The sequence below is a fragment of the Antechinus flavipes genome, chromosome 5, assembly GCF_016432865.1.
Source record: "Antechinus flavipes isolate AdamAnt ecotype Samford, QLD, Australia chromosome 5, AdamAnt_v2, whole genome shotgun sequence".
In the NCBI taxonomy this organism is placed as follows: domain Eukaryota; kingdom Metazoa; phylum Chordata; class Mammalia; order Dasyuromorphia; family Dasyuridae; genus Antechinus; species Antechinus flavipes.
Window position 1 is genome coordinate 170,219,198 of NC_067402.1, and position 553,022 is coordinate 170,772,219.

At 34.6% G+C, this 553,022-nt stretch overlaps 1 protein-coding gene across 2 annotated transcripts; it reads left to right on the top strand.

Moving 5' to 3' along the window:
* The first annotated feature begins 181,698 nt into the window (after nt 1-181,698).
* Nucleotides 181,699-483,611, top strand: SFMBT2 (Scm like with four mbt domains 2). 2 transcript variants are annotated; one of them, XM_051962302.1, is made up of 21 exons: nt 181,699-182,131; nt 229,924-230,076; nt 239,018-239,112; nt 242,557-242,797; nt 335,453-335,541; nt 337,442-337,688; nt 352,224-352,321; nt 373,950-374,051; nt 377,298-377,445; nt 385,009-385,091; nt 391,479-391,605; nt 413,705-413,818; nt 419,022-419,064; nt 425,092-425,162; nt 426,953-427,092; nt 450,312-450,421; nt 462,373-462,548; nt 467,714-467,880; nt 468,197-468,457; nt 475,874-476,002; nt 481,530-483,611. In XM_051962302.1, the coding sequence occupies exons 2-21, from the start codon at nt 229,974-229,976 to the stop codon at nt 481,668-481,670; spliced, it is 2,685 nt and encodes an 894-aa protein (XP_051818262.1). In that variant the 5' UTR covers nt 181,699-182,131; nt 229,924-229,973; the 3' UTR covers nt 481,671-483,611. The 2 variants fall into 2 exon arrangements, with proteins under 2 accessions (XP_051818262.1, XP_051818263.1); XM_051962303.1 differs by lacking the exons at nt 181,699-182,131; nt 229,924-230,076; nt 239,018-239,112; nt 242,557-242,797 and having other exon boundaries at nt 335,517-335,541; nt 337,633-337,688.
* Nucleotides 483,612-553,022: the final 69,411 nt, after the last annotated feature.

Here is a 553,022-nt window from a genome sequence, read left to right on the forward strand (position 1 = left end):
ATGAATGAACATTTACGTTTCTTAACTTATAAAATAGGGAACTATATACTACTATATACCTACCCTGCTTACTTCACAGGGTTCTCCTGAGGATCAAAATTTTTTTAAAAATGTTGTATTTGGAATTAGAGGAATTAGGTTCAAGATCCAGCTGTACTAATTACTACCCTGTGACTACTGGCAAATCACATAACTCCTATGGATGCCAGTCAGTTTTTTACTTTAGAAAATGAGGGGATCAGAGGAGGGTAAAAATTCATTCCACTAGTACCCACCTCTATCAGACTGGGATGATGAGAAAGGAGCAGCTAAGTTTGGCAGCTGATCTGAGGAGTGAAAGAAGAAAGCAGTGAGAGAAGTAGTCATGGCGGAGAGTGTGATGCTTGGGGCATCTAGAGGTTAAAGGGTGTGATGAGCCAGATTGAAGATGTCAGACTTCTCTTGTCAGTTTTGCCCTACTAACTGCAGTAAGAAGAGATTGGAGGTTCCTCACCAGGACAAAGCAGAGGAGGTGCCTTGACAACACAGTCAGGAGCAAGATGAACATCTGCTCCAGGAGCTTCTGGTACTATGTGTCCATGTTGGAGGAAGAGCAAAATCCCAGAATTCTGGGGTTTTATTTGATGCCGGGACATCCTGTCTTTGTATGCTACACTGTGGGAACTGTTATATAACCTTCTTTACCTGGGGTGGTGGTGGTGGAGGTTAAGAAGTGATTAAACGAATTCAAACTGTATTTTCCCTATAACACGAGATTCAAAGCAGCTTATATGCTGTCTGGTGCTGCTATGATCTGGTAGAGGCTAAATGATAGGTTATTTATGGGGGGGGTTGTTTGTTTTGGATTAGAGAGCACCTGTGTTTTCACTGGGGATGAAATGAGGAATTTATTTAGCATTTCTTTTTTAAAAATTATTTTATTTTAAATTTATGGAATAAATTTATGGAATAAATAAATAAATAAGCATTTCTATAATATACTATAAGAAAAGATAATTTTGCACATGGATTTGCAAATCTATCATGTACAATTTGCTATTCATTTTAAATATATAAATATTAAACAATGCAGATCAGTACAGCTCTGTAGCCTTGGGGGCAGTGGATGTGGAGAGAAGGGACAGTAAGAGATGAGGTGCCAAGGTTTACAATTCAGTACATAACAGTCAGTCAATAACTAGCATTTATTAAATGTCTAGTATGTTCTAGGCACTGTGCTAAGCTATGGAGATGCAAAAGAAACAAACGAATATTTAGAAAAAGAGAGAGAGAGAGAGAGATGATAGATAAATAGATGGATGGATGGATGGATGGATAGATGGAGAGATAGATAAAAGGCAAAAACCAGTCTATGATCTCAAGGAATACATAGTCTAATGGAAGACATAATACAAACAACTATGTACAAGTTATATGCAAGATAAATTGAGGATGATCTTAGAGGGAAAGCAAAAAGATTAAAGAAGAGTGGGAAATGTTTTCTGCAAAGGAAAGACTTTGGCTGAGACATGAAGGAAGTCAGAAAGATGAGATGAAGGAGAGTTTTCCAGACATGAAGGACAACAGTGAGAACTTACGTGATGAACAGCAAGAAGGACAATTTCAGAGATGTAACTTGAACCCAGGTTTTCGTGATGCAGAGACCAGTTCTCTGCGATGTTACATTCTCTCTCACAGATATATTGTTTATTGTTCTATTTGTTTCTGTGCCAAGCTATGCATAGTAAACATAAGTACTCCTGGAAGGAACATCTCCTTTTTTGCCACTAAATATATTTCCAAGTTCAAGAAAAAGTGGGGTCTGAGTAAATGGAAGTTCAAAGGCTGATTTCTGGTTGGGTAAATGCATACCCTTCCTATAAGAAATTGGTGATGTCTTCTAAAGAGAAGTAAACCTGAGGGATAGAAAGTTAAAAATTCTCTGAAAACTGGAATTTATTTAACATTTCTTTTTTAAAAATTATTTTATTTTAAATTTATGTAATAAAATAAGCATTTCTATAACATAGTATAAGAAAAGATAATTGCACATGAATTTGCAAATCTATCATGTACAATTTGCTATTCATTTTAAATATATAATAAAGTTATCATATACATTTCTATTTATCCCTTCTGCCCACCAGCGTGAAGGTAACCACTGCAGAGAAAGCTTGTAAATGCTTAGTTTTACATCCTTCCTGTTGCATAAAATTAGTATAGTGTCTCTCAGAACCATGTATAGTTAAATATTCCTCTAATATTTCTTCTGATCTACTATTATCAGGGGTATGCTGGCAAATATTAAACAACTTATTCCATCATTCTTTCAGTTTTTTCCAACTCTTTTTTGAACCCATATGGAGTTTTCTTGACAAAGACAATGAAGTGATTTACCATTTTCTTCTCCAGTTCATATTTTTATAGGTGAAGACATTGAGGCAAACAGGGTGTGACTTGTTCAGGGTCACACAGCCCATGAATATCTAAGGTGGGATTTGAACTCATGAAGTTGAATCTTACGTCTCCAGCCTAGCATTTTATCCACTGTTCCTATTTAACAACTTATTCTCTTTCCCAAAAAAAGAAATCACAACAATCCACAAAGTTTAATCTGCATTAACATTTTCTCCATCACTTTCTAAAGTCAGCAATTAATAACATAATAATTCATACCCTGATTTGTAGATTTTGGCCATTTATTAGGTGTGAATACACACACTGAAAATTTAACAATCACCTGTGAACTGGTATGACCTGGGTCTAGCAAACCTCTTTATTGTCAGTTTATCATATTTTATACAAAAATGTGTCTATAACTGCACTTTTTATAAAGTTTGTCACTAATTTTTTTTGTAATCAAGAAGAACTTTTAAAACTTAAAAACACCATTTAAATGTGTCTACCCATAAAATAGAACATCATATCAAGATAAATTATCAAATGACTTTAAACTATATCATTGTATTCAATTATTACCCATTACCAATGAAAAGGAAAGCAAAATAGTCAATTATACTAACAAACTTTCCAATTCAAATGAATACCTTGCCTAATAACCAAGTATAAATTTACATCCATTGTTTTTTGCCAGTAAAGGGGTTTCAAATAGAAGTATTGATTTCCACTACTCCAGTTAGATAAAGGTTGGCACTGAGTCATTTAAGATCAAAGCTTGTTTCTGTAAAAGGCTCCATTCCAGATACCACCTGCCACTCATTCATCTGTCATTTTCCTCCTATCCATTCCAATTGACCTTCCTAGTTCATCAATCAACAAAAATTTATTGTGACTCTATTATATGTAAAGCACATTAAAAGAGATATGTGGCTTGATCCCTTGCTTTCTAGCTGTTTACAATGAAACTGGAAATACAAGTTACAAATGAAAACTAGTAACAGAAGGTGGTTAATGATAAATATGACTCTTTTGGGGAAGAACTGACCTTTCCCTGTGGCCTATAAAAGCCAGCTGTGAAACATCTGGTCCCCTTTTCTTTTTGAATGTTTTCTCTGCATTAGGTTTCCAGAAAACTAAAGCCATGGGGGGAGGGAAGAAGTCACAGCAGCAAAAGAAACCTAGACCTTGCTAGTGTTACCATTGCTGTGAGTTGCTCAGATGATTCAAATTGAGATGAAGAATTTTGTTTTATCAATTCCCCAAAGTCTCTCATGTTTTGAGGAAAATCTTGTCACTTGAATGTTTTCTATTTCTTGTTTAGAGACTCCTGTGAGGTATTTGTGTCTTATGCATTTTCTGTAATGGATATAGGGATGTCCCATATCTCTATAACTCATATTGTGGGGCCCACTTCTAGTTCTCCTGATCTTTATCTCACTACTGAATCAGATGCCTCTAAGGAGAGAATGAGACTGATAACTTTGCATATCCTACTTTTCTTAAATCCAATTGACTTGCAAGCTAAGACATCATTTTCCTGATGTCATTGGTCCTCTTAGAGAATAAAGGACAAACAACAATTCATATTATACATCTAGTACTTAAAGGGAATTAGAAATTAGTCACTAGCCTTTCCTAGGTCTTATTTTGGAAAAGATCTTAAAATAACTTCAGGAAGGGGAAAAAGTCAGAAAAAAATTGACCCTTATTGAGAGTCAGCTCCCAAGAGTGAATATGGTCCCCATGAACCCAGAATCCCTGAGGAGAATGTACTCCTTCCTTAGTTCCATTTTTTCATCTCCACTCTTCCCTCAAAACTCAATTCAAGCACTATTCTTTCCAGGAGGCCTATGCAGATTCCTCTGGTTGTAGTACCCTCTCCCAAGACATCATTTTGTCTATTTTCTGTTTTTAATTTTGTATTTTGATGTTGTATCACAACATATCCCCACTAGATGATTAGCTCCTCGAGGACAGAGACTATGCTAAACACTGATCTCCAGTGTTTAGAACAATGTTTGGCATACAGTAGGCACTTAATAAAAACTTGTTGAATTTAATTGAAATAAGTTGAATTAGCTAAGATCAGTCAGCTAGTCAGTGAAGAGTCAGTGACTCCAGTTCCAGAAGGCGTCTAGAACTAGGGGCAGAAATTTGGGAATTAACAAAGAGTAGTAAGTGAAGCTTTTGCAATGGTCAGAAACTCCAAATGACTGAAATTCAATGGCTAGTGCATATAAACAAAGGCAATTTTTAAAAAAATGGTTTAACTTTTTCAAACTTTCTTGGTTAGAAAACTGTGATGGTAATTAAGACAAATATTTTGTATGTGCATGGCATTTTATTGTCATTTTTCTAACTTTGATAATAACTTTCCATCAGAGGAGATATGTTCACAATATGATCTTTAAAACCTTTTGCGTTTACTTTCTATTTCTCCTCCCCAAAAGTAATTTATCAGTGGTTCATTTTAGAAGTATATCAAGGTCAAAATGAAAGGATACACACACATAAACACACACACACACACACATATATATATATATATATGTACACATAAATATAGATGCCTAATAAAAATATGAGTACAGAGTCTTCCTAGTTACAAAGTTAACCCCATGTGGTCCCAAGGTGTAAACATCACATTCATCGGTTAAAGCCAGTATAGCAAATGTACAGAAAGAAAGCTAGCCTCCAAGTCAGGAAGAACTTTGTTTCCAGGCTTCTTACTTGTGTGATCTTGAGCAAGTGATTTTTCAATGCTTTAGATAATTCTGTTAGACTATAACAGAGAAGATACTGACATGTATTACTTAAAGAGAATTCCCTTATACCAATGGGAATTGGAGATTCTGGGAATTTCTTATACCAATGAAATCACAGGTCGTGGGTCTATTTTGGAATTGGGGTGTGTGTGAAGAGACAATAAGTGGTATATAGAGAAGTTCTAAAGAAGATGATTATTTGATTCTATGATTTGTATGCAAATGACACCTGTTTTAATAAGGAATAATCTTTACAGGACAAAGAAGTTGATTTGTTGGCTATCCAGCATCTCAAACTGACTTAATAAAGGGTCACTCTGATCTGAAAATAAATTGTTGAAGTATTTTTTAAAAGCCCTGTTATGGAATTCTTAGACGCTTCCCCATGTTTCTTTCCTGTGTCCATTAGCAACAGTTCTCTATAAAATAATAAGAAATCTGTTTCCAGATTAGCTAGAAAGGAAGGAGAGACAGTGTCTGCTTAATAGAACAAACCTGTGTTTTATTTAAATGGCTTGGCTAAATGAATAATTTAGGGGCTGGGTTACTTCTATCCATGTACCATTTGCTGAGTTAATATCACAACTACTTTCTCTTTGAAATATTTATAACAAATTTTCAAAGGACTTTTAATATAAATTATTTGAATTATAGGAACTGTAGGAGAAAAGTAGTCTGAGTATTAGTTTGTCCATTTTACATGTGAGTAAATTGATCCTCCTAGCAATTAAAATGACAGTCCAAGGTACTCAACTAACATCTATTAAAAGAAATGGACATTGTTAAATAACATCACATACTTTGAAAAATGGAAAAAGAAATATTAGGACTAGAATTCATTTCAATAAGCCCACTGTCCGAGCTGTGACATTACCCCATATGGGACACTTTCCTTGAACCAGTCCTTTGTGAGCCTATTCGAAAAGGAAATAGGCTTCCTTTGTTCTGCCACATCTCATCTGACCTTGAAACAAAAACATTCCATCTGTTGACATAGCATATGGGACTTTACCATTTCCCCAGGAGAACTAGATTCAAATCCTGGTTCTTCTATTTACAAACTGTGAGATGTCATTGGAATCAATATCTTCATTTACAAAATGAGAAAGTTGGATAAGGTGATCTCCAAAGTTCTATCCAACTCTAAGAACTTATGTCAAGAAAACAAAAGAATAGCAATATTGAAACTTGATTTATAATTAAACTAACAGAAATCATGTGATTATCTCAATAGATGCAGAAAAAAACATTTAATAGAATACAAGACCCATTCCTATTAAAAAAAAAACTAGAAAGCATAGAAATAAATGGGAGTTTTCCTTAAAATGAAAAGAATCATCTATTAAAAAAAATCAGTAAGCAATTATAATTGGGATAAACTAAAAGCATTCTCAATAAGATTAGAGGTAAAACAATTATGCCCATTATTGCCATTATTATTCAATATTGTAAAATATTGTAAATATACAATATACAAAATATTATTGTATATTGTAATATTGTGAAAATGTTAGATTTAGCAGTAAGAAAAGAAAAGAAATGAAAGGAATTAGAATGTATAATGAAGAAACAAAACCATCACTCTTGCAGATGATGATATATTTAAAGAATCCTAAAGAATCAACTAAAAAATACTTGAAACCTACAGCAAACTCATTTCAAAATAAGATTTGAGCAGATAATTTTTCCTACAAACTTTTCTCAGTGTCTGTCACAGAATTTCCTTCAAGTATTTTAATTTATCACTTGTTACACATAACTTCTGATCTCTGCCATATCCACCCTCTTTTTCCTTGTCTCTATGGCAAATAAAGTTTCAACCTAGGTCATGTCTGGGCTAACCATTTATAGACTGCTGAGCCCCCTTCTTTAGGTAATGTGACTTCCAGTTTGGTAACAATGGTTTCATTCTATACCAACAACTTAAAGCCATTATAGGTTTAAGAGATAACACATAAGAAATACATGTTAATTACTGAAGTTTCTAAGAGTTCAACCAGCAAACTGGTTCTTTTTCAGTGTGATAACCCCATCTGAGGTTTTCTTAGCAAAGAGGCTGGAATGGTTTGCCATTTTCTTCTTTAGCTCATTTTACAGATGAGGAATCTGAGACAAACAGGGTTAAGTGACTTGTCTGGAGTCACACAACTAGTAAGTGTTTGATCCCCAATTTGGACTTAGGGAGATGAGTCTTCATGACTTCAGGGCTAGCACTCTATCCACTATACCATTGAGCTTCCCAGAAAACTGATTAAGTAGCTTAATTCATCAGATATACTTTCACCTTGTTAAACATGTGGGAAAACAAGGACAGAGATAGGGACTACATCTGTGATTTCATTAGGGGCTAACAGCGAGAAACGTCCTCCCCACCGTGTAGATAAGCTCCTTCTCTGCAATATTTTGTCTTAAAGACTTGCCAAGAACACTGAGAAATTAAGTGACCTCCTTAGGGTCACATAGCTAGTATGTGTCAGAGACAACAAAGGAAGCCAGGTTTTCTTAGTTCGGAGGTCAGCTCTCTATCCATTGAGCTATACTATTTTATTTTATTAAGCAAAACAAATGTAATTTTGGAATTTTTACATTTTTTATTTTAGTGGTTTCTAGTTTTTATCTTAATTTCCAAACATAGTTCTCCCCCTGCCTACCCAGAAAGCTATCCCCTACAGCAAAGAAGAAAAAAACAGATCAGCAAAACTAGCCAATATATCAACAGAGTCTGGCAGTATATGCAATGTTGCACACCCATAGCTTTTTAGCGTGTTCCTCGCTTTGCAAAAAAGTGAGGAGGATACATAGAAAATGATTTATTAAAGTGGGTTTTCCAGACTAGTAATTTCAGCAGTGGTTTAGATTAAGTTGATTTAAAGCAAATCCTTCCTTCTTGGAACTTCAATCTTCTAGAGCAAAATGGCTTTTAAATCTTAGCTTTGGATAATTTCCTTCTTGTTATTAATTGTAAAGTGCTATTTTTGCTTCATTTATAATTGTTTTTCTCCATCCAGGGGTGGATAATTGGTTCAGTGAATGTAGTGCGGCGCCTGAAATCACAAAGACTCATCTTCCTGAGTTTAAATCTAGCATCAGATACATACTAGTTATATGATCCTGGGAAAGTCATTTATCATTTAACTGTATTTGCCTCTCTTCCTCATGTAAAATGAACTGGAAAAGGAAATGACAAACCACACCAGTATTTTTGAAGAAGTCATGAAGAGTAAGATAACTAAAAAAAAAAAAAAAAGACACTCCCCCATTTAGATTCCACAAATATGACAAAATATATTTTTAAAATATGAAATCTATATCTTTGATGAAGCAGCAACTTATAGTATATAAAGCAAGGATGATACAATGTGATAAGGTTTAAATACTGCTTTGTTTTTTCAGATGATGTTTCACTTCTTTTAATTGTTGACTCTAAGCATCCAGAACATTATCTAATCATCTGACTTACAGATCCAGTTCTCTGGGGGCAATAAAACACTTATCTGTTTCTTCTTAAGGCTGCTATCAACAAATCCTATTGGTGACTTCAAAGGCTTTTCTTTGATAGCACTACATTCCCTGCCAAATGAACATTCCTCATGCTTCCTTTGAAGCTTCCACTGGCCCTCCATATTCCTTCAAAAAGTTAGAAGACTGAGAAAGAGCTTTCTGCTATTCTGCCACCTGTCGACTTATCCATCCCAGACAGACAATGATGATTTTGCTTTTGAAAGAACTAGAGTAACTTCTGGGAAGATGGCAGAGTAAGGGTCATAAAGAAACCTAGTTCATCAATAAGCCTTCAGTAATAAAAATAGCTAACATTTATTTGGAGCTTTAGGGTTTACAATATGCTTTAAATATATTATCTCATTTGTTCTTCACAAAAACCATATCATACAATTATCATCTCTATTTTATGAAAACAAGTCAGAGAGAGATTGACTTTCAAAGAAATAAAACTGCTCCAAATCACCAAAAATTATGAGCAAATTAAAAAAAAAGATCCCAATAAAATGAACATACATATATATATAAATGAAAATGTTATTGTTAGTCCTTTATTTTCAAAGTAGACCAATAACATCATAGGTAATATCTTGACTTGCTTGTGATTTGGATTTAAGTGAGGCACAGTTATGGGAAGTTGTTAGCTTTATTCTTTCCCAGATTCATCAAAAATTCAGTGACAGGACAAAAGTCAGGCTAACGGCAATGGTCCAGAATGAAATGGATGACCTTGACATCTTCAATGTCTAACCAAGCTTTAAGCACTCCAGATACCTGTGTTAGCCGCTTTCATGGTCTTTGGAATAAATTGCTCTCATCAACCAACTCCATAGGGTCAAGTCTTCACATGCTTGGGGGTAGACACACCCCCAAATCACTGACCAGTTTGAGGAATGCCAGTTATCCTCAACCTGGTTTAGCTCATCTCCTAACACAGTTTTTACTGAGGTGTCTCTGCCACAGAAACTACAGCTTCTTGGAGCCGCACATAAGAATTTGGTTTCAGGGGATATCAAAGACAGATAAGCAGCCCTGAAAATGATTCACAGCCCTCACACTGGAGGTGCTAGTTCTTCCTGAATACCCCATAAAGAAGCACAAAGACATTCAAAGAAAAATGTATGTGTACTGGAATAGTCAAAGAGGAGAAATTCTCGAATAAATTCTATAATTCATTCAAGTCAGTCCAAATCAGGAACAGTCTTGTGGAACAGACTCCTCTGCCTATTGTTGCTGTCGTTGCTATTTAGTCATTTTTTCCACTTGTGTCCAGTTCTTCGTGACCCCATTTGAGGTTTTCTTGGCAAAGATACTGAAGTAGTTCGCCATTTCCTTGTCCAGCTCATTTTACAGATGAGGACTGCAAATAGGGTTGAATGACTTGTCCAGAGTCACACAGCTAGTAAGTGTCTGAGGCCTGATTTGGATTCATTTGGAATATTCCTGACTCCTGAACCAGCACTCTATTCACTCTGCTCTCTAGCTGCCCCACTGTATCTATATCAGAGTAGCCAAGGGCTAGAAAGGAATGGGACCCACAGCATTGACCATGACATCTTGTAGGGAAACTACTCACCCATTTGGAGGCACCACATCCATTGGCAAACAAAGACATATACTCCTTAGACACACAGACATAAATATAGAAAGATAGTTTTAAAGTATTGTCAAGTACCTTTTCTCTCTGGCAGAAAAGAAGCAACAATCAACTCAAAAAAAACCTCACTTGGCAGTCTGAAGAGAAGAGCATGATTTTCCTAAAGTGCCAGTCTGTCCATATAATTCCAGTGACTCTCTATTAACCCCTCACCATCTTGCCCCATTTGCAGGTCTTTAGTATGGGCACAAGGATCTGCCTCCTCCCAGAAACTCTACGCCTCCTATCCTCCACTAAGTTGACTGCTCTTCTGCTGGATCAGACTTCCCTGGACAGGGGACTGATTAAATTCTTCTATTAAAAGCTCTTAGAAGTGTAGTTAGTTTATTTGATTAGCACGGAAACTGTAGCACAGAATCAGAACACTGTACACAGTTAACAGCAACATTGTACAATGTTGTACAAATGACTTGGCTATTTCCAGCAATACAATGATCCAAGACAATCCCAAAGGAATCATGGGGAAAAATACTATTTACTTCCAGAGAAAGAGCTGCTGGAGTGTGAATGCAGATCAAATCAGACAATTTTCTCCTTGTTTTTTGTTTGGTTTTGTTTTTGCTACTTCTTTCACAAGAAGATTAATATGGAAATATATTTTACATGGTTGTACATATATAACCTATCTCAAATTGCTTACCATCTTAGGAAAGTGGAGGTGAGGCAAGAAAAGAGAAAATTTGGAACTCAAAAATTTTTAATGATTATTACATTTGTCTTTATATATAATTAAAAAAATACAATTAAAAAAATAATCAGGGCACAAGAAAAATCTAGTTTGGTTAGGATGAAGAGTTTATTTAAAGATATTATTATTATTATTGGTATAGGGAATTCCTAGTTGACACCTACCATGGTGATTAAGCCTCTTCATCTTTTATTCTTGGAGAAATTAGATGACATACCCAAGGTCACAATATTAATACAGACACTATTAATCAAAAGTGACACTAGAACCCAGAATTCTTGGCTCCAAGATTATCATTCTATCCACTACCCCAATCCTACTTCTATATTGTTGTTCCAAGATTTAGTACAATTTTAAGCAATTAAAAATTAAAATTGCAGTAAGATTTTTGGAATATGATGACAATAATGATCAGAGCAGCAATCACATTTATATAGTGTGCAATGCTGTTTATAAAACATTTTCATTGGAAACTTGTGAAGTAGGTAGTGTAAGTATTATTTTCCCCATTTAGGATCAAAAAAGTGGAGGTCAGGGTATTTACTCTCTCTCTCTCTCTCATTAGAGAGTATGTAGACTCTCCAAAGAAAGGAACTAAAACATTAGTTCCTGGCTATAGATAGGCCAGGATGGTTTATTCCTCTAAATACAGAAGCACATGTCCTACTATCTAGCTTAGTATAGAGTTTAGAATGTAAAGATATTTGTTACCAATACTTTATACATTTCTAAGTATTGTCTCATACTGTCCCCACATCAAACTCAGGGAAAATCTTCAAATACGACTTTTGACTCATTTCCCATTAAAATTCATATCTGCTTCCCAACTTTGTGCTATTCAAAAAGAAAATTTACACATTAGTTTTGTGTACCTTTTTACTGAATGAAATAAAAAACAAACAAATCTTAAAAACTCAAACAGCTTAGCATGGCTCAGTTAAAAAGGTTATATACCCCCTCTATTTACAACTCCAACAACTGTTTCTCCATTTAAAAACTTAGTTCACAGCTTTTTTTTTTAATCCAAGGGAATGGATGTTCCCAGAAGTTCTTTGCAGAGAAAGACTATCATTCATTTTTAATGTCACAATAGATAGTTCAGAATTCTAGACTCTGAAGCAGGAAGACAGTGTGATAGGACCACCATTTCCCTAAGGCATCCTTTCCCCTCCCACACACAATTTAAAGAGACTTTGCCTGATCCTGAGTGACTCATTTCCATCTGGAGAAGCGAATTATTCTCAACTCATAACCTTGCTTTGTGATGGCAAAGTAAACTTTGTATTAAATGTTCAATATTTTGCAAGTACTTCATTTTGTCCCAATATTAAACCTGAATAAGAGAGAACTGACTTTAGAGTTGGATCAGTAACACCTTGATTTCAATCCCTCTTTTATTTTTACCAGCTGTGTCACCCTGAGGAAATCTCTTTAAGCTCTGCTTTGTTCATCTGTAAAATGAAGGGATTGGATGAAATGACCTCTAAGGTTTCTTCCAGCTCTAAGTCTGTGATCTCATCTTCTTATTTTGAGCCTTACTCCACCACGCCAATTTCAGTTATATAGATGGAGCAAACATGAAAATTCCCATCCCATGATTTTCACTGCTCATAGTGAACCCACTATTTCTTTTGTAATTTCAGCTATTGGACCTTCTCCAATTTCCTGGTGATCTTTCTACAGTGTTTGCCACTGTAAGCAATTTCATCCATGAGGAAGAAATTATATATTATTATTAATATATTTAAATTATTTATTTAGATTTAATTAAATATTATTATTTTACATAATAAGTTGCTACTATTATTATTAATAATAGCACCAGGAGATAGGGTTTGAGGTCATTCAAGTGCTAGATCTAAATCAGTCACCAGGTGGTGCTCTAAATATAAATACCCCAATTCACCAGGGAGCCAGGAGCCAGATTGTCCCAGGGGGGTTGCTGTATCCACTCAAGCCACTGGATGGCACTCAAAGCTCGAGCTCTATCACTATCCCACTGACCACAGTGAAATGACATTTTTGGCCAGGGGAGGGGGTAGGTAATCACCAGTCCACTGCCTTCTAAGGATTTTATCTAATTTAAGAGTATGATTAAATCTCATCAAGATTTATAACTAGCTTGGTTCATAATCCTATTCCATTTCTTTCCCAATTTCATGTGATCCAAAAGTATTCATTCACCAAACTATCATATAGTGAAGACATAATTAATAATGTTGACTTTAAAACTCTTGATCACAATGGGCAATTAGCCATTCCTAACATAGCAAATGGAAGCTCTGGGGTTACTCCTCAAATCTTCATTTTCACTAGCAACTTGGGTATCTAGAGCTTGGTTCTTTGTTACTTTCCCCTACAGGACTCTCAGGATTAACAAGCAAGGATTTCAGGGATGCCCTCCTCCCTCCCTCCTTCTTTCTCTTCTTTTTTCTTTCCTTTCTTCTTTTTTCTCTTTTCTTCTTTCTCATTATACGATTGCTTTATTCCAAATTTCTGGAGCATGTAATGGGAAGAACACAGTTTCCTCTGAAGTGTAATTTTAAAGGTACTCAATTGGCTGGTATGGCCAATTGGTTTGTCTAGTTTGGTTGGAGGGAAAGCTTCATTCACAGTCTCAATGGCCATCTATTCAAATGGAATTATATAATTGATCCCCAACTGTTTTTAAAGTTCTACAGATTTAGTTTTTGAAGCCATCATGAATGCAGTTACACTTTTGGAATCTTTTTATTCTTCAGCACCCACCAGGGCAGTGAATCAATTCTCAAGGATAAGAATTTACAGGATACTGAACTTCTCAGACATTCCCAAGGCCAGACTTAGCTACATTGTCTTTTACAAAAAGTCCAATTGATGATTGGTGGCTTCTCAGGCAGGACAACCAACCTGGTGGCAAAAGATTTATTTATGAGATTTCAGAGCACTGGCACTGGCTTTCTGATTTTGAGGTATGATCATCTCGATTACCGTGTTTCCCCCATAATAAGACCTATCCTGAAAATAAGCCCTCCCCTTACTGTGTAAGATTCTTCTAAAATAAGCCCTCTCCCGAAAATAAGCCCTATTGAGATTGCTCCTGTAGTGAAGGTGATCCCCTGCACCTCACGCTACATTATGGTACCCTCTGTATGCACCATACCTCCCCCCATCCCCCGCCGTGCTCCGAGCTACATCCAATCAGAGCTGCAGCAGTGAGCACGTCATCCTGTTCTTCCCCAATGATTTGCTTGCTGGAGCCATTGAGAGCAGTGCCGCGGAGGAGAGCTGAGGCAGGACAACATAAAAACCTGGTATGTAAGCGAGAGTGAGAGGCATGATGGAGGATAAAAGGGGCATGATGGAGGATAAAAGGGGCATGATGGAGGATAAAAGTAGAACTCAGACAGCACTTACCACGCTAAAGAAATGAAGAACTTCCTTGCAGAGAGAAGAATAGATCAAATAATGATTCCTGCAGGAATGACTGCCTATCTCCAGACCTTGATATTGCAATAAACAAGCCATTCAAGGACCATTTGCGCATGGAAGTCAATGACTACATTGAAAATAGAATGGAAAGAAATCAGCATGGAAACTTTGTGAAGCCCTGTCTACAAGAAGTCATGACTTGGGTGAAGAAGTCATGGGATAAAATTACTGACAGCTCTGTCGCCAAGGCACTACGAGCAGGTTACCTGGACAAGACATGTTCATTTAAAGAGAGCTATATTGTTGGACATGACAGATTGGGTCTACTTCTTCTGAAGGAAATAGAGGTGCAAGACATCCAGGATGGAATTCAGGGTATAGACACTTATGACGATGTTGTTGAAGAAGATGACATGATCATTATTAAATAAAGGTACTTTTTTTGGTTCACATTTACCTGTTTATTAAAATTGCTGTCAATGTTCATTAAAATAAACCCTCCCCTGAAAATAAGCCCTCTGGTGTTTTTCTGTCCAAAAAAAAATAATAAGACAGTGTCTTATTATCAGGGAAACACAGTATAATGCCTTAGAATTTAATTACTCCTTAGTAATTGAAGTATTACAATGAAAGAAATTAAGTAATTGAAGTGTGAAAGTTAGATCCATTGGGCAGAATATACTCAGAGGAGAAATGACCAGAAAGTATTAAAACTACCACTTTACCATAAATTCAGGGATGAATGACCTTGTCCTAGGTTGCTCAAAAAAATGTTAATCAAACACTGGAGGAAATACGACATAGCAACTGACATTGCTAGAAAATAAACAGCTACTAACAAAAGATTGCAAACAAAAATCAAACCTCTCTTTTCTATTTCCCCACCCCAATTCCCCAAATTTGGTCTCCAGATAGTGAGGATAGCTCACTTGTGGCTCAACTTGTACCATGACACACCATCTACCAGTGCAAAAGACAGCTTCAAATAATGGAAGGTTCTCCATTAAGAACAAAAAATGAATCCAGGCTTTAAACCAGCTACACCTGATCACTCCACCAGCAAATCCATTTATCTCTCTGTCTCTCAATGCCCCAGCCTTCAGTTTCTGGCTCAGTAGTACTTTGGTTTGAGATTCTAAAGCAGAAACTATTCAGTTTACAAATGAAGAAAGTTTTAGAGTTCTGCCTGGGTATCCAAATCTGGTGGGTTATTTTATTTTTCGAGGATATGGACCTTTGATGTCATTAATGGGATGAATTCAGTTCCCCTCATAGTACACATGGACAGTTTATCTTATAACCTGTAGTTTTACCAAATTGCCTGGGAGCCCTTACAGGTTAAATGCATCGTCAGTGACTGTGATAGAGGCTGATCGTAAACTCAGAACAAGGTAGCTTGGTCTGCAAGATGACTCCAAGGTTTGTTCTATCTATTGGATCACATTGCCTCCCTTGCAGACTGATGATACTGATTTCTTGACGTCTATACCCTTTTCTACTTTGGGGATGGTGAGGAAATTTCATGATTTATTTTCTTCCACCCTCTCTAAAAAATCCCAATATACTTTTGATTACTCTCTAGAACATGAGGAAAGTTAGTAGTTTTGCTGGAAATTTTCTTAGTTTCCTGAACTAAGAACGTACAAGGTTTCATCACTGTTTTTACTACCAGGGTTGGGCAACCTTTGGAAGGAAGAATGAGCATATTCCCAGAATCAGTAGATGAAGTATCCCAGTCTTAGATTCTTTTCCTATTAAAAATGATATTAAATATTTAATTGGATCAATCACATTGTTAAGCACCTAGTATGTGGTAAGCACACAAAGACAAAAATGAATACTATCTCAGAGTTTACCACATCAGTGGAGGTTTTGGCTTTGGGTGGTGGTGGGTTTTGCTTTATGTATTATATGAGTGGCCATTTGGGGTAGATACTCCGGGGATTTAAGAATATTTTTAAGGATCTTTCAGTAAAGATTGGAATAAAGATTGGGCTTGTGAGGTAAGGAAACTCTTTAATATAGATTAACACCTTCTTTGCAATTTATACCCTTAATGAGATGCCTAGAGCAACAGTTCTCAAAATTCTGGGAACTCAGGAATAACTGTGACTCAGTCACAGTGTTCTTAGTTCAAAACTGTTTTTAGTTCTCTAATATATTTTAATTTTTAATACAATAAATGTGGATAGCTATAATCCATATAAACAAAGTCTTTGGGGGTTTTCAATAATTTTTTAAGAATGTAAAGAGGTCCCGAGTCCAAAACATTTGAGAACCATTATCTTGGGTTATTGAAAAATTATGGAAAGGGCAGCAGTGGATAGAGTACTAGGCTTGGAATCTGAAAAACCCGAATTCAAATCATTTATTAGCTGTGTGATCCTGAGCAAGTCACTTATTCTTGTTTGCTTCAGTTTTCTCATCTATAAAATAAGCAGGAAAAGAAAATGGCAAAATATTCCACTATCTTTGCCAAGGAAAACCTCAAATGGAATCACGAAGAGTTGGACATGACTTAAAAAAATAAAAATAATCAAAAATACCCCCAAGAAGTCAAAGATTTGTTCAGAGCTACATCATCAGTATGTGTAACAAGTGGGATTTGAATTCAGTCATGGCTTCTAGGCTAGCTCTTGTTATGTCATCAAAGAAACATGGTTTTCTTCTTTCTTTTTCTTTTTTAAGTCAGTCTTTCACATCTCTCTAATCTATCTCCCTAATATTTAACCTGCCATAGGAGGGATGGGCAAGTGGGACATAGCTGAAAATTGATGTCACTACTGTGTTCTCCCATTTCCTTCCTCAAGGTCGCCTACCCTAATCACTGGTGTTCTCATAACAAAGTGTTTCCAGTTCTTCTTTTTTTTTCTTTCTCTCATTACCACATGTTGAGAAGATTGTCTCTGAATATGGCTTCTTCTGTAAAAAGAACATCAGAACATCAGAACAGAACTCCCAAATCACTTTTCTGCTTTTCTCTATTTCAGAAATCATGGCAAGTTTACCCTTAAGCCTTTCAGATAATTTGAATAGAAAACAAATTTGTCCAGCAGCATGTTTCAGAACTGAACAGGATATAAAACCTCAAAAGAAGTTTTCCATTTCTCTGCCTTAAAAAAAAAATCAGCAGATTTGGAACACTCTTTTTTGCTGAGGTTGATCATTATCATTAGATTAGATTCAAAGAGCATTTGATCTTGATGAGCAAGCTTAATTTTTTCCATCATTGGCAGTTAATGGTAGAATACACATAGTGCAGAAAGTCAGGGATTTCAGAATAATAGCTAGCATTTAAGTAACAATTTAAAGTTTTCAAAATGTTTTACATCTTCAACAACAATAATAGTATCTAATATTTATTGTTGTTTAGGCATTTCAGTTGTGTTCAATTCTTCATTACCCCGTTTTGGGGTTTTCTTAAGAAAGATACTGGAACAGAAACGAGTGCAAAGGATAATGTTGCAAAAAAAAAATTACCCTGGCATGGATTCTGTCAATATAAAGTAATTATTAAATAAAAATTAAAAAAAAAGAATAGAATACCAAAAAAAAAAAAAAAAAAAAAAAGAAAGATACTGGAATGATTTGCCAACATTTCCTTCTGCAGCTCATTTTACAAATGAGGAAACTAGAGCCAATAAGGTTAAATGACTTGCCTAAGGTTATATAGCTTTTAAGTGTCTGAGACCAGATCTGAACTCCACTCTTTCTGACCCAATGATCTGTCCCACTGTGCCAAAGGAGTTTCATCAAAGCCTTGTGTTATAAATACTATAGTTATTATTCTCTTTATTTTAGAAAAGAAGAAACTGAGATTTATAGAAGTTATGATTAGACCATGACCACAGAGTAGGGTCCCAATAGAAATTTAAACACATGTCCTCCTGTTTCCAGGTCCAACACTCTATTGAGAATGCTTGTCTGTTGCTATGAAACCTTTATTTTGCCTCTATATTTTAAAAAAAGTTTTATGCAAGCATGGTATATAGTATAAAATACAAAGGAATACTTGACCTTGAAATACGGCAATTTTTGCCCATGGGATGATCTTGGGCCTCAATTTTCTCATCTATAAAATGAGAGTATTCAATTAATTGAATGGACAGTGAAAATTGAATTAAATTGTCCAATTTAATTGAAAATCCCCAATTCTTCTTCAGTATTTAAAGCTATGATCTTAAAATTAATTATTGAAGCAGAATCTATTCTTTTATTCTTTCTCTACACACACAAAGCCAACATATTTGTTTGGCTAAGATGTGTCTTCCCCTGAGTCAGTACATCTACAGACACCCCTATATCTTATCAATAACCTTGTTGCCTCTCCCTTTCCCAATCCATCCTCCAAATAACTGCCAAAGTGATCACAGAACATGTCATTCTTCTACGCAGAAAGCTCCTGGGTTTCCTTCTTGTCTCTAGGATAAAAATACAAGCAAGGAGGGTTAATATTTAAAAGTCTCCACAACCTGGTCTATCTGTCCAGGCTACATTATAATCTTTCACACTCTCAATGGTCCAGCTAAATGGTCTTAACTTGTATTTATGCCTCACATGTGATATTCCATCTCCCTGAATGCTCTTCCTCTCACTTCTTCCCCTTTGGAAGTTCCAAGGCTTTTCCAGACCCACCCAGCTGCTATGTTTGTCCTTCCATGCTGCAGTTTCATTTCCTTAAATATGTACGTGCTGAGTGTTCATCCACTGACTGTGCCCACAGAGGCAGTTGAGGGAAGGGGGATGTCCTCAGTGGTTAGAGGATTGGGTCTAGAACCTATATATAATAGCTCATTTGATCCCTGGGAAGTAAGTGCTATTATTGTCCCCATTTTTCAGTTGAGGAAACAGGCAAATGAAGATTTTTGTTTTTGCTGCTGAGTTTTTGTTTGTTTGTTTTTGTTTTTTGAGTCACTTTTCTAGGATGCAGCTGAGAAGGCTCAGTCAAGGTTAGATAATGTGAATTTGTAGTGCAGGTGTAGGAGGTTTTTGCTTCAGCTTCCACAGTTTGTGACCCCACACACTGGTAAGGGGTGGAGAGGCAGGTGATGATGACCAGGACTTCTCCCTGGAGGGGACGAGTCTAAGCCAGTAAATACCTGAAGATCTAATTTCATTTCATCTTCTCAGACAGAACACATATTAGTTCTAGAGCTATCTCCCTCTACAGTGAGAGTTAATCCAGAATATACTTTACGTGTGGAGAATACATTTGACTTCCAATCTCTCAGGCCCATTGCAGTCTCCGGCTCTCTGAAGTTTGGGACCTCCCATGGTTCTTAGGGCTAATATAAAATATTAGAATTAAATATTAACTTGGAAGAGAGACTTATAGACAGCTGCATTTTTCGGTCTTGTCCTGGAAATTTTCATGTAATACCTACTAATTTATTCTTTATTAAGAAACTTTTATAAATGGTCTGTGCAGGTGGAAGAAATTCCTACTTAACCACTTTCAGGATCCTGCTGAGAAACAGGCTACAAGATTTTCTAAATTATATTTGTAAGTGCTTCAGCTCTTCCTTCTGAATGATAGAGTTTCGATAGTGCTTTGAGATCCTTAAGTGCAGTGATTCAAAGTATAGCCAGTTCTGCTGGAACATGTTTAGAAAATGCAAATTTGTTTCAACTTGATTGATCTATTAGGGGGATATTTTCTTCTGAGCAATTTCTTTTGCAAGAAACAGCAAGAGGACTCCAAAAAATACACCATTTCACAATAACTCATAGGCTGCTACCCACCTGCCACCCACTTCCACAAACAAACTTCAGGTCTTTGTCAAGGTAAAGTGCCATATTATTAAATATCTTCTGGTGCAGCTGGATTTGTGGGCAGAGGCCAGGGCCACACCACCCTCCCCTTTCCCTGACTCTCTCGGTTCCACCATGGCCTTGGGCTGTAAGCCCAGAGTTGGGAGTCTGCCTAACTTGTCTGTGCTGCTCACAGCAGACTGAAGTTAATGTAATTGTATTTTTTAATTTCTGAAACCATTTAACATGTATAAAATGGTGCTATTTGTTGTGGTGGTGGTGGTTGTTTTAAATTGGGTTCCTTTCTTTGTGTGTATGTGTGTCACTGGTGAAGTTTTTGACAATTGTGCCCCTAAACCCATTACTCCCAAGAGCTGCGTGGTTTTATTGTTCAATTTTGTACATTTTGTTGCTTTGGGGGAACACACATGCTTTTGTAGCTGAACTGCTTCTACTGTCTAAATTTGAATCGAAACAACAATATATATGTCCTAGAGACATAATTTTTTTTTTTTTTTTTTGCATCGACACCATTTGGTATCTTTATTTTTAGTTTTTTACTGTACAATAGTTCCCATGGAGATGTTCTATTGTGGTTACCCATATCATAACTGAAGAGAAAACAGGTGGGATGAAGGGCAATCAAATCAACAATTTACGTTGATTAAAACAATGGCCGCTTCACCCCAGCCCCAAACTCAAAGTTAGGGATAAAGCTCATAGCCGAGAGAATACACTATGTATAATTCCAATCTTTTCCCCTTCTCTGGATCCAGCTCTCTGCAGCCTACTTTGGATAGCCATGTGGATAGATTTGAGAACAAATTGTAAGCCCGCACCCATTGCTAGATGGTCAGTTTCTTTATTTTAATTTGGTCTTTTTATTTTATTTTAATTTGTGAATTCCTGAAGTTTTGTGTCATATCAACCTTTGTATTATTAGTTATTGTTATTCAATCATTTTTGACTCTTCATGACCCATTTGAGGTTTTCTTGGCAAAGATACTAGAGGGGTTTGACATTTCCATCTCCAGCTCATTTTACAGATCGGGAAACTGAGGCAAACAAAGTTAAGTGACTTGCCCAGAGACACACAGTGATAAGGTCTGAGTCTGGATTTGAGCTGGGGAAGATGTATCTTCCCAACCCCAGGCTAGATACTCTATCCACTATTCTACTTAGCCATTCTGTATCACTAATTATTAGCTCCAGTGCTTCTGCTTTGATTATCTGGGACCTAAGATGGTGAAGATGTGAGTTCTCCTGAAGCAGATTTTTATATCTTCATGAGAAATTTTAGAGAATTGCTTGAGGCCCTCAAATGAAGTGATTTGTCTTTTGGTTACATAAATGTTAAGAGGTGTGATTTGATCCCAGATTTTCTATCTAGAAACCTAGAACTCTTCTATCTTCTATATCACACTACCTCTCACCTTTCACATAGAATTTTAGGGTGAGCCAATGTTCCTTCCATTACATCACACATCTGTGGAATTAAATGACAGATTTCTCCCTACTAGTCAACATCTTTTTTTTTTTTTTGTTCAGTCCACCCATCCTCACCTCCTCATTCCCCACCACTACATCTGCTTCATCCCTAAGAAAAGGATAGAATAAACATGTACAATTATACCATTTTAGCATTTTCAGAGTTCTTCAAAACCCAAGATTTCCATGAAAATCAGATAATAAAAATCAGAGAAGCATTGAGAAAGAAATAATGAAGGAGGTAATGAAAACAAAACAGTAAAAATAACTGGCACCTAAATAAAATCTTACATACCTTTGAGGAGGATATGAGTTAAAAATTTTTTAAAAGTTTTGAAAAGTAATTATAAGTTATTAAAAATTTTTAATTTTAAAAATGTAATGTAATTACTAGTTACTTTAAAAGAAAACATCATGACCTTATATAATAATTTTTACATTTTAAAACTGTCTCTCAAATCTTCTGCTCTTATCCTGTTTCTACAATTTTGGGAATTAAACTTCTCAGGCATATTATTGCCTTCTTTCCCTGAAGGACAGATTCATAGCAAAGTGAAAAGCTGGACTTGGAGTAGAAACCATGAGTTTGAATTCTCCTTCAGAGTTTACTTACCTTAGGCGAGCCATTTAACTTCACTCAGACTCAATTTCCTCATCTGTAAAACTCCAGCTCTAGACACATAGTGTCTACTTCTAAATTTATTTATTATCTTATGACCCCAAGGCAAAGAGAGAAGAAATAAAATTTCCTCCTTCTCCCCAAGGCCATATGGTAAATTAATGATAGAATGGAAAGCAGAATTTAAGTCTCTTGGTTTTTTGCTTTTTTTCTTTGTTTTTTTTTTTCCCCCATGGAAGAACATAAAAGCTAACTAGAAAGGAAAAGATGAAAATATTACCAAAAATGTTTGCCAAGTTGCTCCTTAATTTTATAAGCTAATAACATTTTGGGATTAAAGGACATTTCTTATATTACTACGACCTTTCTAATTTCTGACTTACCTACTGAATATTTTTGAAGCCCAGGAAATGTGTGTGAGGGCATGCACTTGCACACCTGTGTGCATGCGTGTGAGGAGAGATGATTTCTTTAAATACGTATATGATATATGGCTAAATTTTTCTTATTTCTTGATAACGGCTGCTCTTAATATTATGTTAAATGTTATTTCTTTGGTTTAAAACACAGAGGCAACTTCATTTTATAGTTTAGGCTGTGATTCCTATGACTTCTAAATATTCTCATAAAGGAAATACTTCCAGAGTATGTGTGTATGAATGAAGGAAAGGAGAGAGAGGGAAAGGGATGAAAGAGAGCTTCAGAGGACATCAGGTCCTTCCATTTTACACTTAAGTATAAAGATCTGGCTTTAAGTGTCATTTCTTATATTGTTGAGGGTTTGATTCTCTATGACATCATTTGGGGTTTTCTTGACAAAGATACTGGAGTGTTTGCCCTTTTCTTCTCCAACTCACTTTACAGATGAGGAAATGGAGGCAAACAGGACTGAGTGACTTGCTCAGGGTCATATCTAGAAATTGTCTTGGGAAGATGTCTTCCTGATTCTAAGCCCAGTGCTCTAACCACTATGCCATGTAACTGTGCTCCCTCTCCCCCATTTCTTATGCATCCTGACTATGTGACTCTCACAAATCCTTCAGTGCTCTTGGCAATTCTCTAACCCTGTAAGTTATAGAGTTATTGACCTGTATTGGTAACAGATTTTCTGTATCTGAGTTCTGAATGATAGCAATAACAACTAACAACTACTATACGCCAGATATTGTGCTAAGCACTCTGTAATTATTATCACATGTGATCTTCACAACAATTCTGAGAGATAAGTAGTATTATTATTCCCATTTTATAGTTGAGGAAATGGATATATACATAGGTTAAATGGCTTGCCCATAATCACATTGCTAATAAGTATCTGAGGCCAAATTTGAACTCAGCTTGATAACTCTACCTGACTAATTATCGATGAAATATCATACCCAGCTCATATCCTTTTAATGAATTAATAATACAGCTTCCTGGGTGCTTCCTATTCTCATCCCAATGCATCCTTCCTTTTTTTTTTTTTAAGGTATGTGTCTTCTCATAACAAAAAGTTATGAGTTTATGATTATCAGAGTTTAGTATCATAATCAAATAAAATTTATAACAAAGGTACCTTAATGAGACTACATAACCTTTAAGTCCTGTGTATCATGGTGTATTTTATGGTAACTGGATATAAATGACAAATTTTAAAACCTCATAACTTTTTATATAATAGACTCTTAATAACTTCTTGTTGAATTGAACTCATGTAAGTAATTAATCAGCATTATTTTCATACAATCAAAACAAGCTTTTCTGAATTAATTCAAGAAAGACTGAGTAGATAGGAAGTTCTGATGATCTTAGGAAGATGCCTATATCTAAAAACCGAGTCTCTATCTTTGCTTCTTTGCCTGGAAGTGCCAAGAGCTCAGATATATTTCAAGACCACAAAGTCTGATATTTCCTCCCTGGGCAAATCTTATAATAAGTAAAGAAGACAGAATAATATGCCCCAATCAAAACTACCATTTTTATTAGTGTATATTAGTTGTGCCCTACATGGAGTTTATAAATCACCAGTTTCATTCAGTTTCACTCAGCTAGGAAGATTTGCAAACTCTGGGGCCACTCAGACATTATGGGAAAATTTTAAAATGTTGCTTTTAATATTTAATTGACACCTAGCTTGGATTTTGTGAATATGAAAGATGATGGGGCCAACCACAGATGCAATTTTTAAGTTAGGTATCTGGCCCTTTCCTATCCTGAGAGCAGAATTTCTATTTCTCATCTCCTTCCCATTTCCCCACAGGAGTCTACTATACCCCTGCTGCCCCCTGGGTTGTCCATAACTCCCCTCTACTGCATTCCACTTGGACCTACCCCACTCTGGAATGCCCCATATTCCCACATTACCTCTTGTTTCTTTTCCTTTCATTCTACTGTCCACCCAAAAGCAAAATTCCCATTCCCTTATAAGATAATAAGAGTTGTGTTTCCCAAATTATATAACTCACTGTGAGCCAGCTTGTCCTTAAAAACACCAAGAAAACATGACTGATGGATATTTTTCTAATGACTCCCAGTCATCAGATGAAAGAATGATTATATTATAAAGATGAAGATGAAAGAATAATGCAAATTGTAACTTTACCTAGAGCCTTTAAATCTTGTATAATGAAGAATCCATGCTTTAATTTCTTGTTTGTCTCCTCTGGTTTTAGGAAGATCTGAGTTCAAATTTGACTTCAGCTACTTAGTGACTGAGTGACCATGTATGGTAAGTCATTTAATCTCTTTCTGTGTCTCTCTGTCTGTCTCTGTTTCTCTGTCTCTCTCACCTTTCTCTTTCTCTGTCCTTCTCTCTGTGTGTCTCTTTCTTTTCTCTTTTTCCCCTCTCTCTTTCTCTTTCTCCTTTCTTTGTCTCTTTCTCCTCTCTGTCTCTTTCTCTTTGTCTCTCTTTTTCTGTCTCTCTCTATGTCTCTTACTATGGTTCTGACTCTCTCTCTCTACTCCTTTTTTTATCTCTCTCCCTGTCTGTTTCTTTCTCCTTTCTCTCTCTTTTTCCTCTCTCTGTCTCTTCTTTCTCTGTCTCTGTCTCTTTTTCTTTTCTCTCTTTCTCCTATTTTTGCCTCTTTCTCCTCTTTATTTTGTCTTTGTATCTCTCTGTTTCTGTGTCTCTGTCTCTGTCTGTCTGCCTGTATCAAGGTATAAAAAGACTGGAAAGGAAGAGAGAGATTAGTTTATAAAGGACTTTGCCAAACACAATATTTTGTATTTGATCCTGGAGGCAATAGGGAGCCACTGGAATTTATTGAGGGAAGGTGTTAGGGTTATATGGTTGAACTTGTGCTTTAGGAAAGTCACTTTGGTAGATGAATGGAAGACTGATGGGAAGGAGGAGAGATTAGGTGGGCAGACTTGCCATGAGGCAACTGTCATAGTCCCATCATGGGTACCTGCACTATATTGGTGGTGGTATGAAAGGAGCATATTAGAGAGATGTTGCAAAGGTAAAATGAATAAGTGCTGGCCATGGATTGGTTATGAGGAAGGTAGTGAGAAGTTGCAGATGACTTCTGGGTAATGAGCCTGAGGGACAAGGAAAATGATCTTGCCTTCTTCAAAAATAGGAGAAGAGAGGGTTTGTGAGGAAAGGTAATGACTTCTGTTTTGCACATATTGGAATAGTTAAAGATGTCCACTGGATGTCCAATTTGCCATTGGATTTGGTAACTAAGTGATCATTGACCACTTTGGAGAGAGAAATTTCAGGAGAATGACAAGATTGGGAGCCAGATTTTAAAAGATTAAAGAGAAAATGGAGAAGGCCCCTTTAAGGAATTTGGTTCAAAGGGCAGAAGAGATACAGGACAATAGAGGGGCATTAAGGATCTACAGAGGATCCTTTTCTAGTTGGAGGACATGTGGGCATATTTGTAGGCAGTAGGAAATGAGCCAGTGGATAGAGAGAGTTTGAAAATGAGTTCCCAGGTAATAATGGTAAAGAGATTTGGGGATTTTGTTAATGTGTTTTTTATTTTGTTATGTTTTGTTCCCCAAATGTCTGTGCATATACTTCCAAATAGGTTTTTTTCCTAGGAATTTCATGTATTTTATTGGCTACGTTCTTTGATGAGAATCTTAATATTTATAAAGTGCTTTAATTTGTTTGGAACATCATACAAATTGGTAGTAATCAAATAATATTAATTCTATTTCTGCTGAACTACAATTAACTTCTAATTGTTTGATATAATTTCCAATTATAATTAGAAATAAAATGAATAAAAGTGCAACACCAGGAAAGTGTTATGTTAGCCCATGAGGCATATTTACTTTTTTTTAAAATAAAAAAAATTACTTCTAAAATGTCTTTCCCATTTAAACTCTGTGCAGTCTTTAATATAGAAGGCAACCTCTACAAGAAATTTCTATGTTGTATTTCTCTCTGGAAATGTTGCAAAGATTTTGTAGATGATTGCAAAACTGAATAAATGAAATAAGTGGCTACCTACACTATACTATGTCTCCATCACTCCCTGTTAAAGAAGTTCTTCTGTGTATTGGAAAGAGCCCTGGAATTCAAGTCAGAGTTCTGGGTCAGCTTTCAAATGACTCTTATTAAATAATTGGCTGCAGGCAAGTTACCTAACCTTGAGGCCCAGTTTTGTCTGTAAGACACGACAATAACACTTGCAACATACCTACTACCTTGTCCGGAAATAATCTAAAATATATTCCCTATTAAGTAGGCTTAAAGATGCTTAAGCCTCTTCATAACAATAAATTATCAATAATAATCACCAAATTACTAATAATAAATATCATAACAAACCAATGATGGTGATTAATAATCAATTGATAAATGACTATAATAGTAAAAAACAAAATTATCAAATTTATAATTATAAAAATTTTAAATTATCAAAATTATAATTATAATGATAATAGCTAATACTTATATAGTGCTTTAAAGTTTGCAATGCATTTGCATATATTTTCCCATTAATCCTCACAGTAACCTTGAGAGATAGATATTATTATTATCCCCATTTTACAGATGAAGAAATTGAAACAGAGAGGTTGTAACTTGCTCAGAGTTATATAATTAGTGTCAAAGGCAAGGTTTGAATTCAGATCTTCCTGAATGACTTTGGTACATTATTTACTATTCCATCTAACTACCTCTGTGTCTCAGTTTCATCTTGATGAATGATTGCTAATGAATGAATGAAAGTACTTTATAAAATAGAAAGTGTTACATAATTATGAGCTATGACTATTATTGTGTGACTTCAGACCTTTTGCTGTCTAAAAGAAACACTTCTACCAAGTACACACTGATGTCTGAAATTTTAGTTAAATTTCATTGCATGGGCTTAAGACTCCTTAAATCTCTCTTGAAATGCAAGCATAACACTTACTGGGAGGTATAAGATTTAAACTCAATCAGTAATTTTATTCTGCAGTGTGAATGAATGTTTCACATCCCTTTCTGAGAGAAGACTTGGGAGGGGCCCACAAAACAGGGAATTAAATTTTATCACCTATTTTTCAATTTTCCTTGGATCAGCCTGGAATTATTAAACAATATTTGAACAATAAATTTGGAGATGGGAAAGAAGAGAAGGTAGAGTCTCTCTCTCTCTCTCTCTCTCTCTCTCTCTCTCTCTCTCTCTCTCTCTCTTTCTTCCTCCTCCTCCTCCTCCTCCTCCTCCTCCTCCTCCTCCTTTCCCCCTTCCTTTTCTTCTCTGTCTCCTTTTCCTTTCCTCTCTCCTTCTGTCTCTCTCTTTCTTATCTTTGTCTCTATCTCTCTCATTGCTTTAATTATTCTTTACAATTTCTGAATGGAACAAACTGTTTTCACCTTCCTTCTCCATCCTCCACCCCCCATCTTCCATCCTCTTTCTTCTATTTCCCTTCCCTGACAAGACTTTTAGTAACAGATGGGCACAAATAGCAGATGGTAAAAAAGGGGGGATCATTCTATCTCCTTTCCCCCTGAAATTCAAGTCCCATTTGGGTAGCAAATCCTTGAGAGAGGTAAGCACAAGATTTTAACCCCCAATGCAAGGCATATTTATACACTATTTGTTGATTTATATACTAGTCTAACCTTTTTGGAATACATCTTGGAATTGTATTTACAAATTATAGAGAAGACACTAAACTATTCATTCCCTTTGAACTTGTGATACAATTACTTGTTTTACCTCAAAGAGGTAAAAGATGAAGCAAAACATCCCATATATGAAAATATTCAAAGTAGTACTTTTTGCAGTAGCCAAGGAATGGAAAGAAAGTTCTGATTGACTGGTGAAAAGATGAACTAATTGTGTTCTGTATCATAAGAAATGATGAGTATGGAGAATGTGGCGTCTTGGATGAATTGAGGTAGAGTGATAAACAGAATAGGCTTCTCTTACCAGATTTACAAGGATATATTAAAAAAACAAACAAACAGTTACTAAACACTTAAAAAAAAAACGGGCAATGCAGTGATCAAGTGTGATTTCAAAAGATAGATGGAGAAGGCATGGTCAATGTATTGATCTGCTTGGATCATGCTTTTTTGTTATAAGGAGAGCAGGGAAAGGGGAAAGGGTAGCTATTGGGAAGAGACAGTGACCAAAAGAAAGAGCATTGATAAAACATTTAAAAAGAAAAAGGATTACAGTGATTCAGTGAATTCACTGGTATTTTGTTCTCTGTTTCTAACCTGCCTGTGATATGTTTGCCTATGCTGAATAGTCTTTAGCGAGCCTATCCTAAGACAAGCTTCTTAATGTAGCTTCTAAGGATGTCACCCACCTGCTCCAAACTGTTCCATTTCTTCTTATAGCTTATCAGCCAACGTACAGATTCCTTACATTGACATTTTGATGCTTCATGAGCTTGTGACACAACTGGCTTTCCAGCCTCATTTCATGGGATGTCCATCCATAATTCATATATTACATCAGCCAAACTGGGCTGCTGGTTGTCTCTCAGACACAAAGCCTCACAGGATCATAGAATCTGATGAAAAAAATTAGGCACATTTTAAAGCCATCTATTCCAATCCCTCCCCATGCAGATCTAGAATCCAAGTTCCAGAGAAGAGATATGATTTCCATGATCACATGAGTATTTAATAGCATAACTTGAATTTGAATCTTAGTCTTCTGCCTCCATAACTAGGATTCTTACTCCATGAGGGACTTTCTTATTTTGGGTTCTTTAATTACTTCCAATTATTCTAGAAATGACCTCCTCCCTTTCCTAGTTCTTTTTGTTGAGAACCTCCCCATCCCTCCAGACACTGCTCAAATTCTACTTTGTTTATGGATCCTTCAGTAAACAATAATTATTCTTTCCCTTGATTTTAAACAGCTCTTTGTTCATATTACCTTTACACATTTGTCACAAGCACATTTGTATAAGTTATTTCCCTTATGTCCCCTAGTTCAAGATCACAGAATTATTTTTGTTGTTCATTCATTTCAGTCATATCTAACTTTTTGTGATCTCATTTGGAGTTTTCTTGGCAAAGATACTGGAGTGATTTGCATTTCCTTCTTCAGCTCATTTGACAAATGAGGAAATTGAGGCAAACAAGATTAAGTGACTTGCCCAGGGTCACACAGCTACTAAGTATTCCTAGCTGAATTTGAACTCAGGTGTTCCTGACTCCAGGCCCATTGCTCCATCTACTGTACCTCTTAACTGCCCATACAGAATCATAGAATCTCACAATTGAAAGAAATCCATTCCAACTCATATCTAAAAATAGGCAACCTCAATAAGTGATCTTATAGCTATTGCTGAAAAGACCTCCAGGGAGGGGGAGCCCATTACTTCCTAAGGCAATCAATTCATTCTTCCATAGCCATGATTAGTAATGTTTTTCTTTTTTTCTTTTTCTTTTTTTTTTTTTTTAATTCTGAGCCTTGTTCCTCTTTCTGCTCTGTAGAATTAAGCAAAGCAAGTTACCCAGTCTTTATCAATTGCTTAATATGTATCATTAAGTGTACTACTAATAACAATAACCATTGCTGGTCTCAGGGAAATAGCGTACTTGTACCTACTCCCTTTCTACTAAGGGACCCACCTGCTCTGAATTCATGCATGTTGTATGATTAAGTTCAATCATGGGGAAACCATGGCTTCTAATGACAGATGTTAAGTTCCTTTTTCTAAACATTTTAGTGTCTCATTCAGTCCCCCCTCTCCTGCCATCCCCTTTTTCTAGTGTACTCTGGGAAAAAGTCGCCTCAACACTTAGGTTTGGGTTCACAGAAGGAAATGTTCAATACAGAGCATTCACACGCATAACTTGACAGAAAGACCTTAAACCAAACAAATAGGAATGCAAGCTATTATTACACTCCCCAGGAGGTTATGGCTTACACCTTATCAGAACATAATGCAATCTTTGGACTGCTATATATGGGTCTTACATTTCACCTTGGCTCTGCATCCTTCCTTACAAATGTCTTCTGGCTAGCCAGACTGGGAATTGTGTTCACTAAGGAGCTTTGAGGGATTCCTATTGCCTGCTGACTATTGGTTTAAACCAAAGAACACAAGATCTCTGAACCTCTCAAGCTCACCATCCCTTTCAATTGTGAGATTCTATGATCCCTAATTTGGAAACAGCTATCTCGCGAACAATACTTACTCATCTAAGAGCAGGGAATTATAACTGCACTACAGGTGTCTCTGTACCAACTCTGTCCAATCAGGATATGAACGTTAGCTGCCATATGCACATGGTCTCAAGAAAGCTGGGGTGGAATCTACCCTTCACTCTGCCTTTCAATGAGAAGTGTCTCGAAATAGCCGGGCAGCTGGGAAGAGAAAGAAAGGCAGATTTACTCCCTCCTTAAAGGTCTAAGGTAAGCAGTAACATGATAGCCCGTCATTAAAAAGTACTAAGCCCCTCATGGTTGAGTTGTATGCATGTATGTGGTTGGCGGGAAGGCAGGAAGGCAACTCTGAAAATATTCTGTTCAACTCTCAGTTATTAAAGTACAATTCATTTTCCATCAACTATCCCTTCAAATATTTGAAGACAGATCTTTTCCAGACTATTATCTGACTCAACTTCCTTCATCCTATATTTGTGAAATTGATTTTGAGTATATTTGTAAGACTTCATTTATCCTTATTAAATTTCATCTTTGTCCAATGTTCTTGCCCACAGTATCATTTTAGATTTGACTGTCCATCCAGGGTGTTACTTATTCCTCCAGTTTGGTACCATTTGCTAATTTGATAAGTTTTGGAAAAAACATTCAATAAAATAGAGACAAGTACATATCTCAGGACAGACTGGAGTTTTCTCTTCAAGTTGATAAGGAATCATTAATGACTTTTGTTTGGGGTCCAATCATTCAACCAGTTCTATTTGCACTTTAGATACTATAAGAAGAGTATGAAAGATTTCATTAAATGTATGAGCTTTCAGAGCAGGGAGCTTTTCTTATATGAGCTTGTATTCCTACAGTTTATTAGCTTTTCATAATAATAATGATTGCAAGCATTTAAATAGTGTGTATTATGTGCCAGGCACTTTACAAACATCACAACCTCCATTTTAAAGGTAAACCAAGGGATATGACTCAGCCAATGTCACAAAGCTACTAGGTGTCTGGAGATGAATTTCAACTCAGGTCTTTCCTAATTCCAGGCTAACTCCTAGATTCCTCTTAAACCATTTGCCCTCCCCAAGACTAAGATTTTCGATATAGCTGCTTCCCCTTTCTCTCTACAACCCCATTGAACAACTTGGACATTTCATGACATAAACATTTGCTACAACTTTACATGAATCTTTGTGTTTAGCCTACTAAGGTAGAGGGTGAGCATAAACCCCAAACCCAATTTGTTTTTTGTTTATCTTCTTAGGCACTTGTATAATATTGAACACAAGCACACACAGCTGTGTCTCATTACCAACCCCTCTTTCTCTGTGACTCAGTTTGCCCCAGCCTGATCCAGTTTTTGAATAGGGTCAAATTCTTGAGCCAAAATTCAGTTTTTATCTAATCACTGAGCACTGCCTATCTATATGATCCCAAGATTGTTTCCCTATATATTGGCAAGAAAGACAAACAGTATATACTGCTTTCTTATCTCTTGTCTTTGTTTGATCTGCTTTACACTGAAAACTCCTCCATTCTCACTCTCCCCCTATCCCTGGGACCTTGGAACTCTAATATTATTTCAGTACTAAAAAACTCCCTTTATGCCTAAAGTACCATCAGCCTTTCCTAATCTGGAGCTCTGTTGCTAATATGCAGATTACTTAAATTGACTTACACTGAAATCTTTGGGACTGCAATTTATAGATGTTGTGCCTGGATTCTTCCTCAGTGGAGAAGCCCTTAAAAGCCAACCCATCATCTCCTCAAAACCAAAAGCTCCAAGGCCCCACCAACATGTTTCCTGTTTTTAGATCAGTTGGCATTTATCACACGACCTCACAAATAAGTGCAAAGAAAGCTTTTATATAAAGCTTGGTATGGTGAATAAAGCACTGGACCTGAAGCTGGAATATCCTAGGTTATTTTAGTAGCATTTGACCGAACAATTTAGCTAACCTTTTTGGGGTCTCAGTTTCCTTATCTGTAAAAAGAGAAGGTTGGACTAGATGGCATCTGATTCTAGCACAAGACTTTCTCTCCTGTCTTGGAAGCCTTCAGCTTTCTCCAGTGGTTCAAGATGGGATAAAAGTCACATAAATCCATCAGAGCAAGAGGACATCAGAATCCTAAATGTGATATGGCAGAGGTAAAGAGCATCAATGCCCTTTCCTTCCTTCCTTCCTTCCTTCCTTCCTTCCTTCCTTCCTTCCTTCCTTCCTTCCTTCCTTCCTTCCTTCCTTCCTTCCTTCTTTCCTTCTTTTCTTCATCCTTCCCTCTCTTCCCTCCTTTCCCTTTATCCTTCTTCCTCCCTCTTTTCCTCCCTTCCTCTTTCTCTTCCCTCCCTCCCTTTCTCCTTCTCTCCCTTTCTCCCTTCCTCTTTCTCTCTCTCTCCTTCCTTCCTTCCTTCCTTCCTTCCTTCCTTCCTTCCTTCCTTCCTTCCTTCCTTCCTTCCTTCCTTCCTTCCTTCCTTCCTTCCTTCCTTCCTTCCTTCCTTTTTTCCTTCTTTCCTTATTTCTTTCTTTCCTAAAAAGCAAAATTAAATAACTGCATGTTCTATTTCTCACATTCATCAGTGTAATGAGATTGGGGAAATGCCTCTATCAGGTTGTTGATTCCTCCAATCAACTTTATGAGATATAGAATGAGGACTTTTAAGCAGATAATTCCCAGGGAGCTAGATATATTCTCTAGCCCCTTAATAAAAGAATGGAAGGAACTCCTTTAATTGTTACCTAGGTAGGGTAGTGGGGTCAGAAAGACTCATCTTCCTGAGTTCAAATCTGGCCTCAGATACTTACTAGTTGTGTGACCCTGGGCTAGTCACTTAACTCTGTTTTACCTCAGTTTTCTCATCTAAAAAATGAACTAGAGAAGGAAAAGTCAAATTCAATATCTTTACCAAGGAAATCCTAAATGGGGTCACAAAGAGTCAGATATGACTGAAAAATTACAAAACAACAAGATCCACCTCCTAATGATCGATTGCCTGAGACTCAAAAATCTCGAATTATAGGAAGAATTTCCCTTTTGTGGTCGGTAAGAATGAGAGATGAAGCAATTTATCCTTTTATATTCTCCCTTTTTTCTTTTTCACTTATCTTCTCTCCCTTGGTCTTCTAGCGACAAAAAGAGGGGGAAAGGATTTGGCAGAAAATGGCAATTTACAGGAAAAGAAACACAGGGCAAGTGTCTTGTGCTTGTACAGATAAAGCTGAGAAAAAAGTTCTTGGACTTCAAGTTCCTGGCTGCCTTCTGCCTTTATGTTTGTTTCTTTTTCTGAGCACAGGTCAGATTCTGACAATGCTAATGTTAAGAGTTACATCCTGGATAATCCTGAATTTTAGAGATCCTGGGTTGGAAGGCACCCTCCTTCCTTAAGAGAGGTTTCCTGAACTGTGAATTTCTCATAGGGGAAGAATTTACACACTCACACTCACACACACACACACACACACACAATGACTGGAGGACTAAAGCCAAGTCACGAGGGGCTAGGAGATTTTTACCTTGTTGGCCTTCCATGATATTGCTGTGAGTTGCTCTAATGGTGCAAGCCCAAGAAAAATAGGAAATATTGGTTCAGCAATCCCATGGGGTTTCTTGGTTATTTTTTTTTTTACATTCTGGGGAAATATACCCCAGAAGAATTTTCAAACTTCTCCAAAGAAGTTAGAAAAGTTTGTATTAGGATGTGGTTGGCCCTGGACTTCCATAGCTATTATCTCCAATTTATAAAGTTTTTTTGTTTAGTTATTCCTTAAAGCATTTCTAAGACAGATGGATATTTTAACATCTACTTTTCACAAGAAATTCCAAAGACAAACAGAAGTTAAAAATATCATTTTTTTTAATCAAAGAAAAAGTCAAAGGTGCAGCAGTAGGTAGTAGAATTCACAACAGGACAAGGTATAATCTGTTTGACAACTGACACCCATCATTAAGAGCTATATTGCTTTCCAGCTGATTAGCACTAATGAAAGAGGAAGTCTTTCACCATTGTGCCTTGAATAAATTATTTAACTATGGGCCCCTTGATTATAGGATCATAGATTTAGAACTAGAAGAGATCTGACAGTCCATATGGTCCAGTTCCCTCATTCTATAGATGAAGAAAGTGAGGCCTTAGGGAGGTTAAATTATTTTCTCCAGGTCACATCAGAAAAAAAGGGAAGGATTCTTCAGTTTCACACTCAAGAGTGAATACTTGTTTCTGAGTAATTTTCTCCTTTCAACTCCACTTGGGATAACTTGGGGATGAGAGTTAGATGAAGAATGTAAAAGAATGAGAAATGGACAATTAACTGGTGAGGATCATGATTCCTTGGAGTGTCTGCTAAGACCAGGTGGCCTCTTATAATTCTCTTTAGCAGCAAAACTAGAGCATTGTCACGTTATCTCGCAGTAGCACAGACCTCCCACTATTACCCTTTTTGAGGTTTCTCACCAGACAAATAATCATGTTCTTCCTTGAGACATTTTAACTCATATTTTGAGTTTATGTCCTTATCTTCCCAAATAAATTATAAATTCCTTGAAGAGAGCATCTTTGCACTCTGTTGAATCCTGAATCATACTCAGAATTGCGTTTGCCACTGAACAGACATTTATTAAATATTTGTTGGATGATGGCTTACTCTGCATACTGGAAACCTTGATGGTTTATTGAGTTGATAAAGAATAGTACAAATAGGACTGAGGTCAAGGTTCAAACCATGTATATCCATGGTCACAAACTGTATCCCTAACATCTGTGTTTACTATCCCTGACCTCCCATGCCCAGTGGAGCAACTTACTCCCTTTATGATGTAAGCACAAGCCCATTTTTTTTTATAACACTTGGAAGGCCATCCATCAAGGAAAGGGGTCACCATGTGCCCCAAACTCAACTACTGTGTATATAATTTTTTCTAGAGTTTGGCAGAGCATCTCCCATTCCTCTGCATCCCATAAGCCATATCTCTTACCTGGAAACTCCTCATAATCCTAATTCTTATTTTCCTTCAAAGTTTGTTTCAGGTGCCAGCTCTGAATCTCACAGTTGCTAGTGCATTAATCTCCTCTTTCTATTATATTTATCTGTGCACATCTTATATCCCTCTTAGGAGAATTTAACTCTTTGAGATGAAGGACTGTTTCATCTTTGTCTTTGTAACTACAGAACCTAATACAGTATCTCACATTTAGCAGGCACTTAATGTCTGTAGTTTCACAACAGTAGCATCTGATAAGGCATTGTGGAGTATTTCCATCAGTCAGGGGCAAGGAGTTTTGGGAAGCTTTTGGCTTTGTTTCTGAAAAAATCTCTGGCAACCTGCCAACAGCTTTAAATTGCTTGAATTCTTCACTGGAAACAGGGAACCATTGACAGTATCATTAACTCGCTTGTTTTCTGAAGGCTGTATCCTCCCCTCCGTGGAAAACACATAGTTCTGACTGTTAATGCCCTGGCTGCTTGCCACATCTTAGCTTAGTTATTGAAAATTAAGAGACATTGATTGAAAAGTAAGTTTAAGAAACATTAACACATAATTCTAAGATGAATTGACAATAAAGTATTTTCTGCCTCCCCAGGGTGTCGGAATGTATTCTGAGCAACAAAAGAATAGATGGTTATAAAGAGATAATACTTATCTTCAATTATGTGAAAGTTTTCCAGTGCTAAGGATGGTGGCCGTTTGTACTCAGATTCATTTAAAATAGAACAAGAGGAACTACAACATGGAGAGATGCATCCTTCGATAGATCTGTGATGTCATTTACTAACCTTTTCCTCTGATTGCTGTTTACAGCCTGATCTTCAGTAGAGAATCTACCTAATGCTGGAGGTCTTCCTTTGGATCTTTGTATATTTCCTGAAGACCAGCATGACAATCAATTGCTCATTCCTTTGCTTTAGATGCATAACTAGTTTGCCTCCTTTTTTTCTGTTCGTACACATCCCTGATAATATCTTTTATACAATTTCTTCCATAAAATTATGGTCAAGGATATGAGATAACCAGATTATACAGGAGCAAATAGTGTTGATAATTACTATTTAGTTATATAATTTGAAATCTCCTAATACCAATCCCCTCTATTACTATCTTCCTTTGATGTCTTTGAATTTCTAATTCTATAAAAAATTGATAATTTGATTGGTATATCAACAAATCTATAGGTAAATTTATGTTTCATCATCATTTTTGCTATGTTGATACTGTCTGGCCATGAACACAGAATATCTCTTTAATAATTTAGATTTTTTTTATTTCTGTGAAATATTTTTGTTGTTGTATTTATAAAAATATCTTACAGGTTATTATCATGTGTTTAGTGGATTTTATTGTTTTTAATGGTGTTTCTCTTTTTATAGTATCATAGACCTAAAGCTAGAAGGTGCACAAGAAACCATTTTTTTCCAGGTGTGGACACCAAGGTTCATAGGTCAGAGAGACAATAAATATCAGAAGCAAGATTTGAACTCAAGTCCTCTAACTCCAGAATCATGATTTTTCCATCACAATTTGTTTCTTCCTTTATCTGCTTATCTTTTTTTATCAGTAACATCCCCAAATACTTAGGTTCAGGGGTTTATTGTGTCTCCTACCTCTTTGCTAAACACATTAATTGTCCTAACTATTTTAAAAATCCATTTTCTATAGTATTCTATACATACCACCATATTGTCCTTCAAGATATTGTTGTCTCCCCTTCCCCAATATTTATTCCTCCAGAATTTTTTAACACTTCTCTCTCCTAGATCTCTTCCTACCTTTCTGATGCTCTCCCTTTGCCGAATTTTCATCCAGGTCATGTCTGCTAACCCTGAATGTTCTCCAAGGTTTCGGGTCTTGGTCCTCTCCTCTTCATTATTTATACTATTTCCCCAATGATCTCATTAACTCCCATAAATTGAATTATCATCTTATCTCCATGCCATTGATTCTCTGATTTATTGGTTCAACCCAAATCTCTCTCCTGACTTCCACTTTCATGTCTCTAACTTCTACTGCATATCTGAAATGAGATGTCTGATAGTTAGTTATCTTAGCTCCAAAATGTCTAAAACTAAACTCTTTCCCCCAAACCCTTCAAGGTCTGTCAAAGTCACCAAAATCCCCCCAATGACTCAGGCTCACAATCTAGAAGTCAGCTTTAATCCTTCCCTCTCTCATGCCCCATATCCCTGTGTCTGCTAAGTTCTGTCTATTTTACCTTCACAACAAACACACACCCTTCTCTCTTCCCACTCTGTGACTCTGCAAGTGCATTCTCTCATTTCTGCAGTCCTGGACTATTTCAATAACTTTTGGTTGGTATCCCTACCTCAAATATCTCCTCACTGCCTAAAGGCAGCTAAATGTCATGGTAGATAGAGGGCTGGACCGAAAGTCAGGGAGGTTTGAGTTTGAATCTAGCCTCAGACACTTACTAGTTTAATCTCTGTTTCCCTCAGTTTCCTCCACTGTAAAATGGGGATGAAAATAAAAACACCTATTTTCCAGGGTTGTTGTAAAGATCAAATGATAATATTTGCAAAGCCATTAGGACAGTGTCTGGCACAGAATAAGTCCCTATAGAAGCTTGTTTCCTTTCTTCCTAGTCATCATCAACTCCACTGCCAAAGTGATCCTCCTAAAAGGCAGATCTAACTAAGTCACTCTCCTACTCAAGAAACTCTAATGGTTTCCTTTTAAATATAAAAAACTCTGTTTAACTTAAAAAAACTCTGTGTAATCTGATTTTCCTATCTTTTTAACCTTCTTTTATGTCATTGCCCTTCACACACCCTAGGATCCAGAGCCACTAGTATAATTACTGTTCTTTGCACAAGACTCTGTCTCCATTCATGGAAGACTTTTTACTTACCTCTGCCTTTTGGCTTCTCTGGCTTCCTTCAAATCTCACCCAAAATCCTGCTTTCTGCAAGAACCTTGCCTGATTTCCCTTACAGTCAGCATTTTCCCTCCGAGATTCCCTCCAATTTACCTTGTATAAATCTTGTATATACATAGTTGCTACTTTGATTGGAATGTAATCTTTGAGGGCAGGAACTGTTTTTGCCTTTTTTTGTATCTCCATAACATACGTGCCTGACATATAAATAATAATAATAAATGCTTGATAAATTTAATAAGTGTTTGTTGACTTGACTCTAATTGCTTTTTTTATATTATTGCTATTGCTAACAATTTTAGTATTACATCAATAATAACAAAGACAGCATGATATAGTGTGTAAAAAACTGGCCTTGAAATCAGGGAAACCTAGATTAAAATTTTTTCTTGACAAATACGTTAGAGTCTTTCCTAATTGTGAATTTTAATATGCCAGTTGATATAAGAAATTAAATGGGAATTTTTTAGGGAGTGCGAAGGCTGGCAGATGACAAAGTTTAGAAACTTAGAAATGCATATTTCTAATGTATAATATTGTATAATATCAACATACTTTATTTTTTAATACTATAATAATTCAGACTTCTCTAGTACGAAGGGATTTTATACATATTTTCCAAATTGTGGGGACACTGTGTCCCAAACCCCCATGACGTGAAAGGGATAATTTTTTCTGGCTTCATAACCCTGGACAAGTCATCTAAGCTCTCTTTGTTCTGGGCAACTCTCTATGACTATAAGATTCAGAGAACACCTGAACTGACCTGAATTGATAGAGGGAGTTTCCTTATCTATACCAATGGTCCAGTCCTAAGAGTGAAGATAATGCCTTATTTCACATCTTACTGGAAAAATGTCCAGTGTTTCTTCCTTATAAAAAAAGTTAACACTTTATTTTAAAATAATATTTTATTTCACCCAATTACATGTAAATACAATTTTTAACATTCATTTAAAAATTTTTTTGAGCTCCAAATTTTTGCCTTCCCTATCTTCCACCCTTCCTGTGATGGTAAACAATTTGAAATATTAATATATTGATAAATAAACATGCAAAACATTTTCATATACTAGCATTTGATTTTAGATTTTAGAAAAATGCTTTTGATTATATTAAGGAAGGTCTTTTCCTTGCCTTCTATGTTTAATGTTTTTACATGAATTAATATTGCAATTTATCAAAAGCTTTTTTTCTCCATATATTAATTATAATCATATGTTTTTATTATAAATGTTATTAAATAAGCTAACAGTTTTTCTAATATCGAATGACCACTTCATTTTTGGTAGAATTCCAGCTTGATCATAATGAATAATTTTAATGTATTCCTGTAGCTTCTTTGTCAATACTGTACTTATTATTTTTGCATTAATATTAATTAGTAATACCAACAGCCCTCCAAAATGTAATAGATTATTATCATGCTGTTGAGGATTCAAATATAGCCCTTGCAATAGACTGAGCCTTCTTCTTGAGGACCAAAATGGAGAAGTATCAACAAGTTCACTACCAGTAGGCTGGTCTCTTGTTGATAAAGTCTTTGACCATAGTAACTCATGAAAAAAAATATAGACTGATCCTCTGGGCAATGGCATGGGTAAAGTGGCAGAAGAGGGAGAAAAGGGTGCTAAGAGTCAGAAATATTTTAGATCATCTATAAACGTAGTTTAGTTGTTAGCCATTCTAAATCATCTATAAACGTAGTCTAGTTGTTGGCCATTCTAAACGTGAGAATCTTGTTAAATGGCTAGAGGTTGCATGTACTCTTGGAAGAACAGAATCATATCAATACTGACAGTGTTGCTATAAAAGGAAAGCGGAAGGGATAACTAAATGGAAGAATGGTTCACCAGTTCTCTTTGGAGAGCAATATATGGGAGTTGGAAGAGTTAGCTTTACATAGAGGCAAAAACCCAAAAACCAAGAACCCCCAAACCTTCAAAAATCTTCATGTAACATTTATCTCATATTGTAATGCTCATAATAATTTGAAAAAAAATTCATCATGAAGAAAAATGTAACTTATACTGTTGCAGAGGATGGAGAATAGAGAAATTCTACAATACACTTAATATTCTCCAAATTAAATCGACATTCTATGTATTCCCAAAGTTTTAATATAACTTTAAGCTAATAAAGCACCAAGACTTTGAGCATATCCTGTTTATTTGACTTCTATGCAAAAGGCAGAAGTGGTGAAAAATATATTGGAAAATGTGGATCATGAATTAAGAATAGGAAAGGCCAAAGACGTGGAGACTACAAGAAACCTCATTATCTATGTGTCAGGAATGTATTTTTTTTAAAGAAAAGAATAATAAGATCATAAGTAAGTCTGAATAACATAAAATGAAATAGATTATGTTGGAACAAACAAGAAATTGATTGTTACTGATGTGTGATTTGTTTTTGAAACATTTGTCTGTGTAGTACAGAAAAGATAAAAATTAGTTAATAACTAGAAAAAAGAATAAAAATGAGAAAAATATATGGTGTAGATTAAAAATAGCTCCATCTTGATCTATTCAAATAAGTTATTGATGATGTTTTTATTAAAAATTATACATGTATGAAATAAAGGACCTAGACATAATATAATTTCATGTATTCCTTATTAATATCTTAATTGCTAAAGTTGAGGGAAGGGAATCAATGAATTGGATCTTCAAAGAAGAAAATTAGAAAAGTAATAAATCAAAAAACTCCAAACCAAAAATAAACATAGATAGATCAGGGCAACAAGGTGGTACAGTAGGTAGAGTGCTGGACCTAGAGTTAGGCATTTACTAGCTCTGTGACCTGGGCAAGTAACTTAACTCTGTTTGCCTCAATTTCCCCATCTGTAAAATGAATTATAACAGAAAATGGCAAACACTCCAGTATCTTTGCCAAGAAAACCCCAAATGGGGTCATGTCTGAAGAATAATAGGACTAAGGGGTATTTTGTGCTTTTATCTTTTTCATGGGTTATCATAGTCCAAGAATTCATCACCTAGTGGTCAACCAATTAGGGAGGAGCTTTACCTTATTTACCTAGGCTACTCTTTGTATGATAAAAAGAGAGTCTCTTACTGGGATTATATAGAGACTTTTGTCATGGTAGAACATTCAAGAACTTAAACTCTGATGCAATAGCCTTTGAGAACCCAGTAATCCTTCTGCACTATCATGAAACATCAGAATAGGATTTTTATAGAAGAATTTATGTTTGTATGCTAACAAAATGGTCATTTAGTTAGTGATGCAAGTCATCAAAAATGAAATATAAGAATATGAAATGCAAAATTCCAAAATGTAAATTAACAGATGGGCAGCCCCAATACTTCATTGGTATTCCCGTAATGTTAAAGGGTTAGGAAGAAGGCCTGTAGAGCCTGAGATTAGGTTGAAGCCCCATGGAGAATTTGTGGAACTATATACTGTCTTGCTTGGTGATCTCATCAGCTCTCATGGATTTAATCATAATCTTTATGCAAACGATTCTCTGATGTGTTTGTCTAGCCTTACACTCTCCACCTCCAGGTCATCTAGTCTAACCTTTTCATTTTAAAGATGAGGAAACTCGGGCCCAATGATACTAAGTGACTTGAAAGTAATGTATTTCAGAGGCAGGAGTGAAATACAGATAAAGTTACTCTCACATCCTTTCCACTGTATCATCTAGTTTCTCACCAATGTGCCTTCAATCACGATCTCTAAGATGCAGCGAAGTATTAAGAGACCATTGTGGTGTTTAATTCAAAGGCTTAGAAAAATTCTTAGCTGGAATTTGGCTCCTAGATCCTACTTGTTTCCCTCTTGAAAAGAATTTTTTATTCAGATTCCAGGACAAAAATATCTGATCAAAAGGACCACACTTGCTCACAGAATATGATTCTATCATGATTGACCTGGTAAAACTGGTTTTTTTTTTTCAGAGTGTCATGTATGTGTGTGTGTGTGTGTGTGTGTGTGTGTGTGTGTGTGTGTTTGTGTCCATTATCCCTCTGATGATGGAAGGAGAGAAAAGAACCGGTAAAATATCACAAGTCTCAAGGTTTGTTATAAGCATGTTTTCAGACTTAAAAATTTCCTTTGCACTTCTCTGCAAATGAGCTACTTAAACTTAATGCTAAAATCAGTATGCATATATTTTCTTAATGTAGGTGAACCTTACAATTAAAGCTTTTAACAAAAGTAAAGGGAGCAGGTTCTTGGTGCCTTTGACATTTCATTACCTTAGGTGTTGAATAAGAAATTTTCTTGTTCCCCCCTTTTCAGGGTGTTATCAGAAAAAAAGGAAGATGGCCCTGACAGGGGAGTGAGATTCTGATGTGACCCAGCTATGTTGCTTAGCAACCAACAGAATAACTGTATTACTTTGAGAGGTTTGTATATATAAAAAAGAAAAGAAAAGAAACTGTGTTCTATCACAAGATAGAGGGGAGAGTAAGTTATTCCAAATGAAGTAAAAAGAAAACCTCTAGAAAGAAAAGAATATACTTTTAGCTAATAAAGACATAATGACATAGTCTGTGCTCATTTTCAGTTCCATCCTGGATTCTTCTAAAGCAGAGGAATTCCCACATACAATTCATACCATGATTTAAGGCAGTAATACTCAATCTTCCTCTTTCTCTCTACATTTCCTAGAAGAAACAAAGCTGTTTTGGATGAGATAACAAAGTGAGAAAATATACATAGAACCTGTTGCAGAAATTCTTCTAAAGACATAGTTATTTTATATTTGCTCCTGCTTTTTTGTTGTTTTGTTGTTGTTAAGCACAGATATGGGAAGGTGGGGACGAGTAGCTTCAGAAGGTTACAATGAGCATAGTTGAATCACACAATGTGTGATGGATAGGGACATTTTAAAAGAATACAATGTTTTTTGTATCTTTTTATCTATAGTACATTCTTCCATTTTATAGGGGACTTTCTGACTCTGAGGATGAAGAGGAACTTTCATAGGTTGGAGCTAACACAAGATATGAGTTGTTAGTATGACCCTTGAAATGATACCAGGAGAAGACAGTGGGGTAAAAAATGCTGATAGAGAAACTAAAGATTTAGCTGGGAAGCTCTCCAAGAGTTTGAAAAGGAAATCATAGGGGAAGTAGCAGATGGTGGAGGCAAATGCAGTGAACTGAGAATCAGCACTTTCCCTCCACCCATTTGATCTTGAAAGTGGGTCCTTACAACATTTTTCCCTATCACCTAGAACACTTTGAATAGACTTGTAGGAAAAAAAGGCGCAGAAAAAAGGGGTAGGTGGATGAATTTGAGATTCCAAACTGTTTAACAATGGGATACCTATCTGGCAGTTTTAAAGCCAATATTATTATTTTTATTTTCCATTTAAACTCTATGTAAATAGCACTTTAGAAGTCAAATAAACATGTGAAAGAGAGAAAAAGATCCTCTAGAAAGGGAGATTACAAACTTTTGATAAATTATGAATATTGATACATCTAAATTAGATAGGAATATTAAAAAGGCAACTGGGAGGCTTAGATCTGAACATGCTCAGGTAATTCTTAGATCAAAATGGAATATAAATAGCTTGTAATCCAGTACAGTTGTTCAAGCTATATTTTAGAGCTTAGTGTATCACTGGATTACTCTAAGCAACTTTCAACTTTTCAGCTATTCACCTTTGGTGCCAAATGCCTTATTGTCTGAACAAATACCCTCTACACATAAGTAAATTGCTTTATGTCTAAACAAATATCCTCTACACATAAGTAAATTTTTAATAGTATTTTATTTTTCCAAATATATGTAATAGATAGTTTTCAACATTCATTTTTGTATTTTTTGTAAGATTTTGTGTTTCAAATTTTTCTCCCTTCTTCCTGTACCTCCTGCCTCCCCAAGAAAGCAAGGAATCTCATTTAGGTTAGATAAGTACAATTCTTTTAAACATATTTTCGTATTTGTCATGTAGTGAAAGAAATATCAGACCAAAAGGGGAAAAAAAACATGAGAAAGAAAAAAATACCAAGTAAACAAACAATAACAACAAAGGTGAAAATATTATCCTTCAGTCCACATTCAGTCTCCATAATTCTCTCTCTGGATGCAGATGGCATTTTCCAACCCAAGTCTATTGATATTGTCTTAAATCACTGTATTGCTGTGAAGAGCTAAGTCTATTGTAGTTGATCATCATATAATCTTATTGTTACTATATACAATGTTTTCTTGGTTTTGCTCATTCATTTATCAGTTCACATAAATCTTTCCAGGCTTTTCTGAAATCAGCTTGTTCATTATTTCTTATAGAACAATAATATTCCATTACATTAATATATAATAACTTAATCAGTCATTCTCAAATTGATGGACATCCACTCAGTTTCCACTTCCTTGCCAGTACAAAAAGAACTGCTACAAAATTTTTTTGTACACGTGGGTCCTTTTCCCTCTTTTATGAACTCTTTGAGATATAGACTCAATAGAGACAGTGCTAGATCAAAGTATATGCACAGTTTGACAGTACTATGGGCATAGTTCCAAATTGCTTTTCAGAATAGCCAGATCATTTCATAGCTTCAATAATGAATTATTGCCCAGGTTTCCCGCATCCCTTCCAAAATTTATCATTATCTTTTCCTGTCTTCTTAGCCAATATGAAAGGTATGAAGTAGTACCTCAAAATCATCTTAATTTTCATTTCCCTAATCAATAGTGATTGAGAATGTTTTTCATATGACTAAAAATGGCTTTAATTTCTTCATCTGAAAACTTTCTGTTCATATCCTTTGACTATTTATCAATTGGAGAATGGCTTGTATTCTGGTCAATTTGAGTCAATTCTCTATGTAGTTTAAAAATGAAGCCTTTATCAGAAACCCTGGATGTAAAAAATTTTCCTCCAGTTTTCTGCTTTCCTTCTAATCTTGGCTGCATTGGTTTTATTATGCAAAATTTTTAAATTTAATGTAATCAAAATGATCTACTTTACATTTCATAATGCTTTCTACTTCTTCTTTAGCCATAAATTCCTTCCTTCTCCACAAATATGAGAGGTAGATTATCCTTTGTTCTCCTACTTTACTTATAGTATCACCCTTTTTGTCTAAATCATGAACCCATTTGGACCTTATCTTGATATAAGGTGTTAGATTTAGTTCAATGCTTAGTTTCTGCCATACATTTCCATTTTCTCCACAATTTTTATCACACAATGAATTCTTATTTAGGTTTATCAAACATTAGATTACTATAGTAACTTACTATTATATATAAGTAAATTGCTAATTTGTTGAAAAATTGAGAGTTCATATTAATAGTTACAAAGAAGTAAATAAATCCAATAGCTTTATGTTTTATAAATCAAAAGACTCCAAATACTAAGGTAAGGATTTACAATTTGACAGAAAAAGTGCTAGGGAAAATGGGGAGCAATCTGGCAGAAATTAGTAATTCTCACCATATAACAAGATAAGCTCTAAATAGATGTATAAATCTTGTATAAAAAGTCATTCCATAAACAGAAGATAAAGGAAGAAATTATCTTTAAGATCGCTGAATAAAAGAAGTGTTCATGACTAAATAAAGAATGGATAACAAAAGATAAAATCATGATTGAATAAAACTGAAGTGCTTTTTGTATAAATGAAAGCAAAATAGCCAAAATTAGAGGAAAACAGTTAACTTAGGTAATTGGTGACACAATAGATAAAGCTTTGAGTCTGGAATCAGGAAACACTTGACTTTAAATTTGGGCTTAAACATTTGCTGGTTTGTGATTTTGGGGAAATCGCTCAATTTCTGATTGCCTCAGTTTCTTCAATTATAAAATGAGAATAATGATGATAATAGCACCTGCCTTCTGGGGTTGTTGTAAGAATCAAGTGAGATAATATTTGTAAAGTGATTTGCGTAGTACCTGGTATATATTAGGTACCTTATACATGTTAATTATCATTATTAACAACTGTGAAAACAAATCTTTGCAGTAAGTTTTTCTGATACAGGTCTTTCCTATATATATTTATATATACATATATACACATACATCTATATCGATATATATATATAACTGATTCCATTTAATAAGAATAAGATCCATTTTCCAGAGAACAAATGGTCAAATGATATGAACAGACAGATTTTAAAGGAAGAAATTCAAGTAATTAGTAGTGTATGAAAAATGTTCTTGATCATTAATAGAGGGAAAAAAAAAGGAACTCTGAAGGTCACACTTGATATCTGTAAGATTGGAAAAGTTGCCAAAAAAGGAAAGGAAAATGTTGCAAGGAATTCAGGGAAATAAGCACAGTAATACATTGTTGGTGGAGCTGTGAATTCATTCATCTACTTCTGGAAATTAATTTGGAACTTTGCTTCTAAATGTCACTAACCTTTGTATACCCTTTTTCACCTAGCAAAATACAGTACTATCTGCTGGGTCCACACTGTCTTGAAAAGAAATCAAAGAGGAAGAAAGACATATATACAAAAATATACCGGTTCTTTTTGTGGAGGCAAAGAACTTGAAACTAAGTGTTGCATAGAAGTTATGGAATGGCTGAACAAATTATGATATATTTTTGTTCTGTAAGAAATAATGTGGGGCAGCTAGGTGGTGCAGTGGATAGAACACCAGCCCTGAAGTCAAAAGGATCTGAATTCAAATCTGGTCTCAGACACTTAATACTTCCTAGCTATGTGACCCTGGGCAAGTCACTTAACCCCAATTGCCTCAGCAAAAAAAAGAAAGAGAGAGAGAGAGAGAGAGAGAGAGAGAGAGAGAGAGAGAGAGAAGAGAGAGAGAGAGAGAGAGAGAGAAATGGGTGACTTCAGAAAAACCTAAGGAGATTTGCATGAACTAATATAGAATGAAGTAAGCAAAATGAAAATAAATTTATATGATGACAAGAATATAAAGATAATTTTGCAGGACTACTGATCAATGCAATGACCATTCATGATGGATGACAAAGCACATTACTCCTTTTCTGACAGAGAAATGGTAGACTAGGTTTAGAATAAGAAACAAAGTTTTGTACATGGCCAATTCAGGAATGTATTTTACTTGGCTATATATATTTGTAATAGGAGTTTTTGTTTTTTTTTCTCTCTTTTTAATTATAGCTTTTTATTTACAAGATATATGCATGGGCAACTTTTCAGCATTGACAGTTTTTTTCTCTTTCTCATGGTAAAGGAGAGGGTAAAAGGGAGAGAAAATGAACATTTGTTAATTAAAAAAGGAAAGTAAGAGGGGGAAGAGTAGCATAAGATTATGATCTCTTGTGATCATATGAGATAACATATATAAAATGCTTAAAGTACTACATAAAAGCTATCATTATCTGTGTTATCAGTAGGAATAGCCTTGTAAATGACAAATCCTTTGAAGTTCAGAAGCAATACAATAAAAGACTCAATTTCAGACAATGTTTTAAAAGCCTTTAGTTTAAGAAACGGTAGTATATGATATTTTGCTCTACACAGACCCTTCTAAAATGAAAGGGATGGGGAACAAATAATGATGCTTGATATGTTTAAGGGCACACAGTATTAATAAAAGTGTTATTGTCTAGCCCTTGGCCATCAGATTCCTGTGCTTCAAAATTACATAGCACTTGGTTCCCCAAAATCACATTTTGCATGGGGGTGCTGCTGACAGACGTTCCTCACTGGTTTAGGAGTTCTGCCACTTTATTATTGCTGCTGTAGTCTCATTAGCTGCACTCCCCTCACGAACAACTTGCCTTCGAAACCAGGGGCTTAATGAGCAGAACATTTCCCAGCTACCTAAGGAAAATAGTACAATAATGAGATATTAGGTTCACTTGTTTTTTCACATGGGTGAGGAAGCATGGGGGGGAACTCTCCCCATAATCACTTTTCAGCTTATTCTTAGGATTGCTTCTCTCTCTCTCTCTCTCTCTCTCTCTCTCTCTCTCTCTCTCTCTCTCTCTTTCTCTCTAATCTATCTTTCTTTGTCTCTCTCTCTCTCTTTCTCTCTAATCTCTCTCTCTCTCTTTGTCTCTCTCTCTCTCTCTGTCTCTGTCTCTGTCTCTCTCTCTTTGTCTCTGTTTCTCTCTCTGTCTCTCTCTCTCTCTTTCTCTCTCTCTCTTTGTCTCTCTCTCTCTTTGTCTTTCTCTCTCTCTCTGTCTCTCTCTCTGTCTCTCTTTGTTTTTGTCTCTGTCTCTCTGTCTCTCTCCCCCCATCTCTCTCTCTCTCTCTCTTTCATCTCTCTCTCTCTTTTTCTTTGTCTCTCTCTCTCTCTCTCTCTCTCTCTCTGTCTCTGTCTCTCTCTCTATCTCTCTCTCTTTGTCTTTCTCTCTCTCTCTGTCTCTCTTTGTTTTTGTCTCTGTCTCTCTCTCTCTCTCTCCCTTTCTCTCCCTCTCTCTCTCTCTCTCTCTCTCTCTCTCTCTCTCTCTCTCTCTCTCTCTCTCTCTCTCTCTCTCTCTCTCTGTCTCTCGTCTATCTCTCCTCTTCTCTCCTGCCAAAAAATTCCTGGTTTAAATCATGCCCCAAGAGAATGGATGAGAAGCAGTGATTGTGCAACTTCCTATAATCCACTGGGTATCTGGTGGGTAATTTTGCAATTATATTTATTTTAGGTCTAAGATTGATCGTAAAGTAATCAGGCTCTTGAAATTTCCCCTTTATTTTGAGATTGTAATGATTGGTATTTCTAATAAATATGTTTGTTTTCAGATTGTTGCTCTCCTCCCAAACATTATATCCCCATCTCCATAAGGGAGGATGGGGAATAATCCAGAGTTGCTATCTTTTCAAGGAAGATTTTTCCTTGTTCTTTTCTATTTTTAAACAAAGGGGAAAAATCCATTGGGTTTCCTAATATTGTGTTTATGAGCATAGAAAAACAGAGAAGTATGCTTTGTTAATGAGTTGATAAAAATCAAAATGTGTCTTGGAGCTAGGCCACGTAATTGATTTTTTAAAAGGTAGAGCAATAGAAAATACAGTGGCTGCTGCAGAAACCTAGTTGAGTATTGCTTTAAGTTTCATATTAATAAGGTGAATCATAGTGATGCTCTGATGAAACTATATTTGCAGGTCAGGCCTCAGCTGGTGTTTTGTTTTTGGTTCCTGGTGCTGCATATTAACAAGGACATTGGCAAGTTAGAAAAAACATTCATAGGACAAATAGGAAGGTAAAAAAATCTGATGATATTTATGCCATATTGAAGAGTAGCTGAAGGTCTTGGAAAGATTTCATGTGAAAATGTGGAAAAAGTGGAAAATGACATAGGACCACTATAGCCGCTTTCAAGTACTTGAAAGCCCTTGAAAGATCCTTAAGTTGTGATTCCTATAGGATAGGAATATCCTATAAACATGGATTAAGATAGTTGCCCCCTAAAAATCAATGGATTTGAAGGTTTCTGGATTTGATTGGCCAAGGGGAGAGGATTCAAGCTGAAGCAGCTTCCTGAATCTGTATCAGTGTGGCTTCCTGGTCACCCAAGATCATGAAAAGGTCCTTGTGACCAGGCTGTCAGAGTCACAGTGCTTTTGCCTGATGGAGGCAGGGGAGGATGGACATGTCTACTCATGACCTTGTTGAACAGCCTTTCTATGTTAGGGCTAACTATTAAATAACCTATAGATGCTTCATTTCATCCCAACAAAGAATTGAACTAACAAAGTATTGGATTTTAACACATATGGAGGAAGGATTTGATTTATTTTTCTTGAACAGTAGGCAGAATTATCATAAATTGGATTTGGCAAAAGATATACTGATATATGGAGAGTCTTTTTGGGGGTGGGGTAATTAGGGTTATTTGCTGCTAGTAAGAGTACAAATCCAAATTTGAACTCAGATCCTCCTGATTTCAGGGCCAATACTCTATCCACTGTGCCACCTAGCTGCCCCTATGGAGAAACTTTTTGCATTTTTTTAAAATGATAAGCTTTTTATTTTTCAAAATACACGCAAAGATAGTTTTCAACATTCATCCTTGCAAAACCTTGTATCCCAAAATTTTCTCCCTCCTTTCTCTCCACTCACTTCCTCTACACAACAAGTAATCCAAAATAGGTTAAAAATGTATAGTTCTTCTATATATATTTCTACATTTATCATGCTGCACAAAAAAATCAGATCAAAAGGGAAAAATGAGAAAAAAAAAAAGCGAACAATAATAACAAGGTGAAAAAACTATATTGTGATCCACATTCAATCCAGACAGTCCTCTTTCTGTATGCAGATGGCTCTTTCCATCATAACTGGAATTGGCCTGAATCATCTTAATGTTGAAAAGAGCCATGTCCATCAGAATAGATCATCACATAATTTTGTTGCTGTATACAATGTTCTCTTGATTCTATTCACTTCATTTAGCAACAATTCATGTAAGTCTCTTATGGAAAAACTTCTTAATAATGAGAGCTACCCAAGCTTAAAATGGGGTGGGGGGGTGTCTCAGGAGGTAGCAGTCTTCAAGCAAATTCTAATTTTTTTTTTCTATTTTAGCAAGGCAATTGGTGTTTTTTTGGTGTTTAAATCTTGCCAGGTGTCACATAGCTATTTAAATGTTAGGGATCTGATGCTGGATTAGAACTCAGGTCCTCCTCCTTCCAGGGCCAGTGCTCTATCCATTGTGCCATCTTGCTTCCTCCACATGACTACTTTTCAAGAGTGTTGTAGAAAGAATTCAGTTTTGGATTTAACTACATAGTCTTTGAAGTAAATATCTTTCAAATTGTTTGCCAATGGCATGATCCATTGTAGGTTTAGCATCTAGTATTTAGGGAATTATAACTTTAATTGGAATTCATGATGAAATAATACAAGTTGTGGTTTTACAGAAAGTCCCTTTGGAAAGCCTGGGTTTGGTCTTATTTCTGCAATATACTGGCTTGTATTGTTCTGCATTAATGACAATCTCTCAAGGTCTCCAGGAAACTCTAAGACTACAAGTTACATAACTATGCACTGGCAGAGGAAAAAGGAAAAGGAGAAGATTCACCCTTCACAATATTGTTAGTTACCAATAGTTAGTTAATTTCCACTGAATGACCCAAAGAGGAAGGTGTCATAAAAATAAACATTATTTAAAATGGATTTCTTGTTTATTGGTTATTTAGGTTAGAGCAATGTTCTTCAAATTATGTCCTGACATAGCAGGGGATTTTGGAGGGGTCTTTCACTCCATTTTACTGGCCTTAAATATCAACTCTATTCTTTGTGATGTGTTTCAGGTAAATGACAATTAAGAGGCAAGGTAAAACCTAGAAAAGACCCTCAAAATCCAGATTTCTTAACCATATACTCTATGGAAGAAAGTTGGACTAAGGGTCAGGAAGCCAAGTCTTAGTTTTAACGCAGCTACTTATCGGTTTCATGACTTTGGGCCCGATACTTCATGCTTCAAAGTTTCAGATTCCTCATCTGTGTAAAGAAGAAGCTGGGCTCTTCTATGAGATCCCTTCTAACGCTCACATTACACGGTGCCACTAGAATGATTTTTGGCTGTAGACTCTAATCTGTGGAGGGTCATTAAGAGAACAAAATAACCCCAAGTGCCCTGGATTTTCAGCCATCAACGGGAGATTCTGCATTCTGTTTTGTGAGGCAAGAGGTAAAACAAGAAAATATAAGAATTGTGGATATGACTAATAAAAAGCTGGCATATTTCTATTTGGATGTGGAAAGTGGAAAAGTTCAGAGAGTTGGATTTGGAAATGAAGTGAAGGAAATGGCCCTGGTAATCAGTCACAACTGCCTCAAGTCACTCACATCTCAGATGGCAAGACAGCTGATAAAGAGGCAAAAAAAGTCCTTATTTGAAAAGAGCTTATATTGTAATAAGGAAGACAAAGACATATACATCTAAATAAATACACCATAAGTGTAAAGTGAATAAGCTCAAACTTATACAAAGTAAAGGTAGTTTGAGAGGGAGGGTACTTGTCTTTTAGCCACTGCAGCATGAAATATCTTGGATTGATTGATTTTTGGATAGGTAAGGAATCTGATCGTGCGATTTCATTGGTGCAGAGAACTCCTGCTATCACTACAAATTGACAATTATTCTGAGACTTCCATTCTTTTTTTCTTTTTCTTTTCTTTTCTTTTTTTTTTTTTTGTCAAGGCAATTGGGATTAAATGACATGCCCAGGGTCATACAGCCAGGAAGTGTTAAGTGTCTGAGGTCAGGTCCTCCTGACTTCTGGGCTGATGCCCTATCCACTTCCCCAGGACTTCCTATCAGGGGTCCTCAAACTACAGCCTGCGGGCCAGAAGCAGCAACTGAGGACATTTATCCCACTCACCCAGGGCTATGAAGTTTATTTAAAGGCCCACAAAACAAAGTTTTTGATTTTACTATAGTCTGGCCCTCCCACAGTCTGAGGGACAGTGAACTGGCCCCCTATTTAAAAAGTTTGAGGACCCCTGCAAGTTGCTTAAAGTTGCCTAAATTGCTCCACTGCACCACTTAGCTGCCCCCTTAGGCAACTCTTTAAGAATGGAAGTCCAGATGCAGTGGATAGAGCTGTCAGCTGGGAAGTCAACAGGACCTGAATTCAAATGCAGCTTCAGACATTTAACACTTCCAGCTGTGTGACCCTGGGCAAGTCATTTAACCCTTATTGCCTCAGCCAAAAAAAAAAAAAAAAAAAAAAAAGTTGCCTAAGGCATTGAGAAGTCAATTGCCCAGGATCGCATCTCCAGTTTCAATCAAAAAAGCAGCTTTCCATCCACTATCCCATGCTGCCTCACATCTCAGTCTTAGTTTCTCAAAGGTACAAGCCTGTGTTCATGCTCAGCAAGTATATACTTTGTCTCCTTTCAATTTAGTTTTACAGAGTCAACAAATCCATGCTCTGTGTGAGACACTAAGTCCCATATTGTTCTAGGTGCTGTTCTTTTACAAGCACCTATTGCACATCTGGTAAATAATTTAACAACCCCACCTTTCCAGTGAATACAAATGGAATAAGTGTTTCTTGCCTGTTAGAGAAAGCCTTATTCATTTCATATAAGCACGTTCTGAAATGGAATGACATTCCAGGTGTTTCCTCTCTTTCTGTACAGGGATTTAGTACAAATAGAGTTCTGATTTTTGTAGGATTTTTCTCCCTCCAGTTCTATAATTCTTAGATTCTAAAATAATGAAAAGTGGAAAGTGGAGTTATTTCACTAATAAAAATGGTCTAGTAAGGAGGAAGTAATGTGGTTTTAGACTGCACAAAGAGAGTTTGAGGTGGGTGATAGTCGTGACTTGGTCAGACCACATCTATAATCTAGTGCCATATTTTAAGGACTAGAGACATTATCACAGTTGAAAGAGTTAGGAATGTTTCATTTGGAGAAGTCTTAGGAGGAATGTCACTGACTTCAAACATTCAAAGGATTGTCACCTGCAAGAGGAATAAGACTTTGCTCTCCTTGACAAGCCCAACCCCCCACTGCCAAGGGCTGAACTACAAAATAACAGGTGTAAAGTTCAGGGAACAGATTTGGGCTCAGTGTAAAAATAAAGAAATTACCCTAGCTTTCTAAAAGTAGCATGAACTGCCTCAGAAGGTAGTAGTTTTATCACTAGACTACTTCAGACAATTTTGGGTAGATGTCATAGAAAAGATTCTTCTCCGGGAAGGAGATGAGATATTCTGTAAAATCTTTCTAACTCCTACAGGCTGTGCAGTATGGGAATTGCTTTCCTCAGTGGCCTGGAAAAAGTCAGTTATACCAAGATTTGTTTTAGGCAGTTGGGGAAGTCAGGAAGCTCCTCTCTCCTCCATTCCTTATTTTAGAGAAGAAGGGAATAAATATGCCTCAGAATAAAATATGGTAACTATGAAATGGTCAGAACTGACTGCTGGAAGAGTAAACAGTTAAGAATTAAAGGAGGCAGTTGATAAGGGCAATAGGTGGGAATAATGCTCATTCTAATCCCCAGGGTTTTTGATATACCCTTATATATTTGGATGTTGCTAATTCAATTCCTGAATCAGGGGATTTATGATGGATAGATTTGTTTAGTGTTTCTGTGAGTGTTTTTTAGAGTCTAAGTAAATCATAAAATATTTACATATAAATCAGCACATTTGTATGCTGCCTTATATACTCAGGCTATATAGTTTAGATATTCTTATGGCATTTGTTCTCAACAGGGGCTAATGTTATTCAAGTATTAGTTTGTGAAAATACTGACAAGCTCGATCCTGTTACTCAATATGTAAGATGTAAGCATACTTATGGGAATGAAAACATTATTATTTACTCATGGGCACTAATAAGTACAAGAAAGGCAGATGTATTCTCTTCAGACAAATGATTATAGATGACATTAGAAATGTAAATAATTCCAACTAATGAACTTAAGGGTTGTTCTTACCTGCTCTTAACATTAACCCTTATGAAACATAAACTAAGTCCAACTTGGGCAACATTATAATTATAATCAATTTATGCTCATTTAATTCTATTCAATAATTAGAAACCTAATGGAATAAATGTATTTTCAGCATGAGTACACCTTGAAGGAATCACTACTAATGTTTCTTCACCTGTCTCTCAGGGGAAGAAATAGATAGGATGTATTAGCACTCCTCTACAAAAAATCACTATAAGGCAACTGAGATACTATTGTGTCATAAAAAGGATCAAAAGACAGTTTCTGGGAATTTAATCATATTAATAAGTCCAACACATTTGCTAATAAAAGGATGGTCATTTGACCATCTCCTTTACTCCAAAGATAAAAATGGCAGTGAAGTAATACTTATATGTCTTTTTAGAAGACAATGGCAATAAACTCTGATTGGTTAATAATTAATGAGAGAAGAAGTATTATAATGAAAGACTGGACCTGAACTCTGATTAAGTCTTTTACTTCTTAAATTAACTTCAGTCTGGGGCAATCCATTCAAAGAATTTATGTCCCAGTCAAACCTGAACTTGATGGTTACTCTGGTTGGGTTGAGTCTGAACAAAAAAGTTCAATCTCATTATCAGCAACTTCCTTCAAAAATTGAACTTTTAAAAATTAGGACTTTAGAAAAGATCTCCTCAGATCATTGGCTATGAATATTCATTTTACTATATACAGATATAGTAAGCAGTATAGAAATGTAGGATAGAAATTATTTTTTTACTTGGGAGATTATGACTACCATCCTAAGAAAAAAATGTCAAAATCCAGAAAATAATTATACTATGTATAAAAAGCTCAATTTTTTTTTAAGTGACAGTCTATGCTCTCAAGGTGATTGTGATGTATTGGCAATGGGAATGATGACATGACATAGACTTCTAAGCCTATAAAGTGCAATGGCTGTTGTCATGGGCTGGGTCTAACTCAAGCTCCCTAATTCTTTCGTTCTGATATTATAAGGAAATGAGACACTGATAGGTCATTCAGCAGTTCAAAGAAAAAAATTATTTAGTCATAACATTCAGCTTGGGTAGCATCTAGTAAGGAAACCTGGTCAGCTGGGTAGAGTGCAGGGTCCCAAATTTATGGGGAAGTCCTTTTAATGATGTCCCTTAGATGACCAGGAAACCACACTAACAGCCGGAATTTAACAGGAAGTTGCTTCAATGGGGTTGAGGCTTGAATCTCTTGGGCCAATCAAACTTTGTAGACATTTGTCTTGCCTTTTAGGGAAAGAATTAGTCTAATCTGCAAAAAGGGTAAATTTTGATTGAGGAATCAGAATTCATATTTTACCTTTGTCAATTACTTCAAGTAAATTAGGAATTCACTAAATTGCTATGAGTCTCATTTTTCTCATGTGTAAAATGAAAAATGAGGTTGGATGATGTCTAAAGTCTTTTTCACCCTATATCTATGATCCTACATAACTTTTATGGTGTGGATTTGCATGGGACCATTCATACTATCATTCACAGCAGAGGCTTATATTCATAAATACAGCTGGCATTTACTAGTGTCAACAAAGATCTAGAGTGTTCGGTCTTAAAGGAGATTTTGTTATAAAACCATTTTCAGTCTCACTCTTCATGATCCTATTTTGGGTTTTATTGGCACAAATATTAGAGTGGTTTGCTACTTCACTCTCCAGCTAATTTTATAGATAAGGAAACTGAGACCCAGGATCACAGAGCTAGTAAGTGTCTGAAGCCAGATTTGAACTCAGGAAGATCAGTTCTCTGATTCTAAATATGGTTCACATGGCTGAAAAAGATTAGCATCATGGTATGTCCATGAATTCTTGCTTGTATTTATAATTGAGAAATTTATATGTATATATGCATATACACACAATTATGTGTGTATATATCTATATCTGTCTATATGCATGTATGTATATTCCTCTATATAAATTCCCTACATGAATACAGAGAAAAGGTGCTCAGTCTGAATTTGGGGTTTTCAACTCAAGCAATAATATGGAGCTATATAGGTAGTCCTACTAGGATTTGGAGTTCAAAAGCTAAGGTAATCTGAAGGAAGCAGATCCACAGGGAGGAAAAAATACCAAAACTGGAGTATGGTGAGGTAGGCAAGAGATAGACAAAGAATCGCTTTGTCAATTGGTCTTGAGGAATCTGATAGAAAGGGCAGACTTTGGAGCCTGTAGGTGCTAATAATTTGCTGAATTACTAGATTCCTTCAAACTAAGAAATCATTTTTAGACTTAGGGAAGTATCCTTTATTAAAAGAGAGTGTGAAGAAGCAGGAATCACTTTTTCGGACCTTAACTAGGAATTAATATAAAATGTAGCAAAGATTCGTAACAATCTGAAGTATCTGTGGTTATAAAGAATCCTTCATGTAATTATTTAAGGTTGCAGAATCAGATTATTAGAAGGTTTGAAAACGGCACTTCCAGCAACCAAATTTGTAGCAAGGGGACACGTGTGGATTTAATTGGTATCATTAAGCAGATGGCTCTCAGATTTCTATAACCATCCCTACTCTCTTCTGACCTCCAGTCCTGATAAGCAATTGCCTGTAAGATGTTTACAACACAATGTCCTATAGGCAGCTTAAACTTACCATGACCAAAACAAAAGCTGTTAGCTATCCTCCTAAAGTCACCCCTCTTTCAAACTTTTTTTTTTTTGGTCAAAGGCACCATCATCCTTTCAAATGACCCAGCTTTACTTTTCTATCTCCCATATACTGCAGTCTTGCTCATTCTACTTCCATAATAGCCCTAGCATCTGTTCTCTTTTCTCCTTTCAGATGACTACTACTACTACTACCATAATTCAGACTTTCATACTATATCACCAGGACTATTACAATAGTCCTAAAATTCCTAATTCCTAAATGATCTCTCTGCTTCAAATCTCTTCCTCCATCCCTCTTTCACCCAAATGCCAAAGTGATTTTCCTAAGCACAGATATGATTGTGTTATTCCTTCATTCAATAAACTCCAACGAATCCCTATTACTTAGAGGATTAAATACAAACTCCTTGGATTGGAATTGAGATTTTTATGATCTGGCTCCAATCTACCTTTCACACTTATTAGACATTACTCTGCTTCATACACCCCACATTCAACCCAAACTGGCTTTCTTGCATTTTCTAGCATGTACTCCTTTCTCACGTTCATGATTTATAATTACTTCAGTTCTTTCAAAGCTCAACTCTCATACTTCTGATTATGTAAAGCCTTTCTTGCTTTCCCTTGATGTCTAGCACATTGCAAATGACCTTGTATTCATTTTTGTATAGTCTGTATTGTGCATGCTGTCTCCCCCAAATAATTTCAACTCCTTGAGTTCAGAGACTTTCATTTTTGTTTTCAATTTCCCATGGCCCAGCATAGTGCCCGATAGACTGCAAGCATTTAATATATCCTTATTGTTTACTTCATTGAGCAACTGAACTTGGGCCAAGCTAATACTAGGGCCAAGACTGTGAAAAAGAAAGGTGGACAGGAACAAAAGAATTTAACTCAACATTCTGTAGCTGATGCTAAGGACTAGGGTAAACCCTAAGAACCTTTGTAAACATCTGTTTATGCAAACCCCTTATCTGACAAATTATATGTTTTCCTATAAAACTTTTGCTTACCATTTTTTTTTGCTGACTGGGAAAATAGTGAAAAATATAAGATATAAAAAGCTCATTGCACACCTTAAAACCTCATGATTTTTGTGTGATATTATTCTTAGTACTGATCTCCCTTTTATTGAGGAGAAAATTGGGAAGCGTGGTAGTGCTTAGAATAAAATTCAATTTAAAACAACTTTGAAAGATTCAAGAACTGCAGTCAGTTCAATGACTGATTCCAAAGGACCATTCATGAAGCATGCTATACCACCTTCTGATAGAGAGATGATGAACTCAAGGTGAGGCATGTATTTCTGGATATGTGCCAATGTAGGAAATGGTTTTCCTTGACTATGCATATAAATTACAATTATTTTTCTTTTTCTTTTTTTCCTTCCTTCTTTACTTCCTTTCCCTTCCCCCTTTCCTTTTTCCTTTCTCTTTTCTTTTCCTTTTTCCCTTTTCTTTTCTTCTTTATTTCTCTCTTTTTTCTTTGTCTCTTTCTTTCTTTCTCTTATTTTCCTTTCTTCCTTCCTTCCTTCCTTCCTTCCTTCCTTCCTTCCTTCCTTCCTTCCTTCCTTCCTTCCTTCCTTCCTTCCTTCCTTCCTTCCTTCCTTCCTTCCTTCTTTCCTTCCTTCTTTCCTTTCCATTTAGAGAAGGCAGGAGGGATAGGGAGACTAGTAAATAGGTTGCCCCCAAAAAACCTAATAGGAGTTCAAACTGCAACTGCAAAATTCAGGATGCTAGTCAATTCTCAAAGAGGGGAAAATGTTTCTTTTCAGTTCAGAGAATGATTTGGAAGTATCATATCTTGGAGCCATAAGGTGAATACACACATAGTGTTAAAGAGAGCAGATTGAGAGAATGGAATAAGAGCTGAGATGCAATAGCAACAGCTGTGGGGAGACTCTCTGGCCCCACCTGGGACTTCAGTACCTTGATGGAAAGAATCAAATTGGAATCAGGGACACCAGACAAAAAATAACTGAAAAGAAGGAGGAGTTGTAAGCAGAGAAGAGAGAGGTCATGGTGGGTTATCGGGCATCTCTGAACAGAAGACTCATACTGAAACTAACAGTTGTGCTCAGCTCCTTAAGGACTGATGGGAGTTTCCCCCAAACAGTCTTTTCTCAATTTCTCTTCCCCATGCTTGCAAAGTATAGACTGTGTAATATACACTGCTTACTTGTTTTATCTAAACATTTTCTGTATCCTCATCATGAATATGAACATAGAGGTTTCTTTTATTATTCTGAACTTAAATAACAAAAAATAGCATTTACATATTTTCAGAAAAAAATTATATGAAACTGTGAATCTCTATTTCATCCTGCTTGCTTTTTAAAAAGTATATAACAAATTCCACACACTACTTTCAAAACTCTCCTGGTTTTTGTACTTCCTTCTAAATTTCTTTCAATTATTTTCAACTAATTTTTTAAAAAAATTTCAATGATCCTCCTTTTTTTGGAATCATTTACTTTCCCTTTCCCCTTCTCCCCATAAAACTATAAGGAAAAAAAACACAGCCGTTTAACAAATGAGTAAAATCTTAATAAAGTCTATACTGCAGACACATCCAGAAATATCTGTATTTTTCCATACCTTGAATCTATCAAGATCATGTTTCCTTACAGGCTCTCTGAAGACATGATTGGTCATCTCATCGAGTTCTCAAGTTTTTCAACATTGTTTTTCTTTACAATTTTGTTGTTCTTCTAATTCTATTCTCTTCAACCTTCAGGGATTTTATACTATCCAGGATTCTCTACATTTATCTCTTTTTTCATTTCTTACAGGGCAATAATATTCCATTGCATTAATATGTCATGATATATTCAGCAATTTTCCAATTATCTTAAAGGTAACCTAAGATAAGGCACTTAGGTGCTATAGTGGATGGAACACTGCACCTGGAGACAGGAAGATTTCTTTTTATGAATTAAAATTTGGCTGTGTGATTCTGGCCAAGTCATTTTACCCTATTTACCTCAGTTTCCTCATCTGCAAAATGAGCTGGAGAAGAAAATGGCAAACCACTCCAGTATCTTTGCAAGAAAACTCCAAATGGGGTCAAGAAGAATTGAATACAAGTGAAAAATGACTGAAAAACAACAATTCATCACAATTGAGAAACTTATTTTGCTTGCAGCTATTTGCTCCCCAGCATCATTTTCTCTCTTTTCCTTTTCTCTCACCGCCGTCTCTGTAAAATAAAGATTTCAGCATCAAGTCATTGTAGAAGTCCCTGAGCTTTTTAAGTCATAGAATTGCAAAGCTTATCAAAATGGCTAATTCTGGCTTTACAAACTAGCCTAACTTAATTCACTCACTGGGAGGCTGCATCCGTAGCTTATCAGAACAGAGCTCAACGTATCACATCTCAGGTCCGTGACTCTTTATTCCAATAACACAAAATAGCTACAAAGCCCCTTATGGTTTTTCTCATTAAGCTCCAGGTGGCAGCAAAGAGCAACAGACTTAAGAGAAGCTCCACCTTTCTCCCAACTCTAGACGGTACATGAAGGTAGTAACTATGATGGACAATCTTAGCCAGTGAAGTCAATTCTCCCCCTTAACAATCAGGAATCACTCAGCTGAAGCCTTCTCTCACTTGATTGCTTTTGACACCCCCTGCTTCTGATTCCTACATCTTCATTTCTCACCAGCTGCACTCCTTGAACTGGATTCCACCTGGCCCCAAGAAACCTTGTCACCAAGAAACTCATCATTTTTCAAGATTGCATCAGCTCTGGTACTCATACCTCTGTCAGTACCCTCTGCCCTTCTGATTGGAAGACTGGAGGGAGGAACAAAACTCCTCTCAAAGCATCCATTTAAAGAGGAGTCTCAGGTCAGTCATGTCTTCATGTCCCACCACCTGCACTCCTTGGATTGGATTCCACTATGACCCCAGGAAGCCTGGCCATCATCATTCTTTTTGTTATATGATTTTCCAAGCCAGCCATGTCTTAAATTCTAACCAACTGTATTCCTTTGGACCAGACTCCATCATGTCCTTCAATAGACTGCTTTTCCCCTCCCCTTTTCTGTTTTCTTCTCCATTAGACTATAAGTTCCTTGAAGGCAGGAGACTTTTTTTTTTTAATATTGTATCCCCCAGAGCTTAGTACTTTAGTCCTAAGTAGGCACTTAATAAAAATATACTAACTGCAATGAGATGAACCAAATCAGTTCCAATAGAGCAGTAATGAACTGAACCAGCTACACCCAGGGAAAGAACTCTGGGAGATGACTAAGAACCATTACATAGAATTCCCAATCCCTCTATTTTTGTCCGCCTGCGTTTTTGATTCCTTCACAAGCTAATTGTAAACTATTTTAAAGTCCAATTCTTTTTGTACAGCAAAATAATTGTTAGGACATGTATACTTATATTGTATTTAACTTATACTTTAACTAAATATACATGTATTGGTCAATCTGCCATCAGAGGGAGGGATTGGGGAGAAAGAGGGGAAAAATTGGAACAAAAGGTTGGGCAATTGTCAGTGCTGTAAAATTACCCATGTATATAACTTGTAAATAAAAAAAAAACTATAATAAAACATATATACTAACTGATTGGCAACTCACTTTTCCTCACATTACTATTTACTAGCATGGCTCGAATGAGTCCCTCCTGAGCCTTAGTCAGACATTTTAAAATTAGACACCTTTCACTAAAAAAATCAGAACTCCTCAAATTTTCTTTCTTAAATTGGTAGTTCTTTTCAATATAATTTTCATTCCAATCTACAAATGTTTATATGCTTTTTGGATGAAAAATATTTTTTTCCTCTTTAGTTATTAAAAGTATAGGCAAATAAGCTGAGGTATCCCTAGCAATCAGCACAATGCCTGGCATATAGTGAGCCCTTAAATATTTGTTGACTGATTGACACTGAAAATTTAAGTTCCACAAGGATCAAATAGTTTACTCTTATTTTTAGGAACTTGGAAATTTTCTAAGAAAGAAATTTTTTATATAGCCTGATGGTGTTATTATTATTATTTTTAATCTAGACCTGTGATTTCAGTAGTGGGAAGAACACCTAGCTAGGGTTTGTTCAGAGTAATAATTCCCCAATAATTATGTTCTTAGATGTCTGGGATACTGAGAGTTTAAGTGGGCACACTGCTGTGTGTGTGATAGACAGAAATTAAGCGACTGGCCTATGCTTATATAACCAGTTTGTGTCAGACAAAAGATTTGAAGAGAAAAGAAAGAGAAGGGGGAAAGAGAGGAGGAGGAAGAAGAAGAGGAAAAGAGAGGGGAAGCGGAGGAGGAGGAGGGGAAGGAGGAGAAGGGCATGAGGAAAGCCTATGCACTTTATTTTTACCAGTGTTCATAGTACCATTTTTATAATTCTTCTAAGATAGCAGCTGTGGGTATGTATACACATGTGCATGCCCATGTGCTGTGCATTCATACACACGTGTTTGTTAATTACTACTCAAAAAGCCAGACTTTGAATAGTCTGGCTTCTAGAAAATCCTGCACATGTTTCAGCTTTAGTCAAAGATAGAGGGAGTCAGTGAAAAACTGAGATTGTTCCAATCAAGTCATAAATGATATATAGTCATGTGCTAGTCCTGAAACTGCTTTAAAATAGCCTGGAGTATTTTATACATTTTAAACAGAAACAGCACAGAGTTTAATGAACTACCATGGCCAGATGGTAGAGAGTATCTGATTATCTCTGCAGAGAAACTCAACTATAGAACAAAAGAGGATGATCCCCAAGGGCTTCCTGGGCAGCTGCTGGAACTGGGGCTCTCAAAGAATCCTTGAAAAACTTCCTCCCTCTGTAGCTGCTTCTGTGTGGTAGGCTAAGTGCTGGGAAAGCTCACACTTTGGGTTAATCGATAGGACAACAGAAGCAATGATTGTTTAGAGCAACTAGAGTTGGACTCAAATATCTTCCTTCCTTTGACAATTATGTAAAACTGGTGACATCTAGTACAACTATTATTTCTCTATTGTCTAGTGGCCATGGGGGGAGGGGGAGAAAAGTAAGGTAGGGGGAGGGATGAGAATGAGCATCAGCTCTGGAGAAAGGCGATGGATTGAAATTTCAGTGGTTTAAGGAACTCCTAGGTAAAGAAATTCTTTTTTCCTTTTTTTTTCCTTATATAGTATTTTTTCTAATTACACATAAAGACAAATTTTAACATTCATTTAAAAATTTTGAGTTTCAAATTTACTCTCTCCCTCCTTTACCTCTTCATCCCAAGATAATTTGATATAGGTTATATATGTGCAATCATGTAAACTACATTTCCATATTAGTCACTTTGTAAAAGAAGAAACAGACCAAAAGAAAAAATCATGAAAAAAATAAAGTGAATATAGTATGCTTCAATCTGCATTCACCCTCCTACACCTATTTCTCTGGATGTGAATAGCAATTTTCCTAATGACAGTTGGAATTGCCTTAGATCATTGTATTGTTGGAATAGCTAAATCATTCACAGTTGATTATCATAAAAGGATGCTATTACCGTGTACAGTGTACTCCTGGTTCTGCTCACTTTATTTTGCATTGGTTCATTTAAGTCTTTCCAGGTTTTCCTGAAATTTACCTGCCTATCATTTCTTTTGGAATAGTAGTATTCCATTACAATCACATACTACCACTTGTTCAGCCATTCCTCAGTTGACATCCTCTCAATTTCTATTTTTTTGTCACCACACAAAGAGCTAGTACAAATATTTTTTGTATGAGTAGGTCCTTTTTCTTCTTTAAAACAAAATCTCTTTGGGATACAAACATAGTAGAGGTATTGCTGGATCAAAGGATATACACAGTTTTAGAGCACTTTGGGCATAGTTCCAGAAACAGTTGGATCAGTTCATAACTACCTCCAACGCATTAGTGTCCCAATTTCCCCACACCCTCTCCAACATTTGTCACTTTCCTTTCTTGTCATATTAGCCAATCTGATAGGTTTGAGGTGGTACCTCAGGCTTGTTTTAATTTGCATTTCTTTAATCAATAATGATTTAGATCATTTTTTCATATGACTACAGCAAGTTTTGATTTCTTCATCTGAAAACTGACATTTCATATCCTTTGACCATTTATCAATTGGAAAATGACTTGTATTTTTATAAATTTGACTCATATTTGAGAAGCAAAGTCTTTACATTTGCTATAAAAATTGTTTTCTTAATTTCTCTTAGGATATTCCTTTTCCAATGAAAATTAGCACCTTCTCTGCAACTGAGTCAGTTAAATCGTTTTTGTTAAGAACTTTGTGCTGGGTATTGTACTAAATGATTGGGATACAGAGAAAAGGCAAAAGATACTCCCTATTCTCAAGGAGTTCACAGTCTAATTGAGATAATATGTGATGCAAATAAGTTATATACAAGATAAAATAGAAACACTCAATAAAGGAAGGCCTAGAATTAAGGGGAATTGGTAATATTTTCTTGTGGAATGTGGGAATTTAGCTGATACTTGAAGAAAGCCAGGGAAACTGAAGTGGAGATGAGGAAGGAAAGACTTCCAGTCATGGGGGACAGTCAGCCAATGAAGATGCCCAGAGTCAGGAAATGAAGTGATGCAGAGTACATAGGTATGGGGTAAATTTAAAGTATAAAAAGACTGGAAAAATCGGAAGAACTTTTAACAGCCAGAGGATTTTATATTTGATCCTTAAGGTTAGGGAGCCATTGGGGTTTATTGAATAGGAAGCTGAATCATTAGACTCTCTGTTTAAGGAAGATCAATTTGCTAGCTGAATGGAGTGGGGAGAGATTTGGGAGACTTGGACCAACCAGTAGGCTATGGCTATAGTCTAAGCATAAAACATAGCTGGGTGATACAGTGGATAGAGTTCCGGCTTGAAATGAAAAAGACTTATCTTCCCAAGTTCAAATCTGGCCTCAGAAATTTACCAGCTATTTACCCTAAGCAAATCATTTAACCCTGTTTGCCTAAGTTTTCTCATCTGTAAAATGAGCTGGAGAAAGAAATTAAAAACCATTCCAGTGTTTCTGCCAAGAAAAGTGCAAAGGGGTCATGAAAAATTAGATAATAAACAACTAAAAAGCACCAAAAATCATGAGGTGATAAAGGTCTGTCTGTACCAGGATGGCTGCTGTGTAAGAGGGAAGGAAGGGGTAAATAAGAAAGCTGTCTGAAGGATAGAAATGAGAGGAATTGACAACTGATTGGATAAGGATGGTGAGGAAGATGGAGAGCAGAGGTGTACTGGAACAATTCAAACGGGCTTTAGAGAACTGATTTTAAATTTTCAGGGGGTGAATATATATACCTTAGAAATTGGCAAACATCATAAATTAGGGTATGGGCTGCTGTTATATTGATTGCCTCAACAACTACTTATCTAGATAATCACTTTCTTTGGAGAAAATGATGATAGTATATATTAAATTTAAAAGTACATCCAGGGTTTCTAGAAAGCCAGTTCTTAAATATTTAGCAGCACTACCTTCCTTGGAGAAATAAAGGATGATATCCAAGTCATTAGCCTATATAACTCTTAGAGAGTTGCTTAGAGCTGGGCTTCTTAAATTTTTTTCACTCCTTTTTGCCTGAGAAATTTTTATACAACCTTGGGTATATGGGTATATAAAATTGGTGAATAGATCTAACATTCATTGATAATAAATGATAAATTCATTTTAAAAGAATTCTTTGGTATACATTCAATTTCACTATTTATCAAAAATGAAAGCAAATTTGGATAATATGACATGAATGTGCTTGTTTAATTTTATATAAAGAATTAAAATCTTGGCAGAATATTTGATACTACAGGACTTAGAGCTTTCAGAAACCTTTTATGATTTCCAAATTTTTCACGACTCACGTGTTTAGTTATGTAACCCGAATTTAAGAAGCTTTGGCTTAGAACATCACAAAATTACTTGCTCAGGGTCACATAATCAATGCATATTAGAAGCAGTAATTAAATCTGGGCCTTCCTGGTGTTGAGATCAGGTCTTCCCTTCTCCTTCTCTTCCCCAGTCCTGTTAATAATAAAATCTAACATTTCAATAAATCTTCAGATTTACAAAGTACTTTGAAGGTATTATCTTATTCGATTCTAGCAACAACCTTGGGACTAGATATTATTATTATTCCCATTTTATAGATAAGGAAACTGAAGTCAAGAAAGGTTAAGTACCTTTTCCAGGGTCACACAGCTGGTAAGTATCTGAGATAGGATCTAAACTAAGGTCTCCTTGTTTCCCAAGTAACAATTATCTAACTACTATACGACCCAGCCACTATGGAGTAGGCGGATTCCAACATAGCCATGTTGAAACTGGGACAAAGGGAAAGCTTGCCTTTCCTTCAATGGCCTTGGGTTAATTGTGAACTGACATCCTCAAACCATGGCTGTGACCAGAAAGTTCGAAATGCTTTCAATAACTCTCTTTTCTAACTGATGTAGTTAGACTTTTTGTAATTTGTCTTTTATTTGTCACAATAAGTGACTTAGAATTGAGTTGGAAGTGTGGTAGTGACTTGGAGGTAGAAGATATAGGGCTGAGATGTAAACTTATATAGAAATATACATTTTATACACACGTAAAAAAACATATAAACCATTTTGCAAATCTGGGGCAAAGGAATAAATACACTCAATTCTCAAAATTCAAGCATCTGATATGATTTTTGTTGGTGTCATTTTCACTTTCATGTTGGCAGGTGAAGGCAACGAGGTGAGCTGAGCATGGTGGGAGTTTTGGGCTCCCACAGGGCAGAGACTTATCCCAGAGCACATCTTTTCATCAAAAAACAGTCCCATACAGACCCAAAGGAAAATAGAATTGCCAGGTGACCCCTTCCCTCATTTTTTATTATTCTTCTGACATTGTTGTCCAGCTCCTATGTCTTGTACTTTATGGGTTATTTCATGATTACTGTGTTAAGAAAAGTGTGTAATGCCTTGTTATAAATAATTGTATTCAGAAAAGTGCATTTTCAGCAATCTATAGCTAAAATAATACTTTTTGGTGCTCTTGGGAACCTAATCCTCTATTTCCCATGTTAAATAGATCAATATTCATGTTTTGACTTTTTTGTTCCATTTTCTAGAAATATTACCTCTGCAAAAGTTGAGAATTGATTGCATTAACATAGTGCCTGTTTTGTGCCAAGAGTTGTACAAATATTATCTCATTTGATCCTCATCAAAAAGGGAGTCACTGGGATAGCAAGATGGTGCAATGCATAGAGAACTGGGAGTAGAGTCAGGAGGAATTGAGTTCAAATCTAGCCCCAGAAACTTAATACTCCTCACTGTGTGACCTTGGATAAGTCACTTAACTCCAATGGCCTCACTAAAAAAAAAAGGTAGCTAGTATTATTATTTTCATTTAATAAAGGAGGAAACCAAGGCAAAGAGAGGTAGACAATATGTCCTGGTTCACACAGCTAGCAAGCATCTGATTTTTTGATAATTTTAATTTGGGTCTTCCTTACTCTGATCTTATTTCCAAATACCTTGTTTTGTCCACTGTCCTGCCTTGCATCTAAACACAAATTTCAAAACACTATATAAATACTATCTATCATTATTGTTGTTGTTATAATGTGTATTATCTTTTCTCCAGATCACTATAAACTCCATAAAGTCAGGAGCAGATTCATATTTGTTCTTTTTTATTCCTAACATTTAACTAGGTATCTGCACATAGTAGGTGCTATATTGACTGATTAATTGCTTGGTAATGAATCTAATTACTCTGAAAGCCATTTGAGGTAATTAGCTTTAGAAAAAGAAGTTTTGTTACTGTTCTCTCCCTAACTTCAGAGAGCAGCCTTGCAAATGTATAACGTGGATGATAAGGGAAACAAGCTGAAAAAGTGTTAATTCTTGTATAGTTAGATCCCAATTAGTGCAAATAATCAATCTCCTCCTCAAATGGTCTCATATATTCCAATTCTCACTATTTGAAATTTAAATTATGTAAAATACTGCAATTGATTTCAGCCCCAGAGAAATGTAGAATGTAAATTTGAATGATATGACTAGTTTAAGGGATGGGGCAGCTAGGTGATACAGTGCATAGGGTTCTGGGTCTGGAGTCATGTTCCTCATCTTCCCAAATTCAAATCGAGCCTCAGACAGTTACTTATGGCCAAGGCACTTAACCCTGTTCTGGACCTGTGGTCTTGAAGAGTAGAACATTACTGAATATCTCTACATTAGGGAATCCATTATTCAAACTAATTGGGACCTAGTTGTATGCCCACTGCTAGTAGTAACAAGTAGTAGAAAATGAAATGAACTCTGTATTAGAACACAAGATTTCAAATTCTGGCCCTGTAGGTTTTGTGTGTGTGTGTGTGTGTGTGTGTGTGTGTGTGTGTGTGTGTGTGTGTGTTTTGTTTGTGGAAGCTACTTTATTTCTAAGTCAATTTCCTCACCCCTGAAATGATAGAGATTATCTCAGAGGATGGTTGAAAGGATTAAAAGTATTATAGGCTTTTAATTTATGTAAACTATTATTTAATTTAATTTGTGTAAGCTACTATTTAATTTAATTTATGTAAGCTATTATTATTTGGGCAGTTAGGTGGTAGAGTGAGTGGATGGAGAATGGGTCTGGAGTCAGGAAGACCTAGGTCCAAATCCAACTTCACTTTACTAGCCGTGTGATCCTGTACAAGTCACTTAACTTTATGGCTTCAGTTCCTCAGAAAATGAAAAATTGGGAAACGAATGTGAACTATCTGCATTTTTGTTTTTCTTCCCGGGTTATTTATACCTTCTGAATCCAATTCTCCCTATGCAACAAGAGAACTGTTCGATTCTGCAAACATATATTGTATCTAGGATATACTGCAACATATCCAACATATAAAGGACTGCTTGCCATCTAGGGAAGGGAGTGAAGGGAGGGAGGGGAAAAAAATCGGAACAGAAACGAGTGCAAGGGATAATGTTGTAAAAAAAAAATTACCCTGGCATGGATTCTGTCAATATAAAGTAATTATTAAATAAAAATTAAAAAAAAAAAAGAAAATGAAAAATCACTCCAATTCTCTGCTAAAGAAACCCCAAATGAGATCACGGAGAGTTAGAAATGACTGAACAATTGAAAAACAACAAACCATTATTATTATTACTAAAAGAATAAGCAGTAAAATATTCTATTTACCATTGATCCATAAGGATCCGAGAATATGGATCCTTGTCAAGGTTAGTCTAATCTTTCACAAGAGCAGCCCAAAAGATCAGAGAATCCTTTATCTAGAGCTAGAAGGGATCTCACTTTAATGTTTTTATTTTCCAGATGATGAAACTGAATTGCAGGGAGATTAAGTGACTAAGGAAATAAGCCTCACAGGAAATAAATCTCTGGAATGGAATTTGAACCACAGCCCTCAGACCCTATAGACTTTGCCATTCCTACCATCTCACACATAGCTGCAATTATTCTCTTCTTCTATAAGTCTAATATCTCAATTCTCACCATCATTGGAGAACACAGGTTGTGTTTATAAGACATCGACATTAGCAAATGGTTTTTTGTATGATTTGTGAACAAGCCTTATTTCTCATCTGTGGTTTGGTAACACTGCATCTAATTTTGTTAAATCAAATGAGGGGAGAAATAGAATTTGGGGATAAAAAGATTGCCAACATTTTTGTAAGAAGTCACTGGTGGAATAATAGATCTCTTTAAGGGATTGTCTGATAGTCAAGTTCCTGAGCAGATTGGACAGGATACATCATTACTGCTATTAGTTTCTATCTTAGAATCCTTGGCAAAATCTGAAGAAAAAAAAATTGTGGTAGTGATTAAGTTAGTAATCCACCAAGTAAGGCTCTGAGGTCTGTCCAGACCCTGCTATATTTCTGTATCTTAAAGGCAGTCTTAATGCACATGGTCAAAATGAGTCAGTTAAAATCACCCCTACCTAAAATGGGTATAGGAATTTGTATATAAACATGCCAGTCATTACCACTGATACTACTTCTGAGTAGTAGACAATTAACAATGCTATAATCACTGCAAAAGAAAATCTAGCAAAGAAAACTGAGGTCTGAGTTCAAGATTTAGCCTGCTTAACTACATGATCTCTCCTTTATTATGAGTTATTACCACTGAGACACTGAAAAGTAGCTATATAATGAAAAAAATATGCTGGTTCTGAGAGAATAAGAAAGGTTTTCCTTTCCAAAATCTTGTTCCTAAAATATCTCTATTTGGATATTATGGCACCCTAGAAATGAATAGACAAGTAGATAAACTTATTTTCAGGTAAATTTGATTTCAGGTAAAACTTAAATATGTAGACTGCCACCCAGATAATTATGATACAGCTTAGTTTTTCATAGATTTTTCTATATACAATGGGCAAATATAGATCATACAACTTCAGAGTGAGACGAGACCTCAGCAGTCATCCAAACTAATACCTAATAAAAGAGCTGCCTGCTTCAAGAGTGGGAGGCAGTTGGAGTGGGAGTTGTATCCATCAGTGCCTCCTTTGGAAGCTCAGTGAAGGCCAGCAACATCAGGCTGAAAAGTCCCTGCGGTCCCACACACATCTGAGCATTGGCCACCCAGCTGCTTTAGGCATTTGTGGATATTTTGTTAGAAAGTGTCAGCTTATATTTATTGACAATACCTGCCCCTTTATATCTTCTATCCATTGGTCTTCTGTTTTTTGGGACATAAATAAATTTAAATCTTTCATATGATAGCTGTCTTTAGATAATTACTTATTTGGGGCTTATGATTATCTATAAGAATTTTGTGCAAATTGAACCTCACAAATACTTGGAGGGAATTATTGTCATCCACCACTTCATGCCTGAATAAATCTTCTGATTTTAGGGCTTAATGGTTTCAATTCTTTGTATTTTAATTGTTGCTCACATATCTCTGAATGAATTCTAATCAATGTACTTCAAGAAAGAGGGCAAAGTAGGTAGAACTGTTACTTCCTTTGATATAGATGCTATATTTCTCTTAATACAGCATGTTAGCATTCTAACTTAGAATGCAAGTTCTATTCTGATGCCTTATCACAGTGTTGAAATGCAACCTGAATTATAAAAACTATGCCATCAGAACACAAGCTTTGACAATTCTGGAGATGTAGTGAGTATGACCTTAGATATCAATATATCCTTAGACAGGCCTAGCTATACCAGCAGGAGAAACTCCAAGTTTAATGAACTCAGGAATGTAGTCACCAAAGTCCAATGTTTCAGTCCAAAAGAGAATCTTGCAAAGCGCTAGATGGCAGAAATTATATATCAAAAAGCACCAGATGAACTGTATATGAATAAGTAACATATATTATAGATAGATATACATTTGCACTTGTAAATATCTACTTAATAACCTATCAATCTATAGACATATGACCAAAACATGCTGTCTTGAAAAAAAAAAAGAAAATCAGCTTATACTATAAAGTAGCATATCCTACAAAATTGAACTTTTCATGAAGAGATCTTCTCTAGGATTAAAGGCTTAAGTCCCTAGGATTCTTTTTTTTTTCTGAAAACAACAGAATTGGATAGAATATAAGTTCACAAAATAAAAGAAATTTAAAATCTTTTAAAATCCACTTCAAAATTCCACCTTCAGCAAGAGAACTTTCTCAGTTCCCCCCAGTCTCTCAAGAAATGCCTTCCCTGTCAGATTATCTCCCTTTTATAATGAACACATCTTTTATGTGCTTAGTTACTACTATTAGAATGGGAACTTCTTGTTCAATGCTCTATCCATTGTACCACCTAGCTGCCATATAAGTTGTTTAATACCTGTCTTCTTTTAAAGAAGCCATTTCCACACAGGGAATTCTGTATATTGATGAAACCACAGATGTGGACCAAAAAATAAGTAAACCCCCAACAGAAATGGGGAATGAACCAACGAAAAAAGGGAAGGAATTGGGTTCATAAGATATGTATTATTATGTCATGGATTCAGTGTTACAGATGAGCATAATACAAATAAACAGATATTTGGAGATATGAGAGTTGTAAAGGGGTGGGACATATTCCAGGTATGTGGGATAATCTATGGAAAAGAATAAAAGTGGAAGATGGAATACTGTCAGAGAAGTGGCCAATTTGGCTAGGACAGAGTATATGTTTAAGAGAATTTTCAAAAAGTATGAACAGTGTTCATAATTGTGCCATGTCAGTATAATGAAATTGATAATAGTACCCAAATTAATTTATATATGTAATATTTATGTTACACACATACACTTTTAGGTGGCATTGATAATGCTAGGCCTGGAGTCAAGAAGAATCCTCGTCTTGAGTTCAAATCTGGCTTCAGATTCTCACATGTAACCCTGAGCAAGTCACTTTTTTTAAAATCTCAGTTTTCTCATCTGTAAAATGAATTAAAGAAGGAAATGGCAAATCATTTCAGTATCTTTGCCAAGAAAACCCCAAATGGGATCATGAAGAGTTGGACACAACTGAAAAATGGCTGAATAACAATATCATGGACCAAATCATTGATGGAAAATCTTTAGAACTAAAAAATATAATAAGTCAATCAATAAGTATTAAATACTTATTATATGCCAGACATTGTGACTTGGGGATACAAGGAAAAATTAAAACACAAACTCTATCCACAAGAAGTTCTCATTCTAAAAGCAGTGGAACAACAAAGTAACTAAGCACATACAAGATGTGTTCATTATAAAGGGGAGATAATCTGACAGGGAAGGCATTTCTTGAGAGACTGGGGGGAACTGGGGAAGTTCTCTTGCTGAAGGTGGAATTTTGAAGTGGATTTTAAAAGAAGCCAGGAAAGCTAAGAGGCAGAGGTGAAAAGAATGAGCATTTAAGGTATAAGTCACAGTGAAAAACCATGGAACCAGGAGAGCTCTATTTGAGAAACTATGCATTTTAAAGTGAATTTTAAAGTGGAAGGAAATAAAGTATAACAAGATGAAAATGTAGAAAGGAGGAAGGTTGTGAAGGGCTTAAAATGAATATAAAAGAACCTTGCAAACATTAAAAGTGCTATATAAATGTCAGTAATTGTTTATTGTTGTTGTTGTTAAATGTTATTATTGTTGTTTTTGTTGTTAGTACTGCTTCAAGAAGCATCTATAGAATAATATAGTATATGTTGATAAATGTTTAACAACTGGCTTCTGGGAGGATGGGGGAATGTCTGATCATATACTTCAAAGTTTAATCTGCATTGTTAATACTCTAAATCCAGAGTCAAGTTCTGGTTTGTAGATTGTCAATTTTTCCTTACACTGAAAATTTAAGAATGAGAGTTATCAAGCGGGTTAGAGCTAGTACACCCTTGACTAGAAATTGAATTCTCATTTGAAAGAGAGGCAGAATTTCAAGGGAAACAATGATGAAGAAAGTAAAAATGAAAAGGGGCATAGTATTACCAGAGTTCAAACTATGTCATAAAATGGAAGTCATCAAAGTGATTAAACTGTCCAGGACTCAGAAATCCTATTATTAGGCAATTATACAAGGAAGTGAAAGATAGAAACAAAAAGAACTTATGACAAAATATTCATAGCAGCATTTTGTGGTAGCAAAAGATTAGAACCAAGTGGTTGCCCATTTAATTGAATAGGGATTAATTATATATTCATAAATGAGATATGAGGAATTCAGAGAAACATGGAAAGATATGGAATTTTCTTCACAATGAAAAGGGAGAGTAGGATATGAATGGCATGTGCTTTCCCATAATTATTAGTTGATATTAATTACTCAGCCAATTAAGTATGTTTACTTGAAACATAATTAGGTTATGTTCAAACTTGTGATTGATTGTTCTAACCTGACAAATGTTTTGGGTCAGAGGAACTTGTCATTGACTTTAAAAGGAGTTGAGTAATTGATTGATTAACTCAATCAACCTCCATTATCACACAGGGATGGGATGTGAGTGAGTTGAAAGAGGTAGGGGAGAAACCTTTTTCCTTTGACTTTGAATCACAGTCCCATAGTATAGCAAATTGTTACACCATTCCAGTGGAACTGATTTACATTCCCAGTAGAAATTATTTCTTTGTTAGATCTGGAGTAGGGTAGAGAGGGTAGAGAGGTGGTAGCAAGGCAGACAGAAAAACTCTGGACTTTCCTGGAGCCAAATAGCTTGATGATCAAAGGCAGGGATTGGAACTGGCCGGAGTCTGGGGTCTACTATAATGATGTGATAAGGCACCAATCAGCCACAAAGACATCTCTATTTTAGCAACAACTCTGTGTGGAGTTGATTATTTTCTTCTGGGTTGGCAGGCAAGGACTCTGGATGGTCTCTGGTCCTGGTCCAGTGGCTAGAGCAAAGGAACTGAGGTGGAAAGTCAGATGCCAAACTGGTGCTGAAGGAGAGCTTTTAAGAAAGAATATTTTTTGGACATACATGTACAAACATTTTATTTTTTTCTCAATATCATTTTATTTTCCCAAATACATGTAAAGATATTTTTCAACATTCATTTTTGTAAGATTTTGTGTTCCAAATTTTTCTCCCTACCTCCCCCATCTCCCTCCTCTCCAAGACAGCAAGCAATCTGATACAGGTTATGAAGTACAATCATTTTAAACACATTTCCATATTTGTCATGTTAGGCAAGAAAACTCAGACCAAAAGGGAAAAAATATGAGAAAGAGAAATCAATCAATCAAACAAAAAAGGTGAAAATACTATACTTCAATCTACATTAGTTCTTTTATACAAAGAGTGTTTTCCATCCCAAGTCTTTTGGAATTGTTTTGAATCACTGCATTGATGAAAAGAGCCAAGTCCATCATAGTTGATTATCATACAGTCTTGCTATTGCTGGGTACCTGCTCACTTCACTCAACATCAGTTCATATAAATTTTTCCAGGTTTTTCTGAAATCAGCCTGCAAATCATTTTTCATAGAATGATAATATTGCATTATATTCATCTACCAGAACTTATTGGTCTATTCTCCAATTGATGGGCATCCACTCAGTTTCCAGTTTCTTGCTACTATGAAAAGGCCTGCCACAAACATTTTTGCACACGTGGGTAAGTTTCTATCTCTTTGGAATACAGATCCAGTAATGATCCTGCTAGATCAAAGGGTAAAGCATTTTGTTTTAATAAACACAGTATGATATTATACCCTCTACATTTAGTCAATTATTTGATTGTAAAGTTCTGGTCTACTATAAACTCTTTTTTTTTTTTTTTGGCAAAGGTCTTTCCATTCTCTTCCCATGCCATCATGAAGGATGTTATGATACAGGTTTTTCATTATTTTCTTAAAAGTCCTAAAGAGATGAGAAAGAAGGCATATAGGTCAGTAGTTATTTATATTTTCCCAGGTGCTTTTTCAAAGACAAAAAGTCCAATTTGTCTTTTCTCTAAATACTTGATATTTTTTTTCTCTTTCAGGTATCTTGAGAATCAATTCCTTAAAGCTTTCATTTTGAATTTTCTCTCTTACAGACCCCTTTTCTATATGCATGTTTCATCTTGTCCAATTGATTTTCCCATCTTTGTTTCTATTTAATACTGAAATACATTAAGTACTGTGTGGATTCAGAGTCATGGATGGAGAATTATTGATGGAGAAAAGGAGTCTATTATAAAAACCTTAAAAGATTTTTTTCCATTCTATATGTATATTTGTTACCCTCTTTCAGTTTCAATCTTAAATGTCCTTGGGATCATCTTAATTGAATCACAAGATTTTCCCCTCAATCTCTTCTTTTTTGTATCATGAAGTAATTATCATTATTTCCAACATCTGTCCCTATAAAACTTTACAAATGAGTTTATATTTCAAGCTTATTACTGTCTTTGGATGGCACATTTGGCAACAAAATGGAATGTGTCTGTGGTGAGGTGGATTTTTCTGCTGTCTTAGTCTCTCCTAATTGATTTACATAAATTAAATTCTTTTAAAAATGTCTAATTCTCAATGTCTATTCTTTTATTCATTTATATTTTTGGTATGAATAGTCTGTTTTAAACTGCCTGGGACAAAGTTGCATCAACAGCATGCCATATATTCTTATCTTAAATGTTCTAGTTTTGTATTTAATTTTATTTTTATGTCAATAAATCTAGTAAGGATAAATGTATACAATTAGCTTATTCAGGAATGATTTTCACATCAACAGCTAGACATTATATTTTTGGGATGTTATATGTTGCTCTTTGTATCCAAAGCACACAACCAAGGTTGTTCTTGTTGTCATTATTCATCCATTTTCAGAGAATCAATGACAGACTTTCATATGAATTGGATTTAAGGGAGGCAGAATTGCACAAAGTCATCAGCCTCATTCTTTCCTCCAAAAATACTGAAGTTCAGTTGCAAGATAAATATCAGTTTTACTGGTGATGGCCTACAATGTAGTAGATGACTTTAGTATCTTTAATGTCTGTCCAAGGTGTAAGCATTCCATGATGTTTGGTTCAACTGCCTTCAGGGATGATAGAACAAATTGTTTTCATTCACCCATTCTTCTGGGTAATGTCTCCATGTGTTTGGACCAGAACAATTGTAAAGATCATTTAGGCCAAATTTCTCATTTTACAAATTAGGAAAATAAAACCTAGAAAAATTATATCTTATTCAAAAACAATACAGATAGCCAAGATACAAAATTGAAAAGGCCAAATGGCTTTAATTATAAAAGATACTTGTTACAAAGATCACATATAATGAATTGTAGGTTTATAAGCAAATAAAACTAAAAATTGAAAGGTACACAAGGAAAAATGATGTTTAAAAAATATTGATGTTTTCAGTAATAAATAAACACAAATTTAATATTGTATTATTGCATTCAACTTGTTTTGAGTCAACTTATGGCTTCAGGGGATAATTGTAAGAATGGATCATATGTATGAAAATCCTTTCTGAAGAGTTGCAAGGAATAAGAATTTTATCCTTAAAAGACTGTTGTGCTTTAAATCCTAGACATTTCTTACCCCAATTTGGCTCTGGACAGGGAAACTTCCCTTGATACAAAGATTAGGGCACTTTATTTTATTTTTAAATTTTATTTTATTTTTAATTTATAGGACAAAATAAGAATTTCTATAATAAGTATAATATTAAAAAGACTGCACATGAAAATCTATTATGTACAATTTGCAATTCTATTTATAGATATACTTTTTTTCTCTTTTTTTCCCCTTCCCTTCCCCTCACCCCAAGATGGATATCATTAAGACACAAATAGAGCATTTGTGTAAATATTCATGAGTCATAAAATTTTAGAGTAGAAAGAGATGTCAAAGGTCATCTATTCTAACCCTTGAGTTCCAATGGCTTGTGCATTTAATCCCTGAATATCACCTTTTGTGTAATAGCTCCCAGAGAAATTAGCAATAAATCAATTTTAAATGAGGCATTTAACAAGTCAACTTGCATTTCTGTCACCTGGCATAAAAGGCATTCAAAATGCTTGTTAGGTTTGTTATTGGAATGTATAAATAATGCTAATTTATATAATATTATAGAATCAGAGATTTTAATTGTATTATCTTAGTTGATCTTCATAATATCCTTAGCAGGTATAGTCAAAGAAGAGCATTATTTATTCTCCTCACTCCTATTCATTTATTCAATAAACATTTATTAAGTACTATTATGTGCTGGGCATTATGCTAAGCTCTGAGCATGCAAAAAGAAGCAAAAGCTTCTCAGGTACTCAGGACAGGGGAGATAACATGCAAACATACATAAATACATACATACATACCTTTACTCACACATACATACTTTTACACACACATACATACCTTTACACACACACACACACACACATACACATATATCAGATAAATGAGAAATAATTAACAAGAAAGATACTGGACTTAAGAGGGGCTAAGGAAGATTTCCTATAGAAGGTGGGATTTTAGTTAGGACTTTAATGAAAGCCCTCCCACCCCCCAAAAAGTAAGGAACTTGGAATTAAAGGCCTAAGTTGATATATAGGGATATAAATAAATAATAGCTTGGAGGTACACTTATTTGCCCATGGCTAAATGGGTAGCAATTGACCAGGACTCTGTCCACTTACTTAGCTATAGTAGGATTGAGGACTCCAACTCCAAGTTCCTTGTTTTGTTTTGTTTTGTTTTGTTTTGTTTGTTATTGTTGTTGTTGTTGCTGTTGTTTTTTAAGTTTTCTATATAGCTGGTCAAATGTGTGGGACCCATCATGATTATATAGTAATGTTCAATGCATAAAATATGAGGTTTGTACATCACATGGATATTCACAGTTGTCAGGAAACCAACTGTGAAGTGAGAGGACTTTTCATCTATAATTAATTAAAGATTATTTATATATCTTATGGGAGTTTGTTCATATGGATCTACATATGATATTATCGATGTGAATACTCAGGGAGGGAGGGAGAAAAGAAGGAGGAAGGAAGGGTGGGAGGGAGGGAGGAAGGAAGGAAGGGAAGGAAGGAAGAAAGGGTGGGAGAGAGGAAGGAAGGGAAGGAAGGAAAAAAGGAAGGAAGGAAGGGAGAGAAAGAGGGAAGGAAGGAAAAAAGGAAAGAAGGAAGGGAGAGAGAGAGGAAGGAAGGAAAGAAGGAAGGAAGGAGACTTTATGAAGCACCTGCTATCTGCTAGGTACTCTACTAAGCACTTTACAATTATGAACTCATTTGGTCCCCTCAATAACCTGGGAAGTAGATGCTATTCCTAGGCACTTTACTAAGTGAATGATAACAAAACTGAATCAAACAGATTAAGTTCCTTGCTCAGGATCACACAGCTAATAATATTTGAGACCAAGTCTTCCTGACTGCAGGTTTAGTGTTGTATTCAGTGTGCCTTCTAACTACCCCTGTTTAGGGACATTTTTGCAGATGTATCCTACAAATCTGAATAGTAAAACAATGAGGAAACTAAGGCTAGGAGAGGTTTAAGTGATTTCTCTAACAGACATCTCTATTAGTGGAGGCAAAATTAGAACCAAACTTTTGAGACTTGGTCCCAGTTTATTGTTCTTTCATGTCATTACACTACTTCCCTTAAATAGAAAACTTAATTTTATGATGGCAAAGTTTAAAAGTAGAGCTGTAGCATCTTTAGGCTAGGGAAAGAGTTTTTATTTTTTCTTTTCTGTTTAATATATTTTTTTCCTCAATTACATGTAAATACAATTTTCAACATTGTCAACAAAGATTTTTAGTTCCAATTTTTTTTCCTCTCTCTGTTCTCTCCCTCTCTCCAAGACAGCAAGCAATCTGATATAAATTATACATGAGTAATCATGTAAAATATATTTCCACATTAGTCATGTTGTGAAAGAAGAAACAGAACAAAAGGAAAGACACACAAACACACATACACACAAAGCGCTTCAATCTGCATTCAGACTCTATCAATTCTTTCTCTGGATATACAAAAGATTCTTTTTTTAAAGAGATAGTCATGGAAGTTTGATATGTAGCATTTTCCAAAAGATTCTTTTTTTTTAAAGAGATAGTTATGGAAGTTTGAGTTCTGTTACAGAGGCATAATAGTCAGAAAGTGGAGAGGGGCAGGTAGAACATTATTGCATGGTTTTTTTAACCTATTATTTGTTCTTATCCTAATTAATTTCCATGCCAATCAAGGAGGATTTGGGGAATAGGGCTTGCCTCAATATTCTAGTCTTCATTTGGCTCCTGTGGGTTTCTTTTAGCAAAGACCCCAAAAATGACTTTGGGGTAGTATCCCTCTGAATCAGACTTATAACACAATTTTAAAGAAATTTTCTAACCCTAGAGATATGAATCCATTTCTTGGAACCAGATTCTTTGTATCAGTAACAGGCAGTTAAAAAAATAGATTTAACCTACAGCTTTCTGATAGCTTCTGTTCTGTCTACCTAGATGTGGTAGCTTATAGCCCACAGTTAAGCATTGAAAGAGCTATCGCTCTTCTTGTTAGAATGACGTTTTAACTGTTATAGCTCAATAGACAGTGGTAGAGAGCATCGTTGGCCTTGAAGAAGCCAGAAAGCAAAGCTCAAAAGCTGTCTCACTGACTGCCAAAACTCCTTACTATCTCTGCAGCATTGAAGATGGGCCTTATCCTGGCCACATGCATTTGGCTACATAGATGTCCTCTGTGTCTGGGCCCTGATTACACTGAACCTTAACATATACCCTTTATTGTCATGTTCTGGACATAAAAATTCACTGCATGTGGTACTGAATGTATGTTTTCTACACATATGTATTTCCTTCTTCAGCACCATTTTTTCCCCTGAGGCACTTGGGTTTAAGTGACTTGCCCAGGGTCACACAGCTAGGAAGTATTAAGTGTCTGAGACCAGATTTGAACTTGGGTCCTCCTGACTTCAGGGCTGATTCTCTACTCATTGCGCCACCCAGCTGCCCGTTCAGTACCTTCTAAGCATGTCACCTGACTGTCCATCTCTGTCTCTGTCTCTGTCTGTCTCTGGTTCTCTCTCTGTCTCTCACTCACGTACTCTCTGTCTCTCTCTCCTTTTCCCTATTGGTAGGGATGTCTTCTGGCTGACTGATAAAAATAAACATAAAAATGGGGGCTTATAAGCAAAATTTTGACTGATTGCTGATTGGCAAAATGCCTTAAACCCAGAGTAGCTTCAGAGAGTATTCATGTGTTTCTGAGGGAGGCATATATGAATAGGGGTCCAAGTGCTATGAATAACATTATAGAACATGGAGTTAGGAGTGACTTTAGCAAATAAAAAGCATCCCTCCATTCCTTCCTCTCTCCCTTCCGTTCTCTCTTCCTTCCTTCCTTCCTCCTTCTTTCCCTCCTTCCCTCCCTCCTTCCCTCCCTTCTTCCTTCTTTCCTTCCTTCTTCTTCCTTCCTTCCTTCCTTCCTTCTTCCTTCCTTCCTTCCTTCCTTCCTTCCTTCCTTCTTTCCTTCCTTCCTTCTTCCTTCCTTCCTTCTTTCCTTCCTTCCTTCTTTCCTTCCTTCCTTCTTTCCTTCCTTCTTCCTTCTTTCCTTCCTTCTTTCCTTCTTTCCTTCCTTCCTTCCTTCCTTCTTCCTTCCTTCTTTCCTCCCTTCCTTCCTTCCTTTCTTCCTTCCTTTCTTCCTTCCTTCCTTCCTTCTTCTTCCTTCCTTCCTTTCTTTCTTCTTTCCTTCCTTCCTTCCTTTCTTTCTTCTTTCCTTCCTTCCTTCCTTTCTTCTTTCCTTCCTTCCTTTCTTCTTTCCTTCTTTCCTTCCTTTCTTCTTTTCTTCCTTCCTTCCTTCTTTCCTTCCTTCCTTCCTTTCTTTCTTCCTTCCTTCCTTCCTTCCTTCCTTCCTTCCTTCCTTCCTTCCTTCCTTCCTTCCTTCCTTCCTTCCTTCCTTCCTTCCTTCCTTCCTTCCTTCTTTTTCTCTTTTCTCCCTTCCTCCTTGCTTTTTCTTTTTTTTCTCTTTTAATAGTTAAGGGAACAAGAAGGGAAGAGGTTAACAAAAAAGAGGACTAAGGAAGCTTTATAGCATAAAGGCAAAAAGGTGGAATCGGGTGTAGTATGTGATTGCTTTGGCTTTCATACCTATCTCTTGTTCTGGAATTAAATTTATTTGTATGCCAATCAAGGACAACCTTGGAAATGAGACTGACTTCTGCACTGGAGATTTCATATAATGTGTATGTGTGAGGGGTATAAGCAAAATACTATCCAAAGATTTAAGAGAAAGAGATTCAAAATCAGGATTATAAGAGATATTAAAAGAAATTTCCTAGTCCTATATATGTTGGTTGTCAAACATTAAAGTTTGAGTCAAAGCTCCACATGATTAGTACTGAAAATAGTTCATTATGTGGGATTTTCTCATTTGCATCAGAACACTACTTACTACTGTGCTTAGTATTCCTATCAAACCCTTCCCCAAAGACTCTTTAAAAACATGGAGGATGATTCTCCTGGGTGCATTCTATTTCCCATAAGCTAAATAGAGCTTTACTCTATGAAAAACATGGCTTTATTCTTTGTTGAATGCTGAGAGAAAGAGAGAGACAGAGACAGAAACAGAGAGAGACAGAGAGACAGAGACAGACAGATAGATAGACAGAGACAGTGAATATTGTTAAATATGTACATTCAAATCTGTCTCTTAATGTACTACATTATATACTTTTGGCGTTTTCTTGGCAAAGATACCATCGTTTTTGGCCATTTTCTTTTCCAGCTCACTTGAAAGATGAAGAAATTGAGACATATAGGAGATAATGAAAGTTATCACATATGGTCAAAAAACAAAAATCAAAAGAGAATGAATTCTTGTTAGAAGAAGGGGACCTGAAGATATGATTTCCTATAAGTCTTCAAAGCATAGTGCTGAGATTTAAGAAAACTTGTCTGTTCTTTGAGTAGCTTTCATTCAAATAATATTAGCAGATAGTCAATAACTATAACAATCTAGCATTTGATAAAGCCAATGGCCCCCTTTGGGATAAGAATTCACTATTTGACAAAAAGTGCTTGGAACTGGAAACTAGTATGGCAGAAAGGAGGCATAGACCACATCTAACACCTTATACCGAGATAAGGTCAAAATGGGTTCAAGACTAGACATAAAGAATGATACTATAGGGGCAGCTAGGTGGTGCAGTGGATGGAGTACCAGCCCTGAAGTCAGGAGGACCCCAGTTCAAATCTGGTCTCAGACACTTAACACTTCCCAGCTGTGTGACCCTGGGCAAGTCACTTAACCCCAATTGCCTTAGCAAAAAAAAAAAATGATAGTATAAACAAACTGGAAGAACATAGGATAGTTTACCTCTCACATTTGTGGAGGAGGAAGGAATTTGTGACCAAAGAACTAGAGATCATTATTGATCATAAAATAGATAATTGTGATTATATTAAGTTAAAAAGGTTTTGTACAAACAAAACAAATGCAGACAAGATTAGAAGGGAAGCAATAAACTGAGGAAACATTTTTATATCCAAAGGATCTGATAAAGGCCTCATTTCTGAAATATATAGAGAATTGACTCAAATTTATAATAGTTCAAGCCATTCTCCAATTGATAAATGGTCAAAGGATATGAATAATTTTCAAGAAGAAATTGAAACTACTTGTAGCCACATGAAAAGGTGCTTCAAATCACTATTGATCAGAGAAATGCAAATTAAGACAACTCTGAGATACCACTACACACCTCTTAAATTGGCTAAGATGACAGGAAAAGATAGGGATGAATGTTGGAGGGATGTGGGAAAACTGGGACACTGATGCATTGTTGGTGGAACTGTGAACAAATCCAACCATTCTAGAGAGCAAATTGGAACTATGCTCAAAAAGTTATCAAACTGTGCATACCCGTTGATCCAGCAGTGTTTCTACTTTACTTATATACCAAAGAGATCTTAAAGAAGGGAAAGGGACCCACATGTGCAAAATATTTGTAGCAGTCCTCTTTGTAGTGGCCAGAAACTGGAAACTGAATGGATGCCCATCAACTGGAGAATGGTTGAGTAAATTGTGGTATATGAACATTATGGAATATTATTGTTCTGTAAGGAATGACCAGCAGGATGAATACAGAGAGGACTGGCGAGACTTACATGAACTGATGCTAAGTGAAATGAGCAGGACCAGGAAATCATTATATACCTCAACAACGATACTATATGATAATCAATTCTGATGGATGTGGCTCTCTTTAACATCAAGATGATGCAAACCAGTTCCACTTATGCAGTGATGAAGAGAACATCTACCCCCAGAGAGAGAAGCATGGGAACAGAGTGTGGATCACAACATAGCATTATCACTCTCTCCATTGTTATTTGCTTGCATTTTATTTTCTTTCTCAGTTTTTTTTCTTCCTTCTTGATATGATTTTTTCTTGTGCAACAAGATAATTGTATAAATATGTATACATATTTTGGACCTAAAGTATATTTCAACATATTTAACATGTATTGGAATACCTGCCAGCTAGAAGAAAGGGTGGGTGAAAGGAGGGGAAAATTTGGAACAAAAGGTTATGGAGGGGTTAATGTTGGAAAAAATTACCCATGCATATGCTTTGTGAATAAAAAGTTTTAATAAAATAAATAAATAAAATTTTAAAAAAAGCATATTTGATAATTACATTTACTATCCTGGTTCAGACATTTACTATCCTGCCTCAGACCTTGGGCTTCTCCCTGCTTCTCCATTTAGCTTCTGAAACGTCAAAGAAAGATCAAATGGCATTCATTATCATTTTGTTCTGAAATATTTCATTGTATGCCTTTACAAATGGATTGTGTTCCAGGAAATTTTAAAATAATTTATTTAAAACTCAAAATGTTCTCCCTCCATAGAAAAAGGATATTGGTTAAGTTCCTGGGCTAGACCACAAAAGCTGACTTCATTCAGAGTGTTAACTAATGTTTCATCAAAGTGCACAGGCAAAGCACTGTACCCCACCCTTCACGTACTGCCTCCTGTCACCCCAAGTTCTGAAAGGTTATGGCATCAAAGCATAAAGTTTTAAGGATGGACCCAGTGACAACATTTGTATCTGCCATCTGAGGATAAGCCTAAATGTACCCTCTCTTACCACCAAAAATCTGGCTACCAGTAATTAATTTTTCAGTCAATAAATTCATGAAGATCTATTGTCATAACTGCTAAGGCATGTATCAGTTGCTATTTATATAAGTAGATAGCTTGGTATAGTGGGTAATGTTGAATTTGAAGAAAAGAAGACCTAAATATCTGAGGTAGGAACTTGAACAAAGAAAGACTTTGTAAATATTCATTTATTGGATTTGCTATTGGTTTTGTTGGCATATAGTTGAATAAAACAGATTTAATGATATGTTTGTGAGGTCTTTTTTTTCTTTTTTCATACTAGTAATTTGATTTTGAGAGAATTTAAATAATCCAATTCTATATAAAAAGTTTAAATAAACCCTAAAGAAGTTTCCAAAAAGAAAAAGACTTCAGGGCCAGATGGATTCATGAATAAATTCTACCAAATATTTAAAGAACAACTAATTCTAGTATTATATCATTTGTTTGCCAAAATACAAAAAGAAGAGATCCAATCCAATTTTCATCTATAGCATAGATATAATCTTGGTACATAAAATAGGGAGAATCAAAACAAAAAAAATCATAGGCCATTATCCCTAATGAATGTAGACTTAAACATTTTAAATTAAAAATTAGCAAAAAGACTAAAACAACAAAATTGTATATTATGACTGGGTTTAATTTATACCCATTATACAGAGTTTGATATTAGAAAAATTACAATCAATCATATCAATAATAAAATCAAATTATCAATAGATGAGGAAAAAGCTTTTGTTACTCATTTCTGTTAAAAAAAATTGGAAAAAATAGTAACAAATGGACATTTCCTTAAAATGATTAATTGTAGTTAGTCCTTTGTTTTCAAAAAGGACCAATAACATCACAATGTTGAAATTAGGATATGGTATTTTTAGTTGTGGCTGATCAATCTAATGTGGATTGGAAGACACTACCACAGATTGCACACAAGTGATCCATTAGACATTTTGGTTGGAGATGGCTCAGGATATGTATAGTTCATATTTCTTTGGTGCTTTTACAATCCTATTTTGTCCATGGAGTACTGCACTTTATCTGATTCAGAAATACCATTCTAGATGGCCCTGTGCCAGTGTGTCTCATATTTCACAGTCAATTATTAAAGTTTTGCAGAAAGACTTTGAAAGTGTCCTTGTACTACTTCCTTAGAACATCATGAGAGTACTTGCCTTCTACAAATTTGTTGGGTAAGCATTCAGACTCCAGAGGAGTCTGTTTCCTTTGTATTTACTCTTTTCTGATCTTAGGCGAATTAGCATTCTAAGAGCAAATTGTCCTTGTGATTCTTTGAGTTCAAGAGATCTTTTAGAGCCATCAAAGATCCCACCAATTCCAGTTGTTGGTAGCAATGGCTTCCAGAGTAGCAGTGACTGATAGCAGAGGAAATGTTTACAGATGCCTTTTTTGATTGACGTGATATTACCATACTTTTCAAAGTACCATAATAATTTATTAAAGGAAATGACACTTGAGATTCTAGGATTATAATAGTAGTTAGCATTTATATAGTCCTTCAAGGCTTCCAAAGTGCTAAAGATGTTATTTTACTTGATAGATACTTTAGCTTTTGGTCAGGTATATATTTTACATGTGAGTTCCCTTTGGACTTCTTACTAATATTTTTTGACAGGTGATCATTATGAGAGATACTTCACTTAGCCTTAAGCAACTTTTATCTGAGAGTGGGGCTTTACCCAAGAACAACTTGCATTTAAGTTGGAAAGTTGGACACAATAGGTTTGCAGTTTCATATGAAGTGATCTTTTTATTACTATGTTATAAAAACATTTGTTTTATTCCATAAAATTAAAAAAATAAAAATTTTTTAAAAGTATGAATAATGGGAAGAATTTAGCAGTAATATAAATATAAAATTAAATGCTTTTCTTTCAATAACAATGGATAGCATTTATATAGTGCTTTAAGTTTGCAAAGCATTTTCTTGTGTTATTTTATTCGATACTTAGCCAAGTGATCCCTGTGCATGCTAAAAGAGTAGGCTGAATTTCATTATTAGAAGAGAAAATAAAGGGAGTTAAAAATGTCTTCCCAAATTTTCAGGGAACTGAGACACAAGAAATTTAAATGGTATAGGGGAAATATAATTAGAACTGAACTAGAACTCATAAATTGAACAATGTATTTCCTTGATGATGTTCATAAAAATTTTTACTAAAATATTTGGTATCAAAAGATGATTTGAATGGAAAATAAAAATTTCATCAAGTGATTTTAAAGATGGAATCATAGATTTAGGAGGGGACTTAGAGATCATTGATTCACAATCTTTCTACTCAGTCTTACGAATGAAAAAAATCAAAAAGCAAAATGATTTATCCAAATTCATACAGATAGTGGATAGTATATGAACTGATAGGAGAATTGGAACCCTGCCTCTGACACTGACTGTGTGACTTTGATTAAGTTATTTCATCTAATTATCTGTGAAATGAGGGAATAAATTAGTTGATTTCTAAGATTTCTCTATGGTCTTTTGATGATAAATCATGTCAGGATACTAAAATCTAATTATAAAAAATTTCTCATTAAAATGATTTTGCATATAATTAATATGGGTTTTGCTATTAAGGTATAGAGAAACTATCATACTGATCCCAGAACAGAGAAGGCTGAAATTCATGCACTCTAAAATGCTCAGCCTGCTTTTCCCTTTTACTGGGATGGTCTTTCTTCCTCTCCTCTGAAAAGAAAAAGTTCATTACTGGCAAGGGTCACTGGGCAGCGGGGCAGGTGTGCTTGTGCTGTCATCAGCAGCGGGTGGGTTAAATCCCTTTTCCAGTCCCACAGTGCTTTGGGGAAACAATGCTAGTTCTGTCACAGAGGCCAAGAAAAGCAGAGCCTGTAGTCAATCTCATCTCACCTGCAGAGCAAGGATAGGACCTCCATTTTAACACAGAGAAGCCAAAAGAGGCTTTGGCTTTTTATTGGACACCAGAGTGCACTAAAGAGCATGACTCTTCAAAAACTGCATTTTCTAGGTTACAAAACAGGATGCAATAGCAAACTAGAAGGAAGCTTTTTCCAATGAATCTCATGCTACCAAGAAAGAATCTGAAAGACTGTCTCTCAAAAAGCCAAACTAAAAGAGGTGGACAGGGAAGAACAGGCGTGATGAATGAGCTGGGATGCAACATTTACTGGAGAGAAACCAGGGAATGATATTAATAGTTGACATTTATGGAGTATTTTAAAGTTTGCACAAGCCTCACAAATTATCTCATTTGAATCTTACAATGCTGTGATGGAGGTAAGGCAGGGTTTTTTTTTTTTTTAATCTTATTTTATTTATTTATTTTTTTTTACAGAAGCCCAGAGAAATTAAGGGGCTTGCCTATGAGCACACAACTAGTAAGTGTAACTATTGTCTTCCTAACTGCAAATCCAGTAATTTCTCTGCTAAGAAGAGGCAGCTTGGAGTCAGGAAGATCTGAGATCAAACTCAACCTTAGACACTAACTAGTTTTGTAATACTGGGTAAGACACTTAACCTCTATCAGCCTCAGTTTCCTGAACCGTGAAATGAAGATAATAATAGCACCCACCTCTTAGAATTGTTATGAGAATCAAATGAGATTAATACTTATAAAAAGCACTTGGCAAGGAAGTCTAATGCAAATACAAATGTTATATAAATGCTTATTAATTCCCTTCCTATGCTCTGCTATGTGGCTTTTTAAAACTTTTTATCTATTTATTTAAGACTTATACACAAAATAGACAAGGGGAAAAAAATTGCCATGTGCACAGCAGAACATGAGAAGATTCAAAATATGAGTCAAATTTCCAACTCAAGAAAGCCTATATAATAAATGCTACATATATTCAGAGCTATCCATCTTTTCTTGACTTCCTTGTTCTCTGCTGAGCACTTTTTGCTTTATTCTTTTTTCCCTTTTCTTTCCCCCCTCCTCTCTCAAGAAAGCTACTATTAAGCATGAATATATTTATATTTATATACATACATATTATATATATAAATAGATATTTATAATTATATATGTAAACATTCATATGTATGTATGTGTCTATATAAGGCTGTAATAAGCTTTTTCCTCTGTTTTTCTGAAGATAGATCAATGTCATTCTTCATAAATCCAAATCTTCCCATAGTTCTCTGTGACTTTTCAATAAGCCTGACAATGGCAAGAACAATCAGCAATATTGTCTTTGAATCTACTCTACCACTTCTCTTCTTTTAGTCTGTCAGGACTTCCTTTTTTGATTTATTAACCATTATAGGAGTTCTGTCCTTTAGAAGAACCAGAGTTTAGGAAGAGACAGTAGGAGCAGACGCTGGGAGATACTGGGTATCCAGACATTGGGTTACCTTGTACATTAGCACACATATTTCTTTAAGCAGTTCAATTTAACCTACATTTATTGAGCATCATTTCTATGTAAAGCTTTTTTTTTAGATTTTGTTTATTTTTATTTTGTTTCATATTCTCTCCTCTCCACTTACTCCCCAAATCTATTGAAAAGTCAAGAAATACAATTTCTACTAAACATATGAAATTATCCTTTTATATAAAGTTCAGGGATAGAGAATCTGAAAATGGGTTGGCTATGGTTTTTACCACAAAAATGTAGTAGTTATAGTTATTTTGGCCAATTGTTTTGAAGATTAATGTTGAAATTAAAAGATGGAAAATGTTATGGTGTATAAAGTATTCCTGAAAGTAGCAGGTTAGGGGTTCAGTGCCCAGTCCTTTTCCAGTGGCTCATTTCATTCACATAGCAAAATTCATTTAGCCATTCCCTAAAAAATAGCCACATATTTTGTTTTCAAAACAAAAATTCCCAAAGCAAAAAATTTCTTTATGCTCTCTTACTGTTATTTGCCTTCTTGGGAGTTTTGTCCTATCATGAGATGCACGAGGTTAAAAGGGATGAGCTAGTCATTTTTTTCATATAATTTAAAATTAATTTCCAGAAGGATTGGGCCAAATCCTAGCTGTGATTGGTGTATTATATGTTGTGCCAATTTTCCTACAGCCCCTCCACTACTGACTATTTCCATCTTTAATCATCTCTGCCAATTTGATAGGAAAAACAATATCTGTAAGTTGTTTTAATTTGTAGTTTTTGATTATTAGGGATTTGAAGCATTTTATTATTTTCTATTTTGTATTTTTTCTTTTAAAAGCTGTTACTAGTTTTTAATTATTGGAGAATGATTTATATAAATATTTTTTCAAATCTTTCTATATTTATCATTTATTCATTAAGAGATATTTCCCCAATAAACAACTTCCTTTCTTATACTAGCTATAGTCATTTCATTTGAACAAAAAGTTTTTTTTTTAAATTTGTGTCAAAATCATCTATTTTCACTTTCATAAATATCCTTATTTCTTCGATTATGAATTCTCTAGTCTTCAAGTTTTCTCATTTGTAAAACAAAAATTAGACCAGATGGTCTCTAAGGTCTTTTCCAGTTCCAGGTCTATGATATGCTATTTCTCTGACTTGTATATAGAGAGCAGTAAATAAAACTAATAAAACAATATACAAAATGAGTATAAAAAATAAAACTAAGTCAAACATTATGTAATTATAATGATCAAAGAAAATACGGAAAAATATATCTCCTTTCTTTTTTTGGAGAAGTGAGGGACTTAGAATGTAGAATATTGCATATGCAAGATTTGGTCACTATATTGGTTTTAATTTGTTACAAAGAAGGGCTTACTTGAGGGAGAGGTAGTAAATTGGTTGAAGGGTGTGTATTAGCAAATAAATAATTACAAGACCTTAATACAAAATTTTCCAAATTACTTAGCAAAATTTATTAGTAATATCTAAAAACCACAAATTAATTACACACAATTCACAATGCTTTCAAAATTAAGAAATATATATTTTTCAAATTTAAAAATTCAAATACATCATCAATTTTTAAACCAAAATTTGTGAAATATTTTGTTATAGGATGAAAATAAAAATCTAAATCACCAAATATAACTAAATTTTTTAAAAATTGCATTTTTAAATTGATAATTCATATAGCTTATGCTCTGAAAAGTCATAAGGAGGAAAAATCTTAAGTATAATAATATCTTGTGATTTTTGGTTTATAAATATGATTGTAACAAAATCAGTTTTTATCATCAGCTATTTTGCTTCATATTAGCCTTTTAAAAATTGAAGTAACTAATATTAAATAGAATAGTAAATAGAGTGCCAAACATGAAGACTTTTCTTCCTAAGTTCAAATCTGGTCTTACATAGTTTCTAACTGTGTGACTCTGGGCACCTTGTTTGTCTCACTTTCTTCAGTTGCCTTAAATAAGCTGGAGAAGGAAATGGCAAAGTACTATAAGATCTTTGCCCAAAAAAACTTCAAATGGAATCACAAGAGTTGGACACAACTGAAAAATGCCTAAGTAACAGCAAATAATACAGAAAGAATTACTTGGAAAAAAATATTCCAGCAGGCTTCGAACTCAATGAATAATAAATGCTAAATAGGAAAACATTTAGTGGTTCAATTCTCTGTTCTTAAAATATTCTGAATAGAATTCCTTTTGATATGCATTAGAATTACACAAAATAGCCAAAATCTATACTACCATTAACAAAAATCCAACTAAAAATACTAATCTAATGGAAACAAAGTAAAGCAAAAATAATCTATATCATGGGCTTTCTAATGATTTGAAATTGTGCTTGTGACCAATTAAAATCTCAATTTATTAAGTACCTGTCTTCCAATAGTAATTAATTAAACAAAACTTGTTAGCTTTAGAGCTGATTAAGATATTACAGAAGAAAGATACCTAATTTTAAATGTACTATAAGGTTTACATTATCCCTTAACTACTTAACCTTCTATTCAAACAAGAAAAATAAATTTTATAACATTAAAGTCTAGGCATTAAAATTTTTTTGTCTATTCTATTACTACTACCAAGCAACATAAAATACAAGAAATGTTGCAGTATCTTAGAAATCATTATGAAAAATTGAACCATAATAATATATTTCCTGATCAACTTCAGGCAAAAAAGAAAGTTATAAATAGTTAATATTTTTAGTCTCTTTAACTAAAATCACTATAACCATTATATTAACCACCCCCAAAGCCAATTCAATGAGACAGCTATAAAAGCAATATATCTTAATGAATTAAAATTCATCTTTGCTTCTACTACCCCTTACCTGAAAAAAATCTTCAGTGGTGTTAACATCATTATCATCATTAACATTATTATTGTTCTTGTTACCTAAGGTACTTAATAGGATTTTAATTATTGATTTCCTTTGGAAGGGTTGTCAGATAAATCATACAGAAATAGCCTGAATTTTTATCTCCCTCCACAAAGTTCCTTCATAAAACCATACTATATCAGAAATCTTTAGATCCATATCTAAGAATTTTGGTAACGGAGGTTCATTGTTTGGGAGATCTTTCCCATTTCTCTTTTATTTTCATGATTTCCCAAAAGGGTGGTTGATGGCTCTAGAAATATTCTAAACAGAATTTCTTAATGTTTTAGAACTGCACAACACAAAAAAAAAATCTATAGCAACATAAACAATTGCTATATCCACCAGGAATTTCTAGATCTGGTTTGAGCCCAAGATGACAGTTTCTAACTTGAGAGTAAGCATGCATGGAGAAGGACCTTTTCAACTTATTTTCCTTCATATTTGGTCTTTTATCCTGACTGTCTGAAATATTTCTTAGTAAACTAAATAGATCTTCTCTCTATTAACATTCTATAGATTCAATAGAGCTATATTTTATTTATTTATACTTATATTATTCTAGTAAAAACTCAAAGTAGGATATTCAGATTTCTTTATTCATTTTTCTGGAAGAGCTACATAATGTTAGATTATCTTTTCACTTAATATCTTTAGCTTATGGCACTTATATGTATTTTTCCAATATTGTTTAATATTATTCAATAAAGTTTTCCTTATATAGTTTTAATTCTACAGTAAGTTTCAGAAGATTTATTGTTTTAAAAAGATTCCTAAGTGATTTCTCTAAATTCTCTAATCTTTTCTTTGCCTTTTTAAATTATATACTCATATAGCTTATTCATCCCTTCTTCTTCCCTAACATGTGCTATATGATCATAGATCTAGAACTGAAAGGGACTTTAAAGGTTATCTATTACAATCAGTCAGGATTTGAATCCAGCTTTCCTATCTCTAGAGCTAGTGTTCTTCCTACTGTACCATACTTCCTCATGGCTATCATTCTAGTTTGGACTCTAACCATCTTTTATCATTCTAGACAATTTGTGTACTTCCAGCTTTAAAGCTCTCTTTTCTCCAAATGTTCTTCTATACAGTTGCCAAAAAAAAAAAAAAAAAAAAGATCTTCTTAAAACTTAAGAATCTTCAGGGAATTCCGATTTCTTTTTCTCACCTTACTGTTTAAAGCTCACAATAATCTTTTTCTATCCTTCCTTTTCAAATGGAATAATTGGTGCATGTTTTTATCTATGCAGTAATATTGTACATTACTATGAACTCTCTATTCCCGTCATGCTTGATAATTTGCTATTTTCTTCAACTGAGTATCTTATTGTGCAACTATGACTTTGCACAAACTTACTTCTCCTGGAATGCACTGCTTCCTGGTCTCTGACCATGAAGAATTCCTAGATTTTTTGTTTTTATTTTTGTTTTCTGCTAAACAGTATTTTTTCTACATATAATTTCAATATTTTTAAAAAGATTTTGAGTTTCAATTTTTTTCTCTCTTCCTTCCACTTATCCCTCCTCCCCAAGATGGAAAGCAAACTTGAATTCCTGGATTTCTTAAAGGTTCTACTCATGTTCCACTTCCTGTGCAAAATTTTTGCTTATGCCTTGGTAAGTATTCTCTCCCTTCTTTATATTATCATGTACATGTGCTTATCTCTTTACATGCTATACCCCTAAGGCCTAGAATATAAGGTCCTTGAGAGCAAGGACTGATTTTTGTGTTTTTGGATATCCAGCACCAAATATAATGCCTTAAAAAAACAGTAAGCCCTTAATAAATGCTTGATTGATTGGATTGGATTATCTGAAAGTTCAAATTTATGCTCTGATTTCCATGATCATACCTTATTTGAATTTCTGTATTGTCTTAAGTGTTTATTTTGGAAGCTGAATTTTGCTGTTATCATTCCTAGAAATCCAGTGCAATTCATTGTGAATTTTCATTAGAAATTTTCAAGTCAATTTCCTTCTTTCCATAATATTGATTCATTACATTGATTACTTATCTTGATTGTATGCCAATTTTTCCTTCTTTTCAGTCTTTCTGCTGGTGTCATTCCTATATTAAGTTCCTTCTGATTCTCTTCTTTTCTGTTTCTTGCGATTTCTTTATTCCATATGCCTCATTTCTTATATTTTGAAATGATGAAAGAGAATTAGGTTTAGACACAATCTCTCACTCACCCATCTTGGCTGAAACCCCTTGTAATTGTGATTTTCTAGAAAGTCTGATGTCCCATGATTCATAGGCATGTAATACTAGGAGAATATTGATGTTAAAAAGATGGGCTTTTTGTGGTACCAAGCAGATTACACAAAAGTGGAATTTGTTACAAATAGTGTGTTACAAATAATGGACAACCCTGTTTTCAGTAAGCGATTCAGTATCTGTGTTTCTGATGTTCAAGCAAATAACTGCTGGGCCCTGCCAATTTGTTGCAAATACACATTGATTTTCTGATGCACTAGCCACTCCACTGGGGACAGAGCAAAGATGAACAGTATTTCTTTACAGGAGTTGATCTAGCCTATGAATCCGGGAAGTAAAAGACCATTTATCAGTAAAGTAAAATGGAACTTTCTGCTAGAAAAGATCCCACAGACATACCAATAGCCAAAGATGAGTGTGTCAGATATGGTATGCTACAATGAAATATAAACACACTACCCTTAGAATCTTGGGCTAAGAAGCAACTACAAGAGATGTTCTGCTGATAATGTATTATATACCCCATCCTATAGACAGTACACTGAAGAAAAAGAAATCAGTGTAAATATCAACTGTTTTCTACTACCAAAGAAAGTAAATTGGTTTGAACACTGCAGGCTCAAGTGTTTTTCAGGGTAATAATGTAGAAGTTAACATTTCTTTTTCTCCTGCTCCTGTATCTGACATTTTTCAATTTGAGATTCATCAATTGTAGCGAAGAAGATTTTGTCTGTTATATCTTCCCTTCAACCATCTGCCCCAGCTATCTTATACACCAGCAGCTACTACATACATAGATACAATCAGCCATCTTTTCACCTTCTTGTTATTATCTGGTTAAAAAATTGCAAAGAAAGTCAAGAAAAACCAGTATGCCACAACACACCAAAATGTCACATAAAACACTGTTTGAGAAATCATAAGTTAATATATTAGAATTCCCTAAAAAAAAAAAAGAAGAAAAGTCAAGAATGTATTATATTTAAGTAATGGTAACAAAAGGAAATAATTTCTTTACAAAGCATTACTATCACTCTGTGGAAATATTATTTAGTCATTTTCAGACTGTTAAAAGAGCATGCAAACTGATGATAATAGGAAGTCTTAGAACTGCTTTTCTGTTCTCTTCTCCTTAATTTTACTATTGTGCCTATGGTAAAACCAAGAAGAAAGAATGAAAATTAATGAATGAGTTTCTGCAATGTGAAATTTTAAGTAGGATTTTCTTACTAATGTAAAGCTGGGGATAAAAACCACCCCACCTCAATTTAGACTTCATACCTTAATTAGGTGAAAACATGTGTACACCAATCAATTACTCAGAAAACTTGAACTTAGTGTTAGAAGACCTTTGAACTAGAACCTATCTTAGTCAGAGAATCTGAACATTTGACAGTAGCCCAGGAATTGTCTATAAATCTTTAACCTTGCAAAAGGGATTATGTCCCAGAAACTGGAGCAAGTATAGTTTTCTGGATAAATTGTCTGGTGGTGAAGGGAGAAAAGAGACCTCAAGTTGGGTCTTAGCCAAGTTTATCACTATCTCTTCCTTTTGCCTGGAGAAAGAGAACTCTGCAAGTTTCAAAAGAGTCCAAAAGATTTAAGACTTATTTTTATATCATGTCCTTAAGGGTTATTGATTCATCTGACTGAGGCACCTGCATTGGGAGTCAAGGATAGGTGAATACAGATTCACTATGATTAAAGGGAACTTCTTGATTAGCCCATCAAGAGGAGAAAAAAATCTTCCAGCAAGGAACTGTGATTTACTTCTTTCCTATGTGTGCTACCTAAGCTTGAACCCACTTTTGCCACGACTATGTTTATAGTTTGGGAGACTGTGTCAGAGATTTTAAGATGTTTGTTTGTTTATTTTTTATCTCTAAATATATTCTCTACTTTCCATTTTAGCCTAAAACTTTTCCTTGAATTTTTTATGATAAATCTTTAATCTTAGCTGGCTTTTTTCTGCCTACCTCTCAGCACATACTTAGTTGCCTCCTTCCTCAACTCAAATCAGTATTTGTAAATTAAGTACAATTTAATTTAAAAGACAAATTTCATTAGGAAAGAAAAAAAGTTGAGTACTTTCTAAAGCTGAAAAGAGTAACTTCCTCTAGATCATCTGAGCTATTATCCTACTCTCTGCATGGAAGCAAACTCTTTTTCAGATAGGAAAAAGATCAATTATAAAACAAAATAGTCTTTTTGTTAACTGTGAATTATAGAAATGTTGACATACCTGTGTTATTTTATTACAGGTTATAATAACCTCTCCTTTTCTGGATACAGTATCATTTGCTTGTTGCCAGTTTCTTATTGAACCTTAAAATATCACTATTCAATATATTTTCTTGTAAGTTTGGAGAGACCTTAAGTCTCTATAAGATCACTAAGTCTGATTGTATATGGCTGAGTGATAAATGCTTTGATGGAGTGACAGCATACTTATGTAGTAGTATAGACATATAAACAGAAGAAGCCTGTTTCAAATCTGTCTCTTGATGCTTACTAGATACATAACTTTGGACATACCAATTTCTCTGAATTTTAGTTTCTTCATTTGTAAAATTGAAATAATCATTCTTCATAGTACCTATTTCACTGGATTTTTGTGGGACTCAAATAAGAGCATATGACAAATGCTCAGCACGCCTTTAATCTTTTAGTGTTATTTAAAGGTAAGCGATTGTTAGACAGTTATTCTTATTTCTCAATATAATACTTGACAAATTAGGAGGCAACAAGGTGGCACAATGGATAAAGTGTAAAGCTTGGAATCAGAAAGACATCATACTGAATTCAAATGTGACCTCAGACATTTATAATCTGTGTGACCTTCTTGCCTCAGTTTTCTCATCTGTAAAACTACCTGAAAAAGGAAATGACAAACTACTTTAGTATCTCTACCAAAAAAATCCCAAAATGGGATATGAAGAGTCAGACGAAATTGAGAGGATTGAACAACACAACAACTTCACAAATTGTATTACTCTCTGAAGTGAATGGAGTTTTCAGGTAAATTATAGGAGAACAATGGCCAATTTATAAAAAATGCAGTGGCTGGGATTGTCACCTTTGAGTCATAACATTTTTGAGATTCTCAATGAAATTCAGAGCTAGATTTTTCTTTTTCTCTTTACATTGAGCTGACTATCTATTTTCCTTCGCTACTGATTATTCTTCACTGTGTTGTATTTATTATTCTCTGGGACACCCAGAGACTTAGAGACTTAAAAAAATAACCCAGCAGTCACCTTGCCTCTCTCATTCTGCGGTTGAAGTACTCTGAAAAATAAAAGTGATCCAAGGAAATGGCAAACCCAATATTGAGGTAGGAGGGAAGAGGAAAGAAGTGGTCTATATTTAAGAATCATTTTTCTTCCATGCCATCCCCTTCATTTTACAGTGGCAGAGACTGATGGGGTGGTTCAGTTTGCCTTTATAGACTGAAACCTTTGTAAATTCCACTGGGGAAAAGCTGATCAATCACTTCACAGAAAGGGAAAAGGGGAAAAATGTTTTCTCTCCCTAGTCTCTTATCAAATCAGTACCACATCTCCTCCCCAACACACATACACACACACACACACACATACACACACACACACACACAGCCAAGTGTACTCTCATAAGTTCCTTTTTTTTTTTCATTGTGAAAACATATAGACTGGAATAGTCTATTGCAAAGCTTTTAAGTGGAATAATTGCCAAAGACCATTACATCCTTGAAGCATAGACTTTTAGAGATACCTAGCTGGTACAGAGGATAGATTATGGGGTCTGGAATCAGAAAGGCTTAAAGTCAAATCCAGCTTCTAATACTCACTAGGGTATGATCCAAGGTAAGGGACTCAATCTCTGTTTGCCTTGTTTTACTCAACTGAAAATGAGGAATAACAATACCTACTTCTCAGTGTTGTGAGCCACAAATGAGATAACATTTATAAAGTGCTTAATACAGTGTCTAACACATAGTAGGCATTATATAAATGTTCATTCCTTTCATCCATTAAATATGGATAAAAATCTTGAATTTATCCAGTTCCACATACTAACGAGTGAAGAAATCCCTAATTATAACACAATAGCTAACATTTATATAGCATTTTACAAATATATGCCATTTGAGCCTCACAATAATATTGGGACCTACTGGTGCTGTAATCATGCTCATTTAATAAAAGAAAACTAAGGTAAATTGAGGCTAAATGACTTGTCTAAGTATACATGGCTAGTAGGTATCTGAGGCCAGATTGGAATTCAGGTCCTCTTAATTTTATGTCCAATGCTCTATTACTATATATCTGACAAGTGGTTTTTCCCACTTGCAAATTCATAAAATCTCAGATGTGAAGCTGGAAAGGACCTTAGAGGCTACCTAGTTTAATCTAATTACTTTACAGGTGAGAAAAGTAAAATACAAAGTATGAGTTTAAATGACTCTCCACAGATCAGAACTGAGACCCATCTTCCTGAGTTCAGATCTGGCTTCAGACACATAGCAGCTGCGTGATCCTGAGCAAGTCACCAATTCCTGTTTGCCTCAGTTTACTTATTTATCAAATAAGTTGGAGAAGGAAATTGCAAACCTTTTAGTAACTTTGCCAAGAAACTCCCAAACAGGTCATGAAGAATTGGATACTAAATGAAAACAATTGAACTATACTTTTTTGACTCAAGTCCAACATTTTTACTAACCATACTCCAAATCAACCAATTTTATTTGAGGACTGTTATAATTCTTACAAAGTTATTATCAAGAGAAGCCTTCCTCAGTTTGATGGGTTTCCACTTTGAAGAGATTATAAGGCTTGAATCTTTGTCAGAAGGGAATACTTCCTATAGCCTGGCCCTCGTAGCTTGATACTGGGCATAATTTGTGCATTTGGCAAGGGAGAAGGAAATGGGATACGTTGGTTCCCATGAGATGTAGGTACAAGGGATTAGAGAGAGAAATAAAGCACTCTATGGAATATTATAAGTTATATGCTTCCAAAAGTCCCTACAACTATCATCATTATGAGACCACTATTCTTGTGGCTATAGTCAGCTAAGAGAGAAAAAAACTGTCCTCTTGGTACCCTTTTTATTTCCCATCCTAGGTCAAAGATTTTCCCCCATCCTTGTATGTTTCTCATTCAAACCTCTAAGAAATACTATTGACAAGTCAAGCATCTTTCAGTTGTTGAAGTTGTGTTTATTTACTTTTTTGATACAACTACAGTTTTTATATTATTATTAATTTTTAAATGGGCTAAAATTAGCATGGATCCTGTTGCTATTGCCCAGCATTTTTTTTTTAATAATTATAACTTTTTATTGACAGAGCCCATGCCTGGGTAATTTTTTACAATATTATCCCTTGTACTCACTTCTGTTCTGACTTTTCCCCTCCCTCCCTCAGATGGCAAGCATGTTAAATATGTCCCAGTATATTCTACAATTGCACAGTATTGCAATACAATATATGTTTGCAGAACCAAACATTTCTCTTGTTGCACAGGAAGAATTGGATTCAGAAGGTAAAAATAACCTGGGAAGAAAAACAAAAATGCAAGCAGTTTATATTCATTTCCCAGTGTTCTTTCTGTGGGTGTAGCTGCTTCTGTCCATCATTGATCAGTTGAAACTGAGTTAGATTTTTCTTTGTCAAAGAAATCCACTTCCATCAGAATACATCCTCATACAGTATCATTGTTGAGGTATATAATGATCTCTTGGTTCTGCTCATTTCACTTAGCATCAGTTCATGTAAGTCTCTCCAAGCCTCTCTGTATTCTTCCTGCTGGTCATTTCTTACAAAATAAGAATAATATTCCATAACATTCATATACCACAATTTACACACCCATTCTCCAATTGATGGGCATCCATTCATTTTCCAGCTTTTAGCCACTACAAACAGGGCTGCCACAAACATTTTGGTACATACAGGTCCCTTTCCCTTCTTTAGTATCTCTTTGGGGTGTAAGCCCAGTAGTAGCACTTATTGCCCAGCATTTTACTCATTCCTCAGAGCTTCATGTCATTTCCATATTTGATAAGCATCTTATCTAGAATTTCTTTCACCTTTTTGATAAAAATCTTGAAAATGATGAATTTTTTGGCACATCACTGGAAACCTTTTTCCAGAGTTTGCTATGCCAATGAAATTACAGATACGAATTTAAAAAAAAAAACTTTCTTTCAATTCCGATTCAATTTTTCTTATCAGATTGGGCCACTGAAAATACTTTTCAAATATGATCATCCAATTACCTATAAATAAACTTAATTGTGCTAATACCCAATATGTACTTACTTTTAGGCAAACTCTTGTGCTTTTGGCCCACATCTATGAGAGGTAGAATGATTCCAAACAGCATCCATTTTATCCTCTTCTAAAATTGGACAAGGTGAAACAAGATGGAAATACTCAAAAATGAAGAAAATATAGACATGTTCATATACTATCTTAGAATTATGACTTGGTCCAACTATCCTGGAAAGTGACTTTTAAATTATGCTTTAAAAAAAAAGCAATAAAAGACCACTCTCTTTGACCCAGAGCTCCCACTACTAGGCATATGACGTGATCTATGATATGGAATTTGGCACCAAATGATGTGATTTGATGACCAACATGATATGGGTGATGTAGACATCAGATGATGATAGGTACCAAAAGTTGGGATTTGGTCATCTGAAGGATCCACAGTGGCCATTCTCTGTGACAAAAGATAGATTTATTGAGGGAAGAGGTTACAGGTCACCAGAAATGGTAAATATGAAATAGAATTGGGAGAGCATAGAAAAGGATTTTCTTGAAAAGGACATAGCACCCCAAAAGAGTTAGCTAGATAAATGGAGGAGTAATGGGGTTGGGAAGCATAGTGCAGTTAGGACAGATACCATATGGCATGGGAAAAGGAGAAGGGAACAGACATTATTAGGCAGAGTGCCATGGTGGACTGAGCCAAAGGAGGGTAGTAGCCATGGGATGGCCCATTTTATAGGGAAAATTTAATCTTAAGAACATGAGTGAGATTTCTGATAGGGCATGGCAAAGTGAGACTGCTCAAGACCTCTACAATGGGTGGATCTCAGGAATTTGACATAACTTGAATTTCAGACTGGATGGCCTCCCCAAAGGGTGGGACTATGGAGCTAACCTGATCTCTATCAATGCCTTCTGCCTGCTTGTCTCAGGAATACATTCTTTAGTTTCTCTTGGTCCAAAACACCATTCAGGACCTCATCACATATACCCAAAAAAGTCAAAGACAGAAGGAAAGGTCCTATATCTATTAAACTATTCACAGTAGTATTTTTTGTACTAGCAAAAAAAAAAAAATGGAAACAAAGTAAAAAGCCAACAATTGGGTAATGGTTTAAACAAATTCTATTTCACAAATGTAGCTCATGATATACAATTGAATTCCAAAATAATTGCATTATAAGAAACAATAAATATGAAGAATTTGTAGATAACATAAGAAAGTTTATATGAACTGATATAGAATAAAGTAAACAGAACCAGGAAAACAATATACACAATGACTATGATAATGTAATTGAGGACAAAAACAAAACTAGAAGTTGTAAAATTAAAATGAAAGAACTTGTCCTCAGAGCAGGTGAGTACTTTAACTCATTGTCACTGTTTGTTCTTTAAGAAAGAGGACCAATGACTTTGTGAGGGTGATGTCTAGACTTGCAAGTGAATTGTATTTAAGTGAGGCACAACTGTGCAAAGTTATCAGTGGCACTTTCTCCTTCAGTGTCATCAGAGTCCAGTGACAAGACAAAGTCCGGACAACTGGTAATGACCCAGAATGCAGTGGGTGACCTTGGTCTTATTAAATTAAGATCTTTCTCAGGTCTGTATGTCTGAAGTAGTGCCCATTCAAAGACTAAGGCTGGGTAAGAATTGAGACAAAAATCACAATTGTGATTTAGTGGTACTTTTGTGTTTGAGATAGGGCTTTGGACTTGAAGTTGAGAAGAACAAATGAACTACAAATGTGTGAACTATCCTTGAGGTTTGTTAGCTAGAACAGGTCTTTTCCAAAACAACTGAACAGGATGATTTCAGAGAAGCAAGATGATTAAGGAAATAAATATAGAATATTTGAACGTGTTTAACATATATTGGATTATTTGCCATACAGGGGAGGGGTGCGGAGAAGAGAGGGAGAAAAACTTTTTTTGGAATGCCAAGTTTTGCACGGGTGAATGTTGAAAACTATCTGTGCATATATTTTGAAAATAAAAAGCTTTATATCTAAAACAGCTATATCGCTTTGCCAAGGAAATAGTCCTGGGAAGTAGCAGCTGGGAAGAATATGGTACCTTTGGAGATGGCAGATGTTGGCTGGAGCATTACAGACAAAGAGTTCCTAGACAAAGATAAAGAGGCTCTGTTTCAAGCTGATAACTATATGATTTGGAACCAAAGAGTAACAAGGTACAAAAACCCCAATGTAGTCTGTGCTGTTGGGACAGATTTGGCAACTTGATGGCTTTGCTTACCATTTCTGGCCCCTCCATCTCCAAGTTTTTCAGTGCCTTCTTGAGGTTGTTCTGGGTCTCAGAGCAATTTGCACAGCTTGGCCCTAATCACTGAGAAATCGACAGAATTTGGAGAGGCAAATGGAAAAGAACATGAGTGTTTTTTCCTCTGCCTTAAAATGACTCAGTGGGAGGTACTGACCGGGTGAGGAAAAACATATGCCAATGAGATTTATAATGAGAAGTCCTCAAAATGAACCTGCTCCATCTGAGCTAAGGGATTTGGTAATGAGCCATGTGTTCTACTTACAGAAGATCTATCCAGCACACTCAGAAGCCTTTCTCTTGTTCCTTCTGTACTTGAGACCAGTGGTACTACCTGAGTTCCTCATCTATTCGTTTTTACTTTTGCTTTGTGACCTGCTGAATTTCTTTTCTGGTCATATATACATTTGACAAGTTCTTTTATTCCACTTCCTGAAGAGAAGTTGACTTTATACTCATCATACATTTCTCCATCCTCCTTTGAGCTGCTTGTAGTTGTAATTTGTCTATGTTGTGCTCCATGATTCATAGCTGTGTTGCCTGCAGAACACTATTGTTAAAGAGATCAGCTCTTGTTGCAATGAACAGCTTGGGATCAATGAAGTCACTGTGTAGTTTCCTAAATGCCATCCAATCCAAGCTCTTGTTTTTAGTCCTTTCTGGCTCAGGCCCATTATGTATCTGTAATGGTGTCCCAGCTATAAATGTCAAAGGACTAATTTGACAGGCTAGAATGAAATAAACAGAAGGGCTACATTCCCTAAGTTAACGATAATAACAATAATAATCTCATATACTCTATGCAATTTATACATAGATATGTATATATAGAGATATATCGTCTCATTTGATCCCAAGGACAACCTTGTGAGGCAGATAGTACAAAATTATTTTCATGATATACCATTTGATAGATAAGGAAATTGATATTTGGAAGCATTAAGTGACTTAACCCAAAGTTACATAGCTAATAAATGTCACAGCCAGGGCTCAAAGCTTTGTCTTAAAATGTCAAATGTATGCATGACCAGGAAAAAAAACTTTTTTTTTTATCAAACAGAACCCTGGATTTCCATTCTGTCCCTCTTTTCTTGGTATCTCAGTATTTCATAATGCAAGAGGGAAGAATAGTATTGCCTTATCAGTGTTTAGAAAAACTTGCATGCAGTAAGTGGTTGAAAGTTTTCAAGCCAGGAATTTCTCTCCAACCCTGAATATTTGTGAGGTTTTTAAAACAGAAAATATGTTCCTTGCTTGAACCAATTCTCATGTTAAATGCCTGCCTTCATCATTCATTTTTATTATCCAGTCTAAACACAGACTGTTTCAATGAAGGCCATTTTATAGCATACAATAAAACTGATTCATTACTCATTTTCCTCTTATTATCTTTCAATTGGTATAGCTTTTGATACTGCTTAAAGTGGACATTAGGCCCTAGTAACCAATACATTGCAGTAACACAATTGATGATAACATTTACCCTCAAGCACATAGACAAGAGAACCTCTCTCTCTTTCTCCCTAATCCCTTGGTATGTTCAGCTTTTCATCATATTTATTATAATTTCATATCATTATGCTTCACATTTTTCACAGAAAGTTCTCTGTTTCCTTCACCATATGATACCTCCCTGTTAGTCTGCAATAGCCATAGGCTCATTTGGATGACTTAATTGCCTTTCTATTAAATACACACACACAAATACTCACCACATTACTATCATAATTAAATATAATTTCCTTAGGGATAAAGCAACAACGACCACAAAATATTAAGTCTGAAATTCAACTACAATGTGGTAGGGGAAGTCTAGGTCATATAATTTTGGCTGATTGTCAAATGGTGATTTTACAATCCAAACAGAGATAATAACCTCAAATTGGGGAACACATCTATCCCATGTCTGTTGACTTCTCTCCATCCTATTTGTATCTTTCACTACATTCACAACAATGAAAGTTTGATATTTGGAGCAGAGTAAATGGCTCACCATCCTCTAGATAGATAGATAAAAATACTGTAAATGGAAATCCACTTACATGGGAGTCAGCCTCTTTGTCCCTTGCCTGGCAGAGCACAGCAGCTTAATAAATGTTTTTAATTGATTACTTGATTGATGATGTAAGGGAAAATAACACTCTGAGTAGTACAAATTTCCTCTCAGCTGTCTTTTATCCTGGGCCCCTGTCTACTTTGTTATCTCCTTAATTTGTCTATTGGTATGATACTTCTGTAGTACATGTGCTAGCAACCCAGATGTGCTCAAGGATTGTCTTTCTCAAGCTACTGAGGGACAAAATATTACAGTGTTAAGTATCTATCAAGGGAATGAAATATCTGAGTTTCTCATGGGTTGATATTCTACTTGTACCATTAGTCCAACAGATTCCTTAGTTTCTCTCTGGTATTTGAATGGAGTAAGTTTCATCAAAGTTATAGCTTGTCCACTGCTAACAGAGGATGCTCAGTTTGCAGATGCTCAGACTGCTTCCCTTATCACCAGTGTGATAGAGTTCAACCCTCTCACCGATCAGATCCAGAATTATGATAGGCAATGACCTAGTTTTCAAAATATGGAAATAAAAATAAGTGCTCTGTACACAACTCATGAATCCTTTGCACATATGGGCTGTACTTTTTTAGGATATGACTCCCTACATTCACAGATTCAGAGACTTACTTTATTGTGACCACTTAATTTATCATGCACAGCCCAAAATAAAAAGATCAAAGACTCCTATATGGAGTCATCTATTTCTAGTCATCTCTAAGACCTTCCTGAACTTTCCTCCTAAAACTTTGAATGTAGCTAGATAGATTCCTAACCATACATAGTTGTATCTTATGGAAATAAATAACAGTTTTCTTTTTTTTTTTTTCTCTCAGATCATCCATTCCAATGAGATTTAAAAATAGCTAATAACAATTAGGTGGTGCAGTTGATAGAATGCCAGTCCTGAACTCATCTTAAGATCAAATCTGGCCTCAGACACTTACTAGTTATGGTTTTTTTTGTTTGTTTTTTGGCTTTTTTTTTTTTTTGGCTGAGGCACTTGGGGTTAAGTGACTTGCCCAAGATCACACATTTAGGAAGTGTTGAGTCTCTGAGGCCAGATTTGAACTTCTGACTTCAGGGCTGGTGCTCTATCCACTGTACCACCTAGCTGCCCCTTTAGTTATTTAAATTTTTTTTTTCATTTACTAGCTATGTACCCCTGAGCAAATCACCTACTCTTGTTTGCTTCAGTTTCCTCATATGTGAAATGAAGTGGAGGAAGAAATGTAAAACCACTCTATTATCTCTGCCAAGAAAACCCCAAAGTGGGATCATAGTCAAGACAAGACTAAACAACTGAACAACAAAAGCAGCAGTCTTAGCAACCTGGGATTCATTTTCTTAGAGATTGTATAGTATATTAAGGTGCTGGACTTGGAGTAAGAAACACCTAAATTCAAATCCAGTCTCAGTTTTTTTAATTAAAACTTTTTATTTTCAAAATACATTCATTGATAGTTTTCAACATTCACCCTTGCAAAATTTTGTGTTCCAAATGTCTTTTCATTCCCTTTCCCTACTCCTCTCCTGGGTGGCAAGTAATCCGATATGTTAAACATGTGCAGTTCTTCAATACATATTTCCACAATTATCATGGTGCACAAGAAAAATCAGATTAAAAAGGTGGGCGAAATGAAAAAGAAAACAGAAGCAAGCAAACAACAACAAAAAAGTGAAAATATTATGTTGTGATTTATACTCAGTTCCTACAGGACTCTCTCTGTAGGAACTGAGTGTAAATCACAACATAGTGTAGATTGCTCTTTTCATCACAAGATTATTGGAACTAAATTGATCAATGATGGACAGAATTAGCTACACTCAGAGAAGGAAAACTGGGAAATGAATGTGGACTACTTGCATTTTTGTTTTTCTTCCCAGGTTATTTTTACCTTCTGAATCCAATTCTTCTTGTGCAACAAGAGAACTGTTCAGTTCTGCACATATATATTGTATCTAAGATATATTTTAACATGTTTAACATATATAAGACTGCCTGCCATCTAGGGGAGGGCATGGAGGGAGGGAAGGGAAAAGTCGGAACAAAAGTGAGTGCAAGATACAATGTTGTAAAAAATTACGCAGGCATGGGTTCTGTCAATAAAAAGTTATAATAAAAAAAGATTATTGGAACTGATCTGAATCATCTCATTGTTGAAAAGAGTCATATCCATCAGAATTGATCCTCACATAATCTTGCTTTTGCCATGTACAAGTAAGTCGCTCCAGACCTCTTTGAAATCATCCTGCTGATCATTTCTTATAGAATAATAATATTCCATAGCATTCATATACTATAACTTATTCAGTCATTCTCCAACTGATGGGCATTCACTTAGGTTCCAAGTTTCTTGCCACTACAAAAAGGGCTGCCACAAACATTTTTGCACACATAGGTTCTTTTCCCTTTTTTATGATCTATTTCAGATACAGGCCCAGTAGAAACACTACAGGATCAAAGGATATATACAGTTGGATAGACCTTTGGGCAAAGTTCCATATTGCTTTCCAGAGTGGTTAAATCACATTTCTACCAACAATGTATTAGTGTCCCAGACCTCCAACATTCATCATTATCTTTTCCTGTCATCTTAGCCAATCTGAGAGGTATATAGTGGTACCTAAGAGTTGTATTAACTTGCATTTCTCTGATCAATAGTGATTTAGAGCATTTGTCATATGACTATAAGTAGTTTTAATTTCTTTATCTGAAAATTGCCTGTTCATATCCTTTGACCATTTATCAATTGGAGAATTAACTTCAATTTCTTACTAGCAGTGTGACCCTGGACAAATAACTAATAAGTTAACATGTAAAATACTTTACAAACTTTAAAGCATTGTATAAATGTATAAATGCTAATGATGATGCTAATGATGATAAAGATACTGATGATGAAGATGAATATGGAGAAGAGGAAAAAGAATTAGATGATGAGACTGATGATGAAGATGATGATGGTGATGGTAATGAAGATGATGACTCTCTCCATGCTGGTTTTATGATGACACAACCATCTCTGATCAAAGCCTCAGTACCACTGGCCATAGTGTTTCTGCCCAGTAACTCCCATCTGCCCCATAGAAATCCCCAAAGGGCAGTAACACTCCTATGGTAGTCAAGAAATCTGAGTCCAAGGTCTATAGAAGGAAGGAAACAAGGAAGACAACTCTATCCACTAAATAGATTGCTGGACACATACTAGATGATTAATAAATATTCATTGACTAGTGACTGAGTGACAAAAAAAGAATGCCCAAATGGGAAATAATTCTGATTGTTCTAATGAGGTGGACAGGGCATAGTGTGTGTGTGAAAGAAAGACACATTATAAGAGAGAGATTGAGATATGGAGATTTTAGCCCCTTCTCATTTTCTCATTTAAAGTATTTGAGTAAGATTTGAACTCAGGTCTTTTTAACTCCAAGTTCAGGGTTTTATTCAATTTGTCACCAGTGGGGCTCCAGGGCATGTTATGGCTAGTGAGTCAATTGGTGAAGAGGCTATGAAAAAGGTAAATGGAGAGGAAGAGGAGGAGTCAGAGTCAACTAGAGAGTAGATAATGGGATTGACCCTAGAATCAGGAAAGCCTGTGTCCACATATGACTTCTGAAACTAGCTGTGCTGTCCTGAATAAATCACTTAGTTTCTTAACACTCCAGATAATTTTCTAAATCTACAAGCTTTAAGATGAATTGTTGGATATCTGCACTGATGAAGGAAGTTATCACACTGGAAGTTCCTTACACTGGTGATGTCACAACTCTAGTCTTCTGTTTATATATAGTCATTCAAGCTTCAAACCTTTGGGATTCTTTGTCTATAAATGTGTATATTATATGCAATTATGTATAATATATGATGTATAAATAAATGTATACCTAATATATAGATACACATATTACAATAAAATCTTTCAGGAAAATCCTATTCCTATGTTCATTATGGTGTAGAAGAGAGCCTAGATTCTGAAAGGATATTCTGAGAAAGTAAAAATTCTGCCATTTCTTATCTGAAAAGACTGAGTACTTGTCAGGAGCAGACACTATACTGTATGGAGAACCTTAATGCAAAAGAGTTATTGTCAGGTGATGAATTTTTTGACCAAATAGTGGCTACTTAAGTATCTCAGAATAAGAAAATGTTTTATTGAACTTCCATCTTTTTACCACCCTTAAATGCCCCATATTAGAAATGTTAGGTACAGACTTTGAAAAGAGATATAATAAGGCTGGGCAGAGAAGCCTGGGAGAGAAGCTAGCACAAACTCCTGTAGGTTTTCTTACTTATTTCAGGTCTCTGCTTTGTCTGCCATAGTAATTTTTCCAGTACACTTGTAAAATGGTCTAGGAAATCTTCACCATTGGATTCCAATCACTGGACAGTAAAAACTCTGACTAACAGTGATTATGATATCCAGGCAATTTAATGGAGTGACCTGATTTATGAATGAGGCAATGATTGTCTGTCTTGAATAACTACAGCACTGTGATAATGATTTCTTTTCAGAATTCTTCTAGCAACCTGGTAGTGTGTTATTAAAACAACCATAACCCAAATAAATCAACAAAGATGTGGCCCTTCATTTGTCTCCTTTTAAATTTACAATTTGATTCTGTTTTATAATAATGTATACTTGACATTTAGAAATTAAACAAGAAATTTAAAATCTCAGTTGAAGGGAGTTTCCTGGATTCAAAAGATTTTTCTAAGATAAATTCAATAAAAATACATTTAGGAGACTTTTATTGTTGGAGAAGGCTAGGTAGTTGAGAAGCTGAATGTAAATATTTTATAAGTTATATTGAAGATAATAGTTTATTGGACAGGGCAGCATCTAGGTTGGCAGGTGGTTGGTATAGTAAATAGAGTTCTAGAACTAGAGTTAGGAAAAGCTTAGTTAAACTCTGCCTCTAGTCACTGAGTGGGTGAACTCAGGCAAATACCATAATCTTGTTTACCTCAGTTTCCTCATCTGTAAAATGAGCTGGCAAAGGAAATGGCATACCTGGGCATACCTGGACATACTAGACCCACATTCTATATACTCTATGATCTAGAATTATTTTCATTGTGCAAGAGGAATTTGTGAACTGAATGTCATCTTAGGATTTATGGTTCAGTCCTGAGAATGATTTGAGACTTTAATAATCTTCCTGCAGAATTAAGTATGTTCAGAATTTCTGAAAGGGATACAGTATTTGAGGCAGAAGGAGAGGAGACCTTAAGAAGTAAGCAGCAGTAGTGGCAGCAGTGGTGAGGCAGAAATCTCCCTGGCTCTGCCCAAGACTCATTGAGTGCAACCAGAAAGAATCAGTCTGTCCAATGAGTGGAGAGAAAATCTGAAAAGTAGAAAATGAAAGGACAGACTGAAAGGAGGGCTAAATTGCTGCAGAGAAGGGAGATGTTGAGAAGAGGTCACATCCCTATAGATATATCAGGAAAAAAGACTTGGGTTGAAGGTACCAGTTATACTCATCTTTTTGGGGATTTTGTGAAATTCCTCCAAAAGAAACGTTTTTTGTCAATCAATCTAATAACAGATACTGTAATATATTCTGCTAGTTTCCTTTATCTAAACATTTCCTGCTTCCTGAATTTTCCTTCAAACACAAAGATGTGAGAGGATAAGCTGGAGATAAACATAAATTTAAATTAGGCAGAGAAATAAATCTCTGCTTAAATTTTAGAAAATTTTTCTACCTGGGAGCTCTGGGTTATTGTGATTATACTCCCAAGTTTTTATCTGATTATAAACTCCACAAAACAGAAAAGATAGGACAAAATGAACTTAAGTGTGCATTACATGGCCCATACAATTTTTTCTTCAAAAGTAATCTAATTATTTTTCACATGATGTAGTTGAATAACTCTTCAGAGATAATGATGAGTACCAATCACCTGAATCCTCTGCAGTGACACCCATAATCATCATGACTGTTATAACAGAATTAAGTGGGATATCCATTAGAAATAATTCACTCTGCAACTATGGATTTTAACATAGATTTAATATATGTATGAAAGTTACTAAATTGTAACCTTGACCTGTAGCTCAAAGAAATCAAAGCAAGAAGAAAAGAATCCATATATGCAAAAAATTATAGTGACAAAAAACTAGAAATTGCATGAATGCCCCTCAATTGGGGAATGACTGAAGAAATTATGGTTTATGATTTTAATGGAATACCATTATTCTATAAGAAATTACAAAGGGGATGGCTCAGAGAAAGTTCAAGAGACTTGTATGAATTGAAAAAGTAAAGTGGATATAAGTAGAAAATTTTATATGCCAAGTAATAGTGTAAAGACAAATGAAAGACTTAAGAATGCTGATCAATGACCAACCACAATTTCAATGGACCAGTGATGACCTATGCAACCCACCTCCTGGATAAGAAATGATAGACTTAGGATAAAAGATTAGACGTTTTTTGGATATGGCCAATGTGAGAATTTATTTTGCATCCTTGTATGCTATGGAGTGATATGTGTAATAAGGATTTTGTTTCTTCTTTTTGCCTCCAATAATAAGAGGAGGCAGAAAGAGAAAGCATATTTTTGTTAATTGAAAAATAAATTGTTTCAAAAGACAAAAGAAACAGTATCTATAAACGAATACTGAAATACAGCATTAAATAGCACACAACATAAATTGGCCAAATGTACAATATTATGAGCAGTATTATAGGAACTGTGCATTAGGGAATTTTCATTAGTAAAGATAATTTATTGGGTCCTCAATCAATGCTTGGAGTTATATTAATCCTTTAGACATGGTCCCTGACTATGGGACAGATTAAAAACAAATAGACACAACACAAATGCACATAAGTGTAAATAAAACACAGAGATATGCATGATGGCACTAAAATTGTACAAATGTAATAGATATTCTACTGACAATGTGTATGACCTTTTTGATAGCATTTCTTTGTTGAACTTATTATGTAATATTGTGAATTAAAGTTTGAGTCCTTTTCCACTGAACCATGAATCCCTTGAAATGATCCATATTTTGAATTCTCCTAGTGCTAAAAAAAAAAAGAACATGCTTAACTAATATTTGTTAGGTGAATATTTAATGTTACAAATAGAGATGTTTGTCCAATGATCAATAGATCATGCTCAATACACAAAATATAAGCTCTATACAGTATCTGGGTCTAGAATAAAATACCATTACTTTCTCCCAAATGGATACATTTAAATTAGTGACAATTTCTCATCTAATTTTTTTTTCTTTTCCCTCTCACTAGGACAGTTCTCTTCATAAAGAATTTAGGTTTTTCCTTTACAAGAAAAAGAAGCAAGCATCATGTAGTAACATATTACTTGGTGAATGTTTATTGTTGTTGAAAAGTGATCCTTGTGAAAAGTGCCATTAATATGGAAAAAGAAAGGGATAGTAACGTTCAATGACTTAAATGGGCCACGTGCACCTTTGGTTGCCTAATGATTTCATCTTAGATTAAGCTGACACATCTCTTTCTCTTGAACTCTTGCACCAAATAGGATGGCAAATGGGATGGAGAGCATAAAGAAAAAAGATGGAGAATATGACAAGAAATTATCTCTCTTTAGATATGCCATTGTGATGTTCAGAGCTGTGACTAGAAGAGAGAACAGTTTTTTTCCATGCAATCCAGGAGAGGAGAAACAAAACTTCTTCCAACTTTCAAGCACATATGCACACACACACACACACACACACACACACACACACACACTACAAAAATATCAAAAGGTATCATGCAGATATAAGCAAAATACAATGTAATGGCTAGCCAGTATCTTTTAATAACGCATTTTATTCCTAACTCAGCAAGGGAACAGTGGCAAGTGCATCAATTTCTCTTTCTGACACTCCCACTTAAAGGAGACTGTGGAAAATAGGTCAATAGATTTTTTTTTTCCCTGAGTGTAAATGGAATGTGAATACAAGACTGGACTGTTATGAAGGAAAATGAAGATTTAAAAACTGAAAGATGTGTGTGTGTGTGGACTTCAAGGTTTTATGTTTGAAAATTGATCTTACTCTTTTATGGAAACATTTATGAGTTATTTCTAACTGCACAAATGAACTTGGAGTATACAAATCCGTCCTTGTGTTTTCATAAAATTACTTCTGTCAGTTCAACAGGGGGAAAACCTAGCAAATTATTCCTGTTCAGCATTGACTTTCTCTCTTTTAAACATAAATGTTTCCCAGTTCTCTTTACTTGCTTCACTTGTGAAGAACTATTTGCTATCTTATTGAACATTTCTCTCTTTGTTTATTCTAATATAGTAAACTGTCTCTAGTGAATTCTGGCTTACCATAATATTAAATAGTCAGTAACACCATCAATTATTTTGCCAGCAGGAATGGCTTGTTTGCTTAATCTCACTTTTTAAAAGTCATTTCTAAAAAAAAAAAATAGAAAGAAAAAAAGGCATTTATACAGTACTTATTTTGACAGCAGCAGGAAGCTCCATTGTTAATCAGAAGCACATTAAATCAGACAGACATATATAAAGGCAATGGCCAAGATTTGTCAGCTGGATTGACTTTTATGGTGGAAAGCTGTAAAAATGTTTTAGACTAGGAAAATCATATAGTAACCACATAAATGTAATCTATCAGATAGAGACCCAACTCAATTGTATCTGAATGGCAAAACCACAAAATATATAATTTTTTTTACAGAATCAGAGATTTTAGAAATTAAATACCAGTGATAAAAATTAATGTTAAAATTAATAAGTCAGTAGAGTGAGAGATTCATTCTCTTATTCAACAAACATTGATTTATTAAATGGCTACTGTATGCTGAGTGCCAAGGAAGATACAAAGATAATTAGTCCCTGTCCAAATGGAATTTACAGTCTAACAAAAGTCATATCATATACACAAGTATATATTATTACTACATGTGATATTATATAAAATAATCATGTAGAAGAAGATATGATAAGAGAGGTACAAAGTATTTTGTAAAATTGGAGAGAGGAAAAAATGCTACAGACACTGTGTATCTTGATTTCCGTAATGCATTCTATAAAGTACACTATAAATCCTTGTGAACAAGATGGAGAAATAAAGGGTTGGTCATAATAGCTGATTAACCAATGATCCTAATATATGTTGATTAGTGAAGAGATGTTAACAAGGAAGAGGATCCATAGTAGCATGCTAAAGGGCTTTATTTCTTACCCTATATAAATACACAGATGGCATCCATATCAAATTTATGGATGAGACAAAGTTAGGAGGGGCCAAGGCCCAAAAATGTCTTATTGGTCTGAACGTTGGGCCAAATCTAATAAGATGGAAATTTACTGACCCTGTTACATAGAGGGGATGGATTCATATAGCAGAAGAAGAAATATATTTTTGGACCAAGTATGGATTTATTTTGCTTCACTATGCTTTTTTTTTTAAAGTAGGATTGGATTTCCCCCCCTTTTTATGGAAGAGTAGATAAGAATAGCAATATCAATGCATGAAAAAAACCAGAAAAGGTACATTGAAATACTTAAAGTAAAAAAAAAAAAAAAGAAATACATGGTGTTCTTATTTTGAGTATTTGAGTGGTAAAAAATATATAAAATAGGAATGACTACATCAAAGCAAATAAAATTGTCTAATCTAATTTATGTTTTATAATGCAGATAGTTGCCATAAATTAAACCTAAATATGTAATACTCTACTGGGGAGAGGGATGATTTTCACATTTACATATGTTCATTAAATTTATTACAAATATTGAAAAAATACAGAAGGTAATTCAGAAGGAAGTACAGAAAGGTAGGACAGTTTTGGAAAGTCGTGGATTGGATTTAATATATACTTACTTTTAATGTACATAGTATGGAAGAGATTCATAGTTTGATAGGCAATTCTCTTTCTGTTCCTTCTTTGAATATAAAAATGCTATTTTGAGGAATTTATTAAGTTTTGGATTTTAAAAGAAATTTAAAGGGGAAAATATAAAGTCTTATGCTTAGGTTGAAAAATGACTTTGCAAGCATAAGATAGGAAAAGTATGATTAAAGAGCAGTTTGTTGGTGAATAAAAGATCTGAGGATTTTCGTAGGGTGAAAAATGTGATATTGCAGTCAAAAGAAGATTGGGCTACATTAAGAGAGATTTTCAGAAAGAAAAAAGTAATATTCCTACTATGCTGAGATTAGAGAGATTAAATAATTTGCCTAAAATGGAACAAGTCATAAGTGGCAGATGTGAGATTCAAATTCTGGCTCCAAAACCAACAAGCACATTGTACCACATCTACATTATTATGTTCAGGTCTGGACACTACAGTTTAGGAAGTCAAAATTCATCCAAAGGAAAACAGCCAAATTAAGGGATCTCCATTCTGATTAATTTAATTAAAGGAGAATTAGATGAAGGAAATGGAGGCTATGCATTAGAATAAGAATATTCGGAGAATAAATTAACAGTTGTCTTGTGGTGAAGACTATTACTATTAGTACAATGTCCGAAATAGGAGAAATAGTAGATTGGTTGTGACCTGTGTTGGTCAGACTACTGTATTCAGTTTGGGTCTTACAGCTTAGTAAACTTAAAAGTGTCCAAAGGAAGACAAACAGGATGGTACAGACAGATAAAAACAACTATAACAATAATACCGCTGATGATAGCCAACATTTATATAGTGCCTATTATATGCCAGGCACTGTGTTAAATGCTTTGCAAATGTTATCTCATTTGATTTTCACAACAATCCAAGGAGATACATTCTATTATTATCCCCATTTTACAAATGAAGAACCTGAGGCAAACACAGGTTAAATGTCCTTGCCAAGGTAGTCTCCCAACTAGTATCTGAAGACAGATTTGAACTTGGGTTTTTTTTAACTCCAGGTCTGATCCACCATCTAATTACCCTTATGTTGTATGCAAAACAATGAAAGAAATAGGAGCTGTTTAGCTTAGGGAGAAGAAGATTTAGGAGATCACGATTACTAATTGTCCACATTTTCAAGATTTGTCATCTGCTTGAAATGTTAGACTTATTCTATGAGGTTTTAGGAGAAAACACCAGGACTGATGGGGAGAAGTTACAGGGGAAAAAATTGCTGTTGTTGTTCATTTTTTCTTTTCAAAGAGGACCAATGACATCAGGAGAGTGATGTCTTAATTTGCAGGTGAATTAGATTTAAGTGAGACAGAGTTATGCAAAGTCATCAATCACACTTTCTCCTCCAGTCATCGAAGCCCAATGGCAAGACCCAGATCAGGATGACTGGTGATGACTAGGATGCAGTGGGGAACCTTGGCCCTTTTAACATAAGATCTTTTCCGGGTTTCAGTTTGTCTGAGGCAATACTCATTCAGTAGTGAATGGGAAGTAAGAATTGAAGTAAAAGGTGACATACTTTGCCTTCACAAAAGAATCAAACATGGAGGGGAAGATCTTTAGAGTTTCTTGACTGAACAGAAACAATTGATATTTACACTCATTCTGCATCATCAAAATCCAAACAATGAGCAAGTAAGACTTAGGCTGGGATCTTGGGTGAATGATTACAGCTCAAAATAAGGAAAAATTGTCTAATAACTAAAGCCACACCAAAAATTGAATGAGATGTCTTGTAAGATATTCAGTTTTCTCCCTTTGGAAATATCTAGAAGGTTGAACACAAACATTTTTCAAGAATTTTTATATAGCCTGAGTTGTTAAACTAGATGACCCATATAGTTGCTGTTAAACCTGATTCTATGATTGTCTGAAGGTATGGAAAATATATTTAAAAAAAACATGGATTCTGTGTAACTGAAAACTTTAGTTTTAATGTTTTAATATAATGCTTTATAGTAGATAGAAATGTTCTGTTTAATATGTTTACACTAATAATAGCTTAGAGTTTCTCTTATCTGATCTGATTGTTTCAGCATCAGTATTTATTTAATGAATAGGTTACTGAATAGAAAGTTGTGAGGACCATAACTATTTGATGATATAAGTTCTGCTATTAATTTATCACCTGAGTTGGACAAATCACTTTATTTCTTTACCTTGATTTCCCATGTGTAGAATAAGTAGAGTAAGATTTCCTGGTAAGATAAATAAGAATTTTGAGATCTCTTCAGGAAATTTTACGTGTTTGGGCAAAAAATGTTGATTTCAAATACTGGGGAAGCTCTTGAAGAATAAAGAAAAAATGCTTTAAGTATATCTCTAAAGAGATATATACAGCTAAACAAGTCTATGAACTACATGGACAAAAGTCATTAAATGGAGTTTAACGAATCTTCAAGGAATTTAATACAATATTAGCAGCAAGGAAATTTTTTTTTTTTCTGAGGCATTTGGGGTTAAGTGAGTTTCCTGGAGCCACATAGCTAGAAAGTCTTGTGTCTCAGCTCAGATTTGAGCTCAGATCCTCCTGCCTTCTAGTCTGGTGCTCTATCCATTGTACCACCTAGCTATCCCCAGCAAGGCTATTTTTATATGTTGTTTTAGAAATTCCAAATTAAATCTTATTTCAAAGACCCTGAATTAAATGAGATTAGCTAAAACAATCTAAAATCTAAGAATCTAAGTAATATCTCAGAAATGTAAATTAAAAAGTTGTCTTTTGGGGACAGTCTATATAATCATGTTCACTGTATAATGTAGGTAATCTATCTTCCATCTCCCCCATTAGTTCTAAATAACTGAGGAAAACATATCATTGTTGATGTTGTTGAAGGAAGTGACAATTGGTAATCTACATAAAACAATTTCCACCAGTTTTCCTTTCTCTTTCCCCTCCATTTCTCCTTTTCCTTTTTAGATAAAGCTACCCATAGGGCAGGCATATTCAAGCGCACAATAAGTTCAGGACAGGAAGATCATTCTTTAAGCAAATCATAGAACTAGGCAAGAATTCAATTGCACATGATTATCATAAATTCTATAGTAAATCTGGGCTAGCTGCAGTCTTGACTTGCAATCAGTTGCCAGGCCACACAAACATCCATATCTCTATACCCCTCCTCCACATCCTTCCTTGAAAAAATCTAAAATTCCTTGCCTCCCTTCTTCCATATGGTTCTAGTTATGGAAAATCCTCTATCTTTTCTTCTAGCTGAGAAAATTACATTTCCCAGCAGCCCTTACTGACAACATAGGGCTTCATAGACCTGGTTCAAGAAAAATACCCTGAAATTTTTGCAAACAAGCAAGAATTAACATGCTTCATTTTGCCAAAATAGAAATGAAATAAAATGGAAAGTCACCAAACAAAACTATTTCCCATAAAAAATTGATTAATAATTGTGAGCTACTGTTTGAATGACATTCTGGGATATCCACAAAATCCTAAAATTACCTTAAATCTATACTTATTTTTTCATCAGTACTATTAGCTCTTTCATAGTTCTAACACTGAGATTTCTCAAAAACATGTGACTTCAAAGAGATACATTACTTAGGAGAAAATCTTAGATGAAGACCTCCGTTAATTTTTTTTTTAAAACCACAAATCAGAAGACTTGGCTCATTCAAGTGGCAAATATTGGCAGAACATTTTTTCCATTCTTGATACCTCTGCAAAGTGGGAACAATGTAGAAAAAGAAAACTCTATAATATATACCCAGAGGAAGGAAGGAAGTCATAATCACAATCAACTAGTATTTATTAAGTATATATTATATGGCAAGAGCTAAACTAAACTAAGGTAAGAATCTAAACTCTTAAAATTTTATTTCAATCCTATTCTTTTTTTTTCTCCTCTAACATAATATTAAACTAAAGGGGATTATTGCTGCCCTGCTGATCACTATCACCCATTATTATATTTTATAAGGAAATTTAAATGCTCAAGGTACTTCAAGACATCAATTAACCAATTATTAAGCACTAATAAGAATTAATATTAGGACAAAATATTATTAAGTATGTTATAATTGATGAACATGAACCTTAGATGAAAATACAAGTGCTTCTTTTCTCTAAAAGAAAAAAAAAAGCTCCAATGAAGACCTATCTGATTTGAAACTGTTTGGAAATCAATTGAGAAATTAAAATGAATGATAATCATAGTGTGTATGGCTCAGACATTGCATTTAACACATATATTTTTAGACAAGAATTACATCTTAAATATAGTAGTAATTATCATATCATGGGGAAGACAGCCTAAAATTTTTACATGTGCACCTGAGGGCTGAAGAAAAAAATTAATGTTCAGAAAATATTACTGTTATCAAGAAGATACATGCTGCTTAAGAGAGAGGATTGATTTTTATGGATAAGGGTGCGTAGGGAGACATAGACCAAGTCAACCTGGTCCAATACAGAGATGAATGTTATTCCCTCTTCCATCATTACCTATCAGTATCATTGATATCAAGTGGAATTATTTACAAGCCAGTATTTTAGGCTATATACCAGTCCCTTTACACACACACACACACACACACACACACACACACACATACACACACACAGAGTTAACTCTTTAAGATGAACCCAATGAGTAATTGATGGCACTATTAATTTTCCCTCTGCTCCTACTGAATTTTCTGTTTCTATTTCAGTCCATTCCAATATTTCCTGATCATTCTAAGTAAGCCCCTCTTTCATTTTAACTTCTAAAGGATATTTACAGTCTACACTTTTCTGCCTCTTTTGAATGTTGGACATTCCCAACTTTTAATGAAGACCACAAACATAGAAAAGGCAAGTTCAGCCTACTTTAATTTGAGGCTTACAGACCTCAGCATTTACACAATTACCTCATCCACTCTCCTCATGCAAAATTTTTATGTTCTTCTAGTACCCAATTAACACCTCATTAAAACACAAACATGTAGTATATTTCATTGCCAACTTTTACAATGCAGCCTTCACCTGCAACTGAGAAAAATCTTATAGTTTTCAGGTGAGGAAGGGTGGTCTAGAAGCTAGAGTAAGGAACTGAACATATCAATAAGTTCTTTTTCACTCTTCTTGAAAAACTATCAGAATTATCCAGGAATGGAAAGCAGCAGGTTGCTAATTATTGGAAGTTTTCAAACAAAGCCTGGATGACCCCCTGTATAGTGTGTTGTATGGGGATTCCTTTTTTTAGAAAGGGAGTATTCCACCCCGTGGATTTATATAATGAATTCCCTAGGCAGATTCAAGACACTTGATGGGCTTGCAACCACTCAAAACCAGAACTCAAAAGCCCTTATTACTATGTTTACCTTTAAACTCCTCAGCCAGAAGACTGATAATTCAAATAATTCAATAAATAATAAATTCAAATAATTCAAAGCAAAAGCAGTTAATGAAATAGTAGTATAAGAAAAATAGCAATAGAATTTTTTTGCAATAAATATGGGGCACACTCAACTGTAAAAGCACACACAATCAATGGCAAAAATAGATACCTATAGGGAATATACATGATGAGACACATATGTAGGGAATAAATGTGAACAAGGCACATTCATAAAGGAGTATAGAGATAATTAACATTATATATATATATAATATATAGAGAGATATATATGTTAATTATCTCTATACTCCTTTATATCTATCTATCTATCTATATATATGCACACACACACACACACACACACACACACACACATATATATATGTATACTCCTATATATATATATATCAATGGGAAAACACAAGAAACATGCACAGGATACATCGGGTATTTGCTAGAAGGGATATACAAATAGGGAAGACTTATGGCAGGACCCAGGAAGATGTGGCAAGTCATACTTTGAAGGTTACTGGTCACTGGGATACTCAAGTTATCATGCTAGATCTGATCTTTAGTAATTTCATGTGGCAGATTGTCTGCCAGACATGTCAAAGCCACAGGTCATCATTTCCTATTGGTTTGGTGTGTCTTCTGACAACTAGTATTATAGTCTTTGCCAGTCACTACCAAGTATGTGTCGCATTGATCAACTTATCTTTGCTTCCAGATTCTGACTTCAGCTGGAGCCTTGATCTGAGATGTTATCTCTCCCTCATGTCATGCTTTTTCTTCTAAAATCTTTTTTCTTTTTTCTCCCTTTATGCTGTAGTCCTTTTAGAAAATCAAAAACTTTAACTGAATCTTTGAAGAAAAACAACAAATTTCATGACTTTTTTTTTCTTCAACTAGTGATCTGTCTCAGAGATATTGTGGCTAAAAAGGACTTTACTCTTCCTAAGAATCTTTTTCCCATGTGGTAATCTGTATAGAACACCACTACCAGTTAACTTTTACCATCAGGCAAAACCATTTTTTAAATTTTTTGATAGTTTTTTATTTTCAAAATATATGCAAAGAATTTTCAACATTCACCTTTTGCAAAACTTTATGTTGCAATTTTTTTCCTTCATTTCTCTCCATCCCTCTCCTCCTCTAGACAGCAAGTAATCCAATAAAGGTTAACCATGTACAGTTCTTTTAAACATAGCTACATTTATCATGTTGCACAAGCCAAATCAGATCAAAAAGGAAAATAATGAGAAAAAAATCAAACAACAAAAAAGGTGAAAATATTAAGCTGTGATCTATATTCAGTCCCCAATCCATGGATGCAGATGATTCTCTCCATCACAAGTCTGTTAGAATTGGCCTGAATTGCCTCATTGTTGAAAAGAGCCATGTGCATCATAGTTGAGCACCACATAATCTTATTGTTGCCTTGTAAAATGATCTCCTGGGTCTGCTCACTTCACTTAGCGTCACTTCATGTACGTCTCTTCAGGCTTCTCTGAAATCATGCTGCTGATTGTTTCTTACAGAACAATAATATCCTAAAACATTCATATACCATAATTTATTCAGCCATTCTTCAATTGATGGGCTACCACAAAAAGGGCTGCTACAAACATTTTTTGCACATGTGAGTCCTTTCCCCTTTTTATGATTTTCTTGGGATAGAGATCCAGTAAAGACACTGCTGGATCAAAGGAAAACTATTTTTAAAAGCAGTATTTCCCAGTCATTGATGCCTATATTTCCATCTAGCTGAGTTTTTGAAAGTCCACGTGGCTTCTCCTTTTAATCTGAGGATCACCATTTATGTGGGACTCTAAGGATGCTGCTTACTTTGTTCCCAATTCAACTTACTCTCTGAACTGTTCCATCTTCTGCCTTACTGCTAAACTAGTACCCCTTCCATAATTCTTTTCCTCTTGCACCGTTTTCTACCTTCCATTTATGTTTTATCTTCCCTTATTGGAAGCTCCTTAAGGGTAGGGACCTTCTTGGTTTCTTATATTTGTATCCCTATGTCTGGCACATAGTAAGCCTTTAAAAAATGTTTTATCTTTATAACTATGTCCTCAAATTCATTTCAAAGAAGCTCTGCCACAGAAATTCCACAAAGCCATTTGGGTTTGACCCTATTTGGATATATGGGAGATCCAACATGCTTTGTGTTTTCTTGCAAATCAATCTAAGCCAGTAACTAAGCTAAACTAAACTAAATCCAGAGGACGATACCATTGTTTATCTTCTACATTTCTGTCCTTTCACATATATATACATGCACCCAGCCAAGCCTTTCCATAGAAGATGTCTTCTGCTAAAGTCCCTTCCAACTTTAAAGTGTTGTGATTCTGGAGAATGGTTTGGAGAGGGGTGAGATTAGAAGCTGAGAGATTCATAAACAGTTAACATAATCACCCCCATAAGATGTGATCCCTGCCTGAATTAAGGTGGTACAGTCATGAACAAAGAAGTTAAATACAGGGAATACTGTAGTTGTAGAACTAACAAGACTTAACGCTAATTAAATATAGAAAGTGTGAGAAAAAGAAGAGTCAAGGAATTCTTTGAAAGTGTGAACCAAAATGACTGAAGGAAAGGCTGTGTCCTTGACAGAAATAGGGATGTTTAGGAGACAGTTGCATTCAGGAGTTGTGAGATGTCTATAGGGCATGAAGGTAGAGTCTTTCAGCACATTGTTTGTAATGCAAGATTAGAAGAAGCCAAAAAATAAATTAGGGCAAGAGCTATGATTTAAGAAGCATTTACAGAAAAATGATATTTGAACCTTATAAGCATACCAAGAAAAAGGGAGAGAGAAAGAAAAGAAAATTGAGACTTAGGACACCCATGCTTAGAAGTATGAAATGGATAGTGATTTGGCAAAGAATAACAAGAAGGATTGGTAAAGAAGAGAGGAGAATCAATAAAAAAACAATTGTGGAAACCTGAGGAGGAAAGAATATTGAGGAGGATAAGATTTTGTTTTTGTCAAAATATTCAAAGAGGTTAAAAAGGATAAAAATTGAGGAACAAGGTAATCAGATTTATAAATAAAAATATTGTTACTAACCTCTAGGACCTGAGCAATTGTTGTGATGTGATAGGGTCAGATCTACATTGCAAAGAGTTGAGAAATAAGGACTTGAAATAGAGGTAATGATGGTACATCATTTTTTTCTAGGTGTTTAAATATAAAAGGATGAAGAAATGAAATCTGAAACAGTCAGGAAATCATTTAGGAGATTTGGTGATGAAATAGAATTTTGAACAGTGAAAATAATGCAAACTAGGGAAAAATAAAAGGAATGCTTTGAAGCAGTGAGTGCTCATTTCATTTTAGATAACATATTTAATGTCTAACATGTTTTGTCAATCAGTCAATAAATATTTATCATTTGTCAGGCAATTTATTAAGCCCTGGGGACATAAAAAGAGGCAAAAACAGTCCTTTCATCAAGACGCTTCCAATTTACTGGGAAAGATAGTTAATAAATACAGGCAAACTATATTCAGGATAAATAAAAAAATAATTTGGGGGGAACGTGGTTAAGGCAATTGGGGTTAAGTGACTTGCCCAGGGTCACACAGCTAGGAAGTGTTAAATGTCTGAGACCAGATTTAAATTCAAGTTGTCCTGACTTATTATTAATTATAATAAAATTATAGGAAATAATTTTAAAAGAAAAGGCATTAGAATTAAAAAGGATTAGGAAAGACTTCCTGTAAAAGATGAGATTTTGTTTTATTAATATTTTATTTTTCTAGTTATATGTAAATCAATTTTTTTTACATTTGGTTTTAAAACTTTGAGTTCCAAATGCCCTCCCTTACTCCCCCCACTTCATTGAGAAGGCATATGTGAAGTTATGCAAATCATGTCTATAAAAGTCCTGTTGTGAAAGAAAATATAAATTCCTTCAACCCTCTTCCCCCAAAAAAACCCTCAAGAAAAATAAAGTTTAAAAAAAATATGCTTCAGTCTGTATTCTGACACAATCAGTTCTTTCTCTGGGTATGGATAGCATTTTTCATCATAAGTACTCTTGGATTGTTGTATTGCTGAGAATAGTAAAATCATTCACAGCTGAAAAAAAAACAAGATTTTTAATTGGGATTTAAATGGAATCCAGTATGTCAGGTTGAGAAGGGAGAACATTCCAGGTACAGATGACAGTCAGAAAAAAATGCCTGCAGCTGACAGATGGATATCTTGTTCATGGAACAGTCAAGAAGACAATGACATTGTATTGAAAAATATGTAGTAGAGAGTAAGATATAAAAATATTGGAAAAATAAGTGCATAGTTATGAAGGATTTAGAATGCCAAACAGAGCATTTCGTATTTGATCCTGGTGGCTATAGGAAGGTTCTGGAGTTTACTGAATGTAAATATGACATGATCGTACTTGTTCTTTAGGATAATCATTTTAGTGGCTGAATGGAGGCTACTTTGGAGAGGAGAGAGACTTGAGGTAGTCAGACTATTGTAGTAATGCAGACATGAGGGGATAAGGGACCTGCATTAAGGTGGTAACAGTTCAGAGGAGAGGACATATGTGAGAGATGTTGCAAAGAGAAAATCAATTGACCTTGACAACATTGGATATGGGTAGGGGACAGTGAGAGAGGCTGAGGAATTGATTGCAAGCCTGAGGAAATGGGAAGATATTATTGTCTTTTATAGTAATAAAGAAAGTAGGAAAGAAAAAGTTAGGGAGAAAGGTCATGAATTTTGTTTTGGATATGTTGAATTTCAGTTGTCCTCCTGTATGTCCAGTTCAAGATGTCTCTAAAAGGTAAAAAGATCAAAACTGTTAAGAGGAAAAGTAAGGTCAGAGCAGGATTGATAGGATAAAGAGAAGAGAAAGTTTAGGTTAAAAAATGAAGAAAAGAGAGAAATGGGAAATTATAATCAGTGACAAGTATTTCAGAGTTCTGAATTTTGACATGAGAATAATTATTGTTGATATTGAAATCAATGGTTAGGACATCCTTGTGCATGAGTGAGAAATAGTAAAAGGATAGTTGACAGGAGTTTAGGAGGTTGATGAGTTGGAAGTCAAGGTATTTGAGGAGGCAATGTAGCTTAGAATCCCCAAATGCCAAAGTAGATGTCAGTGACAGAGAGGAAGACTATGAGCCTTGGAAGCCAATAATAGTTCTTGAAAAGGAAAAGGACATAGATTTGGATTTAAGAATGTCCCTTTAGTTATGTTGAGGATGGATTGGAAAGGTGAAAGACGGGAAGAATAGTAATCAGTTAGGAAAGTATTGCAATAGCCCAGGAAAGAGATGATGAAGACTTAAACTGGGATAGTGGTTGTATAGGTGGAGAGGATTGTGATATGAGAATTGTCATGAAACAAGAAATGATACGTCTTGGCAGATGATCAGATTAAACGGTAATAGGAAGAATCTAGGATAATGCTGTAACTGTGCATCTGAGCAGGATGGTGAATTTTAGAAAGTATAAGGTTTTTGTTTGCGGGGAGGAGATGATGAGTTCTATTATTAACAAAAGAAGGGCTTCAAAGGTTAAGAAGGACAGAGAAATGTATGGGCTGCGGACAGAATAGAACAAAGAGGGATAAGGATGAGAGAGTGTTACTAGGCTGAGATGAACTATATCACACAGCACTTAACAAAACTACTTGATTTGATAATTGACTGTCACTAATCTTTGAAAGATGAAGAATAGGCAGTTCATCACAGGCCTGGGAAAGGACAAATATAACGTTTTCTAAAAATCACAAGAGTGTGGACCCTGTAAACTGTAGGCCAGTGAATGTGACTTCAAGTTCTATTTAAATTTTAGAATTTATCATATTAAAATGATGATTTTTGAATCTCTAGAAAGGGAAGTGACAATCATCATAGTTGTTCAAAAGCAAGTCATTCCAGATCAACTTTATTGGTAGGGTACTAAACTAGGGAACGCTGTAGACATAGTTTACCTAGCTTTCAGCAAATAATTTGATCGTGTCTTTCATAGTATCTTTGTGGACAAACTTACATGTGGGCTAGATCATAGGTGTCAAACAAGTAGTTCATTTGACCCAGTGAAGGAACCAAATTAACATATAATAAAAAAGATTTAACAAAATAAATTAAAATACAATAGAACATAGTTAATATTTTCTAAGTGGCTCACAAGAATTTTTATGTATGATTTAGTGGACCATTTCTCTCTCTCTCTCTCTCTTTCTCTCTCTGTCTCTCTCTGTCTCTCTCTTTCTCTCTCCCTGTCTTTCTCTGTGTGTCTTTCTCTCTCTATCTCTGGCAGTGAAAATTAAGTGACTTGTCCAGAGTCACACAGGTAATAAATATATTTAAGGATAGCTTTGAACTCAGGTCCTCCTAACCCAAGGGCTGGTGCTCTGCTACACCATTTAGCTGCTCCTTACCAGTCCCTTTCCATTTAAATTTAACACCACTAGACTAAATGATAGGTCAGTAACTGGGGTCCAAACTGACTATAACCTAAAAGTAGAAATTAAAAGCTCAACATCAAATTGCAGAAAAATCTTCAGTGGAATAACCAAAAAATGCGTCATTTGCCATGTGCTTTTTAACATGTGTAACAATCAATTGGTTTGGAGTTATAGATGATATGCTTCTCACATTTTGGATGGCATAAAACTGAGATGAATGACTAACATATTGGATGAGAAAATTCAAAAATATCTCAACAGGCAAGATAAATATCAAATATAAAATTTTATAGCTGGGTTCAAAAAAAGCAAATTTATAAGCATAGGATGGAGATGTGACTAAATAAGCAGATTTGGGAGGTTTTAGTGCAAAATGAGTCAGTCATCAGTGCAATATGGTAATTCCAAAAGCTAGCGCAATAATAAGCAACATTAAAAGAGACAGTGCCTGAAAGAAGGAAGGTGATAGTCCCACTGTTTTTTGCTTTGATCAGACCACATATGGAGTAATACACTCAGCATACATATCACATCTTAGGAAGGTCATGTACAAGATGGAGAGCAACATTCAGTTAATAACCAGGTTTAAAGAACTCTCATGACCATGCTAAAAGAGCAGCTGAAAAAACTGCTGTGATTAGCCTACCAAAGTCTTTGAAAGGCTATTTCATGGAAAAAAGGGACTGGTTTGAGAGGGGTGAACCAGAAGCAGTGGGAAGACAATGCAGAAAGGCAAATGGGTACTTCCTGGAAAAGAAAAATTAACGCAGAGTTTTACAGAATCACAGAATTGGGGCAACTAGGTGACACAGTAGATAGAACACCAGCCCTGGAGTCAGTCAATCAGTCAACAAAGATGTTATTAAGTGTCTGCTTTATACCAAGCACTATGCTAAGTGTTGAAGATAGAAAGACAAAAAAACAAAAACAAAAAGCAAAACAAAAGTCTCATTTCTTAAAGAGCCTATGACAACATGAAAAGACTTATTGTAGAAACAAGGTATATAAAGGTTAAATTGGAGATGATCAGCATGGGGGGATCAGGAAAGACTTTAGAGAAGATAGAATTCTGGCTGAGATTTAAAGGAAGCCTAAGGAGCCATGAAATGGTGATAAGGAGGGACAGAATTCTAGGCATGGAGAACAAACATTGAAAATGCCTATAGTCTAGAGATAGACTGTCTCGTGTAAGGAACACCAAGTAGGTCCGTGTCACTGGATTGCTGAGTATTCAGAAAATACTGATCAGAGGATCGTATATTTAATCTTGGAGGTAATTGGAAATCACTAGAATTTGTTCAATGGGGAATTCTGATCTGGTCACACTTGCTCTTTAGGAAAGTCAATTTGAAACTGAATGGAACAAGCCATAAGGCAAATGAGACAAATCTAGTCCCTTTTCCACATGACAGCCCTTCAAATATCTCCCAGCTTTGTATTATCTACAAATCTGATCATCATATTCTCCAGCTCTTTATTTTATTCATGGATGAAAATGTCCATTTGGGTACCACATTGAAGAATTCCTGAACCATCAACAACTACCTTTTGAGTCTAGCTATCCTACCAGGGCTGAATCCATTTTGATTGTCCCATTAGCTAATCTGTAAAATTGGCTAAAATTTAGTATACTGTTTCCACCATATTCCCTTCATTTATCAGTTTAGTAATTCTGTTTTTTAAAAAGCAGGAATTTGTTCTTGATGAAGTCATATCATCTAGTTATCTCTTCCCTTTCTACATATTTATTACTTCCTAAATGATCTGTTCTAGAATTCTCCCAGGAATAGAATTCAGGCTTACTGACCTATAATTTCCATATTATATTCTCCATTTTTAAAAAAACCTTCTTTTGGATTTTGAGTGATCATGAAGACAGCTAAGGTTGCTTGCTTTATCTTTGGTGCATAATTTAGGTGTTAGAGAGGTTTTAAAGAGCATGGATAAGAGAAAATGTCCAATTCTACTATCTTGCTGTCACATGATCCCCCCCCCCAAAATCTCTTCCTTATTTTGAAAACTGAGATATGCCTTTTTTTCCAATCTGATGATGCATCTCCTGTTTTCCATGATGTTTCATACATCATCACCACTAGTTCAGCAATTATTTCTTCCAAGTCTTTTTAGGATCCAAAGATATTCATTTGGACCAGATGACTTGAATTCATCAAGAGTCACTTATTATCTCCTTATTTATCTTGAGTAACACCTCCCCCCTTTTTTTAATAGCCTTTTATTTACAGGTTATATGTATGGGTAACTCTACAGCATTGACAATTGCCAAACCTCTTGTTCCAATTTTTCCCCTTCCTCCCCCCACCCCCTGCCCCAGATGACCAGTAGATGTTAAATATATTAAAGTATAAATCAGATACACAATAAATATATTTGACCAAACCGTTATTTTGTTGTACAAAAAAAATTGGACTGTGAAGGAAATCCAAAATGCAGGCAGGCAAAAATATAGGAATTGGGAATTCTATGCAATGGCTCTTACTCATCTCCCAGAGTTCTTTCACTGGGTGTAGCTGGTTCAGTTCATTACTGCTCCATTGGAACTGATTTGATTCATCTCATTGCTGAAGATGGCCAGGTCCATCATAATTGATCATCACATAGTATCGTTGTTGAAGTATATAATGATCTAGTGGCCCTGCTCATTTCACTCAGCCTCAGTTCATGTAAGTCTCTCCAGGCCTTTCTGAAATCATCCTGTTGGTCATTTCTTACCGAAAAATAATATTCCATAATATTCATATGCCACAGTTTATTTAGCCATTTTCCAATTGATGGGCATCCACTCAGTTTCCAGTTTCTGGCCACTACAAACAGGGCTGCCACAAACATTTGTATACATACAGGTCCCTTTCCCTTCTTTAGTATCTCTTTGGGGTATAAGCCCAGTAATAACACTGCTGGATCAAAGGGTATGCACAGTTTGATAACTTTTTGAGCATAGTTCCAAATTGCTCTCCAGAATGGTTGGATTCGTTCACAACTCCACCAACAATGCATTAGTGTCCCAGTTTTCCCGCATCCCCTCCAACATTCATTATTATTTTTTCCTGTCATCTTAGCCAATCTGACAGGTGTGTAGTGGTATCTCAGAGTTGTCTTAATTTGAATTTCTCTGATTAATAATACTTGGAGCATCTTTTAATATGACTAGAAATAGTTTCAATTTCTTCTTCTGAAAATTGTCTGTTCATATCCTTTGACCATTTATCAATTGGAGAATGGCTTGATTTCTTATAAATTAGAGTCAGTTCTCTACATATTTTGGAAATGAGGCCTTTATCAGAACCTTTGACTGTAAAAATATTTTCCCAGTTTATTGCTTCCCTTCTAATCTTGTCTGCATTAGTTTTGTTTGTTTGTACAAAAACTTTTTAGTTTGGTATAATCAAAATTTTCTATTTTGTGATCAGTAATGATCTCTAGTTCTTCTTTGGTCATAAATTCCTTTCTCTTCCACAGGTCTGAGAGGTAAACTACCCTGTGTTTCTCTAATTTATTTATAATTTCATTCTTTATGCTTAGGTCATGAACCCATTTTGACCTTATCTTGGTGTATGATGTTAAGTGTGGGTTGATGCCTAGTTTCTGCCATACTAGTTTCCGATTTTCCCAGCAATTTTAGTGAAATAGTAAGTTCTTATCCCAAAAGCTGGGGTCTTTGGGTTTGTCAAACACTAGGTTGCTATAGTTATTGACTGTTTTGTCCTTTGAACCTAACCTATTCCACTGATCAACTAATCTATTCCTTAGCCAATACCAAATGGTTTTGGTAACTGTTGCTTTATAATATAATTTTAGATCTGGTACAGCTAAGCCATCTGCATTTGATTTTTTTTTCATTAATTCCCTTGAAATTCTTGACCTTTTGTTTTTCCATATGAATTTTGTTATTATTTTTTCTAGGTCATTAAAATAGTTTTTTGGGAATCTGATTGGTATAGTGCTAAACAAATAGATTAGTTTAGGTAGTATTGTCATCTTTATTATATTTGCTCACCCTATCCAAGAGCATTTAATATTTTTCCAATTGGTTAGATCAGACTTAATTTGAGTGGAAAGTGTTTTGTAGTTTTGCTCATAAAGTTTCTGATTTTCCCTTGGCAGATAGATTCCTAAGTATTTAATACTATCAGTAGTTACTTTAAATGGAATTTCTCTTTGTTGGAGATTTCTCTTTGTTGGATTTTGTTAGTGAAATATAAGAATGCTGATGATTTATGTGGGTTTATTTTGTATCCTGCAACTTTGCTAAAGGTGTGGATTATTTCTAATAACATTTTAGTAAGATCTCTGGAGTTCTCTAAGTATACCATCATATCATCAGCAAAGAGTGATAATTTGGTTTCCTCATTGACTATAATTCCTTTAATCTCTTTCTCAACTCTTATTGCCAAAGCTAGCATTTCTAATACAATATTGAATAGTAACGGTGTAACAAATCCTTATTAATCATTTTTATTCTGCTTTTCCATTGTCAAGGTCATTTTCCTTTGCAGAGAAAACAGAAACAAAATAAGACTTCTCTTTGTTGTCACTTATCATGATCCCATCTACCCCCTTCTTTAATCTTTCTTCTTCTCTTACTGTAACTTAAAATTTTTTTCAATAGTTTTGCTTTATTTTTCTAATCACATGCAAAGACAATTTGCAACAGTCATTTTTGTGAAATTTTAAGTCCTACTTTTTTCACTCCTTCCCTCCCTTCCTTACCTCTTTGCCTGCCCAAAACAGCAAGCAATATGAAGTAGATTATATATGTACAATCTCAATATAACTTAAAAAAAACTTTTTTATTGTCCTCAAGAAATTTTCTTCACTAAATTTAGCTCATTTTGAGCTTTAGAATTTTTGACATATTCATACAGGACTAGGGCACACTCATATTCATCTTCTCCTATCTCATCATTTTTCAATGATTTATGATTTTCCCCCAGATTTTTTTTGTTTGTTTCTTTCTTCTTTTTTCTATTAAAATAATGCTTCTGGAAATATTATTGGGTAGATTATATTTTTTTCTTCTCATCAATAGTATCCTAAGTAACCCTCCTAGTAACCCTCCTAGTAGGATCACTGGATAGAATGATAAAATTATATATTTCTCATTGTATTATGACATATTGCTTTCCAAAGAGTTGTACCAATTCATAGTGTTCCCAGCAGTATTAACAGTATAATATTCTGTTATGATATCTAGCTTTGTTTTAAGGCTAGGATCAATATAATAACCATTATGATTCATGTGGTTCTTCTTTTCTGTGGCTTCATAGCTTATTTTAAGCAAAAAGTTATGAGTTCAACCACAATATTCTGAGTCCGCTATTAGGGAATTTTCTAACATTTTGACAGAAGATGGGCTCCCTCCTTAGATTTTCTTTTTAAATCTATTTTTAGTTAGCCTATTGTTTTTTGTTGTGGAGCACATTTTTAGGTTACTGGAAAGATTTAGGTAACAAAACAGTGGATTATATTGTAATGTCTATTGATAGACATATACAAAGGAGGGAAAACTGGGAAAAAGAGTGGACCTTTTCTCAGTATTTCTCACAGTCCTTGGGTAGTAAGCTATGTTGATGGTAACAACCTGAATTTTCTTCTCCAAGATGCATGGAATCCCTAGGACCTACTTAGTACCATCCTTCTGTTATATAATTTCTTTCTCCTTAAATTGATGGTCCCATTGCTGTTGGTTATTTGCACAGTTCTGGAAGATCCTACTCTCTTCTATAACTTCTACTATTGTCTATAGCTTATAAATCCTTGGAATCGCTGGTCTTTTTTTTTTTTTTAACACAAATTTCTTAGAGCATGATTAAGTTTTTTACACATTGACTTTGATTAATTCATGAAGGTATATAGCCCTGAGCTTAACTGATTCAATCACAGGTTCTTATCTGATAAAGTTAATTATTTGTAAGTGGATGGGATAATCGGTACAGCCCCACCTTTAAACTAATATGTCTGTTTCTCTACTGTCCAACCAGCCCTGAAGTTTTGAATTTTGAATAATTTTAAATGAATTTATTGACTAGTGATATCTGAATTTCTTAATTGGCACTTTCTCACTATTGGAGATTTTGAACAAATTTCTTTTCTTTTTTTAAAAACTACTTGTCTATATATACTATGTCTGTTTATTTTCATGCTGTCATCTGTAATTGTCCTTGTTGTTGAGATCAGCTGGCTGAATAATTTATCTTTTGCTGGGAGTAGAAGGACTTAAATCCCCCCAGACCCACCTGTGTCTGCTTTATGCAGGGATGGGGAACATCCAGCCTGCAGGCCATAGAAGGCCCACAGAATCATTTGCTTAGGCAAGCACAGGCATGATGAGCTGAAGCTTGAGTTCTAGAAGTTGATAATTTTATTTATTTATTCAGTATGTTCTTTTTTTTTAAAAAAAAGCTTTTTATTTTTAAAACATATGCACAGATAATTTTTCAACATTGACCCTTCCATAGCCTTGTGTTTTAGATTTCCCCTTCTTTTCCCCCATCCCCTCCCCTAGATGGCAAGCAATTCAATATATGTTACACATGTTAAAATACATGTTAAATCCAATATATGTAAACGTATTTATATTCTCTTGCTGCACGAGAAAAATCATATCAAAAAGGAAAGAAAATTAATAAAAAACAAAATGCAATCAAACAACAAAAAGAGTAAGAATATTATGTTATCTACATTCAGTTCCCACATTCCTCTCTCTGGATGTAGATGACTCTCTTCATCAAAAGATCATTAAGACTGGTCTGAATCATCTCATTGTTGGAAGGAGGCAGGTTCATCAGAATTGATCATCATATAATACTGATGTTGCCACAATGATCTCCTGATTTTGCTCATTTCACTCAGCATCAGTTCAAGTAACTCTCTCCAGACTTCTCTGAAATCATCTTTCTGATTGTTTCTTACACAACAATAATATTCCATAACATTCATATACCATAATTTATTTAGCCATTCTCTAACTGATGGGCATCCACTCAGTTTCCAGTTTCTTGCCACTACAAAAAGGGCTGCCACAGATATTTTTGCAAACATGGGTTCCTTTTCCTCTTTTAAGATCTCTTTGGGATATAAGCCCAGTTTTGAGCATTGTTCCAAATTGCTCTCCAGAATGGCTGAATCTGTGTCATAATTCCACCAACAATGTATCAGTGTCCCAGTTTTCTCACATCTCTTTCACCATTTGTCATTATCTTTTTCTGTCATCTTAGCCAATCTGAGAGGTGTGAAGTGATACCTCAGAACTGTCTTAATTTGCATTTCTCTGATCAGTACTGATTTAGAGCACTTTTCCATATGATCAGAAATGGTTTTAATTTCATCTGAAAATTGTCTGTTCATATCCTTTGATCATTTACGTTGATAATTTTATATGGCCAATGAATGATGTTATAAATATCCAAATAGCCCTTGGCAGAAAAAAATGGTTCCCCAACTCTGGCCTAAAGATTTGGATTTAGGTATGGCCTTCTCTATAGTCTTAGATCTCACCTCACCTCCCTACCTTCCTTCACTCCCATTCCACTAAAGATTAATCTTTTAGCAACCATATTAAAAAGAACTACTAAAGCTAAGAAAACTTGCTTTTGTCCAGAGGAAATAACCTTGATCTTTGGGGATTTTTTCTTCTGCTAATTTGGAGAGAGCTTAAAAAAATAAACACGATCAATACATAGTATTAATAAAATTATAACACCTCATCAAGTTCTTAAATGTTCTCTGCCACTAAACTGGAATGGAAACAACGCAGCCAATTAAACTTCTGCTAATTAAATTACTACAATAGCCAGCTGATTCTTTATTTGTACTGCTAAACACAATTAAATACAGAAGGATTCAGATCAAGTTCATCTTCTATCAAGAAAAATCAAGTTTAAAGTACTCTTGGAACAATAATGAAGAGCTTGAAAGTATCTGGATTTAAATCTACTTCTTTAGATAAAAGAGAAAAGGGAGAGAAAGGAGAAAGGAGAAGAAGGTATTTGATCAGCTGCCCGACTTCTCAGTCAAAGAAAGTTCACTAATAATTGAGTTTGCCTCTCAGTTTAGTCACCACTCTTGTCTCTGCTTCTGGTAAATGAGAGTCCTGCTGCCTTGGCAGAACCTGGAAATGCTCAAAGTCATTCTTATCTATCTCTGCCATCTATTCATCTGGGGATTTCCCTGACTTAGAAACACCATGCTAGTTCAAAAGCTTCCCAGGTCATTATATAGCCAGCTGTGTGAAAGCTTCATTTCTCTCCTGAAAGACTACATCTCCCAAGATGCTTAGTGAGTTTCTGTATTATTTTTCCTTTGCCTATAAGAAAAGTGGCTTCTTTCAGAAGCTTTAACTTAATAATGACTTGATTTCCTAAACTTTTTTTAAAAACATGAATTTATCAAATATTAACCTACTATATCCTTTTTTTCTAATTTCACATTTTATATTCAGGAATTTGGAATTTATATTCTAAAAACTTTTTCTTTTCATTTTATCCAGCATCTTTTGTTGATTGTATAAAAGCATTTTATTTAGTAGACAAAAATGTCGCCTTAAAGACTGTCCTCTAACAAGGTGTCTTCCATGCATATGTCAAAATGATACAAGTTTCCTCAAAAAAAAAAAAAAAAAACCCAGCAGAGAATTACCTTGTTTGACAGCCTATTGAGTATTAATATCAAATATGATATAAAACAGGGAAACATATGTTTAACAAATGTGTTTGTCCACCTCACGGAGGATATCGAATGCAGCATCTAAGTCAAAAAGAGAATCTTTGCAAATGGTGAAGTCCTCCAGATGTTTCTCTTTGCACATGATGCTGCGTTCATTGCATCAAGCCCCCAGAATATTGCAAAAACCCCTAAAATTATATATCTTCTATATAGGAAAAATTGATTGGACGAAGAATTTTTTTATGTAAATTATGAAATATAGTTGGATGAAAAATCTATAGAGCTAATCCACTAGCATATATTATCTTGAGTAGATACTGAAAATAGATAATGATCTAAGTTTAAAATTTAGAAATAGGAGAACAAACTGGGTTACTTTGGGAAATAGTATGGTTCTTTTAATGATTCTGATGTTCTTTCTGAAACAGAAGTCCACCCATATAACACTAGTATTTTGCTTCAGTTATTTCAGTTGTGTCCCATTCTTTGTGATCCCCTTTGTGAGTTTCTTGACAAAGATACCAGAAGGATTTGCTGGTTCCTTCTCAAGCTCATTTTACAGATAATGAAACTGAGACAAAGGTTAAGTGTCTTGCCCAGGGTCACCCAGCCTGTAAATGTTTGAGGTCAGATTTGAATTTAGGAAGATAAGTTTTCCCGACTCCAGGACTGGCATTCTATCTATTGTTAGTGGTATTATATAACCATATGTCCTGGAACATTGCAGTATTTTAAGATTTTAATTGATAATAATTATCCAAAGGGGATATATTGGTTGTGATTGGGAGCAACACATTACAATTAAAGAATTATGCAGGAAGAACGCAAGGGATTTCAACAAAGAAATATATAACTAAAAAAGATGTGAAAGGGAAAAGTAACCAGTGTGGAGCCCAAGTACTCCACTGGTATTTTTACAGCAACAAAAAAATATGAAGAAAACCATCAACAAACTGAGTGGCAAATTTACTAGAGAATATAACAAATCATACAAAACAGTTACAAATGGGTGGGTTGTGATTATTATTGTGGGAGGAAATATCTACATTAATGAGATCACAGTTACACTAGAGATACCAGAATATCTTCTATCAGCTAGTTTTGATAATTACCATTTTCATAGTGAATTTGAAGTTTGATAGTACAGTCTTCAATAGCTTATATATTCATTTTCAGCTTTGTAGTTAAAAAGGCTTTCCACATTTATTATTTCACTCCTCCTAATTCTTGTCAATAAGCTAGGTAAGTTTTATCTTCATTTTGTAGATAAGACATGAAGGCTCAGATAAATTTTACTATTTGTACAAGGTCACATAGCTAGTATCTGGAAGAGATAAGATTAAGACCCAGATCTTCTGTTACCACATCTAGAGTTCTTTCTACAGGGACTGGAATCTATGTCTTTTTATTCAAAATCCGATAGTCTTTCCATCATAGTCAGAAAGTCAATTAACATTTCTTAGGCTTCTGCTATGTGCTAGGCACTGTGCTAAGGAATGGGAATACAAAATAAATAAATTAATAAATTAAAAGCATAAGACTTCAAGCAGCCCAGAATTAAAGGGGGAGATAGTACATAAAAAAGGCTAAAAAAAAAATGTAGGGTAGAAGAGTGGTTAACCAGGAGCACAATGTCATGCATCCAGGGTAGGAAATGATTTAAAGAGGCATGAGTTTTTGAGTTGATTTAATCTTGAAGAATAATGAATTTCTGGAGACATGATAGAGTCTGGGAAAGTAGCCAGGTGGGAAATAATGATCAGAATTCCCTGGCTACCATCTTTAAATGAAAAAAGGATCACACCTTGCTGCCTCAAATTAATCACATAACTGAATTATCCATTTCATTTAGTGTGGGGCAATGGAAAAAAAAAAAACAATAACAAAATACCATAGTTTGAACGTATAATGCGATTTGATTCTGAATCTTCTGATACTTTGCATCAAAGGCAGATTCAAATTGTATTTCTTTCGTTTACTACTCATGTAATCTTGGATAAGTCTTGGGGTTTCACTTTCCTGTTTTGCAAAAAAGACAAATTAGACTGGCTAGGTTTCCTTCTAGTTCTAAATTTTATAACCTCACCCAAATTCAGTATTGCTGAAATAGAGATAAAAAACGGGAATGTCAGTTTATAAAACAGATTGACATATCCTTATTTCTCTCACCTATAAAGAAACTCCTCTGATTTTCTATGCTTGAGTAGGAGGGAATAACTCTTGTCATCACATACTTGCATGAGTGAACATAACATTTTGGGGGTGGCCTATGTCATATACAATTCCTTTGCATTTTCTTCCTAATTATAAAATACAGGAAAATTGATACTCCCCAGAGTGGGAGGACAAGAAGGAGAATGACCTGAAGAAGATGGAAGATGAAGCAGCCAGGTTAGTTAATTTTTCAAATTCCTTTCCCTTTCCCTCCTAGAAACAGTATTGAAAAGGCTTTCTTCTGGTGTACTCAGTTTCCAGTTCCTTGCCACTACAAAAAGAGCTGCTACAAACATTTTTGCACCCATGGTCCCTTTCCTCTCTTTTATGATCTCTTTGGGATACAGACCTAATAGTCTTTCTCTTTTTTTCTTAATAGTATTTTATTTTTTCCCATTATATGTAAAAATAGTTTTCAACATCCTTTGTTATAAGATTTTGAGTTCCAAATTTTTTTCTCCCTTCCTCCCTTACCTCTCCCCTTCCTAAAATAGCAAGCAATCTGATATAGATTATACATGTACAAATATCCTGAACATATTTCTCTAATAATCATGTAGTGGGAAAAAAAAATTCAAAACAAAAGGGAAAAATCAAAAGAAAGAAAAAGTAAGCAAACAAGAAAACAAAACAAAACAAAAAACCCAGATGAAAATGATGTTTTGATCTGCATTCAGTCTCCATAGTTTTCTCTCTGAATGCTGATGGCATTTTCTATCCCAAATCTATTGGAGTTGTCTTGTCACTGTCAGAAGAGTTAGTTCTACTATAATTAATCATCACATAATTTTGTTAATGTGTACAATGTTCTTCTGGTTCTGCTCATTTTACTTAACATCAGTTCATGGAATTCTTTCCAGGCTTTTCTAAAACTCAACATTTCTTATAAAACAATAAAATTCCGTTACATTCATATACCATGCTTTTTAAACACTTCCTCAGCTGATGGACATCCACTCAATTTCCAGTTTCTTGCCAGTACAAAAAGAACTGCTTGCAGGCATTTTTGCAGTGTGAATCCATTTTCCTTTTTAACAGTCTCTTTGGGATACAGACCTAGTTGTGACCCTGCTGGATCAAAGAGTATGCATGGTTTGATAGCCCTTTAGGCATAGTTCCAAATGATCAAGTCTTTCTTCTATCCAGAGATGAGACCTATTAAGAGATAAGTTTGAGTAGACAGAAGGATGATTTTGTACCTTTTAATCCCCTTCATTACACCTATCTAGTGCCCTCCTGAATGTGAAGGAGAGAACCTGCAAAATGTAGAGCTTGAAAGACTTTAGGGATCATTTAGTTTAATGAAGCTTCTTACTTTACAGATGAAATGTCCCTGTAGTGAAATGACTTCATGGATGTTACACAGTAAGTTAGTGTCAGGACAAGGATCTGAACTCTTGTCTCCTGACTTCTAAGTGCTATTTTTACCCTGGCTATGAAAAGCAAATCATCACAAAAACTTTGCATATGTTAAGAATTCTGTGCTGTGTACCAGAACAAACTTGGAGAAAGTGAATTAATGATCTCACTGTACTTCTAAATATCATGTCTACTTATTTAAACAAAGTAGACCATTTAGACAACTTGTGGTGAATTTGGACTGTCTTCATAGTCATATTCTATGATTTATCATAATAATAAAAATTATTCTTGTTTCTCCCACATGTGTTCACACTCATAGCGTTCATTCCTTCTCACCCCCTCCCCAACCACCATCAAATCATTCTGATTGACTGACTAGATGTCCCCAATGTACCACATAATTACATAACCTTCTGATTTACCTTGGTTATATAAAAATGCCCTTAGAGCATTGAAATGAGGCAGAAAAGCAAATTGCTGTAATGATTACTTCCAGACAGCACACTGTATTACTTTATACAGTGAATGTGTTCCCAAGAAAGAGCGTGTCTAGAAAGGCACTGTGTGATAGAAGGAAAGCGCCTGGGAATAAAAACCAAGAGATATGTTCTAATTTTGACCCTTTTGCTGACTAGTTATTTATACATGAGTCACTAAGAAAGAAAGAATCTGAGGATGGGACAAAATCTCAGAGGTATTTTAAATTCTGTTTGTCTTTCAGTTAGAAGTGAGGTCTCTTAATGTATTTACTTTACAAGTGTCTTGAGAATTGTCTTTTCTCTTCATTTATGTCCTCAGCACTTAGCACACTAGCACATAGTAGGTGTTTAATAAATGTTTATTAATCGGTTATCTGATTTTTTTAAACCTATTCTAATTCTATCCATTCTTGGATAGGAATCCTCTTTATGTCTCTAATAAGAATCAGTTTTTTCTTGAAGACTTCTAATTTAGAGAAACCAGCCATATTCCAAAGCAGTCCATTCTAATTTGAGAGAGGAAATGTTGTTGGTGTTTCACTGAGTCAAAATGTTCCTTTCTGAAATTCCATACATTGCTTCCAAGATTTGCCCTCTGGGACAAGGCAGATAAATCTAATCCTTATTCCACTGAATAGGAATTGAAATTCTTTGAGATAGTTATATCCCTCATAAATTTTCTCTTCTTCAAATAAACAGTATTAACAATTTCAATCCAACCTCATGTGGTATGGCTTCTAGCACCTCATCATCCTGGCCATCTCTGGATAACATTTAGTTTGTCAATGTGTTTCCTCAAATGAGTCTCTAATTTTGCCTCTCTGAGTTTCAGTTTTGTGTTTTTCACTTATACATATAAAATGAGAGGGTAAAATAGATGATTTCTCATTCTTCCTTTAAGTTCCTAAATTCTATGATACTAAGTTTAATAAATGGAGAATATTTCCTCATTAATATATAGCTTATGACTGTATATATACAATATGCCTATTGATGCTTTTAAAAATCACTACTTTCATGGCCTCCAAGAAGCCCTTCATAAAAGAGAAATTTTCTAAAGAAGTTGAACACATTGGGTATGTCTGATGAGTTGTACTTTAATTTGAACCAAAGTCTAACATCTTTCTGTGTAGAGGTTGGATATAATTTTCATCGTATTTTGAGTCAAGCTTGCTGCATTGGCAAGAGTTCTGATGTCTTTGAACATTGTTTGTTTTTTTTTTTTAACTTAAGAAAGAACTAATTATAGTTAGCTATTGTGGGGTTAGAGAAGATCTAGATTCATACTCAATGAAAGATAATGGAGCCAAATAAACCATTTGTTTTTCACTGAGAAACATCAAATAGTCTCAAGCACAAAAAAGAGCTCTTAGAAGAACTTTAAAGACTTTAAAAATCAAATAAGAGAAATTGAAGAAAAATTAGAAAAAAGAATACTACAAGAAAATCAAGAAAATTATGAGAAGAAAGTCAGTTATCTTGAATTAGAGAATCAAAAATTTAAGGAAGAAAATAATTCCTTGAAGACTAGAATTGGGCAAAGGGAAGCCGACACAACTCCAAGGAATAATAAAAATACAATCAAAAGAAGGAAAAAAAAAGAAAGAGAATGTCAAAGATCTTATCAGAAAAACTACTGATTTGGAGAACAGATCAATGAAAAGTAATAACCTGAAAATGATGAGGAAAAAAAAAGAATCTTGATTACAAAAAATTATCAAGGAAAACTTCCCTGAAGGTTTTTTTTTTTTTTAAAGGCAAAGCAGAAATAGAAAAAATTCCACTAATCACCACTTGAAAGAAATTGCAGGAGGAAAACTTATGAGAATATCATAGCCAAATTTCAAAGCTCCTAGGTTAAGGAGAAAATATTGAAAGTAACAAGAAAAAAAAACAATTTAAATATCATGAAGCTACAATAAGGTTCCACAACATCAACTACAAAGTCTTGAAATATAAAATTTCATAGAGCAAAAGAGCTGGGATCTTGACCAAGGGTAACTTACCCAAAAAAGGTAAGTAAAATTTTGAATAAAAAAATTAGATATTTAACAAACTAAAAAACTTGCAGGTATTTGTGACAAAACAGCAGAACTTAAGGGAAAATTTGACATCCAGGAGAAATATAAGATAAACATTAAAGAGAAATATAAAAGACTCAATAAGATCAAATTGTTTACTTCTTATATGTGACAATATTATCTCTATTCTTATGGCTGTCAACACTGAGTAGTTTGAAAAAAGGCTTGAGCTAAACATATATGATGAGATGATTCTTAAAAATAATTGTGTAGGGTGAGATAAAAAGGAGCAATTATCTCATACAAAAAAGGCATAAAAGTAAAAATTGATACCGAAGAAGCTAGTAGAGGAAGGGCAGGTAGTACTAGAATCTTACTCTCATTGGGAAGGTTAAAGAGGGAACAATATGTGTGTGCATGCATGTGTGTGTTGAGAAGGATACAAAAGTCTTCTAAATTCAGAAAAATAAAAGGGTAAAGGGATAGAATGAGAATAGGTTAAGGAGTAGGAGGTCAAGATAGCAAGTAGAATTAAAGCAGAGGAGTAAGAAAGAATAGGAATAGAGTGTGAAGGATAGTAAGAAAAAAATGGAAAGGAGGAAAACACAAAATTAATTATAGCTTAGAGTGTGAATGGAAAGGTTTTACCCCTGAAATGAAAAGTGATAGTAGATTAAAAATCTGATTTCAGCAATATGTTGCTTTCAGGAAATGCTATAAACATGAAAGATAAAAGGTTAAAATAAAGGCTAGAGTAGAATTTATTTTGTTTAAAAAAACCAGGAAAAATGTAAAGGAAGCAGATTCAACAATATCAGATCTTAAACTATATTATAAAGTCAGAGCATTATTGAAATGTAAAATTATTATTTTAAAGTAAATTTTTTTTGTACAAATAAAACCTATGCAGCTTGGACTAGAAAGAATACAGAAAATTGCTATCCACCTTTAGAGAAACAGATAACGAGTGGAAATAAGTATAATAAGGTCTTATATGTGTGTGTATGAGTATAGATATGTATGTTTATAGATATCAATGTATATCTATGTGAATATATGTATGTATGTGTAGATATGTATGTTTCTCTATATATCTGTGTTTAATTGTAACCTTTAGGGAGAAAACGAGGGGAAAAATAAAGAAAAAGTATAATAGCTGAGAGCAAAACAAAAGAAAACAAAAGCTGGGCAGCTTTGAAAGCAATGTGTAGTATTTATTATATAGGTTTTCTTGAAATGAAAATTGTTGTTTTATATTGAATCCTCTTTTATGTTCTGTTGTGTACGTGACAGTATTTTTTTCTTTTCTTGTTTTGTATTTAATTTTTTAAAAGTTGATTTTTTAAATACAAGAAATTCTTAGAGAAGTGCAGATTTCTTGGCTCAGTAAAAAGACAGAAGAAATTCAATTTCACAATGGATAGCTACAATCCAAATGCTTCTGTGATACCCTGAATACTATTTATGAGCTAAACTACTCAGCACTGATGGAGCCACACAGATTAGTGATGAGGACAGTGTTCTCAATAGACAATCATTTTGACCTGATAACACCTAGAAAAGAGAGATTTTCTACAAGCCAGCATCACACCATCACTATGTGGAACCATTAGTCATAGTATATGGAGAAATTTTGAATGATAAGTTCACTTACCTTGTTGTATACTTCTAGGGATGTCGTGAGGTTGTTGTATGGATTGCCAGAAATAACAGCATTTGAGAGGTTCTTAAAGAAAGTATTGGAGAGAACTATTAGGTTGCTTAGCAAACTGAAGGTCTATAGAATTGTTATGTTGTCAATACTATTGTATGTCTTCAAACCTGGACAGCCATTCCAAAAAACTGAACTGCTTCCACTTGAATTATCTCAGGAAGATCCAACAAGATAATGTGGAAGTCCAATTTAAAGCTAAACTACCAGATATTTAAACTTCATTGCAGAGGGTGCAATTCCAATGGATGGACCACTTACCCAAAAGGCAATTTTATAAAGAACTCGCACAAGTTCAGTGCTCACACAATGATGAGAAGAAGCAGTATAAGGTGTTCTCAGGGTCTATTTGAAGAATTTTAGTGTTGATTGTGAGACATAGGAAATACTGTCATATAACATGGTGTGCCCATATCAAAGAAGGCATTGTGCTTTATGAGTGAAGCAGAACTTCAGTAGCACAAAAGCAACATGAGCTGTGCAAATCTAGGGACATCTCCAACACAAATTTTCTAATCAGCTATTTGTGCCCGACTTGTGGTAGAACCTTCTGAGCTCATATTGGACTGATCGACCATAGCCAAACACACTGTGGTCTGACCCTAACATCATGGTATCATTGATGTTCTCAAAATGAACAACAGTTCTATCAATACTAGATTAATATACCTAGTTTCATACAGGCCCTAAGACAATGATTCATTTCATCTTTTGTAATTTTTGTCTATCTGATGGATGTCTATCAGTATTGTTTTAATTTGTTTTTCTTGGTAGTGATTTGGAGTATTCTTTTATGTGGCTGTGGACAGTTTATAGTTGAAAACTATAAAAACTAAAACTATAAACTTCTGAAAAATATCCATTTATGTCCTTTGACAATTTATCTATTGGGGAATGGTCCTTGGTGTTTTTTTCTTCTTAATAGTATTTTATTTTTCCAATTACATGTAAAGGTAGTTTTCAACATTTTAAATTTTTTTTCTTTCTTTTTTTTATTAAAACTTTTTATTTTTTAAAACATATGCATGGACAATTTTTCAACATTAGCTCTTGCAAAACCTCGTGGTCCAATTCCCCTTCTTTCCCCCATGCCTCCCTAGATGGCAAGTAATCCAATATATGTTAAACATGGAAGAAATATATGTTAAATCCAATGTATGCATACATATTTATACAATTATCTTCCTGCACAAGAAAAATCAAATCAAACCAGAAAATAATGAGAAGCAGAATAAAATGCAAGCAAACAACAAAAAGAATGAAAATGTTGTTGTGAACCATACTCAGTTCCCACAGTCCTCTCCTTGGGTATAGATGGCTCTCTTTATCACTAAACAATTGTAACTGGTTTGAATCATCTCATTGTTGAAGAGACACATCAACCTTGTTGAAGAGACACTTGTATTAGAATTTATCATCGTATATTCTCATTGCCGTGTATAATGATCTCCTAGTTCTGCTCATTTCACTTAGCATCAGTTCATGTAAATCTTTTCAGGCCTCTCTGAAATCATCTTGCTGGGTGTTTCTTACAGAACAATAATATTTCATAATATTCATGTACCATAAGTTATTCAGCCATTCTCCAATTAATGGACATCCATTCAGCATTTATTTTTATGAGATTTTGAATTCCAATTTTTTTTCTCTTTCTCTCCTTTACCTTCCTCCCATGCAAGACAGCAAGCAATCTGATAAAGGTTATACATGTACAACCATTTTAAACATATTTCCATATAGTCATGTTGTGAAAGAAAAATCTGGTTCTTGTTTTTGTATCAATGTGCCTTGGATATCAGAACTTAAACAGAGGTATTTGTTATTAATTTTTTTCCTGATCAACAGTTTTTCTTCATATTCTACAGGTGCCAGTTTTTTAATGCAAAAGGTTTTCAATTTTATGTCATCTAAATTTATGTTTTTCCTTTATGATCACCTGTATTCTTTATTTAGTTAAGAATTCTCCCCAAGCTGTAATTGTGCATAGTTCCTCTTTCTGAATTCCTCTCATTTATTTTAATGATATGAACTTTTATATCATATACTCATTTGGAACTTATTGTGGGATCTAAATGTTAGATGCTGATCTAAATCTGATTTTTGTACATTGCTTTTTAATTTTCCAAGAAGTTCTAGTTAAATATTTTCCCCCCAGCTGTTTGCATTCTTGGTAAGTATGAAGCTACTTTGACCATCTTAATTTTCCATACAAGCCTTTGAATTTTTAAACCAATATTAAATATTTCTTGTCATTATTGCTACATTATTACTACAACATAGTTCAAGTGTGGTAATGCTTGAAACTCTTCATTCCTCCTCATTTTTCCTCTCTTCCATTATTTCCTTTGACATTCTTGACCTTTTATTCTTCAAGATAAATATTTTTTATTTTGTTTAGTTCTATAAAATAATCCCATGATATTTTAAGGAACTGATACTCTGAACTTAATCTCCAAGAGCAGCTGGCTCTATCTTCCCTTCACAGTTCTAGAGGAATTGGAAGGAATGTTTCTTTATGTTATTAGTTCAATACCCCACTCTAATGTTTCCCCCTCTGTTGCTGCTAATAATTAACATCTCCATTGTATGACCAATTAACATCAATTAGCTTTTACAAAAGAATATTTACTGAAAAGATACAGTAAGAACAAAAGTTATAAATGCTTTACTCCAATACCTGGGACATATTTTCCTCTACATTACCTTAGTCTTTGAGGAGAATTGGCTCAGACTAAATACAATTACTGCATAATATTTTCCCTAACCAAGTTCACTTTTAAATGTGGCTTGATCAATATTGGATAAGTCTGCTAGTTTTTCCTTAAAGGACTTCTCTCAGTTGCTTTGTAGTAAGATAATGAGGAAGTAACATCCACTGACTAAGTACTTAGTCCCCTGAACAACCAAGTTTCAAGAAATGGTACTTATAAACATAATAATTTTTTTTTGTTTGCTCTTTTAATTAAATTTATTTTAACTTTGAGATCACGATTGCTACCTTTCCTTTTTTTGCATCAGCTAAACATAATAAATTTTACTCCAGTCCTTTATTTTTACTCTATGTGTAGCTCTAATTTTTAAATGTAATTTTGGCAAATAACAAATTGTCAGATTTGGGGGTTTGATCCATTCCACTATTTGTGTTCATTTTATGAGTGAGTTCATCCCATTTACATTTAAAGTTACAATTATATCTTTTTTTTTTAATTTTTTATTTAATAATTACATTATATTGACACTCGTTTCTGTTCCGATTTTTTTCCCCCTCCCTCCCTCCACCCCCTCCCCTAGATGGCAAGCAGTCCTTTATATGTTGGATATGTTGCAGTATATCCTAGATACAATATATGTTTGCAGAACCGAACAGTTCTCTTGTTGCGTAGGGAGAATTGGATTCAGAAGGTATAAATAATCCGGGAAGAAAAACAAAAATGCAGATAGTTTACATTCGTTTCCCAGTGTTCTTTCTTTGGGTGTAGCTGCTTTTGTCCGTCATTTATCAATTGAAACTCAGGTCTCTTTGTCAAAGAAATCCACTTCCATCAAAATATGTCCTCATACAATATCGTTGTCGAAGTGTATAATGATCTCCTGGTTCTGCTCATTTCACTTAGCATCAGTTCATGTAAGTCTCGCCAGTCCTCTCTGTATTCATCCTGCTGGTCATTTCTTACAGAACAATAATATTCCATAACATTCATATACCACAATTTACCCAGCCATTCTCCAATTGATGGGCATCCATTCATTTTCCAGTTTCTAGCCACTACAAACAGGGCTGCTACAAACATTTTGGCACATACAGGTCCCTTTCCCTTCTTTAGTATTTCTTTGGGATATAAGCCCAATAGAAACACTGCTGGATCAAAGGGTATGCACAATTTGATAATTTTTTGGGCATAATTCCAGATTGCTCTCCAGAATGGTTGGATTCGTTCACAACTCCACCAACAATGCATTAGTGTCCCAGTTTTCCCGCATCCCCTCCAACATTCATCATTATTTTTTCCTGTCATCTTAGCCAATCTGACAGGTGTGTAGTGGTATCTCAGAGTTGTCTTAATTTGCATTTCTCTGATCAATAATGATTTGGAACACTCTTTCATATGAGTGGTAATAGTTTCAATCTCATCCTCTGAAAATTGTCTGTTCATATCCTTTGACCATTTATCAATTGGAGAATGGCTTGATTTCTTATAAATTTGAGTCAGTTCTCTATATATTTTGGAAATGAGGCCTTTATCAGAACCTTTAACTGTGAAAATGTTTTCCCAGTTTGTTGCTTCCCTTCTAATCTTGTTTGCATTAGTTTTATTTGTACAAAAGCTTTTTAATTTGATGTAATCGAAATTTTCTATTCTGTGATCAGTAATGGTCTCTAGTTCATCTTTGGTCACAAATTTCTTTCTCCTCCACAAGTCTGAGAGATAAACTATTCTATGTTCCTCTAATTTATTTATAGTCTCGTTCTTTATGCCTAGGTCATAGACCCATTTTGATCTTATCTTGGTATATGGTGTTAAGTGTGGGTCCATGCCTAATTTCTGCCATACTAATTTCCAATTATCCCAGCAGTTTTTATCAAATAATGAATTCTTTTCCCAGAAGTTAGGGGCTTTGGGTTTGTCAAACACTAGATTGCTATAATTGACTATTCTGTCTTGTGAGCCTAGCCTTTTCCACTGATCCACTAATCTATTTCTTAGCCAATACCAAATGGTTTTGGTGACTGCTGCTTTATAATATAATTTTAGATCAGGTACAGCTAGGCCACCTTCATTTGATTTTTTTTTCATTAATTCCCTTGAGATTCTCGACTTTCTATTGTTCCATATGAATTTTGTTGTTATTTTTTCTAGATCAATAAAATATTTTCTTGGAAGTCTGATTGGTATAGCACTAAATAAATAGATTAGTTTAGGGAGTATTGTCATCTTTATTATGTTCGCTCGGCCGATCCAAGAGCACTTAATATTTTTCCAATTATTTAAGTCTGACTTTATTTGTGTGGAGACTTTTTTATAATTTTGCTCATATAATTCCTGACTTTCCTTTGGTAGATAGATTCCCAAATATTTTATGGTATCAACAGTTATTCTGAATGGAATTTCTCTTTGTATCTCTTGCTGTTGGGTTTTGTTGGTGATGTATAAAAATGCTGAGGATTTATGGGGATTTATTTTGTAGCCAGCTACTTTGCTAAAATTATGAATTATTTCCAATAGCTTTTTGGTAGAATCTCTGGGGTTCTCTAGGTATACCATCATATCATCTGCAAAGAGTGATAGTTTGGTTTCCTCATTGCCTACTCTAATTCCTTTTATATCTTTCTCGACTCTTATTGCCGAGGCTAGTGTTTCTAATACGATATTAAATAATAATGGTGATAGTGGGCAACCTTGCTTCACTCCAGATCTTACTGGAAAAGGTTCCAGTTTTTCCCCATTGCATATGATGCTTACTGATGGTTTTAAATATATGCTCCTGACTATTTTAAGGAAAAGTCCATTTATTCCTATGCTCTCAAGTGTTTTTATTAGGAATGGATGTTGGATTTTATCAAATGCTTTTTCTGCATCTATTGAGATGATCATGTGGTTTTTGTTTGTTTGGTTATTGATATAGTCAATTATGCTAATAGTTTTCCTAATATTGAACCAGCCCTGCATTCCTGGTATAAATCCTACTTGGTCATAGTGTATTATCCTGGGGATGATTTTCTGTAATCTTTTTGCTAATATTTTATTTAAGATTTTAGCATCAATATTCATTAGGGAGATTGGTCTATAATTTTCTTTCTCTGTTTTCAGCCTACCTGGTTTAGGTATCAGTACCATATCTGTGTCATAAAAGGAGTTTGGTAGGACTCCTTCAATCCCTATTTTTTCAAATAGTTTATATAACATTGGAGTTAATTGTTCTTTAAATGTTTGGTAGAATTCACATGTAAATCCATCGGGTCCTGGGGATTTTTTCTTAGGGAGTTGATTGATAGTTTGTTCTATTTCTTTTTCTGAGATGGGACTGTTTAGGATATTTACTTCTTCCTCTGTTAGTTTGGGCAAGCTGTATTTTTGGAGGTATTTTTCTATTTCATTTAAGTTGTCGAATTTATTGGCATAAAGTTGGGCAAAGTAACTCCTAATTATTGCTCTAATTTCCTCTTCGTTAGTGGTGAGTTCTCCCTTTTCATTTTTAAGACTAACAATTTGATTTTCCTCTTTCCTTTTTTAATCAGATTTACTAAGGGTTTGTCTATTTTGTTGGTTTTTTCATAGAACCAACTCTTAGTTTTATTAATCAATTCAATAGTTTTTTTACTTTCAATTTTATTGATCTCACCTTTTACTTTTAGAATTTCAAGTTTAGTGTTTGACTGGGGGTTTTTAATTTGTTCCTTTTCTAGCATTTTTAGTTGCAAACCCAATTCATTGACCTTCTCTTTCTCTATTTTATACAAATAGGCCTCTAGAGATATGAAATTTCCCCTTATTACCGCTTTGGCTGCATCCCATACATTTTGGTATGATGTCTCATTATTATCGTTTTCTTGGGTGAAGTTATTAATTATGTCTATGATTTGCTGTTTCACCCAATCATTCTTTAGTATGAGATTATTTAGTTTCCAATTATTTTTTGGTCTACTTCCCCCTGCTTTTTTGTTGAATGTAATTTTCATTGCATCGTGGTCTGAAAAGGATGCATTTACTATTTCTGCCTTACTACATTTGAGTTTGAGGTTTTTATGTCCTAATATATGGTCAATTTTTGTATAGGTTCCATGAACTGCTGAAAAGAAAGTGTATTCCTTTCTGTCTCCATTACATTTTCTCCAGAGATCTATCATATCTAACTTTTCTAGTATTCTATTTACCTCTTTGACTTCTTTCTTATTTATTTTGTGGTTTGATTTATCTAATTCTGAGAGTGCAAGGTTAAGATCTCCCACTATTATAGTTTTACTGTCTATTTCTTCTTGCAGCTCTCTTAGTTTCTCTTTTAAGAATTTAGATGCTACCCCACTTGGTGCATATATGTTTAATATAGATAGTGCTTCATTATCCATGCTACCCTTTAGCAAGATATAGTGTCCTTCCTTATCTCTTTTAATTAGGTCAATTTTTGCTTTAGCTTGATCTGAGATCAGGATGGCTACCCCTGCTTTTTTGACTTCACCTGAAGCATAGTAGATTTTGCTCCAACCTTTTACCTTTAACCTGCATGTATCTCCCCGCTTCAGGTGTGTTTCCTGTAAACAACATATTGTAGGATTCTGGCTTTTAATCCATTCTGCTAACCGCTTCCTCTTTATGGGGGAGTTTACCCCATTCACGTTTATGGTTAGAATGACCAATTCTGTATTACTTGCCATCTTGTTAACCCCGGTTTATGCTTTCCTCCCTTCTTTCCCCTTTCCCCCCCTTCCAAGTATTAAGCTTGTGAGCACCCTTGCTTCTCACAGCCCTCCCTTTTTAGTGTCCCTCCCCCCGCCTTAGAGTTCCTCCCCCTATCTTACCCCTTTCCCTCCCAGTTCCCGTATTCCCTTCCGCTTAGCTTATTCCTTCCCTTTCCACTTTTCCCTTCTCACTTTTCAATGAGATGGGAGAAGTTTCACCATAGATTGAATATGTCTTAAGATTTTTCACTTAAAGCCAATTCTGAAGGCAGTAAGATACCCACTATATTCATCCCCCTCCATTCTTTCTCTCAGATATAATAGGTTTCCTATGCCTCTTCATGAGATGTACTACCCCCACTTTACCCTTTTTCTGGTACAATGTCCTTTCCACATCAATTTCTAGAACAAGGTATACATGTATTCTTTATACATCTATATAGTCAAAATATAGTTCCCAAGATTAATCTTTACCTTTTTAGATTTCTCTTGAGTTCTATATTTGTAGATCAAACTTTTTGTTAAGTTCTGGTTTTTTCATCAGAAATAGATGAAATTCGCTTACTTCGTTGAATGTCCATCTTCTTCCCTGGAAAAAGATGCTCATTCTCGCTGGGTAAGTTATTTTTGGTTGCATACCAAGTTCCTTAGCCTTTCGGAATATCATATTCCAGGCCCTTCGATCTTTTAATGTGGATGCTGCCAGATCCTGGGTGATCCTTATTGTGGCTCCTTGATACTTGAATTGGGTTTTTCTTGCCGCTTGCAATATTTTTTCTTTCATCTGAGGGTTCTGGCATTTGGCCACTATATTCCTTGGTGTTTTGATTTTAGGATCCCTTTCAGTGGGTGATCGATGAATCCTTTCAATGTTTATTTTTTCCTCTGTTCCTATGACTTCTGGGCAGTTCTCTTTGATAATTTCCTGGAAGACAGTGTCCAGGCTCTTTTTTTCATCATGTTTTTCTGGGAGTCCAATGATTCTCAGATTGTCTCTCCTGGATCTGTTTTCCAGGTCTGTTGTCTTCCCCAGAAGGTATTTCACATTTTTCTCCATTGTTTGATTTTTTTGGATTTGCTTGACTGATTCTTCTTGTCTCCTCGAGTCATTCAATTCCACTTGTTCAATTCTGATTTTCAGTGAAGTATTCTCTTCACTCACTTTTTTAAAATCTTTCTCTAATTGTCCCATTGAGTTCTTTTGTTCTGTGGAATTTTTTTCCATTTCGCCAATTTTGTTTTTTAGAGAGCTGTTTTCTGTTTCCAGTTCACTAATCCTATTTTTCAAGGATTTTACTTCTTTATCCACTCTCTCTTTAACTTTCTCCAGGCTCTTTTGCCAAGCCTCCCTCTCCTTTTCCCAAGCCTCACTCTGCTTTCCCCATTTTTCTTCTAGCTCCCTTGTGAGAGCCTTTTTAATCACTTCTATGAGGTTCATCTGTGCTGAGGAACAGACGATCTCCTCCTTTGGGGATTCACCTGGGGACTGCCTGTTTTTAGTCTCCTCAGGATTTAGAGTCTGCTCTCTATCTGTGTAGAAGCTGTCAAGGGTTAAAGTCCTCTTCAGCTTCTTGCTCATTCTGTCTATTAATCAGAGACAAACTACCAAAGAAAAACAGAAAAAACTGGAGTCTTTCTTGGGGGGGGGGGGGGGCTGGGTGTGTTATCGAGCTTCCTCTACAGACTGCAGGGGCAGCAGTGAGGCACTAGCAGGACTGTGCTGCGCCTGCGCTCTGAGATCCCAGAGCGTGCTGAGTCACTGAGGGGGGGGAAGGGGGGGGCGGCCAGGTCCTGAGAGACTCCAGCTGTTTGGGGTTGTATTCTTCAGCCCGGTGTTTTTAGCTTCTCTGCTGGGCTGTTGACTTGCTGCCGGAGGAAAGTATCCAAACCTGTAGCGAAGCTCTCCCGCAGAAACGGCTACGATCACTCTCCACCCCCTCTCCAGTCTGCTCCTGTGCCTCACTGCCGCTGCCCGCCGCCTGCGCCCGATCTAAAACCGCCCCAGCCCTCCAGTAAAGACAGACCTTTCTTGGCGAATCTCAAGGATGGCTTCTCTTGGTAACTATTTGTGGGTTTTTTTCAGTCAAGCATTGATTCAGAGGCTTGTAATGAAGTGGATAGTGAGAGAAAGCGCGGAGCTTATGCAACTGTGAGCCTCCTCTCCGCCATCTTAACCGGAAGTCCTACAATTATATCTTATTTTTCCTCACTGATTATCCTTCTCTGCCTTTCTTTTTACTCTCTTCCTCCCCAGAAGTCTAATTTATTTCTGACCTCTGCCTCTCTAGTTCTCAAGCCTTCTAAGAGTTCCTCCTTTACCCATTCTCCTTGTTCCTTTATTCCTTCATTTATTCACCCTTTTAAAAGTCTCTCCCTTGTCCTATCACCTCACCTGTAAGTTAGGAAGACTTTTACACCATTTAAAATGCATGTTGTTCCCTCTTTAACTCATTTCTGATGAGAATAAGGTTCTATCACTACTAGCCCTTTACCTTCTGAACTCTCTTCCCATCCCGCCCTCTACTGAAATAGTTTTTCCATTCATGTTTCATTTGTAAGAGATAATTGCTCAATTTTACTTCTTCCAGCCAATTTTAGTTTTTTAGGATCATCTCCTGATATTCAACTCAATTCCAAGCATTTTATTTATGTTCTTTCAAACTACCTTAACAATAACATCCTTAAGCATTACAGATAACTTTTTCTCATGTACAGTTTGACCTTCTTATGTTACTCCTGATTCTTGTAGGTCAAGTTTTCTGTTCAGTTCTGGTCTTTTCCTCAAGAATATTTAAATGTTCTTTAATTCATTAAATATCAGTGCTTTCCTTGTAGGATTACATTCAACTTTGCTGGGTAAATTATTCTTGGTTGCAAATTCAGCACCTTTGCTCTTTGGAATATTGTGTTCCATGACCTTTAGTTTTTTAAAGAGAAGCTATTAAATCTTGTGTTATTCTGACTGCACTTCCATGATATTAAAATTGTTTCTTTCTTGTTGTATGTAGTATTTTCTCTTTGACCAGATAACTTTGAAACTTAACTATAATATCCCTGTGCATTTTCATCATGGCAGCTATCTCTTTCAGTTGGTGATCAGGGATTTTTTCATCTTTTATTTTACCCTCTAGTTCTAAAACTTCAGGGAAATTTCCCTTACCACTTGTTAAAGTATAGTGACTAGATTCTTTTTTTAAAACCATACTTTTAGATAATCCTAACAAATTTTATATTATGTCTTTTTGCTCTTTTTCAGATGAATTTTTGTTATGAAATATTTCACATTCTCTTCAATTTTTTGGTTTTTTATTTTGTTTTATTATATCTTGGTATCTTATGAAATCATTAGCTTCTCCTAATTCTAATTTTTAAGATATTATTTTATTCCATAAGTTTTTTTGGATATCTTTTTCTAATTGGTTGACTTTCTTTTCATAATTTTCTTGATTTTCTTGTATCTCTTATTTTTTCTCATTTTTCTCAGCCTCTTTTATTTTATTTTATTTTAAAAATTTTAATAGCTTTTTATTTACAAGTTATATGCATGGGTAATTTTACAGCATTGACAATTGCCAAACCTTTTGTTCCAGTTTTTCCCCTTCTTCTCCCCACACCTTCCCCTAGATGGCAGGTTGACCAATACATGTTAAATATGTTAAAGTATAAATTAACTACAAAATAAGCATACCTGTCCAAACCGTTATTTTGCTATACAAAAAGAATCAGACTCTGAAATATTGTACAATTAGCCTGTGAAGGAAATCAAAAATGCAGGCAGGCAAAAATATAGGGATTGGGAATTCGATATAATGGTTCTTAGTCATCTCCCAAAGTTCTTTTGCTGGGTGTAGCTGGTTCAGTTCATTACTGCTCCATTGGAACTGATTTGGTTCATCTCATTGCTGGAGAGGGTCACGTCCATCAGAATTGATCATCATACAGTATTGTTGTTGAAGTATATAATGATCTCCTGGTCCTGCTCATTTCACTCAGCATCAGTTCATGTAAGTCTCTCCAGGCCTTTCTGAAATCATCCTGTTGGTCATTTTTTACCGAACAATAATATTCCATAATATTCATATTCCACCATTTAGCAATTGGAGGATGGCTTGATTTTTTTTTATAAATTAGAGTCAATGCTCTATATATTTTGGAAATGAGCCTCTTTGATTTTAAAAGTCTTTTTTAAGCTCTTCTATAAGTGACTGACTAATCATTCCTATCTGGGATTAAGTTTTCTAGCTTGAATCTGTCTTCTCTCCTCTCCCTTTCCTTCTTACACTGCAAAAATTATTTGTAATTTTATTTATATATCATCAATGATTGATTCCTCAATATTTTCTCCAGTTTATTGACATATCTTTAGAAGAATCTTATCTTCACTTTTATTTGCTCTTCAACTGTCAGTGACTTCTCTTTATTTAGTTTTAAGCTTATCTGATAGCTTTTCATTTCATGTTTTCTTCCTCCCCCATTAGTTAATGATTTCCAAACACTTAAATTAATCTTTTCCTAACTACTTTTGGCCAGAAAGTTGTATTATCTTCCTTTGAATTTTTCACAGCTTTCATGGCTCAACATGAATTTATTTTGTAACTTTACATAGGTTTGTGCTTTTTGTTTTTGTTTTTTACCCTATATTGTAATTTTCTTGAGGGAAAAACAATGTTTCATTCATAATTAAAGCTATTTCTAGTGCCCCAGGTATATTTACATGTAGTGGGCACTTCATAAGCATTTGTTCTTAGGGAGTTTTAAAAGACAGCATATAATGCTAAATAGAGGATTTTGCCTTGGAAATCATGAAGATGTGAGCTCTAATACTTACTAACCCATATTAGCTGTATGATTATTAAAAAATCTTTGAACTTTTCAACCATAGGAAACACTGTATAACTATTAGGATAATGGCTGCTAGAAATCAACATGAGAGTTTCACACAGGAAATTCCCCATACTAAGTAAGTCACAGATCTGAAACCAAAAAAAATAAAAATAAAAAAAGGAACTTAGAGGAATTATGACTCACATTTACAAAGAACTTTAAAGTTTATAAAGTGGTTTCCCCAAAGTAGTCTGTTTTAATTTAGTACAATGTTATCACCAGGTATAGATAAGGAAACTGAAGTTCAGAGAATGATTTGACAATTATCCTTTATTTTTAAATTTATAATTTATATATACATATTTACTAAATATACACTATACATTAATATTGATAATATATATTATATATAAACATTAAATAAATATATAAGATATTTATTTAAAATACATAAATATATAAAATAAATTTGGGGTTTCTTGCCATGATTATATCTTAATGTTCATGTTCATCTAGGATAAAGGAAGAATGATGTGCTAAATTTGATATTTTTGCTTTCATAATTTCTTTGTATCACATTAATTTAGAATGGCTAATTTATTAATTGTTTTTGCTGAATATATTAATGGCATAAAACTTTCTGGACTTACATTCTTTTGAGTAATGTAACATCTTTGTAATTGTTTTATTCTTTGTATTCATACCCCCTGAGTCCAGTCCATATAACAGGTACTTGATAGATACCTATTTAATGATTGAGGCAGTAACTGATGCCTGAAAAGAATTTTACAGCCATTGAATAGTAAGGATAACAAAATATAGTAAAGAGTATTGGATTTGAAGTCAGAGGATCTGGGTCTAAATTCTGATTCTGCTACCTGTAGTGATTTTAAATAAGAAATAATTCCTGGAGGTCTTGATTTCCTAATTTATAAAATAAGGAGGTTGGGCTAAATGATCTCTATAATTCCTCTACCCTAAGCATGTGAAGGATCTTTCTGCTCCTCCCCTCTCCCCCAGCAGAATGGGCAGATGAGAATAATTTGTTCTAAGAGCCATGAAGAGTGATGAAGCAGACATTTTGGAGTGCTTAGAGCTTGGTCAGACACTGAGGATCATTCTCTGCAACTGGAGCCATCTTTAAATGTCTTGACTTTTGTGTTGCCACTGAACTTGGGTGGCTGGTTGAGAAAATGAGTCTAACAACTTTGTGCAATTCTGCCTCATTAAATCCAGTTTATGAGCAAGTCAAGACATCGCCCTTATTATGTCACTAATCCTCTTTAAAAACTACAGATATACAATCACAGATAGAAAGGTAGTCAGATGTAGCAGATAAAGCACTAAATCTGGAGTCAGACGAAGATGTGTGTTCAAATCTGAAGTCACATACTTCTTAGTTATACATGTCTATCTCAATTTCCTCATCTGTAAAACTGGGATAATAATAAAATGGGGGGTTACGGTGAAAATTAGATGAGATAATATTTATAAAACTCTTTGTAAATCTTTAAGTACTATGAAAATACTAGCTGTTATTATTATTATCCAAAACCTAAAATCTATGATTCTGAGTCAGAGGGTACCTGGGTTTTTAATTCTGATCCCAACATTTATCAACTTGGCAAGTTTGAAGAAATTATTTTTCTCTTTCTGGATCTCAGTTTCCAAACCAGTAAAATTGAGAAATTGATCTGGATCTGTGGTTTTTAATCATTTTTGTGTTATGGATCCTGTTAGCAATCTGGAGATCATAATGTTTTACATAAAATAAAATAAATAGTAAGACAAAAGAAACCAAATGTATTGAAATATAATTTTGTGTATTTGTCTCTTTATCTCCATCTGTGTATTTGTCTCCATCTCTCTATCTGTCTCTCTCTCTTCTCTCTCTCTCTCTCTTTCTCTCTTACACACACACACACACACACACAACACTTCCCAAATCTTAGGTTTAGAATCCCTGAATTTTAGGATACCATTTACCTCTAAATCATATGATCATATAAACTGATTTCCTTTCAGGTTTAAACACTGTTATTTAAAGGGATAAATCTTCCAGTGAGCAGAGAAATACTCCATAATTTTATGCATAATAGATAAAAGAGCACTTGTTCTGAGTCTTGTACTAGTAACAAGAGATAGGGCAGTACTGACCAGATACTATCTTAAATAGGACCCAAGTACACAGAGTTTATTATTGCTAGTCAGCCACGAGGCTGCTCTAGACCTAACTTATTGCTATTAAGGGCTCACATCCCCACAAGGTCCTCTATTTATAAGAGCAGTTTAATAAAAGTTGTCTTAATTCAGAGATCACTATTAAGGTAGTTAATGAAATGATGCTTATAATTACTTTGAAATCTGTAGGAGGGTAAAGAGTATATCTGTGGGGGGGACAGAAGGGAGTAGGGGTGAAGTGTTGATTTTCTTATGACAATGAGTCAGATTTGTTCAGGGGCAGCCTTTTTCACCTTTTTAAAGTCTTACAAATTCTAAGATGTGAGTCAATTAAAGTGTTTCCCCAATTGTTATTTTTTTAAGTTACAATCCATATTATAAGTCTTAAAAATATGCCAGAATGCTTCCTCATTTAAATTCAGTTTTTAAAAATACATTAAGTTATTAAAGCCTCCAGTACCCCAACAGGGTGATTCTTGCCCAGCAGGATATATATATCCTTCCATTCTAAAATAACAGGAGGAAGACAAAGGAAATGAGGTTTCAAAAACAATAGTTCTGTAGAATATATCTCAGAACATATACACGTAAATAACTTCTGCTTTCACATAACAAAACCATTTTACCTTTTCTTTCAAAAAGCCAAAATATAGTATCATTAGAATAGCTTCCAAAAAATCCCTCAGAAGGAAAGGAGACATGCTCATTTTATAGAAGGCAATGCTAAGACATAAGTCCCATTTAATTTATACCCTGGGTCAGTCACAAAGACAAGATTTGAATCTGGGTCCTGCATTTTTCATTACACTGAAATCTTTAATGAAATCTTTCATTTTTCCTCTCCTTGACTTCAAGTCTTTAAGAAGCTAATTAAATCCTATTGAAGACAGCAAAAATTTCATTATTTTTAAAAATGCTACCAATTTCTCTCATCCCCCCCCCCAGCATACAAAAACAACTTAATCTCCATATAATTTACAATAAAAATGAACAATTTTTCTTTTTTTTTTAATTTTATTTTATTTAATAATAACTTTGTATTGACAGAATCCATGCCAGGATAATTTTTTTTACAACATTATCCCTTGCACTCGCTTATGTTTCATTTTTTCCCCTCCCTCCCTCCATCCCCCCCCCCCCCCCAAGATGGCAAGCAGTCCTATATATGTTAAATATGTTGCAGTATATCCTAGATACAATACATATTTGCAGAACCGAACAGTTCTCCCGCTGCACAGGGAGAATTGGATTCAGAAGGTAAAAATAACTCAGGAAGAAAATCAAAAATGCAAATAGTTCACATTCATTTCCCAGTGTTCCTTCTTTGGGTGTAGCTGTTTCTGTCCATCATTTATCCATTGAAACTCAGTTAAGTCTCTTTGTCATAAAAATCCACTTCCATCAGAATACATCCTCATACAATATCGTTGTCGAAGTGTATAATGATCTCCTGGTTCTGCTCATCTCACTTAGCATCAGTCCATGTAGGTCTCTCTAAGCCTCTCTGTATTCATCCTGCTGGTCATTCCTTACAGAGCAATAATATTCCATAACATTCATATACCACAATTTACCCAGCCATTCTCCAATTGATGGGCATCCATTCAAAATGAACAATTTTTCAAAAAAAATTTCCCTCTCCTAAATATCAGTGACACTTGAATTTTATAGTACTTTTTCTGTAAAGGCACAAATCTCTTTCAATGTGAATGATCTCATTTATTCTCAATATATCTATGAGTACAGAGGGACCAAGGTTATCAGGTTTATTTTGAAGACTAAACATGAAAGGCAAAAGCAAGTTAAATAATTTACCTAAGGTCACACGGCTGTAAAAGAGTTATTATTAGATTTTGTTTCCTGATTTCTAATCTAGAATTCTATTGATAGAACCAAAAAACTTTGTAAATTTTAATATCATATTGAAATTTAGTTCAAGGTCTGTTCCTATCCTATCCTTATTGACTCATGACTTCAGCTAGAATTTGGTACTCATTTTATCATTAAATGAAAAAGAGCGAAACTTAAGATATTGTCATCTAGTTCAATATCTTCATTTTACTGATGAGGAAGAAATGAAATTAAGTGGCTTGTTCAAGATCACATGCTTACTTAGAAGTAGTATTAAAACTTTAACCAAAAACTCCTGACCCTGATTTCCAGTATTTCTTCTACTTTTGATATATAAAGTCTTTTACTTTCTATAGTTCATCATTAAACATTTATTATGAAGTACAGCATTGGGAAATTCCGTGTTGAGAAGACAAGAAAAGGCAAATAACAGATCTGCTTTCAAAGAGTTTGAGGTCTAATGGAATAGATAATATGTAAATAGGACAAATTGGAGGTAATCAATAGAGGGAAGATATCAGGATTAAGGAGGATCAGGAAAGACTTTCCCTAGAAGATGGGATTATTGCCCGGACTTAAAGGAAGCCTAAAAATGGAGATCATCAGGGAGAGCATTTTAGGCATGAGGGGCAGCTAGGGAAAGTGTTCAGTCAGAAGTCTTGATTGAGGAATAGGGAAAAAAAAAAAAAAAAAAAAAAAAAAAGGCTCATGTCACTGAATTGTAGAGTAAATAGAGGAGTATAAGGTAAAAAAGACCGGAAAGGGAGAGAGACAAGTTATCAAGGATTTTGAGTACCAAACAGGTACAAATCCAGCTCTAAGCACAAATAAATTAAGTTAATTCTCTAGGGTAATTTTTCAAGAATAACTGATAGACCTAGTTTTTGATAATCCAATGATAAAAACAACTTATGTATAGAGGAAATCTTTGATAAGAATTTGATAAGTATTTGATCAGAATGACTAGGGAAACATTGGAAAACAATTTAGTAGCAATTAGGTTTAGATAAGCATCTTACATCATAAACGACAGATTGAAAAATGGATGTGACCGAAGTATGTGACCATAAAAATAAAACAGAACACTTTGATAATATGGAATTTTAAAGCTTTTGTATGAACAAAATCAATGAAGCTAAAATAAGAAAGGAAGCTTGTGACTGGGGGGAAAATCTTCATAGCAAATATTTCTGAAATAGGTTTAATAGGCAAATTATACATAGGATTAATACAAATATATAAGAATGTATTTCTTATATGTTTCATATATATTTGCATACATATATGTGTGCATATATACATATATATATTCTCCCAATTGTCAAGTAATCAAAGGATATAAATAGCCAGTTTGCAAAAGAAAAAAAGGTAATACTCAACAAGCATATGAAAGAATGTTCCCAAACACTATTAATAAGAAAAATATATACTAAAACAAATCTGAGATCTTAATTCACATATATCATGGTAGAAAAAGATCAAAACATTAATTTTTCTATCCCTGTTGTCATGTTAATATATTGTCATTGGAGTTGTGAAGTAGTCCAACTATTCTGGAACAAAATTTGAAATTATTCTAGAAAAATCACTAAACTGCATCTACCCTTTGTCTCAGTGATGACTCCTTTGAGCATATATGCCAGTAGGAGTATGCAACTTAGATGATTTAGTGAATAGAGAATTGGACCTGGAGCTAGGAAGATATGAGTTCAAATCTGGCCTTTGATACTAGCTGTTATCTGTCTCAGTTTTTCCAACTGTGTAAAAAAAGGATAATAATGGCACCTAATAATAGTACTTCCAGAATTGTTTATGGGAATTAAATTATATATATATATAAATCTATAGGTTTTATATAGAGAGCCTATAGTAGACATTTATTAAATGTTTCTTCCTTTTCTTCACTCCACACCCAAGAAAGTCAAACACAAGGGAAAAAATATATATGTGTATATATGTATTTATGTATATGTGTGCATGTGTAGTATCAAGTTCTTTAGTTGTATATAACTGGAAAGAAAACTTATTTTTGTACCCATTGATTAAGGAATGGCTGAATAAATTATTATTTGAATGTAATGGGATATTGTGTTTTGTGAAATTATGATCATGAAGAATTCAGAGAGACTTGGGAAGACCTGGAGGAGTTGATGCAGAGCAAAAAAACAAACAAACAAAAAAAAAACAGATTTAGGACTCATTGCTACACAATAACTAATAATGTAAAGGAAAACAACACTGTAAAACTTCAAAATAAGACAATTACCAATGCAAACTTCTGGACAGAGAGAGTATAGATATTCACACTGAATTACAGATTATCAAACATAATGATAATGTTTTGCTTTTCTCCCCCATTTCCCTAGGATTCTTTTTTGGGGGGAGGGAGAGATTTATTCTTTTTAAATAATCCAGACCTGATTTAGGAAATTCTCTGAGAGCATTAACTAATCAATCAATAAACATTGATTAAATATCTCATATATGCCAGGCATGGCAAAAATTGCTAGGGATACAAAGAATAAAAATTAAAACATTCCCTGTTCTCAAGGGAAATAGCATGTGTGTGTGTGTGTGTGTGTGTGTGTGTGTACAAAATGAATAATTATTTATTAAGCAATAATGAATAATTTTGGTGGGAAGAACATGAGGAGCTAGGAGGGGGAATCTGGAAACCTTTCATGTAGAAGATGCCATTTGAGCTGAATTTTGAAGGAGACAAAGAATTCTAAGATGAAGACGTAATGAAGGAACGCATTCTGGGCAGAGGAGGAGTCTTTGCAAATCCATGGAGATGACAGATGGATCATTTCATGTGAAGAACAAAAATAAATCCAGTTAAACTGAAATGTAGAATATGTGAAGGGGAGGAATGTATATTAAGGTGAAAAGGCAAATTAGAGCTACATTCAGTGCCAAACTGAGGAGTTTATATTTAATTCCTAAAAGTTATGGGAAATCAGTGATGTTTACTGAATTGGACAGTGACAAAGTTAAAAACTGTTCTTTAGTAAAATCACTTTGGCACCTCTATGGAAGATGGATTGGAGAGAGGAGAAATCAAAGCACGGATATCAATTATAAACTTGTTGCAGAATTCTTGAAAAATTAGAAATTTAACTCATGTTCCTCTAAGGGTTCTGTTCCTTGATCCTTTTCTTTAAGAAATATATTTAAGAAAAATTTTTTAAAAAGTTTATCGATAGGGGCAGCTAGGTGGCTCAATGAATAAAGCACCAGCTCTGAAGTCAGGAGGACCTAAGTTTAAATCTGATCTCAGACACTTAACACTTTCTATCTGTGTGACCCTGGGCAAGTCACTTAACTCCCAATCGCCTCAGCCAAAAAAAAATGTATTGATATCTTTGGTTTTATATAACCTTTACTTCCTAATATTACCTTCCTTCTCCCCTACCAAGTAAACTCTCTATTATAACAAGGATTTTTAAAAGGAGCAACCCCCATCACAAAACCCAACTCCACAAAACATATCAACATTGTGTTTATCCATGTATCACATTCTGTCTCTCCAGAACATTTTCCTTATTCATCATCAGTATTCTCCAGGAAGTAGGGTTTTCAGGTTCTGCAAAGGGAAAGATGCCATCCTCAGTGCTCTGCACATGTGTCATCCCCCAAATCCTCCCACATTATGTTTTCATTTATATCAATGAATGTTTCACTATCCCTACTTATTTCACTCTATCATTTCTTATAATTCTTCCCATGGTCCTCACAGGGAGTCAGAATATTTCTTCCTTATCAGTGCCATTTTTATATTTTTCCTTTACCATCTTTGTTCAGCAGCCTTTCTTTCTCTGAGAGCCAATCTATCCACATCTGTCACCAAAACAGATTCTCTTGGCTATTATGTAATGACCCGTAGGACATTCTCTCTCCTTTTTAAATGAATTTAGTGCCTGATTTACAGGTATCATCTTCATTCCAAGTCCTATATTCTATAGGAGGACCCTTCAAAATATTGCTATTCCCTCAAATCCTCTGACTTTCGAATCCCTTCATCACTCAGTTCCCAAAACCACATTTAACCTCTAGTATACATGAGGACATAAAAAAATTCAATCTTGCAACCATCCATAACTGCTCCATTTCTATACTCAAGAACTCTGAATTTTTATTATCTTATTATAATATTTAACATTCCTTCTTTGCCAGCACCTCCTATGTCTATTCTTTGTCCTTAAGGTGAGCTTAAATTCCTCAACTCCTTAGTTCTTTACCTGGCCATGAGCTATATTTTAGCTACACTCACCTTCCTTTTTATTTTTAATAACTTAGTGCATTCTTCCACATTCAAAATTCCTTACTCTCTTGTTTGACCATTATTTAATTCTTGCTAAATCCCAACCCTAGATTACTATTATTATCAACCTTCTTTGATCCTACTTACAGATTGTTATAGGAAGCTAAAGGATGCCATTAAACCATGCTGATTTGGTCTACTACAAATTTATATAATACCATCCCAACTGGGGTCTCATAATAGCAATATAATTTTTTTATTTCTCCATAATTGATTTGTTATCTCACTTATCTTAAGTATTTCAAAACTAATATTTGACTCTACAATCTTAGGATGTACAAAATAGAACTCGTTTTTTTCTCCGCACTCTCCCATCTTCCTAAATTTCATATTACTATCAAGAGTATAGTCAACCAGATTTATAATCTCAATGTCATCTTCAACTCTTTAGTCTTACTCCACATATACAATCAGTAGCCAAATATTGTTGTCTCTATCTCTGTACTATCTCTCATACAAATCGCCTTCTTTCTGCTCAGAAAGGTACCACTTTAGTCCAGTCCTTTTCATTCATATTATTACAGTAGTCTTCTTATTGGTCATTCTGCTTCGAGTATCTTCAATTCATCTTTTATAACCTGCTAAAATGATTTTTCTAAAACTTATGTCAACCCATTTTACCCTTCTATTAAGTAAACACAAATTCTAGGATTAAATATAAAGTCTTCTGTGGTGGTAAACACTTCATATTGGTTCCCTTTCACTCTTTATGGTCATCATTCCTATCATAATTAATAATAATAATAATTTTATAGTACCTATTATACAACTACACTAACCTACGATAGTACAAAGTACTAGGTACTCTGAAAATCAGTTAATTGTTTTTATTGAATTTTGATACTCATTCTTTATAAAGGAGTAGTAATATTCCATCACATTCGTGAAACACAATTTATTTAGCCATTTTCTGTTTAATAGCCATAATTTTTGTTTTCAGTTTTTTGCCATTATAAGAAAAATGCTTTTATAAGGATTTTGGTGAATATGGGAGAAACCTTCTGTCCTTGGAATTCTCTGGGAACATATCTACAATGGAATCTCTAGGTAAAAGGACATAGATATTAACCCTTTTTAGCACAATTTCAAATTTCTTTCTATGATGGTTGGAACAGTTCATAGCTCCACTCAATGGGCGTTAATGTAAGGTACTTTTCTTTCTTTAGCCCTACTAACACGAATTATAGTAGTTTCATCTTTTGCCATTTGTGCCAATTTATTTAGTAAAATATCAGAGCTATTTTGATTTGCACCTCTTAATACTAATGATTTACATCAAGCTTTCATATTTTTTTAAATAGTTTTTACCTTTTTTGAAAACTGTATATATCATTTGACTACTTATCCACTGGGGAATAGTTCTTGTGCAGAGATTTATATTAATTTGCTATATATCTTGAATATCAGATTTTTATTAAAGATATTATTGGATGCATTGATTATGTTCTTTATTTATATAATTAAATTGATCTATTTTATCTTTTTGTGATCCCTTCTATTCATTGTTTTTAATTAGTACAGTGTCTAGCACAAACTAGGTACTTAAATTTTTTACTGATTGATTGATTGGTTTATTTAAGAATTCTCCCCTAGACTTTGCTATGAAAAATGTATCTGACTTCTTCATTTTCTTTCCTTCTTTCCTTTAATAGTGTGACCTTTTCTAGTTGGGTTGTAGATCAAATTTGGTCTTATTATTATGTAATGAATAGGAAGTTGGTCTAACCTTGATTTTTTCCCAAACTATCTTCCTAGCAGGTCTTGTCCAGGAGGGAATTTTCCCCCATTAACCTAAAAGAACAGATTTATTAAAGGATGCTATAGCAATAAAAACTAAAATAATATGCCCCACCTCATTTCAGTAAGCTCTCTTCCTTATCTCCATCATAGCTTATTACTCAGTGAACCCACAATATAGCCCTTACTCATAATCTAGTGCCTTCCTTACAATGGATTTGAGGGGTGAATCAATATACTCCTTATTAGCACTTTGTTATGGATTTGAGAGCTTTGACTGAAGGGGCACCATTTTTATGTCTATCTAACCATCTCCACTGTGAGGATGTGATTCTTGCAGCACAAGCCTGCTCCTCTTGAGGCTTTGGGCTATCTACATTCCACTCAATTTCAACAGAACAAGAGAGAGCACAATCAGTACTCCATGCTGGCTTCCAAGCCTCACAGCCACTTTGTTCCCCTGGGAGTTCTCTTGAGCTTTCTGGAAAGGCAGTTATTGGCTTAAAGTAGCCATTTGACAGGAAAACCCCATCTCCACTTTCATTCCTCTGTATCAACATCCAATCATCAATTAATCCTGCATAAGGGAATGGGGTAGGATTATATTTGAATAAACCTTCTACAAGCATATAATGAAAGTTTCACTTTTAACATTTTTAATGCTATGTAGTTCATCAATAATCAGAACAAGGAAAGATGAATGATTTTTTTTTAAAGTGAGAAAAATCAGGAACATAATTTAATCAACAATTCTCAAACTTTTTTTTCTTCCAATGCCTTGCAACAACAACACTATTGTGTTGTGAATCCCCAAGGTAATTTAATATACAATTCATAATATTCTACAATTATTTACTGCTTAAGGTGCCATTAAATCATTTTTAGAGAGAATCCTTTTGACCACCATTGTGAACCCAAACCACTAAATGAGAACCACTCATCTAAATCAACAAATTTATTGGCAGATATTCTGTCAGTTTCTATAAGAATCAAAAGAAAGTATAAAATATGATTCCTGCTTTCAAAGAGTTTGTATTTTATATTGAAGCAATATATAAGAACATAAAGAATTAATGAACAATACAAGCTGGTATTTGATAGAATAGACAATGTGGTAAAGGAAGAAGAATAGCAGATTGAAAATTAAGAGACAAGTTCAGCCTTTTGATCTACCATTAACTAGCTATATGATTATGGGCAATCAGCACTTCTCGGTGCTTAGCTCCCTCATCTGTAAAAACAAGGAAAGTTGAAACAGATGACCTTGAATGGCTATTAGATTCTAAAATTTTCGGTTCTATAAATAGTGGATAAGTGCTATGGTGAATTAGCATTATAGAATTTCACAATATGGAGAGCTAACTGTGAGTAACTGGGGAGACTACAGAAATAAGTAGTAGGATTTAAGTCAGTTAGAAGTTTTGCTAATTTGTAGACATGAAGAGAAATGACACAGGAAGCGGGAAAACAATAGGGACAAAGGTGGGCAAAGAAGTCACAGGAAAAGTTGCACATAGTTGTTGTTTGTCCTTGACTGATGCATGGATTGGATCTAAGTAAGGAAGAGCTACATAAAGTCATCCCTTGAGTCTTCTTGTGATTTAGATCTAGTCAGGAACCCCATTACTCACAATGCAGTTGCAGTATTCAAGCATCCTTTCAGGAGTCTCCAGGTAGAAAAGCCCTCACTTTGGCCAGAACTTTATATTGTCATCTCCATTATAAAGTGTTTTATTTACCTGGCCTATATTTTTAACGTTCTTTTCCCTCTAATATAATGCTATTTTATAATTTAAGTTATCTACATCAACTAGAAATTCTATAGATTCCTCCCTGGATCCTATACTCGATAACCCTGGACCCAGAATAAAATTCTAAGGAACTCTGTATGATATTTCTTGTTACTTTATCACCAACCAATGAAGTCACCCCTTTAGGAGGTTTTTTTAACAGCATTCTCTTTCCCTATTCCCAAAATCTCATAGTTCTTAAAGTTTAAGTGGATTCTGCCTACCAACCTGAAAAGGATTCAAGTGTGGATTTGGTGATCTGTTGACAAAGCTACATTGAGAGGGTCTTTGTTTTATGAGCTTCAGAGAGATGAATTTTTTGGCTTCTGTGACTTTCAAACTACCTGCTAAGTTGTAGAGGAATTGCCACTGTTATTAATGGAGAAAATGCCCTCATCTCAATGAAATCATGAGTCCTAAGAATATCAATAGATTCCCATAATAAGGCAGGTTGATACAGGGAAAATAAGTCAGACTCAAAGACAGAATAAAACTCAGTTCCTGTCCTTCTATCCCATTGTGTTCATGTGATCCTATCTCTTAATGCTTTAAGCATCTTTTTTTTTTTTTTTTTTCAAAAGAAACAATCAGTATTAAGTAACTTGCATAAGGTCACCCAACTAGTAAGTGTCTGAGGCTGAATTTGAACTCAGATTCTTTTTATTCTAGGGATGGTGTTTTATCAACTACATCATCTAGCTGCCCATAGGCATCTCTTTAAGACTAAAAAATACACCTATATTGTATTACGTGCTGTCTGGGGAAGGGGAAGTAAGGAGGGAGAGAGAACAATTTGGAACATAAGGTTTTGCAAGAGTGGATGTTGAAAAACGATCTTTGCATTACATGTATTTTGAAACATAAAAAGCTATTATAAAAAAATAAAATAAAATATGGGTACCTAAGCTCTTAACATACACACACACAAGACTAAAAGTTACAGAGAAGGTAGTGATCTTCATGGGTAAAGAGAGTTTATTCATCTGGAAGTTCTTTATATTAATGAAATCATAGATCTAATTTTTATTCTCATAGTAAGTTTCTATTGCTATGGTAATAAAGAGAAAGAAGAGGCAAAGTCATGTAGGGAACTAAAAGTTCATTAAATTGACTATGGTGAATTCTTTTATTTTAGTATGACATTCCACAGGCTTCTGGAAAACTATGAATATCTATTACTTTGTTTTATCTCTGGGAAAAAATATATGTATATACACATATATGTATGTATGTTTTGCTATTTTCTATGTGGGGATAATAAAAATATATGTATGCATATTTTTTAATTTCCTATTTGGGGATAATAGTATCCACTGCTCAGTTCACATTAAGATTAGGAGGATGAAGTCAGAGGCAATATCAATGTTACTAAATAACTTCCAAGCATGCATTTAGTTTATCCTTCCTGTTATAACATTTTTAACAAAAAAGACAAGTTAATACTTTAAATTAGCTATCAGTTTTGTTTTCTATTAGCTAGTCCTTCTCTCCCCTACTTTCCTAATTCGCAAGATTTTCTTTGAAAAAGTTTTCTTCTATGTTTTACATGATTATACATGTATAACCTCTATTAGATTGCTTGCTATCTTGAAGAGAGGAGAAAAATTTGGAACTAAAATCTTATAAAAATTAATATTAAAATTTGTCTTTACATCTAATTGGAAAAAATAAAATACTATTTACCTTAAAAAAGAAAGTTTTTCTCTTCGAAATTGATTTAGGAAATATGAATAGGTTAAAATAAAGTTTGTTAAACTTTAATCCTTGCCTTGGAAAATCTTCTATCCTTAATTCAGCAGCATTTACAAGGACATAAGCAGTTCTTTACTGAGAGAAGAAATAAAATTCTAGTCTTTTATTATTAATGGAGTTTTATTACCAATATCTTCATTTTCAAAAGTTAAAACAGTAGGAAATATCATTTTAGAAAAATTTACAAGCTTAAAAGCTAATTTAATTTTAAAAGGTTTTGAGAGAAATAAAATTGGAGTCTATCTGTGACCAATCATCTTGTACTAAACAGGATAGGAATATAATTATTTTTGGACTGTCCATATCCTCTCACCTTCCCAATAATGGTCCTTCCCTTAAAATCAAAATCTGGATACTTGAATGAAGCTGATTCAGTTTTTGTTTCCAGTAGATGGCACTGTACATCAAGGCTTTACAGATTTCAATGTGATAATGTTTTTATCATTGTCTTATATTATCACTATAAATAGTAATAATAATAGTAGCAGTGGTAGTGGTAATGTTTTAAGTAGCCCAGCCTTTAAGGCCATTATTTGGGGAAATAATTCCCAGAAAAAAGCAATCAATCATTTCTACCACCATAGCCAATCTCTTTAAAACAATAGGGCATCCTGAAGGAGTAACAAGTGGTATTTGTGCCATCACCATGATTTTTAGAGTCATTATCTGGGGAAGCAATCTCTGTGAAAAAGGGGCTAGCCAGCCAATTGCTCCTGGGCTTACCACCACCACCACCGCCACCATTTTTAACTCCCATCTCTCCTCAAACTCTGATGGAGACAGTCCAGGACCCTGAACCCTAGGGCCCTGAAAATAGCAATGCTTCTAGCCCATTAGCCTTAGCCATCATCCTGAGAAGCAGCCTTTGTGGAGACTGAGCTTGGTAACTATTCCTATAGGTACTAAAGCCACAGCTATTGTAGACCCCAAAAAGAAAGTCCTCGGCACTTTCAAATGGTTCATATAGAAATATGATATTATTTTATCACAGGAAATAATAATAGAAATATCAGCCTTTCTGTTCCCACCCCCTCATCTCCAAAATCATGGGACCATTTCATCTGACTTCAGCTGAAATCTCTTATATATCTTGTCTCTTCCAATTGGATGTAAATTTCGTGACATGAGGGACTTCCTTTAAAAAAAAAAAAAAAAAAGTATCTTCCCAGGACTTTGTACACAGTAAATGCAATAAATGGTTCTTTCATTCATTCAAGAACCAGATAATCAAAAAGCATAGTCACCCATTTCCTGAAACAAATCATCACAAATGCATTGGAATCTTTGAAGATATGATAAAACAATTCTCTTATAGTAACTCAATATAGATATTATCTAATCCATATGTATATTGGTGGGTATTTAATAAAATTATTATACTCATAAAATACAAATTGGCACCTGCATTTATACTAAATTTATACTAAATTTCTGATATAAATTTTTGGTTGCTTGGTTCAACTTATTCAGTCTGCTTTTATATTGTCTTTTAAAGGGTCTCTTTATAGTATTTTTATGGAAGATTCACTCACAACCTGGACAGTTAGTTTTTAATAAGAACTCTTTTTTCCCAAAATAAACAAACAAATCTTCCAGTACCAGCTTCCTTAATCCATTTCAGTTGTTTTGTCAGAAATAAAATTAGCAATCCAAGCTATTAAAGAACCATACAAGTGCACATCCCACTGAGTAATGGACAGAACTTATCATCTATATTCAAAAGGTGTTCAGTGCTTTTTCAGTCCTGTTGGACTCTTGATGACCCTGTCTTAGAATTTTCTTGGCAAAGATATTGGAACCACTTGCTATTTGCTTTTCCAGATAAGGAAACTGAGGCAAAGTGACTTGCTCAAGACACATAACTAGTAATGTGTCTGAGACCGGAACAGAAAAGTCATCCTGACTTCAGACCCAGCACTCTAGCCACGTGTCACTTAGCTGCCACTGCAAAGGGTGGTATACTTTAAAATATTGGTATTCAATATTACAGTGCAGTATATTGTATATTTCAAAGATGTATAAAAGTTATTCAGTTCTCCTGAACTAGACTGATTAGAAATATAGGTCTAAAAGCAGATCTTGTTTGTTTTCTAAAAAGCAACTTGGCAAAATTTGGAAAGATTCTTTACATAAAGATTGACAACTATCCAAAAAAAACCCAAAAAACTTCAATAAATTAAGCCTGGCCATCCCTCGCCCCCCCAAAAAAAACCCCTAAGTAAGAAAGTAACTTATGAAATTCCAATTCCCAAGCCATTTTGAATCAGTGGAAGGGGTTAGAATCATGAATACATATAGTATTGTATACATGTAGTACATATAATAAATAAATGTTATGTAGAGATTGAATATGCAGTGGATAGATAATAAGCCCTGGCTTCAGGGAAAATTGAATTGATAAAATTTAGCTTCGGGCATTTCTAGATATATGATCCTGGCCACTTCATTTGATTTCTGTCTGCTGTAGTTTCTTCTTCTATATAATGGGGATAATAATAATACCTGCATTTCAGGATTGTTGTGAGGATAAAATAAAATAATATTTGGAAAGTACTTTGTACATCTCCAAGTTTTCTAACTACTACTATCAAATTACTATAGGGCATCACACTATATAGTAATTTAATAGTAGTAGCTAGATAGCTTGATGTATCAATATAGGAGTTTAGACACTCAAATACCCGTGACAGTAGCTGCAGAAGTGTGTTACTGATTTCCATAAGAGCATTTATCTTCCTCAGGGGAATAAGGGGCCATATATCAAATCTGGCACACTTGCAAGTAAACTATACTAACTCTTTAAATAAATGTCATTGAAAAGTCCAGAAGTTTTTTTTTTTTTTTTAAATGTATATTATATGTTATTCAGTTATAACTTTTTGTGACCTCACTTGTGGTTTTCTTGTCAAAGATATTGGAATGGTTTGTCATGTTCTTCTCCAGAACATTTTTTAACAGGTAAGGAACCTGAGGCAAGTAAGGTAAAGTGACTTGTTCAGCTTTGGAGTGATTTATACCTGGTAAGTATCTGAGACTGAATTTGAACTCAGTTTCTCCTGGCACCAGGCCTGACATTCTTAATAACAGCTTTAAGCTGTTAATTTATCCAAAAAGGAAAGAAATTTCCTTTAAGTTTATTAACTTATGAAAATTATAGTAGTAGGAGCCTGATAATTGTTATATACAATCAATAAGCATTTTATTAATTAATCAATCAGCTTACAAACACTTATTAAGCACTTTGTATGTACTAGACACTGGGCTTGCTGCTAAGGATACAAAGGAAAGCAAACAGTCCCTATCCTTAAACAATTTAAATTCTCACTGGAAAGTTGTTATTGTTGAATTGTTTCAACTGAGTCCAATCCTTCATTACCCTATTTAGGGCTTTCTTGACAAAGGTACTGGAGTGGTTTGCCATTTTCTTCTCCAGCTCACTTGATAAATGAGGAAACAGAAGCAGAGTTAAATGACATGCCCAGGGTCACACAGCTAATAAGTGTCAAAGGCCAGATTTGAATTCAGGAAGATGGGTTTTCCTAACTCCAGGCCTGGCACTCTGTCCACTCTGCCACCTCACTGGCCCTCTAATGGGAGAGTCTACAGGTACTATATACATGGGTACATAAAAGATACATTTTGAGAGGCCTTAGTCAATAGTTTAGAGACTTTAGTGACATGCTGCCACAGAATAGGGATAGGGAAAGAGACAGAGGTAGTATGATATAGTAGCAGAGAAATGGACTCGGTGTCAGGAGGACTTGTTCAGATATTTACTATCTGTATCATTCTAAACAAGTCACTTAATCTTTCTGGTCCTCAGTTTCCCCGTGTATAAAAAGAAGTAGTTTGGACCCAATCACCTTAAAAGGTCTCTTTCAGCTCCAAATCAGTGATTCTGTGATTCTTTTGTTTCCCCCACTCCTTGCTCAAAGGGTCCAAGATGTAAATTTTGCTCCTGCAAAAAAAAAATAGATCCACTGTATCATGGAAGTTCGGAATTAGAAGGCAACTCAGTGGTCATTGAGTCTTTACCCATATTCAAAAAAGGAATTCTCATTATTATATATTCAATAAGTTTTTGCTTGAATATGCCTGAGGAGGAGCAATCTATTACTCCTTGAGAGAGTTCATTTCTGCTTTTGGATAGAAGTAGAATCTCCAAATCTTTGCACCTGAAGGCATTTAAGGATTGTTGACTTTGACACCCTCTTTTTACAAATAAGGAAAAGGGAAACCATAGAGAGAGCTTGCCAAAGAGGACCCCATAGTTATCATGTGACAGAGATGTCACCAGAACTCAGGTCTTTTGAAGTTTCCACTTTAGTGCTTTATCTGTTCTCCTTAACTACTTCTTGAGTAGGGAAAAGAGGAGTAGCAATGAAGTAAGGTGGGGAGGAATCTGTATATATTTCAGATCTCTTGAGGGGAAAAAAGCCCTAAGCATTTGAGGCTCAAATACATTGTTAAGGAGAAAAACAGGTAAGACAAATGTGTTTAAGGCTGTCATGGAGGAGATTTGGACAGAGTCCCAGTGGAAGAGGGATTTTCCTATACATGGATCCCAGGTTCTTAAATTGTGGTTCATGACTCATATGTAATCTCATAACTGAATGTGTGGGTTTCAAAATTATGATTTATTATTTATAAATATTTGATTTGTGTACCTATTTTATATACTCATAAACCCGGGTTATGTAAAAATTTCTTGGGTGATAAGAGGAAAAAAATTTAAGATGCCCTAAATGTTTCTCTTTTCATAAGACATTATGATGATTGGATGTCCAGGAGATGTTCAAATTCTTTTGGAGGAGACACAGCATAAATAGAGATGAATAAAATACAAACCATATGCAAAGTAATTTCCTGAGAAAGAAGGGACTAACACTTGCAGTGATCAGGATAGAACACATGTAATAGGAAGCCCTTGAAGTGAGTTTTGAAAGAAGCTAGAGATTCTTAAGAGGTAGTTGACAAAAAGGTATATTCCAGGTGTAGGGAACAAGTATGAAGACGGGAAAGAGAATATTTTGTACAAATAGGTCACTTTAAAAAATGTTAATATTTTATTTTTCCCCAGTTACATGTAAAACAACTTTTTACATTTGTTTGTAAAACTTTGAGTTCTAGATTCTTGCTGTCCCTCCCTCCCCACACTCCCCATTAAGAAGGCACTAAAGCAGGTTACTTTGGCTAGAATAAGACTGTGAATGGCTTTAAATGTCAAACAGAGAAGCTTGTATTTGATTCTAGAATTATTAGGGAACCACTTGAATCTCTTGAGTAGAAAAGTTACAGGGTCAGATCTAAGGATGAATTTGAAAAGGAAGAGGCAGGAAAACCAATAAAGGGGTTATTACAATAATTTTTGCAAGAGGCAGTGAGGGCCTGAACCAGTATCAGCTGAGTAGAGAGAAGGGAATGGATGAGACATAGGTTGTGGAGGTAGAAATCACTTGACCTGTGAACCAATTAGATATTAGGCATAAGGGAGATAGATGAATTAAAGATGGCTCTGTGGTTGCAAACCTGGATGACTGAACATATGGAGTGCCCCCAATAGAAATGAGAAAATTAGGTACAGGGGAGAGTTTGGGGAGAAAATCCAGTGAGTTTTGTTTTGGATATGTCAAGTTCATGATATCCAGTTGGAAAGATCCAATAAGCAATTGGAGTTATGGGATAGGAACTCAAGAAAGAGACAGGGGCAGACTATATTGATTTGGGAATAATCAACATAGGGATGACATCAGAACCTATGGAAACTAATCAGATCACTGATTCTATAGGAAAGTATATAGAGAGAAGAGGATCCAAGACAAAGTCCTGGAGCACATTCATGAAAAGAGATTATCCAACAGAGGGATAGGGAGGCAAAAGAGATCAGGCAGGCAAGAGAATTAATCAAGAGCCATGTCATAAAAACTCCAGAAGAGAATATTAAGAAGGAAGGGTGTGGTACAGTTTCAAATGCTATAGAAAGGTCATGGAGAATAAGGCAGAAAAGAAGCCATTGGATTTAGCAATTAAGAGGTCAGTTATATTGTTGAATGATGAGATTAGAAGGTAAATTGTAAGGATTTGAAAAGTGACTAGGAGAAGTAGAAACAAGAAGAATCGTTTTTTGAAGGTTTTGAAAGAAGTTGCATGTGAGGGTATATAAAGGGGGTATATAAGGAAGAAATGATAAAATTAAGTGAAGGCTGTTTAAGGTTGGGGAATATGGGCATGTTTGGAGATAGTAGATATGGATTCAGCAGATAGGGAAAGATTGAAAATAGAGGAGGAGAGGTGATCTCTTGTTTATAGCAAGCTACTATAAAAGATGGAATCAAAAGCATATATCCAATAAATAGAGGGAATATCATTGACAAATATAGGGGCCAATTCTTCATCATTTGCTTAATTCTGAAGTAAAAGAAAAAGGTTGAAGGAGAGAGGTCAAGGGGTTCTGAAATAAATAATATTAGAGAAGAGGGAGGTTTGGGTGAATAGTTACTATTTTCTTAATAAAGTGTGGGGTACTATGCTAAGAGCTGAGGATACAAGGCAAAACAAAAAATTCTTAACTTCAAGGAGCTAACAATCTAATGGTGGCAATATTTTTATTCATATAGGACATTTGTGACCAAACTAAAGAAACAAACTTGAAATTTAAAATGAAAAATTAACTAAGCTTTACTTTAAAAAGAGAAATGAAAATTATAAACAAATTATAATTGTTTTTGGAGACATTAAGATAAGCTAGGGATCACTTGGCATTATTGTATTGGAGGGAATAATGACATCACGAGAACATGCATTAACACATTAGATTAGGTCAGAGAATCTACTCTGAAAAACCTCATCCCGAGGCCCCCACTGTCCAGCTATGCTTCATTTTATGCCTAGGCTATGTCTTGTCCACCATTGTGAATGTATCTCCCCTCCCTCTCCCTTTATCTCTATCCTCCCCCAATCCCTCTATCTGCCAGATATAGAACCATATTCAATTTAATATTGCCATTGTTTCTGGAAAGGGTATGTCATTCTATTCTTCACCACTCATCATTCTTGTGTCTTTCCAAACCAAAAATAATCTGAATTTTCCATCATTTTGATAGCTTTGTTGTCTTCCTTTTCGTATTCCAAACACTTAACATGGTACCCAACACATTATAAACACTTAATAAATGTTTTTTCCTCCTTCTTCTTCTCTCCCTCCTTCCTTCCTTCCCTCCCTCCTTCCTTCCTTCCAGAGCCAGAAAGAACCTCAGTAACTATGTAACCCAAGCTTCTTTTTTTTTTTTTTTAAATTTCTGATGAGATAACAGACCCAGAAAAGTTGCCTGATGTTATAAAGATGATATAATCTAGAGACAGGATTTGAACCTCTGACTCCAGTAAATGCTCTTTGATGCTAGAAGCAGTAAGGTTCTATACTGGTTGGCTTTGATAAATTTTGAGCATCCCCCCTCCCCCCTTGCTTTTGTTCCTAGCAGTTAAAGCATGTGGAAATATTTGAGTCATTCTGTATATTAGGAGAAAAAATGATGGCTTTTCTCCCATATGGCATTTATCTTCTCCAGTGAGGAGAGATAATTTAGGAGTGGCAGAGCTATGAGTGAGTTGTCCCAGCTCTTCCCATGGAGTGAAGATTAATGTCATAAAAAACCAGTTACCATGTATCTTTTATATAAAGCATATATATATGATGGAACATAGATTTTAATCTGGAAGAGACCTCTGAGATCAGCTAAGGCAATCTCCCTCATTTTATAGATGGGATAATTGAAGCCCAAATAGGTTAAGTACTTTGCCCTAATCATGATATAATAAGTGACAAAGCAAAGATTTTCCACCACCCTTCCTTGACTTTGAAGTGATACTTGGGAAAACAAAGTATGCTTAGCATGGATGAGAAATATCTTTCGACTTTCATTTTTATTTCTGAAAAAGGTCCATTAGTTATGTATCAGCAAATAACAATTTAAAACTTGGAATAGCATGTGAACGTGCTAAGGATATGATAAAATGTCATAACTTTTTATGTAATATAGCATTATTAATACTGAAAGTTTTTCAAAGTATTAGAAACTATACTTTTAAAAAAATGCAGCTTGGTTTTGAAAGGAGTGACTTGCAGCTTATGGTCACATAGGAGACAGTAAAATGAAAATTTTAATCTATGGGTATGGTAAAATGCTTATTGTGAGATTTAGGGTAAATGTTTAACATTGTGCACAGGGATTTGGTGGTATTAATCATAATGGGGTTTGCTTGGCTAAATCTCCATGCATTGAAAGTATAATTCCTAATAGAGAGCACATTAAGTCTCCTTGACTTGGGAAAGGCATCAGTGGGTTTCGCCAATGCTTAAGCTTTGGCAGGATATGCTGTTTTTTTGGCTTTAATTGATTTACTGTGGCTCCTAACTCTGAATATCTATATCCCCAATGTACCTACTTCTGAAATAAAAATTAAAGTTGGAAGGTATTGGAATGGGAGGAAGGGGCCACTTTAATTGCCTCAGGGAATCACTTAACCAATTTTCATCTTTCTCATTGATGTCCTTGGAAGAAGGAGAATGGGAAAAAAAGTTAAAGGAAGAAAACCAAGGAACTTTCCAGAAGTCAGGGAGTAACAAGTAGAAAAAAGCAAAAGGAGTATAAAGACAGCTCAAAAGAAAAATAGAACTTTTAAAGATTGCTTTTAAAATAGAAACAGTTTGATTCAACCATTCTGGAGAGCAATTTGGAACTATGTCCAAAAAGCTATCAAAATGTACATCCCCTTTGATCCAGAAGTGTTTCTACTGGGTTTATATCCCAAAGAGATCTTAAAGGAGGAAAGAGACCCACATGTGCAAAAAATGTTTGTGACAGCTCTTTTTGTAGTAGCAAGAAACTGGAAACTGAGTGGATACCCATCAGTTGGAGAATGGCTGAATAAGTTATGGAATATGAATGTTATGGAATATTATGATTGTTCTATAAGAAACGATCAACAGGATGATTTCAGAGAGGCCTGGAGAGACTTACATGAATTGATACTAAGTGAAATGAGCAGAACCAGGACATCATTATACATGTCAATGAGATTATAGTATGATCAATTCTGATGCACGTGGCTCTTTTGACCAATGAGGTGATCCAGGCCACTTCCAAGGACCTTATGATGAAGAGAGCCATCTATACCCAGAGAGAGATCTGTGGGAACTGAGTGTGAATCACAACATAGCATTTTCACTCTTTTTGTTGTTGTTTGCTTGTATTTTATTTTCTTTCTCATTTTTCTTTTTTGATTGATTTTTCTTGTGCAACAAGATAATTGTATAAATATGTATACATATGTTGGATTTAGCAAACATTTTTACCATGTTTAGTATATATTGGATTACTTGCCAACTTGGGGAGGGGATTGGGGGGAAGTGGGGGAAAATTGGAACACAAGGTTTTGCAAGGGTTAATATTGAAAAATTATTCGTGCATATGTTTTAAAAATAAAAAAAGCTTTAATAAAATGGAAAGTTTTATGTGATTTCAGAATGCATTGATTATGCTATAAGAAGTTGGACATAGATATCTTTAGTTAATAACTTTGAAGAAAAACTGACACTCTTTCCCCATCTTTTCCTAGTCTTTAGATATTCTATTCATCAACATCCCTAAAGTAAACTTAAGTAAATGTAACACAATATTTTAGTCATAGGTGATAGGTATCTTAACCATTAGGGACTCTATTACAAATTGAGAAGAATTAGAACTGGCACAGTTTGCAGACAACGGTAAAATTGTAACATCTATCAGTCTAGGGACTGAATGTTCTTTGTATATCTGTTTACATTGTTAAGAGAGATTTCTTCAGCTACTTAAAAGTCCAGAAAATTAATAGAAAAGATTGGAGATAACAAATAGCTTCCCATTGGTTTCTTATATCCATCTCACAGCTGCAAGGACACAGCCCAGGGGAGAAAGCATTTTCCCCACTAAACAAAACACCCGGAACTTCTGAGCAGTGTCGGGGAAGCTGAAAGGGCGCTTGATGTCAGAGCAGTCTTTGGACAGCCCAAAGTGTCCTCTGAAGATGAAACATTGAGTTTCATCTGTGAACTGTTAGTCCACAGTAAATGGAGCAGTGTCGGGGAGTGTGTTTGAATGAAGAATGGCTTAGCAAATAAACATTTAAAGCGTCCACGTGCAGCTCCAGATTAACTCTTTCACTTGAGGATCATCTCTGCATTTTGCCCGGGTTTTTCTCCCACACACTAGTGCCGATACTCACAAGGTCATTTGCAGACAATCCTGCGTGGTGTCTCAAAGTGTGTATAACCGTGTAACAGGACGGGAAGCGCTGGGCTAAGGAACCTGATTTGGCTTTCTTAGCCGAACAGGCTGGGGACTGGTAAGGATGCTGTGAAACCTTGGTCACTTTTGTTTCACCAAAAGGGTCGGATCTACGCACAGTGCGGGGGAAGGGGGCAATCCTGCAATTTCCCGAGGGCTGAATTTTGAGGTGGATTTGATGCGCTCATGGGATGTAGGGTTTGTAACTGAGAAGGCTGGAAGATCAAAAACTACTCGGTCCGAAATATATTTCTGCCAATTCCGGGGGAAAGTCTTGAGGATGAGAAAGAGGACATTGATTCTATTTTGAAGTCATTTTGGGAAGAGGAGAGACACAGCCAGAGTTGGATGACTTACGCCTCCAGTTTAAATGTTTTTGCATGCATAATTCTAGCTCTAGCGTGCCCCTTCCATGCCCAGACCCCTCAATCCACCAAAAGTTTTAAGGAGGAATTGCTGGTAATTTGAATTTTGAAGAATACTTTTCCTCCAGTAGTACTGGAATTCTATTTAATAATTCATGAGATTGTTCTCTTGAGCCGTCGAGAAGTCTTCAGGACACCAAAGGTGAAGTGGAAATCCTCATCCCGGGCCCCAACATCCCCATTCCATAGTGCCATCCTCCCATTTTCCGTCCTGCTCCACAGTCGCCACATCAGTCTTTGAACTTGTGGACAACACTTCGCTGCTTTCAGCGACACACTTTCCTGGGGAGGTCAATCCTTAACTCGAGTCCAGTACTAGCACTGACGCTAAATAGAGGACCAAAGTATCCAATTAGCATTTCAGCAGCCAGACTCCTGAAAGTTACTTACCTCATGGGGTGAGACTGGGGGAGGGGGGAATGCGTGGACCAAGAGACTAGATTAGGACCTTTTCAATACCTAAGCTTCTGAGACAGAGGAGAGAGGGAGGAAAGAAGCGACCAGAAAACACAGAGTTTTTTTTTTCCCCCAAATCTGCGGCAATTGAAGAAAGCCCGCCCCCCACACCAATTTTCCCAAGAAGAAAAAAGTACACACAAAAAAATCCCTTGAGCACTCAAACATTAACCACAGCCAAAACCCACCTTTCCCCTCGAAACCTAAACCCAAAGCCTGAATCACCGGCTAACTCTAAATCTAATCTTTCGAAAACACCGGATCCTATTCAATAAAACCACGCAATCCCCAGAATGGGGAAGCTGAGATTTCACTAGGTTCCTGCTCATCATTCATTCATTCATTCAATCAATCAATCAATCACGAATCATCCCCTGGGGTGAGGGTAGGAAAAACTGTGTGTCCTTCCCTACTCCGACTCCCAAAGCGCTTTTCCTGATAATGGACTGATTTTAAACCAAGGTCATGACATAGCAACACTGGGATGAATTCACTCGGATAAACTGTGGGTTGCAATTTTCGCTGTCGCTGGGTCTCTAATGTTTCATTTCCCAGTTTTATCTACCTTCTATTCTTTACACCTGCCTCCTCCCTATTCCTGACCTAAAGTCCTGTACCACTCACAGTTGAGGCTGAGCCCACCTTACTGACGATATCTCACAGGGTTTATTATCATGGGAAGAAACTTTTAAGAGGGCAGTCAGCCTCAAAACTCCTACCTAGTGCTGGGAATAATCTCAAAATTCCATTTCAACATCTCTAGAATGTCAAATTAATAAAGCAGCTTTGTTTTCTCTCTCCATAAATCATCTCCCAAACCCAGTGATAGCAAAGTACAGCTTTGTGAATACCTAGCTAATTTCCCCTTCGGTGGGAAAGTTTCCCCAAGAGTTTTCCCTTCTCTAGAAAAAGGTTTTGAAAGCTGGCTAGGGACTAAGCTCGATTTAAGTCAAGGCTGGGCTCAGAGTGGGCGGGGCAAAAGTTGCTTACAGTTATTTCTTCACACTTGTTAACATTAGTTAAACAAAACCAAAACCCCTCCCCCCAACTTTCGAAGAACCTGCAAGTTTATACACTTAGATTAATAAAAAAAAAAATTACTCAAAGAATGAAGGAAGCAGCCAACTGACAAAAAAGCCAAAACGACCTAATTATATTTTGTTGTCATTTTCACCGCTGGCGATTTAAACTTTCTGTAGCCAGTCTAGGAGAAGAACCTAGAGAAAAGGAGGAAGGGGGAGCTGGGGTGGGGTGGGGTAGGAATGGAGCGGGGGGCTGACTGGAGGGGTGGGTGGGCAGAAAGGAGTTGGTCGGGCAAATGGGAGGGTGGAAGGTAAGAGAGCTTGTATTATTAACGCCGGCCAATTGGTTTAGGAAATTTTGCAACCGCTGGAAAAGGTCATTGAAGGAATTGAATGCAAAAGAAAAAAAAAATCATCTAAAAAAGAGTGCCGGGCATGCGCAGAGGGAGGATGCCATATTGGAATGAGTCTGTAGTGAGAGAGCGGGAGGGAGAGGAGAGAGAGAGAGAGCGAGCGGGAGGGAGAGGAGAGAGAGCGAGCAAAGGAAAGGAGAGAGAGAGGGAGAGCAAGAACCAGAGAGAGAGGGAGAGGGGGAGAGGGAGAGAGAGAGAAGCACACACACACACGCACACACACACACAGATCGCCTTTTCACCACTGAGCAGAGGGGGGCTTTGCCCTTTTAGAGACTGAGGAAAAAAAAAAAAAAACTTCATCCAGGTAAGACGTCGCTCCGGGCGCTGCTTCTCCGGGCGTCCCACACTTAGCTTGGTTAAGGAAATCTCTGGCTGACAGGTTGAGCGCGCAGATCAGCAGATTTTTTTTTTTTCCCCAGTTAAGGAAAAAAAAAAAAGGGGTGTGTGTGTGTGTGGGGGGGGATTGTGGAAAGGAGAGTTTTTGGGCAAGGGGCAAAGGCTATGCATGGAAGGAAACCATCCCAATCTCAAACTCCCAAACTCTCCTTGATTGTTCGTCTGCAATGGATTTTTTAATTTAATTTTTTTTTTTTTTTTTTTTTTTTTTTTTTTTGCTTTTTTCCTTCTTTCTGAAAAGCAAGGATGGTGTGCAGGAGATCAGGGGATCCAAACACTCAAGTTTCAAAGTGTCTCATTTTATAAATTGCGTCTTCCTCACTCTCGTACCCAATGACCCCTTTACACCTTTAGTGGTGAATGCTCTTCTTTTTTGCATTGACACCACCATCCCCTTTATTCGTGCAAGCCTCTCCTTTTGTATTTTTTTTTTGGGGGGAGGTAGGGCTTGGGAACAAGGGGAAGATTGGGATAAAGATGGTTGGGACAACAGCTAGTGAATTTATATATATATATCTATCTTCCACATACATACACATAAATCTGTATTTTTAAAAAAAGTATCTTTGGCAAGAATTTGCATATGTACTTAAAATGAAATTACCTAGTTCTGGAGGGTGCTTTGGAATGTATGGACTCTCCTTTTTTTCTTTTATTTTTTAAAAAAGTAATATCCTGTCATTTGGGGCTTTCCTGTTCATGTGACTTTCTTTCGAATTGACTAGACTTGATCTCTCTGTAGTCTAGAGTTTTTTTTTCCTTCTTGGTTTTCTTGGTGTTTCAAGAAAAAAAGAAATACTGAACGAACTGTTTTATTTATTTATTTTGATAAGAGGCGACCGAAACGGGGGGTAAGCAGTGAAAGGAGTGTGTGTGTGTGTGTGTGTGTGTGTGTGTGTGTGTGTGTGTGTGTGTGTGTGAGAGAGAGAGAGAAGAGAGAGAGAGAGAGAGAGAGAGAGAGAGAGAGAGAGAGAGAGAGAGAGAAGGTGCATAAGATGTTGGACAGATATTTAGAGCCTGATCCTTACGTATTTTCTCCGAAGCTCTACAACTGTGGTAAATGAATATTTATAAATCGTGTCAGTTTCAACATGGCGGGCTAAGGTGTTTTTAAAAACCTGAAAATAAAGATTTTGAGGTGGGAAAAAACCCAACCGGAGATGCTACTCTTTAGGTTCTACTCTCTTTGGTTACCTCAGGAGGTGTTTTAGCGAATTAAATGGGAAAGCAAGATAGGGGTGAGCCTGCCCTAGTTTTTTCCGCGGTAAAATTCTCGGTGTGTAAAGTCCATTACAGGAAGGGAAGGGAGGGGGAGAAGAAGGCAGTGAGTGAAGTTCCCTCCTCTCGTTCGGGGAGTAAAAATAAATGATGATGGATGTAATCATTTATTTTAGATGTACTCGAGATAACTTCGTCGTGCCCCCCCCTCCCTCTCCTCCTCTCTGTGTTTATGTTGTGGTCTTTTCGCTGTCAAAGACTCTCAGTAGGTGGAGCAAGGAGGTCCTATTAAAAAAGGCTAATTGTCCGGTGTCTGATGCAGTTGTGGTTGGAAACGCTGGTGGCTTTTCTCCCCCTTCTTCCCTGTGCAAGGAGGCATGCTGTGCTAAGAATTGGACTGCTCTTTCTTTTCTGTGTGTGGAGGGGGATGGGGGGTGGGAATGGAGAGAAGAATAATGTTGAGTATAGAGCACCGGAGGATGACAGGACCTTAAAAGCACAGCGTCCAGGATGCTGGGCCAGGAGTTTATTCCTGGTTACTTCTTGGAGAAGCGGTTTCTGGAAGTCAGGCGATGGAGAGGGAGAAAGGTTTTTCTGGAAAAATAGGTTAGCCTTGTTTGTAGAATGCTTGGCTTTGGAGAGGTGGGATCCAGGGGTCAGTGGGGTTGGGGAGGAATGGGGGAAAGAATGCAAGTTTGATGGCACCGAGGGGCACTGGGAGGAGAGTGTTGTATGGAGAATCTAGAGCATTCATTCAGAAGCACATCCCATGGGGTTTCTCAGTCAACCTCCGGGAAAGGATTAGACAACCAGAGAACAAATAGAGAAACAAACCCACGTTATGGGGAGGGGGAACCTCCAAACTGAACTACCTTACTGATTTCTCCTGCCGAAGAAACTCTGGATAGGCACCTCAAACCCTAAGTGTAACCCTCGCCGTGCCTCAGTTTCCGCCTATGTAAATAAGGTAGTTGAGCTCAGATCCCTTCCAGCTTTAAGTTTATGATCCTCAGATCCTTCCTGCCACACCGACAGGGGTCGCCAAAAGTCACCGTGCAGCCTTAGCCGCGCCGCGATTGCCTAGTGTTGTAGCGGGAGAAATCCTTCCCCGAGGGAGTAGGGGCAAGGTTAGCGCTTTAGCGTAGGGTAGGGGGAGGGAGAGCGGAAAGAAGAGGGAGGGGGGCGTAGACCAGCGAGGCTCTGCCTTCCGCAGTGTCTGCAAACTTAACCAGAGCGGAGCCGGGCGCACCGACGTGCAGAAGTGAAAGTTAGTGCATTTAATTTTTTATTTTTAAAATTAGATTTAAAAAAAAATTTAGATATTTTGGGCAGGGGTTGGGAGTAGAAGCAATAATCTAGTCTTTGGGCATTTTGAGTGGCGTGGAGGAGGGATCGATAGTCTATTCTTTCTCCTTTTTTAAACGGATGCTTACATTGTGTGAAAGGTCCTTGCAATTCATTTGGTTCCGGGGGTCTTTTGGGAGGGGATGGGGGGGGAGGGAGAAGTGGGGACTGTGGGCGTGCGTGTGTAATGTGTGTGTTTGCAGAGGTGGTTGTGGTGGCGGCGGCGGCGCTGGTGGTGGAGAAGGAGGAAGGACGGGCTAGCAAAAAGAGAAACGAGCTTAATTTCAGCCCCATCGGGATTGCAGGGGCTGGGAGTTGAGAAAAGCCTAAAACGAGAGTTTTGATAACGGAGAAAGCAGCCCTCGCTCCTTCACCGTCCCATCTTTCCTCCCTTTTCTCCGCCCCTTCTTCCAGATTGCCTGTGGGAAACCGAGGAGGCTTTGGTAAAGTAGGAAACCAGCCTAAAATGGCTCTTTGCTCGTAAACTGCAGTTTCAGACGGGAACACCTCCCCTCTTCCTGACGTCGCTTATGACAAGCAAAGAATTAACTCCAACTCCACGAAACCTGCAATTTTTTTTTTTTTTTTTTGCATCGTGGTTGTACAATGAAGGTGAAAATGCATTCGTGCGTGTTTTTCTCAAACTCCTTAGGATACTTGTGCATGTATTGGGTGTGTGCATGCGTGTGTGTGTGTGTGTGTGTGTGTGTGTGTGTGTGTGTGTGTGTGTGTATTCGGACTTTTCTTTCTTTTGGAAGAAAGAAAACCGAGAGGTTGGCTGTTAAGAAGTCGAGCCAGACCCACCGCCTCTTTAACTAAGCTACCCTGAGAGCCAGCTCAGCTGTTTCTTTGACTGGCAAGGTTACTAACCAACGGGTGCCAATAAATGGATTAAATGACGTGGAAACGGGGATCTTTATGAATTGAAGAACTCGCCAACCCTCTTAGGATCCTGCACCCCCCCACCTCCCCCTTCCCCCCCATCTCCCTACCCTAGAGCACCAGGACTTGGCTTTTTTGTGGCTAGGGAGGCCACAGGTGATACTCAAAGCTCAGGGGAAAGGTGGGTGGGGGGGTGTTCCCAGGGAAACAGGAAAGAGCATCCCTAAACTTCTTGCAGTTTCACTTTCAGAATTCGAATCTCTCCTTGCTTCCAGGATCTTTTATTTTCTGCTTTAAGTGGAGGCTCTAGGAAGGAAGAGAGGCATCAGACGTTAAATTTAGATGTGGGAGACTTTTTTGGGGGGAAGTATAAGCAGATGTGATTCTTAACAAAAGCCCTGTCCTTTACGACGAACTTTTTGCTTCTCCACCTCCTTGGACATGCTCTGCTGTCAGATAGATTTTTTTTTTCCTTTGGACTGCGTGCCCCCCTTCCTCCCCGACCCCTTTTGCCTGGCGCAAGGACGTGGAGAGGAGACAGCCCCCGGCTCCAAGGAGAGTCTTCCCCCGCACCACGTTTTGTCAGTTTCAGCAGTAGCGCAGACGCGGCTGAATCCGAGCCGATTGGTGGGAAACAGATTTCCTACGTAGAGCCGAACCTGCTTTAATCGGGATCAATCCCTTCCCCTTTCTCTTCTTTACCCTCCCCCTTTCCCCTAATATGCTTCTAACCCAGTAGCGATTTGGGAACTGAGAAGTCGAAGCCTGTGTCCTACACTAAGTAAATGGATCAGTCTTTTCATCCAGGTGGAAAATCCAGCGAGGGGGCTTAAATCTGGTATGCTTTACTGGGGAGGGAAGAGGGGGAGGGGAAGGGGAAAGGGAAAGGGGGAAAGATGGGGAACTGCTGTGAGCCCTAGGAGCTGGGAAATACGCCCTTGGATAGTGTAAGAGGTGTGTTACTCCTCCCTCCCCCATCTCCCCTCCCCCTTTAGCTTTTTCATTTTATAACTCCTCCCTTATATACACCTTCCCTAGGAAAAACAAAGTGGTTTATCTCTTAAAAGGAGAGAACTCCTCCCTTCCACTACCCTCCCTAGCACGAAAGTGCCTTACAAAGTATAGTAAATCTGCACTGGGCTGGTAGAGTACCATACTTTTACAAGATCACGAATTCCACCCAAACAGAACCTGACAGTCCCCGAGGTCTTAAACTGTGATCTTGAAGCCTCTTGGGTTTCTTGAAAAAATCTCAGACCTCAGGGTTTGGTGATGCTCAAAAATCACCTCTATCTTTCTCACCTCACCCCAATGGTTTTGAATAACAAACTCCTCACCCCACCAACTAAGGCTTATTTACTTACGATAGCTGTCCAGGTGGGAACTAAAATTCACCAGTGATGAAGAGAAATTGATTGGAAAGAATTTTTCATTCTCATCTTTTCTTGAAGCAATTATAGGCTAATTTTGAACTCTCCTGGCTATAAATAAGCCTAGGTTGGGTGCTTTTTGTTTTTGTTTTTTTCTTTAAATGGCAGGATGAATTCTAATTACTTGGTGGCTCAGGATTTTTCCCTCTCCCTTTCTTATCATGAATCCTTAATTACCAGAACTCATTCCTACTCAGACTAGCCAAGGAAGTGTCTCTTGCTTTGTTTCAATAATCATTCTTTATTCTTCTCTTTTCACTCTACTTTATATATGAGGATCACACATAGGCATGCTATATGATGGAAACCTTGTTTTTCATAGTAAGTTAAAAGGAAGGATGTGTTTCAATTGCAGTGTGCTTTGGGGGGGGGCTTCTGTAAATATAATTAAGAACAATCAGGGATCATGCAGCTTCTCGCTTGTTTGCTAGCAGAAAACAACAACAACAACAACAAAGGCATTATTTACATGGTGTCTCTATGAAAAAGAGTGAGTAGTTGAGTGCCCATTTGGGGTAGCCACCAGCTGGGCTCATGCTAAGTTTGTGGATAGAGTTTCTGTTGTACTGAAATTTTGTTGAAGATTGGGGTTGTCCTCTGAGGGCTTCACTTTCTTCACTTATAAAATGAGAGAGTTGCATTGCACTAGAAGATTTAATTTCTTTAGACCTCAGTTTTCTTGTGAAATGAGATGTTTGGGTTAATTGATTTCTAAATTAACTTTATGAATTGGATTTCATAAGTGTGTGGACATGCAGCAGGACTAGAAGGCTAAAAAAATCAAAACTGAGAAATCACAGTTCTCAGTGGAGAGTTCACAGTTGAAGCAGGAATATAGGATGGACCCATGGATCATTGTGTTTGAGGATGCAGAATCCTCTGAGAAGTATGTGACTTGTTTCAGCTCTCACCATCCCAGGTCATGGTGAAACCATTTTTCCTGTAGAATCATTTGACACTAAAGAGTATCCATATTTCCTGTTAAATAATTTTAAAGATGGAGATTCCATGACCCTTCTACACCTTGTTCCACTTTTCACTAGAATTAAACATGAAGCCCAAGATTTTTCATTCCTATTTCCTTTCTTTTGAAAGATTAAAAGGATTAAAGAAAAACCCAACCCCAAATCCGAAAACCTCAGACCAGTTCATAAGAAAGATGATATAATGGAGAAAAAGTCATGCATTAACCATATTTGTATGCCAGATGTTTATTAGGAGAATTGTATACTGTGAACCAGGGATGATTTTTCAGCTGGCAGTCTTGGATAAAACATGAAGTCTTAGTAGCTTTTTAAAGTTGCTTAGTACTCAAAATTGTTGTATGTCAATGAGTCATGGATTACTACAGTCTGGGGAATTAATAATAAATGTCATTCAGAGGGCAATAGAGATGTGTGTGAGGTGAGTATGAGCAAATAGCAACATCTATGAATGATTAAGAACTGTGGAGAAGAGCTCAAGTACAATCATCAGAGACACATGATTGAAAAAGATGGTCTGGTTGGAGGGTGAGAGCCAGGGAAAACTACTTGGTGGCAGTTTTCCGACAATTATCACATTAAAAACTCTTAACTGCATTGTTGTAAGATAATTATTGTAGGTGTATCTTTTTATGCATTTTCATCCTTTCACCCTCTGTCATCTGTATTACACTGCAAATTCTTAGGGGAAAAAAAAAACCATCATTTTTTTTATAGTTCTTGGCATTCTTATAAATGGCAACTATCTGGGAGTTCATAATAATCAAACTGTCTTCACTTTCATGTTATTTATTCTTTTGACAAGATGACATCTTTTGACACTGGTTTGAGAAAGGAGCTATTGTATTTATTTATTTTTTTTTCACCTCTGATTTTTTTTTTTAAATAAAAATGATATGTCTGTCTAAGTACTTAGTGTTTATCTGCTGTAATAAAAAATATTCTGCAAAGTAGGGCAGGGAATGACATTGCAGGCTGTAACTATTGAGAAGATACAAAGAGATGTACTATCACTGATAGCTCATGGGGAAGATTTTCATCCTGTGAATTCTCTTATGGAGTTTTGTTGGCTGAGAAAAGCCTTTCTTAAAACAAAAGAAAAATTTCCCCACCTCCTCCAAACAAACTTTTGAAATAGATCCTTTTCCAACTATAATAACTTTTCTTTCTTTTCAACCAAAATTAAGTAAGAACTGAATCTAAATTCCCATGTTTTCAGACTCCACTACCATATGTGAACTGTGGGCATATTACTACTGTATTTTCTACTACTCATTTTAAAAACCAGGGATTCTATGTCTAGTGAGTAAGGGGATTAAACATGAAGGCATAGTCTTTGGGTTGTGTTAATAATTTTGTCCATGTACTGGTCTAATGTACTTTAAAATGTCCTATTGGAATATTTCTTCCTCTACTAAAATCTTTCCTTGTTATAGAAAAAAGAAAAATATAGCAAAGAAAAGCATATTGGCCATGTTCAACCAACTATTTCATAACCATAGTTCATTATCTTTCTGATGAAAAGAGGGAGGCATGTTTTACCATCTTTGCATTTGTGATACAAAAGATTTCATTGCATATCTCAGTTTATCCATTTCCAGTTGATAGGTATCCTCTTTCACAAAAAATACTGCTATATTTCTTTTTTCTTTTGTACATGAGGAACCTTTCCCAGTGGCTTTGACTAATTTGAATTATAACCCCAGAAAGGTGGTATGGCTGGGGTCAGAAAGTATGTATAACTTAATAACTTTTCTGCCATATTTCATTGTTGTTTATCAAGGCAGCATGGCATAATAGAACACTGAAATTAGTAGTGAGGAAGACCTGGATTGGTATTCCATCTTGAATACTAGCTTTTTAAAAAATTATGCAAATAATTTGAGTTGTCTGAGTAAAATGAGGTTACTAATAAGACTTTAAATTCTAGGATTATTTTGCTGATTAAATGAGAAAATGTATGTAAAATGCTTTGCAGAACTTTTAAGTATTATATAAAAACACCTGTTTTTATTTTCTGAAGTGATTGAGTCAATCCATAGCTCTCCCAGTGATGCAGTGTTGTACTTGACTTTTGCCAATTATCATTTTTATCTTTTGTTACCATTATTAATAAGATGGATAGAAGGGGAAACCTCAGGGTTGTGTAAATTTGTATTTCTCTTAATAATGTTTCAGAGCATTCTTCAGTATGGTTGTTGATAGCTTGCTGTTCTTTCTTGAAAAGTAACTGTTCCAATCCTTAGATTCTTTGTTTATGACTCTTTTTATATATTTAAATGGGCTTCCTATGTCTTAGATAGCAGACCTTTGTCAGAAATTTGCTGTAAAGATTTTTCTCTCAGGCTACAGCTTTTCTTTATAATATATATAGTCTTGTTATAGATTTAGCATCATAGCCACCAAACTCCTCTAAATAGATTACTTCCAGAATCAGGAAAAATAATAAAATTAATTTGGAGGGACAAAAGATCTGGAATCTTGAGGGAAATAATGACAAAAAGTAGGAATGAAGTAGATTTACCATCACTAGAACTCAGTATTTATCAAGACTCATCTGTGACTTAATTAGTATAGAGAGTCCTATACTGATAGGAAGTAACATTCTTCCAGTTTATCAATACCTGTCATTTATACTTTTAGGGAGTTATATGTTTGGGAATTAGGGTTTGTGTCAAGTGGGGATGGTGTAAGATTCCAGATAATGTATTATAAGTTCACCCAAAGGCAGATTTGCATGTTCTCTGTCCAAGACAACCAGAGTTATTCTTTTACCCATTGCAGACCCATAATTTTCTATAACTTTTTCCTTTCCTTGTGCAAGTTCCCAGTCTTGCCCCTTGTGAGGGAGATGCAAGCTTGTTAGAGTAATTAATAACAGATCTCATCCAGACACTCACAGTAGCAGTTATTGAGGTGCTATAGGGAAAGTTCCCCATCTTCAACATACCCCTTAGGAAAAAAAATCCTGATAGTAATTTAGGATCAAAAAAATGTGGATACCAGTTATGTCTTGCCCAAGGTCACAGTGATATGGTGTGGAATTCAGATCTTTCAGAATAAGAGTCCAGGCTAAGTCACTATCCATGGTGCCTTGTTGCTTCTAATTGATACTGATGGAAAAAAAAATAAAGAAATTGACCAGCAAGGAATATTAGCCTAGCAAGACTCAGAAGCAATTGAACAGAGTTGCTTTAGTATTATATAAATACAAGAACACAAACTATTGGAATAAGAATTTTTTATTAAACAAAGACTTCTGGGAGAACTGGAAGGCAGTGTGGTTTAAATTAAATTTAGGTTAATATTTTATACCTTATTCCACAATAAGTTCCAAATGGATGTATGACTTAAATTGAAATGATCATATCATAAAAACACTAGAGGAGTAATGGATAGAAGTACTTTGTAAAACTATGGCTAAGATGAAAATTTTGCCTATACAAGGGATAGAGGTAATAATAAAAAGTAAAATAGACAAATTTACTTAGATATTTTTTCTTAAATGCTTATTTCAATCCAAAATATTAAAGGCTGGTTTTGAGCTTTGGTGGTTTTTCTAAAGGCCTTAATTTTACTAGAGGATGAGACAGAAAATGTATGTTGATTAAGCCATCGTTTCATTTTGGAGTTATTAGTAGGAGGCCTAGGTAGCAAGATGCATGCAGTTCCATTGGAGGCACAGCAGGCATCAAATGGTCTTGCTGCTAAGTGCATTAGCACTTAAGGTATCTGGCCAATGTTTGTATCAATTCCACAATATTTAATTCATTTAATTATTAAGTGTTTGCTGTGTGCAAGGCACATATTGAGTTCTAAAGACATTAATGTTAATATGATTTTGGGTAGACAAGAATGATATTCCCTGACCTGTGACTCGAATTTTAAATGATAATATGGGGGAAATGAACTTAGAAAAAAAGGTTGAGTAGCAAACAGGACTGAGATAAAATTTTGGCCACTAAAGATTTTAAGGGACTTGAATTTCCTAAATTGCAGCTGAGATACTGAGAAGCATTTGGTTTTGATTTATAAATTGACTTTATTTTTTTTTCTCTGTTAGTGCTGATACCTATCCCTTAAATACATAAACAAGGATAAAAAAAGAAAACAGCCTTTTAGAAGAGATGGAAAACAGAAATCAAAAGACACTGGGGAGGGGCTACCATTTTCATTTTCTAAAAAGTGTTGGCAACTGATGAAAACAGACTTTGGATTCAAACTCCAACTTTCTTTTGTATTTGATGTTCTTGATCATGAAGAAAACTTAAAGACAAAAAACAAAAGCTGGTATTTATCTTAGCTCTACATAAACACTGTCTTGTGCTTCCTCTCTTGGCTCATCAGCTGTTCATAGACCCTATTTCCATGGCAGAGTTGACCTCAGGCAATGATGCTGACAAAACAAAGGTTCTTTACTCTATATGAATGAAAATTAATTTCAGCTCTTTTCAGAGCACAAGAGAAAAATCAATGTTTGCCAAGTGGAAGTAGCAGAATTCTCAGAGAATCATTTGCTTTCATATTCCTTAGAATTGAAAATGGGGAAAGGAAATGTAATGTGGTGGTTAGCATTTACCAGATACATGGGATTCTGAAGTTTACCCTGTAATGCATGTAGTATGATGTATAATTGAATATGAGTATTATCCCTGTTTCATGAGTAAAGAAACATGGGGTTTGTTAGGTACAATGACTTATTCTGATTATGCAGACAATAGTTGAGATTTGAACTGGGTTCTCTTGAATTCTAAATGAAGTACTTTTTCTCAAGTTGTATTCACTTAAAAATTGTTTTCTAGGTCACAGATATCATAGGAAAACAACAGAGATAAAGTTTATCTCATTTTGTGGTTTAAAGTGACTGGCAGAAGAGCCAAAATTCAAACCACCCATATTCTCTGATTCCAAATTCTTTCCATTCTACCACTATGTTAGTTTCTCCATTTGTAAATTATCAGTTATGATTCATGCCCATTTATCTCAGAGAACAGAGGTGAAAACTCAGATCACATTTTAAGGTAAATAAAATTACTTTATAACATCTCATTTAATTTTTCTATTTTAAAAAATGTATTTATCCATTCTCTCACCCTCCCCACCCTATCAGTGTGTAGTTAACAATTTCTCTTCTCTCTTCCTCTTCATCATTTATTTTTTCATGTTTGTTTATTTTTTTTAGTTTATAGGATAATTGTTTTCCATAATGTAGTATAATAAAAAAGATGATTACATGTGAAACTGCAGATCTGTTTTGCACAACTTGATGTTTCTTTTAAATATATAATAAAGTTATCATGTAAAAATTTTTTTTTTCTCCTCTCCCCCCATAGCATACTTATATTTATCAGTTTTTTCTCTGGATGTAGATAATGTCTTTCTTTATATATCCTTTATAGTTAATTTGGGCATTTAAAATTAACTTATTCACTCACTGGTTCTTAAAACAATATTGCTTTTACTATACCACTTTCTCTTGGTTCTGTTTATTTTACTCTTCTTTATTTCATGCTAGTCTTTCCATGTTTTTATAAGATTGTTGAGTTCATCATTTCTTATAGCACATCAATATTGCAGTCAAGGTGATCTTCCCACCCATCTTTCCCTGGGTAGAGTGCTGTTTTGGGAGTACCAAAGTTCTTCTGAAAAGGAAATCCTGTAGTCTTAGTTATGGATTCCTGTGGTGTACTAGTGAAGCCTTCTTCTCAGAATAATGTTAAATGCTTAACTCAAAATACAGAGAATTACTAAGAAAACCAGTTATAGTGAAATAAAGATTTTTTGATTCCAGGTTAAGAACCCTGGTCCTAGATAAAACCGATCCATTTTTTAATTACTGAGGCAATTGGGGTTAAGTGACTTGCCCAGGGTCACACAGGTAGATGTGTTTAATGTCTGAGACCAGATTTGAATTGGGGGTCCTCCTGACTTCAGGGCTGGTGCTCTAGCCACTGCACCACCTAGCTGGCCCTAAAACCAATCCATTTTAAGGCTCTTAACTGACATTTATTACTTTTCTTCTCCCACCCCCACTCCCTCGGGCTTTTTCTTTAATTAATAGCATCTTTTAGGTTCTTCTTGAACCTAAATCTTTAGATTCTTCTACTTTCCTATCCCAGAATTGCCTCTCCATTGCTTTTATCTAACTCGACTTAAAGGCACCTATTATTGTTAAGACATTAAATTACTCTTCCTTTTCTGTTTCTTTTTGGGTTTGGTGGGGTCCTGGCTTGAGTGTTTCCCACTGTTGTGGGTCACCAAAAAATAAAAAAAATAAAAAGTGATATCCTTAGAATGGACTCGAATTTAAAAAATATTGCTTCAGCTCTTTTTTCCTGTTTTCTTATTAAGATCTTCTTAAACCTTGAGCCTTTTAATTTGTTTTTTCCCCTTATTTCTCATTTTTGTCTCTTTTGCAAATCTATTTTTTTCCTTTTAACAAATCATCTAAAAATATGAGAGAATTCCATTTCTTAATTGTTTCTTGATAACCATAGTTATTTACCCATCTTGTATTTTCTTGTTGGGATATTTGAATTGGTTATTCTACTCCTGTTGAATGAATACTCATTGAATTTCCTCTTCTCCCTTTCTCACTTTGCCTGTCTGTGTGTCTCTTTCAGAAATCTCAAATACTTCTTGCCAAAAATCTCTCTTTTTCCAGTAATCATTAGACTCAATTTTGCAGAATGTTATTTGGGTTTAACACTTGAGTTCCTCTGCTTTTTGGACCATTCCATTCTATTCTATTTTTTTTTTTTAAATTTCCTATGAGTAATGCTGAATAATTTGAATCGTTTCATAGCTGAAGACCTCTCTTGTGGTTGCTGGTTGACTTTGTGCTTGGTATTGAAATACATACCTTGAAGTTTCAGGAATAAAGTTTTTTTCTTTGGTAATGATCTGTAATTTTAATCAATTTGTACTTTATTGTCTGTATTCAAATATTCTGGATGAGTTTCTTGAAGTATGGTATTTGGATTTATAAAGTTGATCATGTTCTAGAAGAATTATGGTCTCTAATTTATCTCTGCTCATGTTGTATTTAAGATCACTTTGGCTTGCAGAGAAATTGTGTGTGTTTTTTAAAAAAAGATTTTATTGACATTTTCTGTTTCTTACATCAGGATAGTACCTATGTAGCCCTCCCCCTCCCAGAGAGACATCCCATTTGATAAATAATACATAATTTTTAAAGAGAATAAAAAATCAGCCCAACTGATAAGTTCATTGAAAAAGTCTGAAAACATGCAAGGTGTAACATTTGTGTTCTTCCATCTCCACAAAGAGGTAGGTTTGGGGGTATCTTCTCATGTTTTCATCTGAGTCCTTTTTTTGTTACATTTGCTTTTACTTTTTTGGGTGTGTCATTGTTCTTTCCATTTCCATTGTTATAGTTATTGTGTATGTTGTTTTATTGGGTGTGCTTACTTTATTCTGCATCAATTCTTGTAGACTTTTGCATGCTTTTTTGTATTTATGACATACATAATTTCTTACAATTCAGCAATATTCCATTATATTCATGTATCAGAATTTGCTTATCTATTCATTCTTCAACTGATGGACATTTACCTTGTTTCCAATTCTTAATTGTTAAAAAAAAGTATTGCTATAAACATTTTGGGGTTTATGAAGACTTATTCTCTACATGTGATTGTCTTAGGGGATAAACCTAGTAATGCAGTCTTTGGGTTAAAGGGTATGGAAGTTTTAATCACTATATTTGCATAATTTCAAATTACTTTTTGAAATAGTTGTGCCAGTTCACAGTTCCACCAATAATATATTAGTATGTAACCTTTCTAATATTGACTTGCTATCTTGGGGTTAATTTTTGCCAATTTGTAGGGTGTGAGATGAATGAATCTTAGAATTGTTTTGATTTGCATTCTTATTAATAATTAAGAGCATTTCGTCATTTGATTGTGAATATTTTTGCAATTCTTTTGATACCTATTCTTATTCTTTGACTATTGGAGAATAACTATTAGTTTTATATATATTAATTGTTTCTATATCTTTGATATCAAATCCTTATCTGAGAAGTTTGATACAAAAAATTTTCTCTATTCAACCATTTCTTTTCTTAACCTAGATTCATTAATGTTATCTGTGCAGAAAGAATCTTTTTAATTTCAAATACTCCAAAGTTAGGTATTTAATTTTTTGAAATTGCCTCTATCTCTTTGGTTACAAATATATCTCCAAACCACAGGTGCAAGAGGAAATCTTTTTGATCTCATTTTTTTATGGTATGATCTTTAATATGATCTTTAATATTAAACTCATATATCTGCTTAGAATGTATTGTGGAATGTGAGGTAAGATTTTGTTTTAAGGCTTATGCTTTCTAGTTTTTCCAGAAGTTTTTTTTTTTTCAAATACGGAGATTTTCTCTTAAGTAATTCATAATTTCTTCATTGTGGAAGGCTGAATAATTGAGTTTTCTTGTTTCTGAATCTTCTAATTTAGTCTGTTCCATTGATTTATCCCTTAACCAAATACCAGATGGTTTTGATGATTACTACTTTATAATATAGTTTGAGGTCTGGAAAGGCTATTTTCCCTTGTTCATACTTTTCATCATTTTCTGTGATATTCTAGATATTTAGTTCTTTTAAATAAAAAAAATGGTTATTTTTGTTATTATTTCATTTTGCTATTGTTTTATTGACCTTTGTAAAGTATCCCCTTGTTAATTTGATCAATATAACATTAAAAGTGTAAATTAATTTTGGTAGTATTGTCATTTTTATTATATTGGCACAAGCCTGACAATGAACATTGACTCTTCTTACAGCTACTTAAGTTCTTTCTTTAAGGAATAAGTTGTAATTTAATCAATATGCCTTTTTTTATACTTTGGAGGAGATTAATTTACAGATACTTTGTGCATTTTGTAGTTATTTGGAATGGATTTCCCTTTTTATTATTGCTTTTTATGTTTTGTTATTATAAATTGATATTGTATATTGATTTATTGAGGATTTGTTTTGTAACCTACAACTTTGTTGAAGCTATTTGTTATCTCGATTAATATTCCTAGGGTTTTCCAAATAAATGGAAATATTTGGAAACCATCATATCAGCCAACAGGGATAGTTTTGATGCCACTTTACCTACATTTATATCTTTTAATTTCATTCTCTTATCTTATTGTTATTGCTAGCATTTCAGAAATATCAAATAATGGAGGTGGGAGGAGAGTGAGCATTGTTCTTTCACTCCCACATTTGGAAAAATTCTAGTGAATTCCCTTTGCATATTTTGGTTTTTAATCCTTTTTGTGAAATTAAAAAAAGTCCCGGTATGTATTCATAAAACTGTTTTACTTTGTCAAGGGCTTTTTAATTTATCTTTTGAGATGATACATGATTTTAAATGTTTTGGTTTTTAATATGATTAATGCTATTGATTGGTTTTCTAATGTTGAACTATCTTTGCATTCCTGGCATAAATCCTACTTGGTCATAATAAATGATTTTTTGGATAAATTGTTGTAGTCAGTTATTGATAGCATTTAAAAAATCATTAGTCCTTGTTCCTTAATGATATTAGCCTATAGTTTTCTTTCTGTGTTTTATCTTTTCCTGGTTTAGATATTAGGACTGTGTCCTATAAAAGGATTATGGCAGATTGCTTTCTATCTTAATTTTTGAGAATAATTTGTGAAGTGCAGGTTTTACCTATTCTTTAGAAGTTTTATAGAGTTTTCTTGTGAATACATCAGAACCAGGATTTTTTTCCTTTTGGTAGTTCCTTTACAACCAAATTTATTTCCTTTTCTGAGATCAGTTTATTTAAGATCTCTAGGTTTTCTGGTAATTTAGGTGTTTTATATTTTTAAAGGTATATCTCTTTCTTTTGTGTTTTCAGTTTTATTAGCATAGAACTGTACGGTATATTCTCATTAGTTTATTTTTCTTCTTTTTGTTTTATTTCTTTCTTGCTATTTTGGTGATGAGTTTTTGTTCTCTTTTTAATCAGATTGAGTTTTTTTTAAAATCAATTTATGAAATGAAAAGTTCTATTCATAAAATCCCATCTCTTCACTGTGATCCATTAGATTCACTGGTGTACATTTAGAAAAGTCCCTTTTTAAAATTTCTGTGTAAATGTATTTATATTTTTATTTTTAATAGCTTTTTATTTTATTTTTTGCATTATTCTTCCCTGTCCTCTGCCATGAGGAGGGGTGTTTGTTAATTTTATAAGTTTTTTATTGATATTTTCTATTTCTTACATCTCTACAATTATTCTAGTTATCCTTCCCTCTTTTCCTCCCACAGAACAATTCCATATGACAATTAGTATATTCTAGAAAAAAAAATCAACATAACTGATTCATACATTGAAAAAAGTCTGAAAACATGAGTGACATGTAATGCCCATGGACCTCCTACCTCCACTAAGGAATAGGTTGAAGGTATCTTCTCATAGTTTTTTATTTGAATCCTACTTGACCTTTACATAATCTTCTTGTGGTTCTGCTCAGCATCAGTTCATGTAAGTCCCTTCAGGCCTCTCTGAAATCATCCTGCTGATCATTTCTTATAACACTATTCCCTTACGTTCATACATCATAACTTATTCAGACATTCTCCAACTGATAGGCATTCATTCAATTTCCAGTTTCTTGCCACTACAAAAAGGGCTGCCACAAACATTTTTGCACATGTGGTTCCCTTTCCCTCCTTTATGATTTCTTTGAGATATAAGCCCAGTAGAGACACTGCTGGATCAAAGGGTGAGCATAGTTTGGTAGCCCTTTGGGCATAGTTCCAAATTGTACTCCAGAAATATTTGGATCAGTTCACAACTCCACCAATAATGCATTTACTGTCCCTGTAGAAAGGAGTCTTTTAAAGAAGTCATTCTCTTGCTCTCCTTGCCTGTGGCATTTATTTATTCACTTTTTTATTTCTGTTTGGAGTGTTTGAGAAGTAAATAATCTCTTCAGTTCTGGTTTTCTTTCTAAAAGTGTTTCAAATTGTTTTTTTCTGTTTGGATGCACATCTTTTTTCTTTTCTGATTAAGCCCAGGTTTCCAGGATGTAGGCCATCCTGAGCACCATTACTCATTAGAACCATTTTTCTATTCCTTTCTACTCTTTCTTGTCATAATAGTCTTAAATTATTCAAATGAATTTTTTTTTTTTTTTTTTTGGGTATTTGAAGTTATTTCTCCTGATGGCTTGTAAAACCTATTATTTTTGACTTGAACCATTAAATTCAACAGCTACATTTCTTAGCGTTTGCAGCCTTTTTTATTTTATTTTTTCTAGTGGTGATCTATGGATTCTTTCGACATTTTCATTTTCTCAATTTCCAAGTTCAAGGCAGTTCTCATCTATTTTTTCCTTCATCACAATGTTAGTTTTTTGAGAGACCTATGATCCTTAGGTTGTTTCTATTTATCATGTTTTCAAGATCAATATGTTTTGCTTACATTCTGAGCATATTTTCTTTTAATATTATTTTTTTCTTCTTTTAGATTGCCCTTTACTTTTGTGTATTTGCATTCCCAATCTGATGTTATGTCTTTGGTTTCTTTGGTGAGCGTTTGTCAGTGTGGATTCCAGTTTTTCTATTCTGTTCTTCGTCAATATATGCCATAAATTCAACTTTCATAATTATCATTCCCTTTTAAACTTCTCAGGATTAGTGTGTTATGGTTCCATATTCTCCTTAATTCCACAAAATCTTCTGTCTCATCATATTGACTCATTTCTTCATTTTATAGCAATTTTTCAGATGTTCGAACTTGTTTACTAGAATTAGAAGCCACATTTCCTTTTGTTGTTACCGTTTTTCCTATTGATTGATCTGTTTCTATTTAAGGTCTGTGAGTTTTATTCTTTCTGAAATTTTGGATACTTTCAATGTTTTTCTCCCCCTCATTTACCTTGCCACTCAGTTTCTGACTTCTCACTCCTCTTTGATGGTGATTTCCCTTGGTCGGGCTGGATTTTAGAGCTTCTAAGCTTCCTTCCCTTCCTGGAAGTTCAGTCTGCATCCAAATCTCTGTTCTCTCTAACTTTTGGTTTGTCAGAAATGGCCACAAATGTTGGACATCCCTACCCCTCCTCCCCCTCCACATATGCATGATGTCTTGTCCCACACTGTTCACTGGCAGTTCAGGCTTTGCAGCCTCGGTGCTTCCAGGTTGCAGACCCTGGCAGGCTTTTGCTTCTGCTGGCTGTTGAAGGCAAAGCAAACTTTTGCAGTCTTGAGCTGTGATTTGCCAGCAGTGGAAGGAGACAGACTAAATCTATAGAGGAATTTAGCACCCTAGTAACCCAGGACTTCATCACTAAACCATGGAGACAGCTGAAATTGATTTATTTTGAAATTGATTTTGTCTTGGAGAGGTTTGAGATATCATGGAGATAAAAGAAAATGTCTATTCCACCACTATCTTGTTTCTCAAATGATGTAGAAGTCTTAAATGTCCTTTAAAAACTATTTTCTTTTTCTTTTCTGTCTTTTTATTTTTTTATTAGTATTTTTGAATTTTAAACTTGTCATTCTCTTGTTTGGTCATTCTAAAGCTTTAAAGTGATTTTTTTTTAGCTTGTGTTCTAAGTTGTTTATTTTGCTGTTTGTTAATTCTGCTTTGGAAGCTTTGGTTTCCAATTTAATTCCTATGCTGAGAACTTCTTTTGAAAGTTTTGTTTGACTTTTGAATCATTCTGGAGATTCTGGAGTGTCTGCAAAATTTTCTTTCCTCATTGGAAATTTTGGGTTTATCACCTTAATATTTGTCCATTGTGCTCTTTGAATTATTCCTTCTGTCTCCCTTTTAAAAAATAGTCTTTGAGAAATGTGTGTGTGTGTGTGTGTATGTGTAATTTTTGTTTTTCACCATTTTTTCCCCCTCTTGTTATTATAATAGCATTGACTGTAAACTCCCTTCTAATTTGTGACCATTTTTTCCTTTGCTGCTATCATTCCATTTCTAAGTAGGACCTTGAGACAGTGCATTTAGAAAGTGTGAGAGTCTTTGCCCAAAGTAAACTCTTTGGAGAGAGACCTGACTCCTGTTAGGCTGTTGGGGCACTTTTCCCCACAGCCACAGGAGCCCTTTCCTTGGCAGCTCTGCATTTTCTGTGCCTTCTCCCTTTCTCCTTTTGCATGGAACTATATAATCTGTGTTCTGGCCCTAGTGGACTAGGAGAGGAGTTCAGATTGGAGTTACTATTGCCTTTGGGAATTGAGAGAGGCCCTGAAACACAAGCTCGTGAGTTTTCCTATGGTAGGTGTATTTTGTGCCATGGTGGGAACATTGAGAGTGGGAGCTTTTATAAAGTATTTCAGTTCTCAGATATTATTTCATGAGGCTGTTATCTTGTATTGTTTCTATCATCTTATCCTTTGGGTTTCAGCTTTAATTGCTCTAGATTTGGCACACATTTCTCTCTCTTTAGGTTTTTAGATCAGAGTTATATGGAAGTTAAGTACTTTGCCATCTTGCTCCAGATCTCTCAGGTTTTATTTTATTTTATTAAAGCTTTTTATTTTAAAAACATGTGCATGGTTAATTTTTCAACATTGATTCTTGCAAAACCTTGTGTTTCAGATTTCCGCCCCCTTTTCCCCATTCCCTCCCCTAGATGGCAAGTAATCCAATATATGTAAAACATGTTTAAAATATATGTTAAATTCAGTTTTTTTTTTTTTTTTTTTTAAGAAACATCTATCCTTAACTCTTTTACACAGGAATGGTACTTATAAAATTGCAGAAGTATTTGTGTTGCCAGTGAATCGTTTTTCCTTTTTCTCTCTTTCCAGATTAAAGATATTTCTCCCAGTATGTTTCTTTTTAAAAGTAAGCAAATGAAACCCCCTAAATCTTTATATGCTTATAGTAGAACTAAACAAAAGCAGAAACTGAGTAGTCTATGGAAAATAAAGTCTGTCATTTGATGTAAATGGTGCCAGTTTTTGAGTGCATGGTTTAGGTTGGAAGCCTGAAATGAACAAGCAGATATTCAGAGGCAGTTGTCTTGCCTTCCAGTTGGTGATCTGCCTGGAAGAGGGACAGGCTACTTGTTATTTGGAGATCTTAGAGCAATGTTCCCTAAAATTGAAAGCCTTCTAGAGAGAGCAATGGCATGTGTTTTGGAAAATTGAGATGGATAGAAAATGATGTCCTGCTGCCAGTATTTTGTGTGTGGTGGACTTTAATACAGATCTTACCACTCTCGGGCCAGTATTTTTCTTTTTTACCATATTGCCTCTAAACAACCTGTGAGCAATTCAATCCATGGAATATTGATTATCAGTTTTGTTTAGATATACCTAATTTTTTCTTGCTCTAAAGATGTTCTGACATAGCAGTTTCTAAAGGGGTTATTGCTGTTGTCATTTTTTGAGTTGTATTCTACTCTTTGTGACTGATTTGGAGTTTTCTTGGCACTGATGTTGTAATGATAGGCTATATCCTTCTCCGGCTCATTTTATAGATGAGTCATACAGTTAATGTCTGAGCCCACATTTGAACTCATGAAGATGAATCTTCCAAGTCCAATGCTTTATCCAGTGTATCTACCATCCAGAGGGGTAGGAAATGGCAATAGGCCTCATTATGGATTCTTTTCCTTGATTATTCTACCCTAAACCCACAGCTTTGATTTTCTCTCTCTCTCTCTCTCTCTCTCTCTCTCTCGAAGCTTTTTAATTTTCAAAATATATACTTGGGTAATTTTCAACATTCACTCTTAACAAAACTTTGTGTTTTAAATTTTTTTCCCTCCTTTCACTCCCTCCCTCCCCTAGACAGCAAATAATCTATTATATGTTAAACATATGCAATTCTTATATACATATTTCCATAAATATCATGCTTTAGCTTTGATTTTCAATGGAAATGAATCGATGGATATCAACTTTGTGATCAGAAGACCTTCAGGTTTCTCTGTTTCTGTTCTATAATCAGTCTATGATTATAAACCTTATAAGCATAAACCATCAGATCTAGAAGAGACATTAACTATCATGTAGTCCAACTCTCTTACTTTATAGATGAAGAAACTGAGGCAGAGAGAGATTAGGTGAATTATTAGCATCAGTGTTAGTTATCTGATCCATATGTGCTTAAAACACACTTGTTCTGTTTTCCTGTGTTCTTCAGGAAATGATACCTTGGATCCTTAATATTTGTTTCCTGAATTAAATACTGTTTCCTTGAACTTCCTTTCATGTACTTTTTGTTGTATTTGTTTCTCCTTCCATCTCCTGTACCCCCCTTTCTCTTACTCCCTTGCAGGACCACATAATTCATTTTATCCTATGCATAAAAATTGGTGAAATAATAATATCATTTTAAGGTCTGGAAAGCGGCAAAGTTAGGATTCAAATTTAGGCCTTTCCTGATTCGGGGTCTAGGACTTTAAAAAAAATTATTATTATCTAGGGTTTTATTATTGCTATTATTATCATCTAGACTTTCTGTTCAGAGTTGTAGACTTCAGTTCTTCCTTAAACCTCACCTCTTAAGAGCAATTATTTAGAAACTCTTCTTATGACTCCTGAAGATAGTAGTAATTCGGCCTTTATTTCAAACTGACTAAAAGCCCTTTTGGGAGTCAATTGAAATTCCTGCCCCAATGTTCATTTCCCTGTGGATAAAGGTTTTGCCTGCTGTCTGCTATGTATTTAAGGAATTTCTGAGGCTGGCCATTCCCTAACTGATCCCTTGAGTAGGAGGGAGGAGGTCATTGATAAGCATTAGCACCGACAGGCTAATTATAAAAAGCAGAGTACAGCTGGTGATGGTTTAATAATAGAATCTGACAGTTTTTAGAGATTCTTCAAGGCTTTGGGCCTTAGTGAGTGTGATCTTTGCCAATTGTGTTCCTTTCCTTTTTCCATAAGGAGATGTGGATGGTTGGATACTGCCCTTTTAATAACATTTGACAGTTATATAGTATGTTGATTCTGTCTTCTTAACCCATTCTTTAGCATCATTATTGAAATATAGCCATCTCTAAGGTCAAACATGGTGGTGGGAATTGTTTCTGCTAAGGCTCTAAATTATTTTGAGGAGGGCGTATAGTTAAGCTAGATTAAAAAATAGTTTGGAAATTTGGATTTTTGAACCTACTTATTTATTGATTTTTAATATATTTTTTTTTATTATCTTTGGCCATCAACTTAATGTTTTTCACTTATATCTCCTCCATATATTTTTATATCTTCTCCATATGGTTTTCTCTTAGTCTCCCAAAATCTCAAAATATTTCTCAATTCCCTGTAATAAACAGTACACTCAAGTTTTTTGTTTTTTTTAAATCTTAAAAACGTGTTATATTCCTTCTTAAAAAGCCACCATTGCTTGTGAAACCCAACTCGGCTTGTCATTCTAGTCTCCTCATGATCTCTCCTCTCTCCTGTCTATGCACTCAGTACTTGAATCTATTTTTCATACTTTTATGCTGATTTCTTTCTTGCTGTCCAAAGTGCACCTCATATTTCTTAGCACCACCTTTTCAGTCTTTTTCTTTCATAAAACCTTCTGTGACTAATCCCCATTACTGAGATTTATTCCTTCTCTCTCATATCTAGTATGTTCCCATGTCAGTGCTTCATTATCTGTGATTTTATTTAGGTACACCTTGTTTTAGTCTTAGAAATCTGGATTTTCCCATGTCTTGTTTGTTTAGTTAGCTGTGATTGTTTCATTTGGAGCAGCTTCAGGTAATGGAGACAGAACTGGCTTGAAGCCAGGAAGATTTAAGTTTAAATGCCGCCTCTGACTTGTCCTGACTTTGTTATCCTGGACAATTCTTAATCTTTCACTTAAGTTAACTCTGGGACTATAAATTGTGGAGATGTCAACTTACTTTGATAGAGGGAATTTCCTTTTATCTATGAAGTTATAAATCCAGTTCCTATGCCTGATTATAAAAATATGATAAATTAGATGTGTTAGACAATATTTAAATAACATAATGATAAAATTAGTTATAAAATAATTAGATCATAAATATTACATAATATTTAGATAATTAGATAATAAATAGTAGATACTAAAAATAATGTTCAAATTTTTCAATTGTGGACTATGAAATGAATGGTTTTGTACCCATATATGTATAGATTCATGAATTTAATCATAAATTAATTATATTCGCTTTCAATTAGAATTACTAATTGATCCAGGCCTATTATACATAAGTTACAACCAACAGACCTCTGTAATTCATATGAATTAGCTAATTAGTTCACATCATGTGTGTGTGTAAGTAAATGTCAAACAGGTCTGGGTCACAGTTTGGCTGTGAAGTGCTTTAAGTAATCATCCTGCATTAAAATAATGAGTTATAAATACTCAGTTTGCCTGACATATTTTAAAAACCTTTAGCTTTAGAGACTAAGGCCCCGGATTTGAATTAGGGCTCTGCTGCTTATTACTTGAGCTAGTAACTTAATCTTTGTGGGCCTCAGTTCCTTACTTGTATTTAAGAGATATTGAGTTGATGATTTTGGGTTAAATCTAATTCCCTGGAAAGCCACTGCCCCTAATGTCCTCTTCAGAAAAGAGGTACAAATAATGATACCAAAATCAGGTAGTTAAGATCAAATAGTCTCTAAGCATTCCTTCTAGTTCTAAATTAAGTCATTTTTGTGAGTTTTTAGAAGCACGTCTCATTTTCTTTTCCCATTTAACTCATATGTGTATTATATATATTTCCTGTTTCTTTGGAATTAACTTTTTAAACTTTTTCCATGGTATAATTTGCACAAAAGTTTTCTGCAGAAAAATATTGTGACTGATTTACAAAACATTTGCAAAATTCCTTGAATGCCATGAATGAGACTACTAATTAACTACATGGGAGATGTGGTATTACTGCTCAAAGTTTGTTCCATTTGTGGAAAACTACAAAAATATTTCCTTATAAAACAGAAACATTAGAGGGGGATTATTGATGTAAAAGAAAGATTTTGTTTGTTTGTTTAAATAGATGACCCTTAGAGGACATTTAATATATTGTTTGATATGGTCAAATTTGACATATATGTCGTATGTTTACATTTATTAGAGAAATGGACTAGGTTTATGATTTCATTGGTATAAAAAACTCCCTAAGAAGAAATTCCCTCAGTCAAGGCAAGTTGTCACTTTTTGTGTAAACTAGAAACTTTAAGGGAATTCTGCCTGAAGCAGATTAAAATGTAATGGGGAAATGTTTGACAAAACAACAATAAGATATCACATAGGGGATGCTAATTTGTATTTTTCTAAGTCTGCTGGTGGGTCTGCAGGGATCCCTTTTCATTTGAGTTTGTTACCCCCCTAGCCTAGAGCTATCAGATCCAGTGACTTCATCTCTTTACACTGTCTATAGAAGTTGGAGGGAGACCTTTGAACACAGGTCTTCATTAGTCCATGCTATTTGTATTTGTTGCAAACATTAAAATATGAAGATGACATAATCAGAAAGTTTTATTCCTTTCAATGAGAGTAGCCATAATGTTTCATTAAAATCAATCTTTTGTTGGGAATGTCTGGAGTGACTCAAAATAACATTCCCTTATTCCGTCTATAAAGTTCCCTTGTAACATTTCCTTCTAATTTCATATAACTTAACTCCAGATGCTTAGTGGTGGAAAATACCTTCTTGGATATCAGCTTGCAGATAAGATCCTACATTGTTGTGCTATTTCAGATCCAGATTATAGAATCAAAAAGTAGCTGTAAGCACTGGGCAGTGCCCTCTGCCATTGTTGAAATCCAATAGATAATTGTTGATTGATTGGATGAAACCCTTTGGGAGACATCAAGCTAGATCTTCCAGAAGTTTGAATAATTAGACATGCTTTATAATGGAGAGAAGGATGCTTTATTACATGGATCACATGGCCATTTTAAGAGCCTCACAGTTCAGTTGTAGTTTGTGAATGTAAATAAAATTCTATTTTAATTGGATTAGTGAGAGTGCTACTTAAAGGAACCTAGTAGTAAATGTTGTAAAGTAAATGATGTTTTTGTAATGAAAAAATAATAGAGTTAGATCTGTTTGCTATATTTAGGAACTCAAATGCTTAGGAAAAAAATCATGTTATTTTCATTTCAGTTCAACAAATGCTAATTGAGAGCCAACTATTGTGTGGAGAATTGTGCTGAGTGCTAAGGATATAAGATATTTCTACCCTCTGGAAGCTTACTTTCTACTGGGGAAAATTATAGGTAGATAAGAATACTAAGTCAACTTGCTGACTTGCTGTTATTGTTGGTCTTTTGTTTTCGAAGTGGACCAGTAAAAACACTTGCTGATGATGTGTTGACTGCCAGGGGAATGGGATTTAAATGAAGAAGAGCTGCATAAAGCCTCATTCTTTCTTCCTGAGTCATTGTAGCCCCATGGCAGGACAAAAGTCAAGACTGGTGATGGCCCAGGATGCCGCTGACTCAGGCTCTTGGGACACAAAGACCACTTTGTGGAGAATGGATTGGAGTGGGGAAAAGCTAAAGGCAGGGAGGACAGTTGAGGATCATTAGAAAAAATATCCTTGTCTGTACTTTTGAAAATAACATGTAGCATATATATATATGTATACTTATATACATATGTACAGAATATACAGATCGAAACTGCTTATTTATATATAACAATTTGTAACATACATTTATGCAATTTATATAAATTTACAGTTGTCAGGGCAAGGAATATTTACTTTTTAAAAGTGTCAACTGAGAAGCAATTATCATTATTTTTCCTAGGAAAATGAATTTTTCTTGGTTATATTTACTCATTTTTACTTTCACATTTTTATTATTGTTACAACTTACTAAAACACATATTGCCTTATTGCAGTTTCAGTCATTCTGTGATTTTTTTTTAAAATGTGCCTTGAGCATATTGCCATTGGTCATAAGGCCAACTTTATTGTGACATTAAAATGTTTTGTGTTGTGCCAGATATTAATTGAATAATCTCAAATATTTGTTTCTTAATAAGAGGACATTTGATATTCCCTCTACCAACATTCGGGGTTTATTTCAATGGGAATTTATGACTTACATTTGCTGGATCCTCCTTTTGGTGTTTTCTGTTTTGTAACAGCAAAAGTGTCCTACTTTAGGTATCACACTCTGAGTGCTCTAACTTGGTATGCTTTATCTGAATACCCAAAAATTACTCTAAGAAATAAAGTCTAAGGAAGTGATAGGACATCCCCTATTAAAGGGATAAAAAACACACACTTCCCAAATTGGGAGAATCCAGGGAAACCAGGTTTAATCAGTTAATCAATAAACATTTGTTAAGCATCTACTATATGTGGGGCACTGTGCTAAGTGTTAGATTAATTGATTAGGTAGGAAACTGACTTGCTAAATGACAGGAGAAATTTTTTCATCTTTAAATTGAGAATGTTGGCTTTGTTGAGCTTAAAGATCTCTTCCAGGTCTAGTATTGTGTTATCCTATGGAACAGTATGACTGTAGGATAATGAAGGGGAGAAATAGAATATCTTAATAAAGGTAAAAACCCCATGAAGGGCAGAGATCAGGTCTTATTCGTCTTTGTAATGCTCTTGGCTGGTTATGAATAGCATATAGCTGCAATGGATTCTTGGTAGGCTTTCAGGAAATACTTATGGAATGAATGCACCTCCCTGATGTCATGGGGTGATGACCATATTATATATTGCCGCTGGACCCAGATGGCTCTGGAGAAGAGAGTGACACTGGTGACTTGCTCACTTAAATCCACTTCCCAGCAAGTCATGACATCCCTTCCCCATGCTATGGTCCTTTGAGAACGAATGACAAACACCTACTGTGCTCTTAAAAGCATGGAGGTGTGAATTTGCTTGTTAAAAAAATAATAATAATCACAGTGTTCAGACAGCAGTTGATCTCAAATTTCAGTCTGTTTTAAATGAAAGCTGACAGACAATTTGCAAATCAAGAAAATCTTATCCTAAACTTATTTGAATGGAAAAATTTCCTCAACTTATTGCCAATAAATAGCTCATTCCATTTAATTATGGAATAAGTCGAGGCCTTTTTCTCTCCTTGGAAGTATTTGAAATTGGTAGGTGAGGGTAGAAGGACTTGGGCATTATTGTTAGTGATCTCAGTGGCAAGATGACTATAACTAGAAGGCCATTCATAATGTGTTGATTTTCGTCAGCAAAGCTATTTATAAATACTGGGTACAATTCTTGAGAGGAATTGCTATTCTTTCCCATGTTATCCGAAGGGGAAGTTGAGGCTAAAACTTAGAGTGACTGAGAATGTTAATGAGAATTTCCTTCAGAGACCTCCTCTTAAGTTTTCCAGCTTAGTTGAAAAAAAAAATTTTTTTTTTTCACAAATTCTTCTTGCAAGCTGGTTTCTAGTAATCATTTTGAATCTCTCTGAATGTCAGATGAGGTCTGTTTTTTGAAAAACAGTGTGATTTCTAAGGGTAGCTGGAATTTTTATAAATTCTCACTTTTAAGTTCCACATTTTTCTGTCAGACAGAGCTAACAAGCTCTTTCCTCTCAAGATGTTCCTCAAAAGTAAAAGACATTATGAAGTGACTAATTTAGACTGCTTTGTTTTTTAGGCAAGTTTGAATTAAGGAAAAAGTCTATATGATAAAATACAAATATGGCATTACCACTTTCAAATGGCATCTTTGCTTGGGTTATGTTATTTTTCTTACTGTGGGACTTGGCCCTCCTCTTCCATTCCTGCACCTTCGTGATGGTTTTTTGCTACTTTGGGTAATAGGCTGTAAATCTGCCAGCACTTAATCATGTGTCTTTCCATTTTCCTTCAGGTCTCCTGAAATTGCAATTCTCTTGAGATCATGATGTTCTTTGGTTTGGAACTACATTATGTACTGTAGACTCTAATAGTGTTAAAGGATGAGCTTTGGGTGAAGGAGCAATTTGGGCTTCAACTTGAAACTCTTTTCTTCTTTCTTCCTCTCTCTTTCCTCTTGAAAATATTTGTTTTTTTAATTTAAATTTTCAGTTATAAACTTTCTTCTTCATTTTACCCCTCCCCTACCCATTGAGATGAACTATGAAATCCATTTTATAAATATATGAATATATATATTAATCATGCAAAACATCCCCCTCTTTTTGGGGGGTTTCTTGTTCAGTCATATTCATTTGCGCTAGACTTTTTTTTTTTTGAGACTCCATTTGGGTTTTTTCTGCAAAGATACTGGTATAGTTTGGCATTTCCTTCTTTCATCCATCTTACAGATGAGGAAACTAAGTCAGACAAGGTTAAGGGACTTGGCCAGGGTCACCCAGTTAGTAAATATTTGAGGCTACATTTAAACTCAGGAAGGTGAATCTTCTTGATTGCAGTCATCCAATTGCCCTTTCCATATTAGTCACATTTAAAAAAGGAAAAATGAACAAGAAAAATAAAGAAAGGAAAATAATTATGGTTCAGTCTATATTCTGAGATCATCAATTCTTTATCTGGAGGTGGATAGTATTTTTCTTCTATTCTCATTTTGTTATTCACTAGTATTTTATTTTTTCTAGTTACTTATAAAGATAGTTTTCAGCATTCATTTTTGTAAGATTCTGAGTTTCACATTGTTCTCTCTTCTCTCCCTTTCCTCTCCCCTCCTGAAGACTACAAACCATCTGATATAGGTTATATATTTTAAACATTTTTCCATATTAGTCATATTGTAAAAGAAAAATCAAAACAGAAGGGGAAAATTACAAGGAAAAAAAAACCAAACAAAAACATTGGAAAGAATATGCTTTGATACACATTCAGTTTCCATAGTTCCTTCTTTGAATGCAGATGGCATCTTCCATCTCAAATCTCTGGTATTGCCTTAAATTACTGAATTGCTGAGAAGAGCTAAGTTTAATCATAAGTGATCGTCACATAATCTTGCTGATAGTATGTATGTGATCTCCTGGATCTGCTCATTTCACTCAGCATCAGTCCATGTAAGTCTCTCCAGGTCTCTCTAAAATCATGTTCTGATTGTTTCTTAGAGAACAATAATATTCCATAACATTCATAAACCATAACTTATTTAGCCATTCTCCAATTGATGGCATCCACTTAGTTTTCCGTTTCTTGCCCCTATAAAAAGGGCTGCCACAACCCTTTTTTGTGCACATGTGGGTCCTGTCCCCTATTATATGATCTCTGAGATACAGACCCACTAGTGAGACTGCTGATTCAAAGGGTGTGCACAGTTTGGTGGCCCTTTGAACATAGTTTCAAATTGCTCTTTAGAATGGCCGGATCAGTTCACTACTCCACCAACAATACATAAATGTTCCCAGTTTTCCCTAAACCCTCCAGCATTCATCATTAACTTTTCCTGTCATTTTAGGTAATCTAGAGGTGTGAAGTAGAATCTCAGAATTGCTTTTATTTGCATTTCTCTAATCAGTAGTGATTTAGAGCCCTTTTTTTTTTTCATATAACTATAGAGGGCTTTAATCTCATCTGATGACTTTGTGTTTATATGCTTTAGCCATTTATCAATTGGGGAATGATTTGTATTCTTCTAAGTTTGATTCAGTTTTCAATGCATTTTAGAAATGAAACATTCATCAGAAACATTGAAAAATTGTAAAAATTGTTTCCCAGCCTTTTGCTTCCCTTCCAATCTTGGCTGCATTCATTTTGTTTGTGCAAAACCTTTTTAATTTAATGTAATCAAAATTATCCATTTTGCATTTCATAATATTTTCTAGTTTTTGTTTTGTTTTGTTTTGCTATAAAATCCTCCCTTCTCCAAAGAGCTGCTGGTAGCCTATCTCTCACTCTTGCAATTTGTTAAAAATTATTACCCTCTTGAATCTAAATCATAAACTCATTTTAACCTTATCTTATCAGTGTGAGATGTTGGTCTATACCTAGTTTCTGTCATACTCTTTTTTCAGTATTTCCAGCAATTTTTGTCAAGTAGTGAGTTTTTCCCAGAAACTGAAGTCTGAGTTTATTAAACTAGATTACTGTAGTCATTGATTATTGTGTCTTGTGAACCTAACCTATTCCACTGTGACTGATGCTTTATAATAAAGTTTTAGGTCTGATACTGCTAGACCACCTTCCATTTGCGTTTTTTTTTTTCCTTTCTTTTTTTTCTTTCATTCCCTTAATATCCTTAAGTTTTGTTCTTCCTGGTGAATTTTGCTATTATTTTTTCTAGTGCTATAAAATAACTTTTGGCAGTTTGGTTGGTATAACACTGAATAAATAGATCAATTTAGGTAGGATTGCCATTTTTATTTTATTAGCTTGGCATATGCATGTGCAATTGATATTTTTCCAGTTTATATCTGACTTCATTTGTGTGAAAAGCATTTTATAATTGATTCATCAGGTTCCTTGGTTTGTCTTAGCATGTAGAGTAGCAAATATTTTATATGATTTAATTATTTTAAATGGAATTTCTTTTTTTCTTGCTGCTGCTGGGCTTTGTTGGTAATATATAAAAATTGCTAAAGTTGTTAGTTGTTTCAAGTAGTTTTTTAGTTGATTCTCTAGGCTCCTTTACATATACCATTCTATCATCTGCAAAGAGTGGTAGTTTTGTTTCCGCATTGCTTACTATACTTCCTTCAGTTTCTTTTTTTTCTTACTGTTAAAAAACTAACATTTCTAAGACAATATTAAATAAGGATGGTGATAATAGGCAACACTCCTGAGCTTATTGGAAAGACTTCTAACAACCCCTTTTCATATAATACTTGCTGATGTGTTCCTAATTTTCTTCTTTTTCTGGGTGTAATGATTTTATTTGTTGAAAAACTTTTTAATTTTGGGTAGAGTTGTCTATTTTATTTCTTGTGGAATCCTCATTGTCATTTGATCTTTAACTCTTTCTCTATCCATAGATCTGATATGTAGTTTTTTCAATGCCTCTCTAATTTGCTTGTGTTATCTCCCTTTATTTCTAAATCATGTACTCATTTTGAAGATATTTATCTAAAAGTAGTTGCTGCCAGGCCCTTCATATTTCTCAATTTTATCAGTGAATAGGACCTTTGGGCTTATTAAACAGTCGGTTACTGTGCTCATTTGCTTCTGTATATGGTGTACTTGATTTATTCCATTTATCAATCATTCTGCTTTTCATTTAGTACCAGATTGTTTTGATGATTATCACTTTGTAAAATGGTTGGAGATCTGGTGCTGTTAGACTTCCTTTCTTTACATTTTTTTTCCCATTGATTCCCTTGCTATTCTTTCACATGTAGTTAATTATTAAATTCTTTGGTAGTTTTATTGGTATGGCACTCAATAAGTAAATGAATTTAGGGAGTAAGTTATTTTTATTATGTTGACTTGGTCTACCCACAAGCAATTAATATTTCTCTAATTATATACATCTGTTTTTAGTTGTGTCAAGAGTGTTTTGTAGTTATGTTCCTATAATTCCTATGTAGGTCTTGGCAAGTAGACTTCTGAGTTTTTTATACTGTCTGTTATTTTAAATGGAATTTCTGTTGTTGTGGGACTTTGTTGGTAATATAGAGAAATGCTGATTATTTATATGGATTTACTTTATATCCTACAAGTTTATTAGAGTTGTGAATTGTTTCAGATAGTTTTTTTAGTTGACTCTATAGGATTCTTTAAATAAACCATTGTGTCATTCACAAAAATGATAATTTTGTTTGTTTATTATGCTTATTCCTTTGTTTTCTAGTTTTATTGTTATAGTTAGCATTTCTAGTACAATATTGAGTATAAATGCTATCAATAGACTGTCCTACCCCACTTCTAATCTTACTGGAAAGATTTCTAGTTTATTCTTTACAGATAATGCTTGTTCTTGGTTTGAGATAGATACTACTTCTTGTTTTAAGGAAAAGCTCCACTGATTCCTATACTTTCCAGAATTGTTGTTGATTTTTGTTAAATTGCTTTTTTCTGCCTCTCTTGAGATAATACTATTATTTTATTCTTTTTATTATTGATATAGCCAATTATACTTATAGTTTTCCTGACCTTGAACCAGTCCTACATTCTTGGCACAAATCCAGCCTACTCATAGAGAATGATGTTGGTAATATTCCTAAAGTTTCAATACTTAAACTATAGCATTAAGAAATCAATACCCCAATCATTAGCAATAGGCAATAAGCTCCAAATTTGCAAGGTCTTAGTATAGGTGATAATTTGATGCAGTAAGGTCAAACAAGATGATGAATGGAGCAAATATAAAGAGAGAAAAGAATTAAGAATCACAGTTTGTTTAGTGGAGACAATTTGCCATGATATTAAATTAATTTATCGGTGTATCATGTTAAATTCTTCACAGACTTTCTTTTATGTCAGCATAGACTTCGTTGTTCATTGACTTTATTGTAAAAATTATTGTAAAATGTTGTTTTTATTGTAATATTTGTAATATTTGACTTGGGAGACAAGAAATGAAAGATGCTTATGGATTACTTAAAAGCTTCATATCTAAACACCATCAGTATTATCCTGAAGAAGGGAACTTGCAAACCCCAGAAATGGAGACTCTTCACAGAATCATAGAATATTAAATTATCTTTATTGTAATGAGATTACATGGTTATAGACAAAAATTATTCTAGAATTATTTTTCTGGTCAGAACTTGTCTTTATTTCTCTATTACCTAGTATGATGTCTTGCACATAGTAGGAGCTAATAAATGCTATTTGAAGTGGATTGATTTTGTTTGGTTAGAATAAGGTCAAAGTTAACACTCAAAAAAGGATAAAGATGAGAGGATCATACTGCTTAAACAAACAGGTCAGCTTAAATAAAATGGCAGTTTATAGGCTAACTTCTTTGCAGAAAAGAAAAAAATCGATATTCCCCAAAGTACTTGACAGGACACAAACTCCTAATTCTTGTATTTGTGGCTTCCAGAAGGGCATAAGTCACCTTTCCATTTAGTTATGACTTCTTTTTTTTTGGTTTCATTTATAGCAATAATGTCAATATGAGTGCTTTTCCGTACTGAATATTCTAAACACTGTATCTCATTATTTCACTGAGCACGTTATATTTATCGAACCCTACCTATTGTAGTGTCTTAATGTTCATTTGGCTCCATAGGTACCTACTTGCTGGCAAAGCAAATTCCCCATGGACAGACTGGGAGTGGGGAATGGAATCTGATCTCAGTTTGATTGCTTGTGTTGGATTTCTTTGGTGATAACTCGAAAAGTAGAGTTTTGTTTTGTTTTTTTAACATTTTGAGTTGTTGAAAAGTTGGAAATAATCCTTTAGAAAGTAACAGACATTTCAAAGGAGGTTGGGGGAGTCAATTAATCCTGAGTTAGGGAAGGAATTACTAATTTTTTTTTTTTTTTTTGGCAAAACTTAAAAAGCTAATGAAGCAATTTGGAAGCCTTCCTAAAGTTGGAAAAGGAGAACGTTATTACCTTCATTTTTACAGTTATTAACTGATTTTGTTAATTTTCTTCGAAGGTTTTGGAATCTCAAAATCTGAGTTCTAATGTGACAGTACAAGGTTGACTTTGTATATGTAAAATGAAGTGGTTGAATCTGATGCTACCTGATGTCCTTTCAGCTTTAGATCAGTGATCCTGGGAAATAGCCAACAATTCCCCATCCTTGAATCTCATAAGTTCCCATGGATTTAATCATCTCTCTGCTGATGATTCCCATATATACTTAAGCCATCTGTATGCTCTCCGCTGACTTATAGTCTCATCTCCACCTGCCTATTAGGTATCTGAAACTGTTTGTCTCCTAGGCATCTTAAAGCTTAGCATGTCTTAAACTGAATATTTTCTCTTTCCCCCAATTTAGCCTTCTTTTTCAACTTCTCTGTTATTGTTAAAGAATATAGTGTTCTCTTAATTACCCAGACTTTGGTACTGTCCCTCATGGCGGGAATGGCCTGTCTCCTTATTTCTGGCTCTTGGCTTCTTTCTTCTTAAATTAAAATCCCACTATTTGCAGAATTTTCTCAGTCCTTCTCAATGTTAGTGCCTTCCCTTCTGAGATCACAACTCTTTTTATCTCATATGTGCTTAGTTATTATTTCATGTACGACTTTCTTCATACTTACTTCAAGGTAAGCTCCTTGAGGGCAAGGACCAAGTTTTAACTTTCATTATGTCTCTAAAACTTAGTGATTAATAAATACTAATTTATTTATTTATAAACATATTTTATATATTGCATATTTATATGCAATATATATTTGTACACAATATAGCTAGAATAACCATTACATTTATATATATAAATATTATACTTATATTTAATATTTAAATATATTTGAATAGAATTATTAATAAATATTAATAAATACTAATTTATTTATCGAGACTCATTATCTTTGTTCTACTGAATGAAAAAGTAGGAATGGCTTTAAAGAAAACCTTCCTTTTTTTTTTATAGGAGGAACATCCAGTCCAAATATACATATGCAAGAAGTCTATATTGCAGGTGGTACAGTTTTTTAGCTTTCAGCCTTTAGAGGGAATATTATTATTGGAATTGCCAAAAAAAAGTGATCAAGAAAATAGCAATAGCTAGAACTTCAACCAGATTCCCTCTTTTCCATTTTTACAAAATGTTATGAGAATAACTCCACCCTCATCAGATAAAGCGTGAGAAGGGAACAGGCAGGCTTTCAGAAGCTATATCCTACAGCAGACATTATCTTTACAATCAAACTGATTGAAAGAGCTAGAAAATACAAGAGCTCATTTGTTTCTTGACTGCAAAAAAAATTGAATGTGCTACAGTAGAATGCTGCCTTAAAGGCTTTTATTCAGCTAGCTGTCTCCTTAGCATATGTCAAAATGCTTTTTAAAAAATTTTTATTTAGTTTTAACAATTCATTTAAATTTATTTTGTTTTGAATTTTCTTTTCCACCCTTTCCCACATCATTGTGAACAGAAGAAATATGATATCAATTATACATGTAAAATCCTACAAAACATATTTCCATTAGCCATGTTGCAAAAAAAAGAAAAAAGAAAAAAAATTATGCTTCAGTCTACATTCAGAGTCCATCAGTTCTTTTTCTGGAATTGTAGAGTGTGTTTTATCATGAATCCTTCAGAATTGTCTTGGATCCTTGATTGCTGAGAATAGCTAAATCATTCACAGATAACCATCATACAAAATTGCTATTGCTATGTACAATGTTTTCCTGGTTCTGTTCACTTCACTTTGTATCAGTTCATGTAAGGTTTTTCTGAAACTGTTCTGCTCATCATTTCTTGAAGTACTATAGTATTCCATCACAATCATGTATCATAACTTGTTAGTCATTTCCCAATTTCTGGGTATCCCTTCAAATTCTAATTTTTTGATAACAAAAAAAGCTATAGCTAGAGGTCCTTCTTACTTTTCCTTTGATCTTTTTGGGTTACAGACCTAGTAGTCATATTGCTGAGTCAAAAAGTGTACACAGTTGTATTTGCAGTTCTACCAGTGGTGCATCAGTGTCCCAATTTTTCTGTATTTCCTCCAACATTTGTCATTTTTTGTATTCTGTTAGCCAACCTGATAAGTGTGAGCTGGTACATCAATTTTATTTTGCCTTTCTCTAATCAATAATGATTTAGAATATTTTTTCATATGACTATAGATAGTTTTGGTTTCTTCTGAAAACTGCCTCTTCACGTCTTTTGACTATTGGGAAATGACTTTTATTCTTATCAATTTAACTCAGTTCTCTATATATTTGAGAAATGAGGTCTTTATTAGAGAAACTTGTTTTAAACTTCTATCCTCCCCTCCACACTCCCCCCCCCCCCAAAAAAAACAAAAACAAAAAAAAACAACAACATCCTTATCCCTGTTTCCTGCTGTCCTTATAATCTTGGCTGCAAGGATTTTGTTTATTTAAAAGTTTTTTAATTTAGTGCTACTAAAATGATCCATTTTATATCTTGTGACTTTTTTTTTTTTGGTCATTAATTCTTCCTTTATCCAGACAAGTAAAATTTTCCAAGCTCTTCATTTACGGTATATGATGTTGATCTATACCTAGTTTTTGCCAGACCACTTAACAATTTTCCCAGCAATTTTTGTCAAATTTTAGTTCTTGTCTAAAAAACTTGGATCTTGGATTTATCAAACACTAGCTTACTATAGTTATTTACTACTGTGCAATGTGCACTTTAATCCCTATTCCACTAATCTACCATTCTTTTTATTTACCAATACCAGATTGTTTTGATCATTACTGCTTTGTAATATAGTTTGATATTTGGTTTTTATTGATTTCCTTGATATTCTTGACCTTTTGTTCTTCCAGATGAATTTTATTATTATTATTATTTTTAGCTCTGAAATAATATTTGGTACTTTTATTAGTATGATACTGAATAAATAAATTTAGATAAAGTTGCCCTTTTTTATTATATTGGCTTGTTGAACCTGTGAGCAATTAATATTTCTCCAGTTATTTAGATGTATCTTTTCTTGCGTAAAAAGTGTTTTGTAATCGTGTTCGTAGAGTTCTTATGTTTGTCTTGGCAAATATAGATGTCCAACTATTATCTTCAGTGATTTTAAGTGGAATTATTCTATCTCTTGCTGCTGAACTTTGTTAGTAATGTCCAGAAAAATCTATGATTTATTTGGGTTTATATATATCCTTCAACTTGGTTAAAGTTGTTAATTATTTTGGAAGTTGATTAGTTGACTGGTTTTTTAGTGTTTTAAATAGTGTTACATTTTGCTAAAAAGCTTTTTCTGCATATATTGAGACAATTATTTTTATTGGTTTTGTGATTGATACAATTATGGTGAGAGTTTTTCTAAAATTGAACTACCCCTTTATTCCTAATATAAATCCCAAGTCTTTGTAAGGTAGTATTTTTATTTAAGAATTTTGCATCAATATTCATTAGGGAATTGGTTTATAGTTTTCTTTCTCTGTTTTTGCTCTTTTTGGTTTAGACATCAGCTCCAATTTGTGTTGTAAAAAGAATTTGGAAGGCTGCCTTCTTTATTTTCTTATGTAGCATTGGAATTTCTTATTCTTTAAATGCTTGGTAGCATTCACTTGGGAATCTATCTGGTTCAGAGGATTTTTCCTTAGGGAGCTCATCAATGGCTTATTCAATTTTTTTTTTCCTAAAATAGGATTATTTAAGTATTCTGTTTCCTGTTCTCTTAACATGGAAATGTCAATTTTTGTATATATTCATCCATTTTAGTTAGACTGTCATGACGATTTATTGACATTTAATTAGGCACAGCACCTAATAATTCTTTAACTTAATTTTCATTGATGGTGCATTCATCCTTTTTATTTTTGATATCAATAATTTGATTTTTTCCCTTTTAAAAGTCAAATGAACTCATGGTTTGTTTATTTTATTGTTCCTCCCTCTGTCCCTAACCATCTCCTAATTTTGTTTATTAGTTCAATGGTTTTCTTTCTTTCTTTTTTTTTTTTTTACTTTATTCTTTTTCCCCCTTTCATCCCCTCCACCACCTCTAAGCAGGGTATAGTTAAGAAAGAATGTATTTAGACATACATATGTAAATACACACACAGATACACATATATCTTTCTTATCTTTGCTGACCCTTTGCATTAATGCTCCTTCTTACTTGTTCTGCTGTTATTTAACTTTCCCCCACCCATGGATTCCTCCCTTGTCTTCTTTCCTCATCCTTAGCTTCCCTATCCACCCAACCCTCCTCCCTTATCTCTTTATAGATTTTGGAGGGTACTATATCCTTCAGAGTATATATGTAGTGTTGTCTATTTAACCCATTCCTGGTGTCATATTTTCAGAACTACAAACCTTCTTCCCCTCTCTAATGCTCCTGTGTCTATTCTTCCACTTACCTCATTTGTATGACATAATTTTTATTTTTTATTTTTACCTTAATTCTGCCCCAATCTTTCTTTGAGCTGTTGTTTTGTTAGATGTCAATCTTAAACACATGTTATAAATTGCCCATATTAAAAAAACAAAACAATTTATCCATGTTGAGTTCCTTGAAATTGCTTTTTGATACTGGTTCTTATGTGTTAAATTTTTTGTTAAATTCTGATAGAAAGACCTGGAAATCTGCAAGTTCATTGAATGTCCATTTTTTCTTGGTCATTGTTGTAGATAATTTTGCTGGATATGATATTTTTGGCCACAGGCCTAGTTCTTTTAATTGTCAGTAGATATTATTCCAAGACCTGTGGTCTTTTATTGTGGCTGCTGCTAAGTCCTGTATAATTCTAATTGTAGCTCCAGCATATTTGAATTTTTTTTTTCTTGTTTCTTGCAAAATGTTCTCTTTGACCTAGGGGTTTCGAAATTTGGCAGTAATATTCCTATGTGTTTTCCACACAGGATCTCTTTGAGTGGTAATCGATGGATTTTTTTCTATTTCTACTTTCCCCTCATCTGTCATTCCAGGACAATTTTTTTGGATTATTTCTTGCATTATTGTGTCACATTGTTTTGGTCACAACTTTCAGGCAGTCCAATTATTCTTATATTTTCTCATCTTGATCTGTTCTCCAAATCTGTCATTTTTATTATATTACATATTCTGTTCTATTTTTCATCCTTTATAATCTGTTTTGTTTTATCTTGTTCTCTCATAATTTCACTGGTTGCCCAATTATGATGTTCAGAGTTATTTTTGTTTTTGAGACTCTGTATCTTTTTTTCTAGTTGCTTAATTTTTTTCATAATCTTTTTTCTTGAATGTTTTATTATTATTATTGTTTTTAAGTTTTTCTTCAATGTCTCATTTGACTTCTAAATTTTTGAGTTCTTTGATCCGTTCTCTCTGCGCAGAGAGCCATTTCATGTTATTCTTTGGGGTAGAAGTTTTTTTACTTCAGTGTTTCTGAAGATAAACCCTGGTCTTCCCTGTTCCTATTGTGTGTTTCTATTGTGGGATTCTTTTTTCTTTGGTGGTTCATTTTTTTTTTTTTTTTTAATAAGAGGTATTAGTGTAAGCATCTCTAATTTTTTTTTTTGGGGGGGGAGGGGAGATGGCATCTCTGACTTCTCAGACTTTTCACCGCTCTTCCCCTTTGACCAGGAACCCCAAAGCAAGAGCTCCCCCTCCTACAAGTGCTTTTGCACTCTCTGTATGCTAGTTCCTTCTCTCCCAGGGCCACATCTCAGCAGCACAGCCCGGCCTGGCTGGGTTCTCTTCCCAGATTCAGAACCCCCCTGCACAAACAGTGCAGAAGGTGAAACTCTCTGTGGTTCCTGCTGAGGCTCCAGAGGTGTTTGCACTTCTGGTTAAAACCGTCCCTGGGTCTTCCAATCTCCTCGGATTGTATCCGGAGGACCCCTGTTCTCTCCCAAGTCTTCCAAGCCCTTGAGGCGCAAATCTGTTCTATTTATGGGGAAAATCAGGAGAGCTTGAAATTTACCCACCTATTCTGGCTATCTTCACTTTTCCAAATTTATGTGTTCCTTCTTTATCCCATTAATATCCCATTAATTACATGTCTTCTCTATCCTGTTTCCTTACCCTCTTCTTTACAAATGTAAAGGATTTTATTTCTTTCTAAATGTACTTAGTTTCTTTATTTCTTTCTTTCTTTTTTTTTTTTTCAACACATATCTAATGTGAGTAGGGTTCCCTCTAAACATCCCTCTCTTCTCTCCCCCTCCTTTACCTCTTATTCTTAATTTTTAAAATAAGTTTAATTAAACCACTAAGGAAGTTGTATTTTTCTATGGTATTTTTATTGCTACCCATGAGTTCTGCTGGAAAGTAATGACTTACAGTTAAATTAATGCCTTAAATAAACAAAACAAGTCAAAATATCTCACATTAATTTTTCTGCACTGATTTGTGCATCCGAACCATCATCAAGAAATAATAAAATGTTCAGCTCTTTTTAGTGTCATGTCTGCCACTTATATTTAGTAGATTTATTATTAGTTAAATTTATGGAAACTTTCCTGTTCTTGGCATTTTATTTTTTCCAGTGAAAATTTTTTATTAGTTTTTTTTCTTTTTCTTTTCTTTTTGACAGTGGTGAATATTTTGTTTTTTCCTTTAGTGGATAGTTGAAAAAATATTCTAGACACGGCTGATTATTTTTAAGAGAACTTTAAAAAGATTGTCATAAAATTCCATTGTTCAGTAAGATTTCATATGAATCACCTTGTTGTCCATATCAGGTTCAGTATTTTTTTTCCTCAAGGTTTTCACCTCATCACTGATAGGAATAGCTGACAAGAAATTCTAGAATTTATGACTGATAAATAAGTATGTTTAAAGCTCTTAATTATTCACTCTTGATTATCCATACTAAAACCAGAATGCATAATGACAGATAATCCCCCAATGTTATATTTGTAATTCTTGATTTTTCCCTGTCTCTCACCCCCATGCCCTTTCTCTTTTCCTCAGCAGATTTACTTTTTCAATTTTGTTTTTCTTAGGTAAATATTAAAATTGATTTATATTCCCTAAGAACACTGAAAGCAATAGCAGGAAAGTCTCTCAATGTGGAGAGACTTGGAGGCAGACAACCCAATTTTCCTCATTTTTTACATATGGAGAAACTGAGATTCAAAGATATTAGATAACTTTCCCACCATCCCATAGATAGTAATTAGCAAATTAGGAAGTAAATTCATGATATCCCATTTGATTGACGGTTGAGGGATGGAGATTGGAGGGAAGGCAAATTTTCACTAGCAGTGGAAAATACTGAAGATTACAAAAGTTTTGAGAAAATAATGATAGAGATAGAGCTTATACTGCACATTTCATTAGGGTGTGCAACTAGGAATTTTAAAGGCAAATATTTATTGAATTTTCAGTCATAACAGGTTTTATTTTTATTTATTCAACAAAAGAAACTAAAACAATTTAAAAATTAACAAGTAAACTACTTAAAAATGCAAACTTAGCAAAGGGCACTTTTAATCAAACCTTTCTCCTTCTGTAAGATACAGGATGACCTTTTAAACCTGATCTTGCTTAAAAAATTCATCTTTCCAAATAGGTCTCACATCTATCTATCATCTATCTTTCTATCTATATGTAAATATATAGATATATATTTAGATATAGCTTTATAGATATATGCTCATATATATAGCTAGATGTATATATATATATATATATATATATATATATAGAGAGAGAGAGAGAGAGAGAGAGAGAGAGAGAGAGAGAGAGAGAGGTTTTTCCTTCTTTATCTCATTCCCATTAATCTGCATACCCTTCACTACCCCCCATATCCTGTTCCCTTACCCTCTTTACAAATGTCAAAGACTTTTATGTCTCTCTAAATGTACATATTCTTTTTTAGGGTTTCCTCTGAACATCCTACATTTGGCTATAAAGGTCCAACAGCCTTTTGCCATTTGAGGTCTGGTGGTCAGAGGCACACTTTTTTGCCTTCCTTTTACTTATTATCAATCATAGGCCTGGGGAACGGGCTCTACAGGCTTAGGTATGGAAAACAAAATTGCCAGAGAATTCAAAGGAAAAAAATGTACCACCTGACCCGGCTACAGTGGGATAGAATTCTTTGGGCAGAAGGAGGTTTCCCAGAAGCCAACTTCTGTTGAAAAAGAATTGGACTCTTTTCAGCAAAAACATATTTGGACTATTCAAGATTCCACAAAGAAGAGAGTCTGTAAAAGGGTCATGATGAGGTCCTGGACTGAGCCAGAACCTTACGGTACCAGCTGTGGAGGAAGGAAGCAAGGAGTGGTGATGGAAGAAATTGGTGTGGATGCTGCAAGGGGTTGACATTCACATTTGGCAAAGAGCAGCTAGACAGCATCGTGGATAATTGGTGTTAGATTTGGAATTTCACATCCTAACTCAAACGCTAGCTGAGTGTTCTTAGCAAAGCCAGACCTTCCTGTACCTCAGTTGTCTCATCTGTAAGGGAAGGGGTTGGACTTTTTTTTTTTTTTTCATTTCTCAATTGATTTTATTTTATTATTATTTTTTAAAATAACTTTTTATTGACAGAACCCATGCCAGGGTAAATTTTTTACATTATCCCTTGCACTCCCTTCTGTTTCGATTTTTCCCCTCCCTCCCTCCACCCCCTCCCCCAGATGGCAAGCAGTCCTTTACATGTTAAATAGGTTATACAGTATATCCTAGATAAAATATATGTGTGCAGAACCGAACAGTTTTCTTGTTGCACAGGGAGAATTGGATTCAGAAGGTAAAAATAACCTGGGAAGAAAAACAAAAATACAAGCAGTTTATATTCATTTCCCAGTGTTCTTTCTTTGGGTGTAGCTGCTTCTGTCCATCTTTGATCAATTGAAACTGAATGAGCTCTCTTTATTGAAGAGATCCACTTCCATCAGAATACATCCTCATACAATATTGTTGTTGAGGTATATAATGATCTCCTGGTTCTGCTCATTTCACTCAGCATCAGTTCATGTAAGTCTCGCCAGGCCTCTCTGTATTCATCCTGCTGGTCATTCCTTACAGAACAATAATATTCCATATACCACAATTTACCCAGCCATTCTCCAATTGATGGGCATCCATTCATTTTCCAATTTCTAGCCACTACAAACAAGGCTGGGGAAGGGGTTGGACTTGATGGGCTTTTAAGAAGTCTTGTTCTAGTTGATAATCCTGTTTTGGAATATTACATTGATTCACATGTCTTTGTGAAGCACAAGGCAAGATGTGGTTTTTAAGACTGCGGGATGCTTTGTGGGATGGATTTGTGTACTGGGGTCACCAGGAAGCTGTTTAGAGGAAAGTTTCCAATACTTTTTTTTTTTGGGGGGGGGTCAAGCAGTTGGGATTAAATGATTTGTATGGTCTTGAACAGCTAGTTAAGTGTTAAGTAAAATTTGAACTCAAGTTCTCCTGATTCCAAGGACTGGTGCTCTATCCACTGCATCATCTAGTTGCCTTTTTTTTTTTTTTTTTTTTTTTTTAAATTTCGCTTTTTATTTTCAAAACATGTGCATGTCTAGGGGAGGGAGAGGGGGGAAGAGGAGAAAATCTGAAACACAAGGCTATGCAAAGGTCAGTGTTGTCAAATTATCCTTGCATATGTTTTGAAAATAAAAAGCTTTATAAAAACAAAAACAAAAACATGTGCATGGATAAATTTTCAACATTGACCCTTGCAAAACCTTGCGTTCTGAATTTTCCTCCCCTACCCCCTACCCTCTCTCCTAGATGGCAAGTAATCTAATATATGTTGAATATGTTAAAAATATGTTAAATTCAATATATATAAAATGTTGGAAATACCTTTTTAAAGGACAAACTAAAGTAGCCTTTAAGGAGGGGGTGGTATTACATAGTTCCCACATCATGGAGAAATCCCTTATGAAGATGTAAAGACATTTTTATCTATTTTGGAAACTTTAGCGGAAGTTCCCTTGTATTCCTTCCCAAGAAGAATTAATTTCAGGACTTTCTGTTTTGGGGCAATGGGACAGGTATATAATTATTATGAGTGGGCCTCTACTTCCTAAAAAGTTGTATGTTTTTTGATGAGCATAGTATAATAAACATTTATTAGATAAATGAATATAAGTGAGAGTTAGGTAAAATGAGTGCCAAAGATACCCTTAAAGGGAAAAAAATAAAGAGAAGACAAGATTATGTTGTGAATTCTTCTATATTGTAATCAATGGTGGACTTGATAAGTATTTCCTCAGTGCAAGGGAAGAAACACTGATTATTGTTTAGGGAAGCTGCATTGGAAATCAGAGATACTAATAGTCTCCATTTCCTTGAACGTGAAATAGACATAATGATATATGTATGGCCTATTTTACAGGGGGTTAGTTGGGTAAGTTCTTTGGAAACTGAAGCATCATATCATTATTATTTTTTCTTTTCCTTTTCTTCCATAATTTATTAAATAGTTCTCTCTTCCCACATTTTTATAGCAGCATCTTTTAAAGTATTCTCTGTTCCCTCCTTCCCTTCCTCTCCCCAATCCATATTATTACTCAGTTGTTTTCATTGCTGGGTCATGTCACTCATATAGAAAGCACGCTGGACAAATTTTCATGATGACAGCTTAGTAGAATTTTTAGGGGTGGTGGTAAGTCCCTGGTCTTCTTTGTACCTAAATACAACTTCTCTTTTCATTCTGAAGTATAGATCATATTGTAGTTCATCACTGTGATCTAGCTAATTGCTTATAAAGGTTAAGCACTGCCTTTTATATTGATTTATATCGTCAGCAGTACTTAGCACACACAATATGTTGTTCCTTGGGAAGTGGACACTCATTAAAATATCTCTTGATTGGTCAAGTCACAGTGACTTATCCAATAACCTTAGTGTTTTCCTCATACACCCTGTTATCCCAAGGATGTTAGTGAGGACTTATATGTAGTGTAGTGGACAGTACCACTGATGCTTAAATGTGAGGAAAATAGGAAATACTAGAGTAGGAAAACTTACAGAAAATAAATTTAAGGAAAATAGGAAATAGTAGAATAATATAGGGAATTAGAGTTTTAGTATTAATGACAGACCTTTTGTACTGGACATTTGATGTTAATGAAGGACTGTAGCATTTTTAAATTTAAGAAAATTTAAGAAAAATAGGAAATAATAGAAAAATAGTCTTGGGAAAGGAAGAAGGAAAAATTGGAACATAAGATTTTACAAAGGGCCTTTTTTATATGTATTTGGAAAAATAAAATGCTTTAATTAAAAAAAAGTCAAATTAAAAAAATTTAAAAAGAAAAAATAATATAAAAATATAGGAAATTAGAGTCTTGGTGTTAGTGGCAAGAATGAATGACCTTTTACTGGGGATACTTTTATGGCAATTGGGTACAGACTGACATCTGAGACCCCTTCCAACTCTGGGAGTTCTCAGGGAGGGTCCCAGGTTGTTCTCTCTTGCCTGGCGTAAAGATATCAGCGTGTTGACCAGTCTGCAGTTTTTAAAATAGATCTTCCCCAGTAGGGTGTTAACTTAGAACTTTAAATATATGTATATATGCTATATTAAAATGCTTTAGCTGATGTTTTACTTTAGCTAATGTTTTAATTTGGAACTTGTTCCCTAAAGGGGTTTTTTGGTGAAAGGTATGATTAACAAAACATCCACATATATATATGTAAATGGTAGGGGAATGCAATGGGGAGAATGTAATTTTGCCCCATCGGCATCTGAGTGATTCAGAGATTTAGGATTCCCAGAGTAAATATTTTCTGTTCCCAGTACTGTGGATATAAATGTCCTCTGTTAAACTCCATCTGTCCTTAAGGCAGTTTCCTTTTAATTAATGATATTTAGGAACTAATTGTTCAGGAATGTTGGGTTTTCTTGGCAAAGATAATGGGACAGTTTGCCATTTCCTTCTCCAGTTCATTTTTATAGATGAGGAAACTGAGGCAGACAGGGTCAAGTGACTTGTTGTGATTTAGAAATGGAGCTCATCAAGTGATTAATTTGTAATTGTACACTCAGAATTTTTTTTTATACTGCCTCTGGGATTGTGAATAAAGTGAGCTTATATTTTTGGGGCAGATGGTTCCTGTGATATTGCACGTTGTCAGTGTTAGACTACTTTGTGAAGGACAAGAACTGAATCTTTACATTGCTCAGTACTTTGTGGATAAAGTTTAGGGCTTGGAACCAGGAAGACTCATTTTCATGAGTTCCAAACTGGTCCCTGGAATCCCAAAATGAGGTCATGAGGAATCAGATGTGGCTGAAATGATTGGACAGCAAGCAAAAAATAGCATAATGCCATATACAGTACACATACAGTTTCTTATAATATGCTAATGTTTAGTGGCGATTTACATAAGTACTTTGGAAATTTTATTGTGCTGGTCATTGCTGTGTTCTATGTTTTTGACTCCCATTTTATTGATTTTTGCAATTTCCTGTCTTTTGCAGTAGTGGAAAGCTCAGGGAACATTAGAATAAAACATCGATATTATGACGAAAATAGCTTCTGTCCAAAACTCTGTTTCTCCTTTTCTCTGTGTAAAGAAAAATCATGTATACAACTACTTTTCTCTACGAACTTCTTAGTCATGAAATGACTTCCTAGTCATTTCTTGGTGAACCTTTGCTGTAATTAAAGAAAAACCAGTGTGACAAAGGGGAAAAGGCAATCAGTTGATAAACACTTGGTTTTAAATAAAACAGACCCATTCTCAGAGGGGCGATCAAGAGCAAATCACCTTCCATCTCTAGATGCCTCAGAAATAAGACATCATGATACTTGCAGCATTTACTACTTCACCAACTAATTGAGAAGATCAAATGATGAAAAAATAAATATATAGGGCTTTTGCAAACTATAAAATACTGTATAATTGTTAGCTATTAAAGGAAGAAAAAAAAAGTATTTTTTTGTTGTTGTTTTTGGTGGCTTCCCTAGCTTTACAGAGCTGACATTGAAACTGGCTATCTGTGAAATCAATTATGATTCTTCTTTTAAATTTTGGCTGAGTTAATAATAATTGTTGTTATAATGTATCCCCTCCCCTCCCCTGGGCTTACTCTCCCTCCCTCCTTTCCACTCTCTTACTGGCAAGTTAGGTTTCCAGAGGAAATCTTATCATTTTCTTCTAAATTCTAGGGATAACTCTGAGTGATTGGAGACTTGTAATAATGTTGGGTCCCCATTGGGTATACTCGCCAGTACTGGCTGCCCATTTGACAACAAATTGCTTTTATAAGATGATATTCACTGAGATGGTATAGCAAAAAAAGTATTTACAAGACAAACTGGTAAATCGAAAAGCGCACTGTTTCTGACAATCCCAGGTGGACATAAAGCACAAATTTTGTGTGGAGATGTGGGGCTGAAGAGTGTCTCTCCACTCTTGGCTTTGGAAGTGTTTTTTCCCCTTGGAGGAGTCCCCCCTGATTGTTCTCTGGCTCATCCAAACCTTCGTGAAGGGCCTGGTGTTTTGACAGATGGGCCGGGCAGAATTGTTTGGTGGTGAATGGGCTGGATCCCTTAATGGACTTGGTTGTTCCTGCTGCTATCAACTCTAGTTATCAGTGGGATCTCTCTGATAGCTATTTCCGACTCATGGTCACTTGGGCACTTGCATCTCAGGATGCTCATTCACAGGAAAGAATAAGCACAAAAGAATTAGACCATTGACCAAGTGGAGAGCAAGATAGTTAATCAGATAGCAAACCATTTATTAAGCTCAGTGTGGTAAGTGCTGGGGGTACAGAGAGGCAAAAGATAGATCGTGAGCTTCTAATTGGAGAGACATGATGCAGACAATTGTAAGGAGGTTGTGGGAGGAGAAGATGAATCTTTCTGAATCTGTGCTCAGTACCATTTGAGTTAACATCCCTTCTCATTCTCCAACCAACTAGAAAACGCCTTTTCACGTTGTATCTGCCCCTTGATCACTCTAGGCAGTCATGTGGTTGGGGAAAATATGTCCCATATACTTTAATATCAACCAGGGACAATAGATCAAGCCCTCAATGGTCAGCCCCTCCATTGCAACAATAGTAATAACTCACATTTCTATTTTGTTTTAAGGTTTGCAAGGGTCTTGACATATTGTCTCGTTGATCTGATAGCCACCTTTTGAGGTAGATGATACACATTTTACTGAGTGACTGGTTTGGGGGCTTCTAATAATCTTCCTGATTCCAAATGGGATACACTGTCTACCACACTGCCTTTAGCAGTGTTAATCACCTTTTGGTAAGATAATGCCAGTCAATTCCAAGAGCAGATGAAGTAATGATGAACTTGACTTTGCTCTGTTTTGATTTAATGAAATGACCCCAGGATTCCTGATGCCTTCATTAGTCAGAATCCTTTACATTTTAATAGTCGTAATAAAAATACAGAAGGACATAATTGCCTCTTCTAGAGAAATAGGAAATATAGTGACTTGATGAACATGTCCTAAAATGTGACTGTTGTTCTGAATGTTGTTTTTTTTTTATTTTTATTTTTTATTAGGAACCTTTTCCTACAGGATGAAATAGGAAGCGGAAGATAGTTTTCCTTGAATGGAGAGCAGTGTGTCCTTGGTTTCCAACATGCAAGAGACTTCACATTTGTCATTGGAGAAATGTAACAGTCCAGCCAATGGTAACAATGAGTATGATTCAGGTGAGTTCATTTATTCATTTTAATCTTCGAGTTACAAAATCATTGTGTCTTGTCTGTCCATTCATTTGTTTGTTCATTCATTTCTTTGTTCATTCATTCATTCATTTACCTATCCATTTATTTACATATTTAATTATCTATCTTTATTTAGTTTGTTTTGTTTTTGGCAGAATGGGAGGAAGGTAATTTTAGTTTCATATGCCTCAGTTGAGCAATCTTTTTCAAACCATATATTGCACATTTTGGATGCTTTACTTTCATGTTTCTTAAAGTATGTCTTTAGAATTTTGCAAGCTGACATTAAAAATTAGTGACATGACCACTCCCAGATCCAAGAATACCTAACATGAAAAATTTATTTACTAATTTATAAGAAATTTAAAAGTTGAAAAATTTTCAATGAATCCCCTTTCCTTGTTCTTCCTCTCCTTTACCTTCTATGTAATGTAAGAAGAAAAAGTCTTCAATTGAATTGTAACATTTTTCATATTAATGATAAATTGTATAGAGCTGAGGGAACAGTTTTAGGAAGACTAAAGTCGAGAATGAACTGAGGTTTTTTTTTAGGACAACCAAAAGCACCTATTTTTAAAGGTATGTTCAGAGCAAATAGAATTTCCAGAGAGCTGGGTTTACTGTTAAGAATGGATTGGTATATTAAGATAGCAGAGAGAAAATAGACAATTATCTAATTTCTATTTTGGTTTTGTCTTCATGAAGATTATTTAGAGGGGAAATTTAAGCCCAGGCTAGGTGATGAGATAGTAATAGAACACCTGACTATTTGTGAGTAAAAGTGTGTTGGTTCAGACAAATTATATCTCAGAATTTCTGAATGAACTTGTAGATGAGCCCACTGAATTGCTGCCAGTATTCTTTTTCTGTGTAACTGTGGAGAATTGAGGATTCAGAAGGATGGAAACAGGTACATATTGTCCTGATTTTTAAAAAGGTGGGTTCTGGACAACAGAATGATACAGTATTGAAAGCATAAGCTATTAATTTGAATCCTGATTGTCACCCTGGAGTCCAATTTTCGCCTTTGTACAATGAGGCAGATGCATTGCTGATAATTGGACAACATAACCCTCATGGTCATTTCCAGTTTTGCTATGAAAATTATAGATTATAATCTTGTCATTATCCCTAGAAAAATTTGGAAGAGAAATGAATGGCTTGTAGACACTTGGGGATCATTAGGCTCCAACAAGGGTTTATTCACCAAGAACAAGTAACTTCACTCCTTTTTTTGATGAAATCTTTATATTGTTGGATTAAGGAAATGCTTTGAGAAAGTTATATATGGATTTCAGCAAGACATGTGACAAGATTCTTTTATGAAATTCTTATGGACAAGATGAAGAGACTATGTGAAAGGCAAATAGCCCAGGAAATGAGGTTTCTGAATGAGTGTTGATTAAATGGATCAATGTCAACTTACAGGGAAGTCTAATGATATGTTTTAGGGCTTTGTCTTGGATGGATCCTGCTGAACAGATTTGTCAGTGACATAGATAAAGACAAAGGATTATCAAATTTTCACAAAAGACAAAAAAGATAAAAGGGACAGCTAATATGATTCAGGATTCAAAAGGACTGTGGCTGATTAAAATAAAGGTCTGAAACAACCTCTGAAGTAAGTCCATTTTGGAACCAGCTAATGATTTGTCCAGCATATTGTTAAATTTTCAGTGTAACAATTTATACCAGGGATATATACAAAGGAGCTTGCTTCTTTATTGTTTTGTTGACTTTCTAGATGAGTAAGAAAGTGATAAATAAAAGTGTTAATAATACTGATAAAATTTATCGTGGCACCTTTTTTTTTTTTTTTTTTTTTTTTTTTTTTGAGCTGATTGTTAAATATTTATCAGCTGAGAGTTAACATTTACCCATGCTGTGGAGTTGTTGAAGTGAGAAAATCCAAGTGAAGATTGATTCCTTTCTAGAAATCTCTATAAGAATTCCTTTTAGACTTAAACTTTAGGTATGACAAAAGTTGAATATCTCATTAGTGTTTTGTTTTGTTTTTTTAAACACTCTCTAGTTTTAGGCAAAGCTCCAATTATAGGAAGCTTTCTTGAATTCCTCTAAGCTTCCCACTCCTATGCAGTAAATAGAAGGCTGGGCCTGGAGTCAGAAAGAACTGAATTTAATACAGCCCAGATACTTACTAATTGTGTGACCCTGGGCAATAATTTAACCTATTTGCTGCAATTTCCTCATCTATAAAATGAATAATAATAACATTTTCCTGTTAGTTGTTGTGGGGCAGTCAGATAGTGCAGAGGTAGGCTGCAGGAGATGGAGGAGGAAGACTCCTCTTCCGGAGTTCAAATCCTGGACAAGTCATATAACCCTGTTTGCCTCAGTTTCTCCATCAGTAAAATGAGCTGGAGAAGGAAATGACAAACTACTCCAGTGTCTTTGCCAAGAAAATTCCAAATGGAATCATAAAGAGTGGAACATGATTTAAAAAAAATAATAATAGTTGTGAGGACCAAATGAGATAATGATTATAAAGTGCTTAGCACAGTGTCTGGCACATAGTAAACATTCTACATGTGCTAATTATTAACATTATTATTATTATTAATTATTTTTCTGGTTTACTTCTCCAGTAAATGAGAGGTCTTTATTTTTATTTTTTATTTTTTTTTTATAACTTTTTATTGACAGAGCCCATGCTTGGGTAATTTTTTACAACATTATCCCTTGCACTCACTTCTGTTCCGATTTTTCTCCTCCCTCCCTCCACCCCCTGCCCCAGACGGCAAGCAGTCCTATACATGTTAAATATGTCACAGTATATCCTAGATACAATATATGTGTGCAGAACCAAACAGTTTTCTTGTTGCACAGGGAGAATTGGATTCAGAAGGTATAAATAACCCGGGAAGAAAAACAAAAATGCAAGCAGTTTATATTCATTTCCCAGTGTTCTTTCTTTGGGTGTAGCTGCTTCTGTCCATCCTTAATCAATTGAAACTGAGTTAGATCTTCTCTTTGTCAAAGAAATCCACTTCCTTCAGAATACATCCTTATACAGTATCATTGTTGAGGTATATAATGATCTCCTAGTTCTGCTCATTTCACTTAGCACCAGTAAATGTGAGGGGTCTTTAAAGACAGGTAGTTTTCATTTTGGCTTTTCTCTCATGCACTTAGTAGGCGCTAAATAAGTTTACCGGAATGAGGTGAATTTTTTCTGGTGTATTTTCCAGTTTTTCTTAAGTATTTCTTTTTCTTTTTCAGTGTTTGCTGAGTGTAATGGTTTTCAGCTCTTAGCTTTTGGCTTTGACCATATCTTGCTTCGTGTATTGTCCCGAAACTATCCTCTTGGGGCTGGGATCCAAGAAGTTTTCTAAAATCTTTAGAAGCCAGCTAAGCATTGGATTTTCACTTCTATGAAACCTTAACTGTTTCCTTCTGCCTAAAGTACTTTCTTCTGTTTGTTAATGATGCTATCATGTTAGAAATATTATACCTCTTCTACTTGAAGTCAGCCTCCTGTTCAAAGAAAGTCTGTTCTGACATGGTTTATGGTTCAGGTCATGGTTCTGTTGGCAATTTTTTCCCCCTCTCTGGTTATTCTTGGTGTATTGCTTTGAAAACATGGATATAATATGATATAATATAGGCTTTAAGGTTTGTAAATGTGCTTTATCTTATTTCATCCTCACAAAAACCCAGGGAAATAGGGGCTGTTATTTTTATTTTACAGAGAAGTAAACTGAGGCTGAGAGTAATTGAATGACATCTGTAGGGGATCTTGTGAAAAAATAAAGTTTTCCTGACTCTCAAGTGCAGTGGTCCATCCACTATGACACCGTATCCTCATAATTTATGCTGTATCTAATATTCTAAGGATACGGATCCTTGATTCTTTCTTGGGAGTATTTCCTATTGTTCTGCATTCACAGTTGCATCAGGGGAACTTTTAGTGGCTTTTCCAACAAAAAAAGAGACTTTGTGAAAGTAAAAATAGGTGTTAGAATAAGCTACTGGGAGGAGGACCAAAACCAGTCAGACTTAGTGAGATATATCCTCCCTCAATTAAATCCGACTCACTCACATGTCACCTCCTTGATGTCTCAGTCCTTCTTGAGAATATTCAAATACACTATCACAAAAAGCATTAAAGTTTGACATTTGTTAATAAAAAAGAATCCCTTTCAATTCAGAAGCCAGCTTTAGAAAGCTTGTTCATTATTTAATAGGATTCTTTAATAAATGAATGCTGTCCAGATGTCAATTAGAGCCTGTCGGATGGTCTATATGGAATACAACAAACCAATATTGTGCATCCGAGTACAGCTGTTTTAAGCAAACATTTAGCTAGGTTTAAATGATCCCAAACTTCTGATGCATCTTTTTTTGGGGGATAACTCATTTCTAGCTTTTCTTCTTTCTTATCACATGATTTATTTCCTGCAATCTCTAAGCGAATATAGTCCTTTTCAAACAAAATCTTGGGAAGAAGATCTGTCCTCGTGTCTTTCTCCCGTGTGTATCTCTCTGCCTGTTGCTGGTCATATAACTGCTGTGATTCCTGACAGTGCTGGTTTTTCTGAAGCAGAACTTCAAGTTAAAACAATGGACTTGGAGTCTCATTAACAAGCTCTTTTCCTCTCCTGTCCTGGTCTCTTTTCCTTAAGAAAGCTCAAATAATAGTGAGGATCAATAACTGACACCCACGTCCTGTAAATGAAATAGGCACAACATAAAATTACTCCTCATCCTGTGAACACAAGTGACGTGCTTGGAATGAGTACAAATAGATGAGGTAGTCTAGGAACTGAAGCCCTCTCCAGCAGACAAAATTGACAGCATTATTACAAGAAGCACAAAGAAGGAAATATACCAAAGTACAATTTCTGGGAATTCTCAGCTCCTTCAATTTCTATGTGATAAAAGCAAGCAAAACAATATTCTGACACAGTGATAAATGGATTTCTTGACATTATTTTTATAGACACAATAAATGTAATTTCCTGATGAAGTCTGTAGATAAAACGTTGATGTAAATTCAGACTGGGGGAGTGTAGGATGAATAAGGGACCTGTCTTTTTTTTTTTTTTTTTTTTTTCCTTCTTCAGTGATGAGAACATATCAACCATTGTATTTATTGGATTTTTTCTATTTGAGAAAGAAGAAATCAAGACTCTTAGGGAAAATCTACATCTTTTAACTGAACCCTTTATTCATTTTGGGATTTAATATGGTACTGAATTGATTCATTGCCTGTTTTGTGAAATGATTCAAATAGGGCTCAACAGTGTTCTTTCTTCCCCAGTCTACCCTAATTTAATTTTATGACTTACAAAAGTGGCCTTTGTTAGAATTTTCCCAGGAATCTCAGCCGACTTCCTAAAACTGTGACAGGTGCCTCAAGGACCATTGCAGATGATTTTATCCATTTGGAGAATCCTACTCAACATGCTCATCAGGAAGAGAAGTCTCAGTTTTTTCCCTCAAAGTCTTAGGTTTATCTGATCTACAGAGATGTTCAAAGGTTATCTCCTCCCAGGAGATGGCTAAATCTTTTTTGTGCTATACTAAAACGTGACCGGTTAACACTTAGTAAGTTTTCAAAAAAAGTGGGAAAAAAAAATAAAAGCAGTGACATTGTCTAAGAAACACTCCAGATAAGAAACCATTTGCATTACCTAATTTCAGATACTTTATTTATTTATTTTTTAATCCCCAGGCTCATACTTAGCATTTCATTTGATGCCATTCTGAAAGCTTTCCAAAGATCAGGAGCTGATCACCATTTCTTTCTCGGTATTTACTGTTCTTTCTTTTTAAGGTTATACAGATTAAATTCCCATTGACAGCTTGAGGGCTGAAGTCTAATCAAATGAAATAATACTCATTAATATAAAAAAGTATAGATGGATAAACATGTTATTTATTTTTTACCCCTGCCCATTAATTCCTATTCCCTTAACTCAGGAATATGTTGTAGTTTTAAAATTAACCTTGACGTGAGGCGGTATAGTATAGGAGATAGGGCACTGATCTTGGGAATCCAGAATCTCACCTGAGACACTTAAGTAGCTGTGTGACTCTGGGCAAATTATCTGACCTGAATTATCTGACCTGTGTCTACCTCATATTTCTCATATGTATAAGGTTAGGGAAGGGGTTTAGACCCTCAAGGTCCCTTCTTGTCTTCTGTCTATGATCTTATAATGCTAGAAGTATCTTTATTTGACAATAAAATACATTTAAACTTTTTTTTTTCTTCTTCCCCTTTGTGAAAACACTTGTATCCCAAATTCTTTTGGGAAGGTGGAAGTGGATATCTTTTTTATATTAATAATTTAATAATCTGATCACTCAAATAGCTCTTTCAAATCAAGAAACTTTACAGTGATTATTATTGATTAATGTCCTGGTTCTTCTTTAAAATTGAGAAGCTATGGACTTTTCTTAATGTGACTTTTGATGAATTTTCATTGTATTTACTTTTCTTAATGTGACTTTTGATGAATTTTCATTGTATTAATAGGAATGCTTGGTAGATAATAGGCACTTACTAAATATTTATTGATTTGTCTAGGGGAAGAGACTGTCATAATTTCCTTGATAAAATATTTGAGTTTAAGAAATTTATAGATCATCTCCAAAATTTTATTCTGAATTTATGTGGTCTTATGTTGGATATATTTTGTACTCTTTATTTTAGAATTTCTTGATGATGAATCTTTATAGAATCTATTGGTCTCATCAGGAAGTAGTATATTGAGCACAAATTTTAAAATGTGAGAAAGATCAAGTTTGTACACTTCTGGTCAGTTATTGTAACATGGTCAACAAATCAAGACTTAATTTTAGAAAAGTAGGTCAATGGAGTACAGTAGACATACTATTTACAACAGCAAATAAATATGATAACCTTATAGTTGGTAAGTGTAAAGATTTAAGATTTTGTGATAAGAATTTGTTATTTGGTAAAGATTGTTGGGAAAACTGGAAAGCAGTATGGCAGAAACTGGGCACGTACCAATATCTTATGCTATTTACCAGGATAAGGTCAAAATGACATGACCTAGAGATAAAGAGAGCTATTATATGAAAATTAACAGGACATGGAACATATTATATCAGACATGGATAGGTGAACACTATGAATAAACAAGAAACAGTCAACTTAGGTGTAAAAGGGATAATTTTAATTACATTAAAATTAACAAGTTTTTGTGTAAATAGAACATCCACAAAATCAGAAGAAAAGTAGTAAATGTGGAGGGGGGCGATTTTGTAGACAGTTTTTTCAGAGGCTTTTTAAAAGGATCCTTTAGATCCAGGGTTGAAAGAGATCCTCTTCAGGGACCATTTAATCCAACCCCTTTATTTTGCTGATCAGGAGGGCCAACGGAGATTAAATGATTCTTCTCCCCCCCCCCCCAAAAAAAAAAAAAACAACAATCTTACAGGAAGTATATTAGTTAGAATCATAGAACTAAAAGTAATATCAGATTCCATCTTATCCAACCCTCTCATTTGAATGGATAAGGTTATTGAGGCCCCAGGAGATTGAATGATTTAGCTTGAGTCTCAAAGAAGTAGTCTATGTCAGATGTAGGCTTTGAGCCCAAATCCTAAGAATCAGTGCTCTTCTGTTGTTTTATTCCTTTAAAACAGTTGAGAGTGATCTTGGTTACCTTTTGCCTATTCCCTTTGATTGACATTTGGATATTTTTCAAATTAGTAGGTACCAGGAGGCTTAAATTCTCACTTTCTGCTGCTGTACCTGTATGAAGACAGTAGTACTTATCAAGCTGAATGAACATGAAAATGATTTGGAAAAACATTTTATGTTTGTTGCAAGAAGATTATTAAGTTGTCGTATGTGTTTAATCACATTTAAGGCCCTACTATGTGCCGGGGTATTAGAGATACAAAAAAAAAGTTACTAACAATCTCCCAAAATAAACAAATCCAAATAATTCTTACTTTCAAGGAATTTACATGCTAATAGGGAGACAACATACATGTGTGTTGCAGTCTATCATGAGTTGAGAAGATTCCTGGAAAGGAAAGAATTCTAGATATGTGACAAGTAATTTCTCAATAAATTTTGTAGGTAGATTTTAGAGTAAGTTTGCCATTAACAGTGATGACATAAGATCAAAATTCTGTCAAGGATGAAAAGTTACAATAGATGGTGTCAAGCTTAGCGCCACATTATGTATTTGTGTTTTTTGTATCATGTTATGGGTTAGGTAACTCAGCTTCATTAGAGTGGAGGATCATTTGAATCGGGGACTTTTTTTCTAGTGAGAATGTCATCATTGGTGTAGCATTAAGAATGGTGGAATCTGTAATCTTGGTACAATTAATTGTCATCACCTTCCATTAACCAAATGACCATAATCTTTCTATTTTAGTTTCCTTGTCCATAAAATGAAGATTTTTTAATGACCTAAAGAAAGCTGATTTTATTTTACAAAACTTTTCAAAGAGCCCAATGTAGTGCCAAGCACATAAAATTCAGTGAATACATAAAGTAAGAGGAGCGAATAAAAAAGTCAGAATTGCTTCATTGGTTCCTACTACATTCAGTAACTTTCCAAATCAGTGCACTGAAGCTCAGCAAAGATGTCAGTGAGATGCTGAAATACTCTGGAGCAACTTGTTTTGTTTTTAGAAAGCTTATTAAAACCTTGACTCTAATAGGACCTCAAAGTGGAATTTCTTTATGGCTTCATTTTCCCAGCAGTCATCTTGATAACCAGCAAACCAAAGCCATGTGCAGAATCCAACAAAATCCCTCTAAGCTAGTGCATCAGTTTTTTTTGCATTAAAGAGTTTTCTAGTCTGCCTGAATTGCTTTTCTCCCTTTACATATTTCACCATGGGATTAATATTTTTATGTTTTTAGGGGTGTTTTATTTTGGTTTAAGTATTATCTTGTCTTGTTTTTGAACAGATGAAGGTTCAAGCATGGAAGACCCTGACTTTAATTGGGGTGAATATTTGGAAGAAACAGGCGCAGTTGCTGCCCCTCATACATCTTTCAAACATGTATGTAAAAACCATCTTTTTTTTTTTTTTTCTTCTTTTCTTGATTTGCATTTAAATGGTTAAGGGTAAGTTCAGAAAGAGATGTTAAACAATGACCAAGAAGCAAAAAAAAAAAAAAAAACCAAAAAACTATTGAAGAGTAAAGAATGGAAGGAAACTTATTTTTTTGTTTTGTTTGTTTCAAGAAGTAGAGCTAACAAGGAAATGTGAGACATTTGGTTTTACCTGCAAAAGATCTATCACAGAAAGTTCTCTTGTCCTTAAAAGTAATATCTTCATTGCTATCAAGTAATATTGATTTAAACATAGCTGTATCTTCTCAGACCTCATAGTACCTAAGCACATATTTTAGCAGTGGTGGGCACTCACTCAGTAGATGTTGACTGACTGCAGGTGGTGATGTGCTGAGTATTGTGCAAAACAAATTAGACAGATGTTGTCCTTGCTCTCTGGGGGCACACAGCCTGAGGCAGGTGCCATTAATATGGACAAACAGAAAGTCTACAAACTCAGTGAATAGTTCTAGGGATGCTCTATTAAAACAACCAAGTAGACAGACTTAATCAGTTTGATTTTCTACAGTTACATATGTTTCTTTTATGTGAATATACAAAGCTTTGGGTTAGGGAAAAGATGATGATGAAGTCTTTTTAAAAAAATATATATTTTTTGATGTCTTTTATTTTTTACATCATAGTTATTTCTGAATACCTCTCCTGCAAATAAACATACCTTGTACACTGAGTAAGTATTAAGTAAAATTCTGCAGCTGAGGGGTCATTTTTTTGTTGCAAAATTCCAAATCGTTTTCTAGGCAAGTTGGACAGATGAATCCACAGCTGTACTAACAATGTATTAATTTGCCTATCTCTCTGAAGTTCTCAGAATATTAACTGTTTTTATCTTTTGTCAGTTTGTTAGGATATGAGGCAAAACCTCAGAGTTGTTTTGAATAGTATTTATTTTATTGTTACTAATATGAAGTCTTTAAAAATATGGTTATTGATAGTTTGCAATTCTTTTGAAAACTGTTCACATTCTTTGACTACTCATTTGTTGGGAGAGGTTTGAAATAAAGCCTGTGTATTGGATTTTAAGAGTTTTATATGGTTCATTTTAAATAACAGGATTTATTGGTTTTTCCAATTAATGGGGGAAAGATAGTTGAGTGGTTTGGCTATGCAAAAGGTCAGATGATGACTTTGAAATGAAAAGCTTTATTTTCTTGAGTTACTCTTTCCTGTTATCTTTTATATTTTTATGTTCTTGGGCCTATTCCTTCCATCAGGGTGTTTACTTTTAATCTGAATATACTTATTAATATTTTTGAACTTAGGATGTAGTTGTTAAGTTTAAGCATAGTGGCTAAGGTCCAGCAGTTAAAGCAGAAGATTCTTGTGTGGTTAGAAGTACTTAGTTATAAGTCATTGTAAATTGGCTCAGACTCATAGAAAACAGTTCTTATCATTAATATTGCTTCTCCACAGAGTACAGATGACATGTTCAGCACTGGACAAGGTTCCAAAGAAAGCACAATCCTTTTCTTAATTGGATTATAACTAAAATAAGGAAATTGTATTTAACAGCAAAAATTTAAGGATATGTGTTTTTAAGTACTATAAATATTACTTTATAAGAAGTAGGAATTTGTCTGAGAAACATAGTCCTTTTAAAGCAACTTTCTCAACTGTTCAGGGCATAACTTGATCTGAGCATCATATAACAAAATTAGGATACTGCTTTTAATGCTTGTGCTAGATTATCAAGCTTGGCAGCTCCTTTGGAATAGGGATGTTCCTCTGTGAGTGCAGAGCTCCCCTTATTCAAGTTCTTTTTATTTCCATCTTATCTAATGTGAAGGATTCTTTTATAAAACTCTTCCTTCAAGGGATGGCTCTTTACAGCTTAATAATGACTAGCAGCTCAGGAAACCTCAGAACTTTAAAAATTAAGCATAGCCTGATAATGCTAAAAGAGCTAAGTCTCAAAACTGCTTTTATTAGAAATTTTTTCATACCTGCACGTAGAAAAAAAGAAACAAGCATTTTTTATATACCTACCATTTTTATATATCAAGGTGCATACATGCACCTTGACAAATAATTTGAATCCTATAACAATCCAAAGAGAGATAGATGCTATTATTATCCCTATTTCAGAGATGAAGAAACTGAGGCAAGCATGTTATAACTTGCCCAATGTTATATAGTCACATAATTTTTCCACGATGCTACCAGCCTGTGGTATAACCAGTTATACTTCTATACTTCAGTGATCCATGATTTCATGGTGTGAGTATTCTGTTCACTGTTCACTGACAGATCACAACCTTCTCTGTGCTTTGAGAGATAGTTTTGATTAATTGCTGTAGTTGAGAGAAAAGTAAATCATCCCATGGCTCACTTAAAAATGTCCTCGCACTACCTTTCAGACTATGGATGTTTCTATTTTACTGGACTGTGAGCTTCATGGGGGTAGAGAATATTTCTTCTTCTGTATATTCTCCATAGGACAAATAATAATGTTTTCCACATAGGCATTCATGCATTTATTGGATGCTGATGTCTTTTGACATATCATCAATCAGACATTTTTTCCCTATTTATTTAACATTTTATTTTTCCCAGTTACATGTAAAACAATTTCTTTTTCACTTTCCCCTCCCACATTGAGAAGGCACATGTGAAGTTATATAAAAGGTTTCCATAAAAATCATGTTGCAAAAGAAAAAACAGATTCTTCCACCCCCCAAAAAAAAACTCTCAAGAAAAATGAAGTTAAAAAAAAAGTATGCTTCAATCTATAATCAGACATAATCAGTTCTTGGGTATGGATAGCATTTTTGATCTTAAGTCCTTCAGAGTTGGGACATTATATAATACAGACCAAGAGTGGTGCAACTTCTTTTGAGTTGGCAAACATGTTCATAGATAGTTGGATTTAAAACAAATCTATCTGATGAGATTTTAGAATAATAATATTACTTTTTATTATTAAAGTTTTTTATTTTCAAAACATATGCATGGATAATTTTTCAACATCGATCCTTGTAAAACCTTGTGTTCCCAGTTTCTCTCCCTTCTCCCTAACTCCCTACCTTAGATGGCAAGTAATCTAATATATGTTAAACATATATGTTAAATCCAATATATGTATACATATTTATACAATTATCTTTTTGCACAAGAAAAATCAGATCAAAAAGGAAAGACACTGAGAAAAAAACAAAATGCAAGCAAACAAAAAGAGTGAAAATGCTATGTTGTGATCCACTATAATATTACTTTTGTGCATTATTTTCTACAATGGTCCCATTCCTTGTTTGTTTAATCAGGGCACAGTTGGGTTGGCTTTTGCATTATTATCGATTCATATTAGCTATGTAAATCACCTCTCCCTACTGTGCATCTTATAATCATTGCAATGTGTTTCTGATTTTATAAGGTTGAAATCAGCCTTCAGAGCAGCTTCCAGCCTGGGATGAAGTTAGAAGTAGCTAACAAGAACAATCCAGACACGTATTGGGTGGCGACCATCATAACCACATGTGGACAGCTCCTGCTGCTGCGTTACTGTGGCTATGGAGAGGATCGAAAGGCCGATTTCTGGTGTGACGTGATGACAGCTGAGCTTCATCCAGTGGGATGGTGTACTCAGAACAACAAGGTGTTGATGCCGCCAGATGGTAAGTTTTCCTCATCCATTCTCCATTTTGAAGACTTTCTTGTTTCTCTGTCCTCATATCTGTAGTTGTTATAAGAATGGAAAGGAAATTATATAGAGATATTGAAGTGAACCTTAAAAAAAACTGTTAATAGTAAAACACTCAGTCATTTTTTTTGAAACTAGCCTTTTTATTGATTATCTGAGGAATAGAGTTTTTTTGTCATTGTTTGGTTTGGTTTGGTTTGGTTTTTTTGTGGGGTGGGAAAGAACAAGGAGAACAAAGAATCCATTCCTCTATGTCAGGGTCTGATCTGACAGTTTTGCCATCCATGGCCTTTAATAGATGAAGGCATTTGAGCACAAATCTAAAACTGTGTTTTGTGTGTGTGTGTGTGTGTGTGTTTTTCTTCAATGTGGGTAGGGGAAGGAAAGCTGAAGGGCAGATGCCAAAGAGAAAGTCTGGTTTTCTCTTTGATGATTGATGACATTATTTTTTTCTTTTACTTTGGCTAACTGACATTGTGAACACTATGGTTGAGCATCTTAAATAGCCTTCCTCTAATAAGCTTTAATCTGCCTTGTTGTCAAGAGATGATCATAGTGTAAAGCATTGAGAAAACTAAACAGATGTGGGAAAATTACATCATTTTCAAGGGAGTTTGTGAAATTTCTATCCCTAAGGTCAATTTAAAACTGGATTAGGCAGAATGCTAGAAGTAGAATTTAGAAAATTTCTCTCTTTTGCTGTTGAGGTGAGAGTGCTTCTATATCAAATCTCATGATTTTGGGGCCACATTCTATACCTGTACATTATGCATTAATAGATTCAGCTATATTGAAAATATCAAATGCAATATATTCTCTGTACTTATTCAATGTAGAACTTAACATCAAAATATGTGTTTTATATATTAACCCGTTGTTAGGAAGTTGTGATATTTTAAGATTAAATGATGAATTATCTTTGCATGATATGTTGTAAATTACTTTAGTTTTCAAAGCCATGAAACTTAATGGTTTTTTAAAATGCCTGATCCACTGGCGGTAAGGCTTTTTCTTTGTTTTTGGTGGTATTGGCTTTTTTACACTACTCATCCTTTCTAGCCTGGTCCTTCTTGTGGTGGTTCAGTACACCGATGAAAGAACAAGCTTAGGTTGGAGTTACAGTGTATTACTGTGCACACAGCTGGGTCTATATGAAGATCAACTCCATGACCTTGACCTCTGTGATAACATGTTCTGACCAACTGAGCTACAGATCCCCAGAACGTTTCGTTTGCTAAAGAAGATTAAAGCAACATTGGCACAGCAACAAATATAGGCTTTTTCAGGAACATAAACCTTGAACTGAACTTGGTGACCTATGTCTGCAGCCCATGCTGCTGGGAGATGGAAGCTGGTGAATCATTTGAATTTGGGTATTCTGAGTTACAGTAGGGCTATAACTAAGTGGGTGCCTATACTAAGTTTGTCATCAATATGGTTCTTTCTTTTCCCGCCTTCCCCCATATCAGCAAGGGGATAAAGGAGGACACCCACACAGAAGGAGGAAGACAGAAAAGGATGGAAACAGGGAGGAAGGGAATAGAAGAGGAGAAAAAGAGACAGATTGAGAGACAGAGACACTGATGAATGGAGACAGAGAAAGGGAGAGAGATGGAGACAGACAAAGAAACAAAGGAAAAGACAGAGAGAAACAGACAGGGAAAGACACACAGAGAGTGAAACAGACAAAGAGAAAGACAGAAGCAAAGAGATTGAAGCGGAAAAAGGGAAAGACAGAGAAATAGACAAAGGGAAAGACAGACAGAAAGAGAAATAGACAAAGGGAAAGACAGACAGAAAGAGAAATAAACAAAGGGAAAGACAGACAGAGAAATAGACAAAGGGAAAGACAGACAGAAAGAGAAATAAACAAAGGGAAAGACAGACAGAGAAATAGACAAAGGGAAAGACAGACACAGAGAGAAATAGACAAAGGGAAAGACAGACACATAGAGAGAAATAGACAAAGAGAAAGACACATAGAGAGAAATAGACAGGGAAAGACAGAGACAGAGAAATAGACAAAGGGAAAGACAGATGCAGAGAGAAATAGACAAAGGGAAAGACAGACACATAGAGAGAAATAGACAAAGGGAAAGACAGACACAGAGAGAAATAGACAAAGGGAAAGATAGAAACAGACAGGCAGAGAGACAAAGTAATTTTGAGAAACAGAGACAAGGGAGAGAAACAGACAAAGAAACAGAGACAAAGAAAGAGACTGTGTGTGTGTGTGTAAGAGATAGAGACAGGCAGAGAAACAAAGAGATACACAGAGAGAGTCAGAGAGAGAGAGAGAGATGGAGAGAGAGGCAGATGGATAAAGAAAGGCAGGAGGAAACAAAGGGAGAAAGAAAATGAAAATGAGAACGAACATACTGTGATTTTGTGATCGTTACTGGGTTAATTATTTGCAATTTTTCTATTCCCTCTCTCTCCATCTCCCCCATTTGATTGATTGATATAAAAAACATTTCATCTTTACTTATAAAATACTTGCTTTTATGATTTTGAAGGAGATTTTTCAGGCAAAAACTTATGATTAGCTGTTTTTAGATCAGGTTCCAACTATATGAGAGCTTTTATGTCATTTCTAAACTTTAATAAACAAGTAATATGAGAGTCAGCTTGATAGACAGTGCTTGATTTGGAGTCTACTAACTAACTTGATGATTTTGGGCAATCCACTCAATCTTTTGGGCCTTATAACTTCGTAGAGTATATGATACTTGAGCATCTAATTAGGGTGTTCTCTAAAAAGAATGGTTCAGAATAAGTGTCTCTGAGGTTCCTTTTATGGTCTTTGTACATTATAGAGGATGGGATATGATGTTTTAGGTCGAACAGTGTTTATTGTTTAGAAATACTTGTTCTGAAGACCCAGATCTAGGCCAAAATTATCACATTTTTAGGAGCCACTTCAAATGAATAACATTAATAATGTAATAGTATTATAGTCATAAATAAGAGAGAGTATAGAAGGAGGTCGGTCTTTAAGTCAGAAAGCTATGGGTTCAAATTATGTCTGTGACACATAATAGTATAATCATGGGCTAATCATGCATCTTCTTAATGTCTGAGATGATGTTTTAGAGTATAAGTTAACAATTAGTAGCAGTGAGTTTTTGTTTTGGAGAGTGGGGAGATTTTGATACAGAGTTCCTCACACTGATAAAATCACAGATTAGGATTCTTCCCCCAAAACAACAGCAACAACAACAAATGCAATACTTTAAGATTTCAGAGACACTTTATTATTTTTTAGAATCTTCAATAGCATTTTATTTTTAAAATACATATAATTTTCAATATTAGTTTTTATGAAACTTTGTGTTCCAATTTTTTCTTCTTCCTTCCCTTATCTCTCCCCCAAGACAGTAATCTAACATAGGTTAAATGTGTGCGATTCTTATCATATTGTGCAAGAAAATCAGAAAGTGAAAAAATGAGAAAGAAAACAAAACAAAACAAAATCTGAAAACACTATGCTCTGATCCTAGTCAGTTTCCATAGTTTTCTCACTGGATTTAGATTGCATTTTTCATCCCAAATCTTTTGGAATTGCCTTGAATCACTGCATTTTTGAGAAGAGCCAAATCTATTACAGTTGATCATCACATAATCTCATTGTTACTGTGTATAATGTTCTCTTGGTTCCATTTACTTCACTCAGTTCAGTAAATCTTTCCAGGCTTTTCTAAAATTAGCCTGCTCATTATTTCTTATAGAACAATAATATTCCATTACATCCATATGATCATAACTTATTCAGCCATTCCCCAACTGATGGGCATCCACTCACGAAAAGGGCTGCTACAAACATTTTTTCACATGTGGGTCTTTTCTTGGTCTCACAATGTTGAACATAGAATTTGAGCAAGTCTTCCTGACCCTGTTCCCGGCTAGCCATAACTTATGTTATGCTGTTTTTCTACAGTATCTCTTTGAGAATGTTAGAAGAGATATGAAAATATATTTTTCTTACTAGTATGTACTGTAAAATTTCTTAGAAATTTTTTTAGAAATTTTCCATTAAAAAAGTTCTGAACTTCACAAACATTGCCAAAATGAGCCTTTCCATATATTCTATGGAACAACAGGATTTATACAAACAGTTTCATTTCTCTTATAAGAGCTTACTTTTATTTTCAAGTGTATACAATTTTTGTCATGTTATTTTTGCACTGTTTTGTTTGTGATTGTTTCTGGGCTTTCTTCTCTTCTATAAAATTCCTCAAACTTCATTAATATGAGCTAGCTTAATAGCACAATATGAAAAAAAAATTTCCCAGTTAATAGTAATAATAAATAGCTAGCTTTAAGGTTTGTAAAATGTTTTATACTGTCATCTCATTTTATTCTCACAACCAACCAACCACCTCAAAAAGTTGGTATTACTATTATCCCCATTTTTACAGATGAGGAAACTGAGGCAAGTGATTTGCCCCAAATCATATAACTATTAAGTTAGGTTAGATTTGAATCAAACCTTCCTGATTCCTGGTCACTAGATTAGAACGGGTGACTCTTCTTCATTGAGGAATTTTACTTAATTTTTATTTAGTTTTACTTTGAGACTGCTTGCTGTATGAGCCATTTATGATGATGTCCTTTTGGTAGTTGATTACTAAATCCCCTAGGAAGGGATCCAAATTAACCCTGTTTGAAAATGAATTCTCTATTGTGAATAGCAATACATTGAATTTTCAGGACACTAAGTTCATTAGTACCTCGGAAGAGCTAATGGGTTTGTTTAGTGAAGATTCTCCAGCATTGCTTGAAAATAGTACATCATTTATTAATCAGATCTCTTTTTCTCACATGGGTGAAATGTGTGTCAGCAGTCACAGTTTAAGAAACACTCTTAAATTTATAACCTACTGAATTGTACTGTTAAACAAGACCCAGACACCCTAAACATGACATTCAAAATGAAAAACAGAAAACCTTGTAAAAAAGGAAATGTACTAAAACAAAAACCTAACAAAAAAATGGTGCCCAGTAACTCAACACTAATACAGTTGAAAGGTTTATTATCCTAACAATAGTAAATTATGTTGGTTTGGGGATGTTTCCCTTTTATTTTCTTTAAAAAAAACTTTAGAAATTTAGCTAATAATCAATATGGCTTAGAAATCTACAGCACAGAGAACAAAGTCAGGAAATACCAAGGTCATAGGGCAAGAGGTTTTATTGATTGCTGTAGTACAGGATAATTATTGCTTTGTAGCCAGAGGCTGCTGTTCTTCAGGGGAATAGTGGAATCTCCTTTTGATCCAGGATTCTTGTTTTTGGATTTTTGAGTGTTAGAGAGGCAACTATAGATTCTGAAATGGTGTAGTTGAAGCTTGTGACTGTTTTTAGGTTAGATATGGCTAAATTTGGAAGGTAACATTCTAAATATTAACTTGAATAATGAAAATTCATGATGTGATCTGTTTTGAGTTGTTAGATTATAGTCTAGGCATTCCTTTATTAGTAGAGTTATAATGGAAAAAGCCTTGGATCTAGGAGTCGGGAGAAATAGATTTTGGTTTCATTTATGGCACTAGGAAGATGTATGTTCTTGGAATAGTCACTCTTTTGATCTTTATTTTCTATATCTATAAAAAAAGGAGATTGGAATGAAAAAGTCCTCTTCCTTGTAATTTCTATAATATAGCTTTGAACCAACTAAAGACTACAAGATTTTCTCCCAGTTTCACATATGTATCTTGAAACAAGGAGAGATTTTGAACTTGTACAACAGTTAGTTAGTGGTTCCTTGATAGAGTTGGGACTGAAATATTGGTCCCTTGAAGCCTGGTCCAAGAATTCCATATGGAGCTCAAAAGTCAAGTGGTGCTATTGGTGACTATAAATTTTGAATTGACTGATGCATAAAAATCAATGTATTAGAGTGATTTTGGTCACTGAATAGAGAGTACTATAGAAACAGAAGGCCATATGTTCATTTAAACTGAGAGAACAAATAGAGCTTCTCAACATTTTGATTTGGGAGCAGAGTCTAGTAAATGGGGTGACAATTATAGTTACCAAATTGGGTTGAGAATGTCTAAGGGGATGAGACTGCTTCCATGTAAGAGAGTACACATTTATTAAGTGCCATCTGTGTGCCAGACACTGTGATAAGTGACTTCCTTTCTCTGAAAGTTGAGGGCTGCTGCAGTAGATCATAATATATTGAGTGGCATTCTGAGATTATCTACAGGGTCATTATATATTTTTTCAAGTCATTTTTGTTGTGAGAGGAATTTTATTATTTTAGATGACAGTTTTACAAAGCACTTTGAGCTCTTCACATTGCCATATTTTCCTGTATTGCTCTTTTAAATTAATTTTATCTGTGAATTAATGGGAGCAGCAGTTATTCCATTAAGTGTTATGAGGAGGCAAACAGCATGGCGGCAGCTCAACTATCTGTCATTAAGATTTGATTTCATCAGTTGTCAGAGAACTCCATTAATAAGGATCTCTTTTGAGAGGCCCAGGTTTTAGTCACAGATTGCTTATTCAAAGAGCCATGTTCTTGCTTATAAGCTAGATAGGACTAATCGGTACTAATCTTTCATATTAAAAGTATTAAGAAAAAATACTATATTACTGCAGCAGAAGATTATGGCTCTTACTAGAAGAGCGAAATATAAAACATTTTGGCTTAACAAATCAATAATGCCTGATTTATTCATCAGCACATACCGTGCTTAGAAAGGGCAGCTGCCAAATAATTATTGTTTATAGTGATAATGTAAGAAAATCATTTAATCCACTGATTGTTTCATTGTTATTTATTGGGAGATAGTGACATTACCTCATAGTGTAATATCAGTAGGCAGGGAGCTGTTTTGCTTTGGCAGGTGCATCTTGGTATCCTTTATGAGAGCTCTTAGAACTGTTGAGATGCATCTATGCATGTGTTATATGACAGCATCCATCTAAGTAGAATCCCTTGGTCTGTGAACCAAGAAGATTTTGTGGCTACTTTCTGCAGTCAAAATTAAAGAAACAGTCTTCTTGAACATTCAAAATCAGATCACTGATTTAATTTTTCTCTTTATCTTTTCTATAATTTAAATTACAAGCTTAGTTCTCAGCAAAGTTTCCATTTATTATTCAAAGGAGAAGCAATATTACTAAAATCAGAAAATATTATTATTACTGTGCTTAGGTACTCAAGATTCCTATCCCAAAATGAAACAGTGCCTGCCCTTTAAGAACTTTAATTCCATTGGGGGAAATAACATGTGTTAAGTGTGTGGAAAATATAACTGAATTGAATAAAGAAATGAGGAGATGAGAAAAAAATATTGAAATCAGCTTTCAGTCCTATTCTGTTTTTGCAACTTAGTTCCTAGGACTGATTTTGCCTGGCAGTTGTGGAAACAAGGAAGATGCCAGGAGTTGTTTGTGACTATTCTTCAGTTGCACTACTGAGATTATTGTGCAGTTATTACTATTTTAAGAGTCGGCCTAGAGAATGTGGACTTTTGTGGAAAGTGGGAAAAATCTAATTGGCCTTTAAAAATTGAAGTGGGCTGCTTGGGCCAGGGAATAACTTTCCTGCAAGAGGAAGAAAGCCAATTAGAGATACAGAAATGAGGAAGGGCTCTTGGCTTGCAAGTAGGTCAAGAGTTATGAGGAGCACCCTATGGAAGCTGACAATGGTTTTCTGTTGGTAAAGAAGCTAGTAGCTTCAGCAATCATTTGTTGGAAGGAATGCAACCTGTAGGAAACTCAAAGTAATTATTCTGTTAGTTGCTTTTAGCACTGATCAGATGCTTAAAAATGTGTCAGTAACATCTGCAAGATAATTAGAATTGGTAAAGAGAATCCTGAAGATGTCAGTGAAAAATATGGAAGTATTTGCCATCAGTCAGCAATATGACTTTCTGCAAACCGAGTAACCACTCTCTCTGATGTCCTTTTCAACTGAAAAAGCACACTTTTATCCTTATTGCAACTGGGCAAGGGATTGAATCCTTGACTCTTATAAGGAATGGAAAGACACTGAGCCAGGTGGAAATAGTTTTGGATCCAGAGTTGGGGCTTTGGGATCAAATTCCTGCCCATTCACTTCTTACTTGGGTAATTTTGGGCAAATCATTTTTCTGAGGTGTCGGTTTCCTTATCAGTGAAAGGAGGGGATTGGAGTAGGTGACATCAAAAGTCTTTCCCAGATCTAAATCTACTTTCCTCTGGTTCTTAGAAGGAGGGTGGGAATGGTTCAATGGGCAGACATGGATCACAGTCTGTCTGTCTGTGATGGGGAGGGGATTGAGAATGTCATAGTGGTGACCTCCGTTTGTAAGTAGGTTGCCTTTAAAACCATATTAAAGCTTGAATGCAAACATTCATTTTGTGCTCCACGAAGCACGATCGTGGATGTTGTGATTGACAGTTGGATTTGGTATGGATTTCTGTCTTACAGCTGAGCCAACAGACCAGAATCTCCTCTGGTATTATCTTAATGCCTTCTCTGGGATGTATTATAGGCGCTAAAAGGGAAGAGTACTGTGTACACTTGTAATTGCCATGGTAGTTTTTGTCTTAACATTATTGACAGACAATAATTTGAGTAGATGGGTCTTAGAATATTATGATATTAACAGAAAGCTTGGGTGGAAATCTGAGAGGTCTGGTAAGAACTATGTGAACATATTCTCACGCACCTTTATTTTGTTAAGTATTGTTTGATGTCTTAAAAAAAAAAAGCCACAGACATTTCCTGATATTCAAAATGCTCTCCACGCTCCATCACAGAAAAAAACAATTAACCAAACCCAACTGCCAAAGCAGCTGCAGTTGATATAGTATATACAACTCCTACCCCTTAATCTCTCTCTCTCTCTCTCATAAAAATCATAGGACCATGGATTTAGGGCTGGAAGGGACCTTAGAGGTCATCTGATCTAACCCCATTTTAGAAGCCAGAAATTTGCAGCTAAAGTTGTAAGTGATTTGTTCAAGGTCATATAGGGAAAGAATAAGGGGCAGAGGTGGTATTTGAAGCTCAGTCCTCTAAGGGCCAAGTCTAATATTGTTCCTGCTGTGCTACTGGAAATAGGTTTCATCACCTTTTCTCTGGAGTCAGTATTGGTCCTTTTAATGTTTTCATTTACATTGTTATACTTGCTTATTTATGGGGCCATACAGAATGCCATGGATAATGTGCTGAACATGGAGTAAGGAAGACCTTAACTCAAACATTTACCTCAGCTGTGGGATCATGGGCTAGTCACTTAACTCTCTTTGCCTCAGTTTCCTTATCTGTTAAAAAATGAGTTGGAGAAGGAAATGGCAAAACACTCCATTATCTTTGCTAAGAAAACCACAAATAGGGTCACAAAAAGTTATACGTGATTAAAATAGCTTAATAACTAAGTGGGAGATAGATTTGAAATTTAAAAAGTTAGCATAAATATAAGGCCACTTTCTTTGAAACATAATTATAAAATTATGATTTTCTCTTTTTAAAAAATTTCTCAGGAATCTCAGTAAGAAAGTACAGTAAGTAAATAGTAATCTATTTTTATTTCTTTTAGAAACAAGGTGCTTAGGCTGGTGTTATTTCCTTAGTTGTTTAATGTTCTCCAAGAGCACAACTCTGTTAGGGGTTACTTACAAATAATTCATCTAATATATACCCTCCTGGTATACAAATATTTATTAAGGATTTGAATAAGATAGTTGCTTATATGCCTTCATTATGAAGTATGTCTGGGACTTGAGTTTGCTTTTTGGCTTTTTCCCTTAATTCTCCCATTGGGAGGCTGTCAGATGTTACTTTTCAGTCCTGTCTTTGTGCTGGTATTAGATAACCAAGCCTTTTAAAGTATTATTGGGTAAATAGGCTTTGAGCAAGGACAGTCTCTATGGAATAAAATACAGATGTGAACTCTTTTAAATGTATTTCTATTGCTCAGAAACCATTTAATAAAAACCGAATGTTTTATTAAAACTCAACAGTGAGCATCAATACAACTAAACTTGTTTTCTTTTGTAACTATTTACATTTCATTAACTAATTTCAGTGCATGGAACAGAAACACGTATTTAATCACTCCTTTTAAGCCCCAGGATCTCTTGTCCATTCAGTCTCATTTTTCCTTATGTTGGAATGTGTGCTCTATTCTTCTGGTTTTGTTTACAAAGATCCTTTCAGATTTCTTTGTATTCCTTCTACTTGTTAGTTTTAATAGCATCCAATCAGTTGCCAACATTACCTTCACAGTGTCCCTCACATCTGTCCCCTTTTTCTATTCAACTAATATCCTCGTTCAGACTCTCATCTCTTCTCTGGGCTCCTGAAATAGCTTCCTAATTGGTTCTCTACCTCCAGTGTCTCCCTTCTCTAATCTATCATCCCTCCAGTTGCCAAATTGATGTTCCTAAAGTGCATGTCCAGCCATGTCTCTCAAAGCGATTTAGTGGATGCCAGTTGCCTCTAGGTAAAAATGCAAATTCCTCTCTTTGGCATATCAAACCCTGCACAACTTGGCTGCAGATTCCCCTCTCCAGACTGATTGCATATTCCTCCCCCTTAGCAGAACTCTCCGGCCAAATTGGCCTTCTTCACATCCCCTTGACTTGACATTCTATCTCTTACCTTTTTGTATTTATACAGGTTGTCCCTTCCCCCATCCCTTCCTCTGAAATGCCTTCCTTCCTCTATTCCTTGGCATCCTTACCACCTTTTTTAAAATTAGCTCTGCTCCCATCAATTTGTTTCCTCTCCCAATGACTATATATATCTCAAAATACACATAATATATATGTATACATTTACCTATATATTTTAACCTGTATATTTATCTATATACACATATAATATATATGCATTTACCTAGATATATTTACTTATATACACATGCACATATATATACATTTACTGATATATATTTTTACCTATACGCAAACATATTTTATCTATTAGTATGCATGCTGTTTCCCATGAGTAGACTATAATTCCCTTAAGGGCAGGAGCAATTTTCATATTTGACTTTGTATTCCTCATGCCCAGCCCATGCTAGATAGATATTTGTTGAATACCTGTTGAATACTTTTGGGGCTAGTTCTGCACTTTGAAATAATATTTGTTTCAGTACACTTCATTTTGGAAAAATCAAATGGTATATGTATCCCATGGGATATGATGGACTGTACCGAAGGATTCTTGAGAGTTCATTTAATCACTCTAATTTCTTTATGGCAGATAAATCATTTCAACAAGATGAGAATCTCTTCCATTTTAGAGCAACAGGAAAATGTAGCAGCAAGAGGATATGGTTGGAGTTAGCAGGGCTTGGATTTGAATTCTGGCTGTGACAGAAATTAGTTTGTGACTTTGGGTGCATCTTCTGCTTTAAGCCTCAGTTTCTTCAGAGAGACAATAATGTAATATTATTGCTAGATGATAATGTAATGCCTCTGCCCCAGTCACCTTATGTGTAATTGGGAGTGTGTTTATGGCTTTGAGAGGATAAATGCATTTGCACAGGCCCCCTTTGTTATCAGCCTAGCATATTTCACTGTCTGGAGGATGTCTTGTAGATTTAGATGTTTAGAAATTTGAGTCATTGCAGTGGTTCATTGTCACTAATGACTTGTAGAGCAAATGCATTTGGGTGATTGGAGATGACCCAATTGTCTACCAGAAGATTTGGAAATATTTCAAGTAGTCACCTCTTTGACAGAGTGGTTTTTTTCCTTTAAGAAAATTCATGGGAAAGGAAGAAGGGAGTTAAAAACATTTTCAGCAATAGAGAGTCCAGTAATCAATATTAATTTTGCATTTGTTTCTGTAACAAATATATTGTATGAATCAAATCATATAAAAGGGAAATGGTTATTAAGGTGAATTTTTTTGTTCAGTCATTTTTCAGTTTTGTTTGACTTTCTGTGACCCCATTGGGGCTTTTCTTGGGCAAAGATACTGGAACGGTTTGCCATTTTCTTCTCTAGCTCATTTTACAGATAAAGAAACTGAGGTAAACTGGATTAAGTGATTTGCCCAGGGTCCCACAGATATTAAATGTCTGAGCCAGATTCGAACTCAGGAAATTGAGTCTTCCTGAATCCAGGCTTGCAGCTCTATTTATTGTGTCACCTAGCTGCCCCAAGGTTAATTTAAATTAATTTTTAATTTTTAATTTACTTTTTTGCTGAGGCAATTGAGTGAGACAATTTAGTGACTTGCCCAGGGTCACACAGTTAGAAAGTGTTAAGTGTCTGAGGTCATATTTGAACTCAGGTTCGTTCTCCTGACTTCAGGATTGGTGCTCTATCCTCTGTGCCACCTAGCTGCCCCTTAAATGTATTTTTAAAAAAATGCTTTACATAAAGATGGATCAAAGTATTTGTATTGCAGAAAGAAAGAGCTGCATTATTTAGACATTGTAATGAGAGTATATAGTAACATATTACATTATGCAGTAAATAATATCTGAAAAATTAAAATTCACCTTAATTATTGATTCCCCATAATTTGTTGATTGTGAGATATGAGGCTTATTCTGTTATTTTAGGTTCTGTGAGGTATTTTTTGGCATATATATTGGCAAAATGTAGGTTTGTAATAGAACAAGCATTTGGACTTTTAAAATGCACCCAAATGACACCCTCATTTGTGGAACAGATGTTTTAATAGAGAAGATACTAATGTCAATTATGTAGGCAACAGTTCATTTTAGCCTTTTTTGGTGGATTGTTTGTTCCTTTTTGTTTGGGCACATTACATTCCCATTTTAAATTTTAAAAAATATTTAGTACAGATACAAAGTTTATGTGCACCTTGTATCACTGTTAGAATGTAACTTCCTTGAAGGTAGGGTCTATTTTTTCTTTTTCTTTGAACTCAGGATTTAGCACAGTACCTGGAGCACAGCAAGCACTTAATAAATTCTTGTTCATTGATTGATGTTTGATTTGCCCAGATCTCTGTCCTGTTGAAATCTTCTGGAATTTGTTTGAAATGTTACTCTTTAGAAACGTGTATTGTATGTCATTTGTTGATTAGGGAGAGATTTCTCCTATCCAGTTCAGTTTAAATATCTGTCTATCTATGTATATCTATATATAATCTCTCTCCCCTCCCCTCTTTTTCTGTCTGAAACGTTTTAAAAGGGCTATTAGCCTATAGTGAAATTTATGGCATTTAAGCTGACGTGGGCGCAGTGACATGTAACTTCTGTAGTGGTGGGTCAACGATTACTAAATTGAAAGGTTTCTCTAGAGTGTAATCTGTCATTTTTAAATCACAGAAAATGGAGCCAAAAGAACGGAGACCTCTTTCTTTCCTCCTGATTTACTTACAGGTCTTTTTTGCTTATTCTATACTAATTCAGGGAAATGGGTATATTTGCAGTTGTGATTTCTGGGCCTTAGACAAAAAGGAAATGATATTTTGGAATTGTTAGAACATAACCACAGAAAGAAGGGCTTATATCCTAAAATGGACATAAATCAATGTACATTGATTATACTTGTTTATTTTGAGGTCATTTTATTCAGCACTTTAAATTGTTCAGAACATTCTTGAAACAGGAAAAAGGACAATAGAGTCTAATCTAATCCTGTGAGCTGAAAATGGTATCATATTGGTTATGTACTAAATAGCTCATTTACTTAATTTGCATCCTTTACTCTTATTTTTATATTCAGTCCTAGTAAGTTTATTTCCAAGTTCATGATAAATTAGAAGGATTGTTGGGGAGGGAAGGTGATTTAAGTCAGATGTAGCAACAAGTGATAGTAAAGGAGAGAGGGAAAAAATTTTTTTAAAGAGACTTGAATTCATATTACAGTAGCTTGGGTTAATTTAGCCTAAGGGTAGAAAACTATACAGATCAGTCACTCTTGTCCCTTCTGTCATGTGTGGCATGATGATGCTAATAATAATAGTAATAATAAACCTCTCCTCTGAGTAATTTAAAAATAAATTAAATGTTTAGTATAATTTGCTTGTGAAGGTAGTTTGGTGTAGTGGTAGAAATATTCAATTTGGAGCCAAAAGACTTGAATTTAAATTTCATCTGTTCCCTTACTGTTTATATGGTTGTGGCTTGATTATTAGGCTTCTGATTCATCATCTTCATCAGTAAAATGAAGGTGTAGGAGGGCCCTTCTAGTTGTAAATCTTGTGACTCATTAAAACATATTTAAAAACCTGACAAAATATGATTAAAGCTGTAAAAAGGCTTAAAACTTTAAAATGTGCTGATATTTGAAAAAGGTCCATTTCAGTTATCTGAAGAATTCTGTTTGTGGATAAAAATTCAGTAAAAATTCAACCTATTTTCCTACAATGTAAAATTAATGCGGTCTTAGTATATTTTGGTCAATTAATTAGCTCCAGCAGTTGTCATCTAAACTACTTAGCTTTTTAGCAGGTGACTGAGAAAAATGAGATCATAAAATATGTTTTGAGCTCTTTAGCAGAAAGGTATTATTTGAGTTACAGCAAAATTACAGAATTATAGTTAATTATCATTACATAGATCAGGACATGTATACTATGGTTTAAATCCTATTTCTTTAAAACTCATAGCCATACATGGCAAAATTCTGATAGTCTGATGTGCCATGGAACATAATGGATCTCTAATTTGAGGGGATTAAAAATTCATCCACTAATTCAAATCTCAACTCGTATCTGACTTAGATGATGGGTAAGGTTCTTCCAGATCCCCTACCTTGGCTGCTCAAACTTCTTGGGTGAGCTGGTAGGTGGTAACCATAGTCCTTCCAGTAAAATGGAGAGCCTCCAGGACTCCAGACCTTTGGGCATTGCAGTTTGCCTGATGCATATTTAAGCCATCATCAACCTTGCCATCCTTCCTTCTGCTGCACTTTTAGGATTTAACGGGCTAACTCTGTTATATGTATTATCTTTCCTAATTAGAGTAGAAACTTCTTGAGAGCAGGAATGTTTTGCCTCTTTCATTTTGTCTCTCCAGATTTTGGCACATTGTAAGGCTAATTCTTTCATAGCATTCCAAGTAGGGATTTGTCCAGTGTTTAGCCTAACACAGTTAGCAAAGTGTCAAGGGGTGATTTAAACTCATTATCTCCTTAATGCTTGCCCAGTGCTCTGTCCATTATTTCATTTCTCCTCGCATGTAACAATTAAATTATAACCCAAAACTACTATTATTAAAGTTTTTTACTGTCTCAGTAATGACAAACCTGCATTATGTTTAAATTCTTATTTTTGTCCTATCTTAATTTTTCATTTTTTTGAATGTGGATGGTGGAGTTTGAATTTGAACTCGTAGCTCTCTGTTTTTCTATCAACTCAGTTATCACTATACCAAAGGGCAAGTATTATAATAAGTTTTTTTTTAATAGGTGAATGAGATATAATAACATAATGTCATATGCAGAAAAAAACAAAACAAGTTTAACAAAAACCTGCCTTACTGATAGCAAAGATATTTTATTATTAGGTCAAATATATCTTTGTTTAAAGTATTCAGAGTTTCAGGCACTGGTAGCTTAGATGATAATTATTTGCATTAAGAACTACGCTTAATTTTTTAAAAGTTCCTTTGTTACATTTTAAATTGAACAAAAAAGAAGTGAGTGAATTTCAGAACTTTTACATAAAGTGAGGTGCACCTGCATTTTGATAGGCTTGTTTCTGGCATCTTCTGAAAGTTTTTGCCACTATCAACCTATATTTCTAAAGACATTATTTCAGAGAAGCTCCACAGAGTTGAAAAATGACTTGTATATTAAGGAATTCTTTAATTTGTTTATTTTTCTGATTATCTGTTATCAACTAACAAAGCTGTTATAGATGAGCAAACAAAGCTAATTAAAAAAAAAAACCCACAATAACCATATTTACACAATAGTTACTAATGGTTTCTTAAAGCCCATCATAGATTATAGAGTACGTTATAGCCATTAAAAAATCCGTAATTATTTTTCCACAATAGACATTTGTTTCATGCTATTAGCATCTGCTCTGTTCCTTTCTCAGAAAATTGCTTGATGAATTTCTTTTAAGGCTATTGTAAAGCAAACCAAACCGTGCAGAACACCTCATCAAAACAAACAAACAAAGATCTTCAAAAATCCCCAAAGGCAGTTTAAATTCATTTAACGGGTTTTCTGGCTCAAGTTTTTTATTTTTATTTTTTATTTTTTTATTGCTCTGTAGAGATCAAATGATAATTTATATGCTTTGCTTAATCTGATTTGGAATATTATTTAGTCACAGATGTATTCTGTGAAACTGAAGAAAACAATATTTTTTATAACATTGGGAATACTAGTGAAGGAATTGCCCATTTCCTGGCACATTCTTCATCTGTTGGTCTAGTATGTAATTTGTTAGCCCATCAAAATTAATTTTAGATCCTCTAATGTATGTGGATCTTTAGATTTATAAGTACTGTTAATGGTCCTTTCAGTTAAGTGTATGTATTTATGTGCCCTTCTAGAGTGGATTTCCGTGAAGTATTATGCAGGGAGGATGTTAACATAAATAACCAGTCGGCAAATAAATGTCAATTAAATATTCTATTAACATAGCTAGTAGCAGCCCTTTAACATATAAGTACAGAATGTTTCAATCAAATTTTATTTTTTGAAATGCTTTCTTACTTAGCACTCCTACTTCAAGAAATTCCTCCCCCCTCCCCTTTTCTTTTTTTTTGACTAACAAAGAAAACTTTATTTTCAGAGGAGTATGTCAGCATGAATAGTCTATGTTTTACTTATATTGGGACTTTCAAATGATGTTCAAAGCAGATTTTGGTCATTTTTATTATTTTAGTATCTTTTTCTTTGAGGAAAAAAAACGACAGCCTTTATTCCTCTCCCTTTTCCCTCCTACCTCCTAATTCCCAGAATATAACTATATTGAGGCACTTGATTAGCTGGCTCATTTAGCTAATTTGAGTTTACCATATAAAATGATTGTTTCATCCATAGAAAACATCTCAAAGACAATGTAAAAAAAATTCTTAACATCTAATACCCAACCATTTTTTCCTTGCTTTTCTGGGACTATAAATGCATGCTTTTCCTAGACAGTTTAGTATGTTAGATTTTTTTCAACTTGCAGTTACTGGTGTTGATTTAATGGGATATGTACTTTCTCCTGTATTAACTTTTAAAGAGATTAATGACCCAAGCTGTTATCTTCTTTCCAATACTTAGGATAAATCGGCTGTACTGTTTGGCTGTCCCATTGAGTCTTTGTATCGTGGTACAACTATAATAATAGCGTATAAAATCATCCACACTGTGTGGAGTCTTGTACTCCTTAAGGAGTTAGATATTTTTCTCTCCAAGTCTACATGTGTACATATGCACATATGTAGACATATATGTGTAGATAGCTATAGCTGTTGATTTTTTTTCCCTTTCATTTAATAATAATAAATTTCCTTTACAATTATATATTATGTAGTCAAGGCAACTACATGGCACAATACAAATCCAGCCCCAGACACCCTGGAAAAGTCGATTATCTCTCCCTCAGTTTCCTCATCTGTCAAATGAGCTGGAGGAAGAAATGGCAAGTCACTGCAGGATATTTGCCCCAAATGAGGTCATGAAGAGTCTGACATGACATACTCAGAATAATTGTGTAGCAAAACAGTTGTCAAATAATGCATTGCAATTTGAAGCTAAAACTACTGATTAAAACATTTTGATCTGTCTCACTTTTATAAAGAAAGTGGAAAGCCTAAATAACCATGATTTTGCATATTTATACCACAATACTTATCTACATATATGTACACATGCTCAATTTTCTATATACATGAATATATATTTATAGGCACATATATGTATAAATACTACTCACAAAGACACAGCCATCTATATCTATCTTAATAGTGCACATACGTATACAATAAATATTTTATGTGTATATAGTTTATATGTATTTTTATGTATATATACCTGTAAACATATAGTCACACATATATAGTAATCTATGTTGATACTTCCTATAGCAGAGGTATAATATAAAAGCAATCCTGTAGGATAATTGAAAAGACAGCTTTAAGTTTGGATCTGGTACTAAAGTAACTGAATTTTTTCTTTTGGGGGGGTTAATAATTTTTATTTCTCTAAGCTTCAAGTTTCTTATCAGTTAAAAGAGTTGAGCTAAATGATCTTTGAGATCTCTTTTTGTTCTCAACTTTTATAATTACATTAAAAACTTATTAAGTTGCTTTCTGCTGTTGAGTTCTTTTTTTCTAAGAGTAGCCTTCCTAGGGTAGTGTATAGGGCAGGGAATGAAAAAATGAGAAAAAAAAAAAAAAGAATTTACATTATAACTGTCATATATATTTTTTAAAAAATAGCCAAAATTTTTTAAACAGTCATAGTTTACTATGTATTCATCTTTTTTATTATGTTATAAAAATATTCATTTTATTCCATAAATTAAAAATAAAATAAGTTTTAAAAGTGTATGTTTTAGGAGATCCTAATAGAACTAGAATGAGGAGATTCGATCAGATTGCCAATGAGGGCCCCTTCTAGCTCTGAAGCTTTGTCCCATGATCTGCAGGATGTAAGGGATTTGGTTTAGACATTAAATGGTATTAAAAGGTTGGTTGATTATTTCTATAGATGTTTTTATGAAACAAGAGAAAAATTTGTCTTTCTAGGATGGATTTAGATGGTTGTATTTGAAAGCAAGTAGGAGACTCAATAACTCCTACAAAGATTTTTCCAGCCTTGTACCACTTAAAATTCTACCTCTGTTCTTTCTAATTTCATCTTCTAGAACCTTTTAGCCATGATACTTTTTTTTAAGTCTAAAGAATGTTTGCAGAAATCAATGTTGATGTTTAGGAGAGGTATTAAGTGTTTCCTAGAAAGTCATTAAGGGATTGTTCTGTTTTGGGAATCTTCTGGTTTGCAATTCTATGAATAGCCTTCATAGGCTGCTAACTGTCATGGATAAGAAATTGGGAAACTGTATTGTAGGTGGTGATAATCATATGGCTTATAAATTGTGTAACAAGTACAGGGATAAACATGTCATGGCAAACAGTAAAATTGAAAAAGGATTTCAGGAGACTTAGTCACAATGCTTTACATGGCTTCCCCCTTAGATTCTGTGATTCATATAGTACTTGGGGAAAAAGAATCATTAAAAATTAGCCTGATGTGGGTGACTGAAATAATGTTCAAAATGAGGACTTTGTCATTTTTCCTTCCTACTTCATTGTTTACTTCTGGTAGTTTATGAATCAGACTATTCTTTTTTTTCTTTATGATAATTCAGTATTGAAGTGATTTAGGAAGTAGCAAGTTTTCTTTCTCCTTAATTCTATAGCTGCTTTTGTGTTGGGCTTTATTTGGAATTCCAGATTTAAAAAAAAAAAATTGGTTAATGTGATATTTTTTTAAAAATAAAATGGGTTCTGATGCATTATTTCCTTGATTCTTTTTAAAAAATAATTCATGAAGTTCTTTGGAAAACATAGCAATTGTAGTATCATCTCTATTGTGATCAACCATACCATCATCGAAGTCATATACATTCAATATCATTTTAATCATTGTTTTCTTGACAGTTTTTTTTTTGTAAATAGGATTTCACTTTTTTTGACCCACCCTACCAAATACCTTATATACTATCACTCCTTCCCTCTTTTATTAGTGTTCTTTAAGCCACTCAGCCCACCACCAATTTATCTTCTATTTCCCCTCTCTCTTAGTAGTTTTTTTTAACCTATATTCACTTTTTAAAATAAAATTTTGAGTGCCAAATTTTTCTTCCTCCTCCCTCCTGAAAGTGTTTTAAAGTGAAGGAAAGCTATATTATATTCCATACTCCATCCCCAAACCCTCTAACAATAGCCACTTAGTTGAGGATAATATGCTCGTTTTAACAATGAAGAATTGATTCATCTAAATTAAATTGTTTTCCAAGTTTTTGTTTCTCTTTACTTTTAAGAATGGGGAATTTCTTTTAAGCTTTTTTGTTATGATGATTACTCATCAAGTTTGCTTAAATGTGAAGTGTTATGAGTGTGCTTCACAGTACCCATTAAAAGAGTGGTAAGTGAGGTCTAATACTTCAGGAATCTGTAATTTCAAAGATTCACAAATCTTTCAGAACTGGAAGGGCCCCCAGTGACTAACCTATACTAGAAAAAATAATTCCTTCTCCAACATCTCTGAATAATTATCATTTAGCTATTGCTGGAATAACTCCAATAAGGAGTTCACTATTAATTACATTTTTAAACACTTGTAAATGTTAAGAAGTTTTTCATTATATCACTAGTTCTCAGATTTTTACAATATTAAAAATTATCAAGGATACCTATTCCCCCCAAGGACCTTTTGCTTATATAAATCATTTATGTCTATTGATATTTACCATTTTAGAAATTATAGTGTCTTATTATTATGAAAATGTTTTTGACTTGCTGACTCCTTGAAAAGGGGTCTTAGGTCTTAGACCATATTTTGAAAGCCACCTCATCATATCATTCTTAAATCTGGCTCTTTGCAACTTTTACCCATTGTTCCTAATTTTTCCATTGAATTGTATTGTAGTTCAAGTTTCAGTCCTTCAAACACTTGAAGACAGCTATCTTAATCTGCTCTTTCCTTCATTTCCTCCCAACTGATCCTCATGTGACATGAAATGGAAGCCCTTTTTTGGACTTTATTTGAATGCTCTCCAGGAAATGAAAGTTGGCTAGCCTGGACCCATTCCTAAAATGGAGGCCCCAGAAGGATGGGAGGGATGTTGTAGGGTTAGACAGCCACAGAGACAAATAATTTCTGGGGTAAGGTGGCAAAGACTGGAAAATCAGAGGCATTAGCTGTAAATTGGGAAGGAAAAAAAAGCATTTAAGGAAAACTGACCACCATTTTGGCTGTCTGACAGTGTATGTATTTAGAGTTCCTTTAGCTCTTTTTTGAAAATGGGAAATGATTTGTGTATCATTTTCTGTCCTGTGATTTGTTTTTGATGAAGTTATAATGACTTTTTGTGATTTAACTTTCCATTTATAGATGGTTTACTAACATTTCTTTAATACCATGTTCTAGAATTTTGCCAGAGATTGCAACAACAACTAAAATCTTCAAAATTGGGATAGTATTCATCCTTGCGCTGGTCCCTTAATGCTATTACCATTTTTTGAAGATCTTTCATAGGTCATTGAGAGTGATTCTTCAGCCACATATGGTATGTGTAATTTCTCCAGGATATACAGATTAGCCTATGGATTGCCTTTGAAAACTAGTTTGAAAGTTATCACTGCATGACCATCTTGTTAATGAACCTTCCCAAACTGAGTTAGATGGTCCTTAGGCACCATTTAGTTCATTATTGAGCTTCCACTTGAAATGTTTTCAATTTGGTAGTATCTGGCAGACTTTATACTCTGTGGCCATAGTTTGAGCCCCCAGAGACACCTCCATGACATGATGAATTAATCAGCTATAAACATTTATTGGATACCTACTATGTGTTAGGTGGGGAAATCTCCCTCCCCCCCCCAAAAAAAAAAAAAAAAAGAATAAAACACTCCCTACTTTTATTGGAGCTAGTAGGAAATGTTATCAGCTATATGGGGCAATGGATAGAATTCTTGGAAGAATTGAATAAAGAACTGAATTAAAATATGATCCTCATCTATTTCTTAGGTATGAGATTCTGCCTTAGTGTCTCACTTGTAAAATGGGAATCACAATGGCTCCTTTCTCCCATGGTTGTAGTAAAGATCAAAAGAGAAAATATTTGTTAAGTGTACAGTGTCTGGTGGCAACAAGGTAGGTGCTTAGTAAATACTTATTTTGATAATAAAACAACAAAAAAAAGTTAACCATCATTTGCTTGATGTCATAAACAGATAATAAATTAATTATTTTTAGAACATTTCCTTGATAAGCCCATGACATTTTAAATTTAAAGCAAGATGTAGAGCCCAAAGTTAATGTCAGAGTAAAGGTCATTATTGACTCTCAGCCATGATGCCTTTTTTTTCTTTTCTTTTTTTGAAAAATAAAACTACAACACAACAGATTTTCACTTGAATGCTAGAAAAGCATCTGGGTACTTTTATCTACAGTGGAAGGATTGTAGTTGTAGACTGAGCTGTTATTGGTGCTTTTTGTTTCATTTTTAAAAATTTCACTATATTTATGAACAAAATATATTTATTAGGAGAAATTAAAAATATGGCACCCTCACTATCAAAACAAAACAAAAATAAGTTTTGTCATGTTGTAGGACATGTAAGTTAAAACTTATATTTTTCCTTCCCAGATCTAGGATGAATGTCTGGATTTAAAACAGCTTTCTTTGAGTGAAACCATGGAGGGAAAGGACTTTGTCTAAACAGCTGTGCAGTTTCCATGTTATGTATTTATAAATGTCTAATAAATTCAATAGTAATCATTAGTCCACACAATAGTAAGATGTTGGCTGTGATCCTTGAATAAGCCAGGATATCATTAAATGCCCCAACAGTGGTAATTTTCTAAATGATCCCCTGAAGGTATTAACTTACTGCCTGGGGATGAACAGCATGCTCTGGGAATGTATTTATTGGACTCTTAGATGAGGCCAGTTCATTGAGTGACTTCTTTCTCCTGATGATTTCAGAAAGAAAGCCCTGCTTTATAGAGGTATCATGTGTTATCAGGTATTTATCTGGACAATAAGATACTTTAATTTTTTTTTCTATTGTTTGTTACTGGTTAAGATATTTAAATATTTAAAATATATCCTAGATATTTTCTTGCTTAGCTTTTTCATTGATATATCTAAATCATTAAAGTATAGCCTAATTTGCTAAGCAGGAGTATTTTCAATTTTTTTCCCTTTCTAAAACGTAAAAAGTGGTATGAAACATTAATCTACTTGATAATCAATTGAATCACCACCTTCTTTTACACAGGAGTAAGTGACTTTAGTGCCTGTGTACTCTAGGGTAGGATCAAGAAATATCCCACAATTTTGTCTTAAATGTTTTTTTTTTCCTTTCTGTTTTTCTCAGAAATATTTTCTGTGCCTGGATTGCTAAACACCTAAACTATCTCTAGGGTTGTGCTCATTTGTTAACTGTTTTCTCTACACGCCACTTCTTGAATTTTAAACCTAGGGCTTTATATGTTGTAACTCTATTACTTATGGAATTTTTAGACACTTTCCACTGCTGTATTTTTTTTTTAATTTTAATTTTTTTTGACAACAAGTATAGAAGTTTATCTGGGATCAAAGCTATAGTTATTTTATTATCTCTTTCTCCTTCACTTCTCTCTTGTTATATTAAACTCCAATGTCCCTTTATTACCTCTTAGATCAGATATAAATTCCACTATTTGGTGTTTAAAAAATCTTCCTGATGTGTGTGCACCCTTGCTATTTTTCTAGTCCAATACATTACTATCCCTTCCTCTTGTTCTCTTCTCTAGTCATACTAGCCTACATGTTCTTTATATGGAAGACCCCATTTTCCATTTTTTTGCCTTTTTCTTTTGCTGTTTCCGTACCTGTCATGTTCTTCCTTCTTACCTTCAACTACTCTGGTCCCTCACTTGTTCAAGATTCAGTTGATGTACTTACTACTTTGTGCAGGAAGCATGGGTTTTAGTGCTTCTTTCCCATGAAGGCTAATTTCTATCTCTTCTGTGTGAATTTATTCATCATATGAATTTATTCGTTGTTCATTTCTTCTTAATCGAATGGAAACTCTTTTAGGGTTGGTAGTATTTTTGTATTTTCTTTATTTAGTTATATTATTGACACAGAATAAGTACTTAATTGATTAATGTGTGTCTCAAATCGGTGCCATTACAGTCTTTGAGTACTAATCTCTGCTTCGCTGTGTCACAATATCTAGTAATTTAATAAAGGACATTTTTAGTCCTTTTCCCCCCCTCTTCCCATTGAACTCCCTCTGTAATAAAGAAAAACTTACAGACAAAATGGAGCACTCTAACAACATATTCAGTGTTTTATTAAAGAGTTTACAACATTTCTACTGAGATAATAAAAGTGTATGATTTTCATCCTTTTTTTTAAGACTAAAATTGGCCAGTGAAATTAATCTGAGGTTGATTGCCTTTTGGTTTCTCTTTTATACTATTGTAGTCATCATGTATATTATTCTTTTGACTTTGCTTTCTTTATTCTGCATCAGTTCACATAAATCTTCCCATCTTTCTTTGAAATTCTTATATTTGTCATTTGTTACATTGCAAAATATTCCATTATATTTATGTGCTATAGTTTGTTTAGCATTTCCTATTTAGCAAAATAGATACCTATTTTGTTTCTAGGTTTTTTTGCTTTCATAAAAAATGCTGCTATAAATATGTTGTCATTACATGAGTTAGTATTGAGATTTCTGAGTCAAAGGGCATGGACAGAGACCTAATTTAATATTGACTCCATAGCTTGAAATTTTTTCTTCACTTAACTGTTTTCTTAGAGTTTAGAAGTTTCCTGTTTGAGTACACTGTGAGTGTACTCTGTAACCTTAGGCGATCCTAAAGCACAATTCCATATCTATATCATGGAATTGGCACCAGGATGTCTTGTTAACATACCTATGAATACCAGTGAGAGTGTGGTAAGATGCTTTATAATTGCAGAGATTCTTCTGGGTCGTTCATTGCTCTTACCTGGCCTGAGGGATAAAAAGGTACTTCCACCAAGCGTATAGGAATACAGTGACCATATTTAGTGCTGGCTCTGAATACCCTAAGCAAACTTCTCAATAATAGGGAGACTATATTTGATGCTTAAATTTTAAATTTAAGTGGAGATCCTGCAAGTTGGAAACTTTAAGTAGATTTGTAGCTGGTAGGAGAATTACTGTTATGGTTACTGCAGATAATTGACATTTATTTGGCATTGTAAGGTTTGCAAAGCATTTTACATGTTTAATCCTTGAGGAATCACTGCCGGGCACACAGTTTGCCAAGGCTATGCTTGAGACATAGGAATATAGCCTGACCAAGTTCAGTCTTGGGGGAGCCCAGTATCTAAGGAAAAGTGGGGTTGTGTTTGCTTTTTTCATATTCTTTGGTTTCTGAACTGAAATTATATCTGAGTCACTTGTTCCTAGATGCATTTCAAGGGAACTCAAGGGGCATATTCCCTAGGCTGGCCCCAACTTATACTACCTTTGTATCTTATTTGATCCTCACAGCAGCCCTGTGAAGTAAATGGTGGTGTTATCTTGATTGATAGATATGGGAACTAAAGCTCAGAGAGGTCACAGTCATATTTGTCGATTAGGAAAGAGTTGTTCTCAATCTCAGATTTAGTATTCCTCATTACCTTATTACCTCATTTTTTTCACCCCAATAGTTACTTGTTTCAGAAAAAAAATCATTTTTTATTTTTCTATTTAAAAAAATAGCTTTTTACTTTTTAAAATATATGCAAAGATAGTTTTAAACATCTACCCTTGCAAATCTTTGTCCCAAATATTTCTCCTCCTTTCCTCCTCCTCTAGACAGCAAGTAATCCAATATAAGTTATGCATATGCAAGAATCAAAATATATTTCAATCAAATTGAATTTGCTTTCCCTTGGTATAATATAAAAGCAAAGTGGAAGACATACTTTAGGGTTCATTATGTAAACTATTTAAGATAAATATTTTATAACCACTTAATTATATTTTCCTCCTCTTTTACCTCTTCAATCCCAAACTTCTGAGCTTTTTAATAGAAATTTCTAGGTAATTGAAATCAAGGATATAAAAGTGCTGTTTTGTCTTTCTCTTGGTATTTTTATGGTATTTGATGAGTATCTTTGGAATGCTCTTGTTTTCAGGCTATAGGATTAGAGGCTTATAGATTTAAGGCTGAAAGACTTTTGAGATCATCCATTCTCACTCTTCAGAGGAACAAACTGAGATCCAGAGAGGGAAAAGTGACTTATTTAAGGTTACAACGATAGAAAGCAACAATGTCACACCTAATTCCTATGATCCTAAGTCTACTCTTTTTCCTATATGTTAACAAATTAACTGTGATTATCTTTTATTCGTTTATTCATTCACTTATTTATTTTGGTGTAAATTATTTTAATTTTTTCAGCTAAGAGATATAAATTTTCCTTCCTTCTTACCTTCCCTGAATTCACTTGTCAATAAAAAAAGAAATATATACACACATGCATCTATATTTCTTGGCTTAATCATATCCAAAAATCTTTTAAGTCTCATTTCTACGTCTCAAGCCCATCACTTCTTTGGCAGGAATGAGCATCATACATCACTGAATCTCTGGAGTTGGTGGTTGTTGCATTGCTTTTTGCATTTTTTGCTTTCTTTTTGCAATGGTATTTAATTATATCTATATACCATAATTTGTTCAATCATTCCCCAGTTGGTGGACATATTTCCAGATCTTTGCTATTTCAAAAGAGCTGCTCTAATTTATATATATGTGTGTGTGTATGTGTATGTGTATGTATATATATATGTAATATATATATATATAGACATAGATATTTACATCTTTTATAAATTTGAATCAATTCCTTCTATATCTGGAAAAATGAGACCTTTTATCAGAGAAATTTATATTACAGTGCCCAGGTAATGTTTTCCTTGTAATTTTAGCTGCTTTGGTTTTGTCTGTGTAAAGTCTTTTCAGTTTTATGTAAACAAAATTAACCATTTTATCTTCAGAAAATCTTTCTGATCTTTGGTTATGAATTATTCCCCTATCCATAGATTCAAAAAGATATTTCTTCCATGTTCCTCTAAGTTATGATATGACCTTTGTGTCCAAATGTGTCTACTCCTTTTAACTTTATTTTGGAATATATATTTTAGCCTTTTACGTGGCTTGAAATAATGAATTTATTTATTTCAATGAATGAAGAAAAAAGCATGTTTCCAGTTTTATTATTTTAATTTAGTGAAATATATGAAAACTTTGAAGATAATTAGTCAAGTATTCTTGGAGTGCCTGGGTATAGATTATTCAGTTAGAAAAGGATATGTTTTGCTAGACAGCAAAAATCCAAGTGACTGTATAGATAGATTATGAGGGTTGTAGGGTTTTATAGCTCAAACAAGGAATTTTGGCAGGGAATAATGTTGTTGGTATAGAATGGATTTTGAGAAATAGTTTAGTCACCCTTAAAATCACCTGTATGAGCTTCTTCCTAAAGAATAGGCAGGACATATGGTAATGGACATATAAAAATGATGTAATTGCTTTTCTCTCTCAAAGGGGGCTGAAGCAGTCATTTAATTATTTGGTGGCTTCATAATAAATGTCACTAAGACCTGGACTTCCAAAGAAATCACTTTATTTGAGCCTAAAAGTAAAGGGAACATACAAATTTAGAAACATTAATAAAAATGATTCTAAAGAAGTGACTTTAACTTCAGTAGTGTGCCATCCCGTAGCAATTTTAACAACATGGCGTTGCTATAGGTTGATTTCTTTTAAGTAATCCTGGGGATTTACTAATCCAGAGAAAATACTTGTTTTGAAATCACAGACGGAGATATCCAGGATTACTTTATCTAGGAATGAAAGTTCGACTTTCCTTGCCAGTGCCAGAAGATCTCTAGTTACATAAGGACTTGATGTTTTCTTTAAAACAAAATTGTATAGATTCTAACAGAAGTCCAAGATTGAAGAGAATGTAGCTAATGATTAGAGTTCTACCTTATTTCATTTTTTTTCTGAGACTTGTGTAATTCTTAGAGGGCAGGTCTGGATGGGGATGTGTCTGTAAGGATCTCTCCTCCCTACCCCCTTTTATTTTATTTTTTTAGGTTTTCTCTCTTTAGTATTCACTTTAAGAACATCATATTTCCTTTGTTGACTGTCTTTCATTTGGAGATCTGGATGATGATGAGAATTACATTAGGGATTGGAAGGAAGGAAGCAAACATTTTAAAAACATTTTTTATGTACTAAACACTATGCTAAGTACATTATAAATATCCCATTTGCTTCTCTCAAAAATCCGATGAAGTATTATTATTCCTGCTTATTGTCTAGGCTGCCTCAGGGATAGGAACTGGACCTGTGTTTTTATTGGTCTAGGAGATTTTCAGTGAAGAAACTTAGCATAGATTGGTACCTTCTCTTCAATTTAGTCTTTGGGCATTACTTAAGGTACTTCGGGTTTAAGTGATTTGCCCAGCATCATGCATTTTGAGGTAGAATTTGAACCCCAGACTTCTTGCTTTTGACCTATTATATTATGTTCTCCTCTAAGATTATTTTTTATGGACTATTTTTTATTTAAGGAGCAGTGATTACATTATAATTTTAAGGAAGTTTGAACATAGCTTTCAAGGTCTTTAGGATGGCCAAAAATCACCTGTAAATTAACAGTTGGTTATATGTAAATACACTTTTATGCATTAAAATGTGGAGCTTAGGAAAAATCCCGTTTGTGATAATTAGCTTTCACTGCACATTTCACTGAATTTTTGGGGAGCACCTATTTTGTGTGGATACCTAAGTACTTTGGAAAATAGAAAGATTTTGGTTCTAATTTTCGTCATATAATGCAGAACTAAGGCTCATGTAATTTGTGACTTCACCAAGGTCCAATTAAAAACAAAACAAAACAAAACACAAAATGCCTGTGGATCCTGGGTAGCTACAATCCTAGAAGAATAAAAATTACAGGCCCTAGGAAGGTTCATGCTAGCTGAGAGTAGGTTGGAATGTATTATTACTGATGATTTTCTTTCAAGAAGTGGTGTAAGAGATCCCTTGGGACATGTAGAACTGGAAAAGGAGGTGAGCTTGGTCATATGGTGAATGAATAATAATAATTGGAAAACTTGAATGTTGCATTGGTTTCCACAAAATGTAAAAAAGAATGGGAGAGAAGTCTTTGACATTTCTGGGTAGATCCTCTGGGAAGAAAGATAAAGATAAGAATCATGCATAAGATGCAGGTATGAAGTCTGTTGGAATGAGGATGGAGGTCATCCATCCTCAGACATCCATTACCTTTGTGATCTTGGGAAATCACTTAACTTCTGCCTGCCTCAGTTTTTTCATGTGTAAAATGGGGATAATACTGGCATCTATTTCCCAGAGATAAGGAACAAATTAGATCATAGCTGTAAATCACTTTGCAAATTTTAAGGCCTGTCTAAATGCAACAATAATTATTATCAATAATAATATTACCCATGGAGAAATGACCTGCATCTCAGATTGTAAATCCTTAGAATAATCACATTATGACAATATCTCTTTACACAATAAAAGAGACCTAGTGATCATTAACATTAATACTGTAAGAGACTAATTGGGGAATCAACTGGAGGCAAATCTGCAGACAGAATTACTGTCATAAGGTGATTAAAATAGACGTTGCCTCTAGCTAAGACTTTATCCTAATTTTTGTTTTCTGAAAAAAACATTGAAAAACTACTCTTAAAAGAGCCTAATTTCTCTGTTTGGAGCCATTTTGCTTGAATAAATTTCTAACTATAGGGCAACTAAACCATAGAGAAGTTAATCTGTATTCATGAACCAGGACATTACTTTAAATTGAACATTTCATGTTTAACCCTTCTGGCCAAGTGACTATTATATAATTTTAAAGAATAACAGGGCTTCAGACCCATTCATATGGTGTTAAACTACAGTCTCATTGAAACTCATAAACATCCTTAAAAGGTCCATAATAATTAGTAATAAGAAAAAAATGACATATCTAAGTTAAAAAAGTAATCAGTGAGAAATCATTTCAAAAATTCTTCTTTTTGTTTTTCTTTTCTGTTGTTAAACTTAGTATTGCAAGTTTGAGCTCTATCAGTTATCAGGTCTGATCTGTCCACCATAGTCACAGCCTTAATTCTTTCTCTCTATGTATTCTTTTTGATATGACAGCCTGGGATCCACCTGTTATTCTACTGAAACCTTTGCTTTGCTTTAGTAAATCTTAAGTTTTTTGGTTTTTTTTTTTTTTTTTTTTTTTTACTTGAGCCCCATTTTCAGATCTCCATTTATCTACTGGAGGTTTGTAGCTAACCACTTAACTATCACATGAAATTTGACATGACTAGAATGATTTTTGGCTTTTCCTCACAAAAATACCTTTTCCCTCCCTATTTTCCTACTCTTATATCATGATGTGATATTATGATTTTCCACTTATATGACATTAAATTATAGAACTCAAATCTGCAAGTGCCCTTCAATGGCCGTCTGACAGCAATTTGGCACAAATAGGATATTTATTTCAGTCAATAAAGAAGAGGAAGGAAAAGGGAGAAGCATTTATATGGTGCTTATTATATGCCAGGCACTGTACTAAACTTTTTAAATAAATATTTCATTTATTTCATCAATAAACATTTATTATAATGAGCCTACTCTTTACCAGGTAGTATTTTTGGCATGGTATAGACAAAGAAAATTAAACTCTCTTTTCCAATAAGAAACTTTGGTATGTTCTCTTAGGGAAAAGGTCTTGCATTTAAATAAATACAAATTTCAGATACTATATATATATATACATACACACACATATACATATATGTATATATACATATATATACATATACACACACGCACACATACACATACACACACACACACACACACACACACACACACACATATATATATATTTATAATATATAATTGTGGGAGAGATGGACCAGCAGGTGGGGGAGTTGGGCAGGAAAGACCTCCCGTAAGAGGTGAAGCACTTCATCTGCACTTTGAAGGATGCTAAACATCCAAGGAACTGAAGCGAAGAGGAGACTGAATTCTAGACTTGAGGGATAAAGTGTACAAAAGAAAAGAGAGGGGAGATGGGATACCAGCTGTATGAAGAGGAATAAGTTATAAAAAGTCACTATAGGGAGGCTAGAAACATATTGTGAAAGGCTTTAAATGCCAGATATGCTAGAGGCAATATGGGAAATTAAATTTTTTGAACAGGGAATCACAGAGTCTATAATGAATAGATTTGAAAGGGGAAAGACAAAACAAAGGAGACCAATTAGGACAGGAATTATTGACCCATTAGGTTATTTCAAAAATAATTTGTTTTCTATTTCAAAATAATAATTTTCTTTGTAATCATAAATATTTTAAGTGTATTTTATATTTTATGAGTATTTTAAATTATGAGATGGGTTCTGTAGCTTTCACCACATTGCAAAAAAAAAAAAATCTGCCTTAAATTATTGCTATAATCCAGATGAAAGGGATGAGGACCAGAAGTATCTTGGTTGGAGTGGAGAGAAGGAAATGGATGTGGAAGATGTGGAGGTGCAGTCCAGGAGACATAGCCCATCAGTTGCCATGTACTTTCAGCCTTTGGCACTTTTTTATGCTAAATGGGGTGATTGTATGGATTGATTAAAGCTTATATAGCTTTATGTAAGTGCCAAGCAAAATTATTGTTTAGAGTTGAGCTCCAGCTAATTCTAGTGTTAAAGAAAGCAGTGAGAAAGAAAACAGGAGAAAAGGAAAAGGTAATTACACAGAAAATAGGTTTTTATGACTCAATTTAACATATTAACATACTTTTTTATTAATAAAAGGAGATTTTTATTTTAAAGTGATTTTATGCCCTCTCATTATGCAAATGGAATTATGTGGGGAAGTATGTTGAACTATATAAAACAGCTCAATTTCCATTTAGTGTATACCTTCCTGAATTTTGTACTAGGAAATAAAATTCTGTGTAAAGAAGTGTTTCTTTTTTATTTTGAGCTGATTTTCTACTATTCTTTTTCATTTCTATTTTTTAATAAATAAAAATCTCTGGATAATCACAACCTCAATAGTATAAAAGTTATAACCATTAAAAGTGTGAAATATGCATAGAGTCCCAGCACCTCCCAGATAATTAAATTGTTATTTTTAAATGATAATTTAGAAGGTTATAGACCAGAATCCTTTGCCAGTCTTAGGCTCAATCCTTTGTCACAAACAAAAAAATAATCACTTGCCTGTGATTTGCAATGTGGCTTTTAAAAAGCACCTTTCCTTAAGAAACCCAAAATTAATTGGAATGTAGCTCAATGTTTATATTGTCTCACTAATATGAATAAAACTAAGGTTATTTCTTTTCTAAAATTAACACAGATTTTATGCCAATTTGTATATAGTCCTCTAAAGCTTTTCAGGATAAATTCTTTTCTCAAAGAAGAGAATAGATTTAGTTTAAAATTTTAATCATGATTATCAGCACATTCTCCATAGCAACCTAGAGGTACATCATACTGCTTAGATTCTTTAAGCCCAAGAGCATAACATAATTAGGGTCACTATAAAATGTTATATGCTGCAAAACATATCATGGAAACAACCATATATTTTAATATATTGCTTTTCCAGAGATGAATCTGGATGAATTAAATTATAAAATTCTTTTGAAGTTTACTTACATATAAGTTGGACTTATGTCATTTAGGATAATAAGATCATAGATTTAGAGCCTCAGAACTAGCCCTTTCATTTAACAGTTGAGGAAATTGAGGCACAAAGAGGTTGAATAATTTGTTCATAATCACATATCTATGGAGGAAATGCATTTTTCCCCTGAGACATAAGTGTGTGTACATGTGTTTGTTTTTTTAAAAAAATAAATGAGATTAATTCACCCTGGGAAATAAAAAGTGTTTTGAACTCATTTATTGAGAACTGAAAATGGCAAGTTAAAATAGCTCTTTAGCTGAAGGTGAACCAAAGATATTGTACTTACTAAGCTATTGAAAAAATATTTATGCTAGCTATCAATATAATAGCATTTAAGGCTAAAATCTGTGCAGGTAGAGAGTAATGTTCTTAATTAACAGTGTGACCCAGTGCTCTGGGAGCATGATTGGGAAGCCTCTGGAACACTTAATTTACCTCTTAGCTATGGTGCCTTAATGATGTTGCCCTATGCCTCTGTGTCAGTAAAATGAAGGAAGTAATTTTGAGATACACCACAGAGATACTTTGGGAACGCTGAACATCTGAAGGAACAAATAGTGAGCTTTAATGCCCTGTTCTTGATACTTCGGATTCTGGGTTTGGAGTCTTGGTATGTTTTTGGACAAAAAAGAAAGAAATATGTGAAGGCTGTGTAATGAATACTTGATATTCTCTGGGCCAGGTAGATCTGACAGTGAGTTGTTGGGCCAGGTATAAATAGCATTTGATTTTTCTTTCATTATACAACATGTTGGGCCCATAGTCATCATTTAAGGCAATTGTTTCCTGAGTCTAGGAATGACACAGTAAGTAATAATACAATACATTGCTTGAATTTATTCAAGCAAACATGGTTGGGGTAGGGGGTAGGGAAAAGAAGGATTTTTTGGAGGAACTATTGAAAAACCATTTTCTTGAACATAATAGATTTCTGAATAATCTCTATATAGCACCCAAAAGTAATAGTTCTCAAAGGATATGCCATTGGAGACTTGGGATAGATATAACTAAATCATATGGAACTCACACTTGTAATTTTGTGCTTCCTGAGTCTCTTGAGTGGGCATTTATAATGAGAAAGAATAGTATTGTGCTCTGAGGTAGCGAAGAGTTAGAACTACTTCTTTACAATGTGTTACAATTAATAGTTCTCAGATTTATTTTCATCTCATAATCATTTTTTCCTCCTCCAAAAGTCTATGCTATGTTTCACATTAATTTATTTTTTCCTTTTGGAGGGGTCCCTGAATGTGTCATTTCAAAAGTATAGGAAACTCTCAGGGAGGAATTACTCTCTATCAATGAATATTGGGAAGGGAATGAGCACTTATGTAACACTTATTATTGCACTTCGACCAGTGGAATTTGGGAAAAGGAATAAACATTTATATATATGACTACAAAATGCCAGACACTGCACTCGATGCTTTTTACATTTACCTAGTTTGAGTCTCACCACAGTCCTGTAAGGTAGATACTATTATATCACCCCCATTTTATAATTGAGGAAACTGAGATAGACAAACTTGTCCAGGTTCACAGAGCCAGTAAGAGTCTGAGATTGAATTTGAACTCAGATTCTTTGGATTCTGGGAGCTACTTAAATTCTAGGCATTGTTACTATTCTAGGTTGTTACTATTATTATTGGGAGTTGGTGTGATGGGGGACATCTCTAGTTGTCCTAATCTGTATCTTGTCTATTTCTATATCCCCATCCCCATCCATCTATATCTCTGCCTGTATCTCTATCTGTGTCTTGCCACTGGTCCCAGATGTCTCTGGAAGAGAGATTGAGACTGGTGACTTTGCATAGCCCTCCCTCTCTTACATCTAGTTCACTTGCAAGTCATGACATCACCTTCCTGATATCATGGTCCCCTTTGAGAAGGAATGAGTCTGTGAGGAGAAGTAGATGTTCCACTTTTTTTTTTTTTTTTCTCAAACGTCACACAGTGACTATGGCACATAATTGGTGCTTGATAAATAAATTCTCTTGATTGATTGATACATTGTGTTAATAGTTCTTTTCCTTGATGAGTACAATGGATACACTTTTTTTGAATTCCCCATCCAGTACATGTTATCTTCCTATTGAAATATAAACTGCAAAGGAGTACTGATGTATTTGGAATTAATTTACATGGCAAATGTATCCCAAAATGATAGAAGAATAGGATAAGATGTCTTTTGGGGCTACATAAAATAGTTAAAATATCTACTAGTAGAATTGGCTTTACTTTGTGCTTTTTAATAATTCCAAGATATGGAATAAAGATTTCATAGACTGTTTTCAACAATGAAGTGATTCAAGCCAATTTCAAAAGACTTGTGATGGAAAGGGCAATTTGCAATCAGAGAGAGAACTCTAAGGATTGAATGTGGATCATAATGTAGTATTTTCATTTTTTTGTTATTGTTTGCTTTTTTTTTTTTTTCCTTTTTTGCCCCTTTGGATCTGATTTCTCTTGTGCAGCATGATAAAAGTGGAAATATGTTTAGAAGAATTGCACATGTTTAATCTATACTGGATTACTTGCTGTTTAGGAAAGGGGAGATGAGAGGGGGAGAAAGAAAAATTTGGAACACAAGGTTTCACAAGGGTGAATTTTGAAAATTATCTTTGCATGTATTTTGAAAAATAAAAAGCTATTGTTATTTTAAAAAAATCTGAGAGATTGCAGTCCCTTTGTGTGAGAGCACAAATCCAAAGGAGGGGTCAAAATCCAAAAGAGAATCTGACAATTGTGATGATTTTAAGGATAACCAAGAGTTAATGAAAAATCTGTTCCTAGCCCACACCAAGGTTAAGTGAGGGTTGTAATGATGTTGTGTTTGGATTCAAAGCATGTTATAGCTGAGTTTGTCTACCAGTGTTTGAAAATAATTTCAAACATGCTGACAGTCACTCATCAACAAAGGGTTTTCACTGTGCTACAAAAATCAGACAGAGGGAGAGTAAAGAAATCAAAAGTCAAAGATTAGAGAACTTGTTGTTTTTTCCTGTCTCTTGACAGCAGGAGAGGTATGACAGTATGTGATTGGTTTTGTGACAGTAGCAAAAATTAAATAAGCACTTTTGACAGGGGAAAGGGCATGCTGTATTTCAAATAATAGGGGGAGGGAGGGAGAGATAGAGAGGGAAAGAGAAATAGAGAAGAGGGAGGGAGGAAGGGAGAGAGGATACACAAGAGAATTTCTCTCCTTTACCAGGACAAAAGGTGGCTTGATGGAGTTTTTCTTGATTATGTAATTATGATGATTATAAATTAACACCTTGTATTTAGCATGTAATGTACCTCCTGGGGTTATGCTGTGTTGAGGATGCATGATTAAAAGTATGAAAGAATAAGTGATGTATGTCCATAAGGCCACCAGGGTGCTGATTTACTTGGGCTTACGTGCTATACTCTTATGGGACTGAAGGGATTAATTAGTATTTGATCATAAGAACTCAGGTGATATAATTCAAATTAATTACGGGATGTGTTCTGAAGGGAAGAATGGACTTCAAATAGTTGATTTTTATAGGATCTCAGAATAGCAACCACAGACTTTTGCCCGAGTCGTTATTTTTGAAAATAATGAGAAATGTAATAAAGTTGGCTGATGGTATCGATTCATCTTTCAGTGTGTACAGAAGGGGGAATCTTGAGAAACAGACTGGCCAACATGGTGGTAAGAGAGAATAATATTTTCCTTATTTTACAGTAACCTCATAACACTGTTGTTGAGTTGTTTCAGTCACGTCCAACTCTTTGTGACCCTGTTTTGGAATTTTCTTGGCAAAGATATTGGAATTGTTTGCCATTTTCTTCTCCAGTTCATTTTACAGATGAGTAAACTGAGGCAAACTGAGTTAAATGATTTGCCCAGGCTCACACAGCTGGTAAGTGTCTGGGGCTGAATTTGAATTCAGGTTTTCCTTCTTCCCAGCCTGGTACTCTCTATTCTATCCACTGTACTAGCTAGCTGCCCTATCCTGTAAAGTAAGCTACAATAATAATAATATTAATCTAGTGCTTCAGGATTTACAAAGTACTTTACATATATAATCTAATTTGATCCTTACAACAGCCCTTTGAAGTAGGTGCTGTTACCTTCATTTTCAGATGAGGATACTGAGACTGACAGCAGTTAAGTAGTGCAAACATTAGATCTTTCTAAAGAAGGATTTGAGTTCAAATCAGTCTTTCTGAGTTGTACAATATTCTCTTCACAGCCATATAGCTACCTGAATATGACAGGTGTTGGAGGCAATTAGGTGTCAGAGGAGAGAACACTGGGCTAGAAATAGGAAGATTCATCTTCATGAGTTCAAATCTGTAAATTCAGTCAACTAAATAAAATCAATCAAATCAAGTCAATTAATGTCTAAATTTTTTTTTTTTTTTTTTGTTCTTGACTATAAATCTGGTATATTTCTTTCATACCATGCTGCCTTATCTGACTTTACCAAAGGGTCGGTCACCAGAAATTAGTTGATTATTTCTGCTTTGTTGAATCATTTTGTCTTTGTATCCCCAAATGCTATATATGTCATAGGTGTACAATCAGTCATTTGTCAAGTTAAATCGTCATTTGGCTAGCTACCAGAAAATGAATGTTTCTAACCACGGCAATTTATAGAACCTTTCTAATAAATAAGGTTATGGGCATTCTATGATATGTATTGGTGGAGGATTTGACAATCACCGATCCTTGCAGTTTTTTAGTGAATGTTCCAGAGTACTTAGGATCTTGTTTCATATACCTCCCTTTTCATTACTGGCACCAAGACAAAGGTTCTCAGCTTTTAGGAACACACAGTCATGCTACTGTAAGCATGCAAGCATGACTTTTGCTAGCAGTTACTGAGAACAGGAATGAAGTTTTAGGCACTGATATTATCAGAAAGAAGGATATCTTAATAAATTTGCTTCCTTCTAAAAATTCTATTAATTGTAGTAAGTTTATTTTTTAATACACATTGCTTTATGAATCATGTTGAGAGAGAAAAATCAGAGCAAAGGGGAAAAACTATGGGAGAGAGAAAAAAAACAAACAGAAAAAAGGAGTGAACATAGCATGGATTGATTTACATTCAGTTTTCTTAATTCTTTTTCTGGCTGCAGATAACATTTTCTGTCCAAAGTCTAATGGATTTACTTTGGATCACTGAACCATTGAGGAGAACCAAATCTTTCATAGTTGATCATTGCATTTTCTTGCTTATTATTGTGTGCAAAGTATTCCTGGTTCTGCTTGTTTCTTTCAGGATCAGTTCATATAAATCTTTCCAAATCATTCTATAACCAGCTTGTTCATCATTTTTTATAGAACAATAATATTTCATTACCTTCATGTACCACAGCTTGTTCAGTCAATTGATGAGCATCTACTCATTTTCCAATTCTTTGCTACCACAAAATGAGCTGCTACAAACATTTTTGCACATGTGGGTGCTTTTCCCTCATTTATGATTTCCTTAGGAAACAGACTCAGTAATGGTACTGTTGGGTCAAAGGGTATGCACAAATAAACTTATTTTCTAATGGAATATCAGAAGCACAAAGCCCTGTCTGTCATGACTTAGCATAGTTGACTCTTGATTTGCTTAGTACTTATAGACTCATAATCAGATTTTCTAATAGGTGTGACAGATGATGCTAGAACATGAGTGAAATTTGATACACAAAAAGGCGAAATCACTAAAGATGATTGTAGAACTTTTAACAACTTACTTGCTTCAATGGTATTCCCCACCAGCCTCCATCCAGAGAATCTTGGTTTTTCACCATAGTTTTTTTTTTTCCAGAACTATATTCAGGGTTTTTGTTTTTTTTTTTTTTAGAAAGACTTTGAAGAAGGAATTATTGTATAAAAAAAAGAAGGTAAGGAGTTAATTTAAAGAATATATGGATAGATAGGGATGGGAAATATTTAATACATTTTGCCATAATTTCATTTGATGATTGAAAATAAAGCTTAATCAGATTTGTGCAACTAAATTACTCTTCAATGCTCTTCAGAAAGTGGAAGGGTCAACTTTATTTTAGGCAGGGTAGATGTGAATAGGCAATTGTTATTGGTAATAAAGGGCAGCTATGTGATGTAGTAGTGCACTGGGCCTGGCATTAAGAAGACATCTCAGGTTTCAGATACTTATTAGTTGGGTAAGTCATTGAATCCTCCCTCTTTGCCTCAGTTTCCTGCAGGATGAGTTGAAAAAGGAAATGGCAGACTACTCCATTATTCTTGCCAAGAAAACCACAAATAAGGTCACAAAGAATTGCACACAACTAAAAAATGACATGATAACAAAATTAGTAATCATGGTAAAAACAACTGAAACCTTACTTAAATTTAATTCTGAAAGCAGATTTTAAAATCAGTTCTATAGATACTATCATCTTCATTTTACAGGGTAGAAAACTGAGACTCAGAAATCAAGTTACTTGCTTGGAGTTACTCAGCATGTAAAGCATCTGAGGTGGAATTTGAACTTAGGTGCCAGTGTTCTGTTCACTATGTCTTGATATATCCTATCTCTTCTTCCACAGAAGAAAATCTAGAGCTCCCTCAGACTATTTTAAGCCTAGTTTCATAGTTCAAGTTTTGCTACTCTCAATAAGTGATATTTTATTACTTATAACAGTATTATATTTATATAGCACTGTATCCTTTTCTCAGCCCTGGAATGTTTTCCACTTTATTTTTGCTAGAGGGTTTCTTCAGTACAGAAGACAAACTTTTTAAATGAAAAGATATTTTAAAAGAATGTAAGTAGACTTGCCATAAGAAAAAAAAAACAACAAAAAATAAAATCTCAATCTAAGCATTAACATGAGGAAAATTGATTGGGAAGAAAAAAATTTTTTATGTTCTTGTTGTTTATTATTGTTAGGACTCATAGCAGATTCAGAGGGCTTTGACCCTCCAAATTTGCAATTGCCTGTTTTCTTTTCCCTGTCATCCCCATCTATGGCTTTCCTTTTATCCTTCTTTTACAGTTATTCCCTTCCCCCTGTGCCCCTTCTTTTCTAAATGTAGGGATTCTTTATTATCCTTTTGTTCATTTGCTGTGTTTGGCATGTATAAAAGCTTTATACAGAGAACTTTTAGTCACTGGATGCTTTTGAAGAAACAATTGCATTCTAAATCTAGTAAGAAAATATATAAGCCTGCATGGAGCTTTGGCAAATATCCTTATTGGGTCTTTCTCAATCGGGCACACCATTTCTGAAAGAATCTTCAACTCAGCCACTGCCAAGATGCTTGTACATGCTGTGGTAAAGCTTTAGGGCAGACTCCTTTTTAAAGGTTGGATGTTTTTACACAGGGGTTTCCTCCTGTTTCCCTCCAGAATGATTGTTAGCTTGTATTATACATGAGTAATCCTGTAATAAAACTTGTCACATTATTAATTAAAAACAACACATGGAGGGTCCTGGGGGAATAGGTTATAGGAAAAAGTATTCACTGTAATTTTGAATAGGAATTCTTTTAAGGTGGTCTGTTTCATTCTTTTTATTACTCTGACCAGTGGTGAAATTGGTAGCACAGAGAAGGACAAAATCCTGTTATCTCATGGACCTGTTAGGGAAGAAATCATCTACTATTATAATATATAGGCAATGAATACTTAATGCATTCCCCCACTTAAGTGACTCTGATTCTATTTTTTTTTCCCCAAAAATTTTCTCTCAAGAAAATGTAGCCAAAGGAAAACAATTTAGAAGTGAGCAGTTTGCTTTCATGAATAGTAGTTTTAAAAATTAAGTGAGTAGAGGCTCAGAGACAATGAGTCATTTTTTGCAAGAGAAAAATAGCATCAACATAACTTGAAAAAATTAGAAAAACCTGAATATGGCTCAAGCACATAATATAAGCATATTTTCCTCTTACTAATTCAAAGTAAAATTTCAACTCAACTAGTATTTATTAGGAAAATAATCATTTTTTCACTTAATACTTGTAGTAATATTTAGAAAAACTTATATCTGATCAATGGTGAAAGACTCAGCTATTTTCAGCAATACGATGGTCCTAGACAATAGTGACTGATTCTAATTATTAAATTGGATTTAGTTAACTCTGTTAGCAGGATGAATAAAACTGCACCAAATTTTTTATTATATTGTACCTCTTCCTTTGGACTGGTTATTTTGTTTAGAAAATAGTATTTTCTTAGAATTTCTTAGCAAAAAGCAAAATGAGCAGAACCAGGAGATCATTATACACTTCAACAACAATATTACATGATGATCAGTGCAGATGGATGTGGCTGTCTTCAACAGAGAATAATCTAAACCAGTTCCAATTGTTCAGTGAGGAAGAGAATCAGCTACCCCCACAGAGAGAACTATGGGAAATGAGTGTGGACCCCAACATAGCATTTGCACTCTTTCTGTAATTGTTTGCTTGCATTTTTGTTTTCCTTTTCAGGTTTTTTTTAACCTTCTTTCTAGATTCGATTTTTCTTGAGCAGCAAGATAACTCTTTAACTATGTATACATATATTTAACATATACGTTAAAGTATTTTTAATTATATTTAACATGTATGGGACTACCTGCCATCTAGGGAAGGGGGTAAGGGGGGGAGGAAGGGACAAGTTGTAGCAGAAGGTTTTGCAAGAGTCAATGTTGAAAAGCCTGTGCATATGTTTTATAAATAAAAAGCTATAATAAAATTTAAAAAAAAAGAATTTCTTAGCAAAATCAGATGGAAGAAACTTAGTTTCTCTTTATGCCAGTTCAACTAATTCTGTCTGCGTTTCGTGTGTAACTTTGGAGAAGTGGTATTACATCTTAGTTTTTTGAGGGTTGGGGAGATGTTGCCTGTCATCTTTCTGATGTTTATTCTAGGGAAGATACCCACGAATGTATTGTAAAATTTTTTCCAAGCTTTTTGTGGACGCTACGATCTAAATAATTAATTTAAATTACTAATTAATTTAAAACATCAGTTGCACAGAAAAAAAAAAAAACATTTTCAGTTCAAAAGTAGAAGAAACTTGTTCAGTGAATTAAAGTTTTCTGGTAAGGATGACAGCATATTAAAGTAAATGAGGGTAATTCATCTTTTTATTTTTAGTTTGTCAAGCCTTTGAGTGCCTTTGTTCTTTTTCCAGGCAGTGGAGAGGACAGGATTGCATTAATTTTGTTTTATTTACTAGAATCAGGTGGGGGAAAAAAAAAAAAACTAACCCATTAAAACTAGGTACTGTGTCTCAGTAGTCTTGTTAAATCTATGACTCAGTTTGTTTTAATGAAGTATACAATAGATTGTTTTCTAGTACTAGGTATTGTGTAGAATAAACTTGTTTGAAGGATAAAACGAAGTAGTCTGTACTTGGTTACATGTGAAGCCTGGCCTGAAGCTTTTGATTTTAAACTGGGAGCTGGTGTCACTCAATCAAAATGAACAAACCACAAAAGACAAAGCTACAGTGTACTCAAATAAATGCTTGTAAAATTCAATTTCTTGAACTGAAATGAATTGCTTGCATCGTTCGGGGGGATATGGAGAGATCTTAGCCTTTTTTTCTTAGAGTAGAACTGCTATGATCAGTAATTATTGATAACCTCTTCAAAGTGGTTTGTCTTGTTTATTCACTACTTAGTTATAGAATGGTCTGTCTAGTATATTTTTCTTGTGCTCTGATAGCTATGTCATAAATTGTTCTCAATGTGCATGTTCCTTGTTCTATACATGTAACTATTCAATAAATGCTTATAGATTATTAATCCAAGTAAAATTCAAAGAGGACAAAATAGTGGATGTGTTAACTTGGGTAGTGTTCTTATTAATACTTTTATTGTTAAGAATTAGTGTTTGCTAATGAACAAAAGTCTTCCTTGCATTTTAAATAAGGGAGATGGTGACTTGTTTTAGGATGTGATATAAAATTTAAAAGTTCAGATACATTATGACTTAATAGCAGTCAGTAGCTATATAAAAGTTGTTACTATCACCATCATCATCCTCATTATTACCTTGATCAGGTGACCTCCATCAACAAAACCAATAAAAACTCTTTGGCTATGGACAACTTTCCAAATTTTTATGCTTTCAGCCTGTGATAATGTCACATAAAATGTGATTCTGTATTTTGATGAAAAGAATATCATATTCCACAATTTGTTGTTCAGTTATTTGTCATGACCCAATTTGGGGTTTTCTTGGGCAAAGATACTGGAAATGGTTTGTCATTTCCTTCTCCAATTCATTTTACAGATGAGGAAACTGAGGTAAATGGGGTAAAGTGACTTACACAGTCACACAGCTAACTCTCCAGTTAGCTGGAGAGTTCCTTTGGGAGCATAATATATGGTGCCTTCATCCTTTATCCACATTTAGTAACTAGGAGATGCCTTCATAACCTTTAAAACATTTCTGGGCTCAAACACTTCCTATGGTACAGTGGAGAGAACACTGACTCTGAATTCAGAGCAGTTGGGTTCAAATCCTGCCTTTATTATTTTACTTTTTGCAAGTTCTTGAGGATGGGATGGACTGGATGACTTGAAATCTTTTCCATTTCTTGGTCTGTGATCCTATAGTCCTATAAAGTACAATGTAATTTATACACAAATAAGAAATCTTTTCTAGAAAGGGTCATTTGGCTTTTGATTGAATATGTCTAGTCTAGGGAAACCCATTACTATGCAAGGGAGTCCATTATACTTTGACATTGCAAGCTTAGATCTGGCTCCTTACAGCTTCCATCCCCCCTTCTGCATTGCCTCCTTCCTTATCAAGTAATGGGCACTATGATGCATATCATCTACCAAGCAACAGGGAGACAGTATCAAGATGCCTCTTTATCCATCCTTGGCAGTATTGAAATTAACAACTGCCACCAATATGGTAGAATTATCTTGATCCAAATGTAGTCTCAATGAGTCAAGTACAGGGGTCCTCAAACTAAGGCCTGCGGCCAGCAGCTGAGGATGTTTATCCCTCTCACCCAGGACTATGAAGTTTCTTTGTTAAAAGGCCCACAAAACAAAGTTTTTGTTTTTACTATAGTCCAGCCCTCCAACAGTCTGAGGGACAGTGAACTGGCCCCCTGTTTAAAAAGTTTGAGGACCCCTGAGTAGAGTGGATTTACGAGGTGATATTCTATTAATGGGGCAGGAACCCATTAATTTAAGGCTTGAATTAGGAATACACTCTCCAGTGACCTTCATAGTTAGGACTGGGGATGTAGAACCCTTTAGATATTTTGAATATGTGAAAGTTTTTACTTTTGTAGCCAGATGAGATCTTGTGGGATCCTGATTCTGTCACTTTATGTGTTAGATTCTGATCTTTGTATTATCTGCAAACATTAGAAAAGCTTCTCTGCTTTTATTCAGATTATGTTTTTTATAGAATATAAGATCTTTGAAGTCTGGCTTTTCCATTTTTCTTTGTATTCTTGGCACCTAACAGTTCCTAGCATGTAACAGGTGTTTTATAAGTGCTTTCTGATTGGTTAAAAAAAATTGCAATGGCCTAAGTTCAGGACCAGATTCTTGGCAGCTTCCATATGAGACCTACTCCAAATTTGCATCCATCTATTTTTTTCCCTCCAGTTTTAAAGTAGGGTTAATCTGGGTTAATTCCATATTAAACTAATATTAAACTTTCATTCAAAAATTTACTTGAATCAGACGATCATTCAAAGGAAAAATAACTCAAGTCTCATCTGTGATTTATAAGTAGAGAGAACGTTGTTAATACTCTGCTTAATTATCAGGTTTGATCCTTTTCTAAATAGTTTGTCAGTTCAGTTGGGCACTACTGTCCTCTTGGTGCCAAAAATTGTACATACTGTCATCAAGTGTCAGAATCATCAATTAGGTTGTTTGCTTTCCAAACGAGTTCTTCATTAAATAGCCACATTGCCTTTACCTTTTTTTTTTTTTTAATCCAATATGAGGCAATAATAAATCCCAGCTAAAAATGTTATCCTATCTCTTCTCCAGATCCATTTGTATGGATCTCTTTATCTCTTTTTCTCTTACTTTATAGTATCCATTTCTTTTTAGGATATGGTTAATTTCATCATCCAAATGTAAAGGTTCTTCATAGAAAATCTTAATCTTTTCTTCCTAGTTTGGGAGTTTTCCTTGTTATTATATCCATCCAATAAAGTTCGAGTCTTTCTGAATATTTTCTGGTTTGTGATCATCCTTCCTGATTGACTTCAATATACTTAGTTATTATTCAGTTGTTACTGACACTTCAGGACCCCATTTATAGTTTTCTTTTTTTTTTTTATTTTTTATTTTTTTTAAATTTTTTATTTGATAATTACATTATATTGACACTCGTTTCTGTTCCGATTTTTTTCCCCCTCTCTCCCTCCACCCCCTCCCCTAGATGGCAAGCAGTCCTTTATATGTTGGATATGTTGCAGTATATCCTAGATACAATATATGTTTGCAGAACCGAACAGTTCTCTTGTTGCGTAGGGAGAATTGGATTCAGAAGGTATAAATAATCCGGGAAGAAAAACAAAAATGCAGATAGTTTACATTCGTTTCCCAGTGTTCTTTCTTTGGGTGTAGCTGCTTTTGTCCGTCATTTATCAATTGAAACTCAGATCTCTTTGTCAAAGAAATCCACTTCCATCAAAATATGTCCTCATACAATATCGTTGTCGAAGTGTATAATGATCTCCTGGTTCTGCTCATTTCACTTAGCATCAGTTCATGTAAGTCTCGCCAGTCCTCTCTGTATTCATCCTGCTGGTCATTTCTTACAGAACAATAATATTCCATCCATTTATAGTTTTCTTGTTAAACATCCTGGAGTAGTTTGCCATTTCCATCTGCTCATTTTACAGATGAGGGAACTGAGGCAAGCAGAGGTAAGTGACTTGGTTAGGGTCACACAGCTAGTGTCTGAGGCCCAGATTTGAACTCAGGAAAATGAATCTCCTCCATTCTGATTATTTGTGCTTCTTGTTTGTTTTCTAAATATTGACTAAATAAATATTTAATATGTTTCCAAATTTTGCCAAGAAAAAGTCAAGCACATTGGTCTATATTTTGCATTCTCTTTTCCTTTTTCCTTTCCCTTCTTTTCTTTTTCATCTTTCTTCTTCCTTGCATCATCTTCTTTCTTTTTTGTCATCTCTTCTTTCTCCTTCTCTTCCTAATTCTTTTCTTCTTCCTCTTCTTTCTCATTTTTCTCTTAATCCTATTCTTCATCCTCCTTTTTTTCCCCCTTCTCTTTTTGAAAATAGGCATTTTTCTTTTTCTTGTAATCAAATTTTCTTCCATTTTCTAGGATTTTTTCAGACTTCACCAGTAGTGTCTCAGCAATCACATCTACAAGTTATTTCATTCATTACCAGTTTCATTGGGTCTGATGATGTGGATTCATTAAGGGTTTCTTAGGTGTACTTTCTTATGAACTTTCTTTTTTTTTTTTTTTTTCTTTCTTTTTTAAAATTTAATAGATTTAATTTTCTCCCAATTACATTTAAAACAAATTTTTGAAAGTTTTGAAACATGAAGCATGAAACATTATCACCTGTCACAATAATTATCCAAAACCATAATAATTCCTTAAGTAAAATAAATATTAATTCATTTGACTAATTATTTATTTTAATTAAATGTTGAGTAAAAATTAAATTTAAAAAAATTTCTTAAATGCAGTGCAATTCAACAAACATTTAATTTCACCTGATGGCATTTGGTACCCATTAAAAGTCAAGAAACCTAGAGAAAGGAATGATCTTAACTCCAATGCCATATGCCAGGAACAGAAGATTTTTCTTTAATAATAGTAATGATAGAGTGTTTTTTAATGAAATTGTTTAGAGTATTTTTATATTTAATTCCTGTTTATTATATCTCACAGATCACCTACAGTGTTCTTAAGAATGTCTGAATGCAATAGAAACGATTATTTCTATACTGGGTCACCACATCATCTCTGTATGCTAGTAGACCACAGATGGGGGCTTTTATGGACATAAAATGTCTTGAGGACACCATTGGCTTGTTTTTGGCAAGCTGAGCTGTTTGAACAGCCAGTTATTGAACAAAATGTGAAATCGATCCACACTAAAATCCTGTCAGAGGACGAGGAAGGAGTCATGCATTTTCAACTCCTTTGAAGTCTCTTTTATTTCTCTCCGTGTGTGTATATGGAGAACAAGGAACAGTTTGCACATGTATGCCAATTTAAAAAAAAAAATCAGCACCGCTTAGGATTCAATTTTTGACTTTTAGAAATATTTTCATATCAAATCTAATTTAATTTTTTTGTCTGGACATGTGTATTTTTGTCTCCTTATCCTCGTACATGTCCTTGCAATCAACCCTCAAATTTTCTCTGTAGCCAATGACTTTTCTTTGCTGTATATTTTCAATCACTGGACCTTCTTCAGGTATTCTTGGGTAACTAATACAGCCTTTTGCATCATTGTTTATTCAGATTGTAAAACAGTCCAGTGGTTTCTTTTCCAGAAATAGAGACATTATATTTTTTCTGCATATAAATCCCAACAATCAAGTAATCATTAAGAAGTCAGAGTACTGTGGCTTGATTAGTCTTCTGGAAGACCAGTTGTTACTAATGTTCAGTTGCTTTGTTATTTGTTATTACATTAAGTAGCAATAATGCAATGATAGCCTTGTTGTTTTGTTAATGTTGTGTGGATTTTTATTTAACTGCTGAAATCAGGTTTGCAGATTGAATTATTTTGAAACCAAGCAAGTAGAAACAGCTAAGCCTGTTGAATGTTGTAAGTTCCATCTGTCTTATTCCATCTGCTGCCCTTTTGAAAAAGAATTTTTTTCCCCCTTCTGACAATAGAGTAAACCCCTTTTTTAAACACTGCTTTTTGTATATGTAGCTCATAGGCTTTCTATGTTATATTAGGCTTTTAATATATTTATTTGTTTGACAGGCTTATCTGTGGTAGATCTGAAGTTATATTTTGATTGGGGGATGATTTCTATTTTGATATAAATAAACATTTTCAATTTGCATAATAATGTACAAAGAAAACCACTGTTATTTGTGCAAGATAAAGGAGGTATAGATAAATAACAATTTGTCTGAAAAAGAGCTTAGGGATTTAAGTGTGATAGCTCAAAATTAGTAGTATGGAGTGGCACCCGAGAAAGAAAACTACTAAATAATTTAGGTTACATGCAATAAAATAAGGACAGTATCCCAGAATAAGAGTGGAATATTCCTGCTATGTTTTGTCCCAATTGGATGACATCTGGATATTATTTTCATTTCTGGGAAACACATTTTAGGAAAGGCAATGATAATACAGAGTATGTCCAGAGTGGGGCAGACAGAGAGTAAATGGCTTTGAGCTCACAGATTGAGGATCAGCTGAAAGAACTAATGATAATTGTCTTTGAGGAGAGATGTTATAGCTAGGGCAGGATTGGTTGCCTTCAAGTATCTGAAGGGTTACTAGATAGAAAGAGGGATTTAAGTTGGATTAATTTGTCTCTGAGGCTCGATTTAGGAGCATCAAATGGAAAAGCTGCAGAGACTTAGAGCTAATCAAAGGTGGAATGAGCTACCATAGAAAGCAGGTTCCATCTTGCCTGAAATCTTCAAGAAACTCTTATTAGATACATCTCTAGGGGCTATCTTTTTCAGGTATGGACTGATTTTTGGTACTTGTCTTGATTTTTGGTACTGTAAAATTCTGTAGTTCTATGGATTATACTGGATAAGATCCTTTAGAGAAAGCTTTTGTGGTACCAGTCATGATGAAAATGATAACAATAAGTCTTTCAGGACTTAAGTTTGTGAATATGGTAAGACTTCAAAGAAAGGTAACTTTTGGATGACTTTTCAAGAATTCCAAGAAGAGCAGAGATTTTGAATTCTTTCTTCTCTTCCCTTTTCTCCCTCTCTCCTTCTCTTCCTCCCTGAAATTTTGGACTTAGTGGCCTGTAAGATCTCTTCTGGGCAGCTAGATGGCACAGTGCATAGAGCATCAGCCCTGAAGTCAGGAGGACCTGAATTCAAATCTGGCCTCAGACACTTAACACTTCTAGGTGTCTGACTCTGGACAAGTTCCTTAATCCCAATTGCCTCAGCCAAAAAAAAAAAAAAAAAAATCTCTTCCAAATCAAAATCTATGACCCTATGAAATAATTTTTCAGGGGATGGAAGGGACCTTGAATTGGTCATTTGGTATAGGAATGATCTCATATCTTTGTCAGATCAAAATTTTATAAGTATGGAAGCTTTGCCTTTATCCAAGTTGTTGCTAAAAGAAAAAGTTAAACAACATAGTATCGCATCAATCATAGAACCTTGATATGTTTTCCTGGATTTCTCTAACAAGCCAACTCTGGGTCTTGCTATCCAGTCAGTTTCATAGCAGTCTAATCATATTGTCATTTATCCAACATCACGTCTTTTCTGATGGTAAGCTTTATCAAACACCTTGCTAAACCTAGGACAACAATTTTTACAAAATCTACAGCATTTTCCTGGTTTATCTGTTTAGTTTTTCCATTAAAAAAGGAGATCCTTCTCTGATGTGAACTGTTCTTGGTCGAGCCACAGTTGCCATCACTATATATATCTAAAAAGTAACCATATATTTTATATTTTGTAGGATTTTTCAAGAAATTGAAATAAAAGTAACTGATCTATAGTTTGTCTTTCTCTTACCATTTGCTAAAAATCCTCACACTTACCCTTTGTTCCTGAGTTTCTTTTTCTATTTTTTCACCATTTTTCTGATAATATTGATAGTACTTCAGTGACATTACTTTCCAAGTCTCAAGCATATGGTTTCTCCTTAGTAATCCCTTTTGTTTCTTTAATTTCTAGTTCATAAGTAATTCTTCTTGTCCGAGAAAACAAAATGAGGAGACATTTGTGCTTTTGACATATGTTATCATCATTTCATCTGAGTATTGAACTTAACTTTTCTGATCATTTTCCATTCTCCAATATATGTGAGCAAACCCCAAACAAAACCCTCTTTAGTTTTCTTAGACTAACCTGCACTCAATAAATCTCAGCTCTGACTTTAGTTAATCCCAACACTCTTGCTTGTGAGTAAGAATGAATTAGGTAGATAATGGGAATGAACCTGGATTAAAGATTGATGTGATATATGGCAAAATTTTGTGTGTGTGTGTGTGTGTGTGTGTGTGTGTGTGTGTGTGTGTTTGTATTGGGGGGGGTTGATTTTAGGGTTAAGGGTTAATTCAAATAAGAAAACTAGTAAAGTTGATCCTGAAGGAAGGAAAAGTATAACCATTGATACTTCATGATGGGAGGGGAAGAGAAGGAATAGAATTTTCAGAATAGAATCAAGGCTAAACTCAGTAGTCATTGATTTGTATGTCCCATTTCTTTCTTTCTTTCTTTTTTTTTTTTTTTTTTTTTCTTTTCTCTTCTTCTTCTTTTTCATCTTCTTTTTAAAATCGGGGTATTTGTCCAAGTTCTATTGCCCCTTTACTATTTTTGTCTATCATTTAGAATTCACTGAATGGTCTCAGGAATCATATCCATTTATTGGGATTCCTTTTGTCTAATCTTGTTGATACATTGAAATTAGTGAGGTTTTTTCTTAAATAGGGCCTTCCTTCTCTTGGATTATAATTCCCCATTAGCGACTTGAGTTTTCTTTCCTATTATGAAGTGTTTTTTATTTTTTTTTAGCAGAAAAAAAAATAAGCTTTGACTTGTCTGCTTTTTCACTGCTTACCAGCACTATCACCATTATTATTATTATTATTGTTATCATTGTTACTACTGCTCTATTCTGCCTCAGTCATAACTCCCCAAGACTTGTTTTTGTCAGCAACGTTAATAGTGAGCCATAACTCATTCAAAAGATTTACTGTTAATGACACAGTTCCTAGAAGACTGTGCCAATCTTCTGTATTCATTCTTAGTTACTTACTCTTGTTTCCATTCTCTCTGCTTGTCATAAATAAAGGCCTGCACATTGTTGTCTTTGGACGCTTTCTCATTTTTTCCTCAGCAGAATTCTTTCTGTTAACATCATCTGAATTTCACTTTTAATTGTTTCCCATTCCTCTTGAGCTGTCCTCCCTCTCTACAATCTTAGACAAGAAAATACAGCCCTCCTGTTTCTTAAACTCTGCTTTCCTCAAATTTTGTTCTGTTTCAAATGATGGCCAGATTTCTTTTCTTTCCTCTTGGCAAATTTTGAGATGGAGTGTTGGTTCCTTTCATTTCTAGATCAACATCTAGGTCTTCTTTGATAATTGGGATTAGTTCTAGAATAGCAGTGTCTTTTATTGATTTTTTTTTCCCTGAAAAATGAGATTATTGTTGAGGCATTGCAGGAGTTTAGTAGATACTTTCTCCATGGTAGGGGTAAAGATTATTATATCCTGGATTATTAATTGAGTGTTAGCTAGTTTACATTGTTTTAAAGTTAAAATGGAATTTTATTAAGAAAGGCAGTAAGACATCTTGGGTAGACTACTAGTTAAGAGTCAGGAGGAATAAACAGGTTTCATTTCCTATCTCAGACTTAATAGCTATATGACCACAGTGAATCTGGATATTCCTAAATGTTCTTCATTACTTCCAAATCATGTCTCTATGCCAAATTGATGGTCTGTTTGCAGATTCTTTTTTTCCATTTTTCTCTTCTTCCTAAGTCCTCTGGAGCACCTACCTGGATCACTTGATATTTACTATTGATCTTTACTTAAATTATTTTTACCACCACCACTACTACCACTCCACTACCATTTATATAGTACTTAATTTTTTTTCTAAAGTTTTTTTTAAATAGCTTTTTATTTACAAGTTATATGTATGGGTAATTTTACAGCATTGACAATTGCCAAATCTTTTGTTCTAATTTTTCCCCTCCTTCCCCCCATCCCCTCCCTAGATGACAGGATGACCAGTAGATGTTAAATATGTTAAAGTATACATTAAATACAAAATAAGTATACATGACCAAACTGTTATTTTGCTGTACAAAAAGAATCGGATTCTGAAATATTGTACAATTAGCCTGTGAAGGAAATCCAAAATGCAGGCATGCAAAAATAAAGGGATTGGGAATTCAATGTAATGGTTCTTAGTCATCTCCCAGAATTCTTTTGCTGGGCATAGTTGGTTCAGTTCATTACTGCTCTATTGGAACTGATTTGGTTCATCTTATTGCTGAAGATGGCCAGGTCCATCAGAATTGATCATCATGTAGTATTGTTGTTGAAGTATATAATGATCTCCTGGCCCTGCTCATTTTACTCAGCATCAGTTCGTGTAAGTCTCTCCAGACCTTTCTGAAATCATCCTGCTGGTCATTTCTTACAGAACAATAATATTCCATAATATTCATATACCACAACTTATCAGCCATTCTCCAATTGAAGTACTTAATTTTTTAAAAGAACTTTACAACTTCACTTCAACCTCACAACTAGTTTTTACCTCTTAATGTAGTAAAAATCATATTAACCTGATGTCTTTTTTTTTCATTAAGATGATGATTATTCATTATTGCTTTATTCTACCTCAGAGGAAGAGGAAATTAACAAATAACATAAATCCATTAATAGCTCCTAGGATCCTAGATTTGAGAATCAGAAGAGACCTTAGACCTAGGTCATTGAGTTCTATTTTCTCATTTTATAGATAAAGAAATTAAAGTACAAAGAAGATAAATAACATAATCAGAGCCACATAGCTAAATAATATCTGTGGCAATTTGAACCCAGGTTTTCCTGATTCCACATTCCACATCCAGTACCACGGCTAAAAAAGTGCCCCATTTTACAGGTGAGATAATTAAGGCAAACAGGTTTTGTTGCGTGCCCAGAGTCACAATGACTCATAAATGTTTGAGGCTGGATTTTAATTCATATTTTCTTGATTCTGGGTCCAGTGCTTTATTTATTGTGTCACACATTGTATATAAGTGAACTTTTATATACAGTGCCATTTTAATTCTTTCTTTCCCTATCATCAGCCTTCAAGTAATCTTCTTCCCAAACTTAATGATCTAAGCTACTCATCTAGGTTGTTTGGTGCTATTATTTTTTTAAACTTATGTGAGTGATGATGGCTATTGTAAAGGAAAAGATACTTATATGGATTATAAATTTATAGTTTCAGATGTTGTTATTCTCTTATTTATAAAGCTCTCCTCTGGCTCTGGCACTAATATGAATCCTTTTAGGGGCATTAAAAGATGGCTGTGACAACTGTAGTCACAGCAGATAAATTTAGCTCTTGTATTTTATCTACATAATCTGATTGTAATTTATATGTCTTCCGTCTAGATAAAGTAAAGCCATTTCTCATTACCAAATTTTTCTTTTTGCCAACATGATGTGAGTGGGATATTGACTTTAACTGAAGGCTGGTGATTAATCATAGCCTTTTGCAGGGAAATCATTTATTGCTTTGGGTAGCTCAGTGACTGCTTGGATAGTTGTACTTGGTGTGAGTCAGTCAAGATAAACTCAGGTGGGTTAGTGCTACCTAAATTCCAATTGTGAAGGATTTATTAGCCAGATTTTCTTTCTGAATCATTTTATATTCTCCTTAGTTTAATTTACAAATAGAAGAATTATGAGTTTCTCTCAATAGAAGAATTTATCAATTGTTACTTTCTAGCCAAGAGCATCAGGAGCTAATGATGTAGCCTTGGCCCCTAGAAATGTTCATTCTATATTATGTGCAAGAGTTCAGTAACTCTCTTTTGGATACTGATATATTAAAAATTGTTTAAAAATAAAATAGCTTATTTTATGTCTGTTTCTGCACAGTATTTTTTTTTTTTTTTAAGAAATCATATGGTCATGGGAAACTATGTGTGGATTTAAACTGAGGCCTGTTTCTTCCCATCACTCAGAATAACAGGAAAAAAAATTGCATTTGTCTAATACATTGATGGTTACAAATCACTTTGGTCACGATAACCTACTGAGAGTATTATTATTATTATTATTTTTACTACTACCATTTTATAGATGAAGAAACTGAGGCACTGTATGATTATATGACTTTTTTTTTTTTTTAAGAGCTAGTATCAGATTTAGACTTGGGCTTAGATTTGGGGTTCCCTTTCTCTAAGACAGGCTTCTTTTTTTGCTTATAACATAATACTTCATCATATCCTTAAACTTCCTTTGTCACATCAATTTAAAACATTTTTAAAAAATTTTCATAATAGTTTTTTATTTTCAAAATACATGTAAAGATTGTTTTCAACATTCACCTCTGCAAAACCCTGGGCTCCAAATTTTTATCCCTTCTTTTCTCTTACTCCTCTCTTCAAGACAACAAGCAGTCCAGTAAAGATTAAACATGATACACATCAATTTTAACATTGGCCCAAATAGAAGATATTTGGAAATATCATCTGCTTTTAAAACATGTGCTATTTATACCAACTTATAAAGTTATTCATAGTTTATGTAATTTATGACACTTTTCCTTCATTATTGTGGATTATTAATTGAGAATTAGCTTGCTTACATTGGTTTAAAATTAAGGTGGAATTTTATTAAGAAAGGCAGCATGGCATCCCGGGTAGACTACTAGTTGGAGTCAGGAGGAATAACTAGGTTTCATCTCTCAGACTCAATAGTTGTGTGACCACAGGGTACAATTTCCCTTGCTCTCAGGCATCTTTCTAAGATATAAGTTATAGACACATTTTAAATACCTTCTCTGAAGGAGTTCCTACACTGATGAAATCACAGGTCCTCGAGTTATTGGTAAAAACAATTGGGAGTAGTGACTTAGGTACTGGTAGAGCAGAATCGGCAAGATCTGGATTCAAATTCTGCCAAAGATACTGATTAACTGGATGGTCTTGGTTACCTTGGTTTAAGTTATTTTATCTGTAAAATAAGATGATTAGACTTAATCTCTTCCAGCTGCAAAATTTATTATCCTATGATTTTTGTTGTTCAGTTTTTTAGTCATGTCTGATTCTTCATGACCTCATTTGGGGTTTTCTTGGCAAAGATACTGGAATGGTTTGTCATTCCTTCTCTAGTTTATTTTACAGATGAGGAAACTGAGACAAGTAGGATTAAATGACTGTCTAGAGTCATATTGCGGGTATCAGAGGTGGTGGGATTTGAACTCAGTCCTTCCTGAATCTAACCACTGTGATGCTTAAGCTGCATGATCTTGCATCATTTTGCACTTCCCACCAGTCATAGTATTCATTAATTCTCAGTTTCTTTTGGTGGTTAGAGCAGTAGTGTTGCACTCATTTCTTTGGTACATATATATCTAAATGGTCAGGATAATATGATTTTTACTATGGCTGTGTTAAGAGGTAGTGTCAAGAAGAGCTATTTATTTAACATTAAATTCTGGTCTCAATCTTTGACATTTGTAATAGTATTGGGAATTTGCCAAAGTTTGAGGTTGTTATGATCAAAAGATGTTGTCTTTTTCTAGTAAGGTAGAAGTTTTCACAGGATAAAGTTAATTATTGCTTTTAAAGAAAATTAGAGGGTTGGCCACACAATAAAATAAGTGTAGTTTTTTAAAAAATCAGCTTTGTGTTTTTGCTAAAATTGCAACCAGCCCTCTTTCTTATTAATGTTTTAGCAGTGATAAATATCTAACACTTAATTAACAGCAGTAACTGGAAGAAAGACTTAACCAATCCCTTCCATAACCTGTAACACAGTAAGTACTAATTAATTACTTAAGTATTCATGAAGGTGTTTTTATTTTTTAAGGATTTTCATTCTATTGGGAATCAGCATGGACAGAAATAAACATAAAATATATAAAAAATACTATTTTAGGGAGTGTGGAGTGAGATGAGAAAAAGATGGTCCTTCAGCTGAGCTTATAGGGAAGGTAGGAATTCTAAGAAGCGAAGGGGAGCTGGGGAGATCCGTTGCAGGTATGGGAGATAGCTTTATGCAAAGATCCTGGGATGTGGGGGATAAGTGTGTGCAGCATATTTCATTTGAGTGTGTATGTAAGAATTAAAAAAAAAAATTAAAGGCAGACAATGAATATTCTCTTTTATTTGTCAAACCAAAAAACAATTTAGCTAAATTTAATGAAAAAATAAATCCTTGCTTTATTTTACAAATATGTATTTTAAAATGAGACACAAAATATTATTTTTTGGGGGTGGACGACAGGGTATGACCATACTCTGTACATATACCAATGTGTGTCAGAAACACCAAGCAGAATAGTTAGGTTGCAGAGTATCCCAAGGAGGAGTAAGGTGAATTAAATCTGGATAAATAGATTGCAGCCAAAGTGGAAGGATTAAAATGCTAAATAGAGGAGTTTTTATTTTATTCAGAAGCTAGAACTCATTCTCCATTTACTGAAGGGAAATGACATGACTAGGCTTTGTGCTTCAGGAATATTACTTTGGCAGCTGTGTGGGCGATGTCTTGGGAAGGGGCTAGAGTAGTAGCCGCCAGCTCAATTAGGGAGCTATTTGCAATAGAATTCAAGTGATGGATAATGAGGGCAGTGGGAGTATTTATGTGGACTTAGAGAAGGGAACAAATGTGAGATTGTGGAAATAGAATCAACAAAACTTGGCAGCTAATTGGATATGAGGAAAGAAATGAGTTTGACTTCCAGATTAAAAACATGGGTAATTGGAAAGGTGATGGGGTCCTTATGATAGTAATAAGGAAATTTAGAAGAAAAGTGCTTTTGGGAAAAGTGAGTTATCTTTTTGATATGTTGAAATTGAGATATTTATAGGACAATCAAGTGAACACACTTCCATATCTATGAATATGTGGTTATGTCTAATATTCATTTGGAGAGAGAGAGGGAGACCTGTTGGTTATATAGATTTGAGAGTCATCTGTAAAAAGATAATTGAATGGATGGGAGTCTATGAGATCAGCAAAAAAAAAGTTTATAGAGATTAGAAGGTTAAGACAAAAAGAGCCTTGTCAGAAAAGCTCAGGGAAGAGAGAGTATTTTTAAAATTTAAAAATTAAAAAAAATTTTTTTTCTGGTTATACAGAGGAGAGATCATTTAGGAAGAAGTGGTCAAAACAATCAACAACCATTTATTAAAAGTAAATTATGTGCTATGCTATGGCTAGAAAGACAATAATGAAATTGAAACTTATCTTGTACTTCAGAAACTTACATGCTGTTGAGGAGAAACAACATATACACATATAAATCTAAAAATATATACAAAGTAAAAAGTAAATAAAAGACAGTTTATGGGGAGCACAAAAAGCTATCAGTAATGGCATCAGAAAAAAAATTCATAAATAGTGCTATTTAAGCTGACCTTTGAGGAAAACTAGAGCTTCTAGGAGGGAGAAGTGGTAACAATTGAAGAAGGATGAGTTATGAGAAAAGGAAATAACCTTGTAGAAAATCGCTTCAATGTAGCTGGTCGTGTTGAAAGCTACATTAAAAAGCATAAAGAATATAGGAAGTGGAGCTAATCAAGGTAGGATAGCTTATTTAAGAGTTGGGTGGAGAAGAGAGGTCAAGAAATAAGAGGGGATGGTAGATCAAGTGAATTTTTTCTTTTAGGTTGGAGAGACATGAGGATATTTATAGGGAATAGACTGAGCCCTAGAAAAGGGCTTTGGAAGGGATAACTGTGGGATCAGTCTACTGGAGGAAATGATATCAGAGTCAAGAGTAGAAATTGAGGGTTTTTTGGCAAAGAAGATGAACCCTGTCTTCCTCAAAGAGCAAAGGAGGAGACCCTTGCAGATGTTCTTGGGCGACTGAAATAGAATGGAGAAAAATTAGGGATCTCAGCATATAGCCAAATCCTTTGCTCATATTTCTGACTTTAATGCTGCTTTCCTCACCATATATGCTTGATCCTTTTTGAAGTGGGGTCAAGTGGGACATTGTTGATTTTCATGGCTTGCTTGTTTCAGTGTTACATAATTGAAGTGTTAAAGATTCACAGCCACTTGTCTCCTATAATCTGGAGGAGAAACTCAGGCTCATTCTTTGTTCTTTTCTGCTTCATTGTCACAGACTTCATCCTTTTGAAAGGGCAGCTAGAATCATAGATTGAGAGTTTGGAAGGAACTTCAGAAGCCACCCCACTCATTTTATAATTGAGAAAACTGAGTCCCAGAAAAGATCAAATGACATCCCCAGAATTACACAGAGAGTAAGGGATGGGAATGGGAGTTAATTCCTAACATTTCCAGTCCATTGTTCTTTGCACAGCACCATACTCTCTTTCATGGCTAAGGTGGGCTAAAAGAGTTTTAGTGAGAACCAATGAGCAAATGATCTGATCTTTGAAGAAAATGAGAGTTTTGTGTTCTTTTTTAATCATCAAGGTACTTTGAAATAAATGTGCATTTATAAAGAGATTATTAATTTTTTTTTGACTTGGCCATGAAACCTGTGTTTTCAGTCCTACTTATTAGTTCCATTTTAATGGGTTAAGTTATTTAACTATGGTGAACTATTATTACTGTTTATTTTAAAAATTAACTTTAATTTAAAAAATGTTTTATTTTAATGCCTTTTTTTTTTTTTTACATTGTATTTTCTGAACAATCTGAGAGTTGTTCTCATTGTATGGGATGTAATAAATACTAGGACCAAGAACTTATTATTAAGCAACTTATATCTGTAGATTTCTTTAAATACAAAAGTAGGCCAAGTATATGGGGGATGAATTGACAGGTATTTCTTAAGTTCATTTACAGGATCTAGAAAGGGAGGATCTTCTAATCCAAACAACTCATTCTACATATGAGGAAATTAGAGCAGGTTAATCAAAGTCAGTCAGTCAATATTTATTAAGCACCAGAATTAAGAAGTATTGGGAAAGACTTCCTGTAGAAGATGAGAATTAACTGAAACTTCAATCCAGGAAAGCAGTTAAGTGGAGATGAGGAAAGAGAATGGGACATAGCCATAGAAAATATTTAGAACCAAGTGATAGAATATCTTGTTCTTGGAACAGCCAAGAGACCAGTGGCTGATTTGAAAAGTATTTTCAAATATATTAAAAAGTTGGAGAATAAGGTATAAGAAACTGGAAAGGTAGGAGGAGGGGACTATAGTGTGAAGATTTTTGAATGCCAAGCAGAAGATTTTGGTATTGATCCTGGAAGTAATAGGGAGCCAGTGCAGACCATTGAGTAGGAGAGTGACATGGGCAGACCCATGTTTAGGAAAATCACTGAATAGAGGATGGATTAGAATGGGGATAGATTTGACCTTGCAGACCACCAGCGGACTATTGTAGTAGTCCAGGAATGAGGTGAGGAGGGCCTTCCCCAGAGCAATGGTGGGGTTAGAGAGGAGGGTGCTTATTTAAGAGCTGTTCAGAGGCAAAGTCGGCATATCTAGGCAACAGCTTGGAAATGGAGGGTGATAATTGATAAAGAGTCCAGGATGACTAAACTGAGGAACTGGGAGAATGGTGTTATGCATAGTTATAAAAAAAGTTAAGAGTAGGGGGGAGTGGGTAGAGTTTAGGAGAAAAGAAAATGAATTCTAGTTTAGACATATTGAATTTAAACTTTTTACTGCATATTCAGCTTGAGATGTCTGAAAGGCAGATGTCTAAAAATGAGACTGGAGGGTCAGCTGAGAGTTCACACAGTTAGAGAGTGGCAGGCCCAGGATTGGAATTTAGCATCTCCAGTTGTGAAGCATTCGTTCTTTCAGTTACACCACACATCTTCCCTTGTCTGTAAACAAGACTTTATTTGCAGAAGTTGATAATAGTGTTTTCATGCTTGCAAAGCACTTGAAATACATCATATTTCAGTATTCCCCAAAATACTTAGTACTTAGTAAATATTAATAAATTATTATAAATAGTTTGATTTCTTTTAACGATTATAAATGGTTTTGATTCCTTTTTAAATTCATTCCAGTTGAAAACTTTTGGTACTTGTGGTAATGATGTTGTTGTTAAAAGCTTTTTATTTTCAAAACATATGCAGGGATAATTCTTCAGCATTGACCCTTGCATAGCTTTGTGTTTCAGATTTTCCCCTCCTTCCCCTACCCCCTCTCTTAGATGACAAGCAATCCAATATATGTTACGCATGTTAAAATATATGTTAAATCCAATATGTGTAAAAACATTTATACAATTCTCTTGTTGTACAAGAAAAATCAGATCAAAAAGGAAAGAAAATGAGTAAGAAAACAAAATGGAAGCATCCAAAATCAAAAAGAGTGAGAATGCTATGTTATGATCCACATTCAGTATTGATGTTGTTTTTGAGGATTATCCTTGGATTTGAGGCTCTTATTTCCTCCTGTACCTTACTTTGCTTCATTTATTCTGTACTAATGAAATAAAATTAAATATTGATGGATGGGAAAACTTTAGTAATTGTAACTTAACTGATGATTATTTAGAGTGGGAGTGGGTAGGATGGGATGAAGTTCTACTACTGTGCAAGTTGCTTTGATTGATCACTGACACCTTTTTTCCTACTGTCACAAGAGTTGGGCAACAAATTGTGTATTCCTTTTTCTTTTTCTCTAAAAACTCCACAGAAGGTGAGGCTATACTAGTAACTTTGGAGAATGTGACAATAATTTTTCAGTCTTAGATATAGGATTTGGTGATCCACATGATAAAAAAGAGTCCTGGGGGTTTTATCTGATTACCATGCAGTGTCAGGCTGAATGGTGAATCCATTCAGATCTTATTTGTGATAATCAGTAGGGATGAATACCTTCAGAGTCCCGAATTCTCTGGGCTATGTAAGTGGAAGGCAAACTTTAGCACAGGGTTCACTAAGTTTAGGGAGCTTTGAGAATTAATAAAAGAAAGACTAGATGTCTTTGAAAATCCATCCTTATTATCAGAAATGGGTGCCACAAGGTGTTGAAATTTTTCAGACATAGCATCTCATGAAGTCTGGCTGAGTGGGGAGGGGGAAGATGATCTCTGATAGCTAAGGATTTACCTACTTTGATGAAATGACAGATCCTTGGAATATTGAAGTGTTAGAAAGCAGCAATGGCGAGTTTTTCTTCTCTGGCCAGTTCTCCCTTGCTGAAGTTTTAGCTAGAGAGTTTCATGGTGGTTCTTACTAAGTGAAAGAATTAGTGAATGGAATTAGAATTAAAAAATCAAGAGCGATAATTTAAGATAATGAGACACTAGATGTAAGAAATAGGTGGCATAAAGTAGGAGAGTCAGCTCTAGAATAGTGAGTATGAAATCGCAGGTTTAAAGCAACATAGGCAAGCACTATATTGGAGGACTGGGAGAAATAGGCAATTAGGTGTCAATGAAATCCAAAGATACTGGTATTTAGAAGAGGATCTATTAAAGATCTATTGAGATATGCTTGTAAATGTTTAACAGCCAGCTCCCCCCAAATAAATAAAACCCTTGGGGCTTTACATGGAATCTGCTTCATTCACTTTTTTTTTTTTTTTTTTAAATAATCACTTCCTTAAGTCCAATCAATCAACAAAAACAATTAATCAGATCCTGAATTGTAGTGTTCGCAGATTTCTTAGGTGTAAATGTTCCCTCTGAAATTTTTAAGAATCAGACTTCTGGTTTGAACTAATCTATCTCCAACAAATCCCAGGGGTTATTGAAACCCTCCTAAGAAAGAGAGAAAAGGAAGGCTTTTGATCCACAAAAGACTAATAGTTAAAATGATAATAATGTTAGCTTGCTAAATGTCAGCTTTTCTGGCACTTACTTGAAAGCTTATAACAGCACCTTGGGAGTTAAGTTCCACAGGTAGTGTCAGCCTTTTACAGATGAAGAAATCTCCTTGGAGAGATTAGGTGATTTGCCTGCCATGACGGTAGTTGTTATATAACTAGTAAGCGATATAGTTTGAAGCCAAATCTTTCCAAATCTCAAGTCTAGTTTTGCATGAAAAGTGAACGTAGGAAAATACCCTCATTCAGCTCCATGAGGCTTTTCACTGGAGACAACCCCTTTCCTCTTCTCCATTGCCTTTCCTAGTGTTTAGAACAGTAAGTACGTAGAGTATTTCAACAGAACTGTTTATGCTCTAACACATCTTTTTAGTGTTATTGCCTTAAATATCGCATGTGCTCTTGTTTGGGCCAGATTACACAATATGATTTGATAGTCTTGCCAGACATTTTATATTTTCTCCTCTAAGAGGAAGATTTTTGAAGGAATCGATTGACCAATTTTCAATTGGCTCAGTTACCATTTTACATTTACTATTTTGTATAATTAAGAAGTTAGTTACACAAGCTCACTTTTTGCAGCAATATTTTTTTGGGGGGGCACTATATGTTTGGTAAAAAGTGCTTGTAATTTAAAAAAAAGCGGAAGAGGGACTGGTTGTTTTCAGTGCCTAATATAAATGAAAATTTTTTAAGGAGTCTGGTTATTAGAGAGCTAAACCATGTCAAAAGCAGATATCAGTCCTGATTTGACATCACCTTACTCCTTAGCAGATCTACCAGGAGAGATTTATTTAGCTGTAGTGAATGGTTTTCCTACTTAATAATGTAAATTGGAACCCCGGCTACTCAATTGGGGCATCTCCAACTTTAGCCTAGTTGACTTAGAGGGATAACAGTTAACACTAGCCTCTAGTGCCTTCTTCTGGTACCCTGCCGAGCCTGCTGCTTGAACTGGAGCCACTCTTCTAAGTGCCTTTCTTCTCTACTTCTGCATTTCAGAACTTTGGGAAGTGATGGCCCTATTGAAGTACTTTTTTGTCATGCAAATACCCAGTTATCTAGTTGTGTTGGCCCCTGATCATCTGTTCCCTTAGGGGGAAGAGCTGCACTAGACAAAAACCATTGTTCTTACTTTCTCTGCCCAGCTGCTACTGCTTTAGGGACAGAGGAAACATACATTTTAAAATTGCCTGCTGAATGCCCTATGCTGGCTTGGGGGAAGGGAGAGGGACTAAAAAGCTGAAATAAAGTCTCTGCATAAACAAGCATCTATCTATAATGTACAACAGTTTTTGCATGTGCATAAGAAAATTCCCTAGTTAGAACTTGGCTGGCATTGAAAACACCCATTGAAACAGTGTTAAGGATTAGTTGTATCTGAAATAAGTTATTTCCATTGTAATGGTACAAATTACTATTTATAACATTATTTCTAAGTGAAAATACAATCTGAATTTACTGCAAATTAGTATGTGGGATGTAATCTGTGTATTAGAAATACCCAGTAACTGACTTTAAAAAAATTAACCATGTGTTTAGGACTGATTTATTTGAGTTGAAGTCTTGCATATATACAAGATTGTTCACCATTTATCATTAATCCTTTAGGTTGCCTCATCAGTTTGAGGACCTTTTTCAATGTTGATGGATAATCTCATCACTCTCCCTCCCTCTCTTTCTCTCTTCCTCCCTCCCTCCTTCCTTTTCTCCCTCCTTCCCTCGCTTCCTTCCCTCCCTTTCTTTCATAAAACCAGTTCCAATTAATATTTAGTAAAGAACTTTTTTTTGGAGGGGGGGAGAAGGGATCTTATGGAAGTGACTGGATCAAGAGTAGAGTCATCAAATTATAGAATAATAAATTTGTAAATAACATTAGATAAATAATCTAGCCTTGTTATTTGTTATGTTATTTAGGAGTTCAAGGCAAAGTAAGGGGAAAATAACTTGATTGAGACCCAATTTCTCAGTGGAATTTTGATCATTCTTTTTCTTCTCTACATTTAAACTTTTCTCTCTTATTCTAAGTGATATCCATCTTTTTTCTGTGATTGTAACCAAGGAGGCATCTCTCCTAAAAAGAAATCATTCAGTGTCCTAAGAGGATTCATAATAGCATGATTTCTAGTTTTCTTTTTCTATTGCTGGTTGATGACAAAGGTGGCTCTATCTGTAGGGAAGATTTCAAAAGACCACTACCTGGCTGGATATAATGCCCTGAAAAGGCACATTTCCATATTTGTTCTCAATACACACAGAATTTGAGCCATTCCACAGCTTGAAGGGTTGTCTTTTGCAATACAAAAAGCAGTAAAAGTGGTGAAGAGCTTATGGGAATTGTGACTACTCTTAGTGGTCTTAACCTAGCTTTATAAAGAAAACAAACTTTTAGCTAGCTGAATTATTTTTTTCCCCCCTTTCCCCCAATTAGCCTGTCTTCTCCCATGAAGGTACTCTATGAATAAAATAAAGAAAAGATATTTTCTTCTCATTTTGTATGAATTTCTTGCCCTGCATAAGCAGTTGAATACTTAGCCAGGTTTTACAAAATAGTTTTATTTTGTTAAACTCCCAGATTTTGTTTACTGTGGTTTTAGCATTAAAATGAATAGCTACACAAATAGCTAGTAATCGCAGTGTTATCTTATTTAAACTAATTCTCATTGTAAATGTATTTTTCATCCAATATCTTTTGATCTCATTTTATTAATAGAGTGACGATTTGGGGGGATTTGCCCAGGCTCTATTTATAGCGGAGTTCTTGAACTGTCTTGTGCAGTGTTCCAGATGAGTTCTATTTGTGTAATAAACTAGACAGAATTTATAGTACACTCAGAATGAATTATTGTCACGCAGAAAAACTCCATATTCCTTTACATACAGTGACCCCTCTATACAGTGGTTATTGAGATATTTTATGATAGGTTACAACATAGCCTTTTTTGTTGTTGTGTGTAAGTATCATATAGGAAGAATCCTTAAGGACTTCCATCATTCCATGCTCTCCTCAGTTGAACATTGGCAGGAGTTAAAGCAGAGAGCTATCCTGGGTTGTTTCTTAGCTATGGATGATGACTTAAATATTTGGTCTTTTCAGCATTCCTAGAAGGAAGAGTTTGCTTATTTCTCAATTTTTGTTTCTGTTGTGGATAATTTTTTTAAATGCTTGAGCTACTATCTAGCACTTGTAAATTCTTTACAGTTATTCTATTTAGCCATTATTCCTAATTTCTTAATTCCTAATTATATGAACTATTTTTGCTTGACCTGTGGTAGAAATTTCTGAGCTTGTTTTGGTCTGATCAGCCATAGTTGTACCTTGATTCCAGTGTAGTAATGCTGTTTTGGTTGTCTCCACAACCTGCCATTCCTAATCACTGCATTGAATAATCCTGTGTCATTGACTGGGCATCTCAATTTATAGAATGGCAGCAAGGAGAACTTCCAGGAGTTGACCACAGGTCACACTGAATCAATGTCAAAACTGCCTTTAGCATGATGAGTTCATTCTGAAGTTACTTATCTTTACAAATGATACAGATTGCTTCTAAGTTGATTTATAGTAATTCCTCATCGCATTATGGTTAAGCAAATACTATGATTGTGACAATATTAATTAAAATTTAGAAGACAGATTACTTCTATTTAGGTGGATCAATGATTTCATCTTGAAATTTATTTCCTCCATTCATAGAGATCATCACCTCTCCATAGTTTCCCATCCTGTGCCCTTGTTCATGATCTTCCATAAATGAAGGCATGGGAGTCCACCCAGGGTGTTGGAGCCCTTTCTTGAATTCTCCTGATGTTAAGAAGAATTCATAGCCTATCTAAATAATTTACTCTTCCATATTTACTTTTTTTTTTAATCATAGAAGACACTGGTAGTACTATTGAAACTGGACTTACTCTAAGTGTATTTAAATAATATGCATTAGAGTTGCCAAATTTCTGAAAATCAGAATGATGAACATCTGTGAATGTTCAGTGAAGTCAGATAAGAGGATATGAGTTGAAACTGCAGCTAGATATATTTAGGTTAGATATAAAGAACTAAAGGGTATAAAGAAATTACAAAGGAAAACTTTGAGAATTTCTTAATTGGATGTTAATAATAAGTAGCGTTTATATAGTGTTGTAAGGTTTGCAAAGTACTGTACATATATGATCTCATTTGATCCTCACAATCACCATGAGGTGGATTCTGCTGTTTCCATCTCACAGATGAGAAAACTGATATTGAGAGAGATTAGATGACTTGGCCAGCATCACAGAACTAGGAAGAATACGAGAGGATTTCAACTTGGGTCATCCATACTTCAGATTCAATACTCTTAGCCCATTGGGAAATAGAGAAAGGGAAAGGAATAAACATTTATTGAGCACTTACTGTATGCCATTCACTGTGATAAGAACTTGGCAAATGATCAGGACTTTAAAGTATATATTTTTTGAGTCACGAAAGTGATCTGGATTGAGATAAGTAGCCTTGTTTATTTATGGTCAGAGCTACTTGGAGGCAAGCAGATAAGTTGATTGGCTTATGGGTTTTTGCTTATTTTTTGTATGGAATAGGTCTGTACCTATTGTCCCTAAGGTTTGTTTTTCTTATGAAACTTGCTCTAATCCTTTGGTTGTAATTCTAAATGACAAATTATTTTTTCTTTTAGGAAGTAAATTATTTCTTTTGGGAAATAAATTCAATTAGACCTAAGGTCAGACTGAACAGGAAGAGGGAAGAATGATTTGGACATTTGCTTTGGGGGCTCACATTTGCTAAAATATGAAAAGTAAACATTTCTTGGGTCAAAATACAGGTTTCTTTACTCCTAATCTCTTCATTATTGCAACTTTGCTATTTGTATATACCTTGAATTAACTGACATATGGTAGAGCCTCCAGGAATATAGAGTGTAAACCCTTCCATACCTCTTTTCCCATGTAATTCTTGCCCATATCTTTCTATAAATCCTGGTATATCCAGCCAGCTGGAACAATATTTTAACTATTTTAAGATTCTCTGATTACCATTACAGAACACTTGCCTTTCCCATTTATATTACTCATGGTTTCTACGTGACTATGTAGAAACCTTTTCCCATTTTATATTAATTTAATGGTGTTATTTATGCTGACTTTTACCCTTAAATCCTCAATTCAATTATATGTAGCATATTTAGTTCCTTCCCTTTGTTGATTGTCTCCAGTTTTTCCTATACCTAGCTTATTTATATGTAGTTTGCATTAGACTTTGGTCCTTGAGAACAGAGACTGCATTTTGTCTTCCTTTCTATCCTTAGCACAGTACCTGGCACACTTTACTATATACTATATATATAGTATAGTTACTATATAATAAATGTTTATTGACTGGCTGAGTGATTTCTCTTATTTTTCTCTTTTCCTCTTTGGATGTAATTTTGATCCTTTGGAAGTGAATATTATGTGATTCATGATCATATAACATCACTTAAAATTTTTTTTTTAATGCTATTAGCTTTTTAATTTTTCAAAATACATGCAAAGATAATTTTCAACATTCACTCTTGCAAAACCTTATGTTTCAAATTTTTCTCCTTCCCCTTCTCTCTTCTTCCCATGACTCCAAGTAATCCAATATAGATTAAATTTGTGCAATTCTTCTAAACATTTTTACATTTATTATGTTGCACAAGAAAAATCAGATTAAAAGGAGGAAAATAAGAAAAAAAAGAATAATAGGCAAACAACAACAACAAAGATGAAAATAACTATGTTGTGTTCCACATTTGGTCTCTGTAGTCCTTTCTTTCTCTCTCTTTGGATGTAGAAAGTATAGTATCTTTGTTTAGCAAGATGGGGTATGTGAAGGGGTATGTGTAGGAAGGTTAAAGGCAATTTAGATCACATTCTTCCTACTTAATAACGAGTCCAGCTTATTATCTACCTGCATTGCTTGTTCATAAAACCAAAGAACCTAAGAATTGGATGAGACCTCAGAGGCCATTTTGTCCAACTCATCATAGCTGATCAAGAACCTTGTGTACAGTATCACAAGAAACCATTTAATTTTTGTTTGTAAATCTTCAGGAAAAGAGAACTCACTGTCTCTGAGGAAGTACATTAAACCATTTGATGACTCCCAGAGTTTCCCTTACTATTAAGTTTAAATGCTGGATTGCAGCTTCTACTTATTTCTTCTAATTCTGTCTTCTGGGACCAAGCTGACTCAGGGCTCTACCAGAAAGACCTTCAGATACTTTAATTCCATTTAAATAAATATCATTCATTGATTCTGAGGGGTCTGAATATGACAGATGATAGATTTCTGGAATGGAGGAAAGCCTGTAGAATATTGATTTTTAAGGAATAGTGAGCAGGGCCAATTCATAAGCATTGTGTTTATGAAAAGCAATATGTAATAAATCTGGAGACATTAAACTGGGCTCACACTTGGTAGTTAGTACCTAGAATTTATTGAAGATTTTTGTCTAGGAGTTCCTAAGACAAGATACTGTCTCCCAACTCTGTATGTTTTTACTGGCTCACTCTCCATACCTGAAATGCCTTACATCCTCAACTTTGCCTTCTGATATCCTTCAGGTCCTAAGTAAAATCTCACCTTCTACAGGAAGCATTTCTTGATTTTTGTAATGCTAGAGCTTTCCCTTTATTGGATCCAATTTCTTATATATAGGTTATATATCTTATATTTATATATGTATATCTAAATTTAAAATTATAAATAAAGCAATAATAACAAAAATTAAATATGTAGATATATGTACATATATAGGTATATATAGCTTGTATATATATATATATGCATATAAATGTGTGTGTATGTCTGTCTGCCTATCTACTTAACCTACCTACCCTACCTATCTCTTGTTTGTGGATATTTACATTCTCCCAGTACTGTGAGCTACTTGAAAGCAGGAATATTTTTTGGGGGGGAAGGGAGAGTAGAGCTCTTTCTTTGTATCCCCACTGCTTAGTAAAGTGCCTGACATACAGTTAAGTAGGCTCTTACTAAATTGCTTTGACTTGATTTTTGTCCAGTATTGTAAATGGCCGAAAATCATAGATTCCTAGAATTGAAGGTGATCTTAGAGATCTGTTAACATTGCTTTCGCTTTTTAAAAAATTAACTAATTTTTTAATGAAAGTTTTTATTTTCAAAACATACACATGGATAATTTTTCAGCATCGGCCCTTGCATAGCCTGGTGTTTCAGATTTTCCCTTCCTTCCTCCCACCCCCCTCCCCAGATGGTAAACAATCCAGTATATGTTATATATGTTAAAATATATAACACTACTTTCTTACAAATGCACAATATAGATAATGTCAGAGCCAAACCAGGACTTTTTGCTTGCAGTACAACAGACCGAAACCTTCTGAAAGTTGTAATGAACAGCCCTTTTGGACACTATTGGTGTATTGGAATGGCATATTCATGTTCTTTTTATCCTTAGCAACTTCTAGACTTTAGTTTAATAGCACTTTTCAGGGATGGCAGTGAACCGGTTCTTAGAGAATTTTTTGTTTTTCTTTTGAGGTGGAGAAGTTTTTTTACTTCAACCAACTTTGTTTAGGTCACTTAATCAACTTCTCTGGGACTCTGCCAACTCTTTAATACTTTTATCTTCTGATTGAAATCGGCCTAGGGGAGGGAGTTCCCAGTAGCTACCCCTAATGAAATCATAGATCCTTGATTATAAGACTGATTTTAATTGGAAGTTTCTGGAAATACGATATCACTTAAAAAACAAACAAACCTAAGACATTCTTTTTTGACCAAGATCAGTTCTAGGGGCATACCACCCAGAACACACATGATCTTGTCTAATCCAAAACCAGGAAGGATTGGGTCTTATTACTACTCAGATGAGAGACTGTCTGGAAATAGTGGGAAAGAGCATGGGATTTGGAATTGGACTTGGGTTCAAATGCTACCTGTGTCATTTCTAGTCTTTGTGACTTTGTTTTCCTCATCTACAAAATGAAAATGTTGGATGAATTATGGTCTCTAAGGACATCTATGAGGTCTAAATTTCAGTTTGACTTCATTTTATGAATATGTGTGTTCCATGACTGATAATTAAAATAATTGACTGATTTTGGCAGTTTTTTGTGCATTCTCTTAAAGAGGGACCAAGTTTTATCTTTTTGATTTAGATTGCTCACATTTTAAAAAGGCAGTTTTAAAATCTTCTTGTAATCAAATTACAAAACATTCCAGTGTAGTTTCACTGGATCATTGGTTTCAGGTTGGAAGAGACCTTGGCAGCCATTTAATTCCCACTGCCCCCATTTTATAAATCAGTAAACAGAGGCATACTAGTCACATAATTACTAAGTGTCTCTGAGGAAGGGTGTTTGCATTTTTTCTGGACTCCCAGTGCAATGCCTTATCGTGTGTGTGTGTGTGTGAGTGAAATAAATATACATATATATATATATTCTGCCTCATAAATGTGTTTTTATATGAGTGAAAGTGATAAAAATATTCCATAGTCAGGTTCACAGATAATAGAATCTGAAGAAATCACAAGATAATCATTTTATCTTTTCTCAGCAATATAGCATCAACTATTACATTCATCATTTTTTTTTCTATTGTATTATTGCATCAAATCTGTGGGTTTGTTCATGTGAATGTGTCCTTATTTGAGCACACTTGCTTATAAAGTTATTGCTTCTAAATGATTGACATCATTCTTAATCAATGGAAGCATTATAATGCCTCCTCCTCCCAGAGAATTAACCTTTGTAACAGATAATTAGAAAAAAACAAACAGCAAACTGTCATTCAGCTAATCAATACCAAGTACTGTGTTATCTGTCATGATCCATATCTGGCATCTTCCCATTTCATCAGTGTATATTAAGGCTTTTCTTTTTAATCATTGATCTCCTTGGACTGAAGATGTCGAGCAAGTAGAATCTCTGCATCAAAAATAATGGATATTTTTGTTACCTTTTTAGCATGATTTGAAATTACTTTTCAGGATTGCTGGCCAGTACACAAATGCTATCATTTATGAGTTTCTGGGTTGTGTTTCCTTAGATCTGGTAACTGCTTAACCTTTTTTTTTTTTAATGTGTAAGTTGGCATCCTGTACCTGTCAACCTTATCTTATTTAGCTAGGCTGTAGGAAGCGGCCATCTGTAGAACTTTGGTTTTTTTAATACAGTAGTCAAGTTCATGCATGAGTGACTCTATAATTTCAAGACATAGATGCCAAAGTCCCTAAGGAAAAATAGCATTTTCAAAGTTAAAACTCTAGAGTTGACAAGACAAGACATAGAAGAAGGAATGAGGTCAGTTCTTGGATTGAAATGGAACCTTTGACATTTCATTGGTGGGAAATATATAGAAAAAATGTTTTTCCCATTTTTCAAAGCAAACTCATATGTAATATCAATGTATTTTCATACCTTTAATATTAATTCTTATTAATAGTTTTTAATCTATTAAATATTCTTTTACTTGGAAAATGCCGTGTGTGTGTGTGTGCGTGCGCATGCAATCCTTAGAATAGTAAAGTGTATTTAGAGCAAAACTGGAAATAATTTAAATCTGCTTTAACTGTATTGAAATTTTGTTTTGAGACAACTGAGCTTGTGGAAACAGTTGAAAGTTTTCTTTTTGTGAAGAATAATAATGCCTTGAAAGTCTAGCTGTTCCCAAGGAACATAAATTACTTCATAAATAGAATTCTAATTTTTTTTTTTTTGAAGCATCTTGGAAGGCAGGTAGCCAATAGTTTTCTTTAGCATTACAAAATTTGACTACAGTTGAGGAGCATCATTTGCTTGCAGTCATGCCCATTAACTACCACTTGTCTAGCTGTTTACTTGATTGCCTTACCAAATGCTTACAGGAAAATCGTGCTTAAGAAAGCTGTACTTGATTGTTCACATACCTAACATTTTTCATGAAATGCAGTCTTCCAATCTTATTTTACTTTTACCAAAGAGAGAAATTTTATTGATATTTTATAGACATGTTAGATTTTGGTTTGAACATGTAGATAGAATCAATCTATTGGCCTTCATTTGTCTTTCACGGAAATTGCATATAAAGTTAATTGCATTCATGGTTACTGAAGATAGAGTCAAAATAGATTTTTATAAAGATATAAATTAATACTAATCTGATTTGCATTTATTTAGAAGGAAATTCTATGATCTGCCACAAAATTTTTATTTTTTATTAATGATACAGTGGGCCCTAGATGAATTAAATTCAGTTCAAGTGTTTTATTGAGTACTTACTCTGTGGGAGTCACTCTGATTGTTTGGCTTAAAGATTTTCAAAAAAATCTTTCTTTGTAATAAAAAAAAGGGACATGTTTTTGAACTTGCTGATCTAGTACAATTGAAAGATATCTTATTTATATATGAGAAGTTAGTGGTTTGGAGAAGTTACTGTTGAATCATAAATATATTTTGATTAATTGTATGTTTTGGATTAGCGAATATATGTATGTGTGTGTATATATATATAACATTACATTGCTTTTGGTTTCTCCTGGGCTGTTATGTACATCTTGACCCTAGTTAACTAGTTCAACTATGTGTTATCTTATACCTTTGAATCTTTTCCTGTCCCTTCTCTTTTTGCTGCCCATTATTTCCCAAACCTCAACTCTTTTTTAATCTCCATGTGTGCCATTGATTGCTGATGGAGGAATGCTCATGACCATGGGTTCATTGCTATGTCATAGCTACTGTGCATTTTCTTTGGGTTTTATACCAATCCTTTTTCTCCCCATGTTGATTCTCCATCCCATTACCTTTTGGCATCTGTTCCATACCTTCTCTACTCTTCATATAACTTATACTACTTCTGTCTGCCTCCTCTATGTATCCTTTTCCTCCTCCTCCTCCTCCTCTTTTTCCTCCTTCTTCTCCTCTTCTTCCTCCTCCTCCTCCTCCTCCTCCTCCTCTTTCTTCCTCTGTCTCTTTATCTCTGTCTCTGGGTCTCTGTGTCCTTTCCTTCCCCTTTTCCTCAAAAAAAGCAGTCTCTACTCAGTATCATCCACTGTCTCCCATCCCATCAAAATTTACTTATTGGAAAGTTTCCGACCTCATTACTCAACTGAAGCTGCTCTCTCCCAAGCTGTATTAATTATTAAATCTGATGGCCTTTACTCAGTTCTTACTCTTTGGACCCTTCTTTGTGGCAGCTTTTTGACCCCTCTTTAGCACTGGACACTATTATCCAACTCCTAAACCTGGGTTCTTAATCTAGGATCCCCAGATTTCAGAGCATTTGTGAATTTGGATGGGTGAAGATTATATTTTTATTTTCATTAAACTAAAATTTAACATTGCCTTCAACTAGACATTTAAAAAATCACCACTATTATGCTGAGAGGAAGTCCATAGGCTTCCCCACACTGTAAGAAGGTTCTGTAATGCAGAAATGGTTAGGTATTGTCTCCTATCTCCAGTTTTCATGGTTTTGCTCTTTTTTGGTTCTTTTGTTTGGCTTCGCCTCAGTCACTTTTGCCATAACATCAATCTTATCCCACTCCCTATTTCCTCAGAATTGACTTTCTATGTCTTTTATGTTTAATTTTCAATATATGCATTTCCCTTATATAACATAACAAAAATTTCTTGAGGTGGATATTATATTGTTTGTATTTTTGTCTCTTCAGTGGCTGGCATAGGGTCTGCATATAGCAAGTGCCCAATGTTTAGTATAAGCTTTGCAAAAAAGTCACTGTTAATTTGCCAGTGGAGTGTGTAATATCTTTTATAGTTTGATTGTTCAAATATAAGAAAGTTGTGATTTTCTTTTATAATATTGGGTGCTTTGAAAAACAATATAAACACAAAGTAGAATTTTTCTAAATCAAACCCATTAGAAAAAAATGGAATTTAAAATAATCTTGTGCTATGAACCTATGATATAAAACATCCTAAAGAATCTTCTGGGGCAGCTAGATGACACAGTGGATAGAGTGCCAGCCCTGAAATCAGGAGGACCTGAGTTCAAATTTGGCCTCAGACATTCAATACTTCCAAGCTATGTGACCTTGGGCAAATCACTTAACCCCAATTGCCTGAGGGGAGGGAGAAAGAATCTTCTAAGAATAATCATTCTCTTTTAATCATTTTGAAATTCAGTTTTTTAGACATTAAGATATAAAAATTCAAGTATTATTTAGTAGTTTAAATAATTTAAAGTTCATACAAATTAATTGTCACTGACTTTTAAAGGGTTTTTTAAACTATATTTTACACATAAACATAGACATGTCACTAATATTTGGTTGACTTTCTGTTGGTCATTTCTTACAGAACAATAATATTCCATAACATTCATATACCACAATTTACCCAGCCATTCTCCAATTGATGGGCATCCATTCATTTTCCAGTTTCTAGCCACTACAAACAGGGCTGCTACAAACATTTTGGCACATACAGGTCCCTTTCCCTTCTTTAGTATTTCTTTGGGATATAAGCCCAATAGAAACACTGCTGGATCAAAGGGTATGCACAATTTGATAATTTTTTGGGCATAATTCCAGATTGGTCTCCAGAATGGTTGGATTCGTTCACAACTCCACCAACAATGCATTAGTGTCCCAGTTTTCCCGCATCCCCTCCAACATTCATCATTATTTTTTCCTGTCATCTTAGCCAATCTGACAGGTGTGTAGTGGTATCTCAGAGTTGTCTTAATTTTCATTTCTCTGATCAATAATGATTTGGAACACTCTTTCATATAAGTGGTAATAGTTTCAATTTCATCCTCTGAAAATTGTCTGTTCATATCCTTTGACCATTTATCAATTGGAGAATGGCTTGATTTCTTATAAATTTGAGTCAGTTCTCTATATATTTTGGAAATGAGGCCTTTATCAGAACCTTTAACTGTGAAAATGTTTTCCCAGTTTGTTGCTTCCCTTCTAATCTTGTTTGCATTAGTTTTATTTGTACAAAGGCTTTTTAATTTGATGTAATCAAAATTTTCTATTTTGTGATCAGTAATGGTCTCTAGTTCATCTTTGGTCACAAATTTCTTTCTCCTCCACAAGTCTGAGAGATAAACTATTCTATGTTCCTCTAATTTATTTATAATCTCGTTCTTTATGCCTAGGTCATAGACCCATTTTGATCTTATCTTGGTATGTGGTGTTAAGTGTGGGTCCATGCCTAATTTCTGCCATACTAATTTCCAATTATCCCAGCAGTTTTTATCAAATAATGAATTCTTTTCCCAGAAGTTAGGGGCTTTGGGTTTGTCAAACACTAGATTGCTATAATTGACTATTCTGTCTTGTGAGCCTAGCCTTTTCCACTGATCCACTAATCTATTTCTTAGCCAATACCAAATGGTTTTGGTGACTGCTGCTTTATAATATAATTTTAGATCAGGTACAGCTAGGCCACCTTCATTTGATTTTTTTTTTTCATTAATTCCCTTGAGATTCTCGACTTTTTATTGTTCCATATGAATTTTGTTGTTATTTTTTCTAGATCAATAAAATATTTTCTTGGAAGTCTGATTGGTATAGCACTAAATAAATAGATTAGTTTAGGGAGTATTGTCATCTTTATTATGTTCGCTCGGCCGATCCAAGAGCACTTAATATTTTTCCAATTATTTAAGTCTGACTTTATTTGTGTGGAGACTTTTTTATAATTTTGCTCATATAATTCCTGACTTTCCTTTGGTAGATAGATTCCCAAATATTTTATGGTATCAACAGTTATTCTGAATGGAATTTCTCTTTGTATCTCTTGCTGTTGGGTTTTGTTGGTGATGTATAAAAATGCTGAGAATTTATGGGGATTTATTTTGTAGCCAGCTACTTTGCTAAAATTATGAATTGTTTCCAATAGCTTTTTGGTAGAATCTCTGGGGTTCTCTAGGTATACCATCATATCATCTGCAAAGAGTGATAGTTTGGTTTCCTCATTGCCTACTCTAATTCCTTTAATATCTTTCTCGACTCTTATTGCCGAGGCTAGTGTTTCTAATACGATATTAAATAATAATGGTGATAGTGGGCAACCTTGCTTCACTCCAGATCTTACTGGGAAAGGTTCCAGTTTTTCCCCATTGCATATGATGCTTACTGATGGTTTTAAATATATGCTCCTGACTATTTTAAGGAAAAGTCCATTTATTCCTATGCTCTCAAGTGTTTTTATTAGGAATGGATGTTGGATTTTATCAAATGCTTTTTCTGCATCTATTGAGATGATCATGTGGTTTTTGTTTGTTTGGTTATTGATATAGTCAATTATGCTAATAGTTTTCCTAATATTGAACCAGCCCTGCATTCCTGGTATAAATCCTACTTGGTCATAGTGTATTATCCTGGCGACGATTTTCTGTAATCTTTTTGCTAATATTTTATTTAAGATTTTAGCATCATTATTCATTAGGGAGATTGGTCTATAATTTTCTTTCTCTGTTTTCAGCCTACCTGGTTTAGGTATCAGTACCATGTCTGTGTCATAAAAGGAGTTTGGTAGGACTCCTTCAATCCCTATTTTTTTCAAATAGTTTATATAACATTGGAATTAATTGTTCTTTAAATGTTTGGTAGAATTCACATGTAAATCCATCTGGTCCTGGGGATTTTTTCTTAGGGAGTTGATTGATAGTTTGTTCTATTTCTTTTTCTGAGATGGGACTGTTTAGGATATTTACTTCTTCCTCTGTTAGTTTGGGCAAGCTGTATTTTTGGAGGTATTTTTCTATTTCATTTAAGTTGTCGAATTTATTGGCATAAAGTTGGGCAAAGTAACTCCTAATTATTGCTCTAATTTCCTCTTCGTTAGTGGTGAGTTCTCCCTTTTCATTTTTAAGACTAACAATTTGATTTTCCTCTTTCCTTTTTTTAATCAGATTTACTAAGGGTTTGTCTATTTTGTTGGTGTTTTCATATAACCAACTCTTAGTTTTATTAATCAATTCAATAGTTTTTTTACTTTCAATTTTATTGATCTCACCTTTTATTTTTAGAATTTCAAGTTTAGTGTTTGACTGGGGGTTTTTAATTTGTTCCTTTTCTAGCATTTTTAATTGCAAACCCAATTCATTGACCTTCTCTTTCTCTATTTTATACAAATAGGCCTCTAGAGATATGAAATTTCCCCTTATTACTGCTTTGGCTGCATCCCATACATTTTGGTATGATGTCTCATTATTATCGTTTTCTTGGGTGAAGTTATTAATTATGTCTATGATTTGCTGTTTTACCCAATCATTCTTTAGTATGAGATTATTTAGTTTCCAATTATTTTTTGGTCTACTTCCCCCTGGTTTTTTGTTGAATGTAATTTTCATTGCATCGTGGTCTGAAAAGGATGCATTTACTATTTCTGCCTTACTGCATTTGAGTTTGAGGTTTTTATGTCCTAATATATGGTCAATTTTTGTATAGGTTCCATGAACTGCTGAAAAGAAAGTGTATTCCTTTCTGTCTCCATTACATTTTCTCCAGAGATCTATCATATCTAACTTTTCTAGTATTCTATTTACCTCTTTGACTTCTTTCTTATTTATTTTGTGGTTTGATTTATCTAATTCTGAGAGTGCAAGGTTAAGATCTCCCACTATTATAGTTTTACTGTCTATTTCTTCTTGCAGCTCTCTTAGTTTCTCTTTTAAGAATTTAGATGCTACCCCACTTGGTGCATATATGTTTAATATAGATAGTTCTTCATTATCCATGCTACCCTTTAGCAAGATATAGTGTCCTTCCTTATCTCTTTTAATTAGGTCAATTTTTGCTTTAGCTTGATCTGAGATCAGGATGGCTACCCCTGCTTTTTTGACTTCACCTGAAGCATAGTAGATTTTGCTCCAACCTTTTACCTTTAACCTGCATGTATCTCCCCGCTTCAGGTGTGTTTCCTGTAAACAACATATTGTAGGATTGTGGCTTTTAATCCATTCTGCTAACCGCTTCCTCTTTATGGGGGAGTTTACCCTGTTCACGTTTATGGTTAGAATGACCAATTCTGTATTACTTGCCATCTTGTTAACCCCGGTTTATGCTTTTCTCCCTTCTTTCCCCTTTCCCCCCCTTCCCAGTATTAAGCTTGTGAACACCACTTGCTTCTCACAGCCCTCCCTTTTTAGTGTCCCTCCCCCCGCCTTAGAGTTCCTCCCCCTATCTTACCCCTTTCCCTCCCAGTTCCCGTATTCCCTTCCGCTTAGCTTATTCCTTCCCTTTCCACTTTTCCCTTCTCACTTTTCAATGAGATGGGAGAAGTTTCACCATAGATTGAATATGTCTTAAGATTTTTCACTTAAAGCCAATTCTGAAGGCAGTAAGATACCCACTATATTCATCCCCCTCCATTCTTTCTCTCAGATATAATAGGTTTCCTATACCTCTTCATGAGATGTACTACCCCCACTTTACCCTTTTTCTGATACAATGTGCTTTCCACAACAATTTCTAGAACAAGGTATACATGTATTCTTTATACATCTATATAGTCAAAATATAATTCCCAAGATTAATCTTTACCTTTTTAGATTTCTCTTGAGTTCTATATTTGTAGATCAAACTTTTTGTTAAGTTCTGGCTTTTTCATCAAAAATAGGTGAAATTCGCTTACTTCGTTGAATGTCCATCTTCTTCCCTGGAAAAAGATGCTCATTCTCGCTGGGTAAGTTATTTTTGGTTGCATACCAAGTTCCTTAGCCTTTCGGAATATCATATTCCAGGCCCTTCGGTCCTTTAATGTGGATGCTGCCAGATCCTGGGTGATCCTTATTGTGGCTCCTTGATACTTGAATTGGGTTTTTCTAGCTGCTTGCAGTATTTTTTCCTTTGCCTGAGGGTTCTGGCATTTGGCCACTATATTCCTTGGTGTTTTGATTTTAGGATCCCTTTCAGTGGGTGATCGATGAATCCTTTCAATGTTTATTTTTTCCTCTGTTCCTATGACTTCTGGGCAGTTCTCTTTGATAATTTCCTGGAAAATAGTGTCCAGGCTCTTTTTTTCATCATGTTTTTCTGGGAGTCCAATGATTCTCAGATTGTCTCTCCTGGATCTGTTTTCCAGGTCTGTTGTCTTCCCCAGAAGGTATTTCACATTTTTCTCCATTGTTTGATTTTTTTGGATTTGCTTGACTGATTCTTCTTGTCTCCTCGAGTCATTCAATTCCAGTTGTTCAATTCTGATTTTCAGTGAAGTGTTCTCTTCACTCACTTTTTAAAAATCTTTTTCTAATTGTCCAATTGAGTTCTTTTGTTCTGTGGAATTTTTTTCCATTTCGCCAATTTTGTTTTTTAGAGAGCTGTTTTCTGTTTCCAGTTCACTAATCCTATTTTTCAAGGATTTTACTTCTTTATCCACTCTCTCTTTAACTGACTTCTCCAGGCTCTTTTCCCACTTTTCTTCTAGCTCCCTTGTGAGAGCCTTTTTAATCACTTCTATGAGGTTCATCTGTGCTGAGGAACAGCCGATCTCCTCCTTTGGGGAATCACCTGGGGACTGCCTGTTTTTAGTCTCCTCAGGATTTAGAGTCTGCTCTCTATCTGTATAGAAGCTGTCAAGGGTTAAAGTCCTCTTCAGCTTCTTGCTCATTCTGTCTAATAATCAGAGACAAACTAGCAAAGAAAAACAGAAAAAACTGGAGTCTTTCTTTGGGGGGGCGGCTGGGTATGTTATTGAGCTTCCTCTACAGACTGCAGGGGGCAGCAGTGAGGCACTAGCAGGACTGTGCTGCGCCTGCGCTCTGAGATCCCAAAGCGTGCTGAGTCACTGAGGGGCGGCCAGGTCCTGAGAGACTCCAGCTGTTTGCGGTTGTGTTCTTCAGCCCCGGTGTTTTTAGCTTCTCTGCTGGGCTGTTGACTTGCTGCAGGTTCCAAACCTGTAGCGAAGCTCTCCCCGCAGAGACGGCTGCGATCACTCCCCACCCCCTCTCAGCTCTGCTCCCGTGCTCTCACTGCTGCTGCCCGCCGCCTGCGCCCGATCTAAAACCGCCCCAGCCTCCAGTAAAGACAGACCTTTCTTGGCGGATCTCAAGGATGGCTTCTCTTGGTAACTATTTGTGGGTTTTTTTCAGTCAAGCATTGATTCAGAGGCTTGTAATGAAGTGGATAGTGAGAGAAAGCGTGGAGCTTATGCAGCTGTGAGCCTCCTCTCCGCCATCTTAACCGGAAGTCCCTTCCTCTGTCTCTTTATCTCGGTCTCTGGGCCTCTCTGTGTCCTTTCCTTCCCCTTTTCCTCAAAAAAAGCAGTCTCTACTCAGTATCATCCACTGTCTCCCATCCCATCAAAATTTGCTTATTGGAAAGTTTCCGACCTCATTACTCAACTGAAGCTGCTCTCTCCCAAGCTGTATTAATTATTAAATCTGATGGCCTTTACTCAGTTCTTACTCTTTGGACCCTTCTTTGTGGCAGCTTTTTGACCCCTCTTTAGCACTGGACACTATTATCCAACTCCTAAACCTGGGTTCTTAATCTAGGATCCCCAGATTTCAGAGCATTTGTGAATTTGGATGGGTGAAGATTATGTTTTTATTTTCTTTAAACTAAAATTTAACATTACCTTCAACTAGACATTTAAAAAATCACCACTATTATGCTGAGAAGAAGTCCATAGGCTTCCCCACACTGTAAGAAGGTTCTGTAATGCAGAAATGGTTGGTCTTGCTCTTTTTTGGTTCTTTTGTTTGGCTTCGCCTCAGTCACTTTTGCCATAACATCAATCTTATCCCACTCCCTATTTCCTCAGAATTGACTTTCTATGTCTTTTATGTTTAATTTTCAATATATGCATTTCCCTTATATAACATAACAAAAATTTCTTGAGGTGGATATTATATTGTTTGTATTTTTGTCTCTTCAGTGGCTGGCATAGGATCTGCATATAGCAAGTGCCCAATAAATGCTTATTGAGAAAATGAATATTAATTTGTATACTTTAAAATTGTTTTAGTATAAGCTTTGCAAAAAAGTCACTGTTAATTTGCCAGTGGAGTGTGTAATATCTTTTATAGTTTGATTGTTCAAATATAAGAAAGTTGTGATTTTCTTTTATAATATTGGGTGCTTTGAAAAACAATATAAACACAAAGTAGAATTTTTCTAAATCAAACCCATTAGAAAAAAATGGAATTTAAAATAATCTTGTGCTATGAACCTATGATATAAAACATCCTAAAGAATCTTCTGGGGCAGCTAGATGACACAGTGGATAGAGTGCCGGCCCTGAAATCAGGAGGACCTGAGTTCAAATTTGGCCCCAGACACTCAATACTTCCAAGCTGTGTGACCTTGGGCAAATCACTTAACCCCAATTGCCTGAGGGGAGGGAGAAAGAATCTTCTAAGAATAATCATTCTCTTTTAATCATTTTGAAATTCAGTTTTTTAGACATTAAGATATAAAAATTCAAGTATTATTTAGTAGTTTAAATAATTTAAAGTTCATACAAATTAATTGTCACTGACTTTTAAAGGGTTTTTTAAACTATATTTTACACATAAACATAGACATGTCACTAATATTTGGTTGACTTTCTGTTGGTCATTTCTTAATACTACTTCCCCACCAAAACCTTCCTCCTTAAGCAAGAAGCATAATTAACACCCACCCACCCCCAAATCTGTTGACATATGTTTCATTTCACACCTCTAGTCATGAGTCATCTCTGTACAAGAGGAGAGGATGGCATGCTTTATTATAAGTCCTTCTATTTAAAAAATGATCATTGCAAGAAAAAATGAAAATAATTATTGCATTGTACAGGTATTCGGTCTTATCTTAAGGTTATTGTGGTCATTATTTATATTCTATCTGTTTCAGTTCAAAAAAGGCATAAAATTCTCTTTATTATTTATGTTTGTTTTATTTAATATAATAGCTATTATATTAAAAAATATTTTATTATATTAATTTATGTCAGTTTTTGCACTATTTCCAAAGTATCAGACATCTAGTTTGTTTCATTTCCTTACCAACAGAAAATTCTGTTTATGAATATTTCAGTCTATATAAGACTTTTCTTTGACCTCCTTGGGACATAAATCTATTTCAAAATATTTATGAACAATTTATTTGCTCTTCTGGAACAGTTCAAAATTTATTGTGGTATTTCTACAAGAGATACCAGAAGGAATTGCATGGTAAAAAGAATCAGAATACCTGGGGCTTTCATCTCAGGTAGACATGACCTCTTTGGGCCACCATTTCCTTATCTTTCAAATAGAGATAATATATGCTTTAGGTATCTTACAGGCTTGTTTTTATTGAAGACCAAATGAGATCTTGTGCAAGCACTTTATGAGCTATAAAGCTCCATGATAATTTAAGAAATAATCATTAACTAGTTTTAAGTTGTTAGATATTAGTGTTAGAGATTTAATGTGCTGTTGTGGTTTGAATGCTACCTCTGACACTACATATATACACACACACATACATGTGGTTTGAGTGCTACCTCTGACACTATATATATATATATATATATATATATATATATACACATACATATACACACACACACACACACATATAAATCATAACTGTATGTAACTATCACTTCCTGAGCCTTAGTTTTCCCTTCTTTTACAAAAGGGTAGAATACCTGTAGAACCTTTCTTCTAAGGTTCTTGTAAAGGACAAAGAAATAACATAAATAAGCATTTTCTTTACTCTTCAGCTATTAGTAATAACCGACTTAACCCAGTGAGGTTGAAACATGTTTTCTCTGAGAACATTTCCCCAGAAGGGATAAAACAGTGATCTCTCTGACTTTTTACCAAGAAACTACTTAAACTTCCTGAAACTCATTCTAATCATCTAATCTAAAGTGTTCCCAAAGATGTGGCTGGAGGAAAATTCCTGTAATCCTGCTTCACCTCTTCCCTTTTGGCTGGTGTTTTCTGCTGTTTTTATGTGCTCATTGAATGAAATTACTTTGGAGAGGAGGGAGGGAGGCAAATCAAGAAACAGCATAACCTTCATTATAACATAATAACAGTGATAAATAAAAATAATTAATAATAATGTTAACTTGAAAATTGCCTGAAAACAGATTGAATTATTTGTTTGGACATATGTGATACTCATGCTAATGTGCAGATTTTATGCACGTATGCTCACTATTCTCCTATTTCCTTTGCTTAAATGCAGCATTTTGAAAAATCACAATGAAGGCAGTTTTGCTCTGACACAAAAATTATTTTATGAGAGTAAACAAAAGAAAGCCCTAAGGGGATAAAATCTTTGGCAAGCAGGTGTCTAATTCCATTGAACTTAGAACTGGGGACTTTAGGTGACTTGTCAATTCAGAATTGATGGCTTTTGTTTAGGGAATAGGCATTCGGGAAAATTATGCTAGTAGAAAGGAAAGAAATAGAAGTATTTAATGCCTTAAGGGGAAATTATATCAAATGCAAGAGTGCTTAGAGCAAATGATTTGAATTGAATATTTTGGTTTTTATTTCCAACACAAATCTGGATCCAAGTATACATAAAACTTAAACAATTTGAAACAGATTTCTCTAACTTCATAGTCTACATCTGCATCCATGACAATAAGCAATTGGCTCCTGGGGGGAAAAAAAACTAGAAGGAAATGAATAAGAACAGCAATTTAGTTTCCTACTAGATGAAGCTCTTTAAACAATGGGTGATGTCAAGATTTTAAGATTTCCTTTAATAGCCTTAAAGGCCACTTAACTTTTTGGCCCCTTAAAGAAATTATGCCAGATGGCAGAAGATATACCTTGATTCTATTAGCAGCACGTGTTTTCATTAATTCAGCCAAGTTAGTGTAAATTACTTTTTCTTAGTAGACTTTTGATTGCTCTAATGAGTGTGAGCAGGACTTTTGTGTCTTCACAAGGAACAGTAGGTCCCTTTGGTGATGGAGGATAGGAAAGGAGGATGATTTATTTGGAATTACATGCAACACTGTCCATGGGTAATGTTTGTCCTTGCCTGAAAAGAACTGGCTTGAAAATGCCCAAAAGACCACAGTGAAATGGACTCCAGGGGCCACTTACAAGTCCTTGACCCTAGATATGTTCACCTGATATATATTTGAAGACACATAATATGACAGAAAAAAGAAATTACAATGTGCCTGAGTTGTGTAAACAGATATTAATTTTTATAGAGCTACAAAAACTTTTTTTTTTAAATTAAGCCAAAAAAAAAAAACCTGAATGCATGAGCATAAAAATATACTGCTAGGTAACCCAATGTTATTGTAGGTTATGCTAGCAAAACTGAGTGAGTTCTGGTGGGTGATACATAATAATTGTAATTTGACAGAACTTCTGTAAGTTCTATTGAGCACAGAAATTTGTAAAAGATGTTTTTACAAATTTGTGAATATTGATGTTCCCTATTTAAGCCTTTTTTTCCTAGCAAATTTATTTTTAATACACATTGCTTTATGAACCATGTTGGGAGAGAAAAATCATAGCAAAAGGGAAAAACCATGGGAGAGAACAAAAAAAAAAACAGCAAAAAGAATTAAACATAGTATGTGTTGATTTACCTTCATTGGCTACAGTTCTTTTTCAGGATGTAGATGGCATTTTCTGTCCAAAGTCTATTGGGATTGCTTCGGATCACTGAACCACTGAGAAGAACCAAGTCTTTGATAGTTGATCATTGTACATTCTTACTGTTACTGTGTACAATGTATTTCTGGTTCTGCTTGTTTCACTCAGCATCAATTTATGTAAATCTTTTCAGGCCTTTTTAAAATCAGTTTTTTCATCATTTTTTATAGAACAATAATATTCTATTACCTTCATATACCACAACTTGTTCAGCCATTCCCCAATTGATGGACATCCACTCAGTTTCCAATTCTTTGCTACCACAAAAAGAGCTGTTAAACCTTCTTTTGTTATTTTATGTAGGTAGAAGGTAGTATCAGAGCCGGGCAGCATAAGGATGAGTATCTCTGGGGAGTGCAGAATGAATGAATGAAGGAAAATAAGTGTAGAGGCAATGATGGACACAACTGAGACAGAGGGGGAGAGAGAAGGAGAGGAGAGGGAGAGAGAGAGAGGGAGGGAAAGAGACAGGGTGGGGAATGGGGGGGAGAAGAAGGGAGGAAGGGAGAGAGAGAACAAAAAAATAAGGATTGGTGTAGAGTAAATATAGAAGCCAGAGTCCCTGGTACAATCAAATCTAAAACCTATAAATATAGCTATAGTAATCTTTGTCCTTGTACGGACCATTCTGTTCAGCTCTGATTCTTCCACCAAAGCCCCACATTAAAGAAGTATGCATTGTCACCCGCCTTCCACCCCCAATACATCACATAGACATATACTTGAAATCATTACTGCTGACATGATTTCCACTAGAACAGTTACTAAAAAAAAAAAAAATAAACACAAGATATTTACTTTATTGGGATTACCTATAATAAGAAGAGGTATATTGGATTGCTAGAATAAGTGAATAATATAGCTCTGAGGAAAACAGTAAACACAGATGCACAGTTAGAAAAGGGGTAAATCTGTTCTAAATTTGCTGGATTTTATGATGATAGTTGTGTTTATATGTTAAAAATTAGGAAAAAATCTGATTAAAATTTTTTTCTTTTGAAATGATGCTTTTTACATAATACAAAAAGCAGTAAAACATAGATTAAAATGTAGGGAAAACATTCAATTAATAGGGAATACAATATGAGATTTGTGTGTATGTATGTAGCTATTCTCATCTTATTGTATACTGTGGACACTATGTATTAGTTTTCTTCTCATAAAAACCAGAGATTAATTTGTTATCCATACCATGGTCTTTAAAGATTGTAGATCTTTTTTTGTTAGAAGAGTTGCCTAGGGTAAACTAAGGATTATACTTGGTGGAAAGAGACCTCAAATAAGAACATATTTTTGAGTAGGGGAAAAAAAATCAAGTTGAATTTTACATGAAGAAACATTCAAATCAATTTTATTTCCATTTTCCAATACAGTTTCCTTGATTCACAAATGATTCTAAACAGAATCATTTTAGCCAAATTAATGATGACCTATATAGTGCTAGGGTCAGAAAAGTTTGACTGAGAAGAAATCGTACTCTGGGTAAAAAAAATTCTTATAAAAATTATGCGTTGCATAATTTGGATGCTTAGAAACTTTAGGTTTGCATAGAAACTTAGAAACTTTAGGGAGCTTGTAATATTTTAACCTTGTTATCAGCAAATTGCAAGTTTCAGTATAAAAATAATAATTCCTAAAGTTAAAAAAAATCCAAATTTCCAGAAAAGGAAGAGATTATTAAAAAAGACTTTTCCCTTCAAAAAAAAGGATCTATACAGGCTATCTTTAAATAATGCTTCTCTCATGCATTTCATTGGATATTTATTTAGGTTGTTATAATAAAAATTTAGATGAAACTTTTCAGAACTATTTTTCTTATTTAGCTACACTTGCATTTTCAATTTGGCTATGATGGTGTCTGTCAGAAAATAAATGATCCCACTTAGCTTTGGAGATCAGGGTTGAATAGACTTCTAAGAATTTATCCAGTGAGTGAAACACAGTCTTCTAATAGTCATAGAATTAGGATTGCAGCTTTGAAATGTGGTTTTACCCCTAGGTGAAACAACAGAAGTGAAAATTGAGAAATTAGTATTGTACCACATGCTAAATGCATGTTTTAGAATAACATTATTGCTATCCAAATCAATTTTTTAAAAGCAAAAATGCAGGTTTCTGTCAGGTGTAAGCTAGTTGGGACTTTCTTTGAAAGTGCAAATTAGAAACAGGAGATTTTTATTTTTACTTTTTTAAGGATTTTTAATTGGAAAGAACTTAATGTGGGACACAGTTCTTCACTGATCGTATAACATGTTCTAGCCAATCCTAGTGTGTATTCCATTAATACATTAGTAGACACTTTTTTTAAATTTTACTCATGTCATTTTATAATAATAAGCAGTGATTTAAGATTTGCAAAGTATGTTACATGCATTATCTTGTTTCATCCCCTCATTGAGACCCTGTGGGGCATTTTAAAAATACTTTGATGGTCCTATGATGTCATTGATAGGCATACTCTTTCTTAGTGGTGCTGAATTATACCCCTTCCACACCTTTCTTTCCTTTGTGTTGTCCATGTTTTTCTACCAGTTCCTTTATAAGAGATTAATAAACCCACTGGCGGGCTTTTCTGTAGGATTTTTGACATTATGTGGATACCAGCAAAATTTATAAGCTGTCCATTGATAGTCTTTTGCTTTCAATACATGATGAGCTAGTTTTCTTTTTAAGTTATATATCTCTCTGATAACCTTTACATCTGTTTTCTTCAATATATTTTTGCTGGAATATGCTATACTATTGTATAGAAGGGAAAATAATTCCCCACCTTATTGCTTCGGTAACCATGATGTTCCTTGACTTAGAGCTATGCAGTATCACTGAAAGAGTATCTGTTAAAAAGATAGGCCTGTGTTTTAGAAAAGTCTGAGATAATTCAAATCACTGAATTATTTCCTAAAATCAGTCTAGCCTTTTTTCCCCTATTAATCATTGAATTGGATTCATTACACAGTTTCTATTTTAGATATGTCTAATATTAATGACTGGCTCTCTGAGTTGTCCACCCAACTGCATAGTGTAGTTTACATGACAAGGTAGCTAATACAGGTGATATTATCCTCATTTTACAGATGAAGAATCTGAAATTCAGATGATATAGGTCTTGTCCAAGTTCATGAACTAGAATGAGGATTTTAATCCAGATTGATAAGTATAGAGTTTTTTCTGGAATGAATTCATTTTTTTTTTCTATTTTACATCATAATTTCTCTTGTATTATATTGTAATTGATTGTGAGCTCCTTGAAGGCAGAAATAAATGTTCTATTTCTTTTATGACCTTTATCCGCTCTAGTATAATATATTTCACAAACTAAGAGCTTACCACTTGACTTTTTTCAATTGACAAATCATTGAATTGAGTATTTCAGTGGACCCCAGGAGATAATCTACTCTGCTCTCCTTTTCCTTGGTGAACCACTTTTGAAAGATCTTGTTGCTCTTCTCCTTAAAAACCTCTGGCAAAGTTAAATTGTGTAGCCCCCAGCTTCTTAATGATACTTTAGACTAGAAGTCTGTTACTTTATTATATTGAATACACCATTCTCTCCTCTTCCCCTTCTTCTACCCCCACCCATGTCCCTTACTGACTTGCCATATCTGAGAAATTTATCACCTTACACATAACCTAGTATTGAGCTTTGCTTTCGACATTTCACATGCTGTGAACCAGCACTAGGTCCATACTAAAAGGACTTCCTGCCTTGGTTTTATCTTTCAAGGCTACTGGCAAAGCCTAGAACATTTGTAGTTATTTTCCCTCTGTAATGAGTTATCTGAATAGATTATTTTGCCCTTTGTTCTCGAAGAGGACCATGACATCTGGGAGGTGATGCTATGACATGAAAATGATTTGGATTTGAGGGAGGGAGGGCTGGGCAAGGTCACCTGCCTCCCTTTCTCCTCTGGTATCATCTGGGTCTAATATAAATCAAGATTGCCTGGATTTGGCCTTGGATGTAGCCGGAGATCTTGGCAAAGATCTTTAATAGGTCTCAGTTTGAGAGGGGCAATGATCATTCAGTCATTTAGGTTAAGTAAGAAATGAGAAAAAGAAATGGCTTTTTTTTACCTAATCTCTCTCTCTCCTCCCTCCCCCCCAAATCTATCTAGAAGGGGAAGACCTTCAGGGTTTCTGGCCAAAACCAAAAAAATCTGAATTGCATTTGAATTAAGAATAGTAATGACTATTTACCATTCTGTAGTGCTTTATGTTACTTAACACAGTAATTCCGTGGGATGTGTTTCAAGGACTATTCATTAGTCAATCAGTACACATTTTTAAGGTACCTATTTATATAGTATAATTAATATGTACATATATATATAGTATATATTGTTGCCTACTCTGTATTTATGTTTTTTCAGAGGACAATTCCAACTCTGATTAAGGTATACATATTATGTATTTTTCTGTCATTCTCAAATATACATCTTCAAGTATATATTTACATATATAGTATATAAATATATAGTATTTATTTATGCATATTTATATAGCATATAAATATATAGTATTTATGCATATTTATATAGTATTTATACATATTTATATAGTATAATTAATATGTACATATATATATAGTATATAAATATATAGTATTTATACATATTTATATAGTATGTAAATATATAGTATTTATTTATATTTATATAGCATGTAAATATATAGTATTTATACATATTTATATAGTATGTAAATATATAGTATTTATTTATATTTATATAGTATGTAAATATATAGTATTTATTTATATTTATATAGCATGTAAATATATAGTATTTATACATATTTATATAGTATGTAAATATATAGTATTTATTTATATTTATATAGTATGTAAATATATATATATATATATATATATAAGCACTGGGGATACAAAAACAGGCAAAAGATATCCCTGTCCTTAAGGAGTTTACAATCTACTTATTGAAATTGACTAAAAGACATTGACCATTGACATCCCAAAGAAGCAAGTGTGAATCAGGACTAGGCTATATGAGTCTTAATCTGTTCCTCTTTCCATTATACTATTCCTCTTTGTACTCTAAATTTTTCCAGCCACAATTCAAGATTGCTGCCCCTCCTTGTCCTGCGTTAATAAGTTTCCAGGTACATGAAGACATGCTCTGTAAGTTCCCTCTTAGGCTTTTACTGGGGCATTTGGTTTTATGGGTCCATTCCTGTTGTGAACAAGGGTGAGTTTGAATGGATTAATTAAGTCACAGACAGGCACCTTTTAGGAATGGATGGCTTTTTCTAAGTGGGAACAATCCAATTTTGGAACGTGAGTTGCCTGGAAATCATCTTCTGCCACTGTTGCTATTGATACATGAGCCTGTCTTCTCCATCAGCCCTTGCTGTTCTGTCTTGGTCATTGCTTTTTAAAATTTTATTTATTTATTTTTTTGATGGTATTCTTTAAATAGCCAGACTCTACTGTGGCATGTTATGCACCAATGAGTGCATTTCTGCTACAGATTTCTTGTGACTGCAGGGACCATGGCACATTCTTAAGATTGTTACAGTCCATTAGAGATGCTGAATTAGGTTTTTGCTTACATAATGTCAGATTGCTTCAAAGTGAGAGTGAGTGTGTGTATGTGTGTGTGTGTGTGTGTGTGTGTGTGTGTGTGTGTGTGTGTGTGTGTGTAAGACCAGCTAATTGAGTTGTTTGATAATGTGTGGAAACCTGTTTTGAAAACTGTTCTATTTAAATGTATTTTACAATGTAATTGTACCTTTCAAGAGAGAAATAGTTTATTGCACAAGCTAGGAACCACTGATTGTTTAAAATGTGTTTTTAAACGAAAGCTGGTAGAAAAAGAAAACCTTTTTGAAATAAGGAATAAAGAGGAATTAGGTTGAGAGATGAAATAATTTGAATGTTTCCATTTTTCAACAGATATCAACTAGATCAATACTTTAAAATAGGTATAAATATTTATTATTATTGTAATTATTTTTAGGAATATAGCACTTACTAACTTAATGAAGAAATTCAGCTAGCTTTTTTTTTTTTTTTTTTTTGCATTTAATTATTTATTGATAGTATTTTTTGGAAGATATATTTACCATACCTCAGTAACTTAATTATCTTTACCATTGAGAATAGTAATGCCATGCTGAAGATATAATACAGCAAAATAAAAAGTGAATTTCAAGTTTGTTTTGTTTTGTTTTGTTTTGTTTTTCCAGCTACCTTCTTTTAGCATTATGTTATGGGTATTTACTTCTAATAGGATGTGCTCAATCACCCTGGCTCATCATGGAACTTAAACCTTTTCTATAAAAGTAACATGCCATAGAACAATTTTTTTTTTCAAGTTTTCATTTAGTTGCACTGTTTGGTGTTTATTTTTTTTGTGTGTGTCTAACTCTTGGTGACCCCATGGACCCTACATAGCATGCCAGATCCCTTCTGTTCTTTATTATCTCTCAAAGTGTGTCCGAGCTTGTATTTGTTATTACTATGACACCACCTATCTATTTCACTCTTTGTGGTCTCCTTTTCCTTTTGCTTTTAGTCTTTTCCAATATCAGGGCTTTTCTGGCTAGTGGATCTTAATATGTGCCCAAAGTATTTAAGCTTCAACTTCAGTATTTGACCTTCTAGTGAATAACCTGAATTAATTTCTTTAAGTATTGATGGATTTGATCTTTTTACTATCCAAGGGACTCTCAAAAGTCTATATTGCATTAGCCTACAGGTAAATTATAGGAAATGTGACTTTTCAGAGAGGAAACAACTGATTACAAAAAAGTAATTCTTAATACTTAATACTTAAAAGAAAATTAAGAGAAATTCTAGTTTTATTATTTTGTCATCCAAAGAATTTTCTCACTCCATGTGCGTGAGAAGAATTATCTCAGAATGACACTTGATATGTATTTCAACAAATGGAACCTATCTACATCCCTGAACTCATGAAAATGAGTGAAGAGCCAATACATTTAGGATATGATGTTTAATTTGCTATCTGCTACATTAATCAGAGAGTTAAGGAGAGTAGGTTATCACTTTTAATGCCCTTTATCCCCAGCATAAAAGTCTGTCAAAGGAGAGGGTCAGAATATGCTACACTGATTGGGGGCTATGTATATGTATAGGTTGGCCAGTTTGTTCTGAGGAGACTTTCCTGAAAGATGACAAGTTCTTGGACTGTTTATAATGTGTTAGCTTAGGTTCAAGGTCTAGGATTATTATTATTTTTTTTCCAAATTCTGAAAACTTGAATCAAAATAGATCTCTCTATTGTTGTTTGCTCTGTTTTTATGCTCTTTCAGAGAACAATTCCAGCTCTGATTAAGATAAATACTATTTTTCTGTCATTCTCGAATATACTAACAAAATAGGATGGTGGTTTGGAATTTAGGCTTACTCATGCACTTATTTCTGTTGTAAGATATGATTTCTTCAGTGATATATTATTATGTAAAAATGTTATTCTAAAATGTCATTTGGATGTACAAATTTCTGGAGTGAAGACTTTAAATAATACTCAGTGATCATCCTGGTTTTAGTCAAGATAAGAATGGCTTGAATGGATACTGAGTTGATAGGGCTATCTATTGTTGATTAAAATTTATCCTCTTATATTTAAAAATATGGCTATTTGATGATCCAGGGAACAACTTGCTTTCTCTTTTCCCAGGATATTTAGTAAATTTTCAGAAGTTTATTTAAAGAAATTACTTTATAGCACATGAAGCATTTCTCATCTCAGTTTGAAACTAAATATCAAACCGTATAAATAGGAGAGCTTAACATTTTTTAATTTTAAGGTTAATAAAATGTTAAATCTTTTTATTTATTTTAAATATATTTATTGTTGCAAAGTTATCTCATTTGATCCTCACAACAATTCTGGAAGGCAGGTGTTATTATTATTTTCATTTTGCAGAGGAGAAAATTAAGGCAAACAGGTTAAGTGAGTGACCTATCTAAGGTCACATGGATTCTGAAATAGGATTTGAACTTGTTTATGAGTCTTGAAGAGCACTAAGACAAATAATGATTTCCTTGATATATATTCTCCATGTACAAGCATTCTATTCCTCTTCTTCCCTTCCCGTTCCTCCCCAATAGCTATAGTTGTTTAGTTGTACTTTTTTCATATGTTTTCCTAAAAGAAATGTCCGTTGTTTTTCATGTGGCTGATGCCAATGAACAGTAACATTTAAACTTTATTTAAATTTAAATTGATTTAAATTAAATTAAAATTTATTTAAACATAAAAAACTTTGAAAACTAAATTTTAGGTATAATTTCACAAGATTGTAAGAAATCCTTCTTTGTGTAGAATTCAACAATTTTACAAAGTGTGTGTGTGTGTTTGTATTCGTATTTATTGTATTTATAGTCTACATTTTTCTGTGTGTGAAATATATACCAATTTATAACTATTCTCTTAAATCCTAAGATATTACCAAATCTTGGGATTTGATTTCCTCCAAGGCTTTGTGTCTTGGTTAACAATCAGACTTTGTTTATTCTTTTGTCTCTTGCTCATTCATATTGTCACCTTTCTAGGATTTAGATGTTGCTTGATCATTTTAACAGTCTCTCTAACATTGCACATTCTTCTTCTCCTTTCCCATTTTACCTTCTCCAGCCCATTTCTTCATCTAAATTTCCTTCTTCTGCCTATTCATTAATTTGCTCTTGGCTATTACATCAAATTTACCAATCTTCAATAATCTGTCCCTCCCCTTTCTTTGTGCCAGAAAACATCAATTCTTGGTCCTCTGATCTATGTTTTCTATAGTCTGGCCTGTCTCACCAATCATTTCCATTCTTGATTTTCTATTGTACTCTTTCTCTCTGTCCACTAGTTCAGCAATATCTGATATATGAGTTTGTATTGATTGAATTCATATAAATCTCAAATCTTTCTTCAGATGGTAAAGTTCTCAAAAGCAAGATATGCATCTTTATATTCCTTTTTAAAATCAGTGTTTAGTTTTTGTCCTGAAACAGATAAGTCCATTAAGTACTCATTGATTCCATTAGTCATTTAAATAGCAGTTGGGCTGGTGACTTCTTTGTATTTATATATTCTTTCCTTGTCTTTTCACAGCCATCAAAGAGAAGTACACAGACTGGACAGATTTTCTTATACATGATTTGACTGGCTCTCGGACAGCACCAGCCAATTTACTGGAAGGTGTATGTATTATGTGTTACGTTGCTTTATAACTAATTTTTTGATTGGGGTGATCACATTTTACCTGTATGAACTTTCTCGCTTAGAATGTAAAAATATCAAATATGTTATATTTGGCATAAACATTAGTTTAGATCTTGTGTCTTTGTGCACTTAAAATTTGAGTACACATATAATTCTGTATGAATCCTCATGGCAATACAGAAGCTTCATCTGTGGTAACATGTGCATCAATCACTACATTACTGTAGTAAATATGTAACTTTCTGTCATATCATTCTGTAGTGCCTCATGTTACAACTGAAGTTAGACACATTCTAGTGCAGACTCTTGGATTAGTTTAATAAATGGTTCCACACTAAATATTTTATTTCAGAAGGATTACCCTGCGGTAAGATAGCTCAAGTGAAAATTAATAACCTAGTAAGCTTTCCTTATGCAAACCAGAATGGAAATAGCTTATTCTGTTTTTTTTTTTTTTTTTTTTTTGTCCTAAAGGATTAAGTTTAATATTAGACTTTTGGTATTAAACTATAGGTTGTGCTGAAGAAAATATTATTATAGCTGACAATCATGAGAGTGTATTTGGAAACATTATTTTGCTTTGACAGACTGTTGTGACAAGATGTATTTGTATATTTACTATGTAAAATGAAAATAACAAAATTATTGTACTGAGGTATAAACCATTATTGAACTGAAAAATGAACTGCCAAATGTGTTTCATCTGGTTTTGCAGAATCTATGACTTAATATTCCCCTAAAAAAGGCAAATTGTTTTGGTTCAGCACCTTTTTTATAAGAATGCAAAAAATGAAGACGCAATCCCTTTAGATTTAAAAAAGGTGATAAAGTGTGTGGAATTTAGTCTTTAAAGTTTGTGTCTCCCTTTTTACACACATACACATGCACACACACATTTGTGTGTACTTGTGTGTATGCATAAATAGAATACATGTATGCATCTGTCTTCTGCTAGCAAATGGTCATCAGTGAATAAGTTAATCATTTTGACATTTCTTTAAAAAACAAAAACAACAAAAATAATGGAAAACTCCAACGTTCTATTTAATTGATGACTACTGTCTTTATTTGATATGATTAGAAAATCAGAATGTGTTAGCAATACATAGTACTTTATGCTACTCTTCCCAGCAAAGATGATTATTTAAATATCTTTTAATATTGTCATAATTCTTAATGAGAATTTCCGCTATCGGTTAAATAAACCAATGCTCAGGTCAGTTTGAGGAAAGAAATAACTACACAGTCATGGTCTCCAAAATTAAAATTACTAATGGACATTAACCATGACATAAATATATCTATGATATGAGAGACTATTAAATATCTTCAATGTTGTTAATCATTAAAGGAATAGTTTTTAAAGATAAGTATCATGTCATTTAAACAGCCCTTACTTATTGTAACCATCTATTGACAAAAATAGTAGCCTTTTCTATGTTGATAAATGTTCCAGCATTATTTTACCTCTTAAAATTAAAATTATCCTAAAGACATCTTTATCCAGATGGGGTGGGAAGTAGGGTGGGTGATGGTGGTGGTTTATTTGGTAAGAAAAATATACAAACTGTTATTTTTTGTTTACATGAGATTTTGTTGCTAGAATATAGAAATTGGCAAAATTTTTGTATGTATATATGTGCATGCATGCGTGAGTATGTGTGTGTGTGTGTGTGTGTGTGTGTGTGTGTGTGTATAAGAAGGGAAGTGTGGGGGTTGATTATGGAAAGGATGGAGTTGGGGGTGGGGGGAACACCAGACTGTTTGATGATAGCTTGGATGGTAGTGTGAAAAAATATAATCTTCTGCTGTCATCTGTTTCCATGAGAAGTCTCAAAATAAAGTTTAAAATAAGGAGTTTTGCTTCTGTTTAAACAGCCTCTGCGAGGGAAAAACCCTGTAGACCTCATTACAGTTGATTCCTTAATAGAACTTCAGGATTCTCAGAACCCCTTTCAGTACTGGATAGTTAGTGTGATTGAAAATATTGGAGGAAGATTACGCCTTCGCTATGTGGGATTGGAGGAGACTGAATCCTATGACCAGTGGTTGTTTTACTTGGATTACAGACTTCGACCAGTCGGTTGGTGTCAAGAGAATAAATACAGAATGGACCCACCTTCAGGTAAAGGTTAATGCATGTAATAATATTTTAATATGGACAATATCTTTCAAAAGAATTTTCCTTCCTTAGAGTTAAGTGAGTGTCCAGATTCATTTTTGGATCCTGGGAAATAAATTGATGAATAAAAAGAAGTTTGAGACAACTCAAGGCAAAGCCTTTACTATTTATGGCCACAAAATTTTATTTTACTTTCTCCTCAAATCTGGCTGATTTAAGTAAGGAAAAGCTGAGATCCAATAAGGAGCCATTTTGGAAATTGGGTTTATAGGATCTACTGAATGATGTGCACATGGGGCAAACTTCCTAGCTTCTTTGTATTCTGAATACAGGTTTGTTAAAGATCAAATATGCATTTTTTGAATAGCTTCTAAGGACCATACTCTTAGAACTCAGTAAATAATATATAATAAAGAAGTGGCAAAAAAAATCTCCACTGTAAACCATTTATTAAACATATACTGTGTGCTTAATACCTTTCTCTCTACCCAGATAATGGGATTTACAGTCTAAAAGGAGATAAGAGATGGCAGATCTTTTGTCCAAATTCTACCTGATACTAGTCACATAACTTGACAGATCACTTAATTTCTTTAGGTATATTTGCAAAGTGAGAGGTTGCAACTAGATGGTGTCTGTGAACCCTTTTAGCTCAAGATGTATGGTCCTCTCAGAAATTGTAAAATTATAGGAAGTGTGATGATCTATTTTGGTGAGAGTCAGAATAGGCCATTGAGGAGGAACATTTTAATTTTCAAAATTCTCTCCAATTTTCTTGAAATTGTTCTTTTGACACCTTTATTTTTCTTTTTACCAGTTGTACATAACCTGTATTCAAACAGGTGCACAACACGTATATGAGAAATATGATCTATTATTGGCTGAAAGTATTATTATTGGCTATGAGACATTTTGCAGTATCCTGTTAAATGTCTCATAGCTTATGGGTGGACCTCATCAACATTTGGTTGTGAAACTTTCAGTTAGAAAGAAATGGACTTATTGAGAAACTAGAAATCCATGGGAAAATGTTCTTATCTCTTGGAAAAACCATCTTTGGAAAGAAACTCAATTTCTTTGATTATTAAAAATATCAGCATTTTCTTTAGGTATTAGTTTTTTAAGAGAAGCAGCATAGCATAGTGGATCGAGTTGGCTTTTGGCAAGTAGGAAAGAATTAGTTCTAATTCCTAACTTATACACATTGTGGTGAGCAGAGCAAATCACTTAACTTATCAGTTCTATGAGCAGTTCTCTAGGACTTATCAGGTCCCAGAAAAAGTCTTGATCTGTATTGATAGAGAAATCTTTTTTTTTTTTTAATTGGGAGATCTCATCTCAGGTTGAAACCTTTTCCCTAAAAGCCCTCCCTTCTTCTCCTTACCTCATCAAAAATAAATAAATAAAAGGAGTTTTCTACTTAATTCAGCTCTGATCATTTAAAACAAAAGTTGATTTTTTTCTGCTGCTATTCCCAAGGGCTTTTAATTGTAAAATATTTTCTTCCTACTTCTATTCTCCTAAGTATTTGTATCCCTTTTAAAATTTGTGAGAGATTATAGAAATGTTAGATGGTATTTCATTATTATTGTTCTTGGCAACATTTTGAAAGGCAGCCAAAAAATGTATTTATAACCTGAGTAATTTTGGAGTATAAAAGCAATCCGTTTCCATAGGCAAAGAAACAAAGGGCATGTCAGTATTGTGAGGAAGTATCTAAGATTGGACCCCATGGAAAAGCCATAGCTTAGCAGAGAAAATTGTACATTGTGGTTGTGTAAATAGTAGTTCAGTATATAGTTACCTTATAAAGTTTCAGAGGAAATTCTTTTGCCATTCTGAAAATGATAACCAAACAAAGAATTATGAGTAGCTTGTTAAATGTTTTGGGATATTCCTAAAACTCTTAAATCGTCTTCAGGAAGAAGAGATGAAAAATGTTGTCATAAGACAGTTTCTTTATGGAATCTATATCATATCCTTCTCTTTAGCAGTGAATGCCTTTTTTGATCTTAAAAAAATGTGATTCATTTTCTAAGACAAATAAATGTAGTTTTTTTTCCCCCTCTCTGGAGAGCTCTGCGTAAAGATGTGGTCATCATGTGAAAGTTTTCTTTCAACATTTTAATTGGAAGACAGGGGCTGGTGGGATGCAGAAAAACGAGGAAATGGAAAGACGGGCTCAATGCCTTTCTTCTCCAAATATCATAATTACAAGATGATATCTTGGCTGTAATCTTATTAAGGCTATCAGCACCCATGTGAGTTAGGAGGAATGATATTATCTTTGTATTAAAAATGGGAAAAATTAAGGAATCAGGTTGTTCCAAGTAGTTAAAAAATCATTTTAAAAAGACAGGAACAAATGCAGTGCTTACATTATAATCTCATTTCCCTAACGCCAGAGAGGGTGAATTACAGTTACAGGCTCCCTTCAGGTGGCAAGGGCACTTTATCTGAGCCCATTTACTGTTGAACAGATAAATGTTGTCTAGTCTGCTTGCAGAGGGGTAGGGAGGGAGATAGTCTGTAGTTGGCTGATATTGTTACCTTTTCTCCACAGAATTAACTGTCTTTCCTCTCTTTGTTGTTTACTCAGTTGTTCTTTTAGTCACAATTTTCTGTGACTTCATTTGGAGTTTTTTCTTGGCAAAAATACTGGAGTGCTTTTCCTCTTATTGGATTTACGAGTGCTTTTCCTCTTATTGGATTTACAAGTATGGAAACTGAGGCAGATAGGGTTAAGTGACCTGCTTTGGGTGACACAATTTCTCTGAGATCAGATTCGTACTTGAGAGGGTGAATCTTCCCAACTGCAGGCCCACGACTCTATCTACTGCATCACCCAGCCAGCTACTCTTTCAAAGAGCATGTGGCTTTTGAGTTATCAGTTTGTAGAGTATCTCTCAAAGCCTTGGGGCAATACACATATGCACACACACTCAATTTTAAGTAAAAATGATCTGAGGGATTGTGTTACTTTAGAATCAGAAAATTTGGCTTAATTCAAAAAGACGTGCTATCTGGAGAGCCACAGATGTCAAAGGTTTCTGCTAATCCTTTGAGCCTTCCAAAGAGTCATCCTCTTCTCAGTGAGTGGGTGAATTTACCAGAGGTAGTTAATTTTCTTCTATATTGTAAAAACAAACAAATAAACCTGCCTATTTTTTCCTGTTTTTGTGATGTAAATTTTTGACTTGGGTATATATATCATTGTCAAAAAGATTTTCAATATAAAAGAAGGTAGTCATATAGGCCATTGCTGTTGTTGTTGAGTCATTTAAATTGTGTTGAACTTTTTTGGCTCCATTTCTTTTTCTTTCTTTCTTTCTTTTTTTTCTTTTTTTTTTTTTGGCAAAGATACTTATGGGGATTTGCCCTTTTTTTCCCCCTCCAGCTATTTTTATAAACAAGGAAATAAAGGCAAATAGAATTAAGCGACCCATCCAGAATCACACAGCTAATAAGTGTCTGAGGCCAGATTTGAATGCCTAAAATTGAGTTTTCCTGACTCCAGGCCAGGCATTGTATCCACGGTATCACTTTTTGTACCCCTAAGGTTTAGTAAAATATCTAGGGCAACAATAAGTGATTAATAAATGTTCATGATTGATTGTAGCTTTGGGATGAGCTACATTCGTTCAGATAGCTTTACTGTGTTTCTCTTAAATTGAATTAGTTCTTTTTTGGTGGCCTTAGTCTCACTGAGTTTTTGATTGTTGAGGATGGTTAGGGTTGAGTATTCTGTTATCTTTTTAATTTTCATTCTTTCATTTCTTGTCTAAATTCAGCCTTTCTAGTCTTCATTCATACAGTAGGGAGATGAGGTCACATGACAATATGTTATTAGAATTGAGCCCTTTCTATTACCAAATGTTTGGATTTAAGACAATATGTGGAAAGGATACTTGCCTGACTAGATCATTCAAATAGAATCTGAAGGGATTTTCATTTTGACTTTTTGAGGTCTTTTTCTGACCCAATATTGTCTTTTTTTTTTTTCCTTTTTCTTTTGATCTCCTTTTTTTTCCTGATACTTATGATGATGTCAAAAACAATATGATGTCAGATACTGTTATCTACCAGCCTTTAACTAAATACTTTGTAATATAGGAGTTTTCTACCTGCCATGAATTTTTCCTCTCATCACCCCTATCCTCATCGTTAGGGAAAGTAATGTACATGTTGGCGTCCCCTTAAATCTATTTACCAAATCCAACTTATTAGCCTCTTTTAATCCTATTACCTTTATTTTCATTCCTTAGTAGCAGCCCCACAGATGATCATACTTTAAATCTTATGGTTTATGTTGCCTATTTGATCACATACTTTAAAATTCTTGTTCCTATACTTCTGTCTTTTTTCCTTACTACTAAATCTATTTTTCATATCCTGATTACTATTGTACTGCCATCTTTTTTCACCTTCTCTTTCTTCTTCTCACAGCTGACCAATTAATTGTACATTGAAATATCACTCTTTGAATCCTCTAACTTCTTGCCCATCACCATTTGGTTCCTGACAATTCTCAAACCTGCCATTTTTTTTCCCCCGAGTACCATAGCAAACTCATGATATCTAATCTCCTTTAGACCCTGACTGATGCATAATAATCCCCCCCCCCCCTTTTTTTTTTTTTTGCTTTTTGATTGGTACTTTGTCATGTTTTTCTTCCCCCAAACCATCTAAACTGATTCAGACTCCACCTCCATTTTTTATCCTTTTTCTCTCTTTCTTCCCTTAGGCCCCATGAGACAAATTTGCATTCCTGCCTTTCTGAGAAAATCAAAGCCATAAAAGTGATCTTCCTCAAAACCTCCCCTTTCTCTTGATCTCCTTGGGTTCAGTCTCTGAAGACAGGGCTGCTTTTTTTTTTTTTTTTTTTAAAGCTGTTTGGACCAGTCATTCCACCTGTTCTTCCTTCTCAACTTTTCCTCTAGGAGCTTGTTTCATCAATTCCTCTCTTTTCTTTAGTTGCATGTTTTCTTTTTATTTCTTTTCCTGAAGTCAATAGACATTCTTAGGTTTTTCCCTTTGAAAACAAAGAAATGAAACTCTGAAGTTGACCTTACCATTCATTCCTCTTTCTCTTCCCTATTGTTGGCAAACTCCTATTTACTGTCCCTTTCTTTCTTCTCTCATTTCAACCTCTTAAATCTGGATTTTTGACCCTAGCATTCTTCTGGAACAATTGCCTCCTAGGTTTCCTGGATCTTTTAATTCCTAATTTTTCAATACTTTCTTCACCCTTATTGACTTTCCTGCAGCCTTTGACATTATTTATCATTCATTTTTGGATCTTCATTCCTCTTTTGGCTTATAATGGATGGTACAGTGGAGAGATCACTGGACCTGGAGCCAGAAAGACCTAAGGGCAAATCAGCATCAGACACCAATCTGTGTCTGCCTCAGTTTCCCCATATGTAAAAATGGGAGTTGTTCCGAGGATGAGACAATATTCATAAAGTGGTTGCAAAAAGTAGTATATAAATGTTAGCTATTATTATTATTATTAATAGTAGTATTATTTCTATGATTCTGTTCTAAGCTGGTACTCTTACCTGTCTGTTCATTCTAGTCTGTTTCATTATATAATCCCCCCTGTCTAAGCATGATTTCCCCTATGTTTTTGTCATCTCTCACAGTTTCATTGATCATTTCTATGCAAATCTCTCCAAATTGATATGGTTATCCTTAAATCTCTTCCATGTTCTATTCCCACCCTATCAGGACACATCCACTTGGATATTTCCCAGCATCTCAAAGTCGACATGCCCTAATTGTAACACACCATCTCTTTCTCCTTTTTCTTACTAATATTTCCTTTTCTTTAAACTTCCCTATTTCTGTTAATTCATTCAAGTATGTAAAATTGGAATCATCCTTGACTCTTATTCTCTATTTCCTCACCTTTTTTCCCCTCCACATCTAGTTATCTTATTTATTCTCCTTACACATTATTTATATTTTTTGCCCTTTTCTTCACTCACCTGGCTCTCTTCCTCCCTGCTCCTAATTATCATCTAACTGGAGTATTAACAATAGCCTGCTTATTAGTCCTCCTACCTTCAAACTTTCTTCTCTAACTTCCCTTCATACAACTACATATATATATATATACATACACACACACACATATATACACACACGCACACACACCGCACACACACACATATATGTGTGTGTGTGTGTGTGTGTGTGTATATATATATATATATTTTTTTTTTTTTTCAGGTGTAGATCTGACCATGTCGTTATTCTACTCAGAAACCTTCAGTGGATCACTATTGCCTCTGGAGTAAAGCACAAGCTCTGTCATTTAAAAATTCTCCATAATCCAGCTGTCATATGTATATCCAGTCTTACTTCACATGCCTTTTTATGCATTCTGTATTCCAATCAAACAGGATTGCAGGTGTTCCTATATTCTACCTTCCATCTACTTTCTGCCATACATTTGTAAAACCAACTCCCATGTCAATCAACAAACATTAAGCATTTATTGTGTGTCAGGTACTGAACTACTAAACACTGGGGGACAAATATGAATGCATGGAATATGATCCCTTATCTCCTTTGTCTTAGTATTTCATCTTTCTATTCAAGGCTCATCTTAGTTGTTCTGTGGAAATTTTCCTGTATTTACTTATCTAAGGAAAACAAGGGGAAGAGAGTGTTTATATAGATCAGGCAGAGTACTAGTATAGGGTTTCTTATATTATTCTGTTTCATAGACTCCTTGGGCAGGATGATGAATTCAGTTGACCTATTCTCAGGATAATGTCTTCAAAAATATGAAATGAAACATTTAGATTATGCAAAGTTGTATTGAAATACAGTTATCAAAATATACCTTAAAAAAAAAATCCACGGTCCCTGGGGAAAGAACCTTTGTGTAAGCTCCATGAGGCCCGGAACTGCGTTTATTTTGGTTTTGTCTTTTAATCAGAAGTGCCTGAATTGGCAATATTATGCACTAGATGGACAACTGGCTGGGGGGGAGGGACATATCATTTATCTCTAATCCATGGTATTCTGTAACCTCTCAGTGCCCCAGGCAGGTGCTGATCTTAATTGATTAAGGCACTTTCCTTATTGAATGTTCCGTATATCAAAGAAATCACCCTCCCCCCCAAAAAAACAAAACAAAACAAATTAAAAACCCTGTGCCTAGCATGGTGCTTTGCATATAGCATACCCTCAATAATTGTTTGTTGAATTGAATAGAATTGTTTGGTCTTAGGATTTTCCAAGTTATTTTTTATACTCGAGCTTTCTGTAACATTTATTATAAAGCAGCCTGCCAAATTCTACAAAGGAAGATTGCCTCATTTTCATGTAGGCTTCTAGTTAAAGATGAATCAGGACACATTTTAATTGCTTATTACTTCCCCTAAACACACATTGACATGGTGCACTTTGTTAAATTACCTGCAACACTAGCATTTTAAGAAAATGCTTTATGCTCTTTTAACAGTACTGTTTATTGTCCATAAACTTGCCAGTGTAATCGAAATGCCTCTGTCTAATGAATTGCACACATGTGCAGTTCTGCTTATTGAAACTATTAGGTGTTTAGCTTCTGCAGGTGGTTTAGTATAACTGACAACACTGCAGTTAATTTTCACCTTTTAAAAAAAGAGAAATAAGCTCCAGGCTTAAATTCCATTTTCATATGCAGTATTCCTAGAAGGAGGGCAGAGGGATATTTTCCAGGGACTGGTTTGAAGCCTCTTTCTGATTATGGTTTGGCTTTATGATTTTATCCCTACCTCCTATACACTTGGCCTCAAAGCTTTGGTCTGAGCAGAATTTCAGCAATCCTGGTTTGGGGATAGCTTGAAGACTGATCAGTTTTCAGAAATCTATGTGGAGCCTCAAGGGCTGGCAAAACAGAAATTGCCTGTTATACTGATAAGGTTGAATATCACTTGGTCTTGCCTTCAACCACATGGGCAGCACTCCCTTCCTCCCCCAAAAGAAAGCTCTCCTATCTGAATAACCATTTCTGCTAAGACTGAAGAGAGGGTACTTTGTTTTTCAGAGTCCATGGGTCATCTGAGGGATGGGGAGGAGTTCATGGCTTTCCTTTCTTTTTTTTCATCCCCCTCTATTTCCCCACAAAATGCATTCTGATTATTGTAATACATCATCATAACCAGAACCCATTCAAGTATACAACTCATCTTTACTACAAAGGAAATCTCAGGGTGTGCTATAACTAATTAATATAACAATTGTTAATTAATATACTTTTATTGTCATTATTTGTGCATTTTATTAATATCAAAACAATTATTAATTTAATTACATGTATAACTAAAACATAAATACATAACTTTTCATTAAGGACTTAATTAGGCATAGAATCAGAGTATTAAAGAGTCTCTTGGGTGTTGCTTAATTTTTTTTTTTTTCTATGATGTTCTTTTAGCCATAACCCTTGGAGTCACTGCAATTTCTTATAAGTTCGGTCTTGCTTCAAACCCAGGCCTGGATGGAGTGGTCTTGAGAGAAATCTGTAGGTCCTTGGAATAGTAAAGTTTGTTTCCAAGTGAAATTATTCTCTGGATGGGCTGTGACCTGATGAATTAAATGTTTTTTAGGCGTCTTCTGCAGGAATTCTTTGTTTTCTTTCTGGCTCCAAAGGGCACAGCTGAACTACACATCTAATTTAGTGCTTTTCTAGCAAGCCGATTATTATCTTTACTTCCCAATTCTCATTCACTTTGTTCTATGTTCTCATTTTATTTCTCTCTCTGAATCTAGTTTCTTTAAAAGGTTTCACGTAACATGGTTCCTTGCAGTAACTAGCATCCCTGATGTGGTGTGTCTGTCCCATATTCCTATCATTCTCACTCCACTCAGCATGATCCCTTTCTGGTATGCTTACATTTATAAGGTCCATATGCATTTTTATTCTTACTGTCCTCTGGCTTTAGTGTGCTTACCCACTAAATAAGATGCAAGCTTTTCTGACTTGATATTGTCAGGGATCAGGCCCTCCTAATTCCATCCACAAATGACTGTCATTGTTCTTCCAATCCCTAAAGATCTGGTGGAGTTATCTCTTGCTCTTTCAGAAGCAAAAGACATATAGGTGATAAAGAATGCTTTTGAAGTTGTATCACCATTTATATAAAATTGCATCCTGCTCTGAATGCCAATTCTTTTTCATATTCTATCCATCTATGTGTATTTACCTCTCCCCACCCCCCAATTCTATTTCTCTTCCCAGCCAATATGAATGTCAGATTTAGTTCTTTAGAGCAGTTATGGGTTTCCTCCAGGAGCTTCCAGTTTTTAAAGTCTTTTCAAGAACCACAATGTCAGCCACCAACAGGAATGTCTCGTGTTTTCACCTTTGCCAAGGGAATCAGTTTGGATTCCACTCTAGACCTCCTCCATGATGATAGAGTTCAACACTTAGCCCATATCTTACTATTTTATTTTATTGAATAATATTTTATGTCAGACTCCACAGGAAGGTCAGGCAGGAAAAACTGCCTACATTAATATCCTTTCACAGACCTTACTTAGGAGACAGGATGGGAACAGTGACATGGTTGAGCTGTCATTTTGAATGAACTAACCACGATTCTTTCAGGCTTTTCCATCTGCCCAGATCTTGACTTTTTAAAAAGCCCTTCAGACTTTACCATTTGACCTTCTAATCTGCCTTCATGATCCTTGGACACTACTATCTCACCTGTTATTACTGTCTTCTAAGTTTCTATTTATACCTTGCTATTTAACTATAGTCTTAGAATTGTCAGACCTGTATATTTACCTTGAAGCTGAACACGGCTCCTTTTTAGAATGTAAGCTTTTTGTGAGCAGGAATTGCTTTACTCTTTGAGTTTTTATCCCCAGAGTTCAGTTCAGGGCTTGGCATTTACTATTAATAAATGCTTTATCACCCTTTCATTCCATTCCTTCGTTCATCCACCAAGGATATCTCTTGTTAGATCTTTCAGCAATTTTTTGATAGCTTTGATATATAGATAAAGAGGCATTTTGTCAGAAGAAGGTGTTCAAGGCAATTGCTTTGATCTAATGAATCAAATGCTTTTTTGTAACCAATATGAAAGCAGAATGGAATCCTAGCTTTGCTATATCTTTCTGTCAGTTGTTTGATGATAATGATATGATATAATATTACTTGTAAAAACTTGCCTATTCCCTTCTTATACCTTCATCAGAAGGTACCCTTGATATCTACCTACCTATCTCTCTATCTAGATTACCTTCATATAAGACAGATTTTTCCATACCTTTATTATTTTTCCCTTTTTCAGTTACTGTATGACTCTGTCCTTCAATACCCTTGCGATTTTGTCATCACTTGCAAAGATCTCCTTTATGTACACTAAGTCTAATCCAAGTTCTTTTCTTATGTTTTATTTCACACTATCTCAGTTTCCTCTACAAGGACATTCAAGACCAGAATATTTCAGAGACTAAATATTATTGACTTTACTCCTCTTGATGGTGAAACAAAGTTTGTTATAAATTTATTTCAATTTTTGTTGTTTGTTTGTTTGTTGATCTTCTGTTTTTCATCTCTGAGTGCTCTTGATTTATTTCCTTACTTGGTCATCTACAAAGTTATATTTAAACTGATTTAACCCTTAACTGTTATCTAGGTGATTATGAGCTTAATACTGTTCATAATCATTATTCTTCTCCATAAGATTTTACAATTTTTTTTCCCTTAACCAATGTTCCCTTTTACTCTCTTTCCTTGGCAATAAGTCAAGTGTGTGCTGACTCAGAAACCTTTTAGACTGTTTTGTGGTCTCTTTGTTATGATAATTGGTTCCTATTGGAAAAATTTCTGAATAAAATTATTATAGTTTGTGGTCTGTGTTCTTCCATCCATATTTTTTTTTGATCATCAATAATATATTTAAATCTGCCTACAGGGAGTTGTTTTGATTGTACACATATCTTTTTTCTTATTTTTATTCTAGCTTTGTACTAATTTTGTAGTTGGCTCTTAGAAGTCAGTGGTCTGGCTGTACCCTGACAGATGAATCAGGAATGACTCCTATTATCAGTAGTGAATCATTTCCTGTCTGCTAAAATATAATCAGTTTCATTATTTGCAGTATTATTTAGCTCATAATGTTCAGTGCCTAATGATTTTGTTTTTCTGGAAGAAAGTTTCCTTGTTATGTAGACAAGGGGTATCTGTATAGTCTTTCCATTTTGGGCCTCTCTTAGTCCTTTTCCTTGATTCCTATTTTTGAACATAAATTATCATCTTACCCAATTTCTACCTTTGCATCGAAGTCACCTAGTATCAAGCACAGATATGTACAATTTGGAGGATCTTATTGTGTTTTTTATAAAACTTTTTTTTTTTTTTTAAATCTTTTCAGCCTCTTGAATAGATAGATGTTGGTATGTAAGTTGGAATTATTTTCATGGCTGTCTTATACCTCTGCAATCAAAGATGACCAAATATCCTATAGAGTGATATTTCTTGTTGCTTTTTTTTTTTTAATTTTTATTTAATAATTACTTTATATTGACAGAATCCATGCCAGGGTAATTTTTTTTTTTTTTTTTTACAACATTATCCTTTGCACTCGTTTCTGTTCCAATTTTTTTCCTCTCCCTCCCTCCACCCCCTCCCCTAGATGGCAAGCAGTCCTTTATATGTTGGATATGTTGCAGTATATCCTAGATACAATATATGTTTGCAGAACCGAACAGTTCTCTTGTTGCATAGGGAGAATTGGATTCAGAAGGTATAAATAACCCGGGAAGAAAAACAAAAATGCAGATAGTTCACATTCGTTTCTCAGTGTTCTTTCTTTGGGTGTAGCTGCTTTTGTCTGTCATTTATCAATTGAAACTCAGGTCTCTTTGTCAAAGAAATCCACTTCCATCAAAATATGTCCTCATACAATATCGTTGTCGAAGTATATAATGATCTCCTGGTTCTGCTCATTTCACTTAGCATCAGTTCATGTAAGTCTCGCCAGTCCTCTCTGTATTCATCCTGCTGGTCATTTCTTACAGAACAATAATATTCCATAACATTCATATACCACAATTTACCCAGCCATTCTCCAATTGATTGGCATCCATTCATTTTCCAGTTTCTAGCCACTACAAATAGGGCTGCTGCAAACATTTTGGCTTCTTGTTGCTTTTGAGTAAGTGTAGGATCAAACCAACCAAATACTTTGCCTCATGAGAGCTTCTCAATAATCTGCTATTTACATTTTTGTTTCCTTGTAGAAATGAGAATGTCAGCATTAATAGGATTCAGTTTTTCTAGTAGTATGTTTACTCAGTGGACATTGGACAAGGCTCTTAATTTTAGATGACCAGACTAGAGTACCATTTTAAAGAAACCATCAAATGAGAGTTTTAGACAGTCAAAAGGGGTTTCTTGAACTTTTTGTATTGTGGACCACTTTGGCATTTAAGAAAAGGCCTATAGACTTCTTCTTGTAATATTTTTTAAATTCAAAAAATATATGGAGGAAACCAATTCTAGTGAAATAGTGATATGTTTAAAAAAAAACAAAACCCTAATTCACAGAATTCCTAGTTAATAGCAACATGTCTTAAATCTCTGATACTTTACGTTTCCTATTCATCTATGTTGCGACTGTTACCAGAAAAGTTACATACAACTGCAGGCCATTTTATGTTTTTATTTATTGGTTTGTCTTGGCCAAATTGGTAATTTTCTGGTGGTGATTTCCACTCTCAATTAAGTTAGTCCTTGGAAAGTAGGTTCAGACTATTAGTATGATATTCAAAGCCTTTGCAGCATCATAAACCTTCTATAGTTAGTACTGCAGTGTCAAAGCCTTCAAGATTCCAGGTTCACCTCCAGGCTATTCTGAAGCATCAGAATAGGGCTTTGTGGAGCACATTATTCTATACTGAGAATAAATTAGTACTAATCTAAGTATCATAGTGTAAAAAAAAAAATCAAGATGATTAGTTTAAAATGAATAAAGCCATCACTCCACTCTGGTTGCTTCAATGCAATGCAAAATTCAGTGTTTGAAGAACTAAGTTTAATTTCCTTAAATTATATTTTCAGCACATTAACGTCAGATTTAGTGAATTCTATAGAAATTGTTTCTCTTGTGCAATTTGTTATGATGGGAAAACCAGTTAGTGAATTAGCAATCAGAAGATATTTGTTAACTGCACTCAAACTACTAAGTATTAGGCTAGCCATCAGAAATTAAATGTCAGCCATGAAGATACTTCACGGCTTGACTGACTTCATAGGAATATTTCTTTTATCCCTCTACTTTAATTGGTTGTAAATGGTAACTTCTTTATTTAAAAAAATTGTCTCAACACAAGGCTTTCCCTCCCAATACTGAAGTATTATTTGTATCCAAATATAGTCTGCTAGTATTTACTAGTAATAGTAAGTTAATCTTGGTTTTTTTTTGCACATTAGGTAGTCATAGGTATACTTGAGTGAGGTATTGATAGTTCATTGAGTTTGGGCAGCATTTCTTTCCTACATAAAAAAGTATTGAAAATAATAAAGAGACAATGAACATATACACATCCTACAAGGTCTTAAAGTACAAGGTGAATTCAGAAGCACTGAGGATCAAAATATATGACCACATGTTAAAAAACAGACAGGCAGGGAATTAAAAATATAGCCCCAAATGTTTAATGTTACCTTTTAACTGTACTTAAATTCATATTCATATCCTGTCTGTCTGTCTAAAGTAGCCTAGGTTGATATAGTGATGGTATAAACATATCCACTTCCAGTGAGTGCTTCTGCAAATCCTATTTTGATAAGGTCTTAAATCTGTTAGGAACAGATCATAAAATTCTCTTGAAGTTTCAGCCACAGGTAAAAACATTACTTGACAATTTCTTTTTCTTTTCTTCTTCTTTTTTTTTAATTAAAAAAAATTTTTTTTACACTCAGTGAATAGCCCACATGGGTAATTTCCCCCCCAGAAACAAATATGGGTAGCATGTGGTGTGTTAACGACAACATTTCAAGTGTAAATATTAAACTTGGTTAGTAAATTTTAATTTACCTTTCAGTAATTTAATGATTTACATGGATCTCTTTTTCACTATGCAGAAAGCTTAGAGATTTGGTGACAAGTGTGCTGTAATAATAGTGACTGATAGGCAGGCGAATGCTTTTTTAGTATGGAAATACATCAGATATTAAGTTCTTCATCAGTGGATATTGTTTCCTAGGTGATTTGTGGGTAGTGCATCACTGAAGGTCTTGCTAATGTGATTAATACCATTAAATCCCTTTTAGAATGCTTGTAGAGTGTATGCAAATGCTCCCTTTAGAGGAGCCTTGTTTAGCCCATTTTGCACATTGTATAATGGAATCCCAAGTTGCCATTAATCTCACAAATTTGGGAGTGGGTCTTTGTAGTAGTTACAGTGTGACTGCTGTGGTTATTAGGTTTTTACTGAGGGTTTGCAAAGTTAACATTTGTGAATGAATACACAGAATTGTAGCACTCTTACACACTGTTATATGATTTGTTGTTGCTCATCCAGAAATCTATTCTTTGAAGACAACATCTGAATGGAAATGTGCTCTGGAAAAATCTCTTAATGATGCTGCAAAATTTCCTCTTCCAATGGAAGTGTTCAAGGTAAGCCGTTCATTCTTTACTAGAATATAGGTTTGGACAGGAGACCAGAAACTTATAATATGTGAAAGTTTTTAATGTCATGCTGATGAATATGTATGTTGTTGTTCTAGCCAATCATTCTGCTCAATTCTCCACTTGAGAAAGCTTCATTTTTGGTGATGTTTCCATTTCAGATCTTTCAATAGAGACCTTTTAAGTGCAATCATATAATCTGAGTCGGGAAGCCTGGATTCTTACTCAAGGTTTGCCACTCATTCCCTGTGTAATCCTGGACAAGTCTTTTATCTCCCCCATGTCTCAATTTATTAATTTGTGTAAATATAAATGAAGAAGATATATTCAGTGTTGATGGCAATCTATGGCCTTATAAAAAGAAAAACAAATTAAGATGTATATTTGAATTATAGTGTTGACCCACTGTCCTTTCAGGTTCTGTTTCGATTCAGTAAACAACATACTAAACATGTTATTTATTAAGCATGTAACTTTTGCAGTTTTTCCCTGTGATTACCCATGAGGTTAAACATATTGATTACTTAATACATGCATAAATGGAAATTACATAGTTATTTGTTATAATGAAAGGAAATTTGTAAGATTTACATTTATCTGAAATAGATTGAATGCTTAATGTTCTTTTAAATTTTATACAAACTTGTAGGAATACACATACTCCCATTCCATCCCCACCCCCACACATCCTGGGGGGAAAAAAGGGCTATATTATGGAATCATAGAGTTTTAGAACAGAAAAGAAATCACCTTGTCCAGTCTTTTTACTGTGTAGATGAATAATCAAGATTCAAAGAAAATGAAATTCAAATAGCACAGACTAGAACTTGTTTCCAGGCTCTCAGGTTAGTGTTCTCTCATGTTTATTTGGCAAAGTGAATATATTATTATTAGTAATAATAATAGCTAGCACTTATTTGGTATTTTTAAGATTTCCAAAACACTTCACAAATATTCTCACAACAACCCTGGGAGATAGATGCTGTTATTAATCCCCATTTTATAGATGAACAAACTGAAGCTTAGGGGAGGTTATCTAGTAAGTGTCTGAGACAGGAAATGAAGTCAGGTTTTACTAATTTCAGGTAAATTCCTTTATCTCCTTAGTCAGCAAAATTCACTCTACATAGGATTATGGAAAGAGCATTGAATATATTCTTAGGTCCCAAGTTCATATCCTGCCTATACTGGTTAATATCTCTATGACCTTGCTCAAATAATTTAATCTGCCTGGATCTTGCTTTTCTTATTTATAAAATGAGATAGTTGGACCAAATGTCCTTAGAAGTCCCTTCCAGATTGAGATATTTGGTCCTGTGAATTATAGAAGTTTCCCTAGTGAATTCCAAGTCCTCCTAAGATAATTTTCTAAATTATAATAGCATAATTGTGGTTTTGGTAGTTTTAAAAAATATTATTAATTTTTAAGCTCCTTGAAGGTAAGGACTGTATTCAGAGATCCTTGTGTATAGTTGTCATATAATAAATGTTTGCTTGTAAAAAAAAGGGGATAAATAGTGGCCTGGATGTTTGTTTTCTGAGTCTTTTTTCCATTACTGATTCAATTTTTTGGCAGATTAGAAAAAATGACATCTTTCAGCTTTATAATTTGCCTGTTTATAAAAATAGGGTTAAAACGACTCATCTGTTAATTTATGATATAGATATATGTCTTAAGGATGAACTGCTTGACATGTTTACAACATTTTAAGCTGCTTGACTGAAGACATTGTTGCACCAGTAGCAGTAATTGCTGACAAATCAGGGCTGCCTAAGCATTTTTTCTGACTGATCCTGTTAATGAAATAATGTATAATCACGTCAGATAAAGTAACACAACAATCCTTAGTGCTTTCCTGAGGTAATATTGAAAAATGAAGTCATATACAAACCTCTATAACTTTATTCCATTTTAAATGAATTTTATATCTTGACAAAATAATAAGAGCATAATTAGAGATACAGGTTGATTATTTAGAAGTATATTTGAAAAAGCTCATAAATTTAAAAAAAAGGATAAACTTATCAATAGTTTTGTTGTTTGCTTGGTTTGATGAAAAAGAAAAGTCAGTCATGATTTATATTTTGGTAATTTGCTGACATTTTCTAAAATATAATCTTTTCTTTCTTTTGATTTCTGCTTAGACTTAGGAAGTCATTTTTGTGAAGCATCTGAGAATTATATCCTGATAATTTTTCTTATACCTAGTCTGCTTTCTCTTGATCAAAATCTCTTTGAGGGCAAAGACCACATAATATACCACTTTGTGTGATTCTCATAATATCTATCTAATCCAGTATTGATATAGGAGATGCCCACCAACTACACATTTTTATATATTCTCATTGTGGATGGGTTTATTGCTCCCTTAAATAAAAGGAAACAAAATATTGACTCAGACTTTCTTAATCTTTCATTTTAATGAAGGGTATAATAATTTGGCGTCTTAAAATCTAATTCAGTTAGAACTTAAAAAAAACCAAAAACTTTATGATGCTATTTTGCTCATTATATGAAACCATTTTAAATGAGTGTGGAGGAGAAATCCTAAAGGTCTTCAATGGGGCTCATACATTGGATTAACAGTCTCAGGCTACTTGTGAATTCATCTACTTTGCTGGTCATTGGTCAAAAATTATATGCTCATCCTAGGTAGCTAAGTGGTGCTGTGGGATGAAGCACCAGCCCTGGAATCAGGAAGATCTGAGTTTACATCCAGCCTCAGGCACTTACTAGCAGTGTGACCTTGGTCAAGTCACTTAACTCCAATTTTGTCCCTTACTCCTGCAGAAAAATTGCATTCCCGTGATTTAAACTTATACAGATAGAATGTAGGATCTGTTACATTTTTATGTTTGTATCTCCAGCACAGTCTTTGAAACCTGAGAGGCAGTTAATAAATATTTGTTGATGGATGGGATTTTAAAACTTTAAAGTTTTAAAGATTAAAGATACTGAAAATTGTATTTTATCAGAGAATATGAAAAATTTAAAAAATCTGTATCATATTCTGTTGTAGATAGTTACAGTCCCATGAAGATAATTAAGTCTAAAGAAATTATATGGGTGTGGTATCAGACTGCATCACTACAATTAAAAAATTATAGAGGATGAAAAAAATATCTTTTTTTAAAAAAATAAGTTTGAAAGTTTCAGCATGCAAATATATTCCTGCAGAGTCCAAAAATAGACTCTGTATTTTCCCTGTTATCACTGTTTGATCATCACTGTTTCCCAGCAGGCAGACTTATTTCTAGTTATTTTCATTGTGGTGCAAGGAATATATGTTTGGATTCAGCAATGAATCATCCTAGATGCATGCTGTGGTGGGAAATTGTCATAATGTTCAGCTGTTATGAGACACAAGTCAAAGCTAAGCACATTTAATGGGCTGAGATGAACAATATTTCAAGGCCATTCTTTTTACACTTCAGATAAATTGGTGTTTTGATGGGATGAATCACATTAGCCAACAAAAGTTTTCAGCATATAGCTTGTGTGTGTACTTATATATAGTGTTCCAAGCTCAGACTCACCTTTAACTAGTGTGAGTTACCAATGAGCTCAGTCAGGAAAGGTAGGACCCATCCCTCATTCCTACCAACATTACCATTACCTCTTTTAATCAAAGTCCCTTCCTTCTTTCCTTCCTTCCTTCTCTCCCGCCTTCCTTTTCTCTCTCCCTTCTGCTACCATTTATTTTCCATTGTATCTATCAAAAACTAGCAAAGCAGCTTGTGTTTTTGCAGAGAGAATGTGTTGCCTTTCTTTCACTGAAACTTTTGGTAAAGTATGTCTTTAATGAACCATCCATGCATTAATTAGCTCTGAGCTACTCACTAATAGGTCTTAGTTTCCTCATCTGCAAAATGAGAGAATTGAATTAGGTTATTACTAAGGTCCCTTCTAGCTCAAACAGTCCCTGGGAATGCTAATACTGGTATATTAGCAGGTGGCTGCTTTAAAAGTCAGGTTGGCATTTCATTGAATCTTGAATAAATTGTCTAGAGCTGGGTAGGTTTATCTGAGACTGAGCCAGCTTTGTTATCATCAGAACTCAAAAAAGGCAGACCATTGATTGAGAGTGATATGAAACTATCTGGCAGCCAAGATGGCCAAATTAATTTTACACTGTGCCCCACTGTAGAGCTACCAGACCCAGCATTTGATTAACTTCCTTAAATATCCAGCCTTTATGAGTGAAGCCTGAGTCCTCATTAGTGAAGTGTGCTCTACCATCAAACATTGTGAAGTACTTCAATATCAATATAAACTCAGCCGTCTTTAGACATACATGTAGAACCTGCCATACATGGACATTAGCTAGGTTTCTATTTAGTTTGTCAATGTCTTTGTCTCTAAGCTGACTAATTATTTGGGAAGTTAGAATTATCTGAATGATTATTTCAGCTCTCTAATTCACTTAAGGTATACAGACACAATTTAAATGTGTTTGGAAATTCACATATTTCTAGGAAGATTTTAAGAGGGAAAAATATATGTCTTGAGAATTAATGGAATAGCTTTTCTGAGATCTTCACAGATTCATATTGTTTATTATAATTGATATTACTTTTTATTCTTTGTAATTTTTGTAACTTGTAATCTACACTCCACCCTACTTGCTTGTAAATTTGAAATTATAACAGCATCATTGGCAGCTAATGTATCTGTCAAACAGATGTTCTGCAAATGAAGAAAAGTATTCCCAATTTGCCATTTATTGGCAAATTATTTCTGTCTTGCAAGGAAATGCAAATTTCTGAAGTTGGGAGGAGGGGAGGATTTTTGAAACTACCCTCATTAATGTGTAAGTGTACGTAAATGTCACCAACCATCCATTATCCCTTTTAATGTCTTTAAGAAATGACATTGCTTGATCCTTGGCTTTTTTTCCTCCCCTGTGAAAATGTTTGAAATGTACAATAAGTTGAAAGAAACACTGAATGTGCTTGTGATTCTTTTTGAGTTAGAAAGAAAAATGTTTGCAGCTCAACTTAGGAAAGTGAATTCTAAGTATCAAAATCATCTCAGTTGAAGAGGAATTTAGGGAAATCTAATAATGGTTATATGGGTGTACATATGTTTATATGCATATATGGAGAGATTGAATGCACCGTAGGAAGAGGAAGTGTGGCAAAGTAGATAGAGAGTTAGCTTTAAAATCAGAAAGATTTCTGCCCCAGAGACACTGGAAAATTATTTAATCAGTTCCATTTGAGCAATGCTGCTCACCTTCCTTCCTTCCTTCCTTCCTTCCTTCCTTCCCTCCTTCCCTCCAGTTAACATGTTTATATTTAAGATATAAATGTAAGCATATTTATATGTTTTTATGTATTTATAAATATATGTATATATGTTTCAAAATAGTTTGGAAAAGAGAACAGTAGCATTTGAGGGTATCTGGAAAGGCTTCAAGCAAGTGCTTGAGCTATGTCTTAAAAGGAAGAGAAGGATTTTATTATGGGGGTGAGATGAGGAGGGAGTCCATCTACTGACATGGGAGAGAGCAAATATAAAGATATTGGAATTTCATGTGTGGGAAACAGAGAGAAGTCTTCTTCATCTAGTCACAGTGTGTTGGAGTAGAAATAATGTCCATCGAGATTCCAAAGATAGATTGTGTCTAGCTGTGAATGGCTTAAAATTAAACAAAGAAGAGCATATTTTACCTCTCAAAGCAAAAGGAAATCATTGGGAGTAGAGCAGTCACCTAATTAGATCTGTGCTTAAAGGAAAATCACTTTGCCAGCATTGGGAGAGACTTAATTCGGGGAGACCTGTTGGAGGATATTGTAGTGATTTAGGCAAGGGTGATGAGGGCCCACTCTGCACTAAGGTTGTAGTAGGGGAGGAGAGAGAAAGAATTGGATGTGGGAGACATTGTAGAGTGAGGAAATGGCAAGATTTGGCCACTGAATTTGGACTTTGAAGGAGAATAGGTTGTTGGAGAAAGACTGGAAAGATGGTTATACCTTGGTAGAGGGTCGATTCGGATAATGATAATTTTAGGAAAGATAAGACACGGGGAAAGATGAAATGATAGGAAGTTTTAGTTAGAACAAAATTTCTTAAACTGTGGGTTACAATACCTCATGAGGTTCCATAATCGATTTGTCAGAGGCTGTGAAATTATGAGTTGTTATCAGTAAATGTTTGATTTGCATACCTATTTTATATACCTATCTACCTGGGGTTGTGTAAAAATTGGAGTGAAAAGGTGTCCAATGGAAAAAAGACATAGAAGACAATGAAAAAGTGAAGAATTGAGGTTTCCACACATTTTGAAGACAGAAGTCTCTGTAGCATGTTGAGCCAAAGTTATATGTGGATATATATTTGATTTAAGTTAGTCAAAACATCCCAGAAATCTATTTAGGAAAGGGATTTATGATGATATACTGTAGTATAAAAGCAATTAGTTAAAACTAATTTTTGAATCTAGTTTCAAAGACATGTATTGTTAATCCTTTCTTTTGTGTACTTTTTTGTAAATTACAGTTTAATAATAAATGATGAAAAAAATATTGTGTGGAATATTGATTTTTTAAGAGACATTGAAAAATGTTTTTCAGTTACATATTCCCATCTGATTAAAAATATTCAGACAGTTTGATCACAGGACATGCTGAGAATTCTTAACCCTATTATTCAATTCTTAGATATAAATGTATATATCTGTAAGCATTCATGTAGGCTTAACCTTTAGCAAAAGCACCTCTCTTCCATTTTCCCATGTGAGGCCAGAGTTTGGATCTGTGGACGGAAGATTAAGTTCCACAAAGAGAAAAAAAAAAGACTTTCTCACTCCATCTGGTATAGCCAAAGGGGTAAGAAAGGATGTACACCATTAGAATTTTAGTATGGATGGATTGTGATTTTGCAGTTTCTATGGTGATTAATATTTTGTTGTTCAGCAGCTTAATACATTAGCTATGAAAAAACCTGTGGCCATGTCTAAGGACAGGATTTCCCTTCCTTGATAATTTCTCTTATCAAAAAAAAAATGCAAATGGTATTTGGGAATTGGATATATTTGAAGGTTGGCTTCTTGCATGTCTCTGGCAGCTTGCTGTTTGCTGCATTTGCCAGTGTTATAAATTGTAGACTCTCAAGCAAAATTTAGAAAAGGATATTTCCATTATCTCCCAATTTCCAAACCCTGAATATTTGGCAGAAGGGAAGGGTCCTTGTTAATGATTTCACAAATGGTACGGGTACTGTTTGAGTGTGGACTCTTGTTTATTTTCCTTCTGTGTTATAGGTAATAGTCTGCTTTGTTAGAGTTCTCAGGTTGGTCATTTGCAAAGAGGTGAATCTCATATAGAAATTTCCTTCCTCAAGACATTAAGAAAAATTTCTTTTTCTAGGAAGTTATTTCTTTTAGAAAGTTGAGAGATGATTTTTGTGGGGTATGGAGGAAGGAATGTTTTCTCTTTTTTTGGTGAATTGTCTCTTAAATTTTGAAACACATAAATGTCATCACTACAAATGGACCATAGGGAACTTTTTTTTTTAATGCTACAATGGTTTAACAATAAATATAACTATTAGGATCATTGGTAGGTAAATAATTCTATATGATAAAAGCTAAGTCACATAGCTGCATCTATTAATGATAATATAGGATCATAAATTTGGAGCAAGAAGGGAGTTTAGAGTCCAAGCTTCTGATTTTACAGATGAGCTCCTCAGAGGTTAAGGGACTTTTCCAGCATCCTTGAGATGTTGGTAGATGTTTTTGTGGTTTAATCATTTCTGACTCTAAATGGCCATGTGGATCCTACTGACAATGGGTTTTCTTGATAAAGGTACTGAAGTGGTTTGCCATTTCCTTCTCCAAGGAATTAATAAAAACAGGATTAAATGACTTAAGGTCATGTAACTTGTAAGGGTCTGAGGACAAATCTGAACTCTCAGGTCTTTCTTGACTCTGGTAGGTTGTAGAGTATACTATTGATGGATTTTACTTATATATTTCGGCAAAGTATTTAACAAAGTCTCATGTTGCTAGAACAACTATTTCAGTTTGAATAAATTTTTCTTTGTCTCTTTGAGGAATTTAAAAATGAGAATATTTGATCTTATTCTCTCCATTTCAGTCTCCACATTTGGTTATATTGGGCTCTTTGAATGAGTAATTGATTATAAGATAATTTGGGGGAAAAGAGAACATTTCTGAGTAAAACTTACATGAGATTTTCTACAAGGCCTCAGGAGAGGTGTGGCAGTGATATAGTTTTCTAAATCTATGTCCAGATTGAGGTAGTGGTATTTCATTTCCCTTAGTGATGACCTCCCAATTTCTCTTTTTGTATGGGAAAAGTTCCTTCTTTGATGTGTGTTAGGGTTGGTTATTCCCTTCTTTTCAAGGGTTCTGCAGTGGTAGTGGGATGAACAAGGAGCTATTTAATATATCTGTTTTCAGCTCAGTGTTTTAAACTTTTGAGTTTGATAATTAATTGATTGAGGAAGTATGAAAATACAGAATTGCAATGTCTCCAACTTATGGCCAGTTAATAGTGATATGGAGGATTGTATCTATGATTCCAAGTTATATGGAGACATCTAGGACCAAGTAGACCCTTATGTAAAAATTGGAGAAATGGGTAGACTTGATCTGATTTTAGGGGTAAAAGCAAAAGAAATTGATAAATTATTTAATTATATGGCTATAGTTCTCTCTTTATGTGTATCTATACATACATGCACAGAAATACATACAATGTACAGTTATAAAATTGTCAAAAGAGAACATTTTATCATTATCAGAAAAGTCATGAAAACTAACTAGGAGCTATAATGTGATTCACAGTTTAATAGTGTCTACCACAATTTCTTGTATACAAGGTGAAGAGATGTGCTCTAGATAGTATAATAAAGTTTGTTTTGAATTACTTGTGTGGCTGGACCTGAGGATTAATGTTCGATGTCAATTTGAAAGGTCACTTTTGTTGGAGCAGCAGTGTTTGGCCTTGTATTGTTTTAATACTTTTATCCATGACTTGGGAAAAAAAAAACTATAACTGATGTGCTTATCAAAATCTGAAGAGATAACCAGTCAATCAATAAGCATTTATTAAGTAACTACTGTGTGTCAGATGATATGTTAGGCACCAGAGATACAAGTACAAAGAATGAAACAATCCCTCTTCACAAGGAGCTTACATTTTAATGAAATACAAATGAATACATAACTGTATACAGCAAAAAATAAAACGTGTTGTGAAAGGCGGGGGGGGGGATATTTACATAAAGTTGTTAAATTCAGAATAGTTTGAGAGGGAAAGCAGTGGCAATTAAGGAATTTAGGAAAGGCTTCATGTGGGAGAAGGCAAAATCCTGCATAATAATTTGGAGTTCAAAAGATCTTGCCAGGCTTAAAAATATTGAATCAACTCAAATAAGATTACATTTAGTGATAAATGTAAAATCTTGCACTTGAGAATTTTTCCCCCCTCTTAAATCAATTTCATCAAATATAAGATGAGGAAAGTATAACCATCCAATATTTAAAAAAAAAAAAAAACTTTTTTTTAAATTGGGTGAAAGATCAATATCAATGAAAATAGATTGTTTAATAAAGAAAAAAGAATGGGAAATTCCAGTTAAGTATAAGCTAAGTTACCAGCCTACAAGCATCAGTGGAAGTTATCTCACATCAAGAAGAGAAGTCAGATGGCAGAATAAGCTGTCTCCACAAGACTTGCCATCTGGGAGAAGGCTTAGAACTGTTTTGATGGATGCAAGGGCAGAATTAGGAGCAGCGAATGTAGGCTGCTACAGTTAATTCAGGCTTGGGGTAGGGAAAAAACAACAACAACATTGTAACCTAAGAGAGCCACTCAAAATAAAATGGGCAATGTTGGTTGATAGTGGGTTCACCCTTACTGAATTTCTTCAGGCAAAGGCTGGGCTGTCAAAACTTGCTGGGGAAGATGCAGAGAAGGTTCTTCTCGTAGCATGGATTTAATTAAATGTTTCTTCCAGCTCTGAGCTGTTTTGTGCATCTATAGGTGAAAGGGTTAGGACACACCCTAATAGAAATAATTGAAATGACGGTCAACAATGAGGAATTGGACCAAGAAATGGGATCAGAGATAGCAAGGAGAAATGTAATTTCAATAACTAGCAAGAATGAGAGAAAACAGCTGCATCACTTAAATGTTGTATTAGCTGAAACTCTACTGCTCTGAGTCTCATAGACTCAGATGGCTCTGAGGATGTGAAATAGAATTAGGCAGCAGGAGAAAGTATGGGTTGTGATTTGTGGAGGGACTGTGCACTTCAGGGATATCATGTTTCTGTTATTGATAGAAAAGTAGCTTATTGCTCCCAGTTAGTTTGTGTGAACTTTGTATTTATTTGTATACATTCCTAAAGGATAATATAAACTCCATGAGGATAGATACTCTTTTCATTTTCCCTTTATATAAAAATTGGAATAATAACATGAAAAAAATTGGAATAACAACATGAAAAGTTGGAAAACTTTTGGCAAAGTTTGAAGTGAGATGATATATTCACATATGTATTGTATACATACATAATAATTACATAATTTGGACTATCCTAATAAAATTTAAGACACCTGTTTTTTACTGAATAATCACTGAATTATATTATATTGATATAATATGGTATATAAAATATATAACACAACATGCATTATATATAACACATTAACATTATGATGCATCGGATTAGTTATGTAGAATTCAGTGAATTATATATACATTAAGTTATATATATATATATAAATACATATACACTAAAAGTAGTTTTAAGAAGTATTCATTGTGACCATCCTGCATAAGTTTGTTCTTTCCAATATTCAGCTTCTTCATTTATAAAATGAAAGAGGCAGAATGGGGGTATGATCTGAAATATAAAATTCTGTAATTTCTATGATTCTCTGTGTTTCTCCTCAGAATTTTCCATTGACTGCTAATTAATTAAATAATTAATCTGATTTCTATAAGGAAGAATTGATTGCCAGTTGATATTTACCTGATCTAGGAGAATGTGGCTGTGATATATTAGGCTTTTTTTTTATATCATATAATGACTCTGTCAAACCATTGGGTATACACAGCACAGCATTCTGAGACATAGAAATAAAGATAATGAGGTCATGAATATTCTATCTCCCCCCTCTCCCCAATAAATAAACCAAAGAGTTTACCAAACTGGATGAGAAATATGCATTTCACGCATGGGAATTGTAATATTGGCAATTAGTATGCCAAAAAAGGCAAAAAATGATGACTACTTGACAGAATTTTGAGTATGAAAATTGTCCATGTTTTTTAAACAGTTTAATTTTTTCTTGGCTATTTGTAGTTAATTTTGTAAATTAAAATAGTATCTAAGCTCCTTGAGTACTTTTGTGGCCTTTCTTTCATTTTGAGAGCTTAGCACAGTTCCTGGACCCAGAAAGCACTTATTAAATGCTTGTACCGTATCTTGCTCTAGATGGTCGGCTCTATTAGGGCAGGGACTGTGTCTCATCCAAATTTGGATTTGCTCCAGCTTTCAGAATGGTGTTTTGAATGCAGTAGGTACTGGGTATTTATAAGTGTTGATTACATTTCCAGTGGGTCTAAATAATGACCTTTATAATCTGTGTCTGAGGTCAGAATGAATCCCCCTTTTCCTAAACAGAAGCTCAATTATTTACAGGATATTGGTCTGTATCAGGGTAAAGAAAACTTCTGCTATTTAAACAGCCTTGATATTTCTATAAATATAGATTAAATGGTATGAAATACCCTGGAGAGTTGCTTGTATTGTTATTTTTTTCTCTCTTTAGCTCTTTACAACATATTTTAGTTACACATGAGTAGCCTTCCTTAAGGCATTAAAGATAGATGACCACAGCTCAGAGGTTATTACATAAGTCAGGTTCCCTGAAATCAGAGCTTGTTGCCATAGCATGAAAATGAGCTAAAAGGTTTGGCCCTTGGTGATTGATCCCAGAAGGGCTGAAGGTAGCCCAGGTTGCTTACCTATGGAGACAGGGACACAAAGGAAGGGAGTGGATGGACAGACCTTTCAGGGGATTCTCTAACAGAGGCTTGGAAATAACAAAAGTCTACTTTGTCCCCTCCGCTGGAAGTAGAGGGGTAACAAGTTGAAGCTGAGGGCAGCAGGAGTGAAAAAAGGAGATGAATGGGATGTATGCAGTATTGATTCTCTGTTTGTGTGCCTTCCCATCGAGGGGATGTTACGGGGGATCGCATTTCATTTTATTCCCAAGATTATTACTTTTGAGGGTCATTTTTCAATAGCTGCTGGATCAACAACTAGGGACAAGAACGGGATGCAAAACTGTGCATTTTGTGGGACTTCACCTCGTACTTCCCCCCTTAGAAATGTTATTCATTACATACTTCCTTCTTTGAAGGGAAAGAGCTGAATAAGGACTTAGTAGTGGGGGCAGTATAGTTAAGAGCATTCAGCGATGTTACCATGGTAACATTTAGTTGTCTCAATGCCCTAAGCAGAAGGGGCACACATCAGTAATTCCACCAGCTATTTTCTCATGGTTGGGGTATGAAGCTAGGAGGGGAAATTGTCCAGCAGTGATATTGCCATGCTCTCTTGCAGCCCAGGCTATTCAGACTGTACAGAGGGTTGCTGCGGTAACATGAGAATCCTTGGTTTATTGGGAAAGAATTAAGTAGAATATGAAGAAGGCAAGATAATCCTACTTATAGTTGTGTTCACTTTTCTCGTTAATATAAGTTAGAATGGATAATTCATCCCTTTAAAAAGACACTCAAGATGTGAAATATTACTGAATAAAAGCAGTTAATACTGACCCTTATTTATTTTTTCCATTTGTTTACAGGCTTTGGAGAGTGACTTGTTTCGAAATATTGTGAAAAAAGTAATTTCCAGTTAGAAACATTTAGATACAAGTTGAAGAGTATGATTCTCATTACACTTTTTAAAAAAAAAAAAACATTTTTCTTTAGTGTTTGATTTGTTAAAAGAAAAAACCTCCATCTTGCCATTGTAAGCAGAAAATGGAAGTGGTTTTTACAAGTTTGACTTATATAGAGTCTTACATTTTTGTTATAAATAGTTCATGAGTTAAATTTAATTTGTTTACAAAAAAACAAAAAACAAAAAAGGAAATCCAGGGATCTTATTGATTTAATAAATGCTGGCATCCTAATGGCCATTTTGGAATAAAACCAATATTTAAGGGAGTAATTTTTTATTGTGTAAGGTTTTGTTTCAGTTACCAAACATGAGTACTAGATTATTGGGAGAGAAGAAAACAGCAACAGTACAATAATTGCATTGGAGATTTTTAAGTTTAGCATATTACCATGCCTATTTGAATAAAAAATGGAAAGAGCAGTTCATTATGTATCAGTTTGAGTATAATACTAATTTAACAGCCTTCCTTTCACTTCACTGAAACCTATTCTTAGAAATTATGTAAATTAATTGGGGTCTTGAAGAGAAGCCTATGCAATATTCTAATTCCCTATAGACTAAAGCAATCAGAGCATCAGAACTGGGGGAAAAAAATCTCATGTGGTATTCTTTTGATAAAAAGATGATGTACCAAAAATGTTTTGTTACTCTTTTCAAGATTTTTTTTTTTTTTGCATTGATGTTCTTTTTCTTCATGAAGAATAGAAAAGGAAGTCTTTTTGAAAAGAATAATGCACAGTTTGACTCAGCTAAAGCATGAGTCTTATAATAGTAGTGGAACCCTTCATTCAATGTTGATTTCTGCCTACTATGTATGTGTATATATCTGTATCTATATTTCTCTATTTAGATATAAATACATGTGTATGAAATATATATATGTGAAATTATGTGTGTGTGTATATATATATTTCCTCTGTGTGTATAAAATGTTTCTTTAAATTACAAGTACCTTTACAAATTCAGTGACTTCTTGGAAATTGTTCAGCTATATCTTCCATTCTGCCTTTGTGTGTGTGTGTGTGTTTGTATGTGTGTATATAAAATTTTTCTTTAAATTACAATCCCAACAAGTACTTTTAAAAATGTGGTGACTTCTTGGAAGTTGTTTGACTATATGTCCCATTCTGCCTATGTTTATGTATATGTATGTATATGGGTGTGTGTTTGTGCATACCTGCATGCACACATGTGTGTGTACATATATGTGTTAGTATGTCATACACAGATACATATTAAATGATGTTCCAAAAATTTTAGTGCACTTTTAAACCTTTAATAGCTGTGTTTCTAAGTCTGTGTGTCAGATGAGATGTGATCTTTTAATGAAGTAAAAGAAAAAAAAGAAGTATTAGCTGATAGTTTTATCCCAAATTATAAAGAACATAATTTCAAATTTCTTAATTATCTGGGTGTGAAAGTAAGAGCACTCAATTCCAAAATGACATAAGTGAGGGAAGAATTGAATTTTACAGTGACCTCATATTGTGGTCTTATCCTTTACCTTGGTAAATTAAGTAAATAAAATACGCTTTTCTCTACCATCTATGCTTGGACTGGTGTTCAAAGTAATGTCTATAATTTATCAGAAACTTTAGTTTGCAATAATACAGCCTATTGTTATGCTCCCCTCTCTCCCTCCCCCCCAACAAAAGCCCACTCTAAAATTTTGTTTATGCTCCATCATTGTTGACTGATACCAAACCATCTCTTTTGGCAGCAGTATTTTATTAATAGCTATATTTATATATGGTGCCTTTCATCCAAATAAAGAATAAGCATTGCTATAATGAACCTTTTATTTTATTTTCCATAAGAAAAGAAAAACCCCACAACTAAAGCTAATTAATTTAAACTATATGATTCATTATTTAGGATTTGAGTGATTGCAAGGAATCAGTTAACATTTAGCATTTCTTCCAGGAATTCAGTGGGCTCAGTCATTCTTCTTTATCTGTATTTTATAGGGTCTCTATCCCCCAAACAGTAAAATATATCCTGGTTAATCCTTTTGTCAATCAGAAATGCCCTTAGTTCATTAAACTGGTCTTGATTTGTGGGGATTTGAAGTGTTTTCACCAACCTGGTCACTTTCCCCTAAGGATGCTCCACTTTCACAGTGTCCTTTATAATGTTGGGTATAGAGAACTGGCCTTAACTCCAGGACCCAGACAGAGGACCATGGGGCTGTCACCATTTGGGCATAATGTGTCATTGGTTCTTTGATCTCAAGATGGGGATTATTTCCTCTATTGCTCCATATTAAAATCCATTTATGTTTATCCATATTTTTTCCTCATCACTTTGCTGAGAATCCATGGAGATTTTTTGAGGTTTTCCTGTAAGTCTTTTCACATACTTCTGTAGCACTTGTAGGCAACTAAGTGATGCCATAGATAGAATGGCAGACCTGGAGTCCTCAGACACTTGGGCAAGCCATTTTCTCTTAAAAATCTGTAAAATTGAGAGGGCGATGTCAATGTCATCTGCGATATCTCTCATGTCATCTTTTCTTTATTTTTCCCTCCGAGGAGGTTCCCCATCTCATTTTAGAGCCTTTGATCTCAAACTCTTGGACCCTTCTTAAAGCTTGCCCCATCAACCTTCTTTCTTTTACTCATCCTTACTTGTTCGCTGTTTTAGAAAAACAAAACAAAACACACAGAGCTTCATTTTTCTAGTGCCCAAGTCAGTCTATCAGAGAAAGACAATGTAGTATTCCATTACAATGGCCTCTTTGTGTCCATCAGGGGAAATGTGACTCCTTTAAACCATTGTTGCTGGTTACCACAAGTGAGTGACTTGGAGGATTACAGAAATTCAGAATTTGAAGAAACTTCAGAGGTCATCCAATACAATCCAGCTCCTACCTAGGTACTAGTGAGAATAAAAAGTGAGAATAAAATTGATTGAACTAGGAGTGTAGAAAGCAAGATCTCTTTTTTCAATGTCACTAGTAGTGTACTTGACTAAAAATAAGCTCTATTGAAGAGAAATTGTTACAGCTACTTGAAAAGACATTCCTCAAATAAAATGAATGGCATTTTAGTTTTGATCAATATGAAACGACTTTAGGGCAAGTATAAAATGTGTAGCAAATGAATGTAGATGGGAATGGCAGTAACTCGACCAACATCTATTAGGGAGAAGTAGGTTTTCTATATCCCTTTAGACTGGATTCCAGAGTGTTTAAAAAAAACAGCAATATTTTTTTGAATATATCTCATATATTTGTAAATATTCTGAGGCTTACAAAATACCAAGCAATTTTAGGCATAATGTCATTTTTGATCTAATAATGCTGGTGTATGTGTGAACTGCCCCTCAGAATTTGACAAAGGCAAAATGAATCTTTCTTGCAAATTATGTTTTGAGCGTCATCTGCAAGATTTTGGAACCTCTTTCCCCCCCAAGCTTCTTGTAATGATAGTAAGATTTGGCTCAGACTACGTCTTTCTGGGGTGAGTCATTGCTCTGATTTCATTCCAAAATTAATAGTATGGCTAAGGGTATTTTGGTATTTTCTATTACCTATACTTCTCTCATCACCACCTTTGGGCAGAATGGGGTGGGGAACAGGAATATAGATTTAGGACTTGGCATATGAAAAACTTTTTTTTTCTCAAAAAAAAATATGGCTTAGTTTAAGTAACTTTGTTACACTCATTCCTTTTTTACTTTTTTATGATCATTATTTGGTCTTATTGCTTAAGATTTTATTGTAAATTTTTTTTCAATAAGGGATAGTTTCTGAAAGAAGAGGGAGGGAAGCATTAAAAAGTATAGGTTCTATAAAAACATAAGAAATCAATAAAAGTTTATTTGAAAAAAACCTGTATATGTGGATAGTACTCAGTATTACTGTTGAATACCTTTTCATTTTTTTAATTGTCATTTTAATTAGCATTTCATATCCTGGCCCTATTTGGTAAATAAGTAATAATGATCATTTTCCTAAATGGGAAGAGAGGCAAAGAAATCAAATGCCTGAATTAAGAATACAGAGAGTAAGAATTAAGTGAGAAATTGTGTAATTTACACATGAAAGTAACATTTTCTTAACCTAGAAGAATTAATAACACTTTTAATAGCACCTTTACCTTAAAGTTTGCATCTAGTAATATCAACTATGTGGAATCTAGCCAAGCCATAACTATATGGAATAAACACAAAAGTCAGAAAGGCCTCCAAGGAAGTATTTTTCTTTAAATTGTTGTAATTTATGCCAAAAGAGAGGCCCTCCACCAGATAAAGGGTGTTAAAATAAGACATCACAGCAGATGCTAAGTATTTTTAACATGTTCTTACAGGATGTAGATCTGTGTCTGGGAGATTAGGATGAGAGAGGGGAACACAGGATGAAAAATAGACCTACAGGAGTGGAGGAAACCTGGGGTAGGCCTTGCTTAGTGTCTTGCAGATAGGCTTGAATTTGGCTTAAGTGTACCTGACTCCCAATCCTGACTATTCCACTTGCTCCCTTTGGGATTCTAGGCAAGTCACTATTAACATTTCTGGGTCTTGATTTCTTCCTCTGTAAAATGGAATTGGTGGATGACAAGATGACTTCTAAGCTGCCTTTGAGCTCAAAATCCTTGATCCTATGATAAAGTATATTTGGGGTTTGAAATCAGATGACTAATTATAGTTAGACCAATTTACTCGAAAAGGTCCTAGCCTTCTGGGCCAGAATGTAACAGGCAAGATTAAGTTAAAACAAACAAATATGAAGGGCCAACACTGATAGAAACCTAGAAGGAAGTAATAAGCCAGTAGGTCATGAACAATGTAATTTAAATTAGCTTCATCATTATAATAAGAGAAAGGGTCAGTGTGTAGTTGAAAATATTGCAGTATTAAAACATTTGATTAATTATCTTGGTTATTTTTCAGTTATTTGTTATGTCTGACTCTCTGACCCCAATGGCATTTTCTTGGCAAGAGTTACTGGAATAGTTTGCCATTTCCTTCTCCAGATTTTACAAATAGGGTTAAGTGACTTGTCCAGGCTCACACAGCTAGTAGATGTTTGAGGCTGGAATTGGACTCTGATCTTCCTAACTTGAGTTTAGTGCTCTATCTACTGTGCTACTCATTTTTATTATAGTATAGTAATATAACATTTTATTGTATGGTATATAAAGGATTGAAAACCAGGCCCAACATTAAGAAGATGTATAATTTTCTCCCCTATAAAGTTAAATTCTAGGTCCTGTCCTTCTTCCTAGTCTATGTTTAAGGCACAGTGGGGGATGCAAATAAAGGCAGAAAGAAGTTAACATTCTAATGGGGGAAGAGATGGGTGAGGAGAAGAGAACATGTTCTTTAATGAAATCACAAATTACTTTCATCCCTATCTCAATTGAGGTTCACAATAATGACCCTGGGTCATTAAGTTTAAATTATATTTAGCATCACAGGCTGTTTTTAGAAAGTGAGGATATGTATAATGCAAATTCAAAAAATTTCCATTAAAATATTTAAAATCAAGGTTTTAGTGCTTTTTAAAAAAATCCATAAATCTCTGTAATTTGGAAGAATCACTTATGTATAATAAGTAAGCACTTCAATGCTGTTGACTGCCTGTTGACAGACTAGAATGCCTCATTCACAATCTGTAATTTTGTCCCTGTTCCCTCTATTGACATAGATTGCAAACTTTCCATGATTAATAGATGAAGAGCTGCCCTGGAGAGAAAATTCATCACCCTGTACCCAGCCTGGGGAAAACCCTCTCTGAATGCAACTAGATAGAACCTCAGTTAGCAGGCATGTTATAGTCAATAACTTGCCCTATACTTAAAAGTTCTTTTCATCTTGGGGAGGAACTGCCAGAGTTTGTGGACCTCTTGACCCTCGAGAACGCAGGGATTTTTGAATATAAGTCTGATGGTTGCCCTTCCTAACTGACCAAGGTGTAGTCCAGAGACTCATCACTTCTCACCTGGACTATTTCATTAAACTGCTCTCTCCCCATCTCCCTTCTAGAGTATTTACACTGCTTCCAAAATGATGTTCTTAAAGCAGAGAACTTCCTGCCTGTAGTCTCTTATTACCTCTAGGGTAAAATATAAATTTCCCCATCAGATATTTCAAATTCTTTACAATCTGGCATTTGCCAGCTTTCTATCCTGATTATAGTTAACCCTTCTACATTGTGTCGGGTAGGGACATGACATTCCCTGCAATCCAGATTTGCATAAAATTTTTTGGCCCTTCCTTCATACCAGAGAAGAAGTCTAAATTATCACGGTATTAAAAGATAAAGTATGTTGTATATATAATTTATGTATTTCTAAGTTTCTAAATTTTTTTTCCCTATCATCTATTGGCCTTCTTGTATCATCTGCGGCTTCTGTGAAACTCCCAAATTCTGATTTAATTTTTCATGTCAACTCATGATATATTGAAACTGCAATGGGGAAAGTTGTGATATGGAAAGTTTCATGTTCCAGCCAAATTGCATTTTTTTTGGATTGTTCCTTAGACATGAAGTTTGCTTTCCTCTCTTCCTTGGCTGTTCCCACACCTGGAACAGGTGGTGCAGTGGACAGAACGCTTGGCTTGGAATCAGAAAACCAAAGTTCCTATATGGCCCCAGATATTTGCTAGCTTGTATGATCCTAGGCAAGTGATTTGATTGCTCCTTGCCTCATTTTTCACATCTGTAAAAGTAAAAAGCCTACTTCCCAGGGTTGTTGTGAGAATCAAATGAAATATTTGTAAAGCACTTTGCACAGTGAGTGCCTGACTTGTAGTGAGTGTTGTGTTAATGTTTGTTATTATTTCTCCCTTCTTCTCTCTTGCCTTTCTAAGCTATCCTTTTCTAATGATTTTTGAAAAATAGACTGGTTCTTTTGGTTTGTGTCACTTTGTCATGTCAATGAAATGTAAATTGTATAAGTAAATTTAAATTAATTTAAATTTTTGTAAAGTATACTTTTGGTTGGTGTTTATTTTCCTTTGTGTGGTTTTGTTGGCTTGGAAATATAAACTCTCTGGGGACCATGGCTGTTTGTATCACTTTTGTATTCCCGTCCTTAGCATAGTGCCTGATACATAGTAAGCACTTAATTAGTGCTTGTTGTTTGGTCCAGTTAAGCATCAATTTGTGGAGTGATAGGGGGATGCATAGGGCAAAGAAGATTAAGGGTAAAAATGGTTTCTGTTGTTGTTAGGGTGTTTGTAATTTATGGCTCTTGTGAGAGAAATAGAGTGGTGAAGAGACTGATAGATAGGGTCTGCTAGAGGCAACACTGGATCATTAGTTCCTAAATTTGGCAACTTTAGGATTCTTCTAGCTTCCCTTTAGGTCTGTAAAAATCAGCTTAAATCAAATATAATCCATAATATGGATACATTACCGTCCTTATTTGGTGGACTCTAGGTTGTCATCAGACTTATAGTAGCAAAGCTAAATAGCTTTTAATTAGATTAAAAATGAAAACGAATCCATATAAATGTGTGCACTTCATGCTCAACTAAAAGTCTTTTGAAATGCCAGAATTTATTTCTGGCCATTATTTCCTATGAGTTTGGCTGTAAATACATCCATTTATCCACCTCTATTTATATAGCCCATGAGTGATGATGTGGCCTTCATTTCAGAAAGATAAATCCTAGTTTCAAGCTTCTAGCCAGCTGTATCTATAGCTGTGTGACTAAAGTGAATGTTGGAATCTGTTTCCTTGAAAAGGCAGCAAAACTCTGAAGGGGATTGTGTTGAGGGGGTTATAAATCTGGCGTCCCAATAGTAAACAAGAGGAAACGTGTAAAGTTATTTACTAGTGGTGGTTGTTTATTCATGCAGCCACTACCGATATGCATACGCTCCAAAATATGGGTGCTTGGTAAGTGCTTATTGGTTGATTGGGGAAAAGGTTGTTTATTGATTGATTGGGTAAATGGGATACATTTAGTGACAGAAGACAATGATAAAACTGTTCATGTCTTATGGATAAATTTATCTATAAGATAATCACTAGAGCAGATGTTTTTTAACTTGTGACACAGACCCTTTGTCAGTCTGACATTGCCCAGGGACCTTTATTAGAATAATGTTTTTAAATACATAAAATAAAACACATAGGATTACAAAGGAAAAGTTATATAGGAAATGTAGTCATCAATGTTTATTAAAAAGTTTAAGAACCTATGCTCTACAGTAATTGTGCAATGGAAAGATTATATAATTCAATTGTGTTGCTGCTTCTGTCTTTAAAAAGAATGATTGCTTTTATCTACCTCACAGTGTGGTAAGAAAAGTGTTTTACAAACCTTTAAAGGCTGTTCTTATTACTATTATTAGCATAACTGGGCTGTATTTTAACTAGCATTTCCTGCCTATTGGGTACAAAGCAGTATTATGTGAATTTTTTCTTTATTCTTTCTAAATCCAAAGATTGTTTTGGACAAACTCCTTCCTCCCTCCTTCAGATTCTGGGGGAGGGGAAGGGAAAGGGAGGAAGAGTTATTAGCCTGCAGAAAATAATCAAAGTTGCTGTATATTGCCATAATTAGAAATTTGAAGCTGGGAAAGTTAATTATTTCAGGCAGATTTCAGTTGTTGCCAAATAAAATGTTTGAGAATATTATCCTGACAGTCTCTGAGTTAATTTTCAGCATTGTAGTTGCATTCACTCTTTCTCCCCCCCTCCCCAACAGGATCATGCGGATTTACGAAGCCATTTCTTCACAGTTGGTATGAAACTGGAGGCAGTGGATATGAGTGAGCCTTTTAATATCTGTCCTGCATCAGTGACTAAGGTGAGCCCCCTGAAAAGGGATTAAACAAGTGGTTCAATCTCATAGGCAAGCCTTTGGAATGTTTTTTTTTTTTTTTTTTTTTTGCACATGGAGAGGCAGAAGAGCCCAGCTAGCAGACACAAACATAGATTTACTATTTTGCAGGCTGGTACTATTTCTAGTTTGGCTAGAGATTCCTTGAGTAGTCTAGAGTAAATCCCATCAAATGGTTTATGTTTCAAATGGGAAGCGTGATGTGGCTTCTTCTCTTTTTACTGGGGTGATGAGGCAAAGGTGTTGAAGGTAATAATGTTTTTGAGGTTGGAAAAAGGATCAAAACCCAATATTGCCTCATGGATTCCTGTCTCCTCCAGTATCAAATTTATACCATTATGTTTGTAGGAAAGGGTCACATATTATCCCCTTAGTATTAATTTGTTTCTTACTTGATCATAGTTTGGATATTATTTTTTCTTTTTATTTTCTTTTTTAAACTTTAGTTTATGTGATTTGGGTACCCCCACAAACTGCCGCCTTGATGCTTCATCATGGTGTGGAATTGACCATGTGTTCTTGGAGACTACTGCCAGCAAATTCTGGCAGAGCCCATCAGTTTGGAAGGCCTTCAAGGAAGGGCCTAGCAACTGACTCTGTCAGTCTGTCGCCTGAGGAACAGCCTAGCTAAATTTGGATAGACTCATCAACATATTGGCTGCAGGGTGATGAAATTTTCAGCCACAACAAATCTCAGAGACCTGTCTGCTAAGGCCTGTGGGGGTTGGGATGTGCATTAAATAGGCAGTACCCACTGAGACAAAATTATTGAACTTTGAGGTATTGAAGCAAGAAATATTTCAGGTAATAGCCCTCTGGTCGTTTTAACAGGTGAACTAGGCCCATGGCTCTGAAGTTCATATTTTACTCTTTTCTTTTTCTTTCTAATAGAAATAATAGCTTTCTAGGAGACACTAATTCTTACCATCTGTCTCCTTTCAGTTTTTGTATTCTTAGATACTATAAATATTGTACGAGATAAATCTTTTTTTTTTTTTTTGGGTGGGGGGGAAAGGAAGGAGAAACATGATTCAAAGTTTAGAAATTAAATAGTGTTTAGGAATGATAATCCAAGAGCTAATATACATATACATATATGTGTGTCTGTGTGTATGTATATGTATATATATGAATTTTCATTGAATCTTGAATAAACAATATTTACTCATAATTCTGTACACTGCAAGCATAAAATATTTGAGAAATATTATTATGAGGGACAAATATTAAGGAGGATGACTAATTGTTTTCTTTTAATCCTTGATACAAGGTGGGGTGTGTGTGTGTGTGTGTGTGTGTGTGTGTGTGTGTGTACATATATAGTTAAACTCCCTTTCATATCCTGGACTACTTCACCATCTGGAGGCCTTCTTATTGTGTTGCTTTTAGGGTTAGCATATTTCTTTCCAAATACTGAAGAATGATAGCTTGCTGGAGCTTAGCCAGCCTTCCTTCTTTCCAGCAACAGTTGATATAGTAATGCCAGCTGCAGGTTTATTTGTATTATTTATCAAGTTGTCTTAAAAGATAACTATTTTTGCAATGTCACCTTCACTTGGTGCTTAATAACAAAATGGGACTAGAGCTTTTAGGGTTAGCTTGGTAGTACCACAGATTCCACCTCTGTCCCACTTTTTATGCTTAATGTTTATTGTTATGAACCTTACATAATAGTTACATCATAGTTGCTGAGTGAGAATGGCAGTGACATTCTAATTCTAATTTGTATAGCTTTATTTTATTGAATTCTTTTTTTATTCCTAATCTAATTGGAAATATTTTTGGAGGGGTTATTTAATAGAATATTTTTCTTCATTGATCAATCCTATTTTGAGTAAATTTCGTCTAATATTTTAATCGTTTTCTTTTTCATCCCACTATTCCTTTCTATAGTTCTCTTGTAGCAATGATTAAAAAAACAGCATACTTGTCAAATATTTTATGCTTGCAGTATGCAGAATTATTATGAGTAAATATCATGTGTTTATTCAAGACTCAGTGAAGAAGTACCATAAATTGCCAGAATTTTCTTATGTATCAGGAGAATTATAAGTATATATGTCTTCCTAGCTTTAGCAAATATTTTAGAATATTGTCATATACACTATTGCATAAAGCATGTTGTTATGACAACCGTAATTTAAATTTCTTTTTGGGGGGAAAGGCTGTTCTTTTCAGAAAAATATTCCAAAAACAAACAAAACAACACAAAACACCATAATGAATAGAGACAAAAACAGAAAGTCATGAACTGGAACTTTTAATAAAGCACCCAGCTGGATCATTAAAGGGAGCATATCCTTGTGATTCTAAATAACATCCTTGTGCTGTTTTAAAGTACAACAGATTTGAGAGACTAGTCAATTGATCCCCAAAGACATTGTATAAATGAAGGTACTTGAGAAGCCTACCTTTCCAGCATGGGAACAACTCTACTATGTGACCCTTATGTTTTGCTTCTATATATTGCCTTCATCTCTTTCTTTTCATTTGTTCCTTCCCTCCCTCTCCCCTTTCTTCTAATTTGATATTTCCCAGTGATTGGGCCCCATGGCTAGAATCCTCTCCTTCCTTACTTTCTGCTTCCTGCCTTCCCTGACTTGTCTAAGAGTTAGCTTACAAGATGCCTTTTCTGGTTCCTCCACCACTAATATCTTCTCTCTGAGATTAACTCTACTTTTACCCTATGTTTTTGCACCCAAATATAGATATTTATCCTCTTGTCTTTTCTGTGACAATTGGGAATTCCATAAGACCAGGCTCTTCATTTCTTTGTATTCCCGGAATTTAGCACAGTGTCTGGCACATAATACTTGACTGGCCAAGTGACTAATCTTTCTATGTCAATCTTAGTTTCTCTTCAGATGATTTCTAAGTGAGCTGCTTCTAAGTTTTTCTTAATTTTCCTATTCTGTTGATGATTCTATCCTCCACCCCCCATTCTCCCCCAGCTTTTATATATTGAATTTTCCTTTTTTCCCCCTTCTTTATCTACTTTTAAAAAAATCACCAGGTACTTTTAAAGTTTCTCTTTGAAAAATCAAAGTCATGATCTCTACTTTTTTTTGACAACCACACACATTGAATATAATAGTTTCTGCTATCAAAGACATTCATTTTCTGCCTGTGCATAGAAATGTGCCAGTTTTAAATATTTGAAGGATTTAATAATATAACATTAATATTTGACTTCCTTTTTTTTTTAATCTTTAGGTTTTTAACAATCATTATTTGCAAGTGACTATTGATGACTTGAGACCAGAAGCTAAAAAAATCTCAATGCTGTGCCATGCAGATTCCTTAGGGATTTTACCTGTACAGTGGTGCCTTAAAAATGGAGTCAACCTCACACCACCCAAGGGTTTGTATTCATTGATACCTTGTTTTGATATATGGTGGACGGTTTGATTTTTGTTTTGCCTAATCCACATCTAAATGATAACTTTGCTTATATGAATAATGACTCAACAGAAACTGTCAGGTATTGCACAGGTAGGTGCAAGGAGTCATATGAGAGATGATGTTTTTTGTCCCTTCTTCTCAAGTGGACCATGGCATTGGGGAGGTGATGCCGTGACATGCAGGTGAATTGGCTTTAAGTGAGGGAGGGCTGTGCAAGGTCACCTGCCTCACTTTCCCCTCCAGAGCCAGCTGGGTGCCATGGCCAGATCTGGACCAGGAGGACTAGAGAGGGCCCTGGATGCTGTGGGAGATTTTTTCCTTTTTAAGTTAAGGTTTTTCCCAGGTCTGAGACAACACCCTCTCAACAATTAAGCTTAGGTAATAAATGAGGCAAAAAATGACCTTTTTAACCCAATCTAAAAGAGAGATAAGGAGGTACTGCATTAGCAAAGGTGAATAGAACTGGCATAGATTTTTCCTAGTTGCAACATTTAATATCCTTTCCTCCTATCTCCAGTAAAGTTGATTTCTCCAATTTTGTGTGTTCTAGTCAGTGAGCTAATTTTCCCCAAGAAGCTCAGTTCTCCTGAGTTACCTGCCTATATCTGGTACATTATAGGTCATGTCCAGGTACAGCTAGCTACAAGAAAAAGCTAAGTAGATTGTTTCTGTAAATCAAGGACCAGAAATTCCTTTCGCTCTTTGAAACACTCAGGCAGTGTAACTTAGAAATTTTATAATTGTTCTGATTTTGTGTTTTTAGAAGACCTGGGTTCAGGACCTGGCCTGGCTTATGACCTGGAACAAAAGCCACTTCACACGTTGAGGCTGTTCTGCATCTTAAAATATGATTGAACTAGATGATTTTTAAGGGTTCTCCACCAATTTCTAGCTAAGAGTCTATTCTAAATCAAAGGCAGCACAAGTCAAGCTTTGAACCTCTTGATTGCTTTCGCCACCTTTTTTCTCTCCACCATTTCTCCAGTACCACTCTGGTAGAAAAGCATAACATGGTAGAGCCCACAAGGGACGTTTTCATAGAGGAGATTAAATCTGAATTTAAACACGTGATGAAGGTAGCCTGGTAGATATGTAAAAACAGGTGATTCTACCAAGTTTGATAAACAGTAGTGAAGGAGATAATTATTTGCTACTTGTTAATGCTGATCCATTTTAACTGCCTTATAGTTATATATATAATTTGTAATAAGCACAGCATTTGTTCCAGAAAATAAAATGTTGAAGAAAAGCTATGATAAGTTCTAAAATATTTGAACTCATCCATATAGTTCTGACTCTTCAGTTGTCTTTTTAAAGATCACTTCTATCACTTTTAACTTCAAAGAGATTTTAAAAATGAAAGGTAAGAGATTTACTTTTGAAAGATGATACTATAATACTTTAACCAAATATGATGATATTATATGTCATACTTTAAAGATAATCACTTTCTAGGGTCCCATAATGACCAATTGGATGTAAAATTGTCAGTGTGAAAACACTTAGGATTTAATTAACTGGTTTTGAACCACTATGTTTTATTGCAAGAAAATGTTAATTTTTTTGTTTTTTTTATTTTGTGTTTCTCATTTGTAGTTAAATAAATTTTCAGTTGCTCTAGAAAGTACCCACTTGTCAACTCTTCCTCAGGTTCTTCATCTTACCTGGAATTCAGTCCTTTGAACATTTTTAATCAAAATCCTAGTCTGTAACACCAAATTTGCCCTATTTCTGTGTCTCATTTAAATTTTTACCAACAAGAATTGGTAAATCACTGAGATATAGGAATTTCTTCCTTTTCAGGTCTGTCTTTTGGCTTCCTTCAAGCTCTTTTTCTGTGAATCATTTCCTGATCGTCTTTATTGCTAGTGATTTTCCCTCTATTGATTTTTATTCCATTTATATGTTGTTCATGCATAGGTGTTTTCATACTTTCTCCCTTATTAGTTCATAAGCTCCTTGGGAGCAGGGATTGTCCTTTGCTTTTCTTTGCATATAAAACATATAGCATAGTGCTTGGCACACAGTAAGTATTTAATTAATTTAATTAATATTAATGCTTATTGCCTGGATTACTGAATGAAAAGTGAACCATTGAATATTTCTATATTCACAATGGATTAGGTGACCTCCAAGGTGCCTTCCAATTCCTGAAAGTGTGATTCTATTAAAAAAAAAGAGAGATTTGTCAACTGACGCATATATTTAATATTTCCACATATTGTTGTTCAATTACAGAACAGCCTCAGAGGTATATGGTAGGAATGGCCACTTTATCTTTTATCCTACTTCCTCCCAATGGCAATGGCTTAACTTTGGGAATTAATTGGATTTGGACATTAATTCCTAACAGAATCTATAATTATTGGCAACTGGTCTTTCCTAATTTTCCATTATTGCTGCTATTACCTTAGGCAAGGTTCTATTTGAATATCTCTGGTTCACTTTCATAATCAGGCCTTCTCTTCCAATATTTATCTTGCAGATCACCCATAGGCTATTTTCTCTATTATCCATTTTAATCCTTTACTGTCCTTCCTCATGGTTCTGCAATATCTCATTATACATGGAGGTAATCATGAGTTCCTGAAGACTAGCTTCTGCCATGCTGAAAAGTCAAGTTAACAAATATTTCTTGAGTGCCTACTATGTGCCAGGCTCTGTACTAGGTGCAGGGGATAACAAAGAAAGGCAAAAGACAATTATTGGTCTCACAGAGTTCCTGGCCTGGCTGGGAAGACATGCACAAACTTCCGACATACAATTTGTAGGAAAAATTGGAGCTAATCTCAGAAGGATGGAACAAAGATTAAAGAGAACTGGAAAAGGCTTCTTGTAGGTGGTGGGATTTTAGCTGATTATTTGAAGAAAACCAGATTGTAGATAGGAAGAGCATTGTAGGCCCAGTGAAAATGCACCAAGTTGGGAAGAAGGTATCTTGTGCGAGGAATAATAAGAATGAGAGTGTCCTTGGGTCATAAAACTCGTGAAAGAAAGCCTTTGAATATCCTCCTCCAGTAGCAAAATCTTGTTTTTCTGAGGACCATTCTAGTTAAGAGGGGAGCTACTTGTATCACTAAGCATGCCTCTTGGTGATGAATTTTTTGGGCCCCATGAAACAAAAATTTAAATTAGCTTTCAGTCCTGTGTAATTACTACAATTCATGAGCTCTTCTAGGCTTCTGTAGTTGATGGCAGCAGAACAGATGGAAGGAATGCTAAAGATCTTACACATTTTGATAGTATGTAATACTCACAAAAATTTTTATACCAAACTTTTTTCATCTTCAAGGACAGTAAAGTTTTATTTTTAAATGACTAGAAGAGAATGTTTTTATAGAGGAAATCTGTAGTAGGGTGATGACACAGTTGTAAGGATATTGAAGGATTGATTCACAAGATACAAAAAGGCAGAGGTGGGACAGAAAGACAAAAATGTGAAAAAAAAAGATTTTTGAACTTTATTGTTACTTAAAAAAAAAGCTATAAAGAGAATATGAAAAGGGTCAGCTAAGTGACAGTAGATAGAGCACAAGCCCCGGTGTCAAGAATACCCTTGTTCAAATTCAGCCTGAGACTCTTAAACTGTGATTCTAGGCAAGTCCCAGAATTTGACTTTGCCAGAGGGGGAATAGAAAAGGAGAAATGGGAGGGGGAAGAAAGAATATCAGTAAGTATTTAGTATGCCATGGTGCTTATTACTTGTTGATTTTACACTTTTAAGTGACCTAATTTGGTGGACTAAAATATGACTAAAAGAATCTTGGAGTAAATATGTCTCCTACTTCCAAATTTCAAGGAGTTGTCCAACTCACTATTATGGGAGGTTAAAAGATTTGACTCATACCACACAGGTAACAAGTAGTGGTGCTAGAATGAACCCAGGTTCCATATTTCTATGTATTTTTACCCCTTTCACACTATTATTATTATTGCTATTTTTTTCTTCACATTGGCCACAATAGCCAGAATCCTAGTGTATTTCCCACCACTACCACATCATCATTATTATTGCTATTTTTTCTTCACATTGGCCATAGTGGCCTGATCCTACTATATTTCCTTCCCTACCACCATTATTATAATTGCTATTTTTTTTTTCACATTGGCCATAGTGTTTAATGCAGTGCTGAATGCACTACTAGATACCAAATCAATATTTCATCTTTTGAATAATTTGAGTGCTCTCTAAGATATAGGTAACAAAATCATGGCACTATCTGTCTAATGTCAGTTTATTTTGGTAGTAAGGAAATGGATGATCTGTTTTATCCCCTTTGGACCTGTGCCAATCAGAACTGCATCCTGATCAATCAGTTTTGGCTGTAGCCACTGTGCTTTAACAGCTCCCTTGACTGCTTATTGCAAATCTTAATAGTTCTGAAGTTTTTCTGCATTTTTTTTTTCTTCTACAGGGTTTTAAACACATTTTCCGACTTCAGTTAAGCCTTGTTACTTCTTGTTCTGTCTTTGTTGATTAATGAGGGTAATTGACCCCTGTCTCTTTATAATACAATCCAAAGCAATTTGTTTTTATATAGCAGTTCTCCAGGAGCTGTCACAAAACTGCTTTACAAAAAGAGCTCATTATCAAGCCTAGAGGAAGAGGAATTTAAAGAGATGAAGTGACTCGAGGTCCCTTGGGGAGGAAAGAGTCGTCTAAGCAGGTGGTGCAGCACAAGAAAACGACATTGTTCCTGGGGCATGGTAATGAGCTGCCAAGACTGGAAGTGAGGGACTGGACCAAATAATCACTGGAGATTCCTTCCAACTTGAATAAGTCCATGACTTCCTGATGAAGTCGGTATGATGGGATTCCAGGCAAAAGGGATAGAATGGAAACCTTGCTTTTTACAATTCATTTTAGGAGTAATAAAATACAAACATTTATTAAGCACCCAGTCTTGGGGTTAGAATTAGAAAGAATCCCTTTTCTCAAGCAGTTTACATGGGGAGTACAACATATACATAGATGGAAGGGAAGAGATTTTGGTTCTCAGAAAAAGTAGTTGTTTTCAGAGGCTTCAGATTACGTCAAATTGTGAGATCAAATGTACTCAAGGAAAAATAGATAAAACTAGGTAGAGAAAGGATTGCATTAAAGCCCTCTGAGAAGATCATTGTTTTGACAATTAAGTTATTATTGTGAAACCTTTCAGGTCCAGATACTTGGGAAGGGTGGGGAGATAGGTACTTGACTCCCCTACTTTTCCAGAGCAATTACTTTAGAAAGTGAACATCACTGGTGATGTGTCCATAACATAGAGCCAAGCTATATAAGACATTGAGAATTTCTTGGTGTTTTTCTTTATTACCACCTTAATTTTAAATGAAATATTCCATAACTTTGTTAATTGAAGTATTTAACACTAGCATTTTTTCTGGAGCAGTCATGGCAGAGATAAAGCAGGAGATCAGAGTGTCCAAAGGAAGGAGATTCAGAGATAAGAAAACTGTGTTAAGAAGTAGTGTAGCTTGGGGGCAACTAGGTGACACAGTGGATAGAGTTGGCCCTGGAGTCTGGAAGATCCGAATTTAAATATGATCTCAGATAATTAATTCCAATTATCAGAGAGAGACTCAATTGGATTCAAGATGAGGATTTTATTGATTTTTCTAGAAAATTTACATGATCAAATTTCCTGTAGGCCATTATTCTCTGCACAAACATTTATTTCCTGATTTTATTTAAAAACACAAATACACATGTGTGTGTGTGTGTATAAATATGTATGTATGTATATATGTATAGATTTATTTTCTTTTGCTGGACATATATGTGATATGGTGCAGGGTTGGAAGGTATTGACAGATGTCTGTAGGGTAAAAACAAAACTCACCAATTCAGTTTTAAAAAACAAAATAAGATGGCTTTTCTCCATTGGATATATTTAAGAATTCATTATCCTTGAGTCCAAAGAAATAAGTGAATTCTTAAAAGATTGTGGGGAATCATAATGGTAACTCACATTTCTGTATATTACATATTCTTTACACATATCTTAGAGAGTGCTAATGTGGAGACCTACAGGAAGTATGCTGGGCGTGAATGGTCTCTTGTCCATTTTTCTTTTTGTTTCCTCATAAAGAAAGAAGGGAAGAAATCTTGCTCTAAGGAAAAATCAAGTGTTCTGCTAAGTCAGGCAAAGAAAATAATTTATCATCTTAGAATGATGGAATATTAGGCCTACAAGGGTCCTTCAGAATATTGACTATCTGAACTCTCTCCATTTTATAGATGTAGAAATTAAAACTAAGAAAGGATAATCATCCAAGGTCATACAGCTAGTTAATGGACTTATTCCAAAATCATCTCATTCACAGAACAATGTTCTTTCTATCCCACAATGTTGCCAGCTCAATTTGAGGTGCTTCCTTTGTTTTTGTAAACATAAGTGTTTTGACCTGAGAAGGCAGTCTCCAAGCCCACAAAGAAATCGATACAACCTTAAAAAACAAACAAGAAAAACTTTTATTGGTGCAAGGAGAAGCCAAATTCTAAAATGGAAGAACCAGACAACAAGAGAAAAACTCTTTAAGAGGCAGCTAAGAAACTCAAGACTGTAAATGAAAGTGGTTCATTTTCCTTTGAGAAGGTCAGAGATACCTGGAAAGGCATCAAACTAGGTCAAGAGATAAAAGGAGAGGAATAGAGAGGTGTTAAAGGAGTTAACCTTTTCTCTATTAACTACAAATACACTTTGGGGTTTGGATTTTGACCTTTATTTTAACTAGTGAATTACTGCTTTTAAAAGAAAATTGATGTATTTTAACTTAGTAACTTTTTTTAAAGAACAAATTTAAGTTAAAAGACTGTTTTCTCTCATATTTTTCTTTCTCAGAGAAAAATATACTTTCATTCCTTCATTCAGTTGATGTTACTGGAAATATAGACAATATTCTTTGACCTCAAGTGCTATCAACCTACCCCCTTCCTATATTTCTAATCTTTTTTTCAACTTACTCCCCAACACATATTCTTTGATCCAGTGTCACCAGTCTCCTGGCTGTTCTGTGAACAAGACATTCTCTCTCTTGGCTCTGAGAATTTTCTTTGTCTTTCATTGATGTCTGAAAAAATGCTGAAAAAATGAAAAAATGTTTCAACCATTGACCTTTCTAGCTTCGCAATTAAAATCCCGCCTTCTACAAAAAGCCTCCCTAACCCTCTTAATTACAGTGCCTTTTCTGGAGTTTTAATAATTGCCTATTTATTCTGCATATAGTTTGCTTTGTATATATTAGTTTGTATGTTGTCTCCTCCATCAGATTGTAAGCCTTTTTGTTTCTCCAGTGCTTAGCATAGTGCCTGGCACATAGTAGGTGCTTAATAACTTTTATTGTATGATTGAATCTATCTATTAATTGATTGAATTGATTGAATCCATATAACCTACCTATCAGGGCTAATTTTCTATTGCTTGTCCCTTCAGTAATGGAAAGGTCACCAAACTACTTGACTATCTTTAATTTGGCCTAATGAGTACTAATTTTTAAAAAATATCTGCTTTGTCTTGTACAGGTTATGCTGGCCAGGACTTTGACTGGGCAGATTATCAGAAACAGCATGGTGCTGAGGCTGCGCCTCATTTCTGTTTCAGAAATGTAAGTGTGTTATTTATTAGCTGCGAATTAAATTTGTTGTCCTGTGTTAGCACTCTTTCCCAGGTTGACATATTATTTTCTTTTTCCTCTCTCATTGCATGTATTAAAACTTGAAGGATTATCTTTTGTATATAAATATCCTGAATGTCTGTGCTCTTGTTAAAGCCTCGTGAATCTGGAGGTCTGTTTATGAGTTTTTCTATAGAGCCACAATAATGTACAAGGACATGATCTATCATTATGTTGTCATATCATAAAAGCTTTGGAGTTTTTGAAGCAAGTCTCTGACCTAGTTGCCTGTGATCCTTAAAAGCTATTCTAAGAATGTTACAAAGAACTGAACTCTATCACCCACAAAGCACGTTCTTAAAGCATGTTCTTAAAACCCCCTTAAGCATGTGTATGTGCTTTGGTATGAGGATATTCAAAGACCTTTAATTGCCTTTTTCTTTTATATTCTGTTCTTAACTAGCTTATTCTGAGCAGCCACCTTTTTCAAGTAGATCTTATTGGTATAGTCACTGGAGTTTTATGGCACGTAAAGAAACCATAATTACATATGAGCACACCTTATTTTATACCTTAAATTGCCTGCCTTAAATAGTTTGTAGAAATGATTCATTTTGATTTCATAGTATTAATGGGAAGAAGCTGGATCCTACATTTAGCGCTAGAAAAGGCCTTAGAAGTTGTTAATTTCAACCAATCTCCTTTTATAAATAGCAAAATGAGGCCCACCTCTCCTCCCAAATTTAACTGATTTTCCCAAAATCACTGAAAATTAATAGCAGAGCCAAAATTGAAATCCAGGTCTCCTGATTCCCAGGAAAAAAAGAGAAAGGAATAAACATTCGCGCTGTGCTGAGTCTTATATGATCTTTATACCAACTCTAAGAGGTAGATACTGTCATTATCCTCATTTAACAGTTGAAAAAACCGAAAATAGACATGTGAAAAAATTCTAAATGGCTGAGGCTGCATTTGAACTGGAGTCTTCTTGACTCTATAGAACTCCTAGCTCTTAGGATCTTTCCACTGAATTAAAATCGACCCTATTTGTTCTTCTTTCATCTCCCTTGTCAGGGATTGCAGACATGCTGGGGTTCCTAGTTATTTATTTATGAATTTATTTATTTATTTGCCATTTATAGTGGGAGAACATCAGCAATATCTCACATGGAACATTTCAGAATTGAGATTTCTTCATGAAAATCTTGTAAAATGGCTACTTGACATATTCTCCCCTTTTTATAGGTGCAGAAAATGAGGCATTTGAGACCTTACACAATTAGGAAGTATTTGAAGATTTGACACCCAAATGGAGTCCTGTCCATTGAGTTCATTTCAGTAATCTGTGATTCTAAGACATCATCGTCATGATTCACATCCTAGAGTTGTTAAAATATTTTCAGATCCTAGCATTTAGATAAAGGGACTTTAATGTTACATTTCTTTTATAGATGAGAAAAATGATCAAAAATAAAGGAAACTTCATGTTTCTTAATATGAAAAAATAAACTGTAATTAATACTTTAGTATAGTAGATTTTTAATAATATTTGTTGAACTGAATATAATATCTTAATCTCATTGGACCTGTTGCATTAAAGTTTTAGTGGATTCCTGCCTTGGCATGAATCATCATTTTGAGTTGGCAGCCTAATATGATTATGAGAGGTATAATGTTCAAGGTAGATGACGATCCTTTCTATTCCACATCAGTCAGACTATATCTGCAGTATTAATGTTTAATGAGGTGCCATTTTAGGAAACATATCAATAAACCTGTGGTGTCCCAAGGAGACAGTTGATTACTAAATATTTGTTAAATACCTACTGTGTGCCAGGCTCTGTAGTAGGCACTGGGAATACAATAAAAGACAGTCTCTGCTTTCAAGTGCCCAACAAGTATGTTGAACAGCCTCAAGGTCATAGCAAAGGAGTATCAATGAAGGAATGGGGCTCTCTAGCCTATAGAAGAAAGGACTCCAAGGGGTGTAATAGTATTTAAAGGGAAGGTAAATGATAAAGGAATTGAATTTCCTCTGTTTAGTCTTTGTCATAGAGGTAGAAGAGAAAAGGAGGAGCAATATATCATGAGAACAGACCAGATTTGGGCACTGGATGTCATATGTGAGGAACAGCTGATGGGCCAGCACAATTGTACTGGGGAATATGTTTAAAAAAAATATTCTCTTAAAGACTGGAAAGATAAGAAATTGAAAATACATTAAATAGCAAGCAGGATCTTGTACTTGGTTTTAAAAATAATAAACTTAGGTTCTTCCTTGTACTCTTAGGAACTACAGAGAATTCCCTTATTGATTTCTTGCTATGAAGGGAGATGTTTCTTTTTCAGCCTTTTGAGGCATAAGGAGAAAATTCTGAAAATCTCTACCTAATTTTCAGATCAGCATGATCCCTGACTTTAAATATTTTCTTAATTCTTTTATCTTTGCAATCCTCTATGACTTTGGGTCTGCTATGACTCCTGTCACTATTACTGAAGCTTTAAAATAGGACTCAAAAATGGCCCCCATCACCTGCCAACTCTTGAACCTTGACGGATATTCCCTGAAGATGAAATCAGTTTTAATTATTTTGTTGTTACTGTGTATTCATTAGCAGAAGGCTTATTGCAAAAATGCTCCCCTTTGTTTTGGGGCTCTTGATTTATTTAATAAACCGGATTATAATCTGCCTGTTGGCATATGCCTTGCATTAACTGGCAAGTTGTTGAATTTGTCAGCTCACTACAAGCACCCTTTGATAGAATGCTTATTATAAATTCATTTTTTAATCACACATCTCCACTGTAGCACAGCAGATCTAATGTGGAAGTGAATGCATTGTCGCCATTTCCCTGGGGATGTTTAACAGTCATAGGCAGTTATGAAATGGATCGACACAGCCAAATGCTTAGTAAAATAAACTCACAGGTAACTGTTTTGATATTGATCCTTTACAAATTAGCCTCAAGCAGTGAGTTGAGTTGAACTAAAAGTAGGTTGTGTGGTTTTAGTTTTTTCCTGCTAACTACAGTAGAAAAAAGTATAATTCACCTACTAAAAGGATTAATTAATAGGCAAGTGGTCAGGTGTTTTAAAAGAAGCTCAGTCCTCAATATGTAGGCCAGTCAGAAAGAGGAACAGGGAATGTGTTTGAGTCAGATTTCGCAAAGAATAATAATAGTGTGGAACCAATTGATTTGGGTATAAATGGATGCAAATAACTTGTCATTCCACTTATACAGAAGTGGATTTTTTTTTCAGCTTAAAGACTCTATTTGACTTTAATTGAATGACACACAGAGGTATTACAGAGTAATGAGACTGATTTCTCTGAAACACACAATGATTCCATATCATTACTTCATAGTTGTGTTATGAACATACAATGCCAGACAGGCAAATTTTCTCAAATATTATAGTATTCATATACTTTATTGGAGTAAATATTTTTGGGTAAGAAGGTGTATGCTGAAGCAGTGATAAGAAATAATATTAATCTGAATAGAGCAAGGGAAAAAACCAGAATGGAATCAGATAAAGACAGGACAGCTCTGTTATCCAGATACCGATTTTATTTTGTGAATTATCTATTTTTCCCATTTTCTTACATTGTTTCCTTTTTTGGTCACTCTCTTACTCATGAATAGCCCTTCCTATATCTAGTTCCCTCTAACCAATCCTTGTCCTCTTTAAATGCAATCTGAGACAATTAGTACTTGGAGGAAAGGTTGCTTTGGGGATACTAGATGCATAATTTGCTTGTGAATAGATAACTCTTTTTTTTTTTAACAACATAATTAGATGATAAAGGTAGGGTCTTAGGTTTAAATCCTATATGGAAAAATTCGTTAAGGATTTTTTTCTTACTTTTGTAGACTTTTAAATTGTCACCTTAAGTTTGCAAAAAATACTTTGTTGACTACAAACAAGTGTGGAAGTCAAGAGGGTGGAAGGATTATTACCATTATTCTGAATTTATAAAAGCAAAAGCTTTTATATTCCACTCATGGAGAGGTTAGCCAGCTTTATGAAATCTCAATTATCTTCATATAGAATAGACTTAAAAAAATCAATTATATTTCTCACTACTAGGTACTGTTTTTAAAGTTTAGTCTAGAAATTACATTGAAATTGTTTAATAATGGTGCACATTTATTAAGCACGTTTTATGTGCTACGCACTTAAAGACACATTAGAGAAAAAAAGTTCTTGCCTTCAAAGATCTTATATTCTAGTGAGAGAAGATAATACATAAAAGGAACCCTGGGATTGAATGTTCTGGAGGAATTTCCATTTTAAAAATTAGAGAGGAACTCAGTATTTAGAAGTGGAAATCACAAGAGGGGAAGGATCTTCCAGTGTATGAAAAGGGTGGAGAAGAATATCCATAAGAGTCAGGAGTGGATCTTCAAAAGGAGTGCCATTTGGGAATTAGGTGTAGATTTTATCCATCTATGGCCCTCAGGATCTCCCATTAACACAATTAAGTGAGAGATGACCTCACTCAAGAAATAAAAAGTAAGACTTGTAGTATCTGTCTATAATCTTTCTGGACCTTGATTCTGGAAAATCAGGTTATTCCTTTGGGACCTTTGGCAAGTCTCTCAGTACCATGTGTTATTTCTTAGTAAAATGGAGTTAATGATGGGGTTAATATCCTTATCAGACAGAGGATGATATAAAAATGATTGATTAGCTTTGATGTGTCAGCATTCATGGGTTTTTTTTTAATTAAAGCTTTTTATTTTCAAAATATATACATGGATAATTTTCAGCATTCACCATTATAAAATTTTGTGTTTTAAATTTTTTCCTTCCCTTCTCTCCTAGATGTCAAGTAATCCAATATACATCATTTTTGTTTATGAATGAAATGCTATTCAGAATATTATAAGCTTTCATCAAATGATGGGAAAAGGCAGCATAATATGCTGGAAAATAATGACCTCAAAATCAGGAAAAACTGAGTTCAAATTTTGCCCCAACACAACATGGATGAGTCACTTCGGCCTCAGACAGCTTTCTTTCTTTCTTTTTTTTTCCCATTCACTCATACCATATCAATTTACTTCATTATAATTGAATTTGAACATTTAATAATTATGCATTATATTCAAGATATGATAGCAAGGCTCTAGAGATAAAAAGAAAAAAATAGTAATCACCCATCTTCAAAAAACTTGCATGGCATTTAAAAGCTACAATATGTATACATACAAGTAAATACAATATAATTTAAATAGGGAGAGAATACTAATCGCTGAAGGAGAACGGGACCAAAGTCAAGGACAACAAATATGCCTTTGTTGATTTACAATTCTAAAATAAGCAAATAAAACCTACTAACTCTAGGAGCAGCCTTGGATACAAGCAAACCTCCTTTTATAAAGCTAAAAATTTATAATTTGAGAAGTCCAGTAATTTGCCCATCGTCAAACAGCTTTCTAAGACCACAAGTTAGGAAGGTACCAAGCTCCATTCATGAGGGAGATTTCTCATGATGGAAAAGTCCTTATCCTACCCTCAAAATTAAGCCTAGAAATGTGTTGTTGTTGTTGTTGAGTCACATCCAAGTCTTTGTGACCCCATTCAGAGTTTTCTTGGCAAAGTTGCTGGCATGGTTTGCCATCTCCTTCTCCAGTTCATTTTTCAACTGAAGGAACTTAGGGAAGCAAGGGTTTGTGGTTGTCCAGAATCACACAGCTAGTAAATATCTGAGGCTGGAGTTATACTTTGTCCTATTGATCCAAGGGCCAGCGTTCTGTCCACTCTGCCACTTGGCTGCTGCCAGGAAGGTTAAAATTATGTAAAGCTGTAAAGAAAGTTTTCTGGGGATTTTCAGGCAGGTGCCTAGTTTTAATACCTTCCCAGAAAATTCTGCAAGCCATTTAAATTCTGTACATGAACTACAAAGACCTATAGATTCTGATACATTTTTGCTATTGATCCTTTATAAATTACTTCCATCTGCAAGCTTTCCCCACTAAGCAGGCATCCGATTGGATGGACATTGGAAATGGACATTGGAAAGAGGTTGGAGGAATGTTTCCCTGCTTCCATTATTTTTTTGGTGTGTGAAATGGAGCTGAATTAGAAAAACTGACACATAATAGAAGAAGATATGAACTCGAGTTAGAAGACCTGCCATTTAATTCCTGTGTGATCTTGGACAAGTCACCTCTGGTCCCGAGTTTTCTATCTTTAAAAGAAAGGGATTAGATTAGATAACATAATTTCCACTAATTTCCACTTCTCCTTTTAGCTCTGACATGCTGATAACAGAATCAAAACTTACAGTATCTCTGCACAGCCTGATTTCTTCATCTTCCCATGGCTTAGTGTATATTGACTCAACATGCATGCTTGATTCCTTTCAGACATCATTCAGCCGTGGTTTTACAAAGAACATGAAGCTTGAGGTTGTAAACCCCAGAAACCCTGGGGAGCTCTGCGTGGCCTCTGTCGTCAGTGTGAAGGGAAAGCTCATGTGGCTTCACCTGGAAGGTACGTACGGTCCCTAGAGCCTTTTAGAAATTCAGAGCATCATCATGGTTTGTGTGTGTGGGTTTGAATTTGGTTCTTCTCATAGTCTCTCCCCCAGCAATCCTGCCTTTGCTCTGCTTTTTATGCAAATGAGTCTTAAGTTATTCAATATTCTTAAGTAAGTGAAACTAATCAAATATAAATTCATTCTGAGCCTCTCTTCTTAACTAATAATTTCATGAAATGAGATGTTGGTGAGATAATTATGTTTGGAACACAGTGGTCTTTTTGCTTGTATGATCATAAAAGCTAATGCTACAATTAGATTAACATGAGTCACTGAAACTGGAATGTTGGGGTCTTATTATCTAGATAAAATATTTGCATGTTTGCCTTATTTGTTTGCATTATTTTTGCTTCATTATCTTTAGTAAAGGTTTTGTTTTGTATTTTCTAAAAGGATAGAATGGATTGGCTTTTATCTCATGTGTAATGAATGGAATTTTTAGCTGGATTCTTGCAGGTCTACATAGATCACTCCTTATGTATGCTGTGGGGGGGGGGGGGTAGAAACATGATGAGTGGAGTTGGGAAGATAAAGAATTGTATTTTCTGAAGAGGGAGCCCTAATGAGATTTTGGATACCTTAGAGATAAATGTATAGTTTTCAGTTGCCACTTTTCCAGGAGGAAGTAATTAGAATGGTTTTGAGCTTTAAAAAACTCACCAACACTTTGTTTTTCCATAACATCTAATATTGTTATTTCAGGCACTTAATAAGATAAGTATATCTCCTTGAAAAGAAAATGAAAAAATTAGCTTGTGCCAGTGTATCGGAATAATCTTGCCTCTCCAGACCTGTGATTTTTATCTTAGAAGGCCTTAGCAACATTGACATCTAAACATAAGGTTTGGAAGTTAGTAGAGGTATCTTTGTCTTTCCTTTGCATCCCCTTTAATATCCCTAGAAAATAAGTCTTAACAGAATCAAAGCTTCCTAGGTAGGTCTATAGTTTTCTCAATCTCATTCCCAGCCTTAATGGAATTTTACATTTTAATGTTGGTTTGGAAAAGGTGGAGAGCAATGTTCTAGGCATTAACTTTTTAAAAGAATTCTATTTATGTTGGCACCATTAGTTCCCAAGAAATACTTTAAAATTCATTAACACTTAATTTTAATGACTGTTGTCATTTGGATTGTAGTATTGACTTTTGTGCTCATGCAATCAATATGCTGCACTTTGAGGTCCGGTTGAATAATATAATAATCCTCTAAAATGTCCAATTTCTCAGGTTAGTACATCTCAAAATGGCATGGCCTGTTAGGGTTAAACAGAAGAAAGAGAGATTGCATTTTGTTTTCATTACCACATTTAGGACTGAGTTGGCTGTCCTCGGAGAAATAAGATTTTTCTTGTATTTCCAAAACACTGAATTTAATTTGCACTGGGATGAAACATGTATTCCAAGGCTTAAGGTTTGTTTACATTCTTTCTTTGAAAACAAAAATGGTAAAGTTGGAAGCCCATGTTTCATTATTATTTAACACATTATGTTTAAAATTCCTCTGCAGTCATTATTTATTTAGCAGCTTATATTTTCAGAGTGCTTTACAGCTGTTAATTAGTTAACAAACACAGCAGTAATAGTGTCCTGAATTTTATAGGTGGGGAAGTTAACAGAGCCATTAAGATGTTCCTGAGATTCAATTTCAAAGCTTTTGACATTCTATCTATTATCTAGTCTTCTAGACTCCATAGCCTTCTGGTTTTCAAGTATTTATGAGTAATAGCTAGAGTTTATTTAATTTTTCAAGCTGTAATCATCTTGTTTCAATAATCTACTTTTCTATGCTCTTATACTTTGAAATATTTCATTTAGCTTTTCTTTAATCATTCCTCATGTTTCCAAAGTATAGTCACTTGCCCATAATGTGAAGTCTGGTTAATATAGAATAATTATATTAGATTTGGAAAATGGAACTTTCAGCTTCTTAAATCATATATAGTATTTTTAAAAGAATATCTTTCAATCTAGTATTCTAATCTTTGTTTTTAGTAAATTTTTTTTTTATTTTTTCCAATTACATGCAAAGGTAGTTTTCAACAATCATTTTTAATTCCAAATTTTTTTCCCTCTTTTCCATCTCCCCTCCCCAAGACGGCATAGTTGAGTACAAAGGAAGGTAATAGAAATTATATTGAAAAAATGACTCAGAATAAAAAAAAAAGCACAAAGGCTTACAGTCCATTTAGAAGTCTCGTGCCTTGATATTATACACAGTTTTTTGCATGAGAGGCTTGGAAGGTGGTGAAGACCATAATAATGTGATATTATCATGAGATAATATCACAAAAAAAATAGTTCGTTGTAAGTGAAAGGAAATGTCTGGTTATTGATGTGGGAAGTTCTATCTAACTCAGCCATACACGCCTGCATGCATGCATGTAAGCAACACTCATTTAATTAGATCTGAGGTTAACATCAACATGAGGTCACTGCATACAATTAGAATGGTTTCAACCTGACACATTAAAATAAGCCATCGGGGTTGGAAAATGGAAAAAAAAATATTGATCTTAATTACCAACAATTCCAGCAAAAACAAAACAGAGAAAAAAAAAATCATTCATTGCAACAAGGAAGCATTAAGGGTCCCAAAGCCATATTAGCTATTAGAATGCCAAAGGATAGGACATGGCAGCCAAGGCCTATTCTGATTTAGAATATCAATATATATCTGCAAAACTCTACAGAGGAATGTTCAGAGCCACATTTACTTACTTGTATAATATCACGAGAGCAAGGATAAATCTTCAAAGTTCATGGTATGAAGCCAAACCATACAGTATCTTGAGGATATTGGTAGATATCCTCCTATTAAGATATTGATAAGCTTATGAGAAAATAGAATGAATATTTTACAGCCTATTATTGTCATGGCTACTGGAGGAATTTTTCCATTAGGAAGTAGAAATGGTATATAAGAAGATAGCAGAAATAGTTGGATCAAATTCTGATGGACGTGGCTCAACAATGAGATGATTCAGGCAGTTCCAATGGTCTTGTGATGGAGAGAGCCGTCTGCACCCAGAGAGAGGATTGTGGGGACTGAGTGTGGATCACATTTTGGATCACATCGCATTTTCACTTTTTTTGTTGTTGTTTGGATTTTGTTTTCATTCTCATTTCTTTTCCTTTGTGATCTGATTTTTCTTGTGCAGCATGATAAATGTAGAAATATATGGAGAGGAATTGCACATGTTTAACTGATATTAGATTACTTGCTGTCTAGGAGAAAGGATTGGGGTGAAGGGAGAGAAAAAATTTAGAACACAAGGTTTTGCAAGAGTGAATGAAAATTATGCACATATTTTGAAAATAAAAAGCTTTAATTGGAAAAAAAAAAGTTAGATCAGATCTGGTGCACACTGAGGACATCTTGATCTCCAGAATAGACCCCAAAATGGCTCCACAGCATGGTCCCAAGACATGATCTTTCTTTGATTTGCTAAACAGAGAATAAGATGTTGACAGACTTCTCTCTTGCAGAACTATTCACTGGTTACTGGTTTAGCTCTTCCTGTACGTGAAAGCTCCAAAACACATTCCCCATCAGTTACTGGCTTCTCAGGGCACTTAGAATTAAACCACCTGCATCACCTATGTCAGTAGTTGTACATGTGCCATTGGCAAACGTTCCATCCCCCATTATACTTTTTCCTTGCCCTAGATGAACTTCCCAGAGGATAGACTATTTGTTACAGCAGCGATGGGTGAATGAGAGACCTCCTACCTCTTCAGAGTGCTTTTATATTTTATGTGAGACAGAATGAATCATATGAGATGACCAAGAATGAATGGCTTGCATTCTGCATTCAGATAACTCCCTATATTATGTTCTCCTCCAAATGATACTCCTTTTTAAGTTTTCCCTATTTTTTTTTTTTGAGGGCTCTCCCTTCCTTTTCAATGTCCCAACTTTATTGCCCATCTCAACTCTTGGTTAGCATTTTCGTGTCTTCCCCAAATTCACCCATCCCTTTTCACTCACATAGCCAGCACCCTCATTAATACCTTAATCACCTTGTGTGGACTAACTAGCCTTCATCACTCATCTTTTACATACCTGCCTAAGTGATTTTCCTTAAAAAAGTGATTTCGCAGTGTTGGGTCTATCGTCAAATGAGAACTCCTTTCTTTGGCATTTGCAGTCTCTCACAATCTGTCCTTAGCCTACCTTTCTAGCCTGATTATAAATGACTCCAGTTCTGCACTCAGGAACTCAAACTGATCTTGCTGGTTTCTCACACTCAAGAGAAACACAATTAAAATTGCCAGACCTCAGTAGGAAATTAACGTATCTAAGTGGAAGTATATAAAGAAAGAAAATGAATTTATATTGAATACTTTCTGATGAGTTGAAATCAGTCCATCACTTTTGTTTCTGTTTTGTACATATGAATTTATACAGAGAAAAACATGACTCCTGTTGAGAACCTATGTTTTCTGACTTTTTTGATCTGTTATTTGATTGTTATAGTAATACTCAGTAAAAAAAAAATCTAAATAAAAAATAATGCTCTAGGTTAGCTACATTGATTAAATACAGTGAATAATTATTGTTATTTATTTTTTGCAAATCTATAGGACATGCACGAAATATTTTTGAAAATAATGCTGTTGCTGAAAAATATATATAAATAGTATTATTAGAGAGTAAAAAGGATGGTTGTATAGTTCAGCAATCTTTTTTATAATTTCCATTTTTTGGTCATTTTTTAAAATGTCTATTTTTGTGTACATACATTGCTACATTGATACATGTATGTATGCCATTTATAAATATAAAATTTTGGGAGTATGTACTCAAAAGCAGATGAGGATGCATAATTAGAAAAGTTTGCTGAACACTGATATAGATCATTATTATATTGAAAATATGAAGAGGTCTATTTACAGGATAGTTCAAAGAAAAGATCCCAAAAGAATAGAAAAAATCACAGATGACATAATTACTCTGAATAGGTAATTGAGCATGCATCAATAATGCTTTTTTTTCTCACACTATTTGCAACTACTATAAGAATGATAGAGATGCATATTGAGAGATACCTTTGATGGAAATGAAAAGGGGAAAGGCAAGTTGTTATAAATAATTCTCTACAGCAATTTCTGTGTGTGCAGTGGCTTAACTGACTGAAATGTGCAGCAAATACAAGATTCCATTGTGTGTATTTGTTCATTACAGAAAAGCATTTGATTTGATAGAACAAAGCTCGTCTTTAAAGGGTTTTCTAAGAAGAGGTCAGTCATACATATGTTAAAATCATACAATATTCTTTGAGAAATATAGCCACAAAGATATCTTTGTTCAGTGATTCTCTGATGATTAACACCAGGCATTAAACAAGGGAAATGTATGATCACCAAAGTTGTTTGCTCCAGTCTTGTAGGAGACCTTCTTACAAGGTCCAAATGGAAGAGGGATTTTGTATTGATGATGAAGTATTCCAGATGTTGCTATTGGTGTTGTATTTATTGAATCACACCCTTGTAGGGCTTTACTCAAAAAAGATCTTTTTGACAGAACAAACAAAAACTGGGTTTTAAAGAAAAAAAAAAAACAGCTATTAATCATCCTGAGCAAGTGGCACAGTGGATAAAGTACAGGATCTGCAATTAGAAAGTTCAAGTTTGCTGTCAGATACTTACTACCTTTGTGACTCTGGGCAAATCACTTAACCCTCTTTACCTTAGTTTCCCCATCTGTAAAATGAGCTGGAAAGGTGAAATAGCAAACCACTCCTGTGTCTTTGCCAAGAAAACCCCAAATGGGCTCATAAAAAATTGTACACAACTGAAATGACTAAACAGAAACAAATTAATTATCTAGATCAATGGTTCTCAAACTTTTGTTTTCAATATCTTTATCCTATTAAAAATTATTGAGGATCTCTCCAAAGAGTTTTTGTTTATGTGGATAATATTTATAGACATTTACTATATTGGAAATAAAAACTGTTTTTGAATTTGTAGACCCTTTAAAAGGGTTTCAGAGATCCCCAGGATTCTCTAGGCCATACTTTGAGAACCACTGATCCAGATTGTCTATTTAGACTGGACATTATATTATTTGTTCTTTCTAGAATTGAATAGAAGGAAGAGACTAGGCTAGATTTTGGGAAAATGTTTTTTTCCCCCCATGATGATATTATGTCTGTGAATCTCGAAATAAAAGAATCCAAATTGTGGGTGAATCTAAAGCAATAAAGAGCTGCATGGTAGGTTTGTGTGTGTGAGAATGGGCATATTTCCAGTAGTAATCTGTGCATAGGAAGGGAGAATAAGGAGTATCACTGAAGGAATTTATTATTGGAAAAGGAGATAGGCTAGCCCTGTGGTGAGAGGGAAGAATGATGTGATTGACAGGTTTAGTGCCATACTAATACTATTTTTCAGTATATAAAATAGTCTCTAGAGTTTGGATTCCATCGCATATTGAGTAAATTTTCAGTGGAGCATCTTTTGGAGAACATTGACAAACCTCAGATAGGATTGATTACTCTAATGGAAGGGGAGACATGTCAGAAGAGATCCCAGATTCATTCAATATAATCTAAAGCTAGTCTTTATTCTGAAAGGTTTAAAACAAGCGAAAAGCTTAAGAAAAATTAGGCCTCTCACCCATCACTTAGAAAATAAAAATTCCTGCTGGTCTTTCCTTGATTGTTTGCCCTTGTTTCACATTTAATGTTTGAAGTGACAGATTAATCATACTTCTCATTAATCATAGCTTCACATTTATTACGTTTTCTTTTCCCAAGTCTGGGTGAGGGGGGGGTGGGGAGCCAGTGAAGGTTCATTCTGGTCACTTTGTGACTGTTAAATTATTTTTATGATAGTGGTTTTTCTGATTATAGAGCATTAAAATCACACTTTAAATTTGCAAAGTGGTTGTCACTAATTATATTAGTTATTTTTATGCATTAAATTGATTTGAAGTATTTTTACCGAGTAGTTGATGGACCACTTTTAGATAATTAAAATGATCATTTTGGTATAATGGTTGACTCCTCTGAAGTTGCATATCCTTTCAAGGGCTCGTAAAGGAGCAGATGTTGGAGGGTGAGAAATGAATAACAGATCTGTGAGCAGGGTATTTTTATTTTAGGTGCATGTTTGGAAATGATTCCAAGCTCTTTCAGAAAATCTTCTGACAGTCATCAAGAACAATTTGTGATGATGGGATTTTGTGTTTGGGAATGGGTTTTCTTTTATATAAACATTCTGCTTTAGATAATCACTTCTATTATTGTCATCATTGCTATTATCATTATAACTAATATTTACTCTGTCAGTGCCAACAGCATAGTAGCCACATTAAACCAGTCATAGGAAAAAAAAATTCAAGTTGCCTTATATACATTTCAGATTTTTTTTTTTAGGGCAGACAGGAATTCTGAAGTTATTCAGCAGACCAGCTTGCCCTTATGATTCCTTGTTTTCCTTAGCTGTGAAGTTAGGCAGCTAGAAAGCTATGTATCTATTGCTCTTGGAGGTCATGTCTTCTGAGAACAAATGCCCCTAGACTCTTTTTTAAAAACTTCATTTTTTACTTCATGCCAGGATCTAATCAGAATTCCATGCCTTGTTCCCTGTGGCTAATGTTTAGGACAGATCATTTCTTTGAAACATTTTTGTTTTTTTTAATAGGAAGTTTTAACCAGGACTATCTGTAGAAATAGCATTATTATAATATTATTACTATTATTAATAATAGTATAATGTTACATTATACTATTATTAATATCATTATACTAAATATTATTTAATAATATTATACTAAAATAGTTTCTTCTGATTTTTTAAAAATTGGAGTTATAGAAATAAATCTATGTGAGGAAGGAGGAATCTACGTTTGAATAGCATGTTTTCCTGTGCTGAGAGCTTTCACTTATATTTACACATGACCAGTCAGTCAATAAAAACTTCTTAAGCACCTACTGAGTTCTAGGGAGCAGTTGCTGAAGATAGATAAATGCACTAGGTGGGGAATTAGAAAAACCTGTGTTTAAATCTGGCTTTCAGATGCTTCAGATTGACTTTGTAATCTTGGTTAAATTGCTTAACCTTGCCAAACCATTCCAGAATCTTTGGCAAGAAAATCCCATGGACAGTGTAGTGTTGGTATGCTGTGGTCCAGGAGTCATGAAGGGTCAGATATAACTGAATAATAATGTTCTGGGCACCATGCTCAGCACTGAAAGTTCAGAAAAAGGTAAAAAGCAAATCCCTGTTTTCAAAGAGCTGCCAAACTGATGGGAGAAACTACATGAAAATAACTGTATATAGGATACATTGGAAATACTCACTAGAGGAAAGACATCAGAATTGAGGGATTAGAAAAGACATCCTGTAGAAGGTAACATTTTAAATTGGGATTTGAAAAAAAATTTAGATGAAAAAGATAAGGAAGGGTGACAGCCAATGAAAATGGCCAGAATTTGTTCTCAGAAGAGCAGAGAATCATTGGAACAAATGGAAGTCCTTCTTTGAGGAACAGCAAAAAAATCAGTGGATCACAGAATGTGTGTGGAGAAGGGTTTTGGATGTGTACCTGTGGATATATGTGACATTTTACATGATTTGTGAACTTGAAATATTTTAACAGTGGCACTAAAAATTTCATGGCTTCAGAAATTTTTATTGCACTGTTAAAATATATCAAGTTCACAAATTATGTAAAATATTACAGACCACAGCAATTTTGAAGATCCTCCACTTTCATCACTTTTACCTAATTCAGTTTTCTTCCTTGAGCTTTGGCGAGAGTATAGAGTAGATCAGAAGTGGCAGTGAGAGTGGGAGAGAAAAGGGAGATAGAACTGAGTATTACAGAAGCAGAATTGCATGGAGACTGAGGGGCTTGATAGAATATTTTCAAAAGCAGCAAAAATTAAAGAAAGAGATATGGGGCTCCCCCCCATATATTTATATATAAATACATATATGTTATATGTATTTACATACATGCACACATATACATATATTTAGACCTAAAAATACATAGATATCCATTTCTATTTTACTTTGAGACATTAGAGAATTTTATTCATGTGAAATATTGAGTCTTCCTCTCATGTACCTTTCACCTTCTGGCACACAGACATCTGACTTCCCTTGTACGATTGATTACTGGCTGTCATTTCCAGTTCTGCTTGTAATACTACTTCTTTCCCCACAGCTCTACACCCTCCCCCTAAATCTCTGATTCTCAATTCATGAACCATGATCAAATCAACTTTGTCTTTATTCCTTGATGTGGTATGTCTATTTTAACATCCACTCACCCTGTCTTGCCGACCTAATTGCCTCTCCCTAGTCCCCACTACCATTTTTATTCTCTCCCTAATTAGAATGTATTCTTGTTCCTTGTGGGCTTGGGACTACATTTGCTTTTTGTTACTTAGTATCCTCAGCACTTAGCATTGTGCTTGAAATATTGTGTTTGACAGAAATAAATTCTTATTAATTCATTTATTTTCCTTAGGTTATTTGTAGGCCAGTGAATTCAACATACATTGTTCCTTGATGGAACAGTAGTCCCTGGTGATCTTGGCAAGAGGTAGACTTTTCTAGATCCAAAGAACCCAATCCATTGCATAGAATTGAGGATCAGATTTGCTGGGTCCCAGAAAGAGATTTGTTTGAGCAAGGAGGTGTATTACTAGAAATTGACAACAGATCCATCGACCCAATTGTCTAAACCCAGACTAAGTTAGAGAATATTGACCTGAAGTCAATGAGGAGACTTTGCTAAACAAGTAAATGATATTGGTACATAAGCTTTGTGGTCAGTCCACAACCATACCTCTTCCCCTGTGGAAGTGGTGTTCCTGCACAGTGAAGGTGTTCTCTGTGGCCATTGCTAAGTGGCAGGATTGGCTGCAATGGGATCTTTCTCAGGTGTCTACCCTTAGAGGGAATATTAAGTGCCAGAGGGAAGATATGAAATATAGGGATGTGCATAAAGATGCAAATCAAAATTAGAATGAAAAGCATAATGTTTGCAATTTTGTGTGAAATCCATGAAGGTTCAGGGAACAAACCACTCATTTTATTAGTGTCCTGGGAAGGGCTTAAAATATGATTTAAATGTATTTTTTTTCTCAGATTGGCTTCTAGTCTAGATATATTGATATTTATGTCTAGCAAGTTCAGAAAAGCCTTTTACAATTGGAAAGTAAACTAGGTATCCCAGCCAATAACATTTAAAGAAGACTATTTAAATGAAAAGTTTGCTCTAATAGATGTTGGAAAAAGTCTATTCCATGTAGACTAGTATCCATGCAAGACTGAATCAGAATATTTTGTTAAATAACAATAACAACAGTATGAGGAAAGGTCATTGATAAAATTCAGAAAAATTGCCAGGGGGTGCTGCAATGTGGAACAGAATGATCCAAATGGTGGCCCAGCAATCTAAAAGTGTCATAGGGGTTCTTTTGTGAGATTATGGTTATCTGTAGGCCAGTGAATTAACATACATTATTCCTTGATGGAATAGTAGTATCTGGTGATCCTGGCAAGAGATAGACTTTTCTAGGTCCAAAGAACTCAAATCCATTGCATTGGACCTGTTGGATTCATATTTTAAAAAATAAAAAATAAAAACAAACTTTAAAAACTATCAGGCATCAACAGGATTTTAGATTTTGAGGTCTTAGCATTCTTCTCTACTATTTAGGACAAAGATGCATATTTGGTGGAGTTGTGAAATAACCCAACAATTCGGAACTATGCCCAAAGGCTGTAACTGTACAAACCCTTGACCCAACAGTGACATTACTGAGTCTTTATCCCAAGGAAATCATAAAGGAGGGAAAGGGACCCACATGTGCAAAATATTTGTAGAACAAAGAATTTTACCTTACCATTTTTGGGGAGAGTAGGCCATCACAGAATTAAGTTTAATTGTGTATATAAATATGTGGTTGTGTGCATTGGAAGGTGAAATTGGAAATAGGACATTGTCAGACATGATAGATTTTAGTTATCTCATCCTTTGGAGTTTTTTAGATTTTTTGTTTGTGTTTTTATGACTTGAGTTACTTGGTTATCCCCAAATAGTCCAATGTCATTAGAGGCCATGATTCTGTTTCACTGCCCACTGATCTGACTGTTAGACTCATGAATGAAATAGATAGCATAGGTACTGAGTCACTAGAGAGCTAGTTGGAAATATATGTTTCTCTCATGAATAGCTTTATTGGGAGCCAGACTGAAATCTGCCTTTAAGTGAAGGATAGTTTGGAAAGTTGAAATTTACTGAAAAAAGGAAACATTTTGCAGCACTGCCATTTTAGGGAGAAAAGATCATATTGATATTAAACATACCTGTAAGCAAATGATAGGAATTGTTCTACCCTACTTAGATTTATAAGTGTTTGCTAGTTAGTCACTATAAACATCAATGAACAATTAGGTCACAGTGACATCCTTTTTGAGTAGAAGTGGGAAGAGGAGCTCTGTATGAATAAATGAAAACATATATTCATGAATAATGGGAAAACAGATGTGAAATGCTTTGTTAACCAGAAGTGCTTTATAATTGTTGACTATTATGATGTGTTGATCTGAATGTAATAGAAAATGAACACTTCTAGCACTAATCATACCTATCTTTTACAATGTGGCTGTGGACATCTTAGATTATTCAGAGTTTGGGAGAATTAACAATGGATTGTAGGATCATGACTCTTAGAGTTGGCACAGACCCACCGATGGTGGGCTTTGAAGCCAGATTTCCTACCTCATTTTACAGATAAGGAAATGGAAACCTGCCAGGATGAAGTGATTTACTTAATCATCAAACCTGGATCATCCAACTTCAAGCTCACCACTCTTTTCAATGTACTAAATTGCCATGGTTTCAAGTAGCAGTATTCGACTAAAGTGAATTTAGAATTTGGTTTATAGGTAATGGTCAACATTTCAGATCTAGGTGGTGACAAAGAGCCTCTTTGGTCAGTCAAAATCTACGTGGTAAATTTTAATTCTGGTCCTTTTCAAAATACAAAGAGCAGACTCCCTCAGATTTACCAGGGAGATATCAGAACTTAGGTTAGGGGAACCCATTCCGAACTAGAAACTTGTTTGGTTATTTACCTGTCTAGACATCATAAAGATTTCTTCCAATAAAAATAAGTAAAATGTGTTCTATAAATGACAGATATTTGTGATACTATACTATTTATAGCTTTTGACTGTAAACACATGGAGAGGGCAGAACACAGAAAGCCATGTCTTTTTACTTTAAACTTTATAAAGCACTTTGTACCAAGAGGCACACAGTAAGTGCTCATGAAACAACTGCTTATTGATCTTACAGGTGATTGCAATCAGGAACAAACAGAAGATTTATAACTTATATTTTCAAGATTGCACTTAAGAGTTTATGAATTCTAAGTCTTAAATTTGGAGAGGACTTCAGTGACCATCTATCTTGTGTAACCTATACAGAACAGGAATTTCTTCTATCCAGCATTTCTAGCCTTCTGTTAGGAGATCCCTAGGCCGTCCATTCCACAATTGTTTGTATGGCCTTCATTGTTACTTTCTCCTTATATCAAACTAAAATTTGCCTCTTTCTCGTTTCCACCTGCATCTTCCTAGTTCTACTTTTGGGGACCAAGCAGAATAAATCTTACCTCTTTTATACATGATACTCTTAGGTTAATTGAAAACAGCTATCATGATTGATGCTAAATGAAATGAGCAGAACCAGGAGATCATTATACACTTCGACAATGATACTGTATGAGGACATATTTTGATGGAAGTGGATTTCTTTGACAAAGAGACCTAACTGAGTTTCAATTGATAAATGACGGATAAAAGCAGCTACACCCAAAGAAAGAACACTGGGAAATGAATGTGAACTATCTGCATTTTTGTTTTTCTTCCCGGGATATTTATACCTTCTGAATCCAATTCTCCCTATGCAACAAGAGAACTGTTTGGTTCTGCAAACATATATTGTATCTAGGATATACTGCAACATATCCAACATATAAAGGACTGCTTGCCATCTAGGGAGGGAGGGGAAAAAAATTGGAACAGAAACGAGTGCAAAGGATAATGTTGTAAAAAAAAAAAAATTAACCTGGCATGGATTCTGTCAATATAAAGTAATTATTAAATAAAAATTAAAAAAAAAAAAAGAAAAAAAGAAAACAGCTATCATGTATTCCCATGAATTGATTCTTTTCCAGGCTATGCATTCCTAGTCAATTGAACTGCACCTCTTATGACATGTTCTTGAAGATAGATTCTAGAGTACAGCAACCAGAATAGTGAACTATCTTGTTAATTCCTTTCCTAACATATGGTGCTAAGACGTGATCTCAGTATTCCAAATGTGTTTAGAGGATAGAAGAGAGAATTCTGTACAATATGTCTCACAATGTAGCCTAAGATCATAATAGCTTTTGTGACTGCTATATCATACAATATCTTCCTTATAGTAGGGGTTTAATAAGTACTTCAGTTATTAGTTCATATCAGCTTTATAGTCTGGACTCCAACATCTTTTTTACATGAACTATTTTTTAGACTACCCCCATCATCTATTTATGAAATTAATTTTAACCTAAATGAAGTTAATATTTGTATCAATTTGTCTGTATAGCTTTATATCTCTATAAATTTATATCTTAAATTCATATTTATTGCATTTCATCTTATAAACTTCATTCCAACATTCTAGCCTGTTGAGATAATTTGGATCCTGATTGTTAATCCTCCTAACTTTGTGTCATCTGAAGATTTAATAAGCATAATTTCCATGTCTTTATAAAAATGACTGATAGAAACATTTAATAGATAGAATTAAAGGGTTTGATCTCTGGGATACTCCATTACAGACCTTTTCCCAAGTTGACAGTAGTCTGTTAATGATTATTTGTCATGTTTGGCCACTGAAACCACTCTAGATCAACATTATCGTATTGCCATCTAGCCCCTATTTTTATGCCTTTTCCATAAGAACATCATGAGACACTTTGCCAAATGCTTTGCTAAATTAAGAATAAAATAAATCTTCTCTAAGTTACTGGTGTTAAAATTGTCCTAAAAAATGGAATGAATTCGTTCGATATGACCCATTCTTGAGGAAATTATATTGGCTTTTAATGATAAGAGATTTTCTTTCATTATATTAACAAACCATTTCTCTAATATATGTTCCCAGAATTTTTCCAGAAAACAAATGTAAGTTCCTTGGATTTTTGCATTTTTGGCTTCTCCCTTCTTCTGAAAATTATCACATCTGCTTCTTTGTTCCTCTAGCACCATCCTTCATGTCTTTCAGAGATTATGTGTATCAGCTCTGCATTCACATCTGCCAATTCTTTCAGTACCCTGCCACATAATTCATTTGGGTCTAGTAACTCGACTAAAATACTTTGACCACATAATGAGAAGACAAGGATTTATTGGAAAAGATCCTCATGTTGGGAAAGATTTGAAGGCAAAAGGGATGGCATAGAATGGCAGAGAATGACGTAGACACAACTTTTGGGGAAATACATAATGACCTTGGATAGACTTGGGAAAAGACATAGTGGAAGATAGAAGGGCCTGGTTTGTCATGTAGTATTTGAGATCACAGTCAGAGATGATTGGACAAATGAATAATAAAAACTAGAAATCATTGAGGCTATTTCAGGTTCTTGATTTAGTGGCAACTTAAAAAGTTAAGTCTGTAGTAAGGTGCCTCAAGTATTTGACTCAGCTCTAAATCGGTGATCCCTTGCTATTTCACATTATTTGTCAATGACTAATGATAAAGGTATTGGATACAGTTTTGTCCAATTTGGAGGTGACACAATACCAAGACTAGTGGCTAATATATTGGATCATTGACTCAGTATTTAAAAAGATCTAAATAAGCCAGAATTTCTCAGCTCCTTTTTTTTTTTTTTTAAACACTAAATAGCATACCTCAAGGCAAGTCACATAGCCATTTATGAGAAATTTAAAGAAAGTACCAAAAGTCAGTACAGTTTCTCCCTTCCCATTCTGTTATCATTAAAAGTAAATAAGGCTTCTTAGTTAATAGAGTAGAAAACACCTTGTATTATGAATAAGTGATGCAGTTTATATGTTTTTCCAAAGTTAATGAAGACAACACCGATTATGTTTCTTTTTAGCAAGGTGAAAAATGAGGATGAGTATATGTGGAACACCTGCCTTCCAGCTAAGGAAAGTGCTTTGTAAAAAATAAAGCCTGCAGGATAAGGACTGGGGCTTATGGTTTTAGTGCTGAGGGGACTCCCCAGGGAGAAAGTTCCTATAACAATTCACTTTGGCTTCTCTGCAGTGTAGAGTCCTAGAGAGTTGCCCAGCATACAGAGAACTTCTGATTTGTCTAGCTGAGGTTGGACGTAGACCATATGTTATCAAAGGCAGACTTGAACCAAAGCCTTACTTTACTGCTATCCCTATATCCATTCCCTTACATTGCCTCTCTCTAAGTCTCATTATTAAATTTTCCTTAGCACCTGTACTCTAATAATAAATACTCTTAGTTGCCTTCAACTTTATACATATGTGGAAAAAGCAAACTCTTCACCAAACCTTAAAAAATACACAAAATGTGAGCAACACATTTTTTCCTATGATTATTAATAATATTCTTACCTCATCCGGATTCCTTCAGATTTATAGACATTCATAAAGGGGAACTTGGATCAAATGAGATAAAAACCAGGTTTTTGAAAGGCAGGTCAGTAGATATTAAGAAAATTCCTTTAGGTAAATATTAAATTTAATTGCAGTCCTAAACTTCAACATAATAATTTCATTTCTATTATGTTTTTATTTGTAGAAATAGCAGCATAAATTTGAAATATGCATATATTTTGTGAAGTATTCTTACAGGGAGCTCCTTAGTTTATAATAAAAAACAGAAATGAAAGGAAAAAGAAAAAACAACTTATGCTACCTAAACCAGTAATGGTGCCAGAACATAAAAAAATGCTCAAATCACATCAGGTACATTAAAAACAGGGAAGACATGCTTGCCAAGTGAAATTTTAAGTTTGCTGTAATAAGAGTATAGAAAAAGATGTTTTAGTTCATGTGAAACTTTGAGATTATTTGCATTTATATTGAACTACCTAGTCTTTATGTTTTAGGTCAGAAAATTCAAACAATCCTAGAATTTAGAGTTGCCCTTAAGGAAATGGTGATCTAGAGTTAAGGTTCATTTGAGCCATGTAGTGGAGTGCGGATATGTTCCATAAAGAACATTAGTATATTTTGGCAGTAAAATAACACTTTGCTGATCAGTAGAAGAAATTATACTTTATTTTTCAACCTCTAAAGGAAAAAAAAATTGATTTCATCATAGCCTCTAGAGTTTTCTTCTGGCCTAAGCTGGACCTGAAAGTCCAATTTAGTACCAACTGGCTTCTGGTCAATCAAGTCGAGTCATTCAGACCTTAAGGTGAGATAATTAGGTGTATTATAGAGAGACAGACATTCTTATAGTATCCGAGTAGCTCAGTGTTGCCTTGCTCCCATGCCTCTAAAGAAAGACTGGAATCGATCTGAGCTAACAATTATTAGGATGAAGGGTGAATGTCCAAAGCATTGTACTGTGAGTTGGTCAGATGTACTGGTATGCTGTCATGTTCTGAGTCTTATGGGGTTAGAGAAATAAGACGTTCACTCCCAGAATTGGTTTAATGTCAGACTGCCATTTTTAAAGCATATGCTAAGATATAAAAGTCGAGTTTTTAGCAACAGTTTTAAGGAACTGCACAGCAGAATCCATGCACTGATGAGATTTAGAGAATTAAAAGGGAATTAATGTGTTTGGGGAATAGATTGCACAGGATCTTGAAATGTGAGTAAGTCGGGCCCTTACACCATATATTCTAGAGTTACCTGAAACAAAAATTAAGATTTTTTTCCTTTAGTAAAGTAATAATGCAAGACATCACATGCCTGTTAAATCAACCTGTTGGGGCAGGCAACTAGTTGATGAAGTTAATGCATTCAGCATAACTAATTATATCCCTTTGTCTGACATGCATTATGCCCATTTTTATTAGTAATAATTACCTTTCTCACTTCCTCATTTCTCCTTTTTCTCATTCCAACCCCTTTCAGATTCTGCCATCACCTGTGCTAAGAGGGTTAATATGGTTTTCCCCTTTTATCATTTTTCTACCTAAAGCATTTTCTTTTGATGAAAGGTTCCTTTGATTCTCCTGTATTTCTTCATTCTTCTTTTGCCTATAGTTTCTAATATGTTGTATAGAGAGGTCTGAAGAAAGCATGTTCATTGAGCAAGAAATAACAAAATACATATATATATATATATATATATATATATATATATATATTATAGCTGTTGAGGAGCAAGGCAAAAAGATGAAACAGTGCTATTTTTCAGTTCTTCCGAGAGTCCAGCCAACTTTTCATCATTTTGTTTCTTCATTCCTTTGCATTGACTTTTGCAGAACACATCTAAATTTAGACTTTGTTTTAGTTTCCAAGGAAGTAACGAATAAAGCTAGAATAAATCTGACTCTCGGATTAATGTTCTGAGTTACAAAAGAGAAGATGATGGAATAATTAAAAAAGCATTGAATCAAGGAGTCGGGAGACCCAGCTTCTGGTCCCAGTGCTATCGCTCACTTGCTCTGTGATCGTGGGCAAACTCTTTCACCTATCTGACCCTTCCTTCTCTCATCAATAAGTCAGAAGGGATTGGACTAGATGGTATCATCAGATCTAGATTATATGATTCTAAATGGATGTGATAACCCTTGTCTATTTTCCCTTTGATCATTTCTGCCTCTCACATGTTTCTGCTCTCACTATGGCTGCTCTCTTGAAGATTATAGTGTCACACACACACTCAGAAACCTGATTTCTATCATTTGAACTGTCCCTCCGAGGAACCTACAACAGAGAGGAAGTATAAACTCTTTGAAGGCAGGGAGCCCTCTTTTATTTGTATCTTTGTATCCCCAAGCCCTAGCAAAGGGCCTGGCACATAATTGGAGCTTAACAGATGTCTGAATAGGACAGAGAAGCTATCTTGGGTTTTTTTCTCTGTATTACTTGAATTACTGACTGAATTCTATTCTCATCCCAAGTTGTGTGTCAGCACTTGAATGATGCCATGATGCATTGATTGCAGTTGGAAGGGCAATTAGAGCTTTTTTGGAAGTTGAAAATATCAGCTGATCTGAGGACATCCATCCAACCACCCCTTCCCCCCATGTCAAAGAATAGAACTATTCTGAGATCTAAAAATGTACCATGGCAGTTAGCAGGCTCATTTATGTAGCTCATGCATCAGAAAATATTCTTAGTTCTTTTATTATTTTTATCCCATTAAGAGGGAAGTGGCCTACCACTTAAGGAAGTGGGTTACTTCACTTCCTGAAGATAATTTAACCTTCATTAGTCTGACCTTTAAATGAGCATTTACATTAAAAAAAAAAAAAAAGACCTTTTCCTCAATTATTATTTAGTGAGTGACTCATGAGTATATAGCTTAAAGGGCTTGGGTTCAGGGCTAAAGGAAGAAGGCTTTAACACATATAGAGTGACTATAATGAAGCTTGGTTGCCCAGAAAGATTACCTTTAATATAAAATCCTTTGATCATAGTAAGTCTTACTTGTAGTAAAGTACAAATTTGAATGTATAGATCAGTCTGAAAACTGAATCTCAATGGTTAAGGAATACATTGAGCAGTTGCAAAACAAAGCAGTGTTTTTGTTATCCTTTCAAAACCCTTTAGCAGTGTCTTCCTGAAGACATGCAGTTTCTATAATGGGAAAAGACATTGAAGAGTTTGCCTTACTGACCATTGCTGGAAATCATGAGATTTTCAGCATTGCAACAGTTCCTTCATCTGGGTTTCATTAATTTAGAGCTGTTATTTGGGCAGTTGCCTCACTTACAGGCACTTTTTGATTCATTGTTTGATACTGCTTTTTGCCAACTGACTTAGATATTAGACTGGAAAGATTTTTAATCGGTACCCTTTGTTGAAAAATATGCTCTAGAAAACCTGTTCTTTTGCTTAACCTTACACGCCCATCAAATTACAGCAGACTTGAGCAAAGAAAGTCAGGGTTGAATAATAATTATAATAATTTTGTGCCTTTGAGAATAAATTGAAAGTTCAAGGTAACTAATAATAATGGTAATGTATATATGTACCTATGAGGACCTTACTCCTATTTCAGAGTGATTTTATCTGTCTGTAGCTTTATTTAACTCTAGGTTAAGAGCACACACTATGCTAAGTAATGTATTTAAAGTCTTTCACAATCTGTCTCGAACTTATATTTCCAGACTGATTATATATTACTCCCCCTCATGTACTCAGCACTCCAGTTTAACTGGCTTAACTGGAGTACTTGCTGTTCTATACATGCTTTATTCATCTCCTACCCTTGTACCTTTGAATAAGTCCCTTCCCCCATGTACTTCTTCTTTCCCACTTCTCCCACGCCCCCTCCATTACCCCTGCCTTTGGGAATCCCTGACTCTCTTTATGGATCAGTTCTAGTGTCATCTCCTTCAAGGGGTCTCTCCTATCTCTAAACACCATGCATTTATTTTGCAAAAATCCTATATTTTTCTATGGAAATACCCCTGTTCCAACAGAGCAAAGGCTGAATTAGTTATGTTTGCATTCTTAATACCTAATGGTATCTGATGTGCTTAATAAATGGTTGTTAATTGGTAGATGGTTTTAAAATTGAATACATCAATTTTGTAATGAATCAAAGGTCGGAGACAAATGAATGGAAATGTCTATATAAATATTTGGGAGTAAATAAAATTTTAATAAGTTATCAAATTATTACTGTTATGTTAGACTTTTCCTTCATATAGTTATCTGATTTGGGGGAGGAGGTATCCTTTAATTCATGATATAGTGGAGTCAGTATAATCATAAGTATGATATAATGGACTTTCACTATATCATTTTCATTTTATTGGAGAAACTAAAGCATAAAATAATTTAAGTGGTTTGAGTTAGTGACTCAGTAGCCTAGCTATTTATAGAACACTTATCTTAGGATCTGTGGTCCAAGACTCACTGGGATTCCCTCCAAGTATTCTGTACAGGCTTTCTGGAAGATGATTATTGATTCCTTCTTTGAAAAAAAACAAACCCCCAACAATTATTAGTACTACTAAATACTCAACATATTTTTACCAGTAATCTGCCTGGAATAGATTTCTCTTTAATTACTGGACTTTCTCAACTGTTATCTTCATAAATAAGGAAACTTAACATTTCATAACTTAGAAGAATTAGCATTGTGAAACAGGATGGGGTTGCTAAGAATCCTGTAAGAAGTCATTGCCACACCAGCCTACTTTTGTATATCAGTGAAACTCCACAGACCGCAAATCAAGAATTTATTATGTTACTTCAGTCAATGTGATAAGTTAGCAGTTCCCTTGAGAGATTGTCTTTTTTGTGTTAGGACTGGCTTTATTAATTTTTATTATTTAATTTCAGCTTTAAATCTTAACATTCTTGGCTAGGTAGAATAATAAAGTTTCCTACAGTTGATATTCTATTGCCACTCTATGCATATACCTGCAGCTTCAATTTGAGGGCCTCAGAGAGAGAATTGAACATGTTTTATTGGGTAGGATTTGTCAAGATGTTTTTTATTAACACGTCTTTCCTAGATTAACTGGGAAAGAGTACTGAGAGTCTGGAATTATATTCTTTGTTTGTGTTAAAGAGATAAGGAGATCTAATTCTTCTATTCTTTTCTTCCTTCTGGCCACACCATCAAATCTCACTAATCTCATTTTTTAAATTAATATAAATACTTTAAAATTTGTTTGCAGGAGTGAGGTATAGAGTTCACAGGATATATTGTTGGTCGGTCATTTCTATGACTGTTGCTTTTAAAAAGCTTAATACACTAATTATCCTATCTTAAAACTCTCTTGTGTGCATTTTTGCAGCATGATCCTACAGAGCAGAATTTGAAAATGAGAGTTTCTTTATATTGTTAGTTCTGATGCCAAAAAGGCTCCAGATCATTGGAGGGAAGTATTTAGCTTGGAAAAGAGAAGTTTGGAGGGGATGGAGAATGGTAAGGGGAGGATGATGAACATAATAATTGTCTTTTAGTTATTTGAAGGATTGGATAAGGGGTCTCGGAAGGAATAGTAGAATTGGTGAAAATTAAAGAAGGCATTGTGAGGAAAAGTTTAACAATTAAAGCTCTTCAAAAATAAAATCAGCTGCAATTGAAGGTGGAACATTTACCATCATTGGAAGTCTTCAGATGATGATTAGTTGATTTATTTTGGATGTTTCAGTACTGATTGGTTAGACTCTTAGCCTATAATCTTATGATTTCTGATGGCTCTTTTAACTCTGAGGTTCTGCTATTCAGTGATGTTTTTCCCTATGGCATATTTTGCCAATATAAAAATGAAAGAATGCTACAACTACGCCACAAATAAGAAATGAAATAGCAGCTGTAGCTAATAAACTGAGAAAGAAATTTGTTAAATGATCTTATTGATTCTTCATAGAGTTTCCTAAAAGGAAAAAGAGGATGAGATGATGGCCTCATAATTTCTTTGCCTACCCCATTAGAATTATGACATTATTCACTATAGATAAATGCCATTTTTTTTTTTTTTTGGTATGAGGATCCATTTAAAATGGTATCCAGGCAAATAAATTATTTCCCTTTATGGCTTTGTCTAGAAGAAATTTAGAGCAACTGATTACCAGCACAACTACATTATAATTGAACTCACGATATATTATAAGTGATAAGATTTTTATGTCAGTGTTTCTAACATAGATGAATGGTGAACTTGATCAGTGGAATCATTCCCAATGAAAACAGAAATTATCTGCCAAATTAAACCTAGTAACTTTTTCTTTTTTTGACATTGTGAAGGATTTGTATCGCCTAGTCTTTTGAGGAACTCCATTCTTTAGATATTTTGTTATTTTTTATAACTTCATTTCTCTTATTGGTGAAGAATGTTTAGATTTGTGTAATTAATGACACTGCCTCTTTCCACTGCAGGCTTGCAGTCTCCTGTTCCAGAGTACATTGTTGATGTAGAGTCTATGGATATCTTCCCAGTTGGCTGGTGTGAAGCAAATGCTTATCCCTTAACTCCGCCACATAAAGCAGTTTGTAAGTACAGTCAGCATGCCTAGTTATGTGATACAAGTTTTGTCTCAGTTTTGAAGAAATTCTCATTCCATGCCTTTTCATTAATTGTTTTTCCAGAGAGCTAAGGAATTCCCATTTTTCCATTTATCTCTATAACATTTACTGATCATTTCCAAATTTGAAATAGTCAGATGGGGGTGAGGGGGAGGTTAAGAGGGAAGAGAATAAGCATTTGTTAGCACCTACTATGTGCTAGATACTGTACTAAGTATTTTTACAAATATTACAAAATTACAAAGATGTCAGAAGTCCTCATTTTAGAATCTGCTGTCACTAGCATCTCTGTGTAGTTTACAGATTTGAAAGATTCTAAGTGAAATGTATATCACTACTTTACATTTTTACACATTTTTACATTATTGCTGTTGGGAAAGGTATAATTTTTCTTATAGTATTTTCTTTAAAAGATTCATAGTGGTTCCAATGATTTACTGGCCTGTTGTAAACAGTTAGTTGGTTAACTAAATGAATCATCAATAAGGTTTGTTATTCTTGAACCTGGTAAGACTGGTTTGTTTCAACATATTCACCTGTGTCAAAATTTAAGACAATTAAGTCTTGCTTTTTTGTTCCTGGACTATGTGTCCATAAGAGCACATTGCAAAGCGTCATGTTTAATTTCTTAAAGCAAAAAAGCTATAAGAAATCTTAAAGAGACTTATTGTAAACTAAAATACTCGAAATCTATTATTTTCATCATTTCATGGATGATTGGTTTGGGCTAAGGATTCATGCTGAGCTGGCATGTTGGAATTGTCTAAAAAAATCGAAAGAAAATACAAACTTTTGTCATTCTCAATGTGCTTTCCATGCCTTTCAGAGGTTATGGAATTTCACTGTTCAGGCTTTGAAGGGGACCGTGGAGATGTAGTTTAGTGTCCCCTCTTTTGATTCCGTGAAGAAATAGTGGCCCACAAAGGTTACCCAAAATCACACAAATGACAGTCCGGCCTAGAAATCATGGCTCTTCTGACTTGCACTTTAGTAGTCTTTCTCTTCTGCTGTTTACCTTCATATGTTATGTAAATTAGTCAGGAACTTGCTTTAAAAAAAAATGTTCATATTGATGACATTTGGCTATTTCAGAAGTGCAGAAAGGCATCTGGATACACATGGATAGAGTGGTAGGCTTGGAGTTCAAATCCCACCTCAGACAAATCTTAGCTGAGTGAAGTCACTTAAACTCTCTCTCTCTCTCAATTTCCTCAATTATAAAATGAGGAGACTAACAGCATCTATTTCCCAGGATTTTTGTGGGGATCAAATGAGATATTTGTGAGCATTTAACACAGTTCCTGGTATATATATTATTCATTTGTTTCACTTGTGTTTAACTTTTAGTGACCCCATTTGGGGTTTTCCTGGCAAGGATATTGGAAAGGTTTGCCATTTTCTTTGCCAGCTCATTTTACAAATGAGGAACTCAATGTTTGCCCAGAATCACACAGCTAATGTCTATGAGGCTGCATTTGAACCCAGGAAGATGTCTTACTGGCTTCAGGCCTGGCTCTCCATTCACTGTGCCATCTAACTGCTCTTGGTATATAGTAGGCACTTATTAAATACTTAACTAGACTTTCCTTCCTTTTCCCTTCCTTCCAAATAGATATATTTTATATGGATGTAGATAGATATAGATATTTTTTCATGTACTGAGCTTCTAATCCCAAGTGGAAGTCTGACAGTAAGGGAGAATATGGGCATAGTAGAGATCAACATATAGGAAGGGGTGATAGGGAAGAAAATGGATTTAGAGCATTACTTGATTTATTATGCTAAGATAAGCTCCAAATGCATATATTTGACTAGTTACATTATAAACAGAAAAACATGGAAAAATTGCTTATCAGAACTATGGATATAATAACAGTTCATGATTAGGAAAAAAATAAAAAATGTTCAGATTTACTGCATTGATTCTCCTTATCAATGATTCTCATTCTAGTCTTTTTCTAGCCACAAGTGTATTTTAGCTCTAATTCTGCTACTTCGATTACTACTTATATAGCACTTTAAGATTTGCACAGTGTTTTGCATATCTGATTTAATTCTCATAACAGCCCAAGGAGGTAAATGCTACTATTCCCATTTTATACACAAGAAAAGTAAAGCTGTAAGAAATAGAAAGTGACTTGCTCATAGTCACACAGCTAGTAATTGTCTAAGATGGGATTTGAACTCAGATGTGTTCTGAGTCCAAGGTTAATGTTACTATCCACTATACCACTTGACTTCCTCAAATACTATTAACTAGCTTTTATACCCTCAACAAAATTACCTATTTCCACTGGGTCTCCTTTCCACTAAAAAGTAGAAATAGTGCCTGGAGTTGAATAGTTCACATCCTCATGGAGGAGACAAAAGGTGAATGGAAATCCCAGGTGGTCTTTAGGGCATAGCTATAAACCAGATGATAAATTTTAAATGGCGGCCAATACTTCTTTTTCTGTATCAGAAGTTTAGAACATTATTATCAAAACCTTTCCAAATGCTGCTACACTCAAGAGACTGAATGCTGAGCCCCCTCTCCCCCTTATTTTATTATTATTAGTATTTTTTAATTAAAAGACTTGCTTCTTGTCTCCAAGTGTGCCTTTATTCTACTCTCTTTCCCAGGAACAATTCTTAGGTACATTGAATATGTTACTGAAAGTTGTCAAGAAATCTTCGGTCTCAGAGTTCCTTAAAATAGAAATAGGTTCAATTCAGTGAACATTTGTTAAATATCTACTATGTACATATAAGGAAATGAACTAGGCTCTAGGCATCTAAAGAAAGATCTGCTACTGCCTTTGGCTCGCTGAGATTTAAATAAGGTACCCTCTAATATGAGTCAAATAAAGAGAAATGTGGTTACTGAAAATGAGATGTCTGGTCAGGGGACTATGAGAAATTTAGCTGCAGAGGAGATCCCCTGGGGAGGAGAGTGCCAGAGTGCCTGGCAAAAGCTTCATTCAGTGTTGGGTCTTGAAAGAAAGGAGGAATTTCGCTGGCTGGGGATCAGTGCTCGAAGATGGCTTTGTGGATGGGGGAGGCAAATGGGAAACAGCATGAATTTGGAAATAATAGGAGTGAGAAGGAGTGCTACAGAGTGTAGTTCTTTATAGCTGCAATATAAAGTATGCAGAGAGAGATAGGGCTGGTCAGATTACTTGGAACCTGACTCTGGGAGCTCTTGTGTAAGAAGATAAAGGATTGATCGTTTCTTCTCTGGCAAAGTAGAAAACACTGGGGTGGTGAGGGGGGTGATGAGATCCCACTGGTGCAATGGGAAGATGGTGAGCTACTGTGTAAAAATAAGGAAACTGGCTGCAGAAGATCATTTGCATTAAGTGGTGCAAGAGAGAGATGATGAGGGCCGGGACTAGAGCAATTGCAGTGAAGGGCAAAGGAAGAGTTAAGCTTGAAGACTGCAGAAATGTGGAGGATGAAGTCGCTTTTGAATCTCCTCCCATTCCCATCTGAGAAATACCCCCTTACCCCTTGCGCCATCACCACCACCTTGCAGGGATTTTAAGATGAGAAGAATCGGTTCATCCCCAACAGCTGGTGTTTTTGCCTATTTTCTCACGTCATTTCTAAAGCTTTGCCTTTAGAGCGATTCTCAGATTTCACCAGTACCAGCTCTGTCACTGACTTGATCCACATTTTAGTTTCTCACTAAATTTGATGTGGTTATAGCTGATTCTCCTCTGTGAGAGTAAAAGACCTTTGAGCTTTTCTGAGTGAAAAGACTATGTAAATTAAAGGTGAATATGATACAATTCCCACATTATTGCAAACTGCTGCATTTAATGTCATGTTCCTAATTTTATGAACAATCATTGATTGTCAAAAATTATTCTAGGTCACTTCTCAAATCCAGAGATTCACAAAATATAGGATGTTTTTGGTAATGGACCCTGAACATTAAATATCAAAATGAAGAAGTTTTGTGGATTATCTTAATTATCTCCAGTTACTGCCTAATTTCGTTTCTTATAGATAAACTAGCATTTAGGATAATAAGGATCATCAGATCAAAGATTCAGATCTGATAGGAACCTCAGTGGTCATCTAGGCCCATATTTATTTTAAAGTTGAAGAAACTGATAAGTAGATTTCTTGGTGATAAGCATTAGGCAGATTTGGAACCCACAGCTTTTAATTACAGAACTAGTCCTCTTTTCCTTGAATGATACTGCCTCTCACAATATGATGTGGATAGAAGGCTGACACTCCAGAGATAGGGAGAAATGGCTAGCCTCTAACACATACTGCTTTTGTGACCCTATAAAAATCACTTAATCTCTCAGTCGCTTGGGCAGCTCTCTAAAACCAGAAGGTTTCCATTTGCAAAGAAGGTATATTGCCTATATTGAGAGAGGGAATTGATACACCAAGAATTCCCTATATCATTAACAACAGAAATCTAGACACCCTCCTGCCCATCTTCCCCAAAAAGAAAACTTATAGTTAATAATTTAAAATATATTATGCTTTTTTTCCAATTTTCACAGCTTTTGATGTGTTGGAATTAGTTCCTGCTTATTTAGGGGGAAATGGAGTTTGTGCCAAAATTAATAAAAGCCAGGAAGTGATGGTCTAATTTTATTAAGGTGAAGAATAGACAGTAATAAATCTAAATGAAATGGGTTGTTTGCAGGGAAATATTCTCAAATGAGAAAAAAAATCCTTCTGTTTATGTTAATGTTTCACAGCCAAATTTACAGTTCATCAAGCAATCCCTTTTGAAGAGTAAAATATGTTTTAATTAAAAATTATACCTAAGTCAAATTATAATGCTGTAGCAGTAGTATTCAATCTTTACAGTTTTTAATAGAAAAATAATCATGCTGGATGATCATGCTTGCAACAAATACAGTGTGTTTCTGTATTTTACAATATCTGAGTTTTTCCACTCTTTTTTTAAAAGAACATTTAAAATATAGCATACTGTGCAGTGATAACATTAAACATATTCTGTCCTGTTTAGAACAAGTTTCTGATATGCTAATAACTTATTTTATATGAGAAGAAATTATTATATGATTGCAGTCATTTCTCTTTTTGAAATGCTACCTTTAGGGCATTATATTTTTAAAATAGGCACTTTCTTAAGACAGACTTGCCTCTATGTCAGAATAATGGAATTTAATTTTTTTTTCTTTTATCTGTTTTCTAGTACAAAAGAAGAGAAAGATTGCAGTCGTACAACCAGAAAAACAGTAAGTTTTCTCCCCTAAACCACACTATTGATATTTCTTCCATGAGGGATGCTGTAAGGAACAGTTGAACTGAAGTCACTAGAGAGCTAGTAAAACGATCAGTCTGGGTACCATATCTTTTCCTTCATTTGTTCCATAGCTGCTAATTCACCTGCTAGTGGGAGACATTCAGGTTCTAGTATAATTAAAACAAAAAGCCAGACTCAATGCATGAGGAATTACAGGATCCCGGAATTGTTAGGGACTTCTTTAGATACTTCATGTATTATTTTCAACCCTTCCAGATAATAGTCTGGTTGAATAGTTTAACTGTGCTTCATCCCTCTTATGTATGAAGTAGATTTTCTTTTGGACTGGACTACAAAATTTCCACTGGACCCTATTTATTATATTTCATCTTATTCCTCTGCTGTGATCTTTTGTGGATCTTGACTCTGTTAGCTAATGCATTATCAATCTTCCCCAGCTTTCTGACTAATGTAATTCTGATAAAGTTCCAGAATTGAATCAGAAAAGAATAGATTTTGGGGAAACTGTAGACTTCTTTTACTGGCCATGCCCCTAGCATCCTTTGTAGGCAAAGGACCATTTTTAAATACCATGTATTGGTGAATGTACCTAGGTCATACCCAACGAGAACCGGCGAGGAACTCATGTGAGGAAGAGTAGATAGGTTTTTTTGTGTATCAACAGCAGAGGATGACAGGTGAACAGTCAGAATGCTCCAGGGGTAGCTTACCTTGTCAGGAGAAGGCCTTTAGCCTTTGGGTGGGAAGTTTGGGGAGGAAATGGACAGATTTGACAGTATGTCAAATTCTGTCATTCTGACTTCTTCCACTAATAATAGTTGCAAGTTAAAATCATTTAACCCATGAACTGGGAGACAGTACATGCATCTAGTAGAAAAGGACAACTCTATGGCCCAGTAGATAGTCAGAAAGACCTGAGACACTTTTAATCTCTGCCTTAGTTTCCTCATCTCAAAAATTGGGGTAATAATAGCATTTATCCCTTAGGGATGCTATAAAGATTAATAGTTTTACAATGTCTAGGTCATAGTAAGGATTATATAAATGTTAGCTATTTAAATTGCAGCAGTAGGACAAATGACTAATCTGAAGAGCCATTAGGGTTACAGTGGCAGGTTACCTGAAGTCTGGAGGGCATAGTAGCAGGGCAAGTAGTAAGAGTTGTTGGATCTTAAGGAGCAGTGGTAGAATGATAGTATTTAAATTTTTCAATTTAAAGCCCCTTTAACAGGAGAGACATTGTGGTTGAGAGCTGGTTTTAGGGCCAAAAAGATGAGGAGGTAAAATCTTGCCAGTTTATGGTTGTATAATCCTAGGCTGGTCCTCTAACTCCTCCAGCCCTGGGTAATTCTGTAAAATTATAAATCAGAGAAGGTGCCAGCTTTCAGTAGTGGAAGAAATTCTCTCACCTGGGAATTGTTCCCCATGTTAATGAAATCACAAATCCAATTATTATACCTATCCCTTAATTAGATTTACAAGACTTTAGGCAGATGAATTTTCTTTAAAAATCTGGCCTTAGATAACCCTTCATCCCTGTCCAAGATACTGATTCAGAAATCCAACTCCATTTATCCGGTACCACTTTCTAATTCCATTGTTGTCTCATAAAGTCTTTTTCAGCAATGATTGGGAAGAAAAACTCTATCCTGGTTTCTAAGGTTTTTGGTTTTTTGCCTAAGGCTTCATAGTATTTAAAAGTTTTCTAAGGTCTAGTATTATCATGAATCACTGAAAGTGAGTGTTGTTAATAAGTCTTAATGATCTTTTAAAAGTTTTTAATCTTGGGATAGCTAGATGGCACAGTGAGTAAAGTACTATCTCTGAAGTCAGGAGGACCCGAGTTCAAGTCCGTTCTCAAACACTTTAACACTTCCTAGCTGTGTGACCCTGGGCAGGTCACTTTAACCCTAATTGCCTCAGCCAAAAAAAAATGTTCTTGGTCTTTTCCTGGGAAAGCCAGTAGAGCTCTGCTATCAGATCAAGCAAAGTCTCTTCCTCCATAACTCATCTCTTCTTCCTCTTACCTTTACTGAATGATGTGCTTTTGGACTTCTACATCATCATTCTTTGGAAGATAAGCAGCTACCTCCTCAGTATCTAACTCCCTTCTCTTTCAGAGAAACCTTGTATTTTTTACTGAACTCCAGAGATTCATTGTTCTCTTTTCTCTTTCACCTCTATCTTCCTCCCTCATATCTCTTGAAAGAGTTCAGAATTTTCTTCTGCCTTTTGAGTTTTTTTTAAAATTCTGTTTCCAGACTTGAAGTCCTTTTTCATCTTCCTTTATAGGATTACTTCATTCCTTCTGATAACTTGGAGTGCAAAAGTGCATCCTTTAAGCCCTTTTAAATTACCAATATAAAAGTCTTTGGTTATAGCTTAAGCACAGTTACTTCCCCATGAAAGACCAACATTCAGCTCACAGTCTCAGTGTCATTAGAGTACTGTCCTTGTTTTGTGTACATCATGTAATCAGAATTCTTGGTCTTTTTTTGTTTTGTTTTATTCATAAAGCTTGTGATCTGATAACTTTTAAAACTAACCACCAAAATATATACAAATTATACTAAACCAGGATAGGTAACTGGTAGAGCTTGCTAAATGACTCTCTGGATACTGAATAAGTAATTCTATATAAAGGTTTTCATAAAAAAATAATAATTTCAACCTTTGAACACAAGGACTGTGGTTTATGAACTATACATCCCCATCCTTGAATGTAGTAGTTATTGAATATCTATTGAATTGAATTTTTTGAAATATTTCCCTTTAGTAAGTTATGTTTTTTCTTGTCCCAGAACTCAATTAAATGAATATAAAATGTCTCCTATGTGCATAATAATGGTAGGTTCAAAGTTAGGTACAAAGTTTAGGTAAGACATGCCTCCTGTCCTCATGGACCTTACAGTGCAGCAGTACAACTGTATAAAGTAATAGGATTAATGTATTAGAGACTTTTGCATTGGGAGCTGGAACAAAGTATTTTATGAGATCTGAAGGGGGGAAAAGGGTCATCAAGACAATGGAAACAATATGCTTTGCATTATGGGCTTATTGAGAGAGGCCAAAAGTACATTTCTTCACTCATCAGGTCATATTTAAAATCAGGCTTTGAAGTTTCTTTTCCTCTAATTTTCATTTATTTTTCTGAGTGAAATGTCATATATATTTAAAACATCTCTCTGTGCCACATGGCAATTTTGAAGGAAAATGCATAGTTGAGATGGTTTGCGACAGTTGGTTTGAAAAAAGTCAATTTGGCCTCTGGTACCTGATATCAGAATTCTTTTTATTATTACTGGGACATCACAGCAAGCAGTATGACATGATAGACAAAAAATTTGTCACTGTGTTAAAAGGATCTAGGTTTAAGGTATATCTGTGAAATATTCTAGGTGTGTGACCCCAGGCAAGTCATCATACTTCTTAGTGCCCCAGCCAACTTTAAGGCCATAAGTTACAGCTCTGTTGTCACTATTTGTTTGTAGAGTTTCCACACCAACCAGGTCTCTCAAATTGATAAAATGATTTCCCCCTTTTGGGGAAATAGGGAAGGCAAGTCATGCATGTGATTTAAAGAACATTTCAACCAATTAATCAGTGGATATTTATTAAGGCTACTTTGTTCCAGGAACTATGAAAAGTAATGAGGATTCAGAAATGGGTAAATGATAGCCCCTGCCTTCAAAGAACTTACAGTCTAAGTGGGAGTGGTAGAGAATATTTGTTTACTTCCATTTTATCCTATTAAAGCTTAAAACTGCAGGAATATTTTGGGGACACCCTGCATAGGCAAAGTATTCTGTTGCTTTTACATGTTTTATTTCCCTCAACAATTTTTGTTGTGGGTAATTGTTAAAAGAATGTAACTGGAATGAGGGAGAAGCCTGTCCTTGATGGCCCTTTTTATTCCTGGTAGTTGTTGAGATATTTGGGATCAAAGGGTAGAGGAACTATTTCCTGTGCTAGCAAAATTATGCAAGAGTTTCTAATAAGCCATCGAACAGTTGTAACTGAAGTTTGTGAAACATGATTACATACTCAATCTGTAGCTTTATGTCCCAATTTTAAGGCAGTTTTATAACACTGTTTCATAATAAGTTTTGACAGTATTATTGATTAGTTATTTCTTGCTAAGCTCTATAAAACAAATTAATTTTTTGTCTCCATTTTACTTTGGAGGGACTTAACATGAAGAGATATAAAATAAGTTTCCTACAGTTAAAATTCAATGTTCCTGCAATTATAGTAAAATTTTTTCAGTGAGATGCTTTGAAAACCCTCATTTTTATGTAATTACACATTGCCATTTATTTTACCTCAGAGCCTTTAACCAAAATATACCACCACCACCAAAATGTATTTCCCAAGTCTTCATCTTCCCTTTAGGAAGTGGTACTGTACTAATCCACAAGGTTCTTCCGAGTGTAGCACAGTGTGGCTTCTTTTTTAAACTTGACCTTGGATTTCATTGATATGGAAACTTCCAATTAGAAAGCTCCCTTTATCACTGTAGTTCCACAATTACTATTCTTTGGTTTATAGTCTCCTTGGTTCTCAGAAGTAACACAACCTATCTGTGAATTGAGAAGCAGGCTTGAATTCTGGATTATGATGATGAGTTTGCTTTCTTCAGGTCTCTCTGTACTCCAATCCGTGTTTCATCCAGCCATTAGAGTGATTTAGACTAAAAGTCCAGCCATGTCACATGCCCTTCACCCCCTCACTCCCTCCGATGGCTCCCTAACTGCTTCTAAGAGCAAATGCTAAATACTCTGTTTGGCACTCATGGCCCTGTAAAACCTAGCCCCTTCCTATCGTCCAGTCATTCGGTACCTTACTCCCCAACATGTGCTTTTCCCTTCAGTCACTCTGGCTTCCTAGCTATTGTTCAAAAATGATATTCCTTCTCTTAACTCTGAGCATCGTGTTTGCTTGTCCCCATGCTTGGAATGTGCTCACTCCTCATCTTCCACCTGCTGACTTCCTTTAAATCCTAACTAAAACCCCACCTTCTACAGGAAACCTTCTCCAATCCTCTTAAGTCCTTTTTCTTATCTTTCATTTCCTCTTCATTCTATATGCAGCTGGCTTTGTTTATATTTATTTGCATGCTGTTTCTCTTGTTAGATCCTAAGCTCTTTGAGATTTTATTTTTTATTTTTTGTCATTTTTTAATATTCTTAGCACTTAGCACAATCACTGGCATACAGTAAACACTTAATAACTGTTTACTGATTGGCTAGATTCATGTCTTCCAGTTGCAGAGGCAAATTTTATCCATTATGCCATAATACCCTCCACAGCTCTTATATTACTGACATTAATGACAATATCTATGGCTTACATTTGGACTTGAATCAGTCAGTGTTTTACTTAATGTAAAACAGACTTGACATAATTAGTATCTTATCAGAAGCAACACAGCATCTCCAATTTATTGTGGTAAATCTAACAGTAGCAAATGAGAGTGTATGGATGACAGGCCCCTTTTATTATTTCACGATGGTTTGTGGATTAACATTGACGGTGAACAAGTCCTCTAAATTTAACTTTTCAGAAATTATTATTCACACTGCTCCAAGATGCATATATCCCTTCTTGCTATCAATAGGGTGGCCACAGATTTCTCTCTTAATCTCATGCAGTAGATTAATAATCATAATGGGCATTTATGTAGCATTTTAGGGTTTACAGAATATCCTATGTACACTATCTCATTTGATGCTCACATTAACTCAAAAAGATAGGTTCTAAAGGTATTATTCCCAAGATTCAGCTTAAGTGACTGCCTCCTGGGGATTCTATAGTAAGGATTGATGTCAGGGTCTAAAGTTGGGTTTCTTCTGTCTCCAAAGCCAGTATTCTTTCCAGGACACTAGATTTCCTCAAAATAGTGTAAGCAGGTAATTGGGAAGGTATGGTTCTCATAATTAAACACAAGTTCCCTAGCAATATTTGTTTGGCTTTGTTGTGTTCTGTTCTTTATTAACAGATTGCCATCCACAGTGCCTGTTGAGAAAATACCTCATGACCTTTTTTCATTTCCTCAGCCAGACACAACAGGTGAGTTAATCCAGACTGAACCTAACTGCTATCCTGTTCCTTGATGCCCAGGGTACCAGGTAGAATTTTTAGGTAGATGCTGATATCTCACTCAGCTTTACAGCTGGTTCTTTTTCTCAGGTTACTTAGATATTTTTTCCCCCTTCTTTCACCAATGGTCAAATGATTTCTATCAACTTCTGGCTAATGGCTAGATTAATTTTTGTTTAGTAATATACATTTTTACCACATTATGACAGATTCTTTGACTATTGGATTGATTTCTTATTTTTCCTTCAACTTGAATGTGTTTGAGAATTGACAATAAGTTTCATGGGTGTGGGAGATGATGGAGTTGTTTTTCTTTGGAAAAAAGATAATATGATTTTTAAAAAATCTTTATTTTCTAAAAATGGTACTACTCCTTTGTTAATCTACAAAGATAATAGTGATGGTTGTATATTAGATCGTATTTGTTTAGAGAACACAGTTTTCTTTCCAAATAAAAAAAATCAGCTAATTCTCTGAGGTTCAGAAACTTAGAAATCTTAAAATGTAAGATCCCAAATTTAAATACAATAAGACATTGAAAGAATGTCCTTACCTGAAGCTATTTTTGTATTAAAAAGAATAATTTTATGGACAGATTTGTTAAATTATTTTTCTATGAAGGTCTTGGCAGGGTTAATCCTACTGAAGAGTTTTCATGTAACTGCAGAAGCTGATTTAATAGCCTTACAGGTTGTGTAGAATTCAAGTCTGAAGGAACAGTTCAAACAACCATGTCAGCTACTATTTTATAGTGTATAATTGTTCTTTTACTCTCTTTTTCCTAGATGTAGGAAAATAACTTTTATACTTTTGTGTCTTCTGTTGAACTTCATGTGAGAACAAGCCTTCCTGAAGTCTTTTGAAACTTCCCATTCCAACTGGAAATCATTTAACTGAAACATCAGTGTTATTCAGAATTTAGAGCTGATTTAAATCTCTTCAGCTAGGATTTAGCTAATAATTTAATTTTATGTACAAGTTATAAGAGTTTGCTGGAGACAAGCAGTAAACTTACCTAATGAGCAATTACTTTTTGTTGCCAGACACACACATCAAAAAATCCTGTCCTTTATAATTATTCAGAAAATAAATTTTATGCATTCTTTCAGGGACTTACAGCTTTCTTATTTAGGAATTAAAAAAATTTTTTTTAATGCCATTTTACTGCATAGAGAGATTAACTGACTTGTCCCTTTCTTTTAATAATAACAACAGTAATAATAATTAATATTTATATAGTGCATTAGGTGTTTACAAAGTGGTGATTTACATATATCATTTGATCATCCGAATAAAACTGAGTTAGATTAAGTTATTATTCCCATTTTGCAGATGAGTAAACTGAGGCTGAAAAAGATTATAAGGGACCAGGGTCATAAAAATTGTAAATGTCTGAGCCAGAATTTCCAAGTTCATTTCTTTCTGCAGTGTAAGAATCATAATTGCATTTATAGAAAGACATAAACCTATAGCTCTCTACTTGGTTATTTTTCCAAGTTGCTCCACAAAATTTTGATGAAAATACATGTAGCTTGATTTTAGGCCTGTTTTCTCTAAAATTCTCTAGCTGTAAATCTTCTTTTTTGAGATCTGTTCCTTTTTTAACTCTGAATTCCCTATCAGTCAGGATGCCTGATGACTTACTTCTTCAGGGAGCTTTGCCAGCCCAATGAATTCACACAGATTTCTAGCTGTTCCCTGATGCACAAAAATTGTGATCCTCGAGTAGGAGCCATGCTGATTATTTTTTTTTCCTTTAGGTACCGTCAATGGGAAATACTGCTGCCCTCAGCTTTTCATCAACCACCGGTGTTTCTCAGGCCCCTACCTGAACAAAGGAAGAATTGCAGAGCTACCTCAATCTGTTGGACCTGGCAAATGTGTGCTGGTTCTTAAAGAGGTATCACCCTTTCGTGATTATGGGTTATTTCTTTTAGCATGTTGATGAAGTCGTTTTGTTACCTTTGATGGAACTTGAGAACAAAACCTTGGGGAAATAGGGATCATAGTCCTAATTATTGATACACACACACACACGCACACACACACACAATATGCAATATTGTCTCATTTTTGAAAATTAAAATTCTGTAATTTATCATCAGTGTTTATAGAGGTAGCTGCAAGACACTTATGAACAGTTCAGGTTCTTATAAAAATATGTATTGTAAAACCTCCTTTGGTTTGAGGATGCAGTGATTAATTACAAAAACCTGTTGCTTTTCCTGACTTTTTAGAGAGCACATCCGGCAACCTTACTCTCCCTTCTCCCCACATTGGGTCCTCTAATAGTTAGTCACAGAGGAACTCCTCCATTTCTGAACTGGCCACACCAGACTGGTCATTCCATAGCCATTTCTGGCTCGGCTCCATAACTCCATCACTTGGGACCCAGAGAACATACCATTGACAGACACTTAGTATTTATATCTATCATGTCACATCCCACGCACTATCGAGAGGAAAACAGTTTATTCCATTGTAATCCTTTCTATTACATAGCTGGGAAATAATTCCTCTTGAATATGCTGGTGTTGACTTAGGTCAGACTCTGGTCCCCAACAGCAAATCCCCTCATCGGTTTCTTCACCTTTTTGGAAGGGTGTCATTATAATGGTCCAGCCAAGAATGAATGGTTACTCTGCTTTTAGCAGAATACCCGTAACAGATGGCCAGAGGAGTGAAGTCTGCCATCACTGGACCATGTTTTCCTGTTAGTCTTGATGGGTTTTCCCAACGAATCTGTTTCCTCCTGCCTTGTTGTTCTGTCATATATTTTTGTTTCACCTTGCGTTGTTCCTTGAGATAAGGTATTCCCACAAGTGTTTCTTTCTAAGATTCTTAGATATATTCGAATGAATACATCTTAAAATAAAACGATACTCAATTCTCCCTAACCACCTTTCCTTCAACCAGCCTTGTTTCTTCCTATCAAAGGAGATATGCCCTTTCCTGCGATTTATTTCAGTCACAGATCTCTTCCCTCTGGGTTTCAGTGATTTCTTTGAGTTCAGATGTGTCTACTTGCATTAGGATTTCTAATTCACTTTGTCTGTTACCTATATGTTATGCATTTGTATTAAATAACTGAGGCTATATCCTTGAGGATGTAGGACTGAAGTGATGTGGTAAAGTGGGGGAAAAAAAGCAATTCATTTGGTTTCAGGAAAATCTGGCTCCAAATTTCACCTATGGTACTACCTCTATGACTCTGGGCAAGGCAAACCTAAAACAACAACAACAACAACAACAACAACAACAAAAAATCCCTGCCTCCATTTCCTGATATGTAAAACAAAAAAATTAAACTTGATGACCTCTAAAGGTCCTTCAAAATCAGTGATCCTTTCTTGGGTAGTTTCATCTGATTATGTCTGTTATCATTTTCCTCCTGCATTGTAACAACTCTTTAGATTTCTAGCCTGACGATTATAAGTAGGCTCTAAGTATTCCTATTATGTCTTTGCCTAAAGTCTTTTGATTTTCAAGACTCCAGTCAAAAATACATTTTTAAAATAATCCCTATCAGTGGGGCAGCTAGGTGGCTCAGTAGATAGAGCATCAGCCCTGAAGTCACAAGGACCTGAATTCAAATCTGGCCTCAGACACTTAACACTTCCTAACTGTGTGACCCTAGGCAAGTCACTTAACCCCAGTTACCTCAGCAAAAAACCCCAGAAAACAAAACAACAGCAACAATAACAAGTAATCCCTATCAGTTATATTTCATCCATGGTCTTTAAATATTATCCCTATTTTTTAGATCCCATAATGCAGAAATCCAAATCTCATTCTTGACTACTTCTCACTTTCATCAGCTTCACTTCAGAAATTGTTTTCTTTTTTTAAAGTCCTTGATTTCAAACTTTAAAACAATTTTCCTCATGGTCCCCAATTCTCAGCTTCTGGTAATATCACTATGAAAGAGCAGAAGTAGGTGATAATTCTCAGATTTGGGAGCCTCTTGGTTGCCTTGTAGGTACGTGAATTCAGAAGACAACAGACAGATCTCATTGTTATTAAGTCATGTTGACAAATGGCAGCCTCCACCAACCTCTATTGTTCTGGTCTTTTTCTTCTAACTCTTCATCATGGAGTATTATGAGCCTCTTTTACCCATCTCTCCCCAGTTTAGGTATTCAATAATCCTTTTTTCTCTTTTTCTTTTCTATCAGATTTTTCTAACCTCCTGTCTTCTAATACAATTCTGTTCCTTAACCTCTTCATCCTTTTTTATTCTTTATTTCTATATGAAATCCTTTTCATTTCTCACTTGATTAGCTACTCAAAAAAAGTAATGAATGGAAGCTGTAGGAAGACAAATTTAGACTTCATATAAGGAAAAAAAAAATTCTCCAATAATTAGATTTGATCAAAAGTGGAGCAATCTGCCCAAAGAAAGAAAAATTAAGAAAATTCTAGATGATCACTTTACTGGGGAATCAGTAGAAGGGATTCTGTTACAGGTGTTGAGCCTTTTTGGAGTTTTCTTAGTAAAAATATTCGAGTGGTTTGCCATTTTGTTCTCCAGCTCATTTTACAGGCGAGGAAACTGAGGCAGACGATGAGTTGTCTTGCCCGGAGTAACGGAACCAAGTAAGTGTTTGAGGCTAGATTTGAACTTGAGTCCTTCTGACTTCAGGATTGTCGCTCTATCCTCTGCACAGGTGTATAGTTGTCTAGATCCCAGTTTCTCAAACGGTGGGATTTTGTAACTAAATGGGGGGGTTACAAAATTTTGACTTACTATCAGTAAATGTATAGTTTGTATGCCTATTTTATATACGAATATACCAATATCCCATTTCTTGGGTGAAAATGGGTTACAAGTGGGGAAATTTTAAAAAGCCTGGATTTAGACGACCTTTTAAAAAATCTCTTCCAACTCTATGATTCTTTGTTATTCTGCCTCTTTTCAGGTGAGCTTGTTTTAGGTGGGAAAGCAAATGGGATATGTGGTGTGATGCCTCGATTAACAATATCCATGTGTTTTGCCATGGGACCACCAGCCCAGAAGAAATTAAACTGAGCTAAAAAGATATCAAGTTGTAGGCACAAGGAAGAATTTTAATAAAAATTTAAAATGAGACCCTCACTAGTTATTGCCTTCCTGAAACTTGCTGCTACTTGGTGCCCATAGGCACATCTTTGTTATGACTCTGTGTGTGTGTGTGTGGGGGGGGGGGGAGGTGTATGGGGTGTGTTGAAAAGGCCTGGGAAAGTATGTTGAACTAATGGATTTTTCAAGGCTGTGTCTGAGTGAATTGTCTTTTCCAGTTGTTGAAATAAGATATTCAGATATCTGTCAGGTATGTTGGCCAATAGGGCAATCTAGGTTAAGCCCATTCTACGCTTGGATTGTTTGACTTTTATTAAATGATTTTTTTTTAAGTCAAAACTAGTTAGTTATTTCTAATCAGAAAGCTCATGATGTGTGATAGGTGACAGTGGCCAAATTTCAAAGTCAGGCCTGAGGAGTTTGCTGATGATAGAGCTAGTTTTCTGCTGATGTTTACAAAGTACGTGAGGCAGGGAAGGATTGCAAGCTCTTCAGTTCCATAAGTGTAAGAAAAATATAAGTTACACCAAACCAATATTTATGCTAATGCTTTTCCCCTTAGCATCAGTGCCTCTCTGTATGTGTGCGCGTCTGCATGTGTGTGTGTGTTTAACATTTAACATTGAAAAGGTAATTGAAGAGAAGGCAGAGCATCTCTGTTTCTTTAGTTAGTCAGTGAAATTAGAAATACATGTTTAAAAATTTGCAGAGGTGGGTTGGGGGGCAAGTGTAAAAGATTGGATTTATATCTTTTTTGATTTATTGATCAATTTGGGTGAATTTTTTTTCTCTTCTGTAAAAAAAAATTGTTAATTGATAGCTCTTTTGGAGGGGATGGATACTGGAAAAAAATCACAGTGATGTAAAATAAAAGCAAAGGATATCGGTGTGTTTAGAAAATTCATAATACTAAATGACCCTTCATTTTCCAGCAATCTGAAGAACAACAGTAGTGTCAGTGTTTGTTTCTATAGGAATGGTCTTTGGAAAGGTAAAGCCTAGACTGAGAGAAGTGATCTAACTTAATTACTTATTAAGTGGGTACTGTGTTTTGGGCTCAGGGCATACAAATACAAAGAATAAAATGATCTCAGATTGGAAAGGGTTGTATATTATAATATAGGAAATAACAAGCCTTTGTCTTGTTTGGTATAAATATCCAGTGAATGTAATAATTTGGAAAAGCTATTTGATAAAGCTTTGTTGCTAGTATAACAGAAAGATAGAAATCAGTGAATTCAAGGATGGAGTAGAGCAAGGAGAGACTTTTTGAGAGAAGACGACCACCTAGGTACCAGGGGTCCTCAAACTATGGCCCGAGGGCCCGATGCGGCAGCTGAGGACAGTTATCCATTTCTTTATTTAAAGGCCCACAAAACAAAGTTTTTGTTTTTACTATAGTTCGGCCCTCCAACAATCTGAAGGACAGTGAACTGGCCCCCTATTTAAAAAGACTCCTGGACCTAGAAGCTTTTTGCAGTAGTCCAGGTTAGAAATGATAAGGGCCTGCATCTGGTTCATCAGAAGAAAAAAGAGAAAGATAGTCCATCAAAAAGACTTGGTAAATCAAGATTGGGATTTATCAGATGAGTGAGAGTCCGGAGTTAAAAGTTAATAACTAGGTTAACAAGCATGGATGATTGGGAGGATGGTGGTGTCCCCAGTAGTAATAGGAAACTCTGGAACATTTTGGTGGAAAGATCTTGATTGCAGTTTTGGGAGTATTGAACTTGAATGCCTGTGGAACATCCATTTTGAGATGTTCAAGAGACAAGTTGATAATTTAGGATTGAGAGAGTGTAGGATTAAGTATATAAATCTTGGAATCATTGGGAATTGAGACCATACGTAGGGAAAAGAGAAGAGGGCCTGGGAAAGAACCTTGAATGAAACCCATTCTTAGCGGGTATTGTGACATGACTGAAGATCTGGCCAAGGAGATTGAAAAGCAGGTATCAGATACATGGCCAAGAGGACCAGGGGAAAGAGCCGTGTCATGAATGTCTGGGGGGAGACACTATCTAGGAAGAGAAGGGAAGCAAAAATATCAGATAAAGCCAAGAGGTCAGCAAGGATCAAGATTAAGAAGTCCATTAGATTTAGCGATTAAAGAGTTCATTGGTAACTTTGCAGAAAGCAGTTTCATCTGAAAGATAAAGATGGAAGGTGGATTCTCTTGTTTTAAGTGAAAGGAGAGGAAGCTAAGGGTCTGATTTTAGATGTTTTTTTTTCCCCCAAAGTGTTTTAGATGAAAAGGAACAAAGAGGGAGGATGAAAGTTAGTGGTAGGATAGGACCAAGTCAGTGCTTTTTAAGAATGAGGGAGACATGGGAATGTTTTAGAGATGCATGGAAGGCGAGGCTAGAAGGAGCATTGGGGACCAAGGAAAGTTTGGGAGCCCTCATGGAGCCCAGGGAGTACAGAAAGTGAAAGAACATGTATCAAGGTAGAGAGAAGCAATGTTAGCAAGATTTAGATAGGTCTCAGTCAGTCTCTAAAGATGGATGAAGTGAGTATCTCGTTAAGGAAGATAAAAGTAGAGAACTAACCAGTGCAACTGTCATTAATATTTAAGAGATGGGGAAAGATGAGAGAGATACAGAGAGAGGGAGGAAGGGAGAGAGATACAGAGATAGAGAAAGAGAGACACAGAGACTGACAGACACACAAAGACAGAGAAACACAGAGAGAGAAAGAGAGGGGGAAGGAGAGAGAAGAGAAAGGGAGGGAGAGGGGAAGAGAAACCGAGACACACTGAGGTGGGGTGGAAGGTGAGAATGAGAATGTGATCACTCAAGCTAGAGCTGGGGCCAGGTGCTGCAAGATGTAATATTGCATAAACTGGTGAATCATTACTGTGACAAGGAGATGTTAATGATGGTACTAAAGGCAGTGCAATTTTCTCAGTATGTATGCTGCCCACACTCATGCAAGGAAAGACATAAGCTGTGAGACTCAGTTTAATGCGGCAGCTGCTTAGGCATGTTGTGTAGCTCATGTTTTGGAGGAGCAGGGGAGGGATAATAGGTCATTAAAGGAGAAATTTGAGGTGTGAGGACCAAGTTACTGTCGTTAGCACATTCTGAATCATTGCATCTACCTCCTTCCCTTTCGGTAGCTCCATTACTTTGAAAGGGGCACTTTCCCACCTGTATTGGAGTGGGTCCGAGGAAGACCACTCCCCTTAACTCTGTAAACTCTGTGATTCTGTTGCCTCTGATATAAAAGAGAAATTCAGATGTTTAGGTTTTTAAGTTCTCTGTAACCTGATCCCCATTAATTTCCCTGCCTCATTGACTTTCCTCTCTCCCCCCATGCAAGGAATTCACCTAATGGGGCTTTCTCTGCTCCTCCCACACAAAAGTTCAGCTTTGTCCTCCTTGCCTTTGTCCTGGCTTGCTGCCTTGCTTGGAATACACTCTCTTCACACCTCTTTCTTTAAGATGGGAGTCCAGCATTATCTTCTATCTAAAGCCTTTCCTCATTCATTACCCTTTTCTGTGTCCTCTCTCCCAAACAAAATTGTATTTAACCATTTTATATTTATTTTCATCATAAAAATATATTTATTCATATATTTCACCATACATTTACTTATCAGTTCATTCGTTAGAATGTATACTCCTTAAAGATACTATTTCCTTCTTGATGTTTGTATACTCAGGACCTGACCTAGTACTAGGCACTTAATAAATGCTTATTGATTAATTGATTTACTTAGAACTCCAAGTGACAATTTTGGAAAGCAAATTGTCCTAAAATATAAATCATCTGGATTGTGGGAGGCAGAAGACAGAGTTTCACTGATACCTGTAGTAGGTGCCGGTATTACAACTCTGTGTCATAGAATAAAAGTGCCACCTTCCTAAGGACAGCCTTTATTGAGCAACCCTTCAGCCCATTACCAACCTGACTCTTAGGGTTTGTTAGAGATCACAATCCATCGTCACAGTTCTTCTCTCCAGCTTTCTTGGGATAATAGATTATTAGCAAGTCTGCAAAAGGTTGCCCTCTAGTAATTATCTCTGGATTTGAGATGGTTCCAATAAGGATGACAAATATAAGCCAGTCAAGTGGATTATGATTCCCCACAACACAGCAGAGGATTGAAATATTGCCCATCCGCACTATCTGAAGTGGAAAGAGAGGGGACCGACATGCTGTCACTGAGGATTCCGGGGGCCTATCGCTACCCTGCTTTGCTTCACTGACATGTGAAATAGGTTTGAGCTGGAGGTTCCAATGAAATCTCAACTTGTTACACTGCATCGAAGCTTTATTTGGTCTCCATGCCCTAAAATTCTGTATTGAATGGAGTGCCTGCTAACCTCCTACCTTGGTTGTTCTTTAGGTTAGAGAGTTCTTTGTCATTGATGTTATTTTCTATACAAAGAAATGAATCCTCATTCCTGCCAAAAATATTGATTTGATGAACAGATGGGGAATTTCCTACTTGATTAATTGTCTCTCTCTACTTACTTTTTAGTCTTAACTTCTTGGTCAGTAGGATATTTTATCCAGATTAAGTTTTCCCTAGCTTCATTATACCTTTTAACTTATTAGCTAGGAAACTTGCTATATATTCATTGAATACTTGGCAGTTTTTATTGACTTATCAGTTTTTAGAAAAGAATTAGCAAGTTTTTATGACAAAAGAATGCAAGAGGGAAAAGGACAAATTTTAAATAACCTGTGCAGTTTATAAAGCATAATAACTTAGAAGACTTAAAATTATCTTTGCTATATGACTAACGAACACCTAACACCTGTTAGACTTCTTATCCCAGTATTACTTAATCACTGCCTATATAGGAATAACCTTCTTTTCATTCTACCTTAATAATCTTTCACCCTATTCTTAATTTTACCCCTCATGTCACACTTCATCGCTTCTCACTGGGTCTTTTGGAATTCATGGTGCACAAATACACTCTTATTCTGGACCTCTTCCTCTCATACGTTTCCAGAGACCTGCCTTTTCCCAGATGGTGCTGCAACCTTGTTTTTTTTTTTTTTTTTTTTTTTAGCACTTGCTATATGTACCTTCTCTCAATTCACTGATTCTAGAGAGTCAAAACATTCCCCCTCCCTGCTGCCACTTCCAGATGGCCCTTTTGTAAACATCTCCAGCGGCCTCCCTTCCTTTGGAATTTACTGGAATTGTTTACTCTTTACATACAGATTATGGTTAAGATTTGTCTGCTTGCCCCCAGCTTATTCTCCTTTTTTTTTTTTCCATGGGTGCAGCACCAACTACTCTTCTCTTATACTAAGGCAAACTACTACCTTTGATAAAGGTGAAGTCCAAGTTAAAGCAGGGGAGCTTCCTTTAGGACAGTTTTGTTAGTTTAATAATAGAATATGCTTTCTAATTAATAATATTCTTTCAGGTGCCCCAATCTCTCTCTGTTTTTTGTGTGGACATTCTTACCATCCATAGATTTTGCCATTTAGGTATAAATGTTACGCTTCCTTAATTGATAACTGGTATTCTGTATCTGTTCACAATTTCTTGTCATTCACTCTCACACTTAAACCCACTCTTCACTCCATCATGGCTCCCAATTCTTCTCCCTTTTAATCCTTTTTCAGGTGATTACCCCTCCTCCAACTGCACCTTCATTTTTTTTTTTTTTTGTTAAGCAATTCAATTCATAATGTCCCCTAACTTTGACAATCCTTTGATGTCTTGTCCTTTAGTTATACTCATTCTGTGCCAAACTCTATCCTTGGATTGACTTTCATGACTTCCTTATCCACTTCTGCTTCTACTCACAGGCTGCCCATACAACCTTGCTGACCGACTGCATTTCACATTTATTTATTGATTTCTATTGGGCCCTCACTGCAGCAAGGCAATCCTGTTACCCAACTTTAATTAAATGCCTTGTCTTGCTGAGAAACTTCTAAACCTCTTCTCAAGTCTCCTACAATTCCCTCTACTTCCATCCATTAAGTTGACGTTCTTGCTTCTTATTTCACTAGAAAATTGAACCCATTATCTATTCTTTATTCCTTTTTTTTTATGTCAGAGCTCCTTGACATCATTCCTCATTCTCTCCACACTTCCTCTAGCTCAAAGTCAGGTGAACATTTTCCTTGCCAAGGTCAATACCTCCACATGTGAGCTCGAGCTCACTGAGTTTCCCATCCATCCTTTCCATTTTTATGCATGATTACAGCCTTTGTCGTCTGCTTTCTATATATGTCATGGCACAGCATAGTGAAGGCTTAGGGAGAGAACAACTTGAAAATATTTGAAGACAGGAGAGAAAGAATCATTGAAAGGGAGACACTGAATATTTAATAAAGATAGAAAGAAGGTGATCACTTCTGAAAAAAAATTTATGCAATCACTGCTAATGCTTCATCTTCTTTTAGTCAACCTTCAAATCCTTTTTTGCATTTTATTTTCTCACCTCCTCTCTTGAGTAAAACCGTTCTCTCTAAATTTACCAAAGGTCTTTTAATGGCCACTTCTGGTGATCTTGTTTTTAATCTTCCTACTATCCTCTGGATCTGACTGCTGACTATCCTCTTCTGCTTACTTACTCTCCTCTGGGTTTTTGAGAACTGCTTGTCTTAATGCTCCTTCCCAGATTCTTTTTCCACTTATCATCCATATTATACACTCCCTAGGTGACATTCCCCCTCCATTCAGATGACTCGTAGATGTATATATGGATCTCTCATCTCACTCCTGAACTTCTTCAATCCCATATTTCTAATGAACTATTTTAGACATTTCAGATTGGATATCTGGCAGGCATTTCAAACTAGCAAAATGTTTGTTTGTTTGTTTTTTCTTGTTTTTGTATAGTCCCATCACCTAGTTGCCATGTAACAAATTCTTGTTAATTGAAGGCATAAAGACCATGAAAGCTCAGAGTCAAAAAAGATCATCTCAGATTATTGGGATCAGGACCAGTTTTCATAAATACATACCTTTATTACATGGTCCTTGAAGGATGGGGGGGAAGGGGTAGGATTTTAGTTAGGAGAGGTGTTACAAATAACATCTAATAACCATTCTTAAACATCAAGCAAAAAGAATTTTCAAGTTGCCACTTCACAAAGAGAAACATTCCAAACACGTGAGTTGTAATAGTGATTTAATATTTATTCAATATTATCATTGCATTAGATCCTGATGTCACTATGTTCCTTAGATTTTCACAGAACAAGGAAATCTTTCAGTTGAAAAAAGTGAACAAAGTCACTTTTCAAAGTCAAATTGATCTCTTACTTTACTCAGTTTTCTCATCTATCTTTATACCTCATGCCTCTTCTTGACGTTATTGGGAATTGTGTATTCACCACAGTCATCTGGAACATTTTACTCTGTTTCTTTCCCAGGAGAAACATTTTTTCAAGCATTGTCAGTTTTCCCAGTGCTCATCTGTATATGAATGAGATTAAAAGATAATGTCATTCAAACAGGATGTTGCTAATATAATAGAATCCTGCTTGGGAGTTGGGGGTAGTGGAAGGAAATAAATAATCTTTCAAAGTAAAGGTAATTATGTTCAAATGCCTTTCAGATACCCCCCCCCAAAAAAAAAAAAAAAAACAAACAAAAACAAAAAAACCCACAACCAACCTTTTTGAGAATCTCATACTCAGTTTGAATGAAATCAAAACTATTCTTTTGGAACTGTCAGAATAAACTTTCTGAGCTTCTGAAACATTTTACACCACCCGATGAAACTTCCATAAACATGTACATAAAAAATGCCATTCACTGTAGGTTCCTCCAGTTATGAAGAAGTCTGTAATTACACCAGGACAGGGAAGGAGAGCTTCTAGGAGTCATATTTGTGTTCCTTTTTTGAGAAAATAGAACATACAAACTAAATGAAATCTGGTTGATCTTGGTAGGAGTGTGAAGAGAAGAAAGGTTTTTGTTATGCTTGGTGTCTAGGCAATGTTCAGTTGCCATAATTAGGAACCCTTAGCTGACTGAGAAACAGAAAGGACCCTGACAGAAATCTAGACAGAGGTGACTAAATGCTGGCTCCCTGGTTAACAGTTTTCTTCTAGACACTGCAGAAGAGAGACCTTTCAGTGGCTCAGTTGATTAAAAAAAATTAACATCAACCTAGTTGAACCTCTGTAAATTTACTTCAAGTCAGAAGATTTCAAGACCCAAAACCTTTGATTTATTATTATCTTTAAATTTAAAAAGAATCAGTTTGTAAAAAATCACATTTATCAAAAGTAGGCATTTTTTGATATATGTTTACATTTTTCTTTTTTGTTTGTTTTGTTTTGTTTTGTTTTTGGCTGAGGCAGGTGGGGCTAAGTGACTTGCCCAGGGTCACACAGCCAGGACATGCTAAGTGTCTGAGACTAGATCTGAACTCAGGTCCTCATGACTTTCAGGGCTGGTGCTCTATCCTCTGTACTATTTAGCTGTCCCGCCTCCCTTTTTTTCCCTAAAAAAGTACTAGATGCTTAGCTTAATGTTTATTGACAGAGTGATTTGAAGAAATATTTTTGTATTCTTGGCCTTTTATGGAAGGAAATATTCCTTTATAACAAGATACATTTGAAAAACTCGTTGATTATCAAAAATACCTAAATTATATTGGTGATGTGTAAGCATGAGTTTATATGTTTCTTATTAGATAAGATCATGTATAAGGTCATATAATAATTAGCAACAAAATTAAAATTTAGTTCAGTATACATAATGTTTAGGGCAGTCAGGCACTGGGCAGAGATGGACAACCTTGAAGTAATCATGTTGCATTTTAAAATTGTGATTTTTTTTTTATAATATTAAGAATTTAAGCTTTTTAAAGTGATTTCTAGAGGAGAGTCATTTTAAAATAATTAATTTTCAGGGCTAAATTTGATTCTCTTTCTAACTTTCTAACTCTGGGTTCAGTATTTGTCTGTTATACCTCTCTTTTGATTATTATTTAAAACAACCAAATATGTCTTAATTGAAAAGTTAAGAATTCTTAATTAATCTTTATAAGAACAAAAGAAATGTAATTCGCGTAATTGTAATCATTATTTCTTTAATTCCTATTATGTACATAATACTTCATAAATCACACTAGAAGCAGAAGATGCAATCTTTGACAGGGAGATGTTTATTATTGCTTTTTTCCCCCTAGGAAAAAGAAAAAAAAAACATGGTTAGAAATGATAGAAATATGATTGATGTAATTAATGAGTTAAGGAAATAAGTCACAAAATAAAAAAGTCCAATGAAGGTTTATTACCACTTGTACTAAATACAAAGAAAATTACTTTTCCTAGGCAAAAAAAAATAATAATAATTTTTTTGTGGGGAGGATATTTTTTTCCCTCTTACATGTGTTATATGAAGGTTGTGGCAGATTATTGGAAAAAGAAAGAAAAGGAGTAGCTATCATCATATTATGAGAGAGAAGTTAAAGAAAAGCCTGAAACCAAGGGAATGTGAGAGTGGTAGTTTATAGTAGAATGCGGGACATTTCAAAATTTGGATGTTACAACAGAGCAATTTTAAGAGGGATGATGATATTACTTGAATTGAAGCTACTTTCCCCAAGGGAAAGTAGGAAAATGTCCTTTTTAATATAGTTGTCTAACAGCAAAATAATCAATATATGAAATATCTAAAAAGCATTGTGAGCATAGACATTAGTAGAAGATACTTAGTGGCTAAATTATATCAAACCATTTGACCTAATATTTATAATAAAAGGGTTTGTCCACTATATGTTATATTTTTATTTATGAGAGCAGGGGTAGAGAGTAGAATAAATATAGCATATGTAAACTGAACAAATAAGTGAATACCACATAAATCATATTCATTAGGTTGTTAATGAAGTGTCTGATATATGTATCTTACAGAAGGATGATATGGGCTGAATTGAATTTGTGGTGTTTCTAAAATTAAAAAGATCCAGCTTTTTCACATACAAATAGATATCACAATACTTCTATCTCCTTAGATGGAGAGAGCAATGGAATACATGTGTGTGTGCGTGGGGGGGGGGGGGGGGGGGAGGGGGGAGGGACTCCAATGCTGAATACACGTAACACACCAAAAAGTGAATTAGTTGAAGCATTTATACCCATTCAGCTTTAAATGATCAAAGCAAAGTTCCCTTACCATTAAAATATACATCAGAAGTTCTTAACATTTTGTGTGTCACGGACCCCTTATTCAAGATATGTTTTAGTTGTAAAATAAAATATATAGGAATGCAAAAGAAGCTGAATATAATGAAGGAGAATCATCAAAATATATCTTTTAAAATAAGTTCATGTACATGAAGTTAAAATGCCCTGCTTCACTCAGAATAAATGAATTGTCTGAAGTACTAGAAACAATGGAAATAAAACTTAAACTCCACAAGATATTCTAAGGACATACTCAAAGGGATACTTCAGTGAAATCAAGTAGCAGTTTTCTATACCAAAAAACCAAAAAACCCCAAAACCAAAACCAAAAAAACAAAGGAATTTTTTTTCCAGATAACAATTAAGGGGAAATTGAAAATTAGGTAAATAACAGGAGTAAATAATGGTAAAGTGAGAAGGCACCAAGGTATCGTAGTGCAAAGTGCTGGATTTGGATTCAGGAAAACTTGAATGCAAACCCTGCCAGAGACATTTACTAGTTCTGTGACCCTAGATAAATCTGTCTCTTTTTCTGACTTAAGATATATGCAAAGTGCTGTGTAAAAGTTAGTTATTGTTATTAATATGAATTATATAATAGAAAATCCTTACACTCTATATAGGCAACTAATAGATTTATTACAATGGAAAACTTAATTATGCATAATGAAGAACAGATAGAAAATATGGTTTCAAAAATAATTTAATCAAGTTTTATCCATATATATCAACCCAAGCAAAATACCTAGAAGAGAGATCATGATAAAATAATAACAGGATTATTGAGGTCAGAATGAATAGGGAGAAGGAAAGAAAAATCTTAGTACTGTATTTCAAGAAATCATCCAAGAAAATTTCTCAGAATTAAATAGAATACACAAGACTCCAACATGGAGGAATCCAAGATTAAATATACACACATATACTCACACACTAACCTTCAATGCTACCACAGCAAAGAAAACTTTTTTTTCCTAGAAAAACAGAAATAATTTACTTTAGGTCCTAGTGATTTTTTTCATAGAGGACAAAGGAAAACTGAAAAAAATTGAAGCACAGAATTTACAAAATTAAGAAACAGGAAACTACAAACACAGTCTTAATTACCCAACAAATTCAGCATGGGAAATAGATATTTGGGAACATGGAGACTGAAAAATGTATTTTAAAAGCTTAACTAGTAGAAGAAACAAGCTTCCCAGCCCAAAAGATAAGTAATTAAACTATTAAGGTGAAATCATTGCTGACAAAATGTGAAAAACCTCAGACACTGTGTTGGTTAAATCACTAGGTCTTTTAAAAAAGTGTCAGAAAAACAGACTGAGAGGAAAAATTCCCAGAGAAGGCAAGATACTATCTTTGATAAAGGTGAAGTCCAAATTAAAGCAAAAAGCTTTTTTGGGGGCAGTTTTGTTAAGTTTAATAATAGAATTAATAATAAAAATAATAAGAATATATTCTCTTCCAAGAGAAAGTCCGTGACTTTCCTAACAATTGTAATATTAAATTATTTAGTAAAAATGCATTGTGCACTTGCAGTTCTCAGATTATTCTTCTGATATGTGACAGATCTACCTTCTTTTCCAATTGTACAATTCCTTGATATCCTTTTTAGCCTTCTTTGTATGCTCTTAATACAAATGTGTTTTTTTTTTTTTTCTTACATGTCTTTTTGTCCTTTCTTAGATGGTAAGCCCAGGCTTTTAGGTTTATGTCATTCTTAATTGTCATTTCTCATATCTAATCTGTTTCCAAGTTTTATCAGTGCTACTTTTACAGTACCTCTTATATATGTTCCCTTCTCTCCACTGACTTTGCCCGCACCTAATGCAGTCCCTCATCATCTTATACCTTATTATCACTACCACCACCACCATTCTGTCACCTTTCTTCAGTAAACTCCACTGGCTCCTTATTATTTTTGGGTTCAGATATAAAATCTCACTCTTTAGTTTTTAAAACCTTTTATATCCTGTCTCCTTTCTGTCTTTCCAGTTTTATACCTTACTCTAATCGCTATATTCCTGTGCCCCTTGCCTCTTTGCTATCCCTCAAACAAGACATTTCATCTCCAGAATATTGTTTTTTTTTTTTTTTATTCCTTTCCCCCATGCCTGGGATGCTTTCCCTCATCTAAGTTTCCTGGCTTTCTTTAAGACTCAACCAAAATCCCACCTTCTAAGCCTTTTCCTGCCTCATTTAATGTTAATTCCTTTCTTCTGTGAGTTATTTTGGTTTATTCTGTATATCTTATTTGAACATAGTTATATGCATATTATCTCCCCCAATTTGATTATGTGACTTCTTCAGGCTAAAAACTTCTTTTCATTCCCAGCAATTAGCAAAGTGTATGGCACATAGAGGATGCTTAATAAAAACTTTTTTTTAGACATTATCATCTTTTTGTAACTTTCTGCAAAATTCATAGAATAATGAAAATTGGAACTCAGTATTACACTGCTTAAAAAAAAAATATTCCGGAATGATCTAAGTAGATAACAAATGAAAAGCTGATCTAAAATTTGCTGTGTTGTTGCCAAGTCATGAAAAGTGGGAGGGGGCACAATATTAGAATTGAATTCAAACCAGAAAATATTACAACAAATAAAGGATATGGTAGTATGGCAGAAGGTTCCAAATAGAATGAGAATTTATCAGTTTTAAATATATTTAAAGAGTAATTCACATTCCCCATTTATAAATTAGTTTCTTTATAACCATAAAGGACTCCACTAGTTATACCAGTCATGCATCTCTCCATTGCCCATCTGGCCACTTACATTTTAATGCTTTAGAGATCACAATTTTCCATGATTCATAGTCATATAGCATCATCGTCGAATCATAATGACTCTGAAAAAATAAAAATATATTAAAATTGCTTTTGTATATTAGCTATGTGTGTAATTTCCCAAATTCAATTCAGTCCATTCTCTTTTTCTTATTTCATTCTGGGCTCATCTCATTGCTAATCACAGAATTAAAATGGATCTTAGAAACAATTTAGCCCAACCTATACCTGAACACGAATCCCCTCTGGTATACGCAACAAGTGGTAATTCAGCTTTTTCTTCAAGATCTCCAGTGAGGAATATTCCACCTCAGGCAGCCCATTTTATTTTTTAATATCTCTAATTTTATTGGAAAGTTTTAAATTTATATCAAATCTTAATTTGCCACTTGCAATTTATACCCATTTGTCCTACTTCTACCCTCTAGGAACAAGCTGAAAAAGTCTTAATTTGTTTTTATGTCATAGTTCTTCTAATATCGGAAGATAGCCATCATGTTCTCAATTTCTTCCGTTTTCTCTTTCTTCTTCAGTTCCTTCAATTGCTAGTCATATTGCATAATGAATTAGAGATTCTTACTATCATGGTTTGTCGTCTTCTGGTTGTTCCCCAATTTATTAATATCCTTGTTGATAAAGAGTACCTAGACCTGAACACATTTACCCAAATATGATCTGATCAGTGAAGAATACATACACTAATGGGCTTCCTCCTTGGACTGAAATTTAGGTAATAAACATCCTTCACTGACTTTTTTTATTATGTGGCTTCATAGGGTAGGTCAGTTTCTTTTGCATAGGTATGGACCCCAATGAGGCAACCATATGGTAGTTTTATTGTATTGTTATCCTATTTTTTACATCACAAACTTTTCTCAAGAAAAATTATTCTTCCTCTCCATATTGAATCCTGCATTTCAACAAAGAACAAACAGTTGAGAAAAATACTTAATATAGTGATGATATTTAATAATTTGTAAAACATTTTGACTCTACCATCTTATCTATTCTCTGGGGCCATGGTTGGTCTCTCTGTGTACTTTCCTATTAGTGGTATTTTCTCAGGGTTTTGTTATTGTTATGTTCTTCATTTTCTACTTACTTCACCCTCCATCATTTCATAAGCCTTTTCATGTTTGTCAGATTTCTCATGTGTCTTTCCTTACTCCTTAATATTCCATTATATTTATATGCCACTAATTAGAATTATTCAGTTGGTGGACACCCACTTTTTGGTTATCACCAGAATTTTACTATTGATATTTTGGTGGACCTGTACTATTTTGTGTATGATATAATTAACTTAAATTTCATCTTCAAACAAGAGCCTAGAAGGCCCACCTTCTTTTTAGGAGTTCTTAATCTTTTTTTTTTTTTTTTTTTCCTGTCTTGGACAGTCTGAAATCTCTGAATTTCTCAGAGAAATGTCTCTTTTAAAATTAATAATTGAAGAAAATTCCAAATATCAATTGGAAGCTAGTGAAAAAAGATGTAAGGACCAGCCTCCACATAAGTTCATAGACATCCTGAAATCTATCCTTAGACCCTATGATGTTCATAGATTTCTAAGAAGCCCTAATATATAGTGAATCTCTCACTTGTATATATTCTTTGCAGGATCTTCTTTATCATAGTAGTAAATACCTTTGAAGAGTGTATATCTCCTTTTTTTATGCTTCATTTAATAATTATCAGAAGTTAGTCAAAAAAAGTTCTCTGTGATTAGATATATTAAATAATTTTTTTAACAGCTTAATAGTGAATGCAAGATACCCATTTAGAATAGTACCTGTAAAGATGCATTTTGCATTATTTCTCTAGCATATATAGCTGTTTGTTCGTAATAATAATAATAAAAAAGTAACAATAACTGGCCTTTAAAGAGCAGTTTAAGATTTGCTTAACATATTAAAATAATATGCTATGTCATTTGACTTTCACAGCAACCCCATGTGGGAAAAGGTGTTGAAATTTTATTGTTGGGGAAACAGCTAGATAAGTTAAATGACTCAATCAGAGTAATCTACCTATTAAGTTTCTGAGGTAGTATTTGAACTCAGTTCTTTCTTAAGTCCTTGTTCAACATTGTATCTAATAAAAGCATCCTGTATTCTATACCTTTTTTCCTTTATTTGTCTCTGAAATTGTCTGCTTTAAAAAATTATGTGCAAAACTTGACTTTTATTTTCTTCAAGGATATCCATACATAGATGATTCTCATGAAAATTTCATACAGTTAGGAAAGTAGACATTTGTATTTGTAATGGTCCTCAAAATCATTTTATTTTTTGCTTTTATATTCTTTTATTCTTCCCTACCTTAAATAATTTTAAAAAAAACAACCCTTCATGCCTTTATAATTTTGTTGTTGGTTGTACCTTGGTTTTGGCTCTTGGTTTTAATGTACTTTACTTCATGTTCATAACATTTCCATCTCCTTGAGTTTGGTGATGTCAGAGTCCAAATATGATGCTTCCATTATAATTAATGTTGACTATTTGTAAATAATATTGACTAGTTGCTATAGAAATATCGATAAATCTGCATGTCTTATTCTCTTTGTTGTCCTCCATAAATTTTCTTAGGATGATCTGTTTTAGTTTGATCTGATGGTAAGCTTCAGTAGATACTTTCTCCATCACCCCCTTGCTACTTTTCATATAAAGTAATACTGCTTGCCCAATTCTTATATAATCTTAATTATTTGTAATTGTATTCTAAACCACTGGTGTCAAATGAAAATAGAAATGGGACAGAATTGGATGGCTGTGAGCTGCATATTGTGGAAAGCCACAAATGGGCATTTATTTTGTTAAACATAGCCCAGTTATGTTTTATATAACTGGTTCCAGTTGCACTCTAGAGTTTTATGGGCTGCTTGCTACTAGCTGCTCAGCTCTAAACTGTTAATTTTTGCTGTCTACCCTGTTCGTGTACTTGGCCAAGAAACTAGTGGAACCCTGATGGAAAAGGTTCTCCAGCTACAGTCTCCTTGTAATAGGGACTACTTACTCATGATTTTGCTTAAAAGGGGGCATCTAGATAGTATAATAGAGTGCTGGACCAGAAGTCAGCAAGAGTCATCTTCCTGAGTTCAAATTCAGCCACTGGTATTTGTATGTGACCCTGGGCAAGTTATCTAACCTTGTTTACTCCAGCGTGTCATCTATAAAAAATGAGCTGGAGAAGGAAACGGCAAACCATCCCAACATCTTGGCCGTGAAAACCCCAAATGGGTCATGAAGAATTCAGCACAACGGGACAACAACAATTAAAATGTTTATCATCAGCATTAGTATTGCAGTCCCTTTTTCCAGAATCTTAGTAGCATATTTAAATAAGTTGCATTGTAGAATCACGCTGAGTATTTTGTACTTTTCTCAAGCTTTGCCTCCTTGTAAAAATTTTCCATGCTACATTATATGTATTTTGACTAAAAACATTCTTATCATTAACATCTATAAAACAACAATTAATTTCTTCATTGAAGCCATTTTTCAAGGCTAAAAAATTAAATCACCTCATGTACTTGGCATAGTAACCAAATATTTATGAGAGTAGTTTTGCGAAAGAGTACATAAAGTTACAGTTGAGCTACTTCATAGTCTAATTCCATTATATTATTGTATTAGGCAGAGTATCAAATTATTATACTTCCCATAAGGCACCCCTAGCAATTAATCTTGTATATTTACTTTAAAAAAAAAAACCTTCTGTCTTATTTTCTATATTCTTTTAAATTTCTTGTTGACAGAAATAGTCTCTTTTTTTTGAGTTTTCTATAGTGCTATATACATTTTAGTTATTTGTTAAATGCTTATTGAGTAAATGATTTAGGTGTTGATAATGGTTGCATTGATTTGTTTAGCAGTAATAGGAATAAAATTTAGCTGTAGCAGTAGACATCCAATAAGTGTTTGAGGATGATTCCATAGTGGTTTTCTGTGAGCCCCACAGGACTGTATCTTTTAAGAAACAAGAACTTTTTTTTTTTTTTTAACTGTTCTGTTTGCCACCTACATAGCAGCAAATTGGGATTAGAATCACATTTGTGACCCTTCTTCCCCTCTTATCCCCAGCTGTTGGGGACACCACGCACTGGAGTGGCTGCCCCTTTGTTAACATTTGGTGCTGTTAGCATATACACTAGAAACTCTGGGAATATGCATAGCAAATCTAGATAAGCTCTTAGTTTATTGTGGCCTCCCTTGCTATTTCATGGGAATGGCTAAAATCCTTCAAGCTACCTTAGGGAGAAGATTCAGTTCTTTGCAAAAAGGCTGAGAGAATTTGGAGATGAATGATATGTTACACTCTCATTTTTAAGATATAGCATTTGACGTTTTTGTACAATGTAATTGCTGCCTATTCCTGTATTAAATTTAGCTAGATAGGTCTTTTTTTTTTTTTTTTCCTGCAAGAGCAAAATGCATTTCAGCTTACTGCAATGTAGCTCTTGGGGTTTTCTCAGCGGAAAAGAATGAACAGAATCAGCTGAAATTTTATTGTCTGTTGGTAAACACTTTGTACATTATTTCAGCCAGCTCTAATTAGATTTATTTTAAAGCTCACTTCCCATAAACCGTAGTGACAGCCAACAATAAAAATCAAATGCTGATTCTAATAAAAACACACATACACACAATCACCTCAGATGTGTTTGTAATTTATCCTTGTGGCCTTTTAGCATACCTACTGGAACATGTTGATGGAAAGACATTTTAGACCCTCAAAACATCAGCAAAGTACTAATCTGAGGAAGAAGAAGTATACCTGCCATTTAGTTTTTACAGTATGAATGATGTTAGAATTGATTTTAATTATGAAGGCAAAATAAAAAAGGTTGTTTTCTTAAATCAGTCAACTTCCAAACCAGATTGTTTGCATTCAGAGAGACTTCATTTTTGAGAGTGTAGTCAGTATTTGGAGGTTATCACTATTTGGGTCAATATAATACTTTAAAAAAAATTATTATTTTGCCTGAGGCAATTGGGATTAAGTGACTTGCCCAGGTCACACAGCTAGGAAGTGTTAAGTATTTGAGGTCAGATTTGAATTCAGGTCCTCCTGATTTCAGGACTGGTGCTCTTGCTATGTAGCTGCCTCTAATATGATACTTCTTCAAGAGTTGAGTATTCATTCATCTTTTATTGGTTTATAATTCCTGTTCTAAGTATGTAACATCGCATTAACACATATGCTTTGATGATTGTGCCAGTTCACCAGTATAATAATACAGTATTTTTATTCACCTGTCTTCTGTATATATTTCTTGAATTATTTTTTTAAAATCGAATTTCTCTAATAAGCGTTTCTCTATAACAGATTATACCTAAAACTTAATCTTTATTTTATAAAACTTTATTTTCCTTTTAAAATGTATAATAAATTAAACCAACTTTTACAACTATTTTGCTTATCTAGCCTTTGTTCTCTGCATTAAAAATATTTTAATAATTTTTCCTTGTTGAGGGTTGGGTAGTTGGATGGAACTCTCCCTAGTCTTCCTCCTATTTCTTTCCATATTGATTTGTCCTTTCAAATTCCTTGGCAGTATATTTAACTAGAAACATCTCTATGTCATGAATTCAATAAATATAAATGGATGATGATTATCTATTTATTAAAAAGTGACTACACTAGAGCATCCAAGTTTTCTAGCGCTATTCATTGTTAAAGCACATTGAAGTGAAAATGGGCCTCAGTTGAGCTGAGGGAGCATGCAATAGAAGTACTGTATTGATCTGAATATAAATTAATTCCATATATATAGACTATACTCACACCATGAAATCTCTGAAAGGTTAGTGTACTCTGATTGGGGCTACATTCAAGGTTATACTGGCTAGACTTGGAGAGAAAAGAAGTACCTCTTCAGATCATTGTTATATCATGAAAAAAAACCGAGTACATAATCATGTATATCAAAATATTCATAGAAGCACTTTTTGTGGAAGCAAAATAAACCTCTGAAAACAGAGTGGAACCCATCAATTAAGGAATGATTGAACACATTGTAATAGGATATTCTTGTAATATGTAATGATGGATGTGTGAAGAATTCAAAGAAACATGGGAAAATTTGTATGAAATGTAGTATAAGGTCAAATAAGCAGAAGTAAGAAAAGAATCATAAACAGTGATTACATCATTTTTGAGGAAAACAGAACTTAAAGGCCACAGAATTTAAGATTAATTGCAGTGACCAGTTCTTGTCCCAGAGGGGAGATTATGAAATACACTCCCTTCTCCTTGGTAGATAACATGTGGGACAGATGAAAAGCATTGCCAGTTCTCTCAGATAAGGTTGTTTTGTCTCATTTGTGCTTCACTATTTGTCTTTGTTTCAAGGTAGCATTCAGTTTGGAATGCTATACCGTAGGAGATGACCATGATGTAAATACAAAATATTATCAATAAAATTTTTTAAAAAGGTACTATCAATTAGATATTTATTTATTGGCCACTGAGTGAAAGCGACAAGTTGGGGCAAAGGTATGTAAGAATTAGACTTTCAGCCAAAGCCTCCTTAATAGTTATGTTTCTGAGGAAGTTTGCCAAGGATTAGATACTCACAAATTGGGATGATTCCAAGGAAGCTACAGAGAATTGTTACCTAGCTACCCCTATTCAGAGGTCAAGCATAAATGGTTCTGTCAGCACAGGAAATAGCACAATGAATAGACTATCTCATTTTTATTTGTTTCATCTGTATTTTCATTCTTAAAAAAAAGAGATTTAAATGTCAAATAATCCTATTAGAGAGAGAAAAATATATTATCCTTTTTTTAAAGAGTTTTTTCCTCTAAAAGTGATTTTAATTCATTTATCTTGGAAGAATTAATGACAATTTCCTTTATATAATGAGTAGCTCATTAACTTGTGCCATTGAGGTTATCACCTGCTATGTCCACTTGATGGTGAACCTACTTAGTGTTATCTTTAAAGGTGATTTCATCGCACTTAATCAAGATGTTTCACTTAACTTAGGTGAAACAGTTATTGCTTTGAAGTGTCAAGGGTATGAGGGTAATAGCTTGATTGTTTTTGTACAAATGATCCTCATTGCCTCAATGAAGTTCACCATGATAATTGTTTTGCTTTGTGTTTCTTTCCATCTCTGCTTTCAATCCCCCCTCTATAGGTTCTTAGCATGTTAATTAATGCAGCTTACAAGCCAGGAAGGGTATTGAGAGAACTGCAGCTTGTGGAAGACCCACAATGGAATTTCCAGGAGGAGACCCTGAAAGCAAAGTAAGTGTTTTCTACTCTGGGAAACCTGGCTTTGAGTAATGCTTAATTTGCTGTGTCTTATTGACTCAATAATGTAATTAAAAAAAAAAAACTAAAGAAAATTAAATTTCTGTCCAGAAATAAGGTATACCATGTCTGAATATAGATTTATGTGAGTTTTACTATATTCAGTTACATTTAGGACAGTTCTTAGGCATTATATTTATTGTAAATATAGATTCAAAAATTGTTTTTTTCCCTAATTGTTCAATAACAAGTATCTTATTGATTCGTTTGAAAAGCAAACTAGGATACTTTCTCTTTAAAGTATACATATTTAGGCTTTGGTGAAGATAAAGGAGAAAGAATTTTTGTGTAGATGAAGAACATGCTTTAGTCAAGTTCCTGATAAGTACAAATAATTCATCCCCTGGAGTAGTCATTTCTATTTGAATTTGTACTTTTCAAAGTTTTAATACAGAATACGGTAATTGGTTCCAGCCCATTAGAAATATGCAGTGCAAATTAAAATAATACATCTACCTCAGGGAATTCATTATTCATACTAATCTGGACCTAGCTATATTGATACATGTAGTTAAGATACTAGAAAGAGCAGAACATATGGAAAACCTTGCTCTCTAGAAATGTTCTTTTTTTTTTTTTTTTTTTTTTTTTTTTTAAATAAAGGATAATGGATCAACATTTCTTTGGGGTTGATTGAGGAAAGCAGGTAGTGGTGATTGTGTCTCAGGATGGTTTTCTTCTTGTCTACATTTGTTTGCTGGTAAACTTACTAGAGGAGAAAATTTTCACATTGCTTTCAGTTTTTTGAAATTGGAGTTTGAGAACTCTTTACCAAAAGTTTTGGTGGATGGAAGAATACATAGATGGTAGAGAATGTACTTTGCTCAAAACAACTATATATTACTTATATAACACTTTTTTCGTTCTCACCCTTGGCACATGGTATACATTGAAGACAAGTTTAAAAGAGAATGAGAATCTATTTAAATCTAGTTCAGAAGTTCTCAACTTGAAAGTTGACTTTTTAAGAATATTGAATCTTTCAATATATTTGAGTTCCTTTGTAATCCTTGATGCACTTACAGCATTATTCTGAGAAGGGGTCACTTAACTTTCATCACACTGGCAAAGGGCTATGACATAAAAATGGTTAAGGAACCTTGCCCTCCTGTTTATGCATCCCTCTTTCTCTTAGTGAGGATGGATTTGCACAAAAAGTTCCTGTTCTGGTCTTTACAAATCCAGAGAGAGTATGCTGAAAATGTTAAGAATCAACAATTTCCTACTTAGAGCTAACCTAAATTAATCCTTCTCCAATTTAAGTTCATTATCTCTTTTTGATGCTCAAGATATATTTGAAAAACTCACTCATTGCATCATCCTCATCTTGAACTTACCACTTATTGCCCACGATTAACTAGCATTCCTGGTGTGAGTATGTTTAGGGCCATCTTCTGAACTTTGACTTGTGCCTGAAATCATTGATGGGACAATAATGACGCTTTACTAACTAATACAAAATAGAAAATGAAATAGTTTTTTTCAGGTTGTTTTTGTTTTCTGATAGATATTGTTGCATTCTATCCTATTCAAGAAGGATGATTCGGTTTTTCCTTCTGTTCTTTTATTTCTCAAATATTAGCAACACATTGTTTCACATACTTGATTTTTGTATCCATTCATTTTCAAGGAAGTTTTATGGAAAATCTATATGCAGTTCGTTCTTAGCAAATTCATGTATGGCACAGAAAAGAGAAGTTGTGATTTTTCTCCTTTAAAATTTTTCCCCTTCACTAAAAAGGAAATCATCAGTAATAGTAGAGCCTTTATCACATGTGATCAGTCCATAGTAGTAGAAAATCACAGCAGTTTATTAATTGTTTGAAGGTCATTAATTATCTGGGCAGTCAGGAAAAATCCTTTTTTTTTTTTTTTTTTGTTCCAGATTTAACCCTAAATTCAGTGCAAACAGAATAAATCTAATAAATACAGATAAGAATTTTGTGATCTTCATGATGTGGATATTCCTTTTGTCAGCATAGATCATAAACTCTCCCATGCCTTTTTATCTTGTCAGATTCTATCCTCTCATCAGTCTTACATATGGAATCAACCTAACTTGATAGCTCCTTTATCAAAGTCTCTTGATCCTACCTCAATACCCATTTGACCCACATGCTATTAACCCTCTCTCTTTATACATGCCTTCGCCATTTATCTCTTTAATAATAACTTATGCAATACTTTCTTCATATTGTAAATTGTTGGTATTATGATGTAGCCTGTTAAAATTCATCTTATGTTTTTCCTTGCTTTTTCATTAACATATCTTATTTTCCCTTTTCTGCAATTTTGTGTTCCACAATTTAAAGTCCCTATCATTACTAGAAACCATTATTATTAAAAACAATTGGTTTCTATTTCAGGAAGAAGCTTGGGGTCATTAAAATCACTCCACAAAATGCTTCACTCTTCCCTTTGTTTATTGTTGGGCCCAGTGCATTGTCTATCCAAGACACACACACACACACACACACACACACACACACACACACAGAGTCTCTGATGGATCTGCTCTATGTCCTGTCCATTAATGATATGTCATAGTTTAGAAAGTAGTTATTCTCTTTCCATTTGTTTCTTCCTTTGTGGATGATTAGGTTGAGCTTTTCTGATTGATTATAGATCTAATATAGAAAGTCTACAGTGTCAAGGTTGATTCTATCAGCAAAACGTCATCTGCAGATAGGAGCATCTAAAGAATTGTCACGTTCCCTAGGGAATTCCTCCTCGAGTAAATTCTATACTGAGTGCCCTTCATAACAGTGTCAGAGCATAAGTATCCCGTTCTAAATGCTAGAAAACAGGGATGGTACTTTTTGCAGAGCTTGCATTAGTTTTTGTATTGCCAAGTCGATCAGAGCTTTTATTAAATCCAGCCTAATAAAATCAAAACAGGCATTGTGAAATCTGGCCCTGCCATATTCTAAAAGCAACGTATTACCTATTATATCAAATATGACAGTAAGTTCCATTTCAGAATCTTACACAGCAACTTATAATGAGAAAATGTCTGTCTCAACTGGGTTTCAAGTGCGCTAGATCACAATAGCATCTTTGAGCAGCTGCTAATGATGACAGGTTTATAGTCAGCAGGAATGTTAGTGTTATCATACTACATGTTGAGTCACCTCATTCCTTCTGATGTAGAATGACAGCTTTTTGGATCTTGACAACTTTGCTGTTTACTTTGGTAGGAAAGGAAGGAGAGAAAGCTCTTTCCCATTTAGCTGAAAGGCAGAAATCCTTGCTGTCATGAATAAATTAACTTGCATTTAATTCATTCAGCTGTCAAAGTTATATGTCACTGACTCAATTGCAAACAGTGTTTCAAAAAAAAGGATATAGTTTTGATTATCCATGGGGGTAAGATGATTACTATCACTTATTCATAGTTCTTGCTTTTTCATTTTTACATTGTTGTAAAGACCTATATACTGAAGGGAGTTTAAAGTATCATTGATAAAATTATCTTGATTGATGTATAAATCTGATGCATTTACATGGCACCAGAAAAAGACTTTTCGTCATTCCCATAGAGATTGTTGTAGAGTTTAGATAATTTTTAAAGTGTTTATCAGCCTATCGTTGGTATTCAATGAATCATCATTAATTTAAAAAACCCAACAAACTAGCTATTATATAATTATCAACTATTACTAGATATTTTGGCAGAAAAGACCCTTTTATTGCATTTCCTTGTTCTCAGGTATTTTAGATATACTGCTCAAACTACCATTCAAAGTTATTTTAAGGATCAAATGAGATGATAATTATAAAATGCTTAGAACAGTGCCTGACACACATAGTAAGTACTATATAAACATTAGCTGCTGCTACTCTTCTACCATTACTGCCACCACCATTATTAACGTCCTATTGAAGAGTTTGCTTTCTCTCTGTTGTTATCATTGTAGCACCTACTCTGAAGATAGGAAGATCAAAGAAAGAATAGAATCTATTTTACCCATTATAATTTTAAAAAAACAAAGCAAAATCTTTCTGATGTTTAGCATTCCTCACCAGTTGCGATTTATTTTGAACTTTAGCACTCTCAATACTCTCTTTTTAAAAATAATATTTTTAAAAAGTCCTTTTTTTAAAACTAGCTTCATTGCCATATATCATTTTTTCTTCACCTTTATTTCTGAATGTGTCTATCACTATTACCATACCCAGAGAACTATTATTTTCAACGAAGATTTTTTTAAAAACGAGGATAGAAAGCAGTTCAGCACGGCTAACCAGCACAAGGCAGAATAGTCCAGTGGATAGGGTATTGGATTGGAAATCAGAGGTCCTGGATTGAAAATCCTGACTTGACACATTTAGCGTCATGTGATTCCAGATAAGACTCTTTTTACCTCCTTGGGTTTCATTTTTTCACACCTATAAAATAAGGTTTGGGGTTGACCTTGAGGGCCTCTGAGTCCATTCAGTTCATGATCTATTATCCTATTATACATGTCTGACAGTACATGCAAAGGAGTCTTCTGGGTTACATGACCATCACGTTGGAAGACTATCTTCTCTGATCTTTGTGACCACTACAAAATAGGAATTACATGCAAGTGATAAAAGCAATTTCAGTTTTCTCCATGATCTAGGACACCAAGAAAAATACCTAACAATCATAGAAGGCTAAATCCTAATTACTATCTCACTCAGCAGCCCATTCCCCCAAAACCACCACCATGTTCCAGGAGGTTCCTGTACAAGGCAGCCCTGCAGCCTTTCAGCTCCCCTTACTCCCTCTTTATTCCATTGAAAATCAAAAGTCAGAGAAACCTGTCCTGACTAGGACAGCACCAGGAGATACTTCTTTGTCAAACACTTCCCCTCACCTGTAGAGAGAATTTTGGTGGCTAAGCCTTGTGTGCTATAGAGGTACTCAGCCAGAGTCAACCAGGACAGGATGAGTTTGGGGCTAAATGATGCTCTGATAGGCCTATAACAATCTGTGGCCAGCTGCATCCTCCCTGAAGTCACTTAGGGAGAAGCTTGAGCCTAAGGCTAGTGAAACATGAATTACGCTCTCCTACTGAGATGGCTTTGAGGTAAAATACTCCCAAGGAAAGGAATCGGAAGGGGGAAAACAAAGGGGGAAATGTGACATTATCAAAGATATCAGGAGGAAGAAAACTCAATTAAAAACTCCAAGATCATAAATAGTATTAATAACAGAAGAAAAACAGTGTCCAGCTCAGGGAAAAGAACTCAAGCCTCTATGGATAAGTATTGTTAAGACAAAGAAAAAGCCATCAATTGCTAATGAGGCAGAGGAACTGGAACCAGTGCAGGAGGTTCTGAATGGCTTAGAAGAGAAATAAGAATTAGGAAAATATTTGTGGACTGCACAGGAGGACAAGTGACAGAATAGAAGAATTTGAATACAGGGGATAAATCTCACCAAAGAAATAAATGAGAGATAACTGATTTGGACTGTAAATAGTTGAAAGTGGGGGACATTCTGGAATAAGAGGAGCAAAAATGAAAATGTGATCTAATTTCAAGGACAATATATGGGGTGAAAACTTAAGGTTATGAGTCTTTCCAGAGGAGTAGTCGCAAACCTGAATAGAAGTGGGAGTCATGAAGATCCCTACGGGTTACATATTGGCTTAGATGTAACAACATAAATACTGTTAACATGTTATATTTTGTTTTGTTAAATATTTCCTAATTATATTTTAATCTAGTTCAAGCAGCAGGGTGTATTCAACCCCTTTGTTCCAGAAAAACATGACAAGTCAAAAAAACTGGAAAATATAAGAAAATTGACTAGAACTTCTGAATACAAAGAGCAAAGTGCCAATCGAAAGAATCCAATGACTGTTTGAAGGCATGTGTGTGTATCTACATTCTGTACATACCTCTACAAGGAAGGAGGTTGGAGATCTAGTGTGTCATTTCTTCTCTGGGGCTAATTTTGGTCTTATAATACTTTTTTCCCCCCCTGACTTGCCCAGGGTCATCAGCTAGAGTGTTCAGTGTCTGAAACCACATTTGAACTTGGGTCCTCCTGACTTCAGGGCTGATGCTCTATTCATTGCATCATCTAGCTGCCGCTGATCTTAATAATTCTTATGAAATCATGTCAGACTTTTGGATTTGTCTCTTTATTTTTGTCCTTTCCACAAAGAAAATATCTATGTCTTTTAAAAATCTGAATAGTTTAATTGATCTTAATGCTTCATATTTTCCACCTTGGAATTGTTTCACTTTATCTCTTTGGAATTTTATACTTCTGAGCTTCTGATCCCACTAGGTTGAAATTCCCCTTTAAAAGATTCCACCTAGCTTTCCTTTGTATACTCTACAATCCAATTTGCCCAAATTGAAGTTGCATGTCAATATACTTTCTGTTTTTTTTTTTTTTTACCATAAATTCTGATGTAGAGTTAAAATTTCCCAAAATTCCAAGAATCAATACCCCCGACAATTAAGTGTATCCTGATCAATGAAAATTGTCATATAATAAGAGTTACCTCCATTGTTTCATTTGCCTCTCAAAGATGAAGTTATTATTCAGGCAAACAAAGAAAAGTGTTAGCTTCTCTGCTTTTGACAGATCGAGGTTTCTGCCGGATGTCTGTTGAATTGAAGTCTCTCCTCACTATTGTGGGATGCCTCAATGTCAGACATTTTCAGAACTCTTATTTTTTTCTCCTTCTTTAGAGGCAATCTCTTCTGATGAATCTCTTATTTGATCTCCTGACATCTTTACTAACAGGATAAACCTCACTGAACAAACAAACAAAAAGCTTCTGCTTTCTAAAGAACAGGGGAAAAGTTTAACTTAGGATGCTCTAGTTAAATCTTTATCCTATCTAGGAGCTGTCTGAAATGAAAACTCTCTCTACATGCAAGGTGCCTTCCTAACTACCTTCTTTTATACTCTCTTTGCCATTCATCAGTCCTGATGCAGTGGTCTTTCTATTTTTTCCTTTCCTCCCTTCTGAGATAATTTATAAAATTGGAAAATTTTCTTTTGTGTGCCAACTTGATTCTCTCTTTTTAATATCTCCCCCCTCCCTAATTTCTTTTTTCCCCTTATTTGTAAAGCGTGCTTTAAACTCTTATCTCAGTGTTTACAGTAGCCTTTCCAGGGCATTTAATAAATCACATTGCTAAGGATTTTTTTCTTCAGGTTCATGTCTGCCGTAGGAAATAGAAAATGTGAAATCATGCTTTTTCAGCAGTATCTCTTCATAAGTCCAGTCTCCAAAACAAAGGAGTTATTTCTTTGTCATACACTTTAACTCACCTGTGGGGAGAATTTCAGTGGATAAATCCTACTGTTGATTCTAGTGTTCCTTTGCAATGACATGGAATGATTAGGAATCAGGAGTTCTGGATTATAGACCTAACACCATCTGATTGGTTATTTGACCCAACATAAATGTGATGACAATACAGATAAATCATGAAAGTGTGCTCTGAGTCTCAGTTCCTTCATCTGTAAAATGGAAATGTTTATAATAGCTTTCTTACAGGACTAAACAAGAAAAAAATATATGAAAGTATTTGAAAAATTATAGGGGCTAAAGGGTGATAAAGCTGGTTCTGTAATCAAGAAGTCTGTTCTTTCTGAGTTCAAATCCAGTCTCTGACACTTACTAGCTGTTTGATCTTGGATAAGTCACTTAATCCAATTTTCTGTTTCTTCATATATAAAATGACTTGGAGGAAAAATATGTCAAACCATCCCAGTATCTTTTGCTAAGAAAATCCCAAATGAGGTCCCGAAATGTCAAACATAACTGAAATGACTGAACAACAATAGTTTGAAAACTATTTGAGCACTCTACTAATACAAACTATCATTGTTATCGTCTTCTTCAACATCATTAAATTCAGCTTTTTCGTGCCAAAAATTCAATTGCCCTTGGCCTCTATTTAGTGTTCAAGTTTTTACTTGTCTTTAAAGACTCTTCACATGTCAAATGATTCTACCTTCTTCATGAAGTCACCCTTTCCCTTCCCTCAATCAGAACTCGTGTCTTGTATTTTGCCTCTTCATTTATTATATTCTCTTATTATTTTTGCCTGTTTTAGCTCCCCTGCTACATTATAAGGTCCTTCAGAGCAGGCTTAATATCTTAATTATCTTTGCATCCTTATTATATGACAGACATAACAATAATTACAATGAGAATAGCTTTTCTATAACAACAAAAATTTGGCCTATACTAGGTGCTTAATGTTTATTGAAACTGTACTGATTACAGAATAATTTATAATGAACCTTATGTTTTTGTAGTACTTTCCAGCTAAATCCTAAGAAATTATTTCTGTTCCTCCCTCCAAAAATTATAATATGCTTTGGAGGACTTTCTCTTCGCATCTTTTTTTCACAGATACTTTATTCTTTACTATACATGCTCATTAGTTATAGCATAATTTTCTGTATTTTGAATAGCCAGAGACATAGTTGTTAGAGAATTCTGTAAGCATACAAATATTTGTGAGCCCCCGACCTTGCCCTGGATTTCACCTGGGCACTGTGCTTCTCCTTTTCTATAATTTTAAAATTTACCCAAAAGCCTGGTCTTTAACTATTTTAGTACAAAATCCAAATATCCTTAGAATTATATAAATCGAAATAATGACAACTAAAAAGAACAAATGTACAGATTGGTGCTTATTTTAACCTCATTCCCATTGCATTTTTGTGGTTTGTGCTACCTATACAATTTGATGCTATTACCGTTTTGAAACACAATGAATATCATGAGTGAGAGCCACCCAGTGAACTATAAGTTCCTGATTAGGAAGAAAAAAAATTTTTTTTTAAATTTCTATTTCAATCAAATGTATTGATTATTTAAATATGATTATTTAAATCAAATTTAACAAACCAAAAGGGGATTGATCAGAAAGGAAAGCTAAATTTGGAAGGTTTTTTCCCCTAACAATGTTGGGAAAATAAGGAGTATCACAGAAAAGTGTGACTCTGTTGCACAGAGTAAAAGGGACCTTGATAAGGAGTGATAGAATTACCCAACTCTTTGTTTGCCTTTTTTAATTCTGCCAAAGAGAATAATCTTTGAGCTGAAAAGAACAACATAAAAAATATCTGATAGGGAATTGAAATATAAAATGATAGCTGTATCCATGGTGTATCAAAATAGGCGCTGAACTTCTTTTCATGGTTTCTTAAAGATCATAAAGAATTGCAAACATCCTGAAAGATGGAAGAAGGGCATATGACCTGAGGAAGTAGTCTTTAGACTGTAGGCAACATCTTCCATCTACTTAAGAAAAAGAACCCATGTCGTCATCATAATTAAAGATTTTTTTGAGAGTGGTCAGTTGCTTTTTGTTACATTATACTCTTCAAGCTCTGGGCTTAGGCATCAGGATGCCCACTGAATTTGGGTTGGTAACATAACTTTGTTTCCAAGCCTTGCTTTGCCACTAATGTTCTAGGATTGAAAAGAATAGTTGAATGTTATAAGGAATCATATCAATAAAAGGCATTCAAATAATTTCTTGAGTTCTTCCATTCCAGATCAGTAACACTGCAGATAAATACAAAGGATGGATGAAATTATTTTGTTTTGAAATCAACATTTAGGAAAGGTTAGATACTAGAAACTTTCTTATTATCCTCAGGGTATTCATTGAAATGTCCTTTAGGTTAAAAAAAAAAAAAAAAGTTATAGGACTGAAACCACTGTCGGGGGAGAAACAATTGCTCTGTTTTGCAACATGATTCAACAAGAGATGAGAATAATGATTTAACAGATACATTTTAAACTCCTCTGAGATCTCTGGCATTCTTTTCCTTTCAGTGAATCTGTGGATTTAATTTCAGATAGAATGGATGCATTAATATTTCCTAATTTTTTCTAATTAACAAAAATCTCTCTCTTCCCTTTCTTCTTCATCAAAAAAAAAACTAAAACAGAAACCTTGTGTAACAAATATGAATAATGAAACAAAACAAATTCTCATCTTTGCCATATCAAAAATGTTTCATTCTATACCCTGAGTTCACCACTTCTATTGGGCAGTGGGATTATGTTTCATCAAGTTCTTATCTCTCAAAATTTTCTAGTTTTTCTTTATTTCTTTCCATTATTGTTATTGTATACATTGTTCTAGCTCTTCTCACTTTACTTCATACAAATCTTCCCAGGTTTCCTTGAAACCATCCTTTTCATGATTTCTTAAGATACAATTAATATTGAAACCATAATTTGTCCAGTTGTTCCCTAATTGATGAGCACAGCTCCCCATTCCAACTTTGTTTCCAGTTCTTTGCCACTACAAAAAGTGCTACTATAAAATATTTTTGTACAACTGGGTCCTGTTTTTCCTCTTCTCTTTGCGAGACAGTCCTAATTTTAAAAAATGCCTACATTTCAGGGGAAAAGTACAGACAGCTAAGATGATGTATTCTTAGTGGCTTCTACTATGAAGTATAAGCTTGGATAGGAGGAAGATTTCTGGCTTTTCCCAAAGGTATATCTTATTTTAAGTAGTTCTAGAAATGATGACTTCTCTTAACTTTAATTAGTTACCAAGTGATCCTTGAACTATAACACTAAATGTTAGATCTAAATGTGGAAGTCTTTGCTGTGGCCATATGTCTCTTCAGAAGTGATGCTGGGACTTGCTCATTGCTTTGTTACTCATCACACTTGAGATTTGTTCTGGGCTTAGTCCTTGGTTTATTTCTTCATTGTTTTTCTTTTTTAAAAAATGTGACCTTCATTGTAGATGCCATTTTTGAATAATAAAAATCATTTGACTGTATTGGACTACCTGCCATCTAGGGAAGGGGATAGAGGAAAGGGGGAAAAAAGTTGGAACAGAAGGTTTTGCAAAGGTCAATGTTCAAAAATTACCCATGCATAAGTTTTGTAAATAAAAAGCTATAATAATAAAAAAAAAATCAGTTGAATTTCTAGAAGCAGATAATGCAGTTTTTACCAAGATAAGATTTCTTTGTCCTGGATTGTATAGCTCTCAAAATGGTAATATAATTACTTATATACTTAATTTTTCAAAAATTAAATGTGATGATAAAAGCTCAAGTTTCATTTCAAAAAAACATTTATTTTTGGTACTGATGTTCATTAGTTATGCACTATGTATCAAATTGCATATTACCAAACAAGAATATACTTAATGGAAAATTTTATTGTAGATTTTCTTAACAGAGCCTTCGTATCACCGTTTATAAACAAAATTCATTGTTATTACAGCATAAAAATGCTTGTTGATAAGTTTGCCACTTACTGATTCCCCATTCTCATTTTTCATCCTTCCCTTATCATGACTTATCCATTTGTCTCCCATTCTTGAAATGAAATTCCCTTTGTTTCCATTCATCACTGTTGTTCAAAATCCTTCACTTTCTCCAAGACTCAGCTTATGGATTTGGACACCTCAACTAGAATTGATTTCATCTTCTATGTTGCTTGTTATATTTTGCATTGTTCCGCTTCTTTGTACCTAATGACATATACACACACACGTGTGTATACATATATATGTCATATGTACATATGTCATTAGGTACAAAGGAGTGGAGCAAAGCAATATATATATATAGGTATGTCTGTGTGTGTTATTTTGTGTATGTGTTACTATTTCTATTATAAAATCTGAGCAAATGAATGACTTTCTTTATTTCATTAGGACCTTACACTTATTGGGGGAGGTAGAAGGTTCCTTGCACTTAATAGATATTTACATGTTGATTCTACTTAATTGAATTTATGAAGAAATATGAAATGAAATAAAACCAAACACTTTATATTGCTTTTTTATTTTTAAATATAATATTATGATATCTGTTGAACACTGTCAGAAACTGGCCCTATAAATAAACACTTGGGCTTTCAAAAAATATTTTTTCTCTCTCTTCCTAGGTACAGAGGTAAAACATATAGGGCAGTTGTCAAGATTGTACGAACATCTGACCAAGTAGCAGATTTCTGCAAGAGAGTTTGTGCCAAGCTGGAATGTTGTCCAAATTTGTTTAGTCCTGTTTTGGTTACTGAAATCTGCCCAGAAAACTGCTCCATCCACACCAAAACCAAATACAGTAAGTCCTATTTGTGGAACTAACACAATATAATATCCCTCCCCCCCATTTTCCCTTCTCCACTCCACCCCCCCTAAAAAACTCTACACATACTATAATCTGGTTTGCCTCTTATTTCTATTCATTTTCCAATAATTGTTTACAGGAATGTCTGTGGGATAGTTCTCTAGGTATATCTGTTCTTGACAGATATTGATGTTTTGAGTTAGGAGGAACATTAAGACCAAACCGGTGATTTTATTATTTTGGTGAACTATCACAAAATCAACAATTGCTTTGGTTACACAGAAAAGTCAGACTTGAGCCTGAGGCTTTTAGATTGTGGAGTTGAGTTTATCCACTGAACTGCACTGCCTCTTAGTTCTATTAAATAGAATATTAAGAGGTAATAAGAGGGATAATTTGGAAGAGGATGGAAGTTCCTACTAAATATAGAATCCCACCAGATTAAACAATTTTGAAAATTCTTAAAAATTCTTAAAGACAGCACAATATATACAATAAGAAAAAAGAATGCTTTTGTTGATGAATGACTTAAAACTTGTTTACCTTACTATGAAGTAATACTTCACTTTCTTCTTCATCACTTCTGGGAAGTAAAGAACTCAACTAAATAGCTGGAGGATTTTTGTTTCTTTTTTGTTTGTTCATCATGTTTGTCAAAGTGACCCATTTTATAAACTACTTGACTAAAATATTCTGGGGGACTTGGATAATTTTCTTTAGATTATATGAGAAGCAGTGGGTTAAGTGAAGGGATATGCTACCAAAAATGACTAAATTCCTGCAAGGATGTGGGGTCTCATTGTCTACCCTGTTCCTTATCTGTCACAAGGGAGGAGCCTGAGAACTATGAAAACATCATGAGTGAATGATGCTTATAAAACTGGATGGGCATCAGATGTAGTTTATAATTAAAATCGCCACCTGCCATTGTTACCCCACAAAAGTCCTTCTGACTTCCAAGTCAGCCAGTCTGTTCTGGCAGGTGATTAGCTCTAAAAGAAAGCACTTTTCCTTTTATGACACTATTCCTATACCTACTTCTCCAAGCTTTTCTTCTACCCTACGTAGAATACTGAGGAATAGCTATATTCCAGCTATATTGGGCTACTCATAGTTCCTCAGACACTATCTTCCTAAACATCTTACCTATGGGCCACCATTCACATCATCCCAGACACATGGGAATCCTCTCCCAATCTTTTGTGACCTACTCTTCAATTAATCTTTGCACTGTTCTAATATGAATTCTCACAGCACTTTGTTTTTAGGCTGTACTGTTTTAAAGCAGAATGTGATAAATATTCTCCTTTATCTTATACGTATTTATACAACACTACTGAGTAGTGATGCTAAATGTAATTTTATTTCTGCTCCCTTCTCTCTTCTGGATGGGGCAGAGCCAAATCTCCCCTATGTCTTTCCTATTTTACCTTTTCTGTTATTGTTCAGTTGTGTTCAAGTTTTTTTGGCAAAGAAATTGGAGTGATTTACCATTTTATTCTCCAGCTCATTTTACAGATAGAGAAACTGAGGCAAACAGGTCAAGTGACTTGTCCAGGATTATAGTGTCTGAGACCATATTTGAACTCTGTTTTTTTTTGTTTTTTTTTTGGTTTGTTTGTTTGTTTGTTTTTGTTTTTTTTAAACTCCAGACCTGGCACTCTATCCATTATATGATCTAGCTGTTTTTACTCACCTTACATATCCTACCTATGTCATGCTTATTTCGACCAGGCCCTATTTCCTTCCTCACTTGAGAAGCTAATTATTTAATAAGCCAAACTGATTACAACTTCTTTTCTCCTAGGAGCAAAATGATGTCTCTAGTCCACACAATCTCTTTCTTTCATATTTTATGCATTTTTGTATCAAAGCAAGAACAATAAAGCCCCCACTTTACCAAAAAATCCTAATGTTCAGATAGAGGTTTGGCTCTCATTATAATTTAGTTTTGTGTACCTCTAACTAATCCCTAGTATCTTTATGTTTGAGGTGGTATCAGGACACAAGAGACATTTAGATAAACAAGTATATATTATAGTGTATTACTGAACAGCCACAGAGAAGGAAAGTCAGGGGAAAAGCAGAACTTCTTAAAAGCATCCCTTGGGCCTTGAAGTAGTAAATACAAGCAGTTTCCTGAATTCTCTCATCTGAGATGCTCACAGGGCCCTGTGTTTCCCATATCTTCATCTCTCCCTTTTGTGACACAGCTCAGGCTTCCTTTCAATTTCTCCCCTAAGTTCTCTCTCTGCTGGCAAGTCTTTCCAGCTCAGCTCATTAAGGACTATGAATACTGTTCCTGCTGCGGCTGGTCTTTAGCTCTTGCTATTCGCTTTCCTTCCTCTCTATTTGAATCTTGAAGACTGTATATGTAAGTACTGCAAGGCAAGACTCAGATCTGCTTTCATATCAAAGATCAGCAATCCTAAGTTTCTTTCAGGGCTGAGAGGGGATTCTTGTCCCTCCACAAAAGCTAGAATTCCCATTGGTTTACACCACAATATATACACACACACAGTATATAGACATCTATATATTTATGTGTGTGTGTATGTACATGTATATTTTATATGTGTATATTATATGGCTGAACACTCATGTATAAGCACACACACACACACACACACACACACATATATATATAGTATATATAGAATACATATACACATATTATTTATATATATATATATAGTTTGTATGTCTTTTCCCTTATTGAATTATATGTTCTGGAGTAGGAATCACATTTTATCTTTGTATTCCTCTCAGAACCTGCTACTGTGGCTTGTATATAGAAACAACTTAATAAATATTTGAATTGAATTGAATATCTGTAAAACTTGGCCTCTTTCTGTAAGATTACAGTGAGTTGTAAAAAGGTCATAGTGCTCCCAGTATTGTAGTTCACTCAGCAGCCACCTTTGGTAAATACAGCAGGATGTGACTGAACACTAAACTTGGCCTCTGGTATTAAGAGAAAAAGCAAACCATTCTTTCCTCTCAAGCTTAAGAGGAAAAAAATCAGAGAAGTGCAATTAAAATTAACTACTATTGAAAGTGAAACTAAAGATTTTTCTAGGTTTGACTTTATAAGCTGCAAAATCTTTTAACATCCCTTGGGTCAGTTCACTGTGACTATTGCTGATGGCTGAATTGAATTTATAAAGAACCAGAGGGAAGAAGATAAAAACAATGTTTGGTTGGAATCTTGAATTGAGAGAAACAAGTCATTGAATCCAATTCATAACTTAAAAAGGTGCCACACTTCTTATTTCATTCTGTAAAACCAACCCTGATTTTTTTAGTTCTAGCCAAAAAATCAGATATCAACAGACTTTGAATGTCCACTTTGGAATTTTCTAATATAAGTGGTGCTTATTCATTTGTATCTTGTACATTCAGCTAAATAAATAAGGTATTGTTCATGTAACAGTAGTTTATGCATGCTCAGCAACTTGTATCCCAGGAGAAAGAGTGCTCTATAATAATTCCAGGTTCTTGGGGGGTGGTATTTTGCTTCTATTACGAGTTTGATCCAAACATGATGATAAATCATTTTTATATAATGCTTTGTTTAGAATCTTACAGGGTAGGTAACATAAATATTGTCAATATGAAATTCTTTGCTGTTACTCATTTGAATCAATGGGGTTAAAATTATTTGGTTTCATTTACTTCCTTGCCATTGAATGACATTAGTATGGATTAAATTCTAGCTTTTAAGTAATCATATTATTTAGGAAGAATATTAGAAATCATATAGCTCTACCTCATCATTTTACACATCAGGATTTAAGAATGTAGAGATTATTAGGGACAGACAGTAACCCCTGAAGTTGAAATTTGAAGAAAGGTTTGAGTTTTCTCTTGTGATTTCCCCATCCACAAAACTTCCTTTGATACATTTCATTTTATTAAACAAATGTTATTAAATGAGAACCACATAGTGGGACAAATGAGCTTTTGATTAATTAATGTGCTCTTTTGATCATGACCCATAAGTATTTCATTCTCAGTAGTGATTTTAATTGAGTAATTGATTATGAATGTAGTTCATATGATGAATAAATTATTCATCAGATACCTATCTCTTCCAGAATGTTGGCATTTATATTGATAACTGTTATTCAGTATTTAATATCAGAGAATCGAATTCTCTGTTTTGTTGAGTTAGAAGAAAGCCAGAGTTTTTTTTTTTTTTTAATAATAATAGATAATATTTTATATTGCATTAAAGTTTATACTATGCTTTACAAATACAATCTTATTTTGTTTTTTCTACACCTGGGAAGTAAGTGTCATCATTATTCCCATTTTTCAGATGAGGAAACTGAGGCAGTTTAGATAAGTGACTTATGTAGGGGTATAGAACTAGTAAATGATACAAAAGATGCTTTTGCCATGGATCCTGAAAACAGTACATTTTTGTCTTGCTCAGATTAGGAAGTGAAAAAAAACATTTATATATATATATATAAAATAATGAAATATGTGTGTGTGTATATATTCAAAATTGAGACCTAGGTACCAGTAGTAAAAGCATTTCATTTGATAGAAATTGCTGTTATAGTAAACAGTATAAAGAACTAGATGTCTAGATACTGATAACAATTTGACCCTTCCAACATCTGATCAAAGATAGGCCTATATCCTTTCAGGTATTTTAAAAGAATGGTTTCCTATGAGATTTTAGTTGAAATTTGAAGCCAAGAAAGCCAGTAGGCAGAGTTGAGACCTGGGGAAGAGTCAGAGAAAAAATACCCAGGATTCTTTTTATTTTCAAAATGTATACATAGTTTTCAATATTTACCTTTGCAAAACTTTGTGTTCCAAATTTGTTAAACATGTGCAATTTCTCTATACATATCTCCATAACTGTCATGCTACACAAGAAAAATCAGATAAAAAAGAAAAAAATGAGAAAAAAACAAAATGAAGGCAAACAACAAGAAAAAGAGTGAAAATACTCTTATGAGTCACACTCAATCCATGTGGTCTTCTCTCTGGAAGCAGATGGCTCTCTCTATCACAAGACCATTGGAATTTGCCCAGGATTCTTAATCTCTATCAAGAGCAGAACAAATTACATGTTAGTAAATAACTTATTTATGGAAACTTTTTTGTTCATTTAAGTTTTTTTATTTTACTTTTCCTTTTAGCTTATTATTATGGAAAGAGAAGGAAGATTATCAAACCCCCAATTGGAGAGAACAGTACTGAAATTGGGCCCCCTAAGCCAACCAGACGGAGGAAACGGCGGAAATCCATTTTTGTACAGAAGAAAAGGAGATCCTCCACAGTAGACTTTACCACTGGATCAGCAGAGGTGAGTGTTTTCCTCAATCCCTGCCCCCAAATGCCCACAGTTGCTAAGTGTGATTGTTTTACTAAAGAAAGGGTGATATTATATACAGGCATAGTTAGTTACAGCACAGGCCTGATACCATGAAGAAAGTAGATTATTAGAATTTTGATCTTTGTAGCCTATACAAGCTACACAAGTGCAATGTCCCTGTCAGAGATAGGCTTTAAAAACCTACAATGTCTCCCGGAGAATAAGAAGAGCTGGAAAGAAAGCTCTGTTTTTCATGAGTTGTTGGTCTCCTGTCCCATTTTAGCTACAAATTCTGTCTTTGTGACAGGAAAGCGAGGAAGAGGATGCAGATGCTATGGAAGAAGACACAGGGAGTGAGGAGACCAGCTCGGAGCTTCGGGATGACCAGACCGACACTTCCTCAGCTGACGTCCCCTCGGCCCGGCCCAGGAGAGCCGTCACATTACGGAGCAGCACAGAATTAGATCGGCCCCCTCCTGTGGAAAGAACCAGGAGGAGCCGGAAAGCACAGACATTCTCCTGTGCTGAAGGAGATAAATGCTCCCAAGCCAAGCCGGACAGAGCAGAGGTGAAGTAACAGCCCCCAACATGGGCATAGAGCAGAGCTTTTTTTTTTAAATTTAATTTAATTTAATTTTAATTAAAGTTTTTATTTTCAAAACATATGCATGGATAATTTTCATCATTCCCTCTTGTAAAACCTTGTGTTCCAAATTTTTTCCCTCCTTTCCCCCAACCCCCTCCCCTAGATGGCAATATGTGTCAAACATGTGGTCTTTTTCTATACATATTTCCACAATTATCACGCTGCACAAGAAAAATCAAATCAAAAAGGAAAAAATGAGAGAAAACGTAAAACAAGCAAACAACAATAAAAAAGCAAAAATACTATGTTGTGATCCACACTCAGTTCTCACAGACCTTTCTCTGAGTGCAGATGGCTATCTCCATCACAAGTCCATTGGAATTGGCCTAAATCATCTCATTGATGAAAAGAGCCACATCCATCAGAATTTATCATCACATAATCATGCTGTTGCTATATACAGTGTTCTCCTGGTTCTTCCATAGAGCAGAGCTTTAAAAAACAAATGCGCTTGTCTAAAAGAATATTTTATATTTGGTCTGGGAAAAAGGAGATTAAGGGAGGACAGGACAGCTATCATCAATTATCTGAAGGGCTGACATGGGCAGCAGAGCCTCATGAGGCAGAACTAGGAGAGAGGCCATGTAAAGAAAAAAAAAATCAAAACAATTAAGGATGGCCAGAAGTAAATCAGGGTGCTGTTTGTCAGCAAAGTTGTAGAGGTAATTATTGTTCAAATATGGCTTTTTGATGACCTTTGAAGTACTCCCAAATAGTAGGATTCTGTTTGGAGGTTTTGAACATTAAACTAAGAAGAATTAAAGGACCTTCTGAATTTTTAAAAATATAAGAGAACTTGATCAGTCTGCAGTAAGTTAGTTCCAAGCACTCTTTGAAGCTGGTATTGCAGTACTTTTTCTGGCTCTTTCTTGATATTTATTCATAAACTCTGCATTTTGGGTTCTGTTCTTATATATATATAACCAAATGTTAAAGCTGTAAGTGGTATGGTATGCCATTCTTTGACATATTTCAGGAAGGCAGAGGGCCAGAGTAAAGTAAAGAACAGCACAAAATTGGCCCGCTGCATAGCACTATATGTTATTGCCCCTCAGAAAATCCAAACATATGCCCTATGGCTGCTTCTGCTGCCATGAACTAATGCAATCAATCTTCTTGGTACCATAGTTTGCTTATTTGTATAGTAGGGCTAAAACTTCTGCCTTTGTATTAATGTGCTACAGTTAGGTAGTATATATGTGCTGAATTTTTTTGCTCCTATTTGTCATGTTCTGAATCCATATCAACTCTTAAAACACATAGCCTTGACCCTGGTTATTGATGATGTATTTAGTAAATGGCTAAATTAAACCTTTTGGCTCTAGGGAATGGAAAATTAATGTAACTTACAATTTCACATACTTTACTACAAATGTCATTTATGTGGGAGGGTTTGGTTCAGTAATATTCTTTTTTTTTTCTTTTATAATAACTTTTTATTGACAGAACCCATGCCAGGGTAATTTTTTACAACATTATCCCTTGCACTCACTTCCATTCCCATTTTTCCCCTCCCTCCTTCCACCCCCTCCCCTAGATGACAAGCAGTCCTATACATGTTAAATATGTTGCAGTATATCTTAGATGCAATATATGTATGCAGTGGTTCAGTAATATTCAAAATTAATCAGGAGTATTGGGGCGGAGCCAAGATGGCAGAGAGTAGACATGGTTTTCTGTGACCTCCTCTGACCTTCCCTCAAATCAACAGCAGATTAAGCCTTGAACTAGGTTTGGCAGACAGACCCCACATTTTCAGAAGATATTTTGGAAGAACTGCAGGAAAAGTCTTGTTTCAATTGGATGAGGGAGAGCTTGCCAAGCCAAGATCACAGGGAACCTGGGGCAAGGAGCCAGGCTGTTGTGGCACCCTACCACAAGGCTCTTAGGTTACTCTGATCTGGTTGCAAGCTGGTGGTTTAGCATATTTGCTGCAAGACACCCAGAAGCAAATAAAAAAGGCAAATTGTAAGCCATTAGCTCCAGACCTGACTGCTATTATCTAGCACTGGAAGTCAGTCAGAATCACCAGCCCCAGGGCAGACTTAAACAGCTGTTGCCCTTTTGCCTTAAGAGCAGACCTCAACCTTTAAAAAAAAATGAGCAAAAAAGCAAAAATCTCTGATTATAGACAACTTTTATGGAGAGAAAGAAGAACAGACCTTAAACCCTGAGAATCCTAAAATCAGTCCACCTCCAGATGAAGCCCCAAGGGATGATATGAGTTAGGCCCCATTTGACAAAACTCTCTTGGAAGAATTCAAAAAGGATATTCAAAGAGTTAGAAGAAAAATAGGGAAAGGAAATGAGATTTTTCTAAGAGTATAGAAAAGGAAAACCAGAAATTTAGATAATTTCTAAAACTCCTTAAAGAAAACTCCTTAAAAAATAGATATGATAAAAAGGGAAAAGCATATAACTCCCTACAAAATAGATTTGATGAAGTAGAAAAAGCATATAACTACTTACAAAAATAGATATGAAAAATAAGCCAATTTGTTGAAAAACAGAATTTGTGAAATGGAAAAATAATTCATAGAACAAAACAACTCACTTAAAAATTCAATTGGCCAAATACTAAAGGAACTAAAAAAAGGTAACTGAAAAAAATAATTCACTAATAATTAGAATTGAACAAATGGAAATGAATGACTCAATTATATATCAAGAATCAGTCAAACAAAAGCAAAAAAAAAAAAAAGAAAAAATAAGAAAATGTAAAATAGTTCATCAGAAAAACAACTGATCTGGAAAACAGAGAGACAATCTAAGGATTATTGGATTTCCTGAAAACCATGATGAAAAAGAATCTAGACATCTTCTTTCAAGAAATCATCAAAGAAAAATTTCCTGATGCCTTAGAACCATAAGGTAAAATCGCCATTGAAAGAATTCAACAACCACCTCTTCAAAGAGATGCCAAAATGAAAATTCCAAGGAATATCATGACAAAAGCAGCCAGTAAGAAACAATTCAAATATCAAGGAATCACAATCAGGATCACCCAGGCAGAATCTAGCAGCTTCCACCTTAAAGGGATCAAAGGGCCTGGAATTTGATATTCCAAAAGGCAAAGAAACTTGGATTGCAGCCAAGAATCAACTATCCAACCAAAATGAGCATTATCTTTCAGGGAAAAAGATGGACCTTCCATGATATAGGTGAATTTCCTTTATTTCTGATAAAAACACAAGAGCTGAACAAAAAATTTGATCTCCAAATACAGAACTCAAGAGAAGCCTAAAAAGGAAAAAGGAATGAACTCTTGAGAAACTGTATCTCTGTTATGGGTATACTTAGAGAATGCAGATTTAATTTGATTTTATTATGATAATATGGGGAAACTAGAGATGAAAAGGGGATTGTACTGGAAAAAGGGGGAAATGGAGATAAAATGAGGGGAATTACGTCTCATGAAGAGGCAAAGAAGACCTATTATAATTGAGGGAAAGAAGGGAGAGGAATGAACATTGTGTGAATCTTTCATCAAATTTGGATCAAAAAGAGAATATCAGACATATTTGGTTTCACAGAGAAACTTATCTCACCCTATAGGAGGAAGTGGGAGAGGAAAGGGGAAGGTTAATAGAAGGGAAAACAGAAGTAATAGAGTAAAGGTATAAGAAAGGGGGAGGGGCTGTAAAGTGGGAAGAATGCTTGAGGGAAGGGTGGTCAGAAGAAAAATACTGAGGAGGAGGGAAAGGGGAAAAGAAAAGGAAAAAAAAACATAATTTGGGGTAAATAAGATGTTGGGAAATACAGAATTAGTTATTTTAATTGTGAATGTGAATAGGATGAACTCTCCCATAAAACGGAAGCGGTTAGCAGACTACTACTAATACTAAAGAATGAATGGTTGAAACAACAAATCATAAACACAATAATTTCATCCAAGAGAAAGCCAGAATCCTACAATATGTTGTTTAGAAGAAACACATTGATACATTCAGAGTGAAGGGAAAAGGCTGGAGCAAAATCTATTATGCTTTAGGTAAAGTAAAAAAAGCAAGGGTAGCGATCCTGATCTCCGATCAAGTAGAAGCAAAAATAGATCTAATTAAAAGAGATAAGAAAGGAAATTATATCTTGCTAAAGGGTACCATAGATAATGAAGCAATATCAATATTAAACATGTATGCACCAAGTGGTGTAGCATCCAAATTCCTAGAAGAAAAGTTAAGAGAGCTGCAAGAAAAAATAGACAGCAAAACTATGATATTGGGAGATCTCAACCTTGCTCTCTCAGAACTAGGTAAATCAAAGCACCGAATAAATAAGAAAAACGTTAAGGAGGTAAATAGAATACTAGAAAAGATAGGTATGATAGATCCTTGGAGAAAATAGACCAAAAATTAATTGGAAACTAAATAATCTAATACCTAAAGAATGAATGAGTGAAACAACAAATCATAAACACAATAATTTCATCCAAGAGAATGACAGTAATGAGACAACATACCAGAATTTGTGGGATGCAGCCATCGATTATATATAGGGAAAATTTTATACCTTTAAAGTCTTACTTGCATAAAATAAAGAATGAATTGGGCTTACAATTTAAAAAGCTTAAAAAAAAAAGAATTTAAAACCCCCCAATTAAATACCAAATTTGAAATTCTGAAAATAAAAGGGGAGATTAATAAAATTGAAAATAAGAAAATTATTGAATTAATAAATAAAACTGAGTTGGTTTTGTGGGAAAAAAACCAAACAAAATAGATAAAACTTTCATTAATCTGATTAACAATTTGATTTTCTTCTTTCATTTTTCTAATCTCAAAAATGAAAAGGAAGAACTTTTCAGCAATGAAGAAGGAATTGGAACAATAATTAGGAGCTGTTTTGCCCAACTTATGTCAATAAATTTAATAATCTTAAGTGAAATGGAGGAATACCTACAAAAATATAGATTGCCCAAATAAATTATTTTAATAGTCCCATTTTAGAAATAGAAATAGAACAAGCCATTAATCAGCTCCCTAAGAAAAAATCTACAGGACCAGATGGATTTACGTGTGAATTCTAACAAACATTTAAAGAACAGTTAATTCTAGTACTATACAAACTATTTGAAAAAATAGGGAAAAGAGTCCTACCAAATTCCTTTTTATGACAAATATGGTTCTGATACCTAAACCAAATCAGATGAAAACAGACAAAAAAAATTATAGACCAATTTCCCTAATGAATATTGATGCAAAAATCTTAAATAAAACATTAGCAAAGAAATTAAAGAAAGTCATCCCCAAGATAATATATCATGACCTAGATAGGATTCATACCAGGAATGCAGGGCTGGTTCAATATTAGAAAAACTATTAACATAATTAACTATATCAAGAACCAAATTAACAAATCTCATGATTATATCAATAGATGGAGAAAAAGCATTTTATAAAATCCAACACTCATTCCTATTAAAAACACTAGAGAGTATAGAAATAAATGAATTTGTTCCTAAAATGATTAGAAGCATCTATTTAAAACCTTCAGCAAGAATCATGTGTAATGGGGACAAATTAGAACTAATCCCAATAAGATCAGGAATGAAACAAGGTTATCCATTGTCACCATTACTATTCAATATTCCATTAGAAATGTTAGCTTTGGCAGTAAGAGAAGAAAAAGAGATTAAAGGATTAAAGTAGGTAATGAGGAAACAATTATCACTCTTTGCAGAAGATTGTTATACTTAGAGAACCCCAGAAAATCAACTAAACAACTACTAGAAACAATTAACAAATTTAGCAAAGTTGCAGTATACAAAATAAATCCTCATAAATCATCAGCATTTTTATATATTACCAACACAGTCCAGCAGCAAGAGATACAAAGAGAAATTCCATTTAAAATAACTTGATAATATAAAATATTTGTGAGTTTATTTGCAAAGGCAAAATCAGGAACTATATGAATACAACTATAAAACACTGTCAATGCAGATAAAGTTAGATTTAATAAAATGGAAAATATCAAGTGCTCATGGGTAGTCTGAGATAATATAATAAAAATGACAATACTAATTAAATTAATCTACTTATTTAGTTCCATACCAATCAAACTCCCAAGAAGTTATTCTACAGATGTAGAAAAATTAATAAAGTTTATCTGGAAGAACAAAAGGTCAAAAATTTCAAGGGAATCAATGAAAGGAAAAAAAAAAAAGGCAAATTAAGATGGCCTAGCTGTGCCAGACCTAAAACTATATTATAAAGCAGCAGTCATCAAAACCATTTGATACTGGCTAAGAGTAGTCAATCAGTGAAACAAGGATCACAGGACAAATAGTCAATGATAATATTAATCTAGTGTTTGACAAACCCAAAGACCCCAGGTTTTGGGATAAGAATTCACTATTTGACAAAAACTGAAGGGAAAATTGGAAATTAGAATGGCAGAAACTGCAATGACCCACACCTAACACTGTATACCAAGAAAAGGTCAAAATGGGATCGTCATTTAGACATTTAAGAAGTGATATTATAAGCAAATTAGAAGAACATAGAATAGTATACTTCTCAGATCTGCGGAGGAGAAAGAAATTTGTGACCAAAGAAGAATTGGAGATAATTATTGATCACAAAATAGATAATTTTGATTATATTAAGTTAAAAAGTTTTTGTACAATTAAAAATAATACAAGATCACAAGGGAAGCAATAAACTGGGAGAACATTTTTACATTCAAAGGTTCTGATAAGGGCTTTATTTCTAAAAAATATAGAGAACTGACTCAAATTTATAAGAATTCAAGCTGTTTTCCAATTGATAAATGGCCAAAAGGATATGAACAGACAATTTTCAGATGAAGAAGTTGAAACCATTTCTAGTCATATGAAAAGGTGCTCCAAATCATATTGATCAGAGAAATGCAAATTAAGACAACTCTGAGATACCACTACACACCTATCAGATTGGCTGAGATGACATGAAAAGATAATAATGATTGTTGGAGGGGAACCAGTTCATAACTCCACCAACAATGCATCAGTGCCCCAGTTTTCCCACGTAGTGTTCACACTCTCTGTTGTGGTTTGCTTGAATTTTATTTTCTCTTTTTTTTTTTTTTTAACTTTTTGATCTGATTTTTCTTGTTTAGCAAGATAATTGTATAAATATGTATGCCTATATTGGATTTAACATGTTTTTACCATGTTTAAAATATATTGAATTACATGCCATCTAGGGTAAGGGGTTAGGGGAAGGGGAAGAATGGAACACAAGGTTTTTCAAGGGTATCTTTGCGTATGTTTATAAAAACTTCAATTAAGAAAAAAAGGAATAAAGGAGTATTGGTGCAATATTTATCATTTTAATTTTCACATTTGAATTTCTGTAGGAGGTAAAACATGAAGAGGAGGAGAAGCTTGTCCTGGAAAGTAACCCATTAGAATGGACAGTGACAGATGTGGTGAGGTTTATTAAACTGACAGATTGTGCTCCCTTGGCCAAAATATTTCAAGAACAGGTATGCTACCATTTTTATTTTATTTTATTTTTGCTTCTTGAACACAGGAGATGCTTAATAATTTTTAAAATTTAATTTATTCTTAATTGTCCATTTGTCAGGTACATTGTAGGTAGAATTATTACTCAGTTGTGATGATTCTAGGCCTGTTCTAACTCAGATTTATTTTATGAGTCTTTATTTCCTTCTCCTGCTAATACGGACTGTGGTATTGCTGCAGCCTTTACTGGCTTATTATTTCATTACAGAAAGTGTGAGTAAGATTTCTCTGAGAGTCTTGTCAAAAAGTTGTAATAAAATTTGCTATACAACCTGGAGATGGGCATTTTCTCAGCATTTCCACAGGAGTATGAGGTTAGAAAATATTCTCTTATTTTATAGAATGCAAAACCAGAGACCCACATTACTTTTAATTTGTTCTACCCATTTTCCTTCTAGTCCCTTCAAAAAATGATACTAAAGTTTTGCTAGTTGTTTTACCCCAAGAAAATAAGGAAATTTACTTTCCTTGAAGGCACAGTTTGTGGTGTGATTACCACCCATGACTGGCTTGCTATCCTTATGTGAAAGTTCAAATTTAAGTAAATGAGTGTTCAGTGTAGTATATCTGTATTTTCATTTTCTGTATTTTTCAATTATACCACAATTTTCCCCACTGGGAAAAAAAAAGGTAGTTTTTTTTTAAACTTGAATTTTCATTTTTTAAAAATATTTTGTGTATGGAACGACTAAAAGCACATTTTAAATTGCCTTTACAAAAGTAAATCAGAAACAAGCTATCCTATCCCTCAGCATCAGCAGTATAGACATTTTGAAACAGTAATGGGGAGAAAAGTTAACACATTTTTTCATCAATTTTGAAAGTTCTTTCTTCTCAAAGGACACTCTAAAATGGTAGTATATTCTATCTTACAAATGGGACAAATTACATGGTTTTTCATTAGATTGGGAAAATTAAGGAAAGAAAGGGTCATGAAATTTCTTAATTTGTTCCTTCTGGTCCATAGCAAGGGCAGTTTTATTACTGTTTTGTTTTGTTTTTAATTATTGATTGAAGGGAAGAATGTTGTATGTTCTCTTGTGTCAATAGCCCTTTGGCTTCTGTTCAGGGACCATCTGTTCTAGATAAGCAAAAATGGTCATTCAGAACAAGGATTCTTTACCTTTTTATGTGTCTTGGATCCCTTTGGCATTTGGGTGAATGAAGCCTGTGAACTCAATAATGTTTTCATGGTTTGAAGAAAATACTGTATTTTAATTAGAGGTTAATGATTAGTGGAAAAAAAAATATAATTTTTTTTCTTACGTCCAAGTTGGATCCCCTTGAAATAATATAACTGAGCCCCATAATAACAACCTTTGATTTAGAAACTTGCTTGGTTTTTTAAACAGATACTAAACACTTCTACTGGTGTAGACTACTTCAAGCAGGAGTAAGAAGACATAATCTATAAAAACCTGATGTTAGAGCCTATTTGAATTAGGGTTTGTTGGTATACAAACTCTTCTCCATTTTAATAATAAAGCGAGTATGGTGGTCTCAACCTTGTTTAAACAATGTATCAGAATTATCAGTATTAAACTGCGAACTGCAACAATTACTTTCCAGGTTAAGTGAAAGGCTGGGAACTAAACTCTGTTCTGATTTATAATCCCTATTCACTGTGTGCAGCAACTAAGATAAAAAAGAAGAAATGCATGCTTTAATATCCAGCTGATAAATTGGCATTAGAAATAAGTTAAAATAACACTCATTTTATTCAACACTGGAAATTTGAGGGGGGAAGCCTTAAATTACACAAGTATCTATATACATCTAAATGTAGTCAATTTTTTGAAATTTGGAGTATGAAAATGGAATAGAAAGTTTTCAGTGTTATTAGGTTAGTCACATAAGTTGAGTTCACAAGATCCTAACTTAAGAGACAGAGTCCAACAATTTTATAAATATTTTATAAACTCAAACTCAGATCCTCTCATTCTAAAATCACAGTTCTTTCTATTTTGCTCATTGCTTTATTCTTTCCCTAATTCTACTTTTAGGGCCATTAGTCATTAGGACCAACTTCTATTTCCTACTTCCCTAAGTGGCCTTTCCAGCTTTAGTTTAAAAACAAATTTAATTACTGTCAGTTAAGAATATTCATTTTTTGTTTTTGTTTCTTTTGTTTTTTATCTGAAAGAGAAAAATAAAGTAGCATTACAGGATGGCATGTTTATTCATATTTAGAATCGAATTTAATATTAAACATTTTACTTATCATAGTAGAAAGTTTTGTTACCTATTGACCTATTATTATTAAAATAAATGGGCACTTGAACCTTTTTGTTCAATTAGACCTTTAATTACCTTATTTAACTAGTTAGCATTAAGGCAAAGACATTTATTGGGCCAAACCCCTAAGATTCTGATTTAACTGAGGCTTCCAGCTGGTGACCCTCAAATATTTTTAATGAAACATATGTTATCTCCCTCAATAGTATAAACTGATGAGTGGTTATTAAAAAAAAAAAGGCAGCATTTGCAAGAATTATAAATTTTCTTTTTAGTTCTGAAATTTTATATAACTATCCTTCTAAATGGATATATACGTTATATTATACTCCAAAAATGCACATTTCTATATCTACCATCCATAGAATAAAAAACATGAAAGAACTTGATTCTGTAAGATCCATTTTCCAATATATTTTAATAGGAATAATTTTTGATAAGAAGGTTAGATGAATATCTGACATTTAAAAAGAGAGAGAAGAATAATTTCTGCATCCTCTACACCTATACAAGTATATACTAATAATTGATATTCAAAATAATGATACTGAGCCTTTCCATGTTATTGAACTATATTTTGAATCAAAGATTAAATTTTAAATCATTTAGTAAATGTGCCCAACATGTCGCGACCTGTGCTAACATCTATTGGGAATACAAAGAAAAGCAAAGACAGTTCCCTCCCTTGAGGAGGTCACATTCCAATTTTTAAAATAATTGTGTAACTATTAGATATATTCAGGTGGAAAGAACAAGATTCAGCAATGGATTAGATATGTGGGGTGAATGGGAAATGAAAAATTAAGTTTGACATCAAGATTACAAGCCTGGGTGATAGGGAAGATAGCAGTCTTCCCTTTGACAGCAGTAGGGGATTTTGGATGAGGGAGTTGTCAGATCATTTTTTAAGATTTCCATGTTCAGCATCTTAAAATAGTATGCAGAGTAGACTTATAATAAAGACACATGGGGAACTTAATAAATAGGTTAGGAGGCACAGCAGATAGAGTTCTGGATCTGGAAGATCTAAATTCATATCCTGCCTGAAAGACTTACTAGGTATGTGAACCAGGGCCAGTAAATTAACCTCTTTTTGCCTTAGTTCCTTATCTGTAAAATAAAGATAATAATAGCATCTAACAGATGATATTTGCAAAGTACTCTGAAAACTTTAAAGTGCTACATAATTGTTAGCTTATTAATAACAATGTTAGTAATAATAATAACAGTTTTCATCATACTAGTTATTACTGGGAATATAAGCCATGTCAAATGTTGTATATTAGCTAAATAGCAAATAAATCTGTCTGCTAGGACATTAATAGGCATTTTTTAAAAAATAAAATCAGATACTACAAGTGTAAATAAGCATTATAAGACATAGCGCAAAAACTTCCACATTGATGTTTCCAACAATTTAAGCTTATGGTATTTGGATTGGATTTGGGCTGGTGTTTGTAATTTATAATCTCAATGTATTTGAATCTTAGAAATACCCAGACCAGTATCTTTTTTTTTTTTTTTTTTTTTTAACAGAACTGCAGCACAATAAGTCTTTCAGGTCCCTTACAGCTTGGAACAAAGTATGACAACTTTGTATCTTTAGCATTAAGACAGGGATTTCTCGATATATATCATATTTAATGTCTGTCAGCAATCAAAAGAAATTAATGGACAAGACTGCCATTGACATCTATACTCAACCTGATTTGTTTGTAAATCTGGCAGTTTTCACATTTCAGTATGTTAGCACATAAAGAAAGATGACAGTTTTGAGCTAGATCAAGTGATATAAATAAATGTTCCTTATGTTTAGTCTTTTGTTCCCAAGATTGATATACCTTTGTTTTAAATACCACCTTTTGCTAAGGATTCTGATCAGTCAGTTAAGTTTGCAGACAAACTTTGATAGAAATCTTCATACAGGCAAAGTAAGCTAATAATGTACTTATTGTTGTTAACCAAATCTTAGTTAATTGGATTTGCATGACCGTAGCTTAAATCACGTTGCCTTAGACCTGTGATAAGCTTAGACATTTCAGAAGCTATAAAGTTCTAATCAGTTTCCTGTATTTCCATTCCTAAAATCTTTGAGACTTAGCTATTGAAAAAAAAAATGTTTAAAAGATTTTAAGACTTCTGACCATATTAAGTATTAAAGGGAGAAAATCTGAATACTCTTTTCCATTTATTGTAGCAGCTTCTTAACTTGTATTGTAATAATGTGCACTTGACTTAAGTGCAATGAGAAGGGAAGCTGGTAGCCCCAATCAGAAAAATCCACAACAAATCCCTAGATTCGGGTATTTGTTTACAACAAGGTCAGTGCTTATCCATCAAAGAGCTGTGTTAAATATTTAGTGTTTAACTTTACCACTGAATTTCTCCACTCTACAAGAAAACATCTTTTTATCAGGGGTATATATGTATACTTCAGGCTGGTTTTAACCAAGATTGTGAATAGTGAAATATGTCTATAGTGTCTGACCTTCTATTGCAGTTTTTTCTTCCACCTTTAATCTGTCTTGCTTCTAGCTAGCTGTTAATTAATTCTGCTTTATCATGTACTTATAAACATTCTCCCCCCCCAAAAAAATTATTTTAAATCCCAAAGAACTAACTTTCCATGCTGATAATTCAGGTCTTAACAAGGCCAGGAATTCTTGTTGGGGTTATCACTAGCCATAGCAGCAATTGCTAGGCCTTCCTTCACTCGCATTGGATTCAGAGTAATCCAGAGTTCTCCAGATCTTCACCAAAGGAGAAAATCCTAATCTATCTAGAAACTTAGCTTGACACCACTGTTCCAGCCAATTTAACCATTCTTTTCCCTCATCCAGGAATTATATTATTATATTATTTTAATTATCCATGATATACCTAAGGAACAGGATTTTTTTTTTCTTTTTCTTTTTAAAAATTGATTTAAAACTTCTTTGCAAAATAAAGAAAGAAAAAACATCATCACATGCACAGCTCAAGAAATATAAAGCAATAAATTTCCATTTTAAGAAAGCCTACAAGATAAATACTACACATTGTGTTCAGAGCGTTTCCATCTTTGCTTTGCTTTATAGGTTTTTTTGTTTTTTGCTATTTACTTAAAAAAAAAATTTTGTAATTTTATTTTGTATTTTGTATCTTTAAAAACATTATTCTTAAAAAATCGTAAGTTTCATCAGACTGCCAAAGGGGTCCATGACATAAGAGAATTTTAGAACCCATATTCTAACTCTTGTATTCTTCTACCAGGATATTGACGGCCAAGCGCTTCTATTATTGACGCTTCCTACAGTGCAGGAGTGCATGGAGCTGAAACTGGGGCCTGCCATCAAGCTTTGCCATCAGATTGAAAGAGTTAAAGTTGCATTCTATGCCCAGTATGCCAATTAACTTCAGCTCTTCTCGTCTTGGAAGACTCTTGCATGGGAGATGGACCATTTGGGGACAGGCTTTCTTCTGCCTGCAGACGTGTACAATTGAAGCACTGAGGAAAATCGGAGTGTGAGGAAGACCCAAACTTCTCAACTGATCTGACCCTCTCCCCTGCATTTATTTAATGTCTCTGATTTTAAAGCACACTGAAATACAACAGCTGCTTTCTGAGAGCGTAACTTGCTGTTTTTCTATTACAGCATCCCGTGATATTACAAAAGCTGAGGCAATCTTGCTGCCCTTTTTTCCCACTAAACCCACAGCGCCTTTTGATTGAGATTTCTTATGCTTTTCAAGAGAAAGGTTAGGAGTCAGTGGTGTGTTTGTTCTACAGTTGTGTGGGATACCTATCAGGTAATTTAAAAAAAAAAAAAAAAAGCTACATGTAAGCCTCAAGCAAATTTGCCCACACTTCTTTCATATTGAAATGTGTATTGATCACATTTTCAAGTGACTTTTGCCACTGCAATTTGATCCTAGTGATCAACACATTTCTGTCACATTTATGACATGAGTCTTGTTAAATATGTATTAAAAGCAGGATGTAATTATGGAAAAGACCAACTAATCCTCTAGTTTTGTCAGTGCTCTTAGGAAAAGTGTGAGTTTAAGAATGGAGAACAGGAAATCTAGAAAAAGTTTGCAGAGACAACATTTGATGAAATAAAGCTTTGGCCCTTTAATCTGCCTGTAACCAGATCAGGAAGAGGATTCTTACAGTTCTCCTACAGGACAACATGTTGAAACAACTTACTTAAGCATCACAAAATAAGGAAATGGAACATTTCAGATGAGAAGTTGAGACTTTTGTCATAGGCAACCAGAAATTCCTTGGGGTGGAGTTCCACAGTGTTACCTATCAGCTTGGTCTGGCTTTGTTGTGGTTAAGTAGCCCAGATTTCACAAATCACTTCAACCCTGGGAGATGTAACGGTGATTACCATAAGCTGAAAGCCCTCTGCTCTCTACTCACTTTGCAATCCGTACAAAACTGCAGCCACAACTCCATCTATATCCCCAACCTGACCAACTTGGAACATTTTGCCGATATTAAGGAATTAGACCACCTATGGATAGACCTCTGTGTGGCTCCTGGGTAAAAATATTCTCAGACTGAAAGAATCATCTATGAGACCCAATCAGTAATTTAAGCATTCATCAAAACATGGAAGTTTCTTAAAGAATTATTTTCATCTACTGTGATTTTTTTAAGTCTATTGATTTAAAAAAAAAAATCTGATATTAGTGACAAGTCCTAAATTATTCAAAAGCTCAGTTCTACCACAATGGCTTCATATCTTCAGTTAATGCCTTATCTAAAATAACTGTTTTGATCATTTCCCACCCAAAATTTGATCTCGACCTGGACTCACTCCTGTATCCATTATGTGAATATTTCATTGATTCACCTTCCTCTGGCAAGTCAAAGTAGAAATGCTGACCTTTATTCAGCATTTTGAGACTGGTACAGACAAAAGTGAGAAGTTACATGGATATCTTCTGCTACCGAAATGTTTGTCTCAGCCTAAAGCTAGTACAAACCTTTAATAAATGGACTTTTGTGTAGAGAACCCTGATGGAGCATCATGTACAACAATGGCTTGTTGACATCATTATAAATGCTAGCAGAATGGCTTGGGATTCCTTGGTAGTAGAGTTTTTCTGAATTCTCCAAGCTAGTTTTGATCTTTCTTTGGGTCTTCTAGCCCTGTGTCCTCAGCTTCCTTGGCTTGAAATACTGTATCATGAAGTTAACATTGCAGAGAGATTTCAAGAATTCTGGCCTTTTCTCTGGGCAGATTTTTTCTTTTATGATCTTTTCTCTGTGGCCTTTTCAAACTATGCCATTTCTGTTTCATTTAAACTGATATAAAGAAATGAGCCGACTGCACTATAAAATTTTACTTTTAGAATTGATATCAACTTTTCCTGTCCTTTTTAGGAAGTGGAAAAGGATTGGGGAGGGAAGGGGAAGACATCACTGTGATCAACAGGTGTGTTAATGAAGCCCATAAATCAAAGCTGGTCTGGTCTCTAACTGAATGCTCAGAGGCCTTGGTTTAGAATCATGGAACTACATGCTAGTGGTTTTCCTTATCTTTATGACTTATATTTTCTCTATATTCTTTGCTGGACAACAAGAGAAGAATGGGATGCTTCTAGAGTTGATTCATCATTTATGTGCATGTAAGAAGAGGCAAAAAGATATAGCCTTTGGGAAAAACCAACTCATTTTAGGACCACAGTGTTCAAATCAAGAGAAATTTTTGAAGCTTTCTTCCCTTTAGTTTGTGATGCTACTGTATAGCCCTGCCCCACATCTCAGTGAAGTTGCTAACATTTCCCAGAACTTTTGATTCTTCACTTCCGTGTGTTCATTCTAATTTCCCCAAATTGTAACACAGCTACCATGGCTTTCTCTTCCCAACAAACAAACATATATACAGATACATCTTTAGATATGGTCCTTCCTCATTTCTGTTACATTGATAAAAGTTTCTGAAGAGCAGTTTAATTTTTCCTCTCTCCCACTGCTCATTAGGACAGAAAAACTTTTGAATCCATCATCATCATCATCATCATCATCATCATTCTGGCCCTCTAGAAGTTATATCATCTCATTATACCCATCAAGCCAAAAGTACCATTTCTTTTCAATCATTTGCTCTCCAAATAGTGCTTTCTCTTACTTTTGAGACCAGATTTCTCTAAATATTATGGTCCTCTATACATTGCAGAACTTATCTTTAAAATCTGACTTAATTCCCTTTTTGATCCATCAGAGACAGTTTTTGCAGTTGTACAATTTAGCCAACTCCCCACCTCTCCTCCCCAAAAAAATCATAGACTGTGGAGTATACTCCATTCAGAGGATTCGATTTTCCTTCACTTCCTCTCCCCAATCCATACATACACAAACACACACATACGTACATGTATATGTGGTATATATGATATACACGTGTTTCCTTAAAATGAATGTGGATGGTAGTTGTACAAAGGAAAAATTAAAGGAAATGTAATTTTTAAAACAGTGGGAATTATATCATGATAAGAGATTCTGCAAAAGAGAATTCACTAGAGTTTTTACAGAATAAGCTCTGATAGCATATTTAAAACATGATGTGTTAACAAAACTTAATATAAAAAATAAAGTTTAAAATTTCCTGCTTTTTCATTGCCACCTTTCTCCTCCCCAACCAACTATACTAGAAAATTTTAATTCTCAATATTCCTCAGTAAGTTATAATGATCCAAGGCTGTGGATCTTAGCTTTCAGAAATGAATCCTTTTCTGCCCATCAAGGATTGAGTAGAATTTCCCAATCTTCCTCCTCTTAGAGCTGTGAGGGTTAAGTCAGGCAGAACTCTTGAATCTTTCCTTTGTATCTTGTAGCAAACACCCTCTTCTAACATGCTTCTCCTTAATCTGGAATGTTTTGGAAGCACTAGGGACTTTCTTACTTTAAAAACAAAACAGTTTTTATTTGAGTCTGTATAATTGAAAATGAAAAATGTCAAAAACCACTTTGCTGTAATTTGGATCATCACAGTCACTTTTTGACAGAGATCATGAGACTCAATTTTTTTCATTTTTAGAAAATTCTGAGAGGGCATGAATATTTGAAGTGACGTTCTAAAGTAAGACATCCATAGTTTATAAAGAAAAAAACCTTTGGAAAAATGGATATTCTCATTTTCTCTTTGGTGCAATAATAATTCAGAAGCAAATGAAGATTATAGAAAAGTGGCAACAGTGATAATGTAACATGTTCTTATACTATGTGCAATTTTTCTTATAGGAAAACATGCTCACAATTAATCTCTTGTCCCTCTCTTTAAATTAGATAACATTTATTGTGGTTAAATTCTGCAGGTCATGTATTTTTCCACTTTCAGCCATCAGAGTGTCATAGTATGCCGTGTGCCCACTAAATATTTTGGTTTGAATCCTAATTCGTTTGGTTTGAACCACTTATTTTACCCAAACATCTTTCTAACACACTAAAAATGCCAACACATGATGCTACTTTCAGTTCTGGCCAAGCTTTCTCACATTTGTTTCTTTATTTTAAATGATACTTAGTATGATTTCCCAAGTTATCTCCATTTAATTTTTCCTAAACTATCAGTAAAAATGGTTAAGGTCAGATAACAATGAGAATTGTAGGCCGTGCCAAACCTTAACCAGGAATTATAAGGGTCCCATGTGGGTGGAAAAGATGTATTGAAACAAAATAAACTTGTAGAATGACAATCTTTTGCTAAAAAATAATAATTTGTATGCTGGGAAATTGAGACAAATGAAAAATGACAGAAAAAAATTCTCTCATTTATTGTCCAAGAAGCATAAACTCTTTCTAGTGGCGAATGTTGAAAGCCCTTTTGCTGTTTTGCATTCCAGTTTGAATAGTTTGTATTGAAATTTGATTCATATGTTGTGTACTTTTTGGTGTGTAAAAGAGAAAATTGATGGTGTTTTTACTTTTGAAATTTGCAGGACAAAGGGCATGTTGTTAGTTTGCTGTAAGATTGTATTCTGTATATATGTTTTCATGTAAATAAATGAAAATCTATATTCAGAGTTATATTTTAATTTTTATTCTAAAGGAAAAAAATTCCCTTTTTACTTGAAAAAATTGTAAGCCACATTGTTAATAAAGTAATAATGAATACCATATTCACTGCTTTGTGTCTCACCTGTGTCTGGAAGATGAGTAATCTCATCTCTTCATGATAACTTTTATATAGTACTTTGTACTAAAACAAAAACTAACATATCTGAGAGCCAAAATTCAAGGATGGTTATTTCTTCTGCCAAAGTATATGACTTTTTTATTACATATTAATTTTGGTCTTGGTTTGCCAACAACAGAAAATCTGGAAAAGTTGATAATACACAGCTCTTTATAGGTTTTGGGAACATCACCGTGTATAGTCAGATGATTCTATTGCTGCCTATTAACCTGGAACTTGGAATAAGGGTAAGTCAAGTAAGCATCTGGAGGTCTAGATCTGTCACCATCACTGGCTGTCATTAGATTTGGCATTTCACTTCTCTTAACTAAAGAATTTTTACTGGCTTCTGAATTATTGTACGAAGAGAAAATGAATGCATACTTTCAAAAATTTCTTCAGAAATTATAGCTATATACTAAATATAATGGCAGTTGATTTGGAAGTATATAGGTTTCTTGTAGATAGCAACCTAAAATAAGCTCAATATGAAAATCAGCTCCACTTCTCTGAAGTTAAAGACAGTATATTTTTAACAGTTTTGAAAGGTTTCAATTTATTAGACATCTTGTATACAGATATACACAGAGTGTGGGTATGTTTGTGTATTCCTGTGGAAAGCACAGGAGGTCTGGTTGAAAACCCACCTGAACATGTATCTTATTTTTTGGACAGATTATTAACCTTCTCTGTATGATAGAGATAATAGCTGCTTCATTTCATCCTGGTGTTATGGTTAGACTTAGATAAGGTAACATAAAAATAGCTAATATGATGTGATTACAAAACAGACTTTGGAGTCAAAATGATCTGAATTCTAATATGACCCTTAAATCATACTGATTGTGTAATTAAGGGGAAGTCAGGGATATCAGGAAATTCCCATCAGTTATAGATCAGTTACTGATCTTCATGAACTAAGGGAATTTCCACACTGGAAAATGAAATCTCAGATCCAGATTATTTTTAAAAACCTTAAACATATTTTTTAAAATGAAATCATCTATTTAAATTTAAGATATTTTTTCCTGCCTTAATCCTAGTCTCTTTCCACTTTGATCAATTATTGAGGTTATCTGCTCTTTTCACATTAATAGGTTCTTGACTCTCTTTGTACTGTGTAGTTTAATGCTATTACTGTTATTTTACTCAAGTTCTGGGTGAGATTACTGTTTAGTAAGTGGTTCAAAGACCACCTAAAATATATGCTTATAAGAACACAGCTTTCACTAAGTATTGATGCAAAAATAGTCATTTTGTCAGTAAAGAGAAAATGCAGTCACAACATAATAGATGGGTTGCAGTGATTTATAAGGAAATAATTCCATCAAGAATTGTTGTTTTTTTATGTCAACCAAAGTCAGAGTTAGAACTCATATAAATCATTTTGGCTTTGGTTTGAGGTATGGGGTTCAGCATATTTCTATGAGTGATCTGTATAAATGTTGCTTTAAAAAAAGCCCCAAACCTCAAATTACACATACATATACCCTAATCTATTATTCAGTTCAATTTGATAGTCATTTTGATGCTTTATGGATTTATTATTTTTATTTATTATTTTTACATCTCTGATTTACCAAATGGTTGGTGTAAATACAAATGTAAAAAAAAAAAAAAAAACTGGTGATATTAAAAAAAAAAATCACCAAAAATGTGGGTACTCAAAAAACTTAAGTGAATAGTAATATTCTAAAGAAAAATTAATTCTTCATACATCTTTTTGGGTGATTTTATCATTAATGTTTTCTTTAGTGAATGGGGATTTAAAAAAAAATTGTGCTACTACTTTTCATGATTCTATTCAACATTTATCATTAATAGAGTATTCAAAATTAGGCATTGAATTATTAACATCACTTCAATGTGGAAATTTAGTTATCAGGAAAATCAAGATTAATTTTAGTTGATAGTCCCACTGATACTCAGGTAATTGGTATTTCTTCCTATCCTTGGACATGATTCAGTCATGTCTTTATTATTTCAAGTGTATTAACTGCTTTATTCATTGATGCTTCTTGCTTCTTTTTACCTCCACTTGGGTCTGGGGTCACTTAAGTCTCATTAAGGATAGAATGAGACCTATGAGTGGAATAGAGCCTTAGAAGAGTATACCTCACTCAAAAGAAGAGGAAACCCAAAGGAGTGTGATATTACCAGGATGTGTATATATGTATAGTAATAAATACATGAATATATTTATCTATCTCTATGTTAATATGAGAAAAATCCCCAAACTACAGAAGAAGCGTGATGGAGAATATTTGAGTAAATATTATATGTAGGTAGGAATAAAAACTTTTCATCAGAGAATCTGGGAAACAGATCATAAGCCTGGCACAGAGATAAGACATTGAAATAGTAATGATGGGAATGAGGAGGGGGAGGGGTGAAAAGGGGCTTCAATTATCCAGACATCTGTCATAGTTCCCTGCCAAAAACAGAGCAATTAATATTTTTTTTGACTTACCTCAATGATAATTTAATTCTTCAAAAAGTGGAGAAACCAGTAAGGAAAACTTGTATTTTTAACCTTGTTCTCAACAAGGAAAGACTGGTTCTTGGGATAGAAATAATAGGGATCTTAAGGGTAAGTAATTACATAATCTTAGAATTTGTGAAAAAGTAGAGGAAAATAAGCAATTGTCTGTTGCAAACCATAAAATTTTAGGGGAGATAATTTCAAAGGGTTTCACTGTTGATGAATAAGAATTAATGAAATACCTACTTTGGGAAGACATCAGTTATGCAAAGACAAAAGCAAAACAATTTCTTGTCCTTTAATCTAAATTATTAACATTTTCTTCATCACTACCTTAAGTCTAGGCAGTCAATGAAACAATAAAATCCCTGATTTGCAGGATTCACTATAAAGTGTAAATACACTGAAAATTAAAAATTGGCTCTGGAATCCAATATGAACTGATTCCAGCACACTTTTGTCTTGATAATAAGTCAATGACAACTGGGTGGAGAAAGGGAGTATATCAGAAAAAAGCCTTGGGCAGAATGTGAGCTCAGTCTTGAAGAAAACCAAGAAGTAGGAAAAGTAACTGATAAGGCATAGAAACCCCAACAGGAAGATGGTATGAAACTGTCTGTCCCTGAAGAGTTAGGTCATCAGATCTAAATAAATTACTTTCCAGGATCTTAAGAGGCTTTGCCCTGGAAGATCCCTTGGCTTTAGAAGGTCCTTTCAAGCCTGGATTGTTTAAAATACCTACAATCGTACAATTTCTCTTTGTTCTCTGATGGGCTAGTTCCTCCCAGCACCAGTATTTTAAGGGCATTTATACCAACAATGTCTTTTTTCCTCTCCAGGCTGTTCTTCTGACTCTCCTAGACTTTCTCGCCCATGCCCCTAGATACTCAACATTCTCTTTACCTCCCCTCCATTCCCCATTTTCATTCTATGGACTATTTTTCTGCTTGTGCTTTTGCCTGGCACATAATAAGCAGTTAATAAATATTCCTTTAATTGACAAAATTCTAAAATATATTATTTAAAGCATAACAACTAAATAAGTGCAGCAGGAAGAAAGGAACAAAGAAAGGCAAGAAGGAAGAGAAAGGAAGGGAGCAAGTGTCTGTGTACACACACACATAAATACAATATTTATGTGTATATATGTAGATGTGCATATATATATATGTATATATATATATGTATATATATATATATATGTGTGTGTGTATATATATATATACACACACACATATATATAATATATATACATATATATATATATATATATATATATATATATATATATATATATGTATATTGCATTTGTGCTGTATGTATATATACACACACAGGTTTTTTTTTTGACCCCAGGACTGCAGCTATCTACCATATCAAGTTGCCTCTGTGTATTTATGTGAAGGTGGCTGGTGATGTAATTGAACAGTGGGTCTGAAGTTAGGAAGATCAACTTTATACATTTTCTAGCTATGTGATGTTGGGCAAGTCATTAAATTAATACTTTATTTTTTTTTTACTTTCAATTTTATTAATCTCTGCTTTTATTTTTAGAATTTCAAGTTTAATGTTTGATTGGGGTTTTTGAATTTGTTCCTTTTCTAGCATTTTTAGTTGCAAGCCTAATTCATTGACCTTTTTCTCTATTTTATGCAAGTAGGCCTCTAGAGATATAAAATTTCCCCTTATTACCACTTTGGCTGCATCCCACACATTTTGGTATAACGTCTCATTATTGTCATTTTCTTGGGTGAAGTTATTAATTATGTCTATGATTTGCTGTTTCACCCAATCATTCTTTAGTATGAGATTACTTAGTTTCCAATTATTTTTTGGTCTATTTTCCCCTGGCTTTTTAATTGAATGTAATTTTTATTGCATCGTGATCTGAAAAGGATGCATTTACTATTTCTACCTTACTGCATTTGAATTTGAGGATTTTTATGTCCTAATATATGGTCAATTTTTGTATAGGTTTCATGAACTGCTGAGAAAAAAGTTTACTCCTTTCTGTCTCCATTATGTTTTCTCCAGAGATCTATCATATCTAACTTTTCTAGTATTCTATTTATACATCTTTGACTTCTTTTTTATTTATTTTGTAGTTTGATTTATCTAATTCTGAGAGTGCAAAGTTGAGATCTCCCACTATTATAGTTTTGCTGTCTATTTCTTCTTGCAGCTCTCTTAATTTCTCTTTTAAGAATTTAGATGCTACCCCACTTGGTGCATATACATTTAATATTGATATTGCTTCATTATCTATGCTACTCTTTAGCAAAATATAGTGCCCTTCCTTATCTCTTTTAATTAGATCAATTTTTGCTTTTGCTTGATCTGAGATCAGGATGGCTACCCCTGCTTTTTTGACTTTACCTGAAGCATAGTAGATTCTTCTCCAACCTTTTACCTTTACTCTGCATGTATCTCCCTGCTTCAGGTGTGTTTCCTGTAAACAACATGTTGTAGGATTCTGGCTTTTAATCCATTGTACTAACTGCTTCCTCTTTATGGGGGAGTTTACCCTGTTCACATTTATGGTTAAAATTACCAAATCTGTATTACTTGCCATCTTGTTAACCCCTGTTTATGCTTTTCTCCCTTCCTTCCCCCTTCCCGCTTTCCCAGTATTAAGCTTGTGAGCACCACTTGCTTCTCACAGCCCTCCCTTTTTAGTATTCCTCCCCCTACTTTAGACTTCCTTCCCCTTTCTTACTCCTTTTCCTCAAAATTTCTGTATTCCCTTCTGCTTAGCTTACTTGTTCCCTTTTCACTTTTCCCCTCCCAGTTTTCAATGTGGTGGGAGAAGTTTAACTGTAAATCAAATATCTTTAATATTTTTCTCTTTAAACCAATTCTGATGAGAGTAAGATACACACTGTGTTCATCCCCCTCCCTTCTTTCTCTCAGATATAATAGGTTTCCTTTGCCTCTTCATGAGATGTAGTATTTCCACTTTACCCTTTTTCTGGTACAATTTCCTCTAGTTTCTAGAACAAATTATACATGTGTTCTTAATATATCTTTATAACAAAAATATAGTTCCCAAGATTTCTTTTTACCTTTTTGGGTTTCTCTTGAGTCTTATATTTGGAGATCAAACTTTTTGTTTAGTTCTGTTTTTTTCATCAGAAATAGATGAAATTCACTTATTTTGTTGAATGTCCATCTTCTTCCCTGAAAAAAGATGCTCATTCTGGCTGGGTAAATTATTTTTGGTTGCATACCAAGTTCCTTAGCCTTTTGGAATACCATATTCCAGGCCCTTCGATCTTTTAATGTGGATGCTGCTACATCCTGGGTGATCCTTATTGTGGCTCCTCTTATGTTTGAGCTGATTTTTTCTAGCAGGTGGCAGATTCCTTTGTCTGATAGTTCTGGAATTTAGACACAATATTTCTTGGAGTTTTGATTTTAGGACCCTTTCAGTAAATGATTGATGAATCCTTTCAATGTCTATTTTACCCTCTCTTTCTATAACTTGTGGGCAGTTCTCTTTGATGATTTCCTGGAAAATAGTGTCCAGGTTCTCTTTTTCATCATATTTTTTTGGGAGTCCAATAATTCTCAGATTGTCTCTCCTGGATCTATTTTCCAGATCTGTTGTTTTCCCAAGAAGGTATTTCACAATTTTTTCCTGTGATGACCGCATATTTAAAATCAGCCAGAGTCAAGAATTCAGGTTAAGGGAAAAATCTTCAATCTTTATTCTTTTTGAGGTAAAGGGGGATTGCGATAGCAATATGGGCAGCTGCGACAGGAAGCCAGCCAGTAGAGGTGAAGGGAGATTGCAGGTGAAGGGGGCTAGTGATAGCAATGCGAGCAGCTGTGACAAGACACCAGCCAGCAGTCTCTCTTTCTGCTTCCCTTCGCCCCTCTGCCTCCACCCACCAAAATCATCATTTCCTGTACAACACATCAGGACTTGCACAAAGAGTGGGCGGGGGCCATTCTTTCTTCAAGCATATATATTAACAGAGTATGGTTCAATTACTATTTAGCCTCACGTGCTTGGGACCTCAGTACATCAACTCGAGCCTCAGCCCATTACATTTTCCATTGTTTGATTTTTTTGGTTTTGCTTGACTGATTCTTGTCTCCTTGAGTCATTCAATTCCATTTGTTCGATTCTGATTTTCCATCAAGTATTTTCTTCGCTCACTTTTTTTATATCTTTTTCTAATTGTCCAATTGAGTTTTTAAGTGAGGTGTTTTGTTCTATGGAATTTTTTTCCATTTCGCCAATTTTATTTTTTAGAGAGCTATTTTCTGTTTCCAGTTCACTAATCCTATTTTTCAAGGATTTTATTTCTTTATCCACTCTCTCTTTAAATGAGTGGGATGACTTCTCCAGACTCTCTTGCAAAGCCTCCCTCTCCTTTTCCCATTTTTCTTCTAGCTCTCTTGTGAGAGCCTTTTTAAATTCTTCTATGAGAGTCTTATGTGTTGAGGACCAAATTATATCTCCCTTTGGGGGTTTCTGTTTTTATTCTCCTCAGGGTTTAAAGTCTGCTCTCTATCCATGTAGAAGTTATCAGTTGTTAGAGTCCATTTTAATTTTTTGCTCATTTTGTCAAAGAAGAGTTAAAGAAAACAAGCTAACAAGGAAAACAAATGGTCTGCCTTTTTTTTGGGAGGGAAGGTGGGGGTGGCGCTGGATGGTATTACTGAGCTTCCTCTACAGACTACAGGGGCAGCAGCGAGGCCCTAACAGGACAGCGATGGCTGTGCTGCGCCTGCGCTCTGAGACTCACAGCGTGCTGAGACACTGTGGGAGAGGGGTGGCCAGGTCCCAAGAGACCCCAGCTGTTTGGGATTATAGTCTTCACTCCCTGTAAAGTTTTTAGCTTCTCTGCTTGTCCGCTGGCTTGCTGCCAGAGCAAAGTAGCCACACTGTGGTAAAGTTCTCCCCACAGAAATGGCTGAGATCACATCCCACCCCACTCTGGTCTGCTCAGTGTGAGCAGCTTTCTGTACTCTCCCCTACCTGTGAGCAAAAATAGATCTTTTCTGATGAAATTCGAGGATATCTCCTCTTAGGTAATTATTTGTGATTTTTTTTTCAGTCAAGCACGGATTCCGAGGCCTTGTTATGAAAAAAATTTTCTAAGAGCAAGATGGAGCTTAAATAGATGTGTCCTCTCTGCCATCTTGGCCCACAAGTCATTAAATCTCTGCCTCAGTGTAAATTGGGAATTATAACAGCAGCTACTTTGCAGAGATTGTTGTGAAAATCAAACGAGTTATTTGAAAAAAGCACTTACTAACAAATTGCCTAACACATAGTAGGCACTTAATAAATGCTTCTTCTTCCCTTCCCTCTTATGTGTATGTATATAGAAATATGCATATGGGGTTGTTGACATTCTTCATCCATTTGAGTTTTCTTGCATGAGTAATTAAGTCAAACTCTTTGATAATGATATTATTTCTGGGACTCTTCAGTGTTTGCAGATCAAATAAGAACATCTGGCATATCACATCAATTGTAGTCAATCTATTCAGCTTGACCTCTGTACAGATTCTTCATGACAGTGGTGAATACCATTGCCAAATAAACAAGTCCCTTTAATCTCTTGATTGATCCTGATAATCAGAAGGTTATCTAACAAGATTATCTCTGCTTTTATATTTTACATGGTATTCCTTTAATGTTTGGGAGATGCTTTATTAGAAAAGATAGTTTAAGGCAATAGCACCTTAACATTCTTAACATTCAATATTGTTCTACTGAATTAAATGCTTTTAAAAGAAAATCAATAAACAATAAGACCAGTGGGACAATCTATTTACCTAGAGCTTGCAATCCATTTTTTTGATGGCAAAAGCCTGTCTTTCCCCTTCTACTATTTTCATTGACAATGTCCTGTGTAGATTATTTTCATAAAGTTTTTACATGGTAGAAAGTAAAAAGTGGTAGATAAAATGGGCTGGTAATCTCATGGGTAATAATTGATATTCTCATAATCACCTTTGTTATTATTGTTGCTGTTATTAGTTAAAAGGTTATATTTTTTCCCGTTTCTTCTCAAAACCATTTCCATTTACTCTTGTCTTGACTTGCAAGTGAATTGGATCTAAGTGAGGTAGAAGTGTGCAAAGTCATGGACTATGTCTTGCCACTGGACTCATATGACTAGAAGAGAGAGTGAGACTGATGAGTCCAGATGCAGGGGGAGACCTTGACTGTTTTAAGCGAGGGTCTCTCCCAGTCTCACCAAAGGTGCAATAATAGGTCCCAGTCTAAGCCTTACTTGGTCTCTTTATTTGGGTTTTAATGACTCACAGTGAGTATAAATAGCAATTGTTTCTGTAGCAGCCAGAAACTCTGAGGGCCTATTCTTCCCAGTTTGTTTTTTGTTTTTGTTTTTTTTGGAGTAGGCAAACTAAGCCACCTTTTTCCTCATTTCTTATCTAGCCTTAAATCACTGAGTGGATGTTTTTTTCTGACAAACAGAGACCTGGAAAAGACCTTGCAACTGCTGAAGCAATTGGGATTAATTGACTTGCCCAGGGTCACACAGCTAGAAAGTGCTAAGTATCTGAGGTCATATTTGAACTCAAATCCTCCTGACTTCTGGGCTAGCGCTCTATCCACTGGGCTATTTAGCTGCCCAAGTAAGCTTATTCTAGAGACTCTTAAAACTCTGTGTGTATGTGTGTGTGTGTGTGTGTGTGTGAGACTGATGGATCCCTTTGGCATTCATATGCAGTTTATGGACCCCTTCTCAGAATATGTTTTTTAAATTCATATAATTACAAAGGAAAAGTTATATTGGAATATAATTATAAAAAATAATTTTTTTAAATATTTGCAGAACCCAAGTTAAGAATCCCTGCTCTGTCAAAATCCACATATGGTGGCTCTATAGCTCTTCATATTACAAAGTCTTTATTATAAACATTTTTAAGATTGTTTCCATCTTTTGTCCATGTATTGTTCTTCTATTTATATTCTTTTTAAAATAATTTATTTATTTTAATACAATTGATTTATGAATCATGTTGGGAATAAAAAAATCAGAACATAAAGGAAAACCTATGAAAAAGAAAAAAAAAAACAGAAAAAAGAAGTGAACATAGCATGTGTTGATTTACATTCAATACCTATAGTTCTTTTTCTGGATGCCGATAGCATTGGGATTGTTTTGGATCACTGAGCCACTGAGAACTAAATCTTTCATAGTTGATCATCACACATTCTTCCTGTTATCGTGTGCAACATATTCCTAGATCTGTTTTTTTCATTCAGCATCAGTTCATGTAAATCTTTTTAAGCCTTTCTAAAATCAGCTTTTTTCTAATTTTTTATAGAATACTATTCCATTATCTTCATATTTCACAACTTATTCAGTCATTCCCTAATTGATGGGCATCTACTCATTTTCCAATTCTTTGCTACCACAAAAAGAGCTGCTCCAAACATTTTTTCACAGGTGGGTCCTTTTCCCTCCTTTATGATTTCCTTAGGATACAGACACAATGATGGCACTGCTGGGTCAAAGAGTATGCACAGTTTGATACCCTTTGGGCATAGTTCCAAATCGCTCTCTAGAATGATTGAATCATTTCACAACTCCTTCAACAATATATTAGTATCCCTGTTTTCTCACATCCTCTCCAACATTTATTATTATCTTTTCCTGTATCTTAGCCAGTCTGAGAGTTGTGAGGTGATACCTCAGAATTGTTTTAATTTGTATTTCTCTAATCAATAGTGATTTAGAGCACTTTTTCACATGACTATAGATGGCTTTAATTTCTCCATTTACATTCTTAAAGATGCTGGAAATGATTTTGGGTAGATGGGTATCTCAACTAAGCCTTCTCTAAAATTATTTTCTCTCTACTCCTCACTATTTTATAAAGCATTGCTATTCATATTCTTCAGATGGACAGAAATATATAAATATACATATGCATAAATACATGTGTGTATCTATATGTTAATGCTTTATCTCTTTATATATATATATCATATATATAAAAGAACTGTGAAATGTGCATATATACATGTGAGAGAAATAATCAAATACCTATTAAAATGATACATTTATTACTTTTGGATTTACATTAAAACCAACTCTACCAATCTCTTTGCCTAGGGAAAATCTGAGAACCATCCTTCCATTTAGCTGCAACTTCCTTTTGTCCTCTGACTTCATTTATAACAAGAATGTGAGACTAGTTATGATTCAGTTGTTCCCGCAGTATGTCTTGTGAATGGTCTTTGGAAAAGACTCTCACATTTAGAGTAGCAGCTGCTGAGTTAATGTGTATTGATAGTCTAAAAGCTGTGTGATTCTTGATAGCTTCTATCCCCTTTGCAGGCACTTTGCCACTATCACTGAAGAAACGAGATCTACATGGCACTGAGACATTTGGCATTTTCTTTGTTTCATGGTTTTCCATGGCCAATCAATCAATATATATTTATTAGATTTCTACTATGGACTAGGTATTATGCTAATCACTGGGGATACAGAAAGGGATTTTAAAAGACAGATACTGCCCTCAAGAAGCTCATCGTCTAACAAAGACAACAAATCTCTATATAAAAACAAATTTATATTGTATAAGTAGGAAATAATTAACAAAGTGAAGGCAATAGAATTAAGAGAGGTTGGGGGAAAATAATGGAGGAGGATACAGGTGAAGGGGCTCCAGCTCCAAGATTTGCTTCCCTAGAAAAGATTTTTTAAAACCAAACAATGAGGAGAGTTTTGCTCCCTCTTTCCCCTCTCCCCCATATCTTATATATTCAAACAGAAGAAAATAGCCTAGACAGTGATGAATACCTCAAATTTATTCTTATAGCAAGGATATCTATATGGTTTTTTTTTTATCTTACACATTTTCTGAATGCTTGTATTCAATAAACTTCTACCTCTTCTCATGCACACACAAAAAAAAAGGGTTGGGAAAGGCTTCCTGGAAAGGATGGGAAATTAGGTGAAAATAAAGAAAACCAGGGAAGTTAATTGGTGGAGATGAGCAGGAGAAAATTCCAGGTAGAAAGGACAGCCATAGCTTAGAGATGGTCGCAGAAGACCAAAGAAGCTAATGTCATTGTATCAAAGAGAAAATTGTAGGGAGTAAGATGTAAGAAGACTGGAAAAATAGAATGGTGACAGCTTATATTTGGGATTGAATAACAAACATAGTATTTTGTATTTGCTCCTGGAGGTAATGGGAAACAAGTGGAGTTGATTTAATGAGGGCTGGAAAGGGAAAAAGGAGAGAATAAAAACTCAATTTTATAGTTTTCTAAAGTTATCAGACAATTACAGTAAATATCAATTGGATCCTCATAATATTTCAGCTTAATAAGTAGTGCATCCATTTTCCAGAGGGGAAAACTGAGATTCCAAATTTAGGCAATTTGCACCTAGAAGTAATGAGTATTTCTTAGCAGTAATAAGAATCACAAATTTTCAGTTGAAAGTACTTCAGAAGCTCCTATAAGAGATAAAGAATTAGTAATTTCCTTGGTTTTGAGGACCCCCTGATAATGGAGTTTCCTCTACCAAACCAGGTTGGTACCTCTGCAATTTATAATCTCAGAGAGTTCCTAGAGCACTTGGTAGTTAAGTGATTTGCCCAGAATCAAACAGCTGGCATGTAATGAGTCTTGAACCAGAGACCTCCAGGTTTCAAGATCAATTATCTATTTGCTATCATACTGCCTCCAGCAATAACCTAAAGGAAAATCTACTTATTACTTAGGGCTTCGTATATGTCCTGTAGGATTTTCCCTGTGAAACAAGTTCCTCTTCCAGTTAGTGCATAAAGGGAATCTGCCTGAATCAAAATCTCAGGAGCAGCATATTCTGAGGAATAAAAAAGGATAGGAGCCTTGGACTACTTTTGTATAGAGTCTAAATGAGGAACTCAACTACTCAGAGGAAGGTCTTTTCCCAAGTGACTTGGTGCTTTCATCATGGTACTCAACCAGCTAGTTCTCCCCTGAGCTATTCCCATACAGAATTCAGAGTCTTACCCAAGTTGAACCTTTATGTCTGAACAGTTTGCCATCTTCCAAAAGAAACTGGAAGGAAAGGAAATTCTATGAGGATTTTGATATAAAAGTTATACATATTTGCAACTAATGGATTCTGCAACTATTCTTTATATCACCGTTGGTCTGAGTTTCTGAATGACATTCCACTAGCAACTAAATCAGAAGATTCCTGTAGTTGGTATTTTTATTTTGTTGCCAGATATGAAAATAAAATCATATAAGCAGAAAGGAAACAAAATGCTGTAGAGAAAGAGATAATGAACTTGGAGAGAAATCCCATTTCAAACTCTGAAACATCAGCAAATGCTCCAATGTACCCTAGAATATTCCATTAAAAAATAAATTATATTCTTAATGTAAATACTAGTGTAAAGGGGATGGTTATTCTGTGCATTGAATAATACCATTAAAGAGTCTATTCCAAACACATTTGCTAATATTCACAACTCTATAACTCTAAATGTGTAGATAACAACACTGTTCAGTGTTCCTTTATATCAGCAATGTAATATCATAATGTGGAATAAGATAAATGTTGTAATAAGATGTTTTTGAATTTTTATAAGGGAAGTTGTACAAGGACACTCTTGTAGCAATTAGCCAAGGCCAGTTGAAGTTAACAGAGGTCTCCAAGCTGCAGGTGGATTAAAGTAAAATTTTAATTGGCGCTCACTAACCAAAGAAGCATGAAATACCTTGGAAGAGGAGTTCACCTACTAGTGTATGTTGCTTGACCCCTTTCTGTGGAAGTAGATACTATTTAATATGTTTGTTTTCAAATATTCTCTGTTCAGCATTTGTCATGCTTCTCCTGTGTCAAGATGAAATCTAACCAGATCTATAGACGATTGTATGGGTACTCAAGAAAAATTTCATTTAAATGGGCTGATCTGTATATTACTGGCTAGTCATTCCTTATGCTACTTGTATTCCTCATCAAAGTAACAACCTACTACCTGAAATCAGGAGGACCTGAGTTCAAATCTGGTCTCAGACACTTAACACTTCCTGGCTGTATGATCCTGGGCAAGTCCCTTAATTCCAACTAGCAAAGAAAAAAAAAGTAGCCATCTATTTACATCAGTATTGCATCTTTTCATTATCCTTTGTATCTTCTGTAGTTTTACTTCATCAAGTGATTGTGGTGGTCAAGGATTCATAATATAACCTTGTAGCATAGGTATTAGAAGAAAACTGTATTCATGTGATGCAAATAAAGGTTCAACCAGGAAATGTATAATTTTAAAAGTCAGGTAGCAAGAAAGAGATAAATAGGTAGATACTTATATTGCTACCCAAAGAACAAAAGGAAGATTTAAACTTTGCTTTGTTGTTATTCTATGGAGGATTTATGGAAGGTAACAGCTAAGAATCAAGCATGATATAAAATTATTAATTAATTGTGATTTGCACTAATATAGCATCTATACTCGAGAGGTCCAATAATGAACTGATGTGTTAATCAAAAGAAAAGACAAATAAGAACCCATTGTAGATTCCATCTCCCTTCCCATCCCCCCAATATTATGCCTCCGATATTCCAATCAAATCTACTTTCTTTTCCCAAGTCAAACTTCAAAATCCACAGGGGATATTATGTATTTTGAAGTCTCCAAGTATAAGGGCAGGGACTGAAGAAGGAAAACTGAAACAGGTACTGAAATCCTTAGGGACAGCTAAGTAGGATAGTAGATTATTATGGGCCAGAACTCTGAAACAAGGATTTTTACAAGGTGTTAATTCAGTGGAATTGATGAGACAATGATATCTAGTTTAGCATGATGATTAATAGTTCTCTAAGTTCAGTATGATTGATTTAATCTTACAACAAATAATGGTTTCCTAGTGATGTAATGATTGGTTTATATTCAGTGTGGAGAATATAAGCTGGAAGCCTCAGCCAGATTCATTCAGAGTTAGGGAAGACAAGCCGACTGGAAACTGAAGCACATGCCCCTGGACTCAGATTCATGCATCCCATCTCACACTCTGTGGCAGGCCTGTCCTCCTGCATTGTCTCCACTGAGACCAAGACCTGTCTGAAAGGTTCTCCAGAAAGCTGCCCAGCCCCAGGAAAGAAATAATAAAGGACCTGGACTTGAACATCTAACGATTCTTGTGGTGATTACTGAACTGAAAAGAAGGCTGCTCAAAGACCTCCAGAGACCCCAAGAAAACCAATAAGAACATCACAGTAGATAGACTGTCAGACCTGCAATCAGGAAGATGTTCTGAGTGGCTTCCGAGTTCAAATATGACCCCCAGACAATACTAGCTGTGTGATTCTGGACAAGTCATTTAATCCTGTTTGTCTTCTTTATAAAATGAGCTGGAGAAGGAAATGGCAAACCATTCCAGTGTCTTTTACCAAGAAAACCCCAAATAGGGTCATGATGAGCCAAACATGAAACACAAGTCTTTAAAAAAAGAGGGATCTCTATCCCTAGTAAATGTCCATCACAAGACTCTAGGGTCAGTAAGTAGCAGTTTGAGGGAAGATTTAAGGAAGGTAAGTTGAGAATGATTTCATTGAAGAGATGATTTGGATGTGACTGTGAGGAATAAGGAATTTGCCCATTTCTCTTTTTAGCCCAGAGTGTTAGAAGGAAGAGAGAAAAACTACTGAAGACACGAGACAGGACTACTGTCTCTTCCACAGGGAAGCAACACCTGGAATGTGAGGGCAATGAAGACTAAGGTCTCATCATGATGATCTAAGATGGTCCAAAATGAGAGAACAGAGTAAAATAGCAGCAGGAAATGATTTTAGTTTGGGCAGATGGAGACTAAATTACTGGGAGAGAAAGATCAGGAGGTAGGACATTGCCAACAATGGGATTTGGATTCTACTTACACACTATCTCCCCCCTATATTGCCTTCTCTTTATTTTCACTGCTACCCCTCTTGCATTTATGCTCTCATTTCTATCTACCTGGACTATTACAAGAAGATACTTATTAACAGAATTCCCATTTTCTTCCTTCTCTAATTCTTCTTTAATAGCAACGCTAGATTAACCTTAATTCTATACAGATCTAGTTATATCACTCCTCTTCTTAGCCTTCAATTATTCTCCAATCAACTAAATAAGACTTAAACTTCTCCATCCTCCATATCCTGATGCTGTTCTAATCTTATGTGATTTTTCTTCAATGCCCTAGACTCCACTAAGACTGGTAATTTTCTGTCCACTATATTTAATTAGTGCTTTACCCTTGTTCCTACTGTTCCTTATACTTGGGATTTTTTTTCTTCTGTTTTGTTAGTTTTTTTTTTTTTTTTGGCAATCCTTTCCATTCTGTAAACCTCAATTCAAATGCTGCTTCCTCAATGGAGCCATCTAAGATTTCCCTTTCCCTCACTGAGTAATGTCTTTCCCCACATTAGACTTCCTCTAATATTTTTCAAACTCCTTAATGCACTTACGTGTCATTTTGTATTGTGCTTATTTGTGGATGTCACATCCTTCTTTTCTCTTTATTTAAACTTTGAATCTCTTTGTATGTAGCCTAGTGCTCTGCACAGTCAGCACTTAATAAATATTTGTCAAACTTGAATTGCTGCCCCATTCTGCTTTGGAGAAAAAGGAACCACATAATGTGAAAGTACAGGCACCTTATAAATGGCATATTCTGGGGTTTCAGGAAAGTCAGTGGAAAACATTCCAAGAACAAAAACCTTTTGATGCCACATTATTCTCCTTTGAGGTTCACCTTATCTATCTATATCAGATCCAGATTCTTGTTGCAGATATCTGCCAGCCCCAAGGTTATTTTATCTCCTTTCTTAAAGAGTTCAGTACCTCACAATAACAGCAAGAATGTGCAACAATCAACTATGAAAGACTTGCTTATTCTCAGAGGTTCAGTGATCCAAAGCAATCCCAATCGACTTTGGACAGGAAATGCCATCTGCAATCAGAAAAAGAACCAAGGAGGCTGAATGTAAATCAACATATGATATGTTCACTTATTTTTTCTGTTTTTTTTTTTTATTTCTCCAATGGTTTTTCCCTTTTGCTCTGATTTTTCTCTCCCAACATGATTCATAAAGCAAAGTGTGTTAAAAATTCTAATAATACTAAAAATGTACCTGGTACATAGTTTTCCATTTTCTTCTAACCCCAGGTCTCATACTTAGGGATTTTAATATGCAAGAAAATGTCCCATCAAACACTCTGGCCTCTCTGTTCCTCAGCAACTTTAATTTCCTTAGTTGACATTTTTAAATCATCTTAATCATCCATAACTTAGATATCATAATTAACCATAATATTACTGTTTTCATGATATTAATATTTAAAATTTTTCTTTTTGGCCTAATCCTGTCCTCCCATATCATCCTCTGCCTCAGTTCTTCTAAACCTATGATTTTTCCTCTCTATGAATTAGTCCTTCCATCCCTCCCTGTTTTCCTAGTTGATCACCTTAGTTCTAGTGTCAATTTCCTCCATTTGGTCTTTACTCTATATTTGACCAGCATAATTGTATGCTATACTCTACTTTTGACTATGGCGTTTTCTTGTCAAAGATACTGGAGTGGTTGGCCATTTCCTTCTCAGCTCATTTTACAGATGAGGAAAAACTAAGACAAGGAGAGTTAAATGATTTGTCCAGGATCACACAACTAGTGCCTATAGCCTATCACTAATCATGCCCTGCAAAATCCCCAATCCAGATTGATTACACTGGATGTATACTGGATGTATTCAGAGTTGTTTTTTTTTTTCTTTTTTTGAATACTAGTGGAAGAAGTCACATAACTGCCAAATGAATCCACTACAATTTTCTTATTTCAGCTGAGTTAGGACCTTAGTGTTATGTATCAGAATCTTTCATTTACTTTCACAATCTCCACAGTACTTCCAAATTCTTTTCTCCTTAAGCATTGTATAAAATCGCCTTTTCTTTCTCTCTTAGCAGAAGACCTTACCTGCTACTTTACTAACAAAATAGAAGTCACAGCAAGTTCCTTGTGTCCCCTACTCTATCCCTGAAAATTCTGTTATCTCCTATTATCTTTTCCTTTGTCCCAGACTCTGATGAAGAAATGACCATTCTCATTGCCAAGAGCCTTCTACTTGTACTCTTGATCTATTCCTATTGTATAATTTATTCATTGTAATACTTTCTAGCTTTATTTGAACTTCATCTGATATTAGTGCTACTTCCATTTTTATAACTTTTCAATAACATGGTAAATTTTAGAGTTGTCTTTCATTTTGAATCTTCTTGGATTGAGAGAGAGAGAGAGAGAGAGAGAGAGAGAGAGAGAGAGAGATTGATTATTGGATTATACCTTTCAATTCAGTTTGTGACTCTTTTGCATTGGATTAGAATAATGAAAGTTGAAAAAAAATGAATTTAGACTTGATTCAACAATAAGAAGAAACAATTTTTAAGTACCCAATATGAAAAAGATCTTATACTATGCACTGAGAATACTTTTGTTGTTGTTTAGTCATTTTATAGTTATGACTCTTTGTGACTCCATTTGGGGTTTTCTTGGCAAAGATAATGGTTTGCAATGTTCTTATCCTGCTCATTTTACAGATGAGGAAACTAAGACAAACAGGGTTAATTAAATGATTTTTCCCAGGATCCCAGAGCTAGTAATTGTCTGAGATCAGATTTCAGATTTGAACTCATGAAGATGAATCTTCCTGACTTAGTACTCCAAACACCACATTAGCTAGCTAACTGTCCCTTGGGGGGATACAGAGAAGCACAAAAGCAACCCTGCCCCCAAGAACTCACAATTTTGTGGGAGAGACAACTAAACAACTTTATAGAGACATAATATATGCAAGATAAATTTAAGATAATGTTAGTGGAAAAGTACTAGAATTAAGAAGGTCTTGTGGAAAGCAAGATTTTAGCTGAGGCTTTTTAAGTCCAGAAGACAGAGAGAAGGAGGGAGAAAATTTTGAGTGTAGGAACAACTAATGAAAATGCATGGAATTGTAATATTGAGTGTATTATGCAAGGAGAGCAGTGTCACTAGATTATAGAGTTTCGGGAGGGAAGGATATGTAATAAAACAGTAAAAGCAGGAAGGAACAAGGTTGTGAAGGACTTTATAAACCAAATATAGGAAAAATCCTTAAAACCCTTCATATTTAGTCATGGGAATAACAGACAGCTGCTGCGTTTTTAAATAGGAGGGTGATATTATCACGTCTATACTCTAGTTATTGCATTTGATAGATGACTAGAGGATAGACTGGATTGGCAATAGATCTGAGAAAGAAGACTAACCAGAAGACTATTGCAATACTCCAGACATGAGGTGATGAGAGTCTATACCAAAGCAGTTGCAGAGAAAAGAAGGGGGCAGAGATGTTGAATGGGTAGAATTGATAAGACTTAGCAAAAAGATTTGAAGTGGTAGGTGTTGGTGATGGATAATGAGGAAACGAAGATGATAGCTTGGGAATTTGAGTGACTGGAAGGATGGTGATAATTATCAACAGCAATAAGGAATTTAGGAAGGGGAGACAAACAATGAATTCAATTTTGCACATGTTGAGTTTCAGATGTCTATGGGACATCCAGTTCAAAATCTGGATCCCATAAAGTTGTGAAACTGGAAATCAAGAGAGAGCTAATAGCTGGGCAAATAGATCTGGGAATTATATTCAAAGAGATAATAAGTGAATTAATGAGACTAATGGGATTAGTAAGGAAAATAGCATATTATATAAATTAAAAGTATAATATATAATTTAAAAAAGGAAATTTGCTCAATTCCCTGGCAGGAGGCCTTCCTTGATAACTAAGATGCTAGTGGAGCATGTAGGTTGTCCATGATTTACCTATTATGCTTATGTGCGTACGTGTATGTGGGTGAAGGTAATTGGGTTTAAATGACTTTCTTGGGGTCACACAGCTAGTAAGTGTTAAGTGTCTAAGGTCAAATTTGAACTCAGATCTTCCCGACCATGGCCAGTGTTCTATCCACAGCACTATCTAACTGCCCTTACCTATTACTCTTACCATGAAAACCACACCATTATTTCTGATTATACATTTATTTACAATTATCTTTTATATCCTCTATCATTTGTATCACTTTGTTTATAATGTATTGTGACATTCTCTCCTTCTCTAGGCACAGGCACTATTCTTTGAGAATTTTAACTATGATATATTTGGTAATATTATAAACAAATAATAATAATATTTGATGACTGTAAAATAGAGGGCAAATCAAGGGCTATGTGTTAGCCAGTGGAAAAAATCATGATTGGGAAATTATTGAAGACCTTATCAAGGGGGCAGCTAGCTGACATTGTGGATGAGAGTCAAAAAGACCTGAATTCAAACCTGGCTCAGATTACTTACTAACTCTGTGACTTGGGCAAGTTATTTAATGCCAAAAATTGCCTCCTCTCTACCAAAAAAACTTCTAACTTTATGAAGAAGTTGACAATTGGAACTGAACTTTAAAAGATAGGATTTCCACAGATCAGCAACTGAGGGGTAGAGAGAAGGAGTTGAGAAAAGGCATCCAACATATGAATGAATTTCAACAAAAGAAATTACAAAATGTACTTCAGTTTTAGCTAGAACTTAAAAAAGTATGTGGAAGAAAACTGTATAGCTGGAAAAAAAGGATGAAGTTGGGTAGTAGAAAGCCTTGAATATCAGGCCAAGAATTTGAATCTTATTAATTAGGATAGGAGAAGCCATTTTGAGTGAGTAGAGACATGACATGTTCAGGTAGATGGATGAGGAATTTACTTCATCTGGTGGTCTTATAAAAATGTACTGAAAGGGAAGAGAATGGAGAGCAAGGATGTACGGGATCCAAACTGAGATCTACTATTGAGAATTGATAATTAAATTTTCATTATGAGCATATATCTTAGAAATCAGCAAATACTACAAATCAGGGTTTGACTTATTGTTTTATTGTCTAGTCTTAAAGTGAGAGAAAATATGTTAATGAGGTAGATGCAATTCAAAGCATATTCGGAGTACTTATTTTTTTCTTGAGAACTGGTTGTTAAACATCTACCAGCACACCTCTGTGATGGAAGCAACTTATTAGCCTATTGCTAAGGAATAATTAATTATCCCATCAGATCTTTAACTAATAGAAACATCAAAGAATTGTGAGCCTGACAGGAAGAAAACTATATAGTACGAAATTCTCAAGATTTTGATAATAGCTACAGCTATGTTAAAATTATTTTAAAGTTGCTTATTTTTCTTTTTGGGGAAAAGAATAGACTTCATGTGAGTGTGTAGAGAAAAAGAAAAAGAAGTACACCTTGCTGCCTTCAGAATAAAATAATAAAGTGTCAAGTCAAAATTAAATATTGAAACTAATTTCCACACAAGGAAATGCATTTGCAATAAGTAATCAGGATGGAGAACAAAATGAAAGGGCCCCATTTCTCTCCCTCACTACAATGCATACAAATCCCCAGATTTGCCAGATGAATCTTTGAGTGGATTGGGTTGCTTGGGTGTTAGCATAGAACTGACAGGAAGAGAAATTTCCACAGATTCTAAGTTGCCCCAGCAGCCTAAATCAACTTGAATAAAACTTGGATAAGAAGCATACTTAGTAAACAACAAGTATACCTTGGAGGTTTCCTTTTGTAAAGCTATGTAACAAACTATATACTTATCCTCAGACCTAAAGAAAATTATTATGAACCTATCTTCTAACCTTCATTTGACTTAACTTCCCTATCTAGGACACAAAATTGGTACCAGGACACAAAATAATAGTTCATATTTACAGCAGAGAACCTGGGTTAACACTCTAGTTCTATTAGTATCTATGTGACCTCAAATCAGTTATTTTCAGGGTTTTCATTTTATCTTGTATGAAAGGAAGGATTGGCTTAGGCGATTTCTAAGATTTTCCACTTCTGTCCTAAATCCTATGGTTTCTCTATAATACCTGTGTTCACAAAGCCCTGTAACATGTTGCTTTGTTTGCTTTTTACAACCATGTAAGTGTGAGAAATAAAATGCCATTTACCTCCATTTTTGGATGAAAAGATTATGGGGAGGAATAATAGCTCACATGGCAGCTCTTGAAGCCAGGTCTTCTGATGAAACTATCGAATTAACAGAGGTAGTAAGAACCAGAGGCAGAATTTCAATGCAAATCCTTATATTACAATACTATACACTTTCATTATACCAAAACTACCCATTGATTTGTTTTTAATTTTAAATGCTTTATATTTATATTTAAATGATATATATTTAATATTTGTATTAAATGATTTAAATGATTAAATATGATCTTCTCTTCCTTAACTGTATACTTATCACTGTAATAATTTCTTCAACAAGCACAATCTGTTAGAAGCTAATCATGCTTATTCTTCAAAATCCAGTCAAAGAAACACCTTTTACTTACTGTTAATTTACTGTTAAATTAATAAAGTTGTGCCTATGTTTCTGTATAGCTGCCGGGCATCTGGCTATGTAACTCAAAATATTTTATTTGCTTTTCAAAATAAAAAAAAATTCTGACAATTCTCAGCAACATTTGAAAGAGTTATACCAAACTAAAGAAGGAGATTGGGAGTGGAGCAAAATTGAAACAGAACAAATATATTACCACTGAGAAAGGGTTGTTGGCAAAATTGGAGGAAATCTACAAATATCTCATCTCCCTTGACTACTGAAAAACAATATCCTGAGGGTTATATGAAGACATCTTTGATGTTTTGGAAGGATCCCAAGTCTTTATAGAATATAATCTTTTTTTCTACTTAAAATATCATTATTACTATGCTGAAGTTTGTTTACTCATGTTTCGTTCTCCTCTCAACTCTAATTCTGCACAGAGGCTACAAGAATAAGGAGAAAGAGTCTTCCAAGACAAAGGCGACTGGATGGCCAACAGAAGTCTGTTTTGGACCAGGCTTGAATGACATCTGTGATAATCTGTACAAAATTTCTCAGACACAAGATCTTGATGATGAATTAACTAGGTGTGTGACAAAATTGGCAGCTTATGACTCCCTCCAATATAATGTTCAAGGCTTAGACAAAGTCCTTATCCTCCAAAACATTTATACTTTCCCATGGCTTTATCCTGTCCGTGAGGAGGTAAGGAGATTGCTCAAGATTGAGTATAGATATTAGGAGGTATAAACAGAAAATGAATTACACTATAGGTATCAACATCTTGGGAAAAGATTTCATTAGCAAGGAAATAAAAAAAATCCAATTTCCCACTTGCAATCTTTTTATTGAAGATATTGACAGAAATTTTAGTCATTAGTCTCCTTCCAAAAGCCTTTGTGGCAAAGGGAGCCAAAAGCACACTTGGAATTTCCCAAACCAGAATAAATGTGTTCTCCAAATGCAAGACTGACTACATCCTAAAGTAGGAGGATAATTTAAAAAGCAGCCAAACTTTTCTATGAATGTCATGGTGTAATGCAACATGCTTTCTTCTTCTTTTTTAATGCATTTGATGTAATCTAAGGACTTCCAGAAAGATGCTTGTGAAAGGTACAGAGGAGTCCAACTATCCCATTTTTTTTAACAACAGTTATGATTTTTTAAAAAAGATTTAACAATGAATAAAACGATCTAAAGAATTTTAGTAAACTCATCTGGATCTTGATAGAAAAGCCAGTAAAAATGTGGGCAAACAGGCTCTGTGGTAGGATGAAGATTCCTCATTTCCCCACAACAAGGATTAGTTTCCCCCTATTTCCCAAAACTGGGATTAATTTCCCCTAAAAATTATCAAAGCTATCCCTGGGATTTGATTAACTCCTGACTCCTTTGATGCAGTTTTCTGGGAACTTACAGGCACAAAAAGTCCCATCCAGAGGGAGTAAAAATCCCTCTGACTTGGTGGATTTCAGAAAATCTCTTGAGTAATATGCTAACAAATGGTCACACACATTTCTATATGGAGACAAAGTTGATATCACAGTATTATTGCTGCATTTCCTTGCTGTTTTAAGGTAAAATAACTGTTCATTAGCCAATTAGTAAGTTTCCAATGCCTCTGTTTATCACATTGTCAAATTTGAACAGAAAGCTAGTGCTAAGCCCACTCCTACACTGGAGTCACTGGGAAAGTCCTAGCTGAGAAATCCCCAAAGCAGCATTCTGATCAGGAAGAACTGAAACAGCACAGAAGGAAAGCCTCAGTGGCTCAGTAGGTCTCAAAATCATCCTTAGTGGACAGAAGGTATAATGCTCTATAGCTTCTGTGTGAAGAGCTTGGAATATACTATTCCTAAAAGTAAAGGAGCTAAGATTATAACCGAGAAGCACCCTACTCAGTGAAACTGAATATACTGCTCTGGGATGGGGGGAGAAATGATATTTAATGAAATAGAGGACTTTCAAGAATTCCTGATGGAAAAGACCAGAGCCGAACAGAAATTTTGCTTTCAAATACAAGACTCAAGAGAAGCACAAAAAGATAAACAGGAAAAAGAAAACATAAGAGACTCAATAAGGTTAAACTTTTACCTTCCTATACAGGAAGGTGATACGTATAACTCTTAAGAAATTTATCACTAATACTGCAGTTAGGAGTATATAAAGAGTGTGGGTATAAGTGACTATGATGGGGTGATTTTTTTTAAAAGAGTGAGAAAGAATTGTACTGGGAGAAGAAGGGAGGGAGAGATAGAATGGAATGAATTATCTCACATGATGAGGTAGAAAATTGCACTTAAAGTGAAGAAAAGATGGTCAACCTGAACTTTACTCTCATTGGAAATGGCTCCAAAAGGGAATAACAACCCTCATTCTCATATAGGAGAGACTGCAGTTAAGAGAAGAGGAATGTGGTAGAAAGGAGGGTGGATTAGGGGAGGTAGTAGTAAGAAGCAAAACACTTGTGATGAGGGAGAGAGTGAAAGGATAAAAAGAACAAAAGATAAATAGGGAAATAGGATGAAAGGAAATAACATAGTATAACTGTGAATGTGAATGGAATGGATTGAACTCATTAATAAAAAGGAAATAGAGTGGATTAAAAAACAGAAGTTTACAATATGTTGTTTACAAGAAACATACTTGAAGTACACACACACACACACACACACACACACACACACAGAGTAAAAGTAAGAGGTTGGGGCAGAATCTATTACAATTTAACCAAAGGTTTTTTTTTTTTTTTTTTAATGTAGCAGTCATGATCTCAAACAAAACAAAAGTAGATGTAATTTAAAAAGATAAGAAAGGAAACTAAAAAACTAAAAGGCACCATAGCCTTCAAAGTAATACCAGTTTTTTTTTTTTTTTTAACATATATGCACCAGGTGTTATAGTATCTAAGTTCTTAAAAGAAAATTTAAATGACAGAAAGAAATAGACACAAATAGAGGAAATAGACTATAGTAGTAGGAACTTCAATTTTTCCCCTCTTGGTACTAGATAAATCTAATAAAAAATAAACAAGAAAGAAATTAGGGAGGTGAATAGACTGAGAAAAGTTAAATAAGACAGACCTTTGGAGAAAAATTGAATGGAAATAAAATCTGACTTTTTCCCCCCTCAGCAGTACATGGCATGTACATAAAAAGAGACCATTTAGTAGGGTATAAAAACTTTACATTCAAATGCAGAAAAGCAGAAATATAAATAAATACAACCTTTTTCAGATAAGACAATAAAATTACATTCAGTAATGGGCCAATGAAAGATAGATTAAAATGAATTGGAAACTAAATAATCTAATCCTAAAGAATGAATAGATCAAAGAACAAATTATAGAAGCAATCAATAAATTCATTAAATGGAGTGATGACAATCAGACAACATACTAAAATGTGTGGGATACAATATAAATAGTATTTAGGTGAAAATGTATATTTCTAAATGCTTAAATCAATAGAGAAAAAACAGATCAATGAATTGGGCCTGTAACTAAAAGAAAAATAGAAAAGGAACAAATTTTAAATCTCCAATTAAACACTAAATTGGAAATCCTGAAAATCAAAGGAGAGATCAATAAAACTACAGACTGCTTTTATGAAAAATAAAATGAAACAGATAAATCAACAGTTATTTTGATTTTAAAAAGAAAAGAAAACACTGCTGGATCAAAGGGTATGCACAGTTTCATAACTTTTTGAGCATAGTTCCAAATTACTTTCCAGAATGGTTGGATCAGTTCACAACTCCCCCAACAATGCATCAGTGTCCTAGTTTTCCCATATTCCCTCCAACATGCATCATTATCTTTTCCTTTCATCTTAGCCAATCTGAGAGGTGTGTAGTGGTATCTCAGAGTTGTCTTAATTGATGCAACATTTTAAATAAAATACTAGCAAGAAGATTATAGCAATATCTCACAAAGATTATTCACTAACCAAATGGCATTCATACTAGGAATACCGGGCTGATTGAACATTAGGAAAACTATCAGCATAATAGACCATATCAATAATAAAACCTACAGAAATCATATGATTAGCTAGATATAGAAAAAGCTGTTTAACAGCACTGTTTAACAGCATCTATTAAAAACACTGGAGAGCATAGGAATAAATGGAGTTATCCTTAAAATGATAAATGATGTTTATCTAAAACCATCAGCAAACGAGATTTGTAATGAGCATAAGCTAGAAGCCTTCCCAATATGATCAGAGGTGAAGCAAGAATGTCCATTATTATTATTATTATTATTTTTAAAATGTTAGAATAAGAAAAGAGAAAGAAATGGAAGAAATTAGATTAGGTAGTGAGGAAGCAAACTTCTTTGCAGATGATAGGAAATTATAGAGAATCAATTGGAAAGGTAGTTGAAATAAGTAACAACTTTAGTAAAATAACAGGATATAAAATAAACTCACCTCAATCAACAGCATTTGTATGTACTGCCAACAAAGTCCAGCAGCAAGGGACACAAAGAGAAATTCTCTTTAAAATAATTGTAGACAATTTAAAATATTTTGGAATCTATGTGCTAAAACAAACCCAGGAACTATATGAACACAATTAAAAACATTTTTCACACAAATAAAGTCAGATCTACATAACTGGAAAATTATTAATTGCTCATGGTCAGGCTGAGCAAAAAATGACAATTCTGCCTAAATTAGTTTGCTTAATTATTGTCATACCAAACTACCAAAATTATTTTGTGAAGCTAGGAAAAAAATAACAAAACATAATTCATAAGGAAGAACAAAAGGTCAAGAATATCAGGGGTATTAACTTAAAATATGGCAGAAACTGGCATAGTCATAGCAGATCTTAAGCTGTATTATAAAGTGATAATCATCAAAACAATTGTCAAAAAAGAAACATAATAATATAACCAGTAAATAACCATAGTAATCTAATGTTTGGTAAAACCAAAATCCCAAGCTTTGGGGACAAAAACACAATTTGATAAAAACTGCTGAAAAAACTGAAAAACAGGATATAAATAAAATACAAATAAATAGATGAAAAAAGTTGATATTATAAGAAATGAAAGCTTTGAAGAAAAAACTTGAATGGAAAATTAATAGTTCAGAAAGAAGGAGCAGCAGAACAAAAATGGATTGTTTCAATAATAGCTCATAAATTTAATCACACTTAGAAAAAAAATAGTTAGGAAAATGGGCCACATAGAAGAAAAAGTATAAAAAGGTTAGAATTGAAGGAAATACACAATAATAACTTCATATAAAATGGAAAAGGATCATAGGATGGATTATAAACTAAAATCCAACAAGTACTTGAAAGACAGTTTACATAAAATTAAAATAAGGGGCTGGAACTAAATATATTATACTTCATGGGAACTATAAAAAAAGGTAGCAATCTAATTCTTAGGCAATGTAACCATAAAAATGGATATGATTAAAAGGGATAAACAGGAAGACTACATTATACTGAATGCACAATTGATAATGAATCAGTAATAATACTTTACTAGATATGCACTAAACATCTAAAGATAGAGCAACTAAAAAAGTTTAGAGCAATTAAAAAGAAAAGTTATCTAAAAGAAAAGTAGATAAAATTGTGGAGAAAAAAGTAAAACTATGTAGTATATATACTATATTGTATAGTATAGTATACTTACTATAGTATAATACTATATGCTATTAATAAAACTATAATAGTAGAATAATTCAAAATACCACTTTAAGACTTAGACATCTTACTTAGACATAAAGAGTGAAGCTAATACTTGAATAGAATTTTAGAAAAGTTAAATATGATTGATCTCTGGTCATTATTAAAATGAAACAGAAAAGATTATTTCTAAGTTGTGTATCATATAGCACTTTTACAAAAATTGTATTGGGCCATTAAAATCTCAAACACAAAAATAGTAAATATCTTTTGCTCACAAAAATGCAATAAAACTATATTTAATAAAGTACCTTGAATAAAATACCAAAATTAATTAGATATGCAATAATTTTTATAGGTTAAAGAACAAAGATAAATGGAAAATAATTTCAGAGGGAAGGCATTAACATTAAGAAATCCAAGAAAGTAAAAAGGTATGCTGCTATCTGGGAAGTTAAAAGGTAAAAACAAGAGGGGAAAGTATTCCAGACATGGGGAATAATCAGAAAAAAATGCATGGAATTGGATGAGAAAAAGTGTTGTGTAAGGAACAGCAACAAAACCAATATCTCAGGATCATAGAATATGTGAAATAGAGTAAAGGGTGATTAAAATGAAGTGTAAGAAAGGCGTAAGTTATGAAGGCTTTTAGAAGCTAAACATGAAATTTTATTTTTATCATAGAGATAGTTAATGAATAGGGAAATGACATGATTAAACTTATACTTTAAAAAGGTAATTGGAAGAGGTACTACACTGGAAAGAGATTTAGGCCCAGAACAATTATTTTATTTTTTTTATAAACAAAATTCATAGAATAGATAGAATAGATTTTTTTTTTCAAAGGCAGAAAAACTAAATGCCCAGTATCATAAAGGGAAAAGGAAAATTCATAAGAAATGAAGCAGAAACAATGGAAAATATAAAAAATATGTTTGTATGCCAACAAGTGGTAACAGATGAAATGAATGCATGTTTACAAAAATATTAAAATACCCAGATGAACAGAACAAGAAACAGTGAATTTAAATAAAACATGGTTTAAGAAAATGAACTCAAACAAGACACAAATTTCCAGGGAGAAAAAAAAGAGAACAGATGGGTCCACAAGTGAATTCTAGCAAATATCAAGAGAACAATTACTTCTAGCATATCATAAACTATTTTTTAAAAATAGAAAAAGAAGAGATATTCCCAAATTACTTCTAATGATACAATACAGTTTTGATACTTAAAACTAGAGAAGGAAAAAAGAGAAAGAAAACAATAACTATCCCAAATGAATAACAATGTAAAAATAATTCATAAAATATTACCAAACATATAATATTTAAGTAATATGATGAAGTTGTATTCATAATAGGAGTGTAGGAAAACTATAAACAAAATAGACCACATTATAAACAAAAACCCCCCACATTTTTATAAAAATGATGCAAAAACCTTTGACAAAGTCTTTGACATCAAACTATTTTTCAAAACAGTTATCTATCAAAAATCCAACATATTACATATAATGTAGAAAGGGCAAAGAATTTTCCAATAAGATCAGGAGTAAAACAGAGTTTTCTATTATCACAGCTATTATTTGTGAAAGTTCTAGAAATGCAATTTACTTCAATAATACAAGAAAAATTTGAGGAAATAGTTCTAGGCAAAAGGGAGAGAAATTATTGCTTTTGAAGATAATTTAATGGTATATTTGGACAATATTAAAGTGTCAAGTAAAATCAATTAATATAATTACTATCTAATTCCACATAGTCAGCATATCTAAATATTACCAAGAAAAAAAAAGGAGAAAAAGAGAAAAATTTATTCAAAATAATTATAAAATATATAAAGTCTGGGAATTTAACAATCAGGAAAATACACATGAAATATTCATTGTTCAATGTTGGCTTTCCAAATAATAAAAGGGATGATATCACTTAAATTAATTTCCTTATTTAGTATTCTGCCAATCAACTACCAAAGAATTACTGTAAGAAGTTAGAAAAATAATCACAGAATTCATCTGGAAAAATAAAAGGTAGAGAATCAGAAGGAAAATAATGAAAAGAACTGAGAATGAAGAAAATCTGGTATTTCTAGGTCTCAACATGTATTACAAAGATATAATCATCAAAACTAGTTGTTTCCAGTTAAAAAAATAGAAAAGGTGATCAATGGAGATGATTAGGTACACAGCATATTGAAGCAAATGAACATAACTTCATAGATCTCACATACTAGGGCAAGGATTCACTATTCAACAACATCTACAAAGAAAACTAGAAAGTAGCCAACAGAATTAGGTTTAAACTAACAACTTACCTCATATACCAAGATAAGTTCCAAATAGATAAATGACTTAAATATAAAATATTGCATCATAAATTAGAGGATTAAAGAAGAAACTCCCTTTTGCAGCTACAGATATGAAAAATATTTATGACCAAAGAAAGAATTAAAAAAAGATTATAAAAGATAACAGGCAATTTTGATTGTGGAAAAACTGATTTTATACTAACTAAAATTTTATACTAACAAAATCAAACAAGTTAACATTAGAAGGGAAAGAGTTAATTGAAGAACAAGTTACAGCAAATTTCTCTGATAAAAGCCTCATATACAAAGTATATATAACATCAGTTTAAATTTATAAGAATAGTCATAATCAAGATGGTAGAGTAGAAGGAATATAAACTAGTATGCCTCACAACCACTTCAGTATTATTTAAGGAGAACACTAGCCCAAACAGTGAACAGAAAACTGAAGAAGAAACTACAGGGGATCATCTTTTGAGAGTGAAAAAAAAATCAGACTTTCAGACAAGTGAATTAAGGAATCAGGACACAGGTTCAGAGCCCAAAGCAAAAAGTTAGGTTAAAAGTTTATAGATGCACAGAGTTGATTGTGGAATAAGTTAAGAATCCCGAGTTAAGATCTGAGGGCACCAGCATGGTGTCTCCCAGAGGGACCAGGAACACATAAGCCCTAAATAGAAGGGTTGCCCAGAGCAGATCATGTACATCAGCACAGATGGGCTCTCCCAAAGGATCAATATGGCAGATGTCACAAGTGTTCTCAAACTAGGCTAGAGGACCATCCACTGATTTGCCTAGAGCACAGCAGTGAAAGAATGACTTAAAAAAATTACAAGGCCAGAGATGCACCAAATATAAACCCAAAAGAAAACTGTAAAACACCTACAAGAACCCCCCAAAACAGCTCACCCAGAAGATCCATTAAAATTTGGAGAAGTTATAATGTAAGAATTTTTCAAAATGGGTTTTAAAATGATAATATAAAATGAATGCAATAGAGGAAAAAATTAGAAGAGAAATGAGAGGAGTAGAGGCCTGGAAAAAAAATAAAGAAATAGCTTAGCACAAAAGGTACAAAATCTTACCAAACACCCTGAAAATTAGAGTCAATTAAATAAAAATTAAGATTTTATGAGATAACAAAATATTAAAACAATCAAGTGACTGAAAGAATAGAAGAAATAGAAGAAAATGTAATGTCTCATTTTTTTAAAAACAAAATTGACTTTGAAAACAGATTAAGGAGGGAAAATTTAAGAATTATGAAGCTCTTCTCTCCTCCATTTTGAGGAAGGGAACAGGCAAACCAACCTATATTCCTCTCACAGTTCTCCTTCTGATTCTCTAAACTTTATCCACATGTCTTAGCTGCTTTCTCACTCTGGAAACTCCCTCAGTTTCAGCACAGGCAATATCCTTTTGTCCCTGAAGCTACTTTCTCCCATTAGTGAGTTCCTCCTAGAACCTGTATTTTAAGGAAGCTCCTAGGCCAGTCAGTTTTTATTCTTCTCCGAGCTCTGCTTCTGCTTCTCTGGATTTCCTCCCTAACTTCACTTTTCAGTTCCCTTGTATGTGTTTTCTCTCATTAGAATGTTTCTTACATTTCAAAGTCATAGAAACTACTTTTTTAGCTTGTATTTTTTTATCCCTGTATATAGCAAGTGCCTGACTTATAGTAAGCTCTAAGCTTATTGACTTGATTTGAAAGCCATGACCCAAAGAATATCCTGGATATCAGCTTCCAAAAATCAGAGAAGAAAACTATCAGATTTCTTAGAACCTGAGGGAAAAGTGAAAATAAAAAGAATATATCAATCATCTCATGAAAGAAATCACAAAATAAAATCTCTCAGGTACATTAAAGTTAAATCTAAAGCTTTTGGTCAAAGAAAAAAAAAATACTACAAACAGAAAGAATGCAAGTTCTGAAAAATCAAAGCCAATAGTAATACTAGTATCCTTTAAAAACAATGATATCAACAGGCATAGAAGGAATCAAATAAGATGAATTATCCAAGAGTATATTTGGCAATATTTTGATGATTCTAAAAGTATAAAGAAAGAGCTGGGGGAAAAAAGAATGGATATATTTGTGAAGGAAAAACAAGAGGAATAAGGGTATAATAAAATTTATCTCACAAAATTATGGGGGTACAAATCTAGGTTTGTCCAAATGGGAAAAGGAGAGGATGAATGACAATATGCACATAATAACTTTGAAATGATGGAGGATGAAATATTCAGAATCAGAAGACTAAGTTATACCATAATGACAACATTGTTAAAATGAACAATTTTGAAAGACATAAGAAGTCTGAACAATGCAATGATGAACAATTAAAGAGGAACAGTAATTTATAATGTTTCTTAACTCCTAGAGATATACAGAGTGAGACATAATTTTGAATGTATCAATGAAAGTGTTTTTCTTAATGATGCATGTTTATGGAATAAGAACTTATTATTTGACAAATATTGCTAGGAAAATTAGAAAATAGTATGTCAGAAAGTAAACATGGACCAACATCTATGTCAAGATAGGGTCAAAATGGGTTCATGATTTAGACACAAAGGGTGATAATTTTAGCAAATTACAAGAGATAGTCTACCTATCAGAACTTTAGAAAAGGGAATAATTTATGGTCAAAGCAGAACAAAAGAATATTATGAAATGCAAAATGGATAATTTTGATTACATTAAAAGTTTTTACAGAAACAAAACCAGTAAAGCCAAGATTAGAAAGGAGATATCTGGGAAATGATTTTCACAACAAATGTTTTTGATAAAGGCCTCATTTCTAAAATATATAAATTAGTCAAACTTATAATAATACAAGTCATTCTCCAATTGACAAATAGGCAAAGGATATGACAATTCTCAGATGAGGAAATAAAAATCATTTATAGTCATGTGGGAAAATGCTTTAAATCACTATTGATTAGAGAAAAGCAAATTAAGACAACTCTGAGATAGCAACTCTCAGACTGGCTAAAATGACAGGAGAAGAGGATGATAAATTTTGAAGAGATTGTGAGGAATCTGGGACACTGATGCATTATTGATGGAGTTATGAAATGATCCAACTATTCTGGAGAGCATTTTTGGAATTATATCCAAATGGCTATTAAACTGTGCATACCTTTTGATTCAGCAGTGTCTCTATTGGACCTATATCCCAAAGAGATCATGTCCAAAAATGTTTGTGTAGCCCTTTTCATAGTTGCAAGAAACTGGAAACTGGATGCCCATCATCTGGGGAATGACAGAATAAGTTATGGTATGAATGCCATAGAATATCACTGTTCTATAAGAAACGAGAACAGCAGGATGATTTCAGAAAATCCTGGAAGGACTAAGAAGAATTCATACTGAGTGAAATGAGCAGAACTACTATTATATACAATAACAGCAAGATTATGTGAGGATTAACTATGATAGACTTAGCTCTTTTGGCAATACAGCGATCTAAGACAATACCAACAGACTTGGTGTGGAAAATGCCATCTGCATCCAGAGAGAATTACGGAGACTGAATGTAGATTGGAGCATGATATTTTCACCTTTTTTTATTTTGTGTTTTCATTGTCATATTTTCCCCCTTTTGTTCTGATTTTTCTCATATAACATGACAAAATCGGAAATATATTTAACCTATATCATAACCTATACATATATGTATAACTTAAATCAGATTGCTTACTCTCTTGGGAAAAAGGAAGGTAAGGGAGGGAGAGAAAAATTTGAAACACAAAATCTTACAAAAATAAATATTGAAAACTATTTTTACATATATTTGGAAAGATAAAAAAAAAATTGAGGTAAAAAATGATGCATTAGAGGGTTTCAGGGTTCTCATCCCCAATCTAGGAAATAGCAGGGAAGAGAGAAAAGGAAAGGTCAGAGAGAAGATGCCTATTAATTGAAATATATATATATATATAATATGCATATATATATGTGTGTGTGTGTGTGTGTATACATACATAGACACACATACAAAAAAAAAACATTTCCTAATAGGTAAATGACAATTATTGGAGAAACTGCAGGAAAATAGACAGGCTTACTGCTAGTAGGGCTATAAAGTAGTCCAGCCATTCTTGAAAGCAATTGTAAATTATGTCCTTAATATCACTAAATTCTGTGTATCCTTTGATCCACTGTACTAGGATTAGACCTATATCCTTAAAAAGATCAAAGAGGAAAGGTCACATGCATACAAAAATAGTAATACCAGTTATTTTTATTGTGGCAAAGAACTGAAAAATAAGAGAGCAGGTATCAAATGGAGAATGAACAAAGTGTAATATATGAATGCAATGGAATATTATTATGCTATAAGATAAAAAGATAAAATCTTTTCAGAGAAAAATTGGAGATATGAAATGAATAGAAACTGGAGAACAATTTATGTAATAACAATGTAAAGAAGAAAAACTTGTTTGAGATTTCTGATTACTATAATAACCACCCATAATTTTTAGAAGACTGCTGATTAAGCATGTACCACCTTCTAATAGAGAGGCGTTAGATTCAAGGTGCTGAATGAAACATATTTTTACATTATGCCAATATAGGAATAATTTTGCTTGATTATATGTTTTTTATAAGGGTTTTGTTTCTCTATTCTTTTTCATTTGGGGATATTGGAAGGGATAAAGGTCAATACTGATAAAGAATTCAAAAAGAAAAAGGGGAAAAGAATGAAAGAGAAAGCATATAAAATGTCTAAAGGAAACAGACAAGCAGAAAAGTTTTGTAAGTTTTACGTAGAATGTATTATCTACCTAAAAGAACAAGCAATACATATTTATATAATAGATGTTAGTGGTTTCATGTATAATCATTTTTCTTCTCTATAATATAATAATGCTAATTTTATTTAGTATTGGTTGAATTCAGAATAAAAACAAATAAAAATTTAAAATATATTTAATCCATTTTACATTCCTTTTTATTTTTATGGAATTTTTTATCTTTACAGCAATATTTAAACTTGCCTCCTTTTAACCTAATTGTGGGCAGTGTTCAAGGACTGAAGTTAAGAAGGCCTGAATTCTAATTCACATAGACATTTTTCATCTGTGTGACCCTGGGTAACTTAATTTCATTTGATTTAGTTTCCTCAATTGGAAAAAAAAAAAAAAGAAAGAAAGGTGTGTATGAGGAGGATTATAATGGCATTTATCTCCCATAGTGAATGTGAAGATTAAATGAGTTAATAATTGTAAAGTGCTTAGCAAGGGGCCTGGTGCATAGTAGGTACTGTATAAATGTTTCCTCTCTTCCCCTTCTTTTTACTTCTCCCAATTATCCTTTGTGGTAAAGAAAAACAATTAAGTGAATATGTGGCATAGAGACCACATCAGATAATTTATTCATTGTTCTTTCCTAATAGTTCTTTGCCTCTCTTCCAATGTCGAATTGATCCTAGAAGGGATAAGGTGACATTGCTAGACCTATTCTATGGGGAAATCATTTAATCAGACATGTGGAGGAAGTTGCTAACTTCCATGTCATTGTTGATTCTTTTTTATTACCTCACATATACAACCTCCCCCCCCCTTCACTCTAGTATATCTTGTATAGCTAGCTTGACATTTCATATGCACCCACATTCCTCACACTCTAGTTCATCTCTCCTCTCTTGACTATTACTTTTTTTTTTTCCCTTTCCAAACTCTCTTCCACACTGCTGCCAAAGTGATTTTCCTGAAGCATAAATCTGATCTTGTCACCTTCCTATTCAATAATATCCTATGGCTCCCTACTATTTCCAAATCAAATGTAAATGTAAGGTACTTTGTTTAGTATCAAAAACTCTTTATAACTTGACCTGTTCGCTCCCTTCCTCACACTCTACAAGATTCAGAAAATACATCACATTCAGAGATCTTTAGTAACTTTAGAAAGAGTAAATTTAATTGAATTATGAGGTTGGAAGCCAGATTGCATTGAGTTAAAAAAAAGAGTGAGAAAAGAGAAGGTACTTAAGGTAGTTGGATTTCTCAAGGAGGTTAGTTATAAAGAACAAGAGAAATATAAAAGGATATCTTGTAGAAATGATCAAAGATGTTTTAAAGAAGAAGGGAGATGGCTTTGTAGGCAGCTTAAAAGTACCCAATAAATAGGGAAAGACAGACGATAAGAGAGTAGTAATGATAATAGGGGGGAAATCTAATGGAAAAAAATGAACTAGTATGGGAATCAAAAGTATGTGTAGAGGATTGTATTGGCAACCCCTCTATACATACTTTTATTAGTTTATTAGAAACTGCAATGAAAGCAGAAAGAGTGAGGGACAGTACCCTAGTGATATGAAAAGAAAAAAAAGGAGTTGTTCCCAGGAAATGACCTCAATTTTTTGAGATCATTTCCTGAGATGAGAAGAGGGAGTTAAAGTAACATGGGAAGCTTTAATAAAGAAGAGAAAGTTTGGAGCACTTATTATAGTAAGCAGGTTAAGAAGCTGATTGGAAATATGCTTTTTTTTTTTCTCCTACCACCAAGACTTACTGCCTTGGTACTTTCCATGATTTGAAACCAGTCCTCTGCAGGCTTCTTTAGAACAGGTTTTGAGAATGAGGTAGATAGCTGGGTTTGGGGGATTAGTTCTTTGACAGCTGGGATTACATATTACTGGTATGGGAAAATTAAGAAGAGGTAGGAGTGCATTAACCATTGAGATGTAAATGCAGATTGAGTATCAATAAAGTTTGCTGAAGAAGACAAGTCATTTTTTAGAAATGATTCATTGATGATTTTTGTCTTTGTAGCAATCATTTCACCACCCTTCTCAAATTGAACACTTTCATACTGAAGAAAAACAATTGAACAAAAACTCAGTGACTGCACCTGAATGTGTATACTATTATCTGCCCATCAAATATCTATTCTCTGGAACTTTATTTGGCTTTTCAATTAATATCAATTCAGCTTTATTTTTTTCATTTATATTGTCACTTTATAGCTCACCAAAAGTCTATTATTGTGCCTGTCTTTCCATAGCCCCTCCAACATTTGCTATTTCCATATCCTAGAACTATAGAAGAGTGAATGTTTGTCTAAGGGCTCCTTGCTGCCACTTCCAGTTTGAGAATGAAAAGCAAAGGAAGCTTTACAACTACTTTCATATCCTAGTGAGCTGATTTAAAGAATCAGCCTGAATTGTGTTTTTGTGAACTACAGTCTGATTGAACAATGCAGGATCCAAGTGAGTGAATAATTATCAGGCTGGTCTATATAGTTCAGAGATAGCTAGTCTGATGAGCTTTGTAGCTCTTTGGCTTAAAGATGACTGCTATTCACATTAAAAGCTAACTTTAAAAAAATCCTTTAAAGATGATGGTTAATTGAAAGAACTTGTAAAACTATGTTTGAGTAGAAAAGATAAAAAATAAATTCCCCCAGCTGCAGAGTAGTAAGGATCAACCATTAAGCAGTGAGCAGAGAAGCAGTTTCTTGTGGTACAGATGTTCTTGAATGGATCAATAACATTGAAGCCTGCTGTCCAGAGTTGTGAATTACCCTAAGCACATGAGTTTTTCCCCTTCATGTGTTTCCTTGCCAAATTCCTGTGTGTGCTTACTCTTCAGAATGGCTATTGAGTGCATTGATGAGAAAACGTGATTTAGGTCTAATGTATTCTGTAAGATACTTTATATTTATTTTGCTTTATTGTCAAATGAATGGTTATTTTAAGAGCCTAAAATGTCATTATTGTGAGTGGTTAGTTGTATAAAGATCATACACTTCAAGAATGTTTTTCTTTATGAGTGGCTCATAGTATGTATAGAAAATGCATTGGATGGCAGCTCAGAAATTAGAGTGGTAACTAGGGGAAGTGCATTTTCTCTCTACAGAATTATGCTGAGAACTGTTAAAGAATTTGGATGTAATTATATGATGGTGATTTATCTCTGGGAATTTATACCTGCTTGTGTGAAAAGGGGTTGGAATAAGGAGGGATAAATGGAGTATCTATTACACCTAGGTGAGAGATGTGAGACTTCTATATCATAAAAGTAGTGATAAGATCCAACTTGTAGCAATATAGGTTGATGCATGGAGGAAGCATCCAAATAGACTGAACATTTTATTGATGCTTTATGAGCAAGGTTTCATATCCTCTTAAATTCATATATTAGGTAGACATTCTGTTGGTTCCAAGATTTCTAATTACTCTCTTTACATATAAAATTATGTAGTGATGGATTTCAGAGGCAGGGAGATGGGCAGAGGAAAAGAGAAAAATAGAGGGTAGGTTGCCATTTCCATAATTCCCTCTCCTCACCCTCTGAAAACCTCAGGGCATACCAGATGGGGAATGGATAGGATCTTAAGAACTTACCCAAAGACTTTCTTCAATCCCTACCATTGGGATGAGAATACCAGTGTCAACAGGATCAAAATCTAACCTGTAGCTGGCTGGAGCTGAACAAAGCAGGCTAGATCCAGGAGAGTCAGGAATCAAATAGAAGTTTAATTTTATAATCAAGGTAAAAATTTGCAAGCAAACATATGTGCTGGAGCCCTTTCCCTAGTGTGTGTGGGGCAGGCAGTGTGGAGAGATCTCAATACTTATACCTATGGCTACAAAGTAACTTGTAGCCCTGACAATGGGCTACAGTAATTAGGTGACAAGTTTGATTCATAGTGAGGGCTTCATGACCAGAACATGGATACCAGGGTGCTTTTCCAAGCTCAGAGACCACCTGATGCTGTTGTGAAGCAATTCTGGGATTTTGCTGTGTCTGAGATCATCTAGAGGGTGAGCACAAAAGATTATTTTTATGCCAAACTCAGGGCAAAGACTGCCTGCTGGGCTTTAGCTCTGGAAAATAGGGCTTCTCCTAATATCTTGTCACCAACTAACCTAAAAAAAAATTTAGAGGAAACCATACAATATATGGGTTGATTAGTCTTTTAGCCCCAAGAATCAAGTAACCAATTTCTAGATCAAGATAGGAAAGGACCTCCTCCAACGTTTCACCTGGCTTTAGCAACCCAGACAATGCACTTTGATATATGAATTAGTTGACAATAGAGGAGAAACACAGGATGTCAATGCTGTAAGGGCTCTTGAAGGACAACTCTTCCAACCTGTACCTGAATGAGTACATCCTCTACAATGTTTCCAACTAGTAATCATCTAGCTCAGGGGAAACCTATGATATGACATGGGATAAAGTTCTAGAGATTTTCAACTTCAGGCAACTCCAAAACTCTCCGAAAAGGTGACTAAGAATTGGTCCTTGAAAGAGTTATCAATGTCATAGTTGTTACAAGACAGCTAAGGAGCATTGCTCTTTGGTTTTTCTACAGATATCCTGATGAAGAGAATTGTAAACTTTGAGAGAAGCTACTGAAAACAGAAAGCGCATCAGAACCAATGGAAATGTTTGCAGAACAGAAAGCATATGGAAATGCTAAAAGAAGTATCTAACAAATAGAGCACTCCAGGAATTATACTAACACCGAGTACTCTCTGGGAGAACTTAATGGATCCAAGATTCTAAATATATTCTAAATACAAATAAATACTATGATGATGTTACTAGTCTCCTAATCTTGGATAAGGAAGATTGACATCCCCCACTTGCCTTAAATTAAAAAAAAAAAGTCTTTCTGCCTAGAGTCTTTCAGTCCAGCAAGTGTCATAGCCATATCCTGCCTATTTTCCAAGCTTTGGTAGAGGCTTGAGCCAGAAACAGAGACTGAACAAATCTTAAGATAGAATTTGGAGAGAAAAGGTAAAAGAGGCAAAAATTTGCATCAAGCATTGTTGCTAAAATTTGGATATCTAAACCACATAGGGAACTAACACAAACAATAACACTGGTAGCATGTCTACATAGATAAATGATGAAAGGATATGAACAAATTGTTTTTTTTTTTTTAATGACTGACTACAGATAGAAAAATGCTCCAAATGATTAACAGTAAGAGAACCTTAAATTAATTTAAAACATTTCTTTTTATTATGCACTTGACAAACATCAACAAACATGAGTTTTTCAAGATAGAAAGAAGAGAAAAATTATATATGAATCAGTGTATTTTTAGTACATGTAGTTTAAATGCATATTAATTAATGTTATGGTAATGAAATGGCACTGCTTGTCTACGTCCCTTAATGAAATTTTATGCCCCTTTTAATGTGTTTTTAAAGATTTCTTTGATGTTCCTTTGATTTTGCATCAATATCAATACCCATCATTTTTTGTCCATGTAGTTGCAAAAATGTCCCTTACCTTTCTTCTGTATGCTTTCATATCTAGATCTTATAATCACTTGGAGTTTATTTTGCTAAATGATGTGAGTTGTTAGCCAAACTTCATTTTGATAATAATGCTTTCCATTTGTTCTTGAGTTCAGTTGACACAATGATACTATATTCAATTACTTCTGGATCTTTTATATTTAATTTATAGAATTAATCAACTTTTCTAATTTTGAATCAGAGCCAAATAGTACTGATGATTACTACTTTGCAGTATAATTTGAGATTTACTTTTGTTAGTTTTACCTTCATTTCCATTTTTTTCCCCATTAATTGACTTGAAGTTCTGGACTTTTTGTTCTTCTAGATAAAAAAAAAAATGACTCTCTTAAAGCAATCCTCTGGTAGTTTGATGTAGCACTAAATTTATAATCTATTTAGTATTGCCATCTTTATTAGCTTTATTAATATTTATTGCCTTATTAGTAAGATCTAACCAAGAGTAATTAATATGGTTTTGATTATTTGTCTTTATGCTGATGTTTTATAGATATGTTAATATAATCCCTATGTATATATTGGTAGGTAGAGTTCTAAAAATTACATATATTCTATAATCATTTTGAATGGAATTTCTTTTTTCCATTTCTTCCTGCTGCTTTTTCATGGTGTTATACAAAAAAGGACAATTGTGGATTTATTTATTTTTTATCATGCTACCTTATTGAAGTTGGGTTTTTAAAAACTAACTTTTATTTGAGTGTTTTTTATATAAGCTTTCTAAATAAATTTAAAAGGCAATAATTTTATTTCTTATTTTCCAGTACAATTCCTTTTTTCTTTTTTGAAAGTCTTAACCTATTTAAAACAGCTGGCACTTCTAGAACCTTATCTAATAAAAATGGTTTCAGTGTATATTCAATGTTTACTCTTGTTCTTACTCTTGCCTCAAGCATTTCATCACTTATCAGTAATGCTAGAACATGGTTTTTAGATAGATGCTGTCATTTTTGGGGAAAGTGCACTTGTTTGTATCCTTTTAAAAAATATAAATGGGTGTTGCATTCTTTTAAAAACTTTCTGTATTTATTGCTATAACTGTGTGATTTTCATTATTTGTGTTTTTAGATTTTATTTGATCCGTATATTTAAAGTTTTCCCAATATTGAACAAACACTGAATTCTTGGTTTATATCTAACCTAGTTACAACATATATTTTAATATGTTGCTGCAGCCTAGCCTTGGTGCTATTTTATTCAATGTTTTTACATCGATCTTCATTAGAGATAGTGGCCTATGGTTTTCTCTGTTTAAACTCTCCCTGGATTGATTATCAGTTTATCTCAAAGAAGGAGTTTAATAGATTAAAACAGAAATATAAATTAAAGAATTCTGTGGTTTCTCCTCATACCATACAAATTGACAGTGATGAAAAAATATGGGAATAGCAAATGTCAAAGGGGATGTGAAAAGATAGGCAACCATTTCTAGTGTCATAGACTATTAGTGGAGTTGTGAAATGGTTTGACCATTCTGCTTATCAAATTGGCATTATGAAAGAAAAATGATTCAACTGTCCATATCCTTTGGCCCAGACAAAACTCTATTGAAAATATAGTTACCACGACTTTCCCCACCCTGGTTTTGATATATCACAGATATTAAATGGAAATTTTTGGCAAGTTTTGAAAAAGTTGTACATAACATATGAAGGACAGCAAAAGACACACAAAAAGTTTAGAATCAAAAATGCATAAAATGTATATGTTTTAGTACAATAATAATTAAGATTCCTTCTCTAGTTCAGAGGGACAGCCAAGAAATTTTATGTAGATTTTCCACATTGTGACATTGCTACACCCCTAACTCCCACAACATGGAAGGGACAACTATTCCAAAAAAATCAAAGGGAGAAAAAAATATTTAATATATACCAGAAATATTCTTAGCCAAAATCTTTACAGTGACAAAATGGAAAGAGAGTGGGTAAGTGTTGATTGGGGAAATGACTGAATATTGGTATATGGTTAATGAAATATTATTGTACAATTATAAATAACAATTGTAAGGAACTTAGAGAAACATAAGAAGCTTTTATTAACTGATATAAAACATAAGCATGAATAAACATTCAAAGGAATAAAATACATAACGACTATAACACTGTAAATAAAAAGATCACTAAAAAGTAAAAAGCAGGGAAAGTACCAGAGAATGAGCCATGCCTCCGCTTCTCATGGGAGAGAAGTAGACTAATAGAAAAGAGAACTGTATTTGTTAATAGGGATGGTCATTGTTATTTTTGGGGATGGAGGGAAGGAGGTTGATTCAAAAGAGTATTCAATCTGGGAAGAATGATAAAATGTGATGTTAAAAATAGATATAAGGAAAAAAATTTTTAATGTGAGAAATGGGATTTAGAGTGCCAAAAAATAGCAGAATGAGGAAGGATTACTGTGAAGCCCTCCAAAATTCTCCTCCAAACAACTAGAAAACTGCCTCAGAATCGATGTAGGAGCCGGGAAGCTGCTTACCAGTCAGTATATAAAGATCTGTCTCATTGAGATAGGAGGAGAATGAGGTCCAAGGGCAGCAGCAGTAGCCAATCTCACAGAAGGAGGCTGGTAGCAATGTTCCAACCTGGGGCAATTCATTAGCTAGACCCAATTCTCCAGCCCCTTAAGCAAGTAGCAATCTGCAATACACCAAGGCTCCACCCCGGGGACTCCACCTCCATACCCACCCACTAATGAGACCTTGATCCCATTGCTGATCAGTTGTGAACCCTAGGGCTTGACTAACAGTGAGGTCTCACCTCTGGGACTTACCAGTAGAGAGACCCTTTTTTCATGGCAACCCAGCTGCAGGACCCCACTTTTAGAGCAGACTACCAGATTAAAGCCCATACCTAGGGGAGACCTACAGGGAGGCCCCATCCTCCAGTAGAAGCTCAAAGGGAATCTACCCTCCAGAGAAAGCAAGAAATTAAGCCCTGAAACCCAGAGAAAGACACAAAAAGGTTAGGATGTACAGGACAACAGCCAAATTCTAACCAAAAAAAAAAAAAAAAAAAGGCAGAAAAAATGAGCAAGTAACAAAAGAGCTTAATTATAGAAAGTTATTATATTGATAGGAAGAATGAAGATAAACTTAGAAAAGGACAATACTGTCAAAATGTCTCAGACCCAAAAATCATTCCTAGATGAGCTTAAAGAAATGGTAAAAAACAAATTGGGGAAAGAAAAGAGAAAAATGAAAAAGAATCATGAAAAAAGAGTCAATGGCAAAAATGATATACAAAAATTTGCTTTGGAAGATAACTCCCAGAAAACTAGAATTGGCTAAATGGAAAAAGAAGTATAAAAGCTCACTGAAAAAAATAATTCCTTAAAAATTAGAATTGAACAATTATAACTTAATGACTTCACGAGACATCAAAATATGACAAAACAAAATTTTAAAAGTAACAAAATAAAAGAAAATATGAAATTTCTCATTGGAAAAACAAATGACCTAGAAAATAGATCCAGAAGAGATAATACAAGGATTGGACTATCTGAAAGCATGAGCAAAAATAAAATAAAATAATTAAAAAGCTTGGACAACATCTCTCAAGAAATTATCAAAGAGAGGTAGCAAGATGCCACAGTGGATAGAGCACTTGTCATGGATTCAGGAGGACCCGAGTTCAACTCTAGGATCAGACACTTAACACTTATTAGCTGTGTGACCCTGAGCAAGTCAATTAGCCCCAATTATCTAGACCAAAAAAGAAAGAAAGAAAAAGAATCAAAGAAAACTCCCACGATATATTAGAACCAGAGAGTAAAATAGAAATTGAAAAAATCCACAATCCGCTCACTGATCATCACCTGAAAGAGATCCTAAAATAAACCTCCCAGGAATATCATAGCTAAATTCTAGACCCTATATCAAGGAGAAAGTATTCCAAAAAACTAAAAAGAAACAGTTCAAATATCATGAAGCTACAATCAGGATTATACAAGATTTGGCAGCCTCCACATTAAAGAATCAGGTGTAGTATTTGATATGCCTGAAGGCAAAGGAATTAAGATTACAATAAAAAAATCATCTACCCATCAAAATAGAATATAAGTTTTAAGGGTGAAAAAATGAAAATTTAATGAAACAGATGACTTTCAAGTATTTCTAATAAAAAAAATAGAGCTGAATTTAAAAAATTACCTCCAAATATCAGACAAGAGAAAAATAAAAGGGTAAAAAAGATAAAAAGAAAAACATAAGAAAGTCAATAAGATTAAGCTGTTTATATTTCTACGTGACAAGACAATATTTATGACTTTTACTAAATTTATTACTTATAAGAGCAGTTACAAGGAGTATATGTAAACAAAGGGCATGGATGTAATGTGATTTTGATGGAATGACCTCCTCAAAAAATAAAGTGTGAGAAAAATTGCCCTGGAAGAAGGGAGAGGGAGATTAAATGGGGGGTAGATATTTTATAAAAATTACCCCACATAAAATGGAATTAATTATCCCACATATGAAATAGCTATTAAAATGGGAGGAAACATAATGGGAGTGAACAAAGCTTAACTCTCATGAAAATTGTGTCAAAGAGGCATGCACGTTCAATTATATAACATACACACTCAAATATGAGAATCTATACTACCATACAAGCTTGTATATTGATGTAAAAATTTTAAATAAAATACTAGCAAAGAGATTATAGCAACATATCACCATGATAATAGACGAAGAGCAGATGGAATTTACATTAGGAATGTAGACTTGGTTCGATATTAGGAAAACTATCAGCATAATTGACCATATCAATAACAAAATCCACAGAAATCATATCTCAATAGATACAGAAAAAGCCTTTGACCAAATACACCCATCCTAACTAAAACAAACAACAAACCAAAATACCATTAGAGATAATAGGAATAAATGAGTTTAATTTTTAAATGATAAGTAATATTTATCTAAAAGCAGCAGCAAACATTATCTGAAATTAGGATAAGCTAGAAGCCTTCCAAATACAATCAAGGGTAAAGGATTATGCCTATTATCACTTTTATTATTTAATATAGTATTAGAAATGTTAGCTATAGCAATAAGAAAAGAAAATAGAGGAATTAGAAGAGGCAATGAGAAAACAAAACTAGAGGCAATAAGAAAACAAAACTATCACTCCTTGCAAATGATATGATGTTATGCTTAAAGAATCCTAGTAAATAAACTTAAACACTGCTTGAAACAATCAACAATTTTAGCAGATTTGAAGGTTACAAAAATACACAAATTATTAGCATTTCTATATATTACCAACAAAGTCCAGCAGAAAAAGAGATAAAGAAAAAAAATTAAAATAATTGTAGGCAATATAAAATACTTGAAAGCTGCCTGCCAAAACAAATCCAGGAATTATATGAACACAACTAAAAAATACTTTTCACACAAATAAACTGAGAGCTAAATAATGGGGAGATATTAATTACTCTATACAGTAAAAATGACAATTCTACCTACATTATTCTATTTATTCAGTGTAATGCCAATCAAATTATCAAAAGTTATTTTACAGAACTAGAAAAAGTAACAAAATCCATCTGGAAGAAGAAAAGATTTTGATTATCAAAGAAATCAATGAAAAAATATGAAAAAGAAGGAAGCCTAGTCATATGAAAACTCAAATTGTATTATAAAGTGGTAGTTATTGAAACAATCTGGTACTGGCTAAGAAATAAAAGTGGTGCATCAGTGGAATAAATTAAACACAAATTACATAACAATAAATCACCAGACTCATCTAATACCTGATAAACTCAAAGATTCGATTTTCTTGGAACAAAATCTTATTATCTGACAAAAATTTTGAGGAAACTGGAAAACAGCATGGCAGAAACCAGATATAGATGAACATCTCACATTGTCTATCAAGATAAGGTCAAAATAGGTACATGATTTACACATAAAGGGTGACACCAAAAACAAATTAAGAGCATAGAATAGTTTACCTGTCATTTATAGATAAGAGAAGAATTTGAGGTTTTTGCACAAAACAAATGCAACCAAAATGATAAGAAAAACTGGGAAAAAGTTTTGCAACAAATATCTCTCATTTCTCAAATATATAGACAATTGAGTCAAATTTACAAAAATACAAGTCATTCTCCCAGTTGATAAATGATCAAAGGATATAGATAGGCAATTTTCATACAAAGAAATCAAAGCTATCTATAATCATATAAAAATCCCCTAAATCATTATTGAACAGAAAAATGCAAATTAAAACAACACAAGTTACCACCTCACACCTATCAGAGTAGCTAATAAAGAAAAATTATAATTTTGGAAGGCAGATAAGAAAAATTGGGACCCTAATGCACTGTTGATATGATTGTGAACTGATCCAACCATCCTGGAGAACAATTTGGAACTGACATCCTAGATGGTTACAAAGGACGTAAAAACTGTGCATGTGCTTTAATCCAGCAATACCATTGTTAAGTCTATATACCAAAGTTATCCAAAAAAAAAGGAAAAATGACCTATTCATGCAAAAATATTTATAGCAGCTCTTTTTGTGGTGACTAAGAATTGGAAATCTAAGAGGTGCCCATCAATTGGGGAATGGCTAAATAAGCTGTGGTATAGGATTGTAATGAAATAGACTTTCACCTAGTCTAAAGGGTGCTGATCCCATCAGAGCAGGCAAGACTTTTTAATCTTAGACAGTTAGGTGAACTGAATCTAAAGTCAGGAAAATCTGAGTTCAAACCCAGCCTCTCCAAATTGTTTCTTCCAAGGACTAGTCCCCTGACATTTTTTCACTGGTTGTTCCCCATGTTTAGAATGCTTTCCTTCATTTCTAACTTTTAATATACATGATTTTCTTCAAAATTGAGCTAAAATCTTATGTTCAGTAGTTATTTCCATGTTGTTTTCCCAATTGTAATATGAGTTTTTTGAGAAAAGAGATATTGTTTTTGTCCTGTTTTGTTTCTCCAATTATTAGCACAATAACTTGTAGATACTAAGTGCTTTCTAAATGTTTTGTTGTTTCACTGATTTAAAGTAATCTAATGTTTCACATTTAGAATTAGAGTGAAATGAGACATTTTTAGATTATCTAGTTTAGCTTTAATAGGAAAATGATATTTAGTGAGGACAAAACATTGATTCACTTGGATAGAGCTTCTCTGCCTCTGAATTGACCATTCTGATCTGCTTACCTATGGGAGAAACTCCTAACGACTCCTTTTTGGCTTTTGTATATTGGCCACCAGAAATTAAATAGCTGTAGATATGGATTATTTTAATTTGTTTGGGATGTCCAGTTCTGTTACATTTGATGCTACTTCCTTTGTATACTCCCTCTCTGAATGACTTTTACTGCGTTATAATTCATGAGTGATACTAAATGAGTTCCTTTGAGATTACTGGCATTCATCATCATCAAAGGTTTACTTAGTGCGCTGTTGCAGACCCCTGTGGTCTGCCTTTGAGAAGTTACACAGAACTGCAGCATTTTCCCTAAAGGCCTTCTTTATGATATAAGGCAGGAAGACAACAGTCACTTGCACACTCATAATTTACCTGTCATTAATAATGAAAAATGATTCATGTGAACAGGCTAGAATTTAAAACTAAAATTTGTTGCCTAGTCAAGCCATCAGTTTTGATGAAATAGTGTCACTCAGTAGCTTTGTCAAAGATAGGAGTTTTGTGTCAGGATGACATAGCAATTTTGCATTTGGCACATTTATCTAACAGGACTTCAGGATATATAGACATCTTTAATTTTCAACCAACACTAAACTTGCCATACTGTCTGCACTCTGACTTTTCTTCTCATCTCTCTCCCATCAGAATCTTAGACCCCTACTCCAAGTTACTGGTCTTTGATAAGTGACATTTGCCATATCATTCCAGGAACTAGGCTCTCATATCATTTCTTGTTAATCCACATGCCATGTCTTTTTCTCCTTCCAGCACCCTTTTATGGATTGTTTCTTGCCATTAAAATATAAACTCATCCAGGGCAGAAATGCTTTTGCTTTCTTATATAGTCAGCACTGTCATATAATATTTATGTCTTTTTATCTATTTGGCTATCTTCCTTCCATCTATTTTAAAAATTCTTATTAGATGAATTACTCATATTTTTTTTTACTTTCTTTGATTTGAATTCAAAATAAGAATATTTCAACTTTCAATGATTTCTTAAAGAAGGGAATCAGAGCTAGAAATAGTTAGATTAGAGCAGTAAGGTGTTTTCTAAGTCACAGGTCAAAGTCACTTATCTATGGCCAAGATTACTTATTTCTACAAGTTTTATCATAAAACATTGGTTATTGTGGGGAGGGCTGGCAGGATATATCCTTTAAAGGGCTAAAACCATAATCTGCAACTGATTCAGTGTCAAGGTTCAAATGCTAATATTCCTACTTTCCCAATCAGTCACTTTCTCTCTTCTCCATATTCTAAATTAATGGAGTCAATAGAAGAGGGAGAGTCACAATTTTCAGGTGATGAATCTTGATGGAAAGAGGCAAGGAATTTGCTTAAACTGATACTAAGTCTGAGCACATATACCATTCATACTTTGTTTATTAATATAACCTAAAAAACCCTATAAAACATTGTATCTATAAAAAGCCTATCCTTTCCAAGAGGCAGAACAATAGAAAATAAATATAATCTCTAATTCTACTCCTGAAATCATTTGGCATTATAAAAAAAGTAAAATAATAAGAGGAATAGCTTTGAAACCTAGAAAATTGCAAACTCAATGTAAATCAATTGCATAGTAAGTCAGCTAAGAAAACTAAAATGACCTTAGGCTGAATTAAAATTAAATTAATGGTATTTAATAACTGATGCTGAGAAGTGAACAGAACCAGGAGAATATTGTTTACAATAACTGCAAGATTATTCAATCAACTATGTTAGAAATATGTTTAAATGATTATAAATATATAATCTGTATCAGATTGCTTGGTATCTTAGGGGGTGGAGAGGTAAGATTAGGAGAGAAGAAAAAATTTGGAACTCACAATCTCATAAAAAATGACTATTGAAAACTAACTATACATATGATTTGAAAAAATAAAATACTATTAAGTGAAATAAATAATGGTAATAACTTTTATAGTATTTGGGCAATTCCATGGAATACTGATAGAATGCTGGGCATAGAGTCAGAAAGACTCATCTTCATGAGTTCAAATTTGGCTCAGATATTAGCTGCATATTGCTGAGCAAGGTAAACCCCATTTATCTCACTTGCTTATCTATAAAATGACTTGGAGAAGGGGGGCAAACCACTTCAGTGTTTCTGCTAAAAAAAAAAAAACAATAAGGTTACAAAGAGTCAGATATAACAGAAATGACTTAACAGCAATATAATACCTTATGAATTAAAGGAGATTTCACAAATATCTCATTTCATCTTCATCTCAAAACACTTCCGGAATATCAGGGAATATTTATCAGTGGAGAGAACTGAGATAGACAGTTTAAATGACTTGCCTGGAGTCACAGAGATAATAAGTGTCTGTGGCCGAATTTGAACTCAAGTTTGAATCACATTTGGAAAAGTTACATGTAAGCTGGAGAATATCCAGAAGAAGGCTTTGAGAATGGTGAACAGTGAGTCCATGTCAAAAGACTATGTTAAGGAACTCTGGAAGTTAGACCAAGAGGGAAAAATAAAGGTTAGGGAGAATAGGACAGTTATATTTTAAAACTTTAAATGTCATTGTTTAGATAAGGGATTACATCTGTTCTTTGTGGTTCCAAAGGCAAAGCTAGAAACAGTTGCTAAAAGTTATCAAGAAGCAAATAGAGGCTTCATAGATAGAGAAACTTCCTAAAAATTAGAGCTGTCTTCATGCAGAATGTGTCTCACAATGTAGTCAACACTCACTAAAGCCCACAATGAAGGGCACTGTCCAAAGTACTGGAGTTACAGAGAAAGGCAAAAATAGTTTGCTCTCAAGGACTTCATAATCTAATGGAGGAGATAAATAACTATTTACAAAAAACTTGTATCTAGGATAAGTTGGACATAATCATCAGAGGTAAAGCAATAAAATTAAGGAGGATGGAAAAAGCTTCTTAAAATGCAAAGATTTTAGCTGATACTTAAGGAAGCTGGAGGAGCCAAGAAGCAGGGAGGAGGGAAAGCATTCCGGGCAGGGCAGGGTACAGTCAGTGAAAATGCAAGTTTTGGGATGATAGAGTGTCCTATCTTCTGGCAAGAAGCCAAGTGCCACTGGATCATAGAGAATGTGAAGATGAGAAAGGTAAAAGTGGGCTTCCTTCACTAGACGGAAAGTCTAGATAACTATGTTCACGTTATGTTGTTTTGGATTGGACATCGAAACCCCATCCAACTATAAAATGCTACAATTCTACAAAATGCTTTGCTTGGGGTCATACAACTTTTTAGTGACAGAACCATAACAAGAAAAATCAGTTTATCTGACTCACTGTCTCAGGTTTATTCAAATGCAAGGTTAAATCCTGAAAGATTTTGTAGCTGCTTCCTAGAGCCCAAATCCCCAAGTAGGCACTGGCTTTCACAAGTTTGGTCCCCAGATGCTAACTGAATATTCACATCAAAGTTCTAGGGTTACTTTCAAAGACCTGGAGTTTCTAGTATTCACTATCAACATTCAGCCAATGACCTTATTAGAAAAGGGAGTCTGAAACTTTTACCCCCTAGATGGGGGTTTGCTTCTTGTGCACTTACAAGGTCCCTAGAGAAAGTGGACTCAAAAGACAATGGTAGGGAGACGTAATTTTAGGGAAAATGTGTGGTGAAGGTCCTGTAAGTAGTTTTCTTTCTTTTTCTAAGTTCTCTTAAGATGTTGATTTATACAGGGTGAGGATCCGGTCCCTGTTTCTATTAAGTTCATAGCACTCTCTCAAACATGAGGATTTATATTCCCTCAAACTGATGCCATCCTTGGATGATGCTCATTGCTCATTCTGCATTCATCTGTAGCTGCTTTCACTGCAGTTGGCTACCATCTAGTCTGGGTGCTGAACTCTAATGAGAGCTCTTTATCTCCTAAATGTATAAAGTCCCTGCCTGAATACACCACATTTGATTATGATCAAAGAATAGCAAACACCAGAGACACTCTCACATTCACAACCAACATGGCCAGGTTGAAGAAAAGGCAATTCACCATCTTCCTGCTCAATTCCCAGAGGCTTCTCAAAGTAGTCCTGGCTCCTTGAAACTACAAAGGAAAGAGAGTGACTTCTTTTGTCCACTCAATTCTGGCTCAGCAACTTGAATGATCAGTTCTTCCAGCTCCACAGCTAATTAGGAGACCTCACTGTTACACAGTATGAGCCCCTCAAATCACATATAATCTAGAAACTGAATCCCCTACAATTTTCACACACTCACTTGGGACTGAAACCAGACTAAACCCCCACCAAAAAAAATTTATAAGGCATCTAATCAAGGCTTCCTAAACTTTTTCCACTTGTGACTCCTTTTCACCTCCAAAATTTGACTCTGGGTATATAGGTATATAATATAGGTATACAAATCAAATATTTGCTGATAACAAATCAATTTTGTAACCCCCACATTCAATTGTGTGATTCCATATGAGGTCATGACCTATGCTTTAAGAAGCTTTGTTCTGGTCCATCCTTGCTAAATCCTTTAAAGTCCTTTTTTAGTCCTAGAATATAAGTCCTTCCATTTTTCCCTCCCTCTCCCCCTCCTCTCTTCCCCTCTCTCCCATCTCTATTTCTCCTTAGAGAAGGAAGGTATACCTTTGTGGACCATCCCTCTCCATCTATTTTTCCTCATTCATTCTAAAAGGACTTTTAAAATTCTCACCTCTTCTACACAAGTGGAATCAGAAGACCTGAGTTATGTTCCATATCTGATAATCACTACATAACTTTAGACAAATTACTTAATTTCTTATTAAATTTCCTCAACTGGCAAATAGGAATGATATGTCTACTTCCTCATCTGAGAGGACCCTGATTCAACCTGGCATATTTTATAACAGGGAAAACTGAGGGCAAAGGAGATAAAGGCCTTAAAGGTCAAAGGTAGAATTTATCTGGATCTTACTCCAGAGAAAATGTTCTTTACATTGTACTCCTTAAGTATGGCTATGAAGTAATTAACTATAATATTTTATATTTTTGTTATTGTTCAATTGTTTTATGTACCTTCAACTTTTCATGACCTTATTTGGGATTTTCTTGCCAAAGATATTAGAATGGCTTGCCTTTTCTTTCTCCAGCTCATTTACAGATGAGGAAACTGAGGCAAACATGGTTAAGTGACTTGTCTAGGGTCACACAGTTAGTAACAGTCTGAGGTCAGAGTTAAATCAGGTCTTCCTGACTCTAGGTCTGGTGTCCTATCTACTGTGCTACTTAGCTATAATATAAACATAAGTTATTCTTGTGATTGTGATAATGGCATTAAAATCAGACTTGGTTGATGTATTGTTATTTTTGATAAACCATTTTTCTCCTTAAAAATAATCTTTGTTACAATGAATGTTCACTTGTTATGTTAGTGAAAGAGGAATATGTTTGAAAATGTGATATTAAAACTAAAGTTATAGAACAAGTGTTTTTAAAGCATTTATAGGAAAATAAGATATTTTTGTTATATATCTTACAAGGCAATTGTAAGGACAAAATCATACAATCTATGTGAAAATATATACTATAACATGCTATCCAAAAATATAAGGTGGCTCTAGCCAAGAATAATTATATAAAACATATCACTTCATTATTCAATATATTCTCTTTCACTGTCCTATAATTCTTTGGTATGTCTTAGTCTTATCTCTCCCAACAATTTGTATGCTCTTTGAATAGAGAACAGTCTTTTCCACTTACTTATTCACCACCATCCTCAGTTTCCTCTCCAGCCCTCAAACCAATACCAGCTCTGGTTGGCTATTCAGTCAGGATTTATGGTATTGAATTTCCTCTACAGTAATCTGGTTGGCAAAGATTTTTTGATTTTTTAAGAGATGAAGGAAGAGAAGCTATTCTCCACCATGATGGGAGAGTTAACCATGCTTCAGTGGAACATTTCTAGGCTGCAGAAATCCTTTCCCCTAAGTCCTTTGCTCTTCCTTGTACCCAGTCCTGTTTCTGGGCTATTTGGTCCTGTCAAAATTTAATATGTCACAGTTAATTTTACTATTCCTAATCATTGTCTCCTGTTTTCTTTCTCTTTAGGTTAAAAGGCACAGGGGGATGGATTAATCTCATAAGTGCTTACATGGACTTCCCTCTTCCTGTTAATTCTCTACTTCTCAGATAATTAAGTCTTTATATCTATGACTAGATGTCACTTATCCATTATATGGGGCAATGTTATGGGAGATTTATGTTATGCTTTTCCTTTAAATAGTAGTATTTATTTATAACTAATCTCTTTTAGAAAGTATAAACACTTATACATTCAAATAGCAATTTTATAAATCAATAAGAAAAACTAATATAATAGCTTTTCCAATGAACACCCAAAATCAGATTAAAAACAACAAGAACAAAACCTTCAGTCCTATTTCCAGAAGGACAGAGTATAATAAAAAAATTGATCCAATAAAAGAGCAGCTGTGTAGAATATCTTTTCCTACCAACTCCACTAGTGATTCATAAAAATAGGCACTAATGAATAGCTGTTAAAGTTAAAGATCTATGCAGACAATAAATTGTAGGTATGGCACCAAGATTTCCATTACAAGTATATTTATAATTGAACTCAATGCATGCAAAAAGAGGCCATAGAAACTCAATATCTTTCTCTAGTTGCAGAATACTTAAAGCTTGGAAAACACCCAAATAGTTTAATATGCTTTCTCTCTTTGCTCAAGCTTGTGGGCTCTCAAAGTATCCCAGCTGCAGCTTTTAAGATGTGTCCTTCACCTGGAGCTGCGTGGCAGTAAGTCAGAGAGCTTGCATAGAAAGAGATATTGTGCCTTAAAGCTAAGGAATATTTGGGAAGTTTGGGGTCATATTCCCAGCTCTCCCATTTTTTGGTTTGGATCCATATTCACAGCCCTGAATTTCCCAATGACCTCCATTTTCTCAGTAGAGAAAGCGATTCCCATTTTCTACCACTTTGTATTTTGTATCACCACTCATTTAATACTGCTTAATAAGCTCCTTTTCTTTTTTTTTGGACTGCATTCATTCTATTGGCTAAGTAATATCTGTGCACATCATGCAGATTACACAGTCATTTGTAAACAGCAACACCTGGAGAACATCATAATCTATGGGGATCCCTTCATCAATTTAGAATCTGCACTAGATCTCCTCTATCATAGTGATAAACATTTTGGTGAGCATTATCTCTCATTTTATATCTTGTCTGATGTTTATGGTCAGAGGGCTCTAAATAGAAATGGTTCTGTTGTTTTATCTCTCAAGGACTTTTGAATGTTTTTAATGTGTGAAAGGGAAAATACTATTTAATGTTGTTCTATAAAAGCTAGTTATAGCAATAGAAAAATAAAAACCCAAGGTATAAAGGTCAATAAAAAGACAAAATTAACCCTCTTTGCAGATGGCATAATTATACTCTTAGAATACCCCAGAGATTCAATGAAGAAACTAATTGAATTAACAATTTCAGTAAAGTAGCATAATACAAAATCATTAGCATTTCTATGTTATTAATAAGAACCAAGAATAAACTGTAAAAGAAATTTATTCAAAATAACTTTAAGACACATAAAATATCTGGTAGTTTACCTACCAAGATGTGCTCAGATATATGAATTCAACTACTCTTTACAGAAATAAAGTAGCAAATAATTGCAAAGAAATAATTGTTTCTAGATGGCCCATCTGAATAGAGTAAAAATTATAATATTACCTGAAGTGACGTGCAGATTTACTGCTATTTTAATCAGTTATGATCAGGGTGCCTTATAAAACTAGACAACATAAAATTCGCTTGGAGGAATAAAGCACCTAAGGAGAATAATAGTGAGTAAGTAAGATGCAACACCACATAGCAAATTATATTTGAAGTAGTGGTTATCGAAACAATTTAATACTGATTAAAACATAGAAAAGTACATGGATGGAGCAGACAGATAATTAAGAAACAGAGGCCAACTCCCTCCCCCCCTAAATAAACCAAATAGCAGAGTTTGATAAATTCAAGAACATAATTTTCCAATTAGGAATTCCTTTTTGTTAAGAATTGCCAGGAAAGCTACAAAGCAGCTTAAGTAGAAATTAGGCTAAATTTTATACCCTAAGTTTTAAATGAATTCATACGCTGAATATATAAGGCAACATCATAATTTTTTTCAGAGGACAGATATAGATCATAAAGAATTGCTAACCAAGTCAATGATAGATACTAAAGATAAAAACACACCGATTACTTAAATTTAAAAAAATTAGCATGAATAAAATCAATGGGGAGAAAATAAAAAATAAAAAACTATCAAAGTGAGAAAAAAGTTTGCATCAAAAAGCATTAGTAAAAGACTGATATCCAGGCTATATAGGGAATTAACATAAACCTATAACTTCATGAGTCAGTTATTTGTAGATAAATGATTTAAAAATGTAAGCAGATTTCAAAAGAAATGATAAACTATAAATTACCATTTCTTAATTACTAATAGGAAGGAAAATGGATATTAAACAATCAGGAAGTTTCACTTTACAATGTGTTGAATTGACAAGGATTACAAAAAATGGGAAGGGTCTATGTTGGAGAGGTGTGAGAAGACATGTATATTAATATGCTCTTGATAGAGCTGTGATAGAAATTAATTTGGAATTATCCAAGAAAAGTGATGAAACTATTTATTCCCTTTTACCTAATGACTTCTGTACCATGGACATACCCCCCCCAATGAAAGAAACAAAGATCCAACATGTAGCAAAATATTCATAATAGCATTTTTTTGTGACATCAAAAACTGAAAACAATATGGATATCCATCAGTTGAGAAATGGCTATAGTAATAGATTATTATTGTACAGCAAGTAATGGAGTATATTAGGGATTCAAAGAAACATGGCAAGATTTACATGAATCAATGCAGAATGAAATAAATTGATCCTGATGCTCAAATCACTAAGCAGCTGATAGCTTTTAAGAACAAAAAAATGAAATATGGCAGAAAGGTAAAGAGCCAGTAGGGCAAAATAATAAATATAATATCAGATGTAGTCATTCTGCTGGATGTTTGTACATATTTTCTTTCTTTGTTGTGATGGATGATTCATTCTGAAAGTAGAGGGAGAGGTTTGTTTTTCCATCTCCAGATGACTTTGATAATAAAAGAAAAAAAGAAAGCACCAATAATGTGTCCTAAAAAAAGAAGAGAGATGGAAACTCTCCAATTCATATGGAATAGAAATTCTAAGATGTAAACTAAACTTTAGTTTCCAAGGGGAATATGATCAGAAGTATGTTTGCTGACAAAAGCACAAGTAGGAAAAGGTCCTCAAAGATAATTTTGCACTTGTTCTTTCGATTTGAAAGAGGAGAATACATTTTCTGCTCATTGCCTTTTCTTTTCTTGGTGAGCAAAGACTTTGTCTTGACCCTTTTTCTTCTGTTAGATACCTGCATGGTAAGCTTAGAACAGATATCAACTAGTAATTATTGCAATCTTCCTTCCTAAAATACATGTATGCATCATATTTGGGGCTTAAGCAATGTTTTCATTATGTAGGAGTAATTCTTGATGAATTTGTATTTTCATATAAAATGGACTACTGGACTATTTTTCCTGATGATATATTAGTTTGTTTATCATTCCCACAAATCTGTGGTCTCATCAGTGTGAATATACACTTCAATGAGGAGGATCACAACCCATCCTTGCTTGCTATATTATGTATCTCTTTTCCATATCCTCCAATAAATCTTATACAAAGCCCATACAATTTTGATGTTGCATGAATACTAGTGGAACACATATGGGCTGTCATCTGTGTATTTTTTCTATGCATACATTTTTTTCTGATGATCTTTTACAACTCTTGAGTGATTTATTATTGTAATATTTTTATAGCTATAATGCCTACCATTCACCTCCCCATTTTCCTTTAAGCAAAGATTGACTTCAACTATTTGGAGACCATGCTATTCCATTACTCAAAAACTGAAAAAAAATAGGAGGAATGTTGATTTTAAAGGCAGCTAGGCTGTTCAGTGGATAGAGCAATGGGCCTGGAATTAGGAAGACCAGATTTCAAAAGTTCTTTGATACTTACTAGATGTGTGAAACTGGGCAAGTTATTCCATCTGTCTGCCTCAGTTTCCTCAACTGTAAAATGAGAGTAATTCTAGCACTTCTCCCAGAGAGATCTTTTGAGGATCAAATGAGATAATATTTGTAAAATGCTTCACATAACACCTGAGCACATGGGTACATAATTTATAAAAATCATTTATAAAGCATTTATTATTATATGTCAGAGATTGTGCTAATAAATACTTAGTAGTCCTTATTACTTCCTTCCTCTCTCTTTCTTTCTCAATTGTAAATGAAAGGGAGGATATGTCAACTTTATCATTAAGGGCATTCCAACTATGATTTCCCAACATTTCTGAGCCTACTGTTCTTTCCAGTGTCACTGTCCATTTTCTTATATAAATATAATCTGCTTGGGGAGAGAAAGAAAAAATTGGAATCCAACGTTTTGCAAAGGTGAATGCTGAAAACCACCTTTCATATAGAAAGAATACTATTAATTTAATATTATTTAAATATTATTAAATAAAAAACCTACTAAACTTAAAAAATAAATATAAACTATTTTCTATAAGGTATGTAGCAGAGCAGTGTGAAGGCATTAGTAGCATCTTCTCTCAGATTTTTGTTGTTGCCATTACCGTGGGATTTATGACTTTCTGTTTCTTTCTTGTACAGGCTACCACATGGTGCTCAATTCTGGCTCTGATTTTAAAGGCAGTAATTAAGCCCTTGAACGTTATGATGCCAAAAGCTGTTATGCAGTCCTATTGGTGGACTGTAAATCCTTATCCTTTCCTCCCTTGGGGCTCTTTCCCAGAAGCTGTCAAAGGCAACTTCATGTTTATGTGAGAGTCTCTTGACGCTTTACACTCATTGAGAAGAAATTAAGTCAAAGAGCATTCAGTGAAAATGGCAGGGTAATTAAATGAGCTGTGCTGTGTCCCTCAATTTAAACTCCAATGAAGGCTCAAAACACAGTAGAATGAGGGCTATGGGGCCTCTTTCTAAGACCCTCCAACCCTTTTCATTGGGGTTGGATCTTTGAGAATTCAGTGAATTTGTCCTTTTGGACTCAAAGATCTGATCTTGGGGCATTTCCTGTGTGCCAAATTCTAGTCCCTTTCTGGTTAGAATTCTAAGTCAATTGAGCTCAAATACACATGAATTCAGATGCTCTTGTGCTATATCAACAAATGAGGAAGTATTAATCATAAGATGAAGAGAATTATACTCAGGGTTCAGGAATATACAATAAAAATTGGAAAGCTTTTCCCTGTTTTTTTCTTTCCTTTTTTCCTACTTTTTTGTAGTGTCCCTCCTAATTCTAATTCCCACTTGAGTTGAAGCTAGAAAATTGAAATCTGTTGTGATGAGATCATTTCATAGCTCAGCATGAAACCTCCAGCATCAGAAAGTCTCTATGGACTGTGCTAGAAGATGTCCATAGAGAAAAGATCAAGAAGCTGAGGGAATCATTTTCAGACTAGAATTGTTGGCCAGTGATCCAGAGGTTGAGCTAGGAAGGGGAGTTGGAGAAAGGAAGCAATGTTTAGAAGAGAAAAAATACTACTGATCATTAGATCAAGTAGTTTCTAAATCATAAGTTTTGATGGTGACCCAGAAGTCAGACCGAAAATTTTGCAATGTCCGAGTTTCACAGAAAACAAATATTTATTTAGCAAGTTCACTTTATTTCCTGCAGATAGGTGTTTTTATGCCCAACTTAGACTGACCTCATCTCTCATATTTTCTCTAAATTAACTTCTGTTCGACACTTCATACCATTTCTGCAATCTGCATTCTTTTAGGTGAAAGCATCTCTCTAAGCAGATAACAGATAGGTCTCAAGGTATTTGCAGTCTGGTAATGGATACAATTCACCAGATAATAGCAGTGGACATGTGTGGGGCAAATATGATTACTGCAGGAGTGGATTTAGGAAAAAAGGAGTCAGATTGAGCTAGAGGCAAAAATTCAGAATTGGACAAAACTTAGTGTAGGGGAAAATGATTTTAAAGATCAAGTAGGAGAACAGACCCCCACATACCAGATCATCCAAGTAATCTCATATTCATATCTGCTAGATATCTAAGCCAATTCCTAGGTGGCACAGTGGACAGAATACTGGGCCTAGAGACAGGAAGAACAGAATTAAAATCTGACCTTAGACACTTATCCCTGGGTCTAGCATGGGATCTTCCCCCAGATCCTGGAAGGCTCACCATTCAAATCTTTTGAAGCTCATAGGTGTAGCCAATTCTAACCTCTGCCATTTAAAAGCAGGAGCAGAGGCTCAATGAGATAACGGTAACAGGTGAACAAATGCTCTTGGCTTTGGGCTAGCTCCAGGTGGGAGAGAAGGCCAGTGACCTACAGTAGTTCATCCTCCTTGTTTAAATATCAGCCCGAGAGGAAAATAGAAGAGTTCTGACTTTTTGCAATTAAAATAGCTATTCGAAATCTCCTCTTGCCTCTCCTTCTCCCCCATCCTTCCCCATATCCCTTTTTTTTCCTCCTCAGCAGGTACTCTCATCTATTTCTCTGCTGAGCAAATTTATGCCACCTGTTGTGAGACCTCTCCTCTCTCCTACTTCCACACATCAATAACTCTACATCTTCATCCTTTTTTTCTTTTTCCATGCTAATTGCACTTGTGTTCTTGATTCCTTTATTTCACAATCTCTTTTCTAAGTGTGTCTCATTGCCTGTTCTTTTGTGTTCTCCCTCTCTGTTTGTCTCTCTCACCTCTTGTCTGTCTCTGTCTCTGCCCCTGTCTCTGTCCATGGGTTTTTACCCCCTCTGCCTCTGTCTGTCTATCCGTGGGTCTCTCCCCCTCTCCATCTGTTTGTCTGTCTGTGGGTCTCTCCCCCCTCTGTCTCTGTCTGTCTATCTGTGGGTCTCTCCGTCTCTGTTTGTCTGTGAGTCTCTCCCCCTCTCCATCTCTGTCCATCTGTCCATGGGTCTCTCCTCCTTTCTCTGTCCATCCCTTTCTTTCCTCTCTCTCTCTCTCTCTCTCTCTCTCTCTCTCTCTCTCTCTCTCTCTCTCATCTTCATTACTGGATTCTCACCTACTCTCCACAAATGTGTACAAATCTCCTTATGACATCTTCATTTGATCCTGACAATCCTTCAAAAGTCTGTTCACTTTTCTCTTTTACTGCTGAAGTCCTAAAAATAGGAATTCTCTACACTTGCTGCTGCTTTCCCCTTACTAACCAGGCTCTCCTCAAGTCCTTGCAGTAAGACATCTGCCCCACTCAGTCTAAAACTATTTTCTCAAAGACTGCCCAAGATTTGTTAAATACTAAATCCTTTGATCTTTTCTTAATCCTCATTGTTCTTGACCTATGTGTAGCTTATGTACAGTTGGCCAGCTCCTCTTCCTGAACACTCTCCGCCCTCGTTTTCCTTGCTATTGTTCCCTTCCAGTTCTACACTTACCAATCTAACTTGTTTTTAGCCATAGAGGCAAGCTAAGTCTTCCATGGAAGCTTTGGAGGATCATGTAGTCAGTCTGTCTACTTGATGCCATCTGTTGTGGTCCCTTCTCTCCCCTACTTCCACATCTCAATCACTTCCTGAATCTTCATCCATTCTCTACTTTTTCCTCCCTAAGCATATGTTCTTAACTTTTTTCTTTCCTGTCTCTTTTGTGAGTGTGCCCCATTGGCGCTGGCAGATAAGGAAAAGCTTTCTCTCAATTCAATACTTTTTTAAAGAGTTGTAAAGAGTTTCCTGAAATACAGAAGGGTTTGGCCAGAGTCAAAAAGCCAGAGTTGGAGAGAAGTACTTATAAGCACAGGCTATCTCTGAAATATCTTACCATATTCTATTGACAGAGTGGAAGACAGACAGAATGACTGGGATTGTAAGGAAACTGGGGACAATTCAGTGAATACAAGAATGAGATGAAGCAATGGGATACTTTTTCTGGAAATGAGACTACTTAGTGGGGTATACTTGTTTTGTGGAAGTCTAAGGATTAAACTTGTTATGTTTTGCCCCAGAAAGTAGGACTATGAATAAAGAATAGAAGTTGTAGAAAGGTAGAGTTTGGTTCAATATAAGGAAGGATTTCCAATCATTAGACTCTCACAAAGTAGAAAGGGCTGCCTTGGGAGATAATGAATTCTCCTTCACTGGAGGTCTTCAAGCAGGGGCTGTATGATGACTTGTTAAGGGAATTGAGGAAGGGATTCTTTTTCAGACATTAGTTGGACTAAACCACTTACGGGTTTTTTGTTTTTGTTTTTCAATCCTGAAATTTTGTGATTCTGCTGATCTCTTCATACATCTCATCTCTCTCTCTACCTACAACTGTTCTTCATTTTATTGAATTTTCCCAGAATCACAGAATTGGAGTTTTTTTCCCCTGAGCAAAGAAGTCAAGTGACTTGCCCAGGGTCACACAGCCAGGAAGTGTTAAGTGTCTGAGACCAGATTTGAACTCTGGTCCTCCTGACTTCAGGGCTGGTGCTCTATTCACTGCTCACCTAGCTGCCTTGAATTGGAGTCTTATTAAGGCATCAGGGTTATATAGTCCAAATCATTCTTTAAAAGAATTTCCATTATAATATACCAAACAAATATCTTTCAGTCTCTGTAGGCTTCCAAGATCTCTGGATTTTTTCCTCTGGAGACCTCCATACTGCCACATGACAAAACTAAACATAATTACTGTCAATAACCATTTTCTTAGTAGATTCTCCTAGTATCTAGAAAAATGTTATTTATGTTATACTATTAAGTATAATTATAATATTAGGCACATATCAAGCATATTATAATTAAATTTAGGATATTATCAGTTTATTAAAATATTACCATGGTTTGTTAAAATAATATTTCAAACATGGTTGAATTTTCCAATATTTTCACTCCTATATTATACTAGAATATAATCTACAAGAGGGATAGACACTGAAACTATGATTTCATAAACAGAATTTTGCCAGATAAAGAAGTGCTTTCTCCCAGTTGAAATCAGCCTCTTTATTTACTATTTAGTTTTAAAGAGTTTCCTAGAACACAGAAAGGTTAAATGATTTGTCCAGGGACAAATAACCAGTATATCAGAATTAGGACCCAAATTAAAGTTTTGTAGCACCAAGATCAACTTTCTATTCACTATATGACCACTCTCACTATATAGTAATAGTCTGAAAATGGAATTGAAAAATACCTCCTACTTCCTCCCCAAAATATAGAATAGAAAAATAAATATCTTTTAAAATATATCAATAAAATAAACACAATCATTTAAAAACGATTTGTTACTGATAGTTGAAGCTGTTTGCCATTTGCCAATGGAACTTTATGTAAAAACTGAACTTTGAAAGAATTTCATAATTCATTTAAAACTTAATTTTGTGCATTCATTATTAGCCTAGAAGTATGCAAGCATGATAAAATAGCTTGCTAACAGCAGTTACCCAGGGATTACACAAACTGTATTGTATTATGCAGTGGTTCTTTTACATATTTCAGTTACTCAGGGGGGAAATATTATAATTTGTAATTTCCATTTTGCCAGATTATTGTACACTCTCCAATGATTACTCCTCCTATTTGTTTGGAATCTGTCAATTTCTACACAATTTAATAAGACAATTTGACTTCCCAAACATCAGAAGAATCTCTAAGGGCTGCATTTCAATGGAAAATTGAAGAGACTACAGTTATTTCTCAGGAATACAAGCTCAGCATTACCATTTGTTAAACTATTTTCTCACTACTTTTCTATTCCTTTTCCCTGAAGCTGAGCTGTTTGATTTCATCTTGCTATAATGAGACTTTCAGGAAATGCTTAAATATTACCTTGCCATTAAAATGTGAAATATAAAAAAGGTGATTATTAGAGGTTTTCTATGTGTATTATAACTCCATTACTTATGTTCCAAGATTTATACTAGAATTAATGTGATAATTCTTTCAAGAACCTTACACTATTTCCAGAGTACATATTATACAAAGCTATTAAATAGTTTTCAAATAATATTAAGTTGAAGAAAGTTTATGTGGCCCACAGGTTTTGTATTAGCTACTTCCACATTTACTAATGCCCTCCTCTCCCTTCACACTTCCAATTATCAGGATCTCTTTTCTTCCCTTGATCCTAATTATCATTATACAGGTTTTATAACAGTCTCTTTCATTTTGCTTTGCCTGATCAATTTATGCCTCAAACAGATTCTGCAGCTAAAACTCATGCCATATTAGTTAATAAATCTGTTTGCTGAATTCTATGTAATTAAACAGTTGTCTCCTGTGGATCCAGAATTATATAGTTTCTAAATATTCTATTATGCAATATTTTGATTTATTGGTTTTCTTTCCCATTTCACTTCTATCATTGAGTTTAAACTTCTGGCTTGAGAACGTGGATTAATAGGATAGAAAGAAAAGCTTTAAAACATTTCTGATTTTATGAATATAGAAAATGTGTTTTTGGCACACATATATATACACATGTACATAATTTCGGGGCAGTAATAACTATTTGTCGATTCCATGGTGTTTTTCCTTTTTTTTCCTCTTTCTTTCTTTCTTTTTTTTTTTTTTTTTTGGCAGAGGCAGTTGGGGTTAAGTGACTTGCCTAGGGTCACACAGCTAGGAAGTGTTAAGTGTCTGAGGCCAGATTTGAACTCAAGTCCTCCTGACTTCAGGACTGGCGCTCTATCCATTGCACTCTTGCTGCCTCCATTCAGTGATGTTTTTCAACACACCACACCTCAAATATTTATTACCCATGTGACAGACAAATCATTGAACCTCTTTCTATCTCATTTTTCTCATCTAAAGTGGTGATGATAATTTTACATAGACAAAAAACACATTTAAAACAAATTATTCTCTTAGATCTTATGTATTTTCTATAATTGTTGATGATGAACTAGCTCCTCTGTGACATACATGTGAAATTCAAGCTTACTCAGAAATATCAAACACATAATCCCTTCTGCTGTTACTGGTTTGAAAAATATAATATTTAAGACTAATATTTGGCCTTACTAATAAGAATATAAATAGAATTCTAATTTTTTTTTGTAATTATTCCTCCCTGTTAAAGATTGCTTTTAACCAGCAATTGAAATATTTGAAATCTCTGTGTATTCACACAAATGCATATGTATATCTCTGGTTATACATATATTATAGATAATTATTTATTCTGTTGCTAGATTGTATTGCACACATACAAATACGAAGTATAAGAATTTCTTGTCTGTAAAAATGTTGACCCTGGAAAATGCTGTTAAGGGAAAAAAATTTTTTTTAAAGCCAGATTTTCATTCAAAGAGATTTTAAGAGTAAAAATACCTAAAGGCAATTCTGCTGTAATATGACAAAGTTTCCAAAAAGCATAGAGATATGCAAAATTGGACAATAAAAACAGCAGGGTTTATGGGGAAATAGGGTTAGAGACATAATGCTCAAAAGTTTCATCAGTGACACATTTTAAAAAAGATAGGAGCCTAATAAAAAAGGTAACAGTTTTACACATGCTAAATTGTCAAGAACTGTATAAATACTATAGTAAGTGGTGGAGGCAGTTTGGCCTGTGATTGGACTTAGAGCCACAAGTCCCAGATGGAGGTGGGATGTATCCCTGTGGATCAACTCTCCTCCATCCACAGCTTCTACTGCACCAGCAGACAAATGGCAAATATGGTGTCTTACCTTGAGAAAGACCTGAAGTAGGAAGCTGGCATCCAGGCTCACTTCCAGCCAAAGCCACCACATGAAGAACCTTCACTGTGGGATCCAAGTCACTAACAACACCAGCCTCTGCAGGCATAGATAGGATCCCCCTACGGATGGGAATGGGAGACCATAGCGAGGGGCATTAGGGCAGCATCCCCCACCCCAGTGCCAGGCCCATCTCCAAAGAGGCAGTGCACCTGGACCATCTCTGGCTGAGCTTTTCTCAGGGCAGGTGCCTTGGGAATGGCAGGAGTCAAAGGGGCAGAATTGGGGAGGAGCATAATAGGGGTACCCCTGTTCTTCCCTTCCATATCTGCCTTTCTGAGCTGCCATCTCTCACTCCCCAGCTCTCACCACATCCTGAATTAAGAAAAATGGCCTCTACAAGGTTTATTCCCACTTAGAGCCAGGTATCTCCTCTTCACTACACATTATAAATTTGGGGGAAGGGCAACTAATTCATAGCAGTCATCCCCCACCCCCACTCCAACCTTCAACCCCACCTCATGAATGTCCCATCAATGATGTGATTTCCCTCAATGATAAAATCATGCAAAAACAAACCTCAGAATTTTCCTTATGTTTAAACTTTTCCCTAATATATCAATTTTCTTGGAACAATTTGAGTTTTCAAAACAAGTGTTATAGCAGAACAGCTTGTATTTATCCAAATCAGTTCAGCTGAATACTATTGAGAGGCCAGATGGAGGATTAGCCTTTCACTTAAGGTTCCTCTCAGTCTTAAAAGTTTCATCATTAGTCAATATGTGGTTGTTTGGACCGGGAGATCTCCAATAGTTCATGATTCTAGTCTTTATCTATTATATGATCAATGATATGACTGTTTTAAAAAAAGGTTTTATTAAATATAATTAATGATAATTTGGTTAAATGAAGGCCTACTTAACCCTAATTAATTAATTTAAACAGCCTGGACAACATCCATTAAGTTCAACAAGGGAGGAATTGTATTATAAATTGTAAGAGATTATAAATATCACCTGTCATTATGAACAGTACCCTCATTAATAAATGTTTGTTTCCCTTCCCTTCCCTTCCCTCATAGTAATAAGCCCTAGGATATATTTGATATAGATTAACATCATACAGAGCTGTAAAGATTCATTTGTATAAGAACCAAGGAACTTCTATAGGGAGTTATGAGAATGCTATATTAGCTCTTTATCAAAGAAGAATGAGAGATTCTCATTTGACCTCAAAGGCCTTCCAGCATATAGAAGCTCCCTCTATAGAATTCTTCTTTTATTAGGTGTGTTTTGATAGGAAACAGCTTGCTTTCCCCTAATGACTGCCCTTAAGGTGCAAGAACTAACCAAGGTGAGGAAGTTATGACATTAAGAATGAGTAGTTGGTCAAGCAAGTCAACTAGACTGCCAGCCAAATGGCAAAACGCCCTTGAACCAAAAGTAATGTGAAAAATGGTTTAGAGCTAAGTAGAGCATGGGATCAGAGACTGAAGCCAAGTGTACGGACTCCATGGCTAGTGAGTGAGAAGATCTACCAGGGAAAGTGGAAGTTCCTGAATCCATTCATATTTGG

Bases quoted from the DNA above. Each gene is read 5' to 3' on its own strand.
- SFMBT2 (XM_051962302.1), top strand. From the start codon at position 229,974: ATGGAGAGCAGTGTGTCCTTGGTTTCCAACATGCAAGAGACTTCACAT. The intron at 352,322-373,949 runs GTAAGCCGTTCA...CCTCCCCAACAG, and splicing joins TTCCAATGGAAGTGTTCAAG to GATCATGCGGATTTACGAAG. The intron at 413,819-419,021 runs GTAAGTACAGTC...TCTGTTTTCTAG, and splicing joins TCCGCCACATAAAGCAGTTT to TACAAAAGAAGAGAAAGATT.